The 532,699-nt window shown below is 43.8% G+C and overlaps 1 protein-coding gene across 3 annotated transcripts; it reads right to left on the minus strand.

Annotated features, from left to right (window-relative positions):
* ZNF385D (zinc finger protein 385D) lies at positions 90,531 to 472,555 on the minus strand. Of its 3 annotated transcripts, none has more exons than XM_018042038.1 (8): positions 472,356 to 472,555; positions 381,476 to 381,618; positions 244,160 to 244,270; positions 198,232 to 198,394; positions 114,580 to 114,813; positions 97,789 to 97,967; positions 96,718 to 96,819; positions 90,531 to 93,499 (listed from the first exon to the last, which is right to left on the minus strand). In XM_018042038.1, the coding sequence occupies exons 3-8, from the start codon at positions 244,268 to 244,270 to the stop codon at positions 93,281 to 93,283; spliced, it is 1,008 nt and encodes a 335-aa protein (XP_017897527.1). In that variant the 5' UTR covers positions 381,476 to 381,618; positions 472,356 to 472,555; the 3' UTR covers positions 90,531 to 93,280. The 3 variants fall into 3 exon arrangements, with proteins under 3 accessions (XP_017897527.1, XP_017897526.1, XP_017897525.1); XM_018042037.1 differs by lacking the exon at positions 472,356 to 472,555 and adding an exon at positions 471,732 to 471,824; XM_018042036.1 differs by lacking the exon at positions 472,356 to 472,555 and adding an exon at positions 470,968 to 471,524.

The following is a 532,699-nucleotide window of genomic DNA, read 5'->3' on the forward strand; positions in this document are numbered from 1 at the left end:
CCACCATGATAAAGTTCTTTTCTTCAGGTCATTTGAAATTTAGGATAACAATGTTTATCAGAGAAAAACCTGAAAGATACAGGTCTGTAATCGTCAATTTTATCTGCTTGACTGACCCATGGAGCGCCCAGACATTTGGTTAAACGTTTTCTGGATATATCTGTGCGGGCAATTTGGATAAGACTAACATTTGAGTTATTAGACTAAGCAAGGCAGCTCGCCCTCTCTATGATGTGGGTGGACTATCCAGTCAGCTGAAGACTAGATCAAAAACGCTGGCTAAGAGGGAACTTCTCTCCGACTAACTGTTCTGAGCTGAGACATTGATCTTCCCTGCCTTCAGACTAAGAGCCAGACTAGAGCTATGTCATCAAGTTTCCTGGGTCTCCACCTCACAGACTGCAGGTGAGACTTGGGATTTCTCAGCCTCCGTAATCGTGCTGGTCAATTCCTTATAACTTGTATATATGACTTATATTCTCATTCGAGTGAAGTCGCCCAGTCGTGTCCAACTCTTTGCGACTGCGACCCCGTGGACTGTAGCCCACCAGGCTTCTCCGTCCATGGGATTCTCCAGGAAATAATACTGGAGTGGGTTACTATTTCCTTTTCCAGGGGATCTTCCCAATCCAGGGATCGAGCCCAGGTCTCCCACATTGGAGGCAGAAGCTTCAACCTCTGAGCCACCAGGGAACATGTAATATATATATATATATATATATATATATATATATATATATATATCCATTCTTATCAACCTAATTTTTACTTTTATATCTACCTATATCCTTTCTATGTATTTTTTTATTGATGATGTTATTTTATACTCATTTTTAAACTTATTTCAGTTGCATTTCAGTTTATATATAACTTAAACACATTTCAGTTTCATGGGTTATTTGCAAAAAGTGAGTTTATGTACATGTCTTTTTTTTTTGTTTTTTAAGATGAAAAGCATATAAAGACTGATGTGAAATGAGGAATCTCATCCAGGGATTACACCATTTAGCTCTATGGCAGCCACTGAAGTATCTGAAAAAGCAGAGAGAGCAGAAAGATGAGAATTACCCTCAAAGAAACAGGGTGTTGTCTTCCCATCACTTTTTAGGGCACATACACATATATCCTGCTGTTCTGTTTCTCTGGGGAACCCTGGCTAATACAAGGTCAGAATTGAATATGGTAAGAACCAACATTAAAAGTGCAGAATCAACACGTCTACAGATGTCTGACACCAAGATGAAGCAGCAGACAGGCTCGTGTGAGTCGGGGCTGATAACCAACCACATGCTTTGGTCAGCAACTGGTAAATCAAGGGCCAGGGCAACAGTCTCAAACCAAACACAGGTACTAGAAGCAGCATTTTGGAAACAGAGTTCATTTCTTACATACTCAGGAATGTGTTTTCTTTGAGAGCTGGAACCAATAAAAAATGCATAGCCCTTCCAAACAGAAATGGACAGAACACATGTGCAATCTGATCATTCAACACTTAATTGAAGGAAAGAGTCTAAAAATAAGAATGTCTTTTGAAAGCAATATTTCATGTATAAAGCGGTAATAGAGGTTTTCTTTAAATGAAAAGTGGAAATCTAGTGAAGAAAAGCCACAGAAAGTTCGTAACACCAGGTTGTCCATCTGTGAACATGTAGCAGAGTATCTGTTCAGGTTGGGCATGGCGTAGTTGCAGGCTGCGGACACTGTCCAGACGATCCACGCAGGACAAGGACAGCTGCTTAGGGTGCTGCGTAGAGGCCTCCAGCCCTCAGAAGTCGGCTCCCTCCAAGAACTGTCCTCGTCCTTGCCCAGGACCTCTTCTGAGGCAGTTACATCCACCGGCTGTCGATGTGCAGGTGTGAAGGTCCAACCTCTTCGCTGCTCTTTGAATCAACACTGAAAGACTCTCGCTTTAGAGTTTCCCTCGGGGCTCCTCTGCCGTCTTTATTAAGACTTTGCTGTGGTGATACTAGAGCCAGTCACTTCCTCCTGTGCTATCTTGCTTCTTTACTTTTCCCCAAAAATGCCTCCTTCTCTAACCTCATACAGAAGGTAGGCGTGAGGCAACATTTTAAAGACTATACCTCGTCAGGATGATATTGTATTCAGAATAAACTCTAAATTCCTATGTACTATATCATGCTTTGCTCCCCAAAGTTAGAATGCAGGGTCCATAAACCAAAGGGTGAAAACAGGGACTGCTTCTCTAACCATCGCTTTGAGTAACCCACCTCAGAAATCTTTTCCTTCCCATCTCCACAAATCCAGGCTCAAATCCTAGTTCCCAAATGGTTCTTCTTCTACCAAGGGACACATAGAGAGCATCATGGAACTTTAGCATATGGTTGCCACTACGTACTTCAGACTCCTTAGGTGCAAAAGGACCGGTAGGAAGTAACCAGAGGAAGTAAAGGCTGCTCTTACACAGTGGGGCCAGGGCTGCGTGTGTTCAGCACCCAGACAATCTCCTTAGGCAATTCTGGGCACTCCCCTGCCCAGTTTTAACAGGGAGTGGCCAAAAGCAACAGTGTAGGCCGGAGACGGGCACAGTGACCAGAGATCTAGGTACACTAGGAAGGAGGATCTGAGTCAGAGCAGCAGAGAGGACTGGAAAGGGTGGGAGAAGGTTGGGATGGTTTGCAGAGGAGGGAAACAGTGAATATAAATTCGGGGACACCAGCTTCAGTGGCAGAAACTACCATTCATTCCCCTAATCTTTGTCTTACAAACTCACTCCAGGAAGATGAGACCAACATAATCCCGAAAGAGTGACTTTCAGAACTTAAGCACAGAAAGAAATGTGTTTGAGCAAAGCAAGGGATGGGCCTCGAAGGTGGGTCAGTCATTCAGATGCCCCTTATTTCCCCAGATGCTAAGAGTGCTGCTGGCTAACAGGCTGAGCTTGGTCTACAGCAAACCATCTAATCAGCATGCATTAACCATCTGGACATAACATGAGCTTTCTGAAGTTGACTATAACAGATGTTGTCTAATTGCCCAAAACTGAAGAGGGCTGCCTCATCACAATTGCACCAGTTCTGTGGGCAGCCTGTATCTGATGAAATAGGGTATAAAGGCCTGGCCCCTTTGGCTAACCTTGGGATAATTATGAAGGCACAATCCCAACTTCCCGGTACTCTGTGGGGACATCTGGGGTCTTTGCGATGATTGCCTCATGGACCAGCTTCTTCCTCTGCCCAGTTCTGCCTTGAGTCCTTCCCATACTAATTCGCATGTGCAGCGTTCCCTAACTAACCTCCTGGATGACAGTCTTGCATCAAGGTTGATTTAATCTTGGAGAATTTAGTCTCCAATACTTTTCAAAGATGCGAGATAATTAACTGAGTGGCTTCCATCCTTCAAGATAGAATGACCCCCGCCTCCTACTATCATGATTTCCAAGAATTCTTGGTAAGGTATATAAAGTTTCATAATGCAATGTTGAGTGAAAAACAAGGAAGGTATAGACTTTGATGGGGCTTCCCAGGTGGTTCTAGTGGTAAAGAACCTGCCCGCCACAGCAGGAGATGTAAGAGACACAGGTTCGATCCCTGGGTGGGGAAGATCCCCTGGAGGAGGGCATGGCAACCCACTCCAGTATTCTTGCCTGGAGAATCCCATGGACAGAGGAGCCTGGTGGGCTACAGTCTGTGGGGTCACAAAAAGTTGGACATTACTGAAACAACTTAGCGTGCATAGAATTTGATTATAAAGAGATGCGAGAGAGGCAAAGAAAGGTAAAGACATCCAAAAGGAAATGCCGCGAGGGCTTCCCTGGTGGCTCAGGGGAGAAAGGATCAGCTGCAATGCAGGAAACATAGGTTCGATTCCTGCCCCTAGAGGGGGAAGGCAATGGCAACCCTCCCAGGACTCTTGCCTGGAGAATCCCATGGGCGGAGGGGCCCGCCGGTTACAGTCGGTGGGGTCGCAAAGAGTCCGACTCGACTCTGCGACTTTGCGTTCACTTTCACTTTCTGCTCCTTGGCGATCACACAGCCTGTGCCTCAGCTTTTGAGCTGGGCTCTAGAGCGTGGCAGCTGCAGCTACCGGAGCGCGGGCTCCCTAGAGCCCTGCTCCGCAGCCAGAGAAGCCTGCACCCCGCAACCGGAGGTCAGCCCCTGCTCCCCGAAACGAGCAGAGCCTGCAGAGCAACAAGGACCCACCACAGCCAAGAAACAAATGAGTAAATAACAGTATATATATACGCGTAAGGTGAACACGCCCCGAGACAGATGAGTAAATAACAGCATGTATACACATATAAGGTGAACACGCCCCGAGACAGATGAGTAAATAACAGTATGTATATACGTATAAGGTGAACACGCCCCGAGACGTTTAGATGGGTTTTCTAGACTCTAGAAAAACTGTGCTTGCTGTCTCTGTGCTCTTCTGTGTTTCTCAACACTTCATATTTAATGTGTATTGATTTTCAATTAGAAAGTGCTACAATTGGCCCACCCTATCTTCAGGGCAGTCCGTTCCAGGACCTGCCCAGAAGGGACGCCACAGTGCTCAGGCCCAGATGGGACTCCACCGTGCGCAGGCCCCGTGGTCCTCTGCGCTTGTGAATTATGCATCCTCTCCGACTCTGCCTTGGAGGATCACCCAGGCCCCAGGTCTCTCATGGAACCCACAGATATGGGGCGGGGTGGGGGGGTGGGGTGTGACTGTACATTTATTTCTTTTAAATCATCTCCTAAGTAGACCCATGCAATTCAGATCCCTGCTGTCCCGGGGTCAACTGTGTTTTGATTGATATTGCAAAGCTTGCTCTGATAGAGTGGTACATTTTAGCCAGTTTTGATGTCAAGGAAATTTTGATGTCAGAATGATTTTCACCCATAGCTATGATGAGTTTTTCACATTTATCATATTAAAGGAATTATGAATGTCTTCGTTCTAGCCATATAGTAATTATTGATGATTAAGGTGCATTTTCTGTCTTCAAGTGAGATGAAATGATAATTATTATTTTCAAATGTCCACCCCTCCATGAGTGTCTCCAGGGCTAACTTCTGACTGGTCTGTTCTTAGGACAAGAGACCGGGGTGTGCGCGCTGCACTTCCCAGCCTTGCTCAGATGCCAAGAATGGGCGCGTGTGCCGGCTGCTGTTCTGGGACGGCCGCAAAGCATCTCAACCCCAGCATCAGTGTTCCGGCCCTTAGGGCCCAAGCTTCCTGAAGGTGTCCCCAGGGATGCTGTCAGCTACCAGTCTCAACTCCACCCCTTAACACAGAGAGTCAATCCCTAGGCAGGTCGATAAGACGTCTGGGATCCGCAAGGAGGAGAAAAGGGTCTGGAATTCTCAAGGCGGAGGAAAGGACAACAACTTTTTTTTTTCCCTTTATATTCCTTAGTCTCAGTCACATAAAATGCTTTTTTCTTAAAGCCCGAAACTGATGATTACTCAACAACTCAGTTTAGGATTATATAACAAGAATGTATCCTGCTTGAGGACAGTTTCTCTTTCCTGAAAACCTTCTGACTAGTCCTGTCATCTTAAAATGTAGATTATGGGAATGGGTCTGGTAAGGTCTTTCTATTGCTATGCTCTAATCCTGTTCCCTTAAACTGTAAATTGTGGGAATGGGTCTGGTGAAATTTTTACTGCCTTGAGACATTCTTCTGATTTATTGTAATAACTAATTAGAAAAGTGTACAACTCCCTTGCTTAGACTAGTGAGGGGACACTCCCCCATCCCCTTCTGATGTCTCTGCCAAAAGTTTCTCCGCCCCTTTTCATATTTTAATGAAACTCTGCTACGCAAAAGCTCCTGAGTGATCAAGGCTGGTCCCCCGTCCCAAAGCTAAATCTTCTTCTTCGGAGATCACGGATCCCACACGGTTCACCGTAAGCTGCCAGTACTGCACGCAGCCTTCTCACAAGATGCTGCTCATCTGATGAATCTACTCTCTTCTTGCCCTCTTCCAATACTGCTGTTTAACCTTGGGCCCAAGAGCAATAGAGGCAGCTGAAAAGGAAGGGTGTGTGTGTGTGTGTGTGTGTGTGTGTGTGTGTGTGTGTGTGTGTCAGGAGCAAGGTGCTATCAGTTTTAACAGCCCATTTCCTCAAGAGCTGATCTTCTAAATTGGAAAGATCCTTTATCTTGCACGACTGGCTGATGCGACGTCCGGGTAAGTGATTGCCTTCTGAGTGCTGGCACCGGTGACTGATCCAGGCTGACAGGCCCAGGTAACGGAAATAGGCATCCACTGCCAGCTGCTGTTAACTGAAGCAACGAGAAAGAGGAAGAAAATACCCTCCGACTGTGGTGCCGAGAATAAAAGGCAGCAGCGCAGCTGTGGCGGGGCGGTGAGATGCGGGCCTCAGCCAGCTTTCCCTTCTTGTTAGCACTTCAGGCTGAGGCTCCGTCTGTGAAGGTGAATCTCACTCCTCTCGCATGTTCCCTGAAACGCATCTGATTTCTGCCAGTGTCAAGCTATCCTGAGTTGGCTACAAGCAGTCTCTTCCTTGTGTTCATTTGCCTTTTAATATTCTCTCCCAGCAAAATCAATTTTTTTCTAGCAAATAGAAAATGAAGTATGTGACATTTGTTACCAGAAATGAAAATACACTTTCCCTGCTTTTGGTAATTCATTTCTACCTCTGTTTTTCCACATTTAGTTTTGGTTATTATTTTGAAACACATTGAACCTTGAAAACTGGCCTAACAACATGTGTAGAATATATATAGCTATTAAGGAAGCCTGAATCTTCAGACAAAGCTTACCAATAAGTTAAGAAGGCAGACTATTATCCAACAAATGTCACTAAAACCTGAGGTTCCACATTGTACAATTCTTTCCAAGGCTTAATCAGCAGCCCATCTATTTTAAGTGTTGTTTGACATAGCATAATATTACTGCATCAAAGGCCTGTGGGCAGTTTAACGGCATTCCTGCTCTATGGGTTTAGCTAAGTGAAGGTTTGGGTGATTCTGGAATCTCTGCTTCAAGGCCAAGCAACTTAGAACCGACTGTGCTTGAAACAGTCTATTTCTTCCCACTATGTGCCAAAGTTAGGTGTGCTGTCACGCATAAGCAATTTGCCCAAATAAGGACTAACAGATTCACTACACACTTAATTATTACTTGCCAAAAGGCCAAATCTGGCATCTTCATTAAGAGTAACTGAGCTCACTAGACAATGAAAAGTGCGTAAAATAATCAGAGTAGGTTAACTACGTGGCAGTGTGTGTGTTTAACTTAAAAAGAGAATACGAAATAATCAAGAGCTGAATGGTTGATTTAATTTCATTGACACACGCAGTGTTTGAAATGGAAATCAAGGGAAATATCGTGATAATGGTTTTTACAGCAACTGAGACAAAAAGATTTCTGAAATATTCAGATAATTGTTTTACTTATCCATCTCATTTTTCACTTCAAAATACAGATTTTTTGAGACATTGACAATCAGAAACTTGTCAAATACATTCATTAGAAGGAGAAATATACTTATGCATATAAGTGAGATGAATTTTTGCTAAAAGGAATGAATATGAATGAATGAAGCTGATAGTTATTTAGCCCGTTCTGTGTTTCAAAGATTTTTACACATGTGCTCTATTATTCATTTTTAATTTATTTTATCGAAGTAGAGTTGATTTGCAAGATTGTGTTAATTTCTGCTGTACAGCAAAGCGAAACAATTTCTTTTTGATATTTTTCCATCATAGCTTATCACAGGATGTTGAACATAGTTCTCTGTGCTATACAGTAGGACCTTATGGCTTATCTATTCTGTGAATAATAGTTTGCATTTGTTAATCCCAAACTCCCAGTCTCTCCCTCCCTCACGGTCTCTCCCCCTTGGCAAACACAAGTCTGTTCTCTACATCTGTGAGTCTGTTTCTGTTTTGTAGGTAAGTCCATTTTTTCATATATTGGATTCCACATGTAAGTGATGTCATATGGTGTGGTCACTGACCTAGAGCCAGACATCGTGGCGTGTGAAGTCAGGTGGGCTTTAGGAAGCATTACCATGAGCAAAGCTGGTGGAGGTGACAGAATTCCACCTGAGCTGTTTAAAGTCCTGAAAGATAATGCTGTCAAAGTGCTACACTCAGTCTGTCAGCAAACTTGGAAAACTCAGCAGTGGTCACAGGACTGGAAAACGTCAGTTTTCATTCCAGTCCCAAAGAAGGGCAATACCAAAGAATGTTCAATATACCATATAATTGCTTTCATTTCCCTTGCTAGAAGGATTATACTTGATATCCTTGAAGCTAAGCTTCAGCAGTACGTGAACCAAGAACTTTGAGATGTACAAACTGGGTTTTGAAGAGGCAGAGGAACAAGAGATCAAATTGCCAACCCTTGTTGGATCATGGAGAAAGCAAGGGAATTAAAAAACAATAAAATCTGCTTCTGTTCATTGACTATGCTAAGCCTTTGACTATGTGGATCAAAACAAACTGGAAAATTCTTCAGGAGATGGAAATACCAGGCCACCTTACCTGTCTCCTAAAAAACCTGTATGCAGCTCAAGAAGAAACAGCTAAAAGTGGAACCACAGACTGTTTCAAGATTGGGGAAGGAATATGTCAAGGCTGATATTGTAGTTTCACACATTTAACTTCCATACAGATTGCTTCAATCAAAATGCCGGGCTGGATGAAGCACAAGCTAGAAGCAAGATTGTCAGGAGAAATATCAGCAAATTCAGACATGCAGATGACACCACTCTAATGGAAGAAAGTGAAGTGAAGAGGAACTAAGGAGCCTCTTGGTGAAAGTGAAAGAGGAGAGTGAAAAAGCTGACTTAAAACTCAACACTCAGAAAACTAAGATCATGGCATCTGGTCCCATCACTTCATGGCAAATACATAAGGAAACAATGGGAACAGTGACAGACTTTATTTTATTGGGCTCCAAAATCACTGCAGATGGTGACTGCAGCCATGAAATTAAAAGACGCTTACTCCTTGGAAGGAAAGCTATGACCAGCCTAGACAGTGTATAGACATCACTTTGCCAACAAAGGTTTGCATCATCAGAGCTATGGTTTTTCCAGTAGTTGTGTATGGATGTGAGAGTTGGACCATAAAGAAGGCGAAGTGCCGAAAAACTGATGCTTTTTAACTGTGGTATTGGAGAAGACTCTTGAGAGTCATTTGGGTTACAGGGAGATCACACCAGTCAATCCTAAAGGAAGTAAACCCTGGATATTCATTGAAAGTGCTGATATGGAAGCTGGAGCTCCAGTACTGTGGCCACCTAGTGCAAGGAACCAACTCATTGGAAGAGTCCCTGACGCTGGGAAAGATTGTAGGCAAAATGAGAAGAGGGCAGCAGAGGATGAGACGGATAGATAGCCTCACTGACTCAATGGACGCTAATCTGAGAAAACTCCAGGAGACAGGGGAGGAGAGAGGCGCCTAGCATGCTGCATGCAGCCGTAAAGAGCTGGACTTGACTCGCGACTAACAACAGCAGTGGTGTGTGTCTTGCTCTGACTTGTCTCACTTAGTGTGATGATACCTAGGTCCATCCATGTTGCTGCAAATGGCATTACCTCATGCATTCTTTGAGCTGAGTGCAATTTTATTGTGTATACAATTGTGTGTACATATACATATATATATATACATATGCCACGTCTGATTTATCCATTCTGTTGGTGGATATGTAGATCATTTTCAAATCTTGTCTATTTAACACATGTGCTTTAACTGCTAATTGTAAACAGTAACACACAGAATTTAAATTTGAGAATTCAACTTGTTTCATTTCTCACCATGAACACCAGTCCATCCTAAGCTCTGCCTCCATTATTTATAAAATGAAACCCTAGTAGACAGGACTACGCACCCCTGACTGACCAGCAGGCCAGCCCTGCTCCTCCATCCTTCACACATTTCTATGACTGATGCTTTCATTCACCTATCCATTTAACAAACACGTATGACTCTATACTATGCTCAAACTGTGGTATATGCAAAGGAAATAGAGGTAATGTTTGCTTTCTCCACTCTGGTGGCTTATACTGTATATGGAGGAACTGAAACCTGTGACATCTGGGTTAAGAGCCTGACTCTGCCCCTATCATGGCAGAGATTATTAGTTTCTGCCCCAAATCCATCCTTGACTTTGATTTAGAAATAGAAACATTTTCTTCCATCCCGCACCCCCACCAGCACCATTGCTCTCATTTGTATGTTGCTATGATTGGCCAGTGGCTCTTAAGAGAGAGGCGTTCGATGTGGATGGCTTCCAGTGAAAGTCCTTAAGAGGGGGGCACAAATCTGCATTGCACCGGTTCCATCTCCCTCGTGATTCCTGCTTCCTCGGTGAACTGTAAATGCGATTTCCAGAATTCTAGCAGCCACTTTGGGCAATGAGGCAAACTTGAAAATGAATGTCAAGTGCATAGTTTGGCAGAGCAGGAACAGAAATAGCATGGGTCTATGAAGGCTTATCAGAGGCTCCATATGAATCATAGAGTGCCTGCTTCTGAATGTGCTTAACCTGTGAATGAAGTTAATTTGTATTATGTTTAGGTTAACAGTTAACTAAAAAAATCATTCCATATTCTTGCCCTGATAACCCCATGAACAGTATGAAAAGGCAAAAAGATAGGACACTGAAAGATTAACTCCCAGGTCAGTAGGTGCCCAATATGCTACTGGAGGTCAGTGGAAAAATAACTCCAGAAAAAATGAAAAGATGGAGCCAAAGCAAAAACAACACCCAGCTGTGGATGTGACTGGTGATAGAAGCAAGGTCCGATGCTGTAAAGAGCAATATAACACAGGAACCTGGAATGTCAGGTCTGTGAATCAAGATAAATTGCAAGTGGTCAAACAGGAGATGGCAAGAGTGGACACTGACATCTTAGGAATCAGTGGACTGAATGGACTGGAATGGATGAATGTAACTCAGATGACCATTGCTTCTAGTACTGTGGGCAAGAATCCCTTAGAAGAAATGGAGTAGCCATCATGGTCAACAGAAGAGCCTGAAATGCAGTTCTTGGGTGCAATCTCAAATTAAGCCTGAATTTGACAATAAGGAGTTCGTGATCTGAGCCACACTCAGCTCCCTGTCTTGTTTTTGCTGACTGTATAGAGCTTCTCCGTCTTTGACTGCAAAGAATATAGTCAATCTGGTTTTAGTGTTGACCATCTGGTGATGTCCATGTGCAGAGTCTTTGAGGGGGTGTTTGCTATGACCAGTGCCCTCTCTTGGCAAAACTCTATCAGCCTTTGCCCTGCTTCATTCCGTACTCCAAGGCCAAATTTGCCTGTTACCCAGGTGTTTCTTGACTTCCTCCTTTCGCTTTCCAGTCTTCTGTAATGAAAAGGACGTCTTACTTGGGTGTTAGTTTCAGAGGGTCTTGGAGGTCTTCATGGAACCGCTCAACTTCACCTTCTTCAGCATCGCTGGTGGGGCGTAGACTTGGATCACCGTGATATTGGATGGTTTGCCGTGGTCAGACCATTCAGGTATGAGCTGAATAAAATCCCTTACAATTATGCAGTGGAAGTGACAAATAGATTACAGGGATTAAGTGTGTTAAACAGAGTGCCTGAGGAACTATGGATTGAGGTTCATGACATTGTGCAGGAGACAGCGATCAAGACCGTCCAAAAGAAAAAGAAATGCAAAAAGGCAAAATGGCTGTCTGGGGAGGCCTTACAAATAGCTGAGAAAAGAAGAGAAGCTATAGGCAAAGGAGAAAAGGAGAGATATAGCTGTTTGAATGCAAAACTCCAAAGGATAGCAAGAAGAGATAAGAAAACCTTCTTCAGCGATCAGTGCAAAGAAAGAGAGGAAAACAACAGAATGGGAAGACTAGAGAGCTCTTCAAGAAAATTAGAGATTCCAAGGGAACATTTCATGCAAAGATGGGCTCGATAAAGGGCAGAAATGGTCTGGACCTAACAGAAGCAGAAGATATTATTAAGAAGAGGTGGCAAGAATGCACAGAAGAACTATACAAAAAAGATTTACATGACCCAGAAAACCACGATGGTGTGATCACTCTCCTAGAGCCAGACATCCTAGAATACTAAGTCAAGTGGGCCTTATGAAGCATCACTACAAACAAAGCTAGTGGAGGTGATGGAATTCCAGTTGAGCTGTTTCAAATCCGAAAAGATGATGCTGTGAAAGTGCTGCACTCAATATGCCAGCAAATTTGGAAAACTTAGCAGTGGCCACAGCACTGGAAAAGGTCAGTTTTCATTCCAATCCCAAAGAAAGTCAATGACAAAGAATGTTCAAACTGCCGCAAATTGTACTCATCTCACACACTAGCAAAATAATGCTTAAAATTCTACAAGCCAGGCTTCAGGAGCACATGAACCATGAACATAAAGATGTTCAAGCTGTATTTAGAAGAGGCAGAGGAACCAGAGATCAAATTGTCAACATCCATTGGATCATCAAAAAAGCAAGAGAGTTCCAGAAAAAGATCTACTTTGGCTTTATTGACTACAGAATACCCTTTGACTGTGTCGATCACAACCAGCTGTGAAAAATTCTTCAAGGGATGGAAATACCAGACCACCTTACCTACCTCCTGAGAAACCTGTATGCAGGTCAAGAAGTAACAGAACTGGACATGGAACAACAGATTGGTTCCAAATTGGGATAGGTGTACATCAAGACTCTGTATTGTCACCCTGCTTATTTAACTTCTATGCAGAGTACATCATGAGAAATGCCAGGCTGGATGAAGCACAAGCTGGGATCAAGATTGCTGGGAGAAATATCAATAACCTCGCATATGCAGATGACACCACCCTTATGGCAGAAAGTGAAGAAGAACTAAAAAGCCTGTCGATGATAGTGAAAGAGGAGAGTGAAAAAGTTGGCTAAAAACTCAACATTCAGAAAACGAAGATCATGGCATCTGGTCCCATCACTTCATGGGAGATAGATGGGGAAACAATGGAAACAATGAGAGATTTGTGGTGGGGGGGGGGGGCTCCAAAATCACTGAAGATAGTGACTGCAGCCATGAAACTAAAAGACTCTTGCTCCTTGGAAGAAAAGCTATGACCAACCTAGACAGCACATTAGATAGCAAAGATAATACTTTGCCAACAAAGGTCTATCTAGTAAAATCTATGGTTTTTCCAGTGATCATGTATGGATGTAAGAGTTGGTCTCTAAAGAAAGCTGAGTGCCAAGGAATTGATGCTTTTGAACTGTGGTGTTGGAGAAGACTCTTGAGAGTCTCTTGAACTGCAAGGAGATCCAACCAGTACATCCTAAAGGAAATCAGTCCTGAATATTCATTGGAAGGACTGATGCTGAAGCTGAAGCTCCGATACTTTAGCTACCTGATCTAAAGAGCTAACTCAATGGAAAGACCCTGATGCTGGGAAAGATTGAAGGCAGGAGGAGAAGGGGACGACAGAGGATGAGATGGTTGGATGGCATCACTGACGCAATGGACATGAGTTTGAGCATGCTCCCGGAGTTGATGATGGACAGGGAGGCCTGGCGTGCTGCAGTCCATGGGGTCACAAACAGTTGGACATGACTGAGCAACTGAACTGAACTGAACTGAACAAAAATTAGTAGGTGATAAAGCACATCATCTTGGTGAGTCTCCTCTTCTCTCTGAACCTTCTTCTTTTCAGCCTTAAAATAACACCAGCTTTATAGTGCCAACTAAAAGTTGTCACTCACCATCTGGTTCTAGAAGAATTGAATCATTAGCCACTGCAGCTGCTGACCTTCCACAGCCCCTGAAAAGATTTCAGGGTGGAGATCAGGAACGAGGCACTCGGTGCTCTGGCAAAAACTGCCAGAACAGACTTCAAATAGATATTTTCAGTAGAACATCTGACGAGCCCGCTTTGTTGCATCTTCTTATATCTAGAGAAGCACTGAAATCATTAGCAGAGATATCTGCTGCTCGTGAGTAGCAGCAACTTTCTTGTGACTAGCAACAGCCTTCTATCCAAGTGTGTGTTTCATGTCATGCCTGCCCCTTAAGTAAAATCACTTCTGTACTGACCTGTTCCCTCCTTCTTCTGAGAATGCCTCAGAGTGACCGGAGAGGCTGTTTCCTGGGCTAGAGTCCTCATTTGACCCCAAATAAAGCTTATCTCATAACTCTCATGTTTTGATTTTTTTTTTTAATGTTGACTGTTGAATTTTCAACTAAAAAGCTTAATGTTTATAAAACAGCCAGCACCTAGGAGGAGGCATAGCGGATATTCCCCGGGCCTGGAACACTCTGAAGTACTCCTACCACTGAATGAGGGTGCGCTTGGTCCTGATTGGTCAGAATATATGTATTACAAGGGGCTGACCTGGTTTTGAAGACCAGACCAGAATGTGTTATGAAAATTAGCTCCTCATATAAAGGGGTTAGTTATAAAAAGCTGAAATCATATTAGGATTTAAATAAGAAATTCAGTAGAAATGTCCGAGAGCAGTAACACTGAGGGATCCACTATTTGGTGCCAAACATAAGTGTTTGTGCCTTTTGAACTCTGTAACTGTTCTTCAACTCTAATTTACAAGTTACTAAAAGAGGAAAATACCAATGAGAAAGATTCATGTCATATCCATGGCGTGCTGGCCTTCACAGGAGACGAAGCCATTTAAAAAAAGTTATCAACAAAACACAGGATGTACATCCTACTACTGTGAAAACTGAAAGGTAGGAAAATCCCATATGAAAAAGCCTAACTTTTGTAAATAAATATTGTCCACATTGCTTTATTCAAACCAGATGCAAGTTCTGTACAAGTTTTTAAAGTTTAATTTTATTTAACCGTTTCAAGTTCACCTCAATATGTGTATGTCTTTGAAACTGCCTCAAATGCTTTTTAGAAATAAGCGGATATACATTAAATAGCAGTTATTAAATAAGTAAACTGACAAATAAATGCAAAAGTATGTAGTGGAAATAGGTAATAAATAACTTTGTTTCTGACTTTAGGTATAAAGGATTTATTATTTCAACCTAGTCGCAAGATGCAGATTTCCAAAATACTGTTTTTGTTTGTTTTAAACCCTGATGTTTAACCTAATTAACACAGATAAAGGAAATGATAACTAATACATACCCGCCTCTACATGACGTTTGTGGCCTTCAGTGTGATGAGTGAGAGGAAATACTGGCGTTTTGAATGACGTATTAGTTAAGCAGGAAAAGGAGAGGGATCCATTGTCACCGTCATGATGAAAGGTGCAAAAACACTCCAAGTGCATGCAACTCGGACTTGCCCGAGTTCTGCCTGAGACCAGAAAAGAAATAGCTGGATGTCTTTGTGATCTGTCTTTATAGGAAAGCTGAGAATTACTGATGACCCTTCAAATTACTTCCCTTATTATAGAATAAATGCAACTATAAAAGTGTGCAGTCTTTTACTCTGCAGTTAAGAAGAGGGGAAAAGGCACTTACCTGGTGGTCCGTTAAGAATCCTCACTTTCAATGCTGGGGACTTAGGTTCAATCCCTGGTTGGGAAGATAAGATCTCACCTGCTGTGTGGCCAAAAGATTAAAGAAGAAGAAGAAGAGGAAGAAGAAGGGAGAGAAAGCAGCAACCATGGGGTCACAGAGAGAAGTGGGAGAATCATGGAGATCCAAACTTCCATTTTGCAAATGAGGAAACCAGGTCTAAAAAGAATATAAGGAATTCTTCAGAAATGTTTCTTGGGCTCCAAAATGACTGAAGATGGTGACTGCAGCCATGAAATTAAAAAACGTTTGCTCCTTGAAAGAAAAGTTATGACCAACCTGGACAGCATATTAAAAAAGCAGAGATATGACTTTGCCAACAAAGGTCCGTCTAGTCAAAGCTATGGTTTTTCCAGTGGTCATGTACGGTTGTGAGAGTTGGGCTATAAGGAAAGGTGAGTGTCAAAGAATTGATGCTTTTGAACTGTGGTGTTGGAGAAGACTCTTGGGAGTCCCTTGGACTGCAAGGAGATCCAACAAGTCCATCCTAAAGGAAATCAGTCCTGAATATTCATTGGAAGGACTGATGCTGAAGCTGAAACTCCAATATTTTGGCCACCTAATGCCAAGAACTGACTCATCTGGAAAGACCCTGGTGCTGGGAAAGATTGAAGGTGGGAGGAGAAGGGGACAGCAGAGGATGAGATGGTTGGATGGCATCACTGATTCGATGGACATGAGTTTGAGTAATTCCAGGAGTTGCTGATGGACAGGGAAGCCTGCCGTGCTGGAGTCCATGGGGTCTCAAAGAGTTGGATACAACTGAGTGACTGAACTGAAGTGAGGAATTTTTCAGAAATAAGAAACTGTGGCATGGGGCTTATAAGATCAAAATATGATGGAAAGCTAAAAGAAAAATAACAATGCATGTCTACTGGGCTTCAGTTCAGTTCAGTTCAGTCGCTCAGTCATGTCCAGCTCTTTGTGACCCCATGAATTGCAGCACACCAGGCCTCCCTGTCCATCACCAACTCCCGGAGTTCACTCAGACTCACATCCATCGAGTCCGCGATGCCATCCAGCCATCTCATCCTCAGTCATCCCCTTCTCCTCCTGCCCCCAATCCCTCCCAGCATCAGAGTCTTTTCCAATGAGTCAACTCTTCACATGAGGTGGCCAAAGTACTGGAGTTTCAGCTTTAGCATCATTCCTTCCAAAGTAATCCCAGGGCTGATTTCCTTCAGAATGGACTGGTTGGACCTCCTTGCAGTCCAAGGGACTCTCAAGAGTCTTCTCCAACACCACAGTTCAAAAGCATCAATTCTTTGGCACTCAGCCTTCTTCACAGTCCAACTCTCACATCCATACATGACCACTGGAAAAACCATAGCCTTGACTAGACGGACCTTAGTCGGCAAAGTAATGTCTCTGCTTTTCAATATGCTATCTAGGTTGGTCATAACTTTTCTTCTAAGGAGTAAGCATCTTTTAATTTCTTAAAGTAGTTCAAAAGATTTGAAAGTAGTTAGAATTTCCTCCATTTGCAAGTGAAAGAATATATTTCTAGTTTAATTTTAGAAAATTTTCCATTTAAAATCAATGAATAGTAATAATGATGACATACTTAAAAATGGTGTTTAGACCAAAATTGATTTCTGCTCAGATGATGGGCTGGTAGCCTAAAATATTTCAATAAGGAAATAAAAGATACTGCCCTCAAGCCCTTTGGTAACAGGATAGAAAATTGTGTGTGTGTGTGTGTGTGTGTGTGTGTGTGTGTGTGTGTGTGCTGCAGCAGGAGGGAGAAGGTATAAGAAAATATCTGGAGTGAACAGCTGGATCTATTCCCAAAAGTTCAGAAGTTCGGAAATGGGATCTCTCTTAAGGGTAAATTCCAGAGTGGATTGAACTGTGTGTGAAAATGAAAATCCATTTTGGTCCCTTGACTTCTTACTGGGCTCCCAAGGTGTCACTAGTGGTGAAGGACCCACTTGCCAATGTGGGAGACGGAAGGGGCCTGGGTTCGATCCCTGGGTTGAGAAGCTGCCCTGGAGCAGGGCATGGCAGCCCACTCCAGTGTTCTTGCCTGGAGAACCCCATGCACAGAGGAGCCTGGTGGGCTACAGTCCACAGGGTCACAGAACAGTTTTGTTGAAGTAAAGACCCTCAGAATTTTCCCAATAAAACCACTGTCGTGGTTAACACCAATGTCTCAAACTACACATAACCAACTAAATAAACAGAGTGAACTTCAGTTCAGTTCAGTCACTCAGTCATATCTGACTCTTTGCAACCCCATGAACTGCAGCACGCCAGGCCTCCCTGTCCATCACCAACTCCCTGAGCTTGTTCAAACTCATGTCCATTGAGTCCATGATGCCAGGGGTGTACAATAATGAAAAAAATTATCATTCTCCAGAGCTGACTCTAGCCATGTTGCTTTGCACTTCCATTGTCTGTTTCTATATCCTTCCAGTCAGTCTAGGTACATCTTTTCTACTGTCTTTCCATCCTCTGAGCCAAGTCTTCACCCCCTTCTGCCATTGTTGGAGCATTCTACAACCCCCTGATGCTGGCACGATCTGCCTAGTCACAGCAAGCCGTGGGTACACCGCAAGGTAACCACTGATCCCATGTCCTTTTAGCATGCCCAGCGTAAACTCAGAGACCGCACACTGTAAACAGGAGAGCAAGCCATAGTGCCTCTGGGCAGACAGCTGACTTAGGGCTCTGACAATATCTCCACACCCCCCTTCCCCACAGCCACAGGCTCACATGGATCTTAGGGTGATAGAACAAGTCGGCCGTCTTGTAGCAGTCTTGAGGAGACGCACGAACCCAGGGATGCTCAGCTCCGTTTGTCTTTCATCCTTCTCAAAAGCGAGAAAATGAGACACACACACACACCTGTTAAAGAGACGGCGTGATGCCAAAATACCAATACCACTTTGTAAACAGTTCAAGTAACTTACTCCTTGATTTGCCAAACTGACAATACCTTGGAAGATGGCCACCTGTTGAGATGGCCTGCTAATCATGGAGTCACATTTTTTCTTGGGTGAGGTAAAAAAATGAGAGATGAACTTATTTTCTAACATGATTATACATTTTTAAGATGCCACTGAACATTCTTAGTTCTATAGGAGGAATTGTGCTTTCACTAAAGTTAGAGAGATTTAAGCTAAATAAGTGAGAATTCTTGTCAGAGTGTGGTTAGACAATGAAAGGGAAAGCTCAGACTATAGTTACGTGTTTCCAAACAGTAAGAGAATCTGGTGTTCAAGGACTGACCTTATCAATCAGTGCAAAAAGTCAGTCCTCTCTAATGGTGTTGGACCTGGCCTCTCTCAGAATCAACTGCTTGGGTCTGACAAACTTTTAGCTTGATGGACATGGAAGCAGCCTAGATGGATCTCCATCCATCAGCAGACGAACGGATGGGAAAGCTGCGGTCCATACACAGTGGAGTATTACTCAGCCATTCAAAAGAGTACATTTGAATCAGTTCTAGTGAGGAGGATGAAACTGGAGCCGATATACAGAGTGAAGTAAGACAGAAAGAAAAACACCAATACAGTATACTAATGCATATATATGGAATTTAGAAAGATGGTAATGATAACCCTGTATGCGAGACAGCAAAAGAGACACAGATGTGTAGAACAGTCTTTTGGACTCTGTGGGAGAGGGAGAGGGTGGGATGATTTGGGAGAATGGCATTGAAACAGGTATAATATCATATAAGAAATGAATTGCCAGTCCAGGTTTGATGCATGATACTGGATGCTTGGGGCTGGTGCGCTGGGATGACCCAGAGGGATGGTACGGGGAGGAAGGTGGGAGGGGGGTTCAGGATGGGGAACACAGGTATTCCTGTGGTGGATTCATGTTGATGTATGGCAAAATCAATACAATATTGTAAAGTAAAATAATAATAATAATAATAAAGTCAAATCTCCTGAAAGAAAAAAGATATCATTCAGTGGCATGGTATTGCCCTCTACGGGGAAATTGGATATTTTTAAAAATTGTATTGATTAAAGAGTGGTAACAGGCATTTACTAGAAGAAAGTCTAATGATGATAGACATCTTACAATTTTTTAAACTGAAGTATAGTTGACCTACAATGTTGTGCCAAGCTCTGCTGTGCAGCTAAATGACTCAGTTATACACACATATGCATTATTTTCTATATTCTCTTCCATTATGGCTTACCCCAGGAGATTGTATGTAGTTCCTCATACTAAATAGTAGGACCTTGTTGTTTATCCATTCTAAATGTCCTAGTTTGCTTTTCAGCCAACCCCAAACTCCCATTCCATCCCCCTTTTCTCACTGCTGTAAGCCTGATCTCTGTCTGTGATTTTGTTTCTGTTTCATAGTAGGATCATTTGTGTCCTATTTTAGCTTCCACAGATAAGTGATATCATATGGTGTTTGTCTTTTTCTTACTTAGTCCACTTAGTATGATAACCTGTAACTTCATCTATGTTGCTGCAAACTACACTATTTTACTCTCTTTATGGCGGAGTGGTATTCCATTGTATCTATGCATTATCACATCTTTTTTTTTTTTTTTCCTTAAAGAGTGAGGAACCTGAGTCTTAACTGACAGTAAGACCAATGAAACAAAATGGAATGCCAAAATATGTTATTGGCATAAACATTGGGACTGTTGTTTAGTCACAAGCCATGCCCAACTCTTCTCAGCCCCATCGACTGTATTAGGCTCCTCTATCCTTGGAAGTCCCAGGCAAGAATACTGGAGTGGGTTGCCATTTCTTTCTCCAGGGATCCCCCATCAGGGGTTGAACCTGTGTCTCCTGCATTGGCAGGCGGATTCTTTACCACCAAGCCGCACTGGCATTAATCGAAGGAAAGCAGGGACACCGTGTTTCAGTGGTGAGGGTGAGCCGCGTTCTCTTTGTCTGTCCCCTGTTGATGGGCGTTTAGGTGGCTTCCCATCTTGGCTATTCCGAGTGTGCTGCTAGAGTGTGCACGTAGAGGTGCGAGCATCTTTCTGAACCAGTCTCATTAGGGTTTCTGCCCAGGGCTGTGCCTGCACGATCCTGTGGTAGCTCTAGGTCTCGTTTCCCGAGGAGCCTCCATACTGGCTTTCTATAGTGGCAGCTCCAACTTGCTTTCCTACCAACAGGGTAAGAGGGCTCCCTTCTCCTCACACCCTCTCTGGTATTTGTTACTCGTAGACTTTGATGACGGCCATTCTGACCTGTGTGAGCTGGCACCTCATTGTAGTTTTGATTTGCATTTCTCTCATCACTAGTGATGTTGAGCATCTTTTCATGTGCCTACTGGCCATCTGTTAAGACATCTTGCCATTCTTGAGACCATCTGGCACAAGCAAGAAATGATCTTTATTATACACAATTTTCAAAAAATTAGCCACTACATAGTCAAATAAATGAAAAGCTGTTTGTGTTTATCTGAACCCATAAACAGCAAGGTTTCATAAAATTCTAAGTATCTTAGCAATTTTATTTTATTTATTTTTGGATGTTTCACGTGGCCTGTGGGGTCTTACTTCCCTAATTAGAGACTGAACCCTGGTCCTCAGCAGTGAAAGCATGGAGCCCTAACCACTGGGCCACCAGGGAGTTCCATGACATTGTTTTAATATATGCTGAAGGCTCCAGGAAGTGGAACTATTGTGTGTATGGAGTAAAGATCTTCCTTTGTTTTGTAAGGAATTTTACGTAGCATTGCTTGTTACTTCAGAAAACTGCGTGCCGACAGCAATGCTTTTCATGATATTTGGGACTTCATTACACACGCCTATATTAATCAGTATTTGTAGTTGTCACATTCCAGGAATTCTACAGTTGAGGGAAACATCTGGCTACTTAATTTACCTTTTAGGATTTGTGTATCAAAACTAGTATTTCATTATCACTTACTTTCCTTTTACATTATTTGCTTTAGAATTCATGAATTTCTATTAATTTTTGATATGTATAGATGGTTCAGTAAATATGGTTGTCATCTCAGGATGCTAAAGAAGCATTACAAAGTACCTGTTATCAAAAGAAGGGGGTGGGGCCCATAGTCTGCACTACTAGTTGACTGGATTATATGAAGTCTTCAGGTCCTGGACAGTGGATTTGTAGACGTTTCTCATTAGATTCCAAAGGTATTGCTATTGATATAAAGGGCTGAGACTCAATACTGTGAAAACTGGAAGCCTCAAAAGATACCCTTAAGCAATAAGGGAGGATTCTTTGGATTTTTTACTAAAATGACATAAAAGTAGATGTACATTATCTAAGCTCCTGCTTGGCGGACGGCCTGACAGATCCAACAAGGCGGGAGTTAGTCTGATAAGCGAGGAGGAGGGCAAAATAAGAATTTCTGAGAACTGGGAAACAATGCCCAAAGCCAAAGATTTTTTTAAAAAAAGTTAATGGAGTGTTAAATACCTTCTGGGTACTCTAAAGGATTCCAATATTATGAAGGGAAAATCAAAGTGTAAAAGTTCAGGTTTAGGCCCCTTTAAGGAGAAGATAGTGACCATAAGTCAAGGGTCAAGGGTAAATAATTAATATATTGAGCTGTGTTTAAATAGTTAACATTGAACAAAATAGAGATCATCTAGCCCTCCCCAGCCCTAGGCATTTCATCAAGATACACTGGGTATCTTATCAAGGCACCTCGGCTTCTAAGAATGGGCCCTACCTACAGGTCCCCTTGAGTTTGATAAGCCCCCCAGACTGGTGTTCTGTTGTAGCATCCCAAATGAACTAAGAAGATGTTAACTCTAGCTTTGGGTTAGAACCGTGTCTTTTGATCTGTAAAAGCCACAGCATTTCAAAAAGAAGAGATAATCGACTTATTGTTATGAATGCATCTCTTCATCCATAACGACAGTTCTTCAATGTCCAAATTTATACATTTGCGCTTAAAAGTATACTGGGCTTCCCTGGTGGCTCAGCGGTAAAGAATCCACCTGCCAGTGCAGGAGATGCAGGTTCAATCCCTGGTCCAGGAAGATCCCCTGGAGAAGAAAATGGAAACCCACTACAGTATTCTTGTCTGGAAAATCCCACTGACAGAGGAGCTTGGTGGGCCACAGCCCATGGGGTCACAAAGAGTCAGACACGACTCTGGGACTTAAACAACAAGTAGACAATCTTTCCTTTTTTAATGCTGTTGCTTTTATAGATCAAAAGACCCTGTTCTAACCCAAAGCTAGGTTAACTTCTTATTCTGTCTTAGTTCATTTGGGATGCTATAACAAAGTACCACAATCTGGGGGACTTATATGTCTCACAGTGTTGGAGGCTGGAAGTTCAAGGTTGGGATGCCAGCACAGTCAGGTTCTGGTGAAGGCTTTCTTCCAGGTTGCAGACTGCCGCCTTCTTTCTGTGGCCTCACATGACGAAAGGAACCAGGGAGCTCTGTGGGATCTCTTATAAGAGCACTAACAAGCTCCACTTTTGCGATCAAAGCACCTATGGAAGTTCTCACCTGCTAATAACATCACACTGGAAAACAGGATTCAACATATGAGCGGGGGTGGGGGCACAGACATCCAGACCATAGGTCAGGAGGTTGAAACGGACGGTTCCACTGGTAGCACTCAGTGAGCTTTGCCTCATGCACTCATGCCTTGCATGCCCCTCTCCCACATGGACTCTGGACTTGGCCAAGGGACTTGCTTTGGTCAACGGAGCATCAGTTAGTAGGATGCAAGCAGAGAATTCATAAGCATTTGCACATTGCGTGTTCCCTTTTGAGATGCTCATATTATGTCCTTAGTCACTCAGTCGTGCCCGACTTTTTGTAACCCTATGGACTGTAGCCCTCCAGGCTCCTCTGTCCATGGAATTCTCCAGGCAAGAATACTGGAGTGGGTAGCCATTCCCTTCCCCAGGAGCTTTTCCCAACCCAGGGACTGAACCCAGGTCTCTGGCATTGAAGGTGGATTCTTTACCAGCTGAGCCACCCAGGAAGCCCGCTCATACTATGAGGAAGCTCAGCTAAGCACACAGCGGGGTGTCGACTAAAAGAGAAGCACAACTTGAGAGCGGCGAGTTAAGTTTTATCTGGGGCAACATGAGGACGGCAGCCCGGGAGGCAGCACCTCAGTTAGTCTGAGAGACTGCTGAGAAGGTCAATATATAGAATTTTGGTGAAGGGACAGTTCAATGCAATCAAGCGCTTACTTTATAAAAGGTTTTCTGCCAGTCACAAGGGTCTGAGGTCCTCATGAAGGGATTTAGTGCTTCTCTACATATGAGGAGATACAAGGACTGAGGTCATAAAATCTGTTCCTAAAAATATCCAGCTATCTGAAGACCTGTCCCACCAGCTTCCCTGGAGCACAGGGCGCCTGACTCCACCCTGCACTCCTTGGCAGGTGCTGAGGGTCAACAGCTATGGCAGCACAGAGCTCAGTCCCCACAGGGGCAGATGGCAAGTGCCCTTGTTCTTGTCACTCGGTTGCTGGCAAATGCTCTTGGCAAGTGCCAGCCTGCAGTTGACAGGGGCCAAACTGAGCACAATGAAAGAAAATAGCCCCGAGGTAGAACTAAGGTCCTGAGCACGTGACTCGAAGGCAGTCATGGGCAGCCCTTGAGTACTGGGACTTGATCTGTTGAAGCCCTGAACACTGTGGGGACACACACCCATCTTTTGCCCTGGCTCAATTCCCAACTTTCAGAAGGGTGAGCAACACAAAGTACAGGGTGGTGGTTTTAAATCACCAAGTGGCACAAGATAAGGGAGCAGGGAGCCTTCATGACCCTGAGCCAAGGCCGTCGTACATGTGAAAGCAACGAGGACGTGCTTCAACTATTTTTCTATGGAAATGCTGGCAAAAGCCCCTGCTTCTGCTTTCTGGATCAAAATCCAAAGTATCTCTGGACATAATCAGTAGCGTTTTCCAATACAAGATCATATGAGGGTTTGGGCATGACATGGATTAAGTTATTTCCTATTTGTTAGTTTTAAATGTCAGCATCATGCCATTTCTACAGGGTCAGTGGAAATTCTCAAGAACAGAAAATGGTGTGGAAAATTGGGAGTTTGGCTCTTTTGTAAAAATGAATATTCACCAAACGAAAACTTTGGTTTTTGATTTAGAGAGTAAGATTGGCAGCCTACAGATCACTGCATTGCATAGTAATATCGCTGATATACTTTCACTGGTCTACAGAACACCGTGTAATTGGACCATCACATGCATGTACTGCAAGACATTCAGAAATATTTAACTATTTGCTTCTTTTTAATTCCAAAATTTAGATGCATATACTATGGAATATGTTTTCTCTTGCAGTAGAGCAAGAGGGCTGTGGTATTTTGATTCTTCCATCAACAGTCTATTTGGGCAAAATTTGAGCATCTGCAGCTTGCTATCTGTAAGACGCCTGGGAGGCCACCCCTGTCTTCGCTTTCCTGGCTGTAATCACAGCATCCCCTACTCCATCCGCGGTGAGTGACTGTTTCACCGAGAACCTGGCACAGGTGCGCGATTGTGTGGAAAACCTTGCTTTGCCCTGCTACAGGCTTGAAAGGACTTGCTGTCCCTACGTGCAGAGCCTCTTGGTAAAGACACACCAGTATTTCCACAATGAGCCACACCATCATCTTTCCTGATATGCTTGTATGGGGTAGATTCCCCAACTGTTTTCACAAGAAAAAATTTCAATTGAACCTTAAGTTGTTTTATTTCCCTTACAATAAAATTATTTTCTAAGGTAAATTAAACCGTATACAAATGGCTACATCTCAAAAGCGCAGGCGGTGGCAGCTGCTTTACCGTACTCTCTCGAGCAGCCGCGCCTCTTTTTGTTGCACTTTTCTTTATCACGCTTTACAGATATCGCAGTTTTTGGGCCTTTAAGTTTTCTGGCATCTCTGTGTCAAGCAAGTCTCTTTGTATCATTTTTCCAACAACGTTTTCTGACTTTGTGTTTCTGTATCATACTTTGTTTCTGTCTCACAATATTTCAAACTTTCTCATTATTACTATATTTGTTATGGTGATCTGTGATCAGAGGCCTTTGATGTTACTCTTGTCATTGTTTTGAGTTACCACGAGCTTCACCCATGTAAGGCAGTGAACTTAATCAAATAGTTCGTGTTCCGGCTGCTCCATGGATGCGTCAGGCCCCCACCTCTCCTCTGTACCCCTATTCCCTGAGACTTGACGATACTGAAACTAGTCAATAATGTGCCTATAATGGCCTGCAAGTGTCCAAGTGACAGAGTCACACACCTCTCACTTCCCATTACCAGCTAGAAATAATTAAGCTCATTGAGGAAGGCATAGCAACAATCCAGATTGGCTGAAAGCTAGGCCCTTTGAACCACACAATTAGCCAAGTTGTATGTGCAAAGGAAAAGTTCTTAAAATGTGACTCCGATGAACACAAGAAGGATAAGAAAGCAAACAGACTTATTGCTGACGTGCGGAAAGGTTTAGTCATCGGTATAGAACGTCATATCCGCCACAATAGTTTTCAGTCGTCTGTATAGAACGTCGTATCCGCCACAATAGTTTTTAATCATCTGTATAAAACGTCATATCTGCCACAATATGTTTTTAAGCTGAAACTTAGGTCAGAGCATGGCCTTAGCTCTCGTCAAGTCTGTGAAGGCTGAGAAAGATGAGGAAGTTGCGGAAGGAAAATTTGAAGGTAGCAGAAGTTAGTTCATGAACAACGAAGGGAAAAGGAAAGGAAGTCAGTCTCCATAATGTAAAACTGCAAGGTAAGGGACTTTCCTGGTGGTCTGGTGATTAATAATCCATTTTGCAATGCAGGAAATGTGGGTTCCTTCCCTGGTTGAGCACTAAGATCCCACATACCTCAGAGCGACTAAGCTTGTGCACCACAGCTACTGAGCCCAGTGACGCAGCTGGAGACTCTGTGCACCTCAGCAAGGGATCTCACATGCTGCAACTGAGACACAAAGCAGCCAAATAAATAAATGTTTAAAAATGCAAGGTGAAGCAGCAGCAAATTATCTGGACGATCAGGCTAAGATAATTAACACAGGTGGCTACATTGAAAGTCAGCCTTCAATGTCAATGAAACAGCTTTACTTTGGAAGATGCCATCAAGGACTTTCATAGCTAGAGAGGAGAAGTCAATGCTTCAAAACTTCAAAGGACAGGAAGACTCTCTAGTTAGGGGGTAATGCAGCTGGTGACTTTAAGTTGAAGCTAATGATCACTCACCATTTCAATCCTAGGGCCCTGAAGAATTATGCTACATTTATTCTGTGCCCTCTAAATGCAACAACAAAGCCTGGATGATGTCACATCTATTTAAAACATGGCTTACTGATTATTCTAAGCTCTTTCTTGAGACCTACTGCTTTGAGAAAACAGATTCCTTTCAAAATATTACTGCTCACTAACAATTCACCTGGTCACCCAAGAGGTCTGATGGAGTGATGAACAGGTACAACAAAATTAGTGTTTTCATGCCTGGTAACACAATGTTCATTCTGTAGCTCATGTATTGAGGAGTCACTTAGATTTTCAAGTCTTTTTTTTTTTTTTCCAGAAATCATTTTGTAATTCTATAACTGTGATTCTTTGATGCATCTGGGTAAAGAAAATTAAAAACTTTCTGAAAAGGATTCATCATTCTATTTTTTTTAATATTTGTGTATTTAGTTGGCTGCTCTGTCTTAGTTGCAGCACAAAGGACCCTCCGTCTTCGCTGCAGCATGTGGGACCTTTAGCTGTAGCAGATTCTTAGTTGCCACATGTGGGATCTCGTTCCTTGACCAAAGATCAAACCCAGGCCCTCTACATTGGGAGTGTGAAGTCTTAGCCACTGGACCACCAAGTAAGTCCCAGGACATCGCCATTCTAGATGTCATCTTCAAACATTTGTGATTCACAGGAAGTCAAAATACCTACATTAACAGGAGTTTGGAAGACACTGATTCCAATCCTTATGGATGACGTTATGGTGCTCAAGGTGTGAGTTGAGGAAATAACTGCAAATGTGGTGGAAATAGCAAGAGAACTAGAATTATAAGTGGAGCCTGAGGATGCGACTGAGTTAGGAAAACCTCAGGGTAAAACACGAAAGGATAAGGAGTTGTTTCTCATGGAAGAGCAGAGAAAGCAGTTTCTTGCAATGAAATCTGCTCCTGATAAATGTGCTGTGAAGACGATTGACATGACAACAAAGGATTTAAAATATTCTTATTATTTAGTCACTATGTCCTGTCCAATTCTTTGCAGCCCCATGGATTGCAGTGTGCAGTGTGTCCTTGCTCTTCACTGTAGCCCTGAGTTTGCTCATACTCATGTCCATTGAGTCCATGATGCCATCCAATCATCACATCCCCTATGATCCCCTTTTCCTCCTGCCTTCAATCTTTCCCAGCATCACGGTCTTTCCCAATGAGTCAGCTCTTCGCATTAGGTGGCCTAAGTACTGGAGCTTCAGCTTCAGCATCGGTCTTCTAATGAATATTTAGGATTGATTTTCTCTAGGATAGGCTGGTTTGATCTCCTTGCAGTCCAATGGATCTCAAGAGTCTTCTCCAGCACCACAATTCAAAAGCATTTTCCCAACCCCAGGGACCAAACCTGTATCTCTTACATCTCCCGTATTGGCAAACAGATTCTTCATCACTAGTGTCACCCGAGAAGTCCTTAGAATATTACATAATCCTATGTGATAAATCTTAGCAGGTGGTGTCAGTGGTAAAGAACCCCCCTGCCGATGCAGGAGACATAGAGACGTGGGTTCAATCCCTGGATCGGGAAGATCCCCTGGAGGAGGAAATGGCAATCCACTCAGATATTCTTGCTGGGAGAATCCCGTGGACAGAGGAGTCTGGCGCACTACATTCCATAGGGTCACAAAGAATCAGACACAACTGAAACGATTTATCATGCACGCATGTGATGAAGCGGTAGCAGGGTTTGGGAGGGCTGACTCCAGTTTTGAAACCGATTATATTATGGGTTAAAATGCCATCAAACAGCATCACATGCACAAATAAGTTGTTCATAAACTAAAGATTCATTTCCTGTGGAAAACTTCATTTCCGTCTTATTTTAAGAAATTACCATGGCTCCTCCCACCTTTATCAGCTACCACCTTGATCAACCAGCAGTCATCAACAGTGAGGCAAGACCCGCCGGCAGCAAAGATTATAGCTCATTGAAAGCTCAGATGACAGTTCGCAATTTTTATCAATAAGGGCTTTTTAATTAAGGTATGTACATTTTTAAGACATAATACTATTGCACACTTAATAAACTATGGTATAATGAAAACATAACTTGTATGCACTGGGAAACAAAAAAATTATCTTCCCCCCTTGATCGCAGTATTCACTTTATTGAGGTGGTCCAGAACCAAACACCCAATATCTCCATGGTATGCCAGTAATGCTTTTGCAGAATAAATTTGAAAGAGAATTTCTTGTGTTTTATTTTCAATTCCACACTAGTACTGTAAACCTACTTCCCTGATTCTTCAACCATGATCTATTCCAATCAGAGGTTATCACATTTCAGGTATTTCTGAGGTAGTAGAAGGGGAAAGCATAAACGGAAAAATGTAGCCGTACTTGCAGGCTACCGTGGAGAATCTTAAGCTGAGAAGCTGGGAACCACCGCGCCATTTCAAATTTAAATGAACAGCCAGGGCAGTGTTAGAAGAAGGAGGTGGGAGCCTGCAGGAGAGGAATGAGGAAGAGAAGGAAGGAACACGATGAGGCAGGAAGTGAGTGAGGTTTCACTAATACTGTTCTGTGGTCACATCACAGTTTTACCCCCTCCCCAGCCTATGCTTTGCACTGTTTCTGTTTGTCCTTTGGCTGTAACAACATCTTCTCTGAATGTGAATCTTTAGATACAACTGTATCTTCATATATTAGGAAGGCCCCTGATTAGCAGAGCCTTCAAGGCTCCTGAAGAGACAGGGCAACCTCCCGCCATGAATCCCATGGGGTGATGGAAAATGACCTGGAGCAAGTCTCAAAACACAGGCTGTCTCGTGCTTTGATGCCAGATGCTTACCCTTTCTTCAGCCCACGGCTGTTGTGAACACTGAGAAGAACGCAAAATGCTTTACTCTGTGGATCTCAACAGCTACTTTCAAGAAAGTTACCAGTCAGATATTACTGCAACAAGGAAAAAGGGTCATAGTTCCTAATTTTCATCCCTGACACCATTTTCACATGGACACCAGGCAGTTGGTACACATATGTTTGTCTCTGCAGGCTTTATACTCTATATCTTAATTTCATGGTAAAGTTGAATGCACACCTTTAAACTGCAATTTTGTAAATGGACCTTTAGTTTCACATTGTACAAGAGTCACAGAAAATAAGATGCAATGGATTAGATAGTAAATATTTTTATGTCATACACAAAATACATTTAGGTGTTCAGTTCAGTTTAGTTCAGTTCAGTCACTCAGCAGTGTCCGACTCTTTGCAACCACATGAATCGCAGCACACCAGGCCTCCCTGTCCAACTCCCGGAGTTCACTCAGACTCGTGTTCATCGAGTCAGTGATGCTATCCAGCCATCTCATCCTCTGTCGTCCCCTTCTCCTCCTGCCCCCAATCCCTCTCAGCATCAAGTCTTTTCCAGTGAGTCAACTCTTCGCATGAGGTGTCCAAAGTACTGGAGTTTCAGCTGTAGCATCACTCCTTCCAAAGAAATCCCAGGGCTGATCTCCTTCAGAATGGACTGGTTGGATCTCCTTGTAGTCCAAGGGACTCTCAAGAGTATTCTCCAACACCACAGTTCAAAAGCATCAATTTTTCAGCCCTCAGCCTTCTTCACAGTCCAACTCTCACATCCATACACGACCACAGGAAAAACCGTAGCCTTGACTAGAAGGACCTTAGTCGGCAAAGTAATGTCTCTGCTTTTCAACATGCTATCTAGGTTGGTCATAACTTTTCTTCCAAGGAGTAAGCGTCCTTTAATTTCATGGCTGCAGTCACCATCTGCAGTGATTTTGGTGCCCCCCAAAATAAAGTCTGACACTGTTTCCACTGTTTCCCCATCTATTTCCCATGAAGTGATGGGACCAGATGCCATGATCTTTGTTTTCTGAATGTTGAGCTTTAAGCCAACTTTTTCACTCTCCTCTTTTACTTTCATCAAGAGGCTTTTTAGTTCCTCTTCACTTTCTGCCATAAGGGTGGTGTCATCTGCATATCTGAGGTTATTGATATTTCTTCCGGCAATCTTGATTCCAGCTTGTGTTTCTTCCAGCCCAGCGTTTCTCATGATGTACTCTGCATAGAAGTTAAATAAGCAGAGTGACAATAGACAGCCTTGACGTACTCCTTTTCCTGTTTGGAACCAGTCTGTTGTTCCATGTCCAGTTCTAACTGTTGCTTCCTGACTTGCATACAGATTTCTCAAGAGGCAGGTCAGGTGGTCTGGTATTCCCATCTCTTTCAGAGTTTTCCACAGTTTATTGTGATCCACACAGTCAAAGGCTTTGGCATAGTCAATGAAGCAGAAATAGATGTTTTTCTGGAACTCTCTTGCGTTTTCGATGATCCAGTGGATGTTGGCAATTTGAACTCTGGTTCCTCTGCCTTTTCTAAAACCAGCTTGAACATTAGGGAGTTCATGGTTCACGTATTGCTGAAGCCTGGCTTGGAGAATTTTGAGCATTACTTTACTAGCATGTGAGATGAGTGCAATTGTGCGGTAGTGTGAGCATTCTTTGGCGTTGCCTTTCTTTGGGACTGGGGTGAACATGGACCTTCTCCAGTCCTGCGGCCACTAGATATATTCAATGGTGGCTTCCCTGGTGCCTCAGATGGTGGAGACACTGCTTGCCGTGCAGGAGACCCAAGTTCGATCCCTTGGTTGAGAAGATCCCTTGGTGTAAGAAATGGCAACCCACTCCGTACTTTTGCCTGGGAAGCTCCATGGACAGAGGAGCCTGGCAATCTATACTCTGTGGGGTTGTATAGAATCAAACATGACTGTGTAACTAAACAACAGCAATAATAACTACTTCAAGGTCAATCCAGAGAATCCAGGATAATCTTCCCATCTCAAGATCCATAATATAATCGCATCTGCAATTTTATTCCTTTCATGATATAGAGTAACATTCTCAAGTTCCAGGGATTAGGATATGTGTACCTTACCACAGTCACTCACTAAGCTAAATTAAATATCCTATTACATGCCTGTGGAATATGCAAAGCAATTTGAATCTGTCATTTGAAACTTAAAGACAGAAATGTACAAAAGCAGGAAGCAAGCAAACATGTTGACTAGATTTTAAAAGATATAGAAGGAAAACACAAAATGATATCTGAAAAGAAGATAAAATTATAAGGCACTCAAGGAAGAATAAGTGTAAAAGAAAAGTAAATAAGACACATTATAAACAGACAAGGGAGGAGACGCAGGAAACTAGGGTTCAATCCTTGGGTCGGGAAGATACCCTGGAGAAGGGATAGGCTACCCAATCTAGCATTCTTGCCTGGAAAATCCCATGGGTGGAGGAGCCTGGCAGGCTACAGTCCATGGGATTGCAAAGAATCGGACATGAATGAGCGACTTCACTATTATATAAACAGACAAGAGAGTGAAAATGAGATGACAATGTAAAAAAGAATCAGAGAGAAAACGGTTGAAATGGAAAAGAAGGAAAGACACCATGATACGCACTAGAAAAGAAGAGGAAAACATCTGAACAGAATAGATGTGCAAAATTATGACCCATGAAAAATTCTTAGACATAATACAAAACTTGAAATGTCCCACCAACTTGCCAAAAATGTGGATGGGCAAGAATCAGTTTTGAGGTATGTGTTACTAAAATGATTAGAATTCAAAGGGAAAGAATATATCCTGAGTGTTTCCAGGCAAAAGGATGAAATAACAGAAGGATGAGATAATTACACAGGCATCAGTCTTCAAAACAACTTACACATCAAGGCACGATGGAGCAGCAGTTCCTAAAAGCAGAGTTAATGAAAGCTTTCTTTCTTTCTTTTTTTTTTTGCTCTTTATTTTATTTTGTTTTACTTTATTTTACTTTACAATACTGTATTGGTTTTGCCATACATCAACAGGAATCCGCCACATGTGTATACATGTTCCCCATCCTGAACCCCCCTCCCACCTCCCTCCCTGTATCATCCCTCTGGGTCATCCCAGGGCATCAGCCCCAAGCATCCTGTATCCTGCATTGAACCTGGACTGGCGATTCATTTCTTATATGATATTAAACATATTTCTATGCCATTCTCCCAAATCATCCTACCCTCTCCCTCTCCCACAGGGTCCAAAAGTCAGTTCTGTGCATCTGTGTCTCTTTTGCTGTCTCGCATACAGGGTTATCATTACCATCTTTCTAAATTCCATATATATGTGTTAGTATACTGTATTGGTGTTTTTCTTTCTGGCTTACTTCACTCTGTACAATCGGCTCCAGTTTCATCTACCTCATTAGAACTGATTCAAATGTATTCTTTTTAATGGCTGAGTAATACTCCATTGTGTATATGTACCACAGCTTTCCTATCCATTCATCTGCTGATGCTTTCTTTATTAAGCACCAAGTTTGTTGGGAAATAATTTTTAACACTCGGGTGCTCAGAGAAGGTTGCACTCATGCATTCTCTCTGTGGAGTCTACTAGAAATGAACTTGACCCAACCAGGATGCAAAGCTTTGACCAACAGAGCAATAGTGAGAGTTTTATACATTGAATTTTACAACTAAGTCTAAAACAAAATGTGACAGAAGAATATGCACACATTATATGCTCTGGTAAAATAAAGCACGTGACTGAAGAACAGGAGCACATGCGAGAGAGAGGAAAAAAGGGAATAAGTCATGGATTGTTGTGTAGAGATACCAATGAATGCTGGCCAGACAGTGATAGGTGAGTAAAAAGCACGAGAAAGAGGGATTGAGAGCACTTAAAAAAGTGTAAAAATAAAGTTATCTCCAGAACAAACAGCAAAAGCAGAAACTGAAATCTTCATGTTAAAATAAGAATTTAAAGCAGAGAAGACACACCAAATGCAGAAAGAAGCACAGTAAACATGAAACACACAGTAAACATGGAGCAACGAAGCAGCTGAGCCCACATGTATCCATCACAGCAGAAGCTTATGGGCCTCGCTTGTGTTCTGAAGGAAATGCTCCAAGTGGGAGGCGCACCAGGCTCCAGTGCTGAGCCGACATGCTATCCATCAGCAGGCAGAGAGCTTATGGCGCGGGGCTAGTTCATGACGCTCAAAAATCAGAACAAAACAGAAGCAGTATCATAAGAAATTCAATATAAGCTTTAAAAATGGTCCACACGGAAAAAATCTTTTGTAAAAATTGGATCAGGAAGCAAAATCTACCTCAATGTATATGCAAGAGAATACCTAAAACAGTGATTCAAAAAGGCTAAAAATAAAGACGAGGACAGAGGCAAAGGAGAGTTATACGAAAGCATAGGTTGTAATTCTGACAGCCAAATAAAACTGAATTCAGACCAAAAAAGAAAAAATTAAGAAAGCTGTATCATGCTAAGAGAAGACACTCTGGAGAAAAAAGTGTTGTGTTCTATGTCTAATTCTCTCCATAAGGTTGAGATCACAGGGGAGAAAATTGAACCCCCATATTCCCACATATGCAATGGTAATGATAACTTGATCACGCAGACATTACTGTCTTTCTGAAATAAATACAATCTACCCTTAGATAATGGGGAAGCAATTCCTGGTATCAACCAAACGTCAGCATTAAGCTGAGTAGCATATCCACGTGCTATTTGCACCCTTGTCCAAAGTATTCTCAAGCGCTCCTTGAGAGAAGTTTTTAAGGATATATCATGTAAAACTAAGAACTTCCTGATTCTTTTGGACTTCTGAGATGACTGAACTATATTTCATGTGTGGATTTCCAAAGGAAGTAGCCTGTAGACCCCTGTGGTAACACACCAAGGAATGATTGACAGACGTCCACCTCCTGCTGCTGCTGCTGCTGCGTCGCGTCGGTTGTGTCCAATTCTGTGCAGCCCACCAGGCTCCCCGTCCCTGGGATTCTCCAGGCAGGAACACTGGAGTAGGCTGCCATTGCCTTCTCCAAAATATAGGACTGCTGCTGCTGTTGCTAAGTCGCGTCGGTCGTGTCCGACTCTGTGCGACCCCATAGACGGCAGCCCACCAGGCTCCCCCGCCCCTGGGATTCTCCAGGCAGGAACACTGGAGTGGGCTGCCATTGCATTCTCCAATGCATGAAAGTGAAAAGTGAAAGTGAAGTCACTCAGTCGTGTCCGACTCTTCGAGACCCCATGGACTGCAGCCCACCAGGCTCCTCCATCCATGGGATTTTCCAGGCAAGAGTCCTGGAGTCGGGTGCCATCATCTTCTCTGAAAAATTAATCCCACCAATACTGTCTCTAATAGTTTGCCACCTACAGAATTTCCAGACGTATTTTCAGTTTGCAGAGTAAATAGAGAATTGGGAACCTCAGTCAATCTTGACTAGCAGTTGGAACTATTCGTTGCAACAGTAGAACCTGGAAGAACAGGCATTCAGAGATGTGAGTATATTTGTGAAATCTAGGGAAATGGTGTAGATGACCCTCTGTACAAAGCAGAAGTAGAAACACAGGCCTAGGGAACATGTGCGTGGGCACAAGGAAAGGGGGAGGGTGAGAGGGGAACTGGAGACTGGAGACTGACACGTGTGTACTCTCGACAGGAAGTATAGAATCGACGACTAATGAGTCTTCCGTCTGGAACGGGGAGCTCTCTTCAGTGTTCGGTGGGGATCTAGAAGGGAAGGAAATCCAAAACAGAGGGGATATATGGATACGTATAGCTGATTCACTTTGCTGTACAGTAGAAAGTAACACAGCATTGTAAAGCAACTATATTCCACTAAAAATTATTTTTAAGGAAACAAAGATGTGAGCTGATTTTATAGGATTTGAGGACACCTTTGGGCATATAAGTTATCAGATTTACAAAACCCCCTGAATGAAGTATCTATTTATGCAAACATAAAGCAAAATTCATAATAGAAAACCCAATATTGTTGTATTTGTGACTGTAAGGCCTAATCAATGCAACAATATAAATATTAAATATACTGTAATCATGAGTTTATTCATTGTCTTTTCTTGTAGATGAACTGCTATACTTTTTTATCAAGAGAATAAAAATTTAACTTTTAACATTGTAAATAGTGTGATCATGTATTCTAAGAGTTTAAATAGTAAAAATGAGAATGATCCCAATTCCATTACTAGCATGACCCAGACAACACCAAAAGAGAAGGCTAAGTGCCTGTGTTAATAACAGGTGGAAATATAGCTAGATGAGGAAGGCGAATGATCAGAACAGAGCATGTTAGTAATACACACGGAAGAACTTGGATGTGAACTGGGTGGAGAAGTAGACAGTCTCACAAGTTTGGGATTAGATATGCAAGTCCTCCTAAACCAATTAAAAGTTTTTTGATCTCCCCCAATGATATTGATGCTCAATAAAAAGCAACCACTGAATCGACGTGACATTCTTCACTTCACTTATCTGACGGGCTTCCCAGGTGTCCTCGTGGTGAAGAGCCCACCCTGCCAATGCGGCAGGCCTAAGTGATGTGAGTTCCATCCCAGGTCAGGAAGATCCTCTGGAGGAGGAAACAGCAACCCACTCCAGCCTTCCTGCCTGGAGAATCCCGTGGACAGAGGAGCCTGGTGGGTTGCAGTCCATAAGGTTGAAAAGAGTCGGACACGACTGAAGCAACTTAGCAAGTGCACGTCTCTTTTGGCTTTTTCAAATTAATAATTGGCAAGTAGAACCCTGGATATACTGTAGGGTAGTTAGCCTGGATTCAATGAAAGACTACTAGGGAGAGTGAAATAGAGAAGCTTAACATTGATAGAGCTGCCTGTGGCTCAGATCGTGAGCTCCTTATTGCCAAATTCAGACTTACATTGAAGAAAGTAGGGAAAACCACTAGACCATTCAGGTATGACCTAAATCAAATCCCTTATCATTATACAGTGGAAGTGAGAGATAGATTTAATGGTCTAGATCTGATAGATAGATTGCCTGATGAACTATGGAATGAGGTTCATGACATTGTACAGGAGACAGGGATCATGACCATCCCCATGGAAAAGAAATGCAAAAAAGCAAAAATGGCTGTCTGGGGAGGCCTTACAAATGACTGTGAAAAGAAGAGAGGTGAAAAGCAAAGGAGAAAAGGAAAGATATAAGCATCTGAATGCAGAGTTCCAGAGAATAGCAAGAAGAGATAAGAAAGCCTTCTTCAGTGATCAATGCAAAGAAATAGAGGAAAACAATAGAATGGGAAAGACTAGAGCTCTTTTCAAGAAAATTAGAGATACCAAGAGAACATTTCATGCAAAGATGGGCTCGATAAAGGACAGAAATGGTCTGGACCTAACAGAAGCAGAAGATATTAAGAAGAGATGGCAAGAATACATGGAAGAACTGTACAAAAAAGATCTTCACGACTCAGATAGTCATGATGATGTGATCACTAATCTAGAGCCAGACATTTTGGAATGTGAAGTCAAGTGGGCCTTAGAAAGCATCACTACAAACAAAGCTAGTGGAGGTGATGGAATTCCAGTTGAGCTATTTCAAATCCTGAAAGATGATGCTGTGAAAGTGCTGCACTCAATATGCCAACAAGTTTGGAAAACTCAGCAGTGGCCACAGGACTGGAAAAGGTCAGTTTTCATTACAATCCCTAAGAAAGGCAATCCAAAAGAATGCTCAAACTACCACACAATTGCACTCATCTCACATGCTAGTAAAGTCATGCTCAAAATTCTCCAAGCCAGGCTTCAGCAATACGTGAACCGTGAACTCCCTGATGTTCAAGCTGGTTTTAGAAAAGGCAGAGGAACCAGAGTTCAAATTGCCAACATCCAATGGATCATCGAAAACGCAAGAGAGTTCCAGAAAAACATCTATTTCTGCTTCATTGACTATGCCAAAGCCTTTGACTGTGTGGATCACAATAAACTGTGGAAAACTCTGAAAGAGATGGGAATACCAGACCACCTGACTTGCCTCTTGAGAAATCTGTATGCAAGTCAGGAAGCAACAGTTAGAACTGGACATGGAACAACAGACTGGTTCCAAATAGGAAAAGGAGTACGTCAAGGCTGTATATTGTTACCTTGCTTATTTAACTTCTATGCAGAGTACATCATGAGAAATGCTGGGCTGGAAGAAACACAAGCTGGAATCAAGATTGCTGGGAGAAATATCAATAACTTCAGATATGCAGATGACACCACCCTTATGGCAGAAAGTGAAGAAAGAGGAGCTAAAAAGCCTCTTGATGAAAGTAAAAGAGGAGAGTGAAAAAGTTGGCTTAAAGCTCAACATTCAGAAAACGAAGATCATGGCATCTGGTCCCATCACTTCATGGGAAATAAATGGGGAAACAGTGGAAACAGTGTCAGACTTTATTTTGGGGGCTCCAAAATCACTGCAGATGGTGATTGCAGCCATGAAATTAAAAGACGCTTACTCCTTGGAAGAAAAGTTATGACCAACCTTGATAGTATATTCAAAAGCAGAGACATTACTTTGCCGACTAAGGTCCGTCTAGTCAAGGCTATGGTTTTTCCTGTGGTCATGTATGGATGTGAGAGTTGGACTGTGAAAAAGGCTGAGCGCCGAAGAATTGATGTGTTTGAACTGTGGTGTTGGAGAAGACTCTTGAGAGTCCCTTGGACTGCAAGGAGATCCAACCAGTCCATTCTAAAGGAGATCAGCCCTGGCATTTCTTTGGAAGGAATGATGCTAAAGCTGAAGCTCCAGTACTTTGGACACCTCATGCAAAGAATTGACTCATTGGAAAAGACTCTGATGCTGGGAGGGATTGGGGGCAGAAGGAGAAAGGGACGACCCAGGATGAGATGGCTGGATGGCATCACTGACTCGATGGACGTGAGTCTGAGTGAACTCCGGGAGTTGTTGATGGACAGGGAGGCCTGGCGTGCTGCGATTCATGGGGTCGCAAAGAGTCGGACACGACTGAGTGACTGAACTGAACTGAACATTGATAGATCTTGAAAGAAGTATGCAGCATGCCTCAAGGGTCCACATGGGGATGTTAATGCAGGGCTCAGGCAGAGACAGCTACAGGGCTTAGGACTGTCTGGGTAGTGACGATAAGGCTGAGTGAGTCCATTCAAATGAAAACAGTGGAGCTTTAACAAGCTCCATGGGAGTCTTCTCTAAGAGGCACACAGTGGAGGGCCCTGGGAGAAGAGGGAGACTTGACCACAAGGGCCGTTGGCAAGGTCACATCCGAAACTTACATTTGCTTGTCACTCTGCCAGCTATTATCTAGAATGTGAAAGGATTTCAACCTGAAATGAAATGGAGAATCTCACATTTAAGGCGGCAGGGAGCAAGGTGGGCAAAGGGGAGAATCTCAAGAACAGGAGACTCATTTCCCCTGCCTGATCTGCAGAAAACTGCAATTGATCTCCTGACCAATGACTGCCTGCCAAGAGTCCCTCCCCTCTTAAGCCAATTAGCTTACAACATGGACTCTAATCTGGACATCCCACCCTCAGGCAGTCTTTGCATTCCCTGCCTGTAAATACAACCAATCCCAAACTCTCACCAGACTTGCCCATAGTTGGCTGCAATTTGCATTTCCCAAATTATTTTATTTTTTTATCCACTCTTCCCCCCACCCCCCACCCGGCCCCTGAAATCTCAGCATTCAGAAAACAAAGATCTTGGCATCTGGTCCCATCACTTCATAGGAAATAGATGGGGCAACAATGAAAACAGTGACAGACTATTTTTTCTGGGCTCCAGAATCACTGCAGATGGTGACTGCAGCCATGAAATTACTTACTCCTTGGAAGAAAAGTTATGACCAATCTAGATAGTATATTCAAAAGCAGAGACATTACTTTGCTAACAAAGGTCCATCTAGTCAAGGCTATTGTTTTTCCAGTAGTCATGTATGGATGTGAGAGTTGGACTATAAAGAAAGCTGAACACTGAAGAATTGATGCCTTTTAACTGTGTTGTTGAAGAAGACTCTTGAGAGTCCCTTGGACTGCAAGGAGATCCAACCAGTCCATCCTAAAGGAGATTAGTCCTGGGTGTTCATTGGAAGGACTGATGTTGAAGCTGAAACTCTGATACTTTGGCCACCTCATGCGAAGAACTGACTCATTGGAAAAGACCCTGATGCTGGGAAAAACGGAAGGCAGGAACAGAAGGGGATGACAGAGGATGAGGTGGTTGGATGGCATCACTGACTTGATGGGCATAAGTTTAAGTAAACTCCAGGTGTTGGTGATGGACAGGGAGGCCTGGTGTGCTGCAGTCCATGGGGATGCAAGGAGTCAGACATGACTGAGCGACTGAACTGAAGTCAAATGAAGACTATTTTCCCATATAGGCCATTATAGAGTATTGCGTAGAGTCCCCCATACTATACAGCAAGTCCTTTTTATTTTTTTTAATAAGTTTTTAATTGGTGCAAAATTGCTTTACAATTTTCTGTTGGTTTCTACCATACCACAGCATGAATCAGTCATAATTATGCATATATTCCTTCCCTTCTGAGCCTCCTTCCCTTCCTCTCATCCCACCCCTCTAGGTTACCACCAGGCTGGGCTCCCTGTGTTATTTAGCAACTTCCCACGATCTGTGTTACACATGTTAGTGTGTGTATGTCAATGCTCTTTCTTCATTTCGTCCTACACTCACCTTCCTCCTCCATTTTCATAAGTCTGCTCTCCACTAGGTCCTTCAGTATCATTTTTCTAGATTCCATGTGTATGTGTTAATATGTGATACTGGTTTTTCTCTTTCTACTCACTTCATTCTGTATAACAGGCTCTCGGTTCACCCACTTCACCACAACTGGCTCACGTCAATTCATTCTTTATGGCTGAGTAATATTCCATTGTATAAATGTACTATAACTTTTTCCATTCATCTGTCAATGGACCTCTAGATTGCTTCTGTGACCTCGATTTTAAGTATTGCTTCAATGAACATTGCATGAGGTCCATGGGATTTAAGCTTGCCCTAGTTTACCTCTTTACCCAGATTGGCAAGGGTACTTGCAAGAGAGGGCCCCATCCTGGCAGAGCACAGTGGAGGCCAAGACGGCACCTCCAGTCAGTGGGCTGCCCTCTGGACGATAGTGCATCGCTCTGCTTCTTACGCGATGAAAAGGTGTTGCTGCATTTTCTAGTTCAGAGATACAAGCTGAACTGTCTTATGAGTAAACAAAAGGAGAAATTTTGAAAATCTTTTGGTTCCTTGGAGTGTATAGCCTTTTCTGTCATATCTTATTAACAATCATATATTTTTTAGTATCTCAAGTGATGAGCTGAATTATAGAAAAAGCAAACAAATGAAAATGTTATCCCTAGCTATCAGGTACTTTGATTTGAAGAAGATAGTTTGAAATTGGTTTCTAAATTTCTGTGAAGATTTTAATGAAACATGAGTACATGTAAAAAAAAAAATTGTTGATATCCTGTCCAAATACCCTCTAAACTTTGCTCATTAAACTGTTGATTTGGCCAATAAAGCAACTTTTGAAAAATTCCATTCAGTTTATAAACATCTTACAAAAGAAAACAAAAAGATTTTACGTTGTTGAATTTCCTGCAAACCTTTACACAACAGTGCTAAGATGAGTGGTTTGCTTGTCTGTGAGAGAGAGGATTTCGTAGTGAGAATTTGTTTTTTTTAATCACTTTTCAGTTTCCTTGAAATGTGCAGAGGAACATTTACGGTGTTTTAGACTTCATTGGAATAAAAGATGATAGCCATTCACATATCTGGAGGATGACTGTGATGAAGGGAGTCATCGTGTCTGCCTCTTTCCGACCCCACGGACTGCAGCCCGCCAGGCTCCTCTGTCCATGGGATTCTCCTGGCATGAATACTGGTGCGGGTTGCCGTTTCCTCCTCCAGGGGATCTTCCTGGCTCAGAGGTTGGTCTCCTGGCTCAGAGGTTGGTCTCCTGGCTCAGAGGTTGGTCTCCTGGCTCGGAGGTTGGTCTCCTGGCTCGGAGGTTGGTCTCCTGGCTCGGAGATTGGTCTCCTGGCTCGGAGGTTGGTCTCCTGTGGCTGACCTTATGCGTCTACTGCACTGCGGGCGATTCTTAGCCACTGAATCACAGGAGAGACATTAAAATGTCGCCTATTGTAAAATCACATTTCAAAAGTTTGGGACAAGAAAAATGTTATTCAGTTCAGAAATATTTACATGGAGGATGGAAAAATGGGAAAAGAACTACAATAAAACAGACACTTGTGTGCTGTTTCTCTTAAACTGTTTAATGATCTTAAAGGGGCCATAATGAGTCGCAAAAAGGATGACCTGACTGCTCATGAGTTATTTGATATTATGTGTGGGTCGCAGCAAAAATTCATATAATGAAATACATGACACATTTACTGGAAATTCAAAAGTGCGTCTACAGAAAAGGGAAGCCAAGTTTAATAGGACTTTCTCAATATCTTTACGAAAACTGTAATTTAAAATTTGGAATCTAATTTTGATTTTACAAGTTCAAATTATCTCTGGGTATTAAAACCATTTTCCTGTAGAAATGCAGCTTATGATGAAATCCATTGAATTTCTGAATGCTTAAAAATGATGGGTATTTAGACATGGCAAACCTATATAAAAACTTTATAGATGAAGATGACCTGAATGGCCAGCTGTTCATCTGCCAAACAAGCATATAGACACAATGCAGATGACTTCATTGCACTTTTTATTTTAGTCACTATAAAAGGCATGTAGCTGCATCTCGTTCTTTTAATTTGCAGTTCATTAATGACATATGATGTTAGCATCTTTCTCTTATGTTTATTTGCCATCTGTGCATTTTCTTTGTTGAGTTTCAAATATTTTTCACATTTTATAATTGGGCTTTTTCTTTTTTATTGAAGTTTTTTGGGGTTGTATAGATTATTTTTTAGAGCACTTAAGACAATTTAAATATAAGTCTAAACAGAGTTGCTCTCAAAGTCCACGATGATGCAGAAATGCATTCTTTCTTCCAGATACGCGCCAGCATCTCCCAAGTTTTCTCTTAGTGAAGAAAAAGGGTCTGATGTTTCATTCATATGCATCCTTCTTATCTACCAAACAATCTGCAACGTTGATGCAGCAAGAGTGGGCACTCTTGTCTTTTTCCTGGTCTTAGAGGAAAAACTTTAAACTTTTCACCACTGAGTATGAAGTTAGTCGTTGATTTGTCATGTGTGGCCTTTTTTATGTTGAGCTAAAGTGAAAAAGCTGGCTTAAAGCTCAACATTCAGAAAACAAAGATCATAGCATCTGGTCCAATCACTTCATGGGAAATAGATGGGGAAACAGTAGAAACAGTGTCAGACTTTATTTTGGGGGCTCCAAAATTACTGCAGATGGTGACTGCAGACATGAAATTAAAAGATGCTTACTCCTTGGAAGAAAAGTTATGACCAACCTAGATAGTGTATTCAAAAGCAGAGACATTACTTTGCCAACTAAGGTCCGTCTAGTCAAGGCTATGGTTTTTCCTGTGGTCATGTATGGATGTGAGAGTTGGACTATTAAGAAAGCTGAGCACTGAAGAATTGATGCATTTGAACTGCGGTGTTGGAGAAGACTCTTGAGAGTCCCTTGGACTGCAAGGAGATCCAACCAGTTCATTCTGAAGGAGATCAGCCCTGGGATTTCTTTGGAAGGAATGATGCTAAAGCTGAAACTCCAGTACTGTGGCCACCTCATGCGAAGAGTTGACTCATTGGAAAAGACTCTGATGCTGGGAGGGATTGGGGGCAGGAGGAGAAGGGGACGACTGAGGATGAGATGGCTGGATGGCATCACGGACTCAATGGATGCGAATCTGAGTGAACTCCGGGAGTTGGTGATGGACAGGGAGGCCTGGCGTGCTGTGATTCATGGGGTCACAAAGAGTCGGACATGACTGAGCGACTGAACTGAACTGAACTGAATGTTCTCTCTATACCCACTACTCTTGAGTTTTGACTTCTTCATATATTTTCCATGCAAGTCCTCTGTCTGACATGATTTTAGCAAATGTCTTTTCTCAATCAGTAACTTATCTTTTCATTCTCTTAATAGTGCCTTCATAGCATGTTTAATTTCAATGATATTCCACTTATCAATTTTTCTTGGTTGATTGTGCCTTTGGTGTTATATCTGAAAAAACTCCAGGAGCTTGTAACTCTTAAGCTGGGCAGTGCTGAGCCTCCAGCAATTAGTACTTCAGTATTCCTTCTGGTACACAGATCAGTCATGTGTTTTTGCTCCAAGTAAGCTGTGAATCCCTTTAGTCAACTGTCTCTTCAATGTTAGGGTAGGGTCTTGATCTATAACCTCAATTCTTTGATAGATCAAGGAATAGTTGGTGATTTTCAGTTTTTTTTTCCTTTTTTTCCTATTTCAGGGACAGGATTCATAGCTTCCCACCTCTTTACATGTCAGACCAGAAGCCAGGAGTCCCTAGGTGATACTGGGAAATTGATAATTAATTCCTACAAATTGAAAAGGACTGCCATTGCTGGTAAGTAAAACCCTAAGCACTCCACGCTCTTATACTTCTGTTGAAAGCCTGTTTAGTTTGATGCTGCCATATTAGACTAGCACCAAGAATCAACGTAGTGTAGCTTTGATAAGAACAAAATTTCAAGTCAAAGTGAATTTTACCTTTAACTGTGTTCAATTTTGCCACTACATAAAAGAATAAAAAGATATCCTAAAGGCAAAATGAAGTTCAGAGAAGTATTACTGAAAAGAAACAGAAAGATTAAAAGTATCCTATTCTATTGTGGAATGGGGAAAAAAAAACCACATCATCGTTATTTTTAAATAAAATTTAGGTAATATTTATGTAACTGTCCATTATGTTGATGTTCTCCTTTAAAAATTCTTAAATTTTTGTACCTCTAGAATATAGAATAATGTGACCTGAAAAATAAAGAATTTCTAAAGTTAAATGGCAAAATCAAAGGGCAGAAAGGAACATAAAATTACTGCTATGTTTTTCCCACATGTTGCCATTTATTAACCCTACTGTTAGTTCCTATTAATTGTCCCTGTTACTAGCCCTATTGTTGTTGTGCTGAAATAATAGCTGTATGTAACAGAGGATTCCCAGGAGGAGCTAGTGGTGAAAAAACCCACTTGTCAATGCAGGAGACGTGGGTTTGAGCCCCGGGTCAGGAAACATTGTGCAGGAGAGCATGGGTACCCACTCCAGTATTCTTGCCTGGAGAATCTCACCGACAGAGGAACCTTGTGGGCTACAGTCCATATAGTCACAAAGAGTCAGACACAGCAGAGAATAATGACAATAAAAAAATTAGATAACAGAAAGGAATACAGGATTTCAAGCATCTGTTTTTCATATTTTTGTGTTAAAGAAATAACTCATAATTAATATGTAGACAATTATTTCATATATTCTATTATTATAGTATTTTTGTCTGATACGCCTTTGTCCTGAGCTGCCTTTCTAAAATTCGGTCACCCTATTTAACCTTCACACTAAGAAGTGTAGGCTTTCTCATGGAAACGGGAGCTCGAGGCAACGGCCAAGGGGCCAGCAAAGAGGCAGTTAGAACAGATGCCGTGGTGAAACCCCAAGAGCTATCCGAGCCCACAAAGTTTCTGCCACTCGTTTTAATAAAATCCATCCAATATTGCCAGCCTTCTGCGAGACCACAGGGAATAGAGGGAAGCGATTTATACACAAGGTTGAAAATGGGTGGGCAAGAGAATATAAACTCTATACACCAACAGTACTCCAGGATGAAAATGTACAAGAAATACGTGAAATCTTGGTGCTGACAAGGAGGTTGATCAAAGGTGAGGCACAGTGTCTAGAGCATCACCCAACTGGAACCACAGAAGAGGGCTTCTACATAGCTAGGGTGGCAGAAACAGCAACAGTTTAAAAACTACCTGTGAGCATGGAAGACCTCTACAGAGGCCTAGAACTGTTGAGAGAAATAAGAAAGCCTAAAGAACTTGCATAGATGGAGGCAAGGTATAACGACAGAGAACACGCTGCTATAAAGGTGGTGGGCTGCAAGCTAGCAATGACGTTTGTATTAATTTGACCTTATTTGCACATAAGGAGGAGGAAGGTGGGTGACGTTCAGGTATCTGTATCTATAAGGCTACCTTTGTTAATTGAATACCCTTACAATGAAATTCAAATCCTTACAGTGAAATTCACATCCTTATAGTGCAAAAATATTGTGTCTTCCTCCCCAGCATGCTCTCTCTTTTTGGAAACTAATGGGTTCATCTTCCTATGTGAGTCACCCTATCCTCGTGGTCTGAGTGAAATGGAACATGCTGGGGCTGCAGTGGTTGGCATGTGACGCGGTACAGGTGCTCACAGCATCCAGGGTCTGGTCACAGGGACTCTCACGGGGCAGTTGACTCATAAAGGCCCTCACAGTTCAGTTCAGTTCAGGCACTCAGTTGTGTTGTGTCCAACTTTTTGTGACCCCATGGACTGCAGCACACTAGGCTCCCCGGTCCGTCACATCTCCTGGAGCTTACTGAAAACCATGTCCATTGAGTCAGTGATGCCATCCAACCAGCTCATCCTCGTCATCCCCTTCTCCCACCTTCAATGTTTCCCAGTATCAGGGTCTTTTCCAATGAGTTAGTTTTTTGCATCAGGTGGTCAAAGTATTGGAATTTCAGCTTCAGCATCAGTCATTCCAGTGAATATTCAGGACTGATCTCCTTTAGGATGGACTGGTTGGATCTCCTTGCAGTCCAAGGGACTCCCAAGAGTTTTCTTCAACACCACAGTTCACAAGCATCAACTCTTCAGTGCTCAGCTTTCTTGTTATGACCAACCTAGACAGCATATTAAAAAGCAGAGACATTACTTTGTCAACAAAGGTCCGTTTAGTCAAGGCTATGGTTTTTCCAGTAGTCATGTATGGATGTGAGAGTTGGACCGTAAAGAAAGCTGAGTGCTGAAGAATTGGTGCTTCTGAACTGTGGTGTTGGAGAAGACTCTTAAGAGTCCCTTGGGCCATGAGTAGATCCAACCAGTCCATCCTAAAGGAGATCAGTTCTGAGTGTTCATTGGAAGGACTGATGCTGAAGCTGGCCCTAACCCTAACTCCAATACTTTGGCCACCTGATGAGAAGAGCTGACTCATTTGAAAAGACCCTGATGCTGGGAAAGATTGAGGGCAGGAAGAGAAGGGGATGAGAGAGGATGAGATGGTTGAATGGCATCACTGACTCAATGGATGAGTTTGGGTGGGCTCCGGGAGTTGGTGATGGACAAGTAAGCCTGGCGTGCTGCAATTCATGGGGTCGAAAAGAGTCGGACATGACTAAGTGACTGAACTGAACTGAATAATGAGTGATGTTGAGCAGCTTTTCATCTGTTTATTAGTCATCTGTATGTCTTCTTTGGAGAAATGTCTGTTTAGGCCTTCTGCCTACTTTTTGATTAGGTTGTTTTTCTGGTATTGCGTTGTATAAGCTGCATGTATATTTTGGAGATTAACCCTTTGTCTGTTGATTCCTTTGGTATTATTTTCTCCCATTCTGAGGGTTGTTATTTCACCTAATTTGTATTTTCTTTGCTGTGTCAAAAGGTTTAAGGGAATCAGGCCCCACTTGTTCATTTCTGCTTTTATTTCCATTTTTCTAGGAGGTGGTCACAGCGGACCTCACTGTGCTTTACGTCACGGAGTGTGCCGCTCGTACTGTGTTCTAGGAGCAGCCTTATTGTTTCTGGCCTTTAGCCCGCTTTGGGTGTATTGTTGTGTATTATGTTAGGAGGTGTTCTGGTTTCCTTGTTGTGCTTGTAGCTGCCCAGTTTTCACTTAGCACTCTGCTTAAACTTGCTTTGCTTGTGCGTTTGAGTGCATGGTGCCTAAAGGTGGGTCATCATAGCGTCTTCCACATAAGCTCCCCTCGGTGTTCTTTAAGTTTATAAAGTGAAACATTTTACTCACGATTAGTTGGAATCCAGAAAACTTTATTTTTTTTTAACATTTTAATGTTGTAATGTTGTTCATCTTTTTTGTATGCCTGGTTGAATAGGTTTTCCATCAGTCTCTTATGAACAGCTCCAGGCTGGGTTTTGTGCTATGATGTAGACTAACATTGTGCATGCCTGCAGCTGGTGGCCACAGCGGCTCCATTTTCAGCTATTCTGTGACCTGCTCGCTGTCTCCTCCTCCTCATCTTGTTCCAGTTTCTCGGCCCACTCGGCCACGATCGAAATTATTTATGAATCGTTGAATATTGAATTCTGCTTGTTACTATTTTGTTAAGAAATTTTACATCTCTATTCAAGAGGGATATTGGGTTGTGTTTTAACTTATCTTTTTTTTTTTTTTTAGTGCTATCTTTGTTTTTGTTATCAGGGTTACTAACATCACAGAATAAACTGGGAAATTTTCTCTTCATCTTAGTATTCTCTTCGGAAGAGATTATGAATTGTTAATTCTTTAAACATGAGGTAAAATTCTTCAATGAAACCATCTGGACTTGGATACATTTTTAAGGATGTTATTAATTATACATTTAATTTACTAAATAGTTTCAGGGTATTTCAAATAATTTATTTCATGTTGTATGAGTTGTACTATTTTGTGATTTTTGAGAAATTTGTATGTATTTTTTAAGTTGTCAAATTTGTGGGTGTATAATGGTTACTAGTATAACTTTATTATCCTTTGGGAGTCTGTACTATCGTGATAGTTTCTATCTCGTTTCTAATATTAGTAATTTGTGCTTTCTTTCTCTCTCTCTCTTTTTGTCAGTCTTACTAGAGAGTTGATAGTTTTATTATTTAGAAGAGAAGAACTTTGTCTCATGGATTTTATCTACTGTTCTTGCTTGTTTTCACTTTCATTGATTTTATCTGTTATCTTTATTTTCTTCCTTATAACCGCTTTGGAATTATTGTGCCCCCTTTTTCTAAGTCCTTGAGATCTGAGATATATAAATGATTAGATGCTTCTCCTCTTATATAATGTAATATTCAACACTGTAAATTTCCCTCTCAAAACTGCTACAGTTGTATCCACAAATTTCATGCCATAGTGTTATTTTTATTCAAGTTCAATGTATCTTTAATTTCTTTTGAAGCTTCCCCTTTAACTCAAGAGTCATTTAGAAAGGTTTCACTTGGTTTCCAACTATTTAGAGATTTCCCATTTATATTTCTGTTATTACTTTTGGCTTGATCCCAGTGTGCTCAAAGAACATAATTTGTATAAGTCTTCTCAATTTCTGTTTTGATGCACAATACAGCATTTCTTAGTACACGTCCTGTGGGCACTTGGAAAGAATGCATACTCTGATGTTGAGTAGAATCTTTTAGCAAATGTAACTGAGATCCTCTTGGTTGATGGTTTTCAGTTCTTTAATGCCTAGCTGATTACCTCTTTAGCTGTTCTGTCAGTTATGAGAATGGTGCTAAATCTGTACTTAAATTTTGAGATTTTTCTATTTCCTTTCTGCTGTTGTCAGTGCCCGCTTCGCACGTCTGACAGGTCAGTTGTTCGCTGCACACACATGTGGGATTGCTTTGCAGCACGACGGACTTGCCTTTTACCGTTGACTATGGTTCTGTTTCCCTGGTTATCTTCTTTGCTGTAAAGCCTACAGAACTTAGTATTAATAGAGTCAGTCTTTCTTTCCTCTGAAGAGTCTTGGCATCTGATATACTACCTTCCAGCATTTTATTTTTGACCTCCCTCTGGTTGAGGTGAGTTTCTTACAGACAGCATATGGTTGGCTCATGCCATCTTTTCAATATATTAGGAGATTGTTTTTCCTTTTCTGGAACTGTCTCCATCACCATGGCAGACCAGCTGAGTTGGTGAGACGTTGGTTTCAAAGTCACTTTTGTGATTTATCAGCATTAGTTTTGGTAAGGACAAACACTTATCTCCTCCTATGAAGATACTCTCACAGCTATTAGTTGGAAGCGTGAAATCATACTTCTTTGCACGCGTGCATGCTGTCACTTCAGTCATGTCTGACTCTTTGGAGTGTGGCCCGCCAGCCTCCTCTGCCCACGGGGATTCTCCAGGCAAGCACACTGGAGTGGATGCGGGGATTCTCCAGGCAAGCACACTGGAGTGGATTGCTGTGCCTTCTCCAGGCAAGCACACTGGAGTGGACGCGGGGATTCTCCAGGCAAGCACACTGGAGTGGATTGCTGTGCCTTCTCCAGGCAAGCACACTGGAGTGGATGCTGTGCCTTCTGCACGGGATCTTCCCAAGCCAGGGAAGTCTCTCATGGCTCATGTCTAAGCTGCACTGGCAGTGGGTTCTTTACCACGAGTGCCACCTGGGAAGACAAGTATATCTTTGCTTGGTCCTTATTTCCCTCTGATTTCTTCCAACTTCTAGACCATGGTGGCTCAGATTTGGAAGAAGATACCCCTAACATTAGAAGAAACTTACATAACTTGTTTAAAAGAAATATAAACCATAGAAAAATGAAGCTACAGTTTCTCTTCACTCTGTAAGCATTGGTTGGCTTAAAAAAGTTCCCCCGGGTTTTCCTATAAGATGTTTTGGAAAAATTCAACTGAATTTTGGCCAACACGGTACAAGCCTGATGTGTGTCAGTCCCATCCCAGCCTCAGGGCCTTTGCACGTGTGGCTCCTGGGAGCTTCTCCCTTTTGTTATTTACATGCTGACTCATTTAATTCACGGCCACGCAGAGGTGCCACTTCCTCAGGCTCCTTCCTCAATATTTCCGTCTGTAGGATTCCGCCCCCACCCTTTCTATTCTCTTGGACTATGTCATTTTTTTTTAATTTTTATTTTTTTAAGACCAAAGCATTTCATATTGGGGTATAGCCAATCAGAAATGCTGGACCGTGCAGGGACACAGCTGTACGTATGCGTGGACGATGTCATCTGTCTTCATCGTATGATTGTTGCAGAGCCAGGCTGTGAAAGAACTCACAGAAGCATTAACCAGAGACGAGAAGAGAGTTTTTATTCACTTTCCAAGAGAGGAAAGGGGCCAGACACATGGAGTGGTGTGGGCCCCAAGGGTGTTGGTTTGAGTCTTTTGTTGAGCTCTAACGGGCCTGGAAAATCCCATGGACGGAGGAGCCTGGTGGGCTGCAGTCCATGGGGTCACTTTTCATTTTCATGCATTGGAGGAGGAAATGGCAGCCCGCTCCAGTGTTCTTGCCTGGAGAATCCCAGGGATGGGGGAGCCTGGTAGGCTGCCATCTATGGGGTCACACAGAGTCAGACACGACTGAAGCAACTTAGCAGCAGCAGCAGAAACGGGCAAGCTGCAGGAGACAGCAGGGTGAGCTCAGGTCTGCTCTGGCCCCCAGCAGTCTCCGGGCGAGTGCGTCTCTGTGAGGTGTGGTTTTTCTGAGGATAGACTTACTGACCTCAGAAAGTTCCAGTTCTGAGTGGCTACTGACAGGTGTTATTCCATTTTGAACCATGTTAGGTGGGTTTGCAATGATCGCTACCTGGCATCCTATCATCAATCTGTTGGTTTATTTCCCCTCTTTCTGGCCCCCTCTAAAATATAAGGTCTGCTGGAGGCTGGGGTGTGTCTGCCTTGATCCCCAAGATGTCATCAGTGCCTCAAAACAGTACCCAACTCAGAAGAGTCACTTAAGTATTTGTCAGAAGGTGGCCAGAAGGGGATTCAAAATCTCTCTTTGCTTCTCTAGAACCTTTCAGTGCATGTGTTTGATTTTATTTGATTTATTACATTTTGCTCAAAATATGTGATTGTGGAAATAACTTATCATTCTATTGGAGGAAAAGTCATGTTTTGGCCCTTGAGTTTTACTTTCAAAACAATCTAATCGCTTTTATTCAGTTCAGTTCAGTTGCTCAGTCAAGTCCAACTCTTTGCAACCCCATGAACCGTAGCACGCTAGGCCTCCATGTCCATTACCAACTCCCGGAGTCCCCCCAAACCCATGCCCTTTGAGTCGTTGATGCTATATATAGCAGAAATTTCTCTGGACTTGTATTAAGAGGTTTGGACCATTCCTTAAGAGTAATGATTAAACGAATTTTTCCCAACTGGTTGTTTTTTTTTTTTTTAATTCTTTTGACCAGTTACCATAAAGTGTGGGGGGTCAGGGGGAAAGATTAGCAAAAGGGATAACCGGTTTTATCCCACCAGTTTTCCCAGGAGTCATAATATATTCTTTTCAGTAATAGGCTGTTGTATGAACATTCCAGAGCTGTGAGCATTCACTTGGGGACGTTGAAGCTACTGCGATGTAACTGGGAGGTATTTCCTCACACCGTGTAAATATGAAACCTTGCAATAAACTAAATCCCTGGAGGCTCAGCAGTAAAGAACCTGCCTGCAATGCAGGAGACGTGGCTTCCCTGGGTTGGGAATATCCCACGGAGAAGGAAATGGCAACCCACTCCAGGACTTTTGCCTGGAGAGTCCCATGAACAGCCTGTGGGGTCAAGAAAGAGTAGGACACAGCCTAGCACTAAACGAAGTAAAGATCCGCATCTGCTAATCAAAGTCTATGCAGCTGTTGTTAGGAGGAAAGAAATAATTCCATTTTAAAATTATTTTTATTATTAGTTCTTTTAATATGAAGCATATGAATATGTTTCATTATGTGTAAAATATATATTTCTATCAGACAGCAAAATTCAGCCTTTATTATATGAATATCCTAAATGTTCTCTAAACAGTTTTAATATATACATATTAGGTATTAAAGTGTAATTCAGTATATGATTTTGCTGTCCTCACTGAAGAACTGTGGTTTTCAACGTGATAGACTTCAGACAAGTTTGTGGATCTTCCACTCATTGGGTTTTGAGATGTTGGGCATGCTAAAAAGCTTCTTTAGAATTTCAGGGATTATTTTTCATGTATTAAATTCATATAAAAATCTCTATCATAGCTCTGAGAATTAGAAATATCTATAAAACCTATATAAAGGTATTTAATACACCAAAAATAAATGTAAATATTATGATTTTTAAAGAAAATTTAATTATACAATTAAATATTTATTGCTATGCATTTCTAACTTTTTAATGTAAATAAAATCATAATTAGTAAAATTGATTATTTGCCAAAGAAAGCGTATTGTTGTTTTGGGAAGCATGTTCCCTGGGATATCCTATTTGCTTTGAGATTAAAAATATTTGACAGTTAGCTATGAGGATGTAAATTATTTCTTTGTAATAGTATTGGGTGGCACAACAAAGGATTTTGGTCAAGACTTGGTGGAAATAACAAAACCAAAACAGAAAAACAGGTAGGAAAGTATTAAAATTTTATACTTAATTTTCTTTTAAGTTTTTAAGTCCTATACTTTTAAGGACACAGAAAACTCCAGGACTGAATGACTGTTCAGTTCAGTCGCTCAGTTGTGTCCAACTCTTTGTGACCCCATGGACTGCAGAGCACCAGGCCTCCCTGTACATCACCAACTCCCAGAGTTTGCTCAAACTCATGTCCATCGAGTCGGTGATGCCATCCAACCATCTCATCCTCTCTTGTCCCCTTCTCCTCCTGCCTTCAATCTTTCCCAGCATCAAGGTCTTTTCCAATGAGTCAGTTCTTCACATCAGGTGGCCAAAGTATCGGAGTTTCAGCTTCAGCATCAGTCCTTCCAATGAATATTCAGGACTGATCTCCTTTAGGATGGACTGGTTGGATCTCCCTGTAGTCCAAGGGACTCTCAAGAGTCTTCTCCAACACCACAGTTCAAAAGTATCAATTCTTTGGTGCTCAGATTTCTTTATAGTCCAGCTCTCACATCCATACATGACCACAGGAAAAACCATAGCCTTGATTAGCCGGATCTTTGTTGCAAAGTAATGTCTCTGCTTTTTGATATGTTACCTAGGTTGGTCATAACTTTCCTTCCAAGGAGTAAGTGTCTTTTAATTTCATAGCTGCAGTCACCATCTGCAGTGAGTTTGGAGCCCCCAAAAACGAAGTCTGTCACTGTTTCCATTGTTTCCCCATCTACTTGCCATGATGTGAATGCGTGAGTGTTTATGTAACACATCGCCATAGCAACTTATCGAAGGCTGTGCCCTAAAGAAAGAAGTGACAACTTTCTAACTGCTACTAATGGGTGGATTCAGGTAGGGATGAGACAGTTCCCAAAGCTTTATACGTCAGTGAAGCATATGTGTGCAAATCCTATTGTAAGACTTTACATCTGTTTGTGAAGTTGATGGCAATAACTGAAATATATCAAGTCCCCATTACGGGCCAGTTATTTGCTATGGGATTTGCACCGAGAGTTTATCCTAAACACAACTCTGTCAGGTCACTCTTAAAATCTGATTTGGATTTTCTTATTTAAAAATATTTTATGATGGAAAACGTCAAATGCAAACAAGATAGAACAGTATAATAAACTCTCAGGAATCCATCACTTTTATTAACTTAGAACCAATATTTTTTTTTTTCATCCATAGACCCACATACTTAAACTTCTCACATTATTTTGAAGAAAATCTCAATGATCATATCATTTCAGTCACAAATTTTCACTTTGTATATCTAAAAAAAAATTGTGTTTATGTTAATAATACAATCACAATTGTACTATTGCTCCTGATAGCTGGTTAGCTGTAATGCTTTAATATCACAAATATCCCTTCAACAAATATCCAAGTTTCTCAAGACAGATGTGGAAAACAAAAAGGAAGAAAACAAATAGAAAGTAATAGAAAATAAGTAAGAAATTAACAAATGTAAACAGAATATTATAGTCACTTTAAATGTAAGTAGTCCACTCAAAAAAGCAGAGAATGTAGGCTTGGGTAAAAGAATAATATTCACTGCTGTATACAAAATAGATAACCAATAGGGACCTACTGTGTAGCATAGAACAATATTCTGTAATAGCCTATATGGGAAAAGAATCTGAAAAAGAACAGATGTATGTAGACATATCACTGAATCACTTTGCGGTACTCCTGAAACTAACACAACATTGTTAATCACCTATATGTCAACATGAAACAAAAAGTTTTAAAAAAGAAAATAAAATGGAGTGTAGGAGGATGAGTGGGGGGTGGTGAGAAATGAATCATGAAGCCAGATAATCTTATGAATTTTACCCTTATTCCCATGGAGAAGGGGCCTCATGAGAGCCGCTGTTTCAGGTGTGTGTGCCTACAGACAGTTACACCTGTGCAGTACAGCTCTGTGAAGATCTGGATTTCCCATCCTAGCAAAGTGAAATCGCTCAGTCATGTCTGACTCTTTGCGACATGGACACACACAAAAAAAATGTATGTTAGTGTGTGTCACTAACACTCCTGAAATGCTGCTTTGATAACTGTCCCATTCCCTGCACACCAGGCCTCCCTGTCCATCACCAGCTTCCGAGTTTACCCAAACTCATGCCCATCGGGTTGGTGATGCCATCCAGCCACCTCATCCTCTGTCCTCCCCTTCTCCTCCTGCCTTCAATCTTTCCCAGCTTCAGGGTCTTTTCAAATGAGTCAGCTCTTCCCATCAGGTGGCCAAAGAATTGGAGTTTCAGCTTCAGAATCAGTTCTTCCAATTAATATTCAGGACTGATTTCCTTTAGGGTGGACTTGTTGGATCTCCTTGCAGTCCAAGGAGATCTCAAGAGCCCTCTCCAACACCACAGTTCCAAAGCATCGATTCTTCGGTGCTCAGCTTTCTTTATAGTCCAACTCTCACATCCATACATGAGTCCTAGCAAACTCTGCTGTTAAAGTGCTTGATACGCCCTGCAGCTGAGCACTGACTCAAAGGTTGAGAGAAAAATGGAGTGTATGCCACTAACACTCCTGAAACCTGCCTTGATAACTGTCCCATTCCCTGCACACTCCCCCCACTGGAGGGCCTGGGATGACACAAGGCTGCAATGTCCTGGAAGGAGAAGTGGGTGGCGGGCTTTTTGGAGGGGCTTCCCAGGTGGCTCAGTGGTAAAGCTCTGCCTGCCAGTGTAGGAGATGGGTTCCATCCCTGGGTCAGGTAGACCCCCTGATGGAGAAAATGCCAACCCACTCCAGTATTATTCCCTGGAAAATGCCATGGACAGTGGAGCCTGGTGGCCCCCAGTCCACAGGGTCACAAACAGTCAGTGGGACATGACTTAGTGATTGAGTACCCAGGAAACTGAACAAAGTGAAATCAAGAGGAAAGCATTTGCTGTTTAGATGTTTAACTTCAAGTCCATTTTGTGAATAATTCTTCAGTCTTCTTTAAATAGACAGCCAGGCTCTTGCAAATAAATAAATAATAGAATAACGCTTAAGTCTAGGCTGCCTGGACTTCCAGGTGGCACCAGTGGTAAAGAATCTGCCCACCAGTGCAGGAGACGCTGGAGACACAGGTGCACTCCCTGGGATGGATGATCCCCTTGATGGAAGGCGTGGCAACCTATTCCAGTGTTCTCGCCTGGAGAATCCCACGGACAGAGGAACCTGGCAGGCTACATTCCCTAGGGTCTCAAAGAATTGGACACAGCAGGCTATGGTTTTTCCTGTGGTTATGTATGGATGTGAGAGTTGGACTGTGAAGAAGGCTGAGCGCCGAAGAATTGATGCGTTTGAACTGTGGTGTTGGAGAAGACTCTTGAGGGTCCCTTGGACTGCAAGGAGATCCAACCAGTCCATTCTGAAGGAGATCAGCCCTGGGATTTCTTTGGAAGGAATGATGCTAAAGCTGAAGCTGCAATACTTTGGCCACCTCATGAGAAGACCTGACTCATTGGAAAAGACTCTGATGCTGGGAGGGATTGGGGGCAGGAGGAGAAGGGGATGAACGAGGATGAGATGGCTGGATGGCATCACGGACTCGATGGACATGAGTCTGAGTGAACTCCGGGAGTTGGTGATGGACAGGGAGGCCTGGCGTGCTGAGATTCACAGGGTCGCAAAGAGTCGGACACGACTGAGCGACTGAACTGAACTGAACTGAACTGAAGTGACTTAGCACGCACATGAGTATGCTGCCTATTAAAGACTCACTTTAAAAATAAAAACACAAATAAACTAAAAGTAAAAGATGGTAATTTCACAATAATAATAATGATAATAAAGTGAGTGGCCATATTAATAACAAGCAAAGCAGATCTTAAAGCAAAGAACATTACTTGGATAAAGAGTAATTTCAAAACCACAGGGTCAGTTCTTCAAGAGGAGGTAACAATCCTAAATGTTTCTTCACTTTACAATAGATCTTAAAAATAGACAAAGCAAAAACTAGCAGAACTGAGAAAAGAAATAAGCACACCCACCATTATCATCAGAGATTTTAGCAAGTCTCTTTCAATAATTAATAAAAGGAAACAGAAACTCAGTAAAGACATAGAGCAGCTGAACAAGGCTATCAATCAGCTTGCCCTAAACCGACATTTATTGAACACTCCAGCTAAAACCAGCAGCATACACATTCTTTTCAGGCCTGCCGCACGCCAGGCTTCCCTGGCCTTCACTCTCTCCCGGGGTTTGGTCAAACGCATGTCCACTGACCTGGTGATGCCACACAACCATCTCATCCTCTGTTGCCCCCTTCTCCACCATCACAATACAGTTAACAGAGTACTGAAAGAGAGAGGAATCGTGCTCCCATTAGGGAAAAAAGAAAGCAAGATAAAAGGTCTCAAAGAACTCAGCTTCCAACCTAAAAAGAAAACAAAAGAGGGAAACAAAAAAGGTCAGAGTAGAAACAACTATAAATTAAGGAAAGAAAAGGGAAAAATCAATTAAATCACTTGAGATCAATACAACCCGATAAATGTTGGCCAGATTGATCATGATAAAAGAGGTCAACTGTAAATATAAAAGGTGATGTGACATCAAAACAGATTGTGTGGATGTTAAAAAGATAATAAATGAATAATAGAAACCATTTCATGCCAACATATTTTATAGATAAAATGAGCAAATTCCTTAAAGACATAAACTGCTAAAGCTCATTGAAAAAGAATTAGGTAACATGAATAGTCCCACATCTATTAATGAGATGGGACTTGCAGTGAAAATTCTTCCCAAAAAGAAAACTTCAAGATCAGATGGCTTTTCTTGAGGATTTCAGTAAATGCTTAAGCAATAAACAATACTCATTTTACACAAAGTTTCCAAATAATTCAAGAGGAAAGTATATTTCCCACTTCATTCTATGAGGAAGGAATGAGTCTGATGCCCAAAGCAATCCAAACAAACAAACAGAAACCAGAGAGCAGAGATATTACCAAAAAAGTAAACTATAGACCTGAATTACACATTAAACTGGACACAAAAATTCTTCACAAAGTTTTAGGAAGTCACTCAATATATAAAAAAGATGATACATCATTCCCAAGTAAGGTTTATCTTAGGAATGCAAAGTTGATTTACATTAAAAATCATTAAACAGAATTCACCATATTGACATACTAAAAAAGAAAAACTATATTATCATTTCAATAGATTCAGAAAAAAGCATTTGACAAAATTTAATATCCATGAGAAAAATTATGCACAAACTGAAAAAGAGAACTTTCTCAATGTAATAAAAGGCATCTACAAAAACTTCCAATTAATATTATACTTAATCATGAAATGCTAAATTATTTCCCTCTAAAATAAGAAGTAAGGAAACTTTATTTGTAATAGCCACAAACTGAAGCCATTCTTTTGTCAAGCATTGTGTTAGAGTGATTGCTAGTGCAATAATGCAAACAAAAACAAAAACCCAAAAAAGTTCAGACAGGCAGGGAAGATGCAGAATGATCAATATTCTCAGACAGCACGATAATCTTTGTAGAAAATCTGATAGCATCTGAAATAAAGTATTACAGTTAAGAAGTGACATTATCAAGATCTTAAGATATGAGTATACAAAAATCAATTCTATTTATACTGACAACAAATAATCAGATATTTAAATATTAAAGATTCCACTTAGAAAAACATAAAATATGAAATATACGCATGGGGAAAATTTTGACAAAAATGTGAGAAACTGTAGCTGAAAACTTCCAGACATCATTGAGAGAAATTAAAGAAAACCAAAACAAATGAGTGAAACACTGGCTTCCTACCAATTCTCCTGCAACTTATTTATAGATTCAGCATAATTTCAATCAACTCCAGTGGAATGTTTTGTAGAAATTAGCACGCTGAATTTAAACTCCATATGGTAATGCCAAAAAGCTTTCTGAAACAATCAAAGTTGGAAGACTAAAACTACCCTATTTTAAGGGAATGTAAAACTACAGTATTAAAAATAATATGGTATTTACACCAAGACAGACAAATAGGGTGATGAAACATAGATATATAGCCCAGAAATAGACCCACACTTATGTAGCCAATGAATCTTCAGTAAATGTGCGAGGAAAATTACACGGGGGAGACTACAGTATGTTCAACAAATACTCCTGGAACACTCAGCTGAAATATGTGGCAAACAAACAGAAAACCCACTTTGGATTCAGGTCTTGCACCAGATACAGACATTTTTACAATTAGTTCAAAGACCCAAATGTAGAACTTAAAGTTATAACACTTCTGGAAGAAATACAAGAGAAAGCTTTTGTAACCACGCATAGTCAAGGGTTACTTAGATTTGACACCAAGGACATGAAATATAAGAAAAAACATAACTTGGAAGTCATTAAATGCAAGAGCTTCTGCCTTTTGAATGACATTGTTAAGAACATGAAAAGAAAACCCATAGGTTGGGGAAAAAACAGTCTTTTCAAAGCAAATATCTGATAAAGGATTTGACTCCAGAATATGTAAATATTCCTTAGACTTCAATAATAAGAAAATAAACAGCTTACGGAAAAGGGACAAGAGGTGAGACTCAGGGTTCCTGGACTCAATTTCAACATGAGAGTGAGGGATTTCCCACACCTTCCAACAAGCAATCTTTGGATACTGCTAGGTGTCTGAAAATTCAACTCAATTCTAACACTATATATCTGAAGACAGCATTAGAGTCCATCAGTAGAAGGCTAAATCCCACGAGACTGTCACTCACCCCTATTTCAGAGGCCAATTACAAGTCCAAATGCTTCTGACCCCACTGGCTATAGATTGGAAGTTCCAGTGACCACTTTGGGTTTCAGATGTCAGTCACAAGCCCAAGTTGTTATCTATCCTTCTGACCCACTGGCTCCCATGATCCCCTTCTTAGGTCTGATTAATTGGCTAGAGCAGCTCACTGAACCAGAGAAATATTATACCTACTTGATGACCTGTTCATTATAAAGGATGTAAGTTGGGAACAGCCAGATGCTATGAGGAGAGTGCATGGGGCTTCCATGCACTGGAGAGCACCGTGGTCCCCAAACTCCAGATGGCCACCTAACCAGAAACTCTCTGAACCCCGTCCTTTTGGGTATTTACGGAGGCTTCATCACACAGGCATGGCTGGTTAAAGCACTGGCCATCGATGTGATTTACCCTCAAGCCTCTTTTCCCTCCCTGGAGGTCAGGGTTGGGGCTCCCTAATCAGATGGTCAAGGACTTTCCAAAAGTCTCCTTATTAACGTAGCAAAAGACACACTTTGTCACTATGAACACTTAGGAAATTCCAAGAGTTTGGGGAGCTATGAGCCTGGAACTGTGAAGGAAGACCAAATACAATATAAGAAATGTATTTTGGTCTTCAGAAGGACAAAAGTTATACTTTTCTTGTAAATTAAAAGATTGCAAAGAGCATTGAAGACATTTCACCAAGAAGATATACAGGTGACCTTTTTTTTGTTTTTTTGTTTTTTTTTTGTTTGTTTGTTTTTTTAACATCAGTCTTTAGAACAAGCTAATTAAAACCACAATAAGATACTTCAGTTCAGTTCAGTTCAGTTGCTCAGTTGTGTCCGACTCTTTGAGACCCCATGGACTGCAGCACACCAGGCCTCCCTGTCCATTGTCAACTCCCAGAGTTTGCTCAAACTCATGTCCATCAAGTCGGTGATGCCATCCAACCATCTCATCCTCTGTCGTCCCCTTCTCCTCCTGACTTCTATCTTTCCCAGATCAGGGTCTTTTCAAATGAGTCAGTTCTTCACATCAGGTGGCCAAAGTATCAGAGTTTCAGCTTCAGCATCAGTCCTTCTGATGAATATTCAGGACTTATTTCCTTTAGGATGGACTGGTTGGATCTCCTCGCAGTCCAATGGACTCTCAAGAGTCTTCTCCAACACCACAGTTCAAAAGCATTAATTCTTTGGCACTCAGCTTTCTTTATGGTCCAACTCTCACATCCACACATGACTCTGGGAAAACCATAGCTTTGACTAGATGGACCTTCATCTAATAAGCCACAATAAGATACTACACATCTATTTCGTGCTCAGTAGCTCAGTCGTTTCTGACTCTTTGCGACTCCATGAGTCGTTTCTGACTCTTTGTAGCCCAACGGGCTCCTCTGGGATTGGGACTGTCCAAGCAAGCCCTGGCAGCCACAGATTGGCACTTGCCAAGGGCATTTGCCAGTGACTGAACCACAAGGGCGTTTGCCCTCTGCCTCTGCTGAGACTGAACCCTGAGCTGCTGTAGCTGCTGACCTTCGACACCCCCGAGGGGAAGTCAGGTGGAGAGAGGGGCACCCTGTGCTCCAGGGAAACTGGTGCCACAGGTCTTTAGATCTATTTTCAGGAACTGATTTCCTGATCCCAATCCTTGCATCTCTTCACGTCTAGAAAAGCTCTAGATCCCTTCATGGTGACATCAGCTCCTCGTGACTAGCAGAAAACCTTTTTATGTAAAGTAAGCTCCTGCTTGCATTGAACTCCCACTTCACCAAGATCTCATATATTGACTATCCCCACTACATCTTTGGAACAGTTCCTCAGAGCTCTCTGAGGTGCTGTCTCCCAGGCTGAGTCCTCATTTTGCCCCAAATAAAACTTAACTCACAATGCTCACGTTGTGCATCTTTTTCAGTTGACAGCATACTGGAGTGGGTTGCCATTTCCTCCTCTAGGGGGTCTTCCCAGCCCAGGGATTCTGTCCACGTCTCCTGCACCTTGCACCACGGCAGGCGGATTCTTAACCACCGCACCACCTTGGAAGCCCTTCCTACACATCTACCAGAACGGCTGAAACCAAAAGACCTGACCATACTGTGTATCGGCGTCCTATGTGGGGAGAACACAGAGAATTTGGAAGCTCTCATAAACTGCTGGTTGTTGCAATTGCTTTGCAAAGACTGTCTGTCAATTTCTTTAAAAAGTAAAACATATACTGTCCATAAGACCCAGCCATTTCACCTGGAGACATTTAACCAAGAGATATGAAACCATATATCAGTACAATGCACCCAACCATTCATAATAATTGCATTTGCAGTAGCCAGAAACTTAGAGCAATCCAAATATCTATCAATAGCATCAATAAAAAACTGGCATGCCAATGTGAGTGCAATGGATACCATCTAAACATGAAAAGGAATGACTTATCGATCCAGGCAGCAATGTAGATGCATCTCAGAATAACTCTTCTGAGTAAGAAACGATATACAAAGAAGAGTGCATCCTGTGTGAATCCATTTAAATAAAGTTCTAGAAAAATTTTAGAAATCTCTAGTGACAGAAGGAATATTAGAGATGGTCCTGTGGAGATGCGAAAGTTATTTGGAGAGGGAAGAGATCACAAATGATTTTTTGGGGATGATGGATGATTATTCTCACAATTATGATGTTAATTTAATGGATGTATACATGTCAAAACTTAGTAAATGTTATCCTTAGATATATACAATTTATTGGATATCACTATACCTCAATAATGCATTTTTTAAACTATAGAAAATATACTTTTATAAACAGTATTTTTCCATTTCTTCTACCCTATCTCCCCTTCCTCTACAGACATTTAAATTGCTTGCATAATTTATATTATTTATTAAATAAATAGTAGCATTCCATATAGAATTTACTCTGCCTTGCTTTTTCATATAATTATATATCCTAGATATGGTAGTATATGGATATATTCCTCATTCATTTTTCATCTGCATAATTCTCCACTGTGAATATATCATAGTTTACCTGACACACATTAACCTTTGGGCATTATTTTCAGTGTTTTGCTTTTAGTAAAATTATAATAGTGCAATGAATGATCTTGACATTCTTCTCATACTTTTGATAGTGTAAGTATGGTATATATTCTTACAACTGATATTCCTGGGTGAAAAAAATGCAATATAAGTTTGCTAGACATTACCAAATTCTCCTTCCTTGGGGCTGTACCATTTAATATGCCCTCTAGCAATGTATGAGATACCTGTGTTCGACAGAATATTTTGTTCTGAGTATACAGGCTGAATGGCAGAGTAACACTGAATCTTTGTCTATATCTGAAAGATGAAAAATTTTGCTTTAGCTATGTGGCTAAATAACAAGATGCAAGTGTCAGTCACTGGGCGATTTGGGGAAATCGAGCACCCCCAGTATAGCTGCTGTCATACATCAAAAACTTAACCCTTCATAGTAGATTTAAATTAGCAGATTTATGAACAGAATTATATCTCTCCTAAATTCATATATTGAGGTCTCAAAACCTTGTACTTCAGAATATAACTGTATTTGGAGATAGAGCCTTTAAAGAGATAACTGAGTCAAAATCAGATATATGGGTGAATTCTAATAGATACAACTGTATTTGCAAATAAAACCTTCAAAGAGGTATTTAGATTAAAATGAGGCCCATAAAGTGGGGCCCTAATCCAATGCGACTTAACCTAGTATGACCAGTCTTCTTACAAAAAGACAAAGAAACACCACGGCTGCAAACACACAGATTAAGGTCATGTGAGGACACAGCAAGAAGCTGACATCCACAAGCCAGGAAGAAAGGCGTCAGAAGAAAACGAATCTGTCAACACTCTGGTCTTGGAGTTTTGGCCACCAGAACAGAGAGTAAAAGTTTCTGCTGTTTAAGCTACATACTCTGACATTTTGTCACGGCAACCCTAGCAAGCTAACACAGTGTATTTACTGTGGTATAATTACTTAAGTTTATTGTTCCTGTTGGTGGTAACTACCAATCAAAAAGGGGCTTCCCTGATGGCTCAGCAGGTAAAGAATCCTCTGGCAATGCAGGAGACACAGGAGATGCAGTTTGGGTCCCTGGGTCAGGAGGAACCCACTCCAGTATTCTTGCCTGGGAAATCCCACGGACAGAGGAGACTGGTGGGCTGAATTCTGTGGGTTCACAAAGAGTCAGACACAACTGAGCGACTAAGCTCACAATATCAATCAAAAAAACATCTCATAGACATTTTATGTCAGAAAATAGAACAAAAAATGATGATATTCTAACAAAGGAGCAGGGAATATGATATTACATACCTACTCTGCATTAACTCCAGGTGTTAACTACTGCCAGCCCAAATATGCTTATTTCAATCTTACCCTTTCCCATCACTAATTCTCAAAATGTGGGCACAGCATCTCCTGGGAACGTCTTAGAAATACACATCTTAGACCTCATTCCAGCTCAACCAAAGCAGAAACTCTGCTGGTTCAGCCCAGATGTCTGTGGATTAATAAACTCAGGGGAGTTCAGCATACACTCATGTTGATAAACATTCTAATAATTCACCTCCATGCATGTACACGTATTAAGTCCCTGCAGTCATGTCCAACTCAGTACAATCCTGTGGACTGCAGCCCACCAGGCTCCTCTGTCCATGAGATTGTCCAGGCAGGAATACTGGAGTGGGTTGCCCTGCCCTCCCCTGGGGAATCTTCCCAGCCCAGGGATCCAACCCATGTCTCTGATGTCTCCTGCATTGGCCAGAGGGTTCATTACCACTAGCACCACCTGGGAAGCCCAATTCACCCCCACCAACGACCAGAGTGAACTACAGACTCAGAGCGCACATCTCACTGTGTAGCTCCTCTCCCCTGCTCACTCTGATGTAATAAGTCACCCATTGCCAATGCGATCTTCTATTAGGATCTTATACTAGACGTGTTCAAATGTTTACGGTCATGATTGGGAGTTCGTATCCTAGGTCTGAATCCCAGCTCTATCATTTAACCACTCTGTGTTCATGGACAAACTATGTAGTTTCCTCACCCTTGTCATATGGATAATTTCTTCACCCTTGTCATAGGATAATCCATGCCTACCTCATAGTCACTTCAGTCATGTCCAACAATTCGTGACCCCATAGACTGCAGCCCACCAGGCTCCTCTGTCCATGGGACGCTCCAGACAAGAATACTGCAGTGGGTTGCCATGGCCTCCTCCAGGGCGTCTGCCTGACTCAGGATTGCTGAGGATCAAATTAGTTAATGCACATAAAATGTTAGAACTGGGCCTGGTGTTTAATAAGTAGTCAATAAATATTCCCTTTCATAGATCACTGCCTTGTCGTGGCAAAGGGGCTTGTGCAATTCAGTGAAGCTATGAGCCAGGCCATGCAGGGCCACCCAAGACGGCTGGGTCATAGTGAAGAGTTCTGACAAAACATGGTCCACGGGAGGAGGGAATGGTAACCCATTCCAGTATTCTTACCGCGAGAACACTATGAACAATAGAAAAGGCAAAAATTATGAGACCAGAAGATGAACACCCCCCGCCCCCCTCGCACCACCAAAAGTCGGAAGGTGTCCAGTATGCTACGAGGGAAGAGCACGGGGCAATTACTGAGAGAATGAAGCGTCTGGGCCAAAGCGGAAGCGATGCTCAGTGGTACGGTGTTTGGTTCTGTAAAAAACCAACAGGAGTTTGAGCAAACGCCAGGAAGTAGTTAAGGACAGGGAAGCCAGGCGTGCTATAGTCCGTAGGGTCTGAAAGGCCGGGCATGACCCAGCGACTGAACAAAAATAAATATTAAATTTAAAAATTATTTATTATTTTTCTTCCACCGTTTCCTTATTACCTAATATCACACTCCATGGCGTGTTGCTTTGCTCCAGTAATACTGAACCACCGTGGTACCCTCTATGTATTACACTTATTCCATCACTTCATATAGCGTGAATTTTTCTGAGCCTTTTTTAAAGTCCTAATGATTTTTGGTGCGTTGGGTCTCCGTGGCTGTGCGAGCTTTGCTCTAGTTGCTGCAAGCAGGCTGCTTGCTGCTGCGGTGGCTTCTCAGGTTGGGGAGCCCAGGGCGCGGGGGAAGCGGCGCGCGCAGGCCCCAGCGCGGCTCGGGCTCCGCTTCTGCAGCGCGCGGGCTGCGCTGCTCCGTGCACGCGGCATCTCTGCGTCAGGGGTCAGACGCACGTCTGTGGCCCTGGCAGGCGGATTCTTTGCTGGAGCGCCTCCAGGGAAGCCCCTCATTCTCTAAATCTCTATTTCTTTTGTTTCCACCTCCTCAAGCACCCTGTCGTGTCCAATGTTGCCTAGATAACGCGTTTTTTTTTTTTTTTTCCAGCAAAACCCAATGATCCCTTCTCCCAGGAAGTCTTTCCTCACTCCCTTTTACCATCCACCTTAGACTGAAGTCTGTAGCCCTGTTTTGCTTTTCCTTGGTATGTGTGCTTGATTCTGGATTGCAGAGACGATCCCGATGCTCACAAACCACTTCCTTCCTCCTGGGCTCAAAGCTAGTGGACCCTTCCCAGTCTCCCTTGCAGGTGGGTGTGGCTTTGTAACGGATTTCTAGCCAACCAGTTACAATGAGATTCAAACGGAAGTGACCTGCGATTCTTCCTGGTCTGGCCTTAGAGAACCTCTCTAGGATAATCCTTGGTCCTCTCTGCCTGCTACACTGAAGACAAAGCAGATGTTTTCAGAAGAGGCTGAAAGGATCCTGGGTCCTACATAAACATGGGCAGCCCGGCCACCTAACCATTAGAGACACATATGTTGAAATCACTGAAGTGTTAAGCTGCTAAGACTTAGATACTGATCTGTTACAGAAGCTGGCCTTACCGCCACATGTGGACTCTGTAATCATACTGCAAACTTAGTATTAAGATTATATTTTATTTATCTGAATCACTTATTAGACTGTTGTAACAATTCTGGGTTTAGAGACTGTGAGGTGTCTTATTCACATTTGTTAACTGTAAGTAAATGCAGATAGTCAATGAAAGCTTGAACTCAATGAATGATGACACAGTACCGAGAGGTACATGAAAATTACATATTGTAGATGATTAATAAATGCTCTCTCATGTAACTTTTGCAACCATGCTTGTGGGAAATGTCATTTTCTCTGTTTTATAAGCAAAGGAAGGAATGAAAGAAGACAAGCGTTTGGGCAAGGTTGGCAGCTAACCCACTGAGGCTGAGAAAGAATACCCAGATCTCCCTGATTTTATTTAAAGCCCATGTGACTTCCTTGAAACATGTGTCATAGAGTCTGAAAATCTACAGTTCATATCCATAGCTTCGTGTCTTATTTAATTTTTTAAAAGAAACAGTTGGGCCATATTTTTGTTGCATGTTTCTCTGATGGAGAGGAAAACTTTTCAGAATCCCCCAAATTAATTTTCTTTCTAGGGAAACTTATCAGATGTTCTTATTTTCCACAATATTTTTGGTCAATTATGTTCATCTGTTTCATTTTTCAAAAGTCTTTGGACTTGCCTTTTAAATAAGTGCTCTAGTTTTTGTTTTTTAAATGGGAGAAAGAAGATAATTTTTCTTCAAACAATGAGGTAGTTTACGATTTAATCGAAAATACAATACCAGCCACTTGTTATCTTCTAACAAGAGCTCTGCAGTCTTTGCTTGCACACTCCTTATTAGTCTCCTTGGCAACGGGTAATCACTTGTTTCCCTTAAATAGATGAGATGCCAACAAATATGTAATAGTGGTTTGATACATCAGCAAAGAAAAGTGCTATAATGACAGCATAATAAATCTGAACATGAAAAGTTAATAGCTACATTAGTGACAGTGTAACTATAGTGTGAGAAGCGCATGGAGTCTGAATTTCCTGCTTCCGCTTCGTTCTCTTTGTGATACTCCGGCCTCCCACTCCCCCTCCCTTTCACAGCCTGAAACCTGCAAAGGAACAGAAACCCTTCACAGGAAAATAAACCTGCAAATAATTTCTGCTTTCCTCTCATAAAAAGGACTTTAAATTCTTTAGGATCCAGGTAAATAATTTTATAAAAAAATATGAGCTTGAGGCCATCCTCGAGGAGTCAGACATGTAATCTGAACCCAAGATGTTTACCTACATGTGTTGCCTTTGGGGGATCCCCCTGGATTCCGTCCCATCAGGGTCGCTCAGCCCTGTTGGAACGCCCTCTTTGTCCTCTGGTTAAGCACCCTCATTCTGCCGTGGAAGCCAGTGCAGAACTCACCACGGTTCTCACCGGGAGGCCAGGAGTGACTGTGGTGCACTTACTGCCTTTGCCTCTGGAGGGGAAACCAGGGCCGGCGAGCCCACTCGATCCGCGCGGGTCAGCCCTCTTACCATCGCTGCTAGGGACGCATCAGTTGGCAGTGACCTGTGGATGCCCATCGCTGTCACTCCTCTTCAGCGTTAGCCATCCTTGTGGCCCCAGATTTAGGCGACCGTGAGGAGTGGCGGCACAGATCTCCTGGCCTCCTCCCCTAGTTTTCAGCACCACTCCCTCCACTTTCAGTGGCTCCTTCTAGTCTTTTCCGTCTTCCTCTAACCTTGGGTACCCAATTCTGTGTTTTTGTTTGACAGAGTAACAGAACCATCTGCAAAATGTTTCTGTTCTAAGACACCAAGCAGTCCAACAACATGAAAAGATGAGACTAGACAATGAAACCCATTGAAAAAGTAAGAAACCGATCAATAAATAATATGATAACATCAGACATTATTGCTATCACTCACCAAGTACCATGTATCAATCAGCATGTGAAATTCTACACACATGACTTCTACTCAACCCTTATAATATGGATGTTACTCTTGGGCTTTTTCAGGCAACTGAAATTTTCACAGATGTTAAGCATCCTGTCCAGGGTCACAGAACTAGAAAGTGGCTGAGCATACGTACTTAGTCCTTCAGTCCTGTCTGTCTCTTTGCGACCCTATGGACTCCAGTACTTTTGCCTGGAAAATCCCATGGACGGAGGAGCCTGGTAGGCTGCAGTCCATGAGGTCACTAAGAGTCAGACACGACTGAGGACTTCACTTCCACACATTGGAGAAGGAAATGGCAGCCCACTCCAGTGTTCTTGCCTGGAGAATCCCAGGGACGGAGAAGCCTGGTGGGCTGCCGTCTATGGGGCCGCACAGAGTCGGACACGACTGAAGCGACTTAGCAGCAGCAGCAGCAGCAGCAGCAGGACAGACTCCTCTGTCCATGGGAGTCTCCAGGCAAGAACACTGGAGTGGGTTGCCTGCCCTCCTCCAGGGGATCTTCCTGACCCAGGGATCCAACCCGTCTCCTTTGGCTCCTGCACTGCAGGTGAATTCTTTACTGTTTTGCCACTGGGGAAGTGCAGAAAGTGGCAGAATGAGAATTTTAATCCACATCAGCTTGTTTCCAAAGCCAATGCAGAGTTGAAAGGGTCATTTAAGGCCAATTAATAATTTTCTACAAACCGCAGTCATCCTTCTTCCAGAATTCTTTGAGAATGATGAACCAAATTCTGAATAGTTCCAGGTCCCTGCTTTCCAAGGCATCTACTGATAGTTAATAATAAGAGAAGGAATAGCTAACATTTATGTAAGGCTTACAATGTGCCAAGCATATTCTAAAACCCAGAACAGGATCAGCGGTTTTAACCTCGGACTCTGAAATCACTACATGAGTTAGAATCTTTATCCTAGGCTTGTGAGAGCTTGGGCCTCTGTACCTCACTAAACACCTTGTATTTTTAGTTTCTAAGGTGGAAAGTCATAAGATTTCTGACAACTCACAGTTACTGAGAAAATTGGAGGAGGGCATGGCAGCCCACTCCAGTATTCTTGCCTGATGAATCCCATGCCCAGAGGAGCCTGGTGGGCTGCAGTCCATGGGGTCACGAAGAGTCAGACATGACTGAGTGACAGCATGCAACACATTATGAAAATAGGATGAGGTCATATATATAACTCTTTGGACCGTGACTGCACATATGAGGCGTTCAGTAAATGTTAACTAGACTGTGAGTTGTTTTTATTGTTCCTGTTTACAGGGCAATGTGCTAAGCCATTCACGTCTTTCTCTTGATCTTCTTAGTAATTCTGTGCTTTCTGCACTACGATTATCCTTATTTTACAAATAACACAGATGAGACACAGAGGGGTGATACAAGTTTTCTGAGGACACGTGGGTAGTGGCTGAGCCAGAGTTCTAAGCCAGGCATGACATCTCCGAAGCCGACTTTCTCAGCATCTGGCACCCTGGCTTGATTGCCGGATGACATTATCGGTTCCAAAGCATGCTTCTATGTGAAGCCAAACTCTTTCTGTGAAGTTTTAACCCTTGGTCTTAGCTTTTGTTATCAATGCTTTGCACACATCAGTGAACCATGAGAATGTCCTCTTTCCTTCTGTCTGAGGCTCCCCATCGCTCATCACCCACCCCAATGTTCCTGCTTCACTAACTTTACATCACAAGTCATTTGCTAAAGCTACTCTGGGGAAAAGGCACAAAAGAAATACAGGTAACTTAAAGCAAGAAGACAAATGTTTCACAATGTGTTTGACCAAAATTCTGTCTAAAATTTACAAAGGGATCAAGGGGTTTTTCTTATGATAGAAAATGAAAATAAGAAGCAATCCACTGAATCTGGGTATTTGTCCACCAATTTTCCAAGAGGAGTTAGTTCTGGCCCCCAGAAAAGGGCAGGACAGGGGCACAGTGTCCAGACTCCACTGCCCTGGAAGGGACAGAGGGCTCTCGCCTGGCAGTCGAGGGTAGCCCACACCCACAGCACGCTGCCCTCCAGGAACTGGCAACTTTAGCAAAGCACTCTGCCTGTTGCAGATCTGTATCTTAGCAACATGCACATTTTTAATAAATAAATGCTTCTCCAAATAACTTTATTCACTGAGGAGAGATTGCCGGATCTAGCTGCTGCATCTGAATAGCAATTGATGTTCAGTCCTTCCTGTGTTGAATCTAAAAAGTCACACAAACTCTCTTCCCTCTCTGTAAATTATTCTCACAAGTGGAAAGTGCTTTGGTTTTCAGGGGATGGTGAAACACCATGTTTCAAAACTCTCTGGAGTTACAGGAGAAACAATGTCAGGGATGAGAGTTTGATTTAAAAGGATGAATCTCTGTCGGATGTCATTTCCGAATCCACCACTAGAACAGTGACGTGGCTGAGGAGTTGTTCTGATTTCATTTCCAGTCATTTCACACTGTGCTCCTCTCAAGAACCTTGCAGTTTGCTCAGAAAAGGGGATAGCGGGATGGAAAAAAGAAAAAAATACAAGGTAGAACATTAAATAGTTTTTACACACAAAATTGCCTGAGGAATTAGACAGTTGAACCAATAAAATCAGTTCCAAGTAACCTCTGTTGAAATGTCAAGCAATTCCACTTTCATTCACCCTTCATCCTCTCCCACTTCTGCTCCCCATGGTCTATGGTGAGGGGGTTTAACGCAAGCTAAAGAATCCTCTTATCAAATGTCTCTAGCTCTCTGAGAAACTTGCCCTGCCTCTGAGGACCAGTACTTCATCCTTTAGAAAGATTGTAGCATTCCTTCCTATTTGGCTCTAGGCTAATTTCAGCTCCTCGTCTCATCTGGAAGCCTGTGCTGACTTCCTGGTCTCTCTTCCACCTAGAAGTTAGGCACCTCTCTTTGAGCTCTCACAGCATTTTGTACACTTTCCTAGTATGGTGTGTGTGCCTAGTCTCTCAGTCGTGCCCAACTCTGTGACTCCATGAACTGTATTCACCAGGCTCCCCTGTCTGTGGAGATTCTCCAGGCAAGACTATTGGAGTGAGTCACCGTGCCCTCCTCCAGGGGATTTTCCCAACCCAGGGATCGAACCCAGGTCTCCTGCATTGCAGGAGGATTATTTTTCTGTCTGAGCCACCAGGGAAGCCTAGCAAATTTACATTTATTCATGTGCACATCCATTTGCTTTCTAAAGTGTGAACTTCTCAAGGTAGATGCTAGGTCTTAAGCTTTTTTAAAAATCCCAGTTGCTTAGCAAATTGTCTTCTCAAGAAATGTTTGTTGGATAGGTGGATGGGTAGATGACCAAGCTAAAAAAGAAGACCTAACAGAAATCTTGGCACCACTACCTTTAAAGCTCACTAATTAAATATCATTAATTTGGGAGATAATTAAGCAGAGTGAAAGAAGCAATTGGTTTTAAAGAAAAAAACAGTTGAGATGGTAAACAATGTTCTAAAATTAGATTATGGTGAATGATGTACATTTCTGAAAATAAATGAAAAATCATTGGCAAAAAAAAAAAAAAGAAAGAAAAAAGAACTAGGCTTAAATATCTACTATATTATTGCTATTTGGTCTGGTTGCTTAACTTCTGGGACCATGAACTATCTCTTTTATAAGCTGGGCCTATTAAAGCTTGGCTCAAAGGATTTTTATAAATATGAAACAAGATTATGAATAGAAAGGGTTTGGTCAATTCTAAGTACCTAATGGCAGTTACTATTATTTCTAAACCTAAGAACCTATCTATACTCTAAAATATATTTCTGTTTCTAAATAAAAATAATCAAAGATATCCCAGGATACACAAATGCATGATAGACATAGTTTCCTTAGCACTGAAATTTGAACCAATAGATGATTTATCATATATTCATGTAGCGCACACACACACACATACACACACACACACAGACATATACAATCAGGAGTATAAAATGGATATTGTTCCCTGAAAACACCATTTTTGGCCAAAGAACTCTTACTTGTTTGCACAAGTCATCTTAAGGGATAATAATAATAATAACAATATTTACGCAGAGCTTATGTGCCAGGTGCTGGATCAAGCACTTTACTACATTATATTAGCTACTGACATAAAAGAACACTATAATGTGGATGGATGATTCTTAAGCCAATTTAATAGGCGGGGAAACAGCACAGAGAAATTGAGTAACTGGCTCAAGCTCATGCGGTTGGTAAATAACATAACTGTCAGGCGAGTCCATTTAGGCAGCGATGATACCAAGCCATTGCTGTTGTTCAGTCACTAACTTGTGTCCAGCTCTTTGCAACCCCACGGACTGCAGCACGCCAGGCTTCCTTATCCTTCATTACCTCCCAGAGTTTTCTCAAACTCATGTCCATTGAGTCAGTGGTGCCATCCAACCATCTCATCCTCTGCGTCCCCTTCTTCTCCTGCCCTCAATCTTTCCCAGCATCAGGGTCTTTTCAAATGAGTCAGTTCTTCACATCAGATGGCCAATGTATTGGAGTTTCAGCTTCAGCATCAGTCCTTCCAATGAATATTCAGTACTGATTTCCTTTAGGATGGACTGGTTGGATCTCCTTGCCGTCCAAGGGACTCTCAAGAGTCTTCTCCAACACCAATTCAAAAGTATCAATTCTTCAGGGCTCAGCTTCCTTTATGGACCATCTCTCCCGTCTGTACACAACTGCTGGAAGAACCATGACTGTGACTGCACGGACGTTTATCAGCCGAGTGGTATCTTTGCTTTTTAATATGCTGTCTAGGTTTGTCCAGAGAAGGCAATGGCACCCCACTCCAGTACTCTTGCCTGGGAAATCCCATGGACGGAAGAGCCTGGTGGGCTGCAGTCCATGGGGTCGCTAAGAGTCGGGCAGGACTGGGCGACTTCACTTTCACTTTTCACTTTCATGCATTGGAGGAGGAAATGGCAACCCACTCCAGTGTTCTTGTCTGGAGGATCCCAGGGAAGGCGGAGCCTGGTGGGCTGCCGCCTATGGGGTCGCGAAGAGTCGGACACGACTGAAGTGACTTAGCAGCAGTAGCAGCAGCAGCTAGGTTTGTCACAGCTTTTCTTCCCAGGAGCAAGAGTTCTTTTAATTTCATGGCTGTAGTCACTGACTGCTACCAGGTTATGATACAAAGTTACCTCACTGTCAAACAGATGGCTGGCAGGAACTAGCCCACATTCTCAGATCAGAAAACACCCAGTCTTATCAAGCTAAAAACATCATGGAGAGGACTTAGAGAAACACTTGTGCAAGTCCAAAATGCATGTGGTGGTTGGGTCAGAAGGCTTCAGATTCTCACCCTGTGAATGGTGCTCCTTGATTGTTTGTATCTTCTGGGACCTCAAGGTACAAGACCTTCAGGCATGATGGGTGGCAGGCAGGGGTCCTCAGTGTAGATACCCAGGGAGCCACTTGGATTTGGAGCTGGAAATACTATGTGTGTGTTTTGTCTTTGGAGCCATAGCTGGGGCATGTAAACTTTCTGGAAGCTCCCTCAGCTCTGCAATCACATCAGCTGGTATCTAAGCCTTATTCTGGTTGATCTGCATACCTGTTCTCTATTACAGAGAAAGATGAAGATATATCACACAAAATGAAACGTACATACACGTATTCCCTAGTTGCTTTATCTATGGAAGAAGAGTAGTATAAATGAATAGCAAATCCCCAAATCAAGCATCTTTCACCTACATAGTGTATTTTCCATGACAGAAAATTTATACCAAAGTGGAAGAAAATCCCTTTCATGGAAAAGGCCCAACCGTAGTGGTGTCAGCATCCCAGTGTTGTGCGCTAAGCTGGAGATGTGGAGAAAGGCAACTACAGGGTGTTGGAACCAGTGTTCTTTTATTTACTTATTTATGTTTGGAAAAATATTTATTTATTTATTTATTTGGCCATGCTGGATCTTCGTGGTGGCACACGGGATCTTCACTGCAGGACATGGGATCTTCAGTTGCGGCATGCGAACTCTTAGTTACAACATGTGGGATCTGGTTCTCTGACCAGGGATCAAACCCCGGCCCCCTATGTTGGGCACAAGCTGTCTTAGTCACTGGCCCACTGGGGAAGTCCCAGGAAGCTCTTTTAGCCAGGATTGGTAGCACTAATGGTAAAGAATTGGATTGCCAATGCAGTAAGAGACACAGGTGTGGTCTCTGGTTTGGGAAGATTCCCTGGAGAAGAAAGCAACCCACTCCAGGATCTCGTCTGGAAAATTCCATGGACAGAGGAGCCTGGAGGGCTACAGTCCAAGGGGTCACAAAGAGTCAGACACGACAGAGCACACAGTTATTCAGCCTCAGTGCATGAAAGAATCACCAAGAGAGCTGGAAATGGCAGAGACACTGCCTTCTGACTCCCTTTCTCAGGCATTTATCAGGAGCTCTCCTGGGGATTCGGGTGGGGGTGGCCTGTGAACCAGACTTGGACCAACAGTGCTAAAGGGCATCTTCAGTTGTTTAATAGTTGATACCATCTGCTTTAAATGCTTTAAAACCTGTAAAGAATTACAGACACAATCTCCTGACCCTCAGGCCATTAGATCCCAAGATGTGCAGTTATTTTTGTACAGAAAATCAGAAGGCAAATGTGGTCTTGTGGATTTTTCTCCCACAGCTAAGATGCCCCTCCCTTGTCATCCATTTCACCTTCATTGGTTGGAGCCCTTCATTGTCTGTAGACAGTTCAGTTCAGTTCACTCACCCAGTCGTGTCCGACTCTTCGAACCCATAGACTGCAGCACTCCAGGCCTCCCTGTCCATCAGCAACTCCCAAAGTTTACTCAGACTCAAGTCCAGTGAGTCAATGATGCCAGCCACCCATGTCATCTTCTGTCATCCCCTTCTCCTCCTGCCTTCAATATTTCCCAGCATGAGGGTCTTTTCAAATGAGTCAGCTCTTCGAATCAGGTGGCCAAAGACAGGAGAGGCAGAGAAATCCCTTGCCCAGAAGCCCAGGGTTTTATGCTTGCCAACTGCTGGAAAAGAATTCATTAGAATTTTGTCTGGATAGATGCCCAGGAGTGGGACTCGAAATAATGCCATTTGCAGCAACATGGATGGACCTAGAGATGATCAAACTAAGTGAATTAAGTCAGAAAGAGAAAGACAAGTTCCACATGATATAGCTTATATGTGGAATCTAAACTATGACAGGAATGAATGCGTCTATGAGACAGAAACAGACTCACAGATGCAGAGAGCAGACATGGTTGCCAGGGAGGGGGTGGAAGAGGGGAAGATTGGGAGTTTGGGATTACCACACGCAAACTACTATATATAGAAAAGCAACACGGTCCTAGGGCAGAGCACAGGGGACTATATTCAACATCCTGTGATAAGCCATAACGGAAAGGAATATGGGAAAGAGCAAACATGTGTAGCTGAATCACTCCGCTGTACAGCAGAAATTAACATAACATTGTGAATCAATAATACTGGTGTTTAAAACATAGATAAATATTAACTCTAGAAAAGAAGTCATTAATTCAGCAGGGCCTCTCCTTGGTGCTGAGTAACTGATGACCCTTCTAATATCAGTCTCGTCATTGAATAGTGGAAGAGTTGATGGCGGGGTGTAGATTTTGCACTTTGACCTGCACGTCTTAGATCCCTGTGCAGTAAAAGGAGAGATGGTAAACAGACAGTGAAGAGTTCTGAAACCAAAATAAGCTCAGCGTCGACAGCACCATCATGCCTCTATCACTGTGATCAGGGTCAACACTACTGTTTCTCAACCAAACTGATGTATAACTGCTTCCTTCACCTGGGCTGCAAACAATGATCTATTCTTTAGCTGGATTCTATGAAGATTTGTTATTCTGTGAGAGTCTGATTAGAATTTGTTTTCGTGTTCTAAGTATTGTCTGCAAAGCTCACTTACTGTTTATCTTGGGGCAGCTGCTCTGTCTCTGTGGTCTTATTTACTTTATATCTGTCACATGTGGATAGTAAGATTTTGCCCCTGTGATCATTGATACGATGAAAGTTTTTAAAAAGCAAAGGATTTTGGTATAGAGACTGAATATGTTATAGTTACATTTCCCTCACTTATCTGATATAGTAGAGGGCATGTAGTAACTGCCCGCTAATAAAGAACGCATGAATGGAAGCATGGGGGATGGAAGAATGGTCAAATAGAAAATGTGTGTTGATTTTATATCCTGCAACTTTACTATATTCATTGATTAGCTCTAGTAATTTTCTGGTGGAGTCTTTAGGGTTTTCCATGTAGAGGATCATGTCATCTGCAAACAGTGAGAGTTTTACTTCTTCTTTTCCAATTTGGATTCCTTTTATTTCTTTTTCTGCTCTGATTGCTGTGGCCAAAACTTCCAGAACTATGTTGAATAGTAGCGGTGAAAGTGGGCACCCTTGTCTTGTTCCTGACTTTAGGGAAAATGCTTTCAATTTTTCACCATTGAGGATAATGTTTGCTGTGGGTTTGTCATATAGAGCTTTTATTATGTTGAGGTATGTTCCTTCTATTCCTGCTTTCTGGAGAGTTTTTATCATAAATGGATGTTGAATTTTGTCAAAGGCCTTCTCTGCATCTATTGAGATAATCATATGGCTTTTATTTTTCAATTTGTTAATGTGGTGAATTACATTGATTGATTTGTGGATATTGAAGAATCCTTGCATCCCTGGGATAAAGCTCACTTGGTCATGGTGTATGATCTTTTTAATGTGTTGTTGGATTCTGATTGCTAGAATTTTGTTGAGGATTTTTGCATCTATGTTCATCAGTGATATACACTAAAAATGAGAAAGTAGAAAAAGAAATTAAGGAAACAATTCCATTCACCATTGCAACGAAAAGAATAAAATACTTAGGAATATATCTACCTAAAGAAACTAAAGACCTATATATAGAAAACTATAAAACACTGATGAAAGAAATCAAAGAGGACACTAATAGATGGAGAAATATACCGTGTTCATGGATCAGAAGAAGCAATATAGTGAAAATGAGTATACTACCCAAAGCAATTTACAAATTCAATGCAATCCCTATTAAGCTACCAGCGATATTTTTCACAGAACTAGAACAAATCATTTCAAGATTTGTATGGAAATACAAAAAACCTCGAATAGCCAAAGCAATCTTGAGAAAGAAGAATGGAACTGGAGGAATCAACTTGCCTGACTTCAGGCTCTACTACAAAGCCACAGTCATCAAGACAGTATGGTACTGGCACAAAGACAGAAATATAGATCAATGGAACAAAATAGAAAGCCCAGAGATAAATCCACACACATATGGACATCTTATCTTTGACAAAGGAGGCAAGAATATACAATGGAGTAAAGACAATCTCTTTAACAAGTGGTGCTGGGAAAACTGGTCAACCACTTGTAAAAGAATGAAACTAGATCTCTTTCTAACACTGCACACAAAAATAAACTCAAAATGGATTAAAGATCTAAATGTAAGACCAGAAACTATAAAACTCCTAGAGGAGAACATAGGCAAAACACTCTCTGACATAAATCACAGCAGGATCCTCTATGATCCACCTCCCAGAATTCTGGAAATAAAAGCAAAAATAAACAAATGGGATCTAATTAAAATTAAAAGCTTCTGCACAACAAAGGAAAATATAAGCAAGGTGAAAAGACAGCCTTCTGAATGGGAGAAAATAATAGCAAATGAAGCAACTGACAAATAATTAATCTCAAAAATATACAAGCAACTTATGCAGCTCAATTCCAGAAAAATAAACGACCCAATCAAAAAATGGGCCAAAGAACTAAATAGACATTTCTCCAAAGAAGACATATGGATGGCTAACAAACACATGAAAAGATGCTCAACATCACTCATTATTAGAGAAATGCAAATCAAAACCACAATGAGGTACCACTTCACACCAGTCAGAATGTCTGCGATCCAAAAATCTGCAAGCAGTAAATGCTGGAGAGGGTGTGGAGAAAAGGGAACCCTCCTACACTGTTGGTGGGAATGCAAACTAGTACAGCCACTATGGAGAACAGTGTGGAGATTCCTTAAAAAGTTGCAAATAGAACTGCCTTATGACTCAGCAATCCCACTTCTGGACATACACACCGAGGAAACCAGAATCGAAAGAGACACATGTACCCCAGTGTTCATCGCAGCACTGTTTATAATAGCCAGGACATGGAAACAACCTGGATGTCCATCAGCAGATGAATGGATAAGAAAGCTGTGGTACATATACACAATGGAGCATTACTCAGCCATTAAAAAGAATACATTTGAATCAGTTCTGATGAGATGGATGAAACTGGAGCCGATTACACAGAGTGAAATAAGCCAGGAAGAAAAACACCAATACAGCATACTAACACATATATATGGAATTTAGAAAGATGGCAATGATGACCCTGTATGCAAGACAGCAAAAAAGACACGGATGTGTATAGTGGGCTTTTGGACCCAGGGGGAGAGGGGGAGGGTGGGATGATTTGGGAGAATGGCATTGAAACATGTATACTATCATGTAAGAATCGAATTGCCAGTCTATGTCCGATGCAGGATACAGCATGCTTGGGGCTGGTGCACGGGGATGACCCAGAGGGATGTTGTGGGGAGGGAGGTGGGAGGGGGGTTCATGTTTGAGAACGCATGTACACCCATGGTGGATTCATGTCAATGTATGGCAAAACCAATACAGTATTGTAAAGTAAAATAAAATAAAATAAAATGTGATAACTTGATTTATAAGGTAAAATATCAACTATCCTTTAGCAGAGTCCTGCAAAAAGCAGCATGTTTGAGTTAATAGAAAGTACTACATGGAACACTTTATTATTGGAAGAGCCCTTCTATATCATCTATTCCAACCCATTCATATTATAAACTGGATAAAGGAGAGTGAAAAATAAATTGTCCATGCAATTTATCAACCAAATCAGGACATTTTTTGTGCTTGAAAGGGAGCACTAGTGACGATGTCATCAGTGACACAGGTGGCAGTTGGAAGTGTTCCAGGCTGACTAGGATTACTAATCAGCTTACATAAGATAATCCATGTGATGTGAGTCTTCTCTGTTTTCCTCAGTTCAGCATTTTTTCCCTGACCATCCCTGTCTCTTTTACTGTGGTTATGTGTGCTCACTCAGTCACTCAGCTGTGTCTCAACTCTTTGCAAACCCATGGACTGCAGCCCACTAGGCTCCTCTGTCCCTGAGATTTCCTGGGCAAGAATACAGGGGAGGCAGGTTGCCATGCCCTCCTCCAGGAGATCTGCTCCCAACCCAGGGACTGAACCCATGTCCCCTACAATGGCAGGCGGGTCCTTTACCACTAAGCCACAGGAGAAATCTCTTTAATACATTATTCTTATGTTATTGATTAAATAATATTTTAAAGAATGATTAAAACTATTTCGAGCTTCCCATGAAGCCACCCTGAAGCTTGCCCTTAGCTGTCTGCTCTGGCCCTGTCCTGCTTCCTCCATTCCTTTTCTCCCTAGAGCACCCCTTGGAGAAAAACAACTCTCATGAGAGTCCCGTTTCAGCCTCTGCTTCTGGGAGACCCAATCAAAGACAAACAGGACAGGCTGTGGAAGCAAGGGGCAGAATGTTCGAGGAAAAAAAAAAAAAAAAGAGAGAGAGACCAGTTGGAGAAAAGATAGTTTGGGAGACCCTGTTCTGCTTGCCTGCCCCTCAAACCGATCAAGGTGGAAGGCTTGATGGTGCTCGCTGGACTTGGGAAAGTCCTCAGAATGTAAATAATCTGTTGAAGGTACAGGTGCAGGCTGTGTGTCAGTTCCCTGGGAAGCATGAGCTGAGGCAGAAGGGGTGGATCTGTCTCCCTCCAGCAGGTCTGCTGAAGCCCTACCTCTAGCACCTGACAATGTAGCGCTATTTGGAAATAAGATCTCGGCAGACAGGCAGTTCAGACGAGGTCCTAACCCAGTGTGACTGGCGTCCTTATAATGAAGAAGAGGAGACTCAGCCCCACAGAATAAAGGTGGCGTGGAAACACACAGGGAGACCCCGATGTGGAAACAGAGGCAGAGACGGGGTCGTGCACAGGGTTACAGTCACAACTGAAGATCATGGCAGAAAGCCGGGAGACAGTGTGCGACGAACTGCCCCTCGGGGCCCCACAGCAGAAACTCACCCTCTCGGCACCCTGACTTTGGACATCTGGATTCCAGAACCGGGAGAGGATAAGTCTCTGCTGTTTGTTCTCTTTATGTTATTAGAGTATGGTTGTTTTACAACGTCGCGTTAGTTTCTAATGTACAGCAGAGTGACTCAGCTACATGTGTACATGTATCGGCTCTTTTTTGTGGATTTCCTTTCCCTTTAGACCACCGCAGAACACTGAGTGAACGTCTGCTGTTTTTAAACCATCAAAGTTTTTGGTCATTTGTTTTGATAGCCCTAGGAACTAATATGTCTAACTATACGATGGCACTAAGTTAGTGTCCGCTCAGTTCAGTGGCTCAGTCATGTCTGACTCTGCGACACCATGGACTGCAGCACGCCAGGCTTCCCTGTCCATCACCAGCTCTGGGAGCTTACTCAAACTCATGTCCATTGAGTCGGTGATGCCATCCAACCATCTCATCCTCTGTCGTCCCCTTCTCCTCCTGCCCTCAATCTTTCCCAGCATCAAGGTCCTTTCAAATGAGTCCATTCTTCACATCAGATGGCCAAAGTATTGGAGCTTCAGCATCAGTCCGAATAACCTGGGTTTTCATTCATAAATCTGGCAGGACCTTCTCTGTACTAGAAGTTGCTGAGAAACTTGTCTGGCCTCCTCCACGTCTCACCTAACTTAACCCAGAGGAAAGAAACTGGGCAAAAGAAGCCTTGTTTCGTCCTGCCCTCTAAGACATTCTGCTTCCACGGAACCCTGCATGTTTAGCTAAATGCACCACACATTTGTAGAGGGGATGTTCGTGCAGTCTTTCCCATCACAACCCAACCCACCTGAAATTCTCTGATGCTCTCGAAAATAATTCCGATGAATGAATAAAACATGATCGACTCACAATTAGCACTTGAAGGTGGACTCTTTCACAGGAGGGTAATTCACTGCTGTGCTAATTGTTTTCCCCAGTATCAGACCTTAGCTGACATTTGGTTTTAACTTCAGCATAACAATTCCCAGCTATGTTTAGAAAGACTATGAGCAGTTTCCTAGGACTTGGCCAGAAATTATTTGCAATGCCTGGATTACACACTTTGAAAAATGTGAAGTTGTATGTTAGTCAAGATTCCAAATCTAGCTTTGGCTCAGCCTCGTAGCTTGGAATACTCAACAGAAACTTATGATCAGCCATGGCGCTCCATTTCTAAGCAAAACAACAGGAAGGAGACCTTTGCTGTTAGATAATTAGCAACTTAAAAATCACAGATGTGAATCAGCATCAATGTGTCCTTTTATTGCCCAGCCCAGTGATAAGGACAGATATTTTGCATGGTATGGCTAATTCTATGGGAAATATGTTCTGAAATATGGGAATGAGCAGAGGTTGTTTTGAACATTAATAATAAAAATATTTTGTGTGGATTTTTTTTTGAATAGTCTGGCAGCTTCCAGGTATTTTGGGAAAGTTGTATGTGGCTCCTGTCTACCTCTCCCCCTACCAAAAAAAATGGAGCAAACTTATATCCAGAAACATTATTGTTTCAGAATTTTTCATCATATTTAACTTGAAGAAAGAAATGAAGAAAGAAATTTTTTTCTTCATGTGTAAGATACTTGGTATTTATTTCTGAAATCCAGTTTCTGCTCTTAGCTGCAGCCAGACTCTCCTAAAGGAAGGTGCAAAGAAAATGACAGACTCCCTTTCTGAATAAAGTTACTCACCACCTGAATCAAACAGTTCCTATGTCTCAACTCCAAGAAACCCACACACACTCCACTGCTTAATTTCTCACAAACTATATTCTGGTAAAGGGAAACTTGACTGAAATAGATGGCAAAACAAGGTTCCCCAGGAAGCTGCCTGTCCAAAACAAGAATCAAAGCATATGCAAGGTGAATCTAGGAACAATGATTTGATGGGGCTGAAGGTACAGGATGTACGAGACCCTGGAGAGTACCTGCAGAAGAGCCTGGGATAGCCGAGAGCCAACAAGCCCTTCTGGGGTTTGCAAACCCAGTGACAGCAGGGGCCTGGCAGGAAGCAATGCTGGGGCCTCTGAGTGCAGATCACAGCAAATTCCCTCCTTTCCCCAAAGCAGGAGGCAGTTCACTTCGCAGCCAATGGTTGCCTAATAGAAATGTGGATGGCTCAGTAAAGAATTCTCATGAAATGCAGGAGAACCCGGTTCAATCCCTGCTTCAAGAAGATCCCCTGGAGAAGGAAATGGCAACCCACCCCCGTATTCTCGCCTGGAAAACCACGGACAGGGAAGCCTGGTGGGTTATAGTCCGCAGCGTCACGAACTTGGACACAACTTGGCAACTAAACAAGAGCAACTAGGGCCCTCAGGTTTTTCTGATTTTTCAAGAGGAATCAGAATTTCTAACTTTAAAGCAAATCCTCTTTCTTTTTTCTAAAAGACATTTGGGAGCTAATTAAAATTTGTTTAGGCACTGTTCAGGCAAAACAAACAAACAAAAAAGAGCTTTTCTGCCCTATGGAAACATGGAATATTATCCTGCAACATCTTGTCTGCAGTGAAATTTTATTTCACCAGGGACCAACCATTGGGTTTCAAAGTTGTAAATAAAATGATTGTTCTGCCTAACACTTAATTGAAATGCACTAAATGATTAAAAATGAGAATTGGTATCTTTCTAACAAGAGAGAAAGAAGGAACATGGAACGCTGTCCTTTAGCGAAGAATAAACACACAGCATTTTCCTGTCTTCCCCCATCAAAGAGTACATTTCTTTGAGAGACAGTCACAAGATACTTGTCCTGTGAGTCACTAACTGTCTTAGTTGACACTTGGGACAATTGTGTTATACAGTTTTTCTGTATTTCTTGGAACTGTAAGATATTGCAAACAAGTAGAGTAGAACATGTAGTTTGTAAACTTGGTTCTCAAAAGCCTTAAAGCTTCAAGTAAGAATAAAAATGTGTCTTAAATTGGATACATTGCCTATGGCTTATTTATGGATGAGAGAATAATATGCACCCATATTTATTTCATGGACTAGGTGAATAATAAAGACCTGAATCAACCAACCTCCTGAAATAGGCAGCAATATCTTATTTACTTGGACAACTTTGAAACCGTCAAAAAGACAGAGGACAGTGCCTACCGATGTTCCTGGAGCTGCTGAAGGAACTAGGGAGTTTCCATCACATAAAAACACCATTAGTGTCTTTTCTAAAAAATTGAAATAGGTTCTTTTTAAAGAATTCCTGGTTTTTTAAAAAATAGATTAATTTGTTCACAGCTGCAACTTTGATGTAGTACAGGACTAGAGTCAGGATAGAATGTGTTATATTTTACATTTGAGTCAATAAAACTGATTCATTTCATACTGTGGAAATTGTTGGCATAGAGGGGATTTTTATTCCTTAAAACAGAAGAATGGCATGATACAAATGATGGGAATTGTTCTGATTATTATTATTATTATTTTGAATTTAGGACCTTATTGGCACACCAGGGAACATTGTTTGGGAACATCTGCAATGGAAAGAAATAATAGCAACAACGCAAAGAGTCATCACGCAGCTATCAAAATGTAAAACATGCAAAAAATTCCATCTCAACTGTCCAAGTCCACCTGGGGACATCCAGAACCTTTGATGAAAGGTTATTCAGCATAATTTGGCAAGAGGAAAAGAGCAAAGCCGTTCACTGCACAGGCGGGCGTGGAAGCCTCATAGGTCTGCAGCCTGAGCGCTTGGATCCCTGCAGCTCCGCCATGTCGCCGTTGATCCCTGCAGTTCCCCCGTGTCCCCTCAGATCCCTGCAGCTCCGCCATGTCCCCTCGGATCCTGCAGCTCCACCATGTCCCCACGTGAGCGGCTGGAGAGGCTCTGACCCCTGCATCATCAGTGTAGCTAAGTGATGGGTCAGAGACCTCCGTCTGTGTGGCTAGCAAGTCAGTTTCTAAAACCCTTGCTTTCATTCTTTTTTTTCCCCCTGTTTCTTCATAAAAAGCTAGTTATGTTCATTACACTGCTTTGGTATTTCTGGTGATGCTCTTTTGAATATGAGCTATTATTGTTATCAAGATTGCCAGGAGAAATATCAATAACCTCAGATATGCAGATGACGCCATTCTTATGGCAGAAAGGGAAGAACTAAAGAGCCTCTTGATGAAAGTGAAAGAGAAAAGTGAAAAAGTTGGCTTAAAGCTCAACATTCAGAAAACTAAGATCATGGCATATGGTCCCAACACTTCATGCGACATAGATGGGGAAACAGTGGAAACAGTGGCAGACTTTATTTTTAAGGGCTCCAAAATCACTGTAGATGGTGATTGCAGCCACGAAATTAAGAGAGACTTACTCCTTGGAAGAAAAGTTATGACCAACCTAGACAGGATATTAAAAAGCAGAGACATTACTTTGTCCACAAAGCTCCATCTAGTCAAGGCTATGGTTTTACCAGTAGTCATGTATGGATGTGAAAGTTGGACTATAAAGAAAGCTGAGTGCCAAAGAATTGATGCTTTTGAACTGTGGTGTTGGAGAAGACTCTTGAGAGCCCCTTGTACTACAAGAAGATCTAATCAGTTCATCCTAAAGGAGATCAGTTCTGAGTGTTCTTTGGAAGGACTGATGCTAAAGCTGAAACTCCAATCTTTTGGCCACCTGATGTGAAGAGCTGACTCACTGGAAAATACCCTGATGCTGGGAAAGGTTGAGGGCAGGAGGAGAAGGGGAGAGCAGAGGGTGAGATGGTTGGATGGCAACACCGACTCAGTGGACATGGATTTGGGTGGGCTCCAGGAGTTGGTGGTGGACAGGGAGGTCTGGTGTGCTGCTGCCCATGGGGTTGCAAAGAGTCAGACAGGACTGAGTGACTGAACTGAACTGAAAATCTTATGAAACCTTTTGCAAAGCAGCTGATACTGGACAAAGCCCTGCCTGCATTCTCTGAGCTATGAGAATATAGGACAAAAATTACACCCTGTTTTCCCCTGAAGTAGGTCCCCTGCCCTCAGTAACACAAATGTAGGACAAACCATAGCCTATTCTTTAAAATTCGAGAATACTATTCAAGTGTTTAAAATGCTCACACCAGAGTTTCCCATTAGAAGTCTAGTTGTCAAAAACAAACACAGCCTTCAATTTGTGGTCACTAAATGCGAGTGGATTAGGTTATTTTTAGATCTGGAGACTAAGGCTCCAATTGGCTCCTGTCAGTAAATATCCAGGGCCATCACTCGATTCACTTGATAGGATCTGTCGGTAGCTCTGTTGTTAAGAATCACCATTTAAAAATAGCCACACCGGGGTCTATACTCAGTATTTCTTTTCATGTTTTGGTTTTCTGGCCCCAAGGTTCGTTAGAGCTTGGCTCCGGACCAGGGATCGAACCCTCCGTCCTGCACTGGAAGGCGAAGTCTTAACCGCTAGACTGTGTCACGATTTTGCAATAGCCGATAGTGGAAAAGACTCTGAAAAAAATCTATATATAAGCATGTATAACGCAATCACACTACAGCACCCCTGAGACAAACAGAACCTTGTAAATCAACTGAACTTGAAAAAAATTAAAAAATAAAAATAACCAGATGTTCAATTTTTTCGACAGTTGAATGTCTTATCATATGTTGGCTAAATACTATATTTTCATACAATTATGTAAAAAAAAAACTGTAGTTGAACTGACATAAGATTTAAACTGATAAAATAAATGAAAAAAAAAAAAAAAGGACTAGCAAACTTCCCAAGGAAAGCAATGTTCTTAGCATATAGTTTCATGTGTTTTTAAGGCAGTATTTCTTGAAACAACCTATCAACTTTCTTCTTTTTTTTTTCAGGACAAAATAGTGTGTCTAATATAGCTGCATACGATGCTTTGGAATCAGATCAGTTCCATCTCAAATAGTATGCAGGAATATGAAACCTGTAATTACAAGGTTCATTTTTTTTTAAATTTTTATTGAAATTTTGAGGAATTAGACTCAGGTTTGGAACAAAGTTTGAAAGGCAAATGACTTGCTTTTACTAAATTCAACCTTTTTAAAAGCACATCTCTATTAAGTAATTCCATTATTATTTTGTTTCTTCCACAAGGGAATCATCAAAATAATGAGTTGACTCCATTTCCTCAGAGATGTTTTGTGTTGAAACTGGAAACCAAACTCAGCGTTCTGTGATGGTCAGTCTTGTGTCCTGATCCTTTGGCTGCAAGGCTTTTCCCCAGTAGCCAACATGTCCACATATGTTTCCATAATCCCCTTAAAAAACAGATGGCATAGCAAGAAATTCTTCTTGACTAGTTCATGAAAACTAAACTTTCTAGAATTTTGAGGACTTTCCTCCATCTAGTAGTATCAGCGCACAGTCAACAAGAGACAGAAGACATTTGGTGGAAGATCTCTACCCAGTATTAGCCACCTGTAGCCCTAGTGTTGTGTGTTGAAATTAAAAGATAATGTATTTTATTGGAAGATAATTACTTCACAAAGCTGTGCTAGCTTCTGTTGTAGAATGAAGTTAATCAGCAGTACGCATGCACGCTTCTCTCCCTCTGAGACCTTCCTCCTGTGGCACCCCTCATTATCCCCCTCCCCAGGTCATCAGAGCACCGGAATGATAAGATAACTTATTTTAAATTGAGTTGACAAATATCCAAGGGTACACATACTGTTATCTGTGGTTAATAAAACTCTGTACGCTCACCATGGCTTAAAAATTCCGTAAAACTCTGTAACGTTGTTTCTCAATGGATTCATGTCTCACTAAGTTCAAACAAATAACGGAGTGGGTTAAAAAACTGTTTTTCCTGGGAAAAAAATGCAATTTGGGCCCCCAATAAAAGATTCTGTCTTTGCCAGCTTTCTTTAGCTTTCTTTTACCATGTCCTGCACACTGCCTGGAGTGGAAGAAGATTGGATAAGGGCTCAGTCACTATGGTCAAAATGCGGAGGCTGTATGCAAGGATGTAGTTACATGACCCAACGCAAACTGCCAGCAAAGAGCCTCACTAGAGAGCATAGCACCTTGACAAGCACAGCTGCTTGTCAACCTCCCCAATGCCGTAAAGTGACTGAGATTAAATCAGAGCTCCTCTTCTTACAGTAAAATCAACCTAATCATTCTAAACTAAGATATTGAAAAGTCGTAGCAGGTAAAATAGGTATTGAGGCTTACATTTTTAAAAGATGCATGTATCTCTCTGTCCATACACATTTAGATTAGATGTAGTGATTTATGACCTGGCTACTGTACAAGTACTAATGCTTAGTTATAACTTCTCTCACAAATCATTTTAGCTCTACTTTTTGGAAATTACTTTTAGGTTGACTTGTCAGTCATGAAGAGAATAACCCCGTTTTTCATTGACCCTATTCTCAACTTGGTCATCTGTGTTAACCATCAAATTTGACTTGAAATTTTGGCATTTTCTAGAGACAACCATCTGGGAAGAATGGCTTCCATCACTGAGAAGTGGGGAAAGATGATCAGACTGAAGGCAATTCTTGGTCCTTTCACGTCTGTGCATTGATAACATAAACTCTGTGATTCTTTGCAGTCTACTTGGGCTTTTGATCAAGTAGCACAGAGGAAGTTTTCCCAGTACAGAACCTGTCTTCCATCACCATTAGTAATTCTGGTAAGCTATAAACCGGTTTCTGGAAGTAACGACCTTGTAGGCCACATGAGGAAGATGAGGCATCATACCCATCTTTTCCTGGAAGCTCTGATACCCCTCTCAGCACAAGGAAGTAGGCAATGCAGACTTCATCAAAGACACCACCTACTTCACTTCCTGATAGTTAACTGCTGTCGTGGCTGAGGATACTGTAGAAAGACCGGCCAAGATGCTTTGCAAATACATCTGCGATTTTAGTGAAAACCAACAGCTACCATTTTGTAAAACATTCACTGTCAGGATTCAGTCCAAAAAAATTCTTGCTGTGTCAATAACAAAAGGGCACAACTGATACCGTCCCTTTGTGGAGGAAGTGGTCTAAACAGTGTGGCTCTTACCTAAAACACAGGCAAACTCAGGACAGGGTTAGGACTGGCTCCGATGGGGTCCCTTCCTGCTGAAGGGAGACAGCACAGCCAGGAGAACAGGATGAGGCAAGTATCTGTGGCTCCCTCCACAGGTGCACTGTCTATTTTCCATTGCTGTTACTGGGACTGGTTTCATTCAGATGTTTTTTTATGTTTTAGACTGAGACAACAGATGCGGTATACCCTACATGACTTGGCGCGAATCTAATGTGATTGCAAGTCTCTAACAGTGGTCAGGACTTCCCTGGTGGCTCAGACTGTAAAGCACCTGCCTACAATGTGGGAGACCTGGGTTTGACCCCTGGGTCGGGAAGATCCTCTAGTGAAGGAAACGGCAACCCACTCCAGTGTTCTTGCCTGGAGAATCCCATGGACGGAGGAGCCTGGCGGGCTACAGTCCATGGGGTCGCAGAGTGGGCCTCCACTGAGCGACTAAGCCTGTCTTTCCTTCTAACAGCTTTCCATGAGTCCACACTCTGATTAGTCAGATGAACGGACCTACTGTGTGATGTGTCATCAGGAAGGAAAGGAATACGGAACACTTTTCTGGGCAAATGCAAATATTTGAGTAGCTGTATGGTTTGCTATAAGAAAGCAGTGAGGATGAGAAAAGTGTCTTTTTTAATGCAGGAATATTTAACCAGTTCAGTCTCTACTCACGCTCACTCACATTCCTGATGAAGAAATGAATGCCAAAGCATTCGCTGACTATTGAAATGTTCCCTGCTGGGCAGAAACCAAGTGCACGATAAGCCCTGAGTTCTTTCGGGCTCCTGGTTTTCCTCATTCCTAGGGGCCTCCTTGGTGGTCCAGTGGTTAAGACTCTGCCTTGCAACGTGGGAAACCTGGGTTGGATCCCTGGGTTGGGAAGATGCCCTGGAGAAGGGAAAGGCTCCCCGCTCCACTGTTCTGGCCTGGAGGATTCCGTGGACTGGATAGTCCACGGGGTCGCAGAGTCGGACACGACTGAACGACTCTCGCTTGCAGTGCGAGGGGTGCGGTTTCCATCTCCGTCCGGGAAGATCCCACGTGCCACCGGGCAGCAGGGCTCGACTTCCTTCAGGCTCCTTGTTCTCCTCCCTCATGGACCCTTCCCTGTGTGCTGTGCTCTGCTAAGTGGCTTTGCTTGTGTCTGACTCTGCGACTCCAGGGACTGCAGCCTGCCAGGCTCCTGTGTCCATGGGATTCTCCAGGCAAGAATACTGGAGCAGGTTGCCATGCCCTCCTCCAGGGGATCGTTCCAACCCAGGGATCGAACTCCTGCGTTGGCAGCCGCGTTCCTTACCACTGGCGCCACCTGTGCACCAAGAGTGACTAAAGTGATGCCATCCATGCTAACGCACAGGGAGATGGTTCCAGAGGTCAACTGCGATCTCAAGGACGTTTTCTCTCTAAACCATCATTTTTTTTAGCTTTTTGATCTGATTTCTTCAGGAAAGTTGAAATATTCTATGGTGTGGAGACAAAGATATTAATCTAAAGCATTAATGGCAAGTGAAACTCGCTGCCCATAACCACCATGTAATGGTTTTGTGCCTTGGAAACATACATGAGCACATCCACAATAAACACTGAATAATCCTGGTTTTAAGCCTTTTCATTTTTATTCCTTTGTGTTATGATTTCCTGTCCTTTTAATTTCCAAGTATAAAAGTTCTCTTGGCTAAACAGTTCCTTGGCAACAAAATATGTAGCACCTTTCAAAAAACCAAATTATATCTCTGATAATGGCAATAAATTAATGCAAGTGAAAAACGGAAACCCAACGGGACCTGAAGACTGCAGTCCTCTGAGATGAGGTGGTGATGATATTAACGGCCAAAAGCTGACAGTGTTTGCTTATATGTATAGAACGACCACCCTTCAAAGTCCAGGACCAGGGGGAGGAGTGATCTGTCACCTATTTTCTCAGAAGAGAAATACAGTGCCTTCCCAACGACTGTTTCCATTTGCCTGGGTAATCTGGATGAGGTGCAACAATGCTTTTTCCTGAAGCATTTGGCTCTTGCAATGCATTTATATTTGTTTGAAATGAGGTCAGAGATGCCTGTCTATCACTCCCTTGCCCGTGGGTATGTGGCACGAGAAGGGACATAAAACTGTAAAGTCAGAGCTCGCCTGGGATGTTCAGAGCACCACTGCTGACCAATCTGATCTTTATTCATGAAAAGAAGTTCCCTCAGGGAAAGGATAGAACTTGACAGCAGCTTGAACCATGATAGAGACGGATCTGGCATTGGTAAATACATGGCATGTGGGGAAACAATTCACAGAGAATCCAGCGTTAAGTTCTATGGTTAGGCTTCATCCTTTATTAGGTAGTGAGTAAAGACAACGGATGATTACAACTCCAACTTTAAAGACCATTTAAACAAAAATGGTTCCATAGTGAAGTGAAGCTGAAGGGATTTAGGTGTTTCTGAGGTTTCTCATATGGCTGATGGAGAAAATATGGCTGATTTATTTGTCTCCCAGCAAATCATTAAAGTTAGTCACATCTCATGATCCAGGACCCCTCGATTGCACAGGCCCTGACTTTGGGTGGACCGGCTCCTCCACTTTGGTGAGAATGGGGAAAGACAGCAGAGTCCACTGCAGCGAGGCTGCATCGATCAGCACTGTGTTCTCCAACAGAAGGGGAGGCTCTAGAGGCGCGAATGCTGTTGGACAGGGATTTGGGTATGAACAGTGAAAAGTTCTGACAAAGCAGAAACTAAAGGTCAAGACTGTCCAAAACTGGTCACACAAGACACAGACAGACCCAGAGAACAAAACACATGAGCTAGCTCTCCACCTGGCTGAACAGGGGGTCTGAGGGTGAAACAGAGGAAATGCTCACTGAGGCCAGAACGTAGAGGTGCTGGCACACGCGTCATCGCCAGACGCTCTCAGAAACAGGTCCCAGTCCCAATCAGCATGTTCAGGCAGAGGAGACATGGTTTGAAACCCCTGTTACCGAAGACTGATGGGACACCTTCTCTTTTCTTCTTTCCCTTCTTTCCTTCCTTCTCTCCTTTCTTCCTTTTTGCTTTTGGTTGGTTGTTTAACAAAAGATATACAAAGTCAACTCCTTTAGAGATGTGTTTATATGACAAATGTCTTTAGCTAGGTGGCGGAGAAGAACTCCAAAGACCATGTTTAATGTTGAGCACCAAGCACGCTACGGGTGTTTCTTAAATATAAAATGACAAATGCTAAATACCCATCTCTCTAATGGTTTCACCTTGCATCGTTAGACGCTCAAAAGTCTACTACATTTTAGGTAAGAGCAGTTTCACGAAGGCCATACTCAGCCTTTCTGTATATTTTTAAATAGTTCTCTACAAAACCTTTTCAAAAATATTTTTTTTTCTCTAAACCTAAATCTGGTAGAGTGGATTTGTACACGTTTCCATTGTTTGAAGTTTGAGTGTTATTATTCTTATTAACGCAACAGACTGGCTGCCTCAAACCCCATCATAGGTGACAGGTATATGTTAGCTTTCTATGGGAAAAAGCAAATAGCCTTTACCACAAATTAAAGGCACAGCTATTTTTATGCCATTTGTTACCAACTTAATGATAACATGTAACATGGGATGGATATATAATTATTTTATATAGATTTTCTTTTTATAAGTTATACTCTTAATCTTTCTAACATATATACAATATACATATATTTATATATACCCCTGATAAGTCTTGTTTTAAAGGTAAAACATCAACTCCTTTCAGCCTTATGGTGAATATTGAAGGCTGTTAGTATTTCACAACTCCACTAGAGAAATGATGGCCAAGTGCAACTTAACAGTATTTTTTAACTCTATACCCCTGGTGTGAAATGAATGCAGATTCATTTTTCTTTGTTTTTTTCTAATATTTAAATATATATATATTACTTGTTTATATCATGTCAGTAGGAAATCTAGAAAAAAAAGAAAAAAAGAAAAACCCACCAACAATAGCTAATGTCTACCATCATAGTCAAAGCAGAAAACTTTGCCTAAGAGATAACCCTACTGGTATGATATAAAGATATTGCAGAGGTGTAATATTATTTGTTTTTAGTGGATTTGTACTAATGTGAAAAATCTGTACTTTGCATTATCATGCTAGGTTAAGATTGTCCCTCATCCTCGAAACAGAATAGTTGTACTGGTTTCTTTCTGGACCCCCATGATGCATGGGTTTACCTGTTTTCAAATATAAGCATTTGAAAAACATTCTCTGTTTCCAGCAACACTGTCTTAGTGTTGGGGGGAAAGCACTCTGTGAGAAACTATTTTTATTAAAGTCTCCCCACCTCTATTCTAAGTCAGCCCTGTTCTTTTGTTCTGGACTGAAAGTCATCTCCAGGTTGGGCAGGAGGGGAGAGGGTGAGCTGGGGACCTTCACCACACCAGATGGTGGTGTTTATCTTTTGACTGCTTACTGGCATCAAACAGTTGTTCACCCTACCTTCTGCAATTCTTGAGAACCTAGCGGCTTAGACTGAGACGCAGCACTACTGTTTCACAAGACACCTAGTGCGTCCACCTTGGTTGGGATGAATACCCAGGAATTGCTGTCAGAGCAAGAGGACCACGGGTACTACTATTCACAGTGTTGCCTTTGTTTTTTTTTTTGTTTTTGTTTTTTTGTTTTCTTTTTTTGCATTATTTTAATCTACAGAGTAAATGATTATCTATATACACACTGGAACCAGTTAATGCCCTCAGACAATGTATAGTTGTCTCATAAAGCAGGAAAGACAATGCAGGGGAAACAGGTGCCCAAAAGGCGTGTCACAAAGGCTTCGGAGGTTCTAGGTGCCACTACAAGTCAAGGCCGGAGACCACTTCTAAACACTCGATGTTCAAGAGGAATGCTTTAATGTGGAGACAGTACCGCCCCTCCCGCCCGCCCCCGGACCTCCCTCTTTTACTTCATCTTTTCCATAATCTTTTCAGTTCACTATCAAAAGTCCTGGCTCTTCAGATATACTTTAAACTATAAATAAACGCTGCATAGTTCTCTGTTCGGCGTGTGGTTTGTGAGTTATTGCAGGCCGGCCGCGCTCAGTAGGGCGCGAAGAGCACCGGCGCGTGCGCGCTGCGCATGGGCCCCGGCGCCGGCCGCAGCAGCGCGGGGGGCAGCGCCGGCAGCAGCGCGGGCGGCGCGGCCCGCAGCCCGAACGGCGAGCCCACGGCCACGGCGGCCGCGGCGGCGGCCAGCGGCCCGGGCAGCAGGCGCGGCGCCAGCGGCTTGGACGGCTCCTTGGAGAAGACCAGCTTCACCTGCAGGGCGGGGAGAAAGAAGAGCAGGTGAGCGCAAGTCTCGGGGTTCAGCCGGAGCGTCCAGAAGAGGGGCTGGCTCGCAACCCCCCACCCGGGTAAAATCACACCCTGGGAACGGCAGTAGAACCCTGGAAGACGGGGACGCCTGCTCAGTGGCCTGGGACCAGCCTAACGGAAGAGAACGTGAAAAGGAAAAGACACATACCGAGCGATGGAAAGCCTGAACAAGCTTCTTAGCCAGCTCAATATATGTATCTACTATATACACAATATATATACAACATATATACTATATATATACACACACAGAACATCTCATGGAAAGCCTGAACAAGCGTCTTAGCCAACCCAATATATGTATTATATATATATATAGACATACACACAATATATATATACTATATATATATACACATACAGAACATCTCATGGAAAGCCCGATCAAGCTCCTTAGCCAACCCAATATATGTATTTTATATATATATACACAGAGCATCTCATGGAAAGCCTGAACAAACTTTATAGCCAACCCGATATATATATATAATATATATACAATATATATACAACATATATACCATATATATATACACATACAGAACATCTCATGGAAAGCCTGAACAAACTTTATAGCCAACCCAGTATATATATAGTATATATATGTACAATATATATACTATATATATATACACACACACATACAGAACATCTTATGGAAAATCTGAATAAACTTTTTAGCTAACCCCACATATATATATATATATATATATATACACATACACATATATACACACACAGAACACCTTATGGAAAACCTAATCAAATTTTTTAGCCAACCCAATATATATTACATATATATGTATATATATATATATATATATACACACAACATCTATGGAAAGCCTGAACATTTTAGCCAACCCAATATATATGTAATATATATGTACAATGCTATGTTATTATATATAATATATATGTATAACTGAATATATATGTATTAATTTTATATATGTATAACATCACTTTTCTGTACAGCAGAAATTAACACAGCATTGTACATCAAGTATACGGCAATAAAACAAATTTTAAAAGAATAATGGAAACGGTAGAACATCTTTCCTTTTGGAGGAACTGGAAGATCCCAGAAAATGGCCTGATCTAGGAGTTGAATGGATGTGCAGAAAAGGACTCTGCTATCTTATTTTTCATGATAAATATACCTCCTGAGGAAACTATTCATCTTGCAAAAAAATAGGGAATTTTTTTTATTCCACTCTTTACACACATTTTCACTAGGAGAGAATGGACATTTTAAAATGTTTATTTTAATTTATTTTTGGGTGGGCTGCCGGCATCTGGGATCTTAGTTCCCCACCAGGAGTCAAACCCGCCCCCTGTAGTCAAAGTGTGGAATGTCAGCCACTGGATGGGCTAGGCAAGTACCAGGGAATAGCCGTTTTTAAAGAGAAATTGATTAATGCTGTCAGCCACTCTGACTGTGCAGGTGTGACAAGAGCGTAGCACAGGAAGGTGTGAGTGCCAGTCAAGAGACGTAACAGTAAGAAAATTCCGCGTTCACTAAAGAAGGGAAGAAAAATGACCTCGCCCAAAAACTCTGCCATGCTTTGCTTTCATTGGTACCAGCATTCTGACACTGCGCTGCAACACCAGTTTACTCTCTGACGAGTAGTGTTAGTAAGATGGCTGTTCTCATGAAGGGAATGTTCCCATTTATGGAAACAGTGCTAGTTAAGCAGGAGGCTTTGGAAGCTAACATTAACACAATTTGACTTCTCTGTTTATTTAAGAACTATTCACTTGATTGTTGAAAGTGGCATCTCCACCGGTCAGAAATAGCACTCAGGTTATGGCTGGTGCTGCTGAAACATCCACTCTGAGCAGAATTCAAAGTCTCTTACAGCAGCTAAAATGCATTCTATGCAAAAGAGCAAAGGGAGTTCATTTGCATAAAAATGGGTAATGCTACTAAATTAATTGGGTCAACTCATTCTGAGGTCTCACAATAGATGATTGCAGTTTTCCTTTAACTGTGTTTTCACGTGTCGGCAGCACACAATAGCACTGATTATTAATAAGATCTATTTTGAAGAAAACAGATTTCAAAATGCATAATTCAGCACATACTGTAGAGCAACTGTTCTCCATCTTAATCTTTTATACACACAGTTATAGTTTATTATGGCTAAACAGTGCAGAACCCTGCGTCTCTCAGACGTAAGCTATGGTCACTTCAACCAGAAAAAAAGCCTATGCTTATAAAGCATTAGCTTAAGATGTCAGGAGGTTTACAGATTTCCCCTAAAATCCTATAAAAAGTGGGTAGATGGCCTAAAAGTGGGTAGATCCCTAAAATCCTATAAAGAGTGGGTAGCCTTTCCCTTCTCCAGGGTCTTTGCCCAACCCAGGGATTGAAACCAGGTCTCCCACATTGCAAGTGGATTCCTTACCTGCTGAGCCACAAGGGAAGCCCAAGACTACTGGAGTGGGTAGCCTATCCCTTCTCCAGGGGATTTCCCGGCCCAGGAATCGAACTGGGGTCTCCTGCATTGCTCTCGGATTCTTTACCAACTGAGCTATCAGGGAAGCCTATGCTTATAAATAAATAGCTTAAAATGTCAGGAGGTTTACAGTTTTCCCCTAAAATCCTGTAAAAATTCTAGGTTGAGACATCAGTACTAATATGCGTACTAGTGTAAAAAACAAGAGGCCATGTCTCAGGAACTATTTCCCAGGCCTGAAATAGTGTCCTAAGGTGAATTTTCTTTTTAATCGAGCCACGCCTTTCAGACTGTTGTTTAAAAGCCAGAATTGCTGAGGGAAACAACAGAAATGCTTTATCTCTTGGAGATCTTATAAAGAAGCTGGAAGAATTTGTTCCTCACCAACCTTTCTTAAAAGTACCTGCTAACTTCAGGTTCAGATTTCCTGTGATTACTTACCTGACGCAAAAGAGTCTGGGTTTCCTTCCATCCCCATGCTCTATAAACCTGAGCCCAGCTGAAAAGATGTCTGACTTTAGCTAACCGGGACAGGAGCCCACCCAGCTCAGGAAACCAGTGATTCTGTTGGCGGCATAGGGGTTGGACTTAATCAGTCGTTTTCACTTGGGCGTCTTCCGTTTATCTCCCGTAGGAACTGACAAAATGAAATCCTCCAAGAAAGGCTCCGCTCTGCCTGGCAGCAGAAGTGACACTCACCCCCAGTGGATGCGCGGCCTTCTGCAGTTTGTTGTAAGGGCTGTATTTAGGTTTCGGGGGCTTGCCGGCAGCTCTGTCTTTGTGCCTTCTACTGCTAATGTGCTATTAAAAGCAACGAAAGGGGAGAGCTTTAAAGAAGTCATCCTCCAAACCCCTCGTAAGTATTGTTTTAACCTGGGGAAGGATATGAATTATTTCATGCAAGTTGCAGAAAGACAGAAATAAAAGAGCATGCACGTTTGTCCTTGGCTGTGGATGCCTCCAGCAGAAATACTTCTATGCTGCCGTTTTAGTCTATTTTTAACACATAGCAGGGTCTTCTTTTTCCCAGCTTCTCTCCTTATCAGAGCACAGATCTCAGTTTATGGACATTTATAAAGGAAAGAAATGTCTGAAGGAATTTTATGTGCAAATAAACCAAGGTGGCCAGGCAGGCACGGATTTATTTCCATACTAATACTTACGCTCACATTTGCACAGCCAAATGTCAACCCCTTAAATTCTAAAGGTAAATAACTGGGGTGCATTAAAATCAGTGCAAGAAGGTATGTACGCATATAAAACACAATACAACATGAGGGCTGGGACTTCAGCGAGCACGGTAGACCCGATCCCTCCGGAAGGCCTGAGAGTGAAAGTGACTCCATCCCCTTAGCGGGTGGCCGCAGGATTCAGAACTACAGTGCACCACCAGGTAATAAAGCAGCAACGTGAAGTAGCGCAGCATACATATCTAAACAAGGAAACGTGGAATGCTGCACTCTGACCTTTAACGAAAAGCAACCCTTTCGAGTGGGAAACCTGGTAAAGAAGAGAGCTGCTGAAGGCCCCTCGCCTCCCACGCTTCATCTGTAACAACAGCACAGACTCACTTCAGACAGACTCACTTTAGACGCCCCTACATTTCAGTATTCCTTTAAGCAACCAACCTATGCACAAGTAAGGAAGGGGAGTGAGTAAGAAGCTGGGTGGATGGATGGCTGGGAGCGAGCGGAAGAGCAGAAAGGGCGCAGGGCAGGCCGGCGGCCCCTGGGGGCCCGCGCGCCCCCACTTCCGGGGCGGTTCCGCTACCTGTTTCAGCTGTGTCTCCGAGTTGACGTGCACGTCACAGATTTCACAGTGAAACGTTTTGTTCTGCAGGCCTGTGTTTCCCTTGTTCACTGGGCCTTTGCCTTTCACACCTGCCCTGGGGAAGGCTTTGATAGCCCCACTTCCGTTCCGAGCTTCTAGCATCGTTTTGTGCTTGGTACCTGCCAGAAATGTTAAAAGAAAAAAAGAAAGAAAGAAAAAAAAAGAGAGAACTCTTAGCTAGTAATCGCCTCCAAGACACGATGCGGCAACACCACGTGATGTGTTGCTGTCTGAGCGCAGCGCTTCCGGGGGTTCTGCTTGAAACACACTCATGACTCAGAAAACTGCAACCCTGCGCTCTGACCGCCGCGTGTAACAGGACTTAGAGCGCTGGCTTCTATGTCCCCGTAACAAACAAGCACCATCAGTACAGGAGTAAACACAAAAGTCCTGAGATGACCTTAAATGGGCGTGGCTTCCTCTTGATGCTGATGAGACATGAAGGTTACCTGATGAGGAAGGGTGATTTAGTTGCTACAGGTATAGTTGGAGGTGAGGTGTAACAAATGTAATCAGCTTAAACAGGGTGTGCTTACCGAGGTAGCACTAATTAAATACCCACTTTCTGAACAGAATACAAACAAGCTTTCCTGGCTGTGTAGTTTAGGCTCAAAGAAGGAACATAACAGTATAGAGATCTTAATGACTCTGAAAAAAAAAAAGGTCCTGTTAGGATAGCAAAGTTCACAATGATTGGCTATTAAATTTCAATTGTTAAAGAGAAAAAAAATACTATAAAAGGGGGATTCACTGGCTAGGTGGGCACACTCTAAGAAATGCTTCTTTTTTATTACACCAGCCACATTTGCCCATCTCACATGACTAATGTTACTCTACTCATCAACATTTGCTTTTTATTTTTTTAAACACTAAAATTCAGGATGGCAGTGTTCTCTCAAAATTTCTCTTCACAATTTCCTTCTTGGCGTTGATAAATATTCTTTGCTTTTCTCGTTTAGCCATGTGGTTTTGCTCTGAGATTTTCCTTTGCCATCATTTATATTCTTCCTGCCATTCTGGGTTTAAAAAATTGTTTTAGAGGCTTTATCATTTTAATTGTGTTTATGAGATGGGTTCGATCCCTGGGTTGGGAAGATCCCCTGGAGAAGGGAAAGGCTACCCACTCCAGTATTCTAGCCTGGAGAATTCCATGGACTGTATAGTTTATGGGGTTACAAAGAGTCGGACACGACTGAGAGACTTTCCCTTTCATTTATCAGTTCTGGAAGCACAGGAAAAAAAAGAGATTCTTAACTTCTTGCTCTTGAACCAGCTTCTCATAACCATTCAACATCAATAAAGAAAGATGTGGAGGGCTTTCAGGTGGGAGCCAGTCACCAATGTCTTCAATAAGAGGCAATGAATACAGGGAACAGGTTTATAGCCATATGTTTCTCTCTTGCAAAATGATAACTTTACTGAGTCCAATATTAAAAAATGCATATTTTTACAACTTAGATCCCTCACTTTGAACCTCTATCCTTAGGCACAGCAGTATTCATATATCAACATATTAAGGAAAGAGAAAATAGTCAACATGTTGGGAAAAAACCAGAACAGCTGAAATATAGAGCTAGGGCATCTGTCCATGGTTGTGGGGGTGGTGAGGCTGTCCTGGGTTTGTTCTCACCCCTCCCCCTGTGGTCTAATGACCCAAGGCTTCCTACTTTGTGAGAAGAACCATAAATGAGAGTAAGGCAAAGAACATTCTGGGGAGCAGTGCATGCATATATACACACATAATGAACGAATGGACGTGTCTACATTACACACACATGCATCATTTTGCCAGGCTTTCATATATGTGATCTTCATGCAGATGAGAAGCTTTCGTGTCACTATGTGAGCAGATGATTATCCAACATTCTAGATCCAAACTGATGATTTTATTAAAAAAATTTTTTTTCCATGCAGCTTATTCAGTCAAACTGATGGAGAATTCTCAGGGCCTGTGTGGCTTAGGAATGTCTAAGCAGCAGTGAGTAGGAAAAAATTCTCACCCTGGGCATTTCTCTGGTTCAGTTCAGTTCAGTTCAGTTCAGTCACTCAGTCATGTCTGACTCTTTGTGACCCCATGGACCGCAGCACAACAGGCCTCCCTGTCCATCACCAACTCCCAGACCTTGCTCAGACTCATGTCCAACATGTCAGTGATGCCATCCAACCTTCTCTCCTCTGTCGTCCCCTTCTCCTCCCACCTTCAATCTTTCCCAGCATCAGGGTCTTTTCCAATGAGTCAGTTCTTCACATCAGGTGGCCAAAGTACTGGAGTTTCAGCTTCAGCATTAGTCCTTCCAATGAACACCCAAGACTTATTTCCATTAGGATGGACTGGTTGGATCTCCTTGCTGTCCAAGGGACTCTCAAGAGTCTTCTCCAACACCACAGTTCAAAAGCATCTGGTGGTCCAGTGATTAAGAATCCACTTTCCAATGCAGGGGATGGGGGCTCGATCCCTGGTTGGGGATCTGCACAGAACAACTAGGCCTGCATGCCACAGCTGGAGAGTCCAAGGCCACAGGAAAGATCCCTCATGATGCAGTGAGGCTCCTGTGTGCTGCAACCAAGACTCGGCACAGCCAAATAAGTAAATACTAAAAGAATTATCACCCTGACTTGCCTGAAGGCCCCTCCACTCACTCTGGTTAATATCTCCTGTGGTTTGAGCTGGTGTTTGATAGTGGCAAGCAGACTGAGTCAGAAAGCCGTTCCTACCTGTGTGCAGATAGAAGTCCTTTATCTTGCTTGGGAGGATGATAGGAAAGCCTGGCTTGGGTAATCTGACTCAAGATTTCGTGTCAAGTGGATTAGGAAGAGGGGAAGGAATTAAAGATTTGGCCCCAGTAGTAGGGGGTAAGCAAAGGTGGGTAAAGATCTTAGCAACAGTAGGTAAAGATTCAGAAAACAAAATGTTCTCCTTAATGTCTTCGGACTCGCCTATGTCTGACCCTAGAAGAAGAGACGTGAACAGAAGGTATGTGAACGCTGGAGAGATTCCAACCTTGCAGAAAAATCACTGCATCGTGAACCTTGTTGTTTCAGTGCAGTCCCTCCCCCAAAGCTACTAAAGACAGGAAAATTAAGTATATCCACTCATGCATGCCCTACGTGGATGCAAGCAAACACACACACACACACACACACACACACACACAACACATGTTTAAAATCATGCCAAGATTGGGTGAAAAACTCCAGCTAATAGCTTTGACTCTGGGGTTAGCATTCATCGTCTACCAGAGTGGAACTTTTGTACAGTGTGACCTCCTGCACTAGTAGCAGATTTTCAGTCATAATTAAATTGCTATTAGATAGTTTCAAAAGAGCTGAAAGCTTCAGTAGCCTGTCAGGGTAGCTATATTTGCTCCAAGTACAGCTACAATTAAGAAAACACGTACTCTTAATTCTCCAGCATTTACCTTTTTTGAGAGCTCAGATGTGCATGAATAATCTAAAAATAGTGATTATTGGGAGGATTTGTGCTCATTTTATTTTTCCAGCATTGCCCCTATTGTGCTAAATTACCTGCTCCTAGCTGTGGTATGAGATCGGTGACAAGATTATGCCCATTTTAGAGATAAACTGGGACTAAGAAAGATTAAGTTACTTGCCTGGTTCACAAAGCAAACACTACTTGAAGTTACCGATGGGTAGAAGGTGGATTTCTAACTAAGTTCCTAGAACTATGGGGCTTTAGCTGGAAATCTACTAAGGATGTCTGAGTTGGCTGCATTCAAGTTCCACAGGAATCTCTCACACCACCTTTAATTTCTCTGTGTTATTAATGCTGTCTTTTCTCAACTCGGATTTTAATTTGAGTCTTTCAGATTCTTCCGTTCTTCCCCTGTAATATGCCTTTCTGCTCAGCAGAGGATCCGGAACCAGGATGCTCTATGAACAGCAGTGGTTTTGTGATGGCCGGTTTGATCACCTCCGATTTCATCCATGTGTAAATATCCCGCCAGGCTGGTGCCTTTCCTTGTGACTGCACAGCAGGGCCCTCGGAAAGCTGCTTCTGTACTTTCAATGGGCTGTTTTCTTCCCACCACTTTTAAAGGGCTGGCGCTGACAATGACCTTCATTTGAAGCGTCCATGTTTCCTGAAATGCAAAATCGTTCTCTAACCAGAGTTTAGATCCAGCAAGTCATAATGCTCCTAGAAATACTAATCTTGTCTGTTTGTTTTTTATTTGTTTGCTTTCGATTGCCTTGGATCAAGACATTTTATCTGCAAAAATCAAAGTAATACGTGGTGTGAAGTGAACGGAAGCTAGCCTTCCCTTTACTCCCCCATCATCTTTACAGATTCCATTTTGCAGATGGCTCTTTCTTAATTTGAATTTAATGCACTCATTTGTGGCTGCACTGGGTCATAGCTGCTGTGCGTGGGGTTTTCTCTAGTTGCAGCGACTAGGGGCTCCTCTCTAGCCGTGTGGTCTGCAGGCTTCTCATCGTGTGGCCTCTCTTCCCCAGGAGCTCAGGCTCTAGAGCATGGGCCGGTAGTTGTGGAGCATGGGCTTAGCTGCACCTCAGCATGTGGGACCTTAGTTCAGGGACCAGGGATGAACCCGTGTCCCTTGCACTGGCAGGCCGATTCTCAATCAGTGGACCACCATGGAAGCCCCTAGATGGCACCTGAGTGAGGAACTGGTGGAAAGAGCAAGGGAGGTGAGCAAGAAACCGGGATGGCTCTCTAAAAATAAACCAGTCATCCATTAGGTCATCAGGGAAACTGGGGAAACTTCTTTAAAATGAAAAAAAAAAAAATTACAATTCCTCCAAGGAGAGCTATTCACAGTTCAGTTCAATTGCTCAGTCATGTCCAACTTTTTGCAACCCCATGGAGGCACACCAGGCCTCCCTGTCCATCACCAACTCCTGGAGTTCACTCAGACTCATGTCCATCATGTCAGTGATGCCATCCAACCATCTCATTCACTGTCATCCCCTTCTATTCCTGCCCTCAATCTTTCCCAGCATCAGGGTCTTTTCAATTGAGTTAGTTCTTCACATCAGGTGGCCAAAATATTGGAGGTTAAGCTTCAGTATCAGTCCTTACAGTGAATGTTCAGGACTGATTTCCTTTAGGATGGACTGGTTGGATCTCCTTGCAGTCCAAGGGAATCTCAAGAGTCTTCTCCAGCACCACAGTTCAAAAGCATCAGTTCTTCAGTGCTCACCTTTCTTCACAGTCCAACTCTCACATCCATACATGACCACTGGAAAAACCATAGCCTTGACTAGACGGACCTTTGTTGGTAAAGTAATGTCTCTGCTTTTTTAACATGCTGTCTAGGTTGGTCATAGCTTTTCTTCCAAGGAGCAAGCGTCTTTTAATTTCATGGCTGCAGTCACCATCTGCAATGATTTTGGAGCCGCCCAAAATAAAGTCTCTCACTGTTTCCACTGTTTCCCCATCTATTTGCCATGAAGTGATGGGACCAGATGCCATGATCTTAGATTTCTGAATGTTGAGCTTTAAGCCAACTTTTTCACTCTCCTCTTTCACTTTCATTAAGAGGCTTAGTTCTTCTTCACTTTCTGCCATAAGGGTGGTGTCATCTGCATATCTGAGGTTATTGATATTTCTTCTGGCAATCTTGATTCCAGCTTGTGCTTCATCCAGCCCAGCGTTTCTTATGATGTACCCTGCATAGAAGTTAAATAAGCAGGGTGACAATATACAGCCTTGATGTACTCCTTTGCCTATTTGGAACCAGTCTGTTGTTCCATGTCCAGTTCTAACTGTTGCTTCTTGAGTTGCATACAGGTTTCTCAGGAGGCAGGTCAGGTGGTCTGGTATCCCCATCTCTTTAAGAATTTTTTTTTTTTTCTTTAAGAATTTTTCCACAGAGGCATATGAAAATCTTAATGGTGATCATCATGTGCCAGTCTTTTATTTTCTACTTGTACATGTGCATTTAAAACATTTGGATAACAAAGTAATTCTGTATAGAACTTTCCTTGGAATTATACATACTTTAAAAAATGTACATGATTTTTAATGACAGCATAGGCTTACAATACATGAATGCTATATATTTAACCACTTGCTTAAAATTAGACATTTGTATTATTTTCCTCTTTTCCTATATAATTATCCTACTCATTAATCTTTTAAAATACATCCTAAGGTTGTTTCCTTATGAAAGATTTTCATAAGGGGTGTTCTAGGGACAAAATATGACTATTTTTAAGTCTCGATTCAAGCTGACAAATTAACTGTCTAAACAGTGCAAAGGAAGTTTCAGAGGGATTCATTTGAAGGGAAATGTATCTTGCAAAATTTGCCCTTCTATAAAATAAATTTCAATACCTTAAAGTTCAATTCTCCAGAATGCTCATGAGATGAGGTTTAATAGCCTCAGACTAGACGGTGGGAAAGATGCCCTTGATAAGGGCATGGAAAGCCACTCCAGGATTTTTGTTTGGAGAATTCCATGGACAGAGAAGCCTGGTGGGCTACCATTCATGCAGTCAAAAAGAGTCAGACATGACTGAAGTGACTTAGCACAGCACAGACGTCAGCAAACCCAGGTGATAGCCAGGGGTCATTTAGTTACCTTCTCACTGACCAGTTCAGATGATCCATATTATGGATATGTGGGCAGGAAAGTGGTCAGTATCCATACAAATAACAAAGTGCTTTTTGAGGTGTTTATTTATAACTTTCAATATAATGGCATGATAGTCCAACTTTTGTGTGTCCGAAGGGAAAAAAGTTATCTTGAGTCTCTACCCCTGAACTGTGAAACTGGCACCAAAAACCTCCATGCCTCTCTCTGTGTTTATTCCTCCAAATGGCAAGTTGGAAGGACTGATGCTGAAGCTGACATGCCAATACTTTGGCCACCCGACGTGAAGAGCCAACTCATTGGAAAATACCCTGATGCTGGGAAAGATTGAGGGCAGGAAGAGGAAGGAATGACAGAAGATCAGATGTTGGGCGGCATCACCAACTCAATGCACATGAGTTTGAGCATGCTCCGGGAGTGGGTGATGGACAGGGAGGCCTGGCGTGCTGCAGTCCATGGGGTCGCAAAGAGTCGGACTCACCTGAGTCCGACTGACCTGAACTGAAGACTCTGGCTTGAGCATGAAACCACTCTTAAAAAAATGGCACATAAAAGTACATGGTAAGAAAATGCATCTTGACACAACATTGAAATCCCTCGTTCTGGTTGTTCATCCATGAGAAGTCACTAAACATGAAATAACTAAGCTCTGAATGTTGACAGCTACATACAATTCTTTGGTTAGATAATATATTCCAAATCACCCACATTGCAATTTCCAAAGTGCATTATTTAAGAATTATAAGAATCTAAAAAATTCCAGCAGAACTATTCAAATCCCTAAAGATAATGCCATCAGGGCTCTGCATTCATCATGTCGGCAAATCTGGAAGAGCCGGCAGCGGCCACAGGACTGGAAAGGGTCACTCCTCATCCTGGTTCCCAAGAAGGGTGGTACCAAAGAAAGTGCTAAGCATCGGACAACTGCACTCATCGCCTGTGCTAGGAAGGTCATGCTTAAAATCTTGCATGCTAGGCCTCAGCACTATGCAAACCAAGAACTCCCAGATGTCCAAGCTGGAAAGGAAGAGGAACCAGAGATCAAATTGTCAACATCTGCTGGATGATAGAGAAAGCAAGGGGACTTCAGAAAAACATGTACCTCTCTTTAATTGACTATGCTAAAGCCTTTGACTGTGTGGATCATGACAAACCGTGGAAAGCTCTTAGAGAGATGGGAATACCAGACCATCTTTCCTGTCTCCTGAGAAACCTGTATGCGGGTCAAGAAGCAACAGTTAGAACCCTGCAGAGAACAACTGATTGGTTCAGGATTGAGAAAGGAGTACAACAGGGCTGTCTGCTGTCACCTGTTTGTTTAATCTACATGCTGAGCACATCATGAGAAATGCTGGGCTGGATGAGTGACAAGCTGGAATCAAGATAGGCGGTAGAAACATCAACAACCTCAGATATGCAGATGATACCACTCTAATGACAGAAAGCGAAGAGGAACTAAAGAGCCTCTTGACGAGGGTGGAGGAGGAGAGTGAAAGAGCCGGTTTAAGACTAAATAAAAAATCTAAGACCATGGCATCAGCCCCATCACTTCATGGGGGAAAATAGAAGGGGAAAAGGTGGAAGCAGTGACAAAGCTCCTCTCCTTGGGCTCAGAATCACTGCAGATGGTGACGGCAGCCATGAAATCAGATGATGGCTTCTTAGCAGGAAAACGATGATAAACCTAAACAGTGTGTTAAAAAGCAGAGACATTACTCTGCTGACAAAGGTCCATATAGTCAAGGCTGTGGTCTTCCCAGTGGTCATGTGAAGTTGTGAGAGCTAGACAGGAAAGAAGGCAGAGCATCAAAGAATTGATGCCTTTGAACTGTGGTGCTGGAGGAGACTCCTGAGAGTCCCTTGGAGAGCAAGGAGATCAAACCAGTCAATCTTAAGGGAGATCAACCCTGAATATTCACTGGAAGGGCTGATGCTGAAGCTGAAGTTCCAGTCTTTTGGTCATCTTATGTGAACGGATGACTCTTTGGAAAAGACTCTGATGCTGGGAAAGATTGAGGGCAGGAGAAGAGGGAGTCAGAGGATGAGATGGTTGGACAGCATCACCAATGCAATGAACAGGAACCTGGGCAAACTCCGGGAGATTGTGAGGGACAGGGAGGCCTGGCGTGCTGCAGTCCATGGGTTTCAAAGAGTCGGACACGAGTGGGTGACTGAACAGCAGCAACAACAAAAAGAGTGGATGCATGTGCACGTATAATGGATTCACTTTGCTGTACACTTGAAACTAACACAGCATTGTAAATCTACTATAGGACAAGAAAATATCCTGAAAAAGAGAACTGTGGCTCCAGTCCACTCTCTGATAGAAACTTCTGGGATGATGGAAATGATCTTGATCTGTAGGCACCAATATGGTGGCCTTTAGTCACAGACACCCTTCAGCACTTATATGAGGCTACTGCAACTGAATTGGTGATTGATTTCAATTTAAATCGCCACCTAAGGCTAGTGGTTACCACATTAGATAGCGCAGCTCTTGTACTCAAGCATGTCCTGCATGAACATGTGTAACACAGAGGCTATGTGGCTGAGCTGTCTTTTTTTAATCATTTGTAGAAAGTTTAAAGAAGGCACACTGCAGACTTGTGATAGAAGAGTCTCCATCTGTTTTTTCCATCCAGCTGAAGTCTTATCATCATCCCAGAAGATGCTGAAGAGCTGAGATAGATATCTCTGGGCCTTAATAATAACAAGGTCTTGAACTTGGACTATCGCTGACCGGCTTAAATGAGTTTTTCACTTGAAACATGAAATGACAAATCTCTAGAGGAAACAAGTTTTTATACAGTCTCTTCCTGAACAGAGGCACAAACTGGACCTGGGCTTCTTGAAGGCAACTCATGGGTTTTGCTCAAATGTTCATTCTCAGGGCCCAATGTGTGGTAGTCAATCAGTGAAGATTAGCGAAGTATTGGATATTAATAAAGATCAATAAACACATATTCATAAAGAGAGTTATGAGCTCAGGTACTGAGATGGTATAAGCCAGAGTTGTCTCCGTTAGCTGTGAGGTTTCAATTTACTGAAGTGTTGCAGGAGATGCATGTTTTATTTTAAGGTATTATTTCTGGCATGCCCACATGCTCAAGAAACTTTAGTCAATCTTTTCTTTCTTCTTCTTAACATTGTTTTCAGGTGTAAGGAAAAATTTACAAATCTCTAAGCATTTTAAAATTTAGTCAAGTCTGTCTTTTCATGATGTGACTTTTCTCTATATTAAAACTTAGTGAGGGAAAATAAGCTCTGTGTAGGTACAAAAAACCTGGAATGTGCTTAGTGAAAATGATCAAATGTTACCACTTTAAGTCATCACCAGAAAAATCTGCCAAATTAGCAATGAGGCTGCTTATAAAATTTCAAAGGATTTTTTTTTCAATTATATATAGAGACTCATTAAAATTGGCTAAGCAAAGCATTACCTAGCAGGATATTTGGGGGGAATTTCTATAAAGAAAGAGATAAAACATATCTTTTCATAATATCTGTGTCCATAACATAAAAATAAGAGGAAACTTCAAGGTCTCATATATAGAGTACGTCCTCTTAAGGTGTTGCAAGCATTCTTGGAAAGTTTTGTGAATCACGCTAGCAAGTTCAGGAAAACCGCTTTTCCTTCCAAAGTCAAAAAAAAAAAAAAAAAAGAAAGAAAGAAAGAAATCCTATATTCCAGTACTATTGCAAAAAATTGACTAACTTTGAATGGTTAAACTGTAGTGAAAAATAAAGAGGACGCACATGAAATAACACAGTAACCCACCTGGGGCTTCCCAAGCGACTCAGTTGTAAAGAACTTGCCTGCCATGCCTGAGACGCCAGAGACGCGGGCTCCATCCCTGGGTTGAAAGGATCTCCTGGAATAGGAAATGACATCCCACTCCCTATTCTTGCCTGGAAACTTCCATGGAAAGAGGAGCCTGGAGGGCTACAGTCCATGGGGCCACAAAGAGTCAGACAGGACTGAGTGACTGAGCAGACAGCAGCTGCTGGGATTCCGCTAATAATCGTGTCATAATATTTCATCCTCACAAGGTGCATATGGCCTCTTAACTCCATGAGAGAGAGACAGACAGACAGACAGAGAGACGAACAGAGAGAGAACGAGAGAGAAAGGGGCCTAAAGACAGTTGCCTTGCCAAGGTTCACATAGAAAAGTTATCTGCAGATTTGAGGCAAAAATTAAGTCTGATCACTTCTAGTTCACTCTAGTCTATTCCATTAAGCCATAACAAAGGCAGTGTTTGATGGAAATTGTTTTCCCAATATTTGTGATTAAGAATGCATTTTCCAGCCCAAATGTGGAAACAGCCTAAATGCCCATCAACAGATGAGTGGATGAAGACAAGTGGTGCCCGCACACAATGGAGAACTGCACAGCCACGAAAAAGGCTGGATAATGCCATTTGCAGCAACATAGATGGCCCTAGAAATCACTCTTAATACTAAGTGATGGAAGTCAGATAAAGAAATATATGATATCACTTACAAGTGGAATCTTAAAAAATAATACAGACGAACTTATTTACAAAACAGAAACAGACTCACAGACTTCAAAAAGAAATTCACAGCTACCAAAGTGGGAGCAAGGAGGGGGAGGGGCAAATTAGGAGGTCATGATTAAAGCAGGTCAACAGCAGAGACCTACATTACAGCATAAGGAACTCTACTCAATATTCTGGGTGTGTATGTTAGTCACTCAGTCATGTCTGACTCTTTGTGGCCCCATGGACTGTAATTTGCCAGGCTCCTCTGTCTATGGACTTCTCCAGGCAAGAATACTGGAGTGGGTAGCCATTCCCTCTCCAGGGAATCTTCCCAACCCAGGGATCGAACCCAGGTCTCCTTATTGCAGGTAAATTCTTTTGTCTGAGCCACCAAGAAAGCCCACTCAATATCTATAATAACCTATATGGAAAAAGAATCTGAAGAAGAATGAATAGACATATAACTGAATCACTTTGTCGTACATATGAAACTAATACAACACTGCAAATCATGTATTCTCCAATAAACTTTTAAAAAGAGTTTTATGGCAAAAACAATACAATATTGTAAAGTAATTAACCTCCAATTAAAATAAATAAATTTATATTAGAAAATAAAATGCTTCCCCATAAAAAAAAGAAGAAGAATGCATTTTCCAAGATTAAGAGTAAAACATGTCTTGAAGGTGGTTGACTTCCCGTGAACAGCCCATAGTGCGTAACTCTCCACTCAGTGTCACAGACCTTCAGCAGTTGCTCAGTCGTGTCTGGCTCTTTGCGACCCCAAGAATCTCAGCACTCCAGGCCTGTCCATCACCATCTCCCGGAGTTCACTCAAACTCACGTGTATCGAGTTGGTGATGCCATCTCATCCTCTGTCGTCCCCTTCTCCTCCTGCCCCCAATCTCTCCTAGCATCAGAGTCTTTTCCAATGAGTCAACTCTTTGCATGAGGTGTCCAAAGTACTGGAGTTTCAGCTTTAGCATCATTCCTTCCAAAGAACACCTGGGGCTGATCTCCTTTAGAATGGACTGGTTGGATCTCCTTGCAGTCCAAGGGACTCTCAAGAGTCTTCTCCAACACCACAGTTCAAAAGTATCCATTCTTCGGCACTCAGCTTTCTTTTATTTTTTATTTTTATTTTTTTGGCACTCAGCTTTCTTCACAGTCCAACTCTCACATCCATACATGACCACTGGAAAAACCATAGCCTTGACTAGATGGACCTTTGTTGGCAAAGTAATGTCTCTGCTTTTTTAATATGCTGTCTAGGTTGGTCCACAGGAAAAACCATAGCCTTGATTAGACGGACCTTAGTCGGCAAAGTAATGTCTCTGCTTTTGAATATACTCTCTAGGTTGGTCATAACTTTTCTTCCAAGGAGTAAGCATCTTTTAATTTCATGCTGCAGTTACCATCTGCAGTGATTTTGGAGCCCCCAAAAATAAAATCTGACACTGTTTCCACTGTTTCCCCATCTATTTCCCATGAAGTGATGGGACCAGATGCCATGATCTTCATTTTCTGAATGTTGAGCTTTAAGCCAACTTTTTTGCTCTCCTCTTTCACTTTCATCAAGAGGCTCTTTACTTCTTCACTTTCTGCCATAAGGGTGGTGTCATCTGCATATCTGAGGTTATCGATATTTCTCCCGGCAATCTTGATTCCAGCTTGTGCTTCTTCCAGCCCAGCATTTCTCATGATGTACCCTGCATAGAAGTTAAATAAGCAGGGTGACAATATACAGCCTTGACGTACTCCTTTTCCTATTTGGAACCAGTCTGTTGTTCCATGTCCAGTTCTAACTGTTGCTTCCTGACCTGCGCATAGGTTTCTCAAGAGGCCTTAGCTCATGTCTATGGCATGTTTCCAAAGGGATAAAGAAGGAAACTCCTAGAATCACAATCAAATGCAGAAGCAGCTGGGCTGCTTCCGATGACAACTGACATTCAGACCTGATTCCCTGAAAACACAGCCAAGTCTTCATCAGTGTTTTCCTATTAATAACATCTGGATCTAAGAAGAAACTGGAGAAGTCCTTTAAAGATCTACTGACGGGGTAGAGGTGAGAGGAGGAAGCAGTGGTGGGCATAACTGTGGTCTGCTCTGAGTGCAGCTGGCAAGGTGGTCCTTTAAGAGAACTAGAAAACAGGGATTCAGTGGGCTGCTTGCTATCAGAGGGGTCCTGCTTCATGGACTGACAACTCCAAACAGTGCCAGTGTGCGGACTCCTCTCTGACAACTATTTTACTGGTCTATATTCTAAAAAATGGATGTAGTTCTGATGAGATCTAGTATTTATTAAATTAGCAAACCATCGGTTCCATCTGTCGAACTCTCTATTATGCAGCCATCCCCAGAAACACACAAATTCGGCTACAAGCTTTAGTTTCACTAGTCATTTCAGAGTAGTTCACAATCGTCTGCGCTCACAAAGGCTGCAATTCATGCGCCTGTAGTGCGACCTTTTTTAATGTAAACAGATTGAAAACGGGCAAGAAGAGCAATGTGATCATAAAGATGGATGGACCGAGAATATGTCACACAGAGTGAATAAGCCAGAAAGAGGAAAAACAGAGTATATTAATGCATCTACGTGGAGTCTGGAAAGGTGATACTGATGAGCCAATCGGCAGGGCACGTGTAGGGATGCAGACGGAGAGTGGGCGTGCGCTTGGGAAGCGGGGAGGAGGGTGAATGGGAGCCTGGGCCTGACACACGCACACTATCGTGTCACACAGCTCGTGGGAGGCCGTTACACAGCACCGGAGCCCATCTCAGAGCTCCGTGATGACCTGCAGGGGTGGGGCTTGGAGGCCGTGGGGCGGGGCTCCAGGGGGCGGGGACACGTGTATAGAGGTGGCTGCTTCCCTTTGCTGTACAGCAGAAACGGACACAGCATGGTGAACAACTACGTCCCAGACTTGAGGAGACTCAGTTCTGCTGTTCTGTGCGGCCCCTTGCAGGTCTGGCCTGTGAGGGATGGGCCAGGTGCTCTGTGCAGGTGAGCTCCGTTGGAGGTGACACGGCCTGTCCTGGGCACTTTCCCATCCCTGCCTCCTTCTCCCACCCGGGTAAGCCCCCAAAGCCCACGGACCCTCACACCGCTGTCTCTGCGCCTGCTTCCGGTGGCCCCAAATGAGAACCCAGCTCAGCGATCTTATGGCGAGTCTGCCCAGGACCACTCCCACCCCGGGCAGGACAGGGGCATGCGTGGGGCCTCGCCATCTACAGGCCCCCTGCGCGTTTCCGCTCAGCGTAACCCGCGGGGAGATGTCTGATGCAGAGAGAGAAGCGCCTTAGAGGGAAGAGACGTGGGGGTCACAGTGTCCCCTGGGCTGAAACCTCGGAGGGAACACATCTAGAAAGGGGCTCGAGCTAGGGTGACAACCCATCACCTCCTAAGCCTCCAGGTGAGAAGGTTACGCTAGTTCTCTGCTCTGCCTACAAAACACTTGGCAACAGTTTTGCATTTTTTTTTCTTTTTCCAAACACTATAGCGTCCCAGGCCCTGGCTATATAACAAATCAAAATCCCTGGATGTAGGGAATATATATATAGATATATATGTAGGAAATATATTTAGGATATATAATAGGATATATTTGCAGGATATATGGGCCTTCCAGGTGGTTAAGTGGTAAAGAATCGCATGTCCAGTCCCTGAATCAGGAAGATCCCCTGGAGGAGGGCATGGCAACCCACTCCAGTATTCTTGCTTAGAGAATTGCATGGACAGAGAAACCTGGTGAGCTACAGTCTACAGGATTGCAAAGGGTCAAGACATGACTGGGTGACTAAACAGCAGCAGCAGCAGCAGGATATACAATAAATCAGAATCCCTGGATGTATATATATTAATACATATAGAAATATATTTAAATAAGCATAAATGCACATATTTAAATATATTTAAATATATATATAAATATATGGATATACTTTTCTATCTATATAAAATATATGAATATATATTCATACATATAAAATATATACATATTTAAGGCTCCAAATGCAATTCTAACACACAAACCATAAATGACCACAGAAATGGAATATGGAAAATGACCTGATGTGATAAAAACAAATAATTCTTCCTTCTTTGCTCTTAATCAGCTGTCTCTGATCAGAATTCAGGAAGGACATCCAAATTCTTAATAAATTAATTGCAGCCTCCAAAGGTATGGATTGTTTACCTGTCAAAATGGGCCTCCCCTCAAAATGAATGTTTCTCTGTCATGATGGGGAATGACCAAGAATTCTCGAGCACTGAATGGACATCCAATGATGTCCACTCTCTCCCATGACTATGCACCCAGGAAACACGTCTTTCCAGGAGGAAAGAGGGGGAAATATGAAGGTTTAGATTCCGGCTTGGGGCCAGATGCTATTCTGTGTGTCCCAGTCCCTGCCCTCCAGAACTCTCCCTGACTACAACTCATGTTGCCTGCAAGAGGGGCATGCATGTGCAAAAGCAATTGTCCCCCACCTGCAATTATACCCTTAAAGGGTTGAAGTCAATACTGCAGTGTTACTTGGGCAGCAGTGATTGGTCAAAGACTCCATCGGTGCACAGCTGCACGATTAACTCAGAGCATGATTCACAAATGATTCTTTTCCTATTGTAACGGCTGACAGAGACCTGGAGATGAACCCAGTCTTTCAGAGAAAAGCTGATCTTAGGCCAAAGGGCTGGCTAAAATCTCAGGCAGGACATAAATAAATAAATGAACAAAAATAAATAAAACCTTTATATAAGTTGATATAAATAAATTCTCTCTCTCCATATATCTATATTATATTATATATATATGCATACCTAGTTAGGCTTATATAGAGCTATATAACATCTTTAAATATATATCTAGATATAGCTATACAGAAAGAGCAAATGGATGGAATCAAAATATATCCAGAGAGGATTCCATACTGGCTTATCAATATTTTCAGTTCTTCTATATTAAAGTTTAGTGTTTAAGTTAGAGAGACCTGGGTTTGAATAATGGCTCATCACCTAACTGGTCATCTGTCTTCTCTGAGCCTCAATCAAAGCAGGGGAATAGTATCTTTAGGTTGTCAGAAAGAATAAGTAAAATCTTTCATGTAGATATCTTACCTCAAGATAAGGTAAAACATCTCATCTTGCTTCTGTCTACAGGAAGCATTTTCTTAAGTTTAATCATCCAGTTCAAATAAATTTAGCCCAAACAACATTATTTATCATAAAAACCATAATAAGGAGGCTTTAACCAAAATCGCGTGGAATTATGCAACCCAATTTTGCAGCTCTATTATTGGTGCAACTTTAGAAAATTTCATTTAGAGGCAAATGCATGGAAATAACATAGCAATCTAGAAATCATATAAACACAAAGCTGATGCTTTAGAATTATATTTCACTGACCCTCCTTGTGTTTATACACACACACACACACATCCACAGCGCGGCACAGGAGCCCTGGAAACCCTTCCCTGCCCTCATGCCAATGACTCTTTGCTTGCCATTCTTACTGTTTAATGGTTACTGAGCTCCATGTAATAATCGCCAGTTTTCCGCCCCCCACCCCGACTGCCCCCTGCTGCAAAGATCTCATCTATTCAGAGGAGCATAATTGCAGAGCTGTTGAGACAGAGAAGCAATCGCTGCATCTCACCACTGTTGTGGGCCTCCAGCTGGGAGGCGGAGTTGACGGCCACCTTGCAGAGAGAACAGTACAGCAGCCTCTTCGCCTTCTCTTCCTCTGTCTCCGTGGAAGGACAGGAGCTGTTGCCGCTGGCTGTGGTGGGGCTCTTCTCCACTTTAGAGGTGATCTCCGTTGTCATAACACTGCTTTTGCGAATTTCCACAGTTGTTGTCGTTGATATTGCTGGTGTCCCTGTGGTACTATCTGCAATCAAAATAGCACAGGAGAAAAGGCAAAGACAGTGGCATTATCTTTCCCTATTTGAAAACGCATCCCCGATATTGCACGCTGGTAATGATGAGAAGAGCGACTAGCCCCGACCCCCTGTCGACCACGCGGCAGTCATCTCCTGAGGAAACGACACAGACGCACACTTACAATTGTGTCTATCGATAGAACACACTTGGACAATTCTTGAAAATACATACAAATAGGCTTCACCATGCTTCCTCGAGGTAAATACCCACGCTCGAGGTTCTCCTGTCAGTGTGCGGCCTTTCACTAAAGTGTTCTTTACAGGGCGCTGCGCTTTGCATGTATCTCCCGGGATGGCTTTAAAAAATGCAATGGAGAGTAACTGTGTCTAAGGGATGTTCATTTCTCTTTACTATTTGTCTTTCTATTTTCCTCTACGTCTCTTTCTTTAAAACAAAATAGGTAAAATAGGGCTTCCCTGTTGGTCCTGTGGTTAAGAAACCGCCTTGCAACGCAGGGGACACTGGTCCGATCTCTGGTCTGGGAAGATCCCACGTGCCGTGGGGCACCCGAGCCTGTGTGCCATGACTGCTGAGCCTACATCCTTCAACGACTGAAGGCTGTACGCCCTAAGGCCGTGCTCCAGAACAAGAGATGCCACTGCAATGAGAAGCACGCAGACTGCCCCTAGAGAGTAGCCCCCACTCCGCGTGGCTGGAGAAAGCCTGTGTGCAGCGACAAAGACCCAGAACAGTCAAAAACAAATAAAATGAAATAAAATCACAGCCAGACCCTTTTAAAAAGTTGGTTGTGATCCTTTGCGTGCTTGTGCAAAATATATGGGAAGTAAAGAACCCTGATGTCACACTGCTTTGTCAAGATCAAAGGTTTATAAAATTCTTGCCTTATCTACAAAGAGCTGTATGTTCAACAAATACAAAAATCATCCATATACAAACAAGACGAATTCTAATCTGGCATATTTATTAAGCATGTGCCCTGCACCGGGATGAGTTCAGGGAGTGTGACACAACAGTATTCAAGCACCAATGGCGACTCTTCATATGGGATTCACGGACTGGTCACACCATGTTAATATCCCAGTGTTCAAGAGCATGATAACCAGGAAGGCTTTGATGCACTGTAACCCTGCAACCCTTCTGGCTCTGAAGTCTGACTCTAAATCTGGAGAGGTCAACCTTCAAAGTGAGCCTTGTCTTAGCTTCACTTGGGTAGACACAGCTCCCAACCCAAATGGGCTGGTTAACACAGTGTGAGCAGCGTCTGCCAAGTCCAGTATGAATTGCAAGTGTGCTCCAGGCCCTGTGCTTTCTATTTTTATATTCCCTTTTCACTGCCTCCTGGCTGGCTAACTCTTAACCTCCTGCTCAAAATACTCCCAGGCAGCCTCTCCAGCCACAGCCACTCTTGGAGTTCTCTCCTCCCACAGGTTGCCGTGCTCACTATCCAATGCCGCCCTAAACGCCCATGGTAAATGGAGTGGGCAGTGGCTATAAGGGACAGTGGTACCTGCAGTGAGGGGCTGTCCTCATAAAATGTAGTTCTTGTTCATTTCTGTTACCAACAAGCCTTTGAACTTGGATTTTCACTTTGATCTGGAGAGAGAGGTGGGAATATCGGTAAGGCTGGTTATGGCTTCTTTCCCAAATATGGCACGGAAACACTAGTTAGTCAGAAGAAAGATGGGTTCTTGCTGTTTTTCATTAATTAATTTTTATTAAAAATTTGGAACTATAATTGATTTACAGTTTCAGGTATATACAAAGTGATTCTGCAATATACATATATATATATTTAGCTATTATATATCTACATATGGTGAGTGTATATGCATATATATATATATATATATATATACCACTATATATGTATGTAAGTGAATATATTCTTTTCCAGATTCTTTTCCATTATAGAGGATGCTGAGGGATATTGAATAGAACAATTTATCTGGACCATCCCTTTGCCCTGACCCTTCATATACTTTTAACCACTTATTCAGCCATAATGCCATTAAGGTCCCCTGCAGTCTCATGGAGAACATCTTATAACCATGTTAGAAAATATAATCATAGTGCCATCACCAGTTTTTCTCATGGCAAGAGAAAAATAAATAAAATTAACACCAATTTTGGCTACAAGAATGCATTACCTTGAACACTGAAAGGCCCTCTTCCTGACTAGTCTTTACTTGTCTTCTAAGGTACCAACATTAAAATATCAGAAATTAGAAAATTTCATATCCTAAAAGATGACCCTGTTAAAGTGCTGCATTCAATATGCCAGCAAATTTAGAAAATTCAGTAGTGGCCACAGGAAAATGTCAGTTTTCATTCCAATCACAAAGAAAGGCAATGCCAAAGAATGTTCAAACTACTGCACAATTGCACTCATCTCACACACTAGCAAAGTAATGTTCAAAATTCTCCAAGCTAGGCTTCAACAGTACATGAACCGAATTTCCAGATGTTCAAGCTGGATTTAGAAAAGGTAGAGGATCCAGAGATCAAGCTGCCGACATCCATTGTATCATAGAAAAAATAAGAGATTTCCAGAAAAAATCTACTTCTGCTTCATTGACTATGCTAAAGCTCTTGACTGTGTGGATCACAAACTGTGGAAAATTCTTAAAGAGATGGGAACACCAGACCACCATACCTGCCTCCTGAGAAACCTGTATACAGGTCAAGAAGCAATAGTTAAAACTGGACATGGAACAACAGACTGGTTCCAAATCGGGAAAGGAGTACATCAAGACTATATTGTCACCCTACTTATTTAACTTATATGCAGAGTACATCATTAGAAATGCCGCACTGGATGAAACACAAGCTGGAATCAAGATTGCTGGGAGAAGTGTCAATAACCTCAAATATGCAGATGACACCAGCCTTATGGCAGAAAGTGAAGAGGAACTAAAGAGCCTCTTGATGAAAGTGAACAGGAGAGTGAAAAAGCTGGCTTAACGCTCAACATTCAGAAAACGAAGATCATGGCATCCGGTCCCATCACTTTCTGGCAAATAGATGGGGAAGCAATGGAAACAGTGACAGACTTTATTTTCTTGGGCCCCCAAATCACCTCAGATGGTGACTGCAGCCATGAAATTAAAAGACACTTGCTCCTTGGAAGAAAGCTATGACCAATCTAGACAGCATATTAAAAAGCAGAGACATTACTCTGCCAACATCTGTCTATGCAAAACTATGGTGTTTCCAGTAGTCATGTATGGATGTGAGAGTTGGATCATAAAGAAAGGAGAGCATCAAAGCATTGATGCTTTTGAACTGTGGTGTTAGAGAAGACTCTTGAGAGTCCCTTCAACTGCAAGAAGATCCAACCAGTCCATCCTAAATGAAATCAGTCCTGAATATTCCTTGGAAGGACTGATGCTGAAGCTGAAGCTCCAATACTTTGGCACCTGATGTGAAGAGTCTACTCATTGGAAAAGACCCTGATGCTGGGAAAGATTGAAGGCAGGAGGAGAAGGGGACGACAGAAGATAAGATGTTTGGATGGTATCACCGACTCGATGGAGATGAGTTTGAGCAAACTTTGGGAGATGGTGAAGGACAGGGGAACCTGGAATGCTGCAGTCCATGGGGTTGCAAAGAGCAGACACCACTGAGCAACTAAACAACATCAACTGTTCATGGGGTTTTCAAGGCAGGAATGCGGATGTGCTTTGCCATTCCCTTCTCCAGTGGACCATGTTTTGTCAGAACTCTCCACTGTGCTCCGTCCATCTTGGGTGGCCCTACATGGCATGGCATTATCCCCAGAGGATAAAGTACATTTATACCAAGAATGTCAAAGGTTAGAGACTCCAGACCATCTATGGCTTGGGCTTAGTAAAATGTTAATGTTTCTTAAGGGAAGTCCCTTGCACGAGACAGGCTCAGGGAAATCAGGATCTAAATACTTAATTTCTGGCACTTAACTCCCTTGTGGCTCAAATGGTAAAAATCTGCCTCCAATGCAAAAGACCCGAACTTGATGCCTGGGTTGGGAAGATCCCCTGGAGGAGGAAATGCAACTACTCCAGTATCTTTGTCGGGAGAATTCCATGGACAGAGGAGCCCTGCCATCCACTGGGTTGCAGAGTTGGCCTCAACTGAATGACTAACACTTTCACTTAACCTTGTTACATTTTGTAGGCCACTTAGCTGAACAAAGATCTGTTATTAATATTAATATTTTCTCAAGATTAAGGTTAGTTTGAGTGAAATATAGTCATGTTTTTCACTTTAAATTTGATATATAGATCTTGAGTCCACAAAGGTAAGAGTATTATTAATTTATAACAAGATATGAATTTTTCAGTTACTGTTAATTTCCCAATAGTAAAGAGGACTTTTTTTTTAACAAGTAAGGTAAATATATTTTAAGATCAAACCATAAAGGAACCAACTATTCTATTTAGATGGCCCTTGGTTTCTGCATCCATTTAAAATATTAAAAAAATAATTCCAGAAACTTCCAGAAAACACAATTTTTCCGTGGGAAGGTGATTATTTACATACCATTTACATTGTATTTGCAACAATTTGCATAATGTTACACAGTTTTAGGTATTAGAAGTAATCCGGAGATGATTTAAAGTAAATGGGAGGATGTGCACAGGTCATGTGCAACTGCTGCTGCTGCTGCTAAGTCGCGTCAGTCGTGTCCGACTCTGTGCGACCCCACAGACAAGCCCACCAGGCTCCCCCGTTCCTGGGATCCTCCAGGCAAGAACACTGGAGCGGGTTGTGCAACTGCTACCTCGTCTTACAGAAGCGCTTGAGCATCCATAGATTCTGGTATCTACAGGGGTTCTGGAACCATTTCCCCATGAATACCAACAGATGACTGTACAGTGCACAGAAAATGACAAACAGCAAAGCTCTCTTCTTTAGTGTGGAAGATTAAATTACCAGTTATGCATAATACCTATCCACTCATTAAAATAGAATTTTATATCATTGACCGTGTTAATAACATACACTCTTGCTAGGATGTGATGAGACTTATCCCTGTGATATTCTTCCCCAAACTCATAACCCCTGTCTAACCATGGGAAAAGCATAAACAAACCTAAATTCAATGACATTCTACACAATTCTTGATCAAGAGTCCTCAAAAATGTCTAGGTCACCAAAACAAGAAATCTGAAAAACTGTCATGGTCCAGACAAGTCTAAGGACTCAGGATGTCTAAATATAGTCTGGTGTCCTGGTTGAAATCCTGGGGCAAAAAGAAAAAAGGAACATTAGGTTAAAAATTTAGGAAATTCAAAGGAAGTATGGAATCTAGTAAAAGCAATGTATTGGTTATGGTTCTCTAGCTTTGACAAATGCACCACAATAACATGAGATGCTAATAACAAGGAAAACTTAACAGCATACACTGGAACCCTCTGTAGTATTCTTGTACCTCTTTTGTAAATGTAAAGCTAGTCTTAAAATGAAAGTTTATTGATAAAAAAGAACTAGAACCTGTCACCACACAGTATGTTATTCAGTTACTTTGTAGAATCACAGCAGTGATCTCAGTGGTTACGTGCTACACTTTCTTGGTTTTTAGACGAGGAAATTTCCATAAAACTGGGACTTGACATTGCATCTCCCACTTCCAAATCCTTATTTCAGGTCCAAATTGTTATTCTGTGTTGCAGTGATTCATGTGTTTGAGCTTCACTCCATCAGCATTTCCTGAGCTGCTGTTTTGCTCTAGGTTCTACCTAAGCCACTGGAGACGGGAAGGGTAATAAATGTCCCTTCCGTGGTTCATGAGACATCCCATAATGATCTGGAATAACAGTAATAAGTGTACCAGCCCTTCTTCCATCCATTTTGTCCATTTATACACCCTTGCATTTATACTTGACATAAAAATGCATTCAATAATTATTTATTCAAAGAAAATAATGAATGAATAAATGAGCAAATGAATGAGCAAGACACAATTATAGCTGAAGACGGCAGAAGCAATGTTAGAGCAGTTATACATACTAATACACTCATCATCATAAAAACTAAGAGGGTAAATTAGGAGTTCAGGATTAACATTTATACATTGCTATGTATAAAATAAACAACCAGCAAGGACCTACTCTATAACACAGGGAACTATATGCAATATTGTCTAATAACCTGATAAAAGAAAAGAATCTGAAAAAGAATACACACACACACACACACACACACACATGAATCATTCTGACGTATGTCTGAAACTAAAACACCATTATAAATCAACTATATTTCAATTAAAAAAAAACATAGGCATACCTTCTTTCTCCCCACCTTAGAGGAGAAATTGGGGTATGGAGAGTTTTGGGAACTTGCCCAATGCCAAAGCTGCCAGCTGTAGGGCAATGATTTGAACTCAGCCTGGCTCAGAAGCACATGTTCTTTTTGCTAAAATTTTGAATTTTTTTTCATGAAAAAAAAGAACTGATCACATCCCTTCAGTTTATTCCAATTGATCCTGATTTATTATGATTGTTGGAAGATAGCATCTTAAAAATTTGACTTCAAAAGAAACAAAACAAGGCCCGAGCTAGAGTCAATCACGTATGTCCAATCCTCCGTTCATGCTAACACATTAAGTTGTTGGAGCCCATTAGGGGGAGGGGAGAGAAGGAAAACCTACAGTTTTCAAACAATCTCTTCTGCAAAGTGATAAGAGTAACGCACAGGCCCTCCTTATTGTAAACTTTTCCTTTTTTTCCCCAAACGACGTGAAGCTAGAACCATGATTCACTTTCCTTAACGTTTCCCGGGGGCTGATTCAGATCTCTTAGCACTGTTCTACCAGTGACCCTCTAGGAACGATGGACGTGACGGGAGTTGAGAGTGATGGGCGTGCTTTAGGGGGAAGGCAAGGTTTGAGATTGTACGGGTTTGCATTTCTGTGCTGTTTTTCTGCCAACGCCCTGAAGCAAATATTCATTTTATAACTGTCACTGTTTGGCTTTGGCATCAAAACAGATTGCTAATACTTTGTGGAATGGTGCTCTCGTGGAGGATGAAAGGAAACGTGTCAGTATTCAGAGTGGCCCATCTTGGCCCTCATTCTTGCATAAAACACTGGAAATACCTTTTAAAGCATTTCATAAAGCATAAGAAAAGATTCCAGAAAATAATAACTTGAATTCTAGATAATAAAATAGAGCAGCCAACTTACACGGTCTGGGTAAGGAAAGTAGTTTCCTAGTTACAGATCTTATGATCCAACTCAGAGAACCAGAGGTAAGTTATGGAAATTTCCTTCCAGGTAACAGAAATGAAAGCATGCATGCTCAGTTGCTCAGTCACGTCCGACTATTGGCGACCCCGTGGACCGTAGCCTGCCAGGCTCCTGCATCCATGGGACTCTCCAGGCAAGAATACTGGAGTGGGTTGCCATTTCCTCCTCCAGGGGTAATTCTCGACCCAGGGATCAAAGGCATATCTCCCGCGTTGGCAAGCAGATTCTTTACCACTGAGCCACCTGGGAAGCCCTGACAAATTAATACTATGACCCAAAGATTCTCATCATGTTTTCTGGTTCACTGAAGACTCAGAATGATATTCAATTTATTTCCTTCTTGTCTGTGAGAATTTAAGTCTCAACCAGGCTTGCAAGCAAGTGAGGAGGACAGCTGCTTCCTCTTAAATACGCTGACATTCTGAAGTATAAAAAGGTGTTTCGTGACCGAAAAAATAAAACCACACACACACACTCAAGCTTTTAAAAATTATTACTGGCAGTTGTTTCTTTCCTCTGGATTTTACCTCATTTAACCACCATCATCTGGGCAGCACCGCCCTCTTAGACACGGGCAGGAACGGGCCCTGCACTGGGCTCTGTACTTTTGGGGGTTCCGCATATCACAAGCCACTGAAACAAAAGTCTATTTTTTTATTTTTTGATCTTATGAAAAACACTTTTTTCAAGTTTGATAACCAACTAAGCAAATGGGAATATTAATTAGGAAGGGAAGTGAGAACTGAACTGGGTGCCCCGAAGGCCAGAGTACAGAGTCAGAGAATTCACAAGTGTGTGTGAGCGCATGCATGTAGAGGTTTATGATCGTGTGTCTCTATGTGTGTATTGTGTCTATGTGTGTGAACATGTGTCTATGTGTGTGCATGTATGTTTTGTGTGTGCGTATATGTCTATGTATGTATGTTTTGTGTGCACACGTGTGTCTATGTGTGTGCATGTATGTTTTGTGTGTGCATATGCAGTTTTATGTGTCTATGTGCAGGTGTGGTTCTGTGTGTTGAGGTAAAAGATCACAGCCTCTCCCTGGAAACCAGAGAAAGAGGCTTGTTTTCAAAACACCAAATGATGTCGTCACCAAATGTGAGTCTACACAGAAAAGTCCCCCCAGATATTGCCTCCCTCTCTGAAGAGAAAATGTTTCAGATTGGCTGAAAATCCTGAGCCCACAAAATGAGGTTGGGGACAAAGGTTGCCTCCCCACTGGGCTCCCAGATTTGAGTGGGTCCAGTTACCACCCGAGGGCTTCCCTGGTGGCTCAGCAGGTAGAGAATCCACCTGCATTGAGGGAGACCTGGGTTTGATTCCTGGGTTGGGAAGATCCCCTGGAGAAGCGAAAGGCTACCCACTCCAGTATTCTGGCCTGGAGAATTCCACGGACTGTATAGTCCACGGGGTCACAAAGAGTTGGACACGACAAAGTGACTTTCATCTTCAGTTGCCACCTGAAGGGCTGACTTAGGGGACAGCGTCTGCCCTGTTCCTGCACATCTGTGCTACTTGGCAGGGCTGAGCTGACTCAGGTGGGGAGAGCCCTTGACCTTCAGGTCACAAGGGCAATCCTTGATACAGCCTACAGGACTGCCAGCGATGATTGAGGTACCTTGTAAGCATTGAAGTGTATGGTGTGTGGTCTCCATTTGAGCTCTTGACTTGGTCCTGAAACTTTTCAGGTGGGCTTGATTTACTCCTCCTGTGTTAGACCCTGTGTTAATCATTGGATGTTAAAAGGTAAAAAATGACATTATTTGTGGACCAGAGCAACCAGGCTGCATACCATGAGAGGGAAGGGAACAATGGATTTGCTGTCTTTGAAGAGGTCGAGGAGACATCTCCAGAAAATGATAGAGAGATACTTGCACTTCAAATTCTAACTTGACCACACCTCCAGAGGTCTGCTACTTGGAAGTATCATGCATAACAACGATCCACTGTCCTTTTTAGATGAAGTCCTATAGAGACCTGACTAAAGCACTTAATGTCCCAAGGGATCAGGTGAGTAATTATTTCTATCTTTATATCGTTTGAACTAGAGTTTCCAAGTCTTGTGCGCATCAGAAATTCTAGATAGGCAAGTGATTTCAAAAACTTAAGAAACCCCAGAAATATCTCACTGCAACTTCTGAGATGTTTCCCGAAGCTGCTTAATCTATGACTGCTTGAGGCAATTACATCAACAATAGATTCAGACTCAGTGATCCTGGTTACTGACCTGCTGAACTCACATTGGGTTGGGCACACCAGATGCAGATTAGAACATCAACTGTTCTGCTGAAAAGTATTTGAGAGAGAGCCTGTTAAAAGAAATAGCTTATCCAGCTTCTGAATTTCCCTCTTGAAACCAGGACCATTTCATGGGGACTGGACACCATGTGAATTATGTGATTTGAGAAGATACTGTTAGATTGCTTTAATTTCAAATAAAAATTTTTTAGGAATTCAGGATATTCTTATTGCTGACAGCAATTTAGGAGGAAGAAGGCTAGAGACTCAGGTTGCCAGGTTAGTGAATGATTGCAGAAGCTCTCAAAAGGAGGAGGTGATCAAAACTGGATCAAAGGATGCTTGAGCTGGAGAGGCAGCAGAGAGATGCAGAGTGGCAGGAGGAACAGGCCAAGAAGAAGGGAGACCAGAGGCTCCAGAAGCAGAAGGAAGGCAGCAGGAGCCCCCCAGGCCCCAGGCAGTGACCCAGGGCCCAACAGCTGGCCAACGGGAGTGGAGACCTACTCTGTATCCACAGCCTCAAATGTCCTTGATCTCAAAATGGATGTCTCTAGTTTACTTCTTTGTTTAAATTTTATATTGGAGTACAGTAGATTGTATATTGGAATATAGTTGATTGTACAGTAGAGTATACTTGATTGTATATTAGAGTATAGTTGACTGTGTATTGGAGTACAGTTGGCTTCCTTGATGGCTCAGATGCTAAAGAATCTGCCTGCAATGTGGTAGTCCCAGGTTCCATTTCTGGTGGGGAATGGCCACCCACTCCAGTATTCTTTCCTGGAGGGTCCCATGGACACAGGAGCCTGGAGGCCTACAGTCCATGGAGTCACAAAGAGTTGACACAACTGAGCAACTAACACCTTCACACTTTCCTAGTTGATTAACAATGATGTGTTAGTTTCAGGTGCACAGTCAAGTAATCCAGTCACACATACACAGGCTGATATATGTGTCTATTCTTTTCAAACTCTGTTCTCATTTAGGTTGCCAAATTCAAACTTAAATTGAAGAAAGTAGGGAAAACTACTAGACCATTCAGGTATGACCTAAATCAAATCCCTTATGATTATACAGTGGAAGTGAGAAATAGATTTAAAGGGCTAGATCTGATAGACAGAGTGCCTGATGAACTATGGACTGAGGTTCATGATATTGTACAGGAGACAGGTATCAAGACCATCCCCATGGAAAAGAAATGCAAAAAATTAAAGTGGCTGTCTGACAAGGCCTTACAAATAGCTGTGAAAAGAAGAGAAAAGGAAAGATATAAGCATCTGAATGCAGAGTTCCAAAGAATAGCAAGGAGAGATAAGAAAGCCTTCCTCTGTGATCAATGCAAAGAAATAGAGAAAAACAACAGAATGGGAAAGACGAGATCTCTTCAAGAAAATTAGAGATACCAAGGGAACATTTCATGCAAAGATGGGCTCGATAAAGGACAGAAATGGTCTGGACCTAACAGAAGCGGAAGCCATTAAGAAGAGGTGGCAAGTATACACAGAAATGTACAAAAAAGATCTTCACGACCAAGATAATCATGATGGTGTGATCACTGATCTAGAGCCAGACATCCTGGAATGTGAAGTCAAGTGGGCCTTAGAAAGCATCACTACAAACAAAGCTAGTGGAGGTGATGGAATTCCAGTTGAGCTATTTCAAATCCTGAAAGATGATGCTGTGAAAGTGCTGCACTCAATATGCCAGCAAATTTGGAAAACTCAGCAGTGGCTACAGCACTGGAAAAGGTCAGTTTTCATTCCAATTCCAAAGAAAGGCAATGCCAAAGAATGCTCAAAACTGCACAATTACACTCATCTCACACACTAGCAAAATAATGCTCAAAGTTCTCCAAGCCAGGCTTCAGCAATATGTGAACGATGAACTTCCAGATGTTCAAGCTGGTTTTAGAAAAGGCAGAGGCACGTGGCAGAGCAGTTCTCCTGGGTTCCTTTACCCTGCTGCTCTCCACCTGGGTGCCCGAAAAAAAAAAAAAAAAGAAGAAGAAAAGGCAGAGGAACCAGAGATCACATTGCCAACATCAGCTGGATCATTGAAAAAGCAAGGGAGTTCCAGAAAAACATCTATTTCTGCTTTATTGACTATGCCAAAGCCTTTGACTGTGTGGATCACAATGAACTGTGGAAAATTCTGAAAGACATGGGAATACCTCTCGAGAAACCTATATGCAGGTCAGGAAGCAACAGTTAGAACTGGACATGTAACAACAGACTAGTTCCAAATAGGAAAAGGAGTACGTCAAGGCTGTATATTGTCACCCTGCTTATTTAACTTCTATGCAGAGTACATCATGAGAAACACTGGGCTGGAAGAAGCACAAGCGGGAATCAAGACTGCTGGGAGAAATATCAATAACCTGAGATATGCAGATGACACCAGCCTTATGGAAGAAAGTGAAGAGGAACTAAAAAGCCTCTTGATGAAAGAGGAGAGTGAAGAAGTTGGCTTAAAGCTCAACATGGCTTCCGGTCCCATCACTTCATGGGAAATAGATGGGGAAACAGTGTCAGACTGTTTTTTGGGCTCCAAAATCACCGTAGATGGTGACTGCAGCCATAAAATTAAAAGATGGTTACTCCTTGGAAGAAAACTTATGACCAATCTAGATAGCATATTCAAAAGCAGAGACATTACTTTGCCAACAAAGGTCCATCTAGTCAAGCCTATGATTTTTCCTGTGGTCATGTATGGATGTGAGAGTTGGACTGTGAAGAAAGCTGAGCGCCGAAGAATTGATGCTTTTGAACTGTGGTGTTCGAGAATACTCTTGAGAGTCCCTTGGACTGCAAGGAGACCCAACCAGTCCATTGTAAAGGACATCAGCCCTGGGTGTTCATTGGAAGGACTGATGCTGAAGCTGAAAGTCCAATACTTTGGCCACCTGATGCGAATAGTTGACTCACTGGAAAAGACGCTGATGCTGGGAGGGATTGGGGGCAGGAGGAGAAGGGGACGACCGAGGATGAGATGGCTGGATGGCATCACTGACTCGATGGACGTGAGTTTGAGTGAACTCTGGGGGTTGGTGATGGACAGGGAGGCCTGGCGTGCTGCGATTCATGGGGTCGCAAAGAGTCGGACACGACTGAGCGACTGAACTGAACTGAACTGATCGTATTAGCTTAAACCCGTAGTTTCCCACATACAAGCAGGCCTCATCTAAGTAGCAGTCATACCACCCGCCACCTCAGCCCCTGCACACACACACACACCCAACAGGCAGAGGCAGAAAGTGTAAAGGAGTGTAATGGTGACACCGATAGTGTTGCTCACTGGAGAGCGCACAACCCCACACAGAAGGTGGCGTCCATTGTGCCATCTCGTCACCATCTGAGAAACGCATGCCCCGTTTTACCAGTCGTTGTGGTTCTTATTTTGGTGAAGGCCAGAAAGTTTCACGTGAGATTTCCGGGTGTTCGGGTTTAGGAGCCGTGTGCGTGAGTGTGCGTGGTGTGGGTGAGTGTGCATATTGTGCGTGAGTGTGCGTGAGTATATGAGGTATGTGTGGTGTGCGTGGCGTGCGTGGCGTGCGTGAGTGCACGTGGTGTGCGTGGCGTGCGTGGCGTGCGTCAGTGTGCGTGGAAGGCCTGTGTGGACGCCGGCCTCCGCGGGGCTGCCGGCCGCCGTTCTGAGCTGCCTGTGGGCCCTGAGCGCTGGGCCCCTCACAGCGCTCCCGCGACCCAGCCGGCTCCCAGCCGGCCTGCCGCTCTCCGGCCAAGGGCGAGTCCTCTCTCCAGGGAGAGAAGCTGCTGAGGGTTCCTCTCAGCTTCTTCTTCAGCAGAGGACCTGCCCTCCCTCCTTTCTCTCAAGGCAGAGGCTCCCTCCAGGACAGCGCCGAGGCGTCCGCGGGCCTCAGGGATTAGGGTCGAATACCTCGGTGTCACCTCAGCCTGATGTCTCTATCACCGCCTCATCGTGTTGCAGCCTTGGTTTCTCTAAGTCAGTGGGGACTGTGTTCCCTACTCTTGCAGCTTAGCTCATATTTAATATATTCCACACGCAGCTACCACAAAGCCTGCTAGATATGTGGTAACTGATAAATACACAGGTGCTGTCGGCAAATTTGTCCTGTCAGGTATTTGCCTTTCTTTCAAAAGCTGAGGTCCTACCCCCAGAAGGCACTAGACTGCACCCTGGGACAGCAGGATAAAGAGCAAATCTTTGACCTTATAATCTATGTTTTCATCCTGAACCATTTTCACCTTCTAATTTTCTCCCCCTCTCTCTGCGCTCCTTTGCCTCTCACAACATCCAGCAAGAACACAGCCAAGAAGTTGGAAACATCTGTGAACCAAGTCATCCTGTTCCTGTAAAGGAGAGGTCCCAGAACTTCCGTATACACTGAACCACCTGGAGGCTTAATCAGACCCAGACTGTAGATTCTGCCCTTAGAGTTTATGGTTCCTAGGTCTGGGTTGGGGCCTGAATATCTGCATTTCTGACAAATAGCCCAGTGCCGCTGCTGTGGGGTTGAGGACAACTCTTCAGGACCCACCACTGACACGCCTGTCAACTAGTTTCTGGTTTAGTAACAGGTCTCGGCTTTAGAGCTACAATAACATATAAATAGAAAGTCATGAGTGTAAAACGGGAAGAGGAATCGGGTGACCATGGTCCTATTTTGTCTGTGACTAAGGGAGTTTCTGAGACATGAGACTTTTAGTACTTTGGGGGACACCCCAGCAAGTCAGGACAAGTTGACCACCCTAAGAAGGAATTCAGAATAAGTTAAGGAAAACTCTTAGAAATACTTTAGGTACCTAAGCAAGCAATGAGTATCTCTTTTGAAAGATACATTTTTGGAGACTGATGTAATTTATAAATGAAGTAGAATATAGATACATTCAGATACTTAAAACAGAGAACAATAACTATGGGGTTTAATTAATCTGCCACTTGGCCTTTAAACCAGGGGTTCTTTTTGTAAGACGGTCTCCTCTCCCTAACCTAGAATCTACGTTTTCAAGGAAATCTGTTTCCTACAGCACTCAGAATGTATGCTTCCTCCCTTTCCTTCCAAACATAAATTATCCAAAGTAAATTAGTTCAAAACTAAATTACTAGAGCAAATATCATAAGATATCACATATTAATATATGGAATCTAAATAAGACTGGTACAAATAACTTATTTATAAAACAGAAACAGACTCACAGACTTGGAAAAGAAACTTATGGTTTCCGAAGGGGAAAGATGGCAGGTGAGGGGTAAATTAGGAGTTTAGGATTAACATGTACAAAGTAGTATATGCAAAACACAACCATCAAGGACCTGCTATAGAACGCAAGGAACTATATGGAATATTTGTTAATAACCTGTAGTGGAAAAGAGTCTGAAAAGGAATAGACACATGCATATGTGTAACAACCACGTTGCTATGCACCTGAAACTGACACAACAGTGTGAATCACTTACACACCCACAGAGATAAAAATAAAGTTCACATGCACACAATACTAAGCTATTTGGAAGGCAGGACCGTGAGTGCTTGGGAAAGCTGATTCAGGGGTTCCACCACTGTTCATACAATTGATAAGCACCAAGAAGTGGGGAGTTTTGTCAGAATCTGTGAGCTTTCTGATGAACATAACAATAGAGAAAGAGGACAAAAAATCAATTTATTCCAAAGTTATTTAAGTGACCCGGATGATACTAAAAGGCATAGGAAACAGGTTTTTTGGGGGGAGTTGGGGGTGGAGTTTGTAATAGAGATTTTTCTTTTCCCTAGTAAAAGGAGAAGGAACTAAAACCTTTCCAAATTTCTGAATGGTAGTCCCCCCTTTCAGGAATTTGCTGCAGAGAATAAAAAGCACTGCATGTCACAGTGATACTTCCCATTTCATTAACAAGGAGACATGTATATTGAAAATTTTCCATTTTGGCAAAAAGTCAAGGCATGGCTCTTCAGCCTTTGGTAATCTGTTGTATTTATACAGCACTAATCTTCCTTCTGACCGTGTGCTTTAGGCAAAAGGGAGGGTTTCCCTTGTGTGCTTAAATCTGTAGTAACTATTTAGAATTCGGACTTGATAAATCATGAATTTTGAAAGCTTTTACTAATTAAAATTGAACACAGAATGAGGGAGAACCTGCTTTCTGACTAGTGAATTTAGAGCCTGTGGTGAATTGAGAAGGTGGCGACAGTCATGTCAAGCCATCGAGGACACAAATCCTTGCTGTAGAGTCCTGTTAGGCAGCCCATATAATTAAAGGGAAGAAATAACTGCCAGCTCTTCAAATTTTGTAGACTGTCTCGAAGATAAGAAAATGAGCTCTCATAAGGGATGGCAGAATGATAAAATATTTAGTGTGGAAATGATTTAGAACATTAACCCATTTGGTCTGAGGCAATTTACTGTGTGCTAAGAGCCACATATAACTTTATGAACAGTAGCCTGCTGGCTCCTCTGTCCTTGGGATTCTCCAGCAAGAATACTGGAGTGGGTTGCTATGCCCTCCTCCAGAGGATCTTCCCCACCCAGGTATCGAACCCCCTTCTCTTACTTCAACCTGCATTAGCAGGCAGTTCTTTACTACTAGCACCGCTAGGGAGCTTTCCAGATGTCACTGGTAAAGAACCTAACTGCCGACACAAGAGATCTCAGATGCTGGTTCCATCCCTGCATCAGGAAGATCCCCTGGAGGAGGAAATGGCAACCTACTCCAGTATTCTTGCCTGGAGAATCCCATGGACAGAGGAAGCTGGCAGGCTACCATCCATGGGGTTGCAAACAGTCAGACATGACTGCAGGGACTTAGCAAGTAAGAGGTACCTGGCTTCCCAGGTGGCTCTTGCGGTAAAGACTGCCTGCCAACGCAGGAGACACGAGTTGTGGGTTCAGTGGATGCCCGGGTCAGGACGATCAGCTGCAGGAGGAAATGGCACCCCACTCCAGTATTCTCGCCTGGAGAATCCCACGGACAGAGGAGCCTGGCTGACTACAGTCCTTAGGGTCACAAAGAGTTCTAGTTTTCAATACAATAATGCTTCATAAATTGACTATGAAGACAACAGTTTAATCAGACAGATACCATGATAAACTGATATACATTCTTCTTTCAAATTTCAGAACCAGGAAAGAAGTTTTCAGAGAGTAAGTTCTACTGGACAAATTATGGGGAATGACTGGCAAAGATGAGAGAAATATAGGAAAAAAGAAGACCTTAAAAAAATCAAGAAATCATATTAATATATACATATAGGTTTAATAAACTTTCAACTACTAGACATTCCATTTAAACTATAAACTGCATTGTTTCAAGATTCATACTACCCAAATTATTTCATCCAAAACAGCAAATTATTATTATTTTGCCCACTGCAGGAAAGGGGAAAAAGGGGGAAGTTATTACATAATACAATCACTTTTAGAATTTCTCTCCTTGAAAAAGTTGTTTCCATGTAATGTTAATATACCTCAGCCAAGAAGAGTTTTAAGAGTTGGAGGACACAGAAAAATTAGGGAGAATGTGCACATCAAAATAAATAGGAGAAATCAGAATTTTACTCGTTATTTACTGAAAGGTTGCCTGCTGAAAAATTAATAGAACTGCTTGGAAATAATAAAATTCTGGAGCAAATGCCTCTCTTCAAGGCAAAGCCAACAGACCTATTTCCAATATTCCCCTTTTCAGCTCCAGAAACCATATAAACCAGGTTTTCACAAAATTCCAGATAAAATTGTCTCACTTATTATAATGTCATAAACTATCACACAGTTTCAGAAATTCTAAGCTAGAGCAGACTGCTTCTTGCACTAAAACTCACCATACCATAAAATTTTCTTTATGTTTTTGAGAATATATTTGATTGTAATCGTATCATAATTTCACCAAAACACTAATTGAAGCACTAAAAACAAAAAGTGTTAACCTTTCTTTTGTCTGAATAATGCAGAATAACCAATTAGATATTCCTTAGACCTTATTGAAGAGACTAGTTATTTTGACATTATTTCAACAGCTTCAAATCTAATTATTTATTCAATATTTTGAGTATATAATTAAGAAAAAAAACACTTGTTCTTGGTTAGGTCTATCAACTAAGATTTAATTCAATATGCTAGGATAAATATATTTTAAGATAGAGCTGTGGTTAATAAAGAATACAGTTAGATAATTAATTTAAAAATAAAATTTTATTATCTTTGACGGTTAGTCTGTATGGTAATTTTGACCCTGCAGAATGCTATTTTTATAGCTACAAAGGGGTTGAAATCTGGTCTCAGATGACCTGACCTCTCAAAGGATGATGGCATTTCTATTTCATCTCAGCCTTTGGGATCTCATTTCATGAGTCAAACCAGAACACTATATTAGAGACAATTTGATATGAATAGAAGTTCTGAAGTTCACCGTTAATTTGGATAAAGTAATTTAAAAATATAATTCTTAATCCCTTTGCTTCCTAGATCACTTTCTTAAAGTTAATTTTCTTGAGAGTGAAGAACTTCTTTTTTATGTGTCCTGTTGTCAGTAAACCTGTTTTAAATCAGCACTGGGTTCCTTTGAAGTTTCTCCAGACGTGGAAAAGCCCGTGGCCACATGTGACTGGCTTCGCTCCCGTCCTCCCTGGCAGCTCGGCTGGCTCGGGAGGAAGCCCGGCCAGGAACGCGAGCCCAGGGCTGGGCGTGGGGAGTCAGACGGCTGGGGGCACGCAGAGTGTGCAGGCAGGCACCACATCGACGCCTGGCGCTGGGAGGCCGGTGCCAAGAGGTCAAGATCCCAGCCGGGCCCCACAGCCAGTTCACAGGGCCGGGGAGAGAGGCTGGAGACAGAGGCAAGATGCTGGGAAGAAACGGCCCCGGGACATCTGAGGACGCGGCCCTGCTCTAGGACGGGCGGCGCGGCGGCGGCGGTGACCTTGTCGGGTTATTTTAGCATAATGGCCTCATGTCCTGGACGGCCGCTGTGGATGTACTGGGAAAAGAGTGCCGGGCCACCACCCGCGAGGGCAGAAGAGGCAGAGGAGAGCGGAGGGCGGGTCTGTCTGCTCCGCAGGTCCGGGTGGGGGCCCCACTGGGAGGAACAGGCCCAAAGCACAGGACTTGACTTCCTCCTCTTCTGCTCAAGGAGCCCACTCCCAGCCTCATCAAAAGAAACAGAACAAGGCCCTCCCTCGCAGTCCAGCGGATAAGACTTGCCTCCAGTGCAGGGGTGTGCGGGTTCAGTCCCTGGTTAGGGAACTAAGACCCCGCAGGCTTCCAGCCAACAACCAAAACGTAAACCGTGGCAGCAATACTGGAACAAAGTCAATAAGGACTTAAATGATTTTTAAAAAATAACAGTATAAAAACTTAACGCATGGAGGCATATATATATCTCTCCCTCTGAGATTTTAATTTGTCCCTATAAGCCACCACTCATTGAAGGCATTTCTAGAGAAAACAAAACTTTAAAAATCCTTCCAGGTCAGCTGGGGGGAAAGAGTAGCCAAGAATTAGGCAGGCTGACTCAGAATTAAGTTATATGCTGGCTCATCTTTTCTCAGAAGATCTTTCAGAGGACATCACAGCTCAGGCTTGCCTTTGTAAAAACGCAAGGCTTTTTTTTATCAAAATTGAAGCCCCAAATAAATATGACTAGGTATTTTAAGTAGACAGGTAAGTCTAAGTGTTGGGACGATTCTTGAAGAATGTGCTTAGATTTTGAAGACAATATATTTTAGTTTCATACAAACTTATTTTTACTCAGCACATGATTTATGGACTTTTAGCATTGTCATGCCATGATATCAGTAGTCATACTTTTTACTTAACACTTCAGAAAAATACCTCTGTGACCTAATCTTCAAAATGCAATTCCAAAGCCGAGAGGAGTTTCACTGCTCGACTTGTCAACCTGGGTTGATACATGTTTCCTCAGACTGATTAATTTAAGGTGAATATATCTGAACGAGATAGAAATTACTTATATTTTCTTATTAACTCTTTTTTGTGGGGGGGGGGCAAGAGAGAACTAGAAACAAAGGAAACGAGAAAAAAGCAAGCGAACCATGTCTTATTTGCCCTTTGAAATGGCAGATTTTATAAGGAAGGAAGTTTGGTGAGCTACTCCTCTTAAAAGATATTTTTGTCAGTCATTCCAGATGGATCAATATGATGAACCAATTCATAGGAATTGGACGGAATTCTCTTTCGAACTTTGAAGGTCCCATCATCACAGATGTTCCGTTTCTATTGAAGGAATATATCCTGTTAAGATTTCTGATACGCTAACAGAAAAGGTGCCACCAAGTGTGATGACTTATGGATTGATGTGAATATCACTGAAACGTGCAGGTGAATGGTGAATGCCAAAGAAGTCTGTACATGGCTTTACAAGATATATCACGCACTCAAAATGATAGATAAGGCATCTCTCAAAATGAGACAAAGACTGTTTCTTCACCTCCTTTTACGTCTCATTACTTTTTGCTGATTTGAAGTTTGCAAGATACAGAATAGCTCTCCCTAGTTAGACCACAATTGAGCTATCTAGTTTTATAGGTCCTGACTCTAAATGTCATCACTGTTACAGGAATCAGCTATCTAGCATAACAGTGCACTTTCTTGAATATAAACCTAAATAATTACAAAATTAAACAAATATATGGCAAAGAAACCTTCAAAGATACAAGATAATAGGAATATCCTACAATTGTTTGGTCCTTATTAGTTTTCAAATATACTTTATAGATTCTTCTTTGTTATCCTCAGGAAAATACTGTGAGATAGACATTGGAATTCTTATCTTATAAAAAAGAAAACTGGCTTATTGATATAACATCACATGCTAGAATCACATAATGATTAATTAAGAAAGCCATCATCAATGGCAAGATTTTCTTAGAGTTTTTTATTGCCACCTGACTTGATGGACATGAGTCTGAGTGAACTCTGGGAGTCGGTGATGGACAGGGAGGCCTGGCGTGCTGAGATTCATGGGGTCGCAAAGAGTCAGACACGACTGAGCGACTGAACTGAACTGAACTGATAAAAGAGATTTCTTTATCATCAAGAACTAAGTGCAAAAAGTTACATAATTTCAATAGGACATTGAAGAATCATGTGGTAGCAATTTTTATTTCTATGAAATGTTATAGCTAAGACAATGTGTATGACTAGGACACACTATATATTTAATTTAGAAATTTTATAGTATTTAGAATAGAGGAATACATTAGCATTTTTGTGTGGTAACATTACTATATTGTTTAATGAAACAAATTAGATTTTAATACAAGCTTTACATGGTTACTAAGGTTTTTAGCATTACTTTTATAAATTATAATCATTTAAAACATAAAGAGACAAAGATATCCTTTCAAAATAAGAGTTATAAACCATCACTCTTCTCAAAGGACCACAACAGCTCCTTATTTCACCCCAAGTAAAAGTGAACGTCCAGCTGAAAGTTTTCTCCTTTAGATCAGGGACAAAACAATGATGTCTCTCTTGCTACTGCTATTCAGGACTACTAAAAATTCTATCCAGGACTATTAAACAAGAAAAAGAAATAAAAGTCATATTTTAAAGAAAGAAATAAAACTACCTCTCTTTTCAGGTGGCATCATCTTACGTGTACAAAACTCCAAAGAATCTACCTTTCAAATCTTGATCTAATAAACTAGTTCAGCAAATTTGCAGAATACAAGATCAATGTACAAAAATCAGTTGTGTTTTTTATATTCTAGCAACGAAAAATCTGAAAGCAAAATGAAAAGGCATAAAAATAATAAAATACTGAGGAATAAATGTAATCACTGAAGTGTGAGACTCGTACACTGACAGCTATAAAGCATTGCTGAAGGAAATCTTAAAATACCTAAACACAGAAAGACATTTTTAAAATTAATGGATTGGAGGACTTAATATTGCTAAGATTATTCCTGGAAGTGATTTACAGCTTAAATGCAAAATCTATCAAAATTCCAGTAGCTTTTTTTTTTTTCTGCAGAATTGATAAGCTGAGCAAAATTTCATATAGAAATAAAGGGATCCCAATAATGCTTTTCAATACTGTAAAAGAAGAATGTTGTGGAGTATTCATACCTCCTGATCTGAAAACTTACTAAAAAGCCACAGTAATCAAAATGGTGTGGCATAAAGATAGATATACAGATTCCTGAAATAAAACTGAGAAATAAACTCACATGTCTATGGATAAGTAATTTTGACAAGGATGAAAAGATCATTCAAAGCATGAATAATAGTCTCTTCAACAAACGGTCCTGGGAAGAATAGATAGCCACATGCCAAAGAACAAAGTTGGACCCCTGCTTCATGCCACATGCCAGTCAAAATGGATCAACAGCGTAAATGTAGGCTCTCCTATGAGGAATGCATGTCGCTTCAGTTGTCTCTGAATCTTTGCAGCCCCATGGACAGTAGCCAACTAGGCTTCTCTGTCCATGGCATTCTCCAGGCAAGAGTACTGGAGTGGGTTGCCATGCCATTAAGAAATATAGTTGCAAAGACTAATGACCTTGCATTAGGCAATGATTTCTTTAAAATAATATCAAAACCATAAGGATCAAAAACAAATGTTGGACTTCATAAAAAAAAATTTTGTATGTCAAAGACACTATCCAAAAAATGACGAAAACAACCCACAAAATAGGAGAAAGTATTGTCAAATCAATTATCTAATAAGAGTCTAGAGCAGAGAGCATATAAAAAACTCCTAGAACTCAACAATAAACAGACAGGACAAGTGATTTGAATAGAATGTTTTCAACTAAGATGCAAGTGGCCAATGAATGCTTGAAAAGATGGCCCACTTTACAAGTCATTAGAGAAATGCAGATAAAACCACATGAGATATCATTTCACATTGTGGCTATAATAATGATGAAAAGTTAAAATTAAAAAAAAAGAATAACAATTTTTAGCAAGGCTTTGGAGAGATTGGGATCCTCACACATTGCTGGTAGAAAATAAAATGGTGCAGTGCTGTGAAAAAGACTGGTAGCTTCTCAAATAGTTAAACAGAGTTAACATATGACTCAGCAATCCCACTTCTAAGTACATACCCACCCAAGGTAAATGAGAAAATGTTTTTACGCACAAACATGTACATGAATGTTCATAGCAGCACTTCATAATGACCAAAAGGTGGAAACAACCCAAATATCCATCAACTGATGAATGGACACAAGTTTGTCCCTACAAGGCAATATTATTCAACAATACAAAGAAATGAAGTAATGACACATTAGTGTTACAGTGTGGGTAAACCCTGAAAGTATTATGCTAAGTGAAAGAAGTTAGTCACAAAAGACCACATGGTGTATGATTCCATTTAGCACATCAGCCAACTCCACAGAGGCAGAAAGTTGATTGATTAGAGGTGGTCAGGGAACAGAGGAAAAGTGGAATTCGGACGTATAGGACTTCTTTCGGTGGTAATGGGAATATTAAGAAATTTGCAAGCTGTAATGGTTGCACAGCACTTGCACAGACTCCACATTGTACACTTTAAAACAGTGCATTAAGTCATGTGAATTTTATTTCTATATAAAAAATTTTAACCTGATGGATGATGGATGTCTTTGCAATGGCCAGAAGACTCTCCAGTGTGGTTCCCCATCATCTATTTGACTTTTTCTTTTACTGTCTTCCCTTCTGTTCTCTCTGCAGCAACCATGCTGCTCTGGCCTTCTTGTTCTTCTTCAAGAACCCAGAGCATGATCACAGGTCAGGAACTTTGAGTTTGCTGTTTCGTCTATTCGGAATACTCTTCCCCCAGATGACCACAGAAAGCCTCCTCTCTCCGTCTGTAGTCTGTATTACCTTCTCTGTGAAGCGCTGTCTTCCTATCCTGGATGAAACTGTGTTCCACCTCCCATGCCTACAATGCCTCTTTCTCTTCCCTGCTTTCTTTTTCTCCATAGAATTTATCACATTCAAATGCTATGAAATATAAACAACCTAACTGTTGTTTATTATCATCCTCCTCACCCCAGTGGAATGTAAACTCTACAAGGCAAAGGTTTTTGGTAGTTCTGCTCTCTGCTGATTCTCAGCATCTAGGAATTTACTTGAAACATGACAGATTCCCAATAAATATTGAATATTTCTTGAATGAATGAATGAACAAATGAGACCACCAAGGAAATAAAAAGATGCTCAGAAAGGAAGAATGAATCATAAAAGCAGGCAGATCCAACATCAGTGTGTGATCTCAGTTATGTAAAAACCTGATTTTTTAACCTCTAACATTTTTTAAAAAATAATTTTAGTGCAAGTGTGAGCTAAGTGATAAAATTTAAAAAGTGGTTATGATTTTTTAATAAGGTATCTCATTCCATGATTTCTGAAATCCATTTCAGCTCTAAAATGCAATGATGTTTTGAGAAACATTTTTATAAAAACTTAGCTGTAAGTCCCACAGTTTCTAAGGAAGTGATTAATAATTTGAGAATTACCCACAGATAATTCCTCACTAGCCCTTCCATTACCAGAACCTGGCATCTAAATTAGATATGATATATAAGGAAAATAATTTTCTGTATTTGGAAAGTTATACCAGGACGGCATTGCCACAGCCTCCTCTCCCCTCCCCCCATCCCGCTAGGCTAGGAAGAAAGGAATGATGTGGTCCAGAAAAGAACATTTCTGAGACTCTTGGGAGGAAAAAAAAAATACAACTAAACTTTAAACAGCTGAAAAAGAGATTAAGATAAAAGCTAGTAATGTAGGAAAAATGACTGTGGGAAATTTTGAACTCTCAATCATCAAGTAGTTGTGTAAAGTCTAAGAAATGTGACTCAACATTAAGAAACAGATTGAGGCTTTCTCTGTAAAACCACAAGTAAAAATAGGAAGAAAAAAATTTAATCTTACTAAATATTAATGTTCTTTACACCTTGTTCTAAAACTAAATGAATTTCATATGTTATTAGGACAAGTTAATAGTCATACTTTATGCTTGTCTATTTCATGTTTTCCACACAAGCACCGTTATTGAGTAAAAACATATACTCAGTTACTTTATTCTATCAGAAGATTATCTGCTAAGAGTATCAACCTAAGGATCCTTTATGAGTAATTTTTGACCTGGTAGGTGAGAGTAAATAATCTTAAACCTAATAGCCAATAAGTTGGTGCAGCCACTTTGGAAAATATTTTGATGCAGTTTTTCAAAAAGTTAAACTCAGAGTTAACCTGTGACTCAGCCTCCCCATCCTGTCCGATTCCACACACACCACAGAGAAAAGAAAACAGGTGTCCAGACCAAAACCATGACACAAATGTTCATAGCAGTGATACTGATAACACCCCCAAAGTAGAAAAAGCCAAACACATCAATCGTCAAAAGGAAGAGCAGCAACATGGACGGGCCCAGTGACTGTCATACTGAGTGGAGTTAAGACAGAGAAGAAACAGTGTACAACCTCCCCTATATGACAGCATCCCTCGTAGCTCAGTCAGTGAAGAATCTGCCTTCAGTGCAGGAGACCCAGGTTCGATCCCCCAGTCAGGAGGATCCCCTGGAGGAGGAAATGGCAACAAGGCCAGTATTCTTGCCTGGAGAATCCTATGGACAGAGGGGCCTGGTGGGCTACAGTCCATGGGGTCACAGAGTCGGATATGACAGAGCAACTAACACTTTGTTTCACAAAGAAAGGTAACCTCCCCCCTCCCACCTTATATGTGGAATCTAAAAATAAATGATACAAATTAACTTACTTATAAACAGAATAGGCTCAGGAAGTTAGAGAATGAATTCATGCTTGTGAGGGGGTAAGGGACAGTTAGGGAGTCTTGGGTGGACGTGTACACACTGCTGTACCTAAAACAGGTCACCAGCAAAGACCTCCTGTACGACACAGGGAACTCTGCTCAGTGTCACGCGGCAGCCTGGATGGGAGGGAGCTTTGGGGGAGCGTGGGTACACGAATATGCATGGCTAAGTCCCTTTGCTGTTCACCTGGAGCTATCACGACATTGTTAATCAGCTATACCTCAATACAAAATAAAAGGTTTTAAAAATTAGTTTGCAAGAAAATTGAAATTAATTACAGAAAAGGAATTCTACTAATTCACCATACCAATGAAAGAAAAGGATTCAATTTAATACTGAACACGCTTCCCACCAAAAAAAAAAGGGGGAAAATAAAGTGTGATCTATGCATGTGATGGATAATTACTCTGGTTAAAGAGGAATAAAATCCTGGTACATGTCACACCATGAATGAACCCTGAAGACATTAAGTTAGGTAAGAGAAATCAGTCAGAAAACACCAGGGATTATGTGACACCATTTGCATCAACCACCCAGCAAAGGCAAATCAATGAGACAGAAAGTCTTTCAGTGGCTGCCATGGGAGAGGGGTTTCCGGGTAAGAGAGACTGCCCACTAGTGGGGGTGGGGCTTCTTAGGGGAGGGGCTCTGAAATCATTGGATGATGTGTGCACAGCTCTGAGAACATGCCAAACACCATCCAACTGTACACTTTCAATGGTTCAAACGTGGGCGAATCGTGTGGTGCGTGGATTCAGTTCAGTTCAGTTCAGTTCAGTTCAGTCGCTCAGTCGTGTCCAACTCTTTGCGACCCCAGGAATCGCAGCACGCCAGGCCTCCCTGTCCATCACCAACTCCCCAAGTTCACTCAGACTCACGTCCATCGAGTCAGTGATGCCATCCAGCCATCTCATCCTTGGTCGTCCCCTTCTCCTCCTGCCCCCAATCCCTCCCAGCATCACAGTCTTTTCCAATGAGTCAACTCTTCACATGAGGTGGCCAAAGGACTGGAGTTTCAGCTTTAGCATCATTCCTTCCAAAGAACACCCAGGGCTGATCTCCTTCACAATGGACTGGTTGGATCTCCTTGCAGTCCAAGGGACTCTCAAGAGTCTTCTCGAACACCACAGTTCAAAAGCATCAATTCTTTGGTGCTCAGCCTTCTTCACAGTCCAACTCTCACATCCATACATGACCACAGGAAAAACCATAGCCTTGACTAGACGGACCTTAGTTGGCAAAGTAATGTCTCTGCTTTTGAATATACTGTCTAGGTTGGTCATAACTTTTCTTCCAAGGAGTAAGCGTCTTTTAATTGCATGGCTGCAATCACCATCTGCAGTGATTTTGGAGCCCCAAAAAATAAAGTCTGACACTGTTTCCACTGTTTCCTCATCTATTTCCCATGAAGTGATGGGACCAGATGCCATGATCTTCGTTTTCTGAATGTTGAGCTCTAAGCCAACTTTTTCACTCTCCTCTTTCACTTTCATCAAGATGCTTTTTAGTTCCTCTTCACTTTCTGCCATAAGGGTGGTGTCATCTGCATATCTGAGGTTACTGAGATTTCTCCTGGCAATCTTGATTTCAGCTTGTGATTCTTCTAGTCCAGCGTTTCTCATGATGTACTCTGCATAGAAGTTACATAAGCAGGGTGACAATATACAGCCTTGACGTACTCCTTTTCCTGTTTGGAACCAGTCTGTTGTTCCATGCCCAGTTCTAACTGCTGCTTCCTGACCTGCATACAGATTTCTCAAGAGGCAGGTCAGGTGGTCTGGTATTCCCATCTCTTTCAGGCCTCAGTAAAGCAGTTAAGTTTTAAAATGCTGTGTTGTGCAGTTTTAATCACTCAGTTGTGTCCAACTCTTTGCGACCCCATGGACTGCAGCCCGCCAGGCTTCTCACTCCATGGAATTCTCCAGGAAAGAATGCTGGAGTGGCTTGCCAAGCCCAAGGATCGAACTGAGGTCTCCTGCATTGCAGGTGGATTCTTTACCATCTGAGCCATCAGGGAAGTCCGGGAATACTGGAGTTGTAGCCTATCCCTTCTCAAGGGGAACGTCTCAACTTAGAAATTGAACCAGGGTCTCCTGCATTGCAGGTGGATTCTTTACCAGGGAAGCCCAATTTTTAAAATAGATAATTAATAAGGACCTAGTGTATAGCATAGGGAACTCTGCTCAATACTCTCTCTAATGCCCTATATGGGGAAAGAATCTAAAACGGACTGGATGCATGGACATGTATAAATGATTCACTTTGCTGCACAGCAGAAACTAACTAGTCTTAAATCAACTATACTCCAGTAGTTGTTTTCAAAAATATAAAAAGTAACATGCTGTGAAAATTCTGGCTCTGTTTCTGAGTTACCCTGAAGAAGCAAGGTCAAATGCTGACTCCTGTCAGCTGAGATGACCAGAGAGGGGCGTTGTGTACACCAGCTCTCCTGTAGGCACGGGGTGGATTTCAGATACACTGAGAGAGGCAGGACTCCATGCTGCATCTGCCTTCGGGCTACATTTTGGTGATGCTGACCCTTATAAATTAAAGCATGCAAATAGGATGCAAATCATCATATATCTCAAGCCAGAAAGACCCTTCTAACTCAATGTTAAGAAAATCACTCCTCTGTTAAGAGCTTTGTAGAACAAAGTCTAAATTCTGGAGAAAAAGCAGGCTGACCCTTGAAAGCTTCTGAGCTGCGACTCCAGCCAATTTTCACCCACGCACAGATGATCCTGTCAAGCTATCCAAAGGCCCCAGGTGCTACGATCTTTCTGAGCTTTGTGGGCACCCTTTGTCTAAGGCTTAGGACAAATGTCACCTTAGAAATTACTCCTTCTCCATATACTTTCAATATCTTGTCCATAATCCTATTTTGGTACTAATTATGTTATTATGATTATTTTCTTAAATCCTGGTGACCAGGGAGGAAATGTGCGGAAGGGATAAACTGGGATTCCGATTGACATATACACACCACTGACTGATGCTGATGAAAAGAATGCTCAGACTACCGCACAGTTGCACTCATCGCACACGCTAGCAAAGCAATGCTCAAATTCTCCAAGCCAGGCATCAACAGTATGTGAGCCGTAAACTTCCAACTGTTCAGGCTGGATTTAGAAAAGGCAGAGGAACCAGAGATCAAACTGTCAACATCCGTTGGGATTATCAAAAAAGCAAGAGAGTTCCAGAAAAACATCTACTTCTGCTTTATTGACTACGACAAAGCCTTTGACTGTGTGGATCACCACAAACTGCGGGAAATTCTTCAAGAGATGGGAATACCCAACCACCTGACCTGCCTCCTGAGAAATCTGTATACAGGTCAAGAAGCAACAGTTGGAACTGGACATGGAACAACAGACTGTCTCCAAATTGGGAAAGGAGTACATCAAGGCTATATATTGTCACCCTGCTTATTTAACTTATATGCAGAGTACAACATGAGAAAAGTTGGGCTGGATGAAGCACAAGCTGGAATCAACATTGCTGGGAGAAATATCAATAACCTGAGATATGCAGATGACACCACCCTTATGGCAGAAAGCGAAGAAGTAAAGAGCCTCTAGATGAAAGTGAAAGAGGATAGTGGAAAAGGTAGCTTAAAGCTCAACATTCAGAAAAAGAAGATCATGGCATCTGGTCCCATCACTTCATGGGAAATAGATGGGGAAACAATGGAAACAGTGTCAGACTTTATTTTGAGGGGCTCCAAAATCACTGCAGATGCTGACTCCAGCCATCAAATTAAAAGACGCTTGTGACTTCGAAGACAAGTTATGACCAACCTGCTGCTGCTAAGTCACTTCAGTCATGTCCAACTCTGTGCAACCCCGTAGATGGCAGCTCACTAGGCTCTGCCATTCCTGGGGTTCTCCAGGCAAGAACATTGGAGTGGGTTGCCATTTCCTTCTCCAATGCATGAAAGTGGAAAGTGAAGTCGCTCAGTCATGTCCAGCTCTTTGTGACCCCATGGACAGCAGCCTACCAGGCTCCTCCATCCATGGGATTTTCCAGGCAACAGTACTGGAGTGGGGTGCCATAGCCTTCTCCAACCTAGACAGCATATTAAAAAGCAGAGACATTACTTTGCCAACAAAGGTCCATCCAGTCAAAGCTACGGTTTTCCCAGTAGTCATTTATGGATGTGAGAGCTGGACTCTAAAGAAACCTGAGCTGAAGAATTGATGCTTTTGAACTGTGGTGTTGGAGAAGACTTTTGAGAGTCTCTTGGACTGCAAGGAGATCGAACCAGTCCATCCTAAAGGAAATCAGTCCAGAATATTCATTGGAAGGCCTGATACTAAAGCTGAAATGTCAATACTTTGGCCACCTGATGTGAAGAACTGACTCATTTGAAAAGATCTTGATGCTGGGAAAGGTTGAAGGTGGGAGGAGAAGGGAACGACAGAGGATGAGATGGTTGGATGGCATCACCAACTCGATGGACATGAGTTTGAGTATAAGCTCCGGGAGTTGGTGATGGACAGGGAGGCCTGGCGTGCTTCAGTCCATGGGGTCACAAAGAGTTGGACATGACTGAGTGACTAAACTAAACTGAATTGACTGATGCTGAAGCTCCAATACTTTGGCCACCTGATATGAAGAGCTGTCTCATTGGAAAAGACCCTGATGCTCGGTAACACTGAGGGCAGGAGAAGAAGGTGATGACAGAGTATGAGATGGTTGATGGCATCACTGACTTGATGGACATACATTTGAGCAAGCTTTAAGAGATAGTGAAGGGCAGGGAAGCCTGGCATGGTGCAATTCATGGGGTCACAAAGAATTGTACGCAAGTTAGCAACTGAAAAACAACAATATGTATTTGTATAACTGACCCACTTTACTGAACAGCAGAAACTAACACAACATTGTAAAGCAACTATAATCCAATTTTTTTTTTTAATTTTTAGTCTTTTCCCCAAACTGTATCTCTCAAGACCACAAGAGTGCTTACATTAAATCCTTTTTATCTGGGTGGCTGGATGAAAGATGGAATCTACTTTCACATTTAACTATCTACTTGACATCTCTGCTCTGCAGGGAAGGAAGGAGAGGCAGAGTGACAGAATCCTTTAGAAATGAAATGGAAGTCTGAACTTACTGAGGTTGCACGGGCCATCACAAAGTCAATGAGTGGACAGTGGTGTAGAAAAAGCACAAATTTCTGGATTAGGATATGTTCTCCTCTCAATGAGTTCTCAACCCTATCCAGAGAACATTCAAACATGGTATAATGAACATATTTTACATTTAGACAATACTTGGACTTCCCTGGTGGGTCAGATGGTAAAGCATCTGCCTAAAATGCTCGAGACTGGGGTTCAATCTCTGGGTCAGGAAGATCTCCTGGAAAAGGAAATGGCAACCCACTCCAGTACTCTTGCTTGGAGGAGGAGCCTGGCAGGCTATAGTCCATGGGGTCGCAAAGAGTAGGACACGACTGAGTGACTTCACTTCACTTTAGACCATACAGCACGTAAGCACAAACCCTCTGTCTACTGCACTGCTTGATGAAAATGGAACTGGCTGGGCATTCAAGAGAGATGGCCACCTTTTCAAGGGATGTCTGTGGACAGCTCTGATGAAACCTGCTTTTCACCTTGGATGAAGGATTTAGAATCCAGATGGAGCCCCACTCTGTAAGGATGCAGACTGAAGATTGTGCTCCGGGTCTGTCTGACGCTTGCAGTGTCCTCCAGTGTGGCTTCATAAGCTAGGCTGCAGCAAGAGACCACATCCCTAAGCCTATTGGCTGTGGCTGAATCCCCTGTCAGGTCTTCTGAGTTTCCAGTCCCTTCACTCCATGTCAAGCTTGCTCTCTGCGCCCATGTCTCTGTGACACTGGCTCACAGAGATCCCCGAGAGCCCGGGCCTGGCCTCAGGCTCACGCTCAGATGCTCTTTTGGTAACATTGTCTTTTCTCCTTTCCAGCGCTGGATGAAGCAAAGTTCAAGTGAGCTTATTGCCGCACCTCCTAGCTTGCGTGAGTGCCTGAGGTAGGTCTGGAGGGCTTGGCTCCCATCAGTCTGAAATTCGCATGCCCCCACCGACTGCTCTGTGTGACTGCTCTGTAGACATCAGATGGCGTGAGAGAGTTTGGAGAAGCTGGAGGATATGGGCTGTCTGTAATATGAGTTGGCGTATACCAGATTATATTCAGTATAAAGCTTTAACAGCAAGCCTTTAAACTGGGTGCTTCAGTGGGGAAAAAAGAGGAAAGGAGCTGATCTTCTTGAAAACGCGACATTGCATGCCGCTTTGAAATTACATCTTCGTATATCATCTTGTAGGGAAGCTGCAACAAATTGGTCCTTTAATAAACACACAAGGGTTCACACATGCAATCTTTGTGTTACGTGTGTAAGAAGTAATATTTAACATCATTTTCTATCAAGTACAAAAGTCTTCAGGAAAGAAGATGCAACATTCACCTATCAGAGCAGCTGTCATCTCTACAACGGACGGTTTTCTTATTTGATACAGTCAGGTTATAGAATGTTCTAGAGAAAAGAGCAGTTAATAAGAGCAACTGGACTTGTGAGCTGACTCCTGAAAGAGTTGAGCCTCATCCTTCTGCCATGAAAAATGTATTACATTAATGGCCTTAGTAATATTTAAGGTGTGTTTATCACCATATAATTTGCTAAATGCTGCATACCTATTCATTCTCATGAAATTATTTTAAATCAGAGCAGCACTGTTTTTGCTTCTTTTAAAACGTGGAGACAAAAGTTCACAGATTTGTCCTAGCATACCTAAAGACACAAGCCTTGAACTGCAGCTCCAAGACCAAGGCTGACTTCTCCCATCACGTATGGTGTCTTAGGGAACTGAGGTGAAAGAAGGATGTGAAATAGAAGGAGTCTCTCTGCTTTTCATCTTTTAAAATCATTTTCAAGTTTTAATTTTTTCTCTGTTTTTCACATTTTAAATAATATATGGATTCTTAAAATTTAAGCCTCTCTTTGAAGTTTTAATTTTGTTAAGTTTTGAAGAAGAAAATATAAGATAGCAACTCTGGTAAAAAAAAAAAAAAAAGTTATAAATTTAAAATATTCATTTTGGGCCAAATGTTAAATAGTAACTTAAGTGCCTGCCAATTTGCACAGCAACTAATTAGGCCTCTAGCTAGTTGAAGCACACAGTATCAACTTGTACATGCAAATGTTCATGGAAAGAAATGGGACCATCTTCTGAGAGCATGCTACCTTGGTGGTTGCAAATGTCCAGTAAGTTCCGTGCTGGTGCACACGGGGACAAAAATTCATCCACAGCCCTATTAAAGTATTTTTAACCTCAGAACACTTTCCACTGGGTTTCGAGACTCCCTGTGACTTTCTGGGCTCCCTGGTGGCTCAAGTACAATAGACACAAGTTGGTACCTAAAGTATAGTCCTTGCTTAATAAATATTTTATGAGTGAGTTAATTTTTGGTCCTTTACAATATTTCTATTCATAACCCTCACCCTAATCCAAACCCAACAATGACAACAAGCAAAAACATACCCCGTGGACTAGAAATTCTAGAATGTCCTATAGTGGTTTGGTGGTGGGAATTGTTGTATTCAAATCTAAATACAACTTTATACTTTGAATTTAATCTCTTTTTTCCCCCTAGGCTATCATTTTGTGAACAGGATTCAATATGCAGAGGTAAAGATTTACAGAGTTTCTAGAGAAGCTGTCACGAAATTAACTGGAAGAGATTCACTTCACAGCTGGTCCTGACCTCCTCTGATGCTGCTGTCACTTAAGTACGTCAAAAGAGGGAACCTAACAGGAGATAGGTGGACACAGAGGCAGACAGGAAATAGGTAAACAGGGAGATAGTGTTTCAAGAGTAAAAAGCAGACATTAAAACGTGTGTAACCACCTGGTGGCTCAGACAGTGAAGAATCCGCCTGCAACACAGGAGACCCAGGTTCCATCCCTGGGTCGGGAAGATCCCTGTGAAAAGGGCATGGCAGCCCACTCCAGTATGCTCGCCTGGAGAATCCCATGGACAGAGGAGCCTGGCGGGTTACAGTCCATGGGGGCGCAAAGAATCGGACATCACTGAGCAGCTAACACTTTCAGTTTTAACTTTAACTGTGTGGTTTAGTCACTAAATCGTATCCAACTCGTGCAACCCCATGGACTGCAGCCTGCCAGGCTCCTCTGTCCATGGGATTCTCCAGACAAGAACCCTGGAGTGGACTGCCATCACTTTCACTATGCTAACAGTAAAAAGCAATTTTTAGGAGGCTAAGGATAAAACCATAATGGAGGCAAGAGACAAAATAAGCTAAAGTGAATTTTAAATGCTACAAAGTTTGCATTATATAACACTGCCATAATTATTCCATATTATACTGGATGTTTACAGATAATATATTAAATAATATAAATAAACATTATAATGCATTATGTAATATTAAGTATATTATAATGTATCATATTATCTGTTATATATAAATATATATTAAAACAATATATAATGTATTATTATATATAATTATATAATTACATATATTTATATATAGTAAAGAAATACTATAGCGCTTTATGTGATCGGCTAAAAAGACAGGCAGGCAACACCAAGTAAAACAATTTTTGAAATAAGTGTTTGATGAAAAATAAACACACAAACTTGAAGACAAATATGCCAGACAAAGCTAAAATGATATTAATAGTAATATGTACAGTTTTATTAGTCTAGGTAGTTAAAATAGTAAATATACAAAAAATAAAATAAATTAAGAGGAAAAGCATTAGTGTAGTCACTCAGTGGTGTCCAATTCTTTGCGACCCCATGGACTGCAGCCCCCAGGCTCCTCTGTCCATGGGTTCTCCAGGCAAGAGTACTGGAGTGGGCTGCCACGCCCTCATCCTGGGGATCTTCCCAGCCGGGGGATCGAACTTGGGTCTCCTGCATGGCAGGCAGATTCTTTACTGTCTGAGTCACTAGGGAAGCCCCATCCAATAGCCTACCACGACTGAAAAACACTGCATATCCTGGGATCTCACTTTTATAAAAATGCGTCCTGTTTATTTTTAAAGGGAGGCCAGAGGGTAATAATGGCTTCCTTGGCGGCCCAGCAGTGAACAATCCCCTGACAACGGAGGTGATGCAGAGTCGATCCCTCGGTTGGGAAGATCCCTTGGAGAAGGAAACGGCAGCCCATTTCAGTATCCTTGCCTAGAAGATTCCACGGAGAGAAGAGCCTGGCGGGCTATAGTTCATGAGTCGCAGAAGAGTCAGACACGACTGAGCAACAGCAAATCTTAGGTAAAGGAGGTGTGTACCCCTGTAAACGGACTGACAGAAACCAAGCAACGAGCTGAGACGGGTTCCGCCAAAGTAAGCGCTCTACACAACTCCTGGTTTAACCCAAAGTCAGCCTTCAACACGTTTACATCTCTTCCTAAAGCCAAAGGTTAGGTTACAGTATTCTCAGAGTATTTGATTAAAGTATGCTTCAAATCATAAAGCAGACTTTTGAGAAAGTAATTGCAGAGATTTCAAAATACCTTTATAATCAGTGACTGGAATGTTGAGACAGGCTAATGCACTACACACATATACTGCTTTTGTTGACCCTGTAATCCTATATTCTCAAGTGGAACACCAAAAGCCTGCTTGTAAGTGGGTCTGCTAACCTGAAGCAAATAAATGTTAAAGCTAAGAAGCACATTACACACACATTAAAAAACGCAAACACATATTCCCATGCTATTTCCCTCTGTATTTGTCTGTTTCCTCCCTTGAAGGCAGAAGCACACATTGCATGCATGTGCTCGCAGGAAGCTGCAAACACTCAAATGCGTGTGGCCGCTGTCTCTCTGGAACATTGTATTGGCTTCAGAAACAACAGCAGTTAAGTCGCCTCCAAATAGAAGAGGCTCTAGAATTGCAGTGTTAAAACCACAGCTGTTAGAGACAGCAGTGAAAAGTTAATATGAGTGCAACCCATAGTCTCCAAAAACCCTTGTTTGTGAAAAGCATAGACACATATACTCAATTGTTGACAGCCACCCGAGAGTAAACACACACGTACACTCACGTTACCATTTCTGCATGAACAGTGCTTCTGCAATAATTTCTAGATTAACAGAAAGAATTCCAGCAGATGTGGAGCACATTACAATGTCTGCAGAAATGTAACCCAGGAGAAAATGAGACAGCACTCCCGCTTACCCCCCATCACTCAGCCAGGCGGCCGCTGCAGTGGTGCTGGCGTGGGGACCCAGGCTGATTTATGAGGCTGTTACGTGACCCCACTGCCGGCCAAAGGCTGCTACAAAGTAAGAAGCTATAAATTTCCTTCTCATTAAATACTTAGTCATCTTCACAGAAAGACTTTCGACCCGGTACACCATGTCCTGTGTTTAACAGATTTCCAGCCATGTCTCTTTATAGGGGGCATTTTCCATTTAATATTTTAGGCACACGTGTCTTCATGGTCGCCTTGCCTACCTGGAAAACCTAAGTTGTATTTACATGTAGGTGACTACGTTTACATCCAGAGTCGTCCCCATTTCTTTTGCTTTTAGGTTATATTTTTATATAACCCATCAAATGTTGAATGAAAAGCACAAATTTTCAAAGATTTTCTCTTCACTGAATGTTTTTTAGAAGCATGGTGATGTTCAGTTCAGTTCAGTCACTCAGTCGTGTCTGACTCTTTGTGACCCCATGAATCGCAGCACGCCAGGCCTCCCTGTCCATCACCAACTCCTGGAGTTCACTCAGACTTGCGTCTATCGAGTCAGTGATGCCATCCAGCCATCTCATCCTTGGTCGGTGATGTAGGCACTATGAAATGGTCTACCAACATCGTATGTAATCTGTTAGTTGGAAATGCTTTCTCTTTTCTCAATGGGAAGAATCATGCATTGAAATATTTCATGCAGAGCACGGATCTAATCACCTCTCCCTTCCTGTCTGCTTTTGCAAGCCCCTCCGCTCTCAAGAGGACCACAGCCTCCCATCACCCAGCATGGGTAGCTATCACAAGACAAAACTTCTCAAAATCCAGGAAAAGTCAGAAAAGAATGAATGAATCAGAAGCCAAGCTTGCCAGCATCACCAGGGTTTAAGCCTAAGTTCTCAGTTCCTGCAAGAATGTGCTGGAGTTTTACGTACTTTTCTTGGCACTCTGGTTTCACATCTGTGTGAGTCTCAAGGCTTCTTGTTTTCTGTCCTGACTCTACTTCTCCCTTTCTATGAAAACAAAGCCAGGCAAAGTCCACCTCCATGGACTTCTATAGGCTTTCTACAGTGTTTCTTGTCACCCATTGTACGTTTGTAAATGGCAGCCCACTCTAGGATTCTTGCCTGGAAAATCCCATGGACACAGGAGCCTGGTAGGCTGCAGTCCATGTGGTCGCAAAGAGTCAGACACCACTGAGTGACTTCACTTTTCACTTTTCAAGCCTGAAGCCGGGAGTCGGATCTGGCACAAAACCAGACTCACCACCTGCAGGCTGACCGTTCTCTGAGCTGCAGCAGCTCGGGCTCCAGAGACGGACAGGAGCATGAGGGGATCGGCTTCCTGCATTGGCTCCAGGCGGACACCTCTCCTCAGGTTTGCAAGGATCTTGAAAAGGCGTTATCTCCATCTACTTTGTGAACATTATTCCCTTTTTATTATGAAATTTGTCAACTAAAAGCTGGCACTTGCCACGGGCATTTGCTGGCTGCCTCTAAGGACCGATCCACCTGCAGCGGCAGCTGTGGACTTCCAGCAGCCCCTGGAAGGAGCTCAGGGCAGAGCAGGAAGGAGGCTCAGAGACAGGGAGGGAGTGGGGGCCAGCAGGACAGGTCTGCAGAGAGTTAGGGATTTTCAGGAGCTGATGTGATGGGTCCAATTTGTGTATTTCCTCATATCTAGAAAAGCACTGATATCCTTCACAGAGATGACTAGTTCCTGTGAGTAGCAAAGGTTCACAAGACTAGTAGAAACCCTCTGGAAAAACAGGTGCTGGGTTTTTAAAAAATGCATTTCATTTTTTAATTGAAGGATGATTGCTCTGTTGCTTTCTGCCTTGCATGTGCTCTCCTTTTTTCAAACTCACACACGTGCTGAACTTGCCCTGCCTCCCTGGGACACCTTCTGAGTTCTCAGAGATGGTGTCTCCTGGGCTGTGGTCCTTGTTCTGTCCCAGATAAAACTTAACCTGCAGCTCTCACACTGTGCATTTTTAAGTCGAGAAACTATTTATAACTTTTAATGTGCACTGATGTGTGAAACATGTTTGATTTTATTATCTCCTCTGTTTTGATAACAAGTTCAGAGCACCATTATTTCCCACCTACACCACATAGCCCCATAAGTGATGCCTGAATATCTTCCACGACACCGACTCAATCCATTCTAACATGCAAATCTATTCTCAGTTTATGAGTGAAGTCACTCAGTGGTGTCCGACTCTTTGTGACCCCATGGACTGTGGCCTACCAGGCTCCTCCGTCCAGGGGCTCCTCCAGGCAAGAATACAGGAGTGGGTTTATAGCTTCTGATAAATTCATTTGCTGACTACTTTGGGGACCACAGCCAATGCCCTAGACATGACTTGTGGGGTCCTGAAAGGTGTGGGCTCTGCGGACTTTCCTGGACTCAGCTCGCCCTTTGCCCTCCCCTCCACACATTCACTTGGCTCTACTCATAGTGAACTCGGGTTTCCTTGGAAATCATTCTCATCTCAAGGCCTCAAACATGATGCCACCTTTGCCTTTAACATCAGTCCTCCACATCCAGGTGCTATTCCTCTCTCAGCTAAGATAATTATTTTTCCAGGAAGCCTGCGGGGATCCCCCCAGGTGGACTATCAACCCCTCCTGTGTGTGTGACCAACAGTCATGGATTTCAACACGTGCACCCAATTTCCTGCCCACCAGTTAGCTGCGTCCCCCGGAGTCTGAAAGCTCCCTAAGAAATAACATATTCATCTTCTTCTCCAGTATGTCTTGTGATGCCTGCCTGAGGCATTTATTAGGCTCAGAAATGAGTTAAATTAATGAAAGCAAGTTCCATCTCCTCTAACTCCACTCCCCTCCCTCCTCCTGCCTCAGGTCTGTGAGTCATTGGCCTTGATGAGCAAGTACAGAAACTTGCAGGAGACTGGAAACTCAGGGTATCTATTACTGTCGCCCCATTTGATAAATGAGAGTACACTCGTCCAGAGAGGAGACAGCCTGCCCAGGACGCCGGGGGCAGGGGACGGGCAGGCTCTAGACCTGAGCACAGACCTTCTCAGTCCTGGTCGAGTGCTCTCGATGGCCCCAAGCTGCCACCCAATGACCAGGAATTCCTCACCAACCAGGCTCTCCCTCCAACTAGGTTCTTGTGTCAACACTCACCCCCGGATCAATGGCAGATATTGCTGGGGGGAGGGAGCTTATTTCATCCTTGTCGCTTCATCAATGTGTTCATTAAGAATACACCAGAGCAAAGCTAAGAAGGAAACTTGTCAGTAAAATTCTGTGTCAAAACTTGAATCTGCACTTCCTTTCTTGACACATGAATCTGACAGCTTTTTCAAATTGTGAAAATCAAGATCTAGTTTTTTTGTTTTCATGGGTGCTGTAGTTGTTGTGGTTAAGGTTTACCTAGTTTCATGCGTATTAAGTATATAATATATATATATATATTTTGCAAAGGCATGTTCTAAGTGCACATACGTTGACAAACTCAATAAGTTTCTTTGAGACATTATTACTAATATATACAGATTTTATTGTATCAGGGGAGCAAAATAGTTTCAAAAATAGCATAAGGCATTTTTCTTTTCTGATATTAAGCATCTCCCAGTGAGTCTAGCGTGCAAACAGGAGAAAGGGCAGTGCTAACAGACCTGCTGATTTCACTTCATTTCTCCCGAGAGGCCTTGGTCTTGGCCTTAGCGACATCTTTTGTGGGATCCATCGCCCCCTGGCTCTGCCCCAGCAAATCCAGGCTTCCTGTCCATGATTATCTGAGGCTTATTTGGGTGCTACGTTCTTCAGGATCCAGAAATTCCACTTGTGAGCGTCCATTTGCATAGTAGTGGAAAGCACATTGGAAACGCCGGTCCTGCCCCTGCTCTGTAGTGTGAACTTGAATAAGTAAAGTTTCTGCTTCTATAACATGGGTGTATTAACCAGAGTGGGAAATCCCATAACATCCTCTTGAAAGGAATAAAATTAAAATAAAAGAATATCACTTCCATTTGTTGGCAAGGATATGGGGGCAAATGTCTAATGTCTTTGGGCTCTAAAATGGTACAATCTCATTGGAAAGTTTGACACTTTCTTATAAACTGGAATACACTTTTATCTTAGACTATAACAATTCTATTTTAAATATTTACCAAGGAAAATAAGAATAAGAATATATCCACACAAGAAGGTATACACAAATATTTAGAGTAGCTTTGTACATTAAAAACACCGCTGGGAAGCAATGGAAGCAGCCATCAACGGGTCAATGAATGCTTGGCAGTAAATTCATAACTGATTAGCTGATATAAAAGCCACGTGGATGAAACTCAAATCCCTGCATTGCAGAAAAGCACTAGGTGTAGGAGTGCATGATTCCACGTCTATCACACTCTAGAAAAGGCAAGGCTAGCCTACGGCAACAGAATATCAGTGGGCGGGAAGGGGACTGGCTGGATGCGCATGAGTGGACTTTCTGGTGATGGAAACGCCTATTTCTTTCTTTACATTCATTTTGTATTTTATACTGGACTACAGTTAACAAGGTGGTGTTAACTTCAGGTGTGCAGCCAAAAGACTTAGTTATACACATATCCAGGCTTCTCCAGTGGCTCAGCAGGTAAAGAATCTGCCTGTAATGCAGAAGACACAGAGGACGTGGGTTCGATCCCTGGGGCAGGAAGATGCCCTGGAGGAGGAAGCCCACCCCGGTGTTCTTGCCTGGAGAATCCATGGACGGAGGAGCCTGCTGGGCTACAGTCCATGGGGTTGTAAAGAGTCGGACACGACTGAGAGACTAAGTACACAGACGTACCTGCACTTTCTCAGACCCTTTTTCCAACACAGGTCCTCACAGAACGTCGAGCAGAGTTCCCCGTGCTCTACGAGGTCCTGTATCTCGGCCAGGACGATGGTTACACTGGTGAGCAGATTGATCTCATTCAAAATCTGTGCCCTCGATTATACACGAAGCATGGCTCAAGAAAGTAGTAAAGCAGTTGAAATGTCTTCCTTCAGACCGATTCTGATATTGCACAAGGACGTGGGAGGAGGGCATTAACTTCCGTCCCTTAAACTTGGGAAAGAGTCACAGTCACACTGGTCACGCACTCACACCGTCCTGCCCGACGGTCTCACCAGAGTCACTGCTGCCCTCACCCAGGCTGCGTCCTCCCCCAGCCAGCCTGGTTTGAGTCCACGCCCAGCTGATCTCATGTCTCACCAAACATGACTGAGTTCACGCTACTTTCTTCTGGGAGCCCAGATATAAGCCATTGTGCAAGCCTGTCTTAAACAGCTGTTTTCAAAGGGAATTTAAGAAATATAGGGAGTGTCAAATTAAGTGGAGTAATTTTTTTAACTAATAATTGATATTAGTTGGACATCTATCAGATAAAAGTTGATTTAGGTCACATGATGGGGAAAGTTTTCTAATATGCTTTTGTTATAAGTTATTCTGCTGATGTTCAAGTTCCATTCTCTTTTTTAAAATAACTATACAGGCTGATGGAAAGTCAGTTACTCAAGGAAGGTTTTAAAGTTTTCCTTCCCGTATTTCAGTGTGCCCAATCATTTGATACAGGCATGGCCACTTAAAGCTCAAGAAAGAGCTATTAAAATGGAACTCAAGGTATTAAACCACCATACAAAGAAAACTTAAAGGGGCGGGGGAAAGGTCTATAATTGTTTCATGGTCTTGAAGTTTAAGAGTGATCTGTGATCCAGAGTGATCTCATGTTTCTTTCAAAGCACGCCACAAAACAGGTACATTAAGAAATAACTGATGGGTAAGAGGACTAAGGATGTAGGTTCTAATGGAATGCGCTGATTTTAAAGTTGGATAAAATGGAAGTCATATCAGCGTAGCAGAATGGCTCTTCTCCCAGCCCTTTGCTCGCTGAGTGTCATGCTAGGCACTTACAGCGCGTCCTCTCACCTTGAAAATACCAATTCATTGCATGATCATGGGAGGGATAGAGCACACACTGTTTTCTGTTTTCTTGCTTTGCCTAGTACAGTGCTGCAAACTTTCCCAAAACAAGTGCCAATAGAACCAAAGAACTAAGAGCACGTTTGTAAAGATCTTTACATTAAAACATGCCTGATACTAAGTAATTATTTAGGTAGCTTGGACAAAGTAGGCAGTTACCCAGATGCAGAATTCTCAGCCCAAAGTCACTAGCATTGCTTTAAAATGTGATGGGAGTGGGTGTTTCTTGCCTACACTATTCTCAGATTTCTGTAAAACTGTCAGAGTATAAAATGACTAAGAAAACACAATATACATTTCCAACTAAATCTTTTAAAAATGTTAAAATATTGTTTTATACAATTAATATCGAAAGGTATCATTCAAAATAAATTAGTGGCATGAACATATATTTTTAAAGGATAAATTATGTATCATATGTATCTAATAGGATTTCTAGCTTTTTTTTTTCTGAGAGAACAAAAACAAATAATTTGCTGCCATTTTATCAGGTAATGTTCTTTATTTTCATAACACAGATCTAAACTGAGCCAGATCTACCAGCTGGGAACTGTTCCTACAGATAGAGTAAGTGTCCTCTGGGATTGACTATGGAGGTGAAACAATATAGGAAGAGCCTGGAGTCAACTATCCTTTAGATGCAATTGTTTTCCTGCATGGCCACGCCCAACCTACAGCCACCATTGGGCTCAAGTATACCTCTATATACAGGTATATAAAAGTATACGCCTTTGAAAGGCTTCCCCAGAGGCTCAGAGGGTAAAAAATCTGTCTGCAACGCAAGAAAGCTGGGTTTGACCCTGGGTCAGAAGATCCCCTGGAGAAGAGAATGGCTACCCACTCCAGTATTCTTGCCTAGAGAATTTCATGGACACGTCGTAAAGAGTCAGATGTAACTGAGCAGCTTTCACTTTCACTTTCATATACCTTTCAAAAGGTGTAAAAAAAGGTATACTTTTTAAAAGGTAAAAGTATACCCTGGTGGTGCAAACAGTAAAGAATCTGCCTGCAATGTCAGAGACCCGGGTTTGATCCCTGGGTGGGGAAGATCCCATGGGGAGGGAAAAGGCAACCACTCCAGGATTCTTGCCTGGAGAATCCTGGTGGGCTACAGTCCACAGGGACACGACTGAACCACTAACCTTCACTTTCATATCTTAATATAAAGGCAAAGAGCAAATGCACTGGAAAAGGCCCTGATGCTGGGAACGACTGAAGGCAAAAGAAGAGGGCGGCAGAGAATGAGACGGTCGGATGGCATCGTCGACTCGGTGGACATGAAGCTGAGCAACCTTCAGGAGACTGTGGAGGACAGGGTGTGCTGCAGTCCGCGGGGTCACAAAGAGGTGGATGCAGCTTAGGGACTGAACAACATACCTGTACATACATGAGACACACTGTGGGAAGGTTTTCAATTATATTCCAACACGATGTGGCCTTTAAAGACTGACAGTGGGCTCACGCGTGTGGTGAAACTCCAAATCCATATTCCAAATCCAGTTCTTGGTGAAAGACAAGAGAGGCTAGTGATCTATAAAGTCACTGAAGTTGGGACTGGCATGGCGGGTCTCAGAAACATCCGGCTTTCATGCTCTGGTACCCTTACACCCTGACTTGTTCTCTTACCATTAGTTGGCAGGATCTACTCACACAAGGATATTATTTTTATGAACAAAGTTCAAAGCCATGGTCTTCTGATACTGCAGAAGTTCTGCTAATACACAACCCCTGAAGCATCTGATTGGTTCACTGAAGAGCCCAGAGCAAACAAGCAAACCCATTTCTCAGCAACACAATGTCAGCCTCTCACATTTATGGTAGGAATACTTCTCTGTTAATTAATCTACTACAGGAAATCTAATGACCAAAAATCCCCATTAGATGTAGTACAGAGAACACGTCTCACCCTGAAGTTAAAATATCAAGCTATTTTATTCTAATCAATTTTGTCTTATTTGAAATAGCCCAAAATATGTAACATTCCCCTTAAGACTCTTTAGTTATAATACAGTTGGGAAAATGATTTCTTTCCAAGTATATTTACAGGGTCTTTCTGAATATCTTTCTGTATAAATATCTCAGAGACAAAAGAAATCAATTGTTATTGGCTGGTTATACTTTTTCCCTCCCTGTTGCAGGGAAACATAATTATTTCTTCCCACTTCATTGCATGACACATGTAAGTTCAGAAAACAAAATGCTCAAGTCTGCTAAATTACACCCCTTGATTTAGGGAGAAATTCTGGTTTTATATGAAGTCGGGTTGGCACTATTTTCATCTTGAAATATGTTCAAAACAGTGTGACCTAGGATTTTAAATTTTATCACTCTTTGATGAGTTCTCAAGTTGAAGTTTCCAGAAGCTTCTAAAGCAATAATTCCCTATGTTTATAATACCACCATGTTACCAAAGGTCAGAACATTTAGTCCTATTTTAATCTTTGCTGAAGCAGGAACTCTGTTAGGCACTTTAGGGAGATGGACAGTAGACGTCTAAAAAAGTATGATGAGAGATCTCTCTTCTTGAAGTGCTTCCAACCAAGAAAAAGAAGCAGACAAGAATTTCGCTCCACTCAGTGCAAGGGGACATAGGAGGAAGGTCATAGCGCAGGAGCAATATGGGAACCCAAGAGCGAGTGACGCCTCCCTGTAGGAAGTCTGATCCTCAGAGACAGAGGGCGCCTCCACCGCTCACCTCTTACCACCAGTCCATCAGCAAATCCTCTTTTCCAGCCACCCTGGTGCCTCAGTAAAGAGTCTGCCTGCAATGCAGGAGACAAACCCGGGTTCGATCCCTGCGTGGGGAAGATCCCCTGGCGGAGGGCACGGCAACCCACTCCAGGATTCTTGCCTGGAGAATCCCATGGACAGAGGAGCCTGGTGGGCTAGTCCATGGGGTCACAGAGAGTTGGACGTGACACACGCCTGAGACCCTGATCACACGTGCCGTATCTGTCTCCACACTCATCCAAGTCACCATCACTTTTTGCCCAGACACCTTCAATAGTGTGGTCTCACAGATTTCACTCCTGACTTTCTAACCCAGTCCCTGCACTACGGTAAAAGCATGAAGGAGATGAATCCCGCTTAAAACCCTCCAGTGGCTTCCCACTGGTCATCAAAGTCCAGAGTCTGGTTGCAGCTTTCAAGACCCCAGCCTGATACAGCTGGTTCTCAAGGTTGTCTCTCTTTTGCTCTCTTAATGGGCCTGTAATCCACTTTATCCCTTCTACTAAAGCAAGCTAAGGTGAATTCCAAATCCTGCTCTTCAACCCTGAGTGATGTATTTATCGTCAGTTCCTCTAATGTGCCGAAGTTTCTCTTGTTTTAAGGTCTCTGTACATACTTTCTTACTTGATTGGGTTGCCTTCTTTGGGTTCCGTGTGTCTTGTCTCTTGAAACAAATTTTAGCTCCTCAGAGACACTGTCTCTGGCTGGTTAACTGGACTTAGGTATGCCTCGATGTTTTCCTCTCAAACACTCTGTGTTTAAATTTAATCATACTGAACATAAACCATAAAATATAGACATATCATAAAGTATCAGATACTTTCTATCTCATATGTAAGACAGACCCATATCTACACAACTTGTTTAATCATAACTTCAGCCACTAACTTGTATGTCCTGCCACTTACTCCTCAATGCGTATGCACCTATGTACCTTGGAGATTGCACGGCACAAATATTTAAAACGTGAATTTTGTTGCTTCTAGGAATCGTCCAACATTTCAACCAGCCCGTTTTTCTTTCATGGCTGTTCATTTGACCGTGACTTAGTGTGGAAACCAAGAGGGCAGCGTCTGTCCAGAGGGGCTGTGGGAGCCCCCAACCATTGAGGGAACCAGGGGGGCTATCAGGGGTGTAAGGGGCCCGGGACAGGCTGGCCAGGCCTGGGGGTGGTCCTGTCCATCCTCCAAGCCTGAGCAGGTCTCTGCACATGGAGCAGGCACTCGAGAAGGGAAGTGCGGTGAATGAACGGATCTCACTCTAGCCTTCCACCTGTAACCTGTGGTCCTGGCAGGTTAGCACACTCCAAGGTCAATTATGTTGTTTGGAGGTGATTCTAAGTCCGGTATAATCAGATTCACAGAAATTATCCTTTTCCTTACACCATTCTCTTACAGTTGAAACATCCATAGTTCTGAAATTTCTCTCATTTACTTTTTGAGGTCAGAAATATATTTCATTTTTTATAAATCCTGAGAGGGCAAATGGAATAACCTATTGGGTACTTAAAATTTAAAATGTGCAGAATATTTTCTAATCAAAATTCTCTCACAAGCTGTGCTATCCCCAAAATCCAAAATGATTTTAAACAGCTTGAAACCCAGATCGAGGTCTTTACTATAAACCTTATATAGAAATGATGAATTTCTCATATTAATGACTACATTCCTTCTGGCACATTTCTTAAATGCTTCAATGTTTTAATTTTGACTAAGACAGATTTGATGTAAATGATAAGGACCTTTCCCTCTAGCTGCTTATATGGAAAACACAGGATGAATTAAGAAAATATTTTGTTTTACAGCTAAATCCATGACATTTTGTTCATTTTTCAGAGCATACACAGTGATACAGTGATACCGAGACAGTAAAAAATTCAAAAGAAAAAATATCAAAAAAATTTTTGTTTGAGGGAGGCAATAATTGTTTTGTGTTATTCCATTTATTACTACTTAGTATTTAAATTGGGAGAAGGCAATGGCACCCCACTCCAGTACTCTCACCTGGAAAATCCCATGGACAGAGGAGCCTGGTGGGCTGCAGTCCATGGGGTCACTAAGAATCGACACAACTGAGCGACTTCACTTTCACTTTCCACTTTCATGCATTGAAGAAGGAAGTGGCAACCCACTCTATTGTTCTTGCCTGGAGAATCCCAGGGACGGGGGAGCGTGGTGGGCTGCCATCTATGCGGTTACACAGTCGAACATGACTGAAGCGACTTAGCAGCAGCAGCAGCAGAGCAGTATTTAAATTGATGTTTATATTAGACAATTATATCTGAATTGATATTGGTATTAGATTAGATGTTTATATTAGAGATTTATATTAGACTTTTTATTATATTATATAGGTGTTCTATAGTAACATGTCTGAAGGCATATAATGAAGGAGTCAACTCTTGTATTTGATGTTTAGGTAAATAATATCACGTATAAAATAAGTTTGCTTCAAAATAACTTATAGCCCCTTTGATCAACTTTTTCTTTGAAGGAATTAGAGATTTGATGTATGTTTTTAACTCTCTCAGCTACTAAAACCAAAGGCTTCTACTTTTTAAAACAATTTGTTGCCCTTACTTATCCTGACTGCTCAAATATTGAAAAGAACCAAGAGGAAACCCTCTCCCAATCCAGCATTCTACATTTGGGCAAATATTCCAGCATCTTTAGCTTTCTCATGAGCCAAGGAGCACCATTCTGCTGTTGAAGGTTCACACACTGAACATGTTAGACCCTCATTGACTTTTTCAGTCTCCTAAGGAACAGCCAATGCAAACTTCTATTATGTAAATCAAATTTAAGACAGGAAAAAAGATCATATTTTATAAACACTTATATTGAATGTTTAGAGTAGCTTCCATTGGCACACTTGGGAAAATCCATTTCTTTTCTCTTGGACTTTATGGCTTAATGTAAGATCATTTCCAGAGTATTATGCATGAAAAAGATCTCATCGTTTAGACACAGCTCCTGTGCACGTGCTTTTTGCATGCCTAGTAAATCATCAGCAGACATCTAAACACTGATGCTTTCTCAGCTATTGCTGGTCATATGGATTAAGAAAGCTCTGTTAAATATCCCTGATTATTTGAACACAGCTCTGTAAACATTCCTCAACTCTGAACTGCAGTTAGACGTTTAAACAACTGAAATTTGTTTGGGCAGAGAAGCTGTGAGCAATGATAGCGTGCATAGCTGCTTTACTTTTTTAAGCACAGATTTTAAACACAAAATTAAATCTACTTTAGTTGGGGTCTCAGGCACAATTTAAATGTTGTCTCCATGAAGGAAGACCATTCCTCATTTCAGTGTTCACTCAGTCCCTCAAAGAGAAATGGCAGCATAGTAATAAGTGAAGAATAAAGAATGAAAGGGGACGGCTTTCCATGGGCTAACTGTTAAAGCTATTGTTAAACTTATCATCTAGGAGCTTAAAAATTAGAGCCTCCACTCCTTTCACATACAGATTGAAAAAAATTTTATTAGTTACATTGAACTCAATTTTTCCCTTCTTAACAGTAGAAGGCACTGTGTAGTTGTTTGACTCAGGCTTTTAGGAGCACGCTTGGGAGGGGTGGTGTGTGTTTGACTCAGGCTTTTAGGAGCACGCTTGGGAGGGGTGGTGTGTGCGCGTGTGCGAGTGTGTGTTGGAAGGAAGCCTGCACGTTTTCTGTTTTTGAAAGTGAAGGACAATAAGTTGCTTTTTAACAAACTGAAATATAGTTGATCTAAAATGTGCTAATTTCAGGTGTCTAAGCAAAGTGATTCCATTATACATATACGTTCGCATGCATTTTATATCCTCCCTTTTATTTTGCATTTGTTCATATACAATGTAACTATTTTATGGGAGAGTGGCTACCATTATCAGATTATAGAACCTGAATTTAGGTCATAGTTAAACTAGAGCATGTCTCCTCAAGGAAAGAAAGAATGTTCTTTTCCAAACTCTATTTCTTATCTCCTTTCATCTTTCCACTCTGAGTAAAACCTAGTTCTCCCTCAAACAGGAATCACGTGAGGCTTTTGTTCTTTGTCTTCCAGGGAAGAGGTTTTGGGGGTGACGGTTCCTGTAGGCAGAGACTCAGCCTGGCCCCCACCCCTCCGCTGGTCCATCACAGAGTCGGGGTGGCATCCAGGTCCCTGTCACCCATCCCACAGAGTCGGGGTGGCCTCCGGTCCCTGTCACCCATCACACCGCACACCCTCGTGGGTCTGTGAGTCCTCCAAGTCGGTCTTTCGGGCCCTGCGACCCCTCTTTCACTGTGTCTGCGGGACCCAGTCACGAGACTGCAGCGCCGCTTCAGCTCAGTCCTCCCGTTCTGTCTCCTCTCGTTTCTGGGTAGTGGCTGCATCATAATTTACAGCTCAGCTAAGTTCTCCCTAGCGGTCCTTTGTCAAGCCACAGCTGGCTCCCAAACATCCTACCAGCTGTCTGATTGGTTTCTCTGTGAGGCCCTGAGCCGTTAATAGACTGTGTTGGCCTTTTCCTGTTGGCATTCCGCCTTCCGAGTCCAATCCTGGCTTCCTAACTCCCTATTGACCAGCAGACCGTCTATTCCTGCATCCCTGTTTTTGTCCATGGTTACTTTCACCAAGCTGGCTTTTTCTCTGACATCTCAAAAAATTCTGTGTCCAGGCAAATTTCATGGAGCCTCATGCTCAGAGATGAAAACCAGTCAATAGAAACGCATGGCCACCCATTTTCTGCCCTATACGCAAAGACCCCGCCTTTTAAAGGGACACCCGTTTATGATCAGTGACTCTCTCTGCTAGTACAATGGAGTTGGAGGAGGCGGCCTGCAGAATCGATCAGAGTCTCCAGGGATGTGTATCAAAGTGTGCTGGGCTCATTACCTCCTCCCTCTCCCTGATGAGAATTTCTTTCAGAAAGAAGCATTTGTAGTCTCTAGGAAAGTAACATAAAATATCAAGCAATGTAATATCAATAAAAGAACGAAAGTATGGCTATGCTATTTGTTATTCAAGCCTAAACCATAACACAGATCTTAGCACATATTAGATGTCCCAAAATATGTATCTCATAGACAAATATTTAATGCATGGATATCAGCATCTTTGTGGAAAATATCCAAATGTCTTCTTCAAATATCCAAATGTCTTTCCCTACCAGAGGACTGGACATGCCTGTGGTCCAGTGACATTAGGACTCACATGGGACTGACTTTCGCCCTTCCCCAAAACATGCCCCAAACTGACACATGCCACTGCAGAGCAAGCCATTTAAAAGATTATGGATGCCTGCCATTTCTTTCATTTTTCCCATATATGACAAGCAATGCCCAGACCCACGTGCCACGTCAAACTATGTCCAAAATGAAGGCATCTTCAGCAGAATCAGAGCAAAGAACAGGTCTTTGTTTTGTAAGCCTTTCAGATTTTGAGGCTATCTATAGCCTCGTGCATGCTAAGTCACTTCAGTCATGTCCGACCCTGCAACCCCATGGACTGTAGCCCACCAGGGTCCTCTGTCCATGGGATTCTCCAGGCAACAATACTGGAGTGGGCTGCCATTTCCTTCTCCAGAGGGATCTTCCCAACTTAGCCTCAGCTGTTTGATACTGAGAGAATCAAATATTTTCAGTAGAATTATTCTCTCTTGGTAGTGGCTATTGTTTCTGAAAGAAAGAAAGGGGCATTCCCTTTTATTCAGGTTTGTGGACATCTTCAGTATAAAAACACAGTCCCGGTAAAACAGAAACGAGACCAAGTGAACAGAAAAAGACAAACCTTTCTTGTTCTTTTCACCTTTATTAAAATTTGATAAGAGGGCAAATTTGAGGAAGAGTGGATTCTAGAAAGGTTTATTTGTAACTTTTAGGTCATATAAATTTCATAAAATGTGTACAATGAGATTGTACTATGTATAATTAAAATAGTAGTAATGATAAAAAGTATACAACAGAATAAAACAACCACCAGAAATGTCTTCCAAACATTGGGTGATGATATTAACTATTTCAGATCAAAACACAAATTATCAAGTTAATATTTTTGTACTTACACTGGTAGCCTAGAAATATTGGTATTATTCCCTCTTAGGAAGACTTTGGAAGATTCTAGAGTTATAAATTTACTTAGTTCAATATTCACGCAGAAAATGCATCTCTCTCTGTATAATTTCACCTAGGATACCACTTGAGAAATGTCTCATGGCTTTATGTAACTTTTTTGAAATTTTCCTCCTCAGATCTGATCCATAATTTAGCATGTGTAATTAACACATGTAATGATGTGTTAATGATCTCTTACTTCTACAGCATGTAGCTTCAGTGAACACAGAGTGCTCTATTTACTTAATTTATTCTCTAAATACATGCATCTGGAACTAGCTTTGGACTAAAAATAAAATAACTCCATGAAAGAGTAGATTTCTATAAAAGATTATTTTTTAAAGGGCAAGAATTAAAAATTAAGACATGGACATATTCTTTTACATGATGAACTGATTTAAGGTTTTTGATTTATAATTCAGAGGACTAGAATAGTATTTCCAAACCCCTATCAGTGTTCAGCAGGCTCCTGATGAAGACTCTCTAGGTAGAACCTTCCATTTTTATTAAATATCAGAAGAACTTAATTTGTAATGAAAGGCTACTCTGCAGTTGCAGCTACTACTACATTTGCCTGCCTCTACAATTTGCTTCACTTTCGGCTGTCTCTCACATTAATATTCATTACAAAAGTCCCCATCTAATATTACTTGATTTGACAGAAATGCATTAGCTATGAGAAATGCTTCAGAATGTACTCAGACAGTATTAATGCAAGCAGAACCTATGGTAATTATTGCTATTTAAACACATAGATTATTTCTTTTGGTTATTTTATTTTAAAATGGAAATCAAATCTTCTGTCACAAGAGGTTAGAAATAGCTGCCTTTTAAGCACACTTTGTATTAATATCATTTCCCCATATTAAAAGAGCCAGATACAGAAGTGGTACACATGGCAAACACGGTGCGCTCACATTTATTCAGAGAAAATAAGAAAATTTAAAGAAAGGATAAACTCCTCATTTGTATGAGAAGAAGGGTGATCTCAGGCAGAGAAGTTATTTATCATAATAACGTTATAATGAAAGTGAAAGTCTCTCAGGCACGTCCGACTCTTTGCAACCCCATGGACTGTGGCCTCCAGGCTCCTCTGTCCATGGAATTCTCCAGGCAGGAACTGGAGTGTAACCATCCCCTCCTCCAGGGAACCTTCCAGACCCAGGGGCTCAAACCAGTCTCCCACACTGCAGGCAGCTCCTCGGGAATCTGGAACGCAGCCCCGCGCTTCCTGTCGGTTCAGCCACCGGAAGTCCCTTCTGCGGCCCCGCCCCGCCCTCCCTGCCTGCAGCCAGAAGCCCGCTCCTACAACAAGGAAAGGCCCGGAAGAGGAAGAGGGATTTCTGGTTTCACTCCGAGGATCACTAAGAAGCACGACACACATGGCCTGATTCACTAATAAGCTGTTTGACTGGCAGTGTTTGACGTGTTCCATTCTGTAAGCTCAGCCCACGAACATAGTCGTCTCCCCGAAATCCGTTTCAGCAAATGGAGTCAGAGCTCACTTTCTATCCAAGATTCAAGCAGTGTAAACTATCCAGGATTCAGGTGCATTCAGATGGGTATCTGGATCTGATATTCTCAGCGATTCTAACCCCCCGGCTGTGTCGCTGACTGTCACTTCGCGACGGTCACCTAAGTCACTAGACGCCATTTACTGTTTGGCTGTTATTATTCATGTTTACATCTTTATTGATGTTGGATGGTAACTGGCTCACAAGGCCACGTTAGTTTCAGGTGCACAGCTCGTGACTCAGTCACACATGTACGTAAATCTATTCTTTTTCAAGTTCTTTTCCGTTTAGATGATGACAGAATCACAAAAGCACATTTTTAGTTTAATTATCACATGTGATAATCTTTAAACATTGATTTTACCTCTGAAAGTCCCTAAGTTTATGAGTTGATTTATTGAGGCCTGTTTCAGGCTGGGCAACTCCAGGCTATCAAGACATCGGCTGCCCCACCACTGAGTGATGCAGCTTATCAAGAAGGGATACAATTCAGATTCCCACTGTCATAAAAACAGGGACCGAGTCAGAAGCTGGTAGAATTGTAGAAATACACATAATATACATCAGAATGTACAGGCTGAAAAAGATTGCACAAAAGGGATGCAATCAGTGAGAAAAAATATAAACTGCTGACATAGAACTAGAAGGCAAGGGCCAGGGAAAAGCAAATTTAGACACTATTGAAACTCCAAAAGTAGATACTATTCCTTACAGAGAACGTAACCTTTCAGATTCCTATAAATTGTCTCTTCACATCTACAGATTGCTGACCATGTATGCTAATTTTGAATGGCTCCACTTGCTATGGCCTACTTTGATAAACTAATAGTTTGAAGGGACCTATCTCACAGGACACTTATGGCAATTATTATCTCAGTGGTTTTAAAATCTATTTTTTGCCAAGGGTTTCTTTCTTCTGAAAAAGATGGTGCAAAAGTCCAGCTGTCAATAGATGGGCACAGTAACTCAGACTAGAACAAGGAACCCAGAGTTCTAGACTCTTCCCCTGATGCTTCATGGAGTCCAGCGAGAGTCCTGGGTTCCCTGGGGAGACTGCAAACCCTGGTCCACGTAAACTCCTCACTGAAAGGCCCCGGACTAGCTTATTCTCTGTGCTAGGTTGCTTTTGTTTAACTGTAAAGACCAAGAAATCACCTCCCAAGTAACTGGGTCCACTTGCAGATCGCTACTTTTTTAGGGACATCGGTCTCACGGAACTGAAATTCACCTTCCTGCAGCTTCCTTTCCCTGCCTGCTTGGTTCCCCCAGAGCCAGGGCTTTGCTGTCTGCACTTTCAGCTACCTACAGTCAACCAGGGTCTGGAAATATGAAATGGAAAATTCCAGAAATAAACACAATCAATTTTAAACTGCACCTCACCCAAATGGACCATCCTGCTCTGCCCCTGCCAGAGTGGGAACGAGTTTCAGTTGTCCGGTGTTAATCACTTAGCAGCTTCTCAGTTAGCAGATGGACTGTCACGTATTACACTGCTTGTGTTCAATCAGGTCACCCTTATTTTCCTTAGTAACAGCCCCAAAGCTTCAGGAGTAATGATGCTAGAATTTGGATATGACACCAAGAAGCGATACAATGGTTCCTTTAAGTGAAGAGGTGAAAGTTCTTGATTTAATAAGAAAAGAAAGAAATTCTATCCTGAGAATCCTAAGGTCTAAGATAAGAAAAATTCTTCTATCTGAAACTGGGAAGAAAGAAAAAGAAACTCCTGCTAGTTTTCGCTATTGTGCTTCAAACAGCAAAAGTCAGGGCACAGTGCGCAAGGACTGCTTAGTGAGGGAGGGAAAGGCATGAGTGTCACAATAAGATGTTTTCAGAGAGAATATTCACACAACTGTTATTATTACTATTTATCACTATTATTACAATTGTTCTGCTTTATTATTAGTCGTGAATCACTTGATGTGCCTAATTTTTAAAATTTTTATTGGAGTATGCTTGCATTACAACATTACGTTAGTCTCTACTGCACAGCAGCCTGAGTCAGCCATCCATACACACGTACCCCCTCCTTTCGGACTTTCTTACCCTTCAGGTCAGCACAGTGCTTTACGCAGGGCTCCCTGAGCTAGGCAGTGCATTCTCAGCAGTTACCTATTTTATACGTAGTATCTCACTTTTTCATCAATAGCGTATATGAGTCAACCCCAGTCTCCCAATTCAGCCCACCCCCCTTAGTATCCATACAAATATTCTCTAACTGTGTCTCTATTTCTACTTTGTAAATAAGATCACTTATATACCAGTTTGTTTCAGATTCCACATACAAGTGCTAATATACAAGAATTGTTTTTTTCTTTCTGACTTCACTCTGAATGACAGCCTCTAGGTCCATCCACATCTTTGCAAATGACCTGATCTCATTCTGGTTTTTGGCTGAGTAATATTCCACTACATATATATGTACCACAACTTCTTTATCTGTTCCTCTGTTTATGGACTTTTAGGTTGCTTCCATGTCTTGGCTATTGTCAACAGTGCTGTTATGAACATTGGGGTGACTGTATCTTTTTGAATTATGGTGTTCTCTGGGTATATGCCCAGGAGTGGGATTGCTGAAAACAGAATTATCTCATGACCCTGCTTAATTTATAGACTAAATGTTATCATAGATATGAATGTATAAGGCAGAACATTGTGTTTACAGGATTTGATACCATCTGTAGTTTCAGGAATCCAGTGAGAGTCTGGTATCCTATGGATAAGGAGTAAGTATTATCTATCTCTTGGGCCTCTGCACATGAATCTAATAAGTGTTACTATATATAGTTGTTGAATAAATTAATAACCGTAAATGTTGTCATAAACTCATAATCTCTCTTCCAAACAGCAGAGTGGAGTGTTCAGACGTCGTTCTCACTCTCAACACTTTCCCCTGTCCCGCTTGTTCTGAGTCCTCCCACAGTGTGCTTCCCAGGCCCTTCACCATCCTGTGTGATTTCTTCTGGCTTTGAAAAGCTTCATACACTTGCTTTAAAGCAAGGAGACCAAAACTAAGTGCAACACTTTAAGTATGGTTTGACAGGAGCCATTGGCTCTTTAAGTCTGGACTGATTTATTTCTGAGCAGGATTGTAAACACTCATGGGCTGGGACCATCCCATGGTTGACATCTACTAACTGTATCACTCACTCAATCCTTTCCACCAGTGTCTGCCTCTGGTCTACTGTCTGCTTTTGTAAATAAAGCTCTATTGGAACACAGCCACAACCATTCTTTTATGTATTGGGTTAACGAACTCTTCGGCCAACCCAATATCACCTATGACTGCTTTCACGACAATGGCAGAATTGGGTAGCCATGACAGGGGCCACATGGCTTGCAAATTCTAAAACGTTTCCGTTTGATCCCTTATATAAAAGGTGGTGGATCCTTGCCTAGGACCGGTTAAAGTTCACTGAATGAGATCATTTATATGTGAAATCGAAATAAACAAAACAGGAATGAACACATCAGAAGCAGACTCACTGACACAGAGAACAAACTAGTTACCAGCGGGGAGAGGGAAGAGAAGATACGCGGGTGCAAACAATCGGGTATAAAATAGGCGGCCTGCCAAGTTGCTTCAGTCGTGTCTGATTCTTTAAAATGCTATGGACTGTAGCCTGCCATGTTCCTCTGCCCATGGGATTCTCCAGGCAAGAATACTGGAGTGGGTTGCCACGCCTTCCTCCAGGGGATCTTTCTGATCCAGAGATCCAACCCGTGTGTCTTGCGGCTCCTGCCTTGCAGGCAGGTTCTTTACTGTCCAGTCAGTGGGAAAGTCCAAAATAAAACTATAAGGACATACTATACAACATAGGGAATATAGCCAATATTTTATATTAACTGCAAATGGAGCATAACCTTTAAAATTTTGTGACCCACTATATTGTACACCTATAACATACAATATTCTACAGCAACTATACTTCAACTTCTAAAAAAGCTAAAAAAAGTTCAGTCCAACATAAGCAGTGCCACCAAATGCCACAAACCCAGGGCCCCAGGAAGCCACTCCCTCTGGGCAAAGCCAGCTTTTGCGTAGAAAGCCTTGAAGGCAGCACTGCTGGCTTCATTTTCACTTTCACACGTTTTCAGACCAGCAGAGAAGCCGCAGAATTAGCCTAGAGAGAGTCCCCTCACCATCCATCCGTATCCCCCCAAGGGATAATACAGTGGAGAGAGTTCCCTCACCGTCCATCCGTACTCCCCCCAAGGGATAATATAGCCTAGAGAGAGTCCCCTCACCGTCCATCCTTATCCCCGCCAAGGGATAATACAGTGGAGAGAGTTCCCTCACCGTCCATCCGTACTCCCCCCAAGGGATAATATAGCCTAGAGAGAGTCCCCTCACCGTCCATCCTTATCCCCCCCAAGGGATAATACAGTGGAGAGAGTTGCCTCACTGTCCATCCGCATCCCCCCCAAGGGATAATACAGTGGAGAGAGTTCCCTCACTGTCCATCCGTATCCCCCCCAAGGGATAATACAGTGGAGAGAGTTGCCTCACTGTCCATCCGTATCCCCCCCAAGGGATAATATAGTCTAGAGAGAGTTCCCTCACCATCCATCCGTATCCCCCCCAAGGGATAATATAGTCTAGAGAGAGTCCCCTCACCATCCATCCGTATCCCCCCCAAGGGATAATATAGTCTAGAGAGAGTCCCCTCACCGTCCATCCGTATCCCCCCCAAGGGATAATACAGTGGAGAGAGTTCCCTCACCGTCCATCCGTATCCCCCCCAAGGGATAATATAGTGGAGAGAGTTGCCTCACCGTCCATCCGTATTCCAGGGATAATATAGTCTAGAGAGAGTTCCCTCACCGTCCATCCGTATTCTCCCCAAGGGATAATATAGTGGAGAGAGTTCCCTCACCGTCCATCCGTATTCCCCCCAAGGGATAATATAGTCTAGAGAGAGTCCCCTCACGGTCCATCCGTATCCCCCCCAAGGGATAATATAGTCTAGAGAGAGTTCCCTCACCGTCCATCTGTATCCCCCCAAGGGATAATATAGTCTAGAGAGAGTCCCCTCACGGTCCATCCGTATCCCCCCCAAGGGATAATATAGTCTAGAGAGAGTTCCCTCACCGTCCATCCGTATTCCCCCCAAGGGATAATATAGTGGAGAGAGTCCTCTCACCGTCCATCCGTATTCCCCCCAAGGGATAATATAGTCTAGAGAGAGTTCCCTCACCGTCCATCCATATTCCAGGGATAATATAGTCTAGAGAGAGTTCCCTCACCGTCCATCCGTATTCCAGGGATAATATAGTCTAGAGAGAGTTCCCTCACCGTCCATCCGTATCCCCCCCAAGGGATAATATAGTCTAGAGAGAGTTCCCTCACCGTCCATCCGTATCCCAGGGATAATATAGTCTAGAGAGAGTCCCCTCACCGTCTATCCGTACTCCCCCCAAGGGATAATACAGTGGAGAGAGTCCCCTCACCGTCCATCCGTATCCCAGGGATAATATAGTCTAGAGAGAGTTCCCTCACCGTCCATCCGTATTCCCCCCAAGGGATAATACAGTGGAGAGAGTTCCCTCACCTTCCATCCGTATCCCCCCCAAGGGATAATATAGTCTAGAGAGTTCCCTCACCATCCATCTGTAACCCCCCCAAGGGATAATATAGTGGAGAGAGTTGCCTCACTGTCCATCCGTATCCCAGGGATAATATAGTCTAGAGAGAGTTCCCTCACCGTCCATCCATATTCCCCCCAAGGGATAATATAGTGGAGAGAGTTCCCTCACCGTCCATCCGTATCCCCCCCAAGGGATAATATAGTGGAGAGAGTTCCCTCACCGTCCATCCGTATTCCAGGGATAATATAGTCTAGAGAGAGTTCCCTCACCGTCCATCCGTATTTCCCCCAAGGGATAATATAGTGGAGAGAGTTCCCTCACTGTCCATCCATATTCCTCCCAAGGGATAATATAGTCTAGAGAGAGTCCCCTCACCGTCCATCCGTATTCCCCCCAAGGGATAATATGATAATATTTTAGACAACCATAAGAAATGCGATAGAGGACAAGATGGCTGGAAGGCATCATCGACTCAATGGACACGAGTTTGAGCAAACTCCGAGAGAGAACGAGGGATGGGGAAGCCTGTGCTGCAGTCCATGGGGTCGCAGAGTTGGACACATCTGAGCGAATGAACAACAACAAATGTATCAGAATCAGAAATCTGACTTTGAATTGTTCTGTTAACTAAGCTCCTGGAGGAGGCATGGCAACCCATGCCAGTAGTCACGCCTGGAGAACCCACGGGCAGTGGAGCCTGGCGGGCTAGAGTCCACAGGGTGACAAAGAGTTGGCCATGACCGAGTGACTAAGCATGTTAACTAAACTGGAGACCTTATTCAGAGTTTAGATTTTATCAGGTGACCTTTTCTCCATGTACATTTCTTTAAAATTTTATGTATATATATATATATATATATATATGTAGCTGCAATGGGGGAACCACCAATCACCATCAGGAAACAGTGTTACATCACTCCAAAGAGACTTTCTCATGTTCCCCATTGCAGCTACAGACTCTCTCCGGCTCTAAATCCTAAAAACTACTACAGAGTCTAATTTGGAGAATGCTACATTCACAGAACAGTAAAGTACTGAGTCTTTTGAGGTTGGTTTTGTTCATTGATGATAGTGTCCTTGAGAGCCACCCGAGCCGCAGAGGCATTCATAACGTATTCCTTCTCATCGTGGAGTTGCGCTCCATTGTCTCACGTGCCATAGCCGGCTAATCCATTTGCCCACTGAAGGACATTGGGTTGTTGTTAATAGATCTTCTATAGAGATCTATATCCAGTTTTCCTTGTGAGCAGAAGTTCTCAGTTCTGAGAGCTGAATACACAGGAACAGGGCTGCTGGGTCAACTGGTCAGTGAGCATGCACCTGTGTAGGGAGCCACCCAGCCCTCTCCCCACTGGCGGAGCCAGTCTGCATTCCACCCAGCAATGAATTCCTGTTGCTTGGCATCTTCATTAAGTACACTGGATTATTTAACAAATTTAACAAATAAATTTTGTTATTTATTTCACTGTAGCCATTCTAGTAAGTGTGTGGTGATGTCTTCCTATGGTTTTAATTTGTGTTTCCCTAATAGCTAAGGAAAAAGCTGGCTTAAAACTCAAAAGATCATGGCACCCATTCCCATCACTTCATGGCAAATAAATGGGGAAAAGATAGAAACAGTGACAGGCTTTATTTTCTTGGGCTCCAATATCACTGCAGACAATGACTGCAGCCATGAAATTCAAAGATGCTTGCTCTTTGGAAGAAAAACTGTGACAAACCTAGACATTGCATTAAAGAGGACAGATATCACTTTGCTGACAAAGGTCCTTATAGTAAAAGCTATGGTTTTTCCAGTAGTCATGCAGAGATGTGAGAGTTGGACCACAAAGAAAGCTGAGTGCCAAAGAATTGATGCTCTCAAACTGTGGTGCCGAAGACTCTTGAGAGTCACTTGGACAAGGAGATCAAACCAGTCAATCCTAAAGGAAATGAGCCCTGAATACTCGCTGGAAACACTGATGCTGAAGCTGAAGCTCCAGTACTTAGGCCACCTGATGCGCAGAGCTGTCTCACTGGAAACAGCATCAGACTATGATGCTGGGAAAGACTGAAGGCAGGAGGAGAAGAGGTGACAGAGGATGAGATGGTTGATGGCACCACTGACTCGATGGGCATGAGTCTGAGCAAACTCCAAGAGATAGTGAAAGACCCAGAAGCCTGGTGTGCTGCAGTCCATGGGGTTGCGAAGGGTTGGACACAACTGAGCCACTGAACATCAAATAGCTAAGTGTATTCAATATTTTCTCATGCGCTTATTTACCATCTCTGCAGTCTTCGTTGAAGTATCTGCTCAAGCCTTCTGCCATTGTCTAATTGGGATGTTTGTCTTCCTACTGTTGAGTTTAACATGTTCTTTGTATATTCTGGATATAAGATCTTTGTCAGTTGTATGAATTGAAATTATTTTCTCCCAGATGGAGACCGTCTGCCACAGAACTAAAGTTTTAATTTTGATGAAAGCCAACATATCCATTTTTTGTATTAATGGATCATGCATTTGGTGTCACTCTTTATCACTCGGAGTCCAATCACAAGAGCACTTTGAACATGAAACATTTACTATTAATTTTCTCTTAAGCTCTTGCTTAATGACGATTGCCTAGTAAGAAGTAACAAGATCTCTAAAGGACACAGGACCAGCGATCTAAGGAGCAGCCCCGCCCCTAGAGCTGAGTCGCTGGTCTAAGGAAGAGTCTCCCACGGGCCCCCCAAGCCCAAGCGCCAGACCTTGCTGGAGGAGAGGGTGTGATCATGGTTCAGTGAAAGGCCGCAAAGACGATGCAGGGCCTCCCTGGTGGTGCTCGCTGGAAATCAGCCCTCCAGGCATCAGAGCAAGCTCTTCATGGAGAAAACCTAACTGGAGACGCAAAGCTACACAAGTGCCTTTTTTTTTTTTTTTTTTTTGTGCCGGGAGACACTGCAGCCTGCATGGACTGCAGGAGCTGGTTCTGTCCACCCCTTAGGAGACTGGCCAGGAAGGCCAGGCCAGATCCCTCCCCCGCCATGTCTCTCTTGCGCCCTCTACTGATGAAGTGGAACATCCCGCAGCTGGTGAAGAGAGTTTCAGGATCGGTCTTCACAGGTTGAGACGTGCAGGGCCTGATGGAAAGAGCTCTGCATCCGCTTGCCTCAGTGACGGGCGGAGACCGTCAGCGGGACTCTTCCCCCCGGGTTCTGAAGGGCCCAGTGAGGGGGCGTGGGGCGCTTGGAGGCCCGGCTCCTTGCCCTGTGTGCCTGGAGTAGAATGTGTGTTGTCAAAAGGGCTCCATCCCACAAGGTCACCACCTTCCAGGTTTGCAAGAGGGCTCCAGAGAGCAGTGCTCTTCAGGCGCTGGGTCCGCACCACTGCAGTTCCAGGTTGCCAGCTGTTGCAGCACGTAGGTTGGCATATATAGAAGGAAAACAAACAAAGGAAAACACGAACATGCACGAAAGCAAACAGACCCAAACAAAAGAAACAGCGATCAGAAGACCAGGGAATGTCCTACCGGGTCACCCGCAACTCCTCGGCCACCTCTCCTCTTCTCCATTGCCACAGCCTTCTGATGGCCGTCCTCTGTACTTTGTCCAGGGTTTCTGGTTGTACTTAGCAGGAAGGTGGGGTGCAACGTGCCGACTCCTCCTTCTTTGGAACCGGAAACTGTGTAAACCAATTATTTCCCCAGGCTTGTTCTGTGTGCAGGTGTTCCTGAGCTGAGGTCTTGCCATGAGCAGCTGGCTCCGGGAGATTCCTTCTGAAAACAGGGATCCTGATCTGCAAGACCCCCTTATTTGCTAAAGCTGGACCCGGGCCATAATATGGGATTAAAGAGGTATCCGTGTTACCATGAAGGGCAAACTGAACTAAATGGTGGAGCCGACTCGAGGAAAGAACGTGAACTGTCCTGAACTCCAGCTGGCAGTGACTCACCTTCCTGACACAGGAAAGGCTTGGGCACTTCGGCAATGCATTGGCTAAACCATCATTTTGGATCCTGCCATCTATCAGCTTCCTCCAGGAGATTTCCTTTTAATAGCCCTTCCCATTTTTTTGTTCCATTTGTGAGACTCACAGAGGAGTGGGTACAAGATAATAATGATAATAATTACAACAGTAAATAGTAACCTTAGTAAACTTTCTACCATTTCAAAGTAGCTATGAAATGCCTGATAGCTCACTTGGTAAAGAATCCACTTGCAATGTGGGAGACCTGCGTTCAGTCCCTGGGTTGGGAAGATCCCCTGGAGAAGGGAAAGGCTACCCACTCCAGTATTCTGGCCTGGAGAATTCCATGGGCTGTAAAGTCCATGGGGTTGCAAAGAGTCGGACATGAGTGAGACCCTTCCGCTTTCGTGATGTGCCTGGAATTATGAGAGGCATCTTAATTGCATCACTGATCATCTTCGCTGCAACTTCCTATTTGGCAGATGAAGAAAGCTAAATGGTACGGTAGAGCTCTACCTAGAGTCTGCTTCCCAATGCCACCCACTTTCCCCATCCACCCCTTGCCTTCACTCCTGCTAGCACATGTCTGTACCAACTCTTTTTGTCTGGAGTGTTAGGCATGCATCATAGCATTTCCGCTTTGGTTTATTCACTAACCAAGACTGAAGTCTCCTTGATGGCAGTGAATTTCTTAGGACCCAAAACACCAACCCAACATAGTATCCTGTGTTAGGCTCTGAGTGACTGCCGACTCTCATAGCTGCCAGTACAGAGGCTGTCCTCTCTGGAAACCGACTTAGCAGAGGGATTAAAAGACTTTATCTAGAGATTCACAAATCCAGTCAGTGACCGCTGAGTAGAAGGGATACTCGCTGAATAATGAGGCTAATCTGACTGGTGATCAGAGTTTGGCTATGCATGTATATGAGCACCCAACCCGAGATGAGGTTGCATTAATTTACAGGCGCAGATGCTTTACTTTACAGCTGCATGAGGAGAAATGGACCCAAGGGTCATTAATGTGAGCACTGCCTTTCAAACACACACTTTTCAGAGACACCGGTTGACAACGATGCCTGATAAAGGCTCCCATCAGTCACACCCCAGCCTCCCATCCCGATTATAAAGTACAGGCTGCCCGTTTCTCTGAAGATGATGACATGTTATCAAAAGATGATAAATATCCTCACACACAGGTAGGGCTAAAAAAATGCGTGCAATATTCCTCTGTGGTTTTGCAACAACAAATATCTTGACTGGATTTCCTATCAGCTGAGGAGTAAAAAGCAAAAGGCTTTGAACTCTCATGAAGGCTTGAAACTAAAGAGATAAAGGCAGAGAGTCTGGGCACTGAAATACTGTTCATGTCTAGTAGAACCACAACACAAAGCTTGATCCGGAACATTCCTAACAGCTAGTCGCATGGCCTGTAGCAGAATTCCTCCACAGTCAGCAATGCATCAGGAATACTCTTTGATAAAAAGTCTTTTGTCTGTCCATTCAGTCCTCCATTCATTCACTGGACGGCTATTCATTTACACTATGTTTTCTCAATGAGCCAAGACTGTACAAGGAAAGTAGCTTTGAACAAGACGAGACTTATTCCCGCTGTTAAGGAATATCCCTTCCATGGGAGGTGGCAGACAATAGACAAAATGACACAAGAAACAAGTTATTATCAAATGTGATGGAGAGTCCCTAAGATTGAACCCACTGAGCTCTTCTGTGTTTCTTTACCAAGTAGCCCGGTCATGCACCTTCATGCCTCACAGAGCAAGGCTGTTTTCATTCTTCTATGATTTTATGATTTTAAGTCTTTAAGATTTTATATCTCTCTCTCTTCTCGTGGTTAATCGATCACTTCCTCGTCCCCTTCAGGAAGATTAGCACTTCAGGAAGATTACAGTTGTTCCTCAGATTTGTTCTAACCTTCCTAGCAGTCAAGGCAAAAAGGGAAACACAGCTCATTATGACAAAGGAGGAGCCCCACCAGCACAGGAAGCTAAAGCTGACTGCGCTTTTCCCCCGCCCGCACGTGCCCGGCTATTTAGAGCAGAATCTCCTGCCCTGTCCCATCACACAGCAGGCTAATGCTGACGGCGCTTCTCCCCTGCCTGTACGTGCCCGCCTGTTTAGAGCAGAATCTCCCGCCATCGAGGCAAAGCTCCCAGCCTGGTTCTAGTGCATCTCGCTGTTCAGTCACTAAGTCGTGTCTGATTCTTTGTGATCCCATGGACCACAGCACGCCGAGCTCCTCTGTCCTTCAAAATCTCCCGGAGTTTGCTCAAACTCAACGTCCACTGAGTCCATGGTGCCGTCCAACCATCTCATCCTGTGCCACCCCCTTCTCCTCTTGCCTTCAATTTTCCCCAGCATCAGGGTCTTTTTTTCCCCAGCATCAGGGTCTTTTTTTCCCCGGCATCAGGGTCTTTTTTTCCCCAGCATCAGGGTCTTTTCCAGTGAATCAGCTCTTCACATCAGGTGGCAAAGTACTGATGGCTTTAGCATCTGTGTTTCCAATAAATATTTAGGGTAGATTGCCTTTAGGACTGATTGGTTTGATTTCCTTATTGTCAAGGGAGTCCCAAGAGTCTTCTCCAGCACCACAGTTTGAACACATCAATTCTTGGGTGCTCAGCCTTTCCTATGGTCCAAGTCTCGCATCTCTACATGATTACTGGAAAAACCATAGCTTTGACTAGATGGACCTTTGTCAGCAAAGTGATGCCTCTGCTTTTTAATACACTGTGTAGGTTGATCATAGCTTTCCTTCCCAGGTGCGAGCGTCTTTTCATTTCATGGCTACAGTTCAGATGTATCCTTTCCATTTTTCCGATTCTCACTCTTCTGTCTGTCCATTGTCAGCCTTTTAGAAACAGGAGTGGCAATGAGGAGCCTGCCATGGAAGAGCCGTGTGCCCGCCGGGCCATCTGTTCCTTCGGTTCTGGCTGTTTTCTGAGGCCGGGGTTTTTAGAGCATAAATAAATCCAGTCCGCTTCGACTCTCTGGAAGGAAAGCAGTGCCATTTATTTGTTTAATCTCTCCAAAGCAGCCCGAAAGCATTACCTGGAGGTAGAACCTGGAATTGGATTTGTGGTCCCAGAGGACTGTCACTGCTAGAGTGGGCCCAGCCCTACAGTGAACAGACACACTTGCAGTTAGAGACGATTAATAAACTGATGAAATCTCCCTGGTTAAAAGCTGAAGAATGCGATTTAATGCTCTCTTTTACTTTTAATGGACTGAAACCTGTTAAAACCTGCTAAATAATAAGGTAATTTTTTTTTTCTTGCAGCTCATAGAGGGACAGTAGCTCGCTCACACACACACACACACACACACACACTTGAGAAATGTATTTCAACGGGCTCTTCACTTAAAGCGGCTGGAATGGAGCAAAACCTAGAGTCCACAGGGCCCAAGGAGCCCCAGAGGAAGGATGGAGATGAAACTGGAGACTTGCCACTCAGAACTTCTGTGCTTGCATTATCAGCTTTTTCTGGGTCTATTAAATCAACAGAGCAAAAGCTAGGCAGATGTGGTCTGCCAACAGAGGCAGCCTGGAGTGGGGAGGAGCCGTAAAATGGCCCGACAGGTGTCCCAGGGCTTGATACCAAGGCGAGGCTCACAAGGCTCCTCTGGGGACCCTGAGGCAGAGAGTGACTGACTGAGCACAGAAAGAAGAGAACACGGGACGGAGTCTGAATCCTCACCTCCTTCTTGAACTTCCTAGATGGGCCATTGCGTTTATTTTTGGAATCGTGATGTCAAAGCAACCAGCTGACGCAGTCATTTGGGTGAGATTTTTGCTTTGGGGACACCTGCCAGGATTCAGCTTCACCATCTAAACTTGGTGCTCCCTTCCCACCGAGGTAAACATGTCCATCTGTCTGTCCCACTCTATGCCACGGGCTGTCCTGGGCTTGCAACAGCTTCCAGACGGCCATGCGGCTGCGGAGCTCCTGGTCAGGACGGGCTCTGACCTCCAAGTCAAGGGCATCTCCCTCTCCTGTTCGTGGAAGCCTCTTCCTGAAGCCCTGCCTGGAGGTCTGGGCTGGAGCCACCGCTTCCTCTGAAATCAGGAGGCTATGTGTTCATCTTTTAGGTACATCCCTAAAATTCTTTAATGCTCTGGTGCTTTGAGCTTCTAAAACTTGGGTTTCACCCCTTCTTGCTGTCGTCCCCATGATCCAAGTGCTCTTCGTACTACGGTCCCAACCTCTCTCTTGATCTCCACACCCTGTCCTGCCTCTTCTAAGGCTGCTGTTCAAATAGCAGAGAGTAGGATGGGCTAGATTAAAACACCACTGTGGTCGTGTCCTTTTAAAAGATGGCCTGAGCAAGAACTCCCATCCCAGACGAGCCACTGACGCTGAGCCTCTGCCCTCACTGGGTCTCCCCTCTGCAATGGAGTAAGTTCAGTGAAGGGTCTCAGGAACTCAGATGCTGGGTCATAAAAGCAACCAGAACTTCAGCCTGGCTGTCTTTCTGAAATGGAGATGCTGTGTACGAGGCGCTCAGAACATGCAAAGGCCCCTGGTAGGACCTCCGGCAGACAGCCCTCCCAGCCCCCCCGAGGCTCCAACCAAAGGTGGCGTCACTGACAGCCTGACCTGGGGGTGAAGCAGGTCTGGGGACAGCTCACCACAAGCCGTCGTTTGATGGTAAGAACACAGGACACCTCCCCTCACACCTCCACCCAAGCGAGAACTGGCTGCTTACCCTCGGGATCGTGAGAAGTCTTACAACGTAGTACTGATACTGTTACAGGCAATATACCCAAGACCATGGGAGATACAGTGAGTCCCCTACATACGAACAAGTTCTGCTCTGAGAGCCCACACATAAGTCTGATTTGGTTGTAAGTCCAACAAAGTTGGCTCAGCTGGTAAAGAATCCGCCCTCAATTTGGGAGACCTGGGTTCGATCCCTGGGTTGGGAAGATCCCCTGGAGAAGGGAAAGGCTCCCCACTCCAGCATTCTGGCCTGGAGAATCCCATGGGCTGTAAAGTCCATGGGGTCACAAAGAGTCGGACACAACCGAGGGACTCTCACTCCAACTTTTCCAATAAAGCACGCCTGTGCCGTGTGCTGTGCTTAGTCACTCAGTTGTGCCTGACTCTGCAACCCCATGGACTGTAGCCTGCCAGGCTCCTCTGTCCATGGGATTCTCCAGGCAAGAATTACTGGAGTGGGTTGCCGTTTCCTCCTCCAGGGGATCTCCCGAACCTCGGGATGGAACTCAGGTCCAGACACAGCCGGCTATGCAGTGATAGGGTCATGGTCACAGACACAATCGGCTATGCAGTACTGTGACAGGGTCACAGACACAGCCGGCTATGCAGTGACAGGGTCACAGACAGTCGGCTATGCAGTGCTGTGATAGGGTCACAATACATGCTCATCTTTGAAAGTTCACAACTGTACTGATGATAAACGATATCAAAGTGTTTTGTTGTTCTTTCTTTTAAACTTCAACAATATTGTTATCACCACAGTCATGAAGGGTTAACCCTTTAACCCAGCTAACAGAAAAACTGCATTTCTAACAGGAGCTGGAATGGAGGTGAGCACCTAATAAAGATTGTCTCTTTTAAAAAAAGATTATATATATATATACATTTACACACATTCATCTGTGTAAGTATCTTTTTAAAAAAGCAAAATTCACCAGTGTTGGAGAAAAAAACAACCCAGGGTATAGGGCACATTATAACACTTGCTTCATTTTTCTTTCTGGAAGAAGAAGACAGCTAATAAAACTGCAGCTCCTGAATGTGCAGAAGTTTACATTGGGTGGAATTTTGATGAAGACAAAACAAACACTTTCTCAGGTTTTTAAGTAAAAGAAAATATTCTAAAAAAACCAACATCTAAATTTAATCAATCTGATGACGAAGTTCCCACATTCTGAACAAGCTTTCTTTATAACTCTAAATGTGTTCTACCTGAAAAAGAAAAATTACTTTGTCTATGAAGTCCCATTTGGTTTCTTTCCTTCATTCCTTTTGGCATTACAAACAAACAAACAAACAAACAAACAACCAAACAAACTAATTTCCACAAGATGCAACTCAAAAAAACTGTCCTACCCTCCCCTGTTAATTGCAAGTTTGCTAGAAGATGTCACCTTTACCGTTTTGAATGCAGAGACTATTACTGGACAGAAATACTCGATGAATTTGCAGCCATGGCAAGCAAATTATTCTATACCTACTCCAACCACAGTTACTAGACTGGTGGTTTTTTAGCACAAAGACATACTCTGGTTAGAATCTTGGATTACTGTGCAGTAAGAAATTGGTTTTCACCTACTGTTTCAAAACCCTTTCTAATATCAATTCACCTTTCAGGGTGATGATTATTTGATGATCCTTCCTAGGCCACAAAAATTAACACATACTAGAACCTGGAAATAACTAAAAGACAAGTACAACATCACTAACATGCTTTCCCAAATATCTGGCAAATGAGAGATTTATGAAACGTTTTTACTAATGGGTAGGTAAATATGATTTCTGTCTCATTTCTGATATGGTCTTCTGTAAATTCGTTACTATGGGGATGTCAAAAACTTACAGATTTATATGATGACATATTAAAATTTTAAAACCTATATAAATAAAAGCGACACTGTTTCTCCTCTTTAGGAAACTGCCAACTTTATAAAGTAAGCTATTTATGACCGTGAACTTTAGACTACATTACTTTATTTTTAAATATCATTATATACTGATGTAAAATGTCTTAGTAACACAGGAAAAACCTTCCATTTATGGACCCTGAATCAATTCTTTCTTAAGTGAGTGGATTTTCAATTGCAAAAATTACTGCACTAAATATCACCTTCAGTTCAGTTCAGTTCAGTCGCTCAGTTGTGTCCGACTCTTTGCGACCCCATGAATCGCAGCACACCAGGCCTCCCTGTCCATCACCAACTCCCGGAGTTCACTCAGATTCATGTCCATCGAGTCAGTGATACCATCCAGCCATCTCATCCTCGGTTGTCCCCTTCTCCTCCTGCCCCCAATCCCTCCAAGCATCAGAGTCTTCTCCAATGAGTCAACTTTTCACATCAGGTGGCCAAAGTACTGGAGTTTCAGCTTTAGCATCATTCCTTCCAAAGAAATTCCAGGGTAGATCTCCTTCACAATGGACTGGTTGGATCTCCTTGCAGTCCAAGGGACTCTCAAGAGTCTTCTCCAACACCACAGTTCAAAAGCATCAATTCTTTGGCACTCAGCCTTCTTCACAGTCCAATTCTCACATCCATACATGACCACTGGAAAAACCATAGCCTTGACTAGACGGACCTTAGTCGGCAAAGTAATGTCTCTGCTTTTGAATATGCTATCTAGGTTGGTCATAACTTTTCTTCCAAGGAGTAAGCGTCTTTTAATTTCATGGCTGCAATCACCATCTGCAGTTATATTGGAGCCCCCCAAAATAAAGTCTGACACTGTATCCACTGTTTCCCCATCTATTTGCCATGAAGTGATGGGACCAGATGACATGATCTTAGTTTTCTGAATGTTGAGCTTTAAGCCAACTTTTTCACTCTCCTCTTTCACTTTCATCAAGAAGGTTTTTAGTTCCTCTTCACTTTCTGCCGTAAGGGTGGTGTCATCTGCATATCTGAGGTTATTGATATTTCTCCAGGCAATCTTGCTTCCAGCTTGTGTTTCTTCCAGTCCAGCGTTTCTCATGATGTACTCTGCATAGAAGTTACATAAGCAGGGTGACAATATACAGCCTTGACGTACTCCTTTTCCTATTTGGAACCAGTCTGTTGTTTCACGCCCAGTTCTAACTGTTGCTTCCTGACCTGCATACAGATTTCTCAAGAGCCAGGTCAGGTGGTCTGGTATTCCCATCCCTCTCAGAATTTTCCACAGTTTATTGTGATCCACACAGTCAAAGGATTTGGCATAGTCAATAAAGCAGAAATAGATGTTTTTCTGGAACTCTCTTGCTCTTTTGATGATCCAGCGGATGTTGGCAATTTGATCTCTGGTTCCTCTGCCTTTTCTAAAACCAGCTTGAACATCAGGAAGTTCATGGTTCACATATTGTTTAAGCCTGGCTTGGAGAATTTTGAGCATTACTTTACTAGCATGTGAGATGAGTGCAATTGTGTGGTAGTTTGAGCATTCTTTGGCATTGCCTTTCTTTGGGATTGGAATGAAAACTGACCTTTTCCAGTCCTGTGGCCACTGCTGAGTTTTCCAACCTTGCTGGCATATTGATTGCAGCATTTTCACAGCATCATCTTTCAGGATTTAAAATAGCTCCACTGGAATTCCATCACCTCCACTAGCTTTGTTCATAGTGATGCTTTCTAAGGCCCACTTGACTTCACATTCCAGGATGTCTGGCTCTAGATCAGTGATCACACCATCATGATTATCCGGGTCAGGAAGATCTTTTTCGTACAGTTCTTCTGTGTATTCTTGCCACCTCTACTTAATATCTTCTGCTTCTGTTAGGTCCATACCGTTTCTGTCCTTTATCGAGCCCATCTTTGCATGAAAAGTTTCCTTGGTATCTCTAATTTTCTTGCAGAGATCTCTAGTCTTTCCCATTCTGTTGTTTTCCTCTATTTCTGTGCACTGATCACGGAAGAAGGCTTCCTTATCTCTTCTTGCTATTCTTTGGAACTCTGCATTCAGATGCTTATATCTTTCCTTTTCTCCTTGTCTTTTTGCCTCTCTTCTTTTCACAGCTATTTGTAAGGCCTCCCCAGACAGCCATTTTGCTTTTTTGCATTTCTTTTCCATGGGATGGTCTTGATCCCTGTCTCCTGTACAATGTCACGAACCTGACTCCATAGTTCATCAGGCACTCTATCTATCAGATCTAGACTCTTAAATCTATTTCTCACTTCCACTGTATAATCATAAGGGATTTGATTTAGGTCATACCGTACCTGAACGGTCTAGCGGTTTTCCCTACTTTCTTCAATTTAAGTCTGAATTTGGCAATAAGGAGTTCATGATCTGAGCCACAGTCAGTTCCTGGTCTTATTTTTGCTGACTGTATAGAGCTTCTCCATCTTTGACTGCAAAGAATATAATCAATCTGATTTTGGTGTTGACCATCTGGTGATGTCCATGTGTAGAGTCTTCTCTTGTGTTGTTGGAAGAGGGTGTTTGCTATGACCAGTGCATTTTCTCGGCAAAACTCTATTAGTCTTTGCCCTGCTTCATTCCACATTCCAAGGCCAAATTTGCCTGTTACTCCAGGTGTTTCTTGACTTCCTACTTTTGCATTCCAGTCCCCTATAATGAAAAGGACATCTTTTTTGCGTGTTAATTCTACAAGGTCTTGTAGGTCTTCATAGAACTGTTCAACTTCAGCTTCTTCAGCATTACTGGTTGGGGCACAGACTTGGATTATGGTGATATTGAGTGGTTTGCCTAGTTGACTGAAATAATTAAAGCACTTTTCCAAAGTGAAAATTTCTAGGAGATAATACATATCCTTGGACTGCAAAGAGTCCCTTGCATTGCAGGAGATCCAACCAGACAATCCTAAAGGAAATCAGTCCTGAATATTCATTGGAAGGACTGATGCTGAAGCTGAAACTCCAATACTTTGCCCACCTGATGTGAAGAACTGACTCATTTGAAAAGACCCTGATGGTGGGAAAGATTGAAGGCAGGAAGAGAAGGTGACGACAGAGGATGAGATGGTTGGATGGCATCGCCAACTAGATTGACATGAGTTTGAGCAAGCTCCAGGAGTTGGTGATGGGCAGGGAGGCCTGGCGTGCTGCAGTCCATGGCGTCACACAGAGTCGGACACAACTGAGCAACTGAACTGAACTGAACTGAATATATATCCTACCAGGCTCCAATCCCTTCCACTGAAGGCAGACTTCTGATATCTTTGATAGTTTTGTGTATTCATTTAGAAAAATTCACATTTGACTCCCCCAAAACCCTAGACCTTGTTTTTTCCTTTTGTATTAAAGGTCTGAGTTTTGATCTTGCAGAAAATCCTGTATTGTCTAACTAGCATTACAAAATCAATGAACACAGAACATCCAAGATTGAAATGGTTTCACATGCAGCTTCTAAATGAACTAATATAAAGTTTACATAGAGGAATCAAAGATGCTTCTTTTCAATATACACGAAGCTTTTTCTATCTGAGAAAATAATCAAAATTACAGCATGGTTTCATTTATTTTATTTATTTATTTATTTATTTTAGTTTTTTATTTTTTAAATTTTAAAATCTTTAATTCTTACATGTGTTCCCAAACATGAACCTCCCTCCCACCTCCCTCCCCTGGTTTCATTTTAAAATGGAGAAAAACCAAAAGCTTTGGCCCTTAACTTCATCATCTCTTAGAACCCTCCTCTCAGGTAAAAATCACAATAATGATGGGATGAGCTTAAATGTGGGCAGACACACATGTCAGAATCTTTTAACAGGTCTAATATCTGATATGCAAAGGCAAATAATTTTAGCAGCACTCTTAGGGGGTGTTAGAGGGTTTTGCAAAATAAGAGGAACTCTCCTGGGTGACTTAGTAGTCCAGCAGCCTTCCAAATCGGAGTAGCACTATCTAGGACGATGAGAGGACTAAGGAATTTGCTGCCCAATTGGAGACCACAGATTGACGGAATCAGAAGGAGGTTCAAACCTCAGCTCTGCCTCTTATAGACGTGTTGACCTCAGTCAAGTTATTTCACTCAGAACCTGGTTTCTTTATCTGCCAAGTAAGAGTCAGATTCTTCCATAACCTTCCTGCCAAAGATCCTGGAGAGCCTCTCTACACACAAGGCGATGTCTTTCTTGGGATGCATAGGCCAGCTTCATCGCTTCTCCTTTCTGGGCAGCGCAGAAGCCACGTTGTTGGCCCCAAGGGCCGCTGACCACCCTGCGGCTGTCTGACAGAACTTCTAAAGCACTGTGCTGCAGCTCAATCCTTCTTTGAAGCGAATCCACAAGAGGACAGGAGCAAATATTGAGCATGCCCTAAAAGGCTTAAGTGAGATAGTTCAGGAGTTCTTTCAGGGACTGCATACCCTTGGTGTGCACTTAGTAACATTTCTGAGCCCTCTACCCCCTTCCTATGAAAGGGTCACTCCAGTTGCTCTGGGCTCTTGTGGTCCTTTATTTGCTATTGTCTCCTGATGAGTCATTTCCTACCCTGGATTATATCTGGGGTTTATTTCTTGTTTTCCCAAGCCAGACAGCTTGCAAGGAGCCCTCCTGTTCTGCACCTCACTTTCCACCCCTGCAGTTATCTTTAATATTGCAAAAGTATTTGAACAAGAATGAGTAGGCGTGAATGAATAGGTGAATCAAAGAACAAATAAGTACCCTAGAGTTCAAGAGTCAAATGCTCAAATCTCTGACCAGTTCAGAGAAGGATGGGAAGGACTTTCTTTTCCATATGTTCCACTTCCTGGGCAGCATGAAAGAAAGGCATAATTTTTCTTAATCTGGATTTCCTGAATTGTACTAGAGAGTTGGTAAGGAAGCAGAAAGCTGGGCAAAAAGTAAGATAAGGTCCAAATGGGCCAGCATTCTGATGGCTACACATACTGCATCTTGACCTTCACGTTGGAGTTTGGCCAGGCACCAAATGTTATAATCTGAGGGCGACTGACTCGAGCAATCACGTAAGCGTAAACTACTGGCAAGGCTGTCTACAGACTGAGTCACAGCCGAAGCAAAGCAAATGATGGGTGCTGGCTGCATGGCCCAGACTCCACCCTATGCAGTTAAACACACCCCCTGCCCTCAAATTTAACCTGACACCAGGGACACAACTTAGTTAGTGCAGAGTCAATCTAACTCAATAGAGCTTTTAAAAATGTTCTTAATTTTCATGAGAAACTGAAGTAGCAGGGAAATTTAGGGATGACTCTGAATGCAATTATGATAATTAAAATAGCAGCTTAATTTCATGCTGTCTCTGGGAAATGTTCAACTCAATGGTTGTACATTCAAATTCTGAGCTACACTGGCTAATATCTTTGATTTGCATTATAAAGTACAAGTAATAGAGTTCAATTAGTAAAATGTACTGACTCTAGGCATGGAAATGGTTACTAGACATTTTGGGAGTGTGTCAGTTTTGACTGTTGAAAGAATTCCTAGGATGATAGTGCTGAAATTAAAAGGAGCGCATCGCTGTTTATCGATAGTTTTATTTTTAATTACATATGTATGGATATGTTTGGCTGCACAATGTCTTAGTTGCAGCATGTGGGATCCAGTTTCCTGACCAGGGGTCAAACCCAGGCCTCCGGCATTGGGGGCACAGAGTCTTAAGTCACAGGACCACCAGGGAAGGCCCTGTTTATTGACAGTTTTAATGTAAAACTCTCAGTGGCTGAATAAAGACATATGGGATAAAGGTGTATGGTCCACCAAGCAGGTAAAACTTTGGTGGGATTGACAAGTTTGAAGGTCCCCAATTTCCGTAGGTGCTGGGACAGGGCTCACACAGAAGCCCGATCTTCTGCCCAGGTTTGTGTCTGTCCATACATGTATCATCGGCATGTAACACAGGCATCCTCTGTGCATGGTGACGCACGGGCTGGAATGAAGTACAAGGGAGCTTTCCAAGCACTTGAATGTGTAGGCCTTGCCTGGGATCCTCAAGTGATTTTGTTGGGCTAGAGTTCAGGAGAGGTGAGAAGGACTTCGAGAAATGGTAGGCAAGGGATAGATCATAAAATTTCCTGATGCGTGACTTCCCTGGTTGTCCAGCGGTTAAGAATACACCTTGCAATGTGGAGGACGAAGGTTTGATTCCTGGTCCCAGAACTAAGATTCCACATGCTGCAAAGCAACTAAGCATGCAACTAGAGAGTGATGCGCCACAGCTAACACACAAGACAGTCAAAAAAAAAAAAAGAGAAAGATCTGATGCTGTGTTTAAGAGTTTGGAAATCATACAACATAAATGCAAGTGTAATTTTTAATTTAAATATCTGTTTCAGTTTGTGTTTTGCTAAGAATTCCATAGAAGCTTTGTGTCACTTGCCTGTAATAAATCCACTGTGAACATGTTTTGCTTCGCATTTGTTTCACGTCCCTTACTAGCAGATGTCCAACCCTTCACCTTCCCCCTTTGGAGACAAAGTCCTCTAATGGTCCACGTGACTTTTACACGTGCTCATTCCGTGTTCTGTCATGTTTGATCGCTGTTGAACTTTGGTGTTATAGCTAAGTGTCTACATTAAGAATCATTATTCTGCACTGAAATATTTTATCACTATATAAGCTCGGTGTGACGTGAGGTGTGCTTAGTCGCTTGGTCACGCCCTGCTCTTTGGTGACCCCGTGGACTCTAGCCCGCCAAGCCCTCTGTCCGTGGAATCTTCCAGGCAAGAATGCTGGAGTGGGAAGCCATTTCCTCCTCCAGGGGGTCTTCCTGACCCAGAGACAGAGCCCACTCCTGCAGCTCCTGCCTTGGCAGGTGGGTTCTTCACCACTGCACCACCTGGAAAGTCCCTATGGAAGCTTATGTCCACTCAATTCCTAAGAAGAACATAAGAATAGGGGAAAATCCCTCCATTAATTTAAAACACACACACAAGTGCACATGTAGACACAGATGTTTCCAGAAGTCTGGCAGCTGTAGATAAAGCCACTGGGAGTTTTAATTTAGTTCGTAAAATTCATCCAGATGTCTGGTATTTCATAGATACTGTTAAAAGATAGGTGTTCAGCTTTCTATTTATTTTATAAATTTGCTGTTTCTCCTAAAGAAAGACAGTCACATGGAGTGTGGAAAGATACACACACTCACACACCAGAAGCCAGGCACCCTGTTTCTTTGAAACATAACATAAATTATGTCTATCTTGTCAACCTAGTCTCAGTCCCCCTCCTATCAGGCACTCGTACCCCAGCCCCTGACCACAGACAGATGGCAGGTCCTTCGGAGATTCAGGTACACACAGCTCCACTCACTCATTATGTTTGGGAAGAGAACATGTTCCTGTCCAGATGAGGAATTTTTGGTGAAATTCTCTGATTCCAGGAGTGGTTTTCCGTAATGCATCTGGGTCAACGCTTTTATCAGCAAAACACCCTTCATCGTGATTTCCTCAGGCGCAAAAAGGACAGACTAAAATATTATCTGTGATTTCCATGGCACCTTCAATGTAGAATCCGCCATCACTGATTCACACACAAGGGTCCCAGGACCACAGTATTCAAATAGGCATCAGGAGGGTGTGTGTGTGTGTGTTTCCTTTCTGAATTCCCCTTCTGTTTCAATCTTGCTGGAAATCTGCTCCTAGTACACTCTGCTGGTACTCATCATGCATCTTGATCAGGGAACACTCGATAAAGTCTCTTTCTTTGACCAAGTGAAGCATGTCATGAACCAGGGCTAAGAAAAGAAAAACACTTAAGGCATCAGTGTTCTCATGATGGTACTTCAACTCCTCGCCAAGATGCTTGCAAAGGGGTCCTTTACTATAGCAGTGATGGTCCCAGGGAGTCTTTGTTTGGGAGAATGAGCCAGAAAAGAAAGACCCCAGGAGCTAGCACAATATCCACTCTGCCAAGAGCAGCCTGTGTACACCACTCCACCAGATCTAAGTGCTAATAGAAATGTGTCCGCTTACAAATGACTGTGTATTGCCTCTGAAAGGTCGACAGAGCTATGGCTTCGTAAGCCACAGAAGCTTGTGTCTCTCTTCTTAAAGAAAATGCACAATGCTAATAATGAACGCCTGGTGCACTGGGGTATTTCAGGAACATGTATTAAAGACAGAATCTTGCATATTGGCAAATACGTGTATTACACATTTATATAATAAAACACCATCTAATATATTCCATAGTGTACTGTGTGTGCAAAGGTATAACACAGATTTTCAAATGCGTGGCTTTCTGATGTCAAGCCCAGCCTGTATTCTGTTATAACTTTCAACATTTGGGACCTTTGTTTGAAGCCTTTGTCAAGAAAGGCAAACTCTTCCTGTCATCCTTAGGAAAACAGAAACAAAGCTAAGTCCCACCCGTCCTCGCTGAAAACTGTCTCTTTTCTAAATGACACCAGCCTGGCTTTTCCTTGCAGACTACTCAGCTACCACTTTTATTTCCAGGTCACCATTCTCATGATTTGAATGAGTGAGTGAAGTCGCTCAGTCGTGTCTGACTCTTTGTGACCCCGTGGGCTGCAGCCCACCAGGCTCCTCGGCCCATGGGACTCTCCAGGCAAGAGTACTGGAGTGGGCGGCCATGCCCTCCTCCAGGGGGTCTTCCCGACCCGGGGACTGAACTCATGTCTCCTGCAGCTCCTGCACTGGCGGGTGGGTTCTTTTATCACTGAGCCACTTGGAAAGCCAAGATGGCTAACACAAATCTAAAGTCTCAGCCAACTAATTAACTCCTGATTGATAGTCACTGAAGGGACAGTAGGAACGTCAAATCTTCTTTACTTGTGTAACTGAAGAATCTCAAAAGAAAAAAAAAAAAACCAGGAAGCAAACTTTAGGGGTGAGACTTTACCATTATGAAATCCTGCAATTCTGAAATTCTCTGAGCAATATCTTATAATTCCTTGGATGACTGAGAATTATCATTCTTTCATGGAATCAGGTACTCACTAATAAGACCATCCAAAGATTTGCTTTAATTCAAGAACAAAAGAGAAAAACTGATTGTTTCAAGTTTTCAAGCTATCTGTTATATAAAAATGCTCTGCAAAGAAAAAAGGATAAGTAAAAGGATTATGCAAGTATGTCTTCTAAATGAGCATGTCATCTGGCAACAGAAATAGGCAAGTCACAGAAATTATATTTGAGCAAGAATAGGATAGGGGTGCCAGGGAGGTATGGATTCTTATGGGACTTCACAGGCAGGAGGAAGAAAGAAAAGTGACCCACTTTTCAGGGAGAAATTTAGAAGCACAGTACAAGAAACAAAGGTGCGTGGGGAGCGGTCTCTAGGGAAGAATATTACCGGGAAATAACAGGGAAAAACGTTTGAAAAGGTAGGTTGTGGTCAAACCACGGGGGACCATGAGGTCCACCAAAAAGGCTCCTTGAAGGTTTCTGATGGGTGAGTGCTCGGACTTACACTGGCTCCTGTAAATGGGCAGGGGGTGAAGGCTGCGGTTGTCAGGGCCCCGGATGGAGGCAGCTGGATTTGCATGGAGACTATATGCAGAGTACATCGTGAGAAACGCTGGGCTGGAAGAAACATAAGCTGGAATCAAGATTGCCAGGAGAAATCTCAATAACCTCAGATATGCAGATGACACCACCCTTATGGCAGAAAGTGAAGAGGAACTAAAAAGCCTCTTGATGAAAGTGAAAGAGGAGAGTGAAAAAGTTTGCTTAAAGCTCAACATTCAGAAAACGAAGATCATGGCATCTGGTACCATCACTTCATGGGAAATAGATGGGGAAACAGTGGAAACAGTGTCAGACTTTATTTTGTTTGGGGGGGGGGCTCCAAAATCACTGCAGATGGTGACTGCAGCCATGAAATTAAAAGACGCTTACTCTTTGGAAGAAAAGTTATGGCCAACCTAGATAGCATATTGAAAAGCAGACATTACTTTGCCAACAAAGGTCCGTCTAGTCAAGGCTATGGTTTTTCCTGTGGTCATGTATGGATGTGAGAGTTGGACTCTGAAGAAAGCTGAGTGCTGAAGAATTGATGCTTTTGAACTGTGGAGTTGGAAAAGACTTTTGAGAGTCCCTTGGACTGCAAGGAGATCCAAGCAGTCCATTCTGAAGGAAATCAGCCGTGGGATTTCTTTGGAAGGAATGATGCTAAAGCTGAAACTCCAGTACTTTGGCCACCTCATGCAAGAGTTGACTCATTGGAAAAGACTGTGATGCTGGGAGGGACTGGGGGCAGGAGGAGAAGGGGACGACAGTGGATGAGATGGCTGGATGGCATCACTGACTCGATGGACGTGAGTCTGAGTGAACTCCGGGAGTTGGTGATGGACAGGGAGGCCTGGCGGGCTGCGATTCACGGGGTCCAAAGAGTCGACACGGCTGAGCGACTGAACTGAACTGAACTGAAGGCAACTGCAGGGGCTTCTCTGGTGGCTCAGATGGTAAAGATGCTGCTGCCAATGCAGGAGACCCAGGTTCGATCCCTGGGCTAGGAAGATTCCATGGAGAGGGGAATGGCCACCCACTCCAGTATTCTTGCCTGGAGAGAATCCCATGGAGAGAGGAGCCTGGTGGGCTACAGTCCGTGGGGAGAGCCGGGCTTGACTGAGTGATTAATACTTTGACTTGAAGGCAAGGGTAAGGGTAAAAACAGAGGTCCATGAGGCCAGGACATGGGGAGAAATCATGCTTGAGCGGGTGAAAGATGCTTCCTCGGAACGTGAGGGGAGTGCGTTCCGGCCACTGAGGAGACGCACAGGCTTAGGCAGGAGGCAGAGGCTACGGCAGCCGGAAGGTTTCAGAGCCACAGGCTGCAGGGCTCGGAAAGACAGCAGGAGAGAAAGCGGAGGCGATGGTCAGTTAGGCTTCTTCTTCTCTTTTGAACTTGCAAAACAGAGGTGCTGCCCACCCAGCCAAGTGAGTGACCCATAAGCCACAGAGGTCAGGCCAGGTCTTAGGAGGACAAAGCTGAGGCATGGCCGCTGAGACTCGAGCACGGGGCAGTGGAGCAGCGGTGGGAAGCGACGCTTTATTGCTCACCATTAGCTCCTTCCTTCCCGGAGGAGAATATCCCTCCCCACCCTTTCCACCCAGACTTGACCATGTGACTCACCAGTGAAAGTGAGGGCAGAGTTATGTGTCACTCCGATTAAAAAACTGTAAAAGTCCACTGATTCACACCCTTCTCTTCCCCTCTTCCAAAGAACTGGTGATGTCCACGTAGTGACCACTTCATCAGCCTGGCCCCAGAGTTAAATTAACATGGGAAAGACAGCAGGGCTGCTACATGGGGTGTGAGACATCATTAGTGGCTGTGAAAGCGTGGTTTGTTACTGCAGTATCACCTAGCCTAACTAACAGATAGATCATGGGAATGAATAAAACTGTCCAGAAAGGGCAAGTAAAGAAAGACCAGAGGGTAACTTCCAACCAACGAGACTTAATCCAGCAATTGTGAACTGTCATTTCACAGAAAGAGCCAACGGAGTTACATTTCCCAAGTTACTTTAAGCATAATTTCTTAATATCATGATTACTTTTTTGTATTAAGAATTTGCATGAACATAAGGGAAAGGATAAATTAGGAGTTAGGGATTAACAGATACATACTACTGTATATAAAACAGATAAATGGCAAGGTCCTACTGTATAGCACAGGGAACTATACTCAATATCTTATAATTTTCTATAAAGGAAAAAATCTGAAAGAATATATATATATGTACATGCTAAGTCGCTTCAGTCGTGTCTGACTCTGTGTGACCCCACAGATGGCAGCCCACCAGGCTCCTCCGTCCACAGGATTCTCCAGGCAAGAACAGTGGAGTGGGTTGCCATTTCCTTCTCCAATGCATGAAAGTGAAAAGTAAACGTGAAGTCGCTCAGTCGTGTCTGACTCTTAGCGACCCCATGGACTACAGCCCACCAGGTTCCTCCGTCCATGGATTCTCCAGGCCATTGCCTTCTCCGATATATGTACATATATACATATAAATATACACACCTGTACACTTGAAACTAACACATTGTAAAATCAATTATACTTCAATTTTAAAATAAATAAATAATTAAAAATCCTAAAACAGTTACTAGATCTGTTATTCTGGTCACCTTTGGAAATGTTTGCTCCTTGCAATGTTCTGTTAGAACAGTAATCACCCTCCCATACCAACAATTTTGAGTGTTCCGAATATTTTTTGAAATCTTATTTTTGCCTGTAAATGTTTCTGTGCTAAATCCATCAATCTAGCACTCCTCATTAGATTGAAAGAACTAAAATCAAGCACTGCTGTAAGGAGCGTGCTCTTGCCTAGCAGCAGCGGAAGAAGGCTTCCTGGGAGCAGCTGGAGGCTGATCACTGAGTGGCATCTACCGCTCACTACCGCAGCCTGCAGAGCGAAGGGCCGGAAGGTCAGGAAGTCCAGCGACTAAGAGCTTAGCCAGTGGATCATGTCAGATATTTGTTAGCCTAAGACAGCAATTAAAAGCCATAGTACATGATATAGGAATTTCAAAGGAATTATTTGTCAAAAAATTTTTTAATAAGTAGATTTGGAATGAGATTTTTTTTCATGAGTATTCTATTTCTTGTATTTTAGAGAATCCGAAGCAATTTTTAAATTCAAGTCCACACCACTTCTTGCTTTTTTTTTAAACTATTGTTGCCCAACCTTCTCTTATCTATCAAATCACTGTATACTCAAGCATTTTTAAAAGGCAATTGGTTATATATATATAAATTTATATATATATAAATTTGGCAAAGTTAGTGAAAGTGATTTAACCTTTCTAGACATTCTATGCATGTGTAAATCACACAACTTTGCCATATATATATATATATATATATAAACCAATTGCCTTTAAAAACGCAGTGGTGAGCTGTAGGCACCATTCAGTGATCAGCCTCCAGCTCCTCACAACTTTGTACGTTAAGCAAGTTACAATTTGTTATTATTAAAACATACAGGGTCCCTGATTTCAGACTCTTCTCTCTCCTTCTGCTTCCAAGAAGGAGATTAAATAAATAATTAAATACTTATTTAATTATTCTAAGAAACTAGCTCAGAGACCCACTGTGTTTTTAGAGTTGTATCCCTTTCTAATCAGTATGAGGACACGGACAGTAATAAAAAGGACAGCTAAGAAAACCCCAGTTGGCCAGCATAGGTGCCTTGGATTCATATTGCAATAAAATGGGATGAGAGTCTACAATATTCCAAGAGCTTTCTGGGCTACTTTTCATAGGTAGTTTTGCAGAAATCCCAGGGAAGGATAGAATTTGGCCTAAGACATCCGGTGAGTGTGCCGTGATTATCAGTGTTTCAACCTGTACAGTCTGTCTCTCTGCAAGTAGAGGCCCCCATGTCTCAGAAAGGCAGAGACCTTCCTGATGTCCATCTCCTGCTTCTTCTGGCTTTAAGATATCTGTGCTAACTTTGCAGACTTTATTCTCCCTCTGGCTTCTAACATTTCCTCCAGCTCCAGCTAGAAAGGGCCCTTCACCACTTCAGCACACTCCAACCACTAGGTGAGCCTGGCGTCTCCACTGGGAATCTGCCCATTTTATGCGGGCTCTTTCCCACCACCAACCCCAGCTAGTTTCCACTCATCCTCTTAGAAGAGAGAGCCCCGACAGCTGTGATCCCTTCCATTCTAGCCCCTAAGGTGAGGGACGGAGGCGTGCATTCACGAGTCATTCAAATAATAGAAATGGACGCACAAGGGCGCCTTTCTTAAGCCAAACGAGCAGCTCTCCTCAGCATGTGCATATATATATGTACATACATATATATACACGTGTGTATACATATATGTATGTATATATAGTAAATGGTGCTCATTCTCAATATAGAGGGATTTTTTTGCATTTTAAAGAGACGTCAAAGTAACCCAAATAGCCATTATTGATAAAAAATGTCTAGGAATAGAAAAGTTTGAGAGCAAGCAAAAATTTACATCAAACTCTGGACATCAAACTCATCTTTTTATATCAAATCTTTTACATCAAATTTACATCTTTAGTATTCCTACCTACCATCATTTTGCAAATGAAATATAGATCTTTGTGGCGAGCATGGCTTTAGGGAATCCCAGTTTGTGCCCCAATATCTGGGAGAAAAATGACACTCACTTGCTTCATGACTTCTCCTACAGTCCCCAAAATAAGGCAGTGAATTTTCAATTAACAGAGAAAAGGGTAAGGTTTTCCATACAAGGTCTTATATCTGAACTAATGTGATGGTATGATTCAGCTCTTACTCAGACCTTCAAAGAAATGAACATGATAATTTTTTTTTTCCTTTTATATGTTGGGACACAAAATTGGATGAATCAGAGAATTAAAAGGGTGAGAGAAAATGTAGCCAACAGTTTACTCAGCACCCACACCCCGTCAGACCGGTGCCAGGGCACAAAGGCGACAAGAGGTCCGAGCTTCAGAGGAGACACAGGGTCCTCAGACAGGAGGCAGACTGCATCCACAGTGATGCTCATGTGAAACGCACCCTGGGGACTCGGGGGGTACCAGCACCCCTTACAGGCTCACACAGGGGCAAGCCTCTCTCCAGGCCCTCTGAGGATGCTGTGCACGTCTCAGGGGTGTGCCTCGTGTAACAGAGTTGCTTTCATCTGTTGTGCTCATTCACTGTTGGTTTTATATTTTCATCAGCCAAGGCCAGCAGATCTCTTCCAGGTAAGACATTACCACTCATGACAACATCAATGCTTCCTGCTATCTGTGGAGCCTGGGAAGCCACTGATACATAGCAGCCCTTGTGTTCTTAGAAAGTGATTTATTCAAGGCGCATCCAGGGATCACACTGCGTTCCTGTTATGTAAGTTCTGAGGACCAGTGGTCTTATATTTTAAAATGCAAGCTTCCAGAACCCGCCCCCACCCCAGCCCCGGCTTCCCTTGTTATGAATAAACTGTTTGAGGAGCTATGTCAAGGGACCCTTCAGAGGCCGTTATTTCACTGTGAGGACTGTTAAAAAGAATAATTGGCATCAATAACACTTACCTGTATATGCAGAGGGAAGGTTACCCAGCCATAACAAGCCCAGATTCACACAGCCACTACTTAAGAGAATGCAATATTCGGGATTTATGAGGATAAGCCCTGTCGGTAGTAATGCCCTTACAGGGGCCTTCGCGGTTCATTTAGCACAGTCTGCTGTGTACTCACAGGGAAATCAAATCTGCCATGCAGTTCTGGGCGCAGATGCTGCAAACAAGATGCAGATGAGGCACTCTGAAAGGGCCCCTTCTCAGAAAGGGCTGTGGCTTCAGACGCCCTTTTGACTCTTGGGTTCCTCAAAAGCAGCCATTGGACTGTTTCCAGTACAAAACCTGCAATGTTACTAGTGATCATCCGTCTCTCAAGGGTATTGGAAAAACGCGGGGGTGGGGTGGGGGGGGCGGGCATTACCATTACACAGAGAGATGGGTCAGATGTGAACCAAGGCACAGGAGCATCAGCAGCAGAGCAGAGAAGGAGCCCCCGCACAACAAGGATGAGGAGGACAACAGACAACAAAGAGCGTGGCGTAACCTGTTTCGTCAGAGCTGGAACTGATGGCATGGGTGGTGGTGCAGGTGGAGGCAGTCTTTGCGCTGTCCTTGGCAGCGACAGACTTCTGCTTGGCCTTCATGGTTTCCAGTGCTTTGAGCTTCTTGGCGTGTTTCGTGCCTTTGTAGTGGGCCGCAGCCTGGCTCTACAAAGGAGAACAAAATGAACCGTGCAATCAGGCTCATTTCTCAACTGGCGTTCTCTGTATTACTGCAAATACAGACTCCCTTTCAATAATAGGTACCATTCAAGCCAATCCTGGCCGTGGCCAAGCAGCGGGGTTCTGTTGAGAATGATGCTACGAAGCAATGGGAAGCAAGTTCTAAAACCTCTAGATGGAAGGGAGAAATGTTCTATTGCCTCTCTTCAGAGAAATGGAGCTGCACACTAACATAGCAACAACACTTTCTTTGTGGAGCGGGGGAAAGAAATGAGGATTTACAACTGTATCGCATTTCTTCTGTCACCAAAGACGCTGGGCTCCCAAGATTAACAAGGGCCCTGGAAAAGAGCAGCTCTCACCTTCTGAGCTCAGGAAGTGTGCTTTCTCCTTCTACAGTGGGTATTACTGACACAGGACCCAACAGGTGTCTACCAGGAAAAATTCACTAATAACAACACAAGTAGGCGCCCCAGAGGCCGAGAGTGACGTGTAAGAGTTCAAAAGCGAACGCCCTGTGAGGTCCAGACGGAGCCATGGAAGCCAGGCCGTTTTGCCCTTCTTTCCTTTTCCTTGCTTCTCACAGAGGGTAGTCTGGGAAGTCCAAGGCAGGGGCATCCTTGGAACACGTGGGTCTTTTGCACCCTGGTCCATTGCCAGGAAGATCCCCTGTGTTTCGACTACTTCATGGGGCCAATGCAATTCTTTTGTTTGTGCTTTCTGAGGTTCTTATAAATAGAAATCTGCATTTCCCCACATTTATATTTTCCTAACATTATTTTTTGGTACCAGAGAGACATTAGTTGAGTTAGAACATCATCTTAAAAATGTGTTTATTAACTTATTGGTGGAGGGGGGCCTGTCATGGCTTCAGGTGAGGTGGAAGCAGGCAGGGAGATTTTGGATTGGAAGGTTTTCCAGTTCAAACACTTTAAAATTGCCACCTCACAAGGAAGAAATCTCAGTGGAGGACTAAGTATGCAGACATCACTTCCCGTGACTCATTCAATCTCAACGTTCCATTTTGCCAGAAAATAAGAGTCACACGGTCCTCTTTGTCACTGCAACTCTGGTAGGGAGGGTGTTGCGGTAGAATCTCTTTTTATAAGTAGAGAAATAGTTAATCCGCACCTTCATTTGCATCATTCTGACAAGTATCCTCAAAGGCCTAGGTACCCTTATTGAAAGAACACTGGACAAGGAAACTGTACATTAGAAACAGTTTGAACAGAGAGGACACTCATGCATCAGTTTTCCAACAACACAGAACATCAAAGACAGAGTGTGAGTCAAAGTCTGGAGTTAAGACTTATTATCGTTCATTGAGGAACACGGATTGGACTGGTTTGAGCCTACATGGAGAACACTATTCTGAAGGATGGAGCGATGTCCCTTTTTCTCCTGCCTGACTTATTTTTAACAAATCAAATCCTTTGGATATATCTTTTGAGGGCATGATGCTGTATTCAACTAAATCCACGACATGTAGTCAGTTGTCTTCTCAGACAGCTCAGGATGCACTTTCCCTTAGAGCAAAGTTCAGCTCCTTCTCCTGGTACAGAAGTGAACGCTGCCTATACAACGCATGTGAAAATACAGGCGAGGTGAGCAGCACTATCCCCACAGGTACTTTCAAAATGTACCTTTAATGTATTTTTAAGGTGCCTGGCAAACCTATACTCTCAGTGGTATTTCCATCCACCGTAGGACTAAGTGATTGTCACTCTTTTGAATATTAAGAAAGTTACTCCAAAGGAACACTGCCAGTTAAGGCTCTACTTACATTAAAAAAAGAAATACTCTCTGCACAGATACAGCTGAGTCCATGTTTTCCACAAGTGAAATAGCTCGGGGCATCGTGGGGAAAGGGGAGTGATCAAATTACCGACTGTCGGTGGGCCCCAGTCAAGACCCGACATATTAAAAAGCAAAAGAAAACAAGACAAAAAGCATATGCACTCGTTAATGGAATTCTAGTCCCAAAGCACTCTGATAATAATTATCTTAATCTTTTAAAATCTGCTATTAAATAAGCCACTGAGCCTTCCACAGATTAAAAAAATAAAGGTTGAGTGGTATGAAAGTCCAAAATGCTATGGAGAGACCATGGCGTTTAGAATTTTGGGAAGTGACGATGCGGGGTGGAGGCTGCATGTGACGCTGCAGAGTGGGTGTGGGTGTGGGTGTGGGGCTACGAGCTGGAGACGCAGTGTAGACAGATGACCCTCTGGATATTTCAAGTGCTCTTTGTCATTGATCCTGTTTGAAGAATTTATTGGACTGCTCTTGCATCAACTGCAGGGGTATTAGTTTTTATATCCATGTACACTGCTTCACTGCCCTGCCTTTTTAGACATTCTTTTACACTGTGGCTTACCATAGGATACTGACTGTAGTCTCCTGTGCTATACAGTAGGACTTTGCTGTTAATCCATCCCGTATACAACAGTCTGCATCTGCTCACCTGGCCCTCTGACACCATTCCTCCCCCGCCCCCACCCTCCCCCGCCTTCCGACCCCTGGTCTGTTCTCTACGGCTGTGATTCTGTTCCTGTTTCACAGCCAGGTTCATTTCAGTCATATTTAGATGCCACACGTAAGGGATGCCGCACAGTATCTGTCTTCCTCTTTCTGACTTACTGCACTTAGTACGATCATCTGTGTGGTTTAGTCACTCAGTTGTGTCCAGCTCTTTGCCACCCCATGGACTGTAGCGCCCCAGGCTCCTCTGTCCATGGAGTTCTCCAGGCAAGAGTACAGAGAGGGTTGCCATTTCCTTCTCCAGGGGATCTTCCTGACCCGGGGATTGAACCCGCATCTCCTGCCTTGTAGGTGGATTCTTTGCCACTGAGCCACAGGGGAAGACCGTGATAACATCTAGCTCAATCCAGGTTTATGCAAGCCTCTTACCCTTGGCTCATCTTGATACAGGTGTGTTGCATAAAGCTGTGTTCTTCTGTAAAGAAAGAAGGTCCATCCAGCTCTCCTTACCCCATTATCTCACTTCACTGCACTGGCTAGATTTTTCAGCCACATCTAACCTTTCTGTGATTGTAGACAAAACTTCAACCTAGGAAGGAATCCTTCTGGGAGAATTTTTTTAAAAAGCAGTAGTAGGAATTAAAGATTTTAAAATTTAAAAAATAAATAAATAAATAAAATTTAAAAAAAAAAAAAAAAAGCAGTAGTAGGCCAGAGATGTCTCTCAGTCTCATCTGCTTTTCCTTTGGGCAGAAAGGTGCTGGGCATGTGTAGTATGCCTTTTTCCCTCCAAGATTGTCTCCTGTTATTTATTAGCCAGTCTCTGAGTCAAGTCATCTCCAGAAACCTGGGAACCATCCAACACAAGCAAACAATTATTTTTCATAGGAACGACTTCAAGATTAAGAAGTAAGTCTACGACTTCATCACAGATGTCAGAACTCTGCATGTTGAAACTCAAGGAGAAGCAAGGGATTAGAGTACCCAGAGAAGGGAACAGTAAGAGAAGAATTGGCTTCAACAATTTGGCTTCAAATTTGCCAACAAATTTGGCTTCGAAAAGTTGCTTTTAGATCATAAGTGGAATATTCAGGTATTGTGCAATAAAAATCTCTACTATGACCTTGAACTAGCACATGACACCATGAAATCTGACAAGTGTCATCCCAGAGGCAAGTGCTGACATTAAAGATATGTACACAGATTCCTGCTGGAAAGTGTGCCACCACTTTAAATGTCATTCCCACATCCGTCAATCAGCAGCCAGTCAGAATTCTCAATCTTCAAGTTTTGTCTTTAGCATTTCAAGAAGTCTTCCAGTTTAAATGCAGCTGACGTTCCAGAGTAGATAAAAATAATCGCTTAATGGCTAACATTTGAAAGAGGTGCTGCAGCCTTTTGAAAGAAATGCACACATACACACACATTTATTTTACAGGTTTTGTTATAAATCAGTTTTTCTGTGAAACCCACTGCAAATTTAACAGATAAGTACTCTTTTGCTCCATTATCCCCAAGTCCTTGTACAGTTTTACTCTACCTGTCTTTTGCATAAAGTGTCTTAACATGATTTTTTTTTAAAGGAAGTTTACTATAAACACATATCTGATTATGTAACCAATTAATTTTCACAAACCCATGATTTCAAAAAGAACAAGATGGACTTTGCTAGTTTCTGACATCATTTAATTGTGCCACATTAAGTTTTTACTAAGAGAAAACGAACATTATCGTATTAAAATGTAACATCGGAAAAATAAGGAGTGGTTACCAAAGAAGTTACCATCCTCTTTGGGGAAAGAAGAGATTTACTATTGAAGACAGGAATTTTTTTTAAATGTATTTATTTATTCATTTATTTCTGGCTGTGCTGGGCCTTCACTGTTACAGAGGCCTTTTCTCTGGCTGTCGCAAGGGAGGGCTGCCCTTCAGCTGCCCAAGCTGTGCCTTGTGGTAGCCTTTCCTGCTGGAGAGCATGGGCTTTATGGTACGTGGACTCCACCAGTTGCGGCCCCAGGACTGAGCCGCTCTGTGGCCCGGTGGGAGATCTCCCAGGATCAAGGATCAAGCCTGTGTCTCCTGATTGGCAGGCAGATTCTGTACCACCAAGTCACCAGGGAAGCCCTCTTTTTTCTTTTTTAAAGAAAATTATCTGATTTCAAAACTTTAGACTCTTTTGTAGATCAAAAATCATGAAATGATAAAATAATATAGTATCCTGAAAACTAAAACACCTACTTTAAATTTTTATTTTGAAAACTATTGACAAACTATTCCTGGAAAAAAAAAAAAAAAAGTTTGAAGTCTGTTTTCTTTTCCATACAGTTTTTCTTATGTTACATCAGTTCAGTTCAGTTCAGTCACTCAGCGGTGTCCGACTCTTTGCGACCCCAGGAATCGCAGCACGCCAGGCCTCCCTGTCCATCACCAACTCCTCGAGTTCACTCAGACTCATGTCCATCAGTGATGCCATCCAGCCATCTCATTCTTGGTCGTCCCCTTCTCCTCCTGCCCCCAATCCCTCCAAGCATCAGAGTCTTTTCCAATGAGTCAACTCTTTGCATGAGGTGGCCAAAGTACTGGAGTTTCAGCTTTAGCATCATTCCTTCCAAAGAACACCCAGGGCTGATCTCCTTCACAATGGACTGGTTGGATCTCCTTGCAGTCCAAGGGACTCTCAAGAGTCTTCTCCAACACCACAGTTCAAAAGCATCAATTCTTCGGCGCTCAGCTTTCTTCACAGTCCAACTCTCACAACCATACATGACTACTGGAAAAACCATAGCCTTGACTAGACGGACCTTATTCAGCAAAGTAATGTCTCTGCTTTTCAATGTGCTATCTAGGTTGGTCATAACTTTCCTTCCAAGGAGTAAGCGTCTTTTAATTTCATGGCTGCAATCACCATCTGCAGTGATTTTGGAGCCCCCCAAAATGAAGTCTGACACTGTTACCACTGTTTCCCCGTCTATTTCCCATGAAGTGATGGGACCAGATGCCATGATCTTCGTTTTCTGAATGTTGAGCTTTAAGCAAACTTTTTCACTCTCCTCTTTCACTTTCATCAAGAGACTTTTTAGTTCCTCTTCACTTTCTGCTGTAAGGGTGGTATCATCTGCATATCTGAGGTTATTGAGATTTCTCCTGGCAATCTTGATTCCAGCTTGTGCTTCTTCCAGCCCAGCGTTTCTCATGATGTACTCTGCATATAAATTAAATAATCAGGGTGACAATATACAGCCTTGACATACTTCTTTTGCTATTTGGAACCAGTCTGTTGTTCCATGTCCAGTTCTAACTGTTGCCTCCTGACCTGCATATAAGTTTCTCAAGAGGCAGGTCAGGTGGTCTACTATTTCCATCTCTTGAAGAATTTTCCACAGTTTATTGTGATCTACACAGTCAACATACACTCACTCAAATCTAATATCCAGGGCAAGGGCACAGGATCAGCCATATGGCTTAAGATCAATATGCATTCTCACTGGTCAGTGGCTTGTAAATATTTTAGAGATCACTTTCATATCTACCAATAGAAGGGTTTTAAGGTTTATAATGATTCTCTTTAATTTGTTTATTATCAACTCTCAGTTTCACTTCAGTTCAGTTCAGTCACTCAGTTGTGTCCGATTCATATAAAGCGTTAGTTCTCAAAGTGTGGTCCCAAGACTGGTAGCAGCAGCAGCAGCAGCTGGGAGCTTGATAGAAATGCAGAGAATTGCACCCAATACTTACATGTACACCCATGGCTGATTCATGTCAATTTATGGCAAAAACCACTACAGTATTGTAAAGTAATTAGTCTCCAATTAAAATAAATTAAAAGGAAAGAAAAAGAAAAGAATCTACAATGGAATATAATCTGGAAAAATAAACAACAATGAATCACTGTGCTGTGCACTTTAACCAACACAATATTGTAAATAAACTATATTTCAATTTTTAAAAAAGCAATAAGATGATATTCTGTAAGTTTGAAAAAAAAAAAGAAATGCAAATTCTCAACTTCTATCTCAAACTCATTGAATCAAAAACTACAGATATGAGGCTCAGCAACCGATATTTTAAAAGCTGTCTGCATTTTCCTGAAGGATACTACAGTTTTGGAACCACTCACGTTAAATATTAGTGCATTTTCTCCAGAGACAGCTCCATCCTGTATAAGTAGCTAACATCTATATTTTTACAGATTAACATATAGTAATTTGGAGATTGAATCTTCACATATGTCTAACTGTGAGTAATGTGTGTTACTCAAGAAAAATGATCAGAAGTTTCTTTCCTTAAAAACAAGCCATAATGGCCACCATTAAAAGACGTACAAATGGTAAATGCTGGAGAAAGAGGAAACCTCCTACATTGCTGGTGCTAATGTAAATTGGTACAACCACCATGGAGCACAGTGTGGACGTCCCTTAAAAAACTAAAAATAAAGCTACAGTACGACTCAGCAATCCCACTCCGGGGCATATACTCCAAGAAAACCATCATTCAAAAAGATACGTGCACCCCAATGCTGACTGCACTGCTGTTTGCAAAAGCCAGGCTTTGAAAACAACCTAAACGTCCATTGACAGATGAATGCACAAAGGAAGAAGAGGCAGTGTATATGGAACGTTGCTCAGCCATGAAAAGAACTAAGTAATGAGCTCTGCAGCAGCAGAGATGGGCCTGGAGAGTGTCACACTGAGCGAGGGGAGTGTGAAGTGAAGTGAGAAAGACAGACATATGCACCACTTATACCTGGAATCTAAAAAAAGGGGGTACAATGAACTTATTTACAAAAAAATTAGAGCCACAGATACAGAAAGCAAACTGGTTCAGTTCAGTTCAGTTCAGTCGCTCAGTCATGTCTGACTCTTTGCAACCCCAGGAACCGCAGCAGGCCAGGACTCCCTGTCCATCACCAACTCCCAGAGTCGACTCAAACCCATGTCCATTGAGTCAGTGATGCCATCCAGCCATCTCATCCTCTGTTGTCCCCTTCTCCTCCTGCCCCCAATCCCTCCCAGCATCAGGGTCTTTTCAAATGAGTCAGCTCTCTGCATCAGGTGGCCAAAGTATTTGGAGTTTCAGTTTCAACATCAGTCCCTCCAATGAACACCCATGACTGATCTCCCTTAGGATGGACTGGTTAGATCTCCTCGTAGTCCAAGGGACTCTAAAGAGTATTCTCCAACACCACAGTTCAAAAGCATCAATTTTTCTGCGCTCAACTTCTGGTTACTAGGGGGTAAATGGAGGCGGGATAAATTGGGGGGTTGGGGCTGACATATACACACTGCTGCTACTGCTGCTGCTAAGTCGCTTCAGTCGTGTCCGACTCTGTGTGACCCCATAGACGGCAGCCCACCAGGCTCCCCAGTCCCTGGGATTCTGCAGGCAAGAACACTGGAGTGGGTTGCCATTTCCTTCTCCAATGCATGAAAGTGAAAAATGTAAGTGAAATCACCCAGTTGTGTCCGAGTTTTTGCAACCCCATGGACTGCAGCCTACCAGGCTCCTCCATCCATGGGATTTTCCACACAAGAGTACTGGAGCGGGGTGCCATTTCCTTCTCCAATGCACACTACTATATATAAAATAAATGACCATAACCTGCTTTATAGCACAGGGAACTTGAATCAATACTGTATAATGACCTACAGGGGGAAAAATCTGAAAAAAGAGTGGGTATATGTATATATTTAACTGATTCACTTTGCTGTGCACCTGAAACCAACACAACATTCTAAATCAACGATACTCCAATAAATTTAAAAAAAAAAAACAAGCCATAAAACAGGTTAAAAATAACGCAGATAACAGACATAACTGGGGAACTTCTGTCCAAGAGGGACGAGTGCAAAACAGCGGATCCGCCCTGGAAATCATGTAGCTCTCAACCTCCACACGGATGCTCTCCAAGTCCTGTGGCTCTCTCTGTATAGTTAACCTTGTCTCTCCAAGCTAATTCTTGTTGCAGCATGAACTCTGACCCCAATATTTGTGCCAGTGTTGGATGTTTTGGTATGATCCATTTTGTGGAGCCTGGAGGAATCACCAGCTTAATAACAATAATAAATAAAAAACAAAAGCAAAGCCCTGTGTTATAACTCTTAAAACTTCACTATAACAAGTATCTAATTCACTATTATATTTAAGCATTAACTGATTCAGTGTTAGCCATGAGTAAAATGTTTTTCTTTATCTATGTAAGGCTCTTTTAACTGAAGGAAACTCCTAGCCAGTAGGCAAATAAAGGCCACTCTAGTAAGCCAAAAGAGTGGCTTACTTACTCACAGTTACTCCACTCAAATACTCAAATATTTAACAAAATATTTGAAGGAGAAATTTGAAGATAGAATAGCTCATTGTTATACATTTTCCTTTCTAATGTGAAGACATGTGCTTTTCAAATTCTCTTACTCAATGGGGAAAATGATGTGAGATAGATATTTTTATTCATTAATTACATATCCCATAAAGAGTATTTATTTTGATTTGTGATTGTGCAGTTAACAGAGAGGTAGATGACTACAGTATGAATAAAAATGAAAATTTACTTGCTTGAGTCTCAAAGTGAAAACCATGATTCAATTAAGAGTGTTCTTTCTGAGCTCAAATGATTGATGCCTTACTTTAAATGCGCTCCTGTCTTCTGTATCCTTCAATACAGAAATGAATAGAAACTGCCACAGAAACAGAAAAATGGAAAAAGAAGATAATGCCACTCGGGTAAAGTCATTTTTATACACTACCACTCGTCACTGAAAAAAAAAAAAAATTCTAAATAAACATGGCGAAAGAGAGACATACAAAAGTTTCTCAGATACATTAGGCAAATCCCGCTTTTCCTTGGATTTCCCAGGCACCAGTGGTAAGGAGCTGCCAGTGCAGCAGATGTAAGAGATTCAGGTTCAGTTCCCGGGAGGGAAGATCCCCTGGAGGAGGAAATGGCAGCCCGCTGCAGCATTCCCGCCTGGAGAGTCCCGTGGACAGAGGAGCCTGGCGGGCTGCAGTCTCTGGGCTCACAGAGAGTTGCACACGGCTGAGAGACTGGGCACGCAAAACTTCATTTTACCTTGTCTCTGTGTGGCTGTGAGAAAATAATTTAGATGGACTAACTTACCTTTTCACAGCTTCTCGACTCATCTAGAGACTTGATGATTTTTAAATAGTAAGTACTTAATGTTTTCAAGTATCTAATGTGGATGATAAGATAGCACTTATTCGAGCAAAAGAGTCTAATTTGAGAGATTTTTCCTGGCTTCTGTCATGAAATCACTGTTTTTATTTATTGGGAATACAGACAGCTGCCTCTCTGATCTCTAATGGCAGGGGTGTGGAGGTGGGGTCTTGATTAAGGGAAACTGGCTGCTGGTGGGCTTTGGAAGCTGGTCCTCATGATCTGATAACTGACCAGGGTTCCTGGCCTTCCCCAGTCACTAGAAATTGACAAGAGGCCAGAGAAGAAACTGAGGCAGGGCTTTATTAACGCATGCGTACTCAGTCGTGTCTGACTCTATGACCCCGTGGACTCTAGTCCTCCAGGCTCCTCTGTCCGTGGAATTTTCTAGGCAAGAATACTGGAGTGGGTTGCCATGTCTACTCCAGGGGATCTTCCTGACCCAGGGACCAGATCTGCATCTTGTGTCTCCTTCATTGGCAGGCAAGAGTCGTGTCCGACTCCCTGTGACCCCATGGACTGCAGCACACCAGCCTCCTCGTCCTTCACTATTTCCTGGGGTTTGCTCAAACTCATGTCCATTGAGTTGGTGATGCCTTCCAACCATCTCATCTTCTGTCGTCCCCTTCACCTCCCGTCTTCAATCTTTCCCAGCATCAGGGTCTTTTCCAAAGGGTCAGCTCTTCACATCAGGTGGCCAAAGTACTGGAGCTTCAGTTTCAGCACCAGTTCTTCGCATGAGGGCTAAATGTCTGTTTCTTCTGATAGAGAGTAAACTCCTCAATGGAGAAAGACCTCATCATTTTATCCCTTGGACCTAGCAGAGATCTCTAAATAGGTGTCTACTAAACACATGTTGAATTAATTCCACATTTTGATTTTAAAATGGAAATATGCATATGGTGTCTCAATGGATTCTGTATGTGAACAGGGTTTAGCTTAATTCTCTGCCATTCTTTGGCACTCTGCCTTATCTGTTGAACACACTTCAGGGAATTTTTATAGCACTTAATGCTGGAAAAGCATCTGGCACAAACACAAACTATTATTTTTTCTCTGAGAGAAGCTTACCATCAACTGCAAATTGTGCTATTTATGGGAGCTCGCTTTGCATGGGATGCAACAAGGAATAATATGGAGATTGTTTCACTTTTAAAAAATGTTGATGAGCAAGTTTTTTTTTTTTTTGTAAATCTGGGAAGTGCAATGAATATTTCTGGTAGTGATTTTACATTATAAGGTTTTTCTAAAAGTCCAAATTCTCTTAAATACACATAGAGACATATTTCAATACTTGGAAAATGCTAATTCTCTATCAACACTATTATTATTGTTTCCAAATGAAATATTTTATGCTTTAAAACAATATAGAGAGATTAACTATGATATCATTAATCCATTTTCCTCCTTACAAATCCACATAATAATCTATACCCCTGTATATGCTGAAAAGGAGTACCTTCCATTAGGGGAAAATTGTTAAATTCCCTACTTTTCCATAAATCAAGGAAAGCCTTCCCTTTATAGTTTAATTGCATTTCTCATCTCAATTGGTGAATCTGAGAATTGTTCTGATTGTTCCTTTAATGAATTTGTTTCAAAGATCCCTTCTGAAACATACAATTGTTAATGAGATTTGTCCAGTCCACAAAATAATGGTATATAGTTGAGCAGATGTTTTGTCAGTGTTAAGTACCATGGCGTTTTTCTGAAGGACTTGGTGCAGTGGGAAAAGAGAGATTCAGGCCATAAATAACCTCGAGAACCTTGACTCTGAGAGGCAGACACAGCCGTATTCCAGCCTTTTCACTGCGCACTAATTCACGAAAGACTCACTGAACAGTGGACAAACACTATTGCAGTTATGGGGGGAGAATGGAGAATGAGGAAGCCTGATAAATTCAGCTACATTTATAAATCTCCATAAAAAATACCATGAAAGTGGAAGTGTTAGTCGCTCAGTCACGTCAGACTCTTTGTGGCCCTGTGGACTGTAGCCTGCCAGTCTCCTCTGTCCATGGAATTTCCCAGACAAGAGTACTGGAGTGGGTAGCCGTTTCCTTCTCCAGGGGCTCGAACCCACATCTCTTGCGTCTCCGGCACTGGCAGTGGATTCTTATCACTCACACCCCACAACACCATAGGAAACTCAAGAGACAGGAAAAAATACAAAACCTATTGGCAAGTCCTGTTGCAAAGATGTTAAGCTCTATGTTCCATAAAGAGCATCTAGAAAATCACGAGGAAAGAAAAAGTTCAGTTCAGTTCAATTCAGTCGCTCAGTCATGTCCGGCTCTCCGCGACCCCGTGAACCGCAGCACACCAGGCCTCCCTGTCCATCACCAACTCCCAGACTCCACCCAACCCCATGTCCATTGAGTCGGTGATGCCATCCAACCATTTCATCCTCTGTCGTCCCCTTCTCCTCCTGCCCTCAATCTTTCCCAGCATCAGGGTCTTTTCCAATGAGTCAGCTCTTCACATCAGGTGGCTTAAGTATTGGAGTTTCAGCTTCAATATCAGTCCTTCCAATGAACACCCAGGACTGATCTCCTTTAGGATGGACTGGTTGGATCTCTTTGCAGTCCAAGGGACTCTCAAGAGTCTTCTCCAACACCACCGTTCAAAAGAAAAAGTAACAACCATTAGAAAAATTGGCAAAGTGCTCACCCAATCCAGTGAAATAAATTATAGCAAAGTACCTATGGCTTCCTGGGATAGAAAAGGGACTCAATAATGAGAACAAACACTAATTTTCTTGTCAAAAGAAAGGAAAACTAATGTTCATTTGTACAAGTCAATTTGGAGCCTCAAAGTTAGAACTCTGGAAATGGATGCAAACTGTGAAAAAACTGTATTTTCGTGGAAATTGTTTGGTTCTTGGATGAAAGGAAAAGAACACACTTTTAAATAAACAGAAGCCTGGCCAACCTGACCTGACCTCAGGATGCCCTTTTGACCAAAGATGTCTGCAGGAAGACATTTCATCGGCAAAACCTAGGGAAATGCACCCAGCGTCTCAAATAATACTTTCTTCCTGGACTTAGAAAATATCTGGTAGGCAGAAAAAAGCATTCACTGTTCTTTTCAATTTTCATTCACCAAAGTTAGAGAAAAAAATGGCTTTAGCCTTGGATTAACTTTCAGAGAAGATTGAGTAATGACTCCAGAAGACTGATTTATCTGGACACATATAAATGCCTGATTTCTCTTTCTGCCAAAATTTCTTCTCCTTACATAAACACAATTATGTTTGTTTCCTGATTGCCCATGATATAGATAAGCTGTGATAGCAAGAAAGAGTGCTAATCCCGAGAGTTTAGTGTTTAAAGAAAATGTCCACAACAGGTGCTGCCAGCACAACGTTAGTGTCCCTCGTGTTTGTTCAGTGATTCATGGCGCATTCCCGCCGGGGGGCTTTTTCCCAGGGCAGTGCTTGGAAGAGGAGTTCACTGTGTCGTAAGGACATAAATTCCCTGGCCCTTTCCCCATCAGTGGGAGAGTAGGGCACGCACAGAGTGTTTCTCTGGGCCATGACGTCTGCTCTACCGGTTATATACAAACATTCTCACTGATATTTTACAAGGACCTACAAGGCAATTACCCTTATCAATGGCATCTTATGGATGAGGAGACTGAGATCCTGGACATTCAGTTCAGTTCAGTTCAGTCGCTCAGTCGTGTCTGACTCTTTGTGACCCCATGAATCGCAGCACTCCAGGCCTCCCTGTCCATCACCAACTCCCGGAGTCCACTCAAACGCACGTCCATCGAGTCAGCGATGCCATCCAGCCATCCCATCCTCTAGAGCAGCTCAACCCTATAGGAAGGGCTCGCATTCCAGAAACCGCACGTGTGACTCCTCTCAATCCCAGGGAGAGTGGACGATGGAAAGCAATCCTATGATGTGACTTCACCATGGCTCGTCTTGCATAGAATGTGAGACTAAACAGATATTAAGCTCGTTAATAAAAGTCGTTGATATCTGTGATCATTAGTTCATAGCATTTCACTCATGGTTCATTGCAGGTCAATGCTCTAGGTACTTTTATTAGTATCATTTTATGCCAGGGTCTGCTAGTTCAATTCTCTCAATACCAGATCCAATAATCAGTGCTGATGTGCTAAATGAATAGATGACATCCCCAAATATGAAGCCTTCGGGGCATTAGGGAGTATCTTCAGCCACGCATCAGCTCTGGCACAGAGAGACCTATGGGAGTACTTCAGGATTATGTTCTTTACTCTCTGTTCAAATGGAAGGCTGCTCAAAGGTCTTAACAAATAGAGACATAGAAACACATTTGCATTTTTATGAGCTCACTTGGGCAGGAACAAAGAGACTGCATGGGAGGAGGAGAGCAAGAATGGGGAAGAAGCAGTGGGTTCTCTTCTGAAAGTTCATGAAGAGATGCCCACATCTAATAGCTGGATGACGACAGTGAGAGTAGGGAAGAGTGCACATGTGTGATTAATATGTAAGTTATAACTGTCAAGCGTTCATGGTGAATTTTGACGAGAGGTCACAAAGATGCTTCAGTGGTTTCTGCTTGTAAATGCATGATTAGAGGTTCCATCCTAGAACTGCTGATATTCCAAGAGGCCCAGATGTCTAGGGGAAAAGCGTGAGCTGGGTTGGGAAATGTGGAATTTAAGAAGTCTTTAAAACAACTAAATAAAATGTGCGCTCTGCAGTTAGCTATATGGTGTAGAGATTAGAGATGAAGTCTGGGCTGTAGCTAAATTGGGGAGTTATCAGCAACAGATGGTAACTGAAGCTGTTGGGAAATGCTATTTGAAAGGCAAATAAAAGATTTTTTCCTGTTTAACCACTGAAACACAATTCTTAATCAGCTGCAACATTTGAATGAATGAACTAAGACTCCAAATAACAGATTTTCAGATTCTCCATTGAACTAGAGTATACTTCACCACTCAGCTTTTTTTAAAAAAAGTGTTTTTCTTAAAGTGCTTGAAATCTTCAAGTTTCAGCCATAGAGTGAATCATTCTCTTTTTATCCTCACATTAAAGTAAGTTAACTAGAAAGAAAGTGAAAGGAAGAGAGTAAAGGAACAAAGTAGGTGATGAAATTCCACTAAAGAATCATGCTGTTGTTCAGTTGCTAAGTCATGTCCAACTCTTTGAGAATCTTAAGAAGAGAAATGATAAGTAAAGAAAAAAGTATATGAGACCCTGTACGTTAATGATCACTCAAGAATGTAGGTTTGCTTAGCCACAAACCAAGCAGGCTTGCTCAGCAAAAAATCCAAAACATAAACCATGCAACAGAAGAATGAGACACGCCCCCAAACAGTGAAACAGTGGTGGCCTGAGGCCCACCTCCTGCCCGGTGACCTCAGTAACTTAATGGTTCCTAGGACCTGCTCCTCTGCCTGCGCTATAAACGAAAATGTAATAAAAGGTGGCTCTACACTGAAACCTGGGATGATTCACCACCCTTTAGTACACCTGGGCCATCCACCTTTTGACTATTTCTATTGCTCCATGACAACACCAGTCTGACCACGTGGGCACAAGGAAACTCCCCCACCCGTGTGGAGGAGGAACTGATGACGCAAGCTTGATGTCTCCTCAAGAATGAGAAAGAAGATGGTCTTCTCCACTCCCCACTTTCCCTTTCATTATAAAACTGTAGCCCACGAAGTTCTCCATGTGGCTCTTCCTGATCGCTTGCTTGTAAGGCTCACAGCGGCCTGGTCTAACAGGTTACTCCTTACCCATCGCTTGCCTCTCACTAAATTCTTTCTGCATGGAGACACACAGATCCAGAGCTCCTCAGAGGCCCCTGAAGTGCATTTCTGTGGCTTCTCTCTGTTACACAAGATATCATGTCCTCAGTGTCTGGTCTCTAGAAACCAGATTCATACGGATAAAGGTTGTATCAGCAGAGCAGTAAAATGAGGATTAATACAGTCTGACTGCTGCCAGTTACCATGAAATAGCCTCCCAACCTGGCAGAGCCCAGTCCTTCTCTGTGAGTGAAAATTACAGTGGATGAAATTAGCCATTTATAGGAACCTTATTAAAGGGCAGGTCAAAGGCAAGAAGGCAGGATGGGAGTCCTAATCAAAGGCTGACTGAACGCAGAAGAAGACTGTGCTTAATGAATATTATTAACATGTCTGAAATGAAACTATCTTAGTTGAAATAGGTTTCATTCTGGCTTCTAGAACAAGAGAAGTTAAAGACATTTCATACAGATTTCTTTCTCTCCCTCTGATAAGTACAAGGAACAAAAAAACTAATCTTAATTTCAAATATTCTGTCTCTGTTATGATCAAAAGAGCCAAGATATGTTCTCTAATCATTTTATGTATTAAAGTGTATTAAAATTTTATAAATTTGTTATTTAAAATTCTCAATAATTGTACATTTTTTGCACTCTGGTTTCTACATGTAATGAAACAAACACAATACTGCAACGCAGTGAGATTACTGAAACCATGTTTTTCAACATTTACTAATGTTAGTTTGAAATTTTTAAACAGACTTCTGATTTCTATGGTTTGGGGCAGAAGGTCAAAACAAGAACTACATTTGACAGGTGTTTTTCCCATAATACTTGTGATTAGCACTAAAAAAGTGTAGAGAAGGGAGCTTTCCCTAAATAAGGGTAACTGAAATTTTCACTTGGCAAAGCTTGAGAAATTCTTAGACCACTGGATTTTCTGTGATATGATCTGAATCTCTAGGTTGCTTGAATTTCCAAGGTCAAGTAAGTGAATAATTAATAAACATCTATGTTTTCACGACAAGCTGGGACATTTTGGATCCAATCCTAAATACAGGAGTTGTCTAAGAGGTGCTTGTTAATATCACTGCGTCTACTGCTTAAACCAGCAAGCGATTCCCCCCCTTGGGCATATATTAGCAATTTACTTTTGCAGATAAGTGCACAAATATGATTAGCTTTTGCAAATTGCTCTTTATTCTGTTACTAGTAAGTAATTTTTATATTATTACAGCGTAAACAGATGCTATTTTCCACTACATATTCAGCTGTAATGAGTTAATTTAATATGTTAAAACAACAAAAGAACTTCAAGAATGATTCAGTGATTCAAGCTGCACGGAAACCAAGAAAAAAGTCAAGCATGGAGTTTACAAATGTTTTCCAAAATTCAATTTTCAACAAGAAATTGTGGAGTCCCTGTTTGTTGAGGTCATTTATTCAAAGAAGTGTCTTCACTTTTGCAGGGTGAGTCCTGCAAACACACTTCAAAGGGATGAGCTGCTCTGCTGACTGGGATCCCACTTCCTGAAACTTGCATTATGAGTGTCACGCCTTTGGGTTAAAGATGAGATTTAGTGATGTGCTTATTTATCTGCTCATTTAAATATTCATGCACTCAACATGTTTATGCTGTGGGCATTCCAACACACAGATAGGCGCTGCAGAGGTGGAGCAACAAAAGGAGATGAAGAAGATGCAGCAATGGACAGAAACAGGACAGAAACGCAAAGACTCTGGCATCGTGAAAGTCGAGAGAGAGAAGAGCTTCTGGAAGGGAACAGTCATCACCATTGGCTGCTGCTGCTGCCACGTCAGGGAAAAGGCGGGTACAGAAGAGCTCACTGGGGTTTTGCAACATGTATAGTGTTGGTGATCGTGATATAGGACAGGATGATCTGATGCTTAGTTAATTGGAACAAAGGATTTTGGAAAGGCCTGGAATAAATGATGGATTGGAATGCTCGGTCATAGAGTTGCCAATTCAGGGGGCCTCCAGATGCAAACTGCATCCTTCTGACACTATCATTCTGAACTGGTCACTACTGTCTTACTTAATTTGACTACTATATGTTTCTGTATACTAATATGTTTCTGCGTCTGTATATCTGGAAGCAGACCTGCATTTTAATTCCATCATTTGTAAAAGCACAATGATGACTTACTATTTTAATAACAGTTGTCTGAAAATACTTTCACTTTTAAAAATATTCCATGGAGTAGCAAATCTGAAAAGCTTAAATAAAGAGGAGGAATAATGTAGAATTACCTGTAAACAAATTATCTTGTATTACTGAAACAGGATACATAGGGACTTTCAGGAATTATTTTCTATCATTAAGTATATCAGAGGTGCATAATATCTGTTGGCTGAATGATAATTATATATTATGGAAAAGGAAATGGCAACCCACTGCAGTTTTTTTTCCTGGAAAATCCCATGGAGAGAGAAACCTGGCGGGCCACAGTCTACGGGGTAACAAGAACTGGATACGACTTAGCAACTAAACCACCACCAGCAATTGTATATTATCATTCAAAAAGATGACATTACATTCTTTACTCTTAAGTAACACACTTTATTCACGTATTAATGTGTCTTCAACATTTCTGTATTCGATAAGATTTTGGGGTTCACATCCTCATGAGGCTTGTCACTCTGGAGAGGTGATGTGGTTGGTACAGTAGGCAAAAGCTAGGAAAGTGCAAGTGAGCCTCCTGAATCATCTCCCAACTTTATTCACGCACCCGACATAAATCATTCCACTGCCAGTGTGAAATGTTCCCTGTCCCTAAAATAGAGTGATGGCACAAAAGGTTATTATCAGGTCACCGAGTGGAAAAAATTTCTTCGTTACTGTGAAAGTAAACTGCTAGAGACTAAAAACGTGTCTGATCTTAATTATCTGCAGAAATATTAATCTAGGTTTTCCGCCACAGATTAAAGTTTCAGATTGGCTACCTTCTGATGCTCAGTATCCTCAGTGTCTGCAACGGCTGTGACTGGCTAAATCACTGAAACCATGCGGAGCGGAGCTGGTGGCCCCCAGAAATGCTCACTGCAGAGAGCACGCAAAGGAGAAACGGCCCTCAGAGGTCTCTGATTTTGTCTGGTTTAATGTCCATTGGTCACAACAGCTTAGACTTAATCCAACTAACACAAATACTCTGCGTCGATTTTCAGGTGTGCTGCAGAGCACATATCAGCGCCCTAAGAATGATAAAAACGTTGCTCTTGTTCAGTGGCTAAGTCATGTCTGACTCTTTTCAGCCTCATGGACTTCAGCATCACAGGCTCATCTGTCTTCCACTATTTCCCAGCGTTTGCTCAAATTCATGTCCATTGAGTCAGTGATGCTACTTAACCATCTCATCCTCTGCCACCCCTTTTGCTTTCAATCTTTCCCAGCATCAGGGTCTTTTCTAATGAGTCAGCTCTTCACATCAGGTGGCCAAAGTATTGGAGCTTTGGCATCAGCCCTTCCAATGAGTATTCAGGTTGATATCCTTTAGAATTGACTGGTTTAATCTCCTCACTGTCCAACAGGCTCTCAAGGAGTCTTCCTTAGCACCACAATTTGAAAGCATCAGTTCTTCAGCACTCAGCCTTCTTTATGGTCCAACTCTCACATCCATACCTGACTACTGGAAAAACGTAGCTTTGACTATATTAACATTTGTTGGCAAAGTGATGTCTCTGTTTTTTAATATGTTGTCTAGGTCTGTCATAGCTTTCCTTCCAAGGAGCAAGCATCTTCTGGTTTCACGACTGCAGTCATCATCTGCAGAGATTTTGGAGGCCAAGAATATAAAAATCTGTCGCTGCTTCCACTTTCCCCCCTTCTTTTAGCCATGAAGTGATGGGGCTAAGTGATGATGTTTGTTTTGTAAGTGTTGAGTTTTAAGCCAGCTTCTTCATTCTCCTTCTCCACCGTCATCAAGAGGCTTTTTAGTTCCTCTTTATTTTCTGCCATTAGAGTGGTATCCTCTGCATATGTGAAGCTATTAATATTTCTCCCAGAGATCTTGATTCCAGCTTGTGATTCATCCAGCCTGGCATTTTGCATGATGTACTCTACACATAAGTTTAAGCAGGGTGACAGTATGCAGCCTTGTCGTATTCCTTTCCCGATTTTGAACCAGTCAGTTGTTCTGTGTCCTGTTCTATTACTTCCTGACCCTCATACAAATAGCTATCAAATATTTGTCAGGTAACATATTCTACATATGGTTGAAGGGACTCTTACAAGGTTTGCAGTTTCCTTAAAAATTGCATTGTATTGTATCCACTTCACAGATAAGGACCCTGAGGTTCATGCTTTTTAGGTGACTCACCTGAGCTCTGTAGGGAGTAAATTCCAAAGGAGAGATGTGAATGCAAACAGGCGTTTCTATCTCCAAGGTTCACAGTCTCTCCAGATACCAGACAGAATTTTTCAAATACTTCTGCCTTTAATGCAAATACTTGTCAAAAACAAAACAAAACAAAAACAGATCCAGGAGGAAGAGAAAAGATTTTAAAAAGAAGTATCTTTCTGATAGAGATTTTCCCGTTTCTCCTATGATCTTCTATCTTTAACAAAGAAACTAGACAGAATCATTTTTGTGATATTCTAGCCAGTTTCTGGGTCACAATGTCTGGAAGATTTCTTCTTCTTTGGCCCACAGCTGAACTCCTCAGACACACAGCCACTGAAGTATAATTAAAAAGCCACTTAAACTTCAGCGGCTGTGTGTCTGAGTGACACATGAGGAGTGGAAGTGGTCTGCTGTATGTCCAGCTGGGCTCCCTAGACTCTGAAAATGGTCTTCCAGCCTCCCTCCACTGCGGCCCCTGTGATGCAGACAAGCATAGCCAGTTTGGAAGTTCCACATTAATGGTGTTAAAACCACAAGGTGGAAAGTTCGGGATTCCTAGCTCACCACTTGGAAGAGATTTGCCAGTGGACAAAGGATACCGTTGGATGCTGCATAAGGAACATTTAATTAATCAGAGCCAGTGGACATATTTTGATTGATTTATGCCACAGCCAGAGTTACATTAGTGTAATGAATGCATCTACATTCTTCTTATTATGCTTTAAACCTGACAAACAGACAAAGAGAGGCTGCCTGGCCAATGTAAAGATGAAAGGGCAGGTGAGCAGACAGGTGCAACCAACGAAGCCTGCAAAGCTTCCTTCCAGCTGATGTTTTGCCAAAATGAAGCAGCACAGTGCTGGGCAATTCTCTAGCTTTGTGATTTCAAGAGGCATAAGAATGCAACGTGCCTTTCTTGTTTAAAAGTATTTCTCTGGATAGCGTGGAGTAAATAAACGTCTAGGGGAGATGCTGAGTCTCAGCCCTGAACAGACCCAAACGCCTTCCATACAATCCCTTGTTGGTTCTTACTGGATCACTGCTTTCCTGGTATGGCAGGCACACCCACTTTCCCCAATTCTCTACCTGAAGCCAAGACTCAAGGGTTTTCTCATCAAAGCCAGGTGATGTCTTCTTACCACCGTGCAATAGAATCTAAGTTTCTGAGATCCTATTTGACTTTGACAGAATACATCAAAAGACCCTCTCCTTCCTAAAGGGACCCACAAATGATTGATGAAATTCCCCAAGATTTTAACATCTTGAACTTCAAAACTAAGTACTACTTTTCCCAGGAACCCTTCAAATCTGTAGCCTTTTATGTTCCTTCATTTCCCCTGGCTGCCCTTTCCCATCACACACTAAGAAAGCTTAAAAATTAAAATAATTTACTCATGCCTTTGAAAAAAAAAGTTTCCAGGAGGCACAGAAATATAATCTTGTGATTCTTTTTTCAATCTTACCTGAATTTCAACCATCTATTTTAAATGCCTTTTGTAAATCATTCATTTTTCACTAACTTCAAGTGAAGAAGATACGAAACATTGGTTCAAAATTGGTGTGTAGATGCAAAAATATATATATATATATAAATCAGTTTATAATTAATACAACCCAGAAGATCATGATCCCAGGTTACTTAAGCATTAGGCATTAATCTTATTCTAAGTAAAATGGAAGGAAACTAACTTTCACTTAAAGTCTGGCTTCCCACTCACGAACTGTATGACCTCAAGCAAGTGACTATTCTTCAAACCTCAGGCTTTTTACTTACAGAATTATTATAGGAAAGGCTATTTTTTACTTTGTGGGAATCAAATTTAAACAAGCAAACTTTCAGAGCCTTAAACAAAGCCTAAATTTGAGTGTGATTTCTGGAATCTCCATCTCGTCTTTCATTTAATTAACTCTTCATCACATCGCAACCCTTTTGTGGAAGAGGTTGCTCTTCTCCCATCCAGTCCTCAGCCTCATCTCCTGGGGAACCTCTACGAATGGCCCACGACCAGCTTCATGAATGGGAGGAGGATACGTTGGGTCAGTAGTCTTAGTAAGGTAGAAACATCGATGCCAAGAATGTTTTCATAATAACTGACAAAGGTTATATTGAAACAGAGCTTTGGCATGAGCAAACAAAACCTGTTTCATGGGCATTTCACTCTAAGGAACTTGAGACATCTAAGCGCCCCTCCGAGCCCAGAGGATGCGGGATCTGAAGCTGTCCTCTCCTGCGCAGCTCCAGCTAAGGGGAAGCAGGGTGAAAGTGTAGGCCCAGAGGACCAACAGTCCATCCGGCAGAGAAACAGGGAGAAGAGCTTGCTGCAGCTGGGAAAGACCGAGGACACAGGGGCAGAGGGAGTGAAGGAGATGAATGAATGGATGGAGGAAGGAGGGAACGCGGAGGAAGGAATTCCCAAGTCCCATCCAGAGGGACCGATGCATGACTCTGTGGATGGGTAGATGCTAGACTGGAGAGGTAAATTAATCTGTGAATATGCTCAGCCAACTGGCGTGTGATTTCCTTACTGGCACAAGGCTAGATCTCCCCAAGCTGGTATCACAGGCATAGCTGTGCTCTTACAAGCGCTTGCAAAGCAATGCCTCCTCCTTGCAGGTAACAGAGCATTAAGAGGAGCTGCTGGTCTGCAAGCCAGGGGTCGAAGGATGGGGGAAACGATCCTTGGTTGCGTGGCTGTCCTCCTCACAGACGCTGCTTCATGTCTCTGCAGATGGAACTTAAGAACTTTCTCTGGGACCTTCAAGGGGAAGGGTTGGAGGTAAGGGATGCTGTCAGAGATATCTTTTCATATAACACCTTAGCTGTCACCATCATAGTATATTTTAAAGAAACAGGGAGCAAGATATGCAGCGTTTAAGGAGCATTCCTCTGTCTTCTTAATTGAATATTCTAACTTTGGTCAAAGTTACATAAAAAGACAAAATTCTGATTTACTTTTTCTTATAACAGATGGTGGGGAAAAATGGTTATGTTACTGTTTTTCTTTTTTTTAATTAAACATTGACCTGACTAATGTCGTTCTTAGTTTCAATTTCCACTCTCATTTTCTCTGTAATTCAGAGGTGTGCCCCGTTTGTGATGGCTGCAAGAGTCGCCATGTTTAATGAGATGCATGGACTTTATGGTCAGAAGCCCTGGTTCCAAGCCTAGCCTCACCCCTTGAAGGCACAGGGAATTTACATAGCCAGAGCTTGAGCTTCTCATTAATTAGTAAAGGTGAAGTAACAACCCTTGGTTATTTGTTCACTCATTCTTGTTCACTCATTCATCAAATGTTATAAGAATCCACACCGTGGACTCAATTCTGGGCTAGATCTAGGGCTAATGCTGAAAAAAAAAAAAAAAAAAAGGACTCAATCCTTGTACTTGGTAAGCTTAGCACTGTTAGGATTAAAGGAGACTAAGTTTAAACACATTAAGTTCTTAATGTATAATCATTACATCTCAGATTGCCCAGAACACTGCAATTATTATGACACACAGAACACCCTGGTGCAGGTTATGGTTTTTAGGGGATTTCTAGATCTTCATTTTTTTTAATGAGTAAAAAAGAGCAATCTGCTTTCAGCTGAAGTGTGTCTCCCACACTGGATTGCTGTAAGAAAAACCAAAGTGAATTTGCATGCACATATGCGTGAATCATACTGAATTGCTAGCATTTGGCCATTTTGACCTATAAAACCAGCGATTTCATATGTCCATCAAAATATGTCACCAGTGAGAAGATGGGCATCAAAAGACACGCGTGGGAAGGGGAACACAGAGTGATGAAGAGAACACGCTGTGAAAATTTCAGGCTATTCAGCATCACACTTGACTAAGTACAGATTTCTGATCATTAGACTTTAAGATATTCTTCAGAATGGAATATTTTGGCTTCCTTCTGGTTTCAGCTCCAATATGAGTTATCCAAGTCTAATGAAAAACACCTTTGAAGTGAATCATCTGTACCCCATATCTGAAATAAATGTAGGCAGCACTGTACAAAAGTTTCTGTCAGTGGTCTGTGATGAAATATTCTGAGTAAATAGTTCAAGTAGAAACACATTCAACATCTTCCCAGATCATTTTCTTCTTCACACGTCCTTGTTTATCCTTCACCAACTCACTCTAGCACATAGTGAGTTCATTCCATGCTTACTGAATGCCTACGATGGCCAAAAAGCTTTCTGGATACTGTGCATTCAAAAACACACTTATGGCAGGGTGTTTAGAGAGACAAACAGCCTATAGAATTTGTTATCTGGCTCTGCCAAAATATCCACAATCTCTGACTTCCAAAACCTTCTGCAGTTGGTTCCCACAGGTACAGAAATTCGAGGGGTAAAGATCTTGTGACCTGGAACCTGAGTCTGTATCCCATGAAGATGGATGTGATCTCCGCCATTAATTAGCTGCAGTAACAAACAGGCCACAAGCCACGCCAGGTCCCTGAAAGTCCTGAAGAATGACCAGACCTGCAGGGAGCAGGGACAAGTGGCCCTCGCCGGGGGCAATGCAGCCCTAACTCTTCCCCGTGGATTCAGAAATAGGCGTTTCGCCGTTTCACATGAGCGGAGGACCTCACTTCATCACTGGCCTGTCGTATGAACTGCTGACACAAGAAACTTATCCCCACTTAGAAAATCACGAAGACCAGGAGGTTGCTTGTCAGTTGGAAAACGCCTGGCCTTTTCACCCTTGCTGTCTTATGTATGGAGATAAAGACCGGCTCTTGCAGTGCCACATTTTGGTGCGGGACGCGTTTACGCTCTAGTTCGCCCCCCTACCTCTGTAGCAGTAGGCTTCTCGTGAGTCTGTCAGTGGCATATGCGTTTATTTATGACTGGGCATCTATTACCCATTTCTCTGACTCAAAATGCCAGCTGTCTGATACCTGAGTAGCAATTCACCGGATAACATTTTGAAAAATGTTAGGTCAAACCTCCATTTATTACACATGATCTTGTGGTTGGGGATTAGAAAGAGAAAACCCAGAATCAACCTGTCAGTCTCTGAGTCAAGCTACAAACTGCTCCCAGAATTAACTGAAATCATTTATCTGTATTTTAAAAAGCAGCATAGTGACTACACATGCTCACAGCTTTAGAGGAAGACAAGCCAACCGAAAGGATAGATTAGTCACTGGCAGAGCCTAACGGGCATCACTTATCCAACTGAGGAAGAAAGATCCAGGTACTGGGCACTTGGCAAGCCTTGCCTCAGACACAATGTGCAACTTTGGAAAGATACCAAGTACGAATCACATGACTACCTTTATGTCAATAGCATATATAAGAAGGAAAAAACAGTTCACTCTAAATTACTGGGAATTTGACACGTTGCTTATAATACTCTCTTTAATCTCAGAAGTGGAAGTGAAAGTGAAGTCGCTCAGTCGTGTCCAACTCTTTGCGACCCCATGGACTGTAGCCTACCACCCTCCTCTGTCCATGGGATTTTCCAGGCAATAGTACTGGAGTGGTTTGCCATTTCCTTCTCCAGGGGATCTTCCCGACCGAGGGATGGAACCCAGGTCTCCCGCATTGTAGACAGATGCTTTACCATCTGAGCCACCAGGGAAGTCCTATTTTAATCCTCAGAGACATCTTATATTGTGATGCTAGTATCTTTACTGTACCGCTGAAAATCTGACATTCATAGACGTTAAAAAAGAGCCTTGCACAAAATTATACTACTAAAAAGCACCGAGGTAGGACTAGGTGGGTCCAAGCCCCTTAGACTGGACATTCCTGAAGTTTGAGCAGGCAGTAACCTGGAAAGTAACTGTTTTGCCACCTGGACTTCCACAGTGGGCTAGCTACAAATCTGACACTTGGGTCTTGGTGATTTCTCAAGGGATCATCCAGCGATTTTAAACAGTTTGCTCCATCAACACCTAAAGCTGTTTACTACAGCAGGCTTAACATAATCCCCCCTCTATTCCCCAGCTAAAGGTGGTTCAGCTCTCCACCACAGAGAAGCTGGAATGAAACTCGTCTTTCCTCAGCAGCAATCCCTCAAGCTCTGACTGGAGGGGAGAGCTGGGGCAGAGTTTCTGCATGCGACTCACTCCAGGAAGCACAGCTGGGCTGAGGAGACCTCTTTTCCTAAATTCTCCTGCCAAGCTGAATTTTATGATCTTCCCTGGCAGAGGATCAAATGCAAACTCCTAACTTACAGCCAAGTTATCTTACAGCAGCTGTTGGAAGAACTAATTTAGAATGCAAATCTGGTCCTTAATCTACAGAAAAACTGTTGCGATGATGGATGACTTTTGAAGCAATAGTTCATGAAAGACATCTCTAATGCCCTCTAGTATTACAGAGGCAGAAATATTTAGCTTCCATTTGCTTTTATTTGTTTGCTTTGGAGCAACAGAGCCCTTTAGGAGGGGCTTGAAATCCCAGGGAAAAGGGGTCCAGGTGTTTAAAATCTGCCTCAATTGTCTCTTCCATATAAGTAAATCAGAGAACAGAAGACAGATGTGGATGCTAAGCTTCAGAGAACAGCTTCTTCATACGCAGGACTTCACTGCATTAGGGCTAAACCATCTAAAGGACAAGACAACCGGATATAACAATTTGTCTAGAATTCCTCGTGATGTCGAGAAAATGGAAAAATTAGCACCTATCACTGATCCTGCTCACAGGATCCTGATACCCCACTTAGGAATTATCCAAGCTGATGCAGAGTCTCTTCCCTTTATCCACTAATTTGCCAGCCAACAGTGACCTCCTAGAATAGCTGATGTGAGAAGTGTTCATGGAATCTTTCCACAGCTTTGATCCTCAGGCCTTCAATCCACCACAATCTCAGAAAATACTCAGTCCTGGTTATGAGGAAGGTCTTATTTTTCCATTGAGTGACTAAAAGAACCTGAACCTGGGGAATATCTATGCAGATCTCATCTGATGGCAGCTGTCAGAGAGAATGCAAGAGAAGAATGTATGTCTCCACCTGATCCTGTTTTATTAGGCATGAGGATAATGACTGCAGAGCTTCAGATCAATTCAAAGAACTATCAGAATAAGAATAATGGGGTGAAATTTATTTATGTTGATAGTGTCACTTTGAGAGATACAAACTATTGAAGACAATATTTTAAGCAGAAAAAGTGTGTTCCGTGAGGCTATAAATTAAATTCTTAAAAATATATAATTCATAAATATATATGAATATATTACAATAAAGGTTATACATGTCACATATTTATATTTATAGATATAAATATAAGCAATGCATTATATATTTATGTAAAATTTATTATATATACAGTATTATTTTAAATTTTATATTATATATAAAATGCTTAAAGTAAAACATTTATAAATATATTTCATCTGTATAAAGTATATTCATATATAAGCATATATACTTATAAATTATATCATTCGCTTACAAATGATATCATGTTAAGCTATATGACTTGATATTAATAATCAGTTAGAAGAAAACAAAACAAATAATGAGAGACTGCTCTAAGGAGGGAAGAGTCAGGGGAAGATGAATCCACTCTGGGTGTTTTTAATGAGAGTCTCCATTTGGCTTTGTATATAACAGAGAAACATTCGTCCTCTAAGTAACTTCACTTTGACTGTTTTAACTTGTGCTCAGTTGCTCAGTCGTGTCTGGGATCCCATGGGCTGCAGCCCATGAGGCTGCTCTGTCCATAGGATTTTCCAGGCAAGAATGCTAGAGTGGTTTCTCCAGGTGAACTTCCTGACCCAGGGGTTGAACCCGAGTCTCTTTCATCTCCTGCCCTGGCAGGCGGGATCTTGACCTCTGCACCGCCTGGGCAGCAGACCAGAAACACTCAGGGCCTGTGATATGCTTCTCGCTCATCCCACTCTCCCGGGCTTCCTGCTCCACAGGAGGCGACATGCACACAGCAGAAAGGGCCACGGGGCAGGACTCAGCCTGTGTGTGCCCTGCTTTTCCCTAACCCATCCCACCACGGTTACCCACGCTGACCTAGATACACAGCCATCTGTGTTACTGACCCACCCGTCTGGTAGAGAAGGTGGGACTTCAACTGGGGTCAGGAAACTCCCCTGGATTCCCACCAACAACAGGGGGGTGAGTGGGACCTATCGCAGTTAACAAATACCCTCTTTGTTCTCCAAGGGCAGTGAAAGGCCCCCAATCATCCTGAATCGCATATCTAGGCACTCATCCTAATTGTTTTGGCAGTACAGGATGGAGGACCCCAACAACACATCTGGTGCTAAGAATACCAGACAAAGCCTGGATCCACCATGAGACCACCTACTGTCCAAGGAGGTGTCAGAAAAGGAAGGCAGCTCACAGGAGGACGGACCTTCGCTCATGGAAGGTGCGCTGGGCAGAGGGGCTCCCTTCACCTCTTCTGAGAACACCTCTACTCCTTGCCATGGGGTGCGGGCTTTTACGGTGTGGCAAGGAAAATCAAGAAAGCCAAGCTGGGGGAGGGCCGAGATGCTTCCAAGCTCGGGTGAAACCAAGTTCAGATCTATCTAACTGCATGTATCAGGGCATTTATTGAGTTGTTAACTTATGCATCCAATAAATATGTATTAAGCATGATATATCAAGTACTGCTCTGAGTACCTGGACAAAACAGTGAACCAAGCAGGCAACCCTTTAGAGCTTACAGTCTGACAGTAGACAATCAGCATAACAAATAAGTACATGACGTAGCACAGTATAGGGGAACTAGTTCCTGAATGAAAACTACCAGGTAAGGAGAGGGAAATGGCAGGTGTTCAGACCCAAAGCACAGAGGTCAGAGTAAACACCACTAGGTGGTGACTCTGGGGCAAAGCTTGAATAAACAGACCACACAGCAATGAGGAGAGAGTGTCCAGGCAGAAGAAAGAATCCATGCAAAGAACTAGAGGTGGGAAGGCCTGGGGATTAAAGAAAGAGTCAGGACTGTGGAAAGTTCTTCAAGAGACAGGAATACAAGACCACCTGACCTGCCTCCTGAGAAACCTGTGTGCAGGTCAGGAAGTGTCAGAACAGGACATCGAACAAGGACGGGCTCCAAATCGGGAAAGGAGCCCATCAGGGCTGCATGTGGTCACCCTGCTTATTTAACCTATATGCAGAGCACATCATGAAGAATGCCAGGCTGGATGAACCATAAGCTGGAATCAAGACTGCCAGGAGAAATATCAGTAACCTCAGATATGCAGATGACACCACCCTTATGGCAGAAAGTGAAGAACTAAAAAGCCTCTTGATGAAAGTGAAAGAGGAGAGTGAAAATGTTGGCTTAAAGCTCAACATTCAGAAAAGTAAGATCATGGCATCTGGTCCCATCACTTCATGGCAAATAGATGGATAACCAATGGAAACAGTAGCAGACTTTATTTTTCTTGGGCTCCAAACTCACCTCAGATGGTTACTGAAGCCACAAAATTAAAAGACGCTTACTCCTAGGAAGAAAAGCTACGAAAAACCTAGACAGCATATTAAAAAGCAGAGCCATTACTTTGCCAACAAAGGTCCATCTAGTCAAAGCTATGGTTTTCCCAGTGGTCATGTATGGATGTGAGAGTTGAACTATAAAGAAAGCTGAGCACCAAAGAATTGATACTTTTGAACTGTGGTGTTGGTGAAGACTCTTGAGAGTCCCTTGCACTGCAAGGAGATCCAACCAGTCCATCCTGAAGGAAATCAGTCCTGAGTATTCACTGGAAGGACTGATGCTGAAGCTGAAACTCCAATAGTCTGGCCACCTGATGTGAAGAACTCATTCATTGGAAAAGACCCTGATGCTGGGAAAGATTGAAGGTGGGAGGAGAAGGGGATGACAGAGGATGTGATGGTTGGATGGCATCACCGACTCAATGGACATGAGTTTGAGTAAACTCCGGGAGTTGGTGATGGACAGGGAGGCCTGGCGTGCTGCAGTCCATGGGGCTGGAAAGAGTCAGACACGACTGAGCAAGTGAACAACACCAATCACAGCAGCCCAGGGTTGGGACTAGTCTGGAGGGAGGGAAATACTTGACTCGGGAGGAAATTTTCAGGGGATGCTAAAGGATTCAGTAATAAAGATGAGTACTATTTTAATGAAGTATTTTGTAAACGTTAAAGTCCATGCCAAACGGGACTTCCCTGGCAGTCCAGGGGTTCAGCCTCTGTGCTGTCATGGCTGGGGTGCCCGTCCCGTCCCTGGGTGGGGAACTAAGACCCCACGTGCCTGCGTGCGCAGTCAGAGAAACACAAAGTCCGTGCAAAATACGGAAATCTGAGGCGCACGAAACAGCAACACTTGATACGGGACAGAATCTGACTCTACGCCGTCCAGCCCAGCCTCACTCACACCATTCCCATAAAAACTTTATTTACAAAAACTGGTGGCCAGCCAGTGAGCCTCAGTGGGCCAGGTTTGACTTCTTCCTGCTGCGTCTATCATTTGCCCTGGTGACTGAGCTGTCCCGCCCTGACTTAAATTCAGCATGTGCCTTGCTCGCCTTGCCCCAGGCCTGGGCTGCGAAGGGGCCACGTGCCCACAGAGGCGGCAGCAGGAGGAGGCGAGGCTAGGAAGGCCGCTGGAGACCACGTTCGAGGCCTTGTGCCCGGTCCAAAGACTCTGCCTTTCAATCCAGATGAAATGCATCACCCCATAGGGCTTTTTCTTTTTTAACAGAAAGGCCACCTAATCTCAATCTGTCTTGTAAAACTGATGAGTAAAAGCAGAATCAGGGAGAATGACTAAGAAGATGTTTATAGTACTCGAGAAGAGAGGAGAGATGACCGTGTCGAGGATCAGAGGGAGGTGGTGAAGAAGTGGTGATTCCGGGGGCATTTTGTTTGTTTTGGTTGAAGTAGAGTTGACCTACAATGTTGTGTGGTAGTGTGTGAAACTTCAGGTATTCAGCAAAATGATTCTGTTATACACGTGCGTGTGTACACACACACACACACACGCGCACTCAGGTTATTACAAGATATTGAGCAGAGTTCCCCATGCTATACAGTAGGGTCCTTGTTAATCATCTATTTTATGTATTTGTTGTTGTTCAGCTGCTAAGTCGAGTCCAACTCTTTGAGACCTCATGGACTACAGCACACCAGGTCCCGCTGTCCTCTACTATCTCAGAGTTTGCTCGACTTAATGATCATTGAGTTGGTGATGCCATCCAACCAGCTCATCCTCTGTCATCCCCTTCTCCTCCCTTCAATCTTTCTCAGCATCAGCATCTTTTCCAGTGAGTTGGCTCTTCCCATCAGGTGGCCAGACTATTGGAGTTTCAGCTTCATCAACAGTCCTTCTGATGAATACTCAGGGTTGATTTCTTTTAGGATTGACTGGTTCGATCTTCTTGCAGTCCAAGGGACTCTCAAGAGTCTTCTCCAGCACCACAGTTTAAAAGCATCAATTTTTCAGTGCTCAGCCCCTTTGGAAACGAACTGAGATCAATCTATCATTTTTGAGGTTGCACCCAAGTACTGCATTTTGAACTTCTTTATTGACTCCGAGGGCTACTCCATTTCTTCTAAGGGATTCCTGCCGACAGTAGTAGATACAACGGTCATCTGAATTTAATTTGGCCATTCCCATCCATTGATTCCTAAGATGTCAGTGTTCACTCTTGCCATCTCCTGCTTGACCACATCCAACTTACCTTGATTCACGGACCTCATATTCCAGGTTCCTGTGCTATACTGTTCTTACAGCATCATCGGACTTCATTTTCACCCCCAGCTACATCCACAACTAAGTGTCATTTCTGCTTTGGCCCAGCCACTTCTTTCTTTCTGGAGCAGTTAGTAATTGCCCTCTACTGTTCCCTAAAAGTGTATTGGACACCTTCTGATCTGGAGGGCTCATCCTCCAGTGTCATGTCTTTTTGCCTTTTCATACTGTCCACGGGGTTCTCCAGGCAGGAATACTGGAGTGGATTGCCATTTACTCCTCCAATGGACCACATTTTCTCAGAACTCTTCACTACATCAGTTTTGGGTGACCCTGAATGGCATGGCTCATAGCTTCACTGAGTTATACAAGCTCCTTCACCAGAAGGCTATGGTCCATGAAGGGGCTTTTACATATAACAGTGTATATATGTTAATCCAAACCTCTTAACTTATCCCTTCCCCTCTTTCCTCCTTGGTAATCATAAGCTTGTTTTCTATGTCTGTGGGTCTGTTTCTGTTTTGTAAATAAGTTCAACTGTATCATCTTTTTAGATTCCATATACAAGCAACATCATATGATACTTGTCTTTCTCTGAATTACTTCACTTGGTATGACAATCTCTAGGTCTATCCATGTTGTGGCAAATGGCATTATTTCATTTTTCTGTGGCTGGATACATTTTGGAGGTAGAACTAACATGGTGTGTGTCGTACTAGACGGAGAGTGAGAGAGGAGGAGAGGAAGATGGAATATTATCTTCAGATGAACCAGAAGGACGGGTTTGCCATCATCGGAGGACTGCTGTAACAGAGAGCAGGCTTCAGAGAGTGGACCGTGGCCCTTAGTTTTGACTGTTTTAGATTTGAGGTATCTATGTGCCCATCAAGTGAGCACACACAGTGATTAGTTGACATGGGAGCAAGAAGTAGAGGAGGAGATTTCAGCTGGAAATAAGATACTGACAGCACCTTGAAGTCTCTGTGGGGCTTCCCTGGTGGCGCCAATGGTAAAGACTCCGTCTGCGCTGCAGAAGACCTGGGTTCAATCCCTGGGGCAGGAAGGTCCCCTGGAGAAAGGAATGGCTACCCACTCCAATGTTGTTGCCCTGAGACATCACTGGATGGATGGCTATCGTCCATGGGGTCACAAACAGTCAGACACATCTGAGTGACTAACACTTTGAAATCTATATAGACAACTTATCTCCCTCTCTCACCTCCAGATACTGAAGCCACTCTTCCATGAACTGGAATTGAAAATACTTTTGTGTAGAGAAGACCTCTCTTCATGAGAGAGCACTTTGTTACCTTTCACTCTTTTGAGGCTCTCCAGCAGCCTAGGAGTTTACTACTACTACTACTAAGTCACTTCAGTCGTGGCCAACTCTGTGCGATCCCATAGACGGCAGCCCACCAGGCTCCCCCGTCCCTGGGATTCTCCAGGAAAGAACACTGGAGTGGGGTGCCATTGCCGTCTCTGAGGAGTTTACTTAAAAGCAAAAGAAACTGGATTCTCAGTGAAATACCTGTGGTCAGGTTTTGTTTCCACTGAGTTTCAACTCGTAGTGTTTATTCAGTTTAAACATTGACAGGGTGTTTCAGGTGAGAGGAAAGGACAAGGTCAAATGTTAGTAATGACGTCACAAATGTGTAACTTCCCAAAATCTGCATCTCATTTTCTAGGTCAACTTGTAAAGTGCTAACAGAATTACAAGGTAACTAAACACCTCCGCAGGGGGAACACAGGAGAAAGAGAGAGGAGAAAGGGAACACTTCCCTGAGTCATTCATCTATAATAAAAATCTGTTATTTCATACATGTCTTCAAAAAACACTAATACATTTTTCAGACAATCTGAGTCTGTTCAGTTCAGTTCAGCTCAGTTCAGTCACTCAGTCGTGTCTGACTCTTCGAGACCCTGTGGACTGCAGCAAGCCAGGCTTCCTGTCCATCACCAACTCCCAGAGCTCACTCAAACTCATGTCCTTTGAGTTGGTGATGCTATCCAGCCATCTCATCCTCTGTCATCCCCTTCTCCTCCTGCCTTTAATCTTTCCCAGCATCAGGGTCTTTTCCAATGAAAAGCTCTTCGCATTTTCCCTTGTTTTGTTTCACAGATTAATGTAAGAATTAATAATATCTAAATGCATCAAATGAAAACAGCAGTCTCTTTGTAGTACTATTTCACTCAAAAATAGAAATTTATAATATTTTGTAATAATCTATAAAGGAATAGAGCATAAAAAAGGAAATACCTGTGCGTCACTGAATCATTTTGCTGCACAGTTGAAAGGAACACAACATTGTAAACTACTATATTTCAATAAAAATTTAAAGCTCATGATTCCCAGCAACAAAAAAGTGAATGATGAATTAAAAGATAGAAATAAATCATTATCCTAGGCAGTCCATCCATAGAAGAAACTGTAGGTTTTGTTGATTCAACCTTTTGACAAAAAGGTATGATTGCTAATTCAGTTCAGTTCAGTCATTCAGTCGTGTGCGACTCTTTGCGACCCCATGAATCGCAGCACACCAGGCCTCCCTGTCCATCACCAACTCCCGGAGTTCACTCAGACTCACGTCCATCGAGTCAGTGATGCCATCCAGCCATCTCATCCTCTGTCGTCCCCTTCTCCTCCTGTCCCCAATCCCTCCCAGCATCAGAGTCTTTTCCAATGAGTCAACTCTTCACATGAGGTGGCCAAAGTACTGGAGCTTCAGCTTCAGCATCATTCCTTCCAAAGAAATCCCAGGGCTGATCTCCTTCACAATGGACTGGTTGGATCTCCTTGCAGTCCAAGGGACTCTCAAAGGTCTTCTCCAACACCACAGTTCAAAAGCATCAATTCTTTGGCGCTCAGCCTTCTTCACAGTCCAATGCTCACATCCATACATGACCACTGGAAAAACCAGAGCCTTGACTAGACGGACCTTAGTCGGCAAAGTAATGTCCCTGCTTTTGAATATACTATCTAGGTTGGTCATAACTTTTCTTCCAAGGGGTAAGCGTCTTTTAATTTGATGGCTGCAGTCACCATCTGCAGTGATTTTGGAGCCCCGCCCCCCTCCCGCAACAAAATAAAGTCTGACACTGTTTCCACTGTTTCCCCATCTATTTCCCATGAAGTGATGGGACCGGATGCCATGATCTTCATTTTCTGAATGTTGAGCTTTAAGCCAACTTTTTCACTCTCCTCTTTCACTTTCATCAAGAGGCTTTTTAGCTCCTCTTCACTTTCTGCCATATGGGTGGTGTTATCTGCATATCTGAGGTTATTGATATTTCTCCCAGCAATCTTGATTCCAGCTTGTGTTTCTTCCAGCCCAGCGTTTCTCATGATGTACTCTGCATAGAAGTTAAATAAGCAGGATGACAATATACAGCCTTGACGCACTCCTTTTCCTATTTGATTTCTAATTAAATCCATGTTATTCTATACTTCCATACTCTACGCGTTTTTGTTTTTTTATAATGCTGTACTCTAAAAGTAAAAATATCTTTCATCCTTCTCTAACTTACTGTTCTATAGTTTATAAAGTAATACAAAGCCAGTGAAATTCAAGGAAGAAAAAGTATCTTTGCGGGGTACACAAATGACAGATCAAATGTTTCTTTAATCGGATATTTATCTTAAATACTTTATGAAATCAATAAATATTTTACCATGAAAACGTCTATCATTACTCCAGTACTACTCTGAAAATGTTGCTGTCTTAAGAAATAAGAGTTGACCCAGAGAAATAAGAGCTCCTTTTCCTGCACAGCACACATATCACAACAGAGAACAGACTTGTGGCTGCAAAGCAGGGTGGAGGAGAGGAGGGCTGGGAGGGTTAGGGGAGCCGACGCAGACTGTTCTATGCAGGATGGACAAACAGGTCCTGCTGTGCGGCACAGGGGACCACACTCCATATGCTGTGACACACCATAGCCAGAAAAATATAGAAAAGAAAGGACATGCACAGACAACTGAATCACTCGGCTGTACAGCAGAAATTAACACGTCGGAAATCAAAAGTCTTTTAACAAAAATATCATTATAGTCATAGCTAAGAGGAATGCTGACTCTGAGCAATTGATTTAAAAACATTTACTTCTCAATGTCTTTTTAAACCATGAAGAGAGCTAGTGTTACTTAAAATAAATTCAAAATTTAAGATAAATATTCCCAAGCCCAAGCCAAAACATAAAAGAAAAAAAAATCTAACTTAGGAAACCATTTTCAAATCAACAAAATTAGACTTGCAAACATGCTAGTAAAACGCATGCTAAACTGTTTTTTACAGCAGCATTGAATATTCATTGAATATGATTTTAATTTCTACCATAACTGCATTAAGAATGGGAAAAAGTTAATACAAAAATAAGGAAAAATAGATTATGAGCCACTCTTTGGAATGAAGAGGGCAAACGCACAATGAAAAGAACAATACAGTAGAAATTACACAGCAGATTCTGAGTGCTATTTTGGGGGCATCTTTTGTGTGAGGGAGCAGACTGAGGCAGAGATAGCCGCGACACCTCCATGAGACCAGATGTAAATGATCAAACCACGGACAAAAGCCTTGAAGGCGAGTGCTTTTCCCTTCCCGGGATGGTCTGTGCTGGCCTTCCAGGTGTAATATTATGTGCGCTGATGAGCTGATCAGCAGAACAGAACATCTACCCAGCTGTAATCAAGAGTGATTGATGGTTGGGACAAAAAAGTTGATTATCATGACAAGTTCACTGATGCAGAAAAAATAAGCCTCTGCTTGGGAAATGGATAAAACCTGTTCAGAGACTACCTCCTGAAACCTTATTATATAGAATCTAAGAGAAGGCTTAAAGTCGTACAGAGGAGCCTGATGTCCCAATAAACCTGATAAGAATAAATCTGCCACATGTCAATCTTCAGAGAGTGCTAGGTACAGGATTTAAAAGCACATGTAGGCCCAATAAAATGGAAAACACACGTTCTCAGTGCTATGCTATGCGTGTGATTCTTGAAAGTTCTCTCTCCATGTCTCAAATTATCACTGAGACTCGCACGTGGACACAGAACATTACACCTTCACAGCAGAGCACGTCTCCACGTGTCCTCCACCGCTCCTCCGCACAAGGAATGCACTCCCCAAAGGACTGCAACCTTTACTACCATCAGATTCAATTTGTATCAAAACTGAGATATGGATGGGGACAGCAGATCCCAGAGGCAGTGTTTTGCATTGAAAATGAGGTTTGGCAGGCTTGGGAAAGGTGCATCCAGGCCAGAACATAGGGTGCACGTACAGGTTTATGAGACAGCGGCTGGGTTATGCAGAGATCCACAGGTTGTGGAGACGGGCATCCCTCTTTTCAAGCTCTGGTTCTGCCACCGTATTCTAGCAATGCAACCCAAAATGTGTGCAGTTTATAGCATGCCTGGTACAAAGTCATTCTCCATCAATTCATGATACAACCAAACAGCCGCTCCTCAACTAGTCATGCTAAAATACTCAGTGGGAGGAAGGTAGCTTCATCTCATCTCTAGAGAGATCTTGGGTCATGGGGACATGCAAGAAAGGTATGTTTCATCACAGTTACTGTAGTTAATTAGGGCTTCCCAGGTGGTGCTAGTGGTAAAGAACCTACCTCCCAGTGCAGGAAAGGTGAGAGATGTGGGTTCAATCCCTGGTCAAGAAGATCCCCTGGAGTGGGGCACAGGCAAGCCACTCTAGTATTCTTGTCTGGAAAATCCCATGGACAGAGGAACCTGGTGGGCTACAGCCCATGGGGTCTCCAAGGGCCAGACACAACCAAAGTGACTTAGCATTCACACACACTATAGTTAATACAGAGAACAGGACTCAGCAGAAGAGACAACAAATGCAACTATAAGGAAAGGAAAAGTCCATACAACCCCAAATAACTTAAGAACAGTTTTATGAATTACCTCTCTTCCCGGCACCTCTGCCCCATGCAGTTCTAAGTTTCCAGGGCTATGGTGAGACTGATAATGTATGAAATGCTGAAATAACTTACAGTGAGATATAATGAAAAAGCGCAAGGAGCCTAATAAACTGTGAGTACAATAAACGAAAATGGTTGAGCAAATTTGGTTTTTCAAATTTTGAGACTTTCTATTATTAGCAACCATTAATGCAGCTGCTACTTTTGGTTTCTACAAGCTCATTATTGCCTAGTGATATTATGAGAGATGCATATGGCGGTAGAAAGAGATACAAAGCAACTGAGGACGTTTATAGAAGACATGCGCAGCAGCAGGGTCTGGGCCACAGGGCGACACCAAGCATCTCACTCCATGGCTAATAAAGACTTCATGAGTCAGAAAGTGAGGAGGTGGCTGGTATGCTCTGAAATCTTCAGGGTGTAATCATAAAGTTAAAATTGGGGAATTTGGACTACACTGATTTCTTTGCAAATAACCAAAAATTCAGAGGTTGTTACAAGGCAAGCTTTCCTCATCACAAGAACCAGCTTCAGGGCGGTTCTCAAATCTAATTCCACTTATTCATTTCTTTTTCAAGTCACGTGAATTTCCATTACTCAGGTTTCAGGGAACCAGTTGCTTAGGATACGAATCCTGCTTTGTAGGCAGGCAGTGGGAAAAGGCAACCTAAAATTCCATTTTTTATCAAAATGCAGCAATTATTCTAAATGTTCTTAGTGAAGCTGCAACAGATACTGTCTTGGAAAATCCTGTTTCAATGTTCATTTTCTTGAGATGGCAATAAAGAAAAATGTTTCTTCTGGTCTTGAGTACTTCGGCCATTTATTTATTCAATATTTTATTGAGTGATCCTTAAGACTCGTCAAGCTCTCCCAACATTAATAGGCTGCCTGCCTCATCTTTAGGGACAAAGAAAGCATTTTAGCATATTTAATCGGAATCATACCTCTTGCTCACCACGTTCAACCCTCCCCATGACATTCTGTCCTTCAATGGTTTACGCATGCCTAACTCTCTTCTCAAACTGCGTTCAATACGTGGCATTTGATGAAACAGACGTGCATAGATTCTCTATTGCCCCCACCCTTCAAAACTCAGTACAGTAGTGTTGCTTGCCCTTGAGGCAATTCTCAGTTTTGAAATATGTTCCTAGGTTCTAGCGATCTGTACTGCTGGCAATCTTACTACTGACATTAACCTTGATTAACTTCTTCATTATTTGCGGAGCTGAAGTGACTGATTGTCTTAGCTGAAAACTTTCAGCTGACACCAATGCAAGTCTCGAAATAAATTTTCTTTAGTGAAGGTCCCTTGATGAGAGAAGTAAAACACTGCGCTGGGACCTAGGGGCCTGGCTTTCAAGTCCAGCAGGTTTCAGCAGCTTAGAGACCTCGAAAAACTCACCATCTTGGCCTTTGGTTTTCCACCCATACAATCTATAAAACAGACAGAATGCTTTCTTAGACATCTCTTAAGTCTTAACTAGTCTCTGAGAGACTCAGAGTATTCCACAGAAATATGAAAATCTCTGTGGTTAGTTGGAGAAGGAAATGGTAACCCACTCCAGTATTCTTGCCTGGAGAATCCCATGGACGGAGAAGGCTGGTGGGCTACAGTCCACGGGGTGGCAAAGAGTCGGACACAACTGAGCGACTTCACCACCTCACCTGTGGTAGGTGGAGGCTATGTACACATCTGCTTGTCACATCTAAAATCAACTTTCTCTTTCTAGACTTTCAAAATCAAATTTTCCGTGTCTAGGACAATTGGATACAAAAGTGAATCTTAATATTTGTTTTTCCTTGTTTATCAAGAAAAGAAGCCCAGAGAAATACGGACTCTTCTGGGAATTTCTCTTTTTTTCTTAGTCCCTTACCCTTCATTCCATCTGCAGGTGAAAGTCTAGAATGTTCAAGTTGACTCAGAGTCCTGAAAGGTCCCAATACTGAAGCTTTATTTTAAAAGCCTGCCAAAGAAACACACCGCCTCTTCAGTAGATTCCCCTACTCTCAGCTGGCTCGCTGGCTCCGAAAGTCTAGAACAGCCAGGCCCAGTATTGCTTGTTCAGTCTTTCTGTTCAAGGTTTGTTTCCTGAGGAGTCCTGGCAGGGCCCTGGGCTCTATGCAAGATGCAGAATGAACTGAGCACTCTCTGAGGACCCGTTCCGAGGAGCTCCTCCCAAGGGCTGGCCTGGCGACTCCAGCCCACGGGCCCAGATGGAGTCCTCGGGCACAGACCCTGGATGGCCATGTCCTAGAACCACATCTGAAGAAGCAAAGCGCCCAGTGGGAGAGCCCAACACACAGGCCAGAGCTCTCAATAGCTCTGCGAGTCCCGGAGACAAAGAGCACACGCCTATGAAAGAGATGCTTCAAAGCTGCCTGAAAATTAAATTTATAACTGGGTTCCTCTGAAGATCCTTTGGGGCACAGCAGCAGCAGCAACAGACTTAAAGAGGTTGAGAGTTTTTTTTTTTTTTTTAATAAAAGCGGCTGTACCAAGGACATATGGTACCTGCTGGTTTTAAAGGTGAAAGGTAAAGATTGACCTGGAGCGGGCATCTCCAATGTTAACACTAAGATACACAAAGACGCTTTCAACAGGGTCAATCTCTGCAAGCACCTTTTTTTTAAAGGAAGATATTTTCAAACTTCTATATTCCTTAAGAAGTACTTTAACATTTGAAGAGTGAAATAGCTGTAACTTACTTATTTATCCCACAAAATAAAAATGACCATTCCATTTCATTCACTATAGAGTTAATAATTCCATTGCCTACATGCATTTTATATCCTTACAACATGGCTCTAAGAAATGGCTCATCATTTTAAATGAGATAATTGTGGAACAAAATTAACACAACCTATTAAGAGAAAACACATTTCAACAATGGTTGTCAAATTCCTGATCGAATATTTTTTCGACCAATTCACTCAGCTTCTCTGGATGCTGTGCGTCTTCAGGTTTTTGAGGTTACACGGGTTTCTCCATGCATAGATGTGTACTAACCTTTCTCCTAAGATATCAATAAAAAGCTGAAATTTTAATGAAACAACAATAATATCACTCAACTTTCCTGGGCATCTCTGAGACTGCAGATATTGCCAGAAACAGGCATGGGATATTTAGAATATTGCAACTGAGACACGCTTTGGGATAAAACACGTAGCTTGAAAACCATAACAGGATAGTAGAGGCAAAAATTCTTTATAAACTGAAGTATACTCATAAAGGAAATTTGGAAAATAAAGTAAAAGAATAGTTCTTCCAAAACTAGTATTGGTTTTGGTTTTTCTCTCCATCTCAGCAGCATTTCCTTTAAATATCAGGACTCCACCCACTCCCATATTATAGATTTAAATATTTAAAAGATGTGTCCTAAGATCTTATGTTAAAGACAGTGTAATTACCTGTTTGGTCATTTGGTAAGAACAAATATTCCCATTAGCATCTTCATCATTATGTTGCCACCTTTGATTATGGAAGTTTTCACAGAGATAGGAACTATATTCAAATTCATTGTTTGGTTTCACTACATTTCTGGGTTCTAAAAGGCAGAACAATGATTTCTATTCTACAATACCATCAGAAAATGTATCAGTTATATAAGTGATGATGCCAAGGAGTCCCTTTGGAGGGGCTTGTGATCTGTACGGAATGTCTTCTAAGGAGGTTGCTTTCCCTCTGGTTCATCAAGAGTCCCCTGGAGTCATTAACGCTTGGCTGTCTCAAGTCGTAAAGGATTTGCTCCTGCCGTATTCTGGTTCAGGGGTTTACAGCGACACTTGCATTTTCCTGGTGTTTATGACTAACTGTGTGAGTGAAGAGCAGTAGAGGGGCATCGGGAAGGCTCTGCAGACCTTGTGGGGAGCGGAGTCCACGGGGAGGACAGCCCAGCACAGCCACTGCCCCAGGTCATTCCACGGGGCAAGGAGCCCTGGGACTCTCCCTCTGGATGCTGGGCAGGGAACATACAGGGCACCGGCCACACCATCGCTGTAGGGAGGCTGGCCCTCTGGATGGACCAGCCACACCATCGCTGTAGGGAGGCTGGCTCTCTGGATGGACCAGCCACACCATCACTATAGGGGAGGCTGGCTCTCTGGATGGACCAGCCACACCATCACTATAGGGGAGGCTGGCTCTCTGGGTGGACCAGCCACACCATCGCTGTAGGGAGGCTGGCCCTCTGGATGGACCAGCCACACCATCGCTGTAGGGAGGCTGGCTCTCTGGGTGGACCAGCCACACCATCGCTGTAGGGAGGCTGGCCCTCTGGGTAGACTCACTGCCCTCTCTGGAGCAGGTGAGGCAGAAAAGGCCTGGACACGCAAACCGGCCCGGCGTGGCCCGCCTCTGCCACAGGGCCTTGGATAAGCCTCCTCCGCACTTCACGCCTTGTTCCCACCTTGAAATTAGCAAGCTTCCCTCAGTCTCTAACACACCAGGAAGTGCTATTGGGGGGACATCCACCAGACTGACACTTAGATACTACAAGTTTGTGATCCCTCAGTTTCGGGGCCTCAGATCTTATTTTCCATGCTATAAACAGTCACTGAGTAATTAATCATTCCCTACCTCACTTAATAATCTTACAGCCACGCTGGCCTTGCTGTAAGTTTTCTTTCACAGGCACACTTACCAACTGGTCCAGGCTAACAGTAATTGACGCTTATTTTAAGATGCTGATAAAATAATTGGACAAATTAGAACCTTTCATTCTTTAATTAGAAGCCTTTTTGCATAACTCCATGTGTGTCCCACATAAATGTCAAAAAGAGTTTCATTTTTTCCCCAAAGTGAATGCCTGCACCAGGAGAAGGTAATCTGATTTAAAATGCATACAATATAATGTGCTACTTAGAAAAATATCCATAGAGCAAGAAATGGAAAATGTACTGGGAACACGTATGGCATAACACCAAACTGCAGGCTTTATAATACGAAGGGTTAAAGAAATAAATAAAAGCTTAGAGGGAAAGGAAATTGAATTTTCATGATGTAGAGATGAAAAGAACTACAAGCTATTATTTTCATTGGAAGAGGAAGAAGCTTTGAAATGTAAAAAGGTTCATAAGGCAAAAATACTTTCCTACGTGACAGAGGATTCAACCAAGCATACAAGTGAATTACAGCGTCACTTTTCCAGATTCTAGGTTTAAGAATGGAGACAGGAAGATAAATGCTCGATATACGTGGAAAGAGCAAACACGCAGTTTTATTGGGATTTAAAGCTTTTGAAGAATAAAATGATCTATATGCACATATATATGTATTTTCTCTTTATTTAGAGACATTTATATATGAATGAATGGATCATAAATCCAATTTATCTTGGCATTCAGTATTAAAAATTTCACAAAATTGGTATTTATAGATATGACCAGTCAATGAATAAACAAATCTTATATTTTCAGCACACTAGTTCCCCTTTATCGACATCACAATGCCATAGAGACATTTTTAAGGTCTCTAAAGGAGTTTCCACTCCTATATTTCAATTTTGCAATAATTATATTTTGCTTGTAAATCATAGTTAATAGGTTGCTATGTCATTTATAAACTCAATAATATTGGAACTTCCTACTTAAAAAAAAAAACACACAACTACAATTTTAAAAATTTGCACAGCATAGTATATTTAGTCAAGGTTCAACAAGGAAAAATGTAAGGGCAATGAATGTATGTGTCCAGTTTGCACAGATCAAAGAACTGGCCTGGGTAAATATTTGACAAATTCAGGTGGTCATGCTATTCAGCTAGAAGCTAAATCAAACATCCACATGAGCATCTATTGGAGGTGTGATAACTATATTTAAGTCCTAATCCCTGGAAATGATGGATATGTTACATTATATGACAAAGAGGGTGAAGTCAGCAGATGAAAGTAGGTTGCTAAACCGCTAAATTTAAACTAGAAAAGTTATCCTGGATTATCCAGGTGGGTCCACTGTGATCACAAAGGTCCTTAAATGTGGAAGAGTGAGGCAGAAGAGAGGGTGAGTCCATACGAGATGAACTCTTTCGGCCTTGCAGTCTTGAGGCTGGGAGGGGGTACTGCGCCAAGGAAAGAGAGCAGCTTCTAGAAAAGAAAGACAAGGACCTGAAACCTCCCCAGAGCCCCCGAAGGGCCATTACCCTGCTGAGACCCTGCTTGCAGCCCTGTGAGACCCTCTCTGACTCTCAGCTCCACAACTTCGCGGTCACAGAGCGGAGCCACCGTAAGACGCTGAGCGCGTGGAAAAGATGCGCACAGCGGCCCCTAACGAGCAGCCACCGTGCGCTGCTCAGCTCTGACTGGCGGCGGCACCTGCCACGCCTCCGAACACCGCGGAAGGCTTCCTTTCAGAGGAATCTGATAGCACAGTTGTGGAGTGAGAACCGATTTCCCTAAAATATACATCCTGGTCCCTACATCACCTTGAAAATTCATTAGCAAATGAACACAAATACAGTTTTTTTAATCCTCTCTTATGATGGAAATAAAATAAGTTTACGTTTTAGATAAGAAGTATGCAAATCTTTATTTTTATTATGCTCCTTATGTTAATAATCATAATATAGTGTTTCCTAAAGCATATCTAAAAGCATTTCTAGTTTTTTAAAATCTGATTTTGATATCCATCTGGAAGATTAGTAGAAACACTTGCTGCTGCTACTGCTAAGTCGCTTCAGTCGTGTCCGACTCTGTGCGACCCCATAGACGGCAGCCCACCAGGCTCCCCCGGCCCTGGGATTCTCCAGGCAAGAACGCTGGAGTGGGCTGCCATTGCCTTCTCCAATGCATGAAAGTGAAAAGTGAAAGTGAAGTCACTCAGTCATGTCAGACTCTTCGCGACCCCCAAGGACTGCAGCCTACCAGGCTCCTCTGCCCATGGGATTTTCCAGGCAAGAGTCCTGGAGTGGGGTGCCATCACCTTCTCGGAGTAGAAACACTTAAAAAGATATAAAAAGAAAAAAAAGGACCAACTATCATGAAGGGGTGAGTCACCCATTACTGAAGATAGCCAACCCAGAGACTTAGCCTTGATCTAGCCAGTGGTTTCTTTGCATTTAGTGGGAGATTGGGTTCAGTAAGCTTGAAGTCTTTTTCTAAGACTTCGTTTACAGTAAGTTTCCTTAACATGGACAAAAACATTAACAATGAAACTGTTGGCAGAAAGGTTGATACTTGAAGGAGCCTCATCAGCTGTAAAGAGTGGAAATGTGGCTCCTGAAAGACTTCCTCAGCATCATCCAACCAGTTCCAAAGTGAAATTTCAGAATAAAGGAGGATACACTTAACAATTATGGAAATATACAACTGTTTGCTGAGTATTTTTAAATGATCAAGACTGCACTACTAAGTTCAGAACTCTTACAAACTCTTGTTTGTATGTCAGGGAAACTTCTTTTATACCACCTGGAAGAGAATATTACATAATACTAATCACTTGAAATATTTGCAAGTCAAGCTATAGTAATTTTCTTAAAATTCAAATCAAGGTGCTAATTATTAAAAAAACAAACACTGAAACAAACAAAAAGAAACAAAAGACATCCTTTCAAATAAAACGCTGCATGCTTACTGTACTCTTACTATTGACAGTAGCCCATTCGAGCGCTATGCTGGCAGCCTCCACTCCGCTTTTTTAAGTCAGCAGAGGAAATGTTATAGAACTATCTGGTGATTGTACCAGTTTAAGGATGCGATCATAAGACAGTAGCAAACTTTATACAAAATGAAATGTCCTCACAGGAGGAAAGAGCCCCTCTGGGACACACCTGTTTCCTCCGCCTGATCATCCGTGGGCTGCCTTCCTCATCGCCTAAGGGGCCTACTTGCCGAGGGCGGTTAGATGTGGGGAGGCCTAACGTTCTCTAGAACCCAGATTTGTTTGGTCATCTCCATAGAGCACATCAATTTAGGGTCAGCTCAGGGCACCCTAGAGGGGTCACACTGATAGGCTGGGGTCCTCAGTGTGCCAAGCACACCCACAAATGCTCAATTTTTGTTCCTTCCAAACCAGCGTTCCTTTTCTTTTCTGTTATCTCAGGACCAACTCCACACCAGGGCAGGTTGAGGAGGAGTGGCAGTATTTTCCATATGGGCTGCTATGGCCTTGAACTATCACCTGGGACCTACCTTATTTCAGAGATGGTATTTATTGAAAATCTCGTTAGTCCTAAATTCAGACTGTTCCCCAAAAGCAAGTGTGTTATCTACATTTAGCATTCCTGGGAGACTAAGAATTAGCATTAAACCACAAGTGCAGTTTGCTTCATAATATAGTAAACTCCGAAATTAAAGCACATAAGGAGTTAAAATGTTATCATTGAATTTTGACATGCTCAGTCATTGGAGAAAAATGTTTCAGAAATCTCTTCTGCAAGATTAGAACAGCAAACTGCATTTTTTCAGTGAATACTAAGCGGTAAACTTACATCAGAATTAAATCTCAGCTGGCAAATGGTGCACGAAATGATCTGCTTTCTTCGATGAGGAAGAGGAACCCCGAAAGTATGATTTATCACAGCTTTCTGAATCGGGTCCATCTGTAATGACAAAAAAAATACAACAAACAGAAATAAAGCTTGTCAGTTCCATTGGAATGTTGCCTGTTTCATTAAAGAACCAATCTGGACAGCTTCAATCTACTGCCTGCACTAGAAAGAACATTTTTATTCTAAGAAACGGCATTTCTACTTTCTTAGAAAATAGACAACAAGCCAGAAGCACAGTGTGATAAAGAAATGATAAATGTACCCATTAGAGTTTGCATACTAACCGCTTCTCCCATTTAGGATCCACAATTGTCCCAGTGTGATAACCCTCCTATATAATTAAAGATTTATCAAAACTCAAGTTATCGTGACTGTGTGAAATCTCACACAGCAGTGAGTCTGTACCATTGCCTCAAACGGACTTCAAAATAGACAAGCGGCCGTGAAAATAACTTGAGCCTCTTTACGTATAATTAACCTTCTGCTACGTTTGGTATCTTTTCTGCCTTAGGAATCGAGCACGGATTTCCCCTGCTCTCTGAAAGAAGCCACTACCTTAGGACCCATCTTGCAGAAGGCTGCGAAAAGCAAACGGAGATAGAGCACAGAGGCCCAGAGACACAGCGCAAAGCCTTGGCGGCTGGCTGCTGGGACGCAGAGCATGCTTCCCTGGGGAAAGAGCTGGCAACCCCGACCTTGCTGATCACGGTTCCTGCCGCCTCTACAAGGGCTGTTGCAAAAACAAAGGCTGGGCGCCGTTTCCACCATTTGTCCTTTTTTTTTTTTTTTTTTTTGCAAATCCTCTTCGGATTTTCTCTGTTTAGTGAAAGCAGGTACTAATGTAGGTCTTTGGTCAAATCGAAGTAGAAAACAAACTTTGAAAAAGCAAGGGTTGCTTGCACACAAATTCTGCTTTCTAAGAATTCAAACATGTGGAACTGTGGGTTCTTTCCACGATCACTGACTGATCCCCTAACACATGGTGCTCTCCTGTGGGCTCACGACTCACAGGTCAGAGAGCTTGGGCCAGATGTCAGTTCTCTCTGCATCCCACTCCCAGGACAGGATACGGGACATCCAAAGCGTGATGCTGGCAAAACAGTGCTGGTAAAACGGAATGTCACCAAGGCTCGTTCCAGGGCTCTCATCCACGGTTCCCAAACGATAGTCAGAATCAAACTTTGATTGTCGTCTTAATACACGCACAGCCTCTGTGCTCTCATGCATTATCTCTTAAGCTTGTGATGAAGTTTAGTCATAATAATTCTTGAAATCACTTAGTGCAGTACAGTGCCAGGCACATTAAAAGTCAATAAATCTGGGCTATTACGTTTTCTGTTTTGTGTACACGTATGTGATGATTAGGGGTAACAGGAGCCTCGCATTCCTACGGTCTTGGTTGGCACTTTCTATCTCTCACATGTCCAAAAAATCATTTCAAAATGATTTCAATGTCCTACACCAGCCACTGATTCTGTTCAATACTTGCAGACTTTGGAACTCTTAACTCTCATCCAATACGAAGTTCTTCTGAGAGTCTTCCGCATGGACTGAATCAGTTCAGACAAGATTTGACATACACAAAAGCTAAGCATATGTCTGAAATAATGCTCTGAGCACTTCGGTGATACATTATAGTTCACTAATTAGCCTAAATCAGTCGCTGATAAATCCTACCCCCTTTTGTGTGTTTCAAATCATCAGAACCCATTAACTCATAGACTCTTTCCACCAGTAGGTAGGATAAAGGTTTTCTCTATTCACAACTTCTACAATGTTGTCTAGACACTCATAATGCACTATTCTAAATAATAATAAAATAATAGCATCAACAAAAAATGACAGCACTCAGCATTTGTTAAGTGCCTCTCCGTGCTAAGTACTAGGCTAGATGGTTTCTACATTAAACAGCTGTGACCAGAAGAGCTCATGGGTTCTCATTTGTAGCTTTCATCACCACTTTACATTTTTCCTGATGTTCATCCCAGATTTTGGATGAAGCTCAGCTGCCCCACAATTTTTCTGGTCACTTCCAGGAATTAACAGATTCTAGGATCCCCTCCCCCACTAGTGAATTATACCATACTTTCTTTTCAACCAGTTTTGATTTTAATGTAAATACAATAAAGCTCACCAATGTTAAATTTACAGTTTGATGAGATTTGACAAATAGATGCAGTCTTAATAATTACCTCATAGAACACTTCCATTACCCATGAAGTTCCCTCGTGAGGTCACTTCCTGCCTCCCACCCCACCCGGTGAAATCACTGCTCTGCTTTCTGTATTCTTCCCTTTCCTCAAGGTTCATACGAATGGAATCATACGCTATACCATCTTCCGTGTCTGGCATCTTTCATTCAGCATGATGTTTTTAAGACCCACCCATGTCGTTGCACGCATTGGTAACATTCCTTTTCACTGCTGAGTAGTAGCCCTTTGTATGGGTGAACCCGTGCGCTTCCCTGGTGGCTCAGACTTGAAAGAATCTGCCTGCCGTGCAGGAGACCCAGGTTCAGTCCCTGGGTCTGGTAGATTCCCCTGGAGAAGGAAATGACAACCCACTCCAGTACTCCTGCCTGGAGAATCCCAGGGACAGGGGAGCCTGGAGGCTACAGTCGATGGGGTCACAAAGGGTTGGACACGACTGAGCAACTGACATTTTCACTTTCACCCTAACGTGATTATCCGTGTGTTAGCTGATGAATGTTTGAATTGTTTCCAGTTAATTCTATACGTTTTTCAAATCTTAATACATGACCTAAGCTCATTTCTAAATTCAGTTCTGCATCTGAATCCAAACATTAAAAATGAACATAAAGTTGCCATTTACTTTTCTTAGTTTGAACCTCAAGTGCTCGTGAGAAAGGTCATAGGGCATGGCACAGGATTCTTCGCTACCCACACTGCCCTGTCTCCCACCCCAGTTAAGTCAAACTTTCCTCAGCCCCGCCTCACCCCTATGTCCTCAGAACCGAAATGGACCTTGAGCAGAACCCGAGAGCTGGCAGCCATAGGGCTGCATGCAGGAAGCTGCAGAGCCCGCCTCCCGCCTCCCGGGTCCCTGCAACAGCGCGTCCAGATGCCGCCGCAGTGCTCCGTGACAGCACAGAGAGCACGGGGGGGGGGGGGGGAAGGAAAACGAAAACGCTGAAAGAGGCACTAATTCAGAGGCAGCTGCCTCCCCATTTCTACTGCATCTGTTCCATCTGCACAAACAGGATCCATCTCTCTTCGGGATCAGGTGAATTACACCTGTACTCTACTCAGGAATCCTGAGCCCCTTTATAACGACAGTGCGAAGGAAAAAGGAACAGCATATTCATACTGAAGATGCTCTCTGAAAATACATAGCTTTGAGTTGATCACACTTCGGGAGTAGCTATTTATTTTTGTCTTTCAGTAATGTCGGTCACTTCCACTGACTGCGTATTCAATCCAAATCGGTGTGGGAGGTATTTTAGAAGCAGACACTTTAGGCAAATGTGGCATATTCTCTAGATTTAATTCTTTTTGTTTTTAACTGAATATTGTTCTGATCACTATAGCTAAAAGTCAAACTTTAAAATGCAAAGTATTGTGTTCTTCAAAGGCAATCTTATTTTCCAGTATACATTTTTAATTGAATTATCCTTTAATGATGAAATAAAAGCTATAGTTACGCCACTACACGTAATTCTCTATTATTATTTCAGGAACCTAGTACAACAAAATGACAAAAGTTTAATACTTTCAATAATGGACTTAAGTCAGTCACCTCTTTAATAGATACAGCTACAAATATATGGAAAGCCGTTTACAACAAGGAATTAACAAGGGCTACATCTAAGTAATTTCTGCCGTTAAACAGGTAATTAAGTGATACCACATGGTCTATATTGGAAAAGGAAATGGCAACCCGCTCCAGTCTTCTTGCCTGGAGAACCCCATAGACAGAGGAGCCTGGCAGGCTACCGTCCATGGGGTCACCAAGAGTCGGACGCGACTGAGCGACTAAGCGCAGTACTTGGTGAATAACTAAAAATGGCACCTGCTGTCACTCGGGGGACACACACAGCCACTTTGTTCATTTCACCCAAACACGGCATCATTTAGCATTGAGAACCCCATGGACAGCGGGGTCTGGCGGGCTACAGTCCGCGGGGTCGCAGAGTCAGGCGGACAGAGGGCGGCACACGTGCTGTGGGGACAAACGCGGATACGCTGGAATCAAACGCTGTGTCCCAAAGAAAGGCACGTGCGTCGGTCTCCTCCCTGCGATCCGACGGGTCCGAGCTGTCGAAATAATCATGCTTTTCTGTGTGTATGAGAATCATGCTTGACATCTGTCTGCAAAAGCAGTCTCAAGAAACGCCAATGTGTGCAGGAAAGAAAAAAGGAGTTCTTGGGTTAAATAAGTTGTAGGGAACCTAGGTGCCACAGCCTGGGCATTCACAGCGCACATCTAACATTAAATCCTCTGAGATGTCCCACAGTACAAAATACCTGCTTTAAGTAACTAATTTCTAAAATAATATAACCAAAGCGTTTGTCGTTTGTTTTTAAAGTTAGCATCTTTGTTCAATACATACAGTTTAAAAAATGTGATCAAGAAAATCGTTATATGAATATGAATAAAATGTAAGCTTTTGTGCAAAAATAGTCATTAAACTAAAAATGTAATACCCAGAAATCGCAGTCGGACATTTCACTGAACCCATGCGGCCCTGAGTTAAAAACTAAAAAGAAATGGTAAAAGCTACATGGTATTTTAAGACATAGTTATATAATACCTAAAGTGGGATATTTTGAAAGCTAACATTTTCCAAATACATTATCCAACACTCCCCAAACCAACACACACAAGTGAAGAATGATACACTAGCTATTGATATGCTCACCCCAACTCTAGAGTAAAATTCAATTTCAAACTCAGCCTAAGGCCTTATTTACAGCCAAATGAATATGTTTTCCTTCATTTCAGGTTTAAGGATCTTTGCGTTTCCTTCCCAGGCCTTGCTTTTCCCTCGCCTCCCTTGGGGCATTCTGCTAAACTGGTCTGTAGCTGAGCGGCCAGGGCCAGCCTCCGGTGAGCCGCTGAGGCCCCCTTCCCACTGCCCTTCCCTAGGTCGCTGCCGTGTCTTCAGGGAGGATGGATGGGGCTGAGCCTTGCCTTTATCTCTCCTGCTCTAGAGACCTCCTCCCTCTGTTCCTGTCAGTTTGTCTGTTCCTGTTAGCTTGGTTTTCAGATCAAAGAATAAGAATTTAAATGCCAGAGTGTTTAGAAGCCTAGAAATATAAAGGTCGCCTCTTCCAGCTGGTATTTCTAGGGACAGTGACCTGTGACAATCAGGCTGAGGTCACACTTACTGGCACTCACGGTGTGTCTGTGCTCGTGAGCATTGCTTCTAGTCTAGCAACCTCCCGAGGAGCTCTCACTGCCCGTTGCCTGATATCACAGAAGTAATAAGCAGCGCAACTTCCCACCCTGGCCCCCTCCATCCGGCACCACAGTACAGCTTTGTGATAATGGTGTCCTGGACTGCGTGACCCTGTAATGTAAAGCGGCATCACCGACTTGATGGACATGAGTTTGAGTAAAGCTCCGGGAGTTGGTAATGGACAGGCAGGCCTGGCGTGCTGCAGTCCATGGGGTCACAGAGAGTCGCACACGACTGAGCGATTGAACTGAACTGAATATTAAGTGACACACAGTTTATTCCATCGACTATGAACTAGTAAAATTTGTGTTTATATGACTCATGTGTGTGTGTGTGTTCGTTGCTTAGTAGTGTTTGACTCTCTGTGACCCCATGGACTGTAGCCCACCAGGCTCCTCTGTCCATGAGATTCTCCAGGCAAGAACACTGGCGTGGGTTGCCATTTCCTTCTCCATTATATGACTTACACATTATTAAAAATTATAATAATTGCGTTTCTTCAACAAATTTTTCCATTTGAGAAAATTTGCAACTTTTGCCCTCTTTTAAAAACAGACACATAATTTCCATACCCAAAAGCGCATGCATTTTTTTAAATATAAATCTTAAATGTATCATTAGTTGCCTTTTTTCAAACATGTGCCTGCTGCCAGGCACCATTCCCATCAAGAACACCAAGGACTTCAGCATTCCCCCTTTCTCTGAGGTTGAGGGACGGAGCGAATTTGACAGGAATGCCAATCGCCCAAGGCCAAGACAAAGCTCTGAGCAGGGCTGGAGGGAGGCTGCTCAACTCTTCTGCACATTCCTCTTCCTCTGCCTTGAAAACCCTTTCCCCACACCTTCTGCCTCATCTTCCTCTGACTAATGCCTACCTACTTCTCGGGACTCCAGACAGAACCCATCTCTTCTCAGCTGACCTCCTTCAGAGAGGCCAGGTCCCCAGCTCATCCTTCATGCCACTGCACCGCCCCATCTGAAGGCCGCTCTTGTCTCGGGTCTCACCCAAAATGGGGAAAGTCAAGGCGGCCACCCCTCTGTGCTCTCTGCACCTGGGAATTAACGGAGTGGCTCCCACTTGGGCCAGGGCCCACCATATGACTGTTGAGTTGCTAAAACATAAACTGAATATTATTGAAGCCTGATATCAAAACTTAACGTCTGTCTTGGAATGGTGTTACCTGCAGCAGTGAGAAAACCTGGGTTCACAAGGGAACCTTACGCATGAGGGGTGAGGAGAGCTTATGAGAAGTGAAGGCATGTGGATCGATGACCCCAGGATACGACAGGGGTAGAGACGCTCAGAGCAGAGTCTGCAGCTGGCAGCCGCCACACAGGACTTGCATACAGTAATTTATGAACACATTTCTAGACACAGGCTCACTGAGGCACTGAAGCAATGGTTCGCTGGTTCTCTTTCTACTTTACAGGTCAACATCAGACCATTTCCCCACCAGGGGTCTTCCCAGGCAAAGGCTAACAGACACACTGTTCTACTCAGCTCAGGAGAAGCTGACTTTGTTCAGAAAACCAGTGCTTGAACTTAAATGTGCCAAACCTTTTGGATGCTCTCCAAGTACTCGGGTCATGTCCAAATGGAAGAGACCTTTCAGTAGCTTTCTGCCATGGCTATTTTCCCTAATGTTCTCCGAGCAGACTAATAACATGAAACAGAGGGTTCAAAGTAAAGCACGATGAGCTTGAAGGGGTCGTAAGAGATTATTTTTCTTGGCACCATTTATATGCTCTGGAAAGTTGCATTCAGCCAATGTATCGTGGCACTGTTGTGGAATTCCCACAAGTAATTGCACTCTGAGATTGTTTTTTCTTTTTTTAATTAAAAAATTATTGACATATTTGATTCATGATACTATTAGTTTCAGGTATACAGCAAAGCGAGTCAGTTTTACACACACACATACATGTATTCTTATTAAGATTCTTTCTCATTATAGGTTATTATGAAATACTGAGTCTAATTCCCTGTGGCCGTAGAGTAGGCCTCTGCTGTTCATCTATTCTAGGTCTACCAGTGTGTATCTCTGTTCATCCCAAACCCATCAGTTTGTCCCTCCAGCCTCCTTCCCCTTGGGTAACAGCAGCAAGTTTGTTCAGCTTGTCTGTGGGTCTATTTCTGTTTTGCAGATCAGTTCATTATTGTATGTAACCCATATAATTTTACAGATTCTTTTGCTTTATAGATTATTATAAGATATTGAGCATAGTTCCTTGATTTTTAATTGACTTTGTGGACATATTACTGACACATGTCTCATCATGGAAGTTTAATCCTGTTCACCTTTAAAAACCATCTGTATGTGGTATTTTCAGGGAGAAGGGTAGGGGCTATGTGCCACCCATGTTCTCATTCCCCGTGGTTCTCATTTGTTTTCCGGGAACCCACTGAAGATTAATATATATTTAAATTTTATTGACATATTTCCTGTATCAGTGAGAAAAGGTATACCAGGAGAGAAGGAAAAAAATCAGAGGAAAAAAAGGAAGAAAAGAAAGTGATTTACTTCTATGGATGGTCATCCTTTTTCTGCAATGGGATATTTTTTTTCAGGCCAAAAGAATATTCATTTCAGTTCAGTCGCTCAGTCGTGTCGAACTCTTTGTGACCCCATGAATCGCAGCACGCCAGGCCTCCCTGTCCATCACCAGCTCCCGGAGTTCACTCAGACTCACGTCCATTGAGTCAGTGATGCCATCCAGCCATCTCATCCTCAGTCGTCCCCTTCTCCTCCTGCCCCCAATCCCTCCCAGCATCACAGTCTTTTCCAATGAGTCAACTCTTCACATGAGGTGGCCAAAGTACTGGAGTTTCAGCTTTAGCATCATTCGTTCCAAAGAAATTCCAGGGCTGATCTCCTTCAGAATGGACTGGTTGGATCCCCTTGCAGTCCAAGGGACTCTCAAGAGTCTTCTCCAACACCACAGTTCAAAAGCATCAATTCTTCGGTGCTCAGCTTTCTTCACAGTCCAACTCTCACAACCATACATGACCACTACAAAAACCATAGCCTTGACTAGACAGATCTTTGTTGGCAAAGTAATGTCTCTGATTTTGAATATACTATCTAGGTTGGTCATAACTTTTCTTCCAAGGAGTAAGCGTCTTTTAATTTCATGGCTGCAATCAAAATCTGCAGTGATTTTGGAGCCCCCAAAATGCAGTCTGACACTGTTTCTACTGTTTCCCCATCTATTTCCCATGGAGTGATGGGACCAGATGTCATGATCTTCATTTTCTGAATGTTGACTTTTAAGTCAACTTCTTCATCCTTCCTTTCACTTTTATCAAGAGGCTTTTTAGTTCCTTTTCACTTTCTGCCCTAAGGGTGGTGTCGTCTGCATATCTGAGGTTATTGATATTTCTCCCGGCAATCTTGATTCCAGCTTCCCCCTCTTCCAGCTCAGCGTTTCTCATGATGTACCCTGTATAGAAGTTAAATAAGCAGGGTGACAATATACAACCTTGACGTACTCCTTTTCCTATTTGGAACCAGTCTGTTGTTCCATGTCCAGTTCTAACTGTAGCTTCCTGACCTGCATACAGGTTTCTCAAGAGGCAGGTCAGGTGGTCTGGTATTCCCATCTCTCTCAGAATTTTCCACAGTTTATTGTGATCCACACAGTCAAAGGCTTTGGCATAGTCAATAAAGCAGAAATAGATGTTTTTCTGGAACTCTCTTGCTTTTTCCATGATCCAGCAGATGTTGGCAATTTGATCTCTGGTTCCTCTGCCTTTTCTAAAACCAGCTTGAACATCTGGAAGTTCATGGTTCACACACTGCTGAAGCCTGGCTTGGAGAATTTTGAGCATTACTTCACTGGCTTGTGAGATGAGTGCAATTGTGTGGTAGTCTGAGCATTCTTTGGCATTGCCTTTCTTTGGGATTGGAATGAAAACTGACCTTTTCCAGTCCTGTGGCCACTGCTGAGTTTCCAAATTTCCTGGCATATTAAGTGCAGCACTTTCACAGTATCATCTTTCAGGATTTGAAATAGCTCAACTGGAATTCCATCAAGGTGATTCCACTAGCTTTGTTCATAGTGATGCTTTCTAAGGCCCACTTGACTTCACATTCCAGGATGTCTGGCTCTAGATGAGTGATCACACCATCATGATTATCTTGGTCTTGAAGATCTTTTTTGTATAGTTCTTCTGTGTATTCTTGCCACCTCTTCTTAATATCTTCTGCTTCTGTTAGGTCCATACCATTTCTGTCCTTTATTGAGCCTATCTTTGCATGAAATGTTCCCTTGGTATCTCTAATTTTCTTGAAGAGATCTCTAGTCTTTCCCATTTTGTTGTTTTCCTCTATTTCTTTGCATTGATCACTGAGGAAGGCTTTCTTATCTCTTCTTGCTATTCTTTTGAACTCTGCATTCAGATGCTTGTATCTTTCCTTTTCTCCTTTGCTTTTCACTTCTCTTCTTTTCACAGCTATTTGTAAGGCCTCCTCAGACAGTCATTTTTCTTTTTTGCATTTCTTTTCCATGGGGATGTCTTGATCCCTGTCTCCTGTACAATGTCACAAACTTCTGTCCATAGTTCATCAGGCACTCTCTCTATCAGATCAAGTCTCTTAAATCTATTTCTCACTTCCACTGTATAATCATAAGGGATTTGATTTAGGTCATACCTGAATGGTCTAGCGGTTTTCCCTACTTTCTTCAATTTAACTCTGAATTTGGCAATAAGGAGTTCATTATCTGAGCCACTGTCAGCTCCTGGTCTTGTTTTTGTCGACTGTATAGAGCTTCTCCACTTTGGCTGCAAAGAATATAATCAATCTGATTTTGGTGTTGACCATCTGGTGATGTTCATGTGTAGAGTCTTCTCTTGTGTTGTTGGAAGAGGGTGTTTGCTATGATCAGCGCATTGTCTTGGCAAAATTCTATTAGTCTTTGCCCTGCTTCATTCCACATTCCAAGGCCAAATTGCCTGACTTCCTACTTTTGCTTCCTACTTTTTTGGGTGTTAGCTCTGAAAGGTCTTGTAGATCTTCATAGAACCGTTCAACTTCAGCTTCTTCAGCGTTACTGGTTGGGGCATAGCCTTGGATAACTGTGATATTGAATGGTTTGCCTTGGAAACAGAGATCATTCTGTCGTTTTTGAGATTGCATCCAAGTACTGAATTTTGGACTCTTTTGTTGACCATGATGGCTACTCTGTTTCTTCTAAGGGATTCCTGCAGACAGTAGTAGATATAATGGTCATCTGAGTTAAATTCACCCATTCCAGTCCATTTTAGTTTGCTGATTCCTAGAATGTCAACGTTCACTCTTGCCATCTCTTGTTTGACCACTTCCAATTTGCCTTGATTCATGGACCTGACATTACAGGTTCTTATGCAATATTGCTCTTTACAGCATCAGACCTTGCTTCTATCACCAGTCACATCCACAGCTGGGTATTGTTTTTGCTTTGGCTCCATCCCTTCATTCTTTCTGGAGTTATTTCTCCACTTATCTCCATTAGCGTGTTGGGCACCTACTGACCTGGGGAGTTCCTCTTTCAGTATCCTATCATTTTGCATTTTCATACTGTTCATGGGGTTCTCAAGGCAAGAATACTGAAGTGGTTTGCTATTCCCTTCTCCAGTGGACCACATTCTGTCAGACCTCTCCACCATGACCCGCCCGTCTTGGGTGGCCCCACTGGCATGGCTTAGTTTCATTGAGTTAGAAAAGCCTGTGGTCCTAGTGTGATTAGATTGACAAGTTTTCTGTGATTATGGTTTCAATGTGTCTGCCCTCTGATGCCCTCTTGCAATACCTACTGTCTTACTTCGGTTTCTCTTACCTTGGACGTGGGGTATATTAAAAGAATGTACCTTAAAAGGATATTAAGTTTCTTCAAAAGGGAAGACTGCTGACTGATCACACTAATATCACCCTGTGGGGAAGACTCCAGTCCTTAATTTGGACACTTTGGACACCCTGTTATCAGCAATACAGGGACAGAATCTGACTCAAATGCTTTTATTGGAATATTGTTTCTGATGGACTTACATGGCAAAACCTCTTTGGAAGGCAATGCATGCCTATGGGGCTGGCTGAGCCAGAAGTCATGTCATCCAAGGTTCAATAGGCCTGTCTCTGAATAAGGTCTAAGTAACAAAATCTAACAACTCCAGAGCTGGGACTCCATTTACAAAGAGCACCCCGGAGAGCCATAGTCTTGTGGATTGGGCTGGAGGATAAATTTCAGAAATTCATTAAATGACCAGCTGCACCAGAAGTTCACAATCACATCTGGCTTCTCTGCAAGTCACTGAAATGTGGGTCGGGTGTTGGAATCTGAAGTGAAAAGACAGGAGAGGACAGGACACTTTTTTGTACAAATCATGGATGGTTGAATGAAAGGGTTTTTTCCCCTTAATCTGAAATTATGTCCTCGCTACTTTTGTTAAATTCCTTTTTTTCAAAATCATGATGCTATTAGATGGATGGATGGATGGATGGATGGACGGACAGATGTAGGTATGGATGGAAAGAGAGCTGCGTGGATGGACAGATGGGTGGATGGGAGGATGGATGAATGCAAAGATGTAGCATGGATGGATGAAAACAATGACAACATCAAAGTGTGGTATCGATTGACCTTTCAAATATTCTAACCATACATTAATTTCCTAGTGTTGCTATAAAAAAAGGACCACCAGCTGACATCAACAGAAATGCATTACCTAACAGTCTTGGAGGTTAAAAGTTTAAAGTCAAGATGCTGGAAAACCATACTTAAGTCCTCTGAAGTCTGTAAGGAGAATTCCTCCTGCCTCTCCCTAGCTTCTGGTATCTTGCCAGCAATCCTTGGCAACCCTTAGCCTACAGTCGCATCACTCTAATTCTCCATCTTCATATCCCATTCTTCCTGAGTGTGTCTCTGTGTCCCAATTTCTGCTTATTATGAGTACCAGTCATATGCGATTAGAGACCATTCTTGTGAACTCATTTTAAATTGATTATCTCTGTAAAGTGACTATTTCCAAATAAGGTCACACTCTAATGTACTGGGAGTTAGGATTATAACAAACTTTTGGGGGGTACAAGATTCAACACAAAACAAACTTATTAGGCAACGTGCAAATTCACAAACTGGGCATCCTTGGTGGCCCGGTGGCTAAGAGGCCATCTGCCAATGAAGGGAACGTGGGCTGCATCCCTGCTCCAGGCAGATTTCACTCGCCAGGGAGCAACTGAGCCCAGGCACTGCAGCTACTGAGCCCGCACTCTGGAGCCTGAGAGCCGCAGCGACTGAGCCACAGGCAAGTTACCGAGGCCTGTGCGCCCCAGAGCCCGCGCTCAGGGCAGGCAAGCCTGGGCACCTAGATGCGTGCGCACCGCGGCTGGAGACCCGCCCCCAGCCACTGCACCAAGAGAGCGCGTGCTCAAAGCAGCCAAGAAGCAGTGTGGCCAAAAATAAAGAAACCCAGCTTAAAAAGGGACTTGGTGGAAAACACAATTTTAAAAATCTACAAACCACTGTGAAATTTTACTCAGGCAATAATTCTACGATTTCTTGATGAAAGGAAAAATCAAAATCTATTTTCTTGGGTAGTGTCTAAAAGGGAAAGTTGGAGCAATCCATGGATCACTGAGACCATTTTTTGTCTGCCTTCTACCGTTTATGATCAATTTTAGCCTCAAAGAGTCCTGTGATCCCCAAGAACCTAGAAAGAAGAAATGCATTTCAGAAACTGAAATGTACATAGAGACAGAGAGGAGGCTGACAGAACTGAAAGAAGCCTGTCTTTACTAGGGTGCCTACAGAGGATTTAGGGCTTGCCCCATAGCTTAGCTGGCAAAGAATCTGTCTGCAATACAGGAGACCCTGGTTTGATTCCTGGGTCGGGAAGATCCCCTGGAGGAGGGATAGCTACCCACTCCAGTATTCTTGGGCTTCCCTGGTGGTTCAGCTGGTAAAGAATCCGCCTGCAATGCGGGAGACCTGGGTTCAATTCCTGGGTTGGAAAGATCCCCTGGAGAAGGGAAAGGCTACCCCCTCCAGTATTCTGGCCTGGAGAACTCCATGGACTGTGTATAGCCCGTGGGGTTGCAAAGGGTCAGACAAGACTGAGCGACTTTCACTATACCATATATACTACAAATGATTTAGATGAGGTAATTTGAAAATGTCACAAAATGAAAGTTATAAAGGCTATAGAAAAATTAAACAACGAAACGTTGATATGAGCTATGTGAGCAACCATCCTGATTTTAAATGCTTGGGTAAAGCAGAAGAGACATAAGTTCAGGGGTACATGTTTTACAGTGTCCCTTTCCTTCTTGCTTCCCTGCTTGTTTCCTTTTGTAAATCAATCTTTTGTGACTTTAAGAATGCATGATAGTGTGTGGGGTGGTTCTTTTTAAACAAATTCCATCTCCATAAGTAATTTATACGATCTCTTCTAGCATGAAAATCCCAAGATAACACGTTATATATGGAATTAAGCACATGAGAATATCCTTACTTCTCTTTATGTTTTGCTCAAAAATGCAAATGTCTGCGCATATGTTTGTGCGTGTATACACATGCATGCATATTGTTTACGTACCAATTCATGTACCAGTTGGTATAGTCCCTACATAAAATCTCTCACTGTTTTGAATTTGGCAGGACTCAGTTTCTTCTGTTCTGTGTTTGGGCTAGACTTGATACTTCCTTGAATTATTCTACTCTTTGCACTGAAATATTCATTCAGTAATTTACACACACACTTCCCCCATCCCCTATAGGTGGCCCATATGCTTATTTTTATTAGCCAGCGATGTGTAAATCATGCCATCAGAGGCATTTTGTGTTGGCAAGCACTGCCTCCACAAACTAACCTGGGTGGTGTCTTTGGATTCACTCCTGTTCCTTCTGGCCTCCGATATTCTGCTCCAGTAGTACAGATTTACTGGCAAGTTCTTGCTGAATCTGGTGTGGTCTATTGCCTCCTTATCTTTTGTAGGCCCTTTCTTTCCTCCAGTCTTTATTGCTTACATAATATATGTGTAATTCTTGTCTGTTTATCCAAAATGCTCTCTTTCCAAGAATAGCCCCTCCGGTCTCATAGCCGATGGAGCCAAAGAGCCCTCCTCCCCATTCTCACAACACGCTACACATTCCCACATCCTGTCATACAGTATTCATCTCCCAGATAGTCTGCTTACAGTCCTCCCTTCCCAAGACCGCAAAAGATGTAGTCAGTTTTGCTCATCTTTGAAAAACAAGTACCTGAAAACAGAAAATGCTCAGAAAAGCTTTATTGTTGAAAGAAGTAATTAGACAAGCAAAAGCAACCACTTCAGCTGCTGTCAAGCATTTTTAGGAGAAAAAGGCAGCCAAGGATATGATTCTTGGTTGAAGCCACACAGTTCAATTGTGTAGAAAATGTGCATTGTCGTCTGAAGTTGACTGCATTTGGGGGTCTTGATGTAGATATTCAAAATAAACTTGCATGTAGAAAGAATAAAAAACAATAATAGCTCTTAAAATGCATGCCACATATTTAAGGCAACCATTCTCAACCCTGGCAATACACCAGGAATCATCTGGGGAGCTTGTTAAAAGTATAGATTGAGATCCCAACACAAGGCAAATTAGTTCAAGGCTCAAAAGGCTCCATGGGGGATGTCTAAGAAGTACTGGTCAAAACCTGGGTAACAGAACCAACTTTCCGGCTTCCCTGGTGGCTCAGTGAGGGAGAAAATATCAGCCTGTCAATGCAGAAGCGGTGCTATCCCTGATCCAGGAAGATCCCACATGCCACAGGGCAACTAAGCCCATGTCCCACAACTACGGAGCCCACACCCTAGAGCCGCGCTCTACAACAAGGGAAGGCATCGCAACGAGCAGCCCAGGAATCTCCACTAGGGAGGAGCCCCTGATCACAACTGGGGAGGAGGCCTGATCACAACCATGGAGGAGCCCTGATCACAACCAGGGAGGAGCTCTCATCACAACCGGGGAGGAGGCCTGACCACAACCAGAGGGGAGCCCCTGATGGCAACTAGAACAAAGCCCAGGTGCAGCAATGGAGACCCAGCACACCAAAGATAAATAGAGAAAATTAGAGAAGCAACCTCCTATGATTATAATATTTCACCAGTTGTTTCCTGGAAATCACTGTCTTCTTTCCCAGAAATAAATAATTTTTAGCCAAAGAATTCTAAAAAGGGTGTGCTATTATCCTTGTTTTACAGAAGTAAAAACCAAGAAATAGCAAAGATAAATGTTTGCAGCTCCAAGATTTAAACTCAGGTTTATTAAAAACCGATTCTCCTCCTACATATCAAGCTGACTCTCAAACACATGTCAGAGCTCAACAAACTTCCAAAATCAACATGAAAACTGGGTCTGTATTTAGGTTTCTAGGTAATTGGCAAAAAACAGCAGAAATACGCACAAGTTACTTTTTTTTTTTTTTAAGGAGAACTGATGAACAAAAGTAAGTCAGAACAACCTACAATAAACAAGGGATATTGTAAAGTCTTTCTAACAATTGACTTGCTTGTTAACAAATGACATGGTCAGTTCAGTTCAGTTCAGTCGCTCAGTCGTGTCGAACTCTTTGTGACCCCATGAATTGCAGCATGCCAGGCCTCCCTGTCCATCACCAATTCCTGGAGCTCACTCAAACTCGTGTCCATCAAGTCAGTGATGCCATCCAGCCATCTCATCCTTTGTCGTCCCCTTCTCCTCCTGCCCCCAATCCCTCCCAACATCAAGGTCTTTGCCAATGAGTCAACTCTTCACATGAGATGGCCAAAGTATTGGAGTTTCAGCTTTAGCATCATTCCTTCCAAAGAAATCCCAGGGCTGATCTCCTTCAGAATGGACTGGTTGGATCTCCTTGCAGTCCAAGGGACTCTCAAGCGTCTTCTCCAACTCCACAGTTCAAAAGCATCAATTCTTTGGCGCTCAGCCTTCTTCACAGTCCAACTCTCACATCCATACACTTCCTGGCCTTTTTTAAGGACTTAAAGGAACCACTGTCAAGTTGAACTGTAGTTAAAAGTTTGAGTCAGGTATAGTAATAGTTAAGTGGTCAGCAAAGAGGTTCTCAGTTGTTCAGGTCATGGAATGATGAAGCTGAGCTATCTTGTCTGTCCAGAAGTCCTTTGGATCAAATCCATCTGAACCCGGGTAAAGGTACCCCAGTAAGTACCCCAGTACCTAAAGACCTCTTTAACACTAAAGGTATAGTTGCATCTGGTTGTATTTTAAACACTTAATTGTGTTTACCATATAGAAACGCTTGTATATACTTTTGAAAAAAAAAAAAAAAAACCAAATACAATGCCATTGGATGACTGGTGGCTTTCTACATAAACTATGAAAAGTAAAATATAAACTTATGCCTCTCTTCACACAGCTTGAAGGGGGTGCAAATCTCAGCTGGATTCCCAGGAGCAAGCATGTTGAGAACCTCTGATTTACAAAGTTATTTTGTTAGCTGGAACTCTAACTAGTACATTTTGTAATTCTCATGCATTTCAAGTCTTCTTCCAGAGGGACTCTCAGAATACTGTGCTATAATTTCTTTTCTATTTTCGTTTATTGTTATCAAATAATGCACACATGGTAACAAACCCAGGAGTACAAAGAGCTTCAGCCCAGAGATATTAATAAATGCTTGAAATGAAATGTTTATTATTATTATTTTATGCCAATTGATATCACAGCTCTAAATAACATACTAATGCATTTATAGACACTAGGAAAGATCACATTTTCTTGGCTAGTTTCTTTCTTTTCATACTCCTCTACAAACATTATCAAATTTTATTAAGTTAAATATTCTATTATTATTTTACAACTATGCATAATATGTTTCCGTATTTATGCATGGTTCCATTAACTTGAGTCAGGATTTCAAATTCCCTGCTTGAAGTTACTCTTTTTTGTACATCTTTTCTTCCTTGATTTCAAATTTCCAAATTCTCTCAACTAAACAAACACTATTAAACATTCAAACTCTTCTAACTGAAAAGGGAATGGCAAACCACTTCAGTATTCTTGCCTTGAGAACCCCATGAACAGTATGAAAAGGCAAAATGATAGGATACTGAAAGAGGAATTCCCCAGGTCAGTAGGTGCCCAATATGCTACTGGAGATCAGTGGAGAAATAACTCCAGAGAGAATGAAGGGATGGAGCCAAAGCAAAAACACTACTCAGCTGTGGATGTGACTGGTGATAGAAGCCAGGTCCAATGCTATAAAAAGCAATATTACATAGGAACCTGGAATGTCAGGTCCACAAATCAAGGAAAATAGGGAGCGGTCAAACAAGAGATGGCAAGAGTGAACGTTGACATTCTAGGAATCAGTGAACTAAAATGGACTGGAATGGGTGAATTTAACTCGGATGACCATTATATCTACTACTGGCGGGCAGGAATCCCTTAGAAGAAATGGAGTAGCCATCATGGTCAACAAAAGAGTCCAAAATTCAGTACTTGGATGCAATCTAAAAAATAACAGAATGATCTCTGTTTGTTTCCAAGGCAAACCATTCAATATCACAGTTATCCAAGTCTATGCCCCAACCCAGTAACGCTGAAGAAGCTGAATTTGAATGGTTTTCTGAAGACCTACAAGACCTTTTAGAACTAACACCCAAAAAAGATGTCCTTTTCATTATAGGGGACTGGAATGCAAAAGTAGGAAGTCAGGAAAACACCTGGAGTAACAGGCAAATTTGGCCTTGGAATGCAGAATGAAGCAGGGCAAAGACTAATAGAGCTTTGCCAAAAAAATGCACTGGTCATAGCAAGCTCCCTCTTCCAACAACACGAGAGAAGATACTATACATGGACATCACCAGATGGTCAACACCAAAATCAGATTGATTATATTCTCTGCAGCAAAAGATGGAGAAGCTCTATACAGTCAACAAAAACAAGACCAGGGGCTGAATGTGGCTCAGATCATGAACTGCTTATTACCAAATTCAGATTCAAATTGAAGAAAGTAGGGAAAACCACTAGACCATTCAGGTATGACCTAAATCAAATCCCTTATGATTATACAGTGGAAGTGAGAAATAGATTTAAGAGACCTGATCTGATAGATAGAGTGCCTGATGAACTATGGAATGAGATTCGTGACATTGTACAGGAGACAGGGATCAAGACCATCCCATGGAAAAGAAATGCAAAAAAGCAAAATGGCTGTCTGGGGAGGCCTTACAAATAGCTGTGAAAAGAAGAGAAGAGTGAAAAGCAAAGGAGAAAAGGAAAGATATAAGCATCTGAATGCAGAGTTCAGAGAATAGCAAGAAGAGATAAGAAAAACCTTCTTCAGCAATCAATGCAAAGAAATAGAGGAAAAGAACAGAATGGGAAAGACTAGAGATCTCTTCAAGAAAATTAGATACCAAGGAAACATTTCATTCAAAAAGATGGGCTCAATAAAGGACAGAAACGGTCTGGACCTAACAGAAGCTGAAGATATTAAGAAGAGGGGCAAGAATACATGGAAGAACTGTACAAAAAACATCTTCATGACCCAGATAATCATGATGGTGTGATCTCTAATGTAGAGCCAGACATCCTGGAATGCGAAGTCAAGTGGGCCTTAGAAAAGCATCACTATGAACAAAGCTAGTGGAGGTGATGGAATTCCAGTTGAGCTGCTTTCAAATCCTAAAGATATGCTGTGAAAGTGCTGCACTCAATATGCCAGAAATTTGGAAACAGCAGTGGCCACAGGACTGGAAAAGGTCAGTTTTCATTCCAATCCCAAAGAAAGGCAATGCAAGAATGCAACTGAAAGAAGCCTGTCATTTACTAGGGTTGCCTACATGAGGATTTAGCGCTTGCCCCATAGCTCATCTGGCAAAGAATCTGTCTGCAAAATACAGGAACCCTGGTTTGATTCCTGGTCGGGAAGATCCCTGGAGGAGGGATAGCTACACTCCAGTATTTCTTGGGCCTTCCCTAGTGGTTCAGCTGGTAAAGAATCCGGCCTGCAATGCCGGGAGACCTGGGTTCAATTTCCTGGGTTGGAAGATCCCCTGTGAGAAGGGAAAGGCTACCCCCTCCAGTATTCTGGCCTGGAAGAACTCATGGACTAGTGTATAGCGCCGTTGGGTTGCAAAGGGTCAGACAAGACTGAGCGAGCTTTCACTATTACCATATATACTCAAATGATTAGCAATGAGGTAATTTAAAATGGTCACAAAAATGAAAGTTATAAAGGCTATAGGAAAAATTGAACAACGAAACGTTGATATGCAGCTATTGTGAGCAAACCATCCTGATTTTAAATGCTTTGGGTAAAGAAAGAGACATAGTTTCAGGGGTACATGTTTTACAGCTGTCCCTTTCCTTCTGCTTCCCTGCCTTGTTTCCTTTTGTAAATCAATCTTTTGTGACTTTAAGAATGCATGAATAGTGTGTGGGTGGTTCTTTTTTAAACAAATTCCATCTCCATAAGTAATTTATTACGATACTCTTCTAGCATGAAAATCCCAAGATAAATCACGTTATATATGGAATTAAGCAACATGCATGAATATCCTTACTTCTCTTTATGTTTTGCTCAAAAATGCAAATGTCTGCGCATATGTTTGTGCGTGTATACACATGCAGCATATTTGTTTACGTACCAATTCATGTACCAGTTGGTTAAGTCCCTACATAAAATATCTCTCACTGTTTTGAATTTGGCAGGACTCAGTTTCTTCTGTTCTGTGTTTGGCTAGACTTTGATACTTTCTGAATTATTTACTCTCTTTGCACTGAAATATTCATTCAGTAATTTACACACAACACTGTTCCCATCCCCTATAGTGGCCCATATGGCTTTATTTTTTTCTATAGCCAGCGATGTGTAAATCATGCCATCAGAGGCATTTTGTGTTGGCAAGCACTGCCTCCACAAACTAACCTGGTGGTGTCTTTGGATTCACTCCTGTCCTTCTGGGCCTCCGCATATTTCTGCTCCGTAGAGTTACAGATTTTACTGGCCAAGTTCTTGCTGAATCTGGTGTGGTCTATTGCCCTCCTTATCTTTGTAGCCTTTCTTTCCTCCAGTCTTTATTGCTTACATAATATATGTGTAATTCTTGTCTGTTTATCCAAAATGCTCTCTTTCCAAGAATAGCCCCTCCGGTCTCATAGCCGAAGTGGAGCCAAGAGCCCTCCTCCCCCCATTCTCACAACACGCTACACATTTCCCACATCCTGTCATACAGTATTCATCTCCCAGATAGTCTGCTTACAGTCCTCCCTTCCCAAGACCCGCCAAAAGATGTAGTCAGTTTTGCTCATCTTTGAAAAACAAGTACCTAAAACAGAAAATGCTCAGAAAAGCTTTATTGTTGAAAGAAGTAATTAGACAAGCAAAAGCCAACCACTTCAGCTGCTGTCAAGCCATTTAGGAGAAAAAGGCAGCCAAGGATATGATTCTTGGTTGAACCACACAGTCAATTTGTTGTAGAAAATGTGCATTGTCGCTCTCTGAAGTTGACTGCATTGGGGGTCTTGATTAATATTCAAAATAAACTTGCAGTAGAAAGAATAAAAAAACAATAATAGCTCTTAAAATGCATGCCACAATATTTAAGGCAACCATCTCTCAAACCCTGGCAATACACCAGGGAATTCATCTGGGAGCTTTGTTAAAAGTATAGAATTGAGATCCCAACACAAGGCAAATTAGTTCAAGGCTCAAAAGGCTCCATGGGGGATCTCAAGACGTACTGGTCAAAACCTGGGTAACAGAACCAGACTTTTCCGGCTTCCCTGGTGGCTCAGTGAGGAGAAAATATCAGCCTGTCAATGCAGAAGCGCGTGCTATCCCTGATCCAGGAAGCATCCCACATGCCACAGGGCAACTAAGGCCCATGTCCCACAACTACGGAGCCCACACCCTAGAGCCGCGCTCTACAACAAGGAAGGCATCGCAACGAGCAGCCCAGAATCTCCACTAGGGAGGAGCCCCTGATCACAACTGGAGGAGGCCTGATCACAACCATGGAGGAGCCCTGATCACAACCAGGAAGCTCTCATCACAACCGGGGAGGAGGCCTGAACCACAATCCAGAGCGGAGCCCCTGATGGCAACTAGAACAAAGCCAGTGCAGCAATGGAGACCCAGCACACCAAGCATAAATAGAGAAAATTAGAGAAGCAACCTCCTATGATTATAATATTTCACCAGTTGTTTTCCTGGAAATCACTGTCTTCTTTCCAGGAAATAAATAATTTTTTAGCCAAAGAAATTCTAAAAAGGGTTGCTATTAATCCTTGCTTTTAACAAAGCTAAAAACCAAGATAATAGCCAAAAGATAAATGTTTGCCAGCTCCAGATTTAAACTCAGTTTATTAAAACGATTCTCCTCCTACATATCAAGCTGACTCTCAAAACAACACATAGTCAAGCCTCAACAAACTTCCAACAATCAACATGAAAACCTGGGTCTGTATTTAGGTTTCTACGGTAATTGGCCCAAAAAAACAGCCAGAAATACGCACAAAGTTACTTTTTTTTTTTTTTGTAAGGAGAACTGATGAACAAAAGTAAGTCAGAACAACCTACAATTAAAACAAGGGATATTTGTAAAGTTCTTTCTAAACAATGACTGCCTTGTTAACAAATGACATGTGCAGTTCAGTTCAGTTCAGCCTCTTCAGTCGTGTTCGAAACTCTTTGTGGACCCCATGAATTGCAGCATGCCAGGCCTCCCTGATCCTTCACCAATTCTGGACCTCACTCAAACTCGTTGTCATCAACTCAGTGATGCCATCCAGCCTATCTCATCCTTGTCTCCCCTTCTCCTCCTGCCCCCAATCCCTTCCCACATCCAAGGTCTTTGCCAATGAGTCAACTCTTCACATGGGCAGATGGCCAAAGTATTGGAGTATTGCAGCTTAGCATCATTCCTTTCCAAAGAAATCCCAGGCGCCTGATCTCCTTCAGAAATGGACTGTGTTGGCATCGTCCTTGCAGTCCAAGGACTTCTCGAAGCGTGCCTTCTCCAACTCCACCAGTTTTCAAAAGCATCAATCTTTGCGCTCAGCCTTCTTCACAGCCACTTCCTTTTTCAACATCCATCACACTTCCTGGCCTTTTTAAGGCACTTAGAAGAACCACTGTCAAGTTGAACTTGCTAGTTAAAATTTGAGTTTCATGCGATCAGTAATAGCTTAAGTGGTCAGCAAAGAGTTCTCAGTATGTTTCACGGTCATTGGAATGCATGAAGCTTGCAGCCTATCTTGTCTGTCCAGAATCCTTTGGATCAAATTCCATCTGAACCCCGCCGGTAAAGGTACCCCAGTAAGTACCCCAGTCCTAAAGACCTCTTTAACACTAAAGTATAGTTCATCTGCGTTTGTTATTAAACACTTAATTGGTGTTTACCATATAGAAACGCTGTAATCCATTCCAGTCCATTTTAGTTTGCTGATTCTAGAATGTCAACGTTCACTCTGCCATCTCTTGTTTGACCACTTCCAATTTGCCTTGATTCATGGACCTGACATTACAGGTTCTTATGCAATATTGCTCTTTACAGCATCAGACCTTGCTTCTATCACCAGTCACATCCACAGCTGGGTATTGTTTTTGCTTTGGCTCCATCCCTTCATTCTTTCTGGAGTTATTTCTCCACTTATCTCCATTAGCGTGTTGGGCACCTACTGACCTGGGAGTTCCTCTTTCAGTATCCTATCATTTTGCATTTTCATACTGTTCATGGGGTTCTCAAGGCAAGAATACTGAAGTGGTTTGCTATTCCCTTCTCCAGTGGACCACATTCTGTCAGACCTCTCCACCATGGACCCGCCCGTCCTTGGGTGGCCCACTGGCATGGCTTAGTTTCATTGAGTTAGAAAAGCCTGCTGGTCCTAGTGTGATTAGATTGACAAGTTTTCTGTGATTATGGTTTCAATGTGTCTGCCCTCTGATGCCCTCTTGCAATACCTACTGTCTTACTTCGGTTTCTCTTACCTTGGACGTGGGTATATTAAAAGAATGTACCTTAAAAGGATATTAAGTTTCTTCAAAAGGGAAGACTGCTGACTGATCACACTAATATCACCCTGTGGGGAAGACTCCAGTCCTTAATTTGGACACTTTGGACACCCTGTTATCAGCAATACAGGGACAGAATCTGACTCAAATGCTTTTATTGGAATATTGTTTCTGATGGACTTACATGGCAAAACCTCTTTGGAAGGCAATGCATGCCTATGGGGCTGGCTGAGCCAGAAGTCATGTCATCCAAGGTTCAATAGGCCTGTCTCTGAATAAGGTCTAAGTAACAAAAATCTAACAACTCCAGAGCTGGGACTCCATTTACAAAGAGCACCCCGGAGAGCCATAGTCTTGTGGATTGGGCTGGAGGATAAATTTCAGAAATTCATTAAATGACCAGCTGCACCAGAAGTTCACAATCACATCTGGCTTCTCTGCAAGTCACTGAAATGTGGGTCGGGTGTTGGAATCTGAAGTGAAAAGACAGGAGAGGACAGGACACTTTTTTGTACAAATCATGGATGGTTGAATGAAAGGGTTTTTTCCCCCTTAATCTGAAATTATGTCCTCGCTACTTTTGTTAAATTCCTTTTTTTTTCAAAATCATGATGCTATTAGATGGATGGATGGATGATGGATGGACGGACAGATGTAGGTATGGATGGAAAGAGAGCTGCTGGATGGACAGATGGGTGGATGGGAGGATGGATGAATGCAAAGATGTAGCATGGATGGATGAAAACAATGACAACATCAAAGTGTGGTATCGATTGACCTTTCAAATATTCTAACCATACATTAATTTCCTAGTGTTGCTATAAAAAAGGACCACCAGCTGACATCAACAGAAATGCATTACCTAACAGTCTTGGAGGTTAAAAGTTTAAAGTCAAGATGCTGGAAAACCATACTTAAGTCCTCTGAAGTCTGTAAGGAGAATTCCTCCTGCCTCTCCCTAGCTTCTGGTATCTTGCCAGCAATCCTTGGCAACCCTTAGCCCTACAGTCGCATCACTCTAATTCTCCATCTTCATATCCCATTCTTCCTGAGTGTGTCTCTGTGTCCCAATTTCTGCTTATTATGAGTACCAGTCATATGCGATTAGAGACCATTCTTGTGAACTCATTTTAAATTGATTATCTCTGTAAAGTGACTATTTCCAAATAAGGTCACACTCTAATGTACTGGGAGTTAGGATTATAACAAACTTTTGGGGGGTACAAGATTCAACACAAAACAAACTTATTAGGCAACGTGCAAATTCACAAACTGGGCATCCTTGGTGGCCCGGTGGCTAAGAGGCCATCTGCCAATGAAGGGAACGTGGGCTGCATCCCTGCTCCAGGCAGATTTCACTCGCCAGGGAGCAACTGAGCCCAGGCACTGCAGCTACTGAGCCCGCACTCTGGAGCCTGAGAGCCGCAGCGACTGAGCCACAGGCAAGTTACCGAGGCCTGTGCGCCCAGAGCCCGCGCTCAGGGCAGGCAAGCCTGGGCACCTAGATGCGTGCGCACCGCGGCTGGAGACCCGCCCCCAGCCACTGCACCAAGAGAGCGCGTGCTCAAAGCAGCCAAGAAGCAGTGTGGCCAAAAATAAAGAAACCCAGCTTAAAAAGGGACTTGGTGGAAAACACAATTTTAAAAATCTACAAACCACTGTGAAATTTTACTCAGGCAATAATTCTACGATTTCTTGATGAAAGGAAAAATCAAAATCTATTTTCTTGGGTAGTGTCTAAAAGGGAAAGTTGGAGCAATCCATGGATCACTGAGACCATTTTTTGTCTGCCTTCTACCGTTTATGATCAATTTTAGCCTCAAAGAGTCCTGTGATCCCCAAGAACCTAGAAAGAAGAAATGCATTTCAGAAACTGAAATGTACATAGAGACAGAGAGGGAGGCTGACAGAACTGAAAGAAGCCTGTCTTTACTAGGGTGCCTACAGAGGATTTTAGGGCTTGCCCCATAGCTCAGCTGGCAAAGAATCTGTCTGCAATACAGGAGACCCTGGTTTGATTCCTGGGTCGGGGAAGATCCCTGGAGGAGGGATAGCTACCCACTCCAGTATTCTTGGGCTTCCTGGTGGTTCAGCTGGTAAAGAATCCGCCTGCAATGCGGGAGACCTGGGTTCAATTCCTGGGTTGGAAAGATCCCCTGGAGAAGGGAAAGGCTACCCCCTCCAGTATTCTGGCCTGGAGAACTCCATGGACTGTGTATAGCCCGTGGGGTTGCAAAGGGTCAGACAAGACTGGAGCGACTTTCACTATACCATATATACTACAAATGATTTAGATGAGGTAATTTGAAAATGTCACAAAATGAAAGTTATAAAGGCTATAGAAAAATTAAACAACGAAACGTTGATATGAGCTATGTGAGCAACCATCCTGATTTTTAAAATGCTTGGGGTAAAGCAGAAGAGACATAAGTTCAGGGGTACATGTTTTACAGGTGTCCCTTTCCTTCTTGCTTCCCTGCTTGTTTCCTTTTGTAAATCAATCTTTTGTGACTTTAAGAATGCATGATAGTGTGTGGGGTGGTTCTTTTTAAACAAATTCCATCTCCCATAAGTAATTTATACGATCTCTTCTAGCATGAAAATCCCAAGATAACACGTTATATATGGAATTAAGCACATGAGAATATCCTTACTTCTCTTTATGTTTTGCTCAAAAATGCAAATGTCTGCGCATATGTTTGTGCGTGTATACACATGCATGCATATTGTTTACGTACCAATTCATGTACCAGTTGGTATAGTCCCTACATAAAATCTCTCACTGTTTTGAATTTGGCAGGACTCAGTTTCTTCTGTTCTGTGTTTGGGCTAGACTTGATACTTCCTTGAATTATTCTACTCTTTGCACTGAAATATTCATTCAGTAATTTACACACACACTTCCCCCATCCCCTATAGGTGGCCCATATGCTTATTTTTATTAGCCAGCGATGTGTAAATCATGCCATCAGAGGCATTTTGTGTTGGCAAGCACTGCCTCCACAAACTAACCTGGGTGGTGTCTTTGGATTCACTCCTGTTCCTTCTGGCCTCCGATATTCTGCTCCAGTAGTACAGATTTACTGGCAAGTTCTTGCTGAATCTGGTGTGGTCTATTGCCTCCTTATCTTTTGTAGGCCCTTTCTTTCCTCCAGTCTTTATTGCTTACATAATATATGTGTAATTCTTGTCTGTTTATCCAAAATGCTCTCTTTCCAAGAATAGCCCCTCCGGTCTCATAGCCGATGGAGCCAAAGAGCCCTCCTCCCCATTCTCACAACACGCTACACATTCCCACATCCTGTCATACAGTATTCATCTCCCAGATAGTCTGCTTACAGTCCTCCCTTCCCAAGACCGCAAAAGATGTAGTCAGTTTTGCTCATCTTTGAAAAACAAGTACCTGAAAACAGAAAATGCTCAGAAAAGCTTTATTGTTGAAAGAAGTAATTAGACAAGCAAAAGCAACCACTTCAGCTGCTGTCAAGCATTTTTAGGAGAAAAAGGCAGCCAAGGATATGATTCTTGGTTGAAGCCACACAGTTCAATTGTGTAGAAAATGTGCATTGTCGTCTGAAGTTGACTGCATTTGGGGGTCTTGATGTAGATATTCAAAATAAACTTGCATGTAGAAAGAATAAAAAACAATAATAGCTCTTAAAATGCATGCCACATATTTAAGGCAACCATTCTCAACCCTGGCAATACACCAGGAATCATCTGGGGAGCTTGTTAAAAGTATAGATTGAGATCCCAACACAAGGCAAATTAGTTCAAGGCTCAAAAGGCTCCATGGGGGATGTCTAAGAAGTACTGGTCAAAACCTGGGTAACAGAACCAACTTTCCGGCTTCCCTGGTGGCTCAGTGAGGGAGAAAATATCAGCCTGTCAATGCAGAAGCGGTGCTATCCCTGATCCAGGAAGATCCCACATGCCACAGGGCAACTAAGCCCATGTCCCACAACTACGGAGCCCACACCCTAGAGCCGCGCTCTACAACAAGGGAAGGCATCGCAACGAGGCAGCCCAGGAATCTCCACTAGGGAGGAGCCCCTGATCACAACTGGGGAGGAGGCCTGATCACAACCATGGAGGAGCCCTGATCACAACCAGGGAGGAGCTCTCATCACAACCGGGGAGGAGGCCTGACCACAACCAGAGGGGAGCCCCTGATGGCAACTAGAACAAAGCCCAGGTGCAGCAATGGAGACCCAGCACACCAAAGATAAATAGAGAAAATTAGAGAAGCAACCTCCTATGATTATAATATTTCACCAGTTGTTTCCTGGAAATCACTGTCTTCTTTCCCAGAAATAAATAATTTTTAGCCAAAGAATTCTAAAAAGGGTGTGCTATTATCCTTGTTTTACAGAAGTAAAAACCAAGAAATAGCAAAGATAAATGTTTGCAGCTCCAAGATTTAAACTCAGGTTTATTAAAAACCGATTCTCCTCCTACATATCAAGCTGACTCTCAAACACATGTCAGAGCTCAACAAACTTCCAAAATCAACATGAAAACTGGGTCTGTATTTAGGTTTCTAGGTAATTGGCAAAAAACAGCAGAAATACGCACAAGTTACTTTTTTTTTTTTTTAAGGAGAACTGATGAACAAAAGTAAGTCAGAACAACCTACAATAAACAAGGGATATTGTAAAGTCTTTCTAACAATTGACTTGCTTGTTAACAAATGACATGGTCAGTTCAGTTCAGTTCAGTCGCTCAGTCGTGTCGAACTCTTTGTGACCCCATGAATTGCAGCATGCCAGGCCTCCCTGTCCATCACCAATTCCTGGAGCTCACTCAAACTCGTGTCCATCAAGTCAGTGATGCCATCCAGCCATCTCATCCTTTGTCGTCCCCTTCTCCTCCTGCCCCCAATCCCTCCCAACATCAAGGTCTTTGCCAATGAGTCAACTCTTCACATGAGATGGCCAAAGTATTGGAGTTTCAGCTTTAGCATCATTCCTTCCAAAGAAATCCCAGGGCTGATCTCCTTCAGAATGGACTGGTTGGATCTCCTTGCAGTCCAAGGGACTCTCAAGCGTCTTCTCCAACTCCACAGTTCAAAAGCATCAATTCTTTGGCGCTCAGCCTTCTTCACAGTCCAACTCTCACATCCATACACTTCCTGGCCTTTTTTAAGGACTTAAAGGAACCACTGTCAAGTTGAACTGTAGTTAAAAGTTTGAGTCAGGTATAGTAATAGTTAAGTGGTCAGCAAAGAGGTTCTCAGTTGTTCAGGTCATGGAATGATGAAGCTGAGCTATCTTGTCTGTCCAGAAGTCCTTTGGATCAAATCCATCTGAACCCGGGTAAAGGTACCCCAGTAAGTACCCCAGTACCTAAAGACCTCTTTAACACTAAAGGTATAGTTGCATCTGGTTGTATTTTAAACACTTAATTGTGTTTACCATATAGAAACGCTTGTATATACTTTTGAAAAAAAAAAAAAAAAACCAAATACAATGCCATTGGATGACTGGTGGCTTTCTACATAAACTATGAAAAGTAAAATATAAACTTATGCCTCTCTTCACACAGCTTGAAGGGGGTGCAAATCTCAGCTGGATTCCCAGGAGCAAGCATGTTGAGAACCTCTGATTTACAAAGTTATTTTGTTAGCTGGAACTCTAACTAGTACATTTTGTAATTCTCATGCATTTCAAGTCTTCTTCCAGAGGGACTCTCAGAATACTGTGCTATAATTTCTTTTCTATTTTCGTTTATTGTTATCAAATAATGCACACATGGTAACAAACCCAGGAGTACAAAGAGCTTCAGCCCAGAGATATTAATAAATGCTTGAAATGAAATGTTTATTATTATTATTTTATGCCAATTGATATCACAGCTCTAAATAACATACTAATGCATTTATAGACACTAGGAAAGATCACATTTTCTTGGCTAGTTTCTTTCTTTTCATACTCCTCTACAAACATTATCAAATTTTATTAAGTTAAATATTCTATTATTATTTTACAACTATGCATAATATGTTTCCGTATTTATGCATGGTTCCATTAACTTGAGTCAGGATTTCAAATTCCCTGCTTGAAGTTACTCTTTTTTGTACATCTTTTCTTCCTTGATTTCAAATTTCCAAATTCTCTCAACTAAACAAACACTATTAAACATTCAAACTCTTCTAACTGAAAAGGGAATGGCAAACCACTTCAGTATTCTTGCCTTGAGAACCCCATGAACAGTATGAAAAGGCAAAATGATAGGATACTGAAAGAGGAATTCCCCAGGTCAGTAGGTGCCCAATATGCTACTGGAGATCAGTGGAGAAATAACTCCAGAGAGAATGAAGGGATGGAGCCAAAGCAAAAACACTACTCAGCTGTGGATGTGACTGGTGATAGAAGCCAGGTCCAATGCTATAAAAAGCAATATTACATAGGAACCTGGAATGTCAGGTCCACAAATCAAGGAAAATAGGGAGCGGTCAAACAAGAGATGGCAAGAGTGAACGTTGACATTCTAGGAATCAGTGAACTAAAATGGACTGGAATGGGTGAATTTAACTCGGATGACCATTATATCTACTACTGCGGGCAGGAATCCCTTAGAAGAAATGGAGTAGCCATCATGGTCAACAAAAGAGTCCAAAATTCAGTACTTGGATGCAATCTAAAAAATAACAGAATGATCTCTGTTTGTTTCCAAGGCAAACCATTCAATATCACAGTTATCCAAGTCTATGCCCCAACCAGTAACGCTGAAGAAGCTGAATTTGAATGGTTTTCTGAAGACCTACAAGACCTTTTAGAACTAACACCCAAAAAAGATGTCCTTTTCATTATAGGGGACTGGAATGCAAAAGTAGGAAGTCAGGAAACACCTGGAGTAACAGGCAAATTTGGCCTTGGAATGCAGAATGAAGCAGGGCAAAGACTAATAGAGCTTTGCCAAAAAAATGCACTGGTCATAGCAAGCTCCCTCTTCCAACAACACGAGAGAAGATACTATACATGGACATCACCAGATGGTCAACACCAAAATCAGATTGATTATATTCTCTGCAGCAAAAGATGGAGAAGCTCTATACAGTCAACAAAAACAAGACCAGGGGCTGAATGTGGCTCAGATCATGAACTGCTTATTACCAAATTCAGATTCAAATTGAAGAAAGTAGGGAAAACCACTAGACCATTCAGGTATGACCTAAATCAAATCCCTTATGATTATACAGTGGAAGTGAGAAATAGATTTAAGAGACCTGATCTGATAGATAGAGTGCCTGATGAACTATGGAATGAGATTCGTGACATTGTACAGGAGACAGGGATCAAGACCATCCCCATGGAAAAGAAATGCAAAAAAGCAAAATGGCTGTCTGGGGAGGCCTTACAAATAGCTGTGAAAAGAAGAGAAGTGAAAAGCAAAGGAGAAAAGGAAAGATATAAGCATCTGAATGCAGAGTTCCAGAGAATAGCAAGAAGAGATAAGAAAACCTTCTTCAGCAATCAATGCAAAGAAATAGAGGAAAAGAACAGAATGGGAAAGACTAGAGATCTCTTCAAGAAAATTAGATACCAAGGAAACATTTCATTCAAAGATGGGCTCAATAAAGGACAGAAACGGTCTGGACCTAACAGAAGCTGAAGATATTAAGAAGAGGTGGCAAGAATACATGGAAGAACTGTACAAAAAACATCTTCATGACCCAGATAATCATGATGGTGTGATCTCTAATGTAGAGCCAGACATCCTGGAATGCGAAGTCAAGTGGGCCTTAGAAAGCATCACTATGAACAAAGCTAGTGGAGGTGATGGAATTCCAGTTGAGCTGTTTCAAATCCTGAAAGATGATGCTGTGAAAGTGCTGCACTCAATATGCCAGCAAATTTGGAAACAGCAGTGGCCACAGGACTGGAAAAGGTCAGTTTTCATTCCAATCCCAAAGAAAGGCAATGCCAAGAATGCTCAGACTACCGCACAATTGCACTCATCTCACAAGCTAGTAAAGTAATCCTCAAAATTCTCCAAGCCAGGCTTCAGCAATACATGAACTGTGAACTTCCTGATGTTCAAGCTGGTTTTAGAAAAGGCAGAGGAACCAGAGATCAAATTGCCAACATCTGCTGGATCATGGAAAAAGCAAGAGAGTTCCAGAAAAACATCTATTTCTGCTTTATGGACTATGCCAAAGCCTTTGACTGTGTGGATCACAATGAACTGTGGAAAATTCTGAGAGAGATGGGAATACCAGACCACCTAACCTGCCTCTTGAGAAATCTGTATGCAGGTCAGGAAGCAACAGTTAGAACTGGACATGGAACAACAGACTGGTTCCAAATAGGAAAAGGAGTGCGTCAAGGCTGTATATTGTCATCCTGCTTATTTAACTTATATGAAGAGTACATCATGAGAAACACTGGGCTGGAAGAAGCACAAGCTGGAATCAAGATTGCCAGGAGAAATATCAATAACCTCAGATATTCAGACGACACCACCCTTATGGCAGAAAGTAAAGAGAAACTAAAAAGCGTCTTGATGAAAGTGAAAGAGGAGAGTGAAAAAGTTGACTTAAAGCTCAACATTCAGAAAACTAAGATCATGTCATCCGGTCCCATCACTTCATGGGAAATAGATGGGGAAACAGTGGAAATAGATGGGGAAACATTGTAAACAGTGTCAGACTGCATTTTTGGGGGCTCCAAAATCACTGCAGATGGTGACTGCAGCCATGAAATTAAAAGACACTTACTCCTTGGAAGAAAAGTTATGACCAACCTAGATAGTATATTCAAAAGCAGAGACATTACTTTGCCGACTAAGGTCCGTCTAGTCAAGGCTATGGTTTTTCCTGTGGTCATGTATGGATGTGAGAGTTGGACTGTAAAGAAGGCTGAGTGCCGAAGAATGATGCTTTTGAACTGCGGTGTTGGAGAAGACTCTTGAGAGTCCCTTGGACTGCAAGGAGATCCAACCAGTCCATTCTGAAGAAGATCAGCCCTGGGATTTCTTTGGAAAGAATGATGCTAAAGCTGAAACTCCAGTACTTTGGCCACCTCATGTGAAGAGTTGACTCATTGGAAAAGACTGTGATGCTGGGAGGGATTGGGGGCAGGAGGAGAAGGGGACGACCGAGGAAGAGATGGCTGGATGGCATCACTGACTCGATGGACGTGGGTCTGAGTGAACTCCGGGAGCTGGTGATGGACAGGGAGGCCTGGCGTCCTGCGATTCATGGGGTCACAAAGAGTCGGACATGATTGAGTGACTGAACTGAACTGAACTATCCATTTTTCCAGGCTTTATTCAAGGATGAATCTAAAATTTAAAAGCTCAAAAACAGCATTATCATTGTTTTGACATTATCAATATTTTTGTCTACTGATCAGGTAAGATGATAGGATTAGATTATACATTTTCCAAGTGATAATGTTATAAAACTGGTCCATTCAAAGGAGAATGCTTTAGCTTCAAGCAAAGTAGCTTCTACTTTCTTATTACCAATCAATTGCTTAAAATTATTATTGTCAACTGCTACATATATAAAATATACTTTTCTATTGTTCTTTGTTGTCTTTCTTTCCCTATAAAAATGTATATTTATCTTAATTTAAAATTTTCCTCCTTTAAATCAATCCTCATGTTTTCAGTCCCACCTGTCTGATAATTTTTGCTTTATTCATTCAACATGGTATCGGCAAACCCTAATTCCAGACTTTCCCCAAGGTTCTGACTTCATGCTTTTCTCTTCTTTCTTTTTCTATACACTGGCTTTCCACCATCTGGCATCCAGAGATGCTTTTTTTATCCACGCTGACCCAAAACACCTCTGTTCTTTTGTGGCTATCTCTGTCTGTCTCTCTTTTTTTTAAATTTCTTTTAGCTTCATTTCAAGGATATCTTCAGAGAAGAGAAGTTGTACTTGTACCATGTTTGCCTCATTTTGAAATAAAAACTAGAAGTTTTACCTAAATTTGTTTTAAAGTTTAAAAATATGAATAAAAGGAAACTCAGTACTTTGGCTATCTCATGCAAAGAGTTGACTCATTGGAAAAGACTCTGATGCTGGGAGGGATTGAGGGCAGGAGGAGAAGGGGATGACTGAGGATGAGATGGCTGGATGGTATCACTGACTCGATGGACGTGAGTCTGAGTGAACTCCGGGAGTTGGTGATGGATATGGAGGCCTGGCATGCTGCAATTCATGGGGTCGCAAAGAGTTGGACACGACTGAGCAACTGAACTGAACTGGCTCCTAAAAAAAAAAAAAAACAAAACAAAAAAAACAGTAGTCCAAAATACGCGACATTTGATATCAATAAATTATAGTTTGCAGGTAAAGAATTATTCTTGGTCATATTTAATTAAAAAATCTATTCCATTTAAAATAACCACTCTTCTAAATAATATTTTAACATCAAGAATATTGATTTAGGATCATGTCACTTGCTCTGAAATCTTCAGAAAATCTTAAAGGAAGATGCTTTCCTTCACTTCTTAGACTATGTAATTCCTTTCATCATGAAAATAATTAATGACAACAACAAAAAATGACATTTCACTCTTCCTCTGTTGCTGAATTTATTTGTATTTTAAGTGAACTTTCTAAACTAGTTCTTTAGGTATTTCTTGAAAGCAATTTCCATTCAGTAAAGAGTTCTTGGCTAAAAAAAAGCAAACATAAGAGCAGCAATCACAACGAAGATGATGCACTAATGCTAAAGACTTCTGCCAATTACCTTGGGGGAAAAAGAAGCAAAAAATACAGCTGCCTGAGTGGTTTGGGATGCAAATGTTAACTTTTCAGAAAAACCCAGCACAGATCAAGTGTCAGGCTCGTAAACTGAATTTCAAGCAATTTCAAAACAATGAACAGGAAAAGACCACGTTTGGCATGACAGGGCCTGGCCAGCAATCCCATAAGCATTCGCTCTCTCTCAGATAAACCCACAGGGGCCACAACAGAAGCAACACAGGGCTCAACAGGCGATGAAGGGGAGAGTGAGCCCTGGGAGATGGAGCCGAGAGTGGCTCTGAAACAAACAAGTATCCTGGAGGACAGGTCTTGTAGTGGACAGACTTGTATTCACATTCTAGAATGGTCAGCTACTCACCTTTAGGCCTTAGGAAGGAGCACTAAGAGGATTAAGTGAGATAATAAATGTGTAGCACTTGATACAGAGGCAGACATGTTCAGGATCCACAATGATTTTGTAGTTTCCAGATACTCTCATCCTCTAGATATTTATGGAAAAATTAATAACGCCTATGCTCATTTTCCAGGGATGATAAGATAATGGTTGAACATGGAATCTTTTAAAAATATTCTGGATTGATTGTTGAGACATTAGTTAATATGACAACAAACAGAGCGCAATGAATTGAAGATAAATTGGGAAGGTTCATCAGTTTGGCAAGACCTTGACCATTTAGGCTTGCAAGGTGTCAAGGACAGGGAAGGACACCCTGCGGAGCGGCCAGAGATGGTTTCTGAATCGGTACTAGGTGTTCCTCTATCTCCAGAGGAAGGTACGATGCAAAACAAACAGCTCCAGCCTTCAGAAAGGAACTTAGAATACAGTTAGAAAAACAGACGCACATTTTAGCTCAAATCAGCAAGTGTGAAAATAAACATCTGAGCAAAGTGTCAGAGGAAAGGAGATCTTTACTGGTGTGGGATGTCCCAGAAGGCTTCACATGAATGACCCCATGTGAGCTCACCAAGTCGGAATTATTTAGATGGAAATGACAAGCATAAGAGCAACAACCCATGTTAAGGTAAAAGGGAATGTGACGCTGTCTGTAAACACTTAAAATTTAGGTGTGAGAGGAGAACAGTGTGAGTGGAAGACGTGGAAAGACTGAGGGAAACGGGCACGTGCACGCCACGTGTGCCGGGCTGATGAGCTTGTGCACTCATCCTTGCAGCAATGTTCAGCTGTAAGAAGACGTCTAATTCTAGAGGGTGAAGTGCTAGCTGCTCAGTCGTGTGTCCAACTCTGTGACCCCATGGATGGTCACTGCCAGGCTCCTCTGCCCGTGGAATTCTCCAGGCAAGAATACTAGAGTGGCTTGCCATTTCCTTCTGCAGGGGTTTTCCTGACCCAGGGATTGAACCTGGGTCTCCTGCATTGCAGGCAGATTCTTTACCTTATGAGCTACCAGGTTTATGTAACTGCTATTTATAACAGCCAGGACATGGAAGCAGCCTAAGTGTCCATCAGCAGCAGAATGGTTAGTTGCTAAACCGTGTCCTACTCTTTGCACCCTCACAGACTACAGCACCAGGGCTCCCTGTCCTTCACCATCTCCCGGAGTTTGCTCGAACTCAAGTCCATTGAGTCAGTGATGCCATCCAACCATCTCACTGTCTGTTGTCCACTTCTCCCCTGTTCTCAATTTTTCCCAGCATCAGGTTCTTTTCTAATGAGCTGCCTCTTCGCCTCGGGTGTCCAAAATATAGGAGCTTCAGCTTCAGCATCAGTCCTTCCAATGAATATTCAGCATCAATTTCCTTTAGGATTGACTGGTTTGATTTCCTTGCAGTCCAAGGGACTCTCAAGTGTCTTCTCTAGCACCACAGTTCAAAAGCACCAGTTCTTCAGTGTTTAACCTTCTTTATGGTCCAACTCTCACATCCCTACATGACTATTGGAAAAAACATAGCTTTGACTATAGGGACTTTTGTTGACAAAGTGATATCTCTGCTTGTTAATACAAACACTAAGTTCAAAAAGTGAAAGTACTAATTGCTTAGTTGTGTCCAACTCTTTGCACCCCCATGGACCATAGCCCATCAGGCTCCTCTGTCCATGAAATTCTCTAGGCAAGAACACTGGAGTTGGTTCCCATTCCCTTCTCCACGGTATTTCCCGACCCAGGGATTGAACCTGGGTCTCCTGCATTGCAGGCAGACTCTTTACCATCTGAGCCACTGGGGAAGCTCTGTCTAGGTTTACTCAGCCATAAAATGAAATGATATAATGTCACTTTCAGCAACATGGATGGACCTAGAGGTTATCGTACAAAGTGAAATCAGAGCAAGAAAAATACCTTGAGAGAACATTTATACATGGGCTTTAAAAAATGGAGCCAGTGAACCTACTTACAGAGCAGAAACAGTCAGAGATGTATAAAACGACGTGATGGGAACCAAGGGTGAAGCTGGGGTGGACAAATTGAGAGATTGCTATTTATATACACACCAAATGACTGTGCAATTGCACTCATCTCACTCTCTAGCAAAGTACTGCTCAAAATTCTCCAAGCCAGGCTTCTATAGTACGTGAACCATGAACTTCCAGATGTTCAAGCTGCATTTAGAAAAGGCAGAGGAACCAGGGATCAAATTGCCATCATCCACGGGATCATCAAAAAAGCAAGAGAGTTTCAGAAAAACATCTACTTCTGCTTCATTGACTACGTCAAAGCCTTTGACTCTGTGGATCACAATAAACTGTGGAAAATTCTTAAAGAGATGGGAATACCAGACCACCTTACCTGCCTCCTGAGAAATCTGTATGCAGGTCAAGAAGCAACAGTTAGAATTGGACATGGAACAACAGACTACTTCCAAATCAGGAAAGGCTTATGTCAAAGCTGTGTACTGTCAGGCTGCTTATTTAACTTATATGCAGAGTACATCATGCAAAATGCCGGGCTTAATGAAGTACAAGCTGGAATCAAATTTTCTGGGAGAAATATCAAAAACCTCAGATTTGCAGATAACACCACCCATATGGCAGAAAGCGAAGAAGAAATAAAGAGCCTCTTGATGAAAGTGAAAGAGGAGAGTGAAAAAGTTGGCTTAAAAGTCAGCATTCAGAAAACTATGATCATGGCATCCAGCCCCATCACTTCATGGCAAATAGATGGGGAAACAATGGAAACAGTGACAGACTTTATTTTGGGGGGCTCCAAAATCACTGCAGATGGTGATTGCAGCCATGAAATTAAAAGACGCTTACTCCTTGGAAGAAAAGCTATGACCAACCTAAACAGCATATTGAAGAGCAGAGACATTATTCTGCCAACAAGCTCTGTCTAGTCAAAACTATGGTTTTTCCAGTGGTCATGTATGGATGTGAGTGTTGGACTGTGAAGAAAGCTGAGTGCCGAAGAACTGATGCTTTTGAACTGTGTTGTTGGAGAAGACTCTTGAGAGTCCCTTGGACTGCAAGGAGATCCAACCAGACCATTCTAGAGGAGATCAGTCCTGGTTGTTCTTTGGAAGGACTGATGCTGAAGCTGAAACTCCAGTACTTTGGCCACCTCATGTGAAGAATTGACTCATTGGAAAAGACTCTGAGGCTGGGAGGGTTTGGGGGCAAGAGGAGAAGGGGACAACAGAGGATGAGATGGCTGGATGGCGTCACCGACTCGATGAATGTGAGTTTGAGAAAACTCCAGGAGTTGGTGATGGACAGGGAGGCCTGGGTGCTGTGGTTCATGGGGTCGCAAAGAGTCGGACATGACTGAGCGACTGAACTGAACTGAACTGAACTGAACTATATATAAAACAGATAACTAATAAGAACCTTGGAGAAGGAAATGGCAATCCACTCCAGTATTCTTGCGTGGAGAATCCCATGGATGGAGAAGCCTAGTAGGTTACAGTCCATGGAGTCGCAAAGAGTCGGACACGACTGAGCGACTTCACCGTACCTTACCTTACCTTAATAAGAACTTAGTGTGTAGCTCAGGGAACTCTGTTCAATACTCTGTAGTGACCTATATGGGAAAACAGTCTAAAAAAAGAGTGAATATACGTATATATACATAGAACTGATGCACTTTGTTATAAGCAGAAACTAACACAATATTGTAAACCAACTATATGCCAATAAATATTCATTTTTAAAAAGTATATGTAACAATATTTGCATATTTAGAAAAATAATTTAGAGAAGAACCTAAAGGTCAAAAATCAGTCTAGAGTCAGGAAGACAGACCAGGGCCTGTTTCAGAAATCCATCAGAACAGTATCAGTTGTAATTTAGCCAGGAGCAATTGGGAGACCGGGGGCAGAGCTGGGGAGAGCTTGAGAAGAGAGGCTTTAAAGTCAGCATCATCTGTCTGAAATAAAGCGTGACAAAGACGGGTGCTTTTCATTTGGGGAAATGATAGAGAGGACACCAAGCATTCCGTGTGTACAGGGAGACACGGCGCATTTCAGAAAGGTGTGTGTGGATGCATCCGTGGGTGGGGGGATGTGCACTACTGGGGAGATAGGAAACTGTCAGTGGAATCTGAAATAAGGACACCAGTGAAGTTATTTGCAAAACAGATACAGGCTGGCAGACACGGAAGACAGGCTTACGGTCACTCAAGGCGGAAGGTGGCGGGGGAGGGAGAGATTGGGAGACTGGGATTAACACACGCACCGCACGTAAGGTAGGGAGCGTCCAGGGTGGCCCAGTCTCCCGCACTGCAGGCAGACTCCACCAGCTGAGCTCTTGGGGTCGGTCACCATGAAATATCTGATTCTTTACCAGCTGAGCTCTCGGGGTCAGTTACAACGATCTAGCCTCTCCCCTTGACCTCCCCCCCCCCCGCCAGGCCATCACAGCGTGCCAGGCGGAGCTCCCCGTGTTATACAGCGACTTCCCCCTAGCTGTCTGTTTCCCGAATGGTTAGAGCTCTTCACCTGTTCAGGCTATTATTCCTACGGGCTTCCCTTGTGGCTCAGCCCGTAGAGAATCCGCCTGCTATGCAGTGTAGGAGACCCTGGCTCCATAACCCCTGGAGAAGGACATGGCAGCCCCTCCAGTGTTCTCGGCCGGACAACCCCACAGACAGGGGAGCCTGGTGGGCTACAGTCCATGGGGTCCCACAGAGTCGGACACGCTGAGCCACTAACACAGTCTTTTGTCAGACTTGTGACCTGTGTTTTTGATGTCTTTATAGGGACTTCTGATGACAAATGTTCTTAGTTTCAAAGTTTTTTGAACTTATTTGATTAAAGTAAAAAAACATTTTCTACCTTAAGGCCATTAAAATGTCTTCTTAAAGTTTTGCTGTTCACAGAGAAGTCTCTAACCTACAGGAGGTCAGACCCTGTGTCTGGTGTGAGGTAGAAAGCCAGCTCCACCTTCCTCACACAGAAGCCCGGGATGGCCGGCTCAGTCCCTGCCGGCCGCTGTGTCTCGGGCTCACGACAGACACGCCTGCCTGGGCGCAGCTCCCCCGGAAAGTCCAGGGGCCCTGCCTGCCTTTTCTCACCTCCTTCAGTGAGACCACAGCCATCCATATTTAGAAACCGACACTTCCCCAAATCTGCTCAACCCCTCTCCCGCTTCGCTTTGCTCCCTCACCCTTACTCTGACTGTGTGACCCCCGCAGAGAAAGGGTTCTCTGCTCTGCTTACTGCCGGAACCCCATCACCCAGAAAATGCCAGGCATTGGTCAGCACCCCGTAATACGTGCTGACTGGGTGGGTGAGCGAGCACACTGCATTTTGGAAATGGGTCTGTTCGCGGCATTCGGACTGTTTCCTTGGTCTGTTTCTTTCTCCCTGGGCGAGGGTCGCAGTCTTGCTGCGCTGAATTTGCGTTTGCTATAGGGCCGTTGTCTCGCACGCAGGGTCTCCATGTTCTCCCTCTTTAAGGGGCCTTATTTATTTCTGGTAATTTCCTCTCCTATGGCAATGTTAGATTCACCCCAGTTTTAGAACCACCCTTTTGTGTCCGTGAAAAAAATCTCATAGCTATTCGATTCACAGTATACCATGTAGTTTGATTTAGAAAGAATAGGGAGATTTTTATTCTTTCATATCTTTCTGTCTGTAACTGTGATAGAGCTCTTATTTATTTAGTTATTCTGTAATGTCCTTTAATAAATTTTTTAACAATTGTCTCTACAACGTCCTGCACTCTTTGATAAATTCTTACTATTCTTACAGCCATAAAGTTATTCATATGTTCTTCAGCTACACGAGGACATTCTTATCTTTAACTAAACATTGACACTATACCTCCTAAAAATTAAATCACAAAATACCATGGGTTTTTTGAATAAAAGTAAGACTTTGAAAGAAGCTGGTCATTGTAATTCATCAGAAATTTTCCATTTAGCTAAGAGATGATAATCTGAAAAGAACCTAATTAAAATTACAGAGAAGGCTTTAAGAGAAAAAAACACTTTGTCCCTAACATACCACGTCTCTCCCACTGTGGAGGCTTACGTAACCCATCGCCAACAGAGTGCACTAGTTTCTCCCTTGTGCTCCACAGCAATGATCACAGAGCGCCTTGTGCTGTGGCTCTCTCTACACTAGCCTTTCCTTCTTGCTGGAGGTGCACTGATGGAGACCAGGCTCTCGCTCCTGTGTTTGCGTCAGCAGGCACAGTGCCTGCCAGGGGCTGACGGGCACCATCAGCTTCTGGGCGTTCACACTGGGCATCCAAAGTGGACCACAGAATATACTCCTAGGAACATCTGCAAACGCCGTGGAGGAGCCCTCCCTCCTAGGTGCTCCCTCCCTCCTAGGTGCTCCCTCCCTCCTAGGTGCTCCCTCCCTTCAGATGCTACTGTTCCTCTTTCTCCCCGACTCTCATCTCTTCTGGCTCCATTTTGACCTTTTCCTTCTGCCTTCCCCAGAAACATCAGTGCTCCTGGAGAAGTATCGAGTAACTTTATCAAGAACCTATTCCATATCATCCATTCTCATCTCTTCAATTATACCCAAAATTACTAAAACTGAACCTCAATACTACATTGCACGCACTTTTAAACTCCTGGGACTTATTTGCTAATATCCTACGTATCTGCTACATATCTTATATAAAACCTGTTGTTAGCACATACAATTTTTAAAACATTTTATTTGATATTGGAGTACAGTTGATTTACAATGTATAACTTTCACATGTACAGCAAAGTGATTCACTTACACATCATGTATTTATTCAGTTTCAAATTCTTACCCACACAGGTCATTAGACAGTATTGAGTGCAGTTACTGTGCTGCACAGTAGGGCCTTGTGGTCTATTTTACATAGAAATGTGCGCGCTCAGTCATGTCTGACTCTGCCACCCTGTGGACCACAGCCCACCAGGCCCCTCTGTCCATGGGATTCTCCAGGCAAGAATACTGGAGTTGATTGCCATTTCCTCCTCCAGGGGGTCTTCCCAACCCAGGGATCAAACCCACATCCCTTGCATCCCCTGCATTGGCAGATAGATTCTTTAATCTACCCAGTTCAATTCCTGGGTAGGAAAGATCCCCTCGAGAAGGGAAAGGCGACCCACTCCAGTGTTCTGGCCTGGAGAATCCCATGGACAGTCCATGGGGTTGCAAAGAATTAGACACGACTGAGTGACTTTCACTCGCTTCACTTCATAACTGACTCACACTGTAGAGTACAGCAGAAACCAACGCAACATTGTAAAGCAATTATCCTCCAATTAATAAATTAAAAATAATAACAAATAAAATTAAAAATAAAAATGAAACCCTACATGGAACCATGAATATATTATTGAAAAAAATTTTAATGGATATTTCACAGAAAAGGAAAAATAAGCAGCCAATAAATATAGAGAAAATTGACCAACTCCGTTAGTATTCAGGGACAGTTTTGAAAATACAAAATTACCTTAGAGTTTATTTTTCAGACAAGAAATTGACATAATTTTTTTTAATTGTACAATACCATCAACCATTTGAAAAAATTTAGAACAAAAAGAATCCTTTACCCACAGGTAGGAGGAAAAAGCGGTACAATTCCTGGAGAACTTCTACTGAAGATGAGAACCAAGAACTGCCTGATCCAGCCTCCCATTCCTAGGGATGGACTCTGGAGAGAAGCTTGTTGTCTGTGCACAAACAGCCACGAGCAAGGATGTTAAGAGGAGAGGACTTCACGTCAGCAGAAACACAGACACAGACGTCCATCTGCAAGAGAGCAGACCTACCTCGGCCCTCCGACCCGTTCACAGCTGCACATCTTTCAGCACGGTAAGAATGGAAATACAGCTAAGTGTGCCAACAGACACGAAGCTCAGACACATGGTTCTAACTGGAAACATAAGTAACAGAGGAGTTACCTGGGCACGCTGATATTTCTATGATGCCAAAAACAGGCAGAAGTAAATCATTCTTTATGCAAAGGTATATCCTTAGGGGCCAAAACAATGAAGTAAAACATGGAAATGGTGGATAAAACATTTTGGATACAGATAACCTCTGACTGGAAGGCAGGGGACAAAAAACAAATTATTTTTAAACTTAAAACGTTCAGTTTCTTAAGCTGGATTGGAAGGACATGATGTTTACATTTGATTATGCTTTACAGTTTCCATACTAAAATAGTATATTGGGTTGGCCAAAAACATTGAATGAATTTTTTGGCCAATCCAATATTCCCTGACATCAAATATTTCATCTAAAAAAAAGAGAGTTTAGGAAAGAATGTTTACAAAGAACCTTCAAAATGCACCATAAAAAATGAATTACACTGTTTCTTTTCTACTGAGTTTTTATGCTAGAGAACCACTGAAAAAAATGGCTCATACTACTAGGAATTTAAGTGAATTAAAATTCACTAAATGAAGGCAGAGATTCCTTGTACTTCTCCTTTTTCTTCATTTAGGGATGGAAAAGGGCAGGGACTAGAAGGGATGCAGCTGTGATGGTATGCTGGAGGCCCCCTTGAAGCTGTAACAGCTATCAACACCTTCCTCTAATCAAGGAGAAACGACACACAATATACACAGACGACTCTCAACTAGAGCACACTTCTTAGAAGGAAACGAGCATTTTAAGTATGTATCCACCATCTTCACATCCCATGCTGGTCGGGGCCCCTCAGGAAAATAAGTATGAAAAATGTTTCTTGAGCGTCTTCACATTCTCTTTGGATCACGCTGTAATAAGCTGAAATTCCACGTGGTAAATGTCTACACTGAGGAGGCAGAGTCACTGGGGAGACAAGGTTCTCTTTCTCCAAAAGGAAAGGGAGGGTCTATTTCCTCCTAAATGCCTCTTGGGAAAAAGGAGGAATCACTGCATGGTTAAGGAAACAGAATAAAGTAAAAGAAATTTAAAAGATTTCTAAAATCATTATTTACCCAGACGTACTTGCAATGAATTGAATATATGATTACATACTATGATAATCAGTTTGACTTTAAAAGTCAATCATCTGAAGTTTAATATGAACATCAATCAGGTTTCTACTTCACGTAAGTGTTGACTACACTGTCCTCCTATAGCGAAACACACAGGGGATTAATTTCGTAAGCATCAGCCTAGTCGTGGGGCTCCCCAGGTGGCACGATGCAGGAGATGCCGGAGACCAGGGTTTCATCCCTCGGCCGGGAAGATCCCCTGGAGCAGCCCACTCCAGTGTTCTTGCCTGGAGAATCCCATGGACAGAGGAGTCTGGTGGGCTGCAGTCCATAGGGTCGCACAGAGTTGGACACGACTGAGTGACTGAGCGCACACACAGAGACGACTTAGTCTTAGAGTTATTCCTTAAACCTTAGTCTTCCAGGAACTTCACTGTCAAATCTTAAAATGCATCATTCACTCTCTCCATGAGCTGCTTTGGGTTTACTTCCTTTTTCCCCACATATTCCTCCACAACCCTAGTTCTTACTAAGTGTAACACCTTCTCCAATATCTAGCCTAAAACCTTTCATATCAATGGTTCTCCTGCCTGCCTTTTTGCACTGCACTGCCATTACATTTTTTTATATAAAATTCCCATCATAGATCAATCAAACATTTGAATTCTCAGCCCCTCTGATTAGTGAGACATGACACAAGTGAGTTCACCTCTTTAAACCTGAGTGTTTGTAATTAAGATGACTGGTGACATGTCAGCATACTGCAGGAGATCACAAGAGATTATATTTGCAAAGGACTCAGTGTATTTTCTAGACTACAACAAATTATCAAAATAAACACTTATGCTTATTTGAAAACTAAGATCGTGGCATCTGGTCCCATCACTTCATGGGAAATAAATGGGGAAACAGCAGAAACAGTGGCAGACTTTATTTTGGGGGGCTCCAAAATCACTGCAGATGGTCACTGCAGCCATGAAATTAAAAGACGCTTACTCCTTGGAAGGAAAGTTATGACCAAACTAGATAGCATATTCAAAAGCAGAGACATTACTTTGCCAACAAAGGACCATCTAGTCAAGGCTATGGTTTTTCCTGTGGTCATGTATGGATGTGAGAGTTGGACCGTGAAGAAGGCTGAGTGCCGAAGAATTGATGCTTTTGAACTGTGGTATTGGAGAAGACTCTTGAGAGTCCCTTGGACTGCAAGGAGATCCAACCAGTCCATTCTAAAGGAGATCAGCCCTGGGTGTTCTTTGGAAGGAATGATGCTGAGGCTGAAACTCCAATACTTTGGCCACCTCATGTGAAGAATTGACTCATTGGAAAAGACTCTGATGCTGGGAGGGATTGGGAGCAGGAGGAGAAGGGGACGACAGAGGATGAGATGGCTGGATGGCATCACTGACTCGATGGAAGTGAGTTTGAGTGAATTCCAGGAGTTGGTCATGGACAGGGAGGCCTGGCGTGCTGCGATTCATGGGGTCGCAAAGAGTCGGACATGACTGAGCAACTGAACTGAACTGAACAGATGTTTATTTATAGTTTCCTTAACTTATCTGTGACACACGAAACCATCATGTAGATTTCCTACTTGGTCTTCATACTCTTGTGGCTTCTCCAGAAATCCCATGACAAAATCCTGCTCCTCTGCCCTGCTCTTAAATGATACGATTCTCCATTATTCCATCTGTGTTCCAATTTGATTACTTATTTATCTATTGAGGCTTCCTTTTTAACTCAGTTGGTAAAGAATCCACCTGCAGTGCAGGAGACCTGGGTTTGATCCCTGGGTGTGAAAGATCCCCAGGAGAAGGGAATGGCTACCCACTCCAATGTTCTGGCCTGGAAAATTCCATGGACAGAGGAGCCTGGAGGGCTGCAGTCCATAGGATGGCAAAGAGGCAGACACGACTTAGCCACTAAACCACCTAAACCACCATTTATCTATTACAATCCAGAGTCTTTGCTGAAAGGATGCTAATTTTAAAATTAAAAATAAGCATCAAGAGAAGCAAGTTGACGACTGCTGTAAGCGGCCATGTATCAATGTGTCTTGTGTTTCCCTCTTTTCACTGTGTCCCCTATAATAGAATTTATATTTTCTCATAAAGCCTTCTTTTTCACTTTAGTCTTTGGCAAAAACAAAACAAAACAATAAAGCAATTATTGCAACACGTGTAATTTTCTGCTTTGGGAAGAAAACGATTTTAAAACATCTCTGCAGTAAAGCTTTAGTTTGCTCAGATGCCTGCTCTGAAGTCAGATCTTTTAGATGTGAAAGGAATGGCAACTTCTATTTTAAGATTTCAAATCCCAGCAACAGGTACCTTTCAAGAATAAAACCTATTCCATTTTCTTCTAAGCAGAAAGCAGTTAGAATCTGTCAATCAAAGGACAAAACTTCCGCAAGGGAAAAGCCTTCCAGAGCATAAAGCTGTCCACTGATCTAAATCAAACGAAAAGGTGGATCTCTTAGGCAGGCCCTTTTCTGAATGTGCTCCGGGCCCCACAATGGCTGAGGGACAACGAGAGCTGAGACAGGCGGCACAGTGAGCTGCTGGCCGACTGCAAAGGGACCCTGCACGGCAGGTCTGTGCCTGGCCCAGAGCGTCCCGCACACACCTGAAGCCCCAGGGGAGGCAACCCCGGTCACCGATGCCTCATTCTCCGGCCATGCATGCTGTGTTTCTCGTGCGTTTCAGCTCTCCTCTTTGTTCTGGTTACTCCCCACCAGGCCTGCTTCAGATCTCTTGACCCAGGGGCACTCCTCATTTTGCAATGAGGACTCGGGTTACCTCCCTTTAAAACAAGGACCCAGGGACTAGTGTTGGGATGGGGTGACAAGGGCCTGCCTTTTCTCCATCCTTCCCCCCACCTCTGGCATCCACAGCAGTGATCTTGGTGATGATTCTAGATGATTCTAGCTCCCAGTCCCTCTCCTCACTTCCCAGATAAATCTTTTGTTCTGCTCTCTTCACCCTTGGCCTAGACCCAGCTCTGGGTCGAAACATCCAAAACAACTTTTGAAATGTAAATGACTCTTACTCTATCCTTGGTGAACAAAATTCAGTCTTTTTAAAAGAGTGCAACTAAAAACAAGAAAAATGGGGCAGGGGTACCTAGGTAGAGTAGAATACCATTTTGCCATCCCTTGCTTGTAGTATTGGTAGTCAATCTTCCTTCCTAAACATAATCCACAGCCCATGCCAAACATGCGTGCACACACACACATGCACAGGGCTCCCCAGGTGGTGCTAGAGGTAAAGAACCTTCCTGCCATGCAGGAGATGTAAAAGATGTGGGTTCAGCCCTTGGGTTGGGAAGATCCCCTTGGAGGAGGAAATGACAACCCACTCCAGTATTCTTGCCTGGAGAATCCCATGGACAAAGGAGCCTGGCGGGCTACAGCCCATAGGGTCGAAAAGAGTCGGGCATGACTAAAGCAACTTAGCATGAACATGTACAATGTATTTCAAAAGCTTGAACAGAACTTATTTTTGTATCTTGGTCCCGAGGAATATATTATAGGCTTTGTTTAAAATCACAGTGGAAAACAGGAGAGAAAATGTGATCTGACGCTATTGGCAATGAAAAGAGGGAGGCCAGAAGATAAGTGAGTTGGAGACAATGGTAGGGACATAAAGGGGGAAAGGGTGGTTTCAAAAGGAGAAAACAAAAGAAAAGTCCCAGGGCACTGGCCAGAGCCAAGAGCCTTTCTGATGAGCTTTTCCTGCATGAAGACCCACATCCCACGCCCACTCGCCATCTAAACCCTGGCTTCCCCATGGAGCACTTAACATGCAGGGGGTGGAGGTGAAATGGTTAAAGCAGTACCATTCCAAGAAGACAGAACACAGAGAACTTTCTGCTAGACTTGCAGTCCCAGAAGGACATTGGTAAAGGAAGATAAGAAGCAGGACAAGCAGACAGCACTTTCGCGTGGCACGCGGGTTCATTTCAGCAATGCTCAAAAGTTGTTCCTTTATCGATGGAGACCATATGGGCTTCTATGTAATGCTCCCACCAGAACTGTAGAGATCATTCAAGTATTTTGCAGTGTGGATTTTCCCGTGAGTGTTGCCTCCTCATCGAAGTACAGAATAACAAACAGGAACAGAGCTAGCTAACAGATAAAGACTGTGTAACTCTGTTTTCGAAAAGACCTGTCTGAGGTTTGCTTTCCCAGAAGCAGACTCTGAGAGAAAGATTATATGGCACTAGTGAGTTTCAAAGACAGGCTCCTAAAAGAAACCAGTGGACCTGCAGGGGAACCAGGGCAGACAAAGAGAAGAGGAGGGGAGAGCGCGGTTTCAGCCTGATCCTGCACAGCTGGCTGGAGGGTACAGGCTCGCTGCAGTGCAGCCTGACCCGAGGTGAGGCAGCGGGGCGTGCACAGTCCCGCATCTGCCCATCACTGCTAAGGGCCTCCCAAGGGCATCTTCACCTTCCAGAGGTTTCTGGCCCTCGGTTTGGGCTTTAGTAGCCCAAGAGTACTTTTATGAAGAAGAGTCAGAAGTTCAGCGTGTAGGAGGCAAAAGTGCAGATACACTCGGATTCGAGAGGATCTGGGTGGCTAACAGACAGTTTCCACGGGAGGCCCCGTCAGCAGCTTGACACACTCACTGGAAACCTTAAGCTCACTGTTCAGTGTGATGTTTGTAAGAACTGGAGAAAACATAAGCCGATCCTAAATCAGGAGATTTCCTCCACTTTGTCTTGGGCCCACAAAACGATCTTAAACTTTTCTTTGTTTAATTCTATGTTCATTTATAATGTCATTCAGCTCCTCCAGCCATGACCCATAAAGAAGAGGCAAAATAAACCCACAACCTAGGATATGACTGCCCTTTAAAATCAGCCATTGAGCCTTAATGATGATTACAGAAACATTTTTAAAAATGCACGGACACACACACATTTACGGATCATACAGTCAATCAGTACATTACACAGGTGAACCACGCATTCGTTACCACAGGCAAAACCAACAGTTCATTCAACGTCTTACCCTTTTATCAGTGCAGTTCAGTTCAGTTGCTCAGTCGTGTCCGACTCTTTGCGACCCCGTGAATCGCAGCAGGCCAGGCCTCCCTGTCCATCACCAACTCCCGGAGTTCACTTAGACTCACGTCCATCGAGTCAGTGATGCCATCCAGCCATCTCATCCTCTGTCGTCCCCTCTCCTCCTGCCCCCAATCCCTCCCATCATCAGAGTCTTTTCCAATGAGTCAGCTCTTCACATGAGGTGGCCAAAGTACTGGAGTTTCAGCTTCAGCATCATTCCTTCCAAAGAAATCCCAGGGCTGATCTTCTTCAGAATGGACTGGTTGGATCTCCTTGCAGTCCGAGGGACTCTCAAGAGTCTTCTCCAACACCACAGTTCAAACGCATCAAATCTTCGGCGCTCAGCCTTCTTCACAGTCCAACTCTCACATCCGTACTCTTTTACAATCAGCAGGAAATAGTTAGGTAGTCCTGACAACTCTAATCTAGGCCTGAAAAGAGTACATGTGTCTGAACAGAAACAGGAGAGGGACCGGGGAGCAGGCAGGGAGCTCACAGAGCCAGGGGCCTTTGGCAGCACCATGGGACAGGACCCTATCGAGCCCTCCTGCCGGTTCTCCCGGGTCAAGAATGCAGCTCGCCTGCAAGCTCAGTCTGCGGTTGTCCCAGGCCCAACAGAGGCCCACAGAGGTCAGTATCTGGCACTCTCTGAGCAATCTTAGCAATGCGACTTCTCCCCTCTACTTCACCCGCCAAGCCCTACGATCGGAGTGGGAGTTTTCCCATGGGCGCAGCTGGTGCCAGGAGCCCACACATATGCACAACAGGGAAATAGGGGACCCCCTACGTGAGCAGCATCGGCGTCCAGACCGCCTCCCAGAACTTCCGATTTCTTAGGTTTCCTCTTCCGTCCCAGGACTCCACTCTCCTTGAGATACGCCCCACTCACTGAGGCAGCGCCTCCTCTCCACGGAGGGATGCTCACCCTCAGCTGATGCTGCCTTTCCAACTGAGGTGACTAGTGAGAGGCAGAAATCATGATAAAGGCCTCCCGGTGAAGCAGACTAACCTGTCTTCAGACCTAAGTCTACTAGAGCAAGAAAGAAAAAGTAAAGCAGATGAGCGTGCAGTGATGTCCCATTAATATGTGAAGCAACAGCCCCCAATCCTTCATTCTGAAGCGGTTATCCACTAAAAACATGCATGCAACCGAACTATTGGATTTCCTGGTGGCTCAGCGGGTAAAGAATCCACCTGCAATGCAGGAGACCTGGGTTTGATCTCTGGGTTGGGAAGATCCCCTGGAGAAGGGAAAGGCGACCCACACCACTATTCTTGCCTGGAGAATTCCATGGACTGTATAGTCCGTGGGGTTGCAAAGCGACTTTCGCTAACTTAACTGTGCCTTGAGGGTCTTCTACGTCACTCTAGAGGAGCAGCATTAATGCACTTTCACAATGTGAAGGAACTTTTATTTTTCCAGTCATAAAACCAGCCATTTGGCCTCTCTGACTAAAACATAATCAACGTTTAGCTGCAAAAGTTCATAAACACCCTCCATCACCTATTCATTAAAAGCAACAACAAAGAGAGATGGCACAAGGAAGCAAGCTGTTGAAAGTGGTTCTGAGTTCCATTTCAGCAGGTGCAAGAGGGAGAGTAGGGAATTGAGTTGGAGAATAATTTACTGACAGACACTTCAGTCATTTTCTAACAAAATTAAAACTTAATTTTTTTAAAATTAAAAGGATAAATAAAATTACAAAGCACAGATAAGATTTAAAATCACAGACCACTCTATTCAGTTTACGGAGCTGGGACGTCTCCTAAGCGGGGACCTTACTTTTTGTGGGGAGACGCTTCGTCTCCTCTTCAAACAGTTCACATGCTGGATGACACAGGCGGAAGATGGACTTCTCGTGTGTCCAAAATCCTTCGATTTTTTTCAGGTGATAGAACAAGGAAAGGGAAGCCAGGAGTAAGATACAATCAGAACTGCTCTCCAGGATGAGGGTTTGAGTCCCCGCCCCTCTTCTCTTTTCTCTTCACAGGTAGAAGGCACGGTCATGGTTAATGACGGAAAAACAGAGTGTAGCCTGGTGACACACATTTTGACTTTTCTCCCCAGTTCCCAACCTGAAAACTACTAATTCAGTCTGAGAATGTACCCCTTCGCTGATACACTCTGGGCATGACAAGTCTTACTTTTATACCAGTTACACTAGTTTTCTCTGTTTTTCTGGGTGTTGGATTATGCCAGTAATTCTTTTTTTCAGTATTATAGATGTCAATTTTATTTTCATTGATTTTTGGCCACATGGCATGCAGCGTCTTAGTTCCCTGACCAGGGGTCGAATCTGTGCCCCCTGTAGTGGGAACACAGTCTCAACCACCAGACCAGCAATCTTGATGCTATATAATGTGATAAGCCAACAGCTGGTGTACCCAGAGATTTGAAAAAGATTTTGACAACTGACCTAAAACTATTTTAATTAATTAATTAGGGCTTGCTTTAACAATAAAGCTATGTTTCAGTTAAACGTTTAGTCAACTAGTTGTAATGTATAACCTACTTAAATAGCGGCTGCATTTTCTTCTCTTTGGGAACACGCAGAGATAATTTTATTATGTTATTATGTGGACTCCTGCAGCATGTGCCACACTGATACATATTAAACAGAAGAAAGACAAATGTCATACCACCTATAGATGGAATCTAGAAAACGATACAAATGAACTTATTTACAAAACAGAAACAGATACACAGACATAGAAGGCAAATTTATGATTACCAAAGGCGATAGCAAGGAGGTGAGGATTGGGAGATTGGGATTCACACACACACACACACACACACACACACACATACACACACACATATACACACACACAAACACACATATACACACACATACACACACACATACACACACATACACACATACACATATACACATGCACACACACATATACACACATATACACACATGTACACACACATACACACACGTACACACACATACACACACACACACAAAATAGACAACCAACAAGGACCTAGTATACAGCACAGGCACCTATACTTAATATTTTGTAATAACCTATAAGAAAAAAGATTCTGAAAAAGAATAGCCGTATCTACATATATATGTCTAACTGAATCACTTTACTCTGGACCTGAATTTAATACATTGTAAACCAACTATACCTCATTACAAAATAAATAAATAAAATTGGAATCAACCACAAAAAAAAGAAGCAAAATTCCTGCATCCCTATTCAACCTATGTGAGCTAGAAACCATGTTACTAAAAGTAAGCATTTAAAGAAAAATGAGACATTATATCTAATCCCGTGAAACATAAACAGATTTCAAACAGAGTAACAGACAACATACAAATAAAATGGCCTAGGGGTCTGGATGGGAGAAACTGAGGGTGCTTCCTCATAGGAGTAAAGGAGGAAGATTTCAGTGGAAAATGGCTTTGAAGCTCAGGCTTGAGAGTGGACTAGGGCTTCCCTGTAGCTGTGCTGGTACAGAGCATGCAAGGCAGGAGACCCCGGTCCTATTCCTGGGTCAGGGAGATCCCCTGGAGGAGCGATAGGCTACCCACTCCAGTATTCTCGGGCTTCCCTGTAGCTCTGCTGGTAACGAATCTGCCCACATTGTGGGAGACCTGGGTTCAGTCCCTGGGCCGGGAAGATCCCCTGGAGGAGGGCATGGCAGCCCACTCCAATATTCTTGCTTGCAGACTCCCGTGGACAGAGGAGCTACTGTTCCTGGAGTAGCAGAGAGTCAGACGCGACTGGGACTCTAAGCCCAAGAGCAGGACCGTGACAATGGATCGGTGAGAGACACGTCAGACAAGTCAGTGGCCTTTAAAAATGGATGAAATGGAAAAGGAGTAGAAGTAGCAAGCCTTTATCAGCCAATGGAGCTTTTCGTGATTTATCCAGAGTTGGTTTTTTTAAGATAAGCTCACCAAATGCCCTTAATGCATTTTTGAATGGGTGGGATATGGCACCAGACACAGTCTTCAGAAAGTTGAATCTAACATTCCTGTGGCGAAATGGTTGAATAGGGAAGAATGGAGAAGACATGAAAACTAAGATATGCTTATAGAATGGTCCAGGCATCATTGAATGTGTGACGGAAAACAAGAAGATGATCTGGAAGAATGACTGAGATTAAAGAATGGAAGAAGTAAATGGGATTAGCAACATGTCTACTGATTCATAGCCACTTAAAAAAAAAAACTACTACTTTATAGAACACATTTTAGAAAATACATTTATAAGAATTCATTAGGGGCTGAATTATTTATAATAGGACATAATCATGAGAGTCCTAGAGAAATCATGCTCGGAAATAAGTGCTAACCGTTTTTCATCCTTTTCGAACTTAATACCTATGAGGATATATTTAGCTTAATATTTTATACAGAAACAATTGTACAAACACACAGCTCACTTCTAAATTATTTTTAAATTCTGTATTTAAAATAATGTTTCAGAAAGGTAAGGAGAGACAATAGTAGAGAACCACAGACATGCAGCTTTTAGCTAATGGAAGAAAAATCCACAATAATCGTTTTAGAAAATGTAGAAGCATTTTAAGCTTGGTCATTAAGAAGGAAATTTAGAAGAAAGAGCTGGCAGGTACTGTGTAACATATTCCCAATTGGATCAGTTAGATGTGAATAAACAATATAACTGGACCAAATGCTATAATTGGATTTAATGACAGTGGAGCAATGTCATTGCTCAAAACTGGAAAAAGTGGGATTTCTGCCCGATAGACAAAACACTTGAGTCTCAATTTCCACTGACTTGGATTCTGGAAGGAAAAAAAAACAAATTCTTCAAGCATCTATTTATGCCGTTAGTGAATTTACGACTACATGGATCGGTGTGCCCTAGTTTAAAGCACAGACTAGGTACTGTGGCTTAGGCAACATAAATCAATATTTGGGACTTGAACTATGAATCCAGATTTCTGCTGCAACACAGCCAGTCTCAGCAGCATTCCTTCTGACTTCTCAGGCAAACACATGTCTGTTCAAGTTCAAAACTGTGTATTATTTATACAACTTCTTCAATAATTTCAGAGAAATCCACCAAGTTGTCTAATATTCAGAAAAATCCTAAATAGGTTTCCTCTACATGACTGACCTGACTGGAACAAGGAGTCTTTGAGCCTATTCACCATGTTCAAAAAGATTTCCAATGTTGTGCTTATAAAAGTGGCTTCAGAGAACTCCCCTGGGCAAGGCAGTGATTTCTGAATGAACACCAGCTATTTTTTAACTTGACTCTGGGGTCACACACTCACTTTTCTACAGGAGGTCACTGCTGAATAAATGCTGGTTCCCGTTACAGACAGACATCTGTCCTTCTTACAGCAAATGCAAGGAGAGCTATTTTATAGACCTGGCTGAAATGTTAACTGCATGCGAGAGAATGACGGAGGTTGGGATTCGCATACATACACTGCATATGATACTGTGCACAGACTGTGTATGACACTGTGTTGTGTACAAACTAGATAATTAGTGAGAACTGACTTTGGAAGCTCTCCTCAGTGCCCTGTGGCGACCTGAACGGGAAGGAAACCCACAGAAGAGAGGGTACGTGTGCGTGGATGGCTGATGCACTTTGCTGTACAGTAGAAACCAACATCACTGTAAAGCAGCTATGCTCCAACAAAAATTACTTAGAATCAAGAGAAATTGAAAAAGGACTCTGGGAAGGTTCTGTACGGGATTAAGTATGTGCATGCAAGGTTGCTTCAGTCGTTTCCAACTCTGTGCAACCCCATGGATGGTAGCCCGCCAGGCTCCCCTGTCCATGGGATTCTCCAGGCGAGAACACTGGAGTGGCCTGCCAGGCCCTCCTCCAGGTGGTCTTCGCATCCCAGGGATCAAACCTGCATCTCCTGCGGCTCCTGTGGCTCCTGCATTGCAGGTGGGTTCTTTACCACGGAGTCACTGGGAAGCCCCGAGTGATAAGTACAGGGTTGGCAAATACCTAACACTGAAGATACAGTCGAGGGCTGAATGTGTGAACGGACAGAATAGGCGAGTTACGGGTAGTATCAACCAACAGAAACATTAAACATGAAGTTTGCATTTTACATTTTTAAAACCAAAGGTTTCCTCAGTTGCCTAAGCACTCCCTCTAAGGTCCAGGTAGGAGGCGACTTCTCCAGGTTAACGGGAACGGCTCCCACTTGTGAGTATCTGCCTGCACCAGCATCCACTGACTAACGCTGACCCACCGTACAAACAGAAGCTTGCTGTCCCCGTCGCTGTCTCACAGAAGGGGCAGAGGATGTTCAGAGAGGGCATCTATGAAAGTCACAGGGTATGCACAGCAAATATCTAAGGCTGCCCCAAAGTACATAACTTGAAAGAAAATAATAGTCTTCAAATTTTTGGACTTCTAACAGCCAAGCATTTCTGTTTTGATATGTACTCATACTTTTTTCCAGTTTCAAAAATGCCCAGCCTGATTTTGATTTTTTTTAAGATGATATAATCAGTTGTATTGATTAATATCAGTTATGTAAAGTCAACTGATATAAAATCATTCATATACTGATTTTTAAAAGGATAAACTATTGGATTCATTAGGCCTTATTTTTATTTTTAATGCAAAGTTTTAAAATAAAATTTCATAATAAATTAAATTATAGTTACTCATAAGATACACTGCTGCTGCTACTGCTAAGTCACTTCAGTCGTGTCCAACTCTGTGTGACCCCATAGACGGCAGCCCACCAGGCTCCCCCGTCCCTGGGATTCTCCAGGCAAGAACACTGGAGTGGGTTGCCGTTTCCTTCTCCAATGCATGAAGGTGAAAAGTGAAAGTGAAGTCACTCAGTCATGTCCGACTCTTAGCAATCCCATGGACCGCAGCCCACCAGGCTCCTCCATCCATGGGATTTTCCAGTCAAGAGTACTGATGTGGGGTGCCATCGCCTTCTCCAATAAGATACACTAGATGTATCAATTATTTATTTTATTGCTTTTCTAAAAGAAAAATATGAAATATGACAATTAAATAAGATTTTCTAACCCAATATGGATTATTTTCTTAGATAGGTCTGGACTGATACTATGAATTCCTATGCAACATATGGCTAAATGATCAAATTTTTTAAGAGTAGAGAGATTAAAATTTTAAGAACTTTTAATTTTAGAGTAGTTGGCACAATTTCTAAACTGAATATTTGACAAAAGTCAAATAACAAAGGATTATTTTATGAAATCAAAACAAATTCACATGAAATGCGAAACAATTCTAGCAGGGGGATAAATACATGTTTATGCCTAGCTCCTTTGATTTATCACCTCAAAAAATTCAAGGAACACAAGAACCAGAGTCAGCAGGTAGTATTTATGGCCCTAAACCACAAATATGGAACAAAGCATAAAAAATGCAGTCTAGACTTCAAGAACAAAAAATATTAGTCTAATTTACAGCTCAGAGTCACAGTGAGCAACAGTGTTGGGGAAGCCAGGCCCCGTGAGGGTGACCGGGGGCTCACTCAAAAGCAGAGGGAGCTTTATCGGGGCGGCTAACTGCCCAGCCTGCCCATGCTTCCTGGTTCATGCGGACTCTGTCCACCACCACAGAGATTAAGATGTGCATTTTCTGGAAATGTTCAAGACCAGAAGATGCCAAGCCCCTCAGCCATATGGAGAGGAGCGGACGACTAAGCTGGAGTTAGGAGAGGCCAGGAAGGCCACTGAGATTTATCGAGTTTCATCCTCCCAACAATGGGAGCTATGTTGTCGAATATGGTAGCTACCAGTCAGATGTGGCTGCGGGAATGAAATAAAGTAAAAACCCGGCTCCTTAATGGCAGTGGCTGTCTTTACCATGCCTGCCGTCACAGAACAGACAGCTTTACTGGACTGCATTTCAGAAATGGCCACTGTACAGCCCCCAAAGAGACGATTAAACCTGGAAGCTCCAGAGTAAGAGCTATGTTTGAGTTTCCCGGCAAAAAATAATTCTCAGACTTCTCAACCTACACTGCTGCCTGCCATCACCCTTCACACAGGTCATCAAAGGAGCATTTTCATGATTTGCTCTTGAAAATAAATTCAAAGCTGAGGATCCCAAGACCCTTGAGAAAACCTCCCAACGTGGAAGATGGAGACCTAAGCAAAATCAAAAACTAAACACACACACGCACACACAGAGGAAATGCAGAGGAAACAGGAGCAGGGAGGGGAGCAGAAGAAGGGTAATTTCCATTGTAAAGAGCAGGCTGTATTCACGCAGGAAAAAGAATATTCCAATGCTAAAAAGCTCTGAGAAATTATAAATGAGGACATATACGTGCAAAATACAGTAGAAAATTTTAAAGGTAAAGTTAAGAAAATATCAAGATGAAAAACAAGGCAAAAGTATGAGCAAGACATCAGAAGTTAAGAAAATGAAAGACTGATCCTCAAGAGCCCACATCCGAGTAACAGCTCAGGGAAAAAAAAGAAAACCCTGAGATCTTCCTGAGTATAGGAAGTTGTAGTAGAAGTCGAAGGAATACTTATTTTTATTGCTGTTGTCATTTTTTAGGAGCATTTTATCATTATTAGTTTTACCACGTATGTGACTAACGTTGATGAAAACTAAAATAATAATAATTATTTGAAAACCCACCAATAATTTTACAAGATGAAGCTGAATCCATATATTACGCTGTCTGAATAACCAATAAGTCACTTGTAAATGACATATTAGAGATCAGTTCCTCAGTGTGAACTGGCAAGATTTTTCATTTTAGAAAAAAAGAACCATGGATCAAGACAGATCTAAATTCTTCCTGCTGACTCGTTTGCATGAATAAAGTAAAATACTCAAAACCTCAAGAAAGATAAAAACTTCAGCTAATGAGGCCATTTGTGCAAATTCATTAGCCTGAATACTTCCAATTGATTAGCACAAACTGTTACAAGGAAACCTCAAGAGTAAAAAGTAATGCATAAGTTTGGAGGCTGCTCTTCCAGAATGGAGAAAACCCCTGGGGATGAGGGCTGGCGAGTTAAGCGAAGCATCTGGCCTCCTTTGCAAATGAACATCTCTAAAAAAGCAACATTCACCAGTACTGACAAGTCTGGATTAGAGCAAGTGCTTTGCTTTTATAAAGCGGCTCTAAAAGCAAAACCAGTTAAAGAGAGCAATATTTAATGCTAATTATTTACAGAATATTAAATCACATCATTTTTGCTCAAAAGCATCCAAAGATGCCTCTTTCTTGCCAAACCGTGTACTGTAGTCATTAGTGATGTAGAATGCATCAGGTCCTTGAGATGACTGTTCCTGTCCTCTCCTCCAGAGAGCTTAAGCTGATCAGTGCATTCTGGGTAATGAGGTGCTCCAGCCCATGGGCCCAGAGGTCCTATGCATTCCCATTTTGAGAACTTCCTCAAAATTTTCACGATCTTTTCCTTTGGTCCCTGTTTTGCTTGACACTCTATGTTCAGAGAGAATCAGAAGCCAGGCTACCTCATTCATTGCTGTGCGTGGAGCTAACACACTGTCCAGCGCACCCTGGCAGGTGGACAGCTACCAGTGGAGAGAATGGATGGGCACACAGAACTCTTCATTTCAGATACAAGGCAGTGCAGTCGTAGGGACACCACCGCCAGCCCAGGGCCTGTCAGGAGCCAAACCAGGGGCAGAATGGAGGCCCCCTGCGTCCCTGCTTCCTGCTTTGCCCAAAGTGTGAAACCAGAGCTCCCTGGCACACAGTCCAGAGCCACAGAAAAAGGACTGTAACTTCCTTATCCACTGTGCACCCTCCACTCCCCTTCCATCTGCTAACAAAAAGATCTGCTCACTGCTGAGAGAAACCCAGCTTGCCCCTGCAGCTCCTGTTTAAGATCCCTCTGTCGATACCAGGAAACCCCTGTCCTTATCTTTAACCACCTCAAACTGACTATTATTCAGGGCCCAGCTTAAATGCTTTCACATTCAATTATAAAAAATAAAGAGAAATAAAACACTGAATACTTTCAATGCACCAAGCAACATGCATGCTCAGTCACGTAGGCGTGTCAGACTCTTTGTGACCCCATGGACTGTAGCCCACCAGGCTTCTCTCTCCATGGATTCTCCAGGCAAGGATACTGGGGTGGGTTGCCATGCCCTCCCCCAGGTACCAAGCAACAGAGGGGACCAAAAGATGGATAATAAACCTCTCTTCAGGAAGCACACAGTTTAGTCCAGTGATGAAAAGGTCGATGATGTCTAGAGTTGGTAAGAGAGGAAGAGGAAAACATTTCTGTACATAATTGGCAGGGATGCAAGTCAGCCCCACAGTTTCGTTTCCTAGTGAAGGGAGAGGGTACCATCCCTCTACATTAAGAGTACCTGTCCCAGAGGACCAGCAACTTTGCTGCTAGCAATTTCTCATACGTTAATGATGACTGTGGCAGTTTTTATAAGAGTCTAAAACTGGTAAAATAAGTGTTCGCTTACAGGAGGACATAACATAAATTATATCCATTCTATCATACCTGTTATATAATAGTATACAGATACTAGCTAGTCCTGAGCTAATGTAGAAGAAAACTCATAACATAAAACTCAAGACATAAAAACTGAATCCAGCAAGGTCCAGAACATGTCAAATATAATTCTGTTTGTTTAAAAAAAAACACACACACACACACAGAAATACATTATATATATTAAGATAAAAATATAATGTAAAAGTGCAAGTAGTGATTAATTCTCTCTAGAAAGTGGGATGAGGGTATAAGTAAGGATTGGTCTTTACTTTTCTCTATTTACTCTCTAATATTTGAATTTTACAACTACAAAGAGCTGTCATATTGATAAGTATTTATAATTAAAATGATGTTTCTAAAGTCTGCAGGTGTTTTCCTAGTTGAGGAGAGATTGAATGAGATAGTGCTATTTGACAGAGGCCTTGAAGGGTAAACGATGCGTCAACAGGCAAACATGCCAGAAGGATTCTTGCAGAATGGAGCACACTCCCAGCACGTGGCCATGAGACACAGCTGCTGGAGTCCCTTCAGCCGATGAAATACACGTGGAAGCGTATCTCTTCTCCAAGGCGGAGCAGGGAAAGCCTGCATAATCTTTCCATCACAGAGTGAAGGACCTAAGCGACTCCATTTTGTTAAAGAAGACTCCGTTTTGTAAACATTCCCAGAAAACAGCTTTTTGGAAATCCCTTAACCTCACCCCACCACCCGGGGACCAATCAGAATCTGTGGCAAGCCCGGGAAATGAAAACCAATCAGAACCCAACACCTAACCATTCCACAGAAGGTAACCAATTAGACGTCTCCCAACCCGAAAACTCCCATTTTTTCAAATTTTTCACGCAAGAATACCCTATATAAGCAATGAAACCCAGAGCTTGGGGCTCCTCCCTATAGCTGCTGCATCGCTACCGGTGGGAGCCCCAGCTCCAGCTTGGTAATAAAAACTCTCTTGTTTTGCATCAGATATCGGCTCCCTGGTGGTCAGTGGGAGATTTCACGACTTGGGCATAACATTTGGGGGCTCATCTGGGATCTCCCACCGGCTCCACGGGAAGACCAATCTGGAGAGTCATCTGCAGCCAGTAAGCTTTTTACTGTCTTTCTTTTCCTTTCTGGCAGGGTCTGGTTTCTGAGACCAGTATACGACTCAGGCGGACACGCCGGAGAGTCACCAGTGGGGGTCGTTGGGAGACGTCCCCGACCCCGGCGGGGGCAGACAGAGTACCCCTGTTCTCTGTAGAGGATAGTGGGTCGCTCCTGCTGAATGGCCGGAGGCCAACGTCATTCGGTTTTACCTCTGGACTCCTAGAGGTGTATTTCTCCTGTCTCTCTGTCTGTCTGTGTGGCTGTTCATATTGTCTGTGTTAATTTACCAACATCTGACTGATCCAGGGACGATGGGGCAATGCCATTCTAGCCCCACACCTCTATCCTTGGTTACTGATAATTTTAAGGAGGTCAAGATGCGCGCTCATGACCTCAGTGTAGAAAATAAAAGGAATAAATTAATCACTTTTTGCAGCACAGAATGGCTGACCTTCCATGTAGGCTGGCCCTCAGAAGGCACCTCTGACTTGGGAACTGTACATCGAGTCCGAGATATCATCTTCTGACCGCGGATCAGACACCCTGACCAAGTTCCCTTTGTCAGCACATGTGTCTCCTCGGACAATTCATTTTCGAGTGTTAGACAAGAGCCCTCTTCCTGCAACAAATGGCGACTCTGGTGGGGACTCTTCTTTGCCGAGACTAACATCCTAACCACTCGGGGTACTGAGGGGCCAGCTTGCCTGCCAATGGACCAGACCCAGCGGCCGCAACTGGGACACTTTTGTCCCTGGTCTCCTCCTGACGTGGACAACTGGTCAGAGTGCCCCAACCAGTAAGGAACAAGAGACTTTATTGATCTCTCTCCCCTTCCCTCTCTGTCTCCTTTCCTTAACCCTTCCTACCCTTCCCTGTTTTTCTAGTCCCCCGGTCCTGGACACAGGAATCTGGTTGAAGGGCCCTCAGCCTGAGCTGAGGATTGGAGACTGATCATCTCCTCTTGGCAGAGAACTCGAATTCTGGTTCTGATTTCTGGTAGGGCCGAGTTCCAGTCCTCCCTTCTCTGGAGGCCCAGGGAAAAGCCCCGTAAGGCCTGGGCGTCTGCAGGTGGCAGGAGATGTCTGTAAGGCCACCCCTTTTGCCCCCTCTCCTGCCTCCTCCCCCTTTTCTTCAACCTGGCTTCCTTTCCTCCCTTGAAATCTTTGATGTTAGTACTTGGATCTGAAGTTTTGTGTCTCTATAGGAGGTTTTCTGAGGGACTGTATTCTTGTATTTAAGGGCTTCCCTGGTGGAGCCGAGGTTAAAGTGTCTGCCTGCAATATGGGAGACCTGGGTTCAATCCCTGGGTTGAGAAGATCCCCTGGAGAAGGAAATTTTGCTTTGTCTGGCCACCATGTGGTTTAGACATGCCGCCATTTTGTTAGAACTTGATTTTCTTTCCCTGTGCTTTGAGACCAGGGCTCTCAGGAACACTTATCTAGACCATCTCTAACTCCTGACACTGAGGAAAAAGGGAAAAAAATACTTGAAGCTACATTTTGCACTGTGTCTGTCCAAATATGTCTCAGTGTGTCTCTGTCTCTGGGTAATATTTTTGAGGTTAATTTGTATGTGAGCTCTATTTATTTGGCTTAAAAAAAGGGGTAAGCACTTACAAATCAAGCAATTCTAAATTAAACAATAAATTCCAGGTTCATGTGAACTGGGAAATATTTAATGTTAAATACCTGATATTAATGTTTGTTTGTTGACCTATCTAATATAGACATGTCTTAGAGTAATTAACGTTAAGAATATTTTCATTGTACCTAGGTTTAATATAAGTTAAATATTATATCTGTTACAAGTTTGTCAACAAGGAAATTAGAGTCAACTAGGTCCAAGATGACGGAGCTGACTTTCACTAGACCTTGAGCCTTGGTTTTAGGCCTATTGTCACATGTCAACAAGCTAAGTGATACACTCATCAGCATTGACTAAATCTGACCGAATGTTCTAAACCCTTTTAATTGATCTTTTGGATAAAACTTCCTAAATAGAACTCTTTTGAAGTTCTTTTGATCTCTAGCTAACTTTGGGGTGCTTCAGAGGGCCCCTGGAACATCCCAAAGAGAGATATTAAAATATGTTTATTTGGTTGGTTAAGTTGCATGGAAAAGATTATCAGATGAGTAATAAATCTGCTCATGTTATAATGTATGGTAAAATTACTAATACAGATATCCTAAAAATTATATGGAGTTTTTAACATTCTCATATGTCCTGGTATTTTAATGGAAAACCTGATGACTTCACAAAAGTTAACAAAAGGACTGAATGAACCAGCGAATATGCTTATAACTTTTATGGTTTCTATCTGAAAAATTATGGGTTTAAATCTTATGTTTTCAGGAAGTAGGGAAAATCTTCTTCTCAAACTAATTATGACAATACTTTGGTAAAATTAAACGTTATAAACAAAACAATTATATTTTCTATCTGACTCCTCCAAAAATTGGAAGTTCTTAGGTTTCCAGTAAGCTTATCAAATGAGTTAGGAAGGTTATCTCATGGGTACAAAAATTTCAAGAAATTTTTGAGACCTTAAAAGGGAAGAATTCACCTAGATTTGTTAGGTAAAATCTGTGACAAGCCTTTGGTGTGAGTTTCCCAGCCCTGTTTTATTTTAAAAGTTCAGTCTGAGACTCTATAAATGTTTCAGCAAAATAAAAGCCTATAATCAATTATGGTTATAAAAATCATCAGACCAAAATTAGTGAGAACAGACCTATTTTTCAAACAAACTAGCCTTAATTTTGTTTAATAAAAATAAGGGTAACTTTAAGGAAAAAAAGATATTTCAAAATGTTAAATACCAGTTTGTTAATGGAGGTCTGCATCTAGTAAGACTCATATCTTAGATAGTTCTTTGCTGTTATGTGATATTGATGTAAAATTTAATTGAATTCTTGAAGAACACCCTAAGTTTGTTTCTGAAGCTTATCTCAATAATCTATCTTTGGATGAAGATCAGACACCTCATGACCTGCAACCAGGACTGGAAAAAGACATAATTTAAGGGACTGTCTCCAACATGGATGGAAGGACTTTTTTTATCAGGAGAAACTACACTACACCAGGATGAGAAGACGACGACATCAGAGGGAGACAGCTTCCCCGAGATGTGGGACCTGATTCGTATGATCATTTATGTTTTCTTGACTTCTTAGACCTTTGCATATGAGTCAGATGCTTTTCTATCATAGGCCTGATCCTATGCTAGTTTTTTGGGTTTTTTTGTTTGTTTGTTTGTTTTACTTTATTCTACTTTACAAAACTATATTGATTTTGCCATACATTGACATGAATCCACCATGGGTGTATACAAGCTCCCAATCCTGAGTCCCCCTCCCACCTCCCACCCCATATCATCTCTCTGGATCATCCCCATGCACCAGCCCCAAGCATCCTGTATCCTGTATCAAACATAGACTGGCACTTCGTTTCTTACATGATAGTATAGATGTTTCAATGCCATTCTCCCAAATCATCCCACCCTCTCCCTCTCCCTCAGAGTCAAAAAGTCCGTTCTATACATCTGTGTCTCTTTTGCTGTCTTGCATACAGGGTCATCATTACCATCTTTCTAAATTTTGTATATATGTGTCAGTATACTGTATTGGTGTTTTTCTTTCTGGCTTACTTCACTCTGTATAATCAGCTCCAGTTTCATCCATCTCATCAGAACTGATTCAAATGCATTCTTTTTAATGGCTGAGTAATACTCCATTGTGTATATGTACCACAGCTTTCTTATCCATTCATCTGCTGATGGACATCTAGGTTGTTTCCATGTCCTGGCTATTATAAACAGTGCTGCGATGAACATTGGGGTACATGTGTCTCTTTCAATTCTGGTTTCCTCAGTGTGTATGCCCAGAAGTGGGATTGCTGGGTCATCAGGCAGTACTATTTGCAAGTTTTTAAGGAATCTCCACACTGTTTTCCATAGTGGCTGTACTAGTTTGCATTCCCACCAACAGTGTAAGAGGGTTCCCTTTTCTCCACATCCTCTCCAGCATTTATTGCTTGTAGACTTTTGGATCGCAGCCATTCTGACTGGTGTGGAATTGTACCTCATTGTGGCCTTGATTTGCATTTCTCTAATAATGAGTGATGTTGAGCATCTTTTCATGTGTTTGTTAGCCATCTGTATGTCTTCTTTGGAGAAATGCCTATTTAGTTCTTTGGCCCATTTTTTGATTGGGTCGTTTATTTTTCTGGAGTTGAGCTGCATAAGTTGCTTGTATATTTTTGAGATTAGTCATTTGTCAGTTGCTTCATTTGCTATTATTTTCTCCCATTCAGAAGGCTGTCTTTTCACCTTACTTATAGTTTCCTTTGTTGTGCAGAAGCTTTTAATTTTAATTAGATCCCATTTGTTTATTTTTGCTTTTATTTCCAGTATTCTGGGAGGTGGATCATAGAGGATCCTGCTGTGATTTATGTCGGAGAGTGTTTTGCCTATGTTCTCCCCTAGGAGTTTTATAGTTTCTGGTCTTACATTTAGATCTTTAATCCATTTTGAGTTTATTTTTGTGTGTGGTGTTAGAAAGTGATCTAGTTTCATTCTTTTACAAGTGGTTGACCAGTTTTCCCAGCACCACTTGTTAAAGAGATTGTCTTTACTCCATTGTATATTCTTGCCTCCTTTGTTGAAGATAAGGTGTCCATAGGTGTGCGGATTTATCTCTGGGCTTTCTATTTTGTTCCATTGATCTATATGTCTGTCTTTGTGCCAGTACCATACTGTCTTGATGACTGTGGCTTTGTAGTAGAGCCTGAAGTCAGGCAAGTTGATTCCTCCAGTTCCATTCTTCTTTCTCAAGATTGCTTTGGCTATTCGAGGTTTTTTGTATTTCCATACAAATCTTGAAATGATTTGTTCTAGTTCTGTGAAAAATGTGGCTGGTAGCTTGATAGGGATTGCATTGAATTTATAGATTGCTTTGGGTAGTATACTCATTTTCATTATATTGATTCTTCCAATCCATGAACATGGTATATTTCTCCATCTATTAGTGTCCTCTTTGATTTCTTTCATCAGTGTTTTATAGTTTTTGATATATAGGTCTTTAGTTTCTTTAGGTAGGTATATTCCTAAGTGTTTTATTCTTTTCGTTGCAATGGTGAATGGAATTGTTTCCTTAATTTCTTTTTCTACTTTCTCATTATTAGTATATAGGAACGCAAGGGATTTCTGAGTGTTGATTTTATATCATGCAACTTTACTATATTCATTGATTAGCTCTAGTAATTTTCTGGTGGAATCTTTAGGGTTTTCCATGTAGAGGATCATGTCATCTGCAAACAGTGAGAGTTTTACTTCTTCTTTTCCAATTTGGATTCCTTTTATTTCTTTTTCTGCTCTAATTGCTGTGGCCAAAACTTCCAGAACTATGTTAAATAGTAGCGGTGAAAGTGGGCACCCTTGTCTTGTTCCTGACTTTAGGGGAAATGCTTTCAATTTTTCACCATTGAGGATAATGTTTGCTGTGGGTTTGTCATATATAGCTTTTATTATGTTGAGGTATGTTCCTTCTATTCCTGCTTTCTGAAGAGTTTTTATCATAAATGGATGTTGAATTTTGTCAAAGGCCTTCTCTGCATCTATTGAGATAATCATATGGCTTTTATGTTTCAATTTGTTAATATGGTGAATTACATTGTTTGATTTGCCCCTATGCTAGTTTTAAAAATCAATCCAATTGCTGGGTTTGTGCCCAATTACCTGTGTCTAGTTCTGGGTTACCTTGGTAAATTTCTCCACTACCAGACTCTAACTGGTTGGCCCTGAGAAAATTTACTTAAAAAAATTATAGTCATATTCAGGTCACTATGATATTACTAGATAGGATCCCCTCACTGGGCCAATTAATAATGCCTGCTCTGACTCAGGCTATAAATTTGAGCTTTTTTCTATTACCCAAGCTCAATCAGAACAAGAAAAGTTTCCGCAAAGAGGGGAAAATCTCCCACAATTATGGAATGGATTTATATGGATAACACTAGGCTACAGTAATTTAGGTTTAAAGTCTCCTCTGTATTGGGGGAAAAAAATCATATTAAAGATAATCAGTCTAGTGACACTAGAAAACTGGGCTATGTTCCTTATAGATGGTGCCAATATATAATTTCCCTGGAAGATAAAGATTCTACAAGGCAGACTAAGTCAGTGACCTGAGATAGACTGGGCTACGTCTAATGGAAGTTCTTAACGTAAGTCTTACTTGTGACTTTACTAATACTGCTGGCTATGTTATTTGTATTTCACCTGTTTTACAAAATTGCTGTTTCTTACACTGTGTGTGTGTGAGGCCTCTAATAGAATAATATATAGTCCCATATGAGATCGATGATGGTAACAGTGTAACTCTAGATATGGCAAGAAGCAACAAGAGGGAATATTTTCCTGGACCAAGAAGCTAGTAAGACAGGTGGTCCAGAGAATTTTGGACACTGTTTCATGGCCTAGTCCAGTAACAGCGCACTGAGTGGCCTGTTTACCTGAGAATGGACACTCTCAGCACCACGGGATAAAATGGTCATGAAGTGGCCCCCTCATAATCATGATCAAGTTTATGAGCAAAAAGAGGCTCTGCCAACTGAAGACTGACACTCGCCATCTGCATCAACAAAGATTAAATCATGGCCACTGCAACTGCTGATTTTCAATGCCCCTGAAAGGAGTTCAGGGTGAAAATCAGGAATGAGGCACTCTGTGCTCTGAGGAAAAACTGGCAGAACAGGCCTTCAGATAGTTAGATCTTTTCAGGAGAAGATTTTATGAGTCCCAATTCTTGCATCTTCTCGTACCTAGAGAAACACTGAAGTCATTAATGGTGAAATCTGCTTTGGCTATTAAGGAAAAGTTTACAATTAAAAGTCAAAATAGAGTAGCTATGGTTCAGATATCCTGGGAAATAACTAGGTGATGCTATGGGTGTACTTTCAGATTAGAGCTTGTATTGCTCCAAGCTGGGGCAGTCCTATGCCCCATTTTGACAGGAAGTTATCACAATCCTAGTTGCCTAGTTCCCTAAAATTAAAACTGCGCGGGACTCTGTGGGGCTCTGGAGTACAGATCAGTTCTGTGTTCCCCATTTCTTATCTGTAGGATATAGACTTTGTTCAGCCTCCTTGACCTTCCCTGAATTCCAAAGCTTGGATTCAGACAATTGCTAATCAGGGAAGGGAGGGGATACAAAAACAAAAACAATCAAAGGTTGGTACAGCCTCCAGACAGAGTCCTGATTCCTGCTCAAAGAAATAGGCATAACAATGTCTTTGAGCTCCCACCCAGGTGGAAGATGGTAACTTCAGACTGAGCACAAGATTCCTGGAGCACAGCTCTGTTGCCTTACCACCAACCAATCAGAAGGGGTCACAAACCCTGTAACCCTCACCCCAAAGGTTGCCTTCTGTTTCCAGGGACCAGAGATGACCATCCTGTTAGGTCTCCTGTTTGGCCTTGTCTATTTCATCTCTGAGAGGGGCCAACTAAATTGCTGTTACTACAAGGGTAGAAGCTGGTTTCAGATGTGGAAAACCCCAACTTAGATCAGGTAGAGAGACTTCTGCTCTGCTAGACAGGCCTACGCCCATGCACAGCAGGAAGAAGTTACAGAAGAAAGAGACCTCCACCCCGATTCCCCAAAAGTATCTTGATAATGAAGTCTCTCAGGGGGCCTATGTGCTGTGTTAGGAGAAAAACGTTGTTTTTATGTGAATCACTCAGGGGTAGTCAAGGAGTCCCTGGCCAAGATAAAAGAAGGGCTGAGTCAAAAAAAAAATGAAATGTCTCAAACCTGGTTTGAATCCTGGTTCAATTCATCCCCCTGGTTCGCAACTCTCATATCCTCTTTGGTGGGGCCCCATATTATCTTGCTACTACTGCTCACCTTCAGGCCATGCATACTAAACAAACTGGTGACCTTCATTAAAAGCCCCATCAACACAGTGCAGCTCATGGTACTCAGATCCCAACATGCGGCCTTGCCAACGGTCCCCTTAGCAGGAGACAATACAGAGCTGACCTCAGACCCATGATTGGGTCTGTCCTGGATCCTAGAGAAGGGGGGAATGAAGGACCTAAGCTACTCCATTTTGTTAAAGAAGACTCCATTTTGTAAAAATTCCCAGAAAACAGCCTTTTGGAAATCCCTTAACCTCACCCCACCACCCGGGGACCAATCAGAATCTGTGGCAAGCCCAGGAAATGAAAACCAATCAGAACCCAACACCTAACCATTCCACAGAAGGTAACCAATTAGACGTCTCCCAACCCAGAAACTCCCATTTTTTCAAATTTTTCGAGTGAGAATACCCTATATAAGCAATGAAACCCAGAGCTTGGGGCTCCTCCCTATAGCTGCTGCATCGCTACCGGTGGGAGCCCCAGCTCCAGCTTGGTAATAAAAACTCTCTTGTTTTGCATCGGATATCGGCTCCCTGGTGGTCATTGGGAGATTTTGCGACTTGGGCATAACAAGAGAAGGAGACGGTGGAAAACATCACTGAATAACTTCAAGGAGAACAGCAGCTCTGTTGTGTCACACGGATCCTCAGGAATGAAAGATAAGCTTTCTTTGTGTAAAACCACTGAGATCATGGGCTGTTTGTTCCTAGAGCTAAGCCTAGCCTGAATGATACAGATGGCATCAGAAGAGGAAATAAATCATATATACAGAAAGGTTTTAAAAATATAAGCCTATGTTTTACAGGGGGCCTTCCAGGTGGCTCAGTGGGAAAGAATCCACCTGCCAAGCAGGAAAAGAGGGTTCAATCTCTGGGTCAGGAAGATCCCTTGGAGAAGGAAATGACAACCCACTCCAATGTTCTTGCCTGGGAAATCCCATGGACAGAGAAGCCTGGGGGTGACAGTCCATGGGGTCTCAAGAGCTGGACATGACTTAGACACTAGACAGCAACAGTGATGTTTTTAAGACTGAGAGTCTCTGCGCATTGAAGGACAGATGGACGGATGCTAAGGAAGTGACCTGGAGTTGAAAAGTAAAGGAAATTGACCACCAAAATGAAGAGTTGTCTTCTGTTTCTTTGGATTAACATATTGCTGAAAGTTTTCTGTTTGCTTGGGGGTTTGCTGTTATTCTTCTTGTTGACTTGTTTTTGCTGTAAGTGTGAAGTGACATGATCACAGTTTAGGGATTTCAATTACTTGCAAAATTAGCCCATTGGTGCTACATTGAAAAGGAGATCCAGCTTGGAAAATGGAAGCTGGGTGTTCAGCAAAGAAAGGAGCAATGAGAAAGAGAAAAACAGGAGTGTTCTGCATTCTAGAATCCAAGGACAAAGAGGAAATGGGTGGCTCACGGTGTGAACCGAGGAGGTGAAATAAAGTGAGGCTTGAGAATTAAAGTGATGCTGCTGATTAACAGATGGACTTGGAGAAAGTAATTAGTAGAATAAGGTGGAAAGAAACTAGGTTGTAAGAGTTTGAAAAGTGAGTGGGTGGTAAGGAAATGGGGTCACTTGGTGTAGGAAACCCTTAAGAAATGTGCAGAAGGAAGAAGGGAGAGATGGGAACAGCTTGAAGAAAATTAATTAAAAGTTATAGAAAATTTAGTTAATCTATTCAGTATTTTTTAGGACAGGGAAGATAATGAAATATTTGTGAACATAGAGGAGCTATGTACCATGAAGACAGAAAGGACATTAGAGGGTGGTGATTCGTGGTTCATGGTAGAATATGGAAGATCTATATTGGGTCTGTTTCTTTTACTTTAACTTTGTATTTCATTGCTTTTGCTGGAAAAATATTGCCTATAGCCTTCAATGTACAGACAGCCCATTCTCAGGGCCCCAATCTTTAAGGGGATAACAGTTTTCCATTTATATAGAGATAAAAATTTGCAGGACAGAGAATAATATTGGTGTTGTTACAAGTTTATAGCAACATCATGACTAGACCTATGTGGAAAACTGCAAGAACAAAGAATTTTATCAGAGAAGTTTGCAACAACCAACAATACCTACTCTCCATTTAGTAAAAAAGAAACCTAAATTCTATCTCAGGTAGGATGGTTTTTTGAGCCAGTAGTCCATCATCTTGGTCTGTGGCTGTTCCCTGCCCCCAGAAACTCATCTGTCGATATGCTGGCCTGTTGGGTATGACAGCAGTAGGGCCTGAGATTGGTAACAATCGTCCCATGTGTTAGTGATGGGTAAAATCAAATACTCAGATGGAGAGAGTAGCTAGGACTCAAGCAAGAAGCACGAGGAAATGGGTAAAGCCATGGAAAGATTCTGAATGAAGAGACACTTACACAGAAATTAGGTTTAATTCTAATGCTTCACAGCAGAAACAAAAGGCGAGCCCCTTTCATAGGAATATGGAGGCTGCCAGTCCTTTAGAAGGGAGAGGACCGCTGCGCAGGGCCCTGCGGGAGTTGGGGACATTTAATTTCCAGGAACAGACAGGGAGTTAAGAAGGAAGAAACACAAGGATTACTGAGCCCCCTTGGGGGTTCAGATACAAACAGGCAGGGTGCGTACTGGACCCAATGCTGATGCTTGCTAATATCTTCAGGTGGGCACTGCTGCCTGCGAGCAGAGTGGGGAAAACAGAACGGGGGTCTCTGTGGGCTTACATTGAGCGAGAAGAGTAAGGTCATCACTGAATTTTCTAAATGCCTGGCCACAAATGGGAAGGAAGTATGAACGCGCTAATTACAGCTAATTGATGTGTAAATAAACAGGAGGGAAAGACAACCTTTCCATATACAGACCCGATATAGATCCCTCTTCCTTCTGGCTGTTTATGGCAGCTAGAGAAACCTAGGCGATGAAGCTTTAGCTGATCACAGTAAAGAGACCATTTCTTCTGCAGACGTCAAACTCACTCCCATGGGTTCACAACTCTATGCCTCAGTTTCTCCATCTATAAGATGATCACAGCAGACACCATAGGCTTCACGTGAAGACTATTTTTTGTTTTTATCTCAATCATTACTAGTATCCAGTAAGTTAAGGATTATCAAGAATTGCCAAGTTACAAAGAAATTGAGAATCTTACTGTGATCTTTAATGATTTTGTTAACATAACTGAAAGCGGAGAGTGCAAAAGTTGGCTTAACACTCAACATTCAGAAAACTGAATCATGGCACCCGGTCCCATCACTTCGTGGCAGATAGATGGGGAAACAATGGAAACAATGGCTGACTTTATTTTTCTGGGCTCCAAAATCACTGCAGATGGTGATTGCAGCCATGAAATTAAAAGACGCGTACTCCTTGAGAAGAAAGTTATGACCAACCTAGATAACATATTAAAAAGCAGAGACATTAGTTTGTCAACAAAGGTCTATCTAGTCAAGATTATGGCTTTTCCAATGGTCATGTATGGACATGAGAGTTGGACTAAAGAAAGCTGAATGCCAAAGAACAATTCTTTTGACCTATGGTGTTGGAGAAGACTCTTGAGAGTCCCTTGGACTGCAAGGAGATCCAACCAGTCCATCCTAAAGGAGATCAATCCTGGGTGTTCATTGGAAGGACTGATGTTGAAGCTGAAACTCCAGTACTTTGGCCACCTGATGCAAAGACCTGACTCATTGGAAAAGACCCTGATGCTGGGAAAGATTGAGGGCAGGAGGAGAAGGGGGTGACAGAGGATGAGATGGTTGGATGGCATCACCAACCTGATGGACATGAGTTTGAGCAAGCTCCAGAAGTTGGTGATGGACAGGGAGGCCTGGCGTGCTGCAGTCCAGGGGTCACAAAGAGTCAGACATGACTGCACGACTGAACTGAGCTGAACTGAAATGAACATGAACATGCCGTGACAGCAGCACGCCCCACACTAACGCGGGATGAATCACAGGCAGAAGGACTCATGCACACGACACAGAGGAAACCACGAAACGCGCTCCACAGAATGCGCAGACTGCACGGGCCACTGTCTTTCTGCCCCACCAAGCCCCGGACTGTGTTTCTCGCCTCCTCTCTTCCCCGAAGGGCTCACGCTGTGACTCCCTCACCCATCCACCTGACATCCGGTTATGTTTGGCCCTTGGAGGCACCAACAGAAGAGGGCAGGAGGTGAGAGCAGAGGTCTTCTCCCCCTGCCTCCGATGGCTCCTCCCCCGGGATGGGGACTGCCTCTCTGTCTCCCAGCAGGCGCCCTGCTGGTCCTGCTCGGCCCGGCTCTTCTGGCCCAGGACTATGATTGTCCCATGTTCCCCAGGCCAGCGTCATCTCCACGTGGGTTCATCTGGCATTGTCCTCACCTCTGGGCAAAGTCCTCTCATTAATTGTCTCCTATGAAACCCCATGAAATTGGCTCCCATGAAACCCTTTTGAGTAGATGTTTTTCCTGTTGCTACACTGAGTGTATGTGAATTACATCTGATGTGCAAAATGGAACGTTCCTAATATATCTGAGATCCAGAGGTGACCCTGGAATGCCTCTGGAATAGAGAAAGAAAGCCGGGGCTGGGGAAGGAAATTGACTCCCAGGCTGCAAAGTGAGTCCAGCAAACCAGAGCAGGGCCCGAGCTCCCAGTTCGCACAGCAGACCGCTTGTGCCCCAGCATGCAGGCTCCCTCCAGGGGGACCTGAGCTGGAAAACAAAAGATTCTGATTAGAGGAAGCAGCTGCAAGACAGTGACCGTGGCTTCTGCTAGATAAACTCCCCTCTCAGCCCTTTCCACCCCATTGTCAGAACATCCCTACCATCTCTCTCTGTGGAGATAATTAGGATTTAACCTCCATGTCCAAGGCAGAAAGCTGCTAGCTTTCAAAAAGAAATGTTACTTAAGGGTCAAAACTATTTTCTTCTGATCAATTGTGCTGCAAATGGATGAAGTTCTTGTATCCACTTCTTGTGTCGGGGTGGAGGGGTAGTTCTCATCCTCTCTTGTAGACTTAGAGCAAATCAGATATTATTAGGCAAAGTTGAGGAATGCAGTCCGCAACACTGATGCATTTGCAAAGAATATAATTCATTTACATTAATCAAAAGTAGCTTTCTAGCTGTGTTTTCTCCCCAAAATTAGTCTTAAAAAGATGCAATAATGAAGAGCATCTTAAATACACAAAACACACACACACACACACGCTTACAGGCATGTACACAAGTGTACGCCAATAAACACACACAAATACACTCCTTAAAACTTATACAAAATTGGTTAATCTACAATAAAGAATCATTAATATTTATATATTGTTTAGGTGAGGAAACTTTCACATTAATGAGCTTATGGAATTCTCCAATAACTAGAGGTGGCTTTTTATTATTGCTGTTTAATAGGTGACAAAGTTGAAGCATATTGATGTTAATAAAATCAGCCTAAACCAGCATGGTTAGTAAGTAAAGAACAGCAAGTTTGAACCTAAGCCTTCTTATATAAAAAGTATTTCCATTTTTCTGGCACTCTGGTGATCCTGGTGCTCCTTATCACACTGATCCATGGACAATAACTGTATCGATGAGGCCAAGGGATGCCCTCTGCCAATCACGTCTTTCCTGTCCTTATATCCTCTTGGAAAATCCTCCCGTACCCTTAAAGAGACAACACCCTCTGGTCAAATCCCGTTCTGTCTAGGTATCAGTGTTTCAGTCTTGGAGACATTGGATTGAGCTCTGTTGGTGCTCAAATGGAAACATCATTTGAGACTGTGAGCTGGAGGTCATGTTCACGTAGGACCAGGGAGAGCTGGTTACAGAGACAGTCAGAATGCATATCTCTAGAGAGACCAATGAGAGGCTGCTTAGTTATACAGAGAGGGCTGTCTGGTCTTGGCCCTTTAAGAGGCTTGATTGTCAGTCCTGAATTTGAGTCTTATGAGACATCTCTTTATTCTTCCAGTAAATTTCTCCTTTAATTTAGATAAACAAGTTTGAACTGTATTGTGTTACTTGCAATCAAGTAACTCATATGCAGAACTATAATTTTTTTCTGACAATTGGGTGCTCCTTTTAGGAATGTCATTATGAACATGAATTCTGGGTGTTGCTGGTTATCACATCACAAGCAATCACTAGTGGAATGACAGATAACAGAAAATGTAGAATTAACAGATAGTGGTTGAAATTGTGCCCTCTGGATTCAGAATGCCTAGGTTCAAACCTTTGCAGAAGTATAACATAAAACAAGTTATTTTTACATATTCTGCTTCTGTTTCTTTTTCTGTTAAATACAGAAAATAAAATAATTTACCTGAAAAGTTTGTTATGAAAATAAATTAATATGTGGAAATCAGTTACCACTGTAACTGACCCAAAGAACTCAAAAAATGTCAGGTTTTTTTCCCTTCTTATTTTCACTCTCATCATACCCACAGTTACTTTTCCCTGTTTTATTCTCTAGAAAAAGCTTCATTTTTGGTTTCATGTAGAAGTATCAAAGGGCTTCCCAAGTGGTGATTGTGGTAGAGAACCCGCCGGCCAGTGCAGGAAGTATGAGATGCAGGCTCAATGCCTGAGTCAGGAAGATCCCCTGGAGGAGGGCGAGGCACCCCACTCCAGTATTCTTGCCTGGAGAATCACATGGGCAGAAGAACCTGGCAGGATACAGTCCATATGGTCACAAGAGTCAGACATGACAGAAGTGACTCAGTACACACGCACGCACACCCAGGAGTGTCAAAATCCCATCTACAAATGAAAGGAGTTTCAAATCCAGTTGTGAAATAAACTCATGGCCTGCCATAGTTATCGGATTCACATTCATGGTTATTTCTCTGTTGGTGCTCACCTTTCCGCTGTTTCATTCATTCCCCTAAGAATGGCTTGGGACAGTAAGACTTCACTGAAACGGGGGTGGAGGAGGGGGCATATTTCCAAACACCTTGTCAGTGATGCTTCCAACAGCCTTGGGACATATTCAAGAACCTGATGAGAAAATGACTGTGCCGTCCTTCCTAAACAGAAATGCCTTTCACGAGGAGTGGCTATGGTGTTGTTTTCCCAGCTGTGCTAAATAGAATTGTGCTAAATAATTTCACTTGCTTTGTTCCACATCCCAAAGAAGGTGTTTCCAGATGGAGCTTAGAATAGAATTCATCCTCCACAATGAGTGAAACCTTCTGGTCCTCACAGGGATGTGCCCACCACATCGGCCCCATTATCACACAGCTCCAGACAATTGAGTTAAATAATTAGGGTCAGCTATAGATAGAATTGCCATTAATTGTTTTCAGATTTCAATCTCTGGGCCTTTCATTCCAGAATTCCTAATTAAAATAAAGGAGAAAAAAGTGCTCAGAAGTGTAGAGTCAATTTATGCTTCATAATCATCTGTTAGCAAAGCCAAATGGCTCATTTATGGAGGATACCATCCAAATCAGGTTTTCCAGTAGTAAACATTTGAATTCCAGAGACTCGAGGGAAATGCTGCTAAATAAACTCCAGACACCACTGTTTTGTCTAGTTAACACATCTTCTCACTCTTATTTTGGGAACAGTGCCACCCACTCAGGAACAGAAGGCGCTGCATGAACTATCCCTAGCCTCTAAGAGCACCGTGGCCCACGGAGCTCATCCTCGCTGGCATGAAGTGTCCGAACAGAAACTCAGAAGAAGTAGTGATATTCATCCCTGGGATTCGTTTCAAGAGGAAGCCAAGAGAGATGGGTTCTGGAAATTCTGGTTTGGGAATTGTTAACGTATAAGCTAGACTGGCTTGCAGCCATTTTCAAAGCCATACAAAGACACATGAAACCTACACGCAGAGAGAAACAGAGACGAGAGGCCAGGGAGCATGGAAAGGGGGCCTGATGGCATCTGAACCCTCCTTTCCATCTGCTCCTCACTTTACCGTTTCCAGATACAAAGCTTCTAAATTTCCCATTTTTCTTAAACTTTTCTTTTTCTAATCTAACTTGGGTTTCTGTCACTTGCCATCAAAATGTCTTGATTAATAAGTCACCACACCAGGATTACCTTCTTTAATATTGTTAAGGCTTGCTTCATTTAAAAGCCTAAAATTATAGGGGCAATTTAGACATTAGTCATATCTATAAAAACAGACACATATGAAAGTATGCATAAACTTAAGAATGTGTCTTCATAAAGGAATTATCATAAGCTTCTGGAAGATAGGACTTGAGAACCCTGACTAGAAGAATGGGCGGTTTGTCCAAATTCACACATATTCTGCTTGCCACAGACCATAATACTTCTATCCTGTCTAGACTTAGAGAGAGGTCTTTCCATACATTAACAATGTATGGAAAAATAAGGGAAATTCCCTCCAGAGAGCATCTCCTATAACTTACCATTGTTCTAGGCAGCTCATGAATGTTACTTCATTCAACCTTCAGAAACTCTGTAAAACTGTCACTAGTTCTAACTTCAGATTAGGAAACAAAGAATCAGAAATGCTGTGTAACTTTCAATATAGAATTAAAACTCAAGACTTCTTCAAGTTGGATAAATAGAGGATAAATCTATCTAAATCTCTGTAGATACAGATACACATGCACATATATGTGTGTGTGTGTGTCACGGTGGAATTAATTCATTTATCCAGTTATTACATCACCATGAGGTAACTGAGCTCTCACAACAGGTCAGTCATGGACATATAAAAGCAATGAGAAGTCAGATTCAATGTCACAAGCTTTGTAAAGAGAAACCGTTGACTTGGGACTCAAAAGACACCATCCTACATCTGGCTGTATTGCTAGACAGTCATGGGTCCAAGTCAACTGACAGGTTCTGTAGCCCAAGGCTTGTAAAAATGGTGTCAATTCTCTCTGCTCTGTTTTCACAAAGCAGCTCTGAGTAACAAATTATTCAATATATCTGTGAAAATAAAGCACTATGAATGTAAGGAATTATCACAGTCATGGACAAAAAAATCCAATCTTGGGCCTACTTAACTTAAAGTAATGGTCAAAAGCAAACACCCTCCTGCAGAATCTCCTTTCACCAGAGAAGCTAAGAACACACACTCTGTGCTGCGGTGAATAGCTGCACCAAAACAAAAGGGGAGAGAGCAGCAACAGCAAGCAGACCCCGTCCTCAGTGGGCGGCCCTCCCCGGAAGGAGATCCCTGGTGGGCGGGAAGGTCTGCACAGAGCTCACGCCACGGCTCATCGCTGGCGCAGATTCAGGTTTTCTGAGGCCTCAGGTGGAAACTGACACCATTTTGGTGAAGATTTTTAAGAAAAAGAACCCATGCTTACAAATGCATAATTAGATTAGAAAAAGAGTATTTTTATAATGAGGGAATGTACAACAGACCCCAAATTAAAAAAAAATAATAATTTCAGACACTTCAAACATAATAAAATTCAGAAAAAAACATCAGCCTCCTTACTAACACTTTTCCCCCTCCGTCTTTTTGCCATGTACTCTTGGGTTGCCTCTACATATGCCCGTGATTCCATAGTGCTCAGTAAAGAGACTAAAGATAAAGATCAGTTTCTCCTCTGGTACAGTTGACTGATTTTTAAAATAAAAACAAAATATTTATTTACGAAACAGTACCAGATGATTCTCTATTGATTAGTGTCTGGTCTCACCACTTTATGCCTCTCTGTTCCCCTGTGGCATACACAGCTTCAGTGCCAGGCTGTTGGGAATTGGTTCATATTAGGATTGAAACATTTTTGTTACGTTCCTCTGTGTGTTACTGACGACACAGAAGAGACCCCAGCATCACAGGAAGTTTGGTTAAGTCTGGTTTGATGAGCTTTGCTTTGTTGTAATGACCTAAACTTCTGCTTTTAAATTCATTACATGGTCCTTTGACCTCTGGAAACAGTCAGCAGGCAGACTTGTACCCTCAGCTGGAGGCAGAGAGAGAATCCTGGCCTTGACACTGGAGTCAAGCTGATGCCCAGACGCCTCCCTGGGAAGGGAAGCGGACCCCCGGCCCTCAGCTCCCCCTCCGGCCGTGCCCATGTTTATTTCAGTCCCTGCCCCTCCATCCTAAGGTTGCCTGTGAAGAAACCACCTCTACAAAGCAGGGGGTGCCAACTTCTCTAACCAGTAGCCCCCGAGTGTAAGAATGACTCACATACAGGGACGGCACAAATCAGCGCTGGGGGGACAGCAGGGTGGAAGTAAGACTCCCGTTCATGCGGCCACCCAGGGACCCTGAAAACAGACATACCAGCAGATTCAGCACGTGGCTTCCAAGGCCACTCTATGACTCTGCTCGGGCTGCCGAAAAAAAAAGAAAAACTATAGACTTCAGGCTTCAACAGCAGAACTTTGATTTTTAACAGCTCTGGAAGCTGGAAGTCCAAGACTAAGGTGTCAGCAGGCTGGGTGTCTCCCGGGGTCCCTCCGTCTTCTTGCCATGTCCTCACACGGCGTTTCCTCCGTGTGTGCAGCTGGTCTGTCTGTCTGTCTGTGCAGCCACTCTGTCTCTCTGTCCACCCTAATCTCCTCTCTGTCGAAGGACACCAGCCAGGCTGGATTAGGGCTCATCCTAATGGCCTCCTTTTAGCTTGATTACCTTTAAAAAAAAATGTTGCATTGATGATAAAGCAGTATTTGTTTTTGTTTTCTTTAATTTCTTATTCATAGCTGTGCTGGGTCTCCACGCCTGGACACGTGGGTTTCTCCAGCAAGTGGAGCTCCCCTCGAGTTGCCCTGCACAGGCTGCTCATCGCGGAGACGCCCCTTACTGAGGAGCACAGCTCTGGGGAGTGCAGGCTCAGTGTGTGGTGCGCCGTCTTAGTTGTTCCATGGCGTGTGGGATCTTCCAGGACTAGGGATCGAACCCATGTCCTCTGCACTGACCCATATAGATTCTTCACCACTGAGAATAGGAAAGACCAGAGATCTCTTCGACAAAATTAGAGATACCAATGGGACATTTCATGCAAAGATGGGCACAATAAAGGACAGAAATGGTATGTATCTAACAGAAGCAGAAGATATTAAGAAGAGGTGGCAAAAATACACAGAAGAACTACAGAAATAAAACCTTAATGACCCAGATAACCACAATGGTGTGCTCACTCACCTAGAGCCAGACATCTTGGAGTATGAAGTCAAGTGAGACTTAGGAAGGGTCACATGAACAAAGCTAGTGGAGGTGATGGAATTCCTGTTGAGCTATTTCAAATACTGAAAGATGATGCTGTGAAAGTGCTGCACTCAATATGCCAGCAAATTTGGAAAACTCAGCAGTGGCCACAGGACTGGAAAAGGTCAGTTTTCATTCCAATCCCAAAGAAAGGCAATGCCAAAGAATGCTCAAACTACTGCACAATTGCACTCATCTCACATGCTAGTAAAGTAATGCTTAAAATTCTCTAAGCCAGGCTTCAACAGTACATGAACTGTGAACTTCCAGACGTTCAAGCTGGATTTAGAAAAGGCAGAGGAACCAGAGATCAAAATGCCAACATCTCTTGGATCATAGAAAAAGCAAGAGAGTTCCCGAAAAACATCTATTTCTGCTTTATTGACTACGCTAAAACCTTTGACTGTGTGAATCACAACAAACTATGGAAAATTCTTGAAGAGATGGGAATATCAGACTAACTTACCTGCCTCCTGAGAAATCTGTATGCAGGTAAAGAAGCAACAGTTAGAACCAGACATGGGACAATGGACTGGTTCCAAATAGGGAAAGGAGTAAGTCAAGGCTGTATATTGCCAACCTGCTTATTTAACTTATATGCAGAGTACCTCATGAGAAATGCTGGGCTGGATGAAGCACAAGCTGGAATCAATACTGCTGGGAGAAATGTCACTACTCAAATATGCAGAAGACACCACCCTTATGGCAGAAGGCAAAGAGAAACTTAAATCCTTTTGATGAAAGTGAAAGAGGAGAGTGAAAAAGTTGGCTTAAAATCAACATTTCATAAAACAAAGATCATGGTGTCCGGTCCCATCACTTCATGGCAAATAGATGGGGAAACAATGGAAACTGTGACAGACTATTTTCTTGGGCTCCAAAATCACTGCAGGTGGTGACTGCAGTCATGAAATTAAAAGACACTTGCTCTTTGGAAGAAAAGCTATGACCAATCTACACAGCATATTAAAAAGCAGAGACATTACATTGCCAACAAAGGTCCATTTATTCAAAGCCATATTTTTTCCAGTAGTCATGTATGGATATGAGAGTTGGACCATAAAGAAAGCTGAGCACTGAAGAATTGATGCTTTTGAACTGTGGTGTTGGAGAAGACTCTTAAGAGTCCCTTGGACAGCAAGGAGATCCAATCAGTCCATCCTAAAGGAACTCAGTCCTGAATATTCATTGGAAGGACTGATGCTGAAGCTGAAACTCCAATATTTGGCCACCTGATGCAAATAGCTGACTCATTAGAAAAGACTCTGATGCTGGGAAAGATTGAGGGCAGGAGGAGAATGGGACGACACAGGATAAGATGGTGGGATGGCATCACCGACTCAATGGGCATGAATTTGAGCAAGCTTTGGGAGTTGGTAATGGACAGGGAGGCCTGGCGTGCTGCAGTGCATGAGGCTGCAAAGAGTCAGACATGACTGAGCGACCGAAATGAACCAGCTGAACCAGGGAATTCCTGCCTAATCACCTCTTTAAAGGTCCTCTCTCAAAATATACAGGGTCTGGGGGTTAGGGCTTCAACGTGTGAATCGGGGTATACAATTTAATCCAAAACAGTTTTCTTGAGGGTTCCCTTGGTCCCAATCAGACCAAAGTGGAAAGAAGTACAGAGAGAAGTAACACTGGGTGACTTTTTATCAGCCTGACCCGATGCACAGGGCCATCAACTCGAGTCTGAGTGCTTCCGCTGAGCTCACACCCAGAAGGCAGGAGAGCTAGTGCCCCTGAGTAGGCCCTCCCAGCAAAGCTCACACAGTGGGAGGTGGGACAGGTTTCTGGTGAGCAGGGAGGCGGCTCTGTGGCAGCTGTGTGTTCACACCCATGGGCTCCTTGTCGAAACGTGGCCTGGAACTCGCACAGCAAGAGCTCAGCTGACATGACTGTCTTCCATCAGCTTTTGCTTCCGCTCTCACCCCTGGATCTTACTGATGTTGCCCTTTAACCCTGCACTCGCGCCTCTGATTCAAAACATGCAAGTGTCATTGTTTGCAGTTTCCCTTTTGCTTTATCTTTCATTTTCCATTTAAAACGCTTTGTATACGTAGGGTTTCAGGTTGCTAAACTATATTTTATTAAAGCCTCCTCCAGCTAATCTCTGGAGAGAATAACTGTCTAGAACGTGGGGCACGTGTGTGTGTGTGTGTATGTGTGTGCGCGCGTGTGTGTGTGTGTGTGTTGGGAGAGCGGTAGGAAAAAAATAATCAATTTCAAAAGATCTCATTATTCAGCGAAAGAGTGTTAAAAGCCTAACAAGCTAATCTCAACTCTCAGCTTCAGGAATCTGAGCAGCTTTATTTACCTCATGTTTGGATAAGTTCCCAAAAGGCTAATCAGAATTAATGAATAGAGATTCAAGGAATAGAGCTAAAGCATGGAAAATAAGAAATGAAAAATCATCATTGGGGTTTAAGTTTGCTTTATCTAAATAAGCTGAAATCTATTAGAATTTTAAAAATAAAAATCACCCTAAGACTACCTTCTCCTCTCATAATAAACAATGAACGAAAGACAACAAAGAAAGGGAACTAGAACCGCAACCACACTGTGTGCAGGACACGATGGAAATGAAGGTCAGTGCAGGGGTCAAAGCACACAGAGGCCGCTGACGGAGAACTTGGGGTGCAACTCACATTATTATCATTATTATTTGCAAAGGAATCCCGGTACCAGAGGCAGAGCAAGGAATGACTCAATTCTTGTTTACTGCTGGGAATATACGGACATCTGACTCACTGGTAGGGCTAAATTAGCTGCTTCTCCACTGACGCTAAAGATACCCTTCAGTACCTTCCGCCAGAAAATCAATTTCCTTGCAGAAGAGTTTCTGAAGAAAGCTGGGGACCCTTCTACTCTTATGCTAAATAACGAGTCCCAGCAAAGCACATTTTTATTCCTAAAATGACCTCTACAAAGCAGGGCACCTTCAGTCTCGTAAATCACAAATTCTTTAAGTCTAATTAGTTTTACCATGTAAAAAAAAATTTTTAAAAAAGAACAACTCAGGTATTCCTGATTATTTTTAGTGCTTGTTATGCTTAATCAATGGTTTGTTTAAATATCTTCAAACAACAGTGAAAAGCTCTGGAAAAATAGAAGCATGTGTATGTGTGCCTATATGTGTAAGACTCACTCATATCTGGTGTCTAGAAGTGTCGAAAACATTTTTTTTCATGGTATTTGTAGGCTTCTGATAAACAAGACAATTTACCAACATAGGTCACATTGAAGCTGGAACTTCAATGTGTTATAAAAAGAACATGTACATTGTCATGACTTATGAATCTGCAACAGAGTTCTTTATTGCAGCAATATCCAAATTATAAATTCCTCTTTGCTGATTATTTTGTGAGAAGCCTCAAAAGAGTCAGAAGGTACCGTGTGTGAATAAAACACTAGAACACACTGACTTTGCCCCTGCTGCAGCTTTTACAAACACAAACCTGACGTTTTCCTCCCTTCCAAGAGCCTGAATTTCAGCACCATCTTCTCTGTCCTTGGAACCTGTGTCATCAATAACAAATTCTATGTTCACAAGCCTAAATGTGTTGGGTAATGGAGAATTCTGGTTTCTCTAGCTCCTGAGGATACCGAATTTTCATTTCTACTTAATAAAGTTGAGAGTTCAGTTGTCTCAGTGCTCATCTGCTGAAACCAATAAGCTAAGTCCTTTCATGAACGTTTTCCAGCAAGAACCTGAGGTACACACGTGGGAGATGGGGACACAGAACTGCATTAACTAGGCTCCAGAGAGCTGGGTTTGGAACCAGCTCTGTTACGAAAGAGCTGTGTATCCGTGACCCAACACACGTCAGAGGCCCCCGTGAGTTCATCTACTAGGAACAGTATTTGTGTGATGCTGGCTAAAGGCAGCTAAGGATCCAGAGTGGTCACATGACCCGGATACATTCTGTGCTTTCAGAGTGCTAGTTCACTTCATCCTCAGAACAACCCCAAGAGATGGGTATTTTAATAACCTTTGCTCTACAGATGCAGAAACCCCAGGCATGGCAAAGTTAATAATCCTGCCCAAAGTCAAAACAACAAGTGAGCAAGAAGCAGGTTCAGCCCAGGCCTAAGTGCTCCCAGCCATCCCACTGGGATGCTAAGGTGTTTTCTAGCACTGCTGTGCTCTCATTTATATCTATCTCTCTCATCAAACACCTAGATCCAGCGTCCTGGGTGAGGGTTTAGAGACGAGTCACACGGTGGAAGGAAGGGCAGCTGGGCCAGAGACCAGTGACTGGCCTTCTGCCCCTGCACCCTGAGGATGCTGTGTTTAGCCAGGGAGGATGCCCATCAATCATCTGTGCTATACACATCCTTAAAGTCCCTTCTAGTTCTCCATCTGTAGGAGTTTAATGCTGAATTAACAAGAGACACATCTCTCATTGTGAATGGAACCCCAGAATCGGGGAATGATGATTCATTTTTGCCTATGTTGTGAGTTGAATGGTGGCTTCCCAAAAGATGCGTTAGTAGTTCAGTCGTGTCTGACTCTGTGTGATCCCATGGACTGTATGGAGCCCCCTAGGCTCCTCTGTCCATGGGATTCTCCAGGCAAGAATACCGAAGTGGGTTGCCCATTCCCTTCTCCAGGGGAGCTTCCCGACCCAGGGATCAAATCTGAGTGCATTGTAGGCAGATTCTTTACCTTTTGACCCACCAGGGAAGGCCCCCAAAAGATATGGCTAAAGAAGGAGAAACAAATAACTAAGAGATGACCGAGCTAGTCCCCAGCTTCCCCTTAAATCACCTTGTGAACTCACTGAACAAGAAGCATCTAAAGCAAGATCCACACAGTGTGGGGTGATGATCACTTCCCTTGTTCCCTTTGAAAACATTTATGGCTGAGCAGAATCTTCAGACGTGGTTTTGGGGGAACACTGAGCCCACTGTATCCCCAGATCACTGGCATCCTGCTCAGAGCAACTTTCCTCTCTACCAATGCTGGCCTCTCTCTAGGGAATTGCACTCTGAGCAGCAAGCGGCCAGATGTGGGTTTGGGAATTACCTCGCCTTGCTGTTGGGAAGACAGATTTGAGCTTCTATTCCTGTCTTCCTAGCTTGGCCTCTCTGCAGTAATTTTTCTCTGCTGAGACCATCGCCTCTCTAACTGGTCTTTCCACTGTGCCAGGGCACATGAACTCTACTCAGTGTGGTAACACCGGTGAGCTTTCCTTTCTAATGTTATTGTGTGAAAGCCGCTCAGTCCTGTCTCTTTGCGACCCCATGGACAATATAGTCCATGGAATTCTCCAGGCCAGAATGCTGGAGTGGGTAGCCTTTCCTTTCTCCAGGGGAACTTCTAAATTCATACTCAATTATGGAACCAAAACAACTCTGATTAAAGAAAAACGACTCTGATGATCACATTTTCCTCCCGCTTAACATTGTCTGTGTCATATCAGAGGGGTCACTGGAGATGAGCAGTATGAACGAGAGCTCTGCAGCAGCCTTAGTGCTCTCAGCCCTGACCCACCTGGGGGGTAGGGATGGGGCAGGCCCCCTGATGCTCTGAAGCTAACTGATCAGGTGATTCTGGAAACTGCATTGGATAAAGAGAAGACTGGGACTCCACTGAGCGCAAGCCCTAGCGATTTGCCTGTGATGTACCTGAGAAAGAACAGGAAAGGTGATCATTTCCTGTGTGAGGGGTCAGCCCCCTATCCTGGATGCCATTCGAGCCGCTGTCTTCAGTGCAAGGTCCATGCAACCTGACCGAAAGCCCCTCGGGATTAGCACTGAAAGTATTTGAGGGCCTGTTAGCAAAACATTTGTACATATCCCAGTGCCAGGGAAAGTTATCTTAGAAGACAACAGAGTACATCAGAAATTCAGCATGAGGACGCTCATGTTTGAAAAGAAAGGACACCGGAGATCTCCGACTTCTCTGGATTTCACAGGGAGGCCAGGAAAGACCAAGGCACCTGGTTTACCGTGTCTTTGTGTTTCAAACAGGAGCATGGCTGAAATGGGGCTGCCTTCTCTTTAAGTGAAACTGCAGCTCTCCAGAAGGGTCTTCCTGCCAGTTTCTGAAACCTCCTCCTCTCTGCCCATACCTCCTGGGTCCCTTCCTCATGGCTCTTTTCAGCAAACAGATGTGAGATGGGGATGAGACTATGTCTACGTTCCTTAGCAGGAAACTCTGTGCGAACAGAATCCCATTTTACACTAAAAAGCCAATAATTAGTCTGATTCAAAGCAGTGGCTGGGCACAAACTCAGACTCATGCTCCCCTTGTGCCCGGGCACTTTTCTTCCGGCGCCGGGGTGTCTTTAAGCAGCAGACGGCACAGAACGGCAGGCACGGCATTCCAGCCCCAGAGGCCACAGGGCTTCCACTAAATGCCCTTCGCCTACTGGATTGCATGTTTTCATTTTGCCCAGTAGCCCGAATCTCGACTCATACACCAAGGGGAACGTGGGTGACTGTGACCCCACGCCTGCCAGCGTCCTCACCCGCCAGGTCATGGGAGGTGGCGGCGGTCCACAAAGGGCTCAAGAGGCAGAGCTGGCCAGGGCCTCTGAGCTCCACCTTGGAAATCCAGATGCAAACCGCCAATGGGTGTCATTACTGTGCAAATCCTTTGGTAGAACCCAACCCAACACAGGGGAGGTAAGCAAGTCCGTGTGCCCCTGTGCTGTGCACACGTGTGCAAGCACACACACACACAGAGTCACACACTCATTCCCTATTTTCTGAAGCAGTAAATGCCTAGCATGGGTTCACCGTTAAGCAATGGAAAGCAATTGTCTCCGTGTTAAAAACCTGCACTTCTTACCAGGATGTAACAAGGAGGCTGCGAAAGCAGAACCTGGGAAGGGGACTCGTTCTGCTCGCACTGGGTGGCTTCCCCCCACCCCCGATGATTATGCATCGGCTGTCTAAGATTAATCAAGGAAGTTAATGATGCAAAGAATTACATTTATAATCCAGTCTGAATACAGCTGTACTGCAAGCTAAGTTCGAAGTCCTATTAAAGTAAATGGAATTAATGGGCTGTCACTGGCAATCTTTATATCTATCAGTTACTAATTAACATTCTTCTGTAAAGAATAGTTTGTGGTGGGGAAAAATAAAACATACCTGAATAGGAGCGATGGTAAAAGCTTAAGGAGAGTCATTAAAGGCAGGCCGAGCAGTGGCTACTAAAGATGACCACACAAGGTGTTCATGGGGCAGGCGGTGCAGTACGCAAGGGAATGCCAACTTGCCTTGTCATCAGCTAAAGAGGAAGAGTGTGTGTGTGTGTGTGTGTGTGTGTGAACTGTTTGTTTTACACAGCAGCAAATGATCATCACTAAGGATGACCTTTAAGTGGGAAATGTCAACTCCAGCTAATAATGCAAGAACAGAGAGCTGAGAGCTGTGGAAGGGAGAGTTAGATGAGCTAAGTCTGGAAGATGAATGGAGCACGTTGTCACACCTGCTGCCCTCCTCACAGAGGGCTCCCGTTCGATTACTAATACTATTGTCTTCCATCCTTATATTAATGTGAAGGGTCCCTGCCAACCCTTTACAGCATGGCGTGTTTTCATGCGTGTGTTTTGTTTGGTCCTCAGCACACAAAGGGAGATGCATTATTACTCTTATGGATTTTTAATTTTTTTTTTTTTTTTGCTTTTGTTTCCTTAGCCAGAAGCATGTGTGACGTCGCTTTACAGTCCAGAAGAGACTCAATTTGCTAATGAAGGATGCAGTTTCTTTTACAGGAGACACTGAGAGCTTCCGCTCATCTTCTATTACTCACAAATTGAGACTCTGATGCAATACAATCTCCCTTAGGTATTTTCACAGAAAAAAAAAAAAAAAGGTGAATCCTTTTAACGGGAGAAAAGTGATTGAGGAGGAAGGCGTTTGAAAAGAATGCTTTCAAAAGCATTCTTTTGCCCTCTAATTTGCCCTCTAATTTTCAACACCCCAAATCTGCCTTGACAGCAAAGAGTTAACATTAGTCTGAGAGATAATTCACTTTAAAACTTCCCAGATTTGCAGGGCTTGCTTTTTTTCAGACAGGTTCATAGTGACTCTCACAAAGCAGAGGAAAGGACATTTTAAAATCTGAAATATAGTTGATTTCCAATATTGTGAATATTGTGTTAGTTTCAGGTGTATAGCAAACTGATTCAGTTATACATATATATATAGACACCTATATTCTTTTTAAATTCTTTTCCACTATAGTTTATTAGAAGACATTGAATATAGTTTCCTGTGCTTTAGAGTAAATGATCCATCATTCTCACTCCTGAGCGCGCGCACACACACACACACACACACACACACACACAGAAAAGATGAAAGCTCCAATGTGAAAGATGCCTGCACCCTAATCTTTACAGAGGCGCCAAGTATAGCAGCCAAGACTGGAAGCAACCTAATGTCCATCAGCAGAGGAACGGACACAAGAAGATGCAGAAAGGCAGGATTTGAGGAAGTCAAGCGGCTGCTGAAACTGGGTCCTCGATTTTGAGTAAAAGGTGAAGGCTGAAACCCTAGCTCTGTCTGTCACTGAGACAAAAACCCGGAAGTTAGACTTTTCCATCCACCCAGTGGATGTCACGTCAGCACACACTTTTCCTTTCTCCTAAGGAGGTACTGAGTGTTCAAGGCTTCGCGGGAGATTACGGACAGGAAAGGGCTCATAAGCGTGAGTGACTTCTCTGTGTTGAACTGCGTCCCTCCATGAGCTGTCCAGAGACGGACGCGGGATCCGTGCGGGTCCAGCAGATCACGGCCGCTGGGCTGGGATGGGAGGCACTGCAGCCCTAGGGCCGGGAGTGGGGCGCCTCAGGGTCCCCAGGACCCCTGCGGCCAGTTCAGGAGGGCAGCCCGGTCTCCCCCCGCCCTGCTGCCCCAGGCGTTGCTTCTCCCACCGGAGGTCAGGCCACCGTGATGATCCCATCCCATCCCGGGCGGCCGCTCACAAGGAACAAGGGGCGTGTGCGCTGCCGGGGTCTCCCCTCTGTTCTGACCTTCTCCAGGCCCAGAGCACTGACAGAGGCGGGCAGTGACCCCCGCCCCATGCACCCCCATCGCCCAGGAAGGACCCCTCCCCCCACCGCAGCCTCTGCCTCCTTCCTCAGGGCATCCCAGGCTGGGCCAGCAGTCTCCTGCCCCGTCTGACCTGTGGACACATGAAGGCACCCTCTCCCCTCTCCCCTCAGCTCTGGCCCCAGGACTGGCTGCCCTGGCACAGAGGATGCAGCCCCCATAGGAGAGACCACCTTCTAGCAGGCTGTGACCACCCGCTGAACTGTTCAGAACACAGGGGAAAACATTCTACAGTTATGCCGGAAAAGCCCAACAGCATATTTAATGTCAGCCCTGAAGAATGACCCTTCACGGTTTCGTGCAAACCTGGGAAGATTTGCATACTGTATTGTCAAGGGGGAAATGCAGGAAGGACCCTGAAGAGGGTTTGGGGGCCAATCTTCACTGGGAGCAGGATGGATAAGGCAGCTCACCAGGAACAGGGCAATGGCCCTTAAATGAATGATGTTTGTCAACAAATGTTGGAGAAGATGTGGACCAAAGGGAGCCCTCCTACACTGCAGCTGGAAAACTAGAATGAGAACTCTCATATGGGCCAGCAAGCCCACTTCTGGGCCTATATCCAGAAAAAAACGGAATTCCACACATGCAGCCCAATGTTCACTGCAGCGCTCTTTGCAATAGCTAAGACGTGGAAGGAACCTAAGTATCCATCGACAGACGAATAGCTCAGATGTGGTACGTGTGCACAACGCAGCATGAGTCAGCCATGAAAAACAGAGTCATGCTGTCTGCAGCAACATGGACGGACCTGGAGATGATCAGACTCAGTGAAGTGAGTCAGACACAAACACATGCCATACTTAAACGTGGAATCTGAGAAAAGGGAATAACTGAACTAATCTGCAAAACAGGAGTCACAGAGGTAGAAAGAAAACTTACGGCCACCAGGGGTAAGGGGGAGAGGGTTAAACCGGGAGATTGGTGTTGACACGTACACACTGCTGTGCGTAAAGCTGGTAACTAATAAGTGCCTACTGTGCAGCTGTACTGCTCAGGGAACCCTATTCAATACTCTGCAGTGACCTAAATGGGAAAAGAATCCAAAAAAAGAGTGGAAATTTATATACTTGTACATGCATATATGTAGGTACGTACACTGATTCACTTTGTTGTACACCTGGAGCTAACAGAACACTGTAAATCAGCTAAACTCCTATATATATATATATATATATATATATATATATATCAGAGTAAATATATATATATATATTTAATGACTGTGCCTGCGCTCAGTCGTGTCTGACTCTTTGCGACCCTGTGGACTGTAGCCCACCAGCCTCCTCTGTCCATGGGATTCTCCAGGCAAGAAGCCTGCAGTGGTCTGCCATGCTCTCCCTGATGGGATCTTCCTGACCCAGGAATCAAACGCATGTCTCCTGAACCACAGGCAGATTCTTTACTGCTGAGCCGCCAGGGAAGCCATCCCACCCGCACCCCATCCCCGGCCCCGCCCAGAGAAAGAACAGTGTTTAGGAAAAGCAGAGACAGGGGCTCCTCTGTCTCAGACCAAGCCTGCTCCGGAGAGGCCTGGCACCGCGATAGCAGAGCTGCTCCCTCCTCTCCAGGGGGAGACGCAGAATCAACAGGAACACTGCACTGGCCAACAGAGAACAGGGCTTGATGCCGTCTGACTGCTACAGAGAATGTCGATCCGCACTGAGTGGACAGCAAAGATTATTGACACACAAGGAGCTCTTCTCCATGCATTATTCTAAGCTTTCTTCAGTAGATCTCTATACAGGCCCATGAATTTAGCAGCTTTTTGTTATCAACGTGTTTTACAGACAGGAGCTCCTTCAAATAGAATTTGCCCATGCTCTGCACATGCTACGTGCAATTCTCTGGGGAGGATTCTTGTTTTCTTGTTGCTCTGGTTTTATTATATGTATATATGTTTACAATATATTCAGTCAACAATTCTATGCTCTTGTTTTATTGAATATATGCATATATATGTTTAAAATATATTCAGTCAACAATTCTATGCTGAATTAAATCCACCTATAGAGCTCAAGAAGTCTTAGTTTAGATTCCTCTTGGACATAATTATTATTGTGCTTTTTAATGTAAGATGAATGTTGTAGTTTGCCTAATCCTCATTGGACTTGACGATGGCTATGATACTTCTATGACCAAAGCTCATTTTAACCAAGACTCACGTCTTCCAACTAATTCACCAGTTCTTTCAGAATGATTTATGCGGATGCTCCAAGCAAAATGTATGGCAAAGGGAAATTATGATTTGAAAATCTTGCCACCAAATTAAGACGTTTATTAGTCTTTCTTTTCCAACTTGTCACTGAAACAAAGTAATGTCCAAACAATGCTGTTGACTAGGACTCCCACTCTTTCTAATCAGAGGCAGTACACACTGTGTTCGAGAACAGAGACTTGGGTTTCCAGTTCCCTCTCATCAGAGCTCTGGTCTCCATGGCTGTGTGATTCGGGCCCCGGTTTCTTCATCTGTACACAAAGGTGACACAGCACACACAGAACTGTTGTAAAGTAAACGTGGGAGTGTTAGTTGCTCACTCCTGATGAACCTATTTGCAGAGCAGGAATAGAGATGCAAATGGGGAGAACAGACTTGGGTACACAGTGGGGGAAGGAGAGGGTGGGATGGATTGGGAGGTTGGGGTTGACATATACACAGTGCTATTGTGTCTCTTTGCAACCCCATGGACTGTAGCCCACCAGGCTCCTCTATCCATGGAATTCTCCAGGCAAGAACACTGGAGTGGGTAGCCATGCCCTCCTCCAGGGGCTCTTCCAGACCCAGGGATCAAACCCAGGTTGCAGGGATCAAACCCAAACTGCGGGCAGATTCTTAACCTTCTGAGCTACCAGGTTATATGGATCCAAGCAATGTAGTTCACGAAATTATGCACAGTCCCTGGGGCCTAGAACATGTTTATAAATACAAGTTCCTATTATTTTATCTCAGATGATAAAATAGTGTTTTTTCTTCATAACACTTTTATTACACATTAACCACAAATCTCAAGAAGAAAATGACTTTGCACGTGAGCCTTAAAATAACTACAGTAGATGGGAGGATGGCTAGAACCACAGCCGTTCTGCTTTGCCTCTTTAGATGACACACAGCCTGATGGTCCTAATTTTAAGCCATTTTGCTCCATTCAGAGTGTCATGACAATCTGAGCTGCACATTCTCGTTCTTGCAAGAGTAAGGCAGTACAACTTTGACAAAAATTAGCACTGGATTTGCAGAGAAAAGTTGAAATATGCAAAAATCATCAGAGTGCATTAAGAAAAGAGAGCAAGGACCCTATGATGCTTTATGGTGATTTGTTATTCAATTTTTTTTTCAGGGACATGAATGGACTCTTGTCGAGATGGAGCAAGACACGGTAAAGAGATGGTCCAGGACTCAGTTGGGTTTCTTCTTCCCACTTCACGTGCAACCAATGAATGAATTATTTATATTGTGAAAACCAACAATCCTATCTGAAGAGATGCCTCTGTTGATAAAGTTGCTTTTTATTGCCTTCACAACCCAGCTTCAGAAATAGAAGTTTGGCTTGTTTTCGGAACTTTCTAAGTTGGCCAACAAACATTATAAGGGATTTATAATCCTTGTAAAAAGGATTACCTTGTCATATATCTGCTTTCTGGGTGACCTGAAAAATTAGCCCAATATGAAAAACTGGCATGAAAGGAAGTAATTCTTTTTTTTTTCTTTTTGAAAAGTGCTGGAATAAAAATGATATGCTACTTTTTAGTCAGATAGATACCTGTAAGAGATGAGAAAGACATGTTACCAGAATTGGAAAAGCTTTAGCTTATTTAAAATAACAGAAATCTGAGAATTAGTCATACTCAAGGCCTCATAATGACTATTGGCAAGAACCAAATTGGTGGAAATCCAAGCCGCTAAGGAAACGTTGACTTAGCAACTGCCAGAGGAACCTGGAGTCCCACCCAGAACTCAGGAAGGAAAGCATATCTCCCCACTCCCGCCCACCTGCCTCGGAGGACCCAGCTCGGGTCTCCTGAAGGCCTGGTTCTCAGGATTCCAGGAAAATCATGAGCCAACTGGGATCCAGATCCTGGAAAGTGAGGAAAGAACATCTTATTTCAACCAGAATGCACCCTGCAGGCTCCAGACTGTTTCCTATTTCTGAGTTCAAGCCGAGTTTGAAGACATTAAAAGACAGAGGTAAAAGCTTCCTTCTCCTTAGAGTGAGCTGTACCCCCAACCTGACCTCTACCACCAAGCTTGGAGGCTTTGAAAGGAAGGATTAAGAGTCCTTAAAAATTAGACTTTGTAGGTATTTATCACAAGGGCACCCCGCTCTAGTACTCTTGCCTGGAAAATCCCATGGACAGAGGAGCCTGGTAGGCTGCAGTCCATGGGGTTGCTAAGAGTCAGAAATGACTGAGCAACTTCACTTTCACTTTTCACTTTCCTGCACTGGAGAAGGAAATGGCAACCCACTCCAGTGTTCTTGCCTGGAGAATCCCAGGGACAGGGGAGCCTGGTGGGCTGCCGTCTGTGGGGTCGCACAGAGTCGGACACGACTGAAGCGACTTAGCAGCAGCAGCAGCATTCACTCATGAATGTTTTTATGATGTACCTTTTGCCTGTCTCTCGAAGACTTTCTTTGATCCAAGTATATGGATGGATAAAGTAAGAGTATAATGTAACAAGACAGAACAAAACTGATTTAAAAGATGGTAGATCCCAATAGTCAAAGTTATACAGAAAAGTTGGTCTGAAATATATTGATGGTAGACCCCAACAGTGAAATAAAGTTATACAGCTGCAATCTAGTTAACTTTATTAAATAAGAAGTAAAGAAAACATTTGCTAATGATTCCAAATCTGGGATAAAAGATTTTCTCGGTCTTCCCAAATTCAGATTCTCACAGATGCAGGCATATCGCATGTTTCTGCCCCTTCTCTCCACAGTCAGAAGAGGAAAGGAGCAGCAGGAAGGACTTCACGAGAGAGAATTCCACGGGGCACGTTCAGACAGAGAGTTTCTAAAGCAACTATGGTAGAGCTTTCGGGATCTCAGGACAAGGTCAGCCGCTGCACCCGTTTCTGAAGCTAGTCCTCTTAAAGAGGAATTCTCAGCAACACATTCTCTTCTGTCACTGACGGCTGCAGACGCACACACATATTCACTCCGTCTGAGCCACGTAGGAGAACAATGCTGCTGACACCATTAGGAGACAGCCTTGACCTGACCCAGATGCAGCCCCTGGTGAAGAGCAGAGCGGGAAGACCTGCCTCCTGTCCCTTCTGACTCCTGAGTGACTGAGACAGAAGCAGTGTCCTACGACTTCTTTTCTTCTGCTGCCGATACCACAGAGACTGGCTAAATGCGCCTGCTTAAATTTAAACCCTTCCAAGCCCCAAATCCAGCTCCCTGACCTCACCAGTCACATCTCCTTTGCTCAGCAGCCACAGCGGGTGGTGAGCGGTGGCCACACTGGATAAAAATAAGACGCTTTGATCATTACCTCCAGTTCTAACGGGCAGTTCTAATTGCCAAGGTAGCTGAAGCAATCTGAGGTCACCAAGCCCTCTCTCCTTTCGGATTTCTTCAAGCTTCCATTTTACTTAAATCATACTCCGGACAGGTACCCTCCACATGTCATCTCCGTTTCATTTTCAGAGCTACCCGATGAGCCCAAGGGCTTCCCTGGTAGCTCAGCTGGTAAAGAATCTGCCTGCAATGCAGGAGACCCCAGTTCAGTTCCTCGGTTGGGAAGATCCCCTGGAGAAGGGAAAGGCTACCCACTCCAGTATTCTTGGGCTTTTCCAGTAGCTCAGCTGGTAAAGAATCCACTTGCAACGTGGGAGACGATCCCTGGTTGGGGAAGATCCCCTGAAGGAGGGCATGACCACCCACTCCAGTTTTCTTGCTTGGAGAACCCCTTGGACAGAGGAGCCTGGCTGGCGACAGTCCATGGGGTCGCTGAGAGTCAGATACGACTGAGTGACTAAGCATTAAAAAAAAACCCCAAATGACGTATACACTTAACCCAGACAAGGAGTGTTGGTCTGCTTAAGTAGTTAAGTGCCTTCAGTAATTAAGCGGATGAAATGTCATCTCCTGAGGCCACGCTGGTTCTGATCTGTGACTTTCCTTCTCTCCCTAGTCGGACGGGCCAGTCCCCAATGGATCTGGAGAGATAAAGCCTGAGGAGCTGCATCGCTACCCCCACCTTGTGGTGACCTTGGTTACTGCAGGACCCCTTCGGCTACTGGGAAGGCTGGGCAGGTAGGAAGCACTCCCCACCTTGGATACCAGGGCCTGAACGTGATGGGAAGTGTCAAGTGGGGCCTGAAAAGTGAGTCCAAGCTGGACGCCAACATGAGAAACCCAGGGCACATACTCAGAGGCAGAATGGGGAGACATTGATCCAAATGGATCAACTGATTGATCCAAATGGATCTCAGAGCCAGGGGCCAAGGCTGGGGCCTCAGTGCACACAGATGTGGTCCCGACAGGCCCGTTAAGGAGATTAGGACATTGAGGGGTTTGGGGGGGAAGTAAGTGTCTCTAGGGATTTAGCACCAATCAAGGATGAGTTTTTCAGTGTTTTGCAATAAAATAAAATATTAGCAAAGTCTTTTTTTTTTATTTCCCCATAAAACTAAATAACTACAATTATAGGGTTAGTTTTTTCCTCTGTGGTTATGCCTTTGGGCTTTGAAATATATGTTTTAAAATTAAATGACATTGATAGTATTGCTTGCTCCTTGGAAGAAAAGTTATGACCAACCTCAACAGCATATTCCAACAAAAGTCTGTCTAGTCAAAGCTATGGTTTTTCCACTAGTCATGTGTGGATATGAGAGCTGAACTATGAAGAAAGCTGACTGCTGAAGAACTGATGCTTTTGAACAGTGATGTTGCAGAAGACTCTTGAGAGTCCCTTGGATGGCAAGGAGATCCAACCAGTCCATCCTAAAGGAAATCAGTCCTGAATATTCTTTGGAAGGACTGATGCTGAAGCTGAAACTCCATACTTTGGCCACCTGATGTGAAGAACTGACTCATTTGAAAAGACCCTGATGCTGGGGCAAGACTGAAGGACGCCAGAGGATGAGATGGTTGGATGGCATCACCAACTCAGCGGACATGAATTTGAATAAACTCTGGGAGTTGATGATGGACAGGGAGGCTGGCATGCTGCAGTCCATGGGGTCGCAAAGAGTCAGACACGACTAAGCGACTGAACTGAACTGAACTGGTAGTACTGCTGGTTTGTTCATTTTCATGTCCGTCCTTAGTGAAATTAAATACTGGCCACTTTCAGTTAGCTCAAAAAGATTCAGGTGTGTGTGCAATTTATTACTAGCTTGTGAAGGTCAAGTCTAGGAACCCCTGTGCTATGGGGCAGCTAGTGAGGAAGCTAAGCCCATCTCTGTACCCCAAAGTTCCCCAAACTTCCAATTTACGCTGGGTCCTGAACCTTTTGAAAAATGACTTTTTAATCAGCATGTCATATTTTATGAGGGAAGCTGAGGGTGTACAAGACAAAGAAACACTGTGAGAATCAGGTAACAGATCAATTTCTTTTCCTTTTTCACTGTCCCACCCAATTACCGAAATTCTTCACACCGTCTTTGTTCATCAGGGTTTCTTAGCTGTGCAAATCACAAACAACGGACTAGATACAGAAGAAGTAAAAACTTAAAAAAAAAAAAAAAGAGGTTAAAAACAGCTGCCTCAGGCAACGCACAGCAGTCCGAGGCAGAAACAACACATCAAAACGCATGTCTCTGGAGCAAGCATGGCCCCTGACGTGTCTACAGCTTTGAAGCTGAAAGGAAAGCTCTATTAATGTAACCCTGGGCCAGCCAGCTATGCAAAAAGAGGTCTGCTAGTCATCTAACTGCTTTTGAATCAAGCCCCTGTGCTGGGAGGTTCTGCACATCATCTGCTTTAAAGAGCTTACTTTACATGTTGTTGTGTAGACAGCAAGCAGAGCGGACCTGAACATGCCAAGCGTTTTCTCTGCAAATCTATTCTACAAGGGGGAGGGGGGAGACTATGAATAATCCTTTTCTCTGTGATTTGCAAGACAAAATTCAGCCACGCACTTTAAGAGCACTCGGGTACCCCGCCCCCTCGGAGCCTCTCTTGCTTCAGCCTGAGGCTGTGGATGAGCCCTGGGCCGCAGGACAGGTTGGTCCTTCTTGACAACTGGACGCGTGCGGGGAGGCGGTGGGTCCCAAGGACCCAGAGCTGAGCGGAGGCTCCCCCACGCCCCTTGCTCTGATGCCAGGGCATCCAGTGGCATTTCCTGGGCAGACGGACCCAGTTTAATTGCTCGCCGCCACAGCTCTGCTGCTGAGCAATGACATTAGCTAAGGACGGCTGTGGAGTTCACGGAGGGGGCGCGCGTGGACTGGCAGCAAGAAAAAAGGAGGCTGGGTTCCCAGATCTGCCACTGACAGGCAGGTCACCATGGTCAAGGTGTTTCTATGTATTTCCTGAAGTCTAGGTTCTCTAGGAAAGAAAGGGTTTGGCGTGGCTTCTAGAAACAGCCTAGATCAAAGAAGAAAGTTGATGAAACAAGACGAAGTTGCTTAGCTTCTCCAAGCCTCTGTCTTTAGAGAAAGGCAGCAGCATTCGTCAGCAGCTAGTTCCATCCTGAGCCCCGGGGAGACGCTGGTGGGGTGGGATTCCATGGGCTCCCCAGGACAGAGATCTCCTGCACGGACTCTCATTTGGTGAGAGCATACTCACTGAGTAATAATGAGGAGGCACCGGGGAGTCTGAACACACAACCACGACAGGGGCCATCATTATCAAACACCCATAAACAACAACCGCTCACCTTTCCCAACCCTTGGCACGCGCCAGACTCTGCAGAAGCACACCCCACTCCCACATGACCATCCAACTCCATGGTTTTATGACTGCATGTGGCTGGCCATTCGTATTTTGCCTGAGAAATATTTATTATATTTATTAAGAGCAGGACACTATTTTTTAAAGAAAATCCCCCCGATGAACGCTGTATTTATAGGTAACAGCTGCTGCATGCCAGGGTGGGAGCTGAGGGTCTCACCAAGATGCGTTTTCAGCTGGTGGTCCCTCCCCACACAGCACCCTATGAAAATCGACTTCTGATTTCCACTTGTTTTTCTCCAGACCTCTTTGGCTGTTGTTACCAGGTAAGAAAGGTCTTTTCTTAAAACAGAAGAAAAACTAAGAAGATATACCTGCTCTAGATTCCCAGGTTGGTGACTATTTTAAGCTCTGCAGGCAATTAGTTTCCAGAATCAACAATGCCATACAGAACAGAAACTCATCTAGCCTTTGGAAGTCTGTTCATGGGTCACATAGAAAGACACAAGATGGGAACACACTGTCTTGACTCACTCTAGACTTGCTTTGATGGCCTGGTGTTTTGAAGCATTTCACCGGCCTCCGACAAAGAAGGGCGAGGAAACCCATCCCGACATTTGCTGCCAGGATGTGATCAAATATTCGTCATATTTATGGTGTTTTCTCTGGGAGGGCCCTTGGAGAAAGTGTCCCCCATGTATTTTTCTTCAATGAACCCTCCTATATATTCCATAAAGTAGGGCTTTATGTGAAAGCAAAGTCACTCAGTCGTGTCCGACTCTTTGCGACCCCATGGACTGTAGCCTATCAGGCTCCTCCGTCCATGGGATTTTCCAGGCAAGAGTGCTGGAGTGGATTGCCATTTCCTTCTCCAGGGGATCTTCCCGACCCAGGAATCGAACCCAGGTCTCCCGCATTGCAGGCAGACGCTTTACCATCTTAGCCAAATGGAGCCCTACAAATTATGAGCATTTGGCCATTGAGGACAGTGAATATTATAAGATTTAAGAAAATATCCTATAATTATCCAGTTAGTAAATGGTACAACCAGCATTCAAAATCAAGATTTTTTCCAAATCCACAACCTTCATTTTCAAAAGTTGAATTAGGTACTATCATATCAGAATTTGGTAAGTATCATGCAGAAAACCAGTCCTGGAAAGGAGGCAGGGCACATTGGTGAGGTAATGAAAGCTGGTAAATCTTAATTAAAAGGAACCAATTTGAGACTGGCTTTCTTAATGTATTCGTTTACTGAGTTGATACTATTAGTTTAAACCCTTGGGAAATATATGAAAATTTTACTTACTTCTCATGCTGATTTTTGTCAGTTCAAAACAATTCTGCATGAAATCCAGTGAGTTAATTTGCAAAAGAATGTAGGGAAGCGGGGGGAAAGGCAATGTAATAGCATTTTGCTCTGGGAGATTGAACAATAATGCACGATATGAACTGGACCACAGAGTGTACTCTTTAATGAAGGAAACCAGATAAAGGAGACGTAACACATTTATTTTCAGATGCAGTCAACATGGACTGCTGCCCCCCCCCCCCCGATTTGTAGTGGAGCATACTTCATCCTCTGTTGGACTGGATGTGAGAAAATTGAGGGGAAGCAAAACAGAAACCATCATTTGGTGTGAAAATTGGAATCAAGTTACAGTCATCAAGCAAGTGGAGGTCCTAAGAAACTGTCTTTTTATGTCTTGGTCACGAACATAATCCGAGTAACTGGGGCATTTGCAGTATGCCTCCTCTACTTATTTATTCGATGAATTAATTTATGGGAGGGTTATTCATATATGTTTTCTCCAGGACATTTATTTTGAATGAATCTATGGTATTATTAGAGTTTCCTGGTGGCTCAACTGGTAAATAATCCACCTGCAATGCATGAGACTTGGGTTCGAACCCTGGGTTGGGAAGATCCCCTGGAGAAAGGAACAGCTGCTCACTCCAGCACTCTGGCCTGGAGAATTCCATAGACTGTATATTTATTTTGAATAAACCTATGATGTTATTAAATTGATTTTTAACCATTAGTTGAATTGAAACAGACTGAGGAAAGAAATCTAAAATTTGGCATATTTGTAAGACTTAACATAAAATTATCAGTTATCTAGCTATCACAAGCTGGATTTTAAAGGCAGGGGGAAAAAAAGAAATTCATTCATTTTGGCCCCATATCATAAGGGAATGAAATTAAAGTGAAATCATTAGGATGGTAGCAGTTTTTATTTTATTCTATTATTTTATCTTTATTTTATTCTATTTCATGATTATTCAGTTACTTTGAATAAGAGCTGGCTATATATATAGCACTGAATTATGTAAAGTCGCATGAGCCTTGGTGTCAGAATGACTAACCTCTAAACTGGAGTAGATGTGCAAGTGTAGAAACAACAAAAAGTGAAGAGGTGGGGCAGAAAAAAGCCTGTAATATATTTACCTGCTTTCAGTTACTGAGCCAGGTTACTACATTCAAGCTGTACTGATTATTAGTTCTGGATGCCATGACTTCACTAAGGAAACCTACAATACTTCTTAAGTTATTTATATAATTAGCGAATCGCCAGACCAGGCTCAATGCATGACACAGGATGCTCGAGGCTGGTGCACTGGGATGACCCAGAGGGATGGTATGGGGAGGGAGGTGGGAGGAGGGTTCAGGATGGGGAACACGTGTACACCCGTGGCGGATTCATGTTGATGTGTGGCAAAACCAATACAGTATTGTAAAGTAATTAGCCTCCAATTAAAACAAATACATTTATATTTAAAAAAAAAACAAAAAAATGAATTCATTAACATTCTGAAAGCTGGAAGTTTTAAAAGTGTGTTCTTATAATGATTCTAGTAAACAGAAAATTTACTACGAAGTATTAACGTTTCGTAAAACTGCACACTTCTCCCATCTCTAACTTCTCATTAACGTATACATTGCATTATTCGTAACATTGAATGACCTAATGAATCTGATCTTATATGCTTCATCAATGTTTAAATCAGGGGTACTGGTGGCTAAATAAAGCAAATAAAAGGAAAAGATAGTTTTTCTTTATTCATAGCAAAAAACTCCCATAAAATTAGCCCTGAAGGAAATTCCTGATCTTCAAGTTCTAAATAGCACTGTATACACATCTCTGTTATATTTTAAAACATGTAATATGTTTTTAGTATTAAATTTGAGAGGTACTTATCAAAATTTAATCATTTTCCAGTCAATAAAAAGGCGAATAAGAAATATACTTACTCATAAGGACATAGAGGCTAAGTAACATCCTTCTAGCATTTCCAATTACATAATATTTTAGTAAATTGCATGTATGTGGTTATGATGGCTTCTTAAAAGTACACAAGTATCTAGCTAATCAAATTATATGTAAATTAACCAATGTTCTTGAACCTGATTTTCCTTCAGTATGATTTCAGGCTCACCCATTTGTTTTGGATTGCAAAGTTTTTTCTTTTAGATTTTACTTTACAGAAAGAAGAGAATCATCACTTAGAAGACATGCAGTTTAAAATGAGCGTCAAGAAAATGAATTTAGCCACATGGGCACACACGTACACAGAGAACAATGCCACAGTCTTTCTGTGTCCCTACAGACGGACACACATGTGCGCATAGAACAATGTCACCGGCCTGTCTGTGTGTGTCCCTACAGACGGACACACACGATGGCATAGAACAATGTCACGGCCTGTCTGTGTGTCCCTACAGACGGACACACATCGTGGCATATAGAACAATGTCACGGCCTGTGTGTCCCTACAGACGGACACACACGTAGCAAATGTCACGCCTGTCTGTGTCCCTACAGACGGACACACACTGATAACAATGTCACGGCCTGTCTGTGTGTCCCTACAGACGGACACACACGTGCGCATAGAACAATGTCACGGCCTGTGTGTCCCTACAGACGGACACACACGTGCGCATAGAACAATGTCACGGCCTGTCTGTGTGTCCCTACAGACGGACACACACGTGCGCATAGAACAATGTCACGGCCTGTCTGTGTGTCCCTACAGACGGACACACACGTGCGCATAGAACAATGTCACGGCCTGTCTGTGTGTCCCTACAGACGGACACACACGTGCGCATAGAACAATGTCACGGCCTGTCTGTGTGTCCCTACAGACGGACACACACGTGATAAACATGTACGCTGTCTGTGTGCCTACAGACGGACACACGTGCGCATAGAACAATGTCACGGCCTGTCTGTGTGTCCCTACAGACGGACACACACGTGCGCATAGAACAATGTCACGGCCTGTCTGTGTGTCCCTACAGACGGACACACATGTGCGCATAGAACAATGTCACGGCCTGTCTGTGTGTCCCTACAGACGGACACACACTGTGCGCATAGAACAATGTCACGGCCTGTCTGTGTGTCCCTACAGACGGACACACACGTGCGCATAGAACAATGTCACGGCCTGTCTGTGTGTCCCTACAGACGGACACACATGTGCGCATAGAACAATGTCACGGCCTGTGTGTCCCTACAGACGGACACACATGTGCGCATAGAACAATGTCACGGCCTGTCTGTGTGTCCCTACAGACGGACACACACGTGCATAGAGAACAATGTCACAGCCTGTCTGTGTGTCCCTACAGACGGACACACACATGCATAGAGAACAATGTCACGGCCTGTCTGTGTGTCCCTACAGACGGACACACACATACACAGAGAACAATGTCACAGTCTTTCTGTGTGTCCCTACAGACGGACACACACGTGCGCATAGAACAATGTCATGGCCTGTCTGTGTGTCCCTACAGACGGACACACACATGCATAGAGAACAATGTCATGGCCTGTCTGTGTGTCCCTACAGACGGACACACACGTGCACATAGAACAATGTCACAACCTGTCTGTATGTCCCTACAGACGGACACACACGTATGCAGAGAACAATGTCACGGCCTGTCTGTGTGTCCCTACAGACGGACACATATGTATGCATAGGACAATGTCACGGCCTTTCTGTATGTCCCTATAGATTGTTTCAGGATTTTAACTTGGAAATTTCTCTTATTCATCTGTTCAATAAATATATGATTAAGCACCTACTTTGTATGAGGCATTGTGGTTGCCTGAAAATATAATGATGAGCAAGCTAGGCTAAATGGATTCAGTCATTATTATCTAAGGAAAAAAAATGCATAAACAATTACACGACACCAAAAAAGTTCAAATATATCAAGTGCCCACCACGTGCCTGACTGTGGTGAAAGTGACTGATATATATTAGCTATTTTAACCATCACAATAATCCTACAGGGCATATTCATATGCCTTTTATGTATTAATAAATGGGGAAGTTGAGGCACAGTAGATTGAAGTGACTTGTCCCAGACTCTGAGCACAGCTGGGATGGGGTTCTAGCTCAAGCAGTCTTGCTCCAGAGTCCACAGTCTTCAAATGGGGACCTCTCATACCCAGCTGTGAGTACACCCCCACAGTCCATATTTGCCAAAGAATTTTCAGTGTGGAGTTTAGATAATGTGCTGTTTGTAAGAAGTCCAGTTTCCCTTTCCAATCTCCTGCTTTTCCTTCCCAGTATCTCTCCCCACAACACCTAGATTCAAAATTTTGGATGATTTCAGCAGTGGGCCTCAGAGGAAATAGTTTCTTTGTTAAAAGGGGAAATACACTTTTTAGGACGTCCTGATTATGCCCACACATCCAAAATATCTCCTACTGACTATGGATCTAAATGGAAATGGATATTTAGTCCAAATGCCTTTGTTCTATACTTTCCCACCCTTATCTGTTATTAAACACAGCATTCACAAAGGTCCATACCGATCATCAGAAGAAATTAAAAAGAAACACAGCAGCACAAACAAATAGAGATCATTAGTTTATCCTGTATACACACTGGCAGAGAAATACTCATCTGCATTTTTCTTAAGCTTACTAACAAATATGAATGAACTCGGAGCAAGCAGACACAATTTTAAGCAAATACAAAGAACTCACAAAAAACTAAACATGCAATACTCATTTAGGAGAAAATTCTCCATGAGTTTTTTGTGTTTCTGCACTTCTGAGCAAAGGGGTTTGACAGCTTTCTGGACTATCTTCTCATGAATGTCTATAAAGCAAGCAGCCTGGGAAATTAGTGTCTTCCTCTGGGCAGAGGATATTTTTTTCCTGGCACTACAACAGATATGGTGCCTGTCTCTGGGGCAAACATTTAGGAAGGTTTGCTGGGAGTCTCCTTTATAAGACTGTGATTTTGCTAAGCACGGGGTTCCTCAGGCTGTGACACATACCCACTGCATGTGGCCATCAGGCTGAACCTCCGTGCCCGCATCAGCGGCCTCAGTGGGGCAGAGGGAACCACAGGGAATGTTGGGCTCCTGGCGCATGATGGCCTGTCAGGCATAGTCATGTGTCTCTGGGCTAGGGGTCTCCTGTCAGCATCTGTTAAAGCTGGTGCGGGCTTCTTACCTTGCAAGCAACGTAACGTCTCAGATCCTGACCTCTCCTTCAGTTCAGTTTCAGTTCCAGTCGCTCAGTCGTGTCCGACTCTTTGTGACCCCATGAATTGCAGCACGACAGACCCTCCCTGTCCATCACCAACTCCCGGAGTTCACTCAGACTTGCGTCCATCGAGTCAGTGATTCCATCCAGCCATCTCATCCTCTGTCGTCCCCTTCTCCTCCCTGCCCCCAATCCCTCCCAGCATCAGAGTTTTTTCCAATGAGTCAGCTCTTCGCATGAGGTGGCCAAAGTACTGGAGTTTCAGCTTTAGCATCATTCCCTCCAAAGAAATTTCAGGGTTGATCTCCTTCAGAATGGACTGGTTGGGCTCTCCTTGCAGTCCAAGGGACTCTCAAGAGTCTTCTCCAACACCACAGTTCAAAAGCATCATTCTTCGGCACTCAGCCTTCTTTTACCGTCCAACTCTCACATCCATACATGACCACAGGAAAAAACCATAGCCTTGACTAGACGGACCTTAGTCGGCAAAGTAATGTCTCTGCTTTTGAATATGCTATCTAGGTTGCACATAACTTTTCTTCCAAGGAGTAAGCGTCTTTTAATTTCATGGCTGCAGTCACCATCTGCAGTGATTTTGGACCTGTTCTTAACTCAGTCCAATTCAGTAGGAGGTACTTTGTGTCTAGAAAGATACTTTAATTATCCTGCATTGAAATCTTTATCTACTTCTCATAATCCTCAGCTTTTCTGGAAGAATGCATAGTGAAACAGGAGCTCATACTTGAACTTGACAAGAAATGACCCAGTGGGCAATCACAGAGCAAATTTTAACCGAGAAACATGCCCTCAAACAGGTGGAGCGGCCCACCTGTACTCACTGGTATGAAACGACAGGGAAACGGCAGTTCTGACAGACATCACAAGAGATAGGTTCCTAAACTTAATAAATAAAGACACACCCACACACACAGATATACACCAATCCCAACCTCGAAAAAGAGTAGACTGCCGGGGGGCCAGCGTGAGGAATTCCGCCCATGGCAAAGGTCATGAGGAAGGAGGCTTGGCATATGCAAAGGCGTGATCAAGCCTCAGGAAACCCCCTGTTCCCGAGCATCTAATCCCAAAACCAGAGTCTGTTTTATGCTCTCACCTACACTTCTGACTCTACAGGGGCTCTCCCCCATAACCGTTTCTCTCGGGAGAAGGAGTAAACGTGCAGCTCCAAGGCAATAAAAATTCTTTGGGCGTGACAAGAGTGTTTCAGCTTACGGACTCCTCTGAAGGTTATGTAGCCCACCTGTATAGGTTTCGTCTGGCCACATGTGATTGTTTACAGGCCTCCCAACCTGAGAGGCATGAGATGTTTTAGACTTACTAAAGGCAAATTATTTTGGGGAGTTAGAAATTATTAGTATAGTTGGTTAGGAATTATATTGGTGAAGGGTTTTTCATTTGTTGTGCAATAATTTGCTGCTAATTCCCTGCTCTGGGTGGGACAAGGATGTCTCAGGTCAAACCTCTCTGCTGACAGACTAGCTTGTGTGACAGGATTATCCATACTGCTGCCACTAGGCACAAGATTGTTTACTACCTCTCAACTGTAAACAGCACAGAGAGTTTTGGAGTATTTTGAGAGTCTTAATTAGCATAGGACTTTTTCTTCTTGTTGAGTCAATGATTGCCGCCAGGCCTCCATATCCTTAGGCACTTGGGAATATATTATTCAATGCATTTGGAATATAGCAAAGGAAATATAGTAGTTTTTGATGTTAGCAATATTAGACTTTTTGGAGTTAATGGATTTTCTCTTTTGTAATAGATCACTGTACTTTGTTATAAATCACTGTGTCCTTGCTATGTAAAAAATGTAACTTTATTATATCTTAAGACTAAATAGATCTTAAGGGGAGAGCATTGGGTGAAAGGATTTTCATTTGTTGGGCTGATGTTTGCTGCTAAATCTCCATGTTCCCTACTCTTATAATGAATATAACTAACATATAGGAGAAATAAGTATTAACCTTTAAGCATATAGGAGAAATATAAGTATTAACTTTAAGATTAATTCATGTTAACCTTGGGTTAAATAAATCCTTTCTTGATTGTACACTCACTAATATCCTCACCCTATAGGAGATGTAACTTTATTTGGAGGGTGGTGCCTGGTTTAAGAAAAACACCTTGGAAAGAAATAGTTTTTTCGTTTTCAGAAAGAAAGGATATAATGTTCAGGCGGTCTACTCATGCCAGAAGATGATGTCCTCTTTTTATTATACATTTTGTGAGCACTGATTTTGAATGAAGTCAGGACTGCCTGACCCCACGTGACTGCTGCTATTCATCCCGACTGTGAACACAAGGTATTAAGCAACAAAAATAAAGAAAATCGGATCAGTTCCCGGGAACAAGACTTCGATTCCCCCCATGTTGTTCCTTTTTGCTTCCCGTTTTTCTGGGTGGAATTCCCCACTGGAGCATGGGATGCTATTCCACGGTAAATTCCAAGTTATTCAGCCTCTTTTCTCCCACTTGAATCTTCCTTACTTACCACTATCATTTCTAATCTCTCTAAATTGCTGTGGATTTAATATGTATTTTTTTCCAAAGGACGCCGACTCCCGTCCCCCCACCTTTCGAATCCACCCTTGGATCCCACCGGGGCTGGACCCGCAGTAGACCTTCAATTTCCACCTTAGGTTTTGACTAACCAAATTCTGTGATTTTATTAAAATTTTCAAACTTAGAATCAATCACAACTATTTCTAAATTATTCAAGAGTAAACTCATATAATCATCCATAATATTGGTCATTTTTTTCAATAGCTAAGTCCTTCAACCAACACAAGAAGCCGCACCAAACTCCCTGGAGTCTCTACATTTTTCTGCTTATATTTTTTTTTCCAGATCACTTAGGCACCTTCTTCCATACCTTGTTATTATTTGATATAAATACACAATAATAAACAGTATAATATAAATACTCATAACAAATACTCATATATACTAGATAATAAATAGCAATAAAAAGTATAGAAATAATTGAACACTCCACAGCAAAATATAACATAATAATAAAACACAAAAACAAAAAATAAAATAGAAATAAAAAACATTAAGTAAGAGAGACACACAAAATAATCAAAAAAAAAAAGTAAAGAAAAAAAATGCATGAATTCAATATTAATATAAAATAAAAAAATAAAATTATAAGTTAGATGGCTAATTGATTTTTTTTTTTCCATAAATTAGATATTAGTGGGATAACTGCTGAATAAAAAGTCATTTGAATAAAAGCATATTTACATTTATAACTTTACAAGGTGTTTCTTAAATCAATTAATTCGTCCCTTTTCCCTATGTTTTAACTCCCTAATATGTTTCTTTAAAAGCCCATTATTTTTAAGGCAATATAAATATTTTTTTTTGTCCCATTTTATTCTGAATCTACGATAACTTTAAAATATTTTTCCTTAGGGTTAATAGACGCTTGGATTTTTAAGCCCAGTGTTTGATATTATTATAGATGATCTCTACATTATATTCTAGTGACTATTATCTTCTTGGCTACTCCGTAACATCTTTCCAAGACCAGGATATCCGTCATGTCAGTTAACTCCTGGATTATATGATTTCTATGTGAAGAGCCCATTTTTTGTGACATGGTTCCTGGTTCTATTTATTTTTAAAAATGATTAAAGTATTAAATTATTTTGTATTTAGGAACATATTTTTTCTTTTAAAATAAATATTCATCATATGAGTTCTTTGAAGAGAATTTTTTTTTTTTCAGCACACCATTATAGTTTAGGAGAAAAATTGAGACCAAACATTTTCATAGTTTTATTATAACACTAGCTGTCCAAGTATTCGTGAAAGTATGAAAGCCATACTTAACAGCTTTCAAATGGGTCTTTCTGTGTTATGTCTCTTTCCCAACAGTTTAAGTAATTTAACATTTAATTGTTAATGCAAAATTATCTTGGATTTTAAAACTAGCATTCTTTTCTCCTTGCTTAAAGTTTTAACTTATTTTCTTTTTCCAGCTCTCTGAGAAAAAAATAAGCTTGAAAGCCACTCTGTACCATGGAACTGTTGAAGATCTTATACTGCTCCTTCCAATGTTTCTAATTCATACATTTGTTGCAACGAACAAGGTGGAAAGTGGGCCTCACAACTGAAACACACACACACACACACACACTGAGATTATTACAGTAATTCATTATCACAGTTCCATCTCTGGCTTTTCTTCCACTTTCATATTGAGCCACTGTATTTGCAAAAAAATAAATAAAAATGTGAAAGTGGGTTCCACTTCATGTAAACCATGCTCCTAAGGCACCCAGGTCTCTTATATTGCAGGCAGACTCTTTACCAGCTGAGCCACAAGGGAAGCCCTCCTGATGTCTACCTTCAAATTATAAAGCATCTTAGATTCACCGCTCTCAGAACTCAGATGCTTACTATTTTCCAAACCTATTACATTTTTTTTTTCTAGACACTAAGAAGTACAATGGCTCTTAAAGAGGAAAGTTTCTCTTACAATCTGGGTCCCTCAATGGAAAACCTGTAACAACTTTCCAGGAGTCTCCATGAGGATGTTGTCTGGTATGTGTAACGGCGCATTTGAGGACTCGACAGCTTTGCTGCCAGGAAATATGGAGGAAGGAGCGAGATGGTGTGATAACTCCAGCAGTTAAAGGTTTCAGTGCTTTCTTACAAGCTCCGAGAAGACCCCTGACAGGAAGTTTAGGCTTCTTTGTGACAAAGATCATGGAGGTTGGCCCCTTCTGTTTTCTTGACCACAGGGTCAAAGTCACTGCAAGACACTAAATTGAAGACTTTCACGGCAGTGCCAACTCTCCTCAGTGGTCTGTGAACTCACTGCAGTGAGAGCTGAGAGCTCAGGGCAATATCTAATATGCACTATTATAATGCACTAAATATACACTATTATAATGCACTAATTATACACGACTGAACCGACTTAGCAGCAGCAGCAATATATGCTATCATAAGGCAGAGAGAACTGAAGTGGGGCTCAAATAGATTAGGACTGACTAACTTTCTCTGTAAAGAGCCAGAGAGTAATATTTTAGGCTTTGCTGGCCAAAAGGCCTCTGTCTATCTCTCAGCTACTCATCTCTGCTGTTGCAGCGTGAAAGCTGTCAGAGACAAGTTTTATTGACTGTGTTTCCAATAAAACTTTATTTGCAAATCAGTGACCCACTGGATTTGACTCACAGGCTGTAGTCTCAGGGTCTCAGTTCTTTTGGCACAGTGGCTAAGCGCAGGAAAATCACCTAACTACTCAGGACCTTAGATTCACTATCTATATGCCATTTACGGGTATACAGATGGTGGTTCCGACATTAAAGAATCCACCTGCAATGCGAGAGGCCTGGGTTCAATCCCTGGGTGGGGAAGATTCCCTGGAGAAGGGAATGGGTGTCCACTCTAGTATTCTGGCCTGGAGAATCCAAGGACAGAGGAGCCTGGGGGCTACAGTCCATGGGGTCGCAAAGAGTGGGACACGACCAGTTATAGAATCCTAGAGTCTTAATGTGCTCAAGAATACCAGCATGTATGTCCAAAACATGGGAATAAGAAAATCACCATAGATCTTTGAATATTTTTGTTATAAACACACATACACATGGGGATTTGATAAGATGCCATATTTGATATCTCTGCTTCAGTTACTTTAAAGGTAACTTTTGGACGTTCTGAATAGAAAAAGGTGGCCTGAAGCATGGGCCAGTCAATCTCCCAGCTTTATGAACATGGATACATTGGTTACTACCTTTGTGTCTCATGCCCTTTTTTAAAAATGGAGACAATTTAGCTACACAAAATTATTCGAACTATGTATGTCACAGAGATATTCAGATCTGCATGGCATCAAGTCATTCAGGCCTTTCAGTCCACTCTCTCAGAAGCAAGAGTGTCTTGGTGCCCATCTACACGTGGTGACTTAAAATAAAAACAAACGAAGACCAACCATGAAAATGCCCTGAGCAGCAGACAAGCCAGTTCAGCCATGCAAAGGAAGCTTCATTTGGTTTATTTGACGAGGTAACCTGGCCTGGCTCATTTCTTTGCTCATGTCCCTGGAAATCACAAGCAAAACTTAACCCTTTCCCAAAACTGACACCAGGTAACTACTAACCAATTCCCTATCATTTAAGAACATTTAAACACTACAACCAATCACTGTGAAGAATAAATAATCACTGCTTTCTCACTATATAAGCTGCTTTTTGATAATAGAACCTTGAGCCTCATTTCAGTTTTGGTTTGAGGAGCTCCTGGTTTGCAAACTATCTTTTCAGGGTATACCATAAAATTTTACTAATGACTATTTCAGTGGTTCATTGGTTTTTGCTTCTGTTATTTACAAACTTTTGACAGTTCAAGGCCCCAACTTCTCATCAATATCTCTAACAGCTGGAAAAAAAGTTACAGTTTTCCAGTGAAGTAATTTGTCTTTGCTAGAAGGATCTCCCCACTAGTTCCTACAGTTAGCATTCTTTCTCACTGGTTGGTTTTGGTATATTTTGGAGTCGACCCCTTATCTTCAGTTTTCCTAGAGCTCTTGTGTTTATGAGAGTGTTATGAACAATTAAGAGAGACCTAAAAGGTCAGCATGAGAAAGGGTGCATGAGACTAGTCAAGTTGGGAGTGTAAGGCAATTAGGAGAGGGAGAAAGAGAAGGAGGAAGAGAAAAAGAATCATAGTCATTATTATACTTATAGTGTTGATATCAATCTATCACTATAATTATGATTAGTCATAATTACTTTCTTTTAATATTCACATCATAAACTATGCAAATGCTTGCACAATTCTGCGTTACTCTTGCTATCATTTACGAGCCCCTGTCACTAGGAACTGCACGGGTCCTGCCCCTCTACTGCTCGGCCTCCGCCAAGCGCCCGGTCTCCTCTTGCTTCCCGACCCATCATCACTTCTCTCTGCCCCACGCATCTCCCACCTTCTACAATCAGACAACATAAACTTTTCCTCACTTTATTATGCAGAACAAATCATCCTCCTTATAGGATCTCCTTAAAGTCTCCTTATAAGTCAAGATGAACTTTGAGATATTTTCACTCTAGCCCCAATTTAATCAGCCACATTTGTCAGCTAAGGGAAAGCAGGAACTTCCAGGTATATACGCAAAAGGTCTGAGAGCAGGGGCTGGAACAGATGTTTGCACACCTGTGGTCACAGCAGCATTAGTGGCAATGTTGCTGTTCAGTTGCAATGTCATGTCCGGCTCTGTGACGCCACGGACTGCAGCATGCCAGGCTCCCCTGTCCACCACTAGCTCCTGGAGTTTGCTGGAATTCAGGTCCGCTGAGTCGGTGATGCTGTCTAACCATCTCATCCTCTGTCGCCCCCCTCTCTTTGTGCCTTTGATCGTTCCCAGCATCAGGGTCTTTTCCAATGTGTTAGCTCTTCACATCAGGTGGCCAAAGTATTGGCGCTTCATCATCGGTCCTTCCAATGAACATTCAGGACTGATCTTTAGAATAGACTGTTTGGATCTTCCTGCAGTCCAAGGGATTCTCAAGAGTCTTCTCCAACACCACAGTTTGAAAGCATCAAATCTTTGGTGCTCAGCTTTCTTTATAGTCCAACTCTCACATCCATACATGACCACTGGAAAAATCATAGCTTTGACTAGATGGACCTTTGTCCGAAGAGTGACGTCTCTACATTTTAATACACTGTCTAGGTTGGTAATAGCTTTCCTTCCAAGGAGCAAGCACCTTTTAATTTCATGGCTTGCAGGCACCATCCTTTGGAGCCCAAGAAAATAAAGTCCCTCACTGCATCTCCCTTCTCCTTATCCATTTGCCGTGAAGTGACAGCGCTGGGTGCCATGATCTTAGTATTTTTTAATGCTGAGTTTCAAGTCAGCTTTTTCATCCCCTTCTTTCATGCTCATCAAGAGGCTCTTTAGTTCCTCTTCACTTTCTGCCACTAGAAGAGCCAAAGGCAGAAATAAAACACACATCCATCGATCGTGAATGGACAAACAGAAGGTGGCATCAACGTACAATGGGACTTCATTCCACCTTTAAAAAGAAGGAAATCTGACACACGCTTACAACACAGATGAGCCCTGAAGACATCCGAAGTGGAGCAAAACAACAGGCGGACACTGTGTGATTCCTTTTACAAGATGCGCCAAGTACTTGAAGTCATAGACACAGGTTGCTGTGGACTGCGCGCACGCGCGCCGCCAGACAGAGAGAGAGAGAGAGAGAGAGAGAGAGAGAGAGAGGGAGGGAGAGGGAGAGGGAGAGGGAGAGGGAGGAGCTGCTATTGAATGGCTCGTGGAGTTTCAGAGTTGGAGGATAAACATTTTGGGGGGTGTTCGGTGGTAGGATTGTACAGTGTGAATATACTTAATGCCCTTAATACACTTAGAATGGTTAACAAGGGAAGTTTTATATTATATATATTTTAACATTGTTTTAAAAAAGATTAAGCCACGAAAAGGCAATCGATTTTTTAAAAGCGAATGTTTTTGAATTCTAAGAGCTGGGCCCTTGAGTTTAAAAGCACACACTCGAAAGGCCACAGTGTACAGAGAAGCCGCCATCCAAAGACAGATGGAGAAACATGCATGCTCAAGTTAGCAGCCTTTTCTCTCACTTCAAAAAATAAGACTCTTCTCCGGGCTAAGGCAAGCGGCAGAGAGGAGAAGACAAAAACTTAGTGTTGGTCTGTATATAATAAAACTCAGGCTGAATGGCAAGGTGACCGGACAACCACGGGCTTTTTGGGTAAAGGAGAGAACAGGAGAGGAGCTTCACCCCTCACCCCAACAGCAGGAAAAACCAGCAACACAGCGGGAGCCCAGAGCCTTATGCCCAGAGCTCGCTGTGGGGCAGGAGCAGAGCCCACATCTATGCGGGGTGAGGGCGGACAAGCGAGTGAGGCAGCCTCACAGAGAACCAGAGTGCTCAGTGAGCACTGTGCGTGCAAGGCATCTCACACACCGGGGGCCGTGACACGATCACAGGATGCACGGGCCCCTTCAGCACTCTTCCTGAAGGCGAGATCTTCCAAGGATCTAGTGCATCATGGGAAAAGGATTGAATTTAAGATCCCTCACAGTGTGTAGAAATGGCTGGAATCCAAGCAATCTGCAGAGACCCCATGTTTCAGAACTGTGCTGTCCAATGCGGTAGCCATTAGCCACGTGGGGCTCTTGAAGTACAAGTAAATTAAAATTAAATACAGTGAAATGTTCAGGCCCTCAGTTGCATATGACCACAGTTCAAATTCTCACAAATGGACCCTGGCTACCCACTTGGAGCTAATATGGACAAAAAGTTCAACCAGACATGCTCTCTATACTGCAGCCCATGAAATGTGCAGTAGTCTTTTACCTAGAAGAATAAAGTACATACCTTAGATCAAAAATGCATTATTGCAAAAAATAAATGCTAGACATCACCGGAGTCTTCAGTGAAGTCATAATCTTTTTTACCAGTGGATGATTTGAAAACCTGTGAGAATGACTAACTCTGACACGGACACGCAAAGTGAGCAATAGTTTTGAAAGATGGTGCCCAGAGACCTGCTCGGCATGGGGCTGCCACAGAGCTTCGATTCGTAAAAAGACAAACGCAAGCTCCCACAGTCTCTGAGAAGTGTGACGAAACAAACGGCGAGTGGTGGTGCAGGATGCCTGCAGATACGAAGTTCAGGTTTTTGTTTTTCAAAGTAAAGTTTACTGCACACATACCCTTATGCGTTACAAAAGATAAACGACACTTCCCTGAGACGGAACGGAATTCCCTGTTGTGTGAAAGTGAGCACAGCACCTCATTTTTAAGATAAAATCCTGTCTTGATCCTCCCCTAAATGAAATGCCCAGCTGGCGTCTAGTTTATGGACGACACTCGAAGATAGTTTCTCTGATGACTACTTCTGGCACACAGTTTCTCATAAACACACAAAATAACACAAAATAAAAGTGTGTACCTATCTGAGCATAACAAAAGCCTCAGGATATAAAAAGGACAAAATGACCTCTGAGACGAGACAACAGTGGACCCCGGGCTCCCTCTAAGTCAGGAAGCTCAGCAGCCCTCGGGCAGCGCTGCCTGAGAACGTTCTGAGCATTCCAAACCGAGTTCCCAGGTTCTTGCCTCCACGGGGCAGTAACAGAATTGGCAACGGCTGTGCTGTCAAAGCCACACTCATCAGTTAACAGTTGTCCAAATCCAATTGCAGCCAAGGCTGTCACTGATAAAATAAACAGTTGTTGGGAGGGAGATGGTACAGGCTGGTGAGGTCACACCAGCAGCTGGGGCTTGGGCGTGAATGAAGAGACACAGGAAGGAAGGGGTGGTGGACTCCAGAATAAGCAACCTGCCCAGCCTCCATCTCTAACCTCCCACTTAGGCAGGATCTCAGCGGCACTTGGAACTGACAGAAAGGAGAGAAGATAAAAGGTCAGTCTCGGGGGCTTGTTCCTGCTGTACAGCCTCTATTTTGAGGATGACAGCAGAACTCAGAAATGAATGATAAACCTCCAAATCCACTGGCAGGCTGCGTTGAGGGATTTCGAGCTGGACAGGGAATCTGAGAAATACGGCGCTGGTTAATTAGCCAGTCAGCTAGTCAGTTACAGAAAGGGGCATAACACTCAAGTTCCTGGAAAAGCTGAGGCTGCTTTCAGTCCCCATCTGCTTCCGAGGCAGGGAGCTACCCTCCCCAGCACTAGCAGTCTCTGTGCAGGGGAAGCTAAAGTGACTTCATTTCAATGGCCTGGGGTTCCCTGCTTGACTTGAAGTCACAGCAGCTGGGCCCCAGGGAATGGTTAGCTTTTTCAGGTCCACGCTCATTATGAGGTACAGACAGAAACCGTACATTAACGAACCTTAAAAATGATACAAATGGATTTATCTGAAATAGACCCTCAGACATAGAAAACAAATTTATAGTTATTACCAAAGGGGAAGACAGGCGGAGGGATGAATTGGGAGTTTGGGATTAACATACACAGGCTACTGTACATGAAATAGATAATCAGCAAAGACCTACTCTATAATAGCCCAGGGAACTGAACTCAATATCTTATAATAACTTATAACGGAAAAGTATCTAAAAGAGGATATACATAAAACTGAACCGTTTTGCTGTACACCTGAAACTCAGGCAGCATTATGTGAGCTACACTTTCATAAAATAAAATAAAAAATGCAGCGAGGATCTCTTTCACCAGCAAGGTTTTTTAGTTTTTGCACTTTATTAGCTTATAGTTCAATACATTTGAATCTCAATTTTGTCTTCTATCTCAAAGGGCAGATGATGGCAAGAATTGGGTTGAGATGAGCCTCTCCGTAAACTCAGAGGGCCCTAGTGTACAGGGGCTGGGAAAAGGCCTGGAAGGGGAGCAGCTGCCCGTGGCCACAGGGCCAAACTACATTTTTTAAGAAGGAAAAGTTCAGGGAAGACTTTTAAATGGCTTTTTCCTTTCAAAAATTGAGGAAGAAGGCTATATGCTTGTGGGACATGAAAACAAACCATGGAATGAAAGGCAACCGTGGGTTTGGTTTTGAGGAAGAAAAGGAAGGAAAATGCCATTCACTGAGCACCTACTTACCTGGGACTGTGCTCAGCACAACAGTATAAACCATTTTAGATTGGGAGTTTTGCTTATTACTATTTTAAGCACTTTCTCCTTATTTTATACATAAAGAATCAGCTGCTAAGGGAGCTGAAATAAATGGCCTGAAAGCTATACCTGCTAAATGGCAATGCTTCAGTTTGAACCAGATCTTCATTTTCAGAGGTAAGCTGCAAATTTTCAAAAGGACTTACCAGCCAGAAGTGCCAAGACTGATCCGTTCAGCCCATACTAAGTGGGTGTCTGCTGTGTGCTCATGAAAGCTGTGGGGAACTTGTCAAACAGGGGAAGTGGGTAACATGTCAAATCTAGAGAAAATCTGATCTCTCTGACAAGTCTATAACCTCCACCCACTTCAGAGGTAGTGAAAAAAAATGAAATTAACTTCTTCACTTTTCAAACATCAGAGGCCTACTTCAGTCAGTTCAGTTCAGTCGCTCAGTCGTGTCCGACTCTTTGCAACCCCATGAATCATAGCACGCCAGGCCTCCCTGTCCATCACCATCTCCCGGAGTTCACTCAACCTCACGTCCATCGAGTCGGTGATGCCATCCAGCCATCTCATCCTCTGTCGTCCCCTTCTCCTCCTGCCCCCAATCCCTCCCAGCATCAGAGTCTTTTCCAACGAGTCAACTCTTCACGTGAGGTGGCCAAAATACTTCAGCTTTAGCATCATTCCTTCCAAGGAACACCCAGGGCTCATCTCCTTTAGAATGGACTGGCTGGATCTCCTTGCAGTCCAAGGGACTCTCAAGAGTCTTCTCCAACACCACAGTTCAAAAGCATCAATTCTTCGGTGCTCAGCTTTCTTCACATTCCAACTCTCGCATCCGTACATGACCACTGGAAAAACCATATGCTTGACTGGATGGACCTTTGTTGGCAAAGTAATGTCTCTGCTTTTGAATATGCTATCTAGGTTGGTCATAACTTTTCTTCCAAGGAGTAAGAGTCTTTTAATTTCATGGCTGCAGTCACCATCTGCAGTGATTTTTCTCTATTTCCATATTTTTTCTGGGAATGTCTTCAGCCGGCATTTGGAGCCAACAGCTTCAGCTCAGGGATCACGCATACGAAGCAAGGGAAAGTCCTGGGTTTCTGTGTATAAGGACAGCACTGCCCAGGCCCACTCTGCCTGACTCCTCGGCCTGCTGGAGCCAGCACTGGGCAGAGTGGCAGCCAGTCCAGAGTGACTCTGTGATCTGACATTCATCCTAGGGTTCTGAGGTCTTTTCAATCGGTAATCAATGCCTCAACGACATATGTAGCTTCTCATTTTTAGCAAAACAGAATAGTCAAGAAAAACAGCAGGTATAGCCAGATCTAAATATCTCAATATTATACAGACAATCCAAATGTTCAGAAATAATTCTCATTATGAAAATCCTCATATGGCTCTTAAGCAAATTACAGTCATTTTCTAAATACTAATCTTTTAAACAGATTGCCTAAATAGCATGTAATAAAACTACACAAAACTTCAACATGAAAGTCTTCTTATGATCTTACTGGAAATCAGTTCAAGGCATCCACATCTTTGGCTGAAGACGCTAAGTGGTAGTGATGAATCACTCCTGTTTTCCTTCCTTCCCTCCCTTTTTTCTCTTTCTTTCTTGCTTCCTTTCTTACTTATTTCCCTCTTTCTTTCAATTTCCTTACCACCACAGATGCAATGAATGCTTACTTTTCAAGAGCATTTTAGGGGGCTTCCCTGGTGGCTCAGCTACCTGTAATGCAGGAGACCTGGGCTCAATCCCTGGGTCAGGAAGATCCCCTGGAGGAGGGCATTGCAACCCACTCCAGTGTTCTTGCCTGGAGAATCTTGGACAGAGGAGCCCGGCAGGCTGTTAAGGTCCATGCGGTCCCAAAGAATGGCACACAATTGAGCAACTAACAAGATGGGCGCAACAAATGCTTGCTTTTCAAGAGTATTTTAAGCTCCGAAGACTGTCAGGTAATAGAGCCAATTACATAATACCCATTAACACAGCTGAATTCCTAAAACAATGATTTTGTTGCATTTTCATTATCTATGAGTCTGTTTCTTTTACCCACAGAATTAATTGTGGTCGTAAAAAGTACTTCTTTTTTTATCCCTGACTGGTTGGACAAAATAATTTCTTAAAGTACATCACTTTTCATTTTAAATGTAGTTTTAAAAAAACAGGTTAACAACTGCCTATAGTTAACTGTAGATTTTATGTGCTATAATATTATATGTCATCCATTATCAATTTTATAGGCTGAGCAGAATAAAATAATCATTGATCTTTCTCATCTGAATGCTATTAAGAAAAATGGTGTAAACTTCAACTGATTAAGTTGTTACTTAAGATGCTTTATTAAAATTTATTTTAAAGCGATTTTTCTCATTAAGACTTGACAAATCTGGAGAGCACTTCATTTAATCTCCTTTATGAGAATGTTTTGCATGCAAAGGACCGGAAGGGTTATGAGACTCCAGAGAAACTTGGGTGGTCTGGAGTTACTTCTTACAGATCTGCTGTGCAAATTGCTTCTCACACAAATCAAGGTGGGGAGAGAAGGCAGGGAATCACGATCTTGCTTACAGTTTTCATTTGCTATAAACATCGACACAAACAAAGATTGCCAATTATACTCTGTGAGAGTTTTACCATGTTTTAGGATTACTTAATCAAAATGTCCCCAAACAGGAATTCAACAGATTTAAGTATGTGACGAAAGAACTGGAAAAGACCCATCAGGAAATAACAAGGAAGAGACTGCCATTGCTGTGCTCAGAACTGCTCCAAACCAGCACAGTGTTATCTCACTTAACTACGTGGTATCTGATTTAACCCACAAGGCGATTAGTAGCATCCGTTCCATTTTACAGATGAGGAAATTGAGGCCTAATGGACCAAGTAACTTCCCCATCACTACATACATAGTTGTAGTGTACCTAGAACACAAGCCTCAGACTCTGACCCCACACCGTAACCTGCATCTGTAAGCCGTGCTCCTTGACGCGTGGGTCACAGTCAGGCGGCACCAGCCTGGCCTCTGACTCCGTTAGAAGCAGGTGCTCTGCTTTAACTGTGCACTGGTGCTGGAGGGCACTGGCCCCACCCCACGTAACAGTAATGTGGCTAAAAAAGTGTGTGTTACATTATATGCCTCCTTATTGCTTAGAACTGCATGCACGTATACTGCTTAACTGTGGGCAAAAGAAGGTTAGAAGGCAAACAGGAAGAATATTCTGGAAGAAAAGAAGTCTATTTGGATAGCACCAGTGAGTGTTTGGTACTGTAGTTTATAAACATACCGTGAACACTCTGTACTCTTGGAGAATGGCAAAGGGAGTGGTCGTGAATTCATGTCCACAGAAACTGTTTAGCGGGCTGACATCATGGAATTTTGCTGAACTTGCCTCAGAAGGGTTGTCCAACCACATCAAAAGCTTTCTTACCAAAAGTAACACTTAATGTCCTTTCTGAGGATATAATGAAAGAAATCCATTCCCTAAGACTTTCCATGTATACAAGGAGGAACCCTGGCAAAACAACTCTTCAGAACTAGAAAATATTTAGAGCTTCAGTCCTGTTACTGTATGTTTTATATAGTTCAAAACCCAAGTTTAATTAATTTATATTGGATGTAAAATTGGATATAGCTGTTTTATCATAAATGCAAGCTAGCTAAAAGACAATGAAATAGGATGGAATATTTTGTTCAATTCTTTGACATTGTCCAAATAAAAGCCAACTGATTCATTAAAAGCAATCAATCTGGCAGATTAATAGAATTGAATTTACTACTAAAATTACATGAAGTGTGTTGGTTTCTTTTGCCTGCCCCCTCATCTAAATTATGAGCTTTATTCTTCATTTATTCTAAACATTCCACAAACATTTATAAATTCTGCTATTTTCATCTCTGAGAGTTATGTTAGTCACTTGATAAATAAATGCCTGTCGTTCATAAATCAAAATAATTTCTTCCAGCTTCCCTAGATCGAGAGTCTAAGATCTTAAAGAGAAAGACAGGCTCTTGGTCACTGTCTATGTCCCATGACTATAACCTTAATGGTAACAATATTATTGACTTAACGAATGAGTCGAAGCTTGCAAAGAAGTAGGAAGTTGCCCCATTCTTGAAGTGACCATGCGGACTGTTAATGTCAACAAGCAAGTAACACCTACTCTCACAGCAACAGCATGAATGTCTTATACTTCACAACATGAGTGAGCAATGGAATCTTTACGTCCTAAAGACCCTAAATGAGACTAGTCATTATTGAAGTTTTCCGTTTATAGTTATCTCCCACTAGTTCATATGATGTGTGGTTCTATATTATCTGCCGACAATCAAGCTCATAAACACATTTTCACATTTCATATATATGCTTCTTTTATTGATACTCACATCTTGATACTCACATTATCAAGAGCCAATATTTATGAGAGCAAAGCTCATAATTATGAAACATAAGCTAATTATTTTGAGGCAGAATTCCTTAGGTCAAGTCCTTACACATCAGTGTTCCACATTAAAGACATATTTGTCTTAAACAGTTTAAATAAAATACAGGTTTTTATTATATTGGTGCTTTGTAGACCGCATCATATCTATAACACTTTTGTTTTTCTTAAAAAGTAAGAAAAAGAAGAAACTGGAGCAGATGTGCCCAGGATAGGAGAGAAAACTAGAGTGATTTATTCTTCTGCATCTTCTACTGAAACACACAAGTTGTCAACATCAGTTAAAAATAATGGCAACCAACCAGCCAATACACCCATAGAAAGACAGAAAACCTCCACCGAGCAAGCCAATGTCCTAAACATGAAATCAGACAGGGATTACAGAACTAATTACGATATTTACAGTCAAACATTGAAGTTGGCAAGAAGATTCATAGATGCAACAGGCAGGGATGCATTCAGAGTCCTGGTATTTCAAAGCCTGAACGTGTGGGAAGGGTGGCCAAAATAAAAGCAGAAATGAGGCATGGCATATGGAATCAACGCTTCCAAACACCTATAGCATTGCATATTAAATGTAAACCAATCCCACGTGTTGTCAACTTTAAATCCCAGAAATGACTTCAAGAGCCAACACTCAGCTTGGAACATGTTCCTTTGCTCTTGCAGTGTGTTTTCAGGGTGTTCTTTTAAGCTTACTTGGCTCTATCATGAATCGAGCTAACACCCTTCTCGCTGCCAGCTACCTCTGGAGCATTCTTAACCGGGTCAAGTGGGCAGCACAGTAAGCAGGGGAGAAAGAAGCGCTCACATTCACGCATTTGTCTTTGTTCAGCTTGAACGTCCTTAAGGGATACATTTTTTCAAAATTCCTTCCGATAGCTCATCACCATCTGCAAGTGACAAGCTATTTAGGATAAAGAGCAGAGTGAATCGTGCTTTCAAAAGAATTCTGAGAGCCATTCAGGCTTCCCGTCCTGCGCGTTCTCCTGTCAGATCCCTGACACTTTTCAGGGCGGTTGACACCAGGGAATGCCACACAAGGCACGGAGTGCTTCCTCCTCACTGCACAAACCCACGGCTTCTGAGAACAGTGCATACGACTTTGAAAAGAGCGAAGTCATCGTGAGACGTCAGATGAAGTCGTGAGCAGATTCGAAGTTTGCTGAAGTTGATGCGGGCTGTTTTCCTTTTTAAGGTGTATGCTAGCTTTTATATTTTCACTTTTGCCAGCAATATAGTTTTCAGCCTCATACAATTATCTGACATATTTAATGAAGTACAGTTGCTCTGCTGCTGCTGCTGCTGCTGAGTCGCTTCAGTCGTGTCCAACTCTGTGCGACCCCATAGACGGCAGCCCACCAGGCCTCCCGGTCCCTGGGATTCTCCAGGCAAGAACACTGGAGTGGGTTGCCATTTCCTTCTCCAATGCATGAAAGTGAAAAGGGAAAGTGAAGTCGCTCAGTCGTGTCCGACTCTTCGTGACCCCGTGGCCTGCAGCCCACCAGGCTCCTCCGCTGTGGGATTCTCCAGGCAAGAGTACTGGGAGGGGGGGCGCCACTGCCTTCTCTGGCAGCTGCTCTACAGTCTTGCGTTAAGTGCTTATAGGTCCATATTCTTCTCCATTGCCAGTCTGTCACAGGATATTTAATACAGGTCCCTGTGCTGTGGGTGGGGCCCTGTAGCTCACCCATTCTGTACATCAACGCTCACCTCTGCTAAGCTCACCTCACACCCATGCTCCCCCAGCCTCCTCCCTCCTGGCACCCGCCAGTCTGTTCTCCGTGACATTTTTGAAAAGAAAAAAGTGAAGGAAATTTCTGAGGCTAAAAGCCTATAATTTATCGCCTCATTTCTGTTCGGGTTTATGATATTTTCATTCAACTAAAACTAAGCAGATTCATCAGATGTTCCATAAACAGCTTTTGCGATCACTAAACTCTGTTATGCAGAGGAAATGGTACTTTGGTCCTGTTGTAGTTGGAATCTCAGCAGTCTGGATTATTTTTCCTCTTGTTTGAGTGGTGATGATAGATTTCTTTGAGTTATTATTAAAAGTGGTTGGAATGTATAGACAGGTCCAGTCAATGAACTTTAAATTTAAATTGGACTTTTTAACTTCTTTAAGAAGTTGTATGACAGGTGTGGTGTAGTAAACTCAATGATCCTTGCTTCTAAAAGGGAAAAAAAATCCCAGTATATACTGATGAAGCTGTGTGTAGGGCAGGAAGAGAGACACAGGTGTGAAGAACAGGTGTGTGGACACGGAACCAAAGGGGAGAGCAGCGCCGATACACATCACAAGCGTGGATGAAGCAGACAGGCTGCGGGGGCTGCGGGGGCTGCGGGGGCTGCGGGGGCTGCGGGGGCTGCGGGGGCTGCGGGGGCTGCGGGGGCTGCGGGGGCTGCGGGGGCTGCGGGGGCTGCGGCAGAGCACGCTTGCTGCTCTCAGGCTCCGTGACGACCCTGGGGCTGGCGGCGGGAAGGAGGGCGCCGCAAGAGAGAGGGGATGCGCACACACGCACACGTGCAGCTGAGTCACACTGCTGGGCCGCAGAGACGAACGCGGCACTGCGAGGTACTCGTTCTCCAAGCAAAATACATAACATGCATATCGAGTGAAAGAAAGCCCGTGAACACACTGGGAAAAAATAATGCTGTGAGGCTTATCTAAAAAGTATGGCTGCTGCTGCTGCTAAGTCGCTTCAGTCGTGTCCGACTCTGTGCGACCCCATAGACAGCAGCCCACCAGGCTCCCCCGTCCCTGGGATTCTCCAGGCAAGAACACTGGAGTGGGGTGCCATTTCCTTCTCCAATGCATGAAAGGGAAAAGGGAAAGTGAAGTCGCTCAGTCGTGTCCGACTCTTCGCGACCCCGTGGCCTGCAGCCCACCAGGCTCCTCCGCTGTGGGAGGGAAAAGGGAAAGTGAAGTCACTCAGTCGTGTCCAACCCTCAGCGACCCCGTGGACTGCAGCCCACCAGGCTCCTCCGTCCATGGGATTTCCCAGGCAAGAGTACTGGAGTGGGGTGCCATTGCCTTCCCCCAAAAGTATGGCAATTCCTTGAAAAACAAAATGCCTTTGAAAAACAAAGACTTTTCAGCAGAAAATTAAATGTTGACATTTTACATGTGCTGTCTGGAGCAACTTGCTCTAAAGGATGTGTAAATAAAGTTGACCACTTCTGAGAAATACTCAAAGGGCAGTGTTTAAACGGGGATATTAATTTGCCCATGACTCTGAAATATCATCCCTGCTATGCTCGAAACTTGATAGAGCCTAGGACTACCTCAATCAAATTTCATTACAATCAGTATTAATAATAAAATCCAGAAAATTTACTAACCTCGTTGACCTTTACCGAATGTGCAGGTGTTTAAAGGATAATGTCTACACGAATTAAATTTGAAATTCGATTTTAGAAGTAAGTTGCCAAGCTTGGCCAACGCGTTTTCTGACTGACCTTGGCATCTCCCCTAATCGCAGACGGTAAAGAGTCAGTGCACTAGCCTTTCTACCTAGATACTAATCTAGATATTGATTTTGGCCTTTCAACGAGTGGAGTCCTAAGGGTGACACAGAAATCTCAGAGCTGGGCCACACTGATCGGAAAATGCAAATTAGGGGCACATGCGCGTGTTACTATCAGCTGAGCCCTTAGCTGATCATGTACTATAGGTCGTACATGATGCAATGAAGTATTTCGCTGAAGATATATGCAATTTACAAAATTCAATATTTTTCTAACACATAAAAGACATAGAATACTATAGTAATTACGTACTGCTTACTCAGAATGAAACGCTACGTCACTATTTTTTTCCAGATGTACCTTTTTTAAACTGAGAGAACTCGGGCCCTGAAGCGCCGCAGACACGTCCCTGCTCCCTGAGCAGGGCTCGTGTGTCTGGCTCTCCTCAGAGCCATCTGCAAACTGAGGTCTGACGCGTGACCTTCCAGCCCGTGTTGTCATGCACCGACAATCAGTCTGTCTCTCTCTCTCTCTCATCGCCACGTGATTTAAAAATACTCACGGAAGTTTTCTAGAATTCTGCATACAACTTGCAACTTGTGTTCTTTCTCACCCAACATTATGCTTTTATGGTATTCCCACATAAAAACAATTCTTTCACTTCAAATGTTTCTAAAGGTAAAAAGATCTCAATATCTATACATCTAGTTTGCCTTTGATAACACATTAGCTTTTATGTATTTGGGGTTTTTTTGGCTAATAAACTGTTGCTAGATAAGCCATAATGGGAAAGAATATGAACAAGAATGTATACACACATATGTGTCTGTGTGTGTCTGTGTGTGTAACTGAATCACTTTGGTGTATAACAGAAATCAGCATGACATTGTCAATCAATCAACTATATACTTCAATAAAATAAATGTAAAAAAATGCTGCAGTGAATATTTTCGAGTTAAGCTTGATGAACACACCACGACCCCCAGTGAAAAACGTGTTTATGCATCAACTTATATATCCACATATGTGTGTATGTATTTTTTTCCAAATTCTGAATTTTTACTATGGTTTTAGGTAAGCAAAACAAAAACAAACCCAGAGCTTAAAATTATTCTCCTTTATTTCACTCCCTCTTTCCAAAGCAGGATCTCAGACCTAGGACATGTCAATGGATCTGAGAGGTAGTGTAAGAGCGAATTCAGTTAGAATTCATTAAGTTGATTCTGAAAATCAAATTAGTATTTTCCAATTTTTTTTTTGTTGTTTAAAAAAAAAAAACAGAATTATCTGGAAAAACAAGGCCATCTCCCCTTATGGCGCATCACACACAAGCAGCATCTATGTGAGTAGATACCTCTGTAAATGTACAAAGCGCCAGAGAGGGCTGATTGCCTCTTCTGTCTGTCTTTCCTGTTCTAAATTCCTAAAAGAGCAGAGACTTGTTTTTCAATGAAGCAGGTGACAAAAGTCTCGGAAGCACTAAAGCAGTAGATATACAGAGGTGTTCTGAAGAACACAAGGATGTTTGCTTAAAACTCATTGTTCCTCTGTGGGATTGCTTTTGAAAAACTGGTTTAGAAATGTTCCCAACTTACTGTGAAAGTGAAAGTGAAGTCACTCCGTTGTGTCCAACTCTTTGCAACCCCATGGACTATAGAGTCCATGGAATTCTCCAGGCCAGAATCCTGGGGTGGGTGGCCTTTCCCTTCTCCAGGGGATCTTCCCAACTCAGGGATGGAACCCATGTCTCCTGCACTGTGGGCGGATTCTTCACCAGCTGAGCCACCGGGAGGCCCTAGTACTGGACTATTTATTCTACTTTCTATTTAAAATATGATTTGGATTTAGAAATCAAGATAATGAAATATCCTCAGGTACAGTCACTGAAGTTTTCCTTTTTTCTTTAGTTCTCTAAAATCCCTCAGTGAGATCCTTGAAGTAAATTCCATTTCAGAGTGTTCAAAAGACAGTTCAGGAGTTAACTGTTAATTTTACCACTTTATGATTCCCCCAAACTCATGATCAAATGAGTGCTTCAGAGAGAAGCACAATGCAAACTATTCCACTTTGGTTTCTACTACTGTCTTGACTTATGAGTCTCAGGGAGAGCCACTTGCCATTGCCACACGTCACCAGGATCAGGGAAACTGCGTAGAGCTAGAAGAATTGGGGTCAAATTGCATTTTCAGCTTCTTCAACCATATACCATGCAACTTACCTAAATTCAGTAACTGCTTCAAAATTCCTTCACTTCCAACGTGTAGATGGAGCACTGAAGCCCTAACAGTAAGAGAGCATTGCTCCCCAACGCCCTCTGCGGATGGGCCAGCATTCCCATCAGTCACAGCCCCAGCCTCAGGAAATGTAACAGAAGTGAATGACCAGAAAAAAACCAAAACAACAAAGATACGCAAAACACAAGCCATAACTCTGTATTAGCATCAACGGATGTCAGTCTGCTCTCCTAAATTGCTATAATCTTCTAAAGGCTGCTAGCGCCCCCCGCCCCCGTCTCAGCACTTATCTCATTGCAGACCTGGAATCAGTTCTTGGACCAGCACATACAGGTCTGAGAACTGCACTTTGAGAAGCACTGAGTCATAAAACCCAATAGTCTGCTGGCAAAAAGTTCTCATTCCTTTGACGAAGAGTCATGAGAAACAGCCTTAACATTGTTCTTTGCCTTTGCGTTGGGAGGGTGTGGAGCTTCCCTCAAAAGACGTCTGAGAAGGCTGCTGGTTCATCTGCGCTCTGCCGTGAAAACGGATTTTCCCACCAATTTTGACCACAGAGTGGAATTCAGTGATTCTCAACCTTTAAGGGGCAAAGGAATCACATGCGGGAGGTTGTAAAAGATGTTCATTAGGGTCCCCACACCAGAGCCCAGAATTCAGAATTCAATAGGCGTCCTTATTATACAGAAATGCCTAATGTTCATCTTTAACATCTTTAGATGCTCTTATGTGATCAATATGATTACTCCCACTTCACAGATGAGAAAATGAGGACTGAGGGTTCTGCCAAAGATAAAATATTAGACCTAGAGCTCAGATCTCTTAAAGCCTAAATTTAGTAATTTTTTCTTACATGTGAAGATGGGTCTTGAGCCTTAAAATTGTTACCAGGATGGGAAGATTTTTTAAATTTGTTATCACTATAAGTAATTTATTCCCCTAACAATGATTGGCCATGTTCAACATGAATGTTTGTGAGGGTGACTGAAGCTCTAGATACTCCTTTTCATAACTGTCCATTCACAGCCAGGATGTTAATTAGGAAATAGTTTATTATCTTAGAGCTAAGCTTTCTGAGGAATTAAAGATTATTTAGTTAATTAGCTTGTAATGTATACTAAGGCTCTAACAATAGATTAAAGATAGTACAATAAGAAATGATACAAATGAACTTATTCACAAAACAGAAACAGACTCACAGACTTGGAAGACAAACTGTGGTCACCAAAGGGGGAAATGGGGGATAAATTAGGAGGTTGGCATTAACACACACACACTGTTATATATAAAACAGACAATCAATAAGACGCTACTGTAAGCAAAGGGAACTCTGCTCAATATTCTGTAAAAACCAACATGGGAAAAGTATCTGCAAAAGAATAGATACATGTATGTGTGTATATATCTACACACACACACACACACACACACACACACACACACACACACGATGTGCTGTGCTTAGCCGCTCATTCATGTCCGACTCTTTGCGACCCCATGGACTGTAGACAGCCAGGCTCCTCTCCAGGCAAGAACACTGGAGTGGGTTGCCATGCCCTCCTCCAGGGTATCTTCCCACCCCAGGGATCAAACCAAGGTCTCCCACATTGCAGGTGCATTCTTTACCATCTGAGCTACCAGTGAAGTATATATATATATATATATATATATATATAAAATCAGGGCAAGTTATTTTACCCCAAGGTCCTGGGTTTCCCAACCAACGTCATCCGGGTAACACCTTTAAGATGTAAGGCCCTTATGAAATTGGATTTTTTTAAAGGTGGGTGTAAAATTGCATTCCTTAGCAGCCCTTATTGCTTAATTTGTGATCAATAATTTTTTTTCATAAAAGCAATAGATTGTGCTTTATCTTCTTCCTTGGTTTATAGCAGTTATAGGGATCCCGCAGTGGCTCCAAATAGAAAACTTCTTTACAGCACGTGTGACCAGTGGTGGAGAGCCCCTCTCTCCCAGGGGTAGCCTTATTTATTGTCATGGGAGACAGTTAAGTGAGAAGCTGGATTACAAGTCGTCAGAAACACTGTGGAGTGCCAGTGTAGGTAGGTAGACCAGATGGCTCTAAGAATCCTTTCTTGCTTGGGTGGCCACAACAGAGTATCACAAACTGGGTGTTCTTCAACAACAGAAGTGTATTATCTCACAGTTCTGAAGGTGAGAGGTCCAAAATCAAAGTGTGAGCAGGGCTGGGTCCATCTGAGGGCCGGGAGGCAGGATGTGCTCTGGGTCTCTTCTCAGCTTACAGAGAGTGTTCTTGTGTCTGTATGCATCTACTCTCTCTGCTTGCCTTGGGCCCCAATGTCCTCTTTCTATAAGGATACTAGTCATAATAAATTAGGGTACACCCTAATGACCTCATCTTCACAAATTATATCTTTAACGACCCTACTTCCAAGTACGATCGCATTTCCAAGGCACCATGGGTTATGAATGCTGGGGGTACACAATGCAACCCACAACGATCTGACTCAATGAGAAGCATCCATGTGAGAGAGAGGTCAGGGGCCTCAGTTTTCTCTTAGCTCTCCCACTCTTGTGCCATGAAACTGGGAATGCCTCCATCACTCTAGGCTTCTCTGTAAAATAAGTGATTTGCATCAGATACAAATTAACTCTAAAATGCTTCTTTCCATTTTAAAGTGTCTATACGTGTGGAACAGGAATCACCCAGGGAGTTTCTGGATGCTACAATAAACAAGGAGCTTAGACACTCTCTTTTCTGGGTCCTCGTGGTGACCCAGGATCACAGTTAGTATGAAATACAGACCAAGCAAATATGTCCCATATATACTTTTGCAAAAGTAAAGCTTCAATGGGCTGAGAAAGGAAAACAAAGGTATAATGTGTATCATGCCTCAATCTTTAGTGAGAGAAACATGCTCACACTTAAAAATATCACTGGAAGGACAGAGACAAAACCACTAACCATCCCTGACAAGAGAATGGAGGCCCGAGGGGAGGGCAGAGAGGGAAACTTGTTCTCATCACATCATGTTTGGAATAATAGGGAAATAGGTTTCTTGGTCAAAGAGTGCACAAGCATTAAAAAGGGAAAATATCTGTGCTGTCTGCAATTGTTTAGCCTTTTATTTTCAAGCCTGGATATTCTGTGTTTAAGTCATTTTGTGTTTGAGGGTCCTTATAAGCATTCTTGACTTTTACAATTTTTGGTTCACAGGAAGCGGTATGGCTCAAGCAAATATTATACAGCTATTTCAACACAAAGACATATAATGAAAGATTTAATAACCATGTATTTTTTAAGATGCCTTTGCTGTACAAATATGGCACACAATGCATAGAACTGGCTAGAAGTCTGCTACACTTGTCTTTAAAGGGCAAGGAACTTAGTAATCAATACTGTATTTACTACGGCATTTTTCATCTGCAAAATTTCCATACCTTCTACCAGTTGTGACTAAGAAAGGCAGGTTTATTTTTCTACCCATAATTTCACCTTGGCTCCCTACCTAATTTACCGAGAGCAGCTGTTGTAAAAACTTCTTAGAAACAGTTACTAATGTGTAAACTGAATTCAGTTGATATCTCTCCGGACCAAACAAACAGAGGTGTGAGGAAGACTGTTTCTGCAACTCCCACACTGGCTGAGAGAGGAAGGCAACTCCGTAGCTGCAGCAGGAAGCAAGCTGCACAGGCGTGGGGGCAAGCACAAGTCAAGAATGATTTTTGAAAGGAAAGGAGACAAAATGTGCCAGTCAATATGGCAGCCCTCCCATTTTAAATATGGAGGAAATAAAGATCATGAAGGATTTATATCCAAAGGTTAAAAAAAAAAAACTTGAAATTTTCTATTTTGAGTTCTGTATTTTTGTCATTCACTTATAATATTATAAATGCATATTTAATCTGTAGAATAATCTCTATACATTAAAACACATTTGAAGCTGTCCTTTTAAAGTCCTAAAGTGCCTCACCAACATTGTATGGTGACAGCCCTTCTGGACTCACGTGAAGTTGTTGATGAGAAAAACAAAGGACTGATTTTAGCCTATATTCTGCAGGCAGTCACTCGGATTTTTTACACCACTGTCCTTTTCTACAACTGGAGTAAATAAACACGCAACCCAATATAAGACTGCGAATGCATATTAAGGGGATGGTTTGGTGCTGTGCCTCCTATGTTCCCTAATAATTGCTTAAATTAAAAACTTCTGTTATATAGACATGACCTAACGTATGAAGCAGTGAGCACTAAGACTTTCCAAAGTTTCACGTTGTCATGCTTCTTATCACACAACTGTGACGACTTTGCCTCCTCTATCAGTTATCTGCCATGCATTTTTCTGCCTGTCTACCGACCTAGCTACCTGTCTATGCATCCATCTACCCTCCACTCATTCACTCAAGAAATGTGTGTTGAGGGATACAGAACACAAACTTACGGCTGCCAAAGGGAAAGAGGGCTGTGGGAGGGATGAATCAGGGGTTGGAGACTAACAGGTACGCACCGTCATGTGTAAACTATACGACCAGCAAGGACCGACTGCACAGCACAGGGAACTGCAGTCAGTGCGTATCCTGTGCTAGACCATAGCGGAAAAGACTATGAGGAAGAATAGATATGTATACACACACGAGTCACTGTGTTGTACACCTGAAACTAGAAGAACACTGCACATCAACCATCCTTCCGTTAAAAACAGACGTGTACTGAGTCTCTGTGATGTTCCGAGCTCTGTACCTGAATGAACAAGATGAATATGGAGCTGACCTCAGACCCCAAATTCAACCTTAACCTTTACCATATAGCTTTTTAATAAAAATTAATTTGCTTACTTTAATTGGAGCGTGCCTGCTCTACAATACTGTGACGGTGTTTGCCACACATTGACATGAATCAGCCACAGGGGTACATGCGCCCCCTGTCCTGAAGCCCCTCCCACCTCCCTCCCCACCCCATCCCTCTGGGTTTTCCCAGAGCACCGGCTTTGGGTGCCATGCTTCATGCACTGAGCTCACGCTAGACATCTGTTTGCCATACGGTAGGGTAGTATTTGTTTCAGTTCTATTCTCTCAATACCGTGTAGCTTTTCTGCTCCTCTCCAAGTGACCTCTCCTCCCCTTGACCTCAGGTAGTATGTTCATTACTGATTTAATTACTGAGTTCTTTATAGAACATTTTAACTACTCTTCCCCACTTTCCCAGCAAAATGCTTGCACAGAGCTCATTGCCTAACGGGGTGCCTTATATCCAGATGTTTTACAACTTGCTGACAGAAGGGCGTTCTCAAGAGTGATAAATCAACTTGGTTGATGCCATAGTCACAAAGCCCATTCCCCCTCGTCTCCTCTTCCTCTTCTTCTCATCTTTGCTTTCATATTTCTAGGTCCACTAGGGTGTCAGACACACACTCAGTGCTTCATAAATGTGCAGAGTGAATCGGCGAGTAAGAAAAGTACTTCTTACCCCTCCTCTTACTCTGTCGCTCTTATTAGCACTATCCTATCCACAGATGCTTCCTTAAGAATTCATTTATTTTTGGCCGTGCCGCATGGCATGTGGCCTCTCAGTTCCCCAACCAGGGACTGAACCCGCACGCCCTGCATCAGAGGCACAGACTCTCCACCATGGGACCACCAGGGATATACCACCACCCAGGCTTTTGATGGAGCTATTTTGCAGAGGCCGATTTTTCAATCCATAGAATTTTTCCAGTGAGACTTGAACTTTTACAGAATGGAGAAATCATTCAATGAGTAAATGAATGAAACACTCACTCCTATATTTTTCTCGACAACAATTTTAAAATTGTAATGCACATAAAAGTTTAAAAATGTCATAGAAAATAGTTTTGCTTTTAACCAGTTGGGATACAAGCGATGATTTTACATACTTAGTCCATAATCAGTTTTTCATTACTGGCGGCTAGAACCAACATCCTGAACAATGTCTCCCTATAAGCAAGGCTCCAAGTACTTCTGGGAGCTACAAACACAACCATAAAAGGATCATGTGAGGTAGAGCTGTGGCTACCGATACCTTCAAGGGTCCCCAAAGCCCAGCAGACAAATACAAGGAAGCAAGTTCCAGAATAGCAGAGACTTGGCTCCTAGTTCTGCAGTTGAATCCTAAGGGCTCAGCACACAGTAGGCCCTCAATAAATACTTGTTGACTGAAAGAAGAAATACTCTGCAGGAGTGTTTAGTGCCTGTCTCGTGAGGCTCTCCTGATGGCTCAGTGGTAAAGAATCCAGCTGCCAGTGCAGGAGAGCTGGGTCAGATCCCTGGTCTGGGAAGACCCCGCATGCATGCAGCAGCTGAGCCTGAGTCCACAGCCACAGAGCCGGGGTCTCCAGAGCCCGGGGCCCCAACTTCTGAGGCCCAGGAGCCCTCCAGCCTGAGCTCTGTAACAAGAAAAGCCCGCAGCTAGAGAGCAGCCCTGCTCCCCTCCCCACGACCAGGAAAAGCCGAGGCAGCAGCAAAGGTGCAGCCCAGCCAACAAACAAACCAAGGGACGGAGAGGAGAGACCTGCCCGGCGCGTGGGGTCCCTCTCCTGACACCCCTCCCTCTGCCCACATAACTGCTCAGGCGCCATCCTTGAACTGCTAAGTCAGAATCCGCATGTGACACAAACCCCTTGATTCTTCCCAGGCCTCCCCAAACATGGGAAGCGTTCCTATAAAACACGTCAGTCCACTTTTCTGCCTCCAACGTATGAAACTTCCCAACCCAAAGTAACGCCATGTTCAAGTGCACAGGGCTAGTTGTTTGTAAGGTTACTACTGTTTTTGAGAAATGATGTCAGACGCTAGGATTTGATCTCTTTCTCTCTCACCCTCTTTTCCCCTTCCTTCCTTCCCAATTGTCCCCTGTCTGGCAATGAAACATTATGACCCAGAGGAAGAGCACAGAGGTAAACTTTCTGTGCTAATCTCTGTCTTCGACGTTCAGCAACGTGAAAGCCAGAGCACCCTCGGAGCAAACGCGGCGCCTCCTGCATTCGCACGCCTTTCTGCCTTCCTGCCCTCTGCGCGGCCTCCTCACCTTGCCCTGTGCATCTTCTGGAAGAGACAAGACTCGGTACTTGCTCAGTATCTGGCATGTGCAGGTCAAGCTTACCCATTTAATCTTTATGCCAACAAGAAGCCCGGTCTTGGGAGGGGAGCGCAGAGCCAGGTTCACCGTCAGCCCTCATCAACACATCCTCCACGCGCTGCACCTTTTTAATGACACTCTGAATGCTCGTTATTGTCATGACGACTGAGCAGAATATGAAGAAAGGGTGCTAGAGGAATGAGAATCAGAAAGGCAGCCCTGAAACCCTTAGAGAAAGTTGTCTGGGAACATAGTCATTTTTTAACGAGTTAGGTCCAATTGAAGGATACCCCAAGGTCTTACTTACTCAAGCCCATTCCTGGCTTCCGCCTCCAGCGTTTTAAAGCCCAGCTACCTCTCTGATAGCAAACCTAAGCGAGATTGAGTCACTCCTCTTTTATGGAATAGGACACTGGGCTCCAGGGCACTTAGCCTCTTGCTCGTTAATAGCTGGAACTTTCGCGTTTCAGGTTCCTCGGAGCCCTTTCCATTCTGCCGTCAGGGCACGTCTTCTGTCGGCAGCCCCGCACTGCCCCTCCTTCCGTGTGGTCCCCCGGCATCCTAAGGACAGGAAGCTCGAGGTTTACATTCCCACAGAGATCTGCTTGCGAAGTTCAGCCTAAGAGTCGCTAGAGATTTGGGATACACGTCTTTGGGATACCACATTAGCGATGCTGTCTTATCATCACATTCTGCTGCGTGGTACACGGTCTTTATTTGTTGAATTACGGATGACAGTATCGATCACTTGAGCAAGATCAGTGCTGCCTGCTAGGTGTCTCCACTATAAAATTCCTTTTTTTCTTGTGGAAATATTCGGAGGCTATGTGAATACAATGTTCCCTATTGTGCCTCATCTGCTTATGCTTGTCATCCATTGAGGTCTCTTGCTGGATAAGCTGCAGAATGGTAATTTTTTGGTTTCATTTTCCTCTGTTTATTCACTGCATTCTATTGTAAGTAAAAGCTTTACCTTCTCTCTGTTTATATCTATGTGGAATAATAGAGTAACAGTTCATTCAATGGGTTATTATCTATGGTTATCTTTTAAAAAATCCAAAGTCATGGGATTTGGATGAAAGTGACTGGGATTACCAGGCATCCTGTATTTCTGCAACTTCCTAACTCCATGAAAACAAGCTGAAAAACCAAGAGCCAGCAACAGCCTGCTCTGACCTTTGTTTGCCCGGCACCTCCAAATGTTTTGTAAGCCTCTAAATCCTTCTATTAATTCCCTTCCTGTTTGCACGCCAAGAATAGTTTCCATTTTTCTCACCAAACCTTCACTAAGACAACCTTTCACTCCTGCCATTGAGTGGCCATTCTGTACTTCACATCATTCTCTACAAAAGCACCTGCATTTACAAATGTTTCTTTATTTGTCCAGCTTCTCCTTTATAAATTATTTCATGGCAGAGGTCACAACACAAATTTTGTTATCCCTATTCCTAGCATATAATAGCAGAGAAGGCAATGGCACCCCACTCTAGTACTCTTGCCTGGAAAATCCCATGGATGGAGGAGCCTGGTGGGCTGCAGTCCATGGGGTCGCTGAGAGTTGGACAGGACTCAGTGACTTCACTTTCACTTTTCACTTTCATGCATTGGAGAAGGAAATGGCAACCCATTCCAGTGTTCTTGCCTGGAGGATCCCAGGAGCAGGGGAGCCTGGTGGGCTGCCGTCTATGGGGTTGCACAGAGTTGCACATGACTGAAGTGACTTAGCAGCAGCAGCAGCACATAATAGATGCCTGATAACTCTAGCAGTTGACTGAATGGACCATGTTCATACTACGTAGGAAAGAAATATTTCTTTCCTACCAATAAATAGCATTAACCTATTTCCAGGATTGGTTCCTCTCAAGAAATGCAGGTGCAGAAAGGGATCACTGAGATAAGAGTGGCCCTAAGCATTGAGACTCCATTGTCTAAGGAGACGGAGGGACAGAGTAGGGGTACGAGGAAAAGTCAAGGAGTCTTTTCTTGTCTGAAAGCCGCTGGCTGCAACGACCCAGGTCAAGGAAGCAGCGTCTGTTGCCATCCCTCAGAAGCTGGCTGTTGGGAGATTAAGGGGTCCCAGCGGCTTTGCTGAATGTCCTTCTATGCATCCGCAGCTCAGCTGCCATCCTACACCCATTGTTTCTTTCTCTCCTAACTGCACTTCTTTTTCCCCAGATGTTTCATGATTCTTTCTGACTCATATCCGAACTCAAAAAGGTCAGAGGAAAGAAGGCCGTGAGGCCGCAGACAGGCAGCGGCACTGGGGCACGTCTGGTGAGAGGGGCCACTGAAGTCCCATACGTTTGTGCGTCCACAGTTGAGAACTGGGGCCCCCAAAACCATGCTCATCAGGGGCTCACCATCCCACACTCATCTATGCAGACCTGTCACTTGATGAACAGAGGAACCCTCCCACCAAAAGCTGGGTAGATACTCTGTTAGATTCCAGAACCTTGGCACATTCTGAAACAATTAAATTTCATTTCCCTACAGATTCATGGAATGAGCTTTTGAACCAAAAATAAAATCACCTTACAGCAATGAAATGGTATAGTTAATATACCCTGAATTTGTGGGCTGAGATTTTCACACCTGCTACAAAATCAAGAACTCTGGGTGTTACTCAGAGATGCTCTATACATCTGGGAATTATAGGATACGGGGCTGTAATTCTCAGCCCAGAACTACAGGATATGGGGCTTTGCAATGTTCCAGTCAGCTGGAAACACAGACTGACTTAATCTTGGACTGGCTGTGACTTAGTCAGCACTAGAAGGAAATAACCAATAGGTATAGCAACATAGGGTCTCTTGGTTTAACTGGGGAAAACACCAACACACATCCAAATCAATCACATAGGAAAAGGAATCAAGTAAAACTTTGGCAATCCATTACTTTATGAACTTCCACATTCAAAATAAGAAGGCTACTTATGAGCATAATACCTGTCACTCAAACAGTGCTTATCATAGGCTGGGCCCCATTCTAAATGATTTAACCCACATAATCATGACCACATGCCTAAGAAGTAGGTTAATTATTAGTCCCATTTTACAAACAAGGACACTGAGATACATAGCGATTATGTGACTTAGCCAAGGCCATGATGATGGTGAGGAGCAGTTCTAAGACTTGAACCCAGGCATCTAGCTCAGAAGCCAACTGGACCACCACACAAGGCTGTCTTTGTCCACAAAAGCTCAAGTATTTTGAACATTACAAACCAAAGGAAGAGATCATCAGGGCCACTCCCTCTGTTTTAAAGATGAGGAAACAGCAGCAAAGAGGATAAAGAGATTTGCTCAGTGTCCTATAGCTCAATATATCACTCATCTTTGTTTAATGACAAAGAACACTCACTGTCAATCAAATTAGTTGTTTTGCTTTTAATGGTTCCCATAGGGCAAATCAAAAGTTTAAAACCCAGTCTTTCACAACCCTGCAGGAACTGTACACCGGCTTCTCCAAAGCTGTGAGAGACAGGAGGCCAAGTGGTCTCGGAGGCCTGGAAAAGCACCTGATGGATCATCTCCAGGGTCTGGGAAGCAAGATGATGCCAAGAAGCCACTTAACAGCGGAGCAGGCAGGCTGTTCAGAGAGACGGAGCCCAGGACTTCAGTGTGGTCGTTCAACGACCAACAAATCTGATTCTGAGCCAGGTCTTTCTCTACTTTTATTGAAATACCTAGAATTAGAAACCTTTACTTTGGAAATGTGATCCTTATGCTGCTCTATTTATGTTTCATCCATTTCAAAACAAGACTCCTATGGAAAACTCTTCATGTTTGCCAAAGCAAAGCAACCACTGTGACCCTCAGTGTCCTTCAGTAAAGGTGAACACACACCTGCACCATCTCCGCGGCAGGTCCAAAGTCCCTGTGATGAAGCAAAATTAAAGTACAAGAGACCCACTTCTGTCTCCTCAAGGAGAATGACCTGATTGTAGACAGACTGTTTTTTCTTTTTAATCCATCATGAAGGTTAGATGTTGCAACAAGAAGTCTGTATTCTTTAGCTCACTGGGCCTTCAGAGATCTTACATCTTAATCCCCTCGGCCTTGGTTGTGTTGACAAGTTCTGTCATTGATAAACTCAGACCTGTGTTATAACAACTGTTGAAAAACTGAGTCAGATATTAGAAAACAATGTCATTTACTGGCTTCTAACCTTTCCAACCCTTATTTCTATTTTTATCCTAAGAATATTCTCAGTGCTTGTACAAAAAAAAAAAAGGATGATGATGCATACGAGGAATCTGTCAACTTTTAAAGACAAGAACAAGAGTGAAAACAGAGGCAAGTAAGTATTGCACTGGTGTTGAGAAAGCTGTTGACAAAGCTCCCAAAACACGGTCATTTAAGAAAGACTCAAGTTGAGGATCTGTGTCTAAGAAGAAAGAAAAAAAAAATGAAAATTCTTTCTACCAGAACCCTAACTGCTTTTAACTTAAGAGGGAGAATGTGCTTTATCCATAGAATGTATCTCTAGTGTGACGATCCGCATCCTCTTCATGAAATTAGAAAAGAAGTAACAGATTTGAAAATCAGAGTAGAAGGCCCAGAGAGAAGAAACACGTTTAAGTTTTCAGACATCGACCTGAATCCGAATGCTCTCTAACACATTCATTACCTTTCAGTTAAACTGAGCTTGGCATGGAAAAGAAACTAATCAAATGTCTAGTGTTGCCCAGAAAGACAGTAAACGGGAGGCACAGATTCAGGACCCACCCCATCAGATGCAAGCTCTGCTCCTCTTTCCTGAAGGAGGCTGGCTCTGGAGACCTCACACAACCAGGCAGACAACTAAACTCGGCGTCCTTTCGGCCTAGCTACGGAGTAAAGTGCAGAGTAGGAGGGACGCTTTCCAGGGCCAACCACCCTGGCCCAGGCAGATGGCGCGGGACTTACCGCATTAAAATTGGGGAAGAGGTTGACTGCGGCCGCCGTGTCGAGAGGAAATGGGAGGAACGGCTTAATGTCCAGCGACGGTTGCAGAGGCGGGGCTGGCGGCCGGACCAGGGCTGGGAGGGCCGGGCTCTGGCACGTGCCACCTGCAGAGAGGAGAAGAGAGGGCATGGTCAGGGACCTGGAGCACAGGGGACACACAGCACAGGCACCCAGGCTTCTTCTGAGACCAGAATGCCAGCTTTCCGGGCCACTGGAGAAAGCAAGACGCAGAGCGAGCTGACCCCAAAGCCGCCACCCAGCAGATGCACCGGTGAGCAGAGGGAGCACCCTAGCTGCTCCTGGCCCTCTTGGATCAGGACTGTCTGCCTACGTAAGTAATTGTTACCATTTCAAACATCTCATAGCCCGCAGTCCATTCTTCTTTTTCTGCCTTGAGCTCTGGATTGAGTCAACAGCAAACCTGTAACTAAGATCCCTTGATTCAAAGGCAAAACCCCTTCGATGATCCCCTAACCCTCTTTGAAAATGAACTTTGGCTGAAAATATGCATCCAGTCTGAGTGATTCTTTTACAGAACTGCTCTTTTCCACCACGTCCCAAACTCTGGCAGCAAGATGACATGAGGCTGGCACAGGAAAGAGACTTAACCACAAACACGGGCAGCCGTACCTGATAGCCGTGGCGACTGGAGGGTTAAAACCAGCAAATCCAGCTACAAATCACGGGACCCCTGAGCTACGCAGCACCCCTGTGGCTTTAAAGAGTCAAGACTACCTGCCCCCTGCCTTCCCAGTCACAAGTAGGTGGAATATGGAAGGCCATCAAGGAGAAGGCAATGGACTGTGACGGCAACACAGACGCCTCCTTTGCACACCAGTGGGCAAAGGCTGTCCGCAGGGGACTCACACCTTTGCCCCCGTTCTAGGATTTCACTGCGTTCGGAAGCTGAAAGGAGCCTACCTCCCTGTTCTGTCTCTCATACGCTGGTAACGTTCCAAAACATCAATTTGTCGTTAATTAAAGGCTGTTTGAATCCTAGGAAACTGTTAGAATATGCCAGCGTTCTCCTAATCTGAGAGGCAGGCATCAGACTGTAAAAACCTACTGGGGAGGATCCAGAGACGCATCAGGAGAACAAAATGCACTGGGGAAGAATTCTAGGAGACAGAGAAGAGCAGAGAGGCTCCCGCTTGGGCCACTTCCTTGCCTGCCATCTTGCTTTTATTATTTTTTTTCCTTTACTCTCACAATCTGATTTTTTTTGTTTTACTTTATTTTACTTTACAGTACTGTATTGGTTTTGCCATACTTGATGTGAATCTGCCATGGGTGTACATGAGCTCCCAAACAACCTGGAATGAGATCCCATCCAACTTATCTTTACAGATCTTACCAGGTCAGCTGCACACAGACCACCCTCTTGCACCCCATCAGTCACCTGAACAAAGATGAACATTTAAAAAACGATTCCCCCATGCCAGATCCAACCCTATTGGACCGGAAGATCTACTAACAAGGTGGGTGACTAACATTCACAGCAGAGGCCATCAGCACAGGATTCAACTAACCATACCAAAAACACCATCAGGTCTCCTGGCTCCAGGTATAAAATCAGCCGGAGCCAAATTAACACAACCAGTATTTTTCCCACTCTTTCTTACTACCCTCTTGAAACGTTCTTCAATGACAAGGCCAACAACATCCAGTTTGAAACAACAAACCAATTAAAGTGAAAAATAGTAAAGAGTCAGGAAATAGAGGGCTGATGTTAAAACAGAGGGAGATAGAAGCAAAATACAGCACGTCACAGTCAGCAGAGCACACTATGAACTGACTTTATTGTCCAGCTGGCGATATAGAGAGGGTGTCCACAAAACGTCGGGGATTACAGCACGTTACAGTCACCAGAGCACAGTACAAACTGCCTTTATCATCCAGCTGGTGGTATAGAGAGGGCGTCCGCAAAACGTCAGGGATTACAGCACGTTACAGTCACCAAAGCACACTATGAACTGACTTCATTGTCCAGCTGGCGGTATAGAGAGGGCCATCCGCAAAACGTCGGGGATAGCAGCACGTTACAGTCACCAGAGCACACTATAAACTGCCTTTATTGTCCAGCTGGTGGTATAGAGAGGGCATCCATAAAACGTCGGGGATAGGCCTGTCATGAGTTTAGTACTGCTACCAATTTCTCCTTTGATCAAAAGTTAAAGAACCAAAATAAAATTTTGGTTGGTGCCTCTTTAGAAAACTCAGAAGTAAAATAAGTTTGGGTTGAAATCTGGGGTGCATTTTAACATGTCCATAAATAATAGTGAGCTTTAAACATATCATTTTAAATTATTATTATCTGTGTCAGAATCACACTTTGCCAAAGGTATTCATTCATGTATATCCATTACCTTGTTTGACCCTAAAATCTCAGAAGTCAGGTAATGGATAGCATAATATCATGGAGAGAATAAATAAGCTGATCAACTCTTTAGCTGCTTATGCTGCTTCCACACAAACATTTCATTCTTCTAATTATAAGAATGCAGTTTAGCAGGAACATATTCTGAAATTATTTCCTTTACGAGTTCCCCTTTGGTTCAGGAGAGTCAAAGAGGTTCTGGAAAACCTCAGGCTTCTTTTTTTATCCACCACGCTGAGAGGAACAAAGAATAAATATACACTGATTCTACCGATAGGGAAAATTAATTCCTCCAGAAATATACCTCTCTTCCTCTGAGATATGGGTTTCATTTGCACTTTATTATACAGACAGTTCAGGGCCCTCTCCTAAGGTTGCAACTGGGGCTTCCTACGTAGGGGATAAGAAGACATCGAGGAAGAGTCGTAACATTGGAGGGGAGCTGCTGATACTATCTGAGTTCAGCCCTCTCTACCTAATAGAAGAGAGAAAAGTGAAAGATCACTGGAAAACAGAGAACATGGCGTGACCGTACATTCTTCAGCCACTTGCCATGCAAACTCAGGTGGGGTGGACGACAGAGGACGAGACTGTTGGATGGCATCACCAACTCAATGGACATGGGTTTGGGTGGGCTCCGGCAGTTGGTGATGGACAGGGAGGCCTGGCGTGCTGCGGTTCATGGGGTCGCAAAGAGTCGGACACGACTGAGCAACTGAACTGACTATAATATTAATATTGAGGCCCCAAATTAAGACTGTCTCTTAAAAATTGTCTATGACTGACATTTCTGCTCATTTTATCCTATAAAATTAGGATATATTCTGCAAATATTTTGCTTGTTGCAATCTATATATGCTCAGCAGTAAGAATACTATTGGAAAATAGTATGAAGTTAAAACTGGCAAACATAACATGTTTCCTGTAAAGCAGATTAAAATGCGCTCCTTGAGAAAACAGCTATTTCATTCTTTCATTTTTTAAAAGAATTTATCACATTTAGGGCATGAATGTATGTTCACCGTTATTTTCTTACTATAAAATTATCTTGACGATAATAAGCATCTGGGCGCATATGAATGTGTAGGCAGGACTGCAGGTAACAAAGAGTCGCTGTGTTGTTACCATTTACCACAGTGTTGCTTCTTTGGTCCGAACGTCACTTCTGGAAATACTGATGCTCTTACTTTGAGAAAAGCACTTTGAAGCCTCCATGGGTTGGGAACAGAAAAAACACAAATGCATGCCCTCTGTATGGAAAACTCTATGGTACGACTTCTAGCATCACGTATTTCATACCCTATGCAGTTTTAACTTACATAGCTTTAAAAAATCAAGCCTTAACAGAATATTCATATTTCAGAGCAGTTAATATCTCTCCATTCCAAATTTCTTTACATCCCATTATATTCAATAAACTAAAAAACATTCATTAAGCAAACATCAGTTATTAGACCTATACTGAGCAAGGTGTTGAATAACGAAGGTAAATAAGGTGAACACGATGAAGCAAGCAATCTAAGCTCGTAAGACTCCTCTCTACCCCTTCTTGAGGTTTGGTTCTGACAGCCTAGACTCACACTTGGAATTCAGAATTGGATTATAGAGCAAACATATACTATGGAGCATGCTTTGGTCCATTCACAAGACAGCTAGCTCTGTATTCACAAAAGTGCAAATCTGTGAACTCAAAAAAATACCTATAAACAAACCGGTTTGTTTATAGGACATTTGTTAATAGAGATTATCTGAGAAAATAAGACATTATACACTTCAGCAATTTGCAGTTTTGAAAACCTAATTAAAATGCCAATTTGGAAGTATTCATTTTAATAATTTATACAGACAAATAGGAATTCTAAACCACTGGCTGTCAGCTGAAGCATAATATTAGAGAAAATGTAGGTAAAGTGCCTAGCAGAGAGCCTGACCAGGTGGTGCTAAGTGAGGCGGGTGTTTTTAATGAACCCAATAAATTCCAAAGGGATGTTCAGGTTGGTGCAGATACATATCTGGGCCCCTGGAGGAGGTCAATCAAGGCCACTCTAAAGGCACCTGCCTTTTCTGCACTTGGTTGATTCTGGCCCCTGCAGAAGGAGAGACTTCACAGTTAAGAGGTTACCTTGTACATCAACATTTTGAAATATTCCTTGAGAGTAGAATAGTGTTCTTTCCATAATATAACACTTCTAACCTTGAACTTCTGCACTTGGTCCATTCATGGTTCATGAATCAGTCAGACGTCCTGTCTCACAGCTTAACCTACTACTTAATCACTCATTTCCCCAAATGGCAAAGCCAAAGTTAAAAATGGTCAGGGGTTGCTGCTGTTGAATATTCACGGCTGTGTGCGCTGTAGAACTGTGAATCGTTGAAAAACAATATAATATATAATATTCATTGTTAAAATACATTATTATCACACACGCACATGCATATACAATACTTGTATTTATAGAAAGCAGAAGAAATCACTGATTTCTTGATGGGAGAAATAGTTTCTAGCATATCTTTTTCTTTCAGATAAATTTAACTATATATATATATATATGTACACATACGTATATGTATATGTATACATATGCTTGTGTGCTGTGCTAAGTTGCTTCAGTCATGTCCAGTTGTTTGTGACCCCATGGACTATAGCCCGCCAGGCTCCTCTGTCCATGGGATTCTCCAGGTAAGAACACTGAAGTGGGCTGCCACGCCCTCCTCCAGGAGATCTTCCCGACCCAGGGACGGAACTTGCATCTCCTGCCTTGCAGGTAGATTCTTTACCCATGGAGCTACCTGGGAAGTCCAGATATATGCTTACCTATGCTGAAATATCAGAGAAGGCAATGGCACCCACTCTAGTACTCTTGCCTGGAAAATCCCATGGACGGAGGAGCCTGGTAGGCTGCAGTCCATGAGGTCGCTACAAGTCAGATACGACTGAGCAACTTCACTTTGACTTTTCACTTTCATGCATTGGAGAAGGAAATGGCAACCCACTCCAGTGTTCTTGCCTGGAGAATCCCAGGGACGAGGGAGCCTGGTGGGCTGCCATCTATGGGGTCGCACAGAGTTGGACACGACTGAAGTGACTTAGCAGCAGCATTCTGAAATATACACATATGTTTCAATAGCATCAACAGTGAGCCAGAGTTAAACTGCTAAACTGCTCCGAATATTTAATCTAGTAGGAAAACACTGAGAATGTTTGATACATCAAGTCGTAAGTAGTTACTTGCAATACTCTGACAGACGCGGCACATTACTGACATCCAATCCCAGCTACTCCAGCTTGAATTTGCCATGTGTGCTGAGGGAGGGAAGGGCAAGACAGGGTTTCTGGGGCCTACGTGATCGAGGACATAGAGAATTATATCTGATACTATGAACAGGAAGTAGAAAAGAAGGATGGATTTGGGGCATAAAAGCAAAACTTGACTTGACACAAAACAATGGCCATCAAATGCTGTTGCTGGTGAAACAGACCAGCCAGGGTGAAAGGGAGTGAATGCTGAGGAAAAAGCTAAATTTTACAAATCTGTTAAGTAGTTGGCATGTGCTAGGCCCTGCTATGGCCCTCCCTGGTGGCTCTGATGGTAAAGAATTCGCCTGCAATGCGGGAGACCTGAAGATTCCCTGAAGAAGGGAACAGCTACCCACTCTAGTATATACCCTTTATTCCTTTAAAATGCACAATAATTCTGCCAGGAATCTGTTATAATGCCGAATTTACAAACTCAAAAGTCAAAGCTATCGCCTAAAATACATTGCATCTAAAAATCACATGGGTAATAAATGGCATTCATCGTTATGCTGAGTAATCTTAACAAGTTTCAATGTACTGATACAAACAGCCTTTAAATTAAAACAACAAACACAAACAAAATGACAACAAAAAAAGAACACTATGAAGTCAGGTTTTTCCTACAAGGCAAGCCAGCCCCCTTGCAGCCAGAATGGAATGCACTAAATCGGAAGTCTTGTGAGACGATGTTATTACTGCTCAAAAAAACAAAAACAAAAACAAAAACAAACAAAAAAAAAACAAAAAAAAAAACCAGGAGTAGACTCATTCCTTGTATAGAAGATGATAAGGAACGTTCAGTATTTATTACCAATATTTGTCTACGTGGGAAAATGCTGATCCTGCCCTATCTTTGAGAAAGTCTCCAGAAACACATGGGCTTCATAGCAAATGTTTCAAAAGTCCTCCAGTTTGCATTCTTTAACATCTACTTGCCAAATCAGAAAAACAAATACATGCTTGTCACATTCCCTTGTGTGGCTGCCTCCCAAATACTCAAGGCTGCTGGCTGGGGATTACAATGGGCAGTCTGTTGTTGAGGTTATCTTTTCTCCTTAGCTAGAAAAGCTTTATGTTTACCATATTCTCTTCAACGTCAGTGATCCAAACTCCCATTCAGTTCCCATCTTTGTTTAAACGTTGTTCCCAACAGAATGATACAATTAGAAATGAATTTGGAGATAAAACTGAATTTGGTGTGACTCGGTCACAATTTTTCTTTCACGGCTTTCATTTTCCCTCTGTTCTGAATTGTTGATTCGCCTACTAATTGATCCAGCACCTTCTACCTGAGGATGAAGCTCCTTGTGGGTGTAAAGCGCGTTGCCCTTGGCAGGTCAGTTTGGATATTAAAGCAGGATCTGGCCCACAGGGGCAGTGGGCAGCACTGAGCTGTTCCTGCTGTGGGCCACTGCCCCAGCCCTTCTTCCCGTGACCACAGAGGGGAAGGAGGTAAGAAGGGAGTGAGTTACGGCAACTCTAACACTAACCTGGAAACCATGATGCAGAAACATTTGCCCAGGTTAACTGACTCACACTTTACCCATAAAAGAAAGCCCATGTGAGGGATCTGGTTTCCCTTGTTAAAGTCTTTATTTATTCATTTTGAGTCATGGAGTTTAAATATTCCAGGGCATCCAGTGGAATAGAACTCAGCCGTAAAAAGATGGAATAATCCTTTCCGTTTGCACGTACATGGATGGACCTAGAGATTATCATACTAAGCAAAGAAAGTCAGGGAAAGAAAAGCATATGACATCACTTCTATGCGGAGTCTCAAATATGACACAGATAAACCTATGTGCAAAAAGAAACAGCTCACAGACAGAGAACAGTCTTATGGTCCACAAGGGAAGAACAGTGAGAGGCATGGAGCGGAAGTCTGGGACCCAAACCAGCAGAGAATGGGTGAGCTCTCACAGAGCACAGGGAATCATGTCCATTGTAAGTCACAATGGGAAAGAATACGATTAAATAGATGTCCCAGTAAATTGTGGAAGAGAGCTCATTCCGGAAGAGAGCTAAGGGAAAAGGACTAAGCAATGTTTTCTCGGTCATCATCACTGAATACTGGCACCAAAATCAAAGTACTGCTCTCCGCTAGTTGCCACGGCTTTGCCAGAAGCCAAGCAGACTCTCTCACTTACTTGCCCCACTCTCATGACAGTTCCCGGAGCCTGCAAAGCACTACGATGATTCTAAGAGTACCAGAGTAAGGGCTCTTAGACATTTAACCTTATATGTGTCTCTGCACTTCAGCCCCTCTGCCAGACAGCACATGAGTCAGGACAAGGAACTTCTCTCAGGCGATCAAACATTTTTGCCTGGAAACTTCCTCTCAAGTCTGCAACAGTGAATGAAAAAATGTGAAATTTTTCCTCAAGAAGAACTCACAAGATTTAATTTCACAAAATCATTTGTAACTAATCAAAAAGGTGATCTAATCTGACATGTCCTGTATGGTAATCTTTAGCTGTGTGTGGTTAAGTGCAAACTAAATAAAATTAAATGTTCACTTTCTCAATCACATTTCAAGTGCTTGACAGCCACATGTGACCGAGGCTACCTCAATGAATAGAATATTGCAATTAAAAAAAAGGATGGACTTGGGAGGGATGTGGGAGGGGGTACAGGATGAAGGGGGAAAATGCATGCCTATGGCCAATTCATGTCGATGTAGAGCAAAGACCAACACAATATTGTAAAGTGATTATCCTCCAATTAAAATAAATTAATTAATTAAAAGAAGAAAAACATTTCCATCACTGCAGAGGGTTCCATCAAACTTTGTAGCTTCAATCCAAAATCAACAGTCCCCAATAAGGAATCATTTACAGACAAGGTGCCTGATACAGTCTGTTCCAGAAAGCACGGCTGATAGGAGAGAACACTCTGCTTTCCCCTGGGTCTGTCTCCTTTGGGGGACGGCCAGGAGAGCTTTCCCAGAGGCAGACTTGGCCACTGTTAGAAGGCAGACCCTGCTAGGATTGGGTCAGCAAGAATTAGTCCTCCATTCCTGGAGAAGACAATGGCCCGTCTAGGAATCTTTTGTGATCAATGATGATTATCCTCAAAGGAGAAGTTAATGTAAAAAATTTAATGCTGAAATCAGTATTAACGAGTTAAGGAGTGCCTTGCATAAAAATGACAACACTTCTGCAAACCAAAGATGCAAAAGGGCCAGTCCTGGGGCAAATGGTACTTTTTTAAATTCTGTTCATTCTTGAGAGTGCTACCAGGAAGCTGTATTTCACCAAAGTGGGTCACAATCTAGTCTCACTAATAGCCAAATGTTCAAAGCTAGCTAATGTAGGCAGTTAAACTTCCCTAGATACCTCTGAACCACCCTGAGGAGTAATTCTGTTCATAATAACCAGGCTTTAGTCATCTGACCTTTTAATGAGAAAAAAAGATGCCGTCATCTTGTGACATGGTCTTGTTTTGTATAATCTGGGCCTTGCAGTTGGGCCTTGGCCATGTGAACGTCTCTACGCCAGCACAGCTGGGCATACAGCTCACTCTTCCCCACACGATGATAAATATTCTTCTGCCTCCACGTTCTTTCCATTTGGAATTACTGTGATACATCCTTTGCTTCCTCTCCAAGCATTTGCCGATCTGTGTAGGCAATCAGTGCAAACCAAGGTATTCATGAGACATTTCCTGAGCTTCAATTGTTCAAGGTGGGTTTCCCAATACTAAAAAGGTAAGTTAGGTAAGCATCACGCAAATTAGAGAACACCTTTGTTCATCTTCCTAAAGTGTCTTCAAGATATAGACGGTGAGGGAGAGCAAGCCTAAGAGGAGAAGACAAGCTGGGAGTTTCGGCATCCTGAGGCTGAGGTGTGAGTGGAAGTGGGTCCTAGCACTGAGAAGACAGCCCTGTGCAGACTTCCTGCTGAGGGACCACTGGAGAGCCCTCACACAGGAACTGAAGTTACGGACGTGAACAAGATCTCCTTGGGAATGTGTAGAGCAGAGAGGTCAGCCTCCTGCACCTGGAGGCTCATCAGCCCATGGAAGGAGACCAGGCAGGATGGGAATACAAGATAGGGACAGGGAGAAAGACCCCCAGACGCAAGAGGAAGAGTATGCTTACAAAAGGAAACAGTAAGTGGTCAGCACAGCCGAAGGCTGCCCGCGGAAGGACCAATTAAGGTGTCAGCTTCAGTGAGACTTTATGTCATCAAGATTTTTCATGGTCTTTATCAGTTATCTGTTCTTCTTCTTGTTGTTGTTCAGCCACTAAGTCATGTCTGGCCTTTGAGACCCCAGGGACTGCAGCACACCAGGCTTCCCTGTTCTTCACCATCTCCCGGAGTTTACTCAAACTCATGTCCATTGAGTTGGTGATGCCAACCAACCAACTCATCTTTTATTGCCCCCTTCTCATCCCACATTTAATCTTTCCCAGCATCAGGGTCTTTTCCGATGAGTCAACTCTTCACACGAGGTGGCCAAAGTACTGGAGTTTCAGCTTTAGCATCATTCCTTCCAAAGAACACCCAGGGCTGATCTCCTTCAGAATGGACTGGTTGGATCTCCTTGCAGTCCAAGGGACTCTCAAGAGTCTTCTCCAACACCACAGGTCAAAAGCATCAATTCTTCGGCGCTCAGCCGTCTTCACAGTCCAACTCTCACATCCATACATGACCACAGGAAAAACCATAGCTTTGACTAGACGGACCTTAGTCGGCAAAGTAATGTCTCTGCTTTTGAATATGCTATCTAGGTTGGTCATAACTTTCCTTCCAAGGAGTAAGCGTCTTTTAATTTCACGGCTGCAGTCACCATCTGCAGTGATTTTGAAGCCCAAAAAAATAAAGTCTGACACTGTTTCCACTGTTTCCCCATCTATTTCCCATGGAGTGATGGGACCGGATGCCATGATCTTTGTTTTCTGAATGTTGAGCTTTAAGCCAACTTTTTCACTCTCCTCTTTCACTTTCATCAAGAGGCTTTTTATTTCCTCTTCACTTCCTGCCATAAGGATGGTGTCATCTGCATATCTGAGGTTATTGATATTTCTCCTGGCAATCTTGATTCTGGCTTGTGCTTCTTCCAGTCCAGTGTTTCTCATTTTCTCACAAAGCATTTGTTCCATGATTGCCTGGATACCAACATCTGAGGATACACAGGTCCCTTACATAAAATAGCATAGGATTTGCATATAACTTACACACACCCTTCTATACATTTTAAATCATCTCTGCTGCTGCTGCTAAGTCAAGATTACTTATAATACTTAATACAATGTAAATATTATGTAAATAGATGCCTGAGCCGGCCCAGCAAATTCAAATTTTGCTTTTTGGAATTTTCTAGAGTTTTTAAAAATATTTTCCACTTGCAGTTGGTTGGATCTGCTGATACAGAATTTCTGAATAGAGAGAGCTGAATGTGTATCAAAATTAAAGCTTCCTAACTTTGAAAGACAGCATAAAACATAAAGAGAAGGCAACATGCTGCTATATTTAAAATATGTAACCAAAAGGACCTATTGCGTAGCACAGGGAACTCTGTTCAGTATTCTGTAATAACCTAAATAGGGAAATAATTTGAAAAAGATTAGATACATACATAAGTACAAATGAATCACTTTGCTGTATACCTGAAACTATCACAACATTGTTAACCAACTATACACAAAGGTAAAACAAAAAGTGAAAAAAAGGGGGGGGGAGCCAGCTGTTTTCTGTTGCTAAGGAAAATAAATATGCAACACACATATTTAACAAAAAATTGCATTTGGAATATATTAAAAATTCTTATAGTTCAATAATGAAATATTAACTCAAAGATATTCAAAAATTTTGAACAGACATTTCACAAAAGAGGAAATACAAACAGCAAATATGCAAATAAAAATCTCCTTAGCATCACTGGGGAAATGCAAAATAAAACTATTAGATATTACTATCACCTACTAGGAAGACTAAAATTAGAAGGAAAAACAATACCAAGTGTTGGCAAGGATGTAGGTCAACTGGAAAGTTCATACTTGTTGGTTGAAATGCAAACTAAGGTAGCACTTTGTAAATATTTGGCAATTTCGTACAAAGTTATATTCAGTTATTGTATGAATAGTGTAATCAATCCCCTGCAATCTCCTAGGTATCCACACAATAAAAATAAAAATGTATATGTGCAAAAAAAAAAAAAAAAAGTGAAGTCTGACCCTTTTGAGAAGGGTCAGGGATGGAGGAGGAATTCAGAATGGAGTCTGGTGGGGAAAAATGTTTTGAACAACTTGGCTGGAAAGGAAAAGTAAAGTAGGGCCTTACTGATATGGGTAAATATTTTTCCAAGCTATGGAAAGGAACTGATTTAATCTAGAGTAGTTAATATAACTCATTTTTTGAAAGGCAAGTTTCAACTAGCAATTAAGCCTAGACAACGTGAAGCCATGGCAGTGTATTAAGCACTGTAGCCTGTATTTATTTCAGCCACACCCCACTCCACATACACTCTGAACCCGCGTCACCCTATGGCAAACAACCAATCGTCGTGTCCTGCGTGAGGACACAGTTCAAGCCTGGCCTCCTCGATGCTGGTAGAAGCTCACAGCTGTCCGTGTAGAGAGCGTCACAGCCGTCCATGTGCAGAGCATCACAGCCGTCCGTGTAGAGAGCGTCACAGCCGTCCATGTACAGAGCATCACAGCCGTCCGTGTACAGAGCATCACAGCCGTCCGTGTGCAGAGCGTCACAGCCGTCCGTGTGCAGAGCGTCACAGCCGTCCGTGTGCAGAGCGTCACAGCCGTCCGTGTACAGAGCATCACAGCCGTCCGTGTGCAGAGCGTCACAGCCGTCCGTGTGCAGAGCGTCACAGCCGTCCGTGTGCAGAGCGTCACAGCCGTCCGTGTGCAGAGCGTCACAGCCGTCCGTGTACAGAGCATCACAGCCGTCCGTGTGCAGAGCGTCACAGCCGTCCATGTAGAGAGCATCACAGCCATCCGTGTGCAGAGCGTCACAGCCGTCCGTGTAGAGAGCGTCACAGCCGTCCGTGTAGAGAGAGCGTCACAGCCGTCCGTGTACAGAGCATCACAGCCGTCCGTGTGCAGAGCGTCACAGCCGTCCGTGTGCAGAGCGTCACAGCCGTCCATGTAGAAAGCATCACAGCCATCCGTGTGCAGAGCGTCACAGCCGTCCGTGTAGAGAGCATCACAGCCGTCCGTGTAGAGAGAGCGTCACAGCCATCCGTGTACAGAGCGTCACAGCCATCCGTGTACAGAGCGTCACAGCCGTCCGTGTACAGAGCGTCACAGCCGTCCATGTACAGAGCATCACAGCCGTCTGTGTACAGAGCGCCACAGCCGTCCGTGTAGAGAGAGCGTCACAGCCGTCCGTGTGCAGAGCGTCACAGCCGTCCGTGTACAGAGCATCACAGCCATCCGTGTGCAGAGCGTCACAGCCGTCCGTGTGCAGAGCGTCACAGCCGTCTGTGTAGAGAGCGTCACAGCCATCCATGTGCAGAGCGTCACAGCAGTCCGTGTACAGAGCGTCACAGCCGTCTGTGTACAGAGCGCCACAGCCGTCCGTGTACAGAGCGCCACAGCCGTCCGTGTAGAGAGAGTGTCACAGCCGTCCGTGTACAGAGCACCACAGCCGTCTGTGTACAGAGCGCCACAGCCGTCCGTGTAGAGGGAGCACGCGCTTGGTACCCTCCGCTGCCCCGTGCCTCCATCTGCACAGGCGTCGCCAATGCTTCCGGGTCTGCCCCCTCTGTGAGGATGCCGGGTCTTGAGGAGAATATCTGGTGTAATCCTTCTAGATTCCTGTGCACGGGGAGGTAGGTTCCTGGCACCTACCTGTCTGTCTCTTTCCGGGAATGAATGCGTGGCTGTACAGATGGATGAGCCGTCGGGTGACTGAGGGAAGCTGAGCCACAGCCGGCTAGATACTGCTCGCTTCCTTCTGCTGTGCCCAAACTCACAATCTTCCCCACTTCAAACCCCAGGAACTTTCTCGAACACAAGGGGACGAACAGAGAGTTTATTGAAGTGTCCTCACCATTTAAAGGTGAGGAACAGTATATCACACACATTTAAGCCAATAAAGCTTCCATGGTTGATTTTTTTTTTCTTTAATAAATAAGTAGCTCAGCATTCAGAAAACTAAAATCATGGCATCTGGTCCCATCACTTCATGACAAATAGATGGGAAAACAATGGAAACAGTGTCAGACTTTATTTTTCTGGGCTCCAAAATCACTGCAGATGGTGATTGCAGCCATGAAATTAAAAGATACTTGCTCCTTGGAAGGCCCACTCCAGTGTTCTTGCCTGGAGAATCCCAGGGACGGGAGAGCCTGGTGGGCTGCCGTCTATGGGGTCATACAGAGTCAGACACGACTGAAGCAACTTAGCAGCAGCAGCAGCAGCAGCTCCTTGGAAGGAAAGTTATGACCAACCGAGACAGCATGTTAAAAAGCAGAGACATTACTTTGCCAACAAAGTTCCATCTAGTCAAGGCTATGGTTTTTCCAGTGGTCATGTGTGGATGTGAGAGTTGGACTATAAAGAAAGTTGAGCTCAGCAGAATTGATGCTTTTGAACTGTGGTGGTAGAGAAGACTCTTGAGAGTCCCTTGGACTGCAAGGAGATCCAACCAGTCCATCCTAAAGGAGGTCAGTCCTGGGTGTTCATTGGAAGGACTGATGTTGAAGCTGAAACTCTAATAACTTTGGCCACCTGATGCAAAGAGCTGACTCATCTGAAATGACCCAGATGCTGGGAAAGACTGAGGGCAGGAAGAGAAGGGACGACAGAGGATGAGAGGGTGGGGTGGCATCACCGACTCAATGGACATGGGTTTGGATAAACTCCGGGAGTTGGTGATGGACAAGGAGGCCTGGCATGCTGTAGTTCATGGGGTTGCAAAAGAGTCGGACATGACTGAGCAACTGAACTGAACTGAGTCAATTATAATTCTAATCTTCTTAGACTATAATTTTATTAACATTGTTTTCTCAGCACTACTACATAACTTTCTTAAACCTGTTTCATTTTTAGGTGTGAATTTATTCTCTCTTATAACAGTTCCCCTTTCCTCCGCAGGTATAAAGGCAGCAACATTCTGAATGCTGGGTACTCCATGGAGGATATCTCCTTTGTGCTCTCACAGCCTTAAGGAAAGGACTTCCCTGGTAGTTCAGCTGGTAAAAGAGTCCACCTGTAAAGCAGAAGACCCTGGTTCAATTCCTGGGTCAGGAAGATCCTCTGGAGAAGGGATCGGCTACCCACTCCAGTATTCTTGGGCTTCCCTGGTGGCTCAGCTGGTAAAGAATGTGCCTGCAATGCAGGAGACCTGGGTTTGATCTCTGGGTCAGGAAGATCCCCTGGAGGAGGGCATGGCAACCCTCTCCAGTATTCTTGCCTGGAGAATCCCATGGACAGAGGAGCCTGGCGGGCTGCAGTCGATGGTGTCCCAGAGATTTGGCCATGACTGAGTGACTAAGCACAGCAAAGCACTGGCTTAAGGAAATGGAGCCAGGATGAAGTTAAGATAGTTGTTCAAGGTCAAGCAATAAATTCTAGGAAATCAAACCTGCATCTCCTGCATCGGCAGGCAGATTCTTAACCAGATATCAAAATGCTATGGACGGAATTTGCAAACCAACGTTCTACTTCCAAAGCCTAAGCTCTTACATTTACATTTTATTCAGGGATTCCTTTCTTTTTTTTTTTTTTTGATGACCTGTAGTAGCGTAAAGAAAGAAAGTAATAGAGAAAACACAATTTCATAAATAAAATCTGGTTTTAGTCAAACTAGGCCAAAGCCAATTACATCAATTATGTTACGATTCATTCATTTGTAAGACACTAGATTATTTAGGCAACAATTCTTGTGTCTTGTCTTTTCTGGGGCTTATAATCCAATATAAGACATTTATGCACATGTTGAGTCCGTGTGTGACCCCACGGACAGCAGTCTTCCAGGCTCCTCTGTCCATGGGATTCTCTAGGCAAGAAGGCTGGAGTTGGATGCCATTTCCTCCTCCAGGGGGTCTTCCCAACCCAGGGGTCTAACCTGCATCTCCTGCTCTGGCAGATACCATAATGTTATAAGTAGAGTGCTCATGTCCCCCGCCCTCAAAATAAACAGGCTGAAACTTACACCGCTCCGTGGGAGATTAGGCCACGAGAGCAGTGTCCTCCAGGACAGACCCTGTGCCCTGCCACGGAGACCCCAGAAAGACCCCCGTCCTTTCCAGTATGGCAGGGGGCCACCTGTGACCCAGGAAGCAGGCTCCCGCCAGACACCAAGTCTGCCAGGGCCTTGACCACAGACGCCCCAGCCTCCAGAACTGTGAAAAGCCAAAGCATATTTGTCACAAGCAGCCGTGGTATTCTGTTACAGCAGCCCCAGTAGACTAGGACATATTCCTATTCATGTTCCTCCAAAGGCAGCAGGTTTTTACTCTGTTGGATGAACCTGTCATTTGCACCTGCATGCTAAGTCACTTCAGTCATGGCCAACTCTTTGCGACCTCTTCTGTCCATGGGATTCTCCAGGCAAGAACACTGGAGAGGGTTTCCATTTTCTCCTCCAGGGGATCTTCCCAACCCAGGGATCAAACCCCTGTCTCTTACATCTCCTGCATTAGCAGGCAGATTCTTTCCCACCAGCACCACCTGGGAAGCTCTCCCTTTCATTCTGTCTACATATTCCAGAAGGGCAACAGAGAAACTAAACGTATATCCATCATAATTAACTCTATTGTATTTAATGGTAATATTGGGCAACCATTCCCTTCTGCAAGGGATCTTCCCAACCCAGGAATCAAACCCTGCTCTCCTGCATTGCAGGCGGATTCTCTACCACTACCAGGGAAGCCTCAATATATCCTAGAGCATTCACTTCTTGTGAATATTTTCAGTCACTGTTTCACTGTGATTTTTTCCATATTTCAGTTGAATTTTCTTTCACCACAGCCATGGCACAAAATCCCAAGAAATGCCTCTGGAGTTAGCACTTAGTGATACTGAGAAATAACCATATACGAAAAGACTGCACCATCATTGCTATCGCCAAATTACATGGAATGTATCAAGAACAAGGAAGATCCCATTTTTGCCCTCTTAAGAGGCCTGCGCTTAGTACACCCCATTGGTACCATCCATTAACTCCCGAGATTTAGGAACGGTGAGTTCTGGTTTCCATCAGTTTGGTGAACATTCTTACAAACTCTGTAATAGCAAAAAGAAATTCTGACTTCAATTTCCTCAAGAACACTCCCTGTGGAGCTGACATGGGCTCTGTTTAGTCTCGGCCTGATGTGATTGTTTCTTCTGGCAGGTTTTGCATAAAACAGACCTAACTTTATATTTTCTTTTAATTCTCAAATATTTGGTCCCTGGAAAAGATGTAAAATCAGTTACTAATAGAACTGTAGGAATTGTAGTATTCTGGAAATGACTGGCTTTAAAATGGAAGACAAATAAAACTTGCTTGTATAAGTGATTGCAAGCAAGAAGATACACAGAACCATACTTTATTTTTATAAGAAGCTCTGTCATTTTGAGCACTTATTATAGCCTGTGTTCTGTGCTAAATGGCTTTATATAGATTGTTTATGTAAACAATGAAGATATCTTTGTTCTCAGTGTACAGGTGAAGCAATGGAGGCTTAGTGAGGTCATTTTTCCAAAGATAAACTGCCTTCTTACGGAGTAGAGCTAAGAAGAACTAGAAGCCAGAAAGGTCTGACTCCAAAGCCCATGTTCTTTGAGTATATTACATCCTTGACCCATTCAGATACCTACCACATTGTGAGTCCCACTAATCTGAAAGAGTAATTGATGAAAGTGAAAATTGCCTCTGAGGAAAGGACTTAAGTTTCCACATTCAAATAGCTGGGAGTCAGCAGATACAGTATTTACAAATGTGGGGGGGGGAAGAAAGCAGAAATTGCTTACAGCCTCAGGGAGGAGAAAGTCAGACACCAAGGTTACAGTGCCATCCCCCAAAGGTAACACGTCATGAAAAGGGGTATCAGTATTGTGATAAAATAAGGGGCATTATAAAATATTGTAGTTAATACAGAGATTAAAGTGAAACTAAAACGAAGGAGAAGCAACAATCAGCGGAAGCTCTAGGAGCCCCTTTAGGAGATGACGGGCGTTAAAACTGCAACCTGAGCCAACAAGCACATGAAAAGATGCTGAACATCACCAATTATTAGAGAAATGCGAGTCAAAACCACAATGAGATACCACCTCACACGGGCCAGAACGGCCACCATCAAAAAATTTATGAACCATAAGTGCTGGAAAAGCTGTGGAGAAAAGGGAGGCCTCTTACACTGCTGGTGGGGATGTAAACAGGAGCAGCTACTATGAAGAACAGTATGGAGGTTCTTCAAAAACCTAAAACAGAGCTATCATATGAGCCAGCAATCCCACCCAAGGGCATATACCCAGAGAAAACCATCATTCAAAAGCATACCAGCACCCCAATGCTTACTGCAGCATCATTTACAGTAGCTAGGACCTAGACGCAATCTAAATGCCCATCGAAAGATGAGTGAATAAATAAGATGTGGTGTATATACACAATAGAATATCACTCAACCACACAGAGGACTGAAGTAGAGCCATGTGCAGAGATGTGGGCAGACCTAAAGACTATCATAGAGAGTGAGGTAAGTCAGAAAGGGAAAAATAAATGCTGTGTATGAGCACATATGTGTGGAATCTAGAAACAAGGCAGGGAGGAACTTCTTGCAAAGCATAAACAGACACAGATGTAGAGAACATACTTATGGGTATCAAGGTGCGAAGAGAAGACGGATGAATTGGGAGATTGGGATCGACAGAGATGTACTGCTCTGCCTAAAAGGAAGCTTCTCTGGTGGCTCAGCAGGTAAAGAATCCGCCTGCCAATGCAGGAGACACAGGAGACACGGGTTCAGTCCCTAGGTCCAGAAGACCCCCTAGAGGAGGAAATGGTAGCCTGCTCAAGCATTCTTGCCTGGAGAATTCCATGGACAGAGGAGCCTGGTGGGCTACCGTCCATGGGGTCACAGAGTCGAAAATGACTGAGAATACACCACCAAATGCCCAACATAGGTAACTAATGAGAACCTGCCGTATACCACCAGGACCTCTACTCAATGCTCTGCTGTGACCTAAATGGGACGGAAATCCTGAAAAGAAGGAATATGCATGCTCAGGCGCTCACTGGCGTCTGACTCTTCACGGCCCCATAGACCGAAGCCCACCAGGCTCCTCTGTCCTTGGGCCTATCCTGGCAAGAACACTGGAGCGGCTTGCCAATTCCTCCTCCAGGAGATCTCCCCATCCCAGGGATCAAACTCGTGTCTCCTGAGTCTCCTGCATTGACAGGCAGGTTCTTTACCATTGAGCCTCCATGGAAGCCAAAAGGAAAGGGATACATGTGTATATATAATTGGATCGGGCTTCCCAGGTGGCTCAGACCGTAAAGAATCCACCTGCAGTGCAGGAGACTGGGGTTCCATCTCAGGGTTGGGAAGATCCCCTGGAGAAGGGCATGGCAACCCGCTCCAGGAGTCTTCTCTGGAGAATCCCATGGATGGAGGAGCCTGTGCTTGGTTTTTCAGTTGTGTCTGACTCTCTGTGACCCCATGGAACCTGCCAGTCTCCTCCATCCATGAGATTTTCCAGGCAAGAATACTGGAGTGGGTTGCCGTTCCCTTCTCCAGGGGATCTTCTCAATCCAAGGATCAAACCCAGAACTCCTGCATTGCAGGCGCATTCTTTACCATCTGAGTTGCCAGGGAGGCCCACGGAGGAGCCGGGCAGGGTGCAGTCTATGAGGTCACAACGAGTCAGACATGACTGAGTGACTAACACCCACACACACACGTAACTGAATCACTTTGCTGTAAGGCAGAAACTAGCACAACTCTGTAAAGCAACTATACCCCAATTTAAAAACAAACTTTTCAGACAGCCTTCTGGAGGGGCCCTGTGCCCAGAGAATGCCAGGCACTGGCCAGAGGTCAAGGTCAGAGGCCACGGTGCAGGAGAGAACACAGCTCTTTGGTTGCTGTGACCCATCTCCCACTTTCCTGTGCAGCGCTGCCTATGATATGAATTGCTGACTTGCCACGAGGCACACACACATCTGGACATGTGCTACTAATTCTCATCCATTCTACTCCACTTACAGTGAGCCAGAAGTCACTGGCTGATGCAGGATATCACAGAAATTGTCTCCAATTTTTGTTTGACTGAAAATTTAATGGAAGCTCATTCTCTCATTGTCCCTTAGAATTGGAGTATTCAGAATAGCACAGGCCTAAACAAATTTCTAAGAGGAAAATTTAATTTAGAAATAAGAGTAAAATATTCCAGTGATTAAATTATACACTGCTGGTATGTAGTGAACCACACAGATGGAATTATTCAAACAATTCTAATTTCAAATAATAATAACTACTAAAATAATAAGAATGATGATACCACTATCAGTTTTTGAGCACTTCATATATATGTATACATGATTTTAACCTTAGATGTATATGTGATGTATACACTGAACATGCGCGTAAATATATGATTTTAATTTTCACAACAGTTCTATTAGTTCTTAACAATTTAGCTTTTTAACACTGGACACTGAAGCTGTATAAGGTTAAGTGCTTTAGAGCAGCAAAGTAGGGATGTACCATAGGTTGACTGATTTCAATACTCCAGCTTTTTGTAAAAATCACTTTCTATCCCTTGTCCCTTTAAACCAAAGACAGAAGTCCATGATATTGCTTTCCTTTCTAGCACTCAGGGCATATGTTACCCAGCAACCATGTTTCTAGTGGGTCTCAAAATCCTTCTACAACACAGCCTACCATTGGAATCTATGGCAGCTCGCCAGATACACTCAAAACGGGCCACATGTGGTACCATCAGAGCATCCTGAACTCTGCTCTTGTGCTCATCAACGAGGTGAGAAGACGCGTGAAGACCCTGGAAGACGGAGGGTGAAAGTCCTCCTGCTTTCCTTATGCCGAGCCATCGGGGAAGCGCTCTGCCTGCTTCTGGGTAGAACCTGGTAGGAGGGCTTCTCTCCCCATGGGTGCCCAGATGAGCAGGCAGTCTGGAGAGCTGCACTCGCCCCTCAGTGAGTGGGAGACATCCACTTTTTTTCCTTTCTGAATCAGTAAGTACTGACACAGCTAGCACACTGGGCAAGATCCCCGTGTGACCCGTCTGTGATGAGCCAGGCATGCCCCGCCGTCCTGAGACCATGCAGTCTCCTCACTGCCATCCTTCCCCACCCATCTGTCGCCCAGAGGAGAAGCTGACGCCTGAACATACCCACGGAAACCTCAGAAGTCACGTGGCAAACGACCGGCCCTCAAAAGATACCTGGTAAGGGGCTCTGATCATAGACACGAGGGATTTGAGCTAGCCTTGCAAATTCATGGGCTGGTTTGCCCTAAACTGTAAAGATTATTTTTGTGCTTTTGAAAGGACATTAATCCCAAAGGAAGAACAAAACAGAATGAGTCAAATTGCTTTGAGCAGGAAAGCCTGCTGAGAGAGGCAAGTCTGTGAGGAGCAGCTTTTCTGAAACTAGCCCTGTATTTTCCTGAACAATCCTGATCTGACTTTTCAAAAGTCATTACGGCTTCCAAGAACTCACTGCCTGTCTCTGTGCCATCAATGTCACTCTGACCTTGCCTCGTCTATTCGTACAGCGTAGCAGCACCCTCATAGACCTAAGCTAAGGGAAATGCGTGCAGCACCCTCATAGACCTAAGCTAAGGGAAATGCGTTAAATTTTTTTAAAGTCTGTTGTTCCTTTAACTCCTCTGAGTCCTTCAAGGTTTAGGGGAAATGTCACTTCTTCCAGCGCCATCCCCCCCAACCCTGTCCATTTAGCACCGTAATCAATTTTCTCTTTCCCAAACTTTACAAAATGGTTCTAAGTGGTTATGAGAACAGACTTTGTTATTAGAATTCTGAATCCAAATTCCAACAGTTTCATAGCTTAAGGAACTTAACAGCTCTTTAGTTCCTTCTTCTATAAATTTAGGAAAATGGCACCCACATTTCAGAATTTCTGTAAGATTATACAGAGAAATTTTTTACAGAGGACACACTAAATTGCAGTGACTGTCATTACTGCCTTTCTTATTTTGCTGTATGTTGCTCTTTAGTTGCTAAGTAGTCAACAAAGTCGACAAGAGAGTCCAAAATGCCGTCCTTGGATGCAGTCTCAAAAACGACAGAATGATCTCTGTTCGTTTCCAAGGCAAACCGTTTAGTATCACAGAAATCCAAGTCTATACCCCGACCAGTAATAAGGAAGAAGCTGAAGTTGAACGGTTCTATGAAAACCTACAAGACCTTCTAGAACTAATACCAAAAAATGATGTCCTTTTCATTATAGGGGACTGGAATGCAAAAAGAGGAAATCAAGAAATACCTGGAGTAACAGGTAAGTTTGGCCTTGGAGTACAAAATGAAGCAGGGCAAAGGCTAATAGAGTCCTGCCAAGAGAACGCACTGGTCCTGGCAAACACCCTCTTCCAGCAACACAAAAGACAATTCTACACATGGACATCACCAGATGGTCAGTACCAGAAATCAGACTGATTACATTCTTTGCAGCTGAAAATGCAGAAGCTCTATAAAGTCAGCAAAAACAAGACCAGGAGCCGACTGTGGCTCAGATCATGAACTCCTTATTGCAAAACTGAGACTTAAATTGAGGAAAGCATGGAAAACCACTAGGTCATTCAAGTATGACCTAAATTAAATCCCTTATGATTATGCAGTGGAAGTGACAAATAGATTCAAGGGGTTTGATTTGATAGAGTGCCTGAAAAACTATGGACAGGGTTTCAACACTGTATAGGCGGTGGTGACCAAACCATCCCCATGAAAAAGAAATGAAAAAAGGCAAAGTGGTTGTCAGAGAAGGCCTTAAAAATAGCTGAGAAAAGAGGAGAAGCTAAAGGCAAAGGAGAAAAGGAAGGATATACCCATATGAATGCTGAGTTCTGAAGAATAGCAAGGATAAATAAGAAAGCCTTCCTTGGTGATCAGTGCAAAGAAACAGAGGAAAACAACAGAATGGCAAAGACTAGAGAGCTCTTCAGGAAAATTAGATAGTAAGGGAACATTTCATACAAAGATGGGCACAATAATGGACAGAAAGGGTATGGACACAAAAGAAGCAGAAGATATTAAGAAGAGGTGGCAAGAATATACAGAAGAACTATAATGACCCAGATAATCATGATGATGTGATCACTCACCTAGAGCCAGATACTTGGAGTGCAAAGTCAAGTGGGACTTAGGAAGCATCATTACGAACAAAGCTAGTGAAGGTGATAGAATTCCGACTGAGCTATTTCAAACCCTAAAAGATGATGCTGTTAAAGTGCTGCACTCAACATGCCAGCAAATTTGGAAAACTCAGCAGTGGCCACAGGACTGGAAAAGTCAGTTTTCATTCCAATCCCAAAGAAAGACAATGCTAAAGAATGCTCAAACTACCACACAATCGCACTAATTTCACATGCTAGCAAAGTAAAACTCAAAATTCTCCAAGCCAGGCTTCAGCAATACGTGAACCATGAACTTCCAGATGTTCAAGCTGGATTTAGAAAAGGCAGAAAGACCAAAGATCAAATTGCCAAAATCCACTGGATCATCGAAAAAGCTAGAGATTTCCAGAAAAATATCTACTTCTGCTTCATTGACTATGCCAAAACCTTTGACTGTGTGTATCACAACAAACTGTGGAAAATTCTGAAAGAGATGGGAATACCAGACCATCTTACCTGCCTCCTAAGAAATCTGTGTGCAGGTCAAGAAGCAACAGTCAGAACTGGAAATGGAAAAACAGACTGGTTCACAATTGGGAAAGGAATATGTCAAGGCTGTATATTATCACCCTGCTTATTTAACTTCTATGCAGAGTACATCATGAGAAACGCTGGGCTGGATGAAGCACAAGCTGGAATCAAGATTGCTGGCAGAAACAACAATCACCTCAGATATTCAGATGACACCACGCTTATGGCAAAAAGTGAAGAGGAACTAAAGAGCCTCTTGATGAAGGTGAGAAAGGAGAGTGAAAAAGTTGGTTTAAATCTGAACATTCAGTAAACTGGGATCATGGCATCTGGTCCCGTCACTTCATGGCATTTAGACAAGGAAACAATGGAAACAGTGACAGACTATATTTTCTTGGGCTCCAAAATCACCATAGATGGTGACTGCAGCCATGAAATTAAAAGACACTTGCTCCTTGGAAGAAAAGCTATGACCAACCTAGACAACATATTAAAAAGCAGAGACATGGCTTTGCTGACAAAGGCCTAGTCTAAGCTATGGTTTTTCCAGTAGTCATGTATGGATATGAGAGTTGAACTATAAAGAAAGCTGAGCTGAAGAATTGATGCTTTTGAACTGTGGCGTTGGAGAAGACTCTTGAGAGTCCCTTGGACTGCAAGGAGATCCAATCAGTCAATCCTAAAGGAAATCAGTCCTGAATATTCATTGAAAGGACTGATGCTGAAGTTGAAGCTCCAATACATTGGTCACTTGATGCAAAGAGCTGACTCATTAGAAAAGACTGTGATGCTGGGAAAGACTCTGATGCTGAAGTCAGAAGGATGAGGGGATGACAGAGGATGATACGGTTGGATGGCATCGCAGACTCAGCAGACATGAGTCTGAGCAGGCTCTGGGAGATGGTGGACAGGGAGGCCTGGCGTGCTGCCGTTCATGGGGCTACAAAGAGTCAGACTCAACTGAGCGAACTGAACGACAAGTCACTAAGTTGTGTCCAACTCATTTGTGACCCCATGGACTGCCACCAGGGTCCTCTGTCCATGGGGTTTTCCAAGCAAGAATACTGGAGAGGATGGCCATCTCCTTCTCCAGAGTATCTAGATGAGCCGGAGGTCAGAGCCTCATCTCCCATGTTGGCAGGAGGATTATCTACCACTGAACCCCCAAGGATTATTTTATTAAAATGACAGGAAATAAATGATATGTGACATTTGATTAATTTAATTTTATTAAAATTATTATTTAAATCATTAATCATTCTTTGTCTCATGGGTATTACTTCTGGTTTAGTAGTAAAGATATTTGGTTCTGGCTTAAAAGTTTTTTTTTATTATTATTTATTTATTTTTAATTTTAAAATCTTTCATTCTTACATGCATTCCCAAACATGAGCCCCCCCTCCCACTTCCCTCCCCATAACATCTCTCTGGGTCATCCCCATGCACCAGCCCCAAGCATGCTGGCTTAAAAGTTTTTAAAGGGGATGTTCCACGTCTGCATGATTTTAAGTTTTTTTCCCATGATGCCTAAAGTGCTTGAACATTACAGGCACTCAAGTGGTTTGGAGTCAAAGAATGAATAAACGAATGGATAAATAAGACAATGTTTCTTTGAAAGTTAATCCAAAAAGAGTAAGTGGAAATGGCAAAGTATATTTAATTTCATTAACACCATTTGGTTGATTCCTGTTAACAACATAAACATTTATTGCCGCCTATTTTCAATGTCTGAGTATCATGGTGGTAGGAAATGGAAACAGTATTCTCAAAAGAGAGAAAAAGAAAGAGGGAGAAATAAGGAAGGAAAGGGGGGAATGACCTGGGGAAACGACCACATCCAAACCAGGTATGTAGGTGACTCACTTGACCTAGGCAGAACTGTTACTGAAACATCCCATGAGCAACATGGAAACTGTCCCCAGAGACATTCTATATGTAAATATCCTTAAAGGACTCATGGTAACTCATAGTAGCATTTCCAGCTTTTAAATTGGAAAGTAACCAATAAAGTGTGTGATAATATCTGACAATGCATTGCATGGAGCAGAGACTAGCTCAGTGTCTAACTCACAGTGGATACTTGGAACATATTAGCTGACTCAGAATCTGCCATGGAAGCATTTAATGTCGTTTTTGGTCAGTGGGAACATGGACACTAACTTCTATCCACCCCTTTTTCACACTTCTCAAATAGCCCACCCTCTCAGTCACCCCCTCCTTCGCTCTCCCCACTTCTCCTTCCACTCCGACATACTTAGCTCATCCATTCTCTCACAAGCACCCATGAGGTATTTATCAGTGGCCCGCTCTCCTGAGTGCACTGGCAAAGATGCCAAGCCCTTTAAATAAAAACAAAAGCAACAGCAAGGGAATAAGCAAAATATTTTTTTCCATCCTGTTCTCCGTGGAATCCCTTTTGCAGATGTTTTCCCCTGTTTAACAAAATCAAATCTTCTTTGGAACTATGAAGTAAAAACAAGCACACTGTGTTAGTATTAGCATGAAAGCGAGAGTCACTCAGTCGTGTCCGACTCTTTGTGACCCCATAGACTACACAGCCCATGGGATTCTCCAGGCCAGAATAATGGAGTGGGTCACCTTTCCCTTCTCAAGGGGATCTTCCCAACCCAGGGATCGAACCCAGGTCTCCCACATTGCAGGCAGATTCTTTACCAGCTGAGCCACCAGGGAAGCCCAAGAATACTGGAGTGGGTAGCCTATCCCTTCTCCAGAGGATCTTCTCAGCCCAGGAATCAACCCGGGGTCTCCTGCACTGCAAGCAGATTCTTTACCGTCTGAGACACTGGGGAAGCCCAATATTAGTGTATATATTAACAAAAGCAAATGAGCTTCTAACTGGACATTGGTTAGCCTCAATTTGGTCTTTCCTCCATTTTTTCACATAGCTTGAAATTCACTTTCTTTCCTAAAAAGACGTGTGATGTTTACTTACTAGCATTAGACGACATTTTTGGTCAAAATGTGCTATGTTCTGGTATTCACATAGACTAGAATAAAGACCACTCAATGTTATGAGTGATTTTCTTATCCATGTCTTTCCTCTTACCACTATTCCAGGCAGACAAAGTTTTCGATGGCATATCAACACAAATTGATCAAAATTGTTTATGGCAGTCTTGCCTGTAGCTGAGGAATTCAATTAGTCCAGCCAAAATTTTAGTTGGCTCTTTTTTCAAATACCTCTAGCCAAATCATGAGTGCTGCACAGTTCTACAGAAAAACATGCTTTCTTCTCCATCCTTAAACACTAGTTCATAAGCTCATATGCTCTGTTCCCCACTGACAGCCATGCGTATACACAGCCTTTCTTCAGTGGCCATCGCCACGAAACCAGGTGGATACTTTAGACAGTTTCTAGTCTTGCTTTTAATTTTATCTTCCACTTTCAATTGCTCTTGGTTACATTTCCACTTAGCTAGTCTGGGTGGGGTCTCAACTGATTGATATATTCCATTTATAGATATAAGCATAGCAGAACTGTTTTCAAAGAATGCAGACTCTCCCGTCACATTTCACAGTATTAGACTATATAAATATTGGAAGTTTTCCCCTGAAAATATAGAAAAAATGAGATAAGGTAAATTTCCTCATAAAGCTAGTTATTTTTATATTAAATAAGTCATATGTTCAGAAATCTTATGTGAATATATTCTTTGAGTAAAATCCTACATTTTTGGCACATGGGATACAAATTTGATTGGCATGGAGCAAATTACATTATTCATTATGTTTCTGGAAAGGTAAAGCCTGCACAATTGGTAAATTAAAAGTGATTATTTCAGTAATGAGATATTTCAAATAAGCAGGCTTTAATCTGCTAAAGGAAATGGCAGGGCCTACCTCAAGGGGCAAGCTTAGGAAAACTGGCTGTTCTTCAAAGAAACTCATATTACCAAGAGTGCAAATGTACATCACAGATAAAGTGGGCAGAAAAGAAACTCGAGGGAACAAAACAACAGCTCTGCATATATTTGGTAGACACACAAAAACACATATTCTGGAAGAATCCAAACTAAGAATGACGAAAGCCGAAACAAAGCGACCAAACAAATGCGACCACGGGTATTCCCAGCATCACAAATTAGAAAATATCAGACGAAGGATCAACCGTAAGGTGATTAAAGGAGAGAAAGAGAGAGGGATTTCACTGATGACTGACTTTCTAAACAGGAAGTGAGAAAAGGATTATAACACGAGTTGCATACTCGGAGTATGTGGAACCAGTCGGTTGACTACTTAGTCAGACACCTGTGAAAACCTCCATTAAGTCAAATGTTGACATCATTGAGTCCAGCCTCAGAACGCAAGGATTAACTCTATTCTGATTGTTGGGCTGATTTTGAAAAGAAGGGTAAGTAAGGGATGCAGGCCACCTTTACTGAACTTCAGGAAAAGGTAAGGTCAGAAGATACACAATTCCATAGAACTGTTAATAACATAAAGAGCTGAAGCCTGGACTGTCGGGGAGTTTTAGTTGTTTTGTTTTAAAAGAAGCCAGAAACAGTGGCAAAATATGTTCAAACTTTAATAATTTCTGAAAGATATACACAGTCTAGTAAACACCCCAAGTAGAGAGCCATACATGACTAAGGAGTAGGCAAATAGGAAAAGGGAAGAGACGGGGCAGTGAAAGGTACTGGCGGCGTGTGCCTGAGGGGAGGGCACTCAATGTGCCTTAAGAGCCGTCAACTATTTGAAAAGGAATATGGGGAGGATGGCGAACAGATGGTCTCCAGTTTCACTTAAGACACACAGAGCAGACAGAGGACTAAAAGTCAAGAGGAAGGATGAAAGGGTGATTTTAGCTGCGATCAAGTCTAGAGGAAATGACCCACTCCCAGGCCCCCTAATAGGAATTAGGGGTTCAGGCCCTTCATAGGAAATAGGTCAAGGGTTAACTCTTTTTAGGAGAATGAGTCCCTAAATCTCACGTGATTTTGTGAATTTATATGGAAAGATGTACAAAATCAGAACAAGTCAGAACTAAATGAGACTTGAGCAAACAGGTCATCTACTTCCTGAACAGAGGTAGGCAATTTTTTTTTTTTTTTGCGGGGGGGGGGCGGTGTGTGTGGGAAGGGCCAAAGACTAAACATCGAGTTGGCCAAAAAGTTGGTTCAGCTTTCTCCAGTTTTGGAAAAACCCAAAGGAACTTGTTGGCCAACCTAATATTTCAGGCTGTGCGGGCCTTATGGTCTGTGCTGCAGCTCCGCCCCTGTAGTGTGAAAGCGCGCAAGCAAAGCGGAATGGCTGTGTTCCACAAAATTTTATTCATGAATGCAATCATCAAGCCAGACTTTGCTGTCTGGCACCAGCTCTTTGCTGACCCTGGTCTGAAGTGTTGGTTCTCAGATTTCAGTGAGCGTCAGAAACACCTAGAGGATTTGTTAAACAGACCGCGGAAGCCTGCCTTTGCCCAGAGTTTCTGATGGTCTTGACTGAGGGCTGCTCGTCTGCATTTCTGACAATGTGCCAGGGCATCCTGATGCTCCGGGCCCAAGGACAACACACTGAGAACCCCAAAGCCAGAGAACAGAAATGAGAAGCCCAAGGCCCAGGTGAGCAGAATTCTAGGATGGTCCCTAAGTTTTCCAGCCTCCTTGTGTACACAAGACTGTGGATTCCATGGTTATTACCCCTGTAATTAGAGTATGCTATATGACATGACCTCAAAATTGAGGCGATTATTAAAATGCGCCTGCATTAACTACATGTGGACTTTCAAAGCAAAGGATATTCTTCTTCAGTCACAAAAGCACCAAAAGGATTCAGTGTGCTGTTGGAAGCCAGATGTTGAAGAGCTAAGTAATCTCAACCCTAGGCTGACAGTGACAAGGAAATTGAGACCTCTGTCCTGCAACCACAGGATCTGAATTCTGCCAACAAGAATGAACGTGGAAACAGATTTTCACCCCAGAGTCTCCAGATGAGAACTCAGTCCAGCCATCATCATGATTTCAGCCGTGCAAAGCCCTGAGCAGAGGACACAGCCACACCAGTGATGGGCTTCAGACTGACAGACCTGTGAACTAATGAAATAAATACAAGTTTTCAGCCCCTGGGAGTTTCTGGTAAATTGATTTCACAGGAATAGAAATCTCCTACGGTACGTGGTGCACGTCCCGCCCTAGAGCTGAGCCTCTTCTGCTGGACTGGCTGCGTACCCACTGGCCAACACTAGCACTTCCCACGGTCCCCAGCACTCTGCCCGCCCACTGCCCGCTCTGCACAGGTGATTCCTAAAGCATGGTTTCAAAAGCATCTCCCTTTGAATTAAAACACTCTCTGGCTACTCAGCTCACTCTCCTCTCTGGTCAGGGGCTCAAATAAACCAAGGTAAGAAGTAGCTTCTATGTTTGGCAAGCACAGCCATACTAAACCTAAAAATAGTTAATGATTCTTCTTTCCAAAGATGTTTACATTCTTTAGCATCTCACTTGAGCCAACCTCAACTATTTCAATGACAGAGCCCTTTAAAATCTTTAATAAGCCCCAAACTCACAGAAAGCTCAAAATACCCTCAACAGTTAAGTATTATAAAATCCTATTAATTTAAAAGTATTACATTTTCTGACATTTAAAAAGTTTCTGACGTGGCATATCCATAGTTTGATTTTTCTAATGTTCTTATAAAGGTCATGTTTATGGTATAATAAGCACACATTTGCAAGGGTTATTAATCAAAGCAAAGCTAGGTTGCAAACAGATTTTCAAAGAATTTCCTATTTTTTATTCTGAGCATCTAGCTACTTTAGAATGTCACATTTTTCAAGAGCCTACTCAGAAAAAAAAAATTAACGATTAATTTTGTTCAAAGGGATGTCTTCATTGTAAATGAAGGGGAAGTACAGCTTGGGAAATAAATGACAAGATGCTTTCTGCTAGTTCAGCAAATTTACATGGCAATTTGCAAAATTATAATTTTTAAGCTCATGCTTAATGGCAGGTACATTACTCCTTAGCAAGGAAACCAATCACATCTATAAGCCTCACAAAAAGTCCAATGGATACTGGCAACAGGTTGGGTTTGTTTTTTTTTTTCCAATTTCTATGTAATGGATGGAACACCTCTTACGAATGCTGAGAATTACTGTAAAATGAAAACATGTTAAATTCTATTTTCTTACACAATTACCTTCCTGTTTTGTCTTAGCAAGAGATTATTAGATAGCTCCCTTCTTGTTGAGTGCTTAAAAAAATAGACTTCTTTTGCTTTAATATTCAACACATGCTAAGGAGAGGAGCCTCCCTGAAGATCTTGTGGCTACTGGCTATTTGGAAACATTATTTGCCTTGGTAACAAGAACTCAACCCACCCTTGAAATCTAAGCACGCTTTCACAATCTTAGGCTTAGCAAAAAGAAAGAAACGCGCAGCATGGCACAGACTAGCAGTTCAGAGAAGACAGCAGAAGTGGCAGACAGCATCCGAGTTTCAAATTTCTGTGTCTCTTCGGTTTTTCCAGCTGAATTCTCTAACCCTGTATGTGGTGAACTTGACAAGCCCAACAGATGAGCTGGCGCACAAAATTCTACTTCAAGAAGAGGAGGCATCAGCTCCAAAGCTTCACCTGATGTTTAACACAAATACTCCAGTTAGATTTCCAGGGCTCCAGATAGCATGACTGAGAAAAAGACCAAGTAGAAACCCAGGAAATGATGAAACTAGTCAGGGGCAACACCGAATTACTAATGAAAGAAGAGTTCTGGAGAACCCTTCCTGCACAGAATAACACATGTCGCCTCTCTTGATTTAGCAAATGAAGTGCTAGAGCACAAATGACCACCCACCCTGAGCTCAGGCCAAGGGACCAGGGAAGCAAAACCCACGCATGGCAGCAAGACGAGGGATTCCAGGGGCAATAATTCCTCAGCGGAGGCCATCAGAACAGAGATTGGGTCAGCCAAAAAGTGGGGAGAGAATGACCCTGAAAAATAGCAGGCAGACACCCAGACCAGCACAGGTGTCCAGACTGGATTTCTACACTGGCAGAGGACGAAAAGGCAAATCGAAACAGTCTCACCTTTCCTGTGACCCACATAAGAATAATTAAAGATAAATCACACAGAATAAGTCAACAGACATGAAGGAAAATGAAGAAAGAAACTTCTTAAAGCGCCAAGCGATTTGATAGCGGTAAATATTATCATTGGCAGAAACGCGCACTCAAGTTGTAATAGTTTTATTTTGAAGTCTCTTCACTGAGATAAAGCCAAATTATTGTTGTGCTTGGCTTTTAAGGTTGCTCTAGTTGATTCTTGCAAGTGCAGATTATACTTTGGTAAGAGATTTAAATATTGCATTTTGAAACTTGCTTCCGTGGTGGCTCAGCAGTAAAGAGTCCATCTGCCAACGCAGGAGATGCAACAGACACGGGCTCAGTCTCTGTGTTAGGAAGATGCCCCTGGAGAAGGAAATGGCAGCCCACTCCAGTGTTCTCGCCTGGGAAATCTCACGGACAGCGGAAGCTGGCACGCTGCAGTCCATGGGGTTGCAGAGTTGCACACCACCTAGCAACTAAACAACAACAACTTTGAAATTACGTACAGTCTAGGATTTCAAATCCTGAAACATGATGCTGTGAAAGTGCTGCACTCAATATGCCAGCAAATTTGGAAAACCCAGCAGTGGCCACAGGACTGGAAAAGGTCAGTTTTCATCCCAATCCCAAAGAAAGGCAATGCCAAAGAATGCTCAAACTACCGCACAATTGCACTCATCTCACACACTAGTAAAGTAATGCTCAAAATTCTCCAAGCCAGGCTTCAGCAATACATGAACTGTGAACTTCCAGATGTTTAAGCTGGTTTTAGAAAAGGCAGAGGAACTAGAGATCAAATTGCCAACATCCACTGGATCATCAAAAAAGCAAGAGAGTTCCAGAAAAAAAAGCATCTACTTCTACTTTATTGACTATGCCAAAGCCTTTGACTGTGTGGATCACAACAAATGATGGGAAATTCTTAAGCAGATTGGGAATACCAGACCACCTGACCTGCCTCCTGAGAAATCTGTATGCAGGTCAGGAAACAACAGTTAGAACTGGACATGTAACAACAGACTGGTTCCAAATCAGGAAAGGAGTATGTCGGGGCTGTATATTGTCATCCTGCTTATTTAACTTATATGCAGAGTACATCATGAGAAATTCTGGGCTGGAAGAATCACAAGCTGGAATCAAGATTGCCAGGAGAAATATCAGTAACCTCAGATATGCAGATGACACCACCCTTATGGCAGAAAGTGAAAAAAAAAAACTAAAGAGCCTCTTGATAAGTGAAAGAAGAGAGTGAAAATTTTGGCTTAAAACTCGACATTCAGAAAACTAAGTTGATCTAAGTTGAACTAAGATCTTAGAAAACTGAGATCATTGTATCCAGTCCCATCACTTCATGGCAAATAGATGGGGAAACAGTAGAAACAGTGACAGACTTTATTTTTGGGGGCTCCAGAATCACTGCAGATGGTGATTGAAATGAAATTAGAAGCCATGAAATTAAAAGACGCTTGCCCCTTGGAAGAAAAGCTATGACCAGCCTAGCTGCTGCTGCTGCTGCTGCTGCTAAGTCACTTCAGTCCTGTCCGACTCTGTGCGACCCCACAGATGGCAGCCCACCAGGCTCCACCATCCCTGGGATTCTCCAGGCAAGAACACTGGAGTGGGGTGCCATTTCCTTCTCCAATGCATGAAAGTGAAAACTGAAAGTGAAGTCACTGAGTCGTGTCCAACTCTCAGCGACCCCATGGACTGCAGCCCACTAGGCTCCTCCATCCATGGGATTTTCCAGGCAAGAGTACTGGAGTGGGGTGCCATTGCCTTCTCCAATGACCAACCTAGACAGCATGTTAAAAAACAGAGACGTTACTTTGCCAACAAAGATCCGTCTAGTCAAAGCTATGGTTTATTCAGTAGTCATATATGGATGTGAGAGTTGAACTATAAAGAAAGCTGAGCTGAAGAATTGATGCATTTGAACTGTGGTGTTGGAGAAGACTCCTAAGAGTCCCTTGGACTGCAAGGAGATCCAACCAGTCCACCCTAAAGGAAATCAGTCCTGAGTGTTCATTGGAAAGACTGATGCTGAAGCTGAAACTCCAACAGTTTGGCCACCTGATGTGAAGAACTAACTCCTTGGAAAAGACCCTGATGCTGGGAAAGATTCAAGGCGGGAGGAGAAGGGGACGACAGAGGAGGAGATGGTTGGATGGCGTCAGACTCAAAGGACATGAGTCTGAGTGGACTCCGGGAGTTGATGATGGACAGGGAGGCCTCATGCGCTGCGGTCCTGGGGGTCGCAAAAGTCAGACATGACTGAGCGACTGAACTGAATAGTTTCCAGCCATGTAAGTAAAAAAACTCAGGATTGGTAGGAGGTATGAGAAACTATGAAAAGTGTCAATGTATACTAATGAGGAACTATTGTATGGCATAGGGAACTCTGCTAAATATTCTGTAATAACGTTAATGGGAAAAGAATTTGAAAAAAGAATAGATACGCGTGTATGTATACGTGAATCACTTTGCTGTACACCTGAAACTATCACAACAGTGTTAAACAAACATGCTCCTATAAATAATTTTTAAGAAAGCATCAGTATATATACCAATCCTGGTTAGATGCAATATAGTGTGAAATCAGATGTGAGTCACATGTGTGATTTTAAATTCCCAAGCAGCCACATGAAAAAAGTAAAAATTAACAAGTGAAACTAAAAATTCAATTTTATTTAATTCATTATACACAAAAGAGCATTTCCGTGTAAGAGAAATCTCAAAAAGGAGCTAGCTTACACTCTCGTTTTTTCTACTGAATCTTGATAAACCAGGGTGTACGTTGCACTCAGAGCACACCTCATTTCAGACCAGTCCATGTTAAGCCTTCAGTACCCATATAGGCTGATGACTACCACGTTTGGCACCATAGGCATAGACATTAAGAAATCAAGGCTTTGGAATCACACTGTGAACTTAAACCCTATCCCCACCACTAACTAGCTGCGACCTAGAAAGCCCGGTTAACACTTCTCAACCTCATGCCCCTTTTGTGTGAAATGGGAAAAGCCACCGCACTAGCCTTACAGTTCCTCAGGTGATTAAATAACACAATTCATTAAAAAATGTGGATACTGATGACTCTTACTAAACATTCCACATGCTTCAGCTTCAATATTAATGTAACGTTTTGAAATAACAATGGAATCACTTATAGTCTCAAGATGTGAGAGCAGCAAACGACCTTTGACCGATGACTCTGGGATTCTGCCTTTGGTGTTTCGGTCATCCCTCCAACAAATAAGAGGAGACTGTGTTCTGGTCCTGCGGATCCCGATGGCCTGAGGTCTGCCTTCCCGATAGAAGAAGGCAGAGGTGACGCCCTGTGCTTTCCAGGTCTGGGCCTCAGGATGCCTTGCTCCACTGCCCCTTGCTTCTCTGATAAGCCTGCCCAAGACCAGCAGGAAAGGACACAGGTCTATTCTAGTGAAGGAAGGGGGGTCCTAAAGAGGAGAACGAGGGTCCACTGTCAACAGCCAGCACCAGTGTCCAGAAGCGGGGGTGATGTCATCTTGGAACTTACAGCCCAGGAGACTCTACAGATCAAGGCTGCCAGGTAAATGAACCAGAAAATACACAAAGGTGGTGCCAAAACCCAACATATCACGAGAAACACTGCTACTGTTGTAAACCAGTTAGTTTTGGAGTTGGTTTGTTATGGAGCTGCTGCTGCTAAGTCGCTTCACTCGTGTCTGAATCTGTACGACCCCATAGACGGCAGCCCACCAGGCTCCCCCGTCCCTGAGATTCTCCAGGCAAGAACACTGGAGTGGGGTGCCATTGCCTTCTCCAATGCATGAAAGTAAGAAGTGAAAGTGAAGTCTCTCAGTCGTGTCCAACTCTTAGCGACCCCATGGACTGCAGCCCACCAGGCTCCTCCGTCCATGGGATTTTCCAGGCAAGAGTACTGGAGTGGGGTGCCATTGCCTTCTCCGTGTTATGGAGCAACAGATAGCACAACTGTTACCCATGACCTGTGATATGTTTTCTTGAATAAAGCAAAAGGTACTTTTACATTCACAGGGAATCAACACAAAAAGGCGAAACAATGTTTCATCAGTGATAATCAAGACAGTTTTAATTTGTCCCAAATGAGAACTAGATAAATAGCTTAATGAGGCCTTATGTTCATTGAAAAACATGTTCAGTTCAGCTCAGTCACTCAGTCGTGTCCGATTCTGAGACCCCATGGCCTGCAGCATGCCAGGCTTCCCTGTCCATCGCCAACAACAACATCAACATCAGCACCACCAACAAAAAACGACAAACAAACAAAGGGACAGCATAAACGAGCATAAAGTAGAAGTCTCATTTAAAATCACTACAATCTCAATACCAGAAGTTACCTCTGTTATTTGGGCATCTCTACTATTTTGATCCTTGTTGAAACATATTCTTCAGGGAGGTCTGACACATTAATTTACACATTAGCTTACAAAAACAAAATCATTTGAAACTGCCTTTGTTCTATTGAGAATAACCATACATCTTAGCAAATATGCTTCTAAAATCTCAGTTTAAATTCTGACAATCACATTCTTTTAGGATTATACCATGACTGACAACCAAGGCTTCACTTTGAGCATTTATATATATACACATATCTCTATATATTTCCAATATGCGTCATTATAAATAAAGCTGCTAAGAGTCGGAAACGACTGAGTATCTTCACTTCACTTTTCACTTTCATGCATTGGAGAAGGAAATGGCAACCCACTCCAGTGTTCTTGCCTGGAGAATCCCAGGGACGGGGGAGCCTGGTGGGCTGCCGTCTAAGGGGTCGCACAGAGTCGGACACGACTGGAGCGACTCAGCAGCAGCAGCAGCACTAACTCTACAATCTTAAATAAGTTATTTCAAATGAAATAAGATTAAAAAGCAATCAATAAATTGGGAGGAAGAGGCAAAGCGTATCACGAAACACAGAATAACTTTATTCATTAATTATCTTTATATAATAAAATATGCAAAATGAGTCTTTATCACAGCGAGATACTAACTGCATTCTAAGTCTCAGGTGCTTTAAAAGTCTTTAGCAATGTGTCTCCTTCCACCGTGCATATGTATCAGTAAACTGTTTTTTTAAATTCATGAATTCTACCATAACTGTTGTTACGATGGCAAGAGTGAACTTCGACATTTTAGGAATCAGCGTAACTAAAATGGACTGGAGTTGGTGAATTTAACTCAGATGACCATTATATTTAATACTGTGGGCAACAATCCCTTAGAAGAAATGGAGTAGCCATCATGGTCAACAAGAGTCCAAAATGCAGTACTTAGAGGCAATCCCAATGTCCTAATATTCAATTAATAGCTCTAGAAATGCAATATGAAAACTAAATGGCAAGTCACCTAATTTGTAAGATGACAAAGAGAAATTTCTCAGTTCCCATGCAACAGCTTTATACTCTAGCCGTATGTTTAGAAGGTCAGCTAAGGGCATACCAGGATAGCTGCAAACAGCATGCAGACGCTATGGAGTTACTGAAATGCGCTGGTTTCCCAACAACACCTTCAGTGCCCATGGAGAGACGTCGTAGCCAAGAAGAGCGCTGTCTGCTTAAACAAGCAAACTACGAAAAATAAGCTCCACAACCAATGAAAGGGAACTCGCACATACAAATCTGAGACATTCCCATGGCTGACGCTGTACAGTCCCCAGTAGGGAGATACTTCAGGCGTCCAGATATTTACAATGACCTGGCCTGCCCTGCCTTCTTGAAGCACAGAGTCTATCACATTTAAAGTGAAAAACTGACTTTCACACCCATTGTGTTCTGATTACTGCCCTATCCATAAAAGTAGAGGCCCCAAGAGACTTCTGCTGTTTAGCTCTGTTCAGAAGGCACGACCACCACACTGAATGCATCTCTAGTCGCTGGAGACGAGCACTCTGTTGCGGGACAGCAGAAACCACCTGGAATTCCCAGTGGCTCCTTGCCTCTCATTCAGAATGCTCAGCTTCCTTTTTCTCCCACACTCACCAAGTCACCTACACATCAACTGTTACTTCTCAGAACCTAGAAAGGGTGGACTTGAAAAGCAGCTAGAGATAAAACAGTCACAAAAATTCAGTGTAGACCCGAGTGCTGTGTTGCTCAGTGGCTAAGTCCTGACCGCCTCTTTGTGGCCACACGGACAGTGGGGACAGGCTCCTCTGTCCTCCACCGTCTCCCGGAGCTCACTCAAATTCATTGCCCCTTGAGTCAGTGATGCCACCCAGCCATCTCATCCTCTGTCGTCCCCTTCTCCTCCCACCTTCAGTCTTTCCCAGCATCAGGGTCTTTTACAATGGGTCAGCTCTTCGCATCAGGTGGCCAAAGTATTGGAGCTTCAGCTTCAGCATCAGTCCTTCCAATGGACACTCAGGGTTGGTCTCCTTTAGGATGGACTGGTTGGATCTCCTTGCAGTCCAAGGGACTCAACTATAGGTGAGCAATTAGACACATGGTGTAGATTCCACCGGCATTGAGTTCGTAGGTGTCAGACTTTGAGAACCAGCTTGCGGCCAGGTGTTGCAGTGTCTGATGAAGGGGAAGCTAGTCAGGTAGCGTCAATCAACAGGAAGCTCAAAAGTAGGGTTCTCAAATCTGACCAGACTCACCTGGAAGGCTTAAAAATCAGAAAAGTCAGGGCCCCATCACCTGAGAATCTGCATTTCTCAGATGTTCTGAGGCGACTCCAGCGCTACTTCTTTGGGGACCTCAGCTTTCAAGCCTCTACCCGGAAATCTCTGCAGATTCTGTGGTGACTGCAGCTCACGCTGGATCCTAACAGACGTCTTCACAGAGGCGACCGGGTAACGGGGCTGGAGCGGTGCTTCAGACCTGGCTCCTCAGGAAACACAGCCTGAGGCAAGACCCGGGGCTTTCCCTGGGAGGTGCCAGCGTCGGCGCCGGGACCGAGGGAAGGGGCGAGGCGAGGCAGGGGGACAGCCACCTGGCCCGGAAACGTCTGCGGCCCAGGAAACAGAAAACCCCACCCTGTCTCACTAACATCTCCAGGGAACAGGGGCCGCCCGGCCAAGCCTTAAACAATGGATCTTGTCACCAATTCTGAGCTCAGTGAGCTTAGCCTTCACCCTCTTAGATTCTTAGTTTTCTGTCCTCCCCATCATCACCTTCACAGCCCCAGGTCATTTCCTCATGATCTTTGGAAACTGTAGCAGCGGGACAGAGCATCCCTCCTCCACCCCCTTCCACATATAACACCCACACCAGAGAGACCCCCTAGCCCCAACCACAGGCTCTCCTCTGCGCTCCACACCAGCCTCCAGCAGTTCTCAAAGTGTGGTCTCCAGGCCAGCAGGCTCACCATCAAACAGGAACCTGTCAGAAATGCAGTCACCGGCCTCACTCCAGAGTCTTGGAATCAGAAAGTCTAGCTAAACAGCATGTTTTAAAGAACCTCAGGTAAGTAAGTTCATCTGTATCACTCTTTTTATGATCACGCCACATATAAGTTATATTATATGGCATTTGCCTTTCTTTGTCTGACTTACTTCACTTCATATGGTAATCTCCAGGTCCATCCATGTGGCTGCAAATGGCACTGTTTCATCCTCTTTGATGGCTAAGTAATATTCCATTGTATATATGTACCACTAATTCTTTATCCATCCATCTATTATGGGATATTAGGTTGCTTCCACTATGAACATTAGGGTACACATATCTTTTCAAATTATAAATAGACCCACAGACACAGAAAACAGACTTGTGATTACCAAAATGAAAAGGGGACAAAGGAATAAATTAGGCATTTGGGATAAACATACACACACTACTATGTATAAAATCAACAATGACCTACTGTAGAGCCCAGGGAGCTGTGCTCAATTATTTTGTCATAACCTCTAAGGGAAAAGAGCCTGGAAAAGAACGTGTGTGTGTGTGTATATATTTATAATCTATATAACCAAATCACATAGCTGTACACCTGAAACTCACAAAACATTGTAAATCAACCATACTTTAGTAAAAATAAATTAATTAATTAATTAAAGTTAGAAATTTAAAAAAAATCCTCAGGTAACTCTCATGCACCTGACTTTTGAGAACCACACCCAGCTGCATTCAGGCTGATACTTGGTCACTATCTGAAGCTACTCTAGAACCCTGGCACTCTGACCTCTGATCACAGTTCTTGTTACTTCCTCTTGCTTAAAACCCCTGGTCCCTGAAATGCTTTCAGGACTCCTCACAGCCCCTCAACCGCATCTTCTTTCCTCTCCAGCTGGAACCACGAGGCCAACCGATTAAACTACGTTCTCACAAACATCCTCAATTCCCTTTCCTCTTTAACTTTTGACCATAGCTGTCTCGCCGATGCCATACCCTAAATCAATCCAACTCCCTGTTTCTCCAGGTTGTTCCTCGGTTGCCAAGAACTGCTCAGAAAAGCAGCGCAGCTCTGCTCCCTGGCTCCGCTACAAAAGTTCTCCACCCAACCTCAACCGCTGGCTCTCTGCGACCTGGCCATTCTCTCATCCTTCCCCAGTCTGCTTCCTGCACACCCACAGCAGCTGGTCTACAGCTCCGTGACTTTCCCCGTGTCCCCAGACTTCCCTGGTGGTGCAACGGGTAGAATTCCACCTGCCAATGCAGGAGACACAGGTTTGATCCCTGGTCAAGGAAGATCCCACATGCCATGCAGCAACTAAGCCTGTGCACCACGACCACTCAGCACGGGCTCTCGAACCCGGGATCCGCAACCACTGAGCCCACGAGCCACAGTCACTGAGGCCTGCGCACCCGAGAGCCCAAGGTCCCCAACAGAAGAAGCCGGCACAGAGAGGAGCTGGTGCACGGCTCCCAGCTAAGCTAAGCTAAGTCGCTCCCATTGTGCCCGACTCTGCGTGACCCCACCAGGCTTCCCTGTCCCTGGGATTCTCCAGGCAAGAGCACTGGAGTGGGGTGCCATTTCCTTCTCCAATGTATGAAAGTGAAAAGTAAAAGTGAAGTCGCTCAGTCGTGTCCGACTCTTAGCGACCCCATGGACTGTGGCCCACCAGGCTCCTCCGTCCATGGGATTTTCCAGGCAAGAGCACTGGAATGGGGTGCCATTGCCTCCTCCAACCGCTACCAGAGAAAGCAACAGAAATGAATGAATGAGTGAAAATGATGCATCATCTAGCCGGAGAGGAGAAGACACTAGAGTCAGAGCAATTGACACTGTGAGGCTTTAAGACACCTTTTCAGTAGAGTCTGTTAAGGAGTACCTTCTGATACAATAAGGGCCCATGGGGGAAGCTGTGAAACTTAGACACATTCTCAAGAGCAAAGTAGCAGGAGCTCCAATTAGGAGGTGTCACTTCTCCACGTGGCCTGAATCTGCTTTGTGTGAGCCCTTCCAGAACACTAACAGCCAGATGTGGGCACCAGGGGAGAATTCCTGGGTCTCAGAACATCCCACACTTGAAAGAGGGAGAAATTTGGAAACAAAAAGGGAGAGAAGTCATAACTGCGGCAAGCTGAGTTCTCGCTGTGTACATCTAGAAAACAAATGGACTCGAGTATTTAAACACATGGCAATGAAAGACGGGAACTGAGCATGCTTCTTGTGATGGATCGCAACGAAGTAACTTGAAACCTACACCTTACTAAGTGCGCAGGGCCAAGCTGCCTATTTAACTCTATTGAGTCCACTTAAAACAAGCATAAAAAGGCTTTTTTTTTTTTTTAAAGAGAAGGGGAAGAAAAGAAAATGAGGAGAAAGGGAAGAAGAGTAAAAAGGAAAAGGGGTAGAGGAGAAGCTTGGCTTTTAAAGTTAGGCTGACCTTGACCTGGGTTTGGATACCGGCTTCACCAAAGAATTGCTTATTGTTTAACAAATTATTTAACTCTTCTGTAAAATGAATACAGTATTTTGAAGATGAGATACGGGGCATATAAAGTGTCTGGGACGTAGGAGTCACATGTAAATGGACCTCTTATATCAGCGCTGTCATCATCGCCATCGTTGCAGCTACTGGCATCACACCGCCTCCCAGAACACAGCAGTGTGAGGCTAAAGCTGAGAGCGGGGCAAGCAGAAGACATCAAAAGAAGGGCAGTGGGATGCAGTTATTTTTCTCGTCTGAAGGAGCTTTTGGAAATTGCTTTTCTTTTCCCTTTTAAATTAATCTTTGGTGCCTCTGGAGATGGGTGATTCTCAAGAGTTGATGGAAAGTGAAGCTGATCCACAGTATGTGGTAATACCCAAGGGATATAGTCTGGTTAGCAAAATGTGTGTCATCAGCAAGAGCTACACCCTGAGTCATCAGCTACACCCTGCGTAGCTCTTTTTAGCTCCAAGGTTGCAGCCACATGTGGTCTTAAGCAAGCATCGCTCCAGGACACAGTGTGGATGGCAGCTTGAGTGGAACTCATCCACAGCCCCTCCGGCCAATGCCAGGCCTCCTCCCCAGATAATGCCAGATGCCTCCATGGAAAGTATAGGAACCATCAAATATTCTTCACCGTGTTCTGCATCAGCAAAGAGAGGATTTCTTTCTGACCTGAGTAGTCATTGAGCCATGCCCAGAAGCATGATATCTGATAGCCCTGCTCATAGCCTCCCCCTGTAGTCAAGCTGCAGATGTTATTATATATATTCTACACAGAGAGTCCATGGAGACTCCACTTTACTCCTCTAAAACACCCTCGTTCAGAGATGTAGAGAACCAACCCACAGACACCAAAGGGGGCCGGGGAACGGGAGGGATGGGGAGACTGGGGTCGACACATACACACTACTGGCACTCTGCATAAAATAGGCAGTAAAGAGAGACGCCTGCACAGCCCAGGGAGCTCGACTCAGCGCCCTGCGGTGACCTACGTGGGGAGGGAATCCAGCACAGAGGGGATGTGTGTGTGTGTAGCTGATTCACTTTGCCACAGCAGAAACTAACACAGCACGGTAAAGCAACCACACTCCAATAAAAATCAAGGTAGAAACGCTCCCCCTTCCAATTGTAATTGCTGCTACCTCCTGTTGGGGCGAGAATATGTGGTGTAAACAGGAACAGCGTCTTATTATCCTGAAGTACTGTACAAAGTACCATGCTTTGTAACCAGAGAGATAACTGTCATTACAGAGTCTTGTCAACACCAGACCTGTGCTAAGCAACTTTGATACACAACCTTGCATCATAAGAGTGCTAGTGGTATCATAGTCCCATTTTACAAATAAGAAAAGTGAGGTTCTCATGGGATACATCATTTCACCCAATTTCCTACAGTGGTAAGTGGGAAACTGGTCTCAACAGCCAGATCTGGGCACTAGGGGAGAATTCTTGGGTCTTGAAAAAGCCCATACTCAACAGAGGGAGATAATTTGGGGGAAAAAAAGAAAGAGAGAGAGAGAAGTCGTAACTAGGAGAATTGAGTGCTCGTACCGACTTCACTTTCCCTTTTCACTTTCATGCATTGGAGAAGGAAATGGCAGCCCACTCCAGTGTTCTTGCCTGGAGAATCCCAGGGACGGTGGAGCCTGGTAGGCTGCCGTCTATGGGGTCTCACAGGGTCGGACACAACTGAAGCGACTTAGCAGCAGCAGCAGCAGCAGAAAAAGATGGACTTGGGTATTTGAACATGTGACAATGAAAGAGGGGACCTGGAATGCTTCTCGTGGCGTGTCTCACTGAAGCGACTTGAGATCTGCAGCTTTCTAACTGTGCAGGGTCAAGCTTGTTATTTAACTTCACTGAATCTAATAAAACAAGCAAAAACGCACCTTAAAGGGGATGGGCCTGGCTCTGTGTGGCTAAGGACCAGAAGTTATCATTTTATTAATCAACTTGTGTCTTATTAATATTCTTAATGCCCTGTTTTATTATGATTTTATTATAATGTCCTAAGTAAAATTATCAGGAAAGCATGAGCAAGTGAGACTATATCATTCTCATGAACATATTTGTGTACGTTTTCAGTTCAGAACAAAAGCTAACAATGAGCTTGTGCTCTCAAAGAGCTGCCTGCCTGGGTGGAAACCCACTCACTAGCCATGTGGCCCCAGGAGAGGACATATCCTAAGTCGCTGGCTCCTCCTCCTCTTCTTGCAAATGGGGAGGTCAAAGACGAACCTGCTGCCTCAGACTGCGATCCATCCAACAAAAATCTGAGTGCTCACTGTGGGCGAGGCACCACTCTGCGTATGTTCATGCCCTGAAAACGTTATATATATTACACACACACACACACACTCACACACACACACTCACACACTCACTCACACTCACACACACTCACTCACACTCACACACGCACTCTCACATGCACACTCACACACACACTCACACACACGTACACACTCACACACATACTCGCGCGCACGCACACACACACTCACACGTGCGCGCGCACACACCCACACTCACACACACACACGCGTGCACACACACACACACATGTATGCCTTATATATGTCTTCCCACGTGGCTCAGCGGTAAAGAATCCACCTCCCAGTGCAGGAGATGCCGTAGACACGGGCTCAACCCCTGGGTCAGGAAGACCCCCTGGAGGAGGGCGTGGCTACCCACTCCAGTATTCTGGCCTGGAGAATCCCGTGGACAGACGAGCCTGGTGGGCTACAGTCCATGGGGTCACAAAGAGTCAGACATGACCAAGCAGCTAAGCACACACCGTGTTATATATATAAATACTGTAATCACATAAAGAAAGACAGCAAATTGATAAATCAACACATAAACATGCTAATCCCATGTGCTCACTGAGCTCTTGAACCGTGGCTGGTCCAAGTTGAAGTGTGCTCTAAGAGTCAGTTCAGAGTATTTACCAGATGTACCCTGAATTTAAGCACCAGGCTTTGAATGCTTAATATGAAGGGGAGCATAAAATGACTCATGAATCTTTTACACTGACTGAATGTTGGAATGATAATGCCTGAGATACAGGAAATTAAGTAAGAAATATACATGTATCTCTGCTTTTTAAAATGTGGCTGCCGGAAAGTTGTACATTACCTATGTGGCTTCATTTGTGGCTCATGTTATACTCCTGTGTCTTCTGGCTAGAAGGGGACATGGGCCAGGTCTGGCGCTGAGGATGAGTAAAGCAGTCAGGGAAGACCTCTCCAAATAGCATAACCTTGGAGCAGGACTGCAAGGAAGTGAAGGAGGGGGCCGCGTGTGTTCCAGGGAAGAAGCATCCAGACAGAGGGAGAGCCAGAGGGAAACGGGATAATCTGTGCCACATGACAAGAGGAGGCAGGCCTCGAGGAGGAGCAAGTGTAGCTATAATGACTCCCTGGGCCCCGGAACCTGGACTGATATTTACAGCTCTGCTTTCACACCACATGATTACCTTTTTTTTTTTGTTGGCCATGCAGCATGTGGGGTCTGAGCTCCCCAATCAGGGATCAATCCAGCGCCCCCTGGGGCAGAAGCTTGGCTTCCTAATCACTGGACCACCAGGGGACTCCCACCATAGGACTGATTTCAAAAATTAGTTTGCACAGAGGATGAGATGGCTGGATAGCATCACCGACTCGATGGACGTGAGTTTGAGTGAACTCTGGGAGTTGGTGATGGACAGGGAAGCCTGGCGTGCTGCAATTCATGGGGTCGCAAAGAGTCGGACACGACTGAGTGACTGAACTGAACTGAACTGAATCTTCTTCCAAGAAGGAACAGCCAGGATTGTCTTTAGGGATTACAGAAAGGCAGCTGGACTGACAGAAGGCCTGAGCGCACCTCTGGCTCTGACAACTTTGTGACCTTTTGACCTTCAGTAACTCACTTGGCCTTTCCTTTTTTTTTTCATTTAATTTTATTTTTAGCTGGAGGATAGTTAATTTACAATATTGTGGTGATTTCTGCCGTGCATCAACATGACTCAGCCATAAGCATCCAAATGTCACCCCCCTCCACCTTCCCTCCCACCGCCTCTCCTCCCATCTAGGTGTCACAGAGCATCATCTTTGTGTGCCCTGCGTCACAGCAAGTTCCCTGTGGCCGTCTCCTTTACATGTGGAAATGTGTAGGTGTCAACGCTACTCTCTCGCATCCTCCCGCCCTCTCCTTCCCCCACCGTGTGCTGTGTCCCCACTGCTGCCCTGCAAATCAGCACCATCTTTTTAGATTCCATATATATGCATTAACATATGATATGTGTCTTTCCTTCTGACTTACCTCACTCTGTATAACAGGCTCTAGGTTCGTCCACCACCTCATTTGAACTGACTCAAATGCATTCCTCTCTAAAGCTGAGTAATATTCCATTGAATATACATTCCATATCTTCTTTATCCATTCACCTGTGTATGGACATCTAGGTTGCATCCATGTCTTAGTTACTGTAAATAGTGCTGCCACGAACATCGGGGTACGTGTGTCTCTTTTAGTTACGATTTCCCCAGGGTATATGCCCAACAGCAGGATTGCTGGGTCACATGGAAGTTTTTTCCTCCAGCTTTTTAAGGAATCTCCTTGGTGTTCTCCACAGTGGCTGTATCAATATGCATTCCCCATTTGGTCTTTCTGAGCCTCATTTACTAGCATTAACATGGAGGAAAGAGATGAATAAGAATTTTGACTCTTCCGTAGGAAAACAATGTGAAGCTTCAGAAAGTTATTTAAATTATATAATGCAAGAAAAATCACACTGGAATCCTCAAATGACATACCCATGCTAATTTCATTATTGAAACACACAGGGGAGAAGTTGGAAACCATTCTCATTCACCTTTGTTGGCAACTGCCTGCGATGCCTTCTGTCAAAAAGGATGTCCTTCAGATTTAAAGGGAAAAAAATTCAATAACTGATCTGCACATTTGCTCTCTGCCCCTCACACATCCTCTTTAGCAGTTCCCAGGCTTCCCTGTGCCCTGAGTTGCTCACCTCTGTGCACTATACCCAAGGCTCCTTTGCCATATAGTGTCTGATAGCTGCGTGAAGTCACAAGTGATCTGAATGAGGAATAAGCTCAACTTTAGGGGTTTTGTTCCCTGATGGGCACCTCTGCCAACCAAACCTCCTATGAGGCACCACCCTGGACACAGTTCAAAGGTGCCCTTTCTTCTCCTTGTTCTGTTGGTTTCTTTAGGTCCTACCAACTTTTGTAAGTAGTCCTTTTACTAAATTATTTCTGTGACACAGTTTGAGTGTGCCATCTGTTTCTTACTAAATCCCTGACTGTCAATAATGATGTATGTGTAAAATAAACTATTTAAATGAGAAAGCAGTCATTGCAACCTCATAAAAGTAACTTAGGCTGTGCCTTCTCTCATGAAAAAAATCCAGGACCTCCACCCTCCTTCTCAGAGACAGCGCTGAAGATGGTTCTTTCTTTCTGTGGTCCAAGAGTCTGACCTCCAGGCTGATGAGCTGACTAAATCCATTACCCATGACTCCTCCCCGTTCTGATCTTTGGGCTTAATCTGAGCCGCTTGCATATAATTCCCCGCTCTCCCTGCACGGCCAGCTCTCAATGCTCCCTTCCCCGAAGCACACACCCTCGCGCTGGGAAGGGGCACAGTCGGCTCACAGCACGTGCCCAGCTCCCTGCAAGCTCTGTGTCCTGTGCCCGCACCACCCATCACCAGGGCTCACACCGCTTCTCCTGCGGCTCGCCCCTCTCGGCTCCCGAGCAAGACCCAAACGCCAGAACAAAACTGCGCGCCCTTCTCTACACGCAGTGCTGAGAGAAACAGTACTCACCTGTAAAAGACAAAGGGCCTGTATTTGGGAATCAGAGTTTTCCAGGCCTTCGGACCCCACGTAAGTTCCCCGGGATCAATCTCAGTGTTGTGGTGACACGGCACTGTTAGACCCAGCTTATGGTCGGTTTGCCTGTTCAGTCACCCATCAGCGTTCCTCTCTGTTCTACAGGACTGTTCTCAGGCGCAGTCTCTTGCTGAGAGCCACGCCTCAACCCTGCACTCTGGGCTAAGAGCCCTACTTCTCGTGCACACTGTGTGTGAATGCCTCAGCAGAGCCCTGAGCTCGCCCTGTCATCACCGAGTGGCCTGTCCCCCCCAGGTGTCACCTTCACTCTTTGACATCTTTAACGACATCCAACAGTATTTGCTCCCTTCCATACCATTATCCTTTCCTTTCGCTAAAGGATAAGTTCACTGAAATCATATTTTGTTCATCACAGTAACTCTGTACTTAAAATACTACCTTCAGTGGCGTTTACATAGAGGACCTTCAGTACACATGCTCCATCAACAAAGGAGCAAATCACCTCGTGCTTCTCACACAGGGCTGGACAGAGTAGGTGCTTAATAAACGCTCAGTTGAATGCAGGGTAGTGTGACTCCAGCACCACCACAGTGGCATGCTGACCAGTTCATGCATTTCCAAGAAGAGGTCTCCTGGGGCAGGGAAGTAACCATGGTTACCTCTGAGTCTGAGCCATCAAGAAAGGGTGGCTTTTCTCAACTCCAGCCATAGTTATTGTCTGAGAATGGAGGCTCAGCACTCCCTGGTCTCTCTGTATCTCAAGAAAAGTCAAAGGTATGGATTTTTCTAAGCTACAACTTTTCCATTGCAAAGGTGGCAATCAACTTAAAACACTGTAAAATATGATGACACCCAAGCGAAATGTCTGCACGTGTGAGGCAGCCAGCAGGCCATCAGTGTAAGAAGTCTGCCCCATCCCTTTGGATGGGGCAATATCTCCGTAACTAAGGACACACTTTAACACACACCAGTACCCAGACCTGAAAGTAAAAGTGGCAGTCACTCAGGTGTGCCTGACTCTCTGCAACCCCACGGACTGTATCCCGCCAGGCTGCTCTGTCCATGGAATTCTCCAGGCAAGAATCCTGGAGTGGGTTGCCAGGCCCTCTTCCAGGGGACCTTCCCAACCCTGGGATGGCACCTGGTTACCCAGACTTGAGGACTCCTTTAAAGACATCCAAAGCCACTTCTTAACGTCGATTAAGAAACAGCAACAAACGTTCCTATATCTGTTCAAGTTTCCCTTAGAAGACACAAAGAGTATGAAGCAAAATGCCGCCAAGGAGAACTTAATTGGAAACAATCAAAAGTGAATCTTCTGCGCTATAAACCCAGGGATCTCCAGGGTCCCATGACCTTCAGACTGTCTGTCACAGGTCTCTTTCCTAAGTGGGGGAGGGCACAGACTGCGAGAGTCAGATGCCGCTTTGCCAATCTCGTCTTTGCACGGCCTGAGTGCAGTTGAGGAAACTCGGGTGGGAGCCTCAGACTTGCCCGAGGGCTTGTAAGGGCAGAGCTGGAAGGGAACCCACCGGGTCCCCGCCCTGGGATCCATCTGTGCTCTAGACGCAGCGGGCTGCTCCGTCCCCCAAGGGGTCCGCTTCTCCAACTGCCTGGTGCCTCCTGCCCCGCAGGACCTACCGTTCATTTCCGCCACCCCCAGCCCAGCCCTGGTTGCCAAAGCCCCAGCCTGGGACCTGTGCCCAGGTGGGCTCCGTGAGGCCAGAGGGGGGGGAAGTGGAAAGGTGCCATCACGCACCCGTGGAACCGTGGAGGCGCTGCTGCAAGCCCGCAAGGGTTTAAGTTCCACATGACTGGTCCTCGTTAAAACAGTCCCCCAGTGGGGACAGGACTAGTGCTGTTGAAACATCTCCTCGCTTTTCCCACGGGACAAAAACAGAACAGGGGTCTGCAAGACCATACAGCCTTACCCCAGCGCACTGGGCTTAACGCGGAGCTCCTTGTCGTACGGTCAGCCTCTCTCTCTTCTTCCGCATAACAGTTTGACTGAGATATAGAGTTCACAGCACAGACAACCCATCCCTTTGAAACAACCCGCTTTTGATAGCTCACCCATAACTTCTCACCCCGGAGGCAGTGAAAGATCACACATCCCCAGAAAAAGGGGCATTTTCTCGCAGAAATTACAGGGAGGCCAGGGGCTCACCTTCATGAGTCATAGCATATTTATGACTTGAAGACACAATAAAGAAAATCTGACAACACTTTTTTAAGTTATTGTTGGCGCCTTTAGTAGAGTCAGGAATTGGGTTCTGAGGCACGTGGTTTCCAATCGATGTCTGTGTTAGCTTTATAATCTTACCATCAGAAGTGATCGTGAGGACATCCCTGGTGGTCCAGTGGCTGAGAACCAGCCTGCCAACGCAGGGGGTATGGGTTTGATCCCTGGTCCAGGAAGACTCCACATGCGGCAGGGCAACAAAGCCCGCGCATCACAGCTACCGAGCCCATGCCCGAGAGCCTGGGCTCGGCAACAGGAGAGGCCCGGGCATCGATGCAGCATCGCGGAGATGGAGAGCAGCTCCCTGCCCCCGCGATGGAGAGCAGCCCCCAGCGATGGGGAGCAGCCCCCCACAACCCAGAGATGGAGAGCAGCCCCCCTAACACCCCACGATGGGGAGCAGCCTCCCTAATACCCCATGATGGGGAGCAGCTCCCCCCCACCCCGTGATTGAGAGCAGCCCCACTAACACCCCACGATGGGGAGCAGCCTCCCCCCCACCCCGTGATGGAGAGCAGCCCCACGATGGGGAGCAGCCCACGCCTGCAACTGATGAAAAGCTATGCAGCAGTGAAGACCCAGCACACTCCAAAAACAAATAAATACACAGAAAAATAAATAATCATTTAAAAAGTGATCATGAACCAGTAGGGTTTATTCCAGTTTCTAAACTTTTCAGATGTCAGAGAGTTGATCATAATACGATCAATACCCAAGAACCTACTGCTTTGCACCTACCATGAGGGCAGTTGCTGGGGTCACAGAGTCACAGTTCTGAAATCCCAGTCCTAGGGGAGGGACATTTATATGGGAGATAAACAGACAAGCGATAGACAGATAGTAGGTAGATATTAATATTCTAACACTCGGGACAAAATCAGGTTTAGAAAGCTGACGGTTTATTTTTTCCCCACCTCTTTCAAGTGGCTGCCTCAGCCCATGTTGCTCAATGTGTATGGACATATCCAAAGATAATTAGAAAAGTTTTTTAAAGTTTAAGTTCAAAGGTTTCAGTAGCTTTCTTAAAATAAAACTCAAGTGTGATTCAAACTCGAGTGGGCCTCACTTGCCAAGAGTATTTGCTATTATTTAAAGAAAAACAGAGTAAGCTGATGACCTGGATCCCACTCCCCGGGAAAAGAGATGCTTGGTTAAATCGTTATGGTTCTTTTTAATCAGCCCTGGGATTTCTTTGGAAGGAATGATGCTAAAGCTGAAACTCCAGTACTTTGGCCACCTGATGTGAAGAGTTGACTCATTGGAAAAGACTCTGATGCTGGGAGGGATTGGGGGCAGGAGGAGAAGGGGACGACAGAGGATGAGATGGCTGGATGGCATCACGGACTCGATGGATGTGAGTCTGAGTGAACTCCGGGAGTTGGTGATGGACAGGGAGGGCTGGCATGCTGTGGTTCACGGGGTCGCAAAGAGTCGGACACGGCTGAGAGACTGAACTGAACTGAACTGATTTAGATTGGCCTCACTGTGTGGCTTACAAGTCACATCATCTTTGTTAAAGTCACTTAAAATATTCAACATAAAACGAGATTCCAAATGCATGATTCGCTATAAATTGTGCACAGGTGTGGGACTGTTTGCAGTCCTCTGGTATAGAAGGAAGTCAAGCTTTCATTTATATCTCATGGTGCAGTAAGAGCCGTTTTATTGTTAGGACCGTTACAAGGAGTCTAAAAAACATGAAACAACTGTCAGTGAAGATCTACTTGAAGACTCCACCGCTACCACAGTACCGGCCTAACAGCCCTGCAAGTGCTTCCTTTTTAAAATCATACACACAGAAAACACCGAATTCCCTGAATGCTCTAAGGGGGAGGAAAAAAAAAAAAAAACGCTTCAGATTAGGGAAGTGCATGCTAATATGGGCAAAACCTGCAATGGACTCCCCTGGGCAAGAGGCATTTGGCAAGGGCAGGCTGAGCTGAGAACAGCCATAAATTTCCTCTGAAGGTGAGATCATCTGAGAATGCACTGGTCTCTCTGACTGTGGCTTGGTTAATGTTTCCCATCAGTAATACCTGCTCCCTGATCAGCCCTCAGAGACTGGAGAAAGCACAAATTGTTGAAGAAGACAGACCAGCTCTTTAAAATGTTAAAAGATGAGAAATGAGTGAGTAGAATTATATGTGTATGCGCTTAAATGACCCGAAGTCACTGATTCCGTGGTGGCGCGGAGGAGCTTTGGGCTGGGAACAGGCAGCTGGGTTTCAGCCTTGGCTCTGGTGCAAAATGCATGTGGAACCTTGGAAAGTAACAACCTTCTGTGATTCAGTTTTCACATCTGTCCAAAGAGAAGCTGGACTTCCCCTCAGTACCCAAACTCCATGACCACTTTGATTATTAGGCCAAAGCTCCTGAGAATCACCCTCAAAATTGTTAGTGATTATAAGGAAAAAAGGGGAAAAATAACAAGGCACTTTGGGTTAATTTTTACTACTATTAGCAACGAGGAGAAGGCAATGGCACCCCACTCCAGTACTCTTGCCTAGAAAATCCCATGGAGGAGCCTGGTGGGCTGCAGTCCATGGGGTCGCTAGGAGTCAGACACGACTGAGCGACTTCACTTTTACTTTTCACTTTCATGCATTGGAGAAGGAAATGGCAACCCACTCCAGTATTCTTGCCTGGAGGATCCCAGGGACGGGGGAGCCTGGTGGGCTGCCATCTATGGGGTCGCAGAGTCGGACACGACTGAATCGAGTTAGCAGCTGCAGCAGCAGCAATGAACGGGGACAGGGACTGCAGCCATGAAATTAAACGGTGCTTGCTCTTTGGAAGGACAGCTGTGACAAACTGTGTTTTAAACATCAGAGACACCACTTTGTTGACAAAGATCCATCTAATCAAAGCTATGGTGTTTCCAGTAGTCATGTATGGATGTGAGTTCAGTTCAGTTCAGTCACTCAGTTGTGACCGATTCTTGGCAACCCCATGGACTGCAGCACACCAGGCTTCCCTGTCCATCACCAACTCAAAGGTGAGTTTACTCAAACTGACGTCCATTGAGTCAGTGATGCTACCCCATCATCTCATCCTCTGTCATCGCCTTCTCTTCCCGCCTTCAGTCTTTCCCAGAACCAGGGTCTTTTCAAATGAGTCAGCTCTTCGCATCAGGTGGCCAAAGTATTGGAGCTTCAGCTTCAGCATCAGTGCTTCCAATGAGTATTCAGGACTGAAGGGACATGAAAGTTGGACCATAAAGAAGGCTGAGGGCCAAAGAATTGACACTTTCGAACTAGGGGGCTGGAGAAGACTCTTGAGAGTCCTTTGGACTGCAAGGAGATCCAACCAGCCCATCCTGAAGGAAATCAATCCTGAATATTTATTGGAAGTACTGATGCTGAAGCTGAAGCTCAGATACTTTGACTCACTAGAAAAAATCCTGATGGGAAGGACTGAAGGCAGGAGGAGAAGGGGACGATAGAGCATGAGATGGTTGGATGGCATCACCAACTCAATGGATATGAGTTTGAGCAAGCTTCAGGAGATGGTGATGGACAGGGAGGCCTGGTGTGCTGGAGTCCATGGGGTCACAAAGGATTGGACACGACTGAGCAACTGAACAACATGGCCTGTCAATCCAGGGTTTGCCTGCCTGCAGGGTGCAGCCCAACAGCAAGGCCTTTTCTGAGTTTCCAGGAGATGGCTGACACTTGTCTCCTGACTCTCTGCCCCACGCCGCCATCCTCTGATGACTGGATCTCCAGCCCCACGGAACAAACAGGTGAGGAGGGCCCGATCTGCACTGCATTTCCGAGCTGGCATTAAACAGCCCACCTGTGTTCCCAGTTTGATCCTCATTCCCTGGTGCCTCAGCTGGTAAAGAATCCGCCTGCAGTACAGGAGACTTGGGTTCGATCCCTGGGTTGGGAAGATCCCTTGAAGAAGGAAATGGCAACCCACTCCCGTACTGTTGCCTGGAGAATCCCATGGATGGAGGAGCCTGGTGGGCTACAGTCCACGGGGTCGCAGAGTCGGACACGACTGAGTTCCTAAGCACAGGCGTGTTTGTGGCAGGACTTGCTAAATGACAGCTCGAGTCAGGAAGAGGAGGCACTAATCCACATATCTGAGCGTTGGCAGTGATACTGAAGGTCCCCGAAACACCATGTCCAACCATCCCCTCTACGGGCTCCTCCAAGGGGAGACTTCATCGTGGGGAGGGCACTGCTCCAGGAGCCAGGCTGATTCATTCTTCCACAGTCTGATGTTACGAAACTGTTCGTTAATAACACTCACTCATTTCTCATAAACTAAAATGCTCAAGTCATTTTGCTAATTGAAAGTCTCTCTAATTTTTCCTTATGCCTTCCTCTACCATAGCTATCGTGACTTCTGTCCTTGGCAAAATTAACACTCCTGACCTGACTTCCCCATCCCTCCAGATTTTCTAGAAATCAAATATATAATTCTCTCCCTCTGTAATGAACCCAGAATTTCTTATGTTCTATTAATAAGCTTGGAAAGATGGGAGAAATGGTTAGGATATTTGGAAAGACTTCACCTTTGACTCATTTCAACACTGTTTTCTAACAAGAATAATAGGAGATTCTACTATCAGTTCACCAGTTTTGACGCCCTGAAGCCCCTACACAGGTGCCACTCAGTCATAGGGAGAAAAGGAACAGAAATTGTCCCCAAAACACTCAGTTATTCTGTCTTTTCAAATTTTTCAGCACATCCAAGTAATCTGGGCATTCATATGTAGCTTTAAGGACGTACACATTTTCAAAGAGCTCAAAAGGAAAGGAAGCAGCAATGTCTTAAGGGCTGGGAGAGAAGATTCTGAGCGGGGAGGAGGGCAGCAGCCGGAGACTGACATTCCATTAGGAAAAGCCATTTTTCTGCCTTTCCCACATCACTCGGCATGAAAAAACATAGAATTACTGACCACATAACTACCATCTTAAAAACCCGCAATGACATACAGGAACGTCCTTTTGGTAACTGAAAGCCTTCTGCAAGCCCCTACAGTCTATCAGGACAACAACACACAAACCTTCAATTGGTGGAGCACTAGAGGCCTCTTGTACAGGCCCCATGGCCGTTCCCAGCCTGCCCCAACCCACCTCGTGGCCACGGATGTCCTTGACAATGACTGGCACCCTCCCCCTGAACTCGCTGTCTTTCTTCACATCTTTGCACCTGTGTTCACTACGCAGTTCTGCCCTAAGATACTCTTCCTCTTGCAAATCGCTATGAATCTTTGCAGCCCCTCCTTCTCTCCCTTGGTCACGCTTGCTTTCAAGGTGACACTGCAGGGAGGGGGTGGCCATGTTAAGGTAAGGAGCAATATCCCCGCCCCTCCAGACCGGGGGTCCTCCATAGAGAGCCTCACCCACCGGCCGGCACAGCACAGCCCTGTGGCGAGCTGAGTTCATCGTCTCTTCTCACTTCTTTACACGGAAAACTACTCTCCCCTGGAGAAGGAAATGGCAATCCACTCCAGTAGTCATGCCTGGAGAATCCCATGGACAGAGGAGCCTGGCAGGCTACAGTCCACAGGGTCACAGAGAGTTGGACACCACTAAGTGACTAGCACACATCATATTTCAACCAACAGTTTCTACACCCTGTCACCTCTTCCTGTTTGCTTGGTTCCAACCACCAGGAAATGATGTTATTTTAAATAATAGAAAAGTACAGATTAAAGGAAAAGATTTCTCAGTAATTTGGACACCCTTGCAAAATCCTATTAAATAAAACTTTGATTTGGAGAAATTACTGTGCACATTGGCATCTGATGTGAAAATTTCATGCAGAAGGAAATGAGAAGACTGCATATGAAGATTATTCAGGTTTGCAAATATATAAGCTCTTGAAAACATGGATTTTACTATTGTCTAAATACATAAAATCTGTTAGCTGCCTTTTTATCTACTCTGAGCAAATAGAGCTTTCTTTACTCAATCAGGACTAATTTATTTCTTGAATGCATCATATTCTCTCAGCCTCTACTGCCAATGAATTAATCCGATCTCTATTTGTCTCCTGAAATATTGCAAGGAACCCCTAAGTGGCGTGGAGGCTTTCAGTCTCAACACTACACACACCAACACACATGCACAAACGTGGCTTTCCATGAACCAGTGGTGGCAGCTTTCTTACATATAAGGATCACTTTTCACAGTAAAAAGAATGTCCTTCCTTCCCCACCAGGCTAACCTGACCAACCTTGGGGCCTGCAATGGAGAGAGCCAAGAGAGTAGCCAGTTACATGAGGTAAGGTGGCGCTGGTATTCTGTTACCAGACGCCAAATCTACACATGTGAAAAAATCCTTCCCAAAGGCGCCAAGGACCAATCCCCTAGCAAAGCACAGGCCAGCCTCATTCCAGAGGAAAGCTAGTCGCTCTGCAGGCCCCCACTTGTCCATGCCCTAGAGTCCAGCACGAGTGTGCCTGATCACTTCAGTCCTGGCCGACCCTCTGCGACCCCATGGCCTGTGGCCCGCCAGGCTCCTCTGTCCGTGGGATTCTCCAGGCAAGAACACTGGAGAGGTCGCCATGCCCTCCTCCAGGGGATCTTCCCAACCCAAGGATCGAACTCAAGTCTCCTGCATTGAAGGCAGATTCTTTACCATCTGAGTCACCAGGGCAGCCCTTCTGGGGGTTACCAAGCTGTGACCTTATCTCTGAACTGAAGTGTTTCATCAGAAACCCCTTCCATTTGGTGGGGTCTCCATTCTGCAGAAGCGCTCAGAGATGCTGTCCTGTGGATCTCCCGAGGGGAAGCCGGGACCGTGCCCTGTGGCCGCGCCGGCTCCCTGGCTCTCCTCCCTTGCCTCCCATAGCCCCCTTCCCTGACGAGCAAATGTCAGCATCTGTGTTTTGGAACTCGGGGAAGATGGAGGCTGAAGTCTTTCTCTGGAAACAAAGAACAGGGGGCCGAGAAAGGCTTCCGTGGCCTGGAGCCGTGCAGGGACCTTCTCGGTTTCACTTTTTCTGTTCTTGATGGTTTCAGCACTTGTTTCTCTACCACTGTCCCCGGTACTATTTGTTGATGCACCTTAGGATGATTTCAAGATACCCACAGCCAATATTTCCAGGTCCCTGGAGGCTCCGTCTTTGGCACCCCCTTCTCCGCCAATCTTATCTCCCGCCTTAGCCACTCCTTCCCACGGTCAGAGGCCGGACTGTGTCAGTCTCAGCAACTGCAAGGTCACCATAATCTCAGGTTCAAACGTTCTGCGCTGCAGACGCCACCCTCCATCCTGACAGCTCCTCTGACTACAGCAAGTCCCGCAGGCCTCCAGCCCGTGAGGCCAGAATCTGCTGCTTCCACGGGTTCAGTTCTTCACCCAGCTCACGCTTTTCTGTCCTCACTCAGCTTAATCATTCTAACATTCCTGCCTGTATCCTCAACTGCCCAGCCCTTTTCTAGCTTATCCCCTTGACTGGATGAAACGGTGCTTAGATTTCAATCTCTGCACACTCCGATGGATGTGTTCATGCAAATGAACTGGGCAGGAGGGATTCAGCGTGCCTTACGGACTGCTCCAGTTTCAACCCAGGACCATCTCAGCAGCAAGTGGGCCAATCATTCTGCCCAGCAAACTTTCACAAGTTCATACAGCTGCTCTCCTTCTCGCCTAGACAAGTATTTTATCTTTTTCCGCTTCCTCATGCAACTTTCAATACCTCTTCCCTAATCCACCTCTGAGCGAATGGCCTTGCTTCACACCTCACTGAGAAAACAGAAGCAATAAGGGATAAATACCATACCCTGCCATAATCTCATCCGAGCCTACATCCCGCGCACCCCTGCTTCCAAGAATGAACAGTATTCTGAGCTAAGGCCCACCCTCCTCTTGATCCCTGTCCTGAAGTCTGCACAGACATCACTCATCCCTCTCTCCCACATCATCAGTTCCTCTCCCCCTAAATCAGTCCTGTTGCTCTTTACATGTTAGTATTTCTTGTCTTTAAAAACAAAAGCGAGCGGAAAATTCTCCTGGACCAACATCCTTCTCGAGGTAACACTTAATCTCTCCTTCCCTCTGCAGCGAAGTTCCTTGAGACATTTGCTTGCTGTCACCAGAATCCCGGTTCCTATTCTCTCTTAATCCCACTTCCACCAAGCCACTGCTCACATCTCATCCTAGAAACTCTGAGTCCACTAAAGACAGTGCCGTGTTCTCATATCGCTCCACCTGCAGAACCCTTCTCTTTGGATTTTAGGTACAGTGAGTCCCCTACACACGAACCTTCAAGTCGGGCACTTTCAAAGATGCAAACATACATCCGGCTCCAGCAGGAAAAGAACCCGCGCCACAGACGTCAGCACGAGCGCTGCTGCGGCCGGGCTCCCTCTGCGCCGTCTCCCGGCACAGCCAGTCAGGGCCCTTCCTGTCTGTTCACCGGATGCCAGCCCTGGGTGCCAGCTGCTGTCCTGCACTATGGTGCATTTCAAAGTACTATGTGTGTGTGTGTGTCAGTCACTCAGTTGTGTCTGACTCTGTGACCCCCATGGACTGTAGCCCGCCAGGCTCCTCTGTCCCTGGGATTCTCCAGGCCAGAATACTGGAGGCCATTTTCCTTCTCCAGGGGATCTTCCCAGCCCGGAGGTTGGACCCGGGCCTCCAGCATTGCAGGCAGATGCTTTACTGTCTGAGCCGCCAGGGACTATACAGCACAGGTGAACTGTTTCATTTTCTGTGCTTGTTCTTCATGTATTATTCGTGTGAAAAACATTATAATTGTATCTATAATATTATAAATGTATTACAGGACTGCATAGCTGATTGCGCTAGTTGGGCACCTAGACTTTGTTGGATTTACAAGCAAACTGGACTTGCAAAAGTACTCCTAGAACAGGGCTTCTTCACAGGTAGGTTGTTTTCAGTCAAGACCTACTCTTTGCGACCCCATGGACTGCAGCATGCCAGGCTTCCTTGCCCTTCACCATCTCCCAGGGTTTGCTCAAACTCATGTCCATCCAGTCGGTGATGCCAGCCAACCAGCTCACCCTCTGTCATCCACTTCTCCTCTCGCCTTCAATCTTTCCCAGCATCAGGGTCTTTTCCAATGAGTCAGTTCTTCGCATCAGGTGGCCAAAGTATTGGAGGTTCACCTTCAGCATCAGTCCTTCTAATGAATATTCAGGGTTGATTTCCTTTAGGATGGACTGGTTGGATCTCCTTGCAGTCTAAGGGACTCTCAAGAGTCTTCTCTAACACCACAGTTCGAAGATGTCAATTCTTCAGTACTCAGCCTTTTTTAAGGTCCAGCTCTCATATCCATACATGCTGCTGCTGCTGCTAAGTCACGTCAGTCGTGTCCGACTCTGTGCAATCCCATAGATGGCAGCCCACCAGGCTCCCATCCCTGGGATTCTCCAGGCAAGAACACTGGAGTGGGTTGCCATTTCCCTCTCCAGTGCATGAAAGTGAAAAGTGAAAGTCAAGTCCCTCAGTCGTGTCCGACTCTTTGAGACCCCCATGGACTGTAGCCTACCAGGCTCCTCCATCCAGGGGATTTCCCAGGCAAGAGCACTGGAGTGGGGTGCCATCACCTTCTCCCCATCCATACATGAGTACTGGAAAAACTATAGCTTTGACTACACAGACCTTAATCAGCAGTGTGATATCTCTGCTTTTCAATACGCTGTTGTGTTTTGTCATTGCTTTTATTTCAAGGAGCAAGAGGCTTTAATTTCATGGCTGCAGTCGCCATCGGAGCTTCCCTGGTGGCTCGGAAGGTAAAGAATCTGCCTGCAATGTGAGAGACCTAGCTCCGATGCTTGGGTTGCGAAGATTTCCTGGAGGAGGGCATGGCAACCCGCTCTAGTATTCCTGCTTGGAGAATCTCATGGACAGAGCAGCCTGGTGGGCTCCAGTCCATGGGGTCACACAGAGTCGGACACGGCTGAGTGACTCAACACACAGTCACCATCTGCAGTGATTCTGGAGCCAAGAAAATAAAGCCTGTCACTGTGTCCACTGTTTCCCCATCTATTTCCCATGAAGTGATGGGACCGGATGCCATGACCTTAGTTTTCTGAATGTTGAGTTTTAAGCCAACTTTTTCACTCTCCTCTTTCACTTCCATCAAGAGGCTCTTTAGTTCCTCTTCATTTTCTGCCATAAGGGTGGTGTCATCTGCATACTTGAGGTTATTGATATTTCTCCCGGCAGTCTTGATTCCAGCTTGTGCTTCATCCAGTCCAGCGTTTCTCATGATGTACTCTGCATATAAGTTAAATAAGCAGGGTGACAATATACAGCCTTGACGTACTTCTTTTCCTATTTGGAACCAGTCCTTATTCCATGTCTGTTTCCTACCATGCAACACAGAGACCCATATTCAATATACTAGGATAAACCACAGTGGAAAAGAATCTGAAAAAGTATGTATATATATATTATGTAATTATATATACTAATTACATATTGTATATATGTATGTATTATATATATAATACATATATAGCACAGATATATATACATATATATAAATACATATACACACTCAATCACTTTGCTATACAGCAGAAATTATCACAACACTGTAAATCAATTACACTTCAATAAAATAAATTAAAAATGCATCCCTATACGGCACAGGAAATATTTTGCTTCTTTAACTTATCCCATCTCTGCATCTCCACCAAAGATGTAAACCCCATCAGGGGAGAGAATTTTATCACTTTGCTCACTCTTTCGCCTCCAGTACCTAGAAAAGTTCCCAACACAGAGCAGATCTTCATTAAATATTGAACGAATAAATGTTTTACCTCCAGCTATCATTTGATTGAAGAAAAACATGGCAACAAGCACTTATAAATGCAATTATGCCGTTAAATAGATTTTTTCTTTTTTAGCCACAAAATCATCTGGTACATTCAAAGGAGGGTGGAAGGGATGTGTGCAAGAGAGTATTTGGAGCCACTCCGGGATTTTCATACTCGAAGTGGATATGCAGAACTTTGTGAGGCTGTCACAACCCTTGTGATAACTTCCGGGAATTCTCTGTAGCCCCGACGCAGAGGTTAGAGCCAACGCTTCACTCTTCCGCCAACATGATCATTCCACAGGATAAGAGCCCACTTTTATCATGCCTCTGGTTAACGTCCTTTAGGGCTGCCTATGCCCACAGCAGTGCTTCATGAAGTTCCACTTGCATTAAAAGTACCTGGAGGACTCCTTAAGCCACAGACTGTTGAATCTCACACAAGAATTTCAAATTCAGTCCATTTCAGGTGGAAGCAAAAAATCTGCATTTCCAATGACTTCTCAGGAGGCTTGGTTACTGCTGGTGCTAAAACCACAGCTCTGGAACCACTGGGCCAGCAAATGAACACGTTGGCTCACCCTGTGAGGTCCACAAAGTACCCTCCAGAACTAGGCAGTCTGTGCTCTTCCACAGGGAGCCTTCCTGGGGTGCCAGTACCTTCCACGTTCCTCCCCAGACAACTCCACTCTGCAACTGGATCCCTGGGGTTGATTCGAATACAGTTCCTATTTGGTCTCCTGAGAAATCCTTCCAGGGGCCTTTCTGACAGCCAAGTCAGAAGACTGAGTCCTGGGGGCCCCTGGTGCCACGTCGGTCAGCCAGCTACGGCCACCAGCCAGCAAGGCAGAACCTCAGTGAGAGCCAGGACTCCTCTAAGCTTTCACAGCATGCCTGAATAGTGATAAGAACGTTCCATGCATTGCCTTATTAGGTCCTCTCGAAAACTCCAGGAGGCAAGCATCATTACTATTTGCATTTTACAGATGAAAAAACTGAACTTCATCAGGGTGAAGTGTTGCACTCATCATTTAGCTGTTCAGTGGCGAAGCTTGAATTTGAACCCTTGAGGTCAAAATTGCAGTCAGAATGCCATATTACCTTCTCCTAAATATGACTTCAGAAAAGAGAAGCCTAAAACAATTCAAGTATTTCCTTCCCAACATGACTGACTGAAGAACATTCAAACAGAAATGGAAAATATAAGTGAATCGATTTTAAAGCAATTAGCACTGTGGGCTTAGGTTGGCTCTGCCACACCAACTTTCCCTGGAATAGCCATAATCTTCTATCTGGCCTCATGGTTTCTATACATTTGCATTTGAAATAGCACCAGTAAAGCCTAGGTAGGGGTACATTTCAACCTCACTACACAAAGTGCAATCTGGGAACCAGCTATACAGACCAAACCTGGGGACTCCTTAAAAATGCAGAACCCCAGACTTCACTCCAGACCTGCTAAGTCAGAATCCACTTTTTAACAGGAGCCCTGGAGACTCTTACTTACTTGATGCTAAATTTCAATTCCAAATATATCAGTACAGAACTGTCATGCAGTGAAGGTGCCCTGTCTGATACCCTGGTCCAGACATCAAGAGAACCAAGACACGTAAGTGGCTGGATGGCCCTGAATGATTTCACTGCTCTCAGCCTCCATTTCTCACCAGAAAAATAAGGAGAAAGGTGGACCTAGAAGAGTGGTTTTCAAACTTAGCTGCACACTGGGACCATTTGGGAATCTCAAAAACACTTGAAAAGAATTGGTGTCTAGTTCTCAGCTCTAGGGAATCTGATTGGTCAGGGGTGTGGCTTGAGCAGACCTCCCAGGCAGCGCTGGTGGTGAAGAACCCACTGCAGGAGACGCGCGAGATGCAGGCTGGGTCCCTGGGTCGGGAAGCTCCCCTGGAGGAGGGCCTGGCAACCCACTCCAGTGTTCTTGCCTGGAGAATCCCATGGACAGAGGAGCCTGGAGAACTAGAGTCCAGAGTGTTGCACAGTCAGACACGACTGAAGTGACTTAGCACGCACACACGCACATGGCTTGAGACCTGTGATTTTAAAAACCCCTTCAGTTAGGAGAGAAACTGACAGAAACTGCTCACCCCACCAGGCACCACAGTAGCCACTTGGATGCGTTATTTCACAACAGGAAATCCTGGTAAGAAACATGGAACTAATGAGCCACCACCAACTGGAAGAATCCGAAAGAGACAAAATGAGAGAGGAGACACCAGTCCACATGTCCTCCCAGAATCCTCCGTGCTGGAATCTATCTTGGCTGAGTGATGCGTGCGCCACCAGGAAGGATCCTGCACCAGAATGAGTGGCCACAGACAGCCCAGAAGCTAACCCATCACCGTGAACCCAGGACCGCGAGCCTCGTGGCAGAGGTCTTCTCCTGGGTCCCCTTACCCTATTGCTCTCCACCCAAGCTCCCCTGTCCAATAAAGTCTCTTGCTTGTCAGCACACAGGTCTCCTTGGACAACTCATTTCTCTTTATTAGACAAGAGCCCATTCTCAGGCCCTGGAGGGTGTCTCCCTTCTTGCAACACCTCCAGTGATTCAATCATTGAGAATCACTGGCCTGGAATAGAGGTTTAAATCATCTTCCTAAGCCAGCAGCATCAGCAGCACTCGGCCATTGGTGAGAAAGGTATATTCTTGGATTCTACCTCAGATGTGCTGGATGAGATGCTCAGGGCAAGGAACCCAGGGGTCTGTGGTTCACAAGACCTGCCAGTCTCCAGAGACTTCCAGGCTCCTGTGCACACCCCAGTTCTAGAACACGGCTCAGGAGAATTATCATGGTCCCTTCCTTCTACAGAGCTGTAACGTCGGCATATATTTCTGATGGGAATATGTCAACTGTATGTTTCCTCCGTGAGGCCCAAGACATCTCACGGGAAGACCTCCTATTTTAGGGTGGGGGATGAGGAAGAAAGAAGAGATCTTCAGGAAGATTTCCAAATGGGGATGAAAGATCCCTGACAGCAGCCAGGAAGACCTGCTTCCATTGTTCAGTGGCTCAGTCGTGTCTGACCCTTGAGACCCCTTGGACTGCAGCACACCAGGCTCCCCTGTCCCTCACCATCTCCCTGAGTTTGCACAAATTTATGTCTGTTGAGTCAGTGATGCCATCCAACCATCTCATCCTCTGTCATCCCCTTCTCCTCCTGCCTTCAGTCTTTCCCAGCATCTGAGTCTTTTCAAATGAGTTCAATGAGTTGGCTCTTTGCATCAGCACCAAAGTGTTGGAGCTTCAGCATCAGTCCTTTCAATGAATATCCAGAGTTGATTTCTTTTAGGGTTGACTAATTTGATCTCCTTGCAGTTCAGGGGACTCTCAAGAGTCTTCTCCAGCACCACAGTTTGAAAGCATCAATTATTTGGGGTCCAGCCTTCATTATGGTCCAGTTCTCACATCTGCGCGTGACTACTCTGACCTTGGCTTTGACTGTACGGGTCTTCGTCAGCAATTACTTGCACCTTTTTCCTTTGAGATCAATGCCAGAATGGAGGGGGCCTGAAGAGCAAACACCCATCTGCTGAAGGACACACTTTGCTTAGAAGTCTATCTTTTGCTTTTAAACATCTCTCTCAGTTTCAAGAGAAACGACAATGGAAACTTTCCTAATGAGCAAGCTTCAATGTAAGTAGACTCCCGTGGCCTCTATTTCTGGAAAGGGGCCTATCCACCTCTCCCTCCTTGCTTGGATGGCTGCTTTCGAGTCCCCTGTAAGTCCCATGTGTGGGTACACTCTGCCTGTTCTAAGCCCCGCAATTGCCAAAGAAGTTAACCTTCCCGCCATCAACCAGAGAGTTGAAGCCAGGTGCGTGAGACATGAATGTAGCTGGACATTCATAGAGCAGGGAGAAATCTTTTCAGAGTCCAGGGGTCCTCCATCTCCAGGATTTAATGTCTCATGATCTGGGATGGAGCTGATATAATAAAACGGAAATAAACTGCACAGTCAATGTAACGTGCTTGAATCCTTCCGAAACCATCCCTCCCACCCTGGTCCATGGGAAAATTGTTTTCCATGAAACTGCCTCACGGTGCCAGAAGGGCTGGGGGCCGCTGCTGCAGACAGTCTCTCAGTGGTCTGAAGCATCCTTTCCATGGTTATAAAAAGAAATCATCCAGAGAAGAGAGCATCAAATGTTGGCACAGCCTAAAAGGGTGCCACAAAACAAGAAAATCTCCATCATTTCCCTGGGCCTTGAGTTTCTTTGAGGTTTCATAATCAAAACGAGGACAAGAAATCCTATTTTGGAAAGTACCTAATTTATTTGAAAATACTTTTGATCCTTAAATCCCTTAGCAATTATAGCAATATTAATTCAGGCTATGTTAGGTTACGCAAGAGAACGGTTACACTTTATAGAAAAGATGCATTTAGAAGTACACAAAGCCTCTGAACTACATTTTCTAAAGATCAGCATGGAATCTGGAGGCCAGCCTGGCATTTGCTGTATAAACTGTAAGAGCATCCCATTTCCTAGAGATGTTTGCCACCAAATAGCAGGGTGAGAGGTAGCTATCTGGCCCCCAGGGGGACAAGCCGCAAATCAAGGACCGCCCCCAGCAAAGTGATGCTTCCGGCAGCCCCTGTGGTCCAGCAGAGACCTGTGGTCAAAGACCCCTCCTGAGACACTGGTGTGTGTACAGTTAGGCACTTTGGAGGATATCCTCTCTCTCTGCCTCTCCCCTCTACCCTTGAAAAACTGCTTTCAAGGACTTCCCTGGTGGGCCAGCGGTTAAGACTCTGCGTTTCCAGTGCAGGAACTGAGATCCTTCTTCCCCAGGGAGTGAGAGAGTGAAAGCCACTCAGTCCTGTCTGACTCTGTGACTCCATGGACTGCAGTCCGCCAGGCTCCTCTGTCCGTGGGATTCTCCAGGTAAGAATCCTGCAGTGGGTTTCCATTTCCACCTCCAAGGATCTTCGAGACCAAGGGATGGAACCCAGGTGTCCTGCATTGTAGGCAGATTCATTACTGTTTGCCTCACCAGGGAAGCCCTATGCCACAGGGCATGGCCGGAAAAAAAAAAAAAATTGAAAACAAAATGTTAAAATAAACACACAGAAAAACAGAAAAACAAAGCTTCCGGTTGTCCTGTACTTAGGTTCTCCATCCATCTTGCTTTAGTCTGCTCCTCCCCAGCAGTAAACTCAGCGCCCCGATCCACCACAGTCTAGATTCCGAAGCCCCAGGGCCCCTCCCGCTGGAGGAATTTAGGATTTTGTCTTGCTCCCAGCTAACCCAGAGGGAGGCCTGGGGCCTCTGTGGCCGCTGAAAGCAGCTTGGATTTTCCAGGCTCTCCTGGGCCCTGCAGGAGCCGAGGTCTCACAGTGCAAACCCCCTCTGCCTCCTGTCGCCGGATGTGACCCAGATTCTCTGGCCAAGCTCCATATCCAGGGGACTAGATCCTTCTCTCCAGGCTTCAAAGCAATTTGGAAGCCTGCTGGCACTGAACAACTGTCTTCAAGCCTGTAAGTAAGCCATGCCTTTCTCCACGGGGTCTTCCCGACCCGGGGGTCAAGCTTGGGTCTTCTGCACTGCAGGCAGACTCTTCACCGTCTGAGCCAACTTCCATGTCAGTGTCAGGAAGGAACCCTGACTGCCTCCAAATCCACAGTGTCACTTGTCAGGGTTTCCCATCCTCCCCGCGGCCGTCCACACACCTCTGTGGACTTGCTGTCCCTGTGAAAGGAGGCCCCCGGCCTGGCTGGCTGGGGGTCAGCTGGGGGTCGGCTTCCCGGGCCCACGTGGTCCTGCTTCACTCTCCTGCCCACCCAGCCTGCGGAGGTCAGGACCCCGGTGGATCCCAACATGCCGTATGGTGAAAGGAAGACAAGATCAAGTGCCCACCCATGCAGTACCCTAGCATTTACTTTCCCAGCTTCTTTAACAGAGGAAAAAAAAAAAAAAATTCAAGGTTTTATCAGGTCACAGAAGCTCAAGGTCTGTGTGATACCATCCCAGAACATGTATCCCCTTAAAAAATGCATTCGATCAAACACTTCTACCTACCATTTTCTTCACTTTTATTGGAGCTATGATTGCTTTAATGTGGTGTTAATTTCTCCTGTTCAGCAATGAGTCATCCGTGTGCTTATGCGTGTTTACGCGCCCTGTGTGTTGGATCCCCTTCCATCCAGGGCACCGCAGAGCACGGGGTGGCGTCCCCTGTGCTGAGCGGGAGGTGCTCATCAGTTACCAACTTTGCACGCAGCAGCAGCAGTGTCTGTGTGCCAATTCCCAGTTTCTCCCCCACCTCCCTTTTGGCATCGAAGTGTTTGTTCTCTACCTCTGTGTCTATTTCTGCTTTCCAAACAAGTTACCCATCATTCTGAAACAGAAATTGAGGCCAACCGAACGGGTCATAATAAAACAAGTCATAAAACCCTACAGCTTTCCCAGGACACAGTATAGGCCTGCTGCTTTCTCAAGGTTTCTTTGCCCTTTTAATTGTCCACAGTAAGTTACATATCGTTGCCACTTCACAGGTGAGGAAACAGCCTCAGCGTGGTCAGGGGTCCTGTCCAGCTGACTCAGCTAGTGGGTGGCAGAGAAGAGCTCCAACTCATCCAAACTTGGCTCAGACACGACCTTCCCCACAAGGCCCCCTCCTGCATGCCGGCCACCCCTCCCCTGCCCTGCTCTGCCAGAACCCTCCTGAATTGCACTTCCTACCCACAGTGTTTACCATATTCTACCTTACTATATGAAATTAAAAGATGCTTGCACCTTGGGAAAACAAGCTATGACAAACCTAGACAGTGTATGAAAAAGTAGAGACATCACTTTGCTGACAAAGGTCCGTCTAGTCAAGGCTATGGTTTTTCCAGTGGTCATGTATGGATGTGAGAGTTGGACTTATAAAGAAAGCTGAGCACCAAAGGATTGATGCTTTTGAACTGTGGTGTTGGAGAAGACTCTTGAGAGTCCCATGGACTGCAAGGAGATCCAACCAGCCCATCCTATAGGAAATCAGTCCTGAATATTCATTGGAAGGACTGATGCTGAAGCTGAAACTCCAATACCTTGGCCACCTGATGCAAAGAGCTGACCCACCGGAAAAGACCCTGATGCTGGGAAAGATTGAAGGCAGCAGGAAGAGGGGATGGCAGAGGATGAGCTGGTTGGCTGGCATCACCGACGTGATGGACATGAGTCTGAGCGAACTCCAGGAGACAGTGAAGGACAGGGAGGCCTGGCATGCTGCAGTCCCTGGGGACGCAGAGTCAGGCACAACTGAGCGACGGGAAACATACTTCAGTGTGCTTGTTAGTTAAGGTCTGTCTCTTCCCAAGGAAATGGACCTTCTCAAGGGCAAGGATCTTTGTTTTGTTCACTGACTTACCCACGGTGTCTAGAAGCCTTGGAATCCCTCAGCATAGAGGGGAGGGACCTTCTCACGAAGGGTTGATGCCCCCACTGCCTGTGCCTGCTGCTGCCCCTGCCCCACCCCCGCCCATGTGCAGACAGGGAAACCGCACCCCTGCCGTGTGCAGACAGGGAAACCGCACCCCTGCCGTGTGCAGACAGGGAAACCGCACCCCTGCTGTGTGCAGACAGGGAAACCGCACCCCTGCCGTGTGCAGACAGGGAAACCGCACCCCTGCCGTGTGCATGCAGACGCAGAAATTCCACCCCCCGGCCCCCATGCAGAGTCACCCTCCTGGTAATGATTCACCTTCCAGGTTCACCGACAGCAAAATCCCAAGTAATAACATTCAAGTATGCCTCGTATCTTGAAATGTAAAGATTTATAAACAATCAGACTCTAAAAGCAATAAAAACCTAAACATGAATCTCTCACAAGGGCATAATTATTTTCTTTTATTTTTTAAATGTTTCTTTTTTAAATTTTTCTTTTTTATTAGAGCGTAGTTGATGTATGATGTTGTGTTATTTTCAAGTGCACAGCAAAGCAATTTAGTTATGCATACACACATTATGTGGAGCAGGAAATGGTAACTCCCTCCAGTCTTCCGTCCTGGAGAGTTCCATGGACAGAAGAGGAGCCTGGCGGGCTACAGTCCCTGGGGTCGCCAAGAGTCAGGCATTACTGGGCCACTGAGCACAGCAGAGCACATACACCTTCTGCACACGCCCATCCCTTCTCTTCCAGATTCTCTTCCTGTTTCGGTTTTTACGGAGTGTTGAGCAGAGCTCCCTGCGCTGTGCAGTAGGTCCCCGACAGTTATCCATTTTAGATGCAGCCGTGTGGACAAGCCCATCCCCGGCTCCCCATCCATCCACCTCTGTCTCTCCCCATTGGTAACCATGAGTTTGTGTAATTATTTAAACAGTGGTTTCCCAGTCACTGGCTAACAGGCCTTCATTCAAGCTATTTTAACATGAAGAATAGGCAAGGCTTGCTTTATAAACCCTGACTGAAAGTGGGTTATCTCCCCCACTCCACCGTCTTTGAAGATGAGACTGTCATTTCCAGCTGCAGTGGAAGGCGGCCTGACCCGGGCTCCTGAGAGCCTGTCACTGCTGAGCACCCCCCCTACAGAGGCTTCTGTCTCCCTGGGAGGTTTTTACAGAGAAGGTCCTGGGCTCTCCCAGCGCCTTCCCAGCCTGGGCTCCATAATCTCTCAGAGCTCAGCCCTGAGCTGGGCTAGCAATGGACAGGATGAGAACTCTGACATCCAGTGAAAACCCAGGGGGTTGTGGAAGGAGCCCAGAGAGGAAACACCTTCCTGAGCCTGAGCGATGAAGGTAACCACGACCCCTGCCAGGGCCCGGACCTTCGGGGCACCAGGGAACAGGGCTAGGAACAAATCGAGCCCCAGGTCTCCTGGTAGCAGAAAGGAAGTAGCCTCCTACTTGGTCTGCAGTGAATCCGCAGGTGAGTCCCAGCAGATCCCGGGCAGAGCAGCGGGGGTGCAGCCCGGTCTGCGTGGGCCCTGCTCCGCCCACTCGCCGACTCTTGCCTCGCTGGGCATCCGCCCGATTCCCGACTCTCCGAAGCCGCCGTCAACTAAGAGGACTGCGCTGAGTGCCGCTGGGTTGTTGTTTAGTCACCAAGTCCTATCTGACCCTTTTCCGATCCCGCAAACTGCAGCCCACCAGGCTCCTCTATCCATAGGATTTCTCAGGCAAGAATACTAGAGTGGGTTGCCATTTCTTACTTCAGGGGACCTTCCAGGCCCAGGGGTCGAACCCACCTCTCCTGCTTGGCAGGCAATTCTTTACCACTGAGACACCTGGGAAGCCATGCTCACATCTCATTAAGAAGCACGCCAAAAGGAAGCTGAGACACACACGGGAAGGTCTGGCCAGAGCCCCTCTGTTAACAGGCATAAGAGGCAGCGTGGTAACTGGACCTGGGGTTACTGTCCTCTGCCAGGGCCAGCTCCACTTACAGAGGCCTGGAAATGGAGGGTTCCAGCCACACAGTGTCCTCCCATGGGAAGGGATGGCCACCCTGACAGATGGCAAAGGGCAGCCCGCCTCGGCTCTGGCTGAGCAGAGCATCTCCTGGGGAGCTTTGATGTGAACCTCACAATCCTTTTAAAAGGATACAGTTCTCAGAAAGAGAAAAACAAATATCGTATATTAACACACATCTGTGGAATCTAGAAAAAACGGTATGTTGTTGTTCAGTCGCCAAGTCATGTCTGACTCTTGGGGACACCACGGACTGCAGCACTCCAGGCTCCCCTGTCCTCCACTATCTCCTGGAGTTTGCTTAGATTCATGTCTGTTGAGTTGGTGATGCCACCCAACCGTCTCATCCTCTGTCATCCCCCTCTACTCCCACCTTCAGTCTTTCCCAGTATCAGGGTCTTTTCAAATGAGTCAACTCTTCACATCAGGTGGCCAAAATATTGGAGTTTCAGCTTCAGCATCAGTCTTTCCAATGAATATTCAGGATTGATCTCCTTTAGGATGGACTGATTGGATCTCTGTGTTGTCCATGGGACTCTCAAGAGTCTTCTCTAACACCACAGTTCAAAAGCATCACTTCTTTGGTGCTCAGAAAAATGGTATAGATGACTGTATTTGCAAAGCAGAAATAGTCGGGAAGAAAAGCACATACGGACGCCAAGCGGGGAGGGGTGAGGTGAATCGGGAGGCTGGGACTGACACATACACAGTCTCAATACCATGTGTAACATAGAGAAGCTAATAAGAAGTGAGAACCTACTGGGGAGCCCAAGGAATTCTGCTCAATCCAAAAAAGAGGGGATATAGGCATACATGCAGCTGATTCAATTGCTATGCAGCAGAGACTAACGTAACAACGTAAAGCAACTACAGTCCAAGAAAATTAATAAAAAATAATATAGTTCTTGCAAGATGTCTGTCAGTGCAGAGGAACAGGACGAGAGAACTGAAAAAGCGGCTTGTAGGACAGACGACCCTCAGTGAGAAAAGCAAAGCGAGCCAGTGACTCCACGTGCAGCCACAAGGCACCTCTGATTCCTGGGCACAGAGGAGCAAGCAACCTATTCCCTGGCCCATGGAACATTCCAGCTGCAGAAGGTGACTTAAGAAGCGCAAGTGCTGCTAGCGATCTCTGCCGATGGAGACCAACAGCAGGCCCTGCACTGATGCTCCCTTCCACTGTTTCCAGTGTGAGCTTCAAAAACTCACCCTGTATCAAACCCCCTGAGTCATGCAGAGAGAGTTCTGGGGAATGTGCAGTGTGTTGCTAGTAATAAGCTTGTAAGCTTGTTAGAGTAAGAGCATTTGATGTAAAAAAATAAGCATATAGAAGTATTACTGGAGCATCTTGTACAGAGTTCAGAAAAGATGACTCCCTTTGCACACAACTGTGTGTAAGAGTGGTTTTTGTCATACCCGACTTTCAAAAATTTACTAATCTCCCAAGTAATGACTCTATATCCCATTATTTCTGTTCGTTATGATGACTGAAAATGAGCATAATTTTATACTTTCACTGGCAATATATTTTTATTTGTAAAGTATCTGCTCATATTCATTTTTCTTTCATTGTTTGTCTTTTCTTATTAATTCTTATAAGCTCTGTTTAGTAACTAAAGAAATCAGCCATTTATCTGACAATAATGTTTAAATACTATTTTCCAAATGTGTCTTTTTTTTTCACTTAGTTCTTGAGTTATTTTTCCCAAACACAAGTTAATATTTGATGCAGTTAGATTTACCCTTTCTCTCCTTTATAGTATGGGTTTGTGTCCTGATTACAAAGGCCATTTCCATTAGGAGTATAAATTTATTCACCCAGGCTTCCTTCCATAAATTTATGGCTTTACTTTCTATGTCTGAATCTTTGTTCAATCTATAATTTATTTTGGTGTAAAAAGTAGAATAGGCCTCTGTTTTGTTTGTATAAATGTATATCCAGTGGGACCCAAACCACTGATTTAATAGTTGCTGCTTTTCTACAATGAATTTTAATATCATTTCTATCGTAACTGGCACTTCCTTATACATAAGCATTAAGGTTTGCTTCTAAAAGTTCTAATCTGTATTTTATTTATTTATAATATACCTATTATTGAAAAACAAATTATTTAATTTTTATGGGTTGATGATATGGTTTAGGATAAGTCTCTCCTGTCAGATCAATCTTTTTCATAATTTCCAAAAGGGTTTGCTTATATATCTTCTTTCCAATAAATTGAATCATTCTGTCCAGTTCACAGTTAAATCCTATCAGTAGTTTACGCGCTACTGCGTTACCTTTCTGGATTTATCTGCGAAAAGCCAACAATCTCATGATATTAAATTGGGGCAAAGCTGAAAATACATCCATGGTCTCTTTCCCTGCTTGTCCAACTCAGGAAATCCAGAGTGGGAAACAGAAGACACAGACCTTTTCCAATTCTCCAGGTGTTGTTCAGACGAGCTTGGGAAATACCATACCTAGAAATTCAGAAACAGCGTGCTTACTCCTTTTAGGAAGAATTAGATGGTCTCTAAGAAGAGGAGGCACGTTGGAAGCAGACTCTGATGAAGAATTAGTAAGATCATGTTTCTATTAATACATAGAAGAGTTAAAGGAGAGTTTAAAGAAAAAAATGAGCGAAAAAACAATGGATGCTTAAAGTTTAGGAGACACAGAGGTAAAGACAACCACGAATCAGGCAAGAAGGATAACTTGGGGCAAAGTCTCAGAAGGGCTAGAAGCTAGGAGCGGTCCTGCAGGGCCAGGCTCGGAGTGAGAGGAGGGACTCTGGCAAAAGTGAAACGGTAGGCAAACCAGGGCCAGCGCGAGGGGCTGTGCTGACCACCCGGAGACAGAGCTCTGGAGCTCTGAATGAGGAAGCAAGAATTAAAGCGGCATCCGTGTGTGTCTGTGTGTTAGGGCTACTGAGTCTGCAGCTAAGCCTTGCCCTAGCAGAGGGGTGTGAGTGTTGGGGTGTGTGTGTGTGGTGTGGGTGATGTGTGTGTGTGGTGTGTGTGTATGTGTGTGGTGTGTTAGGGTTAGGGTGTGTGTTGTGTCTGCGTGGTGTGTGAGTGTGTGTATGTCTGCATGTGTGTGTGTATGTGTGTGGTGTGTATGTCTGTGTCTGTGTGAGTGGGTGTGTGGTGTGTGTGAGTGGGTCTGTGAGTGTGTGTGTCTGTGTGGTGTGTGAGTGTGTGTATGTCTGTGTGTGTCTGTGTGTGTGTGTGTGTGTGTGGTATGTGTGTGTCTGTGTCTGTGTGCAGTGTGTGGTGTGTGAGTGTGTGTATGTCTGTGTGTTGTGAGTGTGTGTTACTGGGTGTGTGCCGCGGCTGTCGGGTCTGCAGAGCTGGCCGAGCTGGAAGCAGAGGAGAGCCAGGCCAGGCCCGCGGGCGCAGAGGAGCTCGGCTCCGCAGAGGAAGCTGCACCCGCAGCGCGCAGCGGGGGGAGGCGGTCTGCCTCAGCTCCTGGGGACTTAAGGCTCCGGGAGAGCTGCCCTCTAACCCCGCAGCCAGGGTAGGAGCAGAGACCCGCAGGGCTGAGTGGGGCCTCTGAGCTCCTTTAGGGGCCAAGAGGGGCAGATGGTGCCCCACCTAGAAACCCCAGCAAGGGGCGGCGGGGAAGCCCCGCCCGGGAAGCAGAGAGAGCCTGCCTTCCCCCTGGGTAACATCAGCCAGGGGACGCCGCCCGTCCCTCCGTCTGTAAAGCGAGGAGAGCACTTTATGAAGAAGAACAGCCACCCTTTACACCCTGAGTCGTGCGTCCGAGTGGCTCACTCGTGTCTGACTCTGCGACCCCCTGGTCTGTAGCCCTCCAGGCTCCTCTGTCCAAGGATTCTCCAGGCTAGAACACTGTGGTGGGCTCCCAACTCCTTCCCAGGACTGAGGAGGGAGGGTCAGTTGGTCCAAGGAAGGAGTAACCTGGACTCTAGGCAGCCCAGCTTCCCCACTCACTACTGGCTCTCTGTTTGGGCTACACAATGAAACCCACCAAGTTCCCATTTTCCCCCTCCCAGGATAAGGATGTTGGGGTGAGATGACATAGAAGATGCTATCCAGACTAGGAAGCTCTGCGAATACAAATTCCACAAGGCCTGTGTCATTTCTAGGATGAGAGAGAACCTCCACAGCTCAAGCAACAGAGGAAAGTGCAATCAGGACACGAGAGTGAGTTCTACCCGCTACTCCCAGTTAGCATATGATAACGTGCGGTGACTTACCGATTTCCTTTACTTAACTGCTAGGATGGCACAAAGAGCCTCAGGTATCAGAGGAGACCGTCTCTCCAACAGGAGAGAAAAAGAAGGCTGCTCCCCCGCTCCTTGGAGCCTTCCCACAGAAATGGCTCCTGGTACTGGTTACACTTCATCAGGGGTGGCTGTGAGTGTTCCTAAGACCCTCCCACAGAACAGACCAGGAGAGTGAGAACCTCCATTTTACAGAAATGCCCCCACCTATCAGGGTTCTACAGAAGCGCCCAGGAGTCTCGTGCTGGGCAGAAAATACCAACGTGGGGGCAACACTTGGCACCCAAGATATACCGTCACGAGGTCCTGCATTCAAATCCTAGGTTGCTATTTTCAATCTATGCAATTTTGGACAAGAAATTGAACCTTTAAGGGAAGCTTTCTTCTTTTGTAAAGTAAAGAGAATGACATAGAATGATATCTCATTCACTAAAACAGTATCGCTGCTCTAGGGAATAAATGAACTGATGTTTGTAAACAGCTCAAGGGTTCAATAAATGGTGATCATCATTACTGCTTAGAGATTTGGGGGCTTCAATAAACATGGCATTTTTATCACAGACATGCAGTAGACAGCCCAGACCATTTCTAGGTCTAATGCTCTCTAAATCGTGATGCTGAAAAATATGAAGAAGAACATGAGAGTTAGGAATATGTAGAAGGAAAAAACCCCTGAAATAGGGAATTATGCAAATGTGTTTTACCTCTGAAGGCTCACGGGCTCCAAAGAAAATGAAGCTTCCAACGGAAGTTGCTTTTAGATTTAACTGATTCAGAGCTCTTTCAAGGATCAACATTCTAATTTTGAGGTGGGATGGCACCACCTCACTAGACGACCCATTCTTTCCATTGCAGACACCCCCGCTCTGAAAGCACAGCGCTTCTTTTGACTTTTACGGCACCACTGTTTTCTTTCTTTTTTTCAAATAGAGGAAATTTTATTTTATTTATTTATTTTTTATTTTTTCTTTATTATTTTTTGAGTTTTTACAATGTACAAAAAAGCTTGTACATTGCTTATTTTTTTTTATTTTACTTTACAATACTGTGTTGGTTTTGCCAGACATCAACATGAATCCGCCACAGGTGTACACATGTTCCCAATCCTGAACCCCCCTCCCTCCTCCCTCCCCACACCATCTCTCTGGGTCATCCCAGTGCACCAGCCCCAAGCATCCTGTATCCTGCATCGAACCTAGACTGGCGATTTGTTTCTTATATGATATTATACACGTTTCAATGCCATTCTCCCAAATCATCCCACCCTCTCCCTCTCCCACAGAGTCCGAAAGCCTGTTCTATTGCTTTCTTCAGTATTGAAATCATATCCATATGGAATTAGCACTCTGGAGTTAAGTGGAGAAACAGACGGGGGAGAAGGCAAGGACGGAAGGCAGGAAGTCACTTGTTTTGTTCCAGTTTGAGAATTCATGCTCTGAGAAGGTGCCAAGACCATTTTCACATCAACAGTTCACCAGTTGGGAAGCAGCTATTCCCTCCTTTGCAAGAGATATATATGTAGAAATCGGTCAATAAGAAATTTCCATGGGACACTCTGGCAATGCCCATGAGAATTCCACGTTTATAAACTTACCCTGTGGATATTTGTGACCGTGCCTACGATGGACTGTGTATGCACAATGATACTCGTTGTTTTTATTAGAGAAATATTGAAAAGAATTTACTTATCTTTTAAAAGGGCCAGTAAAATTGATCACAGTATTTTCCTACATTAGAATATCGTTTAGCCATAACATTTTAAGAATAGAAAGATCAATGTATGCTAAATAAAGCAATATGAAAAACAGGGGACATGGTAGGCTCCCACTCCTTGTAAAAATGAAAGGGGGTGTATACACATACCCTCCCACAGAGCTTATTCTTCCAGTGTTATTCAGATATCATTGACACACAGCGTAAGGGGAAGACATATAGCATAATGGCCTGATGTGTGTACACGCCGAGAAACGACCACTACAGTGAGTCTAGATAAAATCTATCTCCTCTCATGGTTGCACGTTTTTATTTCTGATGAGCACTTTTAAGATCTACTTCTCCTCAAACTCTTAAATACCCAGTACAGCACTGTTAACTATAGCAACCACGCTGCACATGACCCCCCCTGGGATGCTTTTATCTTATAACTGGGCCAGCTTCATCCACCCTCCCCTTCTGGAGAAGTCAGTCTCCCAGATAAACTAAAGCGAACCAGGGTGGGGAGAGGAGATTTCATTTTCACTATTTGAAATCCTTTTACAACATTGTATTTCAAAAATGGTGCATGGATTAGCTTTTCAAAAGTTGAAAATATTCTATCGAGGGTACAGAAAGATGCCATGGCCTCCCCCAGTTCCTGGTGCTCTACAAAAAGTCCCTGAAAGTTCTGATTATTCTCCAGTAAGAAAGCCTGGCCCGCAACGGGCGCTTTATGTGGACTCAGGGAGGAGCCGGGAGCACAGACACGCTGCTCCACCTAGAAGGGGGTGGCCGCTGGGTCAGGCACCCCGAGCCAGCCCGTGCTCTACTGTGAGCTCTGGTTTGCAGCAGCACAGGCTCCGTGAAAACGGCTTCCTATCCCCGAACCTTGTCCAGACTTTCTGGAAGGAGCCGGATATCCCCTGCTCTCAGCCTCGGGCCCCACCCCCAGGGGGTGGCTTGGCCCTGGAGTTGAGGTGCGCTCTGCTGCTGGGTCGGGCTGCGCATCCGCTGGTGACCTGCTTCCCCCTGCAGCCTGAGGCTGTGCTCAGGGATCTGGCTTTCAGAGGCTGAGCTCTCCCAAGGCCACAGCGGTACAGCCAGGCTGCCGGGCCTCTGGGGTCCGCCCAGCCTGCCCGCTCGCAGCGGCCTCACTGCTCACCTCTCTGTACTTGGTTCCCTTGTCTGCAAGCCAGACTCACTGATCGCCCTTCCAACCGGGCATCAGGAGGAGCGGGTGAGCCCTGGGGACAGCGGTTGGCAGGCCCCCTGCACTAATACACCTCGGCTATTTTTAGCAGTTAGAAGGCTGCCTGATGAGTTACCACTTTCTCACTTTACTGATCTGGAAGCTGAGGCTGCGGCCATTCTTCCAAATTCACGCCACTAAGTCAAGGCTTGGCTTGTGAGCTGTGGGTGGAGAAGGGCACCAGCCAGATGCCTGCATTTACCAAAGCACACGGCCTCTTTCCTCCTGTCTACAAAGTGGAGACTGTGACTCCGTCTATCAAAGGGCCTGGGCCGGAACGGAAGGCGCTCTGGCTACCGCAAGCAGGGATGAGCCCAGGGATGAAGTCTCCCGATTTCGCCTTCAAGATGCTCACCAGTGGGAGTGCAGCTGTGTTGAGACTCCCCGTAAGTCGTATTTGAGGCTCGAGGAAAACAGGAGAGGAGTAGCTTCTGCTTTGTTGCTCATTTGTTTTCTTGTCTGAAATGCCAGTCGGCTGCAGTCCAGGCCAGATAACCCCTACCAGGGAATAATTTGCTGCCTGGAGCAGACCTACTTACCACACATCACAGAAAAACAAAGTGCGCGCTGCTTCGCACATAATCGTCACACAGTTGGCAGACTAAGCGCTCGGGTAAACAGATGGCACTTGACAGGTGAGCGGACTGGCCTTCCCAGGTAAGGGAGGGCACGGCTTGCAGCTCTCACCCAAGGCCAGCCGGCCGAGCACGGGCACTTCAGTGAACATGGCTTTGTCTGTCTGTGCGCCTGCTGTTTTAAGACTATTGATTGTTACGGCCGCGATGGGTCAGGAGATGGAGGAACAGTCATTAGCAGCAGCCGCCCTCATAAGCTGTTACGAGGCTCAGAGCAATACTAATGGATAAACAAGGTCAGCGGGGACACAAGGGGCCAGTTCACCATGTCCCGAGGTGGCCAAGCCTCAGCCAGGCCTTTCTTCCCCTAAACAACAAACAAAGATCATTAGGATCGATATTCAGGGTAGGCAGACTGCAGGCGGAATGAAGAATGACTTCACCGGCCTGCTGGTCATATTTGAGGGCAGAAGGTAACCCACAGGCTGCCCTCTCTGTAGACAGCTGCTGCAGTGAAGGTGATCCATGGCCACGCACGCTTGGTCTTCGGGGTGCTTCTTCCCAGTGATGTATGGGAGTGCTTAGTCAGCTCAGAGTTCAGTGGAAGGGACACTGGGACAGCAGGCTCTGTGGACACCAGCTCATTCCATCCTTACCGTTGTTGCAGGCGGTTTCATGTATTGTTCTTGTTTCACAGACAGGGAAGTGGAGGCTCCAAGAAAGCAGGTCACTTGCTCAAGTTCTCTGGGAGGAGCTGGGTCTTGAACACCGAAGCTAGGATCTGAACTTGAGCTAGGACTCAAACCTGAGCTACTGGGACCACAGGGAAAAAGTCATGTCAGCCTGCGTGAGATGCCCTTCATCTCAGCATTGCTGAAAGGCCCACAGCCTGAGGGCCCCTCGCTCTTGTCTCACTCAAATGTAGGGTGCTTGGTCCCCCTGTGTGGAGCTCTAGCCAAGGACCCTTCGGTATCTGGTGCAGTAGAAACAGAGAACTTGGATTCAGGACACAGGCCTGATTTTTCACATCAGCAGGAAGCCATACCTCAGCTGGACAATCACTGAAGACTTCCTATGGAGAGCGTGGTCAGTGAGCCTGCAGGGCGGACATCTCCCGGGAGCTCGCTGAAAGACAGGATTCCGGGTCACCACAGACCTACGGAATCGAGACCTGTTTTCTAATAGGATCCTTGGGAGGTTCGTATGAACATTAAATTTTGAGAAGTAGCTTCTGGAATCCTTTCCAGAACCAAACGTCTGTGACCCTGACTCAAGGAGCAGATCATGGAGCTCTCTGGGGCACCAGCTCTACAAGGGGCCCCGAAGGCGGAGAGGGAGGGCTCACCCCAGGGACCGACCTAGAAAGCAGGGGGCAGCACAAAGCTGCTTGCAGTAGGGTCCAGACCTCAGGCCATGGGCAGACTTCCTTCCACGAAAGCAGCCTGTTGAGGGCGGAGAACACAGGCTCTGGACTCAGACTGACTTGGCGTGGGGTCCTGACCCGTATGCCGCGGTGACCCAGGGGTCTGGGCACTCCTGGGGTGCAGAGGGCAGTCTGTGAACCACCCACCTCGGTGGCTCTCAATCTGGCTGTCCTTCAGAATCAACTGGGGCGTTCCAGAAGAAAGGCAGGTGCTGGGCCCGCCCCAGAGAAGCAGAGGTCATCCGATGGCCACAGGGCTGTGACTGGAGCATCATTCCAGAATCCCCAGGGGACTCCTGGGTGCAGCCAGCACCCAGACCCCTGGGCAGCCTCTGAGGACAGTGGTGAGGTGCCACTGATGTAACTCACGCGTCTGGCACCAAAGCAGGTATCTGCGCTCTAAGTTCCCTCCTCGGCCAGCCGGGGTACTGTTCGCCACAAACAGGGGCTGAGGAATTCCCCGAGGATACCAAGAGCTTTGTAGAGTCCACTGCTTGGGATTCCCACAGTGATGCCCTTGCTTATTAAGCATTTTATTCTACTTTATTTTATGTAGTTATTTATTTTGGCCACGCCACACAGCTTATGAAATCTCAGTTCCCCAACCAGGGATTGAACCTGGGCTATGGCAGTGAAAACCCAGAATCCTAACCACCAGGCCGCCAGGGGCTCCCTTATTAAGCATTTCCTTTTTGTTTTGGGGGCCAGGCCACCCATGCAGCATGCAGAAGCTTGGTTTCCCTGTGCTCAATCACTTCAGTTGTGTCCAACTCTGTGCGACCCGATGCACTATAGTCCACCAGGCTCTTCTGTCCCTGGGATTCTCCAGGCAAGAGTGCAGAAGTGGGCTGGCATCTCCTTCTCCAGGGGGTCTTCCCGTCCCAGGGATCAAACTCTTGTCTCCTGCACCTCCTCCACTGCAGGCGGATTCTTTACCCCTGAGCCACAGGGGAAGCCCTGCTGCGGCTAAGTCGCTGCAGTCGCGTCCGACCCTGTGCGACCCCAGACATGGCAGCCCACCAGGCTCCCCCATCCCTGGGATTCTCCAGGCAAGCACACTGGAGTGGGCTGCCATTGCCTTCTCCAGTGCATGAAAGTGAAAAGGGAAAGTGAAGTCGCTCAGTCGTGCCCAACCCTCAGCGACCCCATGGACTGCAGCCCACGACTCCTCGTCCGTGGGATTTTCCGGGCGGGAGCACTGGAGTGGGTGCCATCGCCTTCTCCAAGGGAAAGCCCTACCAGGGGTCAAGCCTGTGTCCCCCACGCTGGGAGTGGGGAGTCTTACCCACTGGACCGTCAGGAAGTCCCATGAAGCATTTTAAAGTTAGGAAAAACCAGGCAACAGTGCCCAAAAAGAACTAGTTTGCCAGAAGGTTAGTATTCAGGATCTTATGCAACATTTTTTTTTTTTTTAAAGGAAAAAGAACATATCTTAAGCCATCTACTTCTAACGCACCATTTAACTGATAGAACTTCCTTAGGACATGGCTCCCAGAACCCCCACTGATGTGAGATACAGCCCGTGCTTCCTGGGGCTGCGAACGGAAACATGTGTGGTGACGATGTGCCTGCCGGGCTGGGCATCACGGGGCCACACTCCCTGCCGGTTACCTTCACGTGACCACATAAGAGCACCGAATGTTATAAAGCGTCATGAGGCTTCGGGAGCCAGCTTTAAGAGCGATGCTAACAGTCCCATCCAAGAGGGGAGAATGCTGGGCCTTCCTTTTCTTTTTTTTTCTAATAGCACAGCCAGTCAGCCAAAGAAAGCCATGTTTAAAAGTCAAGCAACATAGGGAAGGATAGGAAAAAAAAAATCGATACCAAATCCTTCTTCCCGTCCCAAGTAACTATTAATAAACTCCCTCAGCTTTCAACGTGTCTGTCCCCATTAGAGTCTCGGGCAGGAAGGAACACGGGGCATGGAGCCCTAATAGAGATTTCCTGGCCTGCTCATCTCTCTCCTGCCTCTGCTGCTAACATTTCCCTTTGCTACATCAGAACATAGCAACAAACAGCAGGCCAGCAGTGGCCTGGGTGGCATCTCAGCTCCAGAGGATCAGCGGCTGCCTGAGGGGTGACCACCCGCTCCCTTTCTCGGTGACCCCAGCTACTCCGAGGGGATGGTTACCGGCATCACTCAGCGTGTATTTCCAAACTCTTATGTCTTCACACTCTGCTCTTGTCTTCCTCTGACTTTGTTTGTTTCTGGCGGTGCTGGGTCTCCCTCGTTACGCGGGCTTCTCGTTGCAGAGCAGGACCTTCAGCAGCCGGAGCCCGCGGGCTCAGTGGTTGCGCATCCCCGGCTGCGGCACAGGGCTTAGCTGCTTCACGGCATGCGGGATCTTCTCGGGTCAGGGGTCACCGGCAGATTCTTTACCACTGAGCCAGCAGGGCAGCCCCCGCCCTTGCCTTTGCGGCCCATCTGTCTTTCGCAGGGTCATGCCAGGGCCCACTCATATGGTGCTTGGCACATGATGAAGTTTATTGCAGCCTCGGACTGGATCTCCATCAGATGGGGCCTTTAGCCCACTGGACAGAGGGGAAAGTTGAGGCAGAGAGAGGCCCACTAGTCTGCCCCATGCTACAGTGGCCGACAGTGGCAAAGGAGGACCATGAATGCAGAGGACTGGTGAGGAGCCACTGAAGGCCCTTCCCCTACATTCCCCTCCCTCCTGCCCGCAGCTCCCCCAAGAAACAGCGCACTGATATCTGAGATAGCTCGGCAGGGACAAGAGAAGCACAGACACAGATGCCGAGGAGACAAGTATAGAGGTCAAGGGGGAAGAGGGAGGGGCTGGGGGAGGTGCAGGCAGACGGGGGCTGGCCTACATGCCCTAGTGATACTATGTATAGAGTCCACAGGCGCAAAGAGCCAAACACCACTGAGTGAGCAACACTTTCACTTTTTCATGAAATAGATAACAGGCACCTACTGTATACCACAGGGAGCTCAACTCAGTGCTCCGTACTGACCTAGATGGGAAGGAAACCCCAAAAGAGAGGGGATACATGCATACACACAGCTGGTTCACCTTGCCGAACCACGGGAACGAACACGGCATGGTAAAACAACCACACCCCAGTGCAGATGAAATACATGAATAAAGAGCCACTCACACTCTCCCTCCGGGTCCCTGGCCCGTCTGCTCTGAGATTCGTCTCAAGCTCTCCCAGGACCACCCAGATGCAGACTGCGCAGGACACACTGCCCAGGCGGCCTTGCCTGCTGGCCTCTGGATTCCACCGAAGAGAAGAGAGAAAAGGAAGTGAGGTTGCTCAGTCGTGTCCGACTCTGTGCGACCCCACGGACTGCAGCCCGCCAGGCTCCTCTGTCCATGGGGTTCTCCAGACAAGAATCCTGGAATGGGCTGCCATGTGCTTCTCCAGGGGATCTTCCCGACCAGGGTTGGAAGCCGGTCTCCCACTTTGCAGGCAGATGCTTTGCCCTCTGAGCCCCCAGTGGGAGGCGGAGGTGATGCTCCAGAGGGGGCTCAGAGGAGGGGTCAGGACATCCCCCCTCTGTGCCTGAGGCTGAATCCCCGGTCCCCAGGGTCTCGCTCTGGCCCGCCACGATTCCAGCCCCGAGCAGGAGCCCAGGGTCCTGGCCTCCAGGCCCCTTTCCCCCCCTCTCCATCTCACAGCCCCCGTTTCCTGCTGTCGCTAAGCCCTGGGTGCCTCCCGCCTCCTGGAAGGGCTTCTCAGCTGCTTCACCCACAGAACAAAGGATCGGCACTCAAGCCCTTCTTGGTGCCCTAGCTGGCATGGTTCCTGTTTTCTGGTTTGACCCTAAAAGATTTCATCAGCTTTTTTTCAAGTTTCACACATTTGGACAACGGGTTGGACATAGAGGGAAAAAGCAAGGAAGAGTCAAATTTTACTGACAATGGATCACCACATAATTCCTGGGGCTTGGTACTTTTATATGCCTGCATAATTTAATCCTCAAAATAGAATTGTAGGAAACATGTTAGCATTATTCTCCGTGCACACACACACACACACACACACACACACACAGTAACAAACTGGATACCAAAATGTGAGGTGACTTTCCCAAGAACACAGAGCCAGCAAGTGGGGCAGCTGAAATTCTAACGGGGTTGTTTCTGCTTCTTTATCAGTTGTGGGAAATGACCAGGTTGGGACTCTATCTTGAACAAACACTGGAGATAATGTTGCAAATATCAAAGTGTGTAGCCAGTCACAGAAATGACTTGTATCATTTCTGCAAGCATTGAGTTAAATTGTGAAACAGCAGGTATGTTTAACACATAATGAATACAGTCCTCAGTATCTAACAATACTTTGGAATCACTGTAGCAGTAGAAAGTCTGGGTCTTGCCAGAAGTCAATTCATGCCTCTCAATTGATTTTTTCTCATTATTTGATGTTAAAAAAAAGCAGAATAAATAAAAGTGTGAATTAAATTCAGATTTCTGTTATTGTGATTCCACAAAGTCAAAACACAAATATATCTTAGACCTCAGTCATTTGTACTCATATCTTTAGCAATTAGCTGGAACATTCACTCTAGCATTATTATAAATAGTCTTCCATTCATAAAAATATCGCTCCTTGCTCTGCTGTAAAAAGAAAAGAACATTGAAATCGGCTCCAAAGCCATGAATCGGAGTCTTGGCCTTGACACATGTGACCTTGAGAAAGTTGTTTCAGCCATCTGAGGCTCAGATTCCTTATCTAAAAATAGGAATGATTGTATTCTGTCTACCTCCTGAAATGGGTCATTTTGAGGATAAAAAACATAATGTAGATGCATGTTAAAAAACACAAATTTCTCTACAAGGATCCTGTTTATTAAAGCATGTTTACATTCACTCTTGTGTTTTTATCCTCAGAGCAATCTGCCACAAGTGGGTTCCTTCATCAGCAAAACGCATGAGTATGAAAAAGGTTTTAAGTGTGAAGAACAATTTTATGGAAGCCTTGCAAACAGCAGGCAGATTATCTCCACTTTGCCTAACCTTAACAAATGGCAATTTTCAAAACTGGTGGGCCCCCCCCCCCGGGCACTTCTGGTTACCTATGCATAAGGAGGTCCCTTGCCTATCCCAGCCCCAAGGCCAGAGGATACCAACATCTGGGGCAAGCGCCTAGGAGACAGATGCAGCTGAGAGCTGACGTTGTGACCAGGTAGACTGACGACAGAACAGCTCTGTCGTCTCATCTGAGGATTTCACATGTTCTTCCAACATATTCCAACATTAGATTCAATATTCTGTAGCTCTGTCCCTCTCCTTTTTACACCGCAGAGTCCCATGAAGAAAGAAGCAAACCAAAAGAAAAGAGGCTGTGGAATTCCATACATTTATTTAAAGATCCAATTTCTAAGGATGTCCTGGCTTTGACATATTGAAAAAAAAGCAGCTACCATTTCAGAAGCAGAGATGTGTGTTTCTCTTGTCAACACACAGACACCAGCTCCGCTAGGGAACATCGGATCCACTGAAGAAGTGGACACCCCCCCTCTCTGGTCTCCAATGCCCGGTCCATCTTGCAATCCCAAGGCCTGACCCTGGCCTGGCCGCGGTCCGCACCTCCCTCCGGCACCCTGGTGCTCGGGGCGGACAGCATCACTGGAACCCAGACTGCTGCTGCTGGTTCCCCTGTGACTCTGGCCAGGTAACTTTCCTCCTTCCTCCCGACTTACAGAAACGGGATTATTGCAACTGGGCGAAAGAGAAAAAGAAACTTAAAGGCCAAGAAGAAGAGGCTCAGTGCCTGCTGTTCAGCACTCTGGTGCAGCTTCATGTGCGTTCCAGGCGTCAGAATCCAGAGGGTTTCACGGAAAAGCCTTCAGTTTTAAAGGCTGTGCAAGCCTGGAGTTCACACTCAAAGGAGGCCGACTTCCAGCTGCTTTATAAGGATTTTGACGCTGCTACAGAGCAAAGCGTCTTCCTATTTTCAACCCTAGCAATTTGGTTCAAACATGATCTCAACCACTTTAAGCTTTGATATTTCCAGTCACCTCTTACGCTGTATTTTCTCTTAACGCCACCAATCATGTGTGAAATTCTGTTGCAAAACTAATCTTTGTGGGAAATGATATGTAATGACTTCTTTAAAGAGACACACAGAGAGAAAGGGCAGTGTCTACGACCTCTGCTGTTTTTCGACGTTTCTCAGAGTGTAACACAAATCGAAACAGCTCTTTCTCAAGGTCAAAGTCGAAATAGTTTTCTGCTTATACAAGCATCACTCTTTCTTAACCAGGAGAGGCCACAAAAATTATCCTTATGACTTGACTTTAAAAATCGCTAAGGCATATAATGGTTGATAAACTTGAAAGCCAGCTGTGCTCAAAATATAGTTTCATATCCATCTTATTAAATCAATTCTAAAAGTTTTGCCTTGCAAAGGATGTGAAAAGATTTAGGAATCTACAAAAGATGTGAATGAGAAATAAATGCCAGGGTATTTATATAACAAGGCACTATTTGATGATCCAGTGTTACACACACACACCCCACATACACACACACTATACACACATATCACACACAAACATACACTACACACACATCTCACACACACACACCACACGCATAGTCACATACACCCCCACACACACTCACCATCACCACCCCTGAAGACACACACACACTAGCCAACTCATCTGGTGGTTATCATGGGAGGTTTCAGTCAAAAGCAGCTGTGACCAAATGTAATGCAATGGGAGTCAGAAACCACTAATTTAAATTTTTCATTTGTTTCTTGGAACAATCATGCCACCCACAAAAGGGTGACTTTGCGAGTCATCATTATCTCATGAATTTGGAACACATCCCTTAAATAAACCCATCTCATCTCCATATAATTACAGCAACTAAGAAGGTTCTAAAAACACAGAGAAAGCCTTAGCTCAAAATGTAAGGGTCCTAATAAAGAATCCATGTTACTGACATCCTGATCATACTTGAAATTTGGTTCCTGGACGTGAGAAAGTCATATGACTCTGGAAGGGAAGTAACTCAACTCTCAGATAAGTTACTGTTCACCTGCCACATTCTCCACCCCTGTTATGTAGTAATTGATTGCATGTCATTTGGAAGCATTTGTAATAACACACAGTGGTAATGACTTCAAACTTTAAAAAGGGTAACCTGGACTCACAAATTCCCTCCTGAATCACCCTCTCCCCTGGAAGCCTAGGAAAATAGCCACCTGTCCAGTGTGTTTGAGCAACTCAGGTGGGCCTAATCCCCGTAACAGATCACTCAGTACAAACTAATCAGGACGAGTTAAATGTTTCCACTGAAAACACACCGAGAGAGGAACGCTTTTCTCTGCTGCCTGCTGCTTTCTGCTCATTTCCTTTCTTGTAACCTTGTGGCTTAACTGTTTTTCTAACATACTGCTCTGGAGGTGAAACTTGATGGCCCAACCGCAAGCAAAAGTGTAAATGCTGAGTAGAGAATGTTCTAAGCATCCCAGGGGAAACACAGAGTCCTTCCTATGACTGTGTACCAAGGTGTCTTCATAGGCAGGGGAACAGGCTCCTGGTCTAGAATTTTCCTGCAAGACTTTTTTTTTTTTTCCTAGCTGTTATATCGAAACACTTCCTCCATCAAGTGTTTCTTATTATGAGAGGCACACCACTCAGGTCTTTTCCTTCTGTTTCTAAAGCATTTGAAGGGAAACAGCTGATCCATAATTAGCACCTCTGCTGAACTTGAAAGGCTGGTTCGCACTTTCTAAATTTTGCTTGCCCTTTTTCTCTGGGTTTAATGACTATGCCATCAATAACAGCATTCAGAGTGAGCTCTATTATTTGCCTCTGAGTTCTGCTCACTTGTTGAAGGTGCATCCTTTCCTGTTTTTGCGGCAGGGTCCTCAGGGAGCAAGCCCCCCAGCCCTGCCTGGCGGTGACCTCCCCAGGGTCTCTGTCTGGTTGACCTCCGGCCACAAGGAGTCTCCTCGGTGTCAGAAGTCTCCCGCTTTCTCTGTGGATGGCAAAGCCTTGGGACACAACACCTCTCTGGCCAACTGGGGACAACTCGTGAGGCTGGCAGGGCCGGGCGGCCTCGGAGAAGAGTGCAGGGAGGCGGCAATGATGAGTCAGACCTGGAGCCGCGGGGCTGGCGGACGGACGGCCTCCGCCTCCCGCAGACCCACCTGCCCTTCGCGCTGCCGCCCCGACCTCACTGTCACCTGTCGCCACAGGGCGGGCCTGCAGAACCCACAACACCCCCAACCTCCGCCCCCGTCTAGGGGAGCCTCTCAGCTACTGGCTTTTATTTCTGGGTCAATTATTATTATTATTTAATACACTGTCGCTAGGTCTCATTTGTAAACTGAGGATCACAATTCTAACATTTTTTAATCTGTCCATACAGCTTGTGGGACCTCAGTTCCCTGACCAGGGATCGAACCCATGCCCTCGGCAGGCAAAGTGCCTGACCACTGGACCACTAGGGAATTCGCTATTTCCGGACCAGATATTAATGGCTCTTCATCCTGGGCACACGTCACTTTTAAGTCTGCCAAATACTACTGGGCATGAGGAGGATAGCCTGAGAAGCCTTCCTGGTCTTTCTCCTGCTTTTACAGTAAATCCCAACCCGCTGGCTGACTGGGATTTTCCCTCCCTCCCTCCTTATGGGTGAACCTGATCCTTAACTCCAAGTAACGATGCAAGATCGATAGAATAAGCGGCAAAAGTATCCACAGTGGCTGAACAGCAGACTCTTAAATCACAGCACGGTGAGTGCAAATGCACAATTATTGAAAACACAGCACTCACATTTCAATAGGAGATAAGAGTGAGGCTTAAGTCATTAGAAGAATCCATTAGTCTCCTGAGTCTGAGACACACTCAAAACATAAGCTATTCTGGAGAACTGGAAATAGTAGATTCCACCAACATGCACGCACGCAGATGACTCCGACTGAGAAAGACAGGGTCCGGGCATCCATCCCCTAAGGGCAAGGAGGTCTCCAGAGGGGCAGAGGGCGGGCCAGTGTGTCCAGGCCATGAGTCCTCCGTCATATCTGAAAGGGGGCGGCAGCGGAGCACCACTGATGAATCAGGTGGTTTACATGGGAAGCAAATGTCCTGCCTGCATATCAGTTCCCGGGGTGTTTGAGCATCACCCTGCTCTTAGTCACTCCCTGCTGGGGACACAAGGAAAGACTTCTGACACCTCGACCCCACTCCCACAAATCACCAAGAAGGCCAAAGAATGCAGCCCTGCTTTCCCTCTGTCTCCGTCCTCCCCGACTTGATAAACACCCGGCAGTTGAAATGTGAAGAAGACAGTCACGGGCAGCCAAACGGCAAAGGGAAAGAGCTGTTTTGAAAAAATGCCCTGAAATAGCTGCGTACACATAAATACACGTGTGTGCCTGCATGCATACATTCACACTCTCAGGGAGGTGCAACGTTAAAATGCTGTTGAGTCTGAACACGCCTGGCTTGCAAGGTCAGTTCTGGCCCAAGATAATGGACCACACATGTCATGGCAGACAGGTGTGCACCCCAAGTTCCGGATGTCAGACAGCTTGGGAGAGGGGGTGCATGGCAGATCCTGGAAGAAACATCACTCCTAAATACACAGGTGCACCCCAAGTTCCGGAGGTCAGACAGCTTGGGAGAGGGGGTGCATGGCAGATCCTGGAAGAAACATCACTCCTAAATGCACAGGATTTTCTCCAAGAATAGAAAAACATATCTCATGCGGGGATTATGGCAAGCCCGAACCATGCTCATGACACAGAGAACAACCTGAGCCTTGCCTTTAAAAGAATACAGTTTCATCTCAAGCAGGACATCATATTTCAGGGGGAGCTATTATAAACTTGCATTGCACAGTGAAACTAATTGCCCTGTGAATCACCCTGCTTTAGCTGGACGATCATGCAGTTAACAATACGCGCTAGCCCAGTGAATGTTTCTCCAAGAGACACAGGAAAATCCAATACAGCGCAGATGGCCTTTGGACCACTGCTCCGAGACCACACTACTGCTCTGGTTAACGCTACATGCTTACCACCATCACCTCAGGCATTGCTGCAAGAGGCTGAAAACTTTAATATAATATAATCTTCCTTTCCATCCCTCAAATACCATTACCGGTGATAAAATGTTATTTGATTCAAAAGACAGGCTGTCTTTTGCAGGTATCAAAAACATACTCACGGTAAACACTTGCTATTTTATGAACTGCCAATCAAGACGCTTACCACCTCTATTTCTATCGCAGCCTGGAGCATTAACTCTGGATTCTGCTTAAATCTGGCTATGCAATGAGCCTTTCCTTCAAATCATCGTTAGTTATTTTTAAGCCGTCTTTTCTAATATGACACAAATCATAGGGAAATCAGAACAGCGATCAAGACAATTAAAAGAGCGGTCAGCTTTTGCATACTTTGGCAAATGTTTCAAAGGCTCAAGCAAACAACATAAGTACACACCGAAATAAACACCCAAGAAACCAACACTGCCCCAAGGCAAGTTAATCCAAATGCCTCTTTAACTGAAAAATGACCTTAGCTTTATTATTTCAAGCAAGTCAACCAATCACCCGGAGCATCCGCACCTTGGAATACTCCCTCTCCGACCCCTTAGCGGCTCTCGCAGATCTGTTAATATCGGATAGATACCCTTCAGTGCTGACGCGGGACGGCACTTACAGAAGGAGAGCATAGCTCCGGGAGGAGGACAGGGTGTCCGTCTAACCCTGGGCTTGCAGTTCAGGGCAGGGCTCCGCCGTCCCCGCGGCCGTCAGGCGCCGCGTTCCGGTGCAAACGCTCAGCTCCCAGCCCACTGACATCGCTCCCCGGCGAGCCCGGCTCTAAGTCAGCCTGAACATGCTTCCCGAAAGGCAGGCGGCTCCGGGGAGACCTGCGGGAGGTTTCCAGCGCCGCGCGCAACCCAACTGCACACACATCTAACGGCTCCGAGCCCTCCAGAGGTTTGAAGGACCGTGCATTCCGCGCCGGGCGCCGGAGCTCGCTGGCAGACCGGGAACGCGGAGGAAGGCCGCTGTGAGCGGCGCGGGCAGCGCGCAGCCAGGGCTGTCCTCGCGTCCTCCTCGGAACCGGGGGCACGCCGACACGCCTCTGAGCCGCGGGCACGGCCGGGCTCCCGGAGCATCCGCAGGACCAACTTCGCCTGGCACCCCAGCAAGTTCGCCCCGGACTTTCCCACGCCGCCCCCCGCCCTCCCCTCCAGAGGCGTCCGCCCGGCGCACACGCGGCGGGGGAAGTTGGGCCCCCCACGCCCCGCTCTCCTCTCGTCCAACTTCGACTCCCCCACGCCTCGCGCCCGGCCCCGCGCGCGGCGCAAAGGCGCTGCCCCCGTGCCCGCCGGCGGGGGGGGACCAGCCACCGGGACGGGTCGCGGGGCCTCCCGCGCCGCCCCCCGCCAGAAGGGCGCCGTGGGAGCGCGCACTCACCGAGATACATGCTGCGTCTCCCGGCGCCCGGCCGGAGCCCCGGCGGCGCGCGGGGCCTGGGCGCTCAGGCCGCCGCCTCCCCCGCGGCCCGCGGTCCCCGGCGGCCGGAGCGAGCGCCCGCGCCGCCCATCCCCGCCGCCCGCCGGCTCCGCCTCGCGGTGTCCCCGCCGCGCCTGTGACATCAGGGCCCGGAGCGCGGCGGGCGGCCGCCCCCACCCCGCCCCCGGCCCGCGCCCGCGACGCCCGGACCGGCCTGCAGCCCCGGGGGCGCGCGGGGGGCTCGCCGAGCGCGAGGACGGGCCCCGCGTCCGCGGAGGCGCGCGCTGGGGACCCCCACCGGGCGAGGGGGGTCGGGGGGGCGAGGTCGGCCCCTCAAGCGAAATGCAACCCCCGCGCGCCCCGCCCTCCCGCGGGAAAGGCAGCGTCCTCGCCGCAGCCAGCCGCCCCTCCCGAGCTGAACGCGCGTGGGGAGGGATCGTGCCCCGCGCCTGCACCCCCGCGGCGGGGGCTTCAGGGTTGGCTGCGGGCAGTGACGTTCACCCTAAAGACTCGAGGGGCCAGGGCTAGGGTAATAGAGGTCTCCACGGAGGGGTGATCAGATCACAGAACCGGGAGAAGAGTTACCTTTATTTCTTGAGTATGTGCTGAGCTAGGTTGACAGAGAAACGTACGGAAAAATCACTGGCGATGAAAGTCACCTGGCACTTTCAGATCGCATTTGCTGTGTCTCCCTGAGCGGGAACCAGAAGGGCACCGAGGCTGAAATGGTCCTTGACCCCAAAAGGGGACAGGCATTTCAGCCTGAAAAATAACCAAGACTGTGGCATAATTCAACTCGGGTCACCAGTGTGATGCACGCGCGCACACAGGCGCTCCCGTTAAATCTGAGACGAACAGTCAGGAGGGGCAAAGCTTAGCAAAGCCTCTGGCTCCTCCAATGGTCTAATGAATTGCAGTCCTTATCTTACATAAAAAAAGCATGTTCGAAAGAAATCCCTGAACCGTGTGCTGATTAATACTTAAACGCTCTGCAGAGAAAATAAACCCGTAGAGCAAGTTCAGCCTCATAAGCACTCATCTCTTTGAGACCCAACTTACCTACTGGACCATTTAAACGTAATCATTTTCACAAAAATCCATTAAGGCAAGAATCGAAGATATTATTGATAAGCCATAATGGAAACGAATGTAAAAAAGAAAATGCAAAGAGAAAGAAAAAAAACTGAAGGTAAAGAAAGAACAGTGGTAGCCTAGGGAAGGAAACACTTGACGTGTCTTAAGGGTGTTCTGATCAGCCGTGGTAGTGGAGACTTCTGCATCGTGATACTGAAATACTCCCTGGTCTTTCCTTGCAGTTCTGTGTCGGTCGGTGGATTTAATGCATATTGGAATTAGGAGGGGCTGAAGCTCCTAATAGCTTGCTCTGCAATCTGACAATGGAGTTGGTGAATGCAAATAGGTTATAATACATAAATCAGACTTTAGAGTGAGTCTCAGCACAAATCTGCTGGTGCTCTTTTAGAAGTATCCTTCATTTAAAGCAATTTGGAGGAAGAAAATGTCAATAGTAAAGAATATTTACTTTTCCTTCTCCTATTTTTAATTTAAAACTAAAAAGAATGTTACAAGAAATTCCTGAGGAAAACATAAGTGTTTTTCCTTTTGGACAGATGGAAGGCATCCAAAAGTACAATTAATGGCCTTTCCCTTAGGCAGGAGAACCATCTGTGGTCGAGCTTCTTCATGAAGCCCGGCGGCTGTCCTGACGGCCCACGCACGCTAGGGGGCGCCGAGGGGTAATGTTTGCATTCTTGGTCCTTTTGACTTGCTGTAGGTAGGTGTGAGAGTTCAGAGTTGCCTTTAAAGCAGGAGATTTAAGACAGCAAAGGGCTGTTTTTAATCATCAACAACACTCTTGAATTTGCATGGCATTCTGCAGTCACAAGCTCTTTTCACTTATGTCATCTTTCTTGCAAGCTGAGATCTCGAAAGCCTATTATAATCACGATTACAGAGACATCTAGGCAACTTTCTCAATGACATCAGTAAATCTCTGTACAGAATAGTTGTCTTGCTATTTGCATGCTAAATTTTTGTCCGAGTCCCTAGCAGAGCTCTTTATTCAAATATATAAATTCTAAATTTCCCATTTATAATGACTCACCTAAAGGCCTTCTCCAATCACATTATGTCGCTGCCTGTTTCAGAAAAATGTATGTATCTGTCATCGTGCTGTGAAAATAGAGGCAGCAAGTATTAGGTACTAGAACATTCCAGCCTCTGCAGGGTCGGAGATAGCCGTGTGTAGCCTCTGAAAGAGTATGGCATCCGGGAGCAACTGAACGCTGCATTCACACAGGGGAATTCTGTTCAAAAAAAGGAGGGTGTCTGCTTTATTTAAACATGCATGCCCCACCCACCTGCATTTCAGGGCTATCTGGAATGTCAAGGCCTCAGAGTGGCTTATTTCTGGATGGAAAACAAGCGATTTTTATTTTCATTGTAGACTTATTAGTGTTTCTTTTAAAGTGACGTTGTGTGTATAGATTATAAAGAAAAAATGCGACTGTTTTTATCTGGAAACAAAATGACGTCTAAATAAAGGCCCAGCTGAGGCTGGCTGGATGTGGGGTTGTGTGCCTCCCAGCCCGGACAGGGAGCCGGCCCCGCGGCCCAGGGTGGTCCCCACTCACAGCCGCGTTCATTCTGTCTCTTGGAGCGTCTGAGGAGCCAAGAGGTCCCGAGCAAGAACTAGGTCGCTGCTCGCCAGGTGGAAATACACCGCTCACCGGTGAGAAAAAGGCTCCCTGAGACCAGTCGCGTAGTGGCAGTGAAAGCTTTCTGGGAAGACGCGGATTTTCTCCGCTCAGATATACAGGGAGCCGCCGCCTGGCTCTCGCGTCTCCCCAAGTCTTACTCCGGGGTTTGTGCGCGGTCTCCCCGCGCCCTCTCTCTGTGCCTTCAGAGGCCTCCGTCAGCCCTGGCTCTTCCTCACCCCATCGCTCCCCTCTGAGTCTCCGAAGCATTTCTCACCATCGGCCACTACTGTGGGCGACTGCTTGTTTTGGTCTCTCTTCACTGGAAAGTCATCTACACGAGGGCATCGGTGTCTCCACCGTCCTTCCAAGGGTACGTGGCCCTTGTTGCTACTTGGTAAACATTCGGGAATGCAGGGATGAACACAGCGGAGTGCGCCCGAATTGTGTGTAAACCATCACGCTTCTTCCGTGTGCCTGCAGGCATTTCTTTGAGACTGATGGTGTTTGGCGGGAAGCCGCTACACACACTGAGTGTGTCTGTACCCGCGGCAGCGCTCCCCAGGGGCGCCGTGATCAGGAATCCCCCTGCAGTGCTGGAGACGCGGGGACACGCATTCGACCCCTGCGCGCGGAAGATCCCCGGGAGGAGGGCCTGGCAGCCCACTCCAGTCTTCTTGCCTGGAGAACCCCATGGACAGAGGAGTCTGGGGGGCTACCGTCCGTGGAGTTGCAGAGTCGGACACGCCTGAAGCAACTGAGCACGCAGGCACGCATCCTTAGAGGCAGCTGTTCTCAGATTCCAGGCGATACAGACGCCAGGTGGTCCTGCAGACCGCAGTCTGTGGGCTGTGCTTGTCGAGTTCTCAAGGCTGAACGCAGAGGGCATTCACCGCTGCCGTCGCGTGGCTGGTGGAGTCTTCCACTGCCTTCCCCGGAGCCTTAGTTTTGTCCACCGTCATCTCTTATTTATATCTCAGCAAGAAAATTTTATCCAGTCTTCCTTATTCCAGGCTTGCCCATGTCCAACCCATTCTCCATAATAGATCCATTGTTATCTTCCTAAATGGATGTGATCAAGTCACTCCCTGCTCCAGACTGCTCACCGTCTATTTCACCTCCCCGGGCACTTAGGCCCTTTCGCAACCACCCCCGGTAACCCCTCCATCGTGAACGCTTTCCCCTCCGCAAGTTTCACTCCAGCCCATCCCATCTAGAGGTCCCCTGAAGACTTTATCCCTTTTTCCTCCTCTCTTTACCTAACAGCTCCTATTCACCCTCTGCGCCTCTGGGTAAGGATTATCTCTGCTGGGAGCCTTTCATGACCTCCAGACTGAATGAGGCGCTGACACTCCTTCACACCCACACTACCTGGCTCCTGCGTTGGCGCCTAGCAGGGCGGGCATCTCCCCTTGCTTCTGCATCCCCTAAGTGAAAGGGGGTGGTCTTCTTCATTTTAATCTCCAAGACCCAGTACAGGTCAGCGTGTAATGAATGAGTCCGTTATTCATCTATTCGTTCATCCCGTATTTATTGAATAAAGTCAGTGTCTTTGGAAGGCCTAGGTCATGCCATTCACTTCACTAGATGATAAAGAACACAGAAGGAAGTGTGCAGGGCCGTGGGGACACGCCTGAGGGTTACCAGAAAGAGCTGCTCAAGCAGAAGGAGGCCCGAAGGGGGATCTTAATGACTGGCCAAACAGGTCACATGGAACCTAATTCAGCAGGAATTTGGTAGGCCATATCATAGGGATTTAGACTCTTATTCTGAGTTATATAGAATGCCTTTGGAGCAACATACTTTGACATATTTTAACAGGTTCACTATGGCTACTGTATGGAGAGTAGATAAAAGGGAGCAAAGGAAAATTTAGGAAGACTTTGTAATAATATAGAAAGTAATGGTGGTCTGGAGTGGACGGAAGCCGTGGAGAAGGTCAAAAGTGATTTGAATCTGTACACATGACAAAGCGGGTCAGTGGGATTTCTTGATGAGTTGCGAAAGTGATGGAAAAAAAAAAAAAAGGAGTAACAGATTATTTGAAATTTGGGGCCTGAGCAATCGGAAGATGAAATTTCCACTAGCTGATAAGAAGACTGTGGAGAAACACGTTTGGGTGGGAGTAAGAAGGTAGGCAAAGTGGAGCACATTTCATTTGAGCCCTCTTACGTATTGAAGTGAAAATGTTCCTGGAAGTTTGGCTTATGTGACTCTGGAGTTCAGGGGCGATGTCTGAAATTCATATTTAAATTTAAGTTCGTCACTTGAATCATTTGTTCAGATCCCACATAAAGTGATGTCATATGGTCTTTGTCTTTTTCTGCCTGAATTCCTTCACTTAGTGCGATAATCTCCAGGTCCGTTCGCGCCGCTAGAGCTGGCGCTGCTTCCCTCGTCTCAGTGCCTAGCACTCCGTCTTGCGTGCGCACCGCATCTTCCCCGCCCACCCCTCTGTCAGCAGACACCAAGGTTGCTTCTGTGGCTCGCCTCCTGCACGTGGTGCTGCAGTGAACATCGGGGGGGGGGGGTGTATCTTCCTAGATTATGATTTTCTCTGGACATGTGCCCAGGAGTGGGACTGCCGGACCATATGGCAGCTCTATTTTTAGCTTTTGAAGGCACCTCCATAGTGGCCGCACCGTTCACATTCCCACCAGCAGTTTAGGAGGGTGCCTTTTTCTCCACACTCTTTCCAACATTTATAATGAACTTATTTACAGAACAGAAATAGACTCACAAACATAGAAACAAAAACTTCTGATTACCAAGTTAAGAGTATGGGATTAATGCACACACACTTCTACATATAAAGTATATAACTAACAAAGGTCTACTGTACAGAACAGGGAATTATAATCAATATTTTGTAATAACTTGTAACAAGAAAGGCTCTTAAAATGATATATATATATATAATCATGCATATATGATTCAGTTTGGTATATATGTATGTATAACTGACTCGATGGATGCAAGTCTGAGTGAACTACAGGAGTCGGTGATGGACAGGGAGGCCTGGTGTGCTGCGATTCATGGGGTCGCAAAGAGTCAGACACGACTGAGCGACTGAACTGAACTGAACTGATGCATAACTGAATCATTTTGCTATGCACCTGTAACTAACACGTTGTAAATCAACTATACTTCAATTTTTTAAAAAGAGAGGAGAAAAATGCAATAACTTTATATTAAAAAAAGAAATAAAGTTGTATTTTCCAATTAAAAAGTCATAATCTTATAAATAGTGATTAACTGCATGAAACCAGGTGAAACCTTCAAGGGAATATAGATGGAAAAGCAAAGTAGGGTCAACAATGAACCCTGGAGAATTAAACAGGCAAGAGGCCGTGTGTGGGTATCAGATGACGGAACGTTTGTTGAAAGCACAATAATCTGTTGAATGGATATTCATTGACATAAGAATGACGTTTGATGGAAGGCTATTTATTTTAAGCTGGAGCTTGCCTCTGTCTAACATACCACCACCCAATGTCAAAACAGTTTGAAAAATGAAGAAATAAGTAATTTATGAACAAATGACTAGTTCAATGGATCCATGTAGTATAGTGATCAGATTTTTTTCAGATTGTATGGATACAACTACAAACTCATAAATCATTTTTACTGCTTGATTTCTACTTGATGCTTCCATTGAAATTAAATGCTTATGGACCTTAGCATGGAAAATTAATATCCCATAGTAAAGGAAGTGTTGATATTGTGGTAAGGATAAAAATTCTAAAAATACTAAAATATTCTAAAATTCTAAGTATCTGAATTTTCCCAACTTCCAAGACATCTAATAAACCCCTTGTATGTGTGATCAGTTAACAGAGGCTTTTTTTATAAAATAAAATTTACTAACTGGCATTGAGAACCTTCTTAGAATCCTTAACCTTGGAGGTGGCTATGACCTAGGTATATTTAATCATTCAAAAAAATAGTTACTGGGCACTCATGTGCCAAACACTGTTCTAGGTGCTGAGGTACAACTGATGAAAATACAGAGTCTCCAGGGCTTGCATTCTTGGGATTTCCGCAGCTTACTCTATCCGGGAGGATGGGGAAGCTCTTGTACCTTTGTCTTACACAGAGGGAGACTTACAGCCTCCGTCATCTTGCTCCCTCACGGGTTACGGTGTATTGCTTCTGTGCTTCCAATAGAATGGAGTGAGGGCAGGGTATGTCCAGCACGCTTATGCTGCGCCAGTGCTCAAGAGTGTCTCAGCAACAGGAGGCATGCGGTAAGCACTCATTCTTATTAACTTATCATTTATTTGAATGAATGAATGTCTCAAAAGTCTTCCAAACGATGCACCGTCCTGATTCTAGCGAGAATACATGTGTGCACGCTGAGTCACTGCCGTCGTGTCCAACTCTGAGACCCTGTGGCCTGTAGCCCGCCAGGCACCTCCATCCATGGGATTCTCCAGGCGAGAATCCTGGAATAGCTTGCCAGGCCCTCCTCCAGGGGATCTTCCCGACCCAGGGATTGAACCTGCGGCTCCTGTGTCTCCTGCATCGGCAGGCCGGTTCTTTACCACTAGCGCCACCTGGGAAGCTGAGAATATGGTTGTATTCTACCAGGAATGTCCTTTCATATTCCCCTTTAAGTGTCAAGATAGTTACACTCATCACTCAAAACAGCTAAGATACTTTGTTTTCTAAGAAGTCTTCCCTGGGCTTATTTCTGACTCACATTTCCCTAAGACATTTCCAGACACTGTTTGTGTAACTTTATTACAGTGCATTTATGGTTCAACAGGTAAAGAGCCCACTGGCAATGCAGGAGACACAGGAGGTGTAGTTTCGATCCCTGGGTGGGGAAGATCCCCTGGGGGAGGGCATGGCAGCCCGCTCCAGGCTTCTTGCCTGGAGAATCCCACGGACAGAGGAGCCTGGCGGGCTACACCCATGGGGTCACACAGAGTCAGACACAACTGAATGACTAAAAACGCAGCATGAACGCATTCCAATAACTGGTCCAGTTATCAGCATTCCTGAAGTAGGATGAAGGTATTTTGCAGTCATGGAAAAATTGATAAATATTAATTCCATTAGCATTTTAACATATCTCAGAATATAGCAGAAATGCATGCCAAGGATTTGGCAGTTCGGGTTAGTGACTGGAGGGCACCATCAACACCCGCACCTTAGGCAGCTGCAGCCTCTGCTGAGACTGGAGGCGAGTATCAGAACTACACAGACAAGGAGGAGACACCATGAGCCACCTCGGAGGGGAGAGAGAATCCCTGAAACGGAGGAAAGGCGAGCCAGCGCCCAGAGACTCATAAGCCAGGAGGCGAAAAACAGACCAGAGGCGTGGGGGGCGAGAGGCAGACCAGAGGTGTGGGCAGCAGGTCAGGAGCCCAGTAGGGAGCCCAGGGTTCCTGGAGCCAAGAACAGAGAGTATAGACAGAGAGGAGCTCGGCGAGAGCTAACCAAAACCCAGCTGCTCTTCCAGGTGGCGTTTACCAGCGCATTCTCCCTGAATGACTGAGGGCCCTGACCCCCCTGTAACAGGTGCATCACAGCCGCCCTCTCTGAAGGTGCTCAGGTTAGCTCCCTGCCACGTCTCTCTTTCTTTGTATTTTCTCTTTTCCCACTTCTAAGCCCACCAGGAACATGTTCATATTTTTATCTAGTTTTCTATGAGGTTTATTTGTAAGGCCTCCCCAGGCAGCCATTTTGCTTTTTTGCATTTCTTTTCCATGGGGATGGTCTTGATCCCTGTCTCCTGCACAATGTCACGAACTTCATTCCATAGTTCATCAGGCACTCTATCTATCTAGGCCCTTAAATCTATATCTCACTTCCACTGTATAATCATAAGGGATTTGATTTAGGTCATACCTGAATGGTCTAGCTGTTTTCCCTACTTTCTTCAATTTAAGTCTGAATTTGGTAATAAGGAGTTCATGATCTGAGCCACAGTCAGCTCCTGCTCTTGTTTTTGTTGACTGTATAGAGCTTCTCCATCTTTGGCTGCATAGAATATAATCAATCTGATTTTGGTGTTAACTCACCTCTGGTGAGTCTTCTCTTGTGTTGTTGGAAGAGGGTGTTTGCTATGACCAATACATTTTCTTGGCAAAAGTCTATTAGTCTTTGCCCTGCTTCATTCTGCATTCCAAGGCCAAATTTGCCTGTTACTCCAGGTATTTCTTGACTGATCTGCCTCTTGAGAAATCTGTATGCAGGTCAGGAAGCAACAGTTAGAACTGGACATGGAACAACAGACTGGTTCCAAATAGGAAAAGGAGTACGTCAAGGCTGTATATTGTCACCCTGCTTATTTAACTTCTATGCAGAGTACCTCATGAGAAACGCTGGACTGGAAGAAACACAAGCTGGAATCAAGATTGCCAGGAGAAATATCAATAACCTCAGATATGCAGATGACACCACCCTTATGGCAGAAAATGAAGAGGAGCTAAAAAGCCTCTTGATGAAAGTGAAAAAGAAGAGTGAAAAAGTTGGCTTAAAGCTCAATATTCAGAAAATGAAGATCATGGCATCTGGTCCCATCACTCCATGGGAAATAGATGGGGAAACAGTGGAAACAGAGTCAGACTTTATTTTTTTGGGTTCCAGAATCACTGCAGATGGTGACTGCAGCCATGAAATTAAAAGACGCTTACTCCTTGGAAGAAAAGTTATGACCAACCTAGATAGCGTATTCAAAAGCAGAGACATTACTTTGCCGACTAAGGTCCGTCTAGTCAAGGCTATGGTTTTTCCAGTAGTCATGTATGGATGTGAGAGTTGGACTGTGAAGACGGCTGAGCGTCGAAGAATTGATGCTTTTGAACTCTGGTGTTGGAGAAGACTCTTGGGAATCCCTTGGACTGCAAGGAGATCCAATCAGTCCATTCTGCAGGAGATCAGCCCTGGGATTTCTTTGGAAGGAATGATGCTGAAGCTGAAACTCCAGTACTTTGGCCACCTCATGTGAAGAGTTGACTCATTGGAAAAGACTCTGATGCTGGGAGGGATTGGGGGCAGGAGGAGAAGGGGACAACCGAGGATGAGATGGCTGGATGGCATCACGGACTCGATGGACGTGTGTCTGGGTGAACTCCGGGAGATGGTGATGGACAGGGAGGCCTGGTGTGCTGTGATTCATGGGGTTGCAAAGAGTTGGACACAACTGAGCCACTGAACTGAACTGATGAGGTTTATATCTATCTACGTATTTATATTTATCTAAATATTTTCTTCAAAAATCAGTGGACACCCCCTAGTTTGGTGCCTTACTCATAGTAGGTTAAATTATTGTAACCATTATCATCATTGATGAAAACTATAAGTGAAGAGTCTACCTAACAGGACACTGAACTGAAATATTTAAGCTACTGCTCTGCTCCTCTAAGCATTTGATGTCTTATTTAAGAAGATGATGATTTTATAAAAAAAAAAAAAAAGTAAAAACAAAGGCAGTACTATGTAAATGGTAAATGAAAACTCTGGGTCACACACGTAAGGGTTTGATAAAGGACGAAATTGTAATGGCTTCAAGGCAAACCTGGAAAGCTGAAGAGAACAGGAGGCACTTAAGCTCAATCTTTATTAGTGTCTGGGATGGATAAAACGCAGAAACAATTGGCAGAGGATATAATGCAAGAGTGGAATTGCGGATGATGCGTCTGGGAGACAAATCGCAAATAAGAGCGTCAAGAGAAAGCCTCATGAAACACGTCCATGCAAAGTGCAGCCGAAGAAGAAAACAGAGCCCACGCTGGATGTGATCTCATGTCCCAGATGAAAGCTTTTTGCATTTAATTTGAGTCATGATGCAAGAAGTGTTTCCTGAATGAACATGTGAACGAACCTCAGTGTGCTTCCAAGGACAGAGATGTAATACTATGCGTCCCAAGATATTTGGTGACACCCTAACATGAGTTAATACATCTTGTATAGCAGGTTGAAAGATCTTATACACTCCAGAGGTTTCCAATTTTTCTTAAAATAAAATTCATTTATGGATCCTGGGCAGCAGTTTGAAGATGAGCCCTCTCCCCACCCAGCCCCACAACAAATGTGCTTGCAAACCAAATGGAAGAAGAAAACAACATCGTATTGAATTCCAGGTTTTGCTTTCCAAAAAAAAGACCTTTCAAGATAAATTGAGTACAGCTCGAGTAAGTTTGGATGCTTTCGGTCATGGGCATTCCATTTTTATATACACCGTGATAATAACTGTATAGAGTGAGCAGAAAGACAGCGCGGCGCGCCCCAACACTGCGAGAATTCACAAGGCAACTGAAAGTGTTTCCAAGTGTGCTTAATTCTGTGCCTGCAGTCAAATACCGTAGATGGAAATTTGTTTGGCTCCCTCTGTCAAAATGTCTAAAACACATAAAGGAAATGTGTAAATGGAAAACAAAATATTACAGTTTCAGCATTCTTTTAATTATGTCTCAATTTCCACCTTGGCTTGGCTCAAACGTAGTAACAATTCTAAGGGTTCATCTCTGAACTTTCTGGTGGATAAAATGACCGAATGTGATTTTTACCCTTGACTCAAAAGTGTCAGTTCTGGAAATCTACAGTATTTGTCACTATGAATACCATTTAACTGCGGCGGTGCCCAAAGGAGCTCTGCACAGCCATACGTGAATGCGGCCGGAGGAACTTAATTAATCTTGCTGTCACTTCCATGATGCTTCTCATTATTTTTGCTGCTATCTGATCAGCTGGCCTGCTCTGTACTGGCAATGGCTACCCACAGCCTCTTGGAAAAGCATTTTCAAAAGGTAAACAAAGGCTCACCTTCATGGTAGGGAGCTCTTATGCAGACAGACATTACTGCTGCTACTCTAATATGGAAGTAACCCTCATGTTTCCTATTTGAGCTCATAAAGTCACAGAAAACATAAATATCTATTCTGTCCCCAGCCGAGAAATGGATTAGAAGTCTGTACACAGAATATATATTTGCAATAAAAGGTCATGTTTTTCTTTCTATTCTTATCATGAACAGACTTGCTTAATGCATTATCATGAATCGTACTAATGAAATACAGACTATAAATCAGAAGAAACTCAGACGTTCTCACTGAACACTGGTAAGAGTGTGAACGTTGGGTTTAACTGGTGGAATGAAGCAAGTGGATACTCAGTGATAGTTTCACCCTCTCTGTAAGTCAAAATTTTGAGAGATTAGTTTAAAATATACAGATTCTAAGTATAATTTTACTTAGGTGCATTGCTTTGCATTATTTTTCCATGCTGACCACAGTTTAATTTACTAAAAGGAAACTAGGGAACTTCGCTGTGGTTAAGAGTCCACAGTCCCAAGGCAGGGGACAGGGGTTTGTTTGATCCCTGGTCGGGGCACTGAGATCTCACGTGCCACATGGCATAGCCAAAAAAAGGAGAAAGAAATTGGAATGAGTTTGTAACATGTCATCACATTTTGGCTCATGAATGTCAGCTGTCTTGTGGGACAGGCATGGAGAACGAGAAAAGGAAATCACCAGTGATTTTCCTCTCTGGTGGCTCTGATGGAGAAATACAAGGCACAGGGCCTCCTTCCTCATGTGTGGGAGTCAGCCTCCAGAACTGACCCCCGTGATTTTGTTTTCAGTCTTTTTATTTATGTGTGTTTTGGCCGTGCCGCACAACACGCAGTATCTCAGTTCCTCACCGGGGATCGAGCCGTTCCTCCTGCAGTGGAAGGACAGATGCTCAACCACCAGACCCAGGGAAGCCCCTCTCCCGTGAGTCTCATTTCCCGGGGCTCGCCCTCTTCTGTGGCCTGCTCCCAGGGTGGATAGGCCCGACCTGAGCAGCTTTTGGATATTGTTGACACGACCAAGTGTGACTCTCCGGATGAGGTCAGCAAAGGCCAAGTGGCTCTGGTTTCCCTCTGTGGGATCGCATCCTCTGGGGGAGGGGAGTCGCCATGCTGTGTGGGTGCACTGTGAGCCTGTGAAGAGGCTCACAGCCAACACCCATCACCAGCACGCCAGGCCTGGGACTGAGCCCCCTCGGAAGTGGACTCATCAGCGCAGGTCACGCCTTCGCACACCCGCTGCTATGACCAGCATCTTCAGTGTAACTCACGATGGGGCTTCCCAGGAGGCGCAGTGGTAAAGAACCCACCTGCCAATGCAGCAGGCGCAAGAGACCTGAGTTCCACCCCTGGGTCGGGAAGATCCCCGGAGGAGGAAATGGCCACTCACCCCAGTGTTCCTGCTGGGATAACCCTGTGGACAGAGGAGCCACGAAATCCAGAAACACTGCACAGCTTCACCCCCAAGTCAGAAACTGAGCGGCAAGGATGAGCATCCCCCAGGATGATCGCCAAGCTCATAATTAGCGACTATGATTTTTACACCTCCAGAAACACTGCTTATCCCTCGATAGCGTTCCTAGGTGCGCCCCCCTCTCCACTGTGACACCTTGTTTGGAAGGGTCAGCATGTCTCATTTATTTCATTGTCACTGAGTGTTTTTGCAATGCTTGTCCAAGGACACACCTCGCAGATCTCCCTGTGATGTGTTCTTACTCCGCTGCTGGGAGTGCTTCAGATGAAGGCTTTTCAGATATTGTCTCAGCTGCTAGGACCTGCATCGCTAAGGTTTTTCTGCCCCGTGTGGTGGACCACATCAGTGACCAAAGCGGAAATGAAAGATCTGGCCACCTCAGACCAGTTTGGAACAACCTGGTCAGGTTGGGCCATTTCAGCGTCAGAGGGTCCAAAGCTGCCTTTGGACTTTGACTTCCTGTTCCCCCAAGTCCCTTTCCTGTTCTCCCTTGCACAGTGTGGACGCACAGAGCCCCCGGAGAAATGTCCTGCCTGCAGGCCATCATCTCTCTTTCCCGGACCACCCATCGCGTGACACCATCGACGAGGAGGCACGCAGTACGTACATGGTGCTTTAACTAAGTCCCAAGTACCTAAAGTCAAACAAGAGTAATTTCACAAAGAAGAAAGCAGGCTGACCCCCCAAGAAGTCCTTGAAATTGCCGGATAATTGAGAAAGAAGACCCACCTATTCTCCAGAGACTTGTTGATTTGGGAATCAGTGTGAAGAAAGAAAAGCCCAGAATTAAAGGAATGCCCTGCTCCACGTGCTCTGTCTGAGTAACAGTGACGGCTCAGAGCTGTCAGGCCTGCCAAGAGATGCTCAGTCACAGAGCTCTCCTCCTTCTTTTCAACAAAGGTAATCACTCATCATTTTATCTTTTCTAGAAGGTGCCATTACTTTGAAAAGACACTGAAAGTCTACATAGTGGCAGGCTGTCTCTTCACCTTCAATTAAAAAAAAAAATCTAGAGGACAGACCCTAACTCATTGGGACATGAAGAAATAGCTTTAAGGAACTTGCATCATTTTGAAGCATAAAAGTTTGCAGGGAAATCCTTTTAAACTGAGTAATTTATCATGTCCTTTAGTAGCTAAAATGCACGTCACATATCTTTGAAAATAACACTGCATCAGTTAAATAATCAGATCACTCTTCCTGGAGGTAAAGAACAACAATGAAAATATTTTATCTTAAAAAAAAAAATGTGAGGCCTAAATATATGCAGAGAGTCTAAAGAAACTGTCAGAAATCATACCCTCTGAAGCTCTGATGGGCCGAAAGGGAGGGAAAGTGGGCACTCAGGGAAGTCAGGGAAGACACGTGAGCATATGGCGTCTAAGCTGAAGAGTGTGCTATAATTTCAAATTCGATAAAAACAGGGAGCAAGTGTCCTAAGGCATAGTTAACAGCATAGGAAAAGGCGGGAAAAAAAAAAAAAGCAGCATGAGGCCAGGGGCTGGGAGAGGCGGAAAGCGGTCCAGAGTGAGTGAGTCGGGGGCGCAGGGGCCGTCATGAACCTGCAGCAAGGGTACAGAAGCCTGCAGAGCGCTCACCAGGAGAGGGGGCGCCATGTGGCTGCTGACTCCAGCGCCACAGCAGCTGCCCACCGGGCGCTCTGTGGGAACCAGGCGCTCATGTAGCCAGCGGCTTCGAGAGAAGCACAGGCAGAAAGGCCCCAAATCTCCAACATGCGCCCACTTCTCCTGGGTCAGGTTGTCCATCTGCATGTCATCCAGTGAAACCCAGCAGACAGGGCAAGATAAAAATGGGGTGTTTCACGTGGCTGGCCTTGTCTAGTTTGGAATCACTAATTCAACCAGTTTCAGGGTAAGACAGCTTTTTCAGCTGTCATGGGAGCTGAGCATTGAACACAAGAATGCAAACTGAAGCTCTGACTGTTTGACAGTTGACCCAGATCAGCCTTCATATGATGGAGCCAGCGGGTTGGCTAGAAGGGGGTCTGTAGCATTATAGATGTACATATTGTAGGCGCAGAATTATGACTCTTTGTGACCCATGGACTGTAGCCTATCAGGCTCCTCCGTCCGTGGGATTTCCCAGGCAAGAGTGCAGGAGTGGATTGCCATTTCCTTCTCCAGGGGACCGTCCCGACCCGGGGATCGCACGCGGGTCTCCCACATTGCAGGCAGACGCTTTACCGTCTGAGCCAGCAGGGAAGCCCCAGTATAGACGCATGTACATTATGTGTGCGTTGTGTACAGTGCATATGCAATTCATAGACAAAACGGGAGAAGCGGCGCTTCGAGCGTCGCGAGTGTTCATGTTCATGTACCAGTTTTAGTATGATTCCGCCTTTCCGGCTCACGAGCCCAAGTTTTTAAATTGTTTACTTCTCTCTGCCTGCAAGTTTCATAACTAGCATCTCTCGCATTATGGGTGACCTCGTTTCTGAAGATGCTCAAGCGCTGAGGAGTGCTGGGAGACTGTCCTGCCTATGGTGGCCTCGAGGAAGTGAAGTCATACATATGTGCAGCGGCCAGGAATGTGCTGTTTCTCCTGTAAAGCTTCAAAAATGAGTGTCTTTCTAATCACAGTAGTATTTTCAAAAGATAAGCTGGTTATTGCATTTATTTCTGAGAAATAAAAGCAGCCACTTCCTAAATGTTATGTATGTAAACCAGCTACACACACACACACACACACACACACATATGTATGAATGCATGCATATCAACTAGACAGTGTGTGTACACACACACACACACACACACACACACTGACACACACACAAAGACATAAAGAAGGCCAAGTGCTGGAGGACCGATGCTTGCAATTGGTGGTGCTGCAGAAGATGCTTGGGAGTCCCTTCGACAACAAGGAGATCCATCCAGTCCACCCTAAAGGAAATCAACCCTGAATATTCACTGGGAGGACTGATGCCGAAGCTGAAGCTCCAATACTTGGCCCCCTGATGGGAAGATCTAATCTATTGGAAAAGATCCTGATGTTGGGGAAGATTGAAGGCAGGAGGAGAGGGGGACAGCAGAGGATGAGATGGTTGGATGGCATCAGTGACATGATAGACATGAGTCTGAGCAAGCTCTGGGAATTAGTGATGGACAGGGAGGCCTGGCGTGCTGCAGTCCATGGGGTCGCAAAGAGTCAGACACGACGGAGTAACTGAACCACACAACAACAAATATATATATATATATATATATATGCACACACACACACACATACATGCACACACACAGGCATATATGAGTTTTCACTGTCTTACTTTCCTAGAAATATAAGCAAGGCATCAATCCTGATAGAAATACAGGGGACTTGGACATATTTCAAGGTAGCTGCCAAGTCATCTTCCTCTCTGGGGAAATTCTTTTTCCATATGAAATATTCAGGGTTCACTCACCCCTGGACATGCTGATTTGATTACAGCGCCCTCTGAGTAGGATTTTCTGAGACCTGTGATGTGTATAGCCTGTCTTAAAAAGATGAACTGAAAGAATCATGTTTGTTGTTGAAAATATAAACGAAGAAATGGAGAAGGAACTTGTCACTAGGCGATGGACCCTGGAAGTGGGAGGCCATGTAAACCCCGGTCCGGTGGGCGCCTGTGCACGATGGAGAAGGCAGAAGGTAGAAAAGAGAGGGGCGGCAGAGGCGGCGAGAGAACGGCAGGCTGCACGCCGGATGGCGAGAGAGGCTCGTCCTTCCAGGGCAGGTGTGCGCCTTTCCAATAATTCCGTTTCTCGCCCCGAGGCAGCTTGAATACGTCTCTGCTCCTTCAGGAGTACTGTCTTTTTTTTTTTTTTTTAATTTTTTCTCCCTTAGTTAATTGGAGGAAATTCCACAGACTGACAATCAGAAGCGTCACGGCCAGGTTCTGTTCTAGGGGAGGGTGTTGTGACCATCTCTCCTGAAGAAGAGAGCGCGATATGGCAGCTTGGTGAAGAAGGGAAGACGGTGGTCTAGCAAAGAAGGAACGAGACAGTCAAGCTGCAGGACCCCAGGGTACTCAGGGGCTGACTAAGAGTAGGTGTGGGCCAATAGTAATGGTTTCTAGAAGGGACGCCAGCGGCGTCTAAGTCTCCAGATCAAAGAGCTGTTCTCTCTCAACCTGTGTTTCCCACTAACGCTTTGTGAAGATGTGACCGTGAAGAATGAAAGTAAAGGCTTTTGACTCTGAGAATTGATACGTAGCTTGCTTTCCCTCTGCTTTTATGCAGTGTTTTCCTGATAATCAAACGTCTTTAATTACCAGAGTGATGAAGAGCATTAAACTTTCCCAGATAAATGATTTCCTGTCTGTTGTGGATGAGTGACTTGCTTACTGAAGTGTTAGAACCCAAATCGTGACTTCGGCCCCTGTATTGAGGCATGCTCAGCACCTTTCTAGAGAAGAGTTTGTGTTTAGCCACAGTAAGGGTCTGACCCATTATTGGCCAGGAGTAACATGGATTCACTGATATTCTCTTTTATCTCTATTTCTGATCATTCACAACACATCCACCAGATTTGCTGTATGACGCAAATCTCAGAGGAAATCTTGCAAGAGGACAGAGAAAGTCTCATTAAACCACTCTGGAAAGCCCATGAGAGGGTGAAGCATATCAGATAAATAAACAGTTAAGGTCAAGACAAGTAAGTTGGAAAAGATGGAATTTGAAAGAAGGTATATTAAATGGAGCCAAAGGTTGAACAAAAGGCTATAATGAGTTAGAAGGCAGGATAAAGTACTGGAGATTCTTGAAATAAAAAACACACAGTTCAAATAATATTTACTAGAAAAACTGTTTGGAGTTGAACCAGAGAACTTGAAAGGACTTGTGTCTGTGGGTAAAGAACACAGCCAGATGTGGTTCTATTAATATAAACCTTCTCTAATCCAATGCTTGACTCAAGCTGTGGGCTCAGTGACCACATTTAATGTAGCCAAAAGACTTAAGATCTCCTCAAATCCAATCATTTTTGCTGTTGTTCATGAAATGTGGCTAAAAAGATTGTACAAACACTTCCCACCACACACATAGGCACACCCCAGTGACTTCTGTATAAGCCTAAATTGGCATGGAATTTGGTGGCAAATATAATCAGTTGGGAGTCTCACAGAAGTCACAGGTCTTAGGGGAATACCAGGTAGGAGAGGCATCCCCCGCCCTTTTATTTTTTTTTTTTTTTGAACTCTCAAAATTCAGCATTTTGTTTTATTTAAATTTCTATCGGAGTATAGTTGATTCACAATGTATCAATTTCAGGTGTATACCAAAGCGACTCAGTTAAATGTATGCATATGTCCATTCTGTTTCGGATGATTTTCCCATATAAGCCATTACGGACTGCTGAGCAGAGCTCTATAGCTCTATTGTGCTATAGAGCAGGTTGTTGCTGGTTATCTATTTTATATATTAGTGTGTATGGGTCAGTCCCAATCTCCCAATTCACCCCTCCCCACCATCCCCTGGTAACTCTGTTTGTTTTCCACATCCATCAATCTACTTCTGTTTTATAAATAAATTCATTTGTACCCCCCTTTTTTTAAGATTCCACATATAAGCAATATCATGATACCAGTCTTTCTGGAGATAGCCACCTTTAAACAAGGCTGAATCTACGCGTGTCTTGGGTTTGTGTAACTATCTTACAACATACACATACGTTTTTCGCTCAAGTCCCTCCTATTTCTGACAAATTTCATACATGTGACCTCCAAGCTCAAGTCACTTCTTCCATAGCATCTCATGACTCTGCAGATACCCCTCCCACGTGCTTCCTCAGCACACTCTCCTTGGTGATAATGCATTTGTTGTAATGCCCTGGACAGTTGCTTTGACAGGACTGCGAGACTCTTCCTGAAGACAGATGCCCCAGTGAATTGGCCACGGCATCTCCAGGGCCTAGTATGTGGTTTACAGTAAGTATCCGATACATACCTGTTAAATGGATGGATGTGTGGATGGATGGATGGTGATGCAGACAGCTAGGGTGGAGAGTGGAGGAGCGGGGAGAGGCTTACAGAGAGGAGGAAGGAAGGATTACACGCTGTGATTAGGCATATGACCTGGGAGTCGCATCGATAGATATTTGGATAACAGACAAATATGACCTTTCTTTCAGAACATTTTAGTAATGAAAGACGAGAACTCTCTTTATAGTGCTAGGGAAAAGCACAAAAGTAAAATGATAGTTTATATCACTGTGAACCCCCATTGCATATCCAATGGGCTAGCCCTTTAGCATAGATTCTAGCCAACAAGGAAAAGATACTCGAATTCTTACATGATGACAATTTGTCCAACTATCCATCTAAGCATGAGAGGATTACGTGAACATGCTCGTCTCCATTTCCAGCCCTGCTCCAGGTAGTAAAGGGTCTTAGAGGGAGATATCTTAGTGGTCTGTGAAGCTCCTTCAGGGGCTAACGAGAGGACCATTGGGGCCCTTCTTGCCACGTGACATAAGCCAGCTTCAGGTGACAGGCAAAGACAGAGGATCTTCTGGAAGGTAGAGTCATGACCCATTTCATCAGCAGAACCGAGCATTGAGGAAAGAGTGCTATACTATGATTAAATACACAAAAAGGAAGCTGATAATTAATCAGAACTTTTCCTTAAAGCCAAAGTACTATTTTTTTTTCCTTGTTTCCTTCTACTTCCTCTTTATCTCTATTTAAGGAAGCAGAATCAAGGTGCAATTAACAGGTCTGCCCATACTGGGCAAGGTCATCTTAAAGAATGAAACTCTACAGAGAGTCTCCGTCCCCTACCCTCTCCCCAAGGAAGATGCAGGTCCGCATCTTTCTCCGTCACTTTCAACCTACAGGCAGGTTCCCAGCGGCTTTGCCCGTGCTTGCACGTCCTCCTGCCCTGGACAGCGCTTCCCCTGGGACAGAGCTTTGCCCCTTCTTTACCTTGCTTGTGTCTGTGCCCCTGGATTCCACTGAGCCGTCCACGTGAGATGAGCGAGTGGACGCATGTGGGAGGGAGTGACTGAACACACGCAAGAGGAGGGAGGGTCGTCACTGACCGTGTGACTGGGCGTCTGCACATTTTCTTGGATGAATCTCTGGCAAAGATGGTAAAGGGATATTGGAGCACGGGATTTTGCCTTGAAAATTGTGTTGTTTCACTTTGTTCCTGCCAGAATAGTAATATACCATCTTAATACAGGAAACCCTTTTTCCAGCAGCTGATATGCCACTGTTTCCCATCTCAGATCTTCTCCAGGTCCTCACACTATTCAGTCTGCGGAAGAGAACTATTAGTTAGATAATTCGCTGTTCTTAGGAAATACAACATCAAATCAGAGGAAGATGGAAAGACTCAAAGGTTTATCCAGGTCACTGGGAAGTTTTTGGCAAAGCTCCCATCCCATGTCTTTGACACTTAACACCATTAAAACTTACAGTCCCACTCATCTGGACAGTGCTGGATGAATATTGCCAAATCTGAGTCCCTTATTTATTACTATTTAACTACAAAACCCTATAAATCACTTTATTCCCAAATCCGGTTTTATAGTGTTCAGGTGTAGAAATTCCACATATCTCAGTTTAGGTGGTAGTCACGTGGGTACATTTGCCAACCTAAATCAATTTTAGACTTAAGAATTATGTTTTTAAATCATATTCCAAAGAAAAAAGAAATGGAAAAAAAATGCTAAGCACACACACAAAGGAACTGGACTGGGTAAACATAAGGTTGAAAGTTGGAGTTAGCCAGATGATACGGTTAGAAAATAAAACATCAAAATGAATCTTTAATTTCTAATGGAGTTGAGGCAAGATTGTTACAGAAACCAGGGACAATGGGGCTGGACAGGAGGGCTTTGGCAGGACAGGATGTTACAGCAGAAAAACACAGCTCTGGAGCAGTCCCGCCCTGGAAGTCAGTCCAAGCATTGCCTCTCAGCAGCTGTGTGACCCCAGGAAAGTTCCTAACCTTTGGAGATTCCATTTCATCATCGGTAGGATGGGGAGGACACTCCCTGCTTTGCTTTGTTGTGTAGGCACATAATAAATAGCAGTGCTCATCCTTATCGGGGCACCCCAGGTTGTTCAGGGGTAAAGAACACACCCATCAGTGCAGGAGCTGCAGGGGCCACAGACTGGGTCCCTGAGTCAGGAAGACCCTCTGGAGGAGGAAAGAGAAACCCACCCCAGCATTCTCGCCTGAAAAACCCCATAGACAGAGGAGCCCGGCGGGCTACAGTCCAAAAGGCCGCAAAGAGACGGACAGCAAGCACACAAACGCGCCCAGTGATTATCCGTCCTCTTAATAGCATCGTGTTAATTTCTGTACATTTAAAAGAGTTACATGGGGAGGGAGGTGGGGGGGGGGGTCCAGGATTGGGAACACGTGTACACCCGTGGCGGATTCATGTGGATGTATGGCAAAACCAATACAGCACTGTAAAGTAAAATAAAGTAAAATTTTAAAAAGATAAATAAATAAATAAAAGAGTTACATGAACATGAAAGATAAGTTTACTCTGCCCTGCTTTCACGCCTGGCCACCTCAGGCTTCTCCAGTCTCCCCTCAGATGGGTTTTCTCTGTTAAAAATGGGGGTCAACAAGAAGTGACACCTTGACATAAAGAAGCCCCTGATGGAAGGGAAAAGGGGAACCAAGAAAGATGTGGAAGGGAAAAGGGGAACCAAGAAAGATGTAACTCAGTTTCATGGTCTCCTAAAGCCTAAAGGCATGAAAAAGAAGTGACAGTCCACAGAAAGGATATTCTGATAGGCGCACAGATTGAGCGGAGTGGATTAATGTGGAAACATTGAAGAGATTTTGTGGACTAGCTGGATAGAGGATGATGGTGCTGGTAGGGCTGATGAAGTGGATATGATTAGGAATAATGTAGGGTGTTTCCAGTTCAAGACTTATTATTGATATAGGCACCTGGGGGAACTCTGAAGATGCCTGGTGCAGGGGGAGAGTTAACAGATTTGGTTAAGATCTTTGTGGTTCCTTGACACAAGGAAATAAAAGTGACAGACAGTTGAGCAAAGGGTCTGAAACAGGGGCAGATGGAGGCCAGAGATATTCTGGGGAAATGTTTACCAGCGGGTTCTCCAGTGAGACAAGCCCTGATTTGTAGCTCTCATCAATCTCCATGGTTTAAACACTCTCACCAAGACACCAATTTTATGGCAGCAATACAACCAAGAGAGCTTCGGAAGAGACAGGCGTGGTTGGCTCTTGCGAAGAGGTGCAAGCCAGTTTCATCACATGAAGTCTGACTCAAGAAGGAGGAAATAGTCGAAGGCATGAAACAGTGACCCAGGTTTGAATTCACTTCTCCGGCTAAGGGATGGCTTTCACATGTCATCTGCTCCTGTTTCATTTGCGGTTCCTTTTATGTTATTGTGCCTCTTTCGGGCCCAGTTGCTTAGTGCTTGCAGGAAGACTTGGCCTTGGTTCCTTAAAGCAGCACAGAAGGTTCACGGTTGGCAGCTGTGCCACCTGCTACTGCCCAAGGTCATCTGAAGCCTGGACTAAAGAAGACTGCTTCTTGTTACTTAGAGGGGCAGGGGTGAGGAGGGCCTGCCAACTGACCTCATGGTTCGACTCTCTCTAGACTCTCTGCGACCCTGTCTGTACCTATCTGAAGCTTGTTCCTCTGCGCATGGCCTTCCGCACGTGGGGCCTTGTATGTTCTCTTGATTCCCAAGTTTGAATCTTCTGCAATTTCGTCATGACTGTTTCGGTTATAAGGGCACCTTTTCTTCCTCCCTACACGTTTGCCCTTTTGGTATCTCCAGAAATTAACTTTTTATGTTGAAATACTACAGGAGGTTCTTAATGAGAGGGGATTAATGAATCATTTTCTTATTGATACAAGAATGTGATTCTAGAGAATATTTTTGGATTGTCTAAGCTAAAAATAGTATACCTTTCTTAATACAGCTCATTTTTTCAAAAGTGATGCTTTTCACTAATTATGCAATTTTGACATGCTCCTGTTAAAGAATTTGCAAAATTTAGAAAAAAAAATTAAAGAAGAAAATAAGTATTCATAATCCTTTACACAAATATTACTAATAGTACTACTTCCTATCAGATAGCCAACTTTATAACTTATATTCATAACAGCACGTACAATATACATATTAAATATTTATTATAGTATTTCTTTGCATTCTAAAATTTTGTTGAATATTATACTAATCGACACCTTCCCCACGTCGTTAGATTCTGCAGAATATAATCTCAGTTGCTGAACAGGATCTTCTGTCGCGACTGTGCCTATGTACTTAACTATTCTACTTTTGGACAGTAAATGGCTTCCGAGTTTTCATTAGTGTAAACTGTTTGGCAATGGACCGCCCCTTCCATTAGCTTTTGTACTTATTACTCTTTATTTCCTTAAATAAAGTCCTAGAAATGTAACTGTTAGGTTAAAAGGCAAAATCTCTGAACAGACCTTTGGTACTCAGTGTTCACGTGCTCGTGAAAGGTCTGTACTGACTTGCAGTGCAGCCTGTCCTGGCTTCTAATCAGCCTTATATGTGCTGTTTTCGCTGCACCATAACCAGCACTGGCCATTCATCGCCACTAAGAAAGGGAACGTCCATGGATGTGTGTCTGCCTGTGGATGTGTGTGTGCATCCCATCGAATAAACGGCGATTATTGTTGCCTACTTGTATTTTTTTTTCACTAGCAGTAAAGAACCTGCTGCCAGTGCAGAAGACGTAAGAGACACAGGTTTGGTCCCTGGGCTGGGAAGAGCCCCGGAGGAGGGCATGGCAACCCACCTCAGTGTTCTTGCCTGGAGAATCCCACGACAGAGGAGCCTGGCCGGGTACAGTCCATGGGGCCGCAAACAGTTCTGTGTATATGTGTGATATATATCCCATTAAATAAACATTGATTATTGTTCCTTATTTTTTTTTAATAAAGTAAGCTAATGTTTTCATGGAAAAATGTGTGTGTGGATTTCTCTTCTCATCCTTTGCCCAATAAACATTGACTATTGTTCCTTGCATTTTTTTAAGAAAGTAAGTTAATGTTTTCATCAAAAATGTGTGTGTGGATTTCTCTTCTCATCCTTTGCCCATCTTTTAGTTGGTACTTAGCATTCTGCCTTACATAACATAAGGAATTTGATGTAATTTACAGGTAACTGAAAGAACAAGCTTTATTTGAACTTTTGGAAATGTAATTTCTAAATGGAGCATCAGAAATTACCATAAAAGGGAAAATGAAGCTAAATTGTGAAAATGATAATTACAAATCAGAATTAAAGAAAGCTAAAAGACACTTTATCCCTCACAGCTCTGAGAACTCTCTGAGAGAAGCTTATTTGCTACACTTCTGGGCAGAGATGGAAGGTTTTACCCTCCGTCCATGCACGCGTGTGGATTCTAGAGTAAAGATGAGGTTCCGAAGGCTCTCCAGTTACCTCCCCATCACTGCTGAGTGGAGCTGCAGAGGAGTCTTTGTGAACAATCGCTGTGAGCTTCAGATACAACTCTCTAACCCTCCCTCGGCCCCCAAACATGCTGTTTCCTCAGTCTTTTCACCACAAGGGATCCTGTTGCCAATAACATCTTTGGGATAAATTTGAATTCATCAGGCTTGACTTTAATTACATTATGTAAACTAGAAAATGTCCCCAGTAGGCTTTGAGGGAACAGCTCCCAGATGCACTGGCAACATCCTGGTTTGTTTGAAATATTTGCATTTTGATAAATCCACCCTGACTCCAAACCAGGTTTTGATCTTTGTCAGGAACTCATTTTCATCACATCAATCTGAATTTACTTTCTTCCTTTAATAATTATTTGCAAAATTTGCATAAGTTCCTTCCCTCTAGTCCACCTCCTCCCCAACACCTCGCCCCTTACCCAGGTTGGAGCAGGATGGTGAGAGGAGATGGGCATAGTGTCTTTTTTGCGAGTTATTGGAGCAGAGAATGGTGACCCACTCCAGTGTTCTTGCCTGGAGAATCCCACGGACAGAGGAGCCTAGTGGGCTCCAGTCCATGGGGTCACAAAAAGTCGGACATGACTGAGCAACTAACACACACACACGTGCACACACACACACACACACGTATCCCAGCACTATGGAAGTGGACACATATCAGTTGACTTCTGAATAGAGAGTATTCTGACTACAGGAAAGAAAGGCTTTCAGAAGAATCAAAAGAGGAAAGAAGAATCATTTGAGACATTTCACAGACTCCACACTTAGGTTCATCATGACGTCTGTGACGGTGCCCCTACAAATCCCCCACATCGCATCGTTGGCCCCTATTTTCACTCCTCCCCATGTCCACGCCCTTTGACATGTGACTATGTTGTCCCTCCCTCTAATGGATATATTAGATTTCAACCCCTGCCTTCTGCTGGGCTTGGTTGCACAATCAATTTCAACTCACAGGATGAAGTGTGGCATATTTGAGCCTAGCTCTCTTGCACTTCTGGAATCACTATGAGAAAAACCTCCTGTGGTGAGCCTGCTGGTCCAAGGAAAATGCGAGGCATGTGGAACAGAGGCAGGGTGGGAGACGGAGGAACGTTCAAGAGGGAGGGGACGTGTGTGAACCTACGGCTGATTCCTGCCATGCATGGCAGAAGCCAGCACGGTATTGTAAAGCAATTCTTTTTCAATTTAAAAGATTAAAAAAATATAAAGTGATAAAATATTTTTGGACTTCCCAGGTGATGCTCATGGCAAAGAACCTGCCTGCCACTGTAGGAGGCATGAGATGCAGGTTCGATCCCTGCACTGGGCAAGTTTTCTGGAGGAGGAAATGGAAGCCCACTCCAGCGTTCTTGCCTAGAGAATCCCATGGACAGAGGAGCCTGGCGGGCGGCGGTCCATGGGGTCGCAAATATACCTTTAGAAGCTTTAGAAAGTGCCAGTTACACACGCCATGCGACACTTAGACATTGAAAGGCCCCTCAGTTGGGCAGAAAGTCCATCGGCGCCCCTCGTGTCGGAACGGTGCTGCTCACTTTTCTCAGGTTCTGCTTTATGGCGGCTGATACACACCTCTTAATGGGAGCACTTCTTTTTTAAAAAATTTATTGATGTATAGTTGATTTACGATGTTGCACTAATTTCTGCTGTACAGCGCAGTGATCCAGTTACACACATACAGTACCGTTTTCATATTGTGGTTCACCACAGGCCGCTGAATGTGGTTCCCTACACTACACACCAGGACCCTGCTGCTCACCCATTCCCTGTGTTGTCGCCGTTTGCATCTGCTGATACCCAGACCCCCTTCATCCCTTGCCTCCCCCTGTCTCTGGAAACCGCACGTCTGATCTCTGTGCCAGTGAGCCTGTTTCTGTTTCACAGATGCGTTGATCTGCAGCGTATGTTAGACCCACGTGTAAGTGATACCATGTGGAGTCTGCCTTTCTCTTTCTGACTTATTCACTAAGTATGATAATCTGCAGGCTCATTCATGTTGCTGCAAATGCTGTCACTTCATTCTTTTTGATGCCTGAGTAATATCTGCTGGAAGCATTTCTATTTATTGGCTTATTAAGAAGCATTTCTCACTACAAACGTTTTTGCCCCTCAACACACCTAGTCATTGCTCTTCAAATCTCCCAACTCTTTCTCTCTTTCCCTACCCACAGAGGTGCAGAGAATCTGAGCTAGGGGCAGTGATGGTTGATTTCAGAAATCAAGCCAGCCTTTCCATCTCCTTTTCATCTTGCAGGGTAATCTAAACACTGAAGCTCTCCATAGTCAATCAGGCAAGCTCTCAGTGCCAGCTCTTGAAAGATGCAGAGAAACAATTCTGATTCAGGGCATGGCTCATGACAAGCAAATCTACAATCATGAAAGAAAATATCTGTACACATGTCTCAAACGAGGCAGAAAAATCACACCCCTTGTTTTCATTAATGACTTCTCGCAATAAAAAGAGGAACACTTTTATGATTTAATTCAAAATAAAATTTTAAAAATCAAGTCCAAACTCTCTTTTGCCTATGGTATGAATCAATTTTTACCAGAATCGATAAGCCACTTGTGGCTAAACGTTTTATAAAGGGTCAGCAAACTCAAGGAAAAATACTGTGATGAAAAGACTATTTTAATAAAACAAAATGACTGTCGGGCACATGGTCTGGAACATTACTATATGTGGACAAGATCCTGTTAATATCCCTGCTTTTCTAAGGACAACAAACCTAGCTTATTTCCTCAGGCAGAACTCAATCTTCCCCAGGCAGGGCCAGGTTGCAGGACAAGATTCTTTCAGCAGGACTCAGGAAGCGGGGCTCTGATGGCAGACGCAGCAGAGGCATATGCCATTTTGCCTGGGGCGGAAAAAGATCAGCCACAGTCACGACTGGGAGACGGGCAGGTGCCTGGGGATTGAGCACCCACACACCTGCCTTTCTCAACACCAGGGGCAGAGCCACCAGCATCAGTGTCAGTAAGGGCCACTGCAGGTTTTAGAGCAGAAACTTTCAAAACACTCGATTTTCCACGAGACTAAGAGCTACCATGTGGTCCTGCGATCCCAGTCCTGGACAAACATCCGGAGAAAACCATAATTTGAAAGGATACATGCACTCCATTGCTCGTAACAGCACTATTTACAAGAGCCAAGACACGGAAGCAGCATAAATGTCCATCGACAGATGAATGGATAAAGAAGGCACATGGACTATTACTTGGCTGTAAAAGACGATGAAATAATGCCTTTCGCGACAATACGGATAAACCTAGAGGTGATCATAGGAAGTGCAGTGAGCCAGACAAAAACAAATATCATATGATACAGCTTACATGTGGAATCTAAAAACATGATACAGATGAACTTATTTAAAAACAGAAACCAACCCTCAGACACAGAGAACAAAGTCACAGTCACCAAAGGGGAAGTGGGAGACAGGGGTTAGTTAGGAGTTTGGGGTTAACATAAACCTGTTGCTATAAATTCATACAAAACAGTCAACAAAGTCCTGCTGGACAGCACAGGGAACTCTGCTCAATATTCTGTAACGACCCATAAGGGAAACTTCCCGACCCAGGGATCGAGCCCGGGTCTCCATTATAGGCAGGTTTTTTACCGTCTGAGACACCAGGGAAGCTCATAAGAGAAAGGAGTGTGAAAAATTATATACATATATGTACATTTGAATCACTTTCCTATACACCCGAAACTAACATTGAATATAAACTATACTTCAGTTAGAAAAAGGAGGTTATGCACATCAAGTTGCTTTCTGTCTCCATGGTCATAAGCTCCAAATGGTTTAAAGGTTCATATTCAGAAATGCATCTACACCCCATTTAGAGAAATAGATTTATATTTCTAAAAGCTTTTCAAAAATGTGAGGAAAAATTTAAAAATGGGTGATTATTGCCTTTCTATAAATTGCATAGCCTGAAGCATATTAAATTATATTGTGAATATGATAAAGAGGCAATTAAACATTGATTATAATTAGTGAATTTAGCACATTGAATTTATACAACAGCTCTTTCTGAACAGTAAAAGAAAAAAAAAATGATTTTCCTGACTTTAATTTCTACCTTGGAGAAAAAGAAAGGGGCAGAAATTCACATTGACTGAGTACCTTCTGAGTAACACCCAGGTGACATGTGAGTTCATTTAGCATGGTCCAGTCAAGACATCTGTGACAAAAAAGTAAGTAGAAGATGAAATACAGACCTATTTAGAACCACAAGGTCTCACATATCTAGATGAGTTTATGTTAATCTTAAGCATGGCCTTGGACTGAGCAGATTCTGTATTCTGTTGAGCTGGTAGACACACTAACTCTGCTTCTGTTGAGAAGTGTTAAGTATCTACTAACTCAATTACTCAAAATAATGTTTTGTCCTCTTTTTTGTCCTCCGTAAATATTCCTTACAGTTAGCCCGAAAATTAAATGTACATTAAAACCAAAAAAGACTCAGAAGAAGCCGTCCTTCGGCATGTCGTCTCCAGGCCTTGTCTTACAAGGCTGACCTGACAACTGAGAAGAATAGAGAAGAGCGAGCTTACTTACTTCATGCGAGAGTGGCTTGCAGTATTGAGTATGCTCATACACGTACACAACCGTCTGGGCAGGAGACAAATCCTTCTGGGGCACCGACACCACCACTAATAACAAAACCTCACAACGCGCACCACCTGCCAGGCGCTATTCTGAGTACGTCACTTCTATTAACTATTTTAATCTTCCTAAAAATCCTATGAGACGAATTTCACGCGTTTCAAAGCACGATAGCCGCTTAGCAGAGTGTCTGTGTCCAGAGGCTTCCAGACACAGGGCCCATCACTGACACCACGCAGGGCGCTGTGGGCGCCTGGGCTCCCCGCCTTGCTCTGCTGCTGCTGCTGCTGCTAAGTCGCTCAGTCGTGTCCGACTCCTAGCAACCCCATGGGCTGCAGCCCACCAGGCTCCTCCGTCCGTGGGATTCTCCAGGCAAGAGTGCTGGAGTGGGGTGCCGTTGCCTTCTCCCGCCGTGTGCTCTCGTCCTCTGATTATAGGAACCGGTCTCAGTCAGCCTCCACGACCTTCCCCGAGCTCCAGCGGGCAGATTCAAGGGGGAAGGGACGCAAGACCAGAGAGAACAGCCAAGAGAAAGCACAGCGCCGCCTCGGGCGGGGCCCGGGTTCCCGTCAGGGGACACGCAGGAGTGCCCCCAGGCGGTTTTGCAGACAAACCCCTTCCAGGTGGGCGGAGTCACCGCGTAACCAGTGGCGCGCGGCCCACCGCGTGCAGAGCGCAGCCCAGCGGGACCTGCAGGTTGCGATGCTGCCCCCCTCGCTTACCTCGCCCCCAGCCCACCAGAAGAACGCACATGAGCTGATCACGGCCTCTCTGAACCTTGACTGTGAACCTTCTCATTGTACTATCCTCTCCGAGCGGGACACACAGTGTTTTGAGGCTGGAGGCCGCCGTGTCCCCCTTTCCCGGCAGAGTAATAACGCTCCCCTTTTCGACCTCACCCAAAGCCCTGTCTCTGAGATTCCATTCGGCATCGGTGTGTAAAGAAGCTGAGCTTCCAGCATCAGCCGCCGCACATCTACCAAGGGCGTCGTGATCCCTGGGTTTCCCTCACACCTCTCTCTCTTCCGCTCCTGCTTTGCTTCTGTGGCTCAGCCTGTGTGCTCTTCCGCCTCTTTGTATACATGGATAAAACATGCATTTACACTATTTATTGGTATTATTTACGGAAAACATGAACATGTTCTCTTTTTAAATCTGAAGAGTGAATTGGCCGACTGCTTACTTTTCCTTTCTCTTTGAATGCTTACGATGTCATACGTGAAGGACAGATGGCAGTTCGCACGGGGACGCACAGACGTGTGAGTGTCCACAGGCGCAGCGGGGGTGGCCCTCACATTTTGGCAGAGTGACTCACAGGACCTCCTGGGGCTACTGCCTTGTCCCCATACCGTTTTTCTCCAGCTTACCCCAGATGAACCTTTTCCTAGCACCTTCTCCATCAGGTGACTAATAAAAACATTCACATATTAACAACGACCACAAAATCAAGGACTTTTTGGGAGATCCATTCAGCATGACTGCTGGTTGGGTATTTCTAAAGCGGTCACAGCAGTTACATAACACGTGAACATTTGAAACAATCAGCTTTAGATGCTCTCTACTTGAGAAATCTTGAGGTAATGCTTTAAATGGGTTTCCTCAACTTGGATGGAGCAGTTGAGAGATTATAACAGAGGGAAGAAGAGAAGGTAAGGTCAGCTATACTAATCTTTCAGAAAGTGAAAGAAAAGGGTACAAGACAAATATGAAGTCTAGAAATAGGATAATCATTCCTTCTTTGAAAGATAAAGATGGGAAAATGGACTTCAGCAAGAGAAAAAAAAATTGCATTTTCAAAGAAAATGTTAGATGGAATGGGAGGTAGAAATTGAATTCTCTCTTACCTTAATAGGTGATCAGCCTCTCTACAACTAAAATAGATACAGTGCCTAAAATACACCACAAATTCCTAATTTATCTCAACTCCCTCTAGACTTCATCTGGAAGCAAATCATGAACAGCAAATATCCAATGTATCAAAGGCTGTGCCAAGGACTGTCAAGGTCTTGAGTGTCCATGAGATGTAAAATATTTTGAGAAAATTAGGAATTCTTTATAGAGATCTTTTTGAGTAATGATTCCTTTACAAGTGATTTGGGGCAAGTGTTTCATGAGCCACAGCTCTAATAATCCTTCGCCTAAATTCAGGCTGGAGAAGGACCAAGGCTTCCTTGCTGTTCTTGACAACATAAGCCAAACGCCTTGAACAAACACTGCAGTCTTGTTATTATTATGACTCCTAGGCTCCAAGTGAAGGTTACAGGCTTGAAGCAACATTGGCTTTTAAGACTCCCTCTTTTACCAGACTGTCCTGATTTTTTTTTAAAAAATTAAGTATAGTTGATTCTCAATGTTGTGTTCATTTCCGCTGTACAATGTGACTCAGTTATACACACACACACACACACATACACACACACGTGTATGTGTGTGTGTGTGCTTAGTCACTCAGTCATGTCTGACTCTTGTGACCGCATGGACTGTAGCCTGCAAGAATCCTCGGTCCACGGGATTCTCCAGGCAAGACTACAGGAGTGGGTTGCCATGCCCTCTCCCAGGGGATCTTCCCGACCCAGGGATCAAACCCGTGTCTCTCAAGTCTCCTGCATTGGCAGATGGGTTCTTTACCACTTGCACCACCTGGGAAGCTTACACAGCATACACACACACACACACACACACACACACACACACATATTCTTTTTTATATATATTCTCTTCAAATATTCTCCTCCATTATAGTTCATCATAAGATACTTAATATTCTTCTTGTGCTCTACAATAGGGTCTTGTTGTTTATTTAGGAATTGCTTACAAGTAGACCTCCAGCCCACAGGTCAAAATGAATCGAATAATTGGCATCCCAGAAATGGCATTTGACCCAGGGGAAAGAAAAACAAACAAACAAACAAAAAACACCTCTAGTGAGAGCTGAAAGGGCTAAATGGGGATGGAATGACCAGCAACTTTCACCACTGCGCAAACTGCTCAAAGTTGCCTCTATCAGTACAACAGGCCCCTCACTTTCTCAGCTGTCTCTCGCCTCCACCAGGGGAGACTCGCGTGCATGGCTTGCCCTGCACACTCTGATGCTTCTCTTTAATGAAAAGCAGCTCATTTCAGGACTAGATGCAAAGACTGAAGCTCTCTCATCATCTCATCTAACGCAGCACTAGCATCATTCTTTCTGAGAAGAAGTGTTCTGCTCTCACGAGATCCGCAGCTCCTCCTGCAAGAGCGTGTGTGTGTGTGTGTGTGTGTGTGTGTGTGTGTGTGTGTGTGAGCGCGCGCTTGTCTGTATTTGTATCTGGGCAACACTCAGTGGTGCCTGCCAGCTGGAGAGCATTGTGGAACTGAGAGAACTTATATGTCACCTGGAGGGGATTTAGGGACCAGAATAAATATAATACATCATTTTAAAATGAGGGAACTGAGGCTGGGGGAGATGGAGCGGTTTTGTCAAGGTTATCACCTGACTCAGGTCAAATGAGTTTCTAATTCAGGACCTGTTTATCTAGACTTTGATCATTTTAATTTTCATACTATGGGTAGATGAACAAATTAATTTGTATCTTTGTTTCAACCTGTCGTTACCTTTCAGCCTCTAAAGATTTGCTATGTGACTTTGAGCAGGTCACTTCACCTCTCTGAAGCTATTTCCTTACAAATAAAACATGAATTATAAGACACCTGCATAATATAGACTAATATAACTGAATCAACAGTCTTAGGGTTGTTGAGACAATGAAAGAACACAACACTTTTACAAAACATGGTCTACGACATATTATATTTAATACGATGAGAATGTGATTAATGTTAGCTCCCTGCCATTGCTCTGTGGGTGAGGGAGGGTGATAAAAGGCTTGAAGTAACGGATATGAGAGTTAAGGTGTGCTGTGCACAGTTAAGGGGGAGAGCGGACAGGGACTTGATTTACCTTCGCATCCTGGATACTTGGGTCCACCCACCGGAAAACCTGCTGTGCAGACTTGGCGAAGCGAGGCCTCAGGACAACACGGATACCTCCCCTGAGCTGCCTCTCACACTCCCAATCTCCCTGCAGAGTAAGTGGCCACTAATCCTCCTGACCTTTAGCTCAATATCTCAAGATCATCCTAGGAGGAGAATACCACACTCCACTGAAAAGTCTTATTTGGGAGCCTCCACACCTTGCAATTTTCTCGTGGTAGAAATAGGTGGACATGGGAAATAACCTGACATAGGAAAGACCTGAAGAGGTGATTAAAGAGCCACTGACTCAGAGTTCTATGTGTAAAGGGTTTTGTTCAATCAGGGTTTTTATTAAATCATATTCAAAATTAAGCTTTCCCAGAGATTCTCAAGCATCCCATCATAACAGCGCAGAGAGAAGAGCCTGAAAATCGTCCCCATAGAAGGAAAAGCACCTTCTCTTAGGAAGATACTTTAGATGTTACTTGTTCAGTCGCTCAGTCGTGTCCGACTCTTTGTGACCCCATGGACTGCAGCGCTCTAGGCTCCTCTGTCCACGGGATTCTCCAGGCAGGAATACTGGGGTGGGTCGCCATGCCCTCCTCCAGGGGATCCTCCCGACCCAGGGATCCGACCCAGGGATCCGACCCAGGGATCCGACCCACGTCTCCTGCACTGGCGGGCAGATGCTTTACCTCTGAGCCACCTGGGAAGTGTCACCACACATGGCCATTTGGCAAAAGCATTTGCAGAGCGGCCTCGTTACACTTAGACAGTCCGTCTAGAACAGGGGTCCGACAAAGCGCGCACAGCACAGGTTCCTGCTCACGCGGAAGCACCGCGCTGGGGAAGGGCCGCCTCGCCCTGCGCTCATCTGAGCCAGCGGTTTCTCCAGCCGCGTTCCGACAGCGCGGGCCCCTGCCCTGGCGTTTCTGCGCACAGGCGCCAGCTGAAAGATGCTTTCTGCAAAAATAAATAAGGAAATAAAATAGCAGCCCCCGGACAAAGCCTACTGATCTTTTCCCTCACCAATGTGCGGATATTTCTGTGAATCAGGGCACATTCAAAAGCTCACAATATAGCTGGGGAAAGTTAAGCCTTTCCTAAAATATCTTGATCAACACCCACTTCCTCTGACAAAACTAAAAATACAGCATGTAGTCAAGTCTTCCAAAAGAAAGTTGTGGCAGTGAGTTCTTTTCTTTTTCTTTTTCTCCCTCCTCTTCCATCAGACCTCAGAGACGACAGCGCTGTTATCAGCACTGCCAGACTCGTTCTGGGCAGCCAGGCCTCGCAGGCGCGGGCTTATCCGTCTCCTGGAAGAAGTCTGTCTTTTCGTGCACTACGGGTATTAGGACCGGGCTAGTGGGAGCGAATTCTGCCAAGAATAGAACTTTCAGAATCAGCCTATAGAGAGGAAGAATGTCACTATGGCTTCAAAATCCAAATATTTAAAAGGAAACTCTAATCAGCTTTCGGATGGGTATTCTTAAAAATGGAAACCTCCCTTCCTAGCAGACTCTCAGTGTGGGCCACTTACTTACCTAGGGATCTATCTTTGGGCCTCACACTCCACAAATACCAACACAAGCACACTCCCTGTTCTGTCTGCCTGGGAATTTCTAAGGGGAAGGCATGTCTGTTCTGTCTACCTGACTTCAAGATGGTTATTTCAAATTAGCGGATGCTACGAAGAAATGACAAATAGTCTCCCTTTCTTAAACTTTTTTTTTTGACCAAACCCTGAGGCACGAGGGATCTTAGTTCCTCAGCCAGGAATCGAACCCACAGTCCTGCATTGGAGGTGCAGCACCCTAACCCCTAGGCCACCAGGGAAATCCGTTAGATGTTCTCACTCTGCCTCTAGCACACGCACACACACATGCACCCACACACGCACGCACACGCACACACGCGCACACACACACTCACACACCCACACACATGCACACGCACACACACGCACACATGCGCGCAAACACACGTACACGTGCTCACGCACATGTGTGCACACACACGTGCACACACACACATGCACGCACACGCACACACACATGCACACACGCGTGCACACACACGCACACCTTCTTTTTACCTTTTATGAGATCCTTCTACAGCATCTGTACCGTTATGATTCAAAGAGGGTCGCGCAGGTTCCTAACTTCTCAACATCACAGCCATAAATGGGACTCAAACTCAGTTCTTTCTGGCTTTCCTTTTCCAGTGCTCCTCAGGCAGAAATCTACCAGCTGCTCCGAATGCCAAGTGAGAGCCTGGTGTCCAGGAAAGGACAGGCCGCCGCATCCCAGGCACCGTGTACCAGCTAATGGTCTGACCAGAGATGCCTCTGACAGTCTCATTCCAAGAAAGTCGAGCAGGGCTTGAAAATACACTACTTCTCTGGGAAAGTCGTTTTACTTATTTACTTATTTTTAATCTTCAGTGTTTGCTTCGGCATATTTCAGATGTTACATATACACAACACAGTAAATGGAATACAGCGCCTCCAGCAAGAATTATTCAAAAAGCTTTAATCAGAAGTTTTTCTCGCATTCCCGGTGCCCTGAAACCACATACCCTGGTACATTGTCTCTGACTCAATCTATGCTGTGCATCAGGGAGGAAAAACAACTCTCAAACACCTCCCATTTTGCAAAAACTACGATCTGGAACAGTATAGCCTCAGTGGCAACAGAAGACGTTTATACTTTTCTGTTTGATGGAACCAAGTTCCATCAAAGTCCTCTTTTTTTTTTTTTTTTTAGCATTCAGCTTTGCAATGTTTGTGGACATATGCTAATGAATGAAATGAATGGATTTTTTTTTCTATATAAATGAACCTTATCTTTTAAACCAGAAACAACTTCTCAAACCTAAACCTCCAAATATATTTCCCTGAGCCCCATGTGAAGTAGCCCATTATGTTATTTCAGGACTTACACTACCAAAATAAAGGAGAAAGAAAATTTATATTTATTTAAACCTCATGATAAAACACAATGGATTGAACACATGTGTTTATCTTCATTCTTGGAAACCACACTTCAATGACAGCAAGAAAAAAAGAAAAGTATAAATCCATACAGGCAGAGAAATGAGAGGAAACAATAATACATACATGATGTCAACTCAATTTGGGGAGATGAAGAGGGAATGGAGGAAAATATATGATCAAGCAAAGCAATGGAAGCTGAAGCTAAGTGTCCATGGGAGACACGCAGGAGAGGTCAGTGTGCCGGCCTTCCAGGTTCTTTGAAAGACTTGGGAAATGGAGCTGTGAGTTTCCTCCACAGATGCAGGTACAAGAAGCGGGCGATCCTCCTCTACTTTTGCAGAAGAAAGGAGACTCCAAAGACCACATGGGGATGTGAGGCGGAGAGACAGAGGGAGAAAATAAACAGAAACGGGCGGACGCGGCCAGGGGAACAGCGCCCTGCGCCCGAGGCCTCTGCTCCTACCTGCCCATCCGCCGGGGGCCGCCACCCCACACACCCCTGCCCTGCGGGGTGCTAGACGCTCCTTCTCAGGAGAAGCGGAAAGACGCCCGAGAAACGCCACTCAGAGGCGGGCACTTTGGAGGCTGCCAAGAAAAGGCCAGCTTTCCACCTGATCACCGCAGCGAAGCTCACCAGCCCCCAGCTGCGCCATCATCTTTGGAACGCGTCATTCTTTAACATGAATGAGCAGAAAGACTAGCGCATATCTGAGGCGACTCTCCATGAAACACAGAAATCAAGACGCTGAGGATACTTTTTTCAAAAAGGAAAAACCATAGTTAACAGCTTCAAAGATGTGCGTGTTAAGATTGCAGCACACCAAAAGAAAAAAAAAAAAAGAAGAAAGCCTTGAAAAGGGGGCAATCAGATGAGAAGAGCATTAGGAAATTAAACTATGAAAGGAGTGGTCACATATTCAATAGAAGTGTTAGAAGGTAAAATTAAGATGTCTTGCAAGGAATAGAAATAAAAATTAGATGGAAAAGTAAGAGAGAAATGATAACAAAATTAGATACTATATATATAATTTCTATTTGCATAACATAAATCCAGAAATAAAGTTAAGGAGAATAAATTATATATACATATGTACACACACATATGTAGTATACACATATGCACACACATGTATACACACAAAGACACACACATGGGCTTCCCAGCAGCACTAGCGGTAGGGAACCCGCTTGCCAATGCAGGAGACTCTAGAGATGCAGCTTTGTTTCCTGGGTTTCCAGGAAGATCCCCTGGAGGAAGGCGTTGCAGCCCGCTCCAGTATTCTGGCCTGGAGAATCCCATGGACCAAGGAGCCTGGCGGGCTACAGTCCACGGGGTAGCAGAGAGTCGGACACGACTGAAGCAGTTAGGCACAGCACACGCGCACGCACACACACACACACACGCACGCACACACACACACACGTATCCTACACAGAAGAGCACGTGTTGAGAGAGAGGGCCCAAGTTAAATTTTAAAAAATGGGAATCAGGATCCTCACTTATAATGCATCATGCAGGGTGCGGGCAGACGAAAACCATTTTAGAGACTAAGTTTCCCAACGAATAACCTCTGCTCTCTCTGATCACAGCATGAGGTGCTTCCCTGTAAGGAGGTCACACTCTTTGCAGAGAAAGCATGGAACCCAGGAAATAGGAATCAGGGGTTCCAACACCTGCTAGAAGTCTGAAATGTCCAAGGTGACGACCAACGTTGTGATAAAACAGCCACGCAGAAGACTTGACGGCTGCTGTCCTAGATTGAGGTGGGAAGTCAGAAGGCGTCAGGAGGCAGGGATAAGAGGAGACGGGGTCGGACAGAGAGTCTGACAGGCTGGGCCACGTGCTCCTGGAAAGTGTGGGGGATGGTGCAGCATCCCTAAAGCCCTAAGCAATGGAAAAAATTCAAACCGTATTTCACTCCAGGAAATACAAGAAGAAATCAGAGAGTAAAGCAAAAGTAATTACAGTCCCTCATTTGCCTTCCCCACGAACCCCATGCCAATAGGCACAATAAAGAAAACACAAAATACCGAATTAATTAAATCCATAACACAATTATCGTTGGAGGATGGGGGAGGGGTGGGTGCCTCACACATTCAAATTGAAAAATACAGGACGCACTGTCTAACATTATAAATCAGCCAAAACCAATAACCTCCCTGTTATTGGTTAAACATTCAACAGAAGAGACACAGGAGGACTGAAAGTGGTAGGTTCAGAGCAGAACTCGGGGAGGGGACGAGTTATGACAAAATACTGGTTTGGATGTTGCTGTAAATCTTAAAGATTGGTGAGACTCTCAAAGTTCATTTGTTAAACATATAAATTAATAATAATTTTTCAAAAGTTAACAGATGCCTTTGACCTGCATTCCTGCAAATGACTCTCCCTGAGGAATGAAGATAGAAATCACTGACATGCAAGGTCAGAAAACAACCTTATTTATAGTCTGGCATTAGAAAATTCTGGATTTGTATGTTTATGTTAAAAAATAATTACATACTGCAAAGTGAGAAATTCAATTAAATACTAAACAAAGATCCAACATGCTTAACAGAATTTAGTAGGACTATTTCATTTTTATTGCCTTTATCACATCACCTGTGACAGATTTTGGACGCAATTAATGCATATTCTATGACCTTCATGTATAAGATTTCTTGGCTTCTTTCAGTTTGTCAGTGTTGTCAGAATTTGGCAAGAAACTAAAGGGACTCGGAAATCTTCAATGGGACATTGAAGGTATGCCCAGACCTTAAAATGAAACAGTTTGCAGCTGTTACTGGGTTGAAACAGATCTATTTGTAAAGGTCTCCAGTATGTAAAGATCTCCATATTTGTTACTTAAATATGTTAAGTAATAAAGATCCAGTTGTAGAGAACAGTGTTTTGCGATTCCCTTTGTGCACACACGTATTTGTGCACACACGTATTTGTGTTTGAGGATGCACAGGCTAATTGGGGAGAACAGAAGCTTTATCATACTGTTTAAGTGTCTGCCTTTCATGGGGAAAATCCGTATTTTCATCCCAAACTCTTAAATATCCTGGTTTTTTAACCTTATGCATATGTGGTTTATTTTCACAAAGGTAAATAAAATGCCAGTGCTTACCAATACCACCACTAAAACAGATGGTTTTGAAGAAGAATGGAAATGGAATGGTCTATCAAGTTATACAAAGAGGAGGAAAGAATATGATCGTATTTATGTAAAAGAAGCACACGGTTGTGAGATGGGGAGTGAGATGTGAAAAGAGTGCTGTTTCTTATTTCCTGTTCTTTTGAAGTTTACAATTTCTACAGCTATCTTTCTATTGCTTTTAAAATGAAAAAAAAGAAGAAAGAGGAGAAAACGGCATCCCTTTATCAATTCTCTAGGTCACAGACGACGTTCAGCCACGGTGTGGCATTTCCGGGAGGAAGAGGATGCATCTGGGTGTTACATTTGCAGATGGACTTCACACAAAGCATATGGTAGATTTTCTCAAAGAAGATTGTTGCTGTGGAAGCACCAGTTGCTATTTAAACCTTGGCAGGCTCTGTTCTTCGTATGCTTGACTTTTCTCTTTCCGATATGTGATTTCAGCATCTGCTCAGATTTTTCTTAAGGAGTTCCCTGACTACTGAAATCAGTTTTCGTCCCTTTGCTGTCCACCTGAAAATGACGTGATGTTGTTGATCAGCTATACTAATATAAAAACTTGAAAAAAGATTGGTCCAGTCCAAGTTGCCTCGATGAAAGAGGGCTAACGTACATAAAAACTGCCATTTGCAGAAGCGGGCATGGAGCTAGAGATTGTTGTAAGGAGTGAAGTCAGAGAAGGAGAAGTATCACATGGCATCCCTCATATGCAGAAAATAAAAAGAGATGAAATGAACTTATTTACAAAACAGAAGCACAGAGAATAGCCTTACAGTTGCCGGGGGGCGGGGGAGAGGGATAGTTAGGGAGCTTGGGGTGGACATGTCCACGGTGCTGTGTTTAAGACAGATCGCCGACAAGGACTGGAGGTTACTCTATAGCGAGGGGACCCTGCTCAGGGTCACGTGGCAGCCTGGATGGGAGGGGCGTTTGGGGGAGAATGGCGCATGAATATGTATGGCTGAGTCCCTTCCTGCTCACCTGAAACCATCGCAGGGCGTTGATAATCAGCTATCTACCTACCTATCGATCGATAGTTATATATATATAGCAGATTAGCAACGTTGTCAAAATATATAAAAGATGTTGCTGCATGTATATAAAGATTAGTCCAACCCCAATTGCATAGATTGATTTAAAGCACTTAAAATTAATGTCTTTGTAAATTATAGACTAGGAAATTGTGAGAGCTTACATGGGTAGGGGTGGGGGGCATCATTTTTTCACTTGTCCTCTAGGCCTCTTTGTTTTTTCTTGCTGCTGCCTGAGTTGCCAGATATGTGAAAACAAGGGGCTAAGGGCCCGAAACAACACCAACAGCCCAGTAAAAGCCTCGATGAGGACATTCACGGACTGGCGGCCCTCGGGCCAGGCAAGCGTGGGGCCGTTTCAGAGTGACACGAAGCTGCACTCTCCATCTACCGGGGGTGATAGCGCTAAAGCTCACAGGTCCTCTTCACGGCAAGCAAACGCCGTTACAAAGGTCAGCACCGGATCTAGCAGCTTTACCGCGCGTTTTCTGTCCTTTCCTTATGCCTGTAAAAGGAACACGATAGAAAGCTGTTTTTTAATGTCTTTTCTATAATAGGAGGAGGTAAAGCTGCTTTGCTTCCACTTAGTACATTGTTTTAATCTCTGATAAATCCGTTTTTAAAAAAGATTTCCCAAGTGGAGCATTTTATTTATTTATTTTAAATTTATTTTTTATTATTTGTTTAATTTCACTTTGCAGTACTGATGGTTCTGCCATACGTCGACATGCTACAGTATTGCTCCTGTTCTATGCTTGGTCTTTTGATCGTGCGGCACGTGGGATTCTAGCTCACAGTTCACAGATCAAACTCACTCACACCCGCTACACTGGAAGAGGAAGTCTTGACCCCTGGACGCCAGGGAAATCCCTCAGGGAGGTTCATTTCTAACAACACACAGGAGTTCCTTCAATGGCTTAAATTGAGGCAGGCATAGCTGTGCAGGAACCGTGAGACGGGAGAGAATGGCAAGCGTTTACCCAGAAGAAACGCCAGGTGGGAGCTGTGGTAGCAGTGTCTGCACCACACAAAATCAGCCTTTTACGTTTAGGGTCTTCAGCTGAAAGTTTTCCCAAGGAAGAAATCAGGCACCTTTAATTTTCCCTTCTGCTTTGGAGACAAAAGTCTGGAACTCTGCTAATGCTTGTGGTGTCCGCAGGGGGTATTTCACAAAACATTAGCAATGCTAATGGTTTCCATTATTTACTGATTTCTATCAGGCCACAAATGAATGAAAACTAAAGCAAAGTTTAGAAAGTTCTAGGTATTGACAACTCACAGTCTGTATATTGGGCCTGACCTCAATCACTTTCCTGATTCTCTCTGGCCTTTTCTGCAGTAGATACTTGATAATCAAAAGACTGGGCTTCCCTGGTGGCTCAGTGGCAGAGAATCCACTTGTTAGAGTAGGAGATGCGAGTTTGATCCCTGGGTTGGGAAGATCCCTTGGAGAAGGAAATGGTAACCCACTCCAGTATTCTTGCCTGGAGAATCTCATGGACAGATGCTCCTGATGGGCTATAGTCCAGGGGGTCGCAAAAAGTCAGACATGACTCAGTGATTAAGCAACAACAACAAAATCAAAAGACAGGGACTCAAAACTGAAAGCTCCTTTCATAAGGTGTATTGTTTTGAACCGTTTGCTTCTCTGAGCCTTCACTTTCCGTATCTACAGATAAGTGATGCGTGCATGCTAAGTCACTTCAGTTGTGTCCGACTCTCTCTGACCCCATGGACTGTAGCGCGCCAGGCTCCTCGGTCCACGCGATTCTCCAGGCAGGAATGCTGGAGTGGGCTGCGTTTCCTTCTCCAGAGGACCTTTCCCACCCAGGGATCGAACCCACGTCTCTCTGCCTCCTGCACTGTTAGGCAGGTTCTTTATCACTAGTGCCGAGTGATGGGTCAAATAAAGTCTGATTTCCCTCCAGACTCTGACATTCAATGAGGAAGGCTTGTTTTATTTTCTTGGTTTGTGGAGCACTTCCCCTCTCTATTAAAAGAAAGACATTAAGAATTTATAAAGTTGTGACAACCACTCTCTGCCTCTAGGAAAGTAAACGTTTGTCTTCACAAACCTCTGTAAAGGGACCAGGGGTTAGCATGTTTGAGCCCTCTGTCAAGTCCAGCGGGCCATCTGAGCACAGCCCTGTTTGGTTGGCTTGGAGTGTGCGACTATGTTGAGGCTATACGGGCACCCTGAATACCTGTGCCGACACCACCTGGCATGCAGAGCCCGAGATAGGCACTCCCTGGCCTTTTCCAGGAGGAGTCAGCCAACCCCTGGTCCACTAGGGTCTTTCGTGGCCCCTTGGAATGGTGGGGACCTAGGAGGTACCCAGAATAAGCAGATTAAAAGATTGCCTGTCATCAGAAACATGGGGCTCCCCTCACAGCTTCCCTCACAGGGGAAGCTCCCCATGAAGCTCCCCTCGTGGCTCGGTCGGTAAAGAATCTGCCTGCAGTGCAGGAGATCTGGGTTCGATTCCTGGGTTGGGAAGATTCCCCTGGACAAAGAAATTGCAAGCCACTCCAGTATTCTTGCCTGGAGAATCCCAGGGACAGAGGAGCCTGGCGGGCTACAGTCCGTGGGGTTGCAAGAGTCGGACACGACTGAGCGACTAAACCACCAGCACCGTCAGGAACGTGTGTGTGTGTGTGTGTGTGTGTGTTCATCAGTTCTGCTGCCGCTGCTGAGTCGCGTCAGCCGTGTCCGACTCTGTGCGACCCCTAGACGGCAGCCCACCAGGCTCCCGCGTCCCTGGGATTCTCCAGGCAAGAGAACTGGAGTGGCTAGCAATCCCCTTCTCCAGAATATCTTCCCCACCCAGGGGCTGAACCTGGGTCTCCTGTATTGCAGGCAGATTCCTTACTGTCTGAGCCACCAGGGAAGCCCAGACATATTGATATTTGATGCCAAATGATGTTGTCTTTCAAAAATGCCCTAAATTAGCCTCCCTTTTTATATTTAACTAATCTCTGACCAGGACTCAAACTTTTTGGTTGGTCACTGACCTTTTAGAGAATCTGATCAAAGCTGTGGACCCTCCTATAGGAAAACGTGCTTGCATAATTCCCACAAACCTTCCTGGGAGGGGGTGGTTCATACTAGCCTAAGTTTTCAGAACACATGCCCACCACTGCTTCTGAATGTGGTCCTTTGTATAATATTCCAAAGGTAAATACACTACTATATAGGACTGAATGCCAATGTGATATAGCAAAAAGAATATCAGATGAGGAGCCCAAAACACAGGTTTATGCCTTGTCTCTGCTGCTAACGAGACAGGGCACGCCGCCGAGGCCCTCTTGGCTGTGGATTCACCATTTACTGTGGGTGCTTGCCACTCAGTCGTGTCTGACTCTTTGCTACCCAATCGACTGTAGCCCACCAGGCTCCTCTGCCCATGGGATTTCCCAGGTAAGAATACTGGAGTGCGTTGCCATTTCCTTCTCCAGGGCATCTTCCTGACCCAGGGATGGAACTCACATCTCCTGCTTGGCAGGCAGATTCTTTACCACTGAGTCACCTGGGCAACTATAATCCAAGATAAAATAAAAATTAAAAAAAATATTATGTGCTCACAGAGTTCACGGCCTAGGCAAGATAGACATCTCAGAAAACAAACACAACATCCTTTGGGAAGTTCTAAAACAGTTTGATCAAGATGCTGAAATCTGCAGAGAGCTGCCATCTCTTATTATGTGGTCACGGAACCGTCATCAGGGCAAAAGCTGTAGATTTTTAGATGACCCCTTTTTATCTGCAAAATTGTCATTTGGGAAGCGGCGTGTCTGTTTCCCTGTGATATCTCATTGTGATGGAGCAAAAGCAGAGGGGGAACCGTGTAGGCTTTACCGGCGACTTCCCCTACCACAAATCACTTCTTCCTTGAAAGACAGAAGTCCTAGAAAACAGCAAAATCGGGACAGGACATGGACGAGGATGCGAAGAGAGGAACAGAGAATAACTGGGATTGTTGAGACAAACAAACAAACATTGCTGCTGACTGTAAAATCAAGAGAATAATTGAGAGGCTGGGTGGGGAGCCGAGTTTGTCGGGGTGACAGGGAAAGGCACCTTCCCCTTCCCATCCCCCCGCCCCAGCTGCAGCTTGGCGGGATCCGGACTCAGAGCCAAGGGGAGGAGACGAAGTGCGGAGAAACTGAGTCTTCACCGAAGAGAGCTTCCACTGCACGGTGAAACGGGTGGGGCTGAGACAACTGGGAACCTCTGGACACTCCTGAGGGTTTCTAGGTTCTGAGCCACCCCTCCTCTGCGGAGCTGGGGGTGCCACTCGGGGAGATGAAAGCAGGCAGTGGGCTGAGAGGCTCCGGCTCCAGTTTGAAGGAAAAGCAGCTCCTAGGTTGCCCAGCGCAGACCACCGAGGCGAGGGAGAAACCGGGATTCAGAGCAGGTCCCACAAGTCGGGTGGAAGCATTTTCCTTAAACTGTTTCAGAGCCCTGAGCACGGTAGATGAGAGTGGAAGGGAGAAGGACTCCAGCTGAACGAATTTAAAGCATTGCAACTTCTGGGGACTTTCTCAGCGGTTCAGTGGTTAAGACCCCACACTTCCACTGCAGACAGCACAGATATGATTCCTGGCTGGGGAACTAAGATCCTGCATGCTGTGCAGTGTGGCCAAAAGATAGGGGAAACAGAGTGATAAACTTGGAAACTGCTGCTGCTGCTCACCATGGCAGTGTTAGAGAAAAGGCACAGTCTCGACTAAAAGAAGCCCGGGCTTGCGTCCCAGCCCCGCTCGTCGCCTCTACTGCCCCGTCACCGCCCTGAGCTTCCATGCAGACCACGCATCCCTGTCAGATGCACGCAGCACTGGGGCTTCCCAGGTGCACAAGAGTTAAGAGACCCAGGTTGGTCCCTGAGTCAGGAAGACTCCCTGGAGCAGGGCATGGCCACCCACTGCAGTATTCCTGCCTGGAGAATTCCACAGACAGAGGACCCTGGTGGGCTACAGTCCGTGGGGTCGCACAGAGTTGGACTCGACCGAAGCGACTTAGCACGCACGCACACACGTCACACAACGTTACTGTGACAAGGCCGTGGGACAAGGACTGCGCAGTGCAGATGCTGTGAGTGCCTGCCTCACGTCCACCCGTCTCCCCTTTCCCTTGAAGGCACGGCTTGCTGACCCGGTGCCCACTGTGTGTTGACGGTGGCATCCAAGATTCACTTGATCCTTCATTAAAACACAACCAAAGTGTAAAATGGATCAAGAATCCACCGCGTAAGGGTGAGTGTCCCAGTCCTGCTTGTCCTCAGCTCACCCTCCAAGCCTGGTATCCAAGCAGAGTGTCAGCCTGCTCGAAGCTCACCCAGGGCGAATGGAGAAATCGTCAGGGCTGTGCGTGCAGTCACGGGCACAGTTGCCTGGACCTCATGGGCCCCGCTGGCATTCTAATGAAAGAGGAGCTTGGAAAGTCTGTGCCTCCCCAAGCTGCAGCCGCGGCGGGCTGCGGCCCCTCCCCAGTGACAGATGGTTTTATGAGGGGCCGCTGCCAGACCCTTGCCTCCTGGGGGAGGACATGGTCGTCACCGCGTCTGTCCTTTGGTGAAGAAGCAGCCGTGTCCACACGGAAAGCTGGGTGTGAAAACAATTGACAGCAAGGGAGGCGATGCCCTCTTGATGTCACCCAGGGAAAGCACAAGCTGGAAGGAATTAAAATCAGGAAAGTTCCCTTGACTCCCGAAGCCCCAGTCACCGCATTTTCTCCACGGAAGAGGAAGTCACGGCGTTTCCCAGTGGGGAGAAAGCAAAGCAGGGAGCCTGGAACACGAGGTCCACAGGCGCCAACACTCGGTGGGTCCAAGGGAAGACGCTCTGGCTGTGGCTGCTTGGCAAGTGTGTTGGAAACAACCGCAACCCAGAACCCTTTTCCCATCTTTCACCGGCTCAGATTACAGGTGCTCAAATCTGGGGAAGGGGCAACCACCACACAACATGGCCGAGGAAAGTATGCTCGGCGGCTAATGGAAAATAGTATTCTTTTTTTTTTTTTTAACAAAACTGAAAGTCTATGAATATTCAAATTTAAGACCTGCAATGATTTTGTGTTCCAGGTAGTTAGCTACAGAGACCAATAAAAGTATTATATTCGAAAGATCTAGGAGTCTACTGTCAGCTACGCAAACGGAAGTAGGTTCAGAGCAGTAGCATCGCAGCAAAGCCCAGACAGCACTCCCTTCTCTCGGCATCTGACGCGTGCGCCATGCCAGCAGCGCTGCGGTCGTCTTAAGCCAGGGCTCCCCCAGTCCTCTGGAGTTTTCCGAGTCAGATGCCGTAGAGAGCTTCACTCCTCAGTACAGTTTAGTCCGTCAGCCGTGTCCGACTCTTTGTGACCCAGTGGACTGCAGCATGCCAGGCCTCCCTGTCCATCACCAACTGCCGGAGTTCACTCAAACCCATGTCCACTGAGTCGGCGATGCCATCCAACAGTCTCATCCTCTGTCGTCCCCTTCTCCTCCTGCCTTCAATCTTTCCCAACATCAGGGTCTTTTCCAATGAGTCAACTCTTCGCATCAGGCGGCCAAAGTATTGGGGTTTCAGCTTCAGCATCAGTCCTTCCAATGAATATTCCGGACTGATCTCCTTTAGGATGGACTGGTTGGGTCTCCTTGCAGTCCAAGGGACTCTCAGGAGTCTTCAACACCATAGGTCAAAAGCATCAATTCTTTGGTGCTCAGATTTCTTTATAGTCCAACTCTCACATCCATACATGACCACTGGAAAAACCATAGCCTTGACTAGACAGACCTTTGTTAGCAAAGTGATGTCTCTGCTTTTTAACATCTTAATTTTCTTTCACTGGTGATGAAGGGCCACAAATGAAGCAGCTTAAAAACAGCACAAAGTCATCATCTCAGAGTTACAGACAGGAGCTCGGGCACAGCTTGGCTGGTCCCTCCACTAGAGGCCCCCCCAGGCTGAGACTGAGGCAGTGCCCAGGTTCGGGACCCTCTTCCAAGCCTACAGGTCATGGGGAGAGCTTCCTTCTTAGTCTGGACAGTGGGGTCCATGTTTTGTTGCTGGTTCTAGACCAGGAGCCACTGTCCCCCTCCAGTCGTCCTCAGGGACCTATCGCCCAGCCTCCTCCCCGCTCAGGATGGCAGCTTCTGTCCACACGGCCAGCAGAACAGCACCTCTGCAGCAGCTGGCCTTTGGGAATGGCTCACCTGATTAGGTCTGGCCTGCCCAGACACTCACATTGATGAACTCAAACTTTGTCAACAATTAGCGACTTAGGTTGCATTTGCAGAATTCTTCACCTTGCCGCACGATGTGGCCTCATCATAGGCGCTACTGCAGGCCGTTTGCCACTTCTGTTGCTTCAGTAGGAGACGGGCCTGGGGTCAGCCTGCAGCTGGTTCCATGCTGCCCCCTGAGACAAATAGGGAATGAGGCACCCTGATTGGGTGAAAAAGAGAGCAACCCGCCGCAGCCTTTTTGTGGTCGAGAGGAGGTCTCAGTCTGACCCACGCAGAGGGGTCTCAGACCGTCCTCTGACTCAGGCTGCACTGTAATATCATCACGAGGATTAACACTGAGGGCTGACCCCTCCCCACGCGTGTCCCTTAGGCACCCACAGGGAAGATTCAAAACGGAACCCGATGGAAACTCAAATGAGGAATTGTGGATGACGTGATCACAGGGGAGGGGGAAAAGGAGCTGTGCCCATCCAAACCCTGGAAGATTAACTCCCAATTAACACCTAAGCTGCCCCTATCAGGTCCAACTCACTCTTCAAGTTCAGCAGTGTGCTCCCCCACAAGTACCATGCTTCTAACAAACGCCGTGCCTGCTCTGCAAGCTGGGTCCCTTTGTCGAATGCTTTCTTCAAAGAAGATGAGGACTTTGGTCCTTTCACCCACAGAGAATGTTACCACTCCAGGGGAGGGGCTCATAAAAGCATGCACACACACCAGCCCCTTGGGAGCTCACTTTGAATTCTGTGTGATACACAGTTAATTTTTTGTTGAGTAACATTTGCATGACACAAAACTAACCATTTTACACTATAAGATTCAGCGGAATTTAGTATATTCACAGTGTTGTATAACAATCACCTCTGCTGCTGCTGCTAAGTCACTTCAGTCGTGTCTGACCCTGTGCGACCCCATAGATGGCAGCCCACCAGGCTCCCCCGTCCCTGGGATCCTCCAGGCAAGAACACTGGAGTGGGTTGCCAGTTCCTTCTCCAATGCATGAAAGTGAAAACTGAAAGTGAAGTCATTCTGTCGTGTCCAACTCCTAGTGACCCCATGGACTGCAGTCCACCAGGCTCCTCCGTCCATGGGATTTGCCAGGCACGAGAACTGGAGTGGGGTGCCATTGCCTTCTCTAACAATCACCTCTATCGAGTCCCAAAATATTTTCATCACCCGAAGGAGACCCCACTCCCGGGAGCAGTCACACCTCACCTCCTCCCCCCTGGCCTCTGGAAACCACTAACCTGCTGTTTGTCCCTAAGGATTTACTCACTATTTTGTATATTTTGGAATAATATCTAGTTCGATATGTGTCTGGCCTCTAAGAGTTGATGGCTATTTGGCCTGTCACCACTAGAAACACAGACTGCTGTGAACGTTCCCGTTTAAGTTGTGTGAATATTCTATCAGTTCTTCTGAGTCTAGACCTAGAAGTGGAATTTTGGGCAATACAGTAACTGGAAAGCGTCTTCCACAGTGGCTGCATCATTTCACAATCTTTCAGCAATATGTGGGTGTTCCAATTCACTATATCCTCACCAACACCTGCTATTACAGATTTAAAAAATAGTAGTAGTGCTACACCGTTGCAGGGGCATGAAGTTCTGTTTCCCTGTGGTTGGGATTTGCATTTCCATGACACTAATGATGCTCTATTATAATGATCTTTTCATGTGTTTTTAGCCCTTTTTTTCATCTTCCACAGGGAAATGCCTAAGAAACAATTCCATTGGCTGTTTTTTCAATTCACTGTCTTTTTTTAAAAGTTGTCAGAGTTCTTTGTATGTTCTGGATACAAGACCCTTATCAGATATATGATTTGCAGGCATTTTTTTTTTCCCATTCTGCTGATTGACTTTCCACTCTTTTGACACTGCCCTTCGATAAATAAGGACTTCCCTGGTGGCCCAGACGGTAAAGCGTCTGTCAACAATGCGGGAGACCTGGGTTCGATCCCTGGGTCAGGAAGATCCCCTGGAGAAGGAAATGGCAATCCCCTCCAGTACTATTGCCTGGAAAATCCCATGGACAGAGGAGCTTGGTAGGCTACAGTCTATGGGGTTGCAAAAAGTCAGACACAACTAAGCGACTTCACTACTCACTTTGATAAATAAAATGTTTAATTTTGATAAAGCTAATTTTATAGTTTATCTATTTATTTTTGTTCCTTGTTCTTTTTGAATCTCATCTAAGAATTCATTGACAAATTCATGAAAAGTTTAGCCCTTTCACTCAGGCCTCTGATCCATTTTAAGTTAGTTTTTATGTACGGTGTGAGACAGGGGTCCAGTTCATTTTATTGCATGCTCCATACCCAGTTGTTCCAGAAATATTTGTTGAAAAGATTGTTTTCCAATAGAAAGCACAGTCCCTATACTGAAAAACAGTTGATCAAGGAGTTAGGGGTGTATGTTCGGATTCTCAATCTAATCCACTTCTTCATGTCTGTCTTCTTGCTTGTCTCACATCAGTTTTTCCTAAGCTTTGAAACTGTGAAGTGTGAATAGTCCAATCTTCCTCAAGATTCTTTTTGCTATTTGAGCTGCCCTGCAATCACATGTTAATTTTAGGATCACCTTATGCAAAAATGTCCCCTGAGATACGTCCGCTGAATCTGTAGGTCGCTTTCGGTAAGCATTGCCATCTCACCGATACTAAGTCTTTCGTTTCAGGAACATGAGTCATCCTTCAGCTTACTCAGATTTGCCTGAAACCTTCATCAGCAATGTTTTGCAGACTTCACTATACAAGTTAGGCACCTCAGAGGTTAAGTTTATTCTGAAGCATTTTAATGGCATTTATTATAAATGGAACTTTTTACTGGTTTCCTTTTGTAGACTATCCATCCATTACTAATCGATAGGACACAACTGATATCTGCTCATCGATCCTGTATTCTAAAACTTTGTGTAATTCATGTATTAATTTTAATTGTTTGCTTTGTAGATTCTTTTGGGTTCTTTAGGATTTTCTATGAATAAGATAATGTCATCTGCGAATAGAGACAGTTTTACTTCTTTGTTTCCAATTTATATGACTTTTATTTCCTTTTCTTACCTAATTGCTCGTAGATCTTCCAGCGTTAGCATCCTTGCCTTATGCCTGATCACAGGGAGAAAGCTTTTTCTTCATCGATGACTATTATTAGCTGTGGGTTTTTCATAAACGTCCTTTACCATGTTGAGGAAGTTGGAGGCTATGCCTACTTTTGATTGTTTTGTTTTTGTTTTTAATCATGAAATGGTATTGGATTTTCTCAAATGATTTTTCTTCATCAGTTGAGATGATCATGCATATTTCTTTCCTTTCATTCTATTAACGTGGTGTATTACATAGATTGATATTATCAAATTGAATTTTATTGAGTTGAATTGGTCTTGCTTTGTTGGGATAAATCCCATGTGATCCTGATGTCTAGTACTCTTAAAGGCTACTGGCTTCAGCTTGTTAGCATTTTCTTGATGATTTTTGCATCAGTATTAAAAATGGTTATTCGTCTATAGTTCTCTTCTAATGTCTTTTCGGGCTTCATTTATTATCAGGGTAATGCTGGCCTTACAGAATGAGTTAGGAAGTGTTCCTCCCTCCTTGATTTCCTGAAGAGTTTTATTAATAGAGGGATTGGTGTTGATTCATTTTAAAATGTTTGGTAACATTCACTAGTGGAACACTCTGGTCCTGCACTTCTCTTTACTAGAGGCCTTCGTTTTTGTTTTTCATTACCAAGTCACTCTCATTACCTTTGTATTTATCTGTTTTTAATTATAAATGTCTAGCTGATGTAGTTGGAACTTCACTGAGACACTGTTTCCTTTCTCTCTTTGGCCAAAGCACTGGCATTCTGAATCCACTGTGGCAAAGTCATCATTTCCTTTAACTGGAAGACCGCGTCAGAGTGCAGTGGGCTCCAGCAGTTCCTGCAGCTACCGCTGCCTGGAGAGAGAGAGCAGATAACTTGCCAGCGCAAAACTGGGAGCCACAGAAAGCTGTTACTATTATTATCTTAGAGGTATCAAAGCTCGAGTGATCTAGAAGATAAAGAAACTATAAGAAGTTAACGTCTGCCTCCTAAACACTGACAGGAGGACAAACAATGAAGAAAATGCACCTCTCTCCATAAAAGGGAAGGAACATAAACTTCAACTTCTCCAGGAGACTGGATCGCTTTCTCAAACTAGGTCATCCACTAGGCAGTCAGCTACAAAAATATCTAATAGACACACTTCCTTAAAAACAACATAATTGTGAATAAAAATCTAACTTATGGCTCATGAAAATGATACCCATTATCTAGCATAAATTACAATTCAAATTTACAAAATTAACAATATTGCCCAGGAGCTTATTATACTTATGAAGGAGTCAGCATATATTGTCTTTTTTTCCCAACTAGGGTAGACAGTAAGAAAGGCTTTGCACTTCCATCATGGAGATGGAGTCATTTCTGTGATAAATCCAGTCTCTGTTTCCATAGGGAAATGGACTCAGTCTATTGGAAAGGATTTCAAGTTGTTTCCAAAACAACTTTTCTTTTTCTTTGCCTAAGATTCCTTAAGCAGAAGGTTATGAGACCTTTCAAAGCACAGAGTCAAAGCAATGTCTATGTAATAGATATCCTCAAATAAAACACTTGAGCTGGCATCTTGTCTTGCAGAAAAATAACTTTATTTGCAGACTGGGTCCGTTCTGGGTGACAAAGAGTAGCAGGTACGACCTGAACTGCACGTGCCTGGGCCACAGCAGCGCAGTCCACACAGACCAGCTGCATCAGACAGCGACAGTCCTACCCTGGAGGCGGAAACACACTCATTAAGAGCATGGTCCCGGGAGGGTCATCTCAGTGTGTGAATCCCAGTCAAGTCACTTAACCTCTGAGCCTTTTGTATTGGAACAAAAACGCTCACCTGCTCATTCAGCAGATGAAAATCATAAGGCTGACAAAATGCTTTGAAAGCCACAGACATAAGCAAAGTCAAGTCTGCAAGGATTTATATGCAGTGATGGGCTGGGAAGCACTCCCTCCCCTAAGAAACAAGGAAGGGAGTAGGGCAGAGGAGGGGCAAGATTTAGGCGATGCTGACTCTGGGGGAGCTGGAGAGTGTTACTTAGGTCAGGACACCTCTCATCTCAGGCAAGACGGCAGACGGTCCTTGCTAAGGTCCCCACCGCGGGCTGTAAACCCCGCAGGTGCTCCAGCTTACTGGGAGCCAAGCAGCTCCAGGCACCAGCACCAGTCCTCCAAAGAGTCCCAGACACAGGTGGCATCTTGGAGACAAACCACCCAACCCGAGGAGGGAGGGCGGTTGCTCTAAACGGTGAAACGGATCTGCTGAGCGCGTCCTCCACAGCCACCTCTCTCAGCATTCCATCTCCTTCCCAGACTTCCATTTTTTAACAGTCTTCTAGAAAATTGTCTAGACAGCGTTGTTTTGTCCTGTAGATACAGTCACTGCTATTTAAAATCAAGATGCTTTAATAACTGCAAACCTATTATGGTTTGAAAACTCAGCATAAACCTTAAAGATTCCATAAAAAAATAGCCTTTCCAAATGTTTCCATTTTTGGCTTAAGTTTGCAATAAGGAAAAAATATTTTTCTTTAAAACTATATCAGACAGATGTGAAAACAATTTAGACAATGTCCAGGTATGTTCTAGTACATAAGAGATACATGTACCCTCCCTGTCATAATTCAAGTAAAATGTAACTTGTGCAGACAAGCACATCAAGAAACGAAAGCATTCTTTTCAGGCTTCACCGTTTTTTAGGCTTCCTGAAGTTGGACACTTTCAAGAAGTTTTTTAGTATCTCCATATGAGATAGAGTTTGAAGGGAATCATTTATCCCAAGAGTCTTAGGAAATGAGCTAGTGGATGGGGAAAATGCTTTAATGGGTCCCTGTGGGGTAATTAATCATCACTCATTTCGGAAGTGCGCTCGGCATCTGTGGCACTGTCATTTGAGGATGAGAGATTCCATATTCTTCAGTCTCAATATGGATATTGTAAGGTTCTGTGGAATTTAATTTCAGGTGTACTCAACGAAGGAGTTTTTGCTAGAAGCATTTCAACTCATCAAAAATCAAAGGTAGGGAATTTTACAAAGCTATAAATTATTTCCATGGAAAAACTAACACGGCCACAGGACAAATGAAAATCCCTGCACGTTTTTACCCAGAATAAAATGACTGGGATATAATTATGACTGAATTGAAATGTTTGTGCCATTTTATAGGTGATCTTATTTGCAAAGCAGAAATAGAGACACAGACGTAGAGAACAGACATGGATACCAAGGGGGATGGGAGTTCCTGGGAGCCTGGGGCTGACATGAAGACACCATGGATGAAACAGACAGCTAAGGAGGGCCTGCTGCACGGCGCAGGGAGCTCAGCTCAGCGCTCTGCGGGAATCGGCACGGGAAGGAGTCCAAAGCCGATGGACGGCTGGTTCATTTTCCTGCACAGGGGAAACTAACACACCATTGCAAAGCACCTGCTCCAATAGAAATTAATTTGAATAGGAAAAAAAATGTTTGCCATGACGGCCTTAGTAAACAGAGTAAGATGTTTTTATGCCACTCACTTGCTGACAATTACTGTCCTCCATGAGTTTTTCATTTGCTTTCTCACAGGATGATATGGAATTTCCACCTTGATTAGAAAAGGCAAAATCGACCTCTATTTGCAAGCTGCAATTAAAATGAGCGCACATGCGGTGCCGGCAGTCACCAGCTGAGAAGAAAGCGTTTAAGGAGCCAATCGGGTGAGACATTAAGTAAATCGATCACAAGGAAGTACTTAAATTTCTCCAGGGTGTGCAGAACGACTATGAGAAAGAGATGATTCAACAGAGGGAGTGATGCTTCTCTCTCATCCTTCAAGTGTGGCCCAGCCTGTGAAAAGCCATGCGCACCATCGGAAGACAGGGGCTTGAACTCCAGCTTCCCCTTCTGAGCTGCTCATCCTGGCACATTTCATTCCAGCATCTCTTGTCTTCAGATGCTTCCTAATTTACCCAACTTAAACTTTTAATGTTTATTTACATCACTTATTTATACAGACGAGGAAACCGAGGATCAGAGACTCTAAGTGTCTGGTCCAAGATGGTAAATGATGAAGGTGGATCCCGTTTCAGCAAGATTTTACACCAACTGTTCCCACTGTCTTATCCGATTTACTGCTATCGCTCGATTACTGAAAAGAATGTGGCTTGGAAAGTCACTCTTCAGGCTAAACCTGTAATAATTATCATAGTTTCTTCTTTGAGATATTAAAGTTTGAAACACAAAGAGACTCTCTGGAAAATTCTAGATAGACTGATGTCATCTGCTATGGTAGCCACCAGTCACACATGGCTATTTCAATGTAAATAAAGTCATTTTTTAATTTTTTTTATTTTTATTTTTTTTTATCATGAGCTCTTTATTTTTTTTTTTTTTAGTTTTTATTTTTACTTTCTTTTACTTTACAATACTGTATTGGTTTTGCCATACATTGACATGAATCCACCACGGGTGTACATGCGTTCCATTTTCTTTAAATGACAAACTCCTCCCTTGCAAGAGTCGTATTTCAAGTGCTCAATAGCCACTTATGGCTCCTGGCTGCCATATTGGAGAGCAGGAATAAAGAGCATTTTCCTCATCACAGAACTTTCCACTGGATGCTGCAAGCTAGAGTCTAGATTCCAGGCTTCCGCCATTGTGTCTTATCATCACTAATGTTTTTTCTGTGTGTTGTTTCATGTTACTCCTAGGCATGGTATTTCAGCCTGCTCCCATAACCACAGATGACAGAGCTCGTCTTTAAGCATTTTGTCAGGTATGCAGCAACATAGAAACACATCGCAAAATAACAAATAAGCCTAGTGGTTTGGAAACACAGACATTTTCTCTCATTGTTTGAGAAACCTACAGGGCTTGCTAAAGTGCAAACTCGAGGCAAGATGCGGCTTAGAGTCTTCTATAGACAAGAAGACAAGGCGCCAGATACCAAGACACTCAGTGATTACCAGCTTCCCCACCTGCTGCTTCTTTTCTATACAAGTGGGGAAATAAGTAGGCAAAGCAAGCGCCACTTTGGATGGAAGCAAACATTTCTTTCCTGTGGACCCCTGGAGGCAGAGTGCTGGAGGAATCTGACGCTCATGAAGATGGCTTGTGTCTCTAGGGGGTCTGAATTCTCAAGCTGTCCAGAGGAGACCCTCCTCCCCAGTCTTCTGTTCCCTGGACCACCTCTTCCCCTGCGACATGAATCGTGTGGGAAAGCAGTACCACGTGCTGATGACAGAGGAGCCAGGGAGTCTGTTGGGTGGTGTTGAAAAATTAGGTGATTATCCAAATCAGAGTAATGCAAATTAGATGTGTGTGTATGCATGTGTGTGTACATGTGTGTGCATGTGCATGTGTGTGCACGTGTGTGCACGTGTGTGTGCCCCATGCATGTGCATGCTCACAGGAGGTGGTGAGAAACAGGCAAGATCATGTGCTTGTTTAGGTGATGTGTGTAAGTTCACTATCAATGTAGGTGTAAACGCGGGTGTTTAGGGTGTTTAGGGGTGCAATCTGTCCACTATGTGGACTCAGATACGAACCAGACTCTGAAACGTAGGGCTGCTGACTCTCAGTGATTCGTGTTTACAGATATGAAACCCACAAGTTAATAGTGTCCATTCAACCCAAGTCAAACAGCCGACTCATTGTGATTAGGAGAAATCACAAAAGAGCACCCCATGGTTCAGAGACTTGTCTCTGCCCGTGTGACCTAGCCCCGTGCCTCCCCTGGAGGCCACTGTCGTTTATAAAATGAATGAGCTGAGCCGTCCTGGGCCACCCCGCCTCTGACATTTGGATTCCTCCCTGCCACAGATTTCTGCAGAGCTGCCAGGCATCCAGTAGTGTTGACAAGACCAGATTCCTCCTTATCCTCGCCCACCTGTCAAGTGGAGGCGCTGATAAGCAGGGAAATGGACCATCACACAGAAGAAGGGAAAAACAGGCAGCGGCTCAGGGCATGGGACCTCACAGAAGACGAAGCACTTTCCCTGGATAATTAGCATGTGGCATAAATGCCTGCTGCGTGCTGCTACTATTTACCTCCCCTAGACCACCAGATGGGAACCTGAAACGTCACTTTCAGTATGTTTGGAAATCATAAAATATAACGCCTATAAATCGATAGCATTGAATATACAATCTTGCGTGTGCCCTCGTTCTCATTTGCCCAGTGAAACTGATGTATCAGGCACACAGCAAAGCTTGCTTGTCTGTTACTCAAGTGGGGCTCGCCTTCCTGCCTTCCTTCCTTCTCCCCCTCTGCTTCCTCCATCCTTCCTTTTTCCTTTTGTTTGTTACATCAATCTAGACTCCTTTTGCATTTCTTACCTGAAAAGAGGATGTTAGCACACAGGTGCCAGGAACACTCTTGCTGATGTGGATCCAACAGGGCTTCAAAGCCTTGCTCACTCCCTCCATTAAATATAATACCACCATTTTATACTAGTTAGTTAGGCCTGGAAGAAGAGATATGGGCCTGAAAGAGGTTGTTTTATGGTTCACTGAGGTCATAATGAAAGTATACGTGAAGCTAGTGCTGTTTTTTCAGGAGGATAGAGCTGCCATTCCAGAATTTCTTCCTCTAAACCACACACACTTAATTTTTTATAGATTTTGTTGTCAGTGCAAAATCTGTGTCATTTCACAGTAACGACAACTAATTTCCCAATTGACTAAAAAAAATTTGTGTTTTTATGTCCCTGTATTAGTGGCCTCCCAATCCTCATGGTCAGAAAACTTACCTGAGGCTTGTGTTTAAAAATGCAAACCCTGCAATCTTTCCCTTGACCTGAAATGAGACTCTCAAGGAGAGAAATCTTAGACTCTGCCTGCTCAGAACATCAGCAATAATTCTTATAACAAGAGCCAAGTTTGGAGACCGTTCATTTATCTCCAGAATGGAAATGTCGCTGCCCATGCATGCTTCTTCTGAAATCAATGCCCGTCTTCCTCCTGTTTCCTGATGTGACTCTAACCCACTCCGTAGTCCACACTGTCGTGGGAGATCAGAAGAAAGAGAAAATGGAGGATTTGGCGTAGTCTTGTCCAGTAAAAACATAATGCCAACCACGTGGGTAATTTTCAGGTTTGCAGAAGCCATATTTTGAAACCGGAAGGAACAGTTGACATTAGTTTTGACAGGATGGTTCATATCACGCAACATACCCAAAGCACTGTTGTTTCCGTACGTAAACAACAGAAAACTACTGAAATGCTCTGCATGCCTGTTCAGAGCAAAGTCTTAAGGTCTAACTCACACCCGGTGCCAAGTTCTGCTTGCACTTGCCACTTTGTAAGAGTTGGATGGTCACCGAATTCAGTGGTGATTCAGAATATACAGGTCTATGACATGACGGAGCAAACGATAACCCAGCTTCACCCCACTCATTTACCTTGGAAACATCACAGCCGTCTGCGGGCATTTTAATGATGCTTTGACTTGCTAAGCTTAAAATAAAAGAAAACGAGGAACAGCAGAAACCACATGGCCCAGCTTTAGAGTTTCTTATAGACGGCGTTTCATCGCCATCACTTAAAAACCTATGCTGCCAGTAAACGTAACGGAGTACCTTCTAACTTTAAGTAGCAGGTATTAGGTGTTAATTCTTACCATCTCAGTAACATGCGCGTGCTAAGCCACTCCAGTCGTATCTGACTCTTCGCAACCCTGTGGACTGTAGCCCGCCAGGCCCCTCTGTCCATGGGATTCTCCAGACAGAACACTGGAGTGGGTCGCCATGCCTTCCTCCCGGGGTCGTCCTGACCAGGGATCAAACCTGCATCCCGTAGGTCTCCTGCATTGGCGGTTGCGTTCTTGACCACTAGCGCCACCTGGGAAGCCCACCAATAACACATCACACTTAGAATATGTTTAAATAACTAGTCAGTACTTGGGGGATGGAGCCATGGGGAAAATGTTCCTTAGAATATTTCACTTTCTTCTTTTGTTGTATCTTTAACAAAACATCAGCTCTGTTTATATTTTTCTCAAGTTTTTCAGAATGCCAGTTTTTCGATGCCATCTCTGAACGCATTGATTTCTGACAAGGCCCGCTTCTGAGAAGGGTTTGCTGCAAGTCTTTGAGATGCTGCCACAGTTTTTACAGCTTACTCAGTCTTCATATGTGATCCTAAAAATGAGGTCCAGTTGCATTCACCATAATTATTTTATTAAGATAGAGTAAGATTACAGACCAAGGGAAAGTGTCAGTACCTGGATTCCAAAGTCAATGCGTTTCCTTGATAACACGTGGAGACAAATCTGCTCCTTGAGGTATGCGTATGCGTGCCCACTCAGTCGTGTCCGACTCCCTGTGACCCCATGGACTGTAGCCGGCCAGGTTCCTCTGTCTGTGGGGTTCTCCAGGCAAGAATCCTGGCGGGGGCTGCCATTCCCTCCTCCAGGGGACCCTCCCGACCCAGGGATGGAACCCCCGTCTCTTCGGTGTCCTGCATTGGCAGAAGGATTCTTCTCCATTGTGCCACCTGGGAAGCCCTGCTCCTCGAGGTAGACAAAGTCAAAATAAGCACAAGGTGGTCACGGTATCCTGTTTCTTACCCTGTTTATAGGATATAAGCTAAACTTACAGAAGAAAACTATTTCCTCGACATTTGTAATGTGCCAAATGTTCAAACCTATTTTTACATTAAATCTAACCTCATGTATAGCCACATGTGTTTCAGAAGAGAGTAGCTCAGTATTGATTTCATTTTTACGTTTTCTCCCTGATATTACAATGAAGTGATCATGAGATAGGATGACAGAAGTCGGGTTAGGAAGAAAAAAACAAAAAGCATCTGGCAATCAAACATCTCTCTGCAGCAGGTAGAGGGGTAACAGTTTCCTTTCTGTTGTTGCATATACAGGTTGCTGCATACATGTGTTTCCTACTTTTTCTTATAGCCAAAGACACACACACACACACACACACACAAACAGACCTGTAATAATAAGGAAAGACGGTCACACATCTCCTGTGATCCTCATATGAAGGAAATTTAAGTGGTCATATCAAACACGGGCACAGGTTTACACTAACTTTCCACGCTCTCCCCTCCAGCTCCCTTTGCAAATGGAAACACAGTGAGGTTGGGGCGTCCAAGGTTTCCCAGCCCACCTTGAGTCGGGGCTGCCTGTGGTTGGGGTGTCCGAGGTTCCCAGCCCACCTTGAGTCGGGGCTGCCTGTGGTTGGGGTGTCCGAGGTTCCCAGCCCACCTTGAGTCGGGGCTGCCTGTGGTTGGGGTGTCCGAGGTTCCCAGCCCACCTTGAGTCGGGGCTGCCTGTGGTTGGGGTGTCCGAGGTTCCCAGCCCACCTTGAGTCGGGGCTGCCTGTGGTTGGGGTGTCCGAGGTTCCCAGCCCACCTTGAGTCGGGGCTGCCTGTGGTTGGGGTGTCCGAGGTTCCCAGCCCACCTTGAGTCGGGGCTGCCTGTGGTTGGGGTGTCCGAGGTTCCCAGCCCACCTTGAGTCGGGGCTGCCTGTGGTTGGGGTGTCCGAGGTTCCCAGCCCACCTTGAGTCGGGGCTGCCTGTGGTTGGGGTGTCCGAGGTTCCCAGCCCACCTTGAGTCGGGGCTGCCTGTGGTTGGGGTGTCCGAGGTTCCCAGCCCACCTTGAGTCGGGGCTGCCTGTGTTACATGGTGACAATCAGTTAAGTGTAAGCAAAAGCCTCTGGTTCGGGCATTTAGTTGAGGCCCTTACTGTACAAAAGATTGACTTGGTTTGTGACTTTTTCACCGCACCCCACGTTTCTTTGTTGCTGAGACTGTTTAGTTGATGCCTGGAGATAAAGTATTAATAGCTCTTGATCGTTGGACAAATGTCTGAGGAGGGCAGCTTGCCCAAGGATGGGGAAGCAGAAAGTTGAGACAGTCTGAGAGCCCACTGGCATCATGGGTCATGGCTCCTGTGTCAGCCTTCCATCACGAAAGCTGAAACTGGTCCGCTTAGTAACTTGCCCTGAAAATCTCAGACAGTCTTGGAACACATTGAGAACATATGAGAAATATTAGCATTGTTTTCAGAAGTAACGGGGAGCTCACTGATAGAATTCTCTCCTCTATGCCAGGCTTCTGCATCTCGTTGAAATTAGGTCTCCTGGTTTCCTGCGTTTCCTTGTCACTGGCATAGTTTCATGGACGTTGGCTAGCATCTTACTAACACGGGGCATGATGGAATTATGGCTGGGAATCAGTGATTGGGAAAAAGTTTTGGAAGGTTTGACCACGGGGACGAAAGCTGTTAGTAGGGTCGTCTTGACTTTGCTAAGTCCGGAGTCGAGAATACCAGCAGGCAGTGTGCTTTGACTCAGGATGTCCCCACACGCCGTCAGAAGCTTCTGGCTCTGTCCACAGACAGGAGCTGCATTGTGCTGATAAGAAATAGAAAGTAATTTCTTACATATAATATATAAACTCTTTAAATTGATTTTTAAATCTGCTCTTTCCAAATTGTCTGTTCCTGAGCTCAGCCTGATACTCTCAT

Source organism: Capra hircus, chromosome 27, assembly GCF_001704415.2.
Source record: "Capra hircus breed San Clemente chromosome 27, ASM170441v1, whole genome shotgun sequence".
Lineage (NCBI taxonomy): Eukaryota > Metazoa > Chordata > Mammalia > Artiodactyla > Bovidae > Capra > Capra hircus.

Bases quoted from the DNA above. Each gene is read 5' to 3' on its own strand.
- ZNF385D (XM_018042036.1), bottom strand. The intron at 114,814-198,231 runs GTTACGCCACGC...TTTTGATTGCAG, and splicing joins TTCCAGCTCTGACGAAACAG to ATAGTACCACAGGGACACCA. The intron at 96,820-97,788 runs GTAGCGGAACCG...TGCTTTTAATAG, and splicing joins CGGAGACACAGCTGAAACAG to CACATTAGCAGTAGAAGGCA.